The 551330-nt window shown below is 38.7% G+C and overlaps 4 protein-coding genes and 1 pseudogene across 36 annotated transcripts; 2 read left to right on the forward strand and 3 right to left on the reverse strand.

The window, feature by feature from the left end:
- Positions 1–6638: 6638 nt before the first annotated feature.
- Positions 6639–88035, reverse strand: ATG4C (autophagy related 4C cysteine peptidase). Of its 13 annotated transcripts, XM_063817220.1 has the most exons (13): positions 87605–88033; positions 73869–73966; positions 67964–68107; positions 66567–66650; positions 54979–55212; positions 52471–52801; positions 50598–50668; positions 42634–42770; positions 37690–37768; positions 36953–37029; positions 30252–30371; positions 8258–8391; positions 6639–7803 (listed from the first exon to the last, which is right to left on the reverse strand). In XM_063817220.1, the coding sequence occupies exons 3-12, from the start codon at positions 68037–68039 to the stop codon at positions 8299–8301; spliced, it is 1302 nt and encodes a 433-aa protein (XP_063673290.1). In that variant the 5' UTR covers positions 68040–68107; positions 73869–73966; positions 87605–88033; the 3' UTR covers positions 6639–7803; positions 8258–8298. The 13 variants fall into 13 exon arrangements, with proteins under 13 accessions (XP_063673290.1, XP_063673286.1, XP_063673282.1 ...); XM_063817216.1 differs by lacking the exon at positions 73869–73966 and having other exon boundaries at positions 87605–87988; XM_063817212.1 differs by lacking the exon at positions 8258–8391 and having other exon boundaries at positions 87557–87725.
- Positions 88036–184152: 96117 nt separating this feature from the next.
- DOCK7 (dedicator of cytokinesis 7) lies at positions 184153–417864 on the forward strand. Of its 19 annotated transcripts, XM_063817185.1 has the most exons (51): positions 184153–184291; positions 184863–184987; positions 209070–209175; positions 218018–218193; positions 218384–218452; positions 223629–223758; positions 223855–224067; positions 224403–224488; positions 235483–235549; positions 237158–237307; positions 238507–238587; positions 240686–240851; positions 246691–246833; positions 252114–252207; positions 253238–253400; positions 285481–285598; positions 288847–288917; positions 292810–292948; positions 294409–294510; positions 310046–310132; positions 312535–312766; positions 315758–315922; positions 318838–319007; positions 326705–326797; positions 327999–328088; positions 329040–329135; positions 331841–331981; positions 332075–332188; positions 333675–333845; positions 336104–336243; positions 342282–342451; positions 343426–343580; positions 357892–358074; positions 358184–358346; positions 362257–362353; positions 364875–364971; positions 367124–367258; positions 368158–368310; positions 376458–376616; positions 377274–377374; positions 378484–378676; positions 380105–380248; positions 383884–384015; positions 385533–385547; positions 395115–395249; positions 396797–396886; positions 397010–397246; positions 397601–397744; positions 398860–398966; positions 415176–415343; positions 417421–417864. In XM_063817185.1, the coding sequence occupies exons 5-51, from the start codon at positions 218388–218390 to the stop codon at positions 417461–417463; spliced, it is 6108 nt and encodes a 2035-aa protein (XP_063673255.1). In that variant the 5' UTR covers positions 184153–184291; positions 184863–184987; positions 209070–209175; positions 218018–218193; positions 218384–218387; the 3' UTR covers positions 417464–417864. The 19 variants fall into 19 exon arrangements, with proteins under 19 accessions (XP_063673255.1, XP_063673258.1, XP_063673262.1 ...); XM_063817188.1 differs by lacking the exon at positions 326705–326797; XM_009459171.4 differs by lacking the exon at positions 184863–184987 and having other exon boundaries at positions 184158–184291.
- On the forward strand, positions 230535–231139 carry LOC134810889 (large ribosomal subunit protein uL13-like; annotated as a pseudogene).
- Positions 266382–274614, reverse strand: ANGPTL3 (angiopoietin like 3). 2 transcript variants are annotated; one of them, XM_001159650.7, is made up of 7 exons: positions 274057–274613; positions 273312–273422; positions 270924–271038; positions 270238–270351; positions 269736–269831; positions 267877–268143; positions 266382–267479 (listed from the first exon to the last, which is right to left on the reverse strand). In XM_001159650.7, the coding sequence occupies exons 1-7, from the start codon at positions 274549–274551 to the stop codon at positions 267295–267297; spliced, it is 1383 nt and encodes a 460-aa protein (XP_001159650.1). In that variant the 5' UTR covers positions 274552–274613; the 3' UTR covers positions 266382–267294. The 2 variants fall into 2 exon arrangements, with proteins under 2 accessions (XP_001159650.1, XP_016775193.1); XM_016919704.3 differs by lacking the exon at positions 269736–269831 and having other exon boundaries at positions 267203–267479; positions 274057–274614.
- A 3290-nt stretch (positions 417865–421154) lies between the features above and the next one.
- Positions 421155–436903, reverse strand: USP1 (ubiquitin specific peptidase 1). 2 transcript variants are annotated; one of them, XM_003949430.6, is made up of 9 exons: positions 436347–436903; positions 432868–433106; positions 431287–431407; positions 430603–430707; positions 429581–429741; positions 427475–428166; positions 425388–425558; positions 424234–424435; positions 421155–422649 (listed from the first exon to the last, which is right to left on the reverse strand). In XM_003949430.6, exons 2-9 carry the CDS (start codon positions 433035–433037, stop codon positions 421914–421916), a joined length of 2358 nt encoding a protein of 785 aa, XP_003949479.3. In that variant the 5' UTR covers positions 433038–433106; positions 436347–436903; the 3' UTR covers positions 421155–421913. The 2 variants fall into 2 exon arrangements, with proteins under 2 accessions (XP_003949479.3, XP_513450.4); XM_513450.9 differs by lacking the exon at positions 436347–436903 and adding an exon at positions 435509–436199.
- Positions 436904–551330: the final 114427 nt, after the last annotated feature.

Below are 551330 nucleotides of genomic sequence, written 5' to 3' on the forward strand. Positions count from 1 at the left end.
CTTACACCTCCCAACTGCAGAATTTATTACAAAGCCAAGGTAATCAAGACAGTATCAAACTGGCATGAGGCTAGATAAATGGAATAGATTTGAGAGTCTACAAATAAACCCTTATATTTACAGTCAGTTGATTTTCAACAAGGGTGCCAACACTATTCATTTGTTGAAAAGAGTAGTCTTTTCAACAAATGGTGCTTGGACAACTGGACATTACATGCAAAAGAATAAACACCTACCTCACACCATATACAAAAATCAACTCAAAATGGATTTAAAACAAAAAACAAAAAAAACCTAGGCCAAGCATGGTGGCTCACGCCTGTAATCCCAGCACTTTGGGAGGCCAAGGCGGGTGGATCATAAGGTCAGGAGTTCAAGACCAGCCTGACCAACATGGTGAATCCCCATCTCTACTAAAAATACAAAAATTAGCTGGGTGTGGTGGCACATGCCTGTAATCCCAGCTACTCAGAAGGCTGAGGCAGGAGAATCGGTTGATCCTGGGAGGCAGAGGTTGCAGTGAGCCAAGATCACACCACTGCACTCCAGCCTGCACTCCAGCAACAGAGTGAGACTGTCTCTTAAAAAAAAAAACAAAAAAAACCCTAAATGTAACAGCTAAAACTATAAAACTCTTAGGAGAAAGTATAGGAATAGACCCCTTTAGGACCTTGAATCAATCAATGGCTTCTCAGATATAACACCAAAAGCACAAGAAATTAAAAAAACATAAATTAGACTTTATCAAAATTAAAACTTTCAGTAGTTCATAGGATACCATCAACAAAGTAAAAAGATGGCTGGGCGTGGTTGCCCACACCTGTAATCCCAGCACTTTGAGAGGCCGAGGCAGACAGATAACTTGAGGCCAGGAGTTCAAGACCATCCTGACCAACATAGCAAAACCCCATCTCTAATAAAAAATATAAAAATTAGCCAACATGGTGGTGCAAGCCTGTAATCCCAGCTACTTGGGAGGCTGAGGCACAATAATCACTTGAACCTGGGAGGTGGGGGTCACAGTGAGCCGAGATTGTGCCACTGCACTCTAGCCTGGGCGACAGAGCGAGACTCTGCCTCAAAAAAAAAAAAAGATAAAAAGACAACCTACAGAACAAGAGAAAATGCTTGTAAATCATATATCTGATGAAGTACTTGTATCCCGAATATGCAAAGAACACTTATAACTCAATAATATAAACACAAATAACCTAATTTTAAAATGAGCAAAGATTTTAAATATACATTTTTCCAAAGAAGACATAAAAGTGGTCAACAAGCATATGGAAAGATAAACATTATTAGTCACTAGGAAAATGAAAATCAAAACCAAAATAAGGCACCATTCACACATACTCTGCTGGCTAAAATTTAAAAGCTAGACAATAACAAGGGTTAGTGAGAAAGTAGAAAAGCCAGAACCCTCATACATTGCTGCTAGGATTGTGTAATGGTGAACCACTTTGGAAAACAGTTTAGGAATTCCTCAAATAGTTAAACATAGTTATAAACATGATCAGCAACTCTACTCCTAGGCAAATATCCAGTAGAAATGAAAATATACACCCACACAAAATCATGTACATGAATGTTCTGAACAGCATTATTCATAGTAGCTAAAAAGTAGAAAAAAATTGCAATGTCCATCAATTGATGAATAAGGAAAATGTGGTATACCTATCTAATAGAATATTACTGTCATAAAAAAAAGTAATGAGGTGCTAACAAATACATGCAACAACATGGAAGAAACTTGAAAAAAATTATGGCAAGTTAAAGGAGTCAGACACAAAAGGCCATATAGTGTATGATTCCATTTAGATGAAATGTCCAGATTAGGCAAATCCATACAGGCAGAAAGTAGATTAGTGGTTGCTAGGGCTGGGGATGGAAAAAAAGAAGGGTGAAGAATGGGAAGTGAGAGTGGGTACAGGGCTTCTTTTTAGGGTAATTAAAATACTCAGCAATTTGGTAATGGCAATCATTACACAACTCTGAATATATTAAAAACCACTAAATTGTGGTTTTTAAAGTTATTTTACTTTAAAAGGTTGAAGTGTCTAATGTGTAAATTACATCTCAATAAAGCTATTATTTAAAAAAGAAAACCCCAAGATACTACTTCACACACACAGTAGAATGGCTATAACAAAAAGACAGAAAACAGAACTATGTAGACATTAGACATATATCATCTGACACCCCTGAGCCACCTTAAACATTATGGAATTTGGACTTTTAAACATCATCTGACAAAGATGCACTTTGAGCTCTGAGCTGATGCTGCCTGCCAGCTAATATCACAATCTTTGTATAGCAGATTAGATAACTGTTGGATTTTATATTTCATTCCCTCTTATTTTGCAGGAAAACAGAAAAATCACAGTGCTAAAACTAGTGCTAAGAAATGTAGATCTCATAAATTTAATATAAAGATAGAAATAATCATTAGGCTCAATGAAATGCTCAGTCAACTGTATATTCTACTATAAGTCAACTTTAAGTCAGTCAATTGAATGTTCTAATACAAAAGAACAAAAAATAAAGATCTGTGAGATACCAAAAGTGTATCATTAAGACCATGTAAAAGCCTATATGACTAAAAATAATTTTGTTTTAAATATTTTTATATTTTTAACTCTCTGCATAAGAACCTTCCTTAAAGCACTGTTTAGAAATATCTATTGTTCAGTTCCTTCATATTCAACTGTCTCAAGTGTTTATGGGAACATATTACATACAAAACCAAGAATGTCTCTGTAGGTATAGACATGTGCTAGTGGCCATAAAACTGGCCAAGCCCAGGTCAGGTCTAGGAGCCAACCGCAAGTCACGGGAAAGACCAACATGCAGGTCAGAGGCATAAAACAGTCAGTATATAGATCCAAATACAAAAGACAGAATAAGTGGTGGCCCTCTTCATCAATAGAATAAAGAAATAGGAATCAAAATTCAACCTATTGAACACGCTTAAAGAGTAATGAGAATACGAACCTAAAGTAGAAGGGAGTATAGAAAAATGAAAGTAATATGTTGAAGTATCGTGTAAGTATAGGTTGATCCTTTCCAAATGATATATATTTAAAGTATTTTAGAAATAATTTAAATAACCAGACAGTTGACCATGGACTCTCCCGACCTGTTCCATTATGTGATCATCTAAGTCCCAGAACTCATATTAATTGTTCCGTCAATCCCAGATCTAATTCCCCATCTTAGATTCATTAGCTATATTTTAATACAAATGAACTAAACTGAACAGTGCAGCATAAATAGCAAGTAGTATGTAAATATTAGGAACTCAAATGCTACATTGCACAATTCCAGGGAGTACCATTCATGTAACATATACTAAAAAATAGTGTTCCGTGGAGTTCTGCAACATGGTAGCCCCATATCCACTGGCCCTTATCAGTATTTACATTCTTCTACTGCCTACATTTAATTTTAAATCATCCCAGCCCACAATACTTTTTAATTAATGTATTTTTATCTGTGTCAGTTTGCTATGGTGTATTTGCCTAGATACACTCAAAACTTGCTGTTAATCATTCTCTCATCCTTTTGTTATAACTTCTATTGGATTTCGACTTTCTTTTGTTTACCTTTCCTGCTTATAAAACAACTTTTTATAAAACCCTTGACTTCTCTATTTTATTAATGAATATTAGTATAAATATGTATTTATAATACTTATAAATATATGTATCATTTATAAATCATTTTTAAATAATTTAAATGAAAGACAATTCTGAGTAGAATATTTTCTTATCATTCACTCTTGGATGACAATTTTGGAAGACTGAGTTTCTACATTTCTGGAAGAACTGGTTGGAGAGAGGGTAGCACAGAAAGAGTAATCTTCCCTTCTAATAACATGTATTCTCCACATTTAGCATATTTTTCTTATCACTGTGAGAGAATAAGTGAAATTTTATAACTAGTTGTGAATGTTTTGGGCCATTGCTTGCCACCAATAATGTCAAGAAGGACTGTAAAAAAGAAAGAGGAAAATGCTAACTCAAAAATGTGTCTGCAATACCAATTCTAAATATAATATTTTTCAAAGTTTATAGTCAAGGAAAAAGTCTTTAAATAACCATGAAAGCCACACAAAAATGCTTAAGATTTTAAAACTGACTTAAGATTCAAACTATGAAATGATATAAAATTTATATTTTATAATCAATAGGATGTTTCCAATTCTCCTGGCCTGATGTTTCACCTTTTCAGTTCTGTATCTGAGTACTCAGTATAAAGGCTCAAATAAATAGCAATATTGAATGGTGGTTGACTGACAATACTGAGGGTATAATAAATGTCACATGATAAATATTTACTTGCCTAGAGTTTTTTTGGGGAAGACATTTACTCTCCTTTTTTTATAGAAAATAATCCCTTATCCTTTCCAAGAATTGCCTCTATCATATATTCTGAATATCTTGCTTCTATTTCACCATGATTTTAAATTCTCAGTATCCTACCCATTTCTGTTTAAGTAACAATTCATGTAGTGATTTCATATTTTCAAGTTGTTCTGTCATTATCTGTCCTTCCTTGTTTCTTGATTTTAGAAAATATAGTTTTTCATGATTATTTAGGAACATATAGTCAAAAAGACAATGTCAAATGCAAGCTATTAAAGGTGATCTGTGATAAACCATGAAAATGAAACCTCCTAGTAAAAATTAAAGAAAAAAAGAGGGGCCTGTCTTGGGGTGTGGGGAAGGAGGAGGGATAGCATTAGGAGATATACCTAATGTAAATGACGAGTTAACGGGTGCAGCACACCAACATGGCACATGTATACATATGTAACAAATCTGCACGTTGTGCACGTGTACCCTAGAACTTACAGTATAATAAAAAATAAAATAAACAGAATAAAGTGCTTTCTAGTATTGAATAATGGAAGGGAACTAGAGGTCTCTAAAAAATAGAGATTCTTGCCTAAAATTAGATAGATTATATAGCTAAGTCATTTTTGCTGTTAATCTTCTAAAAACAAGATGGAATTAACATATATATTTAGATATGTTTGCCCTTGGACAATATTAAATCTTAATGATCATAGAACACAAAAACAACCTAAATTTTTAATCCTCTAAAGTTGTCTTCTCACTAATACAGATTTAATGAGGTTGGTTTAATGTAAAAACAGAAATATGAATACCTCAAGGAAATTTTCTGGATATACTTACACTGTAAAGGATCTTTTCCTTCACTCATTCAGCAAATTATGACTCTTAAGATTGCCTGCTGGTGGTTAACACATTGACAAAAAGGGATTCAAAGTGTCAAATCTTATGAAGAAAAGAGAAAAGAAAACTTCACCATCAGAAAGTCACATCAAGAATTTTAAAAATTCATTTCTGAAATGTTAATGGTAAAATCCAGTATCTTAATGTTAATGTGCAAATGGAGGATTCTCCTATCATAGTTCTAACAGAACACTCATCTTAGAATCTTGTCCTTTTTGACTTTCCTTTATTCCAGGCTGAAAAAGATCATCCATAAGCTTTATTGACTGAGTTTACTAGCTGTCAGAACTTGAAATGAAATCTGTGTTCACAACAAAGTCTGAAACCAGGATGTACAGTATGTTTATTCTAAATCTAATGATATACTTTTGTTGGTGCCTTCCAAATAAAAGATTAGCATAACTTTTGGCTGGTTGTTGACTAAAGGTGAATTACTAGGCAAAATAAATTGACCCCCTCTCAATTATCATGCATGCATTCATTCACTTACACGTATTAGTCAATACTTTTATGTGTGCCTATTATGTAAAACAATTTCTGATTCCAAACATTTATTCCCAGTCATGAGGATGACTGTATTGTAAGATTTGTCTGTAAAATATACTAAGTGTTTTCCATACAATTCAATGTAAAGGAAATTTTTGCCTCCTCTCACATTAACTTTGCCCAGGTGTAATCTTGTCTCATTCCAATAATCTACCTAAAAATGATCCCTAAATATGTTGAAGAAATAACAATGCTATTCTGTAACTCTTAAGCTTTTATATTAGTTCTTGTAAGAACATTTACAACCGGTTCAGACCCACTTGAAGGTATGGGTGCTCTCATTGGATGTGTTTACCATAGAATCCTGTGAATACAGCAGCTATAAAGGAACAGTAAATTGCAATAGCTTAGATCAGACGACTGCAGTGTATAAAATCTGGTATATCACTGGCTTCTTGTTCCTATATTGCTTTGACATTCTAGGAAAATTAGTATTGGACTTAATTTGTGCTGACTGTATTTAGACTAAAGAAAACTTTTAGATTTCAGACTATTTATTTCAGCTCAGTAAGTAATCTTCACTGAGAAATGTCAAACCTGATTTTTCTCATCAGGTATACTAAAACAATCCGCCCACCCTCTCTTTCAGCTTTACATGCAACTCTAAACAAACAGGTTTTCTGATGGAAGAGATCAATGACTTTAGATGATACACAATTTTATGTCTTTATAAGTCACGTTTCTACACTGAAACATGAAAGCTCCACTTAAAAAATTAATATTGTTTTCAGAGCAATATATGCATTTATTATAAATGAACAGAATTCGAGACACTGATTTTTCAAATGAAAGGATTAAAATAATCCCAACATTAAAACCAAAACAAAAGCATTTTATCTTCTCACATCTTTATTATGTATTTTATAATCCTAGCTCAAAAATCACTCTTGTACTTTTAGATCACAAATTTGCCTTTAAGTAACACATAATACACTTAAGGCAGATTTGCCTTACAGGTGGCCTCAGCTTCTAAACACCACTACACTGCTTTATATAAAAAACAAAAATCACATAGAAGAGAATCTAGTGACATCTTTCTTGGTATTTTAAACTTAAAAACTGCATAATAAATTGAGTTCCCATAAAATTTCGCCCTTGAGATAGGAAACAAACACTACTACTATTTTATAGTTGCCTTTATCTGACTTGATTGATGTAGTTATAATAGTATTAATAACATAACCTTTAAATTTGTGAGGGAAAACCAATACTTTATATTCACTCCTCATAAAAGGTTCAACAGCAAGCATAATGAGGAGCCATTATAAAATCATATTGCTAAGTATTACTTTAACTCATAATTCTGCTTATATAAGTGTATGCATATCACAGTTAACAAATACTATTTAATTATCAAGACATATGCAAAAGTATTCTTTGATTGCATTAATAGCAGGAGGCTAGACAGCATTAAAGTTTCCTTCTCTGATCTTCTGGTCTTTAGTACAAACTGAGAATTTTGAAACTATTTGGTGATCCCAGTCTTTGGGGGAAGGTTAATATCACAAAACCTCCATGAGAACAATGGGCTCAGGTGGAAGACTTTGAAGACTAAAAGGCTTACAGTTAAGGTAGAATTATCACTAGTAGATCTTAGGGAAATAGGAATGCAACCAGAATCACTCAATTTATTTATTAGAAAGCAAGATTCATTAAATCATTTGTCTTTTAGAAAAATATCTTTAACTTTTATATTTTCAAATGTTCTTTTTTAAAGAACATATAAAATTAAGATATTTGTGAAAATAAACATTTCAGATATACTTGTTTCTCTTCATTTTTCCCCTTTCAATGGAATTCTTCTTATCAAGCACAAATGTGCTAATCTTTAAAGCAAGACAAACTCTTCCGTGCTAAATCTTTTTAATTGTTTCTTTTCATCCTCTGAAAAAAGGTCTTCTTCATTGGTTGTAGTAGATGTAAAATCATAGTCTCTGGAATGACCATTTACAAAAGTAAATAAGGGATATTTCTCCTTAGAAGAAAATTTCAGCATCTGTAACAGAAAGTACAGAAGAATTCCTTATTGGATGCAATAGTGCACACTAAGACCACACGACAAATCTACTGTTTTAGCCCTGAACCTCTGCTGTTAGCTTCTTTCATTTACATTCACCCAGTGCTACTCCTTTACCTGTTCTGGCTAAAAGACAAAAAATGATTAGCATTGTATTGTTTATTTATAGGTAAATGCATGCTTCTTCACTGGGATTAAATCATCAAAGTATATGCTCACTCTCACCTCCCACTTCCCCAAAGTAAGTTTTCTGGTCACATTAGTCTGAAGAAATACTAGAGAGTTAGGTTGTAATTTATCATCTTTAGGTAGTAATAGACAATGAAACAAAATGGTATCACTGACTATGATAAAATATTGTAAAAGACTGTTTGGTAATCTAGGCAGTAAACTGAGTCAGAAGGTCCATTCTAATCTCTGTTTTGTAACTTACCTTGATGTGACCTTGGACACATCACTCTACCTGAATAACATCTATAAAACAGGGCAATCACTGCTCGGCTTTTTGGCTAAGATCAAGTGTACAAGAACAGAGCAAAAGAAATCCAATTTTTCTACCTCAGAGAACTGTTAAGAAGATCAAAAGCAATAATATGAAGTTATTTTTAAAAAATAACTTTGGTCTTTTCAAAGATTCTCTTTTAAAACATATTTTAAATAAACTATTTCTACAATAATCTAGTCAACATGAAAAATGGCCTTCTCACACATAGTAATAATCCACATTTTACATATTATCTTCTAAAGTTACATTACATACAAAAAAAAAGCAATACCTAGAATTTTGTGAGGATATTCACAACCTTTATAGCCCATCAATTTGAGATTCACACGTATAATATAAACAATTTTAAATATTTCTGTTAAACAAGTTCTATTCAAAACTTTTAATGATTTTCATTAAAAAATGAATTAAACATTTTGAGTAAAGGATGTTTTGACAAAAAGAAATTTTCAATAGGTAAGCAGGGCCACAGGGATTCCGAAAAGTTACTATGCAATTTACAGAGAATGCTAAAAAGAATACAATATTTATATACAACATAATTATTGTCAGTTAAATGCAATTTGTTTTTAAAAGATAATTTCAGAGGCAAAACTGCATTATCTCAAATGTCAACATTCAACTGAAGGATCATCAATTTCTTACATATTACATTTATAGATTCTCTTGAAACATGGCCAGATAGGTAGGCCTAGCATATGATATAAAATTAAAATTATTTCAATGAGACAACTATATAAAATATATTTTTAATTGAATGGAAATGAACCATTTAAAAACAATCAATATTAACAAAACTAGACATGGTGAAAATCAGATCCTATAGTTCTTATTGTGCTTATTTATACATTGCTGAAATTTATTTTATTTATATACTACAAAAAAGAGAAGAGAGAAGACCAAAAATGTGTAAAATGAAAAATAAGAGGCAGAGAGTACTGGCATCTGATTAATCATCTTTCACCTCCAGCCAATAGCTGGAATATAGTCCAAAAACTGTTGTCATTTTTATATTCATTTAATGTCACTTGTAAAAGTCCAGTATCTAACGAGCAAGTATCCACATATCATTTTCAGATCAACACAGCAGAGTTAACATTATCATCTCTTCATCCTTTCTTTCAAGATTAAGAAAGGAGTTATCCGGGTTTATTAATAAAGGACTAAGTTGCTCATCAAAGTTAAGATTCAAATCTGTGTCCCAGGTGAAAAAAAATGTCAGAAAGGAAACTGCTACCCTTTAATTTAAAAATGCATCTACTTTTTGCAAATCTTTTTGCAGTATAAGGTCTCCTTATGCACAATATTTATTGATTCAGGCTTGGAGAATTATTTTCCAAACTTTGCTGAGTTTATTTAAGTATTTAAAGAGTATCAAATTAACAATATATTAAAGGTTTACCCAAATGAGTTGAAAATTTATGTCCACATAAAATCCTGCACATGGATGTTTATAATAGCAGCTTTAATCATAATTTGATTCTGAAAAGTTTAAAATGTGAAAAGGTTAGTGTTCTTTTTTATATCACAAGAATGGCTACATTGTCAAAACCTTAAAAGTCCTTCCATAATGGATGATATAATATCCAAATGAAAAAATACAATTTAGGCTATCTATGTGACATGGAGATACTACACAAAATAAAAGTTAATCTAAATTATTTGATAACTTGGAAAATGTTTATTACATAATCCTTAAAAAAGATATAAAGCTATAAAATTTAGTTTCAATTATGTTAAAATGATTTCAAATATATATTTTGAAAAGACTGAAAGATAACAAAACATTAAGTTACCTCTGAATGAAATAATTAGTGATTTTTCTCATGTGTTTGTGTGTCTCTGTGTGTGTGTGTGTGTGTGTGTGTGTGTTCTATTTTCCAAGCTTCTTTCTTCTGAAACATACTCTCACTCTGTCGTCCAGGCTGGAGTGCAGTGGCATGATCACGGCTCACTGCAGCCTCGACCTCCTGCACTCAAATGATCCTTCTACTTCAGGCTCCCGAGTAGCTGGAACTACAGGTATGTGCCACCATACCTGGCTAATTTTGTATTTTTTATGCAGATGGGGTCTCACTATGTTGCCCAGGCTGGTCTCAAACCCCTGAACTCAAGTGATCCACCCGCCTCTGCCTCCCAAAGTGTTGGGATTACAGGCATGAGTCACCACGGCCAGCCTATTTTTCGAACTTTCTAACATGTAATTCTTCTATTACATAGTAGGAGAAAACTATTATTTAAAAAAAATTTAAGGTAACTGAATTCACCATCTCATAGTTGTTTTTTAAAAGGGAATTCAGTGGTTTGCTCAACAACTTTAGAACAGGCAATTCTAAACTCTGTACTACTGTAACAACACAGCTAAAGCTACACTGAAGCTACTTTATTAGCTAAAAGGCAAAGCATACATTTCAGGAGATCAAATATTTTATCACACCTTTCCTAAGTACTGAGTTGACAGGTTTCAGAATTTACAAAGGAAAAAGCTGGAGGACAGAAGTTAAGCAATGTATACCATAATAAAGCTAGTAGTTGGTAGGACAGAAATAGAACCAGGAGATGATCACTTCTCCTCAAGCCAAAACTTTTTCCACTAGTCCCTGCCACCATATATGTAAAATTATTCCCCAGTACAGGGCAGTGTAAACCTATGTAGCATATATTCACCACACTAGAGCTATACCCTATGTAGGGGTTAAGCTCTAAAGTCAGCCCATACTGCAAAATCAAGCATTGTCAAAAATCACCTTTAACAAGTCTTTAAATTGTTTAAAGGGTGATATGCATAATCTTGTGTATGCAACACTCTTCAGTAATATGTATAAATGTAAAATATATAGTTATGTAAATAGTACAGTCATGTGCCACAGAATAACATTTCAGTCAACAAGGACCACGTACAACAGTGGTCCTATAAGATAATAATGCAGCTGAAAAATTCCTATCACCTAGTGTTGTCACAGCTGTCATAATGTCATTCCACAATGCATTATTCACAAGTTTGTAGTGATGCTGGTGTAAACAAACTGATTGTATGGCAGATAAAATTATGTACAGTACATAATATTTGATAATAAATGACTTAGTGGTTTAAGTATTTACTATACAATTTTTTATTATTTTAGAGTGTACTCATTTTACTTTTTTAGAAAGAAATTACCTGTAGAACAGCCTCAGGCAGGTGCTTTAGGAGGCACTGCAGAAGAAGGCACTGTTATCATAGGAGATGACAGCTGCATGTGTGTTACCATCCCTGAAGACCTTCTAGTGGGACAAGATGTAGGGGTAGAAGATAGTGGTATTGATGATCCTGACCCTGGGTAGGCCTAAACTAATGTGTATGTTTGTGTTTTCATTTTTAACAAAAAAGTTTAAAAGGAAAAGAATAAATTTTAAAAATAGAAAAAATCTTATAGAATAAGAATAGAAAGAAAATATCTTTGTAGAGCTGTACAATGTGTTTGTGTTTTAAACTAAGTGCTTATAAAACAGTCAAAAAGCTAAAAATAATTTAAAACTTTATAAAGTTAAAAAGTTACAGTAAGATGGTGAAACCCCATCTCTACTAAAAATACAAAAATTAGTGAGGCGTGGTGGTGGGCGCCTGTAATCCCAGCTACTCAGGAGGCTGAGGCAGAGAATTGCTTGAACCTGGGAGGCGGAGGTTGCAGTCAGTCAGGATTGCACCACTGCACTCCAGCCTGGCGACAGAGCGAGACTCCATCTCAAAAGAAAAAAAAAAGTTACAGAAAGATATGGTTAATTTATTATTGAAGAAATATGTTTTCTCATAAATTTAGTGTAGCCTAAGTGTACAGTGTTTATAAAGTCTACCGTAGTGTACAGTAGTGTCCTAGGCCTTCACATTCACTCACCACAGACTCACTAATTCACCCAGAGCAACCTCCAGTCCTGCAGGTGCCATTCATGGTAAATTCCCTACACAGGTACACCATTTTTTATTTTTTATACCATCTTTTTATAATATCTTTTCTATGTTTAGATACATTTAGATACACAAATACTTACCATTGTGTTATAATTGCCTCTAGTATTCAGTACAGTAACATGCTGTACAGATTTGTAGTCCAGGAGCAACAGGCTATACAGTTTGAATATTCCTTACCTGAAATGCTTAGGACGGAAGTGTTTCCATTTTGGATTTTTTTCAGATTTTGAAATATTTGCATTATATATACTTACTGGTTCAGCATCCCGAAGCTGAAAATCCAAAAATCCAAAATCTGAAATCCTAAATGTCCCAAACAGCATTTCCTTTTAGTATCATATCAGCACTCAAAATGTTTTGAATTCTGAAGCATTTTGGATTTCAGATTTTCAGATTAGGGATACTCAACCCATCCACACAGCCTAGGTGTGTAGTAGGCTACACAATTCCAGGTTTATGCAAGTACATTCAATTATGTTCGCACAACAATGAAATCACCTAACAACACATTTATCAGAATGTATCCCCATCATTAAGCAATGTATGACTGTATATAATAAAGAGTATACATGGAAAAATATATTCCTGTTTTTTATTACAAGAGCTCATATAGTCGAACTAAGCTAAGTGTGCAAGTGATGTTAACTATCCTATTTCCTCACTACACAATCTTAAATCCTTGTATCCAACTTTTACCCCTCACTGTACTTAAAACACTCTCTTAAAAAAATACTTTCTTCTAGCCCTCAAATAAAAAGTCCTGTTATTAGTTCCTATTATTTCTACTGCAATCAACACTGCTGAGTATTTTTCTTAAAATACCATTTTCCTGATTTCTGAGATATTTTGCTTTCCTGTTTTTCCTTCTATTTTCTGAACGATTTCTTCTCTATCTCCTCCTTCATTGATTCTACTTATTTCCACATCCCAAAATGCAGATAAAAATCAACTGTTCCTTTATCTTCTCTCTACATTCACTCCTTCTATATTCTCTTCCTTAATATTACCTACTATCTGTCTCAACAATTTCTCTGCTAGGCTTATCATCCATGTTTTTGCAGATGGGAGAACTGAAATATTGAGGGGTTAGGTGACTCATATAAGGTCACACAACTAGTAACTGAGACAGTCAGGATCTGAGCATAGGTAGTTTTGCTCTGGTGTAACCACTACCACCTCCAACAGTAGTCAGTGGAGGCATGACTGCAACATCAACTTAAATTGATCATAAAATTTCCATTTCTTCCTCCTAAAAGTAGCTCTCTTCCAGACTTCTCCATTTCTATCAATGGCAACATCATTTACATTAATTAGGAATGATTTTGTTGCAAGTGACAAAGAAAGAAATAATAGAAAACAATAACAACAATGTCAAATAATACGAACTGTTTTCACCAGTCTGACATTGCTACTTTGATTAATTGATGTCAGATGAACAGCTTCTACAATTCTCTTGGCCTTTCTCTCTGAATCAAATAGGACTGTTGAAACCCCAAGTGTTTAGTTTAAATTCAAGGAAGGGGCAGGTAGATGTAAGAGGACAGCACTGCATCTACATCCCATTACAGCGGGAGAGCAAAAGCGTTCCCAGAAACTTCCAGCACACACCCACTTATATTTCACTTACACCAAACTGTTTCTAAAGAAATAGGAGACTAGAAAAGTGAGTATTTGGTGGGTACTGTCACTGCAAACAAAATCAGGATTCTTTAGCAAAAAAGAAAGAGGGATGAGTATTGAACAGATAACCAATGGTGTTTGTACACCATTCAGAGATGAGAACCACAATAAAAATAAAACCGGCTCATGTGCTTAGGAAGGACTGGAAGGTTTCTTTAAGATGTGTTGTCAGAAAAGACCAAGCTGCAACCTGAATAACCAGCAGTCCCCAACCTTTCAGGAACAAGGGACTGATTTCATGGAAGACAATTAATTTCTCCATGGACTGAGGGGGTGGGGATGGATTCAGGATGATTCAAGTGCATTACATTTATTGTGTACTTTATTTATATTATTACATTGCAATATATAATATATATATAATATATATAATGAAATAATTACACAACTCACTATAATGTAGAATCAATGGGAGCCCTGAGCTTGTTTTCCTGCAACTAGACTGTCCCATCTGGGGATGATGGGAGACAGTGACAGATCATCAAGCCTTAGATTCTCATAAGGAGCATGCAACCTAGATCCCTTGCATATGCAGTTCACAATAGGGTTCACACTCTTATGAGACTCTAATGCCACCGCTGATCTGACAGGAGGCAGAGCTCAGGCGGTAATGCGAGTAGTGATGGGGAATGGCTGTAAACACAGAGGAAGCTTCGCTCGCTAACCCGCCGCTCACCTTCTGCTTGTGGCCTGGTTCCTAACAGGCCACAGACTTGTACGAGTCCATGGTCCAGGGGTTGGGGGCCCCTATGAATGACAATAAGGAGCCAGACATAAAAGTTCTGGGCGAAGAGCACTCTAGGCAGGGAAATCAGAGTGCAAAGGTCCTAGGATGCCAGCACACTTTGCATGTTCAAAGAACAGAAAGCAAGCCAGCGTGGCTTGCAGGTAGAGGAAAACAGTAAGGATGGTACACAAGGGCCAGATCACTCAGGTCCCTATAAGCTAAATTAACACATGATTTGGGTTTCACTGTTCCCTTAAACAGACTACCTCAGAAACATCCTACCATAGATTTCCCCCAACATTTGACCTTGGTGGTTCTGCTCAGGATGTTTCTATCATCTAGTCATCCTTCATACTTCTTGTCTGATTGTACCAAACTCCATCAGTAAAGTTCCAGTCCAAGTTCCACTGACAACTATCTCACTCTACAGTGATTATTCCCTTCTCCAAAGTCCTATACATTTGTCTAGTATAATGTAAGGATCACAAACATGCACTGTGGAGTTGGACAGTATCAGTTCAAAACTTGGCTGATACTTATTAACTGTTTAACCCTGGGCAAATTACTATACCTGTCTCATTTTCCTTAGCTGTAAAATGCCAGTAATGATAGTATCTATCTCACAGAGTTGTTGTGCAGATTAAATCAGCTAATATATGTAAAGTACTTAGAGGATTGCCTGGCATCTAATGTGTTGGCTTTATCATTATTATTGAACTATCATAATATTAGTCTTTTGGCATTTAATTGTACAGTCATTTATCTTTAACCTCCATTTCATGTCTCCCCAAATAAACTATAAGCTGCTGAAGATTTCAAAAGAACTCAGAGTTTCTATCATTAGATCCTGGAAGTAAAAAAGACCTTTGAAATTTAAAAAGTCACTCAGATTTCATGTGGAAAACACAGAACTAGAAGGAGGACCTCTAGGTGAACACAAGCCTGAAACACTAAAGTGATTTCAAAAAGACCTTTACCAAAATAGTGATGGGCATGGGAAACTGTGTACCACTGGAGAAAATGGGAGTAACTGTCCTACAAGGGGAAACAACCCTATTATCTTACTCTATAAGACTACAGAGCAAACCTATTCTCTTACTCTATAAGACTACATACAGGCTGATTTCGATTCACCAAAAGAAGAAATTTTTTAACAATAAGGGTCTATCTGAAAACTGAAAATACTTCCAGGAAAAGTCATTAGCTCACTATAACCTGAAATAAAGATTAGATACTCAACTGTCTGGAACATGGACTGATGTATAAATAGGAGACTATACAGCATAGTGCTTATGAGCACACAGTCTTGAGTTACTGTCTCAGGTGAATCGCAGTACCACCGTTTATTAGTTGTGGCCTTTGTCAACACTGCTAAACCTTTCTAAATGTAAGATTCCTTATCTGTAAAATGGAGACAAAAGTACCTATCTCAGAAGGTTTGGTTGGTTAAATGAGATAATATACCATAGGTGAAGACTCAACAAATGTTAGCTTTGGACTGAATAACTTCTAAGATCTCAGGGATTCAATGGCTATAACATAAATTGTGTTTTGCAGCTAGAAGACAACTGGCCACATGTAAATTTTTCCCCTGTGCTGATATGCATTCCATAATCAAATAATTCATTCCCTAGTACATTTTCATTTGTGATTTCCTGTCCTCAAACACCAGCGCTACTAGGTAATAAGTTTAACAATGAACAGGTAATGTTTATCCTTGAATTACCAAATGATTATTTAATAATCATTAAATTGAGAACAAATGAAAAAAATAAGAATAAAAGGGGGTATGAGATAAAATAAAAAATAATCTACATCAGGCCATTTACAGCACAGCAGAGCAGGGGAAATACAACCTAAGTTTGTGAGTTAGGAAGGAGATGTGTTGGGATACCCATGAAAAGTAAGCAAATTCATCTTGCAGAACTTGGAGAGCAACAGTACAGAACGGCCAAAGACGTCATGGAAAGCAGAGGTGAGACCCAAAACTAAAAATAAGGAAACTGATAAAAACTTGTATGAACTCAATTCCCAGGTCCCTCCTTGCAACCAATACCCTTCTTCACCCCCCTCTCCAGCCATCCCCCATATACAAAAATAAAGATTTATTATTTGGAAAAACTGAATAGATAATGATATGAACTCCAGTACACCAGACACAGTGATGACTTCAGAAGCTGAGTAATTAAGTGTCAGTCTAAAAACAGGAAACCGTAGGGTCCTCAGTATCCTTCACTTCCTGCTCCTGGAGCTCGAACAGACAACATATATTCATTCCACAGGCTCTTAAGAGACAGCAAAACTTTTCTTTGAGAAAACGAAACAACTCCAGAGAAAAGACCACCACTTACTAACATGTAAGGGTCACCCAACAAAAAGGCAAGCTCATTACATGATCATCCTAGTATGAAAGTTAACAGCTAAAAAGCCAAGCTCAAACATACAGAGCTTCTACTCAGCTTTTTAGTGCCTTACTATTAAATATAAACAGAGAGAAGGTCACTAGTCATTTGGGGGAAAGCGTATAAAGAAAAACCAGATGATTAAAAGAAAAAACAGCTGGACGTGGTGGCTCACGCCTGTAATCCCAGCACTTTGGGAGGCCGAGGCGGGAGGATCACAAGGTCAGGAGATCGAGACCATCCTGGCTAACACGGTGAAACCCCGTCTCTACTAAAAATACAAAAAATTAGTCGGGCATGGTGGCAAGTGCCTGTAGTCCCAGCTACTCGGGAGGCTGAGGCAGGTGAATGGCATGAACCAGGAGGCAGAGCTTGCAGTGAACCCAGATCGTGCCACTGCACTCCAGCCTGGGTGACAGAGCAAGACTCTGTCTGAAAAAAAAAAAAAAGAAAGAAAAAGAGAAAAGAAAAAACAAAACCATGAAAGAGTCCAGAAGGAAGCATAAACAACAAAAGAAACAGAAGAAAACCTCAAAATTACTATTTTATAGTAATTACAAAATTACTATAAAAATTACTATAATTAATTTTCTAGGGGAAAAGAGAAAATACATCCATAAGAAAGAAAGGAATTCTATGAAAAAGGAATAGAAAAAATATCAATAACAACTAAAAATGTAAGCAGCCTAATTGAAATTTAAGAACAACAGAATAGGTAGAAGGTAAAGCAGAGGAAATCTTCCAGTACAAAAATATGAAGACCATGAGAAACAAAAGGAAAAAAGAGAAAAACTAGGGAGCAATTCAGAAGGTCCAAACTGTATAATAAGAGTTCCAGAAGGTAAGAATAAAGAAAACAGAGGAAATGATTATTTTTAATTTCAAAGACATTTCCCATAATGGAAGAAAGCAGGACAATCAATGACAAAGAATGCAAACCAAGACACATAATGAAGCTTCAAAATATTAGGGATAAATAATTGTAACTGGCCGGGTACAGTGGCTCATGCCTGTAATCCCAGCACTTTGAGAAGCTGAGGCAGGAGGATTGCATGAGCCCAGGAGTTCACGACCAGCCAGGCCAACATAGTGAAATCCTGTCTCTACAAAAAATGTAAAAATTAGCTGTTGTGGTGGTACACACCTGTGGTCCCAGCTAGTCAGGAGGCTGAGGTGGGAGGATTGCTTGAGACCACGAGGTCGGGGCTGCAGTGAGCTATGATTGCACCACTGCACTCCAGCCTGGGCAACATAGCAAGATCCTGTCTCAAAAGTAAAAATAACAGTAATAATTATAGCTAACACGTTAGTGCTCCTATAAACCAAGCACTAGTCTATTAAATCTTTAATCCTCATAATGATGTTACAGAGAACGGTGGCTATTAGTATTTTCATTCCATGAGAAAACTGATGCACAAAGAAGTGCAGCAATGCACCTAAAGATACACAGCAATTAGGTGATGGAGCTGGGATTCCAACCTGAAAGCTCTCAGAGAAAAAAAAAAATTTCATTTGGAGTAAAATAATGCAGAATGACATCAAACTTCTCAACAACACTAAATGCTAGAAGGGAGTGGAACAATGCTTCTAAAGTTCAGGGGAAAATTATTTTCATTTTAGAATTCTGTATCCAATTAAATTATCAAGAAATTAAAAGATAAAGCTGGTCGACATGCAGGAATTCAAAAAATTTACCATCTATGCATCTTTTTCATAGGAAGGCACTAGAAAATATGCTCCAGCAAGAGAAAGGAATAAACTAAAAGATTCAGAATATAGGAGATCAAATACAGGAAAGTGGCATCAGGAAGTTCCAAACTGACCACTCTGCACCAGGCCTGGAGAACAGTTAAGGTGAGAGTGAATAGAAAACAGAAATGAGCAAATCTCCAGAAAAAAAGAGATTTTTCCTATGTTTATAATTACGAAAAACTTACCGCTAGGTGGTTGACAGATATAACTGAATATTTAGAAAAAAAATAAATAGGTAAAAACAGAACTAAGGAAATGAAAAAAGGGGGAAGGAGTACTAACTCTAAGAAATACAAAGGATAGGAAAAAAGAAATGTAATCATAGCACATTATGTGATTAGTAAACAATATTATGGAGGCATAATGTGAACACTGAATAGTGACTAACCAAAATCTATGTTATAACTGTAGTGGGAGTATGGCTAGGAGAAGAGAAACCAGGTGAAAGGGTGTGGGAAGAGAGTTAAATCCTCAAGTACTATAACTAAAAAATAACAAAGAATGTCTACAGTGGACTAATCAAGAAACTGCAGAATAAGCACATTACAGCAGGTTCCCAAATAATGTCATTTTGTTCAACATTGTGTGATTATAATGTTCATGAAGAAAAAAAATCAATTCCCAGCCAGAGCCACTATCTGTGTGAAGTTTGCACATTCTCCTCATGCCTGTGTAAGGAGGTTACTCCAAGTTCTCCAGTTTCCTTTCACATCCCAAACATGTGCACATGAGGTGAGCTGGTGTGTCTGCACTGATCCGGTCTGGGAGAATAATGGTGTGTGTATGAGTATACCTTACTCCGGGTAGCTTCCCACCTTGCGTCCTGAGCCTCCAGAATAGCCTCTGGCCACCCACAACCTGAACTGAATAGGCCAGCTGGAGAATGAACGAATGAATGAATGAATGAATGAATACAAATTATTGCCAAATAAAAATGTGTAAGGTATACAACAATCACACAAATGCTTGACAATAAACACACGGTAACAAGGCACTCAATAAGCCTGCCAGATTTGTGATTGTTCTGGAACTGTGTGGTGGTAGGAGGTGCTTCTTACAATTTTCGCTTTGCAAACTATTCCTTGATTTAACCCACCACCACGACTGCTGTTGCTCACTGATCCACCAACAATTGTAAGATAAACAATTATCTTACATTCCTTTTTTTCTAAGCTTTGTTTTTCTTGGAGTTAGTATTCCCACTCCTTTTTCATTTCCTTAGTTCTCTTTGTAGCTATTTATTTTTTTTAAATGTTCGGTCATCTCTGTGAAATATCTCAATCTTTCTTAAATACAAGTACAGCTCACATTTATTTCAATGTTTAATAGTAGAAGTATTTAAGTCTTTATTTGTAAGTTTGGTGATGCTTCTGTGACAAGAACTATGTCTTAGGAACTTAACTCTTGTTTATATCAATTACCCTATGGTAAAACCAGTTTCATTTTATATCATTTCACTTAAAGTTACAGTTTCCAAGAACCTATCAATGATGTTAAGGGGAGACTTATTGTTCTTAGAAATGCAGAGTTAAAATTCTAAATAAATAGCTAAAAGAGTTAAAAGTGAATATACCTGAGGAGGTATTCTTTGGAGTGGGAAGTAAAATGGCAAGGGACTCCTGATTTTCAGCATAAGCCTTTTATCGCAATTTCCATTTTTAAAGTTAGTGTATGTACTACTTTAATAAATATGAAAACTAATTTTTTGAACAAAACATATTTTGAGCTGTGCACTGAATAAAAGGACTATTCCAAGTTTTAAGATAAATCCACAGCAATTTAAGGAAAATAGAAGAACTAGGTAAAAACACACTGTAGATTTTCTATAACTCAATCACTGACCTCTTTACTAACTTATAAGACAACTTTATAACAAAGTCTTTTTAATTCATTTCTTCATTCAACAAATATGATTTACTGACCTTCTACAATGTGATAGCCAGTGCTAAGCACTGGGGATACAAAAAGAAACAAAACCAACAAAATCCTTCCCTTGTTGAGATGACATTCCAGTGGAATAAACAGATGATAGATAACTAAACAGTGTGTGTGTGTGTGTGTGTGTGTGTATATATATATATATATATATATACACATGATATAGCAGAATATATACGTATATGTGTATAGTGATATGTGCTAAGGAGAAAAATAAAACAATGAAGGAAGGGAATTACGAAGTATAAAGGGTGCCCAGGGAAGGCCTAAGAATGTGACACTTGAGTAAAGATCTGAAAGAAGGGAGAGAACCATGAGAATATCTGTAGGAAGAGAATGCCAGGCACAGGAAACAAACGAAACCCATGAAACAGGGGCGGGCACTGATCATTTTCAAGGAGACTAGTGTGGCTGGACTTGAGAGAGTTAGGGAAAATGGTAGGGAATGAGTTCAAAGAGGCAGCAGGGAGAAGCAGAGATTCCATTTATATAAAGCCTTGTGGGTTTGTAAGAGTTTGGGCTTTTACTCTGAGTTAAAAAGCTACTGTAAGGTTCTTTAAAAAATTAACACAATCTTAGTTACATTCTAAACAAAATCACTCTGGCGGCTATGTTGATTCTAGACTGTAGACAGAGCAAGGGAGATCAGTTAGGGAGCTACCGCAATAATCTCAAGGAAGATGTGAGGATGGGCCAGGGTAATAATGAGAGTGGTGAGAAATTATCAAATTCTAAGTATATTTTAAAGAAGAGATGATGGGATTTGCTGATGCATACGACATGGGGTTTGTGAGACAGAGCAAGGGATCCAGTTTTTAGGCTGAGCACCCAGGAAAATGGAGTTGTCATTTATTTAGTAACCAAATTATTTTCATTTGTTATTTTACTTTATTTTATAATTTACTTCAGTACCATAATTTCTTTGGATGAACAGAAGATAAAACTTTAATCTCATGTCTCTCTCTAAATAGTACTCGTAAAATTCTAATGAAATAGAAACAAAACTTCTGTGTTAAAAATTTTTTAAATATTTTTAGTTTATAGTCACACCTTACACCTTAAAAGAAATAACTAAAACAAGTATTTTATAAATATACTAATTAGGAGCATCATAATGGCGTAGCTTGTATCAAATCAACCCTACCACCAAGAACCACCACAAGAAATGGATAAAGTACAGCCAGGTGCAGTGGCTCACGCCTGTAATCCTAGCACTTTGGGAGGCTGAGGTGGGTGATCACCTGAGGTCAGGAGTTTGAGACCAGCCTAGCCAACATGGTGAAACACCAGCTCTACTGAAAACACAAAACTTAGCTGGGCGTGGTGGCAGGCACCGGTAATCCTAGCTACTCAAGAGGCTGAGGCATGAGAATCACTAGAATTCGGGAGGCAGAGGTTGCAGTGAGCCAAGATCATACCACTGCACTCCAGCCTTGGGGATAGAGTGAGACTCTGTCTCCAAAAAAAAAAAGATAAAGTATGATAGATAAAACAACTGTTGGAAAGCATCTGAGAGCAATTAAAACAATTTAAGTCTTGAGAAATAAAAATCTTAGAGAGGCAAAGTCTATTAAGAAATTAAAGAAGCCAGAGATAATGGAATAAATATCTTTAAGACACTGAAAGAAAACAACTGTTAACATGGAATTCTATATCCAGTGAAAATATCCTTCAACAACAAAGGCAAGCTCTTCCTCTTCCCTTCCCCTCCCAAACAATTCATTTTTAAAGCCACTAGACGGGGCTGGGCAAAGCAGGTATGCATGCCCGGGTGGAGGAAGTCATTCTGGTCAACTGGGTATGTTGAAGACAGACTGGAACCTGGCAGGCAGCAGACATCACTTTAACCAAGGGGTCAAAGTTAGCATCACCAATAAAGAAACAATAAAAATCGCATGCCAATCACCAAGAAGCAGTCAGAAAAACATAGCATCACTTCGGTGATATATCTGGCAAAGATGTATAACCTGAAATTAACGATGAAACTGTATAGACAAACCCAAATTGAGAGGACAATCTACAAAATTTTCAAAAGTGTCCTGTAAAAAAACTAAGAAACATGTATCCTGTTATCTTCAAAAATATAATGTGAAAATCAAAAAAGATGATTAACTGTTCTAGATTAAAGAAGATTTAAGACATATAAATGTAACGTATTATTGTGAACTCAATCTTTTTGCCACCTAGAGCATTACTGGGACAACTGGTGAAACCTGAATAGTTTCTTGGGGATTAAATGGTGATAATGTACAATGCCACTTTCCTGATTCTGATAGTTATATTGTGGTTATGTAGGAGAATGTCTTTATTTCTAAGCAAGAAGTGCACACTCAACTATTCAAGGCTAATGGGGCATCATGCTAGCAACTTATTCTCAAATGGTTCAGGAAAAAAAATTATTTGTATTATATTTACAACTTTTCTATAAATTTGCTATTGTTTCCATTTTTAAATGAAGGCATAAAAAAGATGTGTTCAAACAAAAGCTGAGAGAATTTATCACCAGGTAACAGCATTAAAAGAAATAATAAAGAAAGTTCTTCAGAGACAACCAAAATGATCCCAAAAGGAAGCAGAGTAAAACAGGGAAAAAATGAAGGGCATCAGAAAGGGTAATACTGACTCTTTAAAACACAATGCCTTGTGGAATTTAAAATCCTACAGGACTCAAGTTTTTGATGACACAAAGTACAAAAACAGAATTTAAGGTAAGAAATATTACTAAGAGATAGAGGAACATTTAAAGTTGTAATTCAATAGGAAGACCTAACAGTCCTAAGTTTGTATGTAACTAATAGCAAAGCCTCAAAATGTATAAAACAAACAAACAAAAAAGAACTTAAAGGAGAAACAGATAACCCTACCATCACAATAGGAGGCTTTTATAACATGTCTTTCTGTAATTTAAAAACCATACGGGAAAGAAAAAAGAACGTAAAAGATTTCAACAACATAATTAACTACTCAGACATGAGGGGAGGTAGGGAGGAAGATTATTAATAGAAGATTAGACACAGTGTTAAATAGAACTATTCCATAGAGATGCTGAAGTCTGAAGAAGGCAGAGAACGGAAGAGTGGTTGTTTTGGAGGCACTTCCAGTAAACCTGACTTCATCATACTCATCTGACCTTCAAGTTTTCCACTCTCAACTCTCCCGGACCATTTGCCTCCCTGTCCACAGGGATTTCCACAGTTGACCATTTCAATGAAATAAAAGATACTACTAAACTGACTTGAAATTCTGCTCTCCCCATCACGCCAAACTCTACTGTTCACTTTACCTACTCCTAATTCATGGCTTCCAAGAGTCTTAAAGCAAGACATGAAACTCTATTAGGTCCATTATGATTAGAAAGACACTCACTCTTCTCCTGGTGATTTTTTACTCATTGTGTGGTAGATTTAAATAGGGCAGGTTTCATGGGCATGTTAAGATCCTTACAAAAAATGCAGTGAATATATACTATTAAACGTTTTTTGCACTCCCGAAATTAAATTATGTCTCTTCTATTTTTCTTTCTCATGACACTGTATTTTGTTCTCGATGAAACTTTTAATTTTTGTTATACACTTGTGTGTTTAATGTCCACTGGACTATAAGTTCATGAAGCCAGGAGTCACAACTATCTTGTTTACCACTGCATATCCAGCTCCAGACAGACATTCAACAAAATGAACACTTACTATGAGCTGAGCACCGTTCCAGATGCTTTAGGATATGTCAGTGCTTCGACTTATGGTTTCTGTTTGTTTTTTATTTATTCTCAATGCTTCCGTAAGACTTATGCTTTTTTTGTTCTGTTTTGTTTGAGACAAAGTCTCGCTCTCTCGCCCAGGCTGGAGTGCAATGGCACAATCTTGGCTCACTGCACCCTCCACCTCCCGGGTTCAAGTGATTTTCATGCCTCAGCCTCCTGAGTAGCTGGGACTACAGGCACACACCACCATGCCTGGCTAATTTTTGTATTTTTAGTAGAGACGGAGTTTCACCATGTTGGCCAGACTGGTTTTGAACTCCTGACCTCAGGTGATCTGGCCACCTCGACCTCCCAAAGTGCTGGGGTTACAGGTGTGAGCCACTGTGCCCTGCCCAGTATGACTTATGTTTTGAAAGAATTACCAGGGCTGCTGAATTGAGAACCAGCTAGAGGCAGGGAAGTGAGGCTTGGAAACTACATAAGAGATCACTGAAGTAACAATAGTGTCTCAGACCAGTGTTGCAAGAGCAGTAGGGAAGGTGGTGAAAAGTGGTCTGATTCTAGATATACTTTGAATATATAAGTTGTTATGAGATGTGAGAGAGAGAAGGGAGGTAAGAATAATCCAAGGCTTTGGCCTGAGCAGACAGTGGATAAATTTGCCATCAAATGAGACAAGGAAAACTGTGAGCAAAACAGGCTTCAGAAGGAAGATCAGGAATTTGATTTTGGAAACGTACGCCAGATGTATAAGGGACACTGAATAGCAACTGGACATTATAATATAAAATTTGGAAAACAATTTTGGGCTAAAGATACGATCTTGGACTATAACTGATATTTAAAGCTATATGACTGCATGAGATCATCAAGATAAAGAAGATATCAGAACTAAAGGATAAGCCCTAAGCTATTCCAACATTAAGAGGCTGGAGAAGAAAGCAGGCAAAGAAGACTAAAGAAGGAGCAACCAGTGAAGAATGAGAAAAACCAAAAGAGTTTGGTGTCCTGGAAGCCAATGTGAAGAAGGTGTAGGAGGGTGAAGTGGATGTTCACCTACATCAAATGCTTCTCTTATGACAAGTAGAATGAACTCTGAGATTCGACCAATGGACTTGGCAATGTAGGGTCATTAGTGACCTTGAAGAGGAATTCTGGTGGAGTCATAGGGATGAAAGCACTCAAGTATTTGCTGACTAAATGAATCACCATATTAATGAACTATTAATTTGTTCCCCTGGTCACCTAGATGTAAAACAGACTTGTCTGTGAGCTCTCTCTTTCCCTCACCACTTTCTAAGTGGCTGTCTTACTGATTCTACCTTTGGGAGGCTGACACAGGAGGATCACCTGAGGTCAGGAATTCAAGACCAGCTTGGTCAACATGGTGAAACCCTGTGTCTACTAAAAATACAAAAATTAGCCAGGCGTGGTGGTGCACACCTGTAATCCCAGCTTCTAGGGAGGCTGAGGCAGGAGAATTGCTTGAACCCGGGAGGTGGAGGTTGAAGTGAGCCAAAATCGCGCCCCTGCACTCCAGACTGGGTGACTGAGCAAGACTCCATCTCAAAAAAATAAATAAATAAAAATAAATAAAACATATACAAGTTCTAAATGTGAAACATAAAACTTCTGGAAGGAGTATAGGAGAATATGTTTATGACTTTTGCTTATTAAAGATTTCTTTGATACAAAATTCAAAAACCATAAAAGTATTATTAATTTGACTATATTAAAATTAAAGACACAATTAACAAGTAAAAATAGCGGCCTAGAAGAATATATTTGTAACGTATAAAGCCAACAAAGCAGTAGTATCTAGAATTGTAAAGATTTCCTTCATATCAAATAGCCCCATAAAAAAATAGAGAAAAAGAATGAATGGGAAATTCACAAAAGAGGAAACAAATGGGCCAATAAACTTTGATTAAATATTCAACCTTAGTATCAATCAGGGAAATATAAATTAAAACTACAAAGAGGTACTATTCATATCCACGAGATTGGTTAAAATTTTAAAGTTTGACAATATCAAGTGTTGATAAGGATGTTAAGAAATTCTCATATACTGGTTGGCATGATCACTCTGGAGAGTATTTAACAACATACAGCAAACCTAAAAATATGCTTATCTTATGACCCAGAAATTCCACTGTAATGTATCTAGTATATCTAATGTAACCCTACTTAAAGTATTATATATGCACAAAGAGATATGTACAAGAATATTATTTAAAACATTATTTGTAATTAAACAAATATAACAAGGAGTTTTAAGTTCTCAGAAACAAGCCAGATGACCATCAAAGAAAGAAAGTTTAAATAAAAAGAGTGTATTACAGAATGGACCACTATTCAGCTGTTTAAATGAATAAGCTAGATCAACATGTACGGTTACATAGATAATCTCTAACTCACTGTTAAATAAAAGATAATCTCTAACTCACTGTTAAATAAAAATGTTGTAGATGAATATATATCTCTTTATATAAAAATATCATTAACAAAAAATTTAATAAATGTAAGATAATATGTGTTGTTTATGGATATATAAAGTATGGGTATGATACACTAATTCAGGATAGTGATTACCACTGAGAAGGAAGAAAAGGAATAAGATTGGTGGAAGATAACACACTCATTAATTATATATGTAACTTTCTTAAGCTCAGTGGTAACACATGGGTATTTACTATATTATTCTCTATATTTCTGTATGCCTGAAATTTTAAAATTAATTTAACAAAATCAACACATTACTAAAGTACAACTTCTTCAGCTTTAATTCAAGATTCTCCATAGCATTATTCTAATCTACTTTTCTAGACTCTTCCTTCAGTATTTCCTATAACAGTGTTTCCCAAAACTCAGAGACTTATATACCCCTTTCACTATCATGATTAATGAATATTTTTCTTTTCATCATTTTTAACTTAAATAGCCTTGTACAAATCAGTAAGTCACACATTTAATATGCCAGTTAATGTTAAGTATTAAAATGTTTGTCCTAGTGCCACCTAAAAACAACATCAAGTGTCACATCTTGGGTTGCCCTGTCTTATGCAAGTGGTTCTCAAATTTGGCACACAAGACTGTGTGGGAGGCTTGCCAGAAATGGAGACTCCCAGGCCACACCTTTAGGGATTTTGATTCAGGCAGTCAGAAGCAGAAACCCTGCCTAATATGAAGCCTTGGCACCTACCAAGTTGGACTACTTGCCATTCTCTAGACAAACTCTCCACTTTCCTTCTATACTTTTCCTTTTGGTATTTCCTCAGCTTGAAGTAACCTTCTCTTTCCCTAAGCCAGTAGAAATTAAGCCTATACTTTAAAGCCCTTCTTAAATATGACCATCACAATAAAGTACTTTGACTTAGATGTGACATCTCTCACATTTCAACCCTCTTCTTTCCTCTATCAATTTATTTCTATTTCCATATGGATGCTTATCATATTCAATGTAATATATGTCTACTTGTCTTATTTCCCCTACTGAAGTATAAACGTTACTTGAGGATGGAAGTTTTACACCTTGTTCAAAAGCAGAGATTGTATCTTGGTCATTTTGTGCTCTGTATATGATAGTTATGCAGATACTTGCTAGACTGAATTCTGCTAAACACTGAATTGGTTTAACAATTTTTATTAATATTTTAAAATCATATAGCATAAGGAGTTATTCGTTCATAGGGTATTACGAATTAAACATGAGACTCTAGACTACCAGCTTCATTTTCAAAATGAGAAAACTGAAAAGATACATCTTATACAGAAACAAATAATTTTAAGTTATTTTAATTTTTAAGGGTTAAAAAAAATGATTGAACTAAAACTGCCAAATTCAGTTTTTAAGAAAAAAAGGCAAGTGCTTAACTTATAACCTTCCAGGCAAAAGAAACTGTGTTATTAACTGACATGGTGAGTTTTTGATACTGCTACAAAAAGCTATTGACTTAAGAAGAACACTATTATTAAAGCAAAGTTAATTGATTCTTACAAAATTCTCAGTACTTCCAAAAGACATTTCAACATAATTTCTCTTTGCCTTAATGCATATTATTCTGATGCTCAAGAATAATAATTTCTAAGTATTTTTCCAATGTAAAAGCCATAAGTGTCTTTAATTAGAAAATATCAGCACACAACACATTTTTTAATTTTGCTTTTTTTTTTAATTTGGTAATAATAATCTGGTTTGTTTCTATTCCAGGAGTAAACTGCTTTACTGTTTTAAACATATTTATTTTCATCCAGATAGAAAATACATGAATGGAAACAGGGAAATGGGACTTTTTAATGGAAAATGTTCATCAACATCAATAAATATCACAATATCACCTGTATTTGTATACTTTAGCATATACATGATACTTTGTAAAGACAAAGAACTGTCAAACTAAAATATACAAATGCATATACTAATTTCCAGTAATAGGAGGAAAAATGAAAAATATATATTTTGTTATGTTCACCTGGCCTTCCATGTTGAAAAAGGAGAATGAAAAGAGAACAACTGTGAGAAATGAAGAATATGGAATGGTTCCCACATACCTCATTTGTTCCTTTCCTCATTCATTTTCCTGCCACATTCCTGCTAAATTTCCTCTTTCATATGGCAGATCAAGTAAACTAAATCTAGCTTATATGAAACATTTTATTTTTTATCGTTCCACTTTTACATTGTAAAAATAAAATTTCAACTTACTATGTCCACTTTCCTGAATAAAATTAACTGGAAATAAAGCAGTAATAAGTTACTATTATATATAAGTTCCAGTGAAGAATTCTGAGGTCAGGAGTTCGAGACCAGCCTGACCAACATGGAGAAACCCCGTCTCTACTAAAAATACAAAATTAGCCAGGCATGGTGGCACATGCTTGTAATCCCAGCTACTCAGGAGGCTGAGGCAAGATAATTGCTTGAATCTGGGAGGCAGGGGTTGCAGTGAGCCGAGATCGCGCCATTGCACTCCAGCCTGGGCAACAAGAGTGAAACCTAGTCTCAAAAAAAAAAAAAAAATTCCCAAAAATGACGAGTATTGGTCTTACATACCATAAAATGATAGCCTAACTACTGGTACAAATAAAGAGCTATCAAACTATGTGTATTTCTTTAAAAAGCAGTCTTTTTTTATTTTCTAAAATACTACATAGAGACAGATATTAAGGTTCCATAAATGTTTTAGCAGTACTCAAGGACCAAAAAAATGTAGAAGTATAAATGTAATGAGAAGAAGTTAAATAAACCTCTTTCAAGGATCCTATAAGTAGAATTGATCAGATTAGACAAGCTTACTGGAAGGTAAAAACACAGCTCATTTGATAAAGCAGTTCTGAGAAATCCAAAAATACCATTTCTCTTTTTAAAAAAATCAAAGAAGCACTTGGACTAACAAGAAATAATGCACAATTTGGCTTGATCAAATACTTCATTAATTTTTTTCCTACCCCTAAGGGATTGCCCTTTTAAAATCTTCTTCAAATAGAATATAACCTAATTGCTTGCACCGGTCTAGCGTTTGCAAAAGGATTTTTATTTCAACAGTGCCACCTAGTGGACCAATCAATACTTTCAACTTGTCACTAGATTTCATTTGCCTCAAACGCTAAGATTCCTCAAATGGCTTTATTTTTCAATTCACAATACTCCTAATAATATTAACATTCAAGAGGAAATTTTATAAAAAATCATAATTTACAGGTTTTTGCTTTCTGACAGTCTGTCTCTAATAAAATTAGGTCATTTACAAATATAATATTTTAAATAAAGATACCTTGGTGATTTCTTCAGAAGCTCGTTTGAAGTCCTGAACATTTCGACAGTAAAATCCTATTGTACAGCTGGGATCCATTTTTCGAAAAGACATCTTTTTGGGAGAAGGGCAGTGGAATGTCTGTAATTTTTAAAGTTCTTTAGGATTAATTTATCTTTGATAGACAAGTATATATAAAACTATTATTTAAAATTTTCTATCTAGCTTTTTCCCATCACTATAAACATGATTTTCAAATGGTGTTTTAGTTCATCCTACGCAGATGGTCCTCTCCACTCTGCAAAACTGTAAAATATAAGAGCCAACATTTTTATATATTTAATTCACCAAATTTCAACCTTTTGGGATATTAGTGCCATTCTGCAAAAGAAAGGAAGTGTGTCAAAAGTGGTATGCATTTCTAACACTTGAAAACATGAAAAAGACATGAAAAAAGTATGAGGCTTAGAATCAAGTTAGCCATTTCTATTAAAATGCAGTTAAGTCTGTTTTGTTGGAGATTTTGGGTTAATGTTTATAAACCTTTTAACAAGGATATCGAGACTTTTTAAACAAATACACAGATTCAGGTAAATGTTCTATATTGACATAAAAAGAGGTCAACTTGAGGGTTTTAGCAATTCACACAATTAGTACATAACTGCGTATTCTTCAACTTTCTCTTTGAGTGTGCTTTAATTCTTGTTTCTTCTCAGGGAACAGGCTGGAACAGGTGAAATCATTCCATTATGGTCCCTGCCCTCTTTCTCATCAGTCCTTTTGTCTCTTTAGTTCACTTTTCTCCAAGAGACACAGTGCCACAGATATAAATGGGCTGGGGAGGCTGCCCTAGTTTCTCTACTGTCTTGCTAATGGATTTGGCTGTTAGTAGAGTTTGGCATCTTTAGGGAATACAAAAGTAGAAAAAGGGCAGAATATAAAAGTAATCACTGCAATCTTTTTGTTCTTCACAATCACACCTTAGTACTATGTTTAAAAATTTTTTTAATGCTTAAATGCTTAGCCTGTCCTTAAAAATCACTGAAATGACCAAGTCTTTTTCTGTATGTAGAAAAAATAAGTTTGTGTTAAAAAGAACATAAGACTGTATATTCATATTTATATAAATAAACTAAGGATATACAAAAATTAACAAGTCTGTGGGAAAGGGAGAGAACTGGGCAGATGGGAGATAAGTGTGGGAAATTTTTGAATTAAAGAACAAGCTCAATTAAGAAATAATCTAGGAGCTGGGTGCTGTGGCTCCCATGTACAATCCCAGCTATTCAGGAGCCTGAGGCAGGAGGACTGCTTGAGCCCAGAAGTTTTGAAGCTGCAGTAAGATATGATCGTGCCACTACACTTCAGCCTGGGCAAGAGGGCAAGACTCCAACTCCATTAATGGGAGGGGAGGGGGGGGGAGCTGGATTTGAGCTCATAAAATTATAGTTTCCCTACATTCAATGCCTAAAACTAAGGGATTTTTAACTTCATGCTATCTATTAAAGTGTGGAAAAAATAAGTTGTCATATTTGTTATGTTCATGGTGAAATCAATTAAAATCACTCTTTCTCTCCCTGTACATCCTAGTGACCCAATTTGTATCCCGTATCATCACCAAAACATATGCAAAATATATACATTCAAGCTGCTTTTTTTTCCAATGAAAAGTTCAACCGCATATTAGATTCAAATCCAACAATATGTCACTCAATATAGGCCAAAATACGAGTTTTCAAAACTATGACTTCTGCAAAATGCTTAGCTAACTTACTTTATATACTGAGATTCAACCTAGCTAAACTGGAACCTCCATGGCACTAGTCAATACAAGTATAATCTTAGTTGGACTTTTTCTAACATTGATCTACCTGTTACATTAGCAAAGAAATATTTAAAACAGAACTAGAAAAGCACAGAAAAGCTAAACAAACTGGTTAGTTAACAATTTACAGGAATATGAGTATATTAGGGTATATGGCACAGTTCTAAGTCATATTTATAAGAAATTATTCTACATACATGGTATCTACAAATAACCATTTGCCCAGCTCATTCGAAAGACAATCACAAGGAATGTTTCTTAACTTTTTTACCAGTCGGGGATAAGAAGGAGGGCCAAAAGCTTGTACATGGTCTAATAATATATTTTTGAACTCATCTACAAAGGGTATTCTATATTATACTAAAGCACTGGTAAAAGTTTTCATGTAAGAACTTGAGTCAGGCTCATGCCTGTGCCCAGAAATTCAGAAGGCTGAGGTGGGAGGATTGCTTGAGGGCTGAGGTTTGAAACCAGCTTGTGCATCATGGCAAGACCCCACCTCTAAAAAAAAATTTTAAATAGCCAGGTGTGGTGGCGTTCACCTATAGTCCCAGCTACTTAGGAGGCTTAGGTGGGAGAATTGCGTAAGCCCAGGAGTTTGAGGTGCCAGTGAGCTATATGGTGGTGCCACTGCACTCCAGCCTGGGTGACAGAACAAAACTCCGTCTCTAGAAAATAAAAATTTTTTAATTTTAAAAGGCTTTTCATGTAAGAACCAATAATACTAAACCAGAATAGTCTTATTACTATCTCACTGTACTGACTACAACCATCATAGATAATAACAAACACTAAATTGTTATTCATGGTTGTTTTAATATCTACAAAGAACTTTTAAAATATTCACAAAAACACAGATATAAATCTCTGATCACTTAAACTGATATTGGGTATTGCAGCATGAGCACTAGGACTCATACAACAGAGAGGCATTTTATATCATTTAAACTTTTTTTTTTTTTTTTTTTTGAGATGAAGTTTCACTCTTGTCGCCCAGGCTGGAGTACAGTGGTGCGATCTCTGCTCACTGCAACCTCTGCCTCCCAGGTTCAAGCAATTCCTCTGCCTCAGCCTCTCGAGTAGCTGGGATTACAGGCACGCACCACCACGCCCGGCTAATTTTTTTGTATATTTAGTAGAGACGGGGTTTCACCATGTTGGCCAGGCTGGTCTCAAACTCCTGACCTCAGGTGATCCACCTGCCTTGGCCTCCCAAAGTGGAGGGATTACAGGCGGGAGCCATCATGCCTGGCCATTCATATCATTTTGTTCATCCAAGAAGATTCAAAGGCCAACCAACATGAATTTACAATTCACAATCGTTGTCTATTGCAGAACAAGTTAAACTTTCAAATATTTTCCTAATTCAGGGCTATGTTCACTTCGTGATAATTTCTGAGCTATGCACTTAAGATTTTTTTTAATTTTTAAAATTCTAATGATTGGTAAGAGGAGTAGCATCTACTTGACAAACGCACTTTAGGGAGTATTCACTAGATACACTTCTGTAACAGTGTTTCTGGAAATACTGGCCAGAGAGAATCAATTCCCATTTATTTCATTTTTTGATACATTATTTACCAATTGCCCTAATAGTTATTAGGCACCTACAAAATGACAGGCACTATTCTAGGCTTATTGTTTAGAATAGTGAAGTCTAATTACCTAAACATACAAAAACAATACTGAAACATATGCTTATAGGTACAGCTATGCTATTTTGGTGATTCAGATGAAGCTTCCTAAGACAGTTAATTAGAAAATACCCTTACTAAAAAGTACCTACTGATAATTAACCGGGTATGGTGGCACCCGCCTGTGGTCCCAACTACTTGAGTGGCTAAGGTGGAGAGATCGCTAAAGCCCAGGAGGTCAAGGCTACAGTGGGCTGAGATTACACACTACGCTCCAACTGGAGTGGTAACAGAGCAAGACCCTATCCTCCACCCAAAAGACAACATAAAAAAAACCTACTACTAATTGCAGTTCACATGTGTAATTCATAAAGGGTATTATCTTTCACTGAAGAATTCACTCATCCAATCTAGATGCCCACATCACGTAATTCTAACAGTTTTACTGCCACTATTTCTGAATTTCCTAAGGTAGATTAAAACAGTTACCACTGTATGAACCTCCTAAAATCTGACATTTGGAATTGGGGACCCAGCAATCAGAACAAACTGACATGTCTATTAATAAAGCTTTTCTTACATACCCTCACTGCCAAAGCCCATTTGAGGTCTCTTCTCACTCCCTTCTAATTTCAAGTTGTTCTTTGATGACTTTTGTTTAAGGTTGTTCATGCTGCTCCTGTGAACCTCATTTTCTGTTTGAAAATTACAGTGTGAGTTTCTACATTATAATGTGCCCTCACACTGAACCATGTGCTCCATTCCTCAGTACTAACCAAAGATATCCCTGGCATATCTTCACTACTAGACTTAGGACCCAAATATAACTGCTGATGTTCACTTCGCAACGTGTTAAAAACTCATTGAAGACAGCTAAAAATAAGGAAGAGTCTCTTAAAAGTTAGTATAGAAATTCAATAGGATATACTAATTTATTTCAGAAGAAAATGTCACAAGAATTAAACATTAATAGAAATGTATATAATCAAAACACTTGGAACCACAGAGAAGAAAAGAGTTCAACAGAGGACTCAAGGGCTTAGGAAAGTCCCTTGCACCTAGAAAGAGCTCATTAAAAAAGAAAGAAATGAGTTACTCTGATTTGGTTTCAAAATGTTAAGAGTTCAATTCTAGAAATGTAGAAATTCAACACTGTAAGAACAACAAAAAATGCAATCTGTTTAAATCTCTTCTTTAATCTCAAATATTCTCATATCATCCCACTTCCTTAAAATTTCACAATCTATTAGATTTAGGGCACTCAAAATATCAGAGGACTACCACCAATTATTTATGTGGAATCAGTGGATGATTTAAGGTTTCAATTTCTCCATCTATTAACCAAAAAAATACTGACCCAAAAAGTTCCCTATAAAAATGATTTTAATAATTGAAGTATAAGGGTGGTTTTAGAATATGCATATAATTTTTTACATTAATCAACTACATAATTTCACTAGCTATAAATATACAAGCAGTATAGCAAAGCAAGGATGGTTAGTAATACAGGGTAGTTAAAACACCTTCAATTGGTGTATTATAAACTTAAAAGATGATAAAAAGCAAAAAGTGAAATTTTATTCCTCTACAACTTGATATAATTTTTATATTATACTTTCATAGGAAAACAAGTGATGCTACTAACTAAAATAAATCCCTTCATTGCAGAAAAATAAAAATTTTTAACAGGAATTTTCCACACAGATTAAGATACTCTACCAGGATCTTAAAAATATAATATCTATAAACCCATTCTATAAGTGTCCCACTATGTAAGAAATGTTTCTGTGCATTTAAGAAGTCAATTTTAACAAATTTTACCTTACACAGTAAAATCTTAAAATCAATTATTCCTTTCCATTTTCACTATCACCAGCCTACTTCAAACCTTTATGATTAATAACTCCCTCTTGGAGTGTTGCAACAGTCTCCCAATAATGAGTTGAAGCCTTTCTAATTTTGATTGTATACACATAGCCAGGATATTCATTCACTTGGTATCTTTGCAGTCTCTCAAAATATCAGATGGATAATTTCTCTCTACTGGCCAAAATAATCAGACCAATAATCTTTTAATTTGCTTATTTAGGTAATACTAAAATACTAAGAACAATTTTCCATCTAAATCTCAAGTATCTACTGTTTATAAGGAGTCAATTTGGCACTGATCTACTGGAAATGTAACTTGGACACAAGAATCAGTGCTACAAGACCACAAGGCAGAAAAAGAATTACGATGTAGTTCACATGGCACAATTATTCTGTAGTGCCTTCCCCAGTACCAATCAGTCAACTAGCAAATATTTATTAAGGTGCAAGATACTATGAAAGAACAAAATAGACCTGATCTCTGGCCTCCAGATGCTTATACTTTAATTGAGGTAATAGTTTACAAAGGATGCCAAAATGTTTTATAATATATCTTTCTGAACCAGATTTTAACCTTGTGGTTTATCTATTTTCATATTCTACCTCTTAAATACTATTAGGTGTTAATATTAGCTAGCAAGCAATTACTAAAACAAAGTATTCAACTATATTTGCAACTCATCAAGTCCTTGAAAATTAGTGATCCATGACACTCAAGTGATTTAAACTATTTTATTCCGTAAAATTACTTTAGTCTGTAAAAGCACCAACTGGGAAAACAATCAAAACCATGTAATAATTACATGTTTCATTTATGTATTCTCAAATTTTTCTGAATTAAAATACTGGATCACAAAATGACCTGTATAAAGGAAAAGAAGAGGTTAAGAAATAAAAGCTCAAAAAAAATTAGAAACCCAACTAAGCTCTTGAAAACTTCCTAACTAAAGGCTAAGATTTAATTACTGTACTCAAAGCAAAATAATTTAGCAGATAACTGCATTAAGTCGCTTTGTTACTCTAACCCGTCTATCCCTTTCTATTTTTCTTTTTTTTTTTTTTAAACAGGGCTTACATTTTAAATACTTCAGTACTGTTTAGCTGTCTCTATACAAAATTACTTGGAGACTTGATCATTTATTTTAGTATGGCCAGGGTTTCTAACAAGTTAGAGACAAAGATAAATGAAGAAGAAAGTATATCACAAATTAAAATTCAGCAACAAAGTACTTAACCTTTGACCACTGTGTTAATTATGGTTCTATAGATCAGTAAAATATTGATTATTAACCAGTAGTTATAATACCGTAAAAGCATAGCTACCTAGCACATCTCTAAATAATTAGTTTACTTCATATGGTAAGAAAACAGTATCAGCTTTTTATCCACAGTACCTCAAGAGGGAAATCCTTTATGCTGACATCTACAAAAGATTGGCAGTAATGAGGATCCATGTAAATCAAACTGTCATCTACAAGGACAAAACAGAAGACAAGTAATTCAAAAAACACCTTATTATTACACTGCTTACAATCCAATTTCTATGTAGAACAGCTGAAAAAAATCTGGGAGTAACAGCTTGCCAGACTGATATTCATTGACTGAAACATAGGTTTGCACAGGATAGATTAACTTTTGCATAATCAAATATGCTTGTATAAGCAGAATTTTTATGAAGTGATGAGACTGTCATTTAATTTTTGGTGATAAAATTGCTTTCACAAACACACAATTATATTTTACAGTTTGCATATGAAAAATGTATTGCACTTCTTTATCTTGACAGGAAGAACATATTGCTTGTCATTTTATCATCTACTTGCACCACTAAAACTGGTAAAAAAGTAAATATGTAAATAGCAACTGCCAGAATGTGGCAGCGATGTTTTCTGAAGTTTCGCGCAACCAATAAATTATGCCTTGTTTATGCAATAACAGAAATTAAACATATATTTTACAGAATCTAATTATGTTGTGGACCAAATGACAAATGAGTGGCTATAGTAGGACTGATGAATGTATAAGGTACTCGTTTTGCTCTGTTAATCATCCTGTTTCCAGATGATCTCATATTAACTTTCTGACTTTTAAAAGAAAACAATGAAGAAATATATTTTACTAAATCACTAACCTTGAAATCCAGCAAAGTAATATGACTGTTTAGGTTTGCCACCAATAATACCCACACAATATTCCAGGCTTAAAATACCCTGCCAAAAAAAATTAATACAGATTTAGTCAAGAGGCAAGTGGTAATTATTCAAAGCAAACAAATTTCTATTACTAATATTAGTAGCTCCCAAATTTACCACTACCAGTTATCATTTATATTACATTTGCACCCAGGTTCTGAAATCCACTTGTCTTCCAAACTGCCTTCCTTTTCTTTAAATCACTCAACATTAACATGACAAATCAAATATTTTGATCAGCGTGTTGCTCAACAACATTAAACAACTACTACATAGAGAGATAATCAATTTTACCACCATAAAGCAATAAAATTCCTGCCAAAGCCAATACACTTAGCCTTCCAGTTAGCTGGTGCAGCTTCACTGTGATCAACGTAAAATTTTCGTCAGGCTTTTTGAAATGCTAAAGATAGTTCTTAGTCCTTACTGCTGTTTTCATTGAATCTTGAGTCTTAGAATCACAAATTGAAAGCCATTTTCTAATCAATGGCATTCACTCAAATTTTTTATGCTACTTCATTTGAAATAAAGAGTAATGAAAATAACTTAATCCAATGAAAATAATAATTATTGCATTTAAAGCCAATTTATTTTACTAATCATAAAATATCAGGAATACCACAATAAATTATTTAATACACCCCTCAGCAATCTATTCTAAGCAGAACTCTATTTAAGTTAGGCCAAATCAACTCTATATCTTTTTTAAAACATGTCCAATTGAGTAAGTTTAAAATGTCTAGTGGAATCAATTAATGTCTTAACAACAGTTCCTGCAATAATTTTGATATATCCTATAAAACACTAATAATGATAAAGTATAGGTTATAAAATCCCAAAACTATTAAACAATAGTTAAGCTTTCCTTCTCTTAAATGAGAGGATGTTTTGAAATCTCTAAGATATATATAAAAATAAATATATGGACAAACGTTCTTTTTCCTTTAACAAGTAACCAAACCATAGAGAACACACACACATACAGGAAATACAGAAAAAAGTAAAACTTTTCCCAAATTCCAACACCCAGAGCTCATCATTATTAATATTTGGGGGAACACCTTCTTAACATCTGTCTACATTACATACATACACACACAGATTTACAAATACAATTTTATATATGTGAAATCTCACAACACATGCCATTGTAACCTTTTGTTGCTCATTATGTCATGAACATCTTTTCCTATCAATAGAGATCTATATTAATAATATGTAGTAGCTGAAAAATATTCTATTTTATGACAACAAAATGTGCTTTAAAACCTCCACTATAAATATTTAAGTCATTCCAAGTTCTCACTGTTATAAGTAACCCTCCACTATAGTTTGAACATTTTTATTCCCTCCAAAATTCATGTGTGGGAACTTAATCCCCAATGTAGTGTTGAAAGCTGGAGCCTTTGGGGAGGTGTTTAGGTCATGAGGGCAGAGCTTGCATGAATATCAGGTTAAAATCTTAGAGCTAACTAAAAATAAAGATAAAATTGTATCGAAAATCTCAATGTTGCTATAAAAAGGACTTGCAGGAATGGTTTCTCTCTCCTGCTCCTCTGCCACGTGAGGACAGAGTTCGCCTTCTTTTGGCCCTTCTGCCTTCCACCATGTGAGAGCGCAGCAAGGAGACCTTCATCAGATGCCAGTGCCTTGATCTTAGATTTCCCATCCTCCAGAACTGTGAGAGAATAAATTTCTGTTCTCTATAAATTACTTAGTCTCCAGTATTCTGTTACTGCAGCAAAAAATGGACTCGGACACCCTCTAAAGAACAACCTTGTATATTCTTAGTATTGTAAAAATATCATGAAGTTTTTTCTGAAATGATAAACTGAATGAGAGCTGCAACTGAAAAAATTAAATAAAACAGAAAGCATATCAGGTTAAAATCTTAGAGCTAACTAAAAATAAAGACAAAATTGTATCAAAAATCTCACTAAACAGTAATAAAGTTACTTATCAATTAAGAATTCTACTGTTTTCCCCCTAAATAAAAATCCTTAATACAATTAGAGAGTGCCTTACTTTGAGGCAGTCTGATCAGTTGAAATGCAATGTTTATATCATAGAGACCTGTGAGGCAGTGAAAGTTCTATGTCTCTTACAACTGAGAAAAGAAAGAAAAAAATATATAGCAAGGATTGTCACTGACTCTCCTCAGAAAATGAATGGTTCTAAGTAACGGAAGAAAGACTTTGGTTCTTGACATCTGTATTTCCCTTGCAACGCATTAGAGCAAGTTTAGTAATAAACGCTTAGAAGCAGATTAGGAGCTAGAATGCCTTTACATGTAAGAGGCTGTATCTTTGGATTGAAACACTTTTCAGTTCCTAAAAGAGCTTCTTCACAGTTATTTTTCTAGTGGTGAAAATTTATTGAGCTGTATCCATGAAGCAATAAATAAGACTGAAGTAATCAGTCCAAAAAAAAGTCCTAATTTGTCTCACTGAAGAAAAAGAACATATTGGATTTTCCTCATTCCAGGTCCTTAAAAATACATACATACATAAATAAATAAACCTCCTGTGGTAAGGACGAATAAAGCACACAACAAATTTCCTTCTTCTCATACAATGTAGCAGGATGCTATGTTGGCACTATCTCTGAAATACCTTGTTTAATAAATTTGAAAAATAGAACTGAACAGTACATTTTAGACTCACCAATGCACATTGGTTTGGCAGGAAAAAATACAACGGCTGAGCATACACGAAAAAAAGGAAAAAATTATTTTTCTTTTAGGGCTAATGAACACACTACCTTTTCACTTCTAAGTGAATACCTCTTTACATGCTCTCATTGGGGTTTGACTCAACCATCCCCTCTGGCCAAACAGAATACCTATCATATAACCTACTCCACTTAACCATTTCAGCCATTTTTACCTAACTGGAAAATCAAAATGTTTCAATAGTCACTGCTCTCCCACTGTAGTGGACTATGGTGTAAATCAAGTTAGTAAAAGCTCAAGAAAATGTTACCTTTCAAAAAGTTCATGTTTTAGAGAAAAACATGAAAAACAAACTTACAGTCAAGAAAAGTCTAGTCTCTGCTACCAGTTTGCTATCTGAATTTGGATATATCACTTAACTTCTCTATGTCTTTTCTGTTTCATAAAGACAATCCAGTTCCTAGCTACTGTGAGGGCAAAATGAGATAAATTTACATTGAAAAGTATTATACAAATTAGGGTTAACAAATATGTATTGAGTAACTCCTATATGTTAGATACTGAGGCTTCACTTTAACAGCTTAACCATAGTTCATTTCACTACAAAAAGAAAAGTCCTAATTTGTCTTGCTGAAGAAAAAGAACATACTGGATTTTCCTCATTCCAGGTCCTTAAAAAAATTAATATAAATAAATAAACCTCCTGTGGTAAGGACCAATAAAACACACATCAAATTTCCTTCTCCTCATACAATGTAGCAGGATGCTACATTTCACTACAAACCATGGTTAAGCTATTAACCATGAATCACTCAAGAGCATTAGGCAGTGAGACCATCTAATGAATACTATCAATACCACCAAATAGCAAAGTCCTCAGCCAGATGAAACATGCCTGAAGCCATTTGCAACCCATTCCACCAGGAATGAAGCTTTGGCTAAAGGAATCAGTTCCAAGACTGCATCAGTTTCTAATCTTCTCATGGTAGTAGAGAAGGCAAAAAAGAATCCAGTTCAGATTTGATTAGAACCCACCTAGAGATGACAACATGTCAGAAGTCTCAAAACCCTCAACAGATTCTCTAGATGAAGTGGTTCACAGCTTCTCATACTGCACCAATAACCCTACTAAAGATACATGTCAGACATCAATTAATCTTTATTTGGAAGATTAATATGTCATTGATATATTACAGTATTGTTACTCTTAGTAACAAATGTGCTTCCAAAATGTTAGTAACTATTAAGAAAAGCCAGTATACCAGCTAAAAAACTTCCATGTATATCATATGTTAAAAACAACTGCTCTAGATTTCTAGAATTAGCACAATCTACCCTGAGAATAGATGTTCCAACTAAATATATAGAGACTATAATATGGGATGCCTCATGGAGGGAACAAATAGTTATTAATCATAAAAGATAGATTCAGACTTTATTTCAACATTACTATATCCCATAACACTCCATTTAAAGAAGAATTCCAACTATTGCTGCAAAAAGAGACTACTAAAAAATGAAGAATTTTATTGAAACTATGAAAATAAACTAAAAACTTTTGCCTTAATCAGAAACTATTTCCAAGGTATTTTATCGTATGTGAATGTCTTGGTGCCCAAAACAAGATACCATAACTACACATGTTCTTTTGATGCAAGAAACCAAACAATGTGCTTCAAGAAAGAACCAATTTTTAACTGGTTAAGATGAAAAAAACAAAGTTGGCATTCCTCCAAATACTATCTTCATATCTTCATTATTTCTAGCTATAGAAATAATCTCATCTCTTATTGACATCATGGTGTCACAGGAAACATATTATGAGATAACATAGCAGTAATAGAGAGTTTTTTCAATAATTAATGTGATATAGTTTAATGCTAGTTTTATGAATAAAGATATATACTTAAAATTACAAATAAGAATAATGAAACTGTAACTATATTACAGGTTATGATTATTGCTGCATCTGTGTCTCCCTGATTAGCTACAAAGATTAAAAGGCTTTTCATTTTGTTATAGAACACTGTGCTCTTCAACTCACATTGGTCTTATAATACCGAAATTTAAAATCTCTAATGTCAAACTTTACAACGTACAACGTACAACTACAAAATCATCACTACTCATTTAACAGAAAAAAATTGCAAACCTTCTATATTTTTCACATTAGCTAGTATTGCCCTAAAAAAATTCAGCACTTATTTCATACCTTCACAAATTCTAAGTAGTCGGTGTTGGTTCTTTCTCCACCAAGTCTAACAGGAACTAGAATAATAACAGCTTTGTCATCTGCATTATCAGAAGTCATGGAAGCACTCTGTTTATCAATTACATCAGAATTGTAAACTGAGAAAAACATAATGAATATGTATTAAATTTTATATAAAAGCGATTTTCAGAAATATTTTTACCCAAATTTATCCTCCACCCCACAATGGACAGCCAGCTATCTCATCTCTGGCATCACCAGAAATGTCTTAGTAAGTTAAAAATACCACTAGGATAACTGGCTAGCCATACACAGAAGACTGAAGCTGGACCACTTCCTTACACCATATATAAAAATCAACTCAAGATGGATTAAAGACTTAAAATGTAAAACTCAAAAAAAAAACCCTAGAAGACAACCTAGGCAATACCATCCTGGACATAGGAACAGGCAAAGATTTCATGACAAAGACACCGAAAACAATTGCAACAAAAGCGAAAATTGACAAATGGGATCTAATTAAACTTAAGAGTTTCTGCACAGCGAAAGAAACTATCAAAATAGTAAACAGATAACCTATTGAATGTGAGAAAATATTTGCAAACTATATATCTGACAAAAGTCTAATATCCAGCATCTGTAAGGAACTTAAACAAATTTACAAGAGAAAAACAAACAACCCCATTAAAATGTGGGCAAAGGACATGAAAAGACACTTTTCAAAAGAAGATATACATGTAGCCAATAAGCGTATTAAAAAAAGCTCAATACCACTGATCATTAGAGAAATGCAAATCAAAAGCACAATGAGATACCATCTCACACCAGTCAGAATGGCTATTATTAAAAAGTCAAAAGGTAACAGATGCTGGCGAGGTTGTGGAGAAAAGGGAATACTCATATACCACTGGTGGGAGTGTAAATTAGTTTAACCATTTGTAGAAAGCAGTATAGCAATTCCTCAAAGAGCTAAAAACAAAACTACCATTTGACCTAGCAATGATTACTGGGTATATACCCAGGAAAATATAAATCATTCTACCATAAAGACACATGCACACGAATGTTCACTGCAGCACTATTCACAATAGCAAAGACACAGAATCAACCTAAGTGCCCATCTCACAGTTAAGAAAATGTGGTACATATACACCATGGAATACTATGCAGCCATAAAAAAGAATGAGATCATGTCTTTTGTGGCAACATGGCTGGAGCTGGAGGCCATTATCCTTAGCAAACTAACACAGGAACAGAAAACCAAATACTGCATGTTCTCACTTAAAAGTAGGAGCTAAATGATTAGAACTCATGAACACAAAGAAGGGAACAACAGACACTCGGGTCTACTTGAGGATGGAGGGTGGGAGGAGAGAGAGGAGCAGAAAAAATAACTACTGGGTACCAGGCTTAATACCTGGGTGATGAAATAATCTGTACAACAAACCCCCGTGACATAAGTTTACCTATCTAACAAGTACCACATGTACCCCTGAACCTAAAATAAAAGTTTTAAAAAAATACCTACCTGATTTATGTATTCAATAGATACTTATTGATAGCTAGCTACTATATGACACTGGGCCTTCAGCAGCAGGCAAAACAGAAAAATTCCCACTCTTCTTGAGCATGCATGCTAATGGAGGAAATAGAGATGGTGATGCATGCTTTGAAAAAACAAAGAGAGAAGGGTGAACAGGAAATGATGAGGGGGAGGCAATTTAAAATAAGGTGGCCAGGGAAGACCTTATGAGAAAGTAATATTTGAATCAAGACCAAAAGAAAGAAACCAAGTAATACAGACAGATACCTAGGGGAAATGCATTCCAAGTTAAAAGATCAAAAAGTGCGAGTATCTTAAGGCAGAAGTATAATTAGCATGTCCCAGGAACAAGATGCCAGTCTTCTGGAGGGAAGTAAACAAGGGGTACAGTAGCAAAAATGGGATTAGAAGATACGATTATAGTTATAGGGGAGAATGAAGACAGATTGTGTGAGCTCTTGAAAGCCATTGTAAAGACCAGTTTTTCAGTGATGGGAAGCCATTGAAGAATTTTTTAGGGATGTCCTAATCTGACTCACAGTTTAACAGCCTGTTTCCTGTGTTCATAATAGACTGTATAGGCAAGGGGCTGCTCTGCCTATGGAGTAGCAACTTTTTTATTCCTTTACTTACTTAATAAACTTGCTTTCATTTTACTCTAAAACCAAAATAGGCTACAGGGGCAAAGGCTAAAGCACAGAGAACAGTTACAAAGCCGCTGCAGTTATCCAGCAAGAGATGATGGTGGCTTTCCATTATGAGCAAACTATTGCAAGGACAGAAAACCAAATACCGCATGTTCTCACTCATAGGTGGGAATTGAACAATGAGAACATTTGGACACAGGGTGGGGGAACATCACACACCAGGGCCTGTTGTGGGATAGGGGGAGGGGGGAGGGATAGCATTAGGAGATACATCTAATGTAAATGATGAGTTAATGGCTGCAGCACACCAACATGACACATATATACATATGTAACAAACCTGCATGTTGCGTACATGTACCCTAGAACTTAAATTTAAAAAAAAAGAAAGAAAAAAAGAGATGATGGTGGTTTGAAAAAAGGTAGTAACTGTAAAAATAGGGAATGGTCGGCCGGGCATGGTAGCTCACGCCTGTAATCCCAGCACTTTGGGAGGCTGAGGTGGGCAGATCACGAGGTCAGGAGATCAAGACTATCCTGGCTTACATGATGAAACCCCGTCTCTACTAAAAATACAAAAAAATTAGCCAGGCATGGTGGCGGGCGCCTATAGTTCCAGCTACTCGGGAGGCTGAGGCAGGAAAATGGCATGAACCCGAGAGGTGGAGCTTGCAGTGAGTGGAGATCGCACCACTGCACTCCAGCCTGGGTGACAGAGCTAGACTCCATCTCAAAAAAAAAAAAAATAGGGAATGGTCACGTAGAGGTGATCAGTTCGGCCAGGCACGGTGGGTCACACCTGTAATCCCAGCACTTTGGGAGGCCAAGGTGGGTGGATCACTTGAGGTCAGGACTTCGAGGCCAGCCTGGTCAACATGGCAAAACACCGTCTCTACTAAAAATACAAAAAATTAGCCGGGCATGGTGGCAGGCACCTGTAATCCCAGCTACTTGGGAGGCTGAGGCAGAAGAATCGCTTGAACCTGGGAGGCAGAGGTTGCAGTGAGCTGAGATCGTGCCACTGCACTCCAACCTGGACAACAGAGCGAGATTCCATCTCCAAAAAAAAAAGTGATCAGTTCATGTATCTGAAGATAAAGTAAGGACTCACTATTAAATGTAAGATGTGAGAGAAAAAATTGAGTCACAGGTGATTTGAAGGGTTTTGGTTTAAGCAAACAGAGTAAGAAAGTTGCCATTTATAAAGACATGGAAGACTGGAGGAGGGGAAAATATAGGAGGGAGAATTGGGAATTCAGTTTGAGATACTTGTTAGGTAAACAGAAAGGTTGAGTAGACAGGGACACGCAACCGGAGTTTAGAGAGAGGACTAGGATGGACCTATCAATTTGGGAGTTACCAACATGCAGATTAGTATCTGCATTATAAAGCCACAAGACTTGGTGAATTCAAATCAGTATAGACAGAAAAAAAGATGAGATGAAGTCTAAAGGCTGAGCACTAAAACATGACATTTTTAGAGATCAAGGAGATGAGGAAAAACCAACAAACCAGGCTGTGAAGGAGTGAATAAGGAGGTAGAGGGAAAATCTACAGAGTAGTGTCCAGAAATCAAGTAAACAAAGTGTTGTAAGGAGGAAGAGGAAAGAGTCAACGGTGTCAAATGCTACTGATAGATTGTGTGATATGAGGACTGAGAAGTTACTGCGAGGCTTAGAAAGATTAAATTATTGGTAAGAGCAGTTTTGGGGTGGGCACAACGGCTCATGCTTTTTTTTTTTTTTTTTTAGACGGAGTCTCCCTCTGTCACCCAGGCTGGAGTGCAGTGGCACGATCTTGGTTCACTGCAGCCTCCGCCTCCTGGGTTCAAGGGATTCTCCTGCCTCAGCCTCCCGAGTAGCTGGGACTACAGATACCTGCCACCACATCCAGCTAATTTTTGTATTTGTAATAGAGATAGGGTTTCACCATATTGGCCAGGCTGGTCTCGAACTCCTGACCTTGTGATCCCCCTGCCTTGGTTTCCCAAAGTGCTGGGATTACAGGCATGAGCCACCATGCCCAGCCAGCTCACACTTATAATCCCAGTATTTTGGGAGGCTGCGGCAGGAGGATCACTTGAAGCCAGGAGTTCAAGACCAGCCTGGGCAACACAGCGAGACCTTCATCTCTATAAAAAATTTCAAAATTAGCCAGGGATGGTGATGCATGCCTTTAATGCTAGTTACTTGGGAAGCTGAGGCAGGAGCAACACTTGAGCTCAGGAGTTTGAGGTAACAGTGAGCTATGATCGCACCACTGCACTCCAGCCTGGTCAACAGAGTAAAACCCTGTCTCAAAAAAAAAAAAAAGAGAGAGAGAAAGAGAAAAGAGCAGTTCTGGTATGATGGTGGGTATGACAGTCTAAGTACCACAGTTCAAGAGAAAATAGGAGGATCTGGTAGAAGCAAATATAGACAAAATTTTATTTTATTCAAATTAAAGTAGTTTTATTCAAAACATACTTTACACCCATACTCCTTATCAGTTGAATGAAACTCTTCTGATCTTCCCAGAAGAGCCGAATAGGAAATTCTGCCACTTCTGTCCCAGTTCTTTCCTTTAAATTCCAAATTTAGACTGAGCTATCAAATTCTTCTCGTCACCTAACTCCCCTATCTCCCATAGTCAACTGAAACCAAAGCTACAAAAATGCCACAGTAGTTCTCCCTCATCGGGATAGAGATTGCATTCTTACCCTTCATCTTCATTCGACACACATTTATTGAGGACCTGCAATTTATTGATGTGTTCTACACTAGAGAGGTATAAAATAAATAAGATCCTGACTTCAAAGACTGTCTAGCCCAAATGTTTGGTGTTTTTCCTTCACTTCCAATATATATGTAAGGTATATGACATAGTCCAATTCTGTAACAGAGGCTCATTACAGCAGCGAATCTCAACCAAATGATTCTGATACCTTACTTCTACGCCTGCTACCTCAACAATCATTGATATTATATATAAGAAACAAACAATTATAAGGTGATATCACAAGTGAATTACAAGTTCAATATTTAATAGAAGTATTTCCAAATGTTACAGACCACAGAGGAAAAGTAATTCTGCCTAACGAGAGTTGGGAAAGACTGCCAAAGGTATAACCTTTGTGCGTGTTCTTGAAGAATGAATAAGACCTAACAAGAGGCATTCTAATAATAAAAAGCATTCCAAGCAGAGGCAATAATATGCACAAAGGCATGGGGAAAAAAGATAATGACACCATGTCTAAGGAATGGCCTGAGGGCGGAAAATATTTTAGTGTACTGTGTATGGAAGATAGTGTTAGAAGGTGACGCTGGAAATGTAGGTCGCGACAAATTATAAAGGACTTCATTGTGCTTCATATGCCAAGATAACATGAGACTAGAGTTAATGGGCAGTCATTGGTTTATAGATAAAGGGACATGATCAGTTTCTTTTGATCAGATGGACCAAAAAGGGAAAAGAGACAGGTAGGGAAATCAAGCTAAAGTCCAAACAAGAGATAAGGGTCTGATCTAAATCAACGAGAATGAAGATGAGAGAACAGATTTCAGGAACATTTTCTTAAGTGTTGACTGACTAAATATAATATAAGCAATGAAAGTGCAGTCAAGAATAAATGGGTTTTACTTACTACTTGAGTACATATGTGGACATGCCACTATTAGTCAAGAGAAAATAGGAAGAAAAAGGGGTGGGACCGAGGGAAACAGTAAGTGTACTTTTAAACATGCTGAATTTGAAGTGTGTGTAGAATACGTAAGTGGAGATATTTGAAAGGTGGCAGAAAATATAAGTTATCACATATTGATCAGGTAGGGTTAGAAATGTTTTTTGAGACAGAGTCTCACTCTGTTGCCCAGGCTGGAGTGCAGTGGCACAATATCAGTTCACTGCAACTCTGCCTTCAGGGCTCAAGTGATCCTCCCACCCCAGCCTCCCGAGTAGCTGGGACTACAGGCATGTCACCACCATGCTCAACTAAATTTTGTATTTTTTGTAGTGACAGGGTTTCACCATGCTGCCCAGGCTAGTCTTGAACTGCTGGGCTCAAGTGATCCCCCGACCTCGGCCTGTCAAAGTGCTGGGATTATAGGCATGAGCCACCGTGCTCGGCTCTAAAAATGTATTTTTAAAAGTCCTAGTATAGAGTACATAGTCCTAAGTATTTAAAGCCATAAAAATAGATGCAATTACAAAGGAAAACAACACAGAATAAGAAAAAGAGAAAATAAATAGAAAACAAAACCTTTAAAAACACTAATGAAGACAGAGGGGGAAGAAATCACTGACAGAGTCTGGTCTCACTTAATTCCTAATCTCATAGTCTATCAAAATTATACAAATACAAGTTCTCCCTTTAGGAGTTTTAAACATGAATGATAAAAATTTTAAGAACTACTTCAAATTACACAAACCATTTCTATAACAAGGAACACTGTAATGTTTGCTTAATTAATTATATGTAACAAATATCTAGGCTGACTGTGTTAATAAAAGCACAAAAGGTAAATTCATACATTTATTTAATGATTACTTGTTTAGGTACATCCTTAGGCTTAATTAGAACTATTTAACACAGCAAATGTTTTTCAAGACTTCCTACTTGAAAAACATAGTACTTGCAAAACTCATATACTTATCTGAAAATTTAGCCCTTTTCTTTTCATATGGCTATAATTACGGATATTGGTCTTTCTTTACAAGGCCAAACAAAAACGCATGAATATTTGGTAACTATTATTACACACTACAAACACTAGGTGGTTATCAGTGTAACCTTAAGCATTTTATAGATACCCTTGTATTAAAACATGATTGAAGTATATTTAACTTTTCTAAAACATTAACATATTTTATCATTGTTAACAGTATTCCTGTAAAAAAAACACTTAACAGCATGAGGTGGCTAAGCCATTTTTAATTTATTAAGAATTGAGGTGTCTATTTTATCCGCAACAAAGTTTCAAAATTACTACAGGTTGAGCATTCCTAATCCAAAATCTAAAACTTTTTGAGCACAGCATTTTTCACAAGTGAAAAATTCTACATGTGACTGCATGTGATGGGTTGCAATCAAAACACGGTCAAAACTTGGTCTCATGCATAAAATTATTAAAAATAGTGTATGATATTTCCTTCAGGCTATGTGTATAAGGAGTATACAAAACATAAATGAATTTCATGTTTAGACTTCAGTCCCATCCCCAAGATATCTCATTACATACATGCAAATATTGAAAGGTCCAAAAAATACAAAATCGGAAACACTTGTGGTCTCAAACATTTTGGATAAAAAATACTCAACCTGTATAGAGAGTGATCATCAAAAAGAAGACCCAAAACAATAAAACAAAGCAAATCTGGACAATAGCTGCATCATTAGTAGATGATTTACTGAAGTATTAGTGAGAAATATATTCAATTCCTCATAAGATAAACTAAGAATTTTCTTTCCTTGAAACACGTCCACCAATGAAATGGTTCCCAGTATACATGCAGCCCAAGTATATACCTATGTTAAATTTTCCTGCCTATCACTTTTAAAGTAGTTATTTGAAATGCTGAAATTCTTTGAGAATTTATTTTAATATCGCAACTAAAAATTCATAGTATGTATTCAATCAAAAAATATTTTTATTAAATGCTTACTACATTTAGGAACAAAAATGTATAAGACATGGTCCCTACCTTCATAATCATTTACAGTATTACTGGGATAAGCTAAACACATATAAAAAGTATGACCAAATAAAACAAAGATTAGAATTATATACATTCCTTACCTGTACAATCTTGTGCAACATAAATAGTTATTCCTTGTAAATCAGGATGCCTTGCTTCTTCAACTGCTTTTCTGAGAAAATAACAAGCATTATCTTTCAAAATCCTAACATTTCCTATTGGCAACTAAATATTTAATTTAAGAAGGAAAAAATGCCAGCAGTTTTGTGACTTTCCTATTTAACTCCTAGTGTCTGCTGTCAAAAACTATTATCTGAATGGTATCAGACATCAGATTAAAATTTTCAAAGTTGAATATTACATTAAATTACTCAAAGAACATTAAAACACAAATTACAAAATACATTAAAAAAATTATTGGGTATAAAGCTCTACTCCCCTCCCTCCAAAAAGAAGGATCTCTCTCAACCACTCACCTTACCAGTGGTATGAATATGCTGCAAGATTTGCTGCAAATTAACTTACATTACTGACTAGGAGTCAATTACTGTGTCTGTCCTCTAGTACACTTAAGAAACTGTTCGTTCTTTAAACAACAGCATGACTTTTTTCCTTCATTCAAAAACCTATATGACCTGAACAAATGAATTTCCTAATTTCAAGTCTTGAAATTATATAAGTAAAACTGTAAATTAAACAATATTCCTAAGTATAATGTTCTCAATGGTGTACATGATGTGAAAAAAATCACAATAACAATATCTATAAACGGTGATTATGCAAATTGTGGAAATGTAATTTTATTTAACTATATATGTAATCATTTAATTGAAAATGCCCTATTATTCATGTTCCTATGTGTTAGTGTAGAAGAAAGACTGGCAAACTATGCCCATTAGCTGAATACAACCTGTATCCTGTTTTTGTACCATCTGCAAGCTAAGAAAGGTTTTTGACAGTTTTAAGGGACTGGAGGGAGAGGAAAGACGGTCAACAGAAACCTTTACAAGACCTGTGAAGCCTAAAATATTTACTATTGTCACTTCACAGAAGAAGTTTGCTGTCCCCCGGAGTAGAGAACATCTTGAAGGGTAGAAACTATGCTTTTATGATTATGCTTTTATAAATGTCATACCAAGTTGGAATTGATATATTATTAACAATCAAATTAATAACATTAGGCAAATACTTTTCAATTGTAAGCATCTGGCCTATAAAATATAGAAGCATGTTAATATGCAAAAATGCTTTGTAATGATTTCAAATTTATATATGATTTTAAATGGAGTAAATTTAAATCACAACATGCTATACTTATATGAAATATTAATGATTTAGTTTATAACAAAAATGGGATACACACACAAATAAGATAATTTTTTTAAAAACTTGGTATCAAAATAAATGGTACATAAAAAGCTGAAGTAAAGTGAAATTTGACTTTTGACTTTTTTCTAACTATCCTGAATGTCACAGATCCTTCACTTTTACCATGATATAATTATAATATTAATAGTGCCATACATTTCCAATTCACAAGAATTTGATGTGTGCAAAGAAATACTGAAAATATCAATTTTAGCTCTTGACATTTCATTACACTATCAGTACATTACAGCCCCCAGGTTACACTATTAAAAAAAACTATAATGTTATGCACGTTCCAAGGTTGAAAGAGATGTTAGTGTTTAGAGCATTTCAGTAAGGTATTCTAATGAAAACCTGGTTAGAAAGAGACCTGGGATGTCTATACCTAAGAGAAAGAGAAGAAAAATTTGTCAGTAAATAAATTAAATGTAACTAGAGTCGCAATATGTCTTCTTTTTTCCCTGCTGGCAAATGAAAGCATCTTTATCAACATTCTCATACAGTTAGACTTTTAAAGTTCCAATTATATATACACATTGCAAAAATCAGTATCTCTTAATCCTGAGGACCTCTGTCACAAGAAGAAAGATTTTAAAACAATTTTACCTTAAAATGTGAGCAACCACAGCTGGTCCATACCAATCTCCTGCTTTTTTCCCAGACTTCTTTCCATATTCTATTAGTTGATGTAAGCCAAAAAGAGCCAAGGGGGAATCACCAAACCAAGAGATGATTTTCCTATGATAAACTTCATTTCGCATTTCATGATCATCAGAATATTTCCCAATTGTTTCCTTCAGAGAAATTGTTGGGGTTTTGAATTCTCTTTCCCCTGAAAGTGATGCTTCAAATGATGCAGTAAATTTTTTGACAGTGTGGGAAGTCCATGATTCAGAGTCTGAATTTTCAATATTCAAAGCATCAGGCCAGGTCCAAGCTATAGTAGTTCCAAAGCAAAGTGTTCAGATCTTTTAAATAGATACTTTAACAATTCTACTAAAATAAATACGTAGCATTTAAGGTCATTTGGGTTACTAAGACAGTAAATTCAAAAATAGGTAAATACATGGAAACAAAAAGATTAATGGTTGCTTATGGAGAGGTACTGGGAGTGGCTGCTAATGAGTACAAGGTTTCTTCAAGGGATGATAAAAGTGTTCTAAAATTAGATTTATGGTGATGATTGTGGAACTCTATAACTATGCTAAGAACCACTGAATTATTCACTTGAAATGAGTGAATTTATGGTATATAGGTTATATCTCAATAAAACTGCTTAAAAAACAAAGGTACAAGACAACAATATGCCAAAATATCAATGATGTTTCTACCTTAATGGTATTATTCTCTGTACTTTTCTGTAGTTTCCAAAATTTCATATAATCAAGAAAAAAATTACAAAAATACAAGACAAAAGAAAGAAAAAATAGTAACCTTGGGTAAAAATGGACAATCCCAGATGTTCTTTTTTCTGTTCTTTGACAGTGCTGAGATAAAGACTTTTGTATTTCATTATCAGACTGCTTATCAAACATCCAGTCTTGACTACCCAAAGGCACAATAAACATATTTACTAACATTTATGATACTCATAAGAAGATATCTTCAGAAAGTGGATGTTTTGATTATATGTTAAAATAGAAGTCTGACCATGGAAGTTTTAAATTTTTTTCAAAATATTTTCCTATACGTTTCTTCAGAATAACTTAATCATTATTAACAGAGTAATAACAATTCTCTAATAGTTAATAAATGAAATCATAAAAGATCAAAGACCTTGAAAAATCAAATATATCCATTATGTCACTGTTTTGAATAACAAGACAATCCCCAAACATGCATGTAATTTTAAGTTAACAAAATAAGTCATAGATTCAGAGATCTAGTGAGGACTGAAAAATATTCCAATCCTTGCCCATGACTGCACAAGACTATAAATAAATCATCCCAGAAAACCAGTTTAAAAATTATTTTCCTTACATTTTCAACACCATTCTTCAATAAACATTCTCTCTAAATAATCTCATCAATAATCTCTACAAAAAAGTTACTAAATATATGCCACGCATTGTAGGGATACTGTCTTAACACTTATAAAAATCTGACAATATTTAATAATCAAATATGATATCCTAAAATTGTAAACTAAAATATTCCTACAAATGTACACATTATTTAAAATGGACTAACACAAAGGTGGCACATTAGGAAAAACATATATATGTAAGTTAAGTATCAATGACATTTTTTAGGGTCTAAAACTGCATGATTACCTTATTAGGAATATGTCTAGTGCCAGGCACAGTGGCTCACACCTGTAATCCCAATATTTTGGCAGGACAAGGTGGGAGCATCACTTGAGCCTAGGACTTCAAGACTAGCCTGGGCAACATAGTGAGACCACATCTCTACAAAAAAATTTAAAAATTAGCTAACCATGGTGGCACGCACCTGTGGTCCCAGCTACTCAGGAAGCTGAGGCAGGAGAATAGCTTGAGCACAGGAGTTCGAAGTTGCAATGAGCTATAATTACATCACTGTACTCTAGCCTGAGCAACACAGTGAGACCCTATTGCTAAAAAAAGTTTTTAATTTGAAAGAGTATGTCTAATTGATTTAATATAATTGAGTATAATCACACTAATAAAGATAAAAATACTTTTAAACCATTATTGACATGTAGGGAGAAAATAAAGAAACCTGAGTAAAGTCTCTTAAAATTTAAAAAATATTACATATGTCCTCAAAATCACTGTTATTAACCTGCCCAGGCCTTAACTAAACTGGAGATAATCCAGAGTTCAACCAAAAGGAAAGAAACAGTAAGAACAATAAAATCCAAAGGGTACTAAAAATTGAACTAACTTAACTCATAATGGTGACCAAGAATAACAGGTATATTTAACCTGCATTTTTGAAAAGGGAATCAGGAAAGTTTACATATAAGTCATATCTGACCCAGTTCAAAAAAAATGCAATACACCAAATTAGTTACAACTCCTTAGAAAATCTCACAGTCAAGAAATTAACCTCAGGGAATTTCATGCAGTTTGTAAGCTGGAATTCAAATGGAAAAATATCGACGACAAAAACAAAAACAGAAATTTGATTTACCTCTACCAAGAAAGTGTAGTATGAGTCCTTGAGCCAAGAGCATCTGGCCAGTTCTCAATGTGCAGCCCCACCCACAGTCTGTTGTCAAAGCTGAGCCTTCTATTTGAGGGAATTCTTCCCTGTAGGTCAGCCATATTCTAGAAATGAAATCTTTACGAAATTCTTCTACATTTCCTGCAATTACGTGATCCTCTATTGTACATCCCGACTCTGCAGGTAACGTTTTATCTTCATCTAAAAAATGAACATACGGTCTAAAGATAACCAGAGAAATGTCTATAATGGTAACAAACATTATCATTACTGTCTTAAGATGTGAAGTATGTCACAATCTTTCCAATCCTTTTTTTCTAATTTTATCTTTTAAAATAAAGATATGAAAATCAAGTTAGATTTTCATAACTGCCTATGAAAATCAAGTTAGAATGAATGCTGAAATGTTTTACATACTGTAGAGTTAACTAATATAAGGTATTATCAACAATACTCTTGTTATTAATAATAATATCCTATATTCTATACATAATTAACTCTTTGAAGAGGGGACACAGACAAGGATGATATTAGATTTCTCACTGGAAACAAAAGAAGAAGATAGTGCAGCAACATCTTCAAAGTAGTGAAGAAAAAAAATCATTAACTCAGAATCCTATATGCAGCAAAAACACCTTTCAAAAATAAAGGCAAAATAAAGACTTTTTCAGATACACAAAAGCTGGAAGAAGACATCACCAGCCAACCTGCATTAAAAGAAACCTTAGCCAGGCATGGTGGCTCACATCTATAATCCCCAGCACTTTGGGAGGCTAAAACAGGAAGATTCTGGCTGGGCGCGGTGGCTCACGCCTGTAATCTCAGCACTTTGGGAGGCTGAGCCAGATGGATCACTTGAGGTCAGGAGTTCAAGACCAGCCTGGACAACATGGTGAAACCCCATCTCTACTAAAAATACAAAAATTAGCCAGGCATGGTGGCAGGCACCTGTAGTCCCAGCTACTCGAGAGGCTGAGGCAAGGGAATCGTTTGAACTCAGGAGGCAGAGGTTGCAGTAAGCCAAGATCGTGCCACTGCACTACAGCCTGGGCAACAGTGAGATCCTCATTTCTAAATAAAAATAAAAATTAGCCAGGTGCGGTGCAGATACTTGCGAGGCTGAAGTGTGAGGATGAGGATCACTGGAGCCAGGAGGTTGAGGCTGCATTGAGCCATGATTAAACCACTGGTCCAGATGGAAATACAGATTCACACAAAGGAATGAAGAACACCAAACATGATACCTTCTTTGAAGGATATTTGACTATTTAAACCAAAATAATAGTAATTTACTATGGGGTGGATAACATATTAAGTAAAATGTGTGGGCTGTATAACATATAAATAAGTAAAATGTATGACAACAATATCATAAAGACCAAGAGGGAGAAGGTGAAGTATACTGTAAGGCTCTTGGTATATCACTTGAAGGCAGACTGTGATAAGTCAGAGATGTATACTATAAACTTTAAACCACTAAAATAACAATAAAAAGTTATAGCTAATAAGACAACAAAAGAGATAAAAGAGAATGATAAAAATACTCAATCCAAAAGCAGGTAGAAAGGGAGGAAAAGAAAACAAAAAAAAAAGATTTAACAAATAGAAAGCAAATAATGACATGATACATTTAAACCTAGCTTTATCAATAATCATATTAAAAGTAAACGGTTTAAACACATTTATTTATTTATTTATTTTTAGTTTTTGAGAAAGAGTCTCGTTCTGTCACCCAGGCTGGAGTGCAGTGGTGCAATCTTGACTTACTGCAATCTCCGCCTCCAGGGTTAAAGCCATTCTTGTGCCTCAGCCTCCTGAGTAGCTGGGATTGCACGCATGCACCACAATGCCAGGCTAGTTTTTGTATTTTTAGTTGAGACGAGGTGTCTCCATGTTGGCCAAGCTGTTCTCAAACACCCGGCCTCAAGTAATCCACTTGCCTTGGACTCCCAAAGTGTTGGGATTATAGGCGTGAGAGCCACCGTGCCTGGCCCTAAACACCTTAATTTAAAAGGCAAAGATTATCAGATTGGATAAAAAAGCAAGACTCAGCTAGTACTTCCTATAAGAAACATATTTTAAATGTAAAGACACAAATAGATTAAGTGTAAAGGATGAAAAAAGATATACCATGCAACTTTAAGCAAAAGAAAGCTGAAGTGGCTATATTTTTTATTATTATTATACTTTAAGTTCAGGAATAAATGTGCAAAACATGCAGGTTTGTTACATAGGTATACACATGCCATGGGGTTTGCTGCATCCATCAACCTGTCATTGACATTAGGTATTTCTCCTAATGCTATCCCTCCCCTAGTCCCCCACCCACTGACAGGCCCTGGTGTGTGATGTTCCCCTCCCAGTCTCCATGTATTCTCATTGTTCAACTCCCACTTATGAGTGAGAACATGCAGTGTTTGGTTTTCTGTTCCTGTGTTAGTCTGCTGAGAAGGATGGTTTGCAGCTTCATCCATGTCCCTGCAAAGGACATGAACTCATCATTTGTTATGGCTGCATAGTATTCCATGGTGTATATGTGCCACATTTTCTTTATCCAGTCTATCACTGATGGGCATTTGGGTTGGTTCCAAGTCTTTGCTATTGTGAATAGTGCCGCAATAAACATACATGTGCATGTGTCTTTATAGTAGAATGATTTATAATCCTTTGGGTATATACCCAGTAATAGGAGTGCTGGGTCAAATGATATTTCTGGTTCTAGATCTTTGAGGAATCGCCACACTGTCTTCCACAATGGTTGAACTCCCTTTACACTCCCACCAACAGTGTAAAAATGTTCCTATTTCTCCACATCCTCTCCAGCATCTGTTGTTTCCTGACTTTTTAATGATCACCATTCTAACTGGCGTGAGATGGTATCTCATTGTGGTTTTGATTGCATTTCTCTAATGACCAGTGATAATGAGCTTTTTCCATATATTTGTTGGCTGCATAAATGTCTTCTTTTGAGAAGTGTCTATTCACATCCTTCACCCACTTTTTGATGGGATTGTTTTTTTCTTGTAAATTTGTTTAAGTTCCTTGTAGATTCTGGATATTAGTCCTTTGTCAGATGGAGAGATTGCAAAAATTTTCTCCCATTCTATAGGTTGCCTATGTACTCTGATGATAGTTTCTTTTGCTGTGCAGAAGCTCTTTAGTTTAATTAGATCCCATCTGTCAATTTTGGCTTTTGTTGCCATTGCTTTTGGTGTTTTAGACATGAAGTCCTTGCCCATGCCTATGTCCTGAATGGTATTGCCTAGGTTTTCTTATAGGGTTTTCATGGTTTTAGGTCTTAGTTTAAGTCTTTAATCCACCTTGAGTTAATTTTTGTATAAGGTGTAAGGAAGGGTTCCAGTTTCAGTTTTCTGCATATGGCTAGCCAGTTTTCCCAGCACCATTTATTAAATAGGGAATCCATCCCCATTTCTTGTTTTTGTCAGGTCTGTCAAGGATCAGATGGTTGTAGATGTGTGGTGCTATTTCTGAGGCCTCTGTTCTGTTCCATTGGTCTATATATCTGTTTTGGTTACTGTAGCCCTGTAGTATAGTTTGAAGTCAGGTAGTGTGATGCCTCCAGCTTTGTTCTTTTTGCTTAGGATTGTCTTGGCTACGCGAGTTCTTTTTTGGTTCCATATGAACTTTAAGGTAGTTTTTTCCAATTCTGTGAAGAAAGTGAATGGTAGCTTGATGGGGATAGCATTGAATCTATAAATTACTTTGGGCAGTATGGCCATTTTCATGATATTGATTCTTCCTATCCATGAGCATGGAATGTTTTTCCATTTGTTTGTGTCCTCTTTTATTCCCTTGAGCAGTGGTTTGTAGTTCTCCTTGAAGAGGTCCTTCAGATCCCTTGTAAGTTGGATTCCTAAGTATTTTATTCTCTTCGTGGCAATTGTGAATGGGAGTTCACTCATGATTTGGCTCTCTGTTTGTCTATTACTGGTGTATAGGAATGCTTGCAATTTTTGCACATTCATTTTGTATTCTGAGACTTTGCTGAAATTGCTTATCAGCATAAGGAGATTTTGGGCTGAGACAACAGGGTTTTCTAAATATACAATCATGTCATCTGCAAAAAGAGATAATTTGACTTCCTCTCTTCCTATTTGAATACCCTTTATTGCTTTCTCTTGCCTGATTTCCCTGGCCAGAACTTCCAATACTATGTTGAAGAGGAGTGGTGAGATAGGGCATCCTTGTCTTGTGCCAGTTTTCAAAGGGAATGCTTCCAGCTTTTGCCCATTCAGTATGGGCAAAATATGGGTTTGTCATAAATAGCTCTTATTATTTTGAGATACATTCCATCAATACCTAGTTTATTAAGAGATTTTACCATGAAGCACTTTTGAATTTTATCGAAGGCCTTTTCTGCATCTATTGAGATAATCATGTGGTTTTTGTCATTAGTTCTGTTTATGTGATGGATTACATTTATTGATTTGCGTATGTTGAACCAGCCTTGCATCCCAGGGATGAAGCCGACGTGATCACGGTGCATAAGCTTTTTGATGTGCTGCTGGATTTGGTTTGCCAGTATTTTATTGAGGATTTTCGCATCAATGTTGATCAGGGATATTGGCCTGAAATTTTCTTTTTTTGTTGTGTTGTCTGTGAAGTGGCTATATTAATATCAGACAAAATCGACTTCAGACCAAAGAATATCACCAAGAATAAAGAAGGTCATTTCATAACTACTAAGGAGTCAATTCATTAAGAAACAATAATAAATAATTCTAAATGTTTATGTACCTAACAACAGAGCTTCAAAATACAGTTAGTCCTCACTTAATGTTGTCAATAGGTTCCCAGAAACTGTGACTTTAAGCAAAATGATGTATAATAAAATCAATTTTTTCCTCATCATTGTTATAATGAAATGAAGTTGAACAAAAGGATGTTGAGGACCCGCTGTACATGGTTTCACTTAAAGTTGCAGTTTCCAAGAACCTATCTATGACGTTAAGTAGGAATTACTATAAAGGAAGCAAAAACTGATAGAACTTCAGGAAGAAATAGACAAATCCACAACGATAGATGTTAAATCATTTTGGTCCCTGAGATACAATGGGTATATCAGAGATAACCCTAAATTCTAATTTTTAATTAATGACTCTTAGGCCCATCATGTCCTGGTCATCTAAGAGAAACCCTGAAAAAATGCTAGCCAGGTGATAGCATGCAATCTGTGGAAAGATGAGGCTTATTAAAAATAAAATAAATTCTTAATTGTTTTCTTTATAGACAGCTCACAAATTGTAAGAAATTTTTTTTACTTTCGGTATTCGGTCTAGATACTACTAGGAGGGCCATTTGGATTTATATACTATATACGTCGACATAACAGTGCACAGCATGATATACTGAGAAGGAAAAACTGCATAATACAAGGAAATAAGTTTGTAGCTCAGAAAGGTAGGAAGATAAGTTTAAAAGCTTGATAAATCAGGACAGATTCAGCATTGTTAAAATAATCTAATTTTTGCAACCATGTTCTAATATTACTAGAAATTAAATAATAGAGACAGAATCAAGTTTAAGAATCTTGTATTAAATTCTTATGAATAAATTCATTGTAGATGACTTGGAGGGTAGTAGTGATATAAAATCACTGTGGCTGAAAGCCGCTACCTTCTAAGCACTTAGACTTGTGAGATATCAGAATGTCAATGCCTTCAAATAGAAAGGGAACTGAAACAAATGAACGAAACTCTCCATCAGATAAATGCCACAGAAAATGAGAGATGAGTGACTCCAGCTAAAGTAATTTCACTAAAATCCTTAGCAAAACAAAAGTAACTATTAAAAAATTTCTCTATGATAGAAAATGAGATACTAAAGAATCAAGAATTTAAGTAGGAATATGATCCAGTTATAAATAGATTTCAAATATTAATTTGAATTCATGCCTTTATAAGAAAAACACTGAAAACATGTATCTGTTCTAGCTTGTCCACTGAAACGGCCTGGGTCAATATCATCCCCACAAAGCACCTTTGCACTCAGATTATGGTCTCTAACACTTTTTCTTCTAAAGAAAAAAAAAAAAACAAGGACTCAATGGGAAATTGCTAGCTTCCTATCTGATATTGAAAAGTACAAAGTGGGTCTGAACACGTGGTTTGGAAGAAAACAAGATGTTTCGTAAGATTTATGTGGTTTTGTTGAAAGATACAGAAGCAAATCTCAAAGGACCTTCCACTGGCCAATGTCACGACAATTTGAGCATCAAAAGATAATTGGTTGAGATCAACCAACATACAGTAAATGTGAAAAGCCATAAGTCTGCAATGACAAAAAGAAAATGTTAGCATTAAAATATCTTAAATGAGGTGAAGAGAATATTATATTTCTGTTGAGGCAACAAAGAAAGTCTTGACCAAGGCAGAGCAGTAACCTCTAGACATGTGTTAAGAACTAGAAATTCACCAAAGTGAATATTTTTCTAATTATTTAATGTCTCTCATCTGTTGGACTGTAAGTTTCTTGAGAGTAAAGACTGTATATTTCATACTTTCAGCAGTAACCCCAGTGCCTGGCACATAGTAACCTCTCAATAAATAATTGTGGAATGAATGAATAACTTTATTCATCTAATCCTCTTCTTGTGAATACTTGTTTCCAACTTTTTATTAAAGCTACAATGAAATTCTTGTACATGTGTTTTCCACACATATGGAGAACTTCTCTGTAAATACTTAAGCATCTTAGAAATGTTGGGTCGTAAGTTAAACATATTCTCTATTTTTCTAGGTACTCTCAAATTTCTCACAAACAGGTTAGACCAATTTACCCTCCCACCAACAGTGTTTCAGTTCCTATTTCTTCATACCCTTGCTAACACTTGATATCATCGAACCTTCAAATTTGTGTATATTATATCTGATAAGTAAGAACGGTATCTCATTTTATTTTGCATTCCCTTCATTACCAGGATATGCATTTTCTTGTATTTGGCCATTCAAGTTTCTAATTAAACAGCACCTCTTCACAATCTTGGCTCATTTTTCTTGGGTTGTTCAAGTTTTTCATATTCATTGCATATTCATTTGTGGTTCTTTATTATTTTGGAGACTAATCTTTCCTGATACATCTTCACACATGCACATATATATACATATATGTATATATAGATACATTATATATAAAATATATAATTATAAACATATAATTATGTTTATAATTATTATATATTATATAAATTACATTAGTATATTATATATTATTAAATATTATATATTACATTAAGTGATATATAATTATACATTATAATTATATAATTATAATTGTAGACTATTATATATTATATACACTATATATGTCTATATGTATTTATATATACATGTGTATACATATACATATGTATTTTTAAATATACGTGTGTATATATACACATATGCATATAAACATATATATACATTTACTATAATGTACATATGTTTATTATATATGTATATTTATACATATTTGTATAAATATCATGTGGATATTTTTAATTTTATCTGGTCAAACTGATTAATATTTCCCTTTTATAGACCATGTTTTACAGTTTATACAAGTTCTTCTTGGCTGGCACGGTGGCTCAAGCTTGTAATCCTAGCCCTTTGGGAGGCCAAGACAGGAGGACCACTTGAGCCAAGGAGTTCGAGACAACCCTGGACAACATAGGGAGACCCTGTCTTTACAAAAAATAAAAATTAAAAATTAACTGGGCATGGTGGCACACACCTGTGGTCCCAGCTACTTGGGAGGCTGAGATGGGAAGATCATTTGAGCCCAGGGAGGTCAAGGCTGCAGTGAGCCATGATTGTGACACTGTTGCACTCCAGCCTGGACAACAGAGCAAGACACTGCCTCAGAATCTAAAAAATAAGTTTTTCTCTACTCCAATATCATAACCATTCATTCTATAAAACAATGCAATTTAGTTTTAGCACATATCATGTAGCCACAGCAAATAGCACATATCACAGCGTCAGTAAATGTAGACTAGCTGCTGTTAATATGACTGCTTTTACTTTCTATTCGTACCACTCTAGTAAAAATGCTCTCTCAAAAGTCATTAGTAATTTCTCATTGCCAGACCCTACACCCTCTACTCGGGCTATTTCCTGCTCTATCTCTTTTAAGCATTTATACACTTTGTACAACCCCCTTTTTCTACAAATGTCTTTCCTTTGGTTTCTACAGGTATACTATTATGAATTTTGTGCTATATATTGCCTTTCCTTTCTCAGTTTAATTCACTGATCCTTCTTCTTCAGTATATCCTTAAAGATAGATATTTTCCACCTCTACTTTCCATCAATGTGATCTTATCTATTGGCCTTAAATGCCACCGTGCCCACCTTGCTGGAAAAAAAAAAAAATCGATATGTCTATCCTTCACTTCCACACAGCCTACCTCAAATAACACATACCCGAATTTAAATTATCTTTCCCCTAAAATTCAGGCTTCCTCTAGTGTACCACTTTTGGTTACCAACACTATCATCCAAGATGGAGATATTTAAATCTTTGTTTCCTCTGTCTCTGAAGACCCCAAATCCAATCATCTGCCAGATGCTGTTGATCCTACCTTAAAATATCTCAAATCCATCCTCTCTTTTCCAGATCCACTGCCCTGTATCAAAGTCATCATGTCCTGTCTACTGACTTTCAATTCTTTTACATTACCATCAGTTATCTTTCTAAAGCATGAAATGGAAAAACACTTCCTTTTAGTCTACATTCAACACTTCACTACTGACACCAAATGTGTGAAGGTTTTTCCCACACCAACTGATTTTCCAACTCTCCAGACACCAACCAGGAATCCTATACTTCAATCACGAACTAACTACCTGAAGTTAGCACAGACCCCACAGGGTAAGGACTGTCCCATAAGATCAATCTCCACTTCAGATGCCAATCATCAGAAGTAGGTTCCAGATTACCCATACTTCCGTCCAACTTGGCTACAAATCAGTGGTTCCCACTATCCCCTCCTCAGGTTTGGTAATTTGCTGTGATGACTCACAGAACTCAAGGAAACACTTGGTTATATTTCACCATTTATTATAAAGAATATCATAAAGAATACAGATTAAAAGGTACACAGAGAAAGGTCTAGAAGTGTCCCAAGCACAGGAGCTTCTGCTCCCGTGAAGTTGTCAGGAGTTGAAGGAGTGTGTTACCCTCCCAGGAGGTGGATGTGTTCACCAATCCAGAAGCTCTACATATCCCGTATTTCAGGGATTCTTATGGAGGCTTCATCACATAGGCATGATAAATTATCAACTCAATCTCCTCTTCCCTTGCCCAGAGGATTGGGAATGGGGCTGAAAGTTCCATTCTAATCTTGGCTTGGTCTTTCTGGTGACAAGATGCCATCCAGAAACCCACAGAGTCACCTCATTAGAACAAAAGATGCATTCTAATCACCCAGGAAATTCCAAGGGATTTAGGAGCTCCATATGAGACACTCCCATCACCCCCATCACTCAGCAAATTGTTAAGAGTTTTACCAACTGTGTTAGGAACTGGGATCAAAGACCAAACACAAGAACAAAAGACGTTCCTAGCACCCCTACCGCTCAGGATATTATAAGAGTTTTAGGAGCTCTGAGTCAGGAACAGGGGGCAGAAACTAATATATATAATTCCTATGATTTCACAAGCATATATTCAGTTATGATTTTGATGTGCTCCTTCTGGGCATGATCAATGTCCTAGCCAGCATGTTTTCAACAAATGATTACTAAAAATAATTAAATGAAATTTTTCATTTCATTGCTCAAAAATAATCATTGTAATTAAGAAGCCAGCTGGGTACCCCATCTCCTACCTCTCTGAAAACTTAGTAAAGTTGTTTAAACCAAAAATGATATGACATGTAGAAGGCAAAGCTAGCCCTAAGGCTTCTGCTAATTCTTCACAGCTTAAGGTTTCATGGTCCTATGTGCTTCTAGCTCTTGCGATGATAATGTGTTGTTTTTTTCATCCCAGATGCCAAATTTCACCTTTTTCCAGAAAAATTCCTCTTACATCAAGTATTTCTTGAGCTTAACTGACTTTACTGAAGATCAGGGACAATAACAAGGAAACCTCTCAATGGACATACAGCCTCCGGCTGCCTTTCTGGATCTCTCTCTTTTCTTATCCCCTCCTCCCACACCTTTCTCCTTTCCTATATCCCCAATCCTACTCCAGAAAAGAAGTCTTCTATTTCCCTCATTCATAGCTTCTTTATCATTTACTTTTCATCGCTTGATTTTTCAAAGTATTTCTTCCAAAATATATATATATAATGCTATCCTAAGAATAATTCTAATGAGTTTTTAATTTTTGAAATCATAAATAATATCACTTAAAATGCTTATATGTATCAGACATATATATAGAAATCCATACTCTCAACCATACGTATTGCTGTGGTTGTCCTCTGCCCAAAAAAAAAAAATGACCTAACTCTTTAGCACAGCACTCAAGATCTTCCTCTGTAATTTGGTCCTTTTCAGAATTATCTCCCACCATAGCTAAACTGGACACCTGTCTGTCTCCTAAATATGCCCTTTATTAACTCACTGCTATTGCTTTCATCATGCCATTCTATTTACCTAAAATGCATTCCTTCTTTATCAAATTCCTACTTATCCTTCAAGACTGTTGTAAGGACTCAACAGTTAATACATGTAAATTATTTAGAATATCGCTTGGCACATTATAAATGCTCAATAAATGTCAGCTGTTATTACTACAAGCCATTTACAGGTTTTAGAAAATTGCTAATAAATGATATACCAAAATAGGTCAACCAAAAATGAAAAGCCATGATAACAACATACTGTAACACATATTCACTCTCTCTCGTTCTCACACACAAAACACAAAACCAAGCAAGGATGTATATTTAAAAGAATGCCAGTATTAGAGACATAGTCTTGGTTTAAATTTCAGCTCTGCCATTTAATACCCATGTGACTTTGGACAAATTATTTAACTTCTCAAATTTCCTGCCTTCACATTCACAAGATGAGAATACCTGAATCTACCTTGTAGGTTTCTTGTGAGAATTAAAGATATTTCCTAAAGAGCCCAGCATGGTGCCCGGCACCCAGTGAGTGACATGAATTATTAAAAGAAAATATAAGAAAATTTTTGAAAGAATTAATATACGTAGAAATTCAAAACCATCAAGTAAAGTCAATTTCAGATACTGAAACATCCTTAAGAATTAAAAAAATTATCATTTTTAGATTAACTAAGGTGATACTTTTAATTATCAGAGAATGTGACAAACAATATTAACATATCAATTCAAATAATATTTACTTAGTACTCATACTATAAGTCCAAAATTATGGGGATATAACAAAAGATGACAAGGTCCTTATCCTCAACTAGTTAACAAGAAACCCAAACAACATAGTAATATATTATGAGCTATAAGAAATACAAATACTTAAAAGAAATACTGCAAAAGTAGATTAATCTAGAAATAAAATAATAAAAAGTTACATGATGATTTCTACAAAAATTTTTAAATGCTTTACAAATTTTGTACTTACCTTCATATTTAAAATGGTAACATTTTCCAAGCAATAATACAGGAGAATTTCTACTAAAATACGTCTTTGTTTTCAACACCCAACCTAGCAAAAAAAAAAAAAAAAGAAAAGAAAACGTTTTGTAATTAAAAGATTTCAGACTAAAAGTCTAGCAGCATTTTCTTTTATTTAATTTCAAGCCATCAATTATTATTTATGGATGTGCATTTTTGGCAACAGTTGCAAAATACAATATTTGAACAATGAACTGGAAATAAAGGCAATTTATGCTAGTTTCAAATAAAGTTAAGAATTTTAAACACACTTTAAAAACTATCCAATTAAAGGACATAAGAAAGAAAAAATTTTAATTTTAATTTATTTTCAGATAGCTCATAACGGTCTTTATCAAGTTCTCACAATGTTCTTATGGTACATAATTTAAACTGCCAATTGTGTTTTTCCTGAATTTGCATTATCAAGGGGTTTTACTGAATTCTGTTTTCACACTTATTTTATGAATATGAGCTTTTTTCCTGTTGAAGCTGGTTCTGCCCAAGTACTTCTCCATCTTAGGTGGGCTTCAAAAATAGCCATATACTCCTTATTAGATTTGTTTGCAAATCAAAAGGAACTAGGTTAAAAATAATATCTAGGAGAAAAATCAGAGGTATCAGTGCACGAACTTTACAGTCTATTTTGTGTGGGAAGAGGCCTATTTTGCTTATTTCCTGGCACAGAGATGAGGCTGCCTGAAATTGTATCTGAAAAGCCAAGGTATTATCATCACCTGAATAAATTCTATATGTTTTAGAACGCTAAAAAAAAAAAAAATTATGCAAGACATGAGGATATTAATATACTCTAGCAACTTAAAAAAAAAGGAAAAAAGGCCAGGCCCAGTGGCTCACGCCTGTAATCCCAGCGCTTTGGGAGGCCAAGGTGGGCGGATCACGAGGTCAAGAGTTCAAGACCAGCCTGACCAACATGGTGAAACCCAATCTCTACTAAAAATACAAAAAAAAAATTAGCCGGGTGTGGTAGTGTGCACCTGTAGTCCCAGCTACTCAGGAGGCTGAGGCAGAAGAATCACTTGAACCTGGGAGGCAGAGGTTGCAGTGAGCTGAGATTGCACCACTACACTCCAGCCTGTGTGACAGAGCGAGACTAAGTCTCAAAAAAAAGGAAAAAGAAAAAAGGAGACCACATCGTATGCTTGAGTTTCTAGGCAATGTTTATGATGATACTTGGCTCTTTCTTCAGGAGATATTTTTAACTACATTCCTTATAGAAATATTTCATTCAAAGTAAAGTATGCCATTTATTCTCAAGAAATTGTCAGTGACTTAAGAGGGAAAATGATAAATATTGCCAAATATTTCTTTGGATTTATACAATTTTTAAAACATGATACTTACTATATTTCATGTTGTTCCAAGCAGATATAAATTTGGTTTTTAGCTTGTCAACTTCATCTGTTCCTGTAGCCTCCATATTCAAATTCTAAAGGAAAAGCCATCACTTGATTGCATTCTTCTGTAGAGTTTAATCTTTTATACTGACTTTAAAAATTAAGGAAAAAATCAGTAATTACTACATACATGGTTACATGGAGCAATACCTGTTAAAGTTACTTAAGTGATTAAATACAGTTTGAACTGCAAATGAACAAAACAATTTCTCTTTTTACACTCAGAAATAAACAGAAAACCAATTTCTCATTTTACAAACAGAAATCTTATAGAATAAGATATTCTATATTTTAATTACAAAAAACCTTTACTAACAAATATACAACAATAAACCTATCATGCAAAACCAAGCAATAATCTCCCCCAGCTGCTCACAATTGAATACAATAAATCAATTTAGTAACACAGCTCTGCTCTGGTGCATTGGCGCAAGTAAGAATATCCAAGATTTGTTTTATCTGTAATTAGAGAAGGGGATTTGAAATCTTATAAAAAATCTTGACTATCTTCAGAATGGAAGCTTCCACTTATATTGATTAGTCACTACTTTCACATCACATAAAGTCTAATTATTTTGTTTTGTTTTTTAAATAAGACATTTCCTATGTTTCCTTCCTATCTCCATACTGCAGCACTTAAACAAACAGAACGGCTTAAATTTATAACGGAAAATGTTCTTATTTTAAAATAGAATAAATGTAGCTCATAAGTGTTTGTTTTATTACTGACTTTAGGGAAAATTGAGATGTGTGATATAATCTCAAAAGGAACAAATTATAACTGAAAATGCTTGTGCTTATTTGCAATAATTCACAGTTTACTTTTCAAGAAAAGAATGCTGCACAGAACATTACCCTTTTAAGATTAGAAATATCTACTCAAAAATATTGATACATTCATTTCTCTAACAATAGACATTCCATTTTATAATATGTATTAAAAGTTACCAATTATACATCATAGTTCTGAGCCAGGAGAAAGCATGGTCTATTGGAAGAACTTAAAAAGTCAATGTGACTAGAAAACAGAAAAGTCTAAAAAAGTGGCATGAGATGTCTAAAAAAGTGGCATGAGATGAGGCTATAGGGTTATATAGATGCCAAAGCACAAGGGGCCTTGTAGACCAGGTTAAAAATTTTGTTCTTTATCCTAAGAGCAATTTGTTTCAAACAGGAATATCATAACCAGATTCAGTAGGTTTGTTTGTTTTACTTCAATAGCAGCATGGAGAAGAACATGGAAAGGAACAAGAGTAGATAATGAGTTTACCACTACAGGTTGAGTATCCCTTATCCAAAATGCTTGGGACTGGAAGTGTTTGGATTTCTTTTTTTTTTTTAATATTTGCATTATGTATACTTACTAGTTGAGGATCGTTAATCCGAAAATCCAAAATCCAAAATGCTCCAATGAGCATTTCCTTTGAGCATCATGTTGGCACTCAAGAGGTTACAGATCCTGGAAAATTTCAGATTTCTGATTTTCGGATTAAGGATGCTCAACCTGTATTATACAGGACTAGGAGATGATAGCTTGGACTGGAGCAGTGAAAATGGAGAAATGGACATCTGAGGAAACATGTAGAAAATTCAGTAAGTCTTGGTGATACAATGGATATGGAAGGTAAAGAACAGGGATATGCCAAAGATATACCCAGGCTTTGGTCTGTGAAACTAAACAGATGGTGCCAATCACTGAGATAGGAAACATCAGGAGAGGGAGAGGTTAGAGGGAGAAGATTATGGATTTGAGATATGTGGTATTTAAGATGTCTCTGAGAAACACTAGCAGAGAGTAGTTCTTTTCTTTTTTTTTTTTTTTTTTTTTTTTGGAGACAGAGTCTTGCTCTGTCCCCCAAGCTGGAGTGCAGTGGCGCAATCTCAGCTCACTGCAAGCTCCGCCTCCCCGGTTCATGCCATTCTCCTGCCTCAGCCTCCCGAGTAACTGGGACTCCAGGCGCCTGCCACCACATCCGGCTAATTTTTTGTACTTTTAGTATAGACGGGTTTTCACCGTGTTAGCCAGGATGGTCTCCATCTCCTGACCTCGTGATCCGCCCGCCTCGGCCTCCCAAAGTGCTGGGATTACAGGCGTGAGCCACCGCGCCGGCCTTTTTTATTTTTTTTTTAAGATGGAGTCTCGCTCTGTCTCCCAGGCTGGAGTACAGTGGCAACATCTCGGCTCACTGCAATCTCCACCTCCCAGCAGGCTGGTCTTGAACTCCTGACCTCGTGATCCACCCACCTTGGTCTCCCAAAGTGCTGGGATTACAGGCGCGAGCCACCACGCCCTGCCATTCTTTTCTTTAATCATTAGATAAATTATTGCCAGGCACTGTTCTAGGCACTGCAGGTACAGCTGAGAACAAAGGCAATGAAATCCCTGTTCTCTTGGAATTTACACTCTAGATATATTCTCGGGATGTCAATCAACTAGGCAGTTGGCTATATAGATCTGGAGCTCAAAGGAGAGGTCTGGGCTAGGCATATTAATTTGAGAACTGCTGATGTATAAACGAGAATGAAAGCTATAAACACATTCCTCAAGGACTCTGTTTTTTTGTTGTTGTTGTTTATACCCCTAGCACTTGGCATAGTTCCTGGTACTTAAGGATGATATTTAAGGCCCTTCATGAAATAACCTCTGCCTACTTACTCAGCTTCCTCTTTTACTACTTCACATGCAGCATATGCTGAAACCACATTTAATATTAATATCAAAGCTTCCTGAACTTGGTATGTTATCTGGTACCTCATGCCTTTGCATCTGTTCCCTCTAACTCAAGTGCCTTACTGCTCACCCTCGCTGTATGATGACCTTACTATCATGGAGTCCCTGAAACCCAGCTTTGGTTTCACTTCCTCTGGTAAGACTGGTAAGATTTCCTGACTGCCCTCTCTAAACTTTAAACTAAGGTAGTTATCCTTCTCTTAGTTCTCATAGGATCCTACGTTTTCCTGTATCACCACATTCATTGCACTATACTGTAACTGACTGTTCTTAAATTCTGCCTGGCACAGAATTGGTTCTCAAAAATATTTATTAAAGGAATCAGTGAACTGATATGAAATATAGGTATATCACTAGCAGCACTCTCACCAGAATTAGAATTTTTTTTTAACTGACACTAGAATAAAGAAAAGGAAAGAAGAATTTTCCTCAAGAAAACTGCATACATAATTTAGCAAAATCTGGAAAAGCAAGAAAAGGAAAAGAGTTTATAAAATGTGTGAATTATATATAGTGCATCCATATGATGGATTATGCATCCATTAAAAATGTCTCCTAAAATGGGGAAACACTATGCAGAATCTGAAACTTATGTGTCATATGACACAGGCAAGCGCAGGGACAGCGAAGGGGGAATGAAGGGAGTTAGAAAGTAAGAAAGAAGTACAGCAAAATGTTAAAAGTAGTTTCTCTGTGGTTATTTTTATACCACAGTTGCCCACATTTTCCAAATCTTATACAAAAACATTTATTATTTTTAGAATTTAAAAAAATTATTTTTAAAAAGCCACCAAGCTTGGTCTTCTAGATCCAAAATTTTTTAATGAGAGTATGTGCATGCAGGTATCTTCTTTCTAAGTCTGAAAGAAAGAAGGCCACAGGGAAGACTTTTTGGTTCAGACAGTTCTCATCACCAGCCATCCAGAATACTCTGGACAGTCCTCAGCAAGCGTGAAAACCAAGATGCCTTAATCTGGATGGGGAAAAAATGAAGACAGTGAGCAATTAGACATGTTATATGGGGAAGTCTGTATCTTAGATAATGACGCCTAAGTAAATACAAAAGCAAGATAAGATGCTGTGACAAATCCATGGAGGCAGAGAGTGGAAGGATGGTTACCAGAGGCTAGGAAGGGTAATGAGAAGGTTGGGGGGAGGTGGGAATGGTTAATGGGCACAAAAAAAAAAAAATAGAAAGAATGAATATGACCTAGTATTTGATAGCACAACGGGGGATTATAGTCAATAATAATTTAATTGAACATTTAAAAATAACTAAAAGAGCATAACTGGATTGTTTGTAATACAAAGGATATATGCTTGAGGGAATGGATACCCCATTTTTCATGATGTAAGTATGACACATTTCATGTCTATATCAAAACATCTCATGTACCCCATAAATATATACACCTACTATGTACCCACAAAAATTAAAATTAAAAATTAAGATGCTGTGATAGATACAGAAATTAATGAAACAAATATTCTAACCTCAAAGGCACTTGGAGTGGAATAAATTGTTGAGTTGTTATTTCATTATTTTTGGTCAAAACTCCTGCTATGTAGCTACACTATTTACTCAGAGTAACTTTACCCCCAAACTTGAAACAATTGAAATGCCTTTGGGACACATCCTTAACTATTCTATGAAAATACTTTCATTATCATTGTTAGATAGAGTAGTTGAGAAAGATAAAATTATTATCGTAAGGTTAAACTAAAGATGAGTTGTTGCTAGTTTAATAAATAATTCAGCATAGTTACTTTTCATATGACTAAAATTAAATTCCATTTTTCTGTAAAGACTGAAACCCACTTTATTTCTGTAACAAAAATTTAAATGGAGCCTGGTGTGGTGGCTCACACCTGCAATCCCCACACTTTGGGAGGCTGAAGGGGAGAAATGCTGGAGCCGAGTTTTCAAGACCAGCCTGGACAACATAGTGAGTTTTTCTCCCTATAAAATTAAAAATTAGCCAGACATGGTGGCGTGTGCCTACAGTCCCAGCTACTTGTGAGGTTGGGGGATCACTTGAGCTGGCTGCAGTAAGCGATGATTGTGCTACTGCACTCCAACCTGGACGACAGAACAAGATACTGTCTCAAAAATAAATAAATAGCCAGGGGCGGTGGCTCACGCCTATAATCCCAGCACTTTAGGAGGCCAAGGTGGGTGGATCACGAGGTCAGGGGTTTGAGACCAGCCTGACCAACATGGCGAAACCCCATCTCTACTAAAAATATAAAAATTAGCCAGGCATGGTGGTGCACGCCTGTAATCCCAGCTACTCAGGAGGCTGAGGCAGGAGAATCACTTGAACCTGCGAGGCAGAGCTTGCAGTGAGCCAAGACTGTGCCACTGCACTCCAGCCTGGGCAACAGAGCAAGACTCTGTCTCCAAAAAAAAAAAACAAATATTAAAATGGCTGTTTCTAAAAATCTTAACTTTGGAGAAATCAGAGATTATTTTGAAAGATGATCCCTTGAGCCATGTTGGAAAGTATCACAAATTGAGACACTTTATAAAGGATAACCAAAAATTCTGATTGAAGAGGAGAGTTGCCTTACCACATATTAAAACACACTATAAAACTACAGTAAAGTTTAGTACTATTTAAATTTATTTTTCTTATTAGCACAGGATAACACTGAATAAAACATAATGGAGAGCACAAATATAAACCCAAGCGTATTTAAGAATTTAGTACCTAATATGAAAAATAACTACACGAGTGAGAAAAGATGGCTAATTTAATAAATAATGCTAAAACAATAAGCTAGACAGTTTTTAAAATAAAGCTAGATGACTACCTCAATAAATGATGAATTCTAGATGAATCAAATATTTAAATACAAATGCAAACACATATGTGCACATACTCCAAAGAAACACAGATTTAAATTATTTTTTAAATCTTGGGGTAGAAAAGGCCTTTCTGGCTGGGCATGGTGGGCTCATGCCTGTAATCCCCACACTTTGGGAGGCTAAAGTGGGTGGGTCACCTGAGGTCAGGAGTTCAAGACCTGCCTGGCCAACATGGTGAAACCTCGTCTCTACTAAAAATACAAAAAAATTAGCCAGGTGTGGTGGCACACACTTGTAATCCCAGCTACTCACGAGGCTGAGGCAGGAGAATCACTTGAACCTGGGAGGTGGAGGTTACAGTGAGCTGAGATTGTGCTACTTCACTCCAGCCTGGACAACAGAGCAAGATTCTATCTCAAAAAAAAAAGAAAAGGTTTTTCTAAGCATGGTATATACAAAACCAGAAATCAGACAGGAAAATGTAATTAAATAAAAATGAAAACTTTGTAGAGAAAGAAGAAAAACAGTATAAGGTTGTTACAATCCAACAATAAGGAAAAATGTTCAATACCAATTACCAATTACATATATAAAGAGTTAATGTCCTTAATATACAAAAAGGTCTTATAAATCAATAAGGAAAAACCTAAACAGAAAAAAAGGCAATTGGAAAAAGAAAAAGGCCATAAACATACAAAATCTTTTCAACCTTACTAGACCTAAGAAATGTACATTAAATGAATTTTTTTCATCACAAGAGATCAAACTGCCAATCCTGAAAAAACAAGCATAATTAACAATAACATAACTATTTCTCAAATTATTAACTCATAAACAATAACATAATTATTTCTCAAATTATTAACTCTTTGATGGAAGAGAATAGCACAGCCAGCACTAACAGACATAAAATCATCTGCTGATGACTAAATTATGGCATATACATATTATAATTATATAGATCTATATTTATCACTATAAAAAGATATCGAGGGCATTGAGTGAGAAAAAAAGGGGAACAGCATAAATATAACTTATGCATGTCAATACATAAATATCATATATGTATATACATATGCCCACACATGTACATATATACATAAAACAATGTCTAGAAGTTCATAATGTTAGTTTCTTTTTTTTTCTTTTTCCCCGAGACAGAGTCTTGCTCTGTTGCCCACCCAGAGTGCAATGGTGCGATCTCAGCTCACTGCAACCTCCACCTCCCAGTTTCAAGCAATTCTCCTGCATCAGCCTCAGGAGTAGCTGGGATTTCAGGCATGTGCCACCATGCCCAGCTAATTTTTGTATTTTTAGTAGAGACGGGGTTTCACCATGTTGGCCAGGCTGGTCTCAAACTCCTGACCTCAGGTGATTCGCCCACATTGGCCTCCCAAAATGCTGGGATTACAGGTGTGAGCCACCGCGCCCAGCCCATAATGTTGGCATCTAAGAAATGAGCCTTTACTTTGACTTTCCTCTTTGTATTTCTCTTTATGATTTAAATTGTTCACATTGAGCATCTTTTAAAAAACATCAATATTATTCAAAAGTAAACTGCTCAAATAAAAAACTGAATACACTAAATTACAAATATAACCAGGTTATATTAAATTCTAACAATACAACTGAAACTGCTGGACTAGAAAATTGACAGAGAAGACATCCTATTACAAAATTCTTAAACAGCTGATAAAGTTAAAATGCTGAGACTTTTTTTTTCTCCTTTTTAAGATAAAGAACCTTATTCTTGTGGTTCTTAAAGACATCAGATTCAGCTATTTAGTCATGTGAACATTTAACTTCCTCAATTTAATTCCCCATGGCAACTCTAGCTAAATAAAGTAACTTGGAGGATTATTCCTTGTTAATTCATAATTTTTATTTCTCCTTAAAATAAATGGGGTAACATTTGGAAAGAGAAAAAGTAATAAATTAATGCTTTGTTCTATTAAAATATTTTATTTATATTTGTGTCAGATAAGCCAAGGAAAGCAAGACAAACAGTACTTTTAGTTTAACTACAAATGAGCAAAAAAAAAAAAAAAAAAACCCACACAAATGAGGAAACCGCTTGCCTTTTGTTAAAAAAAAAAAATTAAAATGCATTTGACTACAAAGCATAAAGAAAAGTAATAATTTAGCCATAATTATAAAATTAGGAATTTTGTAATAGGATGTCTTCTCTGTCAGTATATTTCAATCCCTGTAGCAGTTAAAATGCCTGGTTTCACTGCCCCAGTGATTAACTGATATGCCAAAATTCTTGTTTATTCTATGTGGTGTCATTAGATTCTCAGTCTGGAAAGCATCAAAATAATATACTTCACAATTTCCAAACTATTTTTAGAAGGCGCTTATGAATTATTTCTTTAAAAACTATGAGAAATTATTAAATCTTCTCTTCTTTTTTTTTTTTTTAAGTAAAAAGGGGTCTCCCTCTGTTGCCTAGGATGGACTGTGCAGTGGCACAATCATAGTTCACTGCAGACTTAAACTCCTGCATTCAAGCAATCCTCCTGCCTCAGCCTTCCAAGTAGCTGGGACTACGGGCATCCATCACCATCCCCGGCTTAGAAAAATTACTAAATCTTTTTTCAAGCAGATGTTCTTTACTAACACATACTACAACAACCTTATCACCTGCCATCTTCATATTTCTGTGCATTGTTAACATTCTAACAAATCCATTTTAATTAGATGCTAATAGTATTAAAGAGAAGAAAACTATTTTATCCTATCTCAGTAAACAAAGGTAAAGCTAACAGATGAGGTTTATTCCTAACTTTACTGTTAATGATACAAAAAGCACAGTGAAGACTAAGCAGAATTCTTTTGGAGAGCAGAGCTACAACATCTGATATGAAAATTATCGATTGAGACCCAGATGTAATTTTTAGAGAGTCACTTTTCTAACCAATAACCATGCATTAAGATAGTCAAAAAATTGTAAACTGATAAATGTAAAGAGTACTCAGATCAATGTACAAGAAGGGCAGGTGAAGGTAATCAGCCTCTCCCATCTAGCAATAAGTAGACTACTTTATCCACTGAGGATTTAAGGCCAAGTAAATGCTCCTGGCAGAACTTTAGGGATTAAGTCTATGGAATACATCTCAGTCACCTAGCGCAATGGGTAAAAACACCGCAGACCTCTGGAATTTGCGAATGCTCAGGCATCTTCCTCAAATAGTATTCTGCTGCTAGATGAAATATAGATATTGATTTAGAATTTTTGATGTGCTTTTACCTATATCATCAAATAAAATGAACTGTGAAGTCTACTCTAAGTTTTTTATCTATTATATGTAACCTTTTCTACCTGCTTGCATTTTTAGTAAGAAATATCAATCCCTTATCTGATCTTGAAGGTCTCTAATACAATGGGCTATCATCTCTGCTCTCATTTCTTCTCTCCCTCCTCTTTGTTTACAGAAACATCAATTATTGTGTCCATTTCTATTCCTTCTCTTCACCGATACCTGCCAATCTTCTATCTTCATGCACTGAACTTGTACTCTATAAATGGTCAGTTTGTAAATTCTTTTCCTTATCTTTTTAAAAAGTGGCAAATAGGAAGGGGAGAGCAATAGTAATATTTATGTGCAGTGTCCCCTTTCAGAGCTAAGGGGTAGGCAAGGTAGATGGCAGTAAGAGATAATGACAAAAAGACTGAAAAAAGGAACAGCAACACAATAAAGGCAGGACATGCAGGTTCAGAAAATGGCTTTGAAAAGAAGAATAAAGGGCTGATAGCAGAGAGACTAATAAGATAGTTTTCCCTCAAGAAAAATCTTACAAACATTCTTAGGACTCCTCAGGATCACATCCTCCAATAAAAAACACTGAATCAATGCACAGCTACTTTATAATGATGACTTAAATAAAATACCAATGCATTCTTCTCTTAAATCTAACGAGTAAAATACACATGAAAGAAACTAAGTATTAAGCAGACACACATTTATGGTCACACATGACTTCTACCAAGTTCCTCACACCTGGCTTGTGGCAAAAACCTCCACTTCTCCAGCACTGCATATTACATGTTCACAGACTGTGCAAAGTAATCATCATAACCAACCTAAATAAGATGTAAGGAGTTTAAATGACCTCAATCATGTACTTGAAGACCAAAATAAGAATTATTAATGACACCTAGGCTGTTTTAAGATAGCCTTAAGCCTTGATCTTATCTCTAAGAAGAACATAATATTTACCACACAGTTGTTTGATAAATACATTTTAATTATGTCAGGTTCTTAGTAACCTCTGATAAGTCGAAGGTAACTACGAATACTTGGAGCCTCCGTACTTCAAAACGCAACTTTCCAAGCTCTTAATATTAACTCACGGTGTTAACCTCTTATATAGAGATAGTAGTCTTTACATAAGAGGTAACACCGTAAGTTAATATAGAGACTTATTTAGAGACTTATAGAGTCTTATATAGACTGCTATATTTACATAAGAGGTAAAGAGTCAAATCATTTAATCAACAAAGTATAATTAACCCCTACAAGAAATGAAGGATGTAAGAATCTCAGGACCGAAAGAGAATTTACAAAGCATCTAATAACTAATACTTTTTTTGTTTTTTGGTGTTTTGTGTGTGTGTTGGTTTTTTGTTTGTTTTTTTGGTTGTTGTTTTTTTTTTTTTATTGAGACAAGGTCTTACTCTGTTGCCCAGGCTGGAGTGCAGTGCCAAATGCCTTGATCTCCCAGGCTCAAGTAATCCTCCCACCTCAGTTCCCTAGTAGTTGGGACTACAGGCAGGCACAACTACACCTGGCTACTTTTTTCTATTCTTTGTAGAGATGGGGTTTTGCCATATGGCCCAGGCTGATCTCAAACTCCTGACCTCAAGTGATCCGCCCGCCTCAGCCTCCCAAAGTTCTACGACTATAGGCATGAGCCACTGTGCCTGGCACTAGTAAGTATTAATATTAACAGTAGTTCTTGACCATTGTCTCACACAATACAAGCTATCAGTAATCTTTCCTAATCAATAGTACTTGGGTGGAGAGGAGTAGTGAAAGAAAATGTGTAAATTTAAAAGAATTTAAAAAATCATGGCCGGGCGCGGTGGCTCACGCCTGTAGTCCCAGCACTTTGGGAGGCCGAGGCAGGCGAATCATGAGGTCAGGAGATCGAGACCATCCTGGCTAACACAGTGAAACCCGTCTCTACTAAAAATACAAAAAATTAGCCGGGCGTGGTGGCAGGCGCCTGTAGTCCCAGCTACTCGGGAGGTTAAGGCAGGAGAATGGCGTGAACCCGGGACGTGCAGCTTGCAGTGAGCCGACATCGCGCCACTGCACTCCAGCCTGGGCAACTGAGCAGGACTCCGTTTCCAAAAAAAAAAAAAAAAAATCACTACCACCCTGAGAGCTGTGATCTGCTCTCTGGTTCAGACTCACTAATAACCAGCTACTACTTGGGTTCAACCACCTATACAGTAAAAAGATCTCCTTTAAAACATCCTTGCCAACTGCAGTCCCTCAGCCTCTGACTGAACACTTACTTCTAGAAAAGGGAGGTCAGTACTAAATGAATATTGTACTAAACTCAAAATATGCTATAAATGTAAAAGCCTGATAATGTTTTAAACTGTGTATTTTCATATCTGTTCTAGAGCATCCATAACTGTTTTAGAGTATCCATAGTAACTACATGATACCTGCTAATTTTAAACAACTAGATTTGCTAAAATGATATTATGTGGAACCAAGTTTCTGTCTATACATTATTTTCACTAACTGGTCCTGGTTGTAACCTCTGAAACTAATCCTTCCATTGGAGAGCCCATCTGATATTTAAAGACATACCTCCTAACCTCCCTATCCCCTAATCTTCTCTTTTCTACATTAAATGTCCCAATTCCTTCAACTGATCAGAAGACTGTCTGTGAGTGGTAATGAGAACCTCAATCAGGGTACTGGTGAAAGGATTAGAAATGAGTAGATAAGGCTGGGCGTGGTGGCTCACACCTGTAATCCCAGCACTTTGGGAGGCTGAGGCAGGTGGATCACGAGGTCAGGAGTTCAAGACCATACTGGCCAAGCTGGTGAAACCCTGTCTCTACTAAAAATACAAAAATTAGCCGGGCATGGTGGTGGGTGCCTGTAATCCCAGCTACTCAGGAGGCTGAGGCAGAGAACTGCTTGAACCCCAGAGGCAGAGGTTGCAGTGAGCCGAGATTGTGCCACTGTACGACAGCCTGAGCGACAAAGCAAGACTCCATCTTAAAAAAAAAGAAAAGAGTAGATAAAAGTAGCAAGTTGACATGGTAGACCTAGCAACATCATACAAATATATGGATGTGTATATGCCCACATACCAGAGAAGAGACTAAAGTGATATGAGATTTCAGGTCTAATGTCTAGGAGCACAATGGTTCCATTAGCTGAAACAGGGAACCCAAGTAGAGAAGACTAAGGTGAAGATAGGAAATTCAGTTTGAGATACAGTGATTTTGAGGTATGTAATAAGTAAATATGAATGTTATCATGGTGCCTTTAAGAGATGACTGGGTAACTGGGGTTCTGCCCTCATAAATAAATTAATTCACTCATGGATTAATGGATTAACAGGTTATCAGAGGAGTGGAACTGGTGGCTTTACAAGAAGAGAAAGTGAGACTGGAGCTAGTGTGCTTAGCTCCTTCACCATGTGATGCCCTGCACCACTTCAGGACTCTGCAGAGTCCCCACCAGCAAGAAGGCCCTCACCAAATGCAGCTCCTCAACCTTGGACTTTTCAGCTTTCGTTAACTATAAGGAATAAATTCCTTTTTTACATAAATTACCCAGTTTCAGTTATTCTGTTATAAGCAACGAAAGACAGACTACGACAATGGATAAGACCATTTCCAAGACCCATTATATTAGTTACTCTTGCCAAGAAAAAGGTGCATCCATATTACTGAAGCTAGTACTACATGTAATTTAAACACAAAATATCACGTTTATTCATCAACTATTTGAGTGGTTACTCCTACAAGGCACTGAGGGAGATACAATGAGCCATGAAACCCAGTATCTGCCCTCATTAATCTTACATTCTAATAAGCAAAATGGTTATAACTAACCATAAGGTTGAATGTGGTTATATCTCACAATAGAGATATAAAGTATCATAACTATTAAGAGACATATTTTCCCCCTTTCCAATGAGAATATTCACACATGAATAATATCACAGGGTAAAATACAGTCACAACAAGTATTCTTCAAATACAAAGAAGGACTTAACAAAAAACATAAATCTTTCCATTCTGGTTATAAATACAGGAAAACATTAGACCTATTACTTGGGAATTAGTTAAAGTACCCCCAACAATTATGTCTATTGTTAAAGATTAATGCTTGAATTGTATCATCAGTTAAAAGAAGAGCATTGTTTAAAATGTTCACAAACACAATTGTTTTGGTTTACAAATGGAATCACTTGATGTCACTTTTCTTGCACTCCTAATTTTAAATATCATTATAACTGAAAAAATAGAGCTACAAGTTTAGAGCCTTACAAGTCTTAAAACTGAATATTCTCCAGCTGATATAACTGTTCTAGAGTTCTCTATAACTATATATTACAAAGTTTTAAATTATGTCACTTTAGTAGTTTTACAGATAACTGATTTTACAAAGAGTATATTAAAAAGTAATTTAGTAGGAACCTAACTATATTTTACATTCATAACATAATCACACAGAAAAAATAATTCAAATAACTTTGAACACCTATTTTGACTATATATACCTTTAGTGAGATATATTCTAAGAACATAAAATGGCAAAGAAATCTTTACTTGGTAAATCTGTTGCTGGAAGCGGTATCAGTCAGTCTAGTAATTCCAAAACTATTTTATGTGTGTTGTAGGATAGGTTAGATGAGTAAAAATGGTGATATAATTGAGAATCAGAATTCTCTCTTTGGGAAAACAGAGATATAAACAGGAATTGGAAGGAAGTGATGAGAACTCTGCAGTGTTGAATTTGAATTGAAGGTATCCTATGAACTCGATTTCTTAAAAAATGTATATGTTGGCCGGGTACAGTGGCTCACGCCTGTAATCCCAGCACTTTGGGAGGCCGAGGCGCGCGGATTACCGGAGGTCCGGAGTTCGAGACCAGCCTGACCAACATGGAGAAACTCTGTCTCTACTAAAAATACAAAACTAGCTGGGTGTGGTGGCACATATCTGTGATCCCAGCTACTCGGGAGGCTGAGGCAGGAGAATCGCTTGAACCCGGGAGGCAGAGGTTGCGGTGAGCCAAGATCCGCCATTGCACTCCAGCCTGGGCAACAAGAGCAAGACACTGTCTCAAAAAAAAAAAAAAAAAGTGTATATGTGTGTCCATTTAAAGGGTCTAGAACCAATGACACCCCAGTAGCAAAGAGCATATTCGATACCCAGATCTTCGTTTCTTTTATTTCTTTTTTTTTTTGAGACGGAGTCTCGCTCTGTCGCCCAGGCTGGAGTGCAGTGGCGCGAACTCGGATCACTGCAAGCTCCGCCTCCCGGGTTTACGCCATTCTCCTGCCTCAGCCTCCCTAGTAACTGGGACTACAGGCGCCCGCCACCACGCCCGGCTCATTTGTTTTTTTATTTTTTAGTAGAGATGGGGTTTCACCATGTTAGCCAGGATGGTCTCGATCTCCTGACCTCATGATCCACCCGCCTCGGCCTCCCAAAGTGCTGGGATTACAGGCATGAGCCACCACGCCCGGCCCAGATCTTGGTTTCTAAGAATCATTTTCCACTAAAATAAACCAGGACTCTGTGGTAAAATGGCTGATTCCATGTATTGAGCAGGAAATTTACAAGGTGAGGCTGGAACATCTTATTGTGCAAATAGGAGTAAGAAAGTGCTCAAACACCAATGTGGACATATCCAAAGTTCATGGGAACCAGCTTGAAGGATCTACTACTGACCAGATTTGAGATAATTTCATCACCAAAAGGAATGATGGTAGCAAATTATAACGCACTGCATAGATTTTGAAAAAAAGGATACTTGGGTACATAGTGATACTAAAATAAAAAAGAGAAAGCTCTTATTTAGAGAAGAGAGCCAGCAAATATATGTAGGAATGACAGAAGTGGGAAATCACTATTTGGCAACCACCAATGCTTTTATCAATGGCTACTAAAATCACTGGATAGGAAAACAAAACCTGCAAAACAGAATATCCACATGACCTCAATTTATCACCCCTACAGATTACTAAATACAAAAGGGAAAACATACTTTCGGAATATAAAAATCTGGCTAAACTAAGTGATCAAACTTAATCACCAATAATGGAATAAACGATCATGTTAATCCTAACATGATTAAATGGAAAGTTCAAAACATCACCCATGTAATAGTAAAAAAAAGAAAAAAGAAAAAAAAAGAAAAACCCACAACTCTTCAATCTGAAACTCATTGTGAGGAAAAAATCAGATAAATCAATTTTGTGAGGCATTCTACCTGAAGACAAAAAAAGAAAGAAATGATAAAGACTGTTCTAGATAAAATAGACATATAAGTACTAAATACAATTAATGTCTTTAATTGGATTCGGTATTTTTGTAATGGTATAATGACATTACTGGGATATTTGGAAAAATCTAATTGTTGAATATGGACTGCATATTAGACAATATTATCATATCAAGGTTAAATTATTTGGATATGCTAATGGCATTATAGTTATGTAAGAGAATGTGCTAGTTCTTAGGAGATGCATGATGAATTATTTGGGGGTAAAGTGTCACGTTGCCACCTTACTTTCAAATAGTTCAGCAAGAAAAAAAGGTGTGTGTGTGTGTGTGTGTGTGTGTCTGTGTGTATTTATAGAGAGAGAAACAGCACTTGTCTAACAGCAAGGAATGAGAGCAAAAGAGGCACTATGTTAACAACTAGTGAATCTAGGTAAAAGGATGTACAGGTATTTGTCATACTACCATTTCAATGTTTTTACAGGTTTGAAAGTAAAAAGAAAAAAATAAGGGAAAAAGTAGAAGTTAGGTTGATTTTAGAGCAGCTGATCAGACTTCATAAAGCCTAACTACTCTTCACCCTATTCAATAAGAGCTAAAAGCAAGTTCAAACTTCGAAGAGGTTTGGCTAAAAATAAAGGTAATAATCCTAACAAACAATAAGTAATCACAAACTAATCACCATAAGTTTTCTATCACAGCTGTAAACTACACATAATCTCAGAACTCTGTGAAAGATGTTATGTGCTGGTGTATCTGGGACAGTAGTGAATAAGCAAAACTATTTTATATATTTTCTCCAAATCTAAATACCAAATAAATTTTTTTTCTCAAATTGAGTTTTATTAGTTACAAGGTATCCTAAAATTAAAATGGTGTCACAGGAGTCAAGATGATCTTGAACCCAGTATCACTATAATAATAATGATAATAAACACTTAAAATCTGTACCAAGTATTTTATTAACCTATGTATATATATCATTTCATTTAATTCTCACAACAATTCTATAAGGCTGGCACTATTATTATCCTCATCTTATAAATTAAAAAAAAAAAAGGCTTGGAAAAGCTGTATAACTTCTTCAAGGTCATACTGCTAGTATACAGCAAATAGAGACCATGAATCCAGGCAGTCTGACACCAAAGTCTCTTTGCTCTATACACTCTACCACTTTACTAAGAAATGTAAAATTTAAACAATAAACTATAAATCACTACTGTTTGGGTTCAATATCTATCAAAAATTACATGAATGAAGCATTTCAGAGAAAAATCACAAGTATGTATTTTTCCCTAATGCATGTATATTTATGTATGTACCAAATGAATGAAGTTAGAATTTAACCAGATGCCAGTTTACTACCAAATCTCAAGTGAAAATAAAGATGGCATGTAACTGCATTATTCAGTTACCTATTCATATACATGGTTTAATATATTACAGATAGATTCAAAACAGAGACCAACATATTTCCAGATGCTTTCATGTAGAACCCCACCCCTGCTCAGTCGAGAAAAAATGATACCAAAAAAACCTATTTTAGGCATAGTATTACTCAAATATACAAAACTACAACAATGACACAAAAGGGTAAAAATAACTAAGAAATTAACCTTAAACACTGCTACCACAACAAAAAATACTAATAAACAAAGCATGTTTCCCAAACCTGGTCCTCTTTCAATGTTCTCTACCTCGGTAAAGGGTGCAACAATCCTTCCAGTTATATAAGCCAAAAACCCAAGATTAGCCCATGATATCTTCCTCTCCCTCACCTTCCATATCTAATCCATCGCCTAGTTCCACCTCCTGAACACCTCTGGAATCCATCTTACCACCACCACCTTGTCCAAAATACCATCTCTCAATTGGGCCACTCCAACAATCTTCTAACTGGCCTCTCCCCAACCCCACTCTTATCCCCTCTATAATCAGTTCTTCCTCTGTGTAACATCAAGTCCTTTTTTAATAGCATTTACCACAGTTGTAACTTTAAATTTCTTTGACTATTTGATTTATGTCTGCCTCCTCTGTTAGTAAATTCTATGAGGGTAAACACCGTATTTACTCACTACTATACCACTGTGGCCTAGAAGAGTGTCTAGTTAATAAATAAATGCTAAATGACTGAATGCATGTCAAATATTACAATTTTACTTATATATAGTCCAAAAAATAAAAATAAAGTGCTTTATAAGGCTCACCAATTATTCTATATCACAGATTTTCACTTTTTTTTTTTTTTTTTTTGAGACAGGGTCCTAATTTCTACCTACCAATCCCTAACCACTATTTAAATTCCACATTAGATCTCATCTTCATGAAACATTCCCTAGTTATCTCTCTTCTCACCTTTAACATTCTAAAACACTCCCGTAAAATCTAATACATATTGACTATATTTTCTGCTTCTTGAAGGCAAAGTTTACATCTCATACATTCTGCTAGAGTATAAGCTCCCTAAGAGCAGGGACTTTTCTTGTTTACTCTATATCCCCAGCACCTTGAAGAGTGTCTGGTATGAATAGCTGCTCAGTAAGCATGTGTTGATTTAACGCTCTTTATATATTTCAGGATAGAGCACAGATCCTTGCAGCTGTTGTACAGTGGGAAGAGTCGAAAAGAACTGAATTAATTTCCTTAAATTCTTCAAGCTTCAGTTTTTTCATCTGTTAAATGTAAATAATACTCAATAGCTTAGTTGGAATAACTGAGCTAATGCTTTAAAAGTATCTATGCAGAGCTGAGGACAAGAGGACACTCTTACAAATAAATGTTTTGGTGATTTTGTGACAATAGTTAAATAGTAAGTAGTCACTAAATTCCTACTAAATGAATAAAATCTCAGGAAAAATATTAAAAGATGGAGTAATGGCTACCGTATCATTTTTTTCAATAAAAAATTATATGAGTAAATTTATTCTGAAATATATTTCGCCCCAAATCTTAAGCATGGCTGAAACCATTTCAGCATTTTGTGCATTAATTAGGAATAATCCCAATTTAACATTGTACCAGTATTAATATTTATATTTTACTGACATGTATAGATCATACTTGATAGCTTAAAAAAGAATGATAATCTTAGTATAAGAACCTCTTTAGTGCAATAATTGGAATAGAAAACGAGCTGCAAACTCATTTGAGTTACGTGGTTCCCCAGAAAGCCAGAAAATTTCTGCCTTTTTATAAAACATTAGTGAACAGAATACGATGCTGTTCACCAGAACCATCAAAACATCTAGAAATACTTCATAACCAATCACCATAAATACATTTTTCCAAATACTTGAATGCTATTTTAAAGAAAAAGAGCATTAATTAAATGGCTTTTAATGACTTTTTGCTAAATTATACAATTCTTTAGATGGGCCACTTTTTGACATGTGGTTCTAAAAATTTTATAGCGAATGAACTGGTAATTCAATATAGCCTCAGATTATTGGACTAAATAGAAACTCTTCCTGTTCAAAGAAGAAGCTTTATCAATTTGAAACTCAGAAAATACATAGACTTTACCTTTCAAAGTCTTTCCACTCCCTCTGGGTACTCTTAATGGCTCATAATCTAATTACAAGTCACAAGCAAGCAAGAAGATCATTCCCTTGTCTCTTTCTGCCATCAACTGACACAAAATCATTGCCAAAAACCCACCGGGGACATATGGTCCGAGCAGGAAAACATAAGAAAACTCCTAAGTAATTCGGATATAAAAAGATGTAAGACGAGGTATTCTTCTGTAACTATAGGGTAGCAGTGAGCCCCATGTGGGTAAATAACCAATACAAAACGAAAAGGTAAGCCAAAGAAATCACAAGAAATATAAACTCAATAAGCAGTGATGCTGAGTTGACCGCTGAAGGTTCTCATATATGAATATAGTCATCATATGTAAGAATTTATTCTACACCTCCAACCTCAAAAGCCCTTAGATGTGGGTAGGGTTGGGAGAGTTCACGGTGAGCGGGAACCAAATGAAGTGAATGAACGTTAATATTTAGATGGAAAGGCATTAATATATGCAAGGCAGTGTGTTATGGCTTGAAGCAGTAACAAACACCAAAAAGGGAGAAAGAGGCTAGGAATGAGAACAGAGAGACAGTGGGGATCCAGTTATTATTATTATTTCCCTTTTTTTTATTTTTTAAACGAGGAAAAACAGGGCCGACAGAGCACTGGCATGAGGAGGGGTCAAATGGATGCGATAGATCAGGGGAAAGAGTCTTGCCTGCAACATCTAAGAAAACCACAAGGAAAGGAGGAACAGCTGCCCACAGTTAGGCTTACGGTTTATCTCTGGAACCCAGGACAAAGCGAGGAAGAGTTAGAAGACAAATGACACTAGAAAGGAGAGACAAGGAAGGCGCCAAAACCCTCAGAGAACCCAGATGGTTGGCCACAGGGTCTTCACTGAAGGCGGACCCCCGCAAGAAACCCAGTCATTCGGGGACCAGAGACGCTAAGTCCCAAACTTCTCGACTCCTTTAGCCTCAAGCCGATCCCTCACCGAAACAGAAGGACTGGAGAACTGTAAAAATGTGCAGGAGCCACCAACCCGGGAAATGCTCCAGCTCTAGCAGCAGCCGCCACAAAACCAGCCCGCACACACGCAGACGTTCCGACCTCAGCGCCGCAGCTACAGGTACTTTGAGCACCCCGGCCACCGTAGTAAGAGGAACCGCCTCCGCGTCAAATCCAACAGATCAGCCACTTCCGGGATACGAAAGCCTTGCGATTGGCAGTAGCGATAGCAGCGGCGTAAAGGCCTCTGCTATGCTTACTTTATCCATCCCTTTTTCCCACCCGTTCGCCACCCCAAGCCGCTAATCCACCAATGCAGCAAGCGCAGAACCAAGACAAAGTATCCGTCTGTGAGCATTGTCTCTCTGATAGACAAACCACATTACGGCTGCCATAAATTCCTCTCGAGCACTTGGACTTCAACTACCAGCAGGCCATGCAGCATCACGCCCTTGCCTCTGGCGTAGGAACTGCAAGATCCAGCATGCATTGCGGCCCTCCTTCCCCGCGCTCAGGACCAAGATAGAGCCAACCCAAGCCTCACTTTGATTTAAAAAAAAAAAAAAAAAGCCAGGATGCCTTCTTTTCCTGTTGTGAAGGAACTCTAAGCCAAGCCATTATTAGGACTGTAGGTTATTTATAAAACATCAAGGGATATGTGCACTCATTTTCCATATTCAGATTATTTTCAAGCATTAAAACACAGAACAGCTGGGCGCGGTGGTTCGCGTCTGTAATCCCAGCACTTTGGGAGGCCGAGGCGGGTGGATCGCTTGAGGTTGGGAGTTCGAGACCAACCTGGCCAACATGGTGAAAGCCGGTCTCTGTTAAAAAATTAAAAAATTAGCCGGGCGTGGCGGCGGGCGCCTGTAATTCCAGCTACTCGGGAGCCTGAGGCAGGAGAATCGCTTGAACCCGGGAGGCAAAGGTTGCAGTGAGCAGAGATCGCGCCACTGCACTCCAGCCTGGGCGACAGAGCGAGGCTTTGTGGGAAAAAAAAAAGAAAAGAAGGAAAAGAAAAAAGAAAGAAAGAAAGAAAAAAGGACGGTCCGAAGATGCTTTTTATAACGTGGAAATTTTTGGCCAGGCGCGGCGGCTGACGCCTGTAATCCCAGCATTTTGGGAGGCCGAGGCGGGCGGATCACTTGAGCCCAGGAGTTCCAGACCAGCCTGGCCAACATGGTGAAATCCCGTCTCTACTAAAAATATAAAAAATTAGCCGGGTGCGGTGGCGCGCGCCCGTAGTCCCAACTACTCAGGAGGCTGAGGCGGGAGAATCCCTTGAACTCGGGAGGCGGAGTTTTCAGTGAGCCAAGATTGTGCCTCTGCACTCCAGCCTGGGCGACAGAGCAAGACCCTGTCTCAAAAAAGTAAAAATAAATAAATAAATAAGTGGAAATTTTTATCTTCACTCCTAAATGATGTCAAGAGAAATACTGTTACTGTAAAATGTAATCCTATGCCGTTTTACAGTACCGCAGATTTTGTTGGAGCAAGGACTACCAGACATGCTTCTGAATTACATAGGAAATTATACTAAAAACTAAAAATAAAATATGAAGTCTATGCCACCGGACTATGAAACCACATGGGAATGAAAACCTTCAAGAATGAAGAGTTGAAAAGTTCAAAATTAAACTTGAAATTTTTTCAATTTTGTAATGGATTTGGTGGTTTATTTTTTTATTCTCACAGAAACAGGTAGCTGGATCTATTTATATTTTATTCATGTACTTGGACAACTAAATAACAAAACAACAAACAAAGGATATGATAAGATCACAAATGGCACACTTATTAGAGTGAGCAAAGTAGTTTTCTTGCATGATTCCATAGCCTGTGGTTTCCTGTTTCGAAATCCCCAAACTCTGTTTTGATTTTTTTTGGGAGAGAGAGCATGCATCTAACAAGCTGTTTAGATGCCTTTTTGTAACTTTCATAAAGACCTGGATTACAAGAATGCATGTATTTTATTTTTGGTATTGTGCATTAACAGGCCATGAGAAACAATGCTTGGATTCTTAAAATAACTATATAATTATACAAAAGTAAATTGTGTGTATACTACAGACTTGGGTTTTCTGTAGATTTACCACAACAAATTTTAATTGGTTAGAAAAAAAGGAGTAGAGTACCTTTCCTTTTTACAACTTCACACAGAAATCACAGGAGGAAACTATATTCTGCAACACTGACACGGCATCAGCTGTCATACGAACTGCTTTCCAACTCTAGTGCGTTAAATTATGCAGCACTAGCAAGTAAATATTTAAAATCTATGATCATGGAAAATAATCTGCTGATTTCTATGCTCATGCACCAAAACAATATGAATGCAGTGAGAGAGGACATTTCCATTGGAATGATTCAAAGGTAATGTTGATAAACTATAATTAGGTTATCTGATATTCATAGGTGTTTGCCGTAAATAAACACAAAATTGCATCCACTTATTAGTGATGTTATTAAGGAAGCTTTAAAAATATGCTAAATATTTGATACACATATTTCTAAAGTCGTTTCCATGATCAATTGTGTAAATGAACATGAGAGTTTAAAGAGTACATAATTTATGTAATAGACTTTATGTTTTTTGAAGAGATTCTTACAGCTGCAGCACTCAGACAGAACATTCTCTCCTCTAAATGTGTCTTCACATTCCAATTCAGCCAATTGCCAACCATGCAAGAGTTAAAACTGGAGAAGCTGTTCGTTTTAGTTCAACAAAAATAGGATGAGTGCTACTAAGGGCAAGGCTCTCTGTCTGGGCACTATAAGCTGTTTATGAAACACGGATAGTTTTGGAAATTAGTTAAGATTTAAAGGGAAATTAAAAGTATACATGAGCTTTATCAGAATAGAAAACAAAGTAAATATGTATAACACTGACTTTTAATAATCATCACACATTTGGTTAATTGAAACTTATAATAGCTAATATACCTTCTTAAAGGCAGGATCCGCATCTTAAACATCTGTGCCCCTCCCAGCTCTATGCACAGTACTTTGTGCAGAGTAACTGGCTCTCAATGAGTGTTTGTGGAAGTTCACAGTGATGACTAGGCTGGGTGCAGTAGCTCATGCCTGTAACCTCAGTACTTTGGGAGTCCAAGGCGGGTGGATCACTTGAGATCAGGAGTTCAAGACCAGCCTGGACAACATGGTGAAACCCCGTCTCTACTAAAAATACAAGAAAAATTAGCCAGGCGTGGTGGCGTGCGCCTGTAATCCCAGCTACTCGGGAGACTGAGGCAAGAGAATTGCTTGAACCCGGGAGGCAGAGGTTGCAGTGATCCGAGATTACACCACTACACTCCAGCCTGGGCGACAGAGCATGACTCTGTCTCAAAAAAAAAAAAAAATTCACAGTGATGACTGAGGCCCCGAAACTGCCTTTTCATGAATACTGCGTAGTTTTAATGTAAGCTGTTTCTAACTCTTGTGCTTTATTTTTTTAATTAGTAATTCAGGTTGTATAATAAAATAACTATTAAAACCAGAATAATTAATCAGAATGTCACATTCAATAATCATGAAAGCAACAATTTATATATACACACACACACACACTGCTTAGTATATGTGTGTGCATACTTGTGTATACGTGTGTGTGCGTGTACTTATATATAAAAAACACATTTATAATATATAGGTAACATTTATCTTAAGAGTCAAGCCCTTTCTAAAATGTCATCGTATTCCAGGCATATACTTTGAAAGTATACCAACCATTCTAATAGCATTGATTGTGAGGCAGCTCCAGATTTTTGTTAGGAAACTTTTACTTCTTAATTTCTATCAAGTGTATTTCTTATCCATCTCCTTCCTGGACCAGGAAAAGATGAAGATTCTATTAAATAAATGTATACCATGAATGCTTCATTGGGAATGTTATGTTAAGCGACATTGAACTCAGCCTGGATGGAATGAATACCTTGTAGACTTCTAAAGGCTAAAAAATTATTTTAAAGAACCCGGGAGGCGGAGCTTGCAGTGAGCCGAGATCGCGCCACTGCACTCCAGCCTGGGTGACAGAGTGAGACTCCATCTCAAACAAAAAAAATTAGAAAAAAGAAAACTTGGTGAAAACCTTTCCTCTTTTCCAAGTAATCTTATTTCTATCCCCTCTCTTATATCTTCAACCTCTTTCTCTCTCTCTCAACTATGCTCCCTTTACTTCAACAAACAAACGTGCACAGAATCACCATAATTGTGAAAGCACCTTCAGTGGACTCAGCTTTCCTGCTAAATGCAGTCACTCCCAATGCCCAGGCTAGAGTGCAGTGGTACGATCACAGCTCACTGCAGCCTCGACTTTCCAGGCTCAGGTGATTCTCCCACCTCAGCCTCCTGAGTAGCTGGGACTACAGGTACATGCCACCAAATCCGGCTAACTTTTTGAATTTTTTTGTAGAGATGGGGTTTCGCCACGTTGGCCAGGCTGGTCTCAAACTGCTGGGCTCAAGAGATCCTCCCACCTCAGCCTCCCAAAGTGCTGGGATTACAGGCGTGAGCCACTGCACTCGGTCTGGTCTATTCTATCTTCTCTTTTTCCTTTCATAACCACACTTCATCAAGTGCTACAAAGTAAACCTTAGCCTTGACATGCAGCATGGGATCTCTTCACAGCAGCTAGTATTTACTGAACACCCACACCTATGCTGGAAATATAGACAGAATTCAGTAAGGAGCTTATGGTCCCTCAATACAATGTGATAAATGTTACGCTAAAAGTAAGGACAAGACTTTAAGAGAATGAAGAAGGTCAGTTACTCTCAAATTGAGTGAGGACCCTAGAGGAGGAAGTTCCCAAGATGATTTAAATGACAAAAATAAGAATTAACTAGCTGTAGAAGAGGGAGGTTCAGCCAGTTTAAGACAACCTGTAAATTCATTATAGCTGGAACATGAGAGTGGGGTGAATAGTATGATATAAGGCTGGAAAGACAAACTGGAGCTATTTCACAAAAAGACTTTGTAGACCAGGCGTGGTGGCTCACGCCCGTAATCCCAGCACTTTGGGAGGCCAAGGTGGGTGGATCACCTGAGGTCAGGAGTTCGAGACCAGCCTGGCCAACATGGTGAAACCCCATCTCTGCTAAAAATACAAAAATTAGCCAGGTGTGCTGGTGGGCGCTTGGTAATCCCAGCTACTCAGGAGGCTGAGGCAGGAGAATTGCTTGAACCTGGGAGGAGGATGCTGCAGTAAGCCAAGATTGCACCACTGCACTCCAGCCTGGGTGACAGAGGGAGACTCCGCCTCAAAAAAAAAAAAAAAAAAAAGACTGTATACTATGATACTAAGACTGTATACTTTAACCTAAATATAAAGAGAACCATTTAGGAGTGACATAACTAGATTGCATTTTAGTCTACTATTTGCTGTATGAAGAATGGATTGGGCTGGCAAGACCAATTAGGAGATTGTTTTCATAATTCAGTTTTTTACAATGAGAGATCTGAAATAAAGTACTCTAGGGGCGGAAAGGTATTATATCTTTCCTCCCCGCCATAAGAGTCATGGCCAACACTCCTGTAACAAAAGACAGGTTAACAAAAGAAAAGCATTACAAATTTATTTAATCAAAGTTTTATGTGACACGGGACCCTTCTGAAATGAAGACCCCAAAACCCAGGGAAAACTGCCCCTTTTTATGCTTAGATTTGATGAAGAGTGGACAGCCATGGAGAAATGCAATTAGACAAAAAGGAAATTATCTAATAGTAATTGAGTGGGGAAACCCAGTAGAGCCTGACTGTTCAGATTCTTCCTGCCCTCTTTGTGTGACATTCTTCCCTCCTGGGTACAGGTCAGGACTCCTTCTGGAATGTGGGTCTTATGATTTACTTTCAGTCCAGGTAGGTCAGAGAATTCCTTTCAGGCCAGCTCTTACACTGAAAGGTGGGGGAAGGTTAGAGTAGTATTTCTAGATTTTATGGCAGACTTTGGGGGAGAGGCGTTCTAGTTCCTATGACCTGCCTTGGGGAAGAGGAATTCTAGGTTCTATGGCCTCCCTTGGGGAGAAAGGCAAACCAGAGAAAGAAGAGCAGGAGAAGGTCAGAAAGAGATTTTGCATCTGAGCCTTTCTAGTGTTCTTCAAAGTACTCAGCATGCCAAAGTGTCATCGTTTGGGGTGTTATCTTCCAAGCCCCAACAGTAGAGATAAGAGAAGAGTGAAATATTGGCCAGAAATATTAAGATAATAGAGTCAAGAGAAAGTGTGAGTGAGAGAAGGAATCAAGGGAGACTCCCACATTTCTGGCTTTTCAATTTTCCACATGTTGAGTTAGGAATGCTTAAGAGTTGTCCATATAGCTACGCCCAACAGACAGTTAGATACAGAGCTCAAGGGGAAGATTTGAGCTGAATATATAGCTTCTCAAGTCATCCACTTTACAGGACAACTGAAACCATGAGCATAGGTAAGATGATAAGCCATGTGGATGGGGATATGAACTAGTAACCAGGAAGTCAATAGGTGATAGCACAGATAGAGTGGAGAATGACATATGCAAATGTCATGGAATCCTTCAAAGGAATGGGATTTTAACATAAGAGCAGAGGAGTACTGGTTCAGGTGTAGCATTGAAGAATGAAAAGAGAGCTGAACTCAACCACTGACCCAGTATTCTGAATGAATGAGACCAAAAAACACAAAAAGCATAAATTCAAGGTTGCAGGGGAACAAAATCTTCAGGGGAAAGTCGGCATTCATTAAGACCAGGAGGCAAAGCCAGAATTCTGAGGAAAATGAGGATGGAGCAAATTAGAACATCAAATAAGGAATGGAGAGATTCAAACGGAAAAAAATATCAGGAGACTGGACCGTGGTAAAGGCACAGGTGACAACACAAAAAGAAAGATGATGACCAAGAGGACATAATATGAAGTATTATTCACCAGTCAAGGCTTCAAAACAGAAATCCTATATAAATCTGAGGTTCACCCTAGCCTGATGAATGGTACAGCATGGATAAACTTTGAGCATTTTGTTAAGTGAAATAAGCCAGCTATGAAAAGACAAATACTGCCTGGTTCCACCTGTATGAGGTACCTAGCATAGTAAAATTTACAGAGACAGAAAGTAGAATGGTGGTTGTCAGGGGCTGGAGGGAGTGAAGAATGAGGAGTTAGTGTTTAATGGGTACAGAGTTTCCAATTTGTATGATGAAAAGAGTTCTAGAAATGGATGGTGGTGATGGCTGCATATGAATGTACTTAAATGCTACTGAACTATACACTTAAAAATGATTACAAAATTGGGAGGCCGAGGTGGGTGGATCACAAGGTCAGGAGTTCGAAATCAGCCTGGCCAATATGGTGAAACCTCATTTCTACTAAAAATACAAAAATTAGCCAGGCGTGGTGGCAGGCACCTGTAGTCCCAGCTACTTGGGAGGCTGAGGCAGGATAATCACTTGAACCCAGGAGGCAGAGGTTGCAGTGAGCCAAAATCATGCCACTGCACTCTGGCCTGGGCGACAGAGCGAAACTCCGTCTCAAACAACAAAAAAAATGATTACAACAGTAAACTTGATGTTATGTGTATTTTACTACACATACACACACACAAATCCGCCTGGTGCAGTAGCTCACACCTACAATTCCAGCACTTTGGGAGGCCAAAGTGGGAGGATCACTTGAGGCCAGGACTTCAAGACCAGCCTGGGTAACAGAATGAGACCTCATCTCTATAAAAAAATTTAAAATTAGCTGGGCATAGTAGTACATGCCTATATTCCCAGCTACTTGGGAGGCTGAGGCAGGAGGATCACTTGAGTCCAGGAGTTCGAGGCTGCAGTGAGCTATGATCACACCACTGCACTGAAGCCTGGGTGACAAAGCAAGAGCTTGTCTCTAAAATAATAAAAAACAAACAAAAAATTGGAAGGAAAAAAAAGCAGTGCGTGCCAAAACCATGCGATGACAGAAGAATGTTCTCTCCAACAAATGGTGATGGGACAAATGAAGTTGGACTCCTACCTCACACAATATACAAAAATTGAATTAAAATAGATCAAATACATAAATATGAGTTAAAATGATAGAACTTTTAGAAGAAAACATACAAGTAAATCTTCATGGCCTCAATTTGGTAATGGCTTCTTAGATATGATACCAAAATAACCAAGAAAGAAAAAATACATAGGCCAGGCATGGTGGCTCATATCTGTAATCCTCACAGTCTGGGAGGCCAAGGTGGGAAGACTGCTTGAGCCCAGGAGTTTGAGATCAACCTGGGCAACATAGCAAGACCCTCTCTCTACAAAAAAATTTTTTTAAATTAGCTGGGCATGCTGGTATATGCCTGTAGTCCCAGCTACTCGGGAGGCTGAGGCAGGAAGATGGCTTGAGCCCAGGAGTTTGAGTCTGCAATGAGCTGTGATCAACACTGCACTCCAGCCTGGGTGACAGTGCAAGACTCTGTCTCAAAAAAAAAAAAAAAGGAAAGAAGAAAAAATAGATAAATTGGACTTCCTCAAACTGAAAATGTTCACTCATCAAAGGACAGTGAAAAGACAACCCACAGAATGGGAAAAAATATTTGCAAATTATGTATCTGATAAGGATATAATATTCAGAATAAAGAACTCTTACAGCTCAACAACAAAAATATAACAACCCAATTAAAAAACAGGCAAAGGATTTGAATAGACATTTCTCCAGATGAGACATACAGGTGGCCAATAAGCACATGAAAAGATGCTCAACATCACTAATCAACAGGGAAATAAAAATCAAAACCACAATGAGATATCACTTTTGTTCTAAGGATATAGATGTTGAATATGGTGTAGTAAAGTTGGTGCAACCACAGGAGAGGAGGACAAGGCTTGAAAGGAAGTGTGTCATACTCACAAGTCCCAGAGGGGAGGGTGGTCATCGCATGTCCCACAGGGCAACGTGAGAAGTACCAGGTTTGGACCAGTGGCAGAAGACAAGAGCAAGGGGAAAATCTAGGTCAGAGTCTTTTTGGAGTTTCCATGGTAAAGACAAAGCAGGGCAGAGTAAATAGTTTAGGATTGGCTAGTTTGAATAATTCCAGGAGGCTATGGGCTATGGGCGTTATCTCCAGTTGCCTGGTACCTGGCTCTGGGACATTCAGGATGGGGAAGCATTGGCTTGTGTGTGACAATTAGATAAGGAGATGGGTGATACGGTGAATAGTTGCTGGATTGGTTGGTTTGTGTGAAAGGCATGCTCCTAGGCAAGTTGTTGTTATCTTTAGGAATTAGTTAGCCTGAGAAGGCTAATCTCTCCCAGAGTCAGAAAGGCTCTTGAATACCAGAACATCATGAATACAAAACATAGGAAAATATAGTTAAAATAACATTGACCCTGTATAGATGCCAAACAGAAAAACACAGAATCAAAGAAAACACAGTTAGAACGTATTAGGATGGCTATAATAAAAAAGTGAAAAATAGGAAGTGTTGGCGAGAATAAGATGAAATTAGAACCCTAATACATTTCTGATAAGACTGTTTAATGGTGCAGTCATTGTGGAAAACAGTTTGGACATTTCTCAAAAAGAGTTACCTCAATAGAGTTACCATATAGCCTAACAATTCCACTCCTAAACATATTCCCAAAAGGATTGAAAACAGGGACTCAAACAGATACTTGTATGCCAATGTTCATTGCAGCATTATTCACAATATCCAAAAAGTGGAAATAACCCAAATGTCCATCCACAGATCAATGGATAAACAAAATGTCATTTACCTATACAAAGAATATTATTTGGCTATAAAAAGGGGTAAAGTACAGATATAACATGAGCGAAGCTTTAAAGGGAAAGAAGACAGCTAAGAGAAAAAAGCTAAGGGAAGGAAGACAGCTACAAAAGGCAACATATTGTATGATCTGATGTATATGAAATATACAGAATCAGCAAATCCATAAAGATAGAAAGCAGATTCGTGCTTTCCAGGGCCTGGCGGAGGGGCAAATGAAGAATGACTGCATAGTGGACATGGAGTTTCTTTTTGGAGTGATGAGAACAATATGGAAGTAGATAATGGTGATGATTGTGCAACACTGAGAACTCATTAAATGCCAATTAGCTGTATAGTTTGAACTGGCTGAAATGGTGAATTTCTGGTGGCTATGAGGAGAGACTCCTTCTGCTTGAGAAAAGGAGAGGGAAGAATAGAGTGGGCTTTGCTTGCACCTTAGGTACCAGTTTGGCCACAGTGGGGAAGAGCACCAAGTGGGCATTTGGGGTCCCTGATTCCAGGCCTTGGCTTGTGGACAGCATTTCTGGACCTACCCTGGGCCAGAAAGTGGCCCGTTGTCCTGAAGGGTGAGTCCTAGGCCTGGCAGCACTCACTACAAGCTGACTGAAGAGCCCTTGAATCTTAAGGGAACGTTGGGAGTACCCTGGATTACTCCCCATGGGCCTGTGGTGATGGTGGACATGGGTAGAGACTCCTCTGCCTGAAGAAAAGGGAGGGAAAAAATGGGAAGGACTTTGTCTTGTGGTTTCAGTGTCAGTTTAGCTGCAGTAGAAGAATACCAGGTAGATTTTTAAGGTTTCCAGTTCTGGGCCCTAGCTCCCAGACAGCATTTCTGGACCTGTGTATGGTGGAACTGCTGCCCTGAAGGGAATGACACCAGACTGGCTGGCTTCATCACCTGCTGATTGTAGAACCTAGGGTTGTGACCAAACATAGGCAGCATCCAGATAGTTGTTATAGCATGTTTTAGGCAAGACCCAATGCTGTGCTGGTTTCAGGTCTGACCCACCATAGTCTTAGCTGTGGTGGCCACAGGCGTGCTGTGTCACCTCTCTCCCAGCTCCAGGCATCTCAGCACAAAGAGAAAGACCCCATTTGTTTGGGAGAAAGTAAGGAAAGAGAAGAAGAGTCCCTACCTGGTAATCCATAGAATTCTTCCAGATCTTATCCAAGACCACCAAGGTGGAACATCTATGAGTCTGCAAGAACCACAGCATTACCAGGCTTGGGGTACCACCTAATGCAGATATGACTGCAGTGACCAAAAACTTAGATTACAACACACAAGTCCTTTTAAATACCTGGAAAGCCATCCCAAAAAGGACTGGTACAGACAAGCCCAAACTGCAAAGACTATAATAAATACCTAACTCTTCAATGCCCAAATAATGACAAACATCCACAGGAATCAAGACCATCCAGGAAAACACAACCTCACCAAATGAACTAAATAAGGCACCCAGGGCCAATTCCAGAGAGAGATGTGTGACCTTTCAGACAGAGAATTCAAAATAGCTGGTTTGAGGAAACTCAAAGAAATTCAACATAACACAGAGAAGGAATTCATAATCCTATCACATACATTTAACAAAGAAATTGAAATGATTAAAAAGAATCAAAAAGAAATTCTGGAGTTGAAAAATATAACTGACACACTGAAGAATGTATCAGAGTCTCAGTAGCAGAATTGATCAAGTAGAAGAAAGCATTAGTGAGCTTGAAGACAGCTCATTAGTTGTGAAAATACAGAGAGGACAAAAGAAAAAGAATAAAAAAGAATGAAGCACAGCCTACGAGATCTAGAAAATATCCTCAAAAGGACAAATCTAAGACTTATTGGCCCTAAACAGGAGGTAGACAGATTGGGGTAAAAAGTTTATTCAAAGGGACAATAACAGAGAACTTCCTAAACCCAGAAAAAGCTCTCAATATTCAAGTACAAGAAGGTTATAGAACACCAAAGAGATTTAACCCAAAGAAGACTACCTAAAGGATTTAATAATCAAACTTCCAAAGGTAAATGGTAAAGAAAGAATTCTAAAAGGAGCAAGAGAAAAAAATGAATAACATACAATGGAGCTCCGATACTTCTGGCAGTACACTTTTCAGTGGAAACCTTACAGGCCAGGAGACAATGGCATGACATATTTAAAGTGCTGAAAGAATAGTATAGAATTCCCCTGAATAGTATATCTGATGAAAATATACTTCAAACATGAGGGAAAAATGAAGACTTTCCCAGATGAACAAAAGCTGAGAGATTTCATCAACATCAGGCCTGTCCTGTAAGAAACGCTAAATGGAGTCCTATAGTCCCATCATCAGACCTGTCCTATAAGAAACTTTCAGAGTGGAGTTCTTCACTCTGAAAGAAACTTCACTCTGAAAGAAAATAATATTAATGAGCAATAAGAAATCATCTGAATGTACAAAGCTGACTGGTAATATCAAGTACACAGACACTGAATATTATAATACTGTATAATATAATAATACAATACAATACTGTATATAATATAATACTGTATATAATAATTTAATATATTATAATACTGTATAATAATTGTGATATGCAAACTACTCATATCTGAAGCAGAAAGATGAAAAGATTAACCAATCATAAATAATAGCTACAGGCCGGGCGCAGTGGCTCACACCTGTAATCCCAGCACTTTGGGAGGCAGAGGCGGGCGGATCACCTGAAGTCAGGAATTCAAGACCACCCTGGCCAACATGGTGAAACCCTGTCTCTACTAAAAATACAAAAATTAGCTGGGCATGGTGGTGGGCGCCTGTAATCCTAGCTACTTGGGAGGCTGAGACAGGAGAATTGCTTGAACCCGGGAGGTGAAGATTGCAGTGAGCGGAGACCGGGCCATCGCACTCCAGCCTGGGCAACAGAGCGAAACTCCATCTCAAAAATAATAATAATAGGCTGGGTGTGGTGGCTCACGCTTGTAATCCCAGCACTTTGGGAGGCTGAGGCGGGTGGATCACGAGGTCAGGAGATCGAGACCATCCTGGCTAACATGGTGAAACCTCGTCTCTACTAAAAATAAAAATAAAAAAATTAGCCGGGCGTGATGGCAGGCGCCTGTAGTCCCAGCTACTCGGGAGGCTGAGGCAGGAGAATGGCGTGAACCCGGAAGGCGGAGCTTGCAGTGAGCCGAGATCGCACCACTGCACTCCAGCCTGGGCTACTGAGCAAGACTCTGTCTCAAAATAATAATAATAATAATAATAATACCTACAACAACTTTTCAAGACACAGACAGTACAATAAATACAAATAGAAACAATAAAAAGTTATAAAAAGCAGAAAGATGAAGTACAGAGTTTGTATTAGTTTTCTTTTTGCTTGCCTGTCAGTTTGTTGGTTTATGCAATCAGTGTTAAGTTGTCATCAGTTTAAAATAATGGGTTATAAGATACTGTTTGCAAGCCTCTTGGTAACCTCAAATTTAAAAGCATACAATGGATACACAAAAAATGAATAATTTAATCATACGTTTAAAAATAACTACAATATATAAGGAGCTCAAACAACCCTGTAGGAAAAAATATAATAATCCCATTGAAAAACGGGAAAAATATCTGAATAGATATTTCTCAAAAGGAGACATACAAATGCCAAACAGGCAGATGAAAAGGTGCTCAAATTCAATGATCATCAGATAAATGCAAATCAAACCTACAATGAGATATCATCTTACCCCAGTTAAAATAGCTTTTATCCAAAAGATAGGCAATAACAAATGCTGGTGAGGATGTGGAGAAGAGGGAACCCTTGAACACTGTTGATGGGAATGTAAATTAATACAACCCCTATGGAGAACAGCTTGGAGATTCCTCAAAAAAAACTAAAAGTAGAGCTACCATACAATCCAGTAATCCCACTCTTAGGTATATACCCTCCAAAAATGGAAATCTGTATATCAAAGAGATATCTGCACTGCCATGCTTATTGCAGGACTATTCACTACAGCCAAGATTTGGAAGCAACCTAAGTGTTCATCAACAGATGAATGGATAAAGAAAATGTGGTACATATATACAATGGAATACTATTCAGCCATTAAAAACAGGAATGAGGTTCTGTTATTTGCAATAAGATGGATGGAACCTGAGGTCATTATGTTAAGTGAAATAAGCCAGGGACAGAAAGACAAACTTTGCATGTTCTTACCTATTTGTGGGAGCTAAAAATTAAAACAATTGAACTCATGGAGATAGAGAGTAGAATGATGGTTACCAGAAGCTAGGAAGGGTAGTAGGAGGTTGAGGAGAAACTGGGGATCATTAATGGGTACAAAAAAATAGTTAGAAAGAATGAATAATATGTAGTATTTGATAGTACAACAGGGTGACTATATAGTCAATAATAATTTAATTTTTTTTTTTGAGATGGAGTCTTGCTTTGTCACCCAGGCTGGAGTGCAGTGGCACGATCTCAGCTCACTGCACCCTCTGCCTCCCGGGTTCAAGCAATTCTCTCACCTCAGCCTCCGGAGTAGCTGGGATTACACAATGCCTGGCTATTTTTTGTATTTTTAGTAGAGATGGGTTTTCACCATATTGGCCAGGCTGGTCTTAAACTCCTGACCTCAATTGATCTGCCCACCTTGGCCTCCCAAAGTGCTGAGATTACAGGCATGAGCCACCATGGCCAGCCTAATTGTACATTTAAAAATAACTAAAACAGTATAATTGGATTATTTGTAACTAAGGAATAAATGCTTAAGGTGATGGATACCCCATTTCCCCTGGTGTGATTATTATACATTGTATACCTGTATCAAAATATCCCATATACCCCATAAATATATACAGCTACTATGTACCCACAACAATTAAAAATAAAAAATTAAAATGAAAAGAAATAATGAATTTCATGTTATGTGGAATCATGTTATGTACATTTTTTAAAAACTGCACCAAAAAATAAAGTCCATCTTATGCTGGACATTTTGGATCTGACTGTGTCACCTAGAAGAAGAGGTACTAAAAGGATAAAATGATACAATGTATATAAAAGCTTCAAGCACACACAGCTACATAGGCAATACATAATATCTATTATTATTCTGAAGTAAATTAATGTTAATCTATAGGTATTTGGGTTTATGACCCAACAGAACAGCCATAAGTCTCTAAAATAAGAAAATGCTATTGCAGAAAAGTAGATGATGGTCTAGGCAATCTATTTGTTTCAATACTGAGAAATGAGAACTGCAGTCATTAGCTTACTTATAATCATTTAATTAATGCTTCTTATTATGATTCTCTGTTTTAAAACAATAGTTGTTCAACAATGTTAGCATTTTAGATGATTTCATTTTAAATAGGATCAATAATGCTAACAAGAAATTCCACATAAGTCTACACACAAGACTGTTATCATCTTTATGAAGATTATCATAGCTAAGTAAAGTTTCAATCTTTTGCAAAGAATAAAGATTGGTTGAATAAAACTAATTTTTTATTTTTAATGAAAACAATATTATTAAAAAGGGTTATCTTGGGCCGGGCCCGGTGGCTCATGCCTGTAATACCAGCACTTTGGGAGGCCGAGGCGGGTGGATCACTTGAGGTCAGGAGTTTGAGACCAGCCTGGCCAACATGGTGAAACCTTGTCTCTACTGAAAAAAAAAAAAAATTGGCCAGGCTTGGTGGCGCGTGCCTGTAATTCCAGCTACTCTGGAAGCTGAGGCAGGGGAATCGCATGAACCTGGAAGGCAGAGGTTGCAGTGAGCCAAGATTATGCCTGCACTCCAGGCAATTACTGCACTCCAGCCTGGAAGACAGTGCGAGACTCCTTCTCAAAAACAAACAAACAAAAAATGTTTATCTCCATAATAAATCTATAAAAATAAGTTTCCGGTCTTTATGAATTTATAGCAGTGACTGATAATTAATATTCAGCAGGTTTATTGATTTAATGATGAATGCTTCCAGAAAGCTCTCCCTCAGCCCTCCATCTACCTTTAGTTGCCACCAAGGGTCTCTCCTCTTCATCACATTTAAACATTTTGAAAGAGGTGTCTTCCTTCACTAAAAGCATCTGTATTTCTTCAGAAGTTAGTTTCCTATTAATATTAATAAATTGTCATTTTAATAGATATTTTGGTTTCTATAAGCCTGGTGCTGTGTGTCTTTCTATTTCTTGAAAAAAAAAAAAAAAAGCATGTTTTCATACCTACAAAGTTAAAGGTCAGGCTTTGTTTGAGCCTGGTAAATTCACTAATGTTTCCACCTTACACATATCCTTGGAGTCAGCCAGCTCTTTCTACAGTATTGGAAGGTAAAGAGATGCTGGCCAGGCGCAGTGGCTCACGCCTGTAATCCCAGCACTTTGGGAGGCCAAGGCGGGTGGATCACGAGGCCAGGAGATCGAGACCATCCCGGCTAACACAGTGAAACCCCGTCTTTACTAAAACACAAAAAATTAGCCAGGCATAGTGGCAGGCGCCGGTAGTCCCAGCTACTCGGGAGGCTGAGGCAGGAGAATGGCATGAACCCGGGAGGCAGAGCTGGCAGTGAGCTGAGATCGCACCACTGCACTCCATCCTGGGTGACAGAGCGAGACTCCATCTCAAAAACAAACAAACAAACAAAGAGATGCTTAAGACCTAAACAGTACTTAAAGAAATGATCATTAAAATTAGATACTACTTCATACCCATGGAAGTGGCAAAATTTAAGACTGATGTTAATACTCCAGTGTTGGAGAAAGAATAGGGAAACAGATACTCTTACGTCAATGGATACAATGTAAATTGATCAAAGTTTCTTAAGAGTCAGATGACAATATGTATAAGAGTCTAAAAATCAGATGACGTTCCCTAAGTACAGCACTTGTAGAAATTTATTCTAGGGAAATAAACAATTATAGTAAAACATACATAAACAAAGATACACAGTATAGCAGTATTTATTAAATCACAAATTTGGAAACTACTTAAATCATTAATACAGGGGAATGACTGAATTATAACACACCAATAGAATACAATGCAAACAATTTAAATCACATTGTAGAAGCAAGGTTATTAATGTGGAAAATGTCCAAAACATATTGCCAAATTAAAATAATTAAGCTATAATATTTTATGTTTGCTATAAAATATATTATGTATATGTTTACACAGGTATATCTATATGTATAAGGATTATAGCATTATGACTTCAGTTTATGTTTACTTTGTGATTTTTCTGTTTTTATTTCTGCACTGATTAGAATTGGCAATATCTGTAGAAGATATCCCCTGTATTAATGATTTAAGTAGTTTCCAAATTTGTGATTTAATAAATACTGCTATATTGTATGTCTTTGTTTATGTATGTTTTATTATAATTGTTTCTTTCCCTAGAATAAATTTCTACAAGTGCTGTACTTAGGGAACGTCATCTGATTTTTAGACTCTTATACATATTGTCATCTGACTCTTAAGAAACTTTGATCAATTTACATTGTATCCATTGACGTAAGAGTATCTGTTTCCCTATTCTTTCTCCAACACTGGAGTATTAACATCAGTCTTAAATTTTGCCACTTCCATGGGTATGAAGTAGTATCTAATTTTAATGATCATTTCTTTAAGTACTGTTTAGGTCTTAAGCATCTCTTTATCCTTCCAATACTGTAGAAAGAGCTGGCTGACTCCAAGGACATGTGTAAGGTGGAAACATTAGTGAATTTACCAGGCACTAATTCTTTTTTCAACTATTTAGTTCACTGTTTAATCCTTCCCTTGAGTTTGTTATTTAATTAACTCTATTTTTTATATCTAGAAATTTTATCAAGTCTTCTTCAAATCTGCTTAGTCTTTTGAAATAATGCCTTGTTTTTTTCACTATTTTTAAATTTACAGAATCACTTTTAACATTTTTGTTTCATAGTCCCTATCGAATAGTTGTATTTCCACATGTTCTTTGATTTCTAAGTTCTTGTATTTGCTATCTCATTCATGATAAGTTGTTTCCTCCTGTAACTAGGGATTTTGACCACATCTCAAGCAAAATAAGAATCTTATTAGTGGCCTGAGTTTAAGGTGTGTTCCTTCAGAAAAGTTTTGCAATTACAATTGGTTCTCATTATTCAAAAGAGTCCATATCTGCAGGTTCACCTACTTGCTAAAATTTGTTTGCTACCCCAAAATCAATACACATGGCTGTTTCCCAGTTATCTGCAGACATTTATTTGTGCCGAGCTGTGAAAAAATTTGAGTCCCCTGTGCCCATTTCCAGCTGAGGTCAAACAAGGCTAGGCTCCGCCTTCTTTCAGCTCACATACCATAAACAAGTGTCCCTGTCTCAGTATATTTAGTGCTACATTATTCACATTCTTGTGCTTTTCGTTGGTGATTTTGCTGTTTAAAATGGCCCCCAAACATAGTGCTAAAGTGCTGTCTAGTGTTAACTCAGTGCAGGAGGATGTGTTGTCATTGTGCACCTTAAATATATACATTTTTACTTGTCAGTTCTACCTCAGTGAAGCTGGGGAAAAAAAAAAACAGTTAAAGAAGAAAAAGAGGCTGTGATGTGCCTTACAGGGAAAATACTATTAGGTAAGCTTTATTCAGGCATGAGTTATAGCGCTGTTAGTAGTGAGGTCAGTGTTAATGAATCAACAATACACATTAAAGAGGATGTATTTAAAAACATGTAAAACAAGGTTATGTATACAATAAGATAATAAAATTGTGTTAAACAAGCAGTGAACTGTGGGGAGAGGGCAGGCAGGTAACTTTGGCATCACCAAGCTGTATGGGGGAAAAGTGTTTCAGTTCTCAGATCCAGTTTATTTTATTTGTTTATTTATTTATTTAATTTAGTTATTTTTGAGACAGTCTCGCTCCGTCACCCAGGCTGTAGTGCAGTGCCGTAATCTCGGCTCACTGCAACCTTCGCCTCCTGGGTTCAAGCGATTCTCCTGCCTCAGCCTCCTAAGCACCTGGGATTACGGGCGCACGCCACCATGCCCAGCTAATTTGTGTATGCTTAGTAGAGACGAGGTTTTACCATGTTGGCCAGGCTGGTCTCGAACTCCTGACCTCAAGTGATCTGCACACCTCAGCCTCCCAAAGTGCTGGGATTACAGTTCAGATACATTTTACATGAATTTCTCGGCTTGAGGATCACTGCCATGCATGGAGCATAACTCCAGACCTGAGATCTGAATGACAGCAGGCTTAAATGACAAATTCTCAAGGGCAAACCACTACCTCTTTTTTCTCTACTCTGGTTCCAGAATAAGATAGATATCTTTATCTCAGGCTTGCTTGCTTGCTTGCCTACTTTTCACTCAGCATTTCTATATATGTTTTAGCAAAAGAGTTTGGGCGTTGTCTTGTTCAAAATATTGCCTCTATTACTTTTATTTATTTATTACAATTTTTTTTCTTTCTTTTCACCAAAGCCAATTGTCCTGAATCTAGTACTCCTATAACTAGGAAAATATATTATTGAGAGTCCAGATATACCCTGACCACCCAAGAGAGGAGGGAAGATGTACAACAAATACTTCAATAAAATCAGTATATTCTGCAAAAGAGAAAAATAAGAGGTAAGGCATTTAAGCATTATTATCCAGGAAATATAAAGTAGGAGAGGCTGGGATTTGGATTTAGACAATTCCAGATGCAAAATCTACTTCTCTCCCTTATGCCTATGGGATCCTGGGCCAATTAATGAACATCTCTCATCTTCATCCCCACCTGGAAAATAAGGACAACATGTACAGCTGAGGCTATGCTACATTAGGTACTTGCTGAGATATCAATGACTAAGAGATTAAAGCAATGATATCCAAAGTGTGGCCTGCAGACTTCTGAGGTTTCCAAGACCCTTTCAAGAGATCCATAGCCAAAACTGTTTTCATAATAATGCTAAGGCATTGTGTCGTTTTTACTATGTTGATGTTTGCACTGATGCTGCAAAAGCAATGGTGGGTAAAAGGATTGGAAACTTACTGGAATCGAGGCAGTGGCACCAAACTGTGCTAGTGGCCATTGTTACTATTCACTGCCATGCACTCAAAGTAAAAAATGCCACTTTTATTTATTAATGTCATGGATAAAGCAGTAAAACTTATTAATTGTATTGAATTTCAAGTCTTAAGTAAAAGGTTTTTGGGTGACAAAATGGGAAGTACAAATAAAGCACTTCTGCTGCACACCAAAGCAGGATGATTATCTTGAGGAAAAGCACTTACGTGATTTTTCAAGTTGCCAGGTAAACTAGACAATTTTTTCTTGGAACACAATTTTTGTGTGAAAGAGTAACTAACAGACAAACTATGTTTACTCAGACTTTGGCATCTGGCAGAAATTTTTTTAAAAATGAATGAAGTACTCCTGTTACTTCAAGGAAAACACCACAGTATTTCTTGCAGATGATAAAATTTTGAACTTTTAAGTAAAAATTAGAATATCAAAAAACTTTTATCTGCCACAGCGACCCTGTCAACTTCCAAATACTAAAGACTTCCCTGACTAGGAAAATGCACAGGTGGCTGGGTATGGTGGCTCACGTCTATAATCCCAGCACTTTGGGAGGCCGAGGAAGGCAGAACATTTGAGCCCAGGAGTTCAAGACCAGCCTGGGCAACATAGCTGTCTCTACTAAAAATACAAAAATTCGCTGGGCAAGGTGGCATGCCTGTAGTGCCAGCTTCTCAGGAGGCTGAAGTGAGAGGACTGCTTGAGCCTGGAAGGTGGAGGCTGCAGTGAGCCGTAATCACATCACTGCTTTCCAGCCTGAACAACAGAGTGAGACCCTGTTTCAAAAATAAAAATAAATTGTAATCCATTCCTCAGGAGTCTTGATCCTCCTTTCTGCCCTCTGTTTTTCTTCTCTCTATCCCTATAGGACTTATCACCTTGTAGCATTCTACATAATTTACTTATTTCTCTGTTTGTCTATTCTCTATCTCACTCCACTAAAAGATAAGCTCTATGACAAAAGAAATTACTTGAGTTACATCTTCACTGATGTAACTCAAGCCTGTGAAACAGTGCCTAAGACATTGTAAGCATTACATACATATTCATCAAATTAACAGATGTTTGTAATAGTAATATCTTTTGTAAGTATATTTATAAAAACAAGATTATACATCAAGTTCTTAAGTGTCATTATCTTGGTTATAATGCACATATTTCCCTATATTTTTAATTTTTCTCAATAAACCTGTGTTTTTTAAAAAAATCAGTATACACACACACACACACACACATCTATATATGTATATACATTTAGCCCACCTCAAATTTCTTTTTTTTTTTCAAGACGGAGTCTCACTTTGTTGCCCAGGCTGGAGTGCAGTGATGCAATCTCTGCTCACTGCAGGCTCTGCCTCCCAGGTTCACGCCTCCCGAGTAGCTGGCACTACAGGCGCCCACCACCACGCCCAGCTAATTTTTTTTTTGTATTTTTAGTAGAGACAGGGTTTCACCATGTTAGCCAGGATGGTCTTGATCTCCTGACCTCGTGATCTGCTCACCTCGGCCTCCCAAAGGCCTGGGATTACAGGCATGAGCCACCACACCCAGCCAGCCCAGTTCAAATTTCTAACTCTGATACAAAACTCTCATCATTCAGAATTTATTCTTCTTTGATGCCACAGTAAGACTTTGGGTTTGTTTGTTTTTTGTTTTGTTTTGTTTTTTTGAGACTGAGTCTTGCTCTGTCTCCAGGCTGGATTGCAGTGACACAATCTCAGCTCACTGCAACCTCCACCTCCCAGGTTCAAGGGATTCTCCTACGTCAGCCTCCCAAGTAGCTGGTGTGTCCGGAATTAGTGGGTTCTTGGTCTCGCTGACTTCAAAAATGAAGCCACGGACCCTCGCAGTGAGTGTTACAGTTCTTAAAGATGGTGTGTCCAGAGTTTGTTCCTTCAGATGTTCAGATGTGTCCGGAGTTTCTTCCTTCTGGTGGATTCGTGGTCTCGCTGACTTCAGGAGTGAAGCTACAGACCTTCGTGGTGAGTGTTACAGCTCATAAAGGCTATGCGGACCCAAAGAGTGAGCAGCAGCAAGATTTATTGTGAAGAGCGAAAAAACAAACCTTCCACAGCGCGGAAGAGGACCCCAGCGGGTCACCACTGCTGGCCCAGGCAGCCTGCTTTTATTCCCTTATCTGACCCCACCCACATCCTGCTGATTGATCCATTTTACAGAGAGCTGATTGGCCCATTTTACAGAGAGCTGATTGGCCCACTTTGACAGGGTGCTGACTGGTGCGTTTACAAACCTTGAGCTAAACACAAAGTGCTGATTGGTGCATTTACAATTTTCCAGCTAGACATAAAAGTTCTCCAAGTCCCCACTAGATTAGCTAGACACAGAGCACTGATTGGTCCGTTTACAAACCTTGAGCTAGATACAGGGTGCTGATTGGTGCATTTACAATCTTCCAGCTAGACATAAAAGTTCTCCAAGTCCCCACCTGACTCAGGAGCCCAGCTGGCTTTGCCTAGTGGATCCTGCGCCAGGGCTGTGGGTGGAGCTCCTCACCAGTCCCATGCTGTGCGCCTGCACTCCTCAGCCCTTGGGTGGCGATGGGACCGGTTGCCATGGAGCAGGGGGCCGTGCCCATTGGGGAGTCTCAGGCTGCACGGGAGCCCACGGGTGTTGGGTGGGGGGTGGGGGCAGGGGGGGGCTCTGGCATGGCGGGCTGCAGGTCCCAAGCCCTGCCCCACAGAGAGGCGGCTGAGGCCTGGTGAGAATTCGAGCGTGGCGCGGGCAGGCCGGCAGTGCTGGGGGACCCGGCGCACCCTCCACAGCTGCTGACCCGGGTGCTAAGCCCCTCACTGCCCAGGGCTGACAGCACCGGCCGGCCGCTCTGAGTGCAGGGCCTGCCGCTCTAAGTGCAGGGCCTGCCGAGGCCGCACCCACCTGGAACTCATGCTGGCCTGCGAGTGCTGTGCGCAGCCTCGGTTCCCACCCGTACCTCTCCCTCCACACCTCCCCGCAAGCAGAGGGAGCCGGCTCCAGCCTCGGCCAGCCCAGAGAGGGGCTCCCACAGTGCAGTGGTGGGCTGAAGGGCTCCTCAAGTGGGGCCAGAGTGGATGCCGAGGCCAAGGAGGCGCTGAGAGCGAGTGAGGCCTGCTAGCATGCTGTCACCTCTCAATCACCCCTCTAAACAGGACACCCCAACTGCTGTTGGGAATTTGGCTGATGACTGCTCTAGCTACTTCCTGCTGGATAGTGGCAAAGAAGGGGCCCTGCAGTTGTAGTGTTCTCCAGAGAGGAACTCTTTAGGCCAGTGGAAGGACCAGCAGGTCGGTCCAGGGGTCCTCAGTAGAAGTTGTTAGTTGAGCTCATTTGGGGTTCCATTTGTAAGACCATCTGTAGCTTGATGGCCTCGATTCTAGAGGAAACAAATTTGACCAGAAGGTTAAAAATACAGGGCCCAAAGGTGAGTAACAGCAAGAAAGCTGCCATGGGACCTAGAAAGGGGAGAAGCCATGTTGCCCAACTCCAGAGGTTGGTATAAGAGTTTGAAAGGCATTGTCTGATTTCAGAAGCCTTTTCCTGTAAACGCCAGGCAGCATCTCTTACTATCCCTCACTGGTTCATGTAAAAACAACACTCTTCCCCTAAGAAGGTGCAGAGTCCTCCTTCCTCAGCAGTGAGGAGGTCTAGGCCTCAGCAGTTTTGGAGAGTCACTGCTGCTAAAGAGTCTATTTGGGATTGTAGAGTAAGGATAGATTTCGTTATCTCTTGCAAACTGTCTGAGAAATCCTTTGAGAGTGTGTGGTAGTAGGATAATGAAGTAGATAAACTGGCTATTCCAGCTCCTGCAGCAGTAGCCATTCCTAACCCTATAAGTAGGGGTATTAGTTGTATGGCTCTGTGCTGACGAACTTGAGCTTTGAGGGTTACTGATAAGGTCTGATTTCCACAAGATTAGAAGTTAGGATAATATATGTTTACACTGTTAACTTTTAGCAAACTTTACTTTTGTTGAAAACCTTGTAAGTTTGGGATTTCAATTATTCTTTGCTATTGATAATACCTCGTTCGATCCATATTAACTTAAAATTGGTATAGATGGCTCCTTCCAGATTCTGTAAGTACTTTAAGGTTTGGCTGAGTGCAAACAGCTCACACGTTTGACAAATTATCAGGCAATTTTCCTAACTCTGCTTCTACAAGAGTTTCCTTATCACCTACTGAATACCCATTGTGTCTTTTTTCCTTAATTGCCTGGGAGGAACCATCTATCGTCCTGTCCTGAAGGGAGTTCCTCCTAGAGCTGGTTGGACCTTTGTATGGTAATTAATTAAGATTTAGATCCCCTGTTAGGAAACCTGCTGGGTTAAGGATTTTTGATAGGAAGGCTATGGGTTGTCAGTGGCCTCAGTGCTTTCAGGCAATGCCCTTGTTTACACTGACAATAAGGTGGTATTGGAGTGTTATAAGGTTACAGAGAAGACCTTCAATTATCAATTGTAGGTTTTAAATTTACCCTGGCTTTTAAAGGAATAGGGTATACTGTTTTTTCTTTACTACTTCCATCTCTCTTTCTTTCTCTTTGACTTCTTCTTTGTCTCTCTCCTTCTGACTCCCTTTTTGTCTCTTCCTCTCTTTCTCCTTTGACTTTTTGTCTCTTTCTCTTTCTGACTCCCTCTTTGTCTCTGTCTCTTTCTCTCTTTGACTTTCTGTCTGTCTCTTCCTCTCTCTGTCTCTCTCTTTCTCTCTGCTGGTCTTTCCCTGCCTCTGCCAGCTGCTTGTGCTGCTGTTCTCCCCTCTTCTTCCCCTTTTTGATGGCTTCGGCAGTGTAAGACTGCCACCTCCTTGGGTTTTTGCACTGCGTGCAATAACTCCATAATTTCCTTGTGGTATTTAATGGTGGTTCCCCCAGAGGTTAGGAACTCCCTTTCTTTCCATATTGCAGCATGAGCGTGTAGGATTAGATAAGCATACTTGCTATTTGTATACACATTTATTCTTTTTCCCTTTCCCAGTTCTAAGGCTCAGGTAAGTGCCACTACTTCTGCTAACTGGGCACTGGTCCCTGGGGGAAGAGACTTACTTTCAAGTACAGTTACATCACTATCTATGGCATAACCTGCCCTTCATACCCCATTCTCCACAAATGAACTTCCATCGGTATATAGGTTAAGGTCAGGATTAGCTAAGGGGACTTCTAAGAGATCATCTCGGGCAGCATAAGTCTGGACTACAATTTGTTGGCAGTCATGCTCGATTGGTTCCCCATCCTCTGGGAGAAAAGTGGCAGGGTTGAGGGCCATGCACGTACCTATTTGAAGCACCAGTCCCTCAAGGAGTAGCGCTTGGTATCTAAGTAGGCAGTTGTCTGATAGCCATAAAATTCCTTTGGCACCTAGTATGCCATTTACATCATGAGTAGTCCAGATAGTGAGATCCTTTCTTTGTATTATTTTGATAGCTCCTGACACTAAGACAGCCACCACCACAACTACCCGTAAACAGTGAGGCCAGCCTTTTGCTACTACATCAATTTCCCTACTTAGGTATGCCACTGGTTGTGGGGTTGTCCCACGAGTCTGAGTAAGGACTCGAAGAGCTATCCCTACTGTCTCTGTGACGTATATAAAGAGAAGTTTTCTCCTGTGGGAAGGCTTAAAGCTGGAGCTTGTACTAGGGCCTGCTTTAAGGTTTTGAAGGCTTTTTCTGCCTCTGGTTCCCATTCTACTAGATGAGTATTTGCTCTCTGGGTCTCCTTGATTACAGTATAGAGGGGCCTGGCTATCTTGCTGTATCCCGGGATCCATAGTCAGCAAAAGCCAGTGATTTCAAGGAACCCCCGCAACTGTTTTAATGTCTTAGGGTGAGGATAAGCCAGTATAGGCTGTATTCATTCCTTGCTGAGGGCCCTGGTCCCTCTGGCTAAGATTAGGCCTAGTTATTTGACCTGCTATAGGCAAAGCTGGGCCTTCGACCTAGACACCTTGTACCCTTGATTAGCTAGAAAGTTCAAGAGATCTAGAGTAGCCGGCTGGCATGAGGCTTCCGAACTGGTAGCCAAAAGTAAATCATCCAAATACTGAAGGACCAGAGTGCCTGGACTTCAGAAGTGGCCTAGATCTTGGGCCAGTGCCTGACCAAACAGGTGAGGGCTATCCCTAAGCCCTTGGGGCAAGACTGTCCACATAAGTTGGGACGTGTGGTCTGTGGGATCCTCAAAGACAAAGAGAAACTGGGAGTCAGAGTGCAGGGGAAACAGAAGGCATCCTTGAGGTCCAGAACAGTGAACCATTCTGCTTCCTCTGGTATTTGAGAGAGCAGGGTATAGGGGTTGGGTACAACTGGATATAGAGGAATTACTGCCTCATTGATGAGTCTAAGATCTTGCACTAGTCTCCACTGACCATTCGGTTTTTGTGCTCCTAGAATTGGGGTGTTGCAGGGACTGCTGCATTTCCTTACTAAGCCTTGAGCTTTAAAATGTTTAACAATATCCTGTAATCCTTTATGAGCTTCAGGTCTTAAGGGATATTGCCTTTGATAAGGAAAAGTGGTGGGATCTTTTAGTCTGATTTGGACTGGGCGGGCATTTTTTGCTCTTCCAAATTGTCCTTTCAATGCCCAGACTTCAGGGTTGATTCCCTCCTCAAGTAGGGGACAACAAATCGGTAACTTGTTCCCCATATTCATGTAGATAATAGCTCCAGCCTTGGCTAATATATCCCTCCCTAATAAGGGTGTGGGACTTTCAGGCATAACAATAAAGGCACGTGAAAAGAGCAAATTCTCCCAATTACAACTGAGGAGGTGGGAGAAATAGCTGGTTACAGGCTGTCCCAGGATTCCTTAGATGGTAATGGACCTTGAGGACAGTCGTCTAAGACAGGAGATTAACACTGAGAAGGCTGTGCCAGTGTCCAGGAGGAAGTCAATTTCCTGGCCCTCAGTGGTTAACTGTACCTGGGGCTCAGTGAAGGTGATGACATGAGCTGGCGCTTGCCCCGGGCACCCTCGATCCTGTTGTTGGATCATCTGGTTGGGGGCTTCTGACCCAGAGAACCTTCATCCTCTGGGGGAGTGCACCTTCCAGTGATTGCCTCAGCATAGTGGACATGGACGAGGGGGCAGCTTGTTTCTCACTGGACAATCTTTTTTAAAGTGTCCTAGTAAACCACACTAACAAGCCCTACTGGGTGATTGGCCTGCTTCATTTTCTGTCCTCTCTGAACCACCAAGGTTTGTTTGTCTGAGGGCCATGACTAAGGCTGCAGCCTTTCTCTGATCTCACTTTTCCTTCTGGGCTTGTTCCTCTTGGTCCCTATTATAGAACACCGAGGTTGCCAGGTTTAATAATGCCTCCAGATTTTGTTCAGGGCCCAGGGCTTTCTTTTGGAGCTTTCTCCTGATATCTGCGTCTGATTGGGTAATAAACTTATCTTTTAGAATCAATTGACCCTCGAGTGATTCAGGAGACAGGGGAGTATATTTTCTTAAGGCCTCCTGTAGCTGCTCAAGGAAGGCAGAAGGATTTTCTTCCTTTCCCTGAGTTATGGTGGACATCATTGAATAATTCATGGGCTTTTTCCTAATTCTCCTTAGTCCTTCTAGAACACAGGTCAACAGATGTTTATGACTCCAGTCCCCATGATCTCAGTCAAGGTCCCAGTGGGGATCCATACTGGGGACGGCTTGCTGACTGGTAGGGAATTTATCCCTTTCTTCAGCTGTCATTTTATCATTTACTTGACTAAGATACCAAGTATCTCCAAACTGTTGGGCTGCAGCTAAAGCTGCATTGTTTTCATTAAAGGCCAGGGTTTGATCTAACAGTAGCATGACATCTCTCCAAGCGAGGTCGAAGGTTTGCCTTAGACCCTGTAGGACATTTATGTACCTACCAGGATCATCTGAAAACTTCCCCAGGTCTGCCTTGATCTGCTTTAAATCAGAGAGGGAGAAGGGGACATGTACCTGGGTTGGGCCAAATTCCCCTCCCCCTACAAGCTTGAAGGGGACATAACCGATAGCCCGGGGGGGGTTTGTGGTCCTTTGGAGATTTCTTTGCTTATTTCCTTCTGGGCAGGGGAGATTAGAGGAGTATTATCATTAATAGGAAGGGGAACTATAGGGAGTCTAGTATATGGGGGTAAGCTGAGAGGTCCTCCTGTGGGATGTAAATTCCAAGCTTTGCATAGTTGTGTATTCTCCTTCAATGAAAAGAAAGCTTGGACATAAAGTATTTCACTCCATTTGCCTTCCCTCTTACAGAAAAGGTCAAGCTGCAGGATAGTATTTTAATTTGTACTTCCCTCAGGTGGCCATTTTTCCCTATCAGAGAGAGAATATTGGGGCCAAGCTGTAGTGCAGAAAAAACTGAGCGCTTCTTTTTCAGGGTTTGTGGGTCAAATTGGTCCCAATGGCTGAGGATGCATTTCAAGGGTGAGCCTGTTGATGCCTGAGTGTTTCCCATCTGAAAGACAAAACCGCCCATGGTTTTGGTTTGTTTTGTTTCTCCCCCTGCCCAAGAACCTGCAACAGTCCCTGGACCCTGCTGATCAGAATAATTGCGCTCTCCGATGCAGCAGCAGAAACACTAGTTTTCCTCCCAGACCACAAGGAGGACCGAGGAAGGTCGGATTTAGTGGCTCTTACCAACGCATTCTTGAAAATCTGCACCCTTGCCTGTCCTCCTAGACCACAAGGAGGACTGAGAAAAATCAGATTTAGTGGCCCTTACCAATGCATTCTTGAAAACCTGTTAGAGTCCTAAGCATTCTCCTGTTAGTACTGGGACTTTACCCCTGTCCTATAAAGATGTTATGCCCCAAAATTTAAGTGGAGGTCCATACCCTGAGGGAGGGAAGGGATCTCCAGGGTTGGAAGAGTGACACCTTTTGTCCTCACTTATATGAATAGGAAGGATACAATTTTTGAGGCTTCCCATATCCTTGCTTGAGGAATAGCTTTTGTTAGGCCTGTTAGTCTGAGGAGGGATCCTAAAATTCCAGATAGTCCCCCCTACAATGGGGCTTTGGGCAAACATTTTGTCTTTCTGATTGGTGAGCCAGGGTGCCTAAAGAAGGTAACAGAGTCTTGGAGTTTATACTAGAAGTCATTCTTGTAGGAGAAACTAGAAAAGCACCAGAGACAGGGAGTGATTTTTAGAAGTGGGACTAGCCTCGGAGAAGAGAGGTGAGAGGAAGTTTGTCTGGCAGGCATTAGGACCCAGGGGGCAAGGGTCAGGATAGATAGCATAGATGGGTGAGTCTCGCTTGGGCGACATGCCTTTGAGAATTCCGCTCATGGCCGCAGGGTCAACAAACTTGTTGTCAGGACCCTGGAGCTGAATGGCTTTCCTCTCTGTCGACCGTCAGCTCAGCCCAGAAGTACACGAAAAGCGGAAGCTGGTTCCAAGCAAACCAACACTCCCACTCCGAAGAGTCGGGGGTTGTTAGAGGGCCCTTTCCCAGAAAGCCTGACACCCGTGTCTTTAGTCTGGCAGCCACGCTAGTTGCTTTTAACTGGCCGACAGGTGCCCAGTATTTAGCCCCCGAATTCTAAGGAAAAATAGGACAGAATAGCAAGTAAAAGGGGTCTGATGGCACTCACCGCTTGGTGATAGGTGATAGTCCTATCTGGGCTGCCAAAATGTGTCCAGAATTAGTGGGTTCTTGCTCTTGCTGACTTCAAGAATGAAGCCATGGACCCTCGCAGTGAGTGTTACAGTTCTTAAAGATTGTGTGTCCAGAGTTCATTCCTTCAGATGTTCAGATGTGTCTGGAGTTTCTTCCTTCTGGTGGGTTTGTGGTCTCGCTGACTTCAGGAGTGAAGTTGCAGACCTTCGCAGTGAGTGTTACAGCTCTTAAAGGTGGCGTGTCTGGAGTTGTTCGTCCCTCCCCAGGGGTCCATGGTCTCACTGGCTTCAGGAGTGAAGCTGCAGACCTTCGTGGTGAGTGTTACAGCTCATAAAGGCCGTGTGGACCCAAAGAGTGAACAGCAGCGAGATTTATTGCAAAGAGCGAAAGAACAAAGCTTCCATGGCATGGAAGGGGACCTGAGCAGGTTGCCACTGCTGGCTCGGGCAGCCTGCTTTTATTCCCTTATCTGACCCCACCCACATCCTGCTGATTGGTCCATTTTACAGAGAGCTGATTGGCCCATTTTGACAGGGTGCTGATTGGTGCACTTACAAACCTTGAGCTAGACACAGAGTGCTGATTGGTGCATTTACAATCCTTTAGCTAGACACAAAACTTCTCCAAGTCCCCACTAGATTAGTTAGACACAGAGCACTGATTGGTACATTTACAAACCTTGAGCTAGACACAGAGTGCTGATTGGTGCATTTACAAACCTTGAGCTAGACACAAAGTGCTGATTGGTGCATTTACAATCCTCCAGCTAGACATAAAAGTTCTCCAAGTCCCCACTAGATTAGCTAGACACAGAGCACTGATTGGTGCGTTTACAAACCTTGAGCTAGACACAGGGTGCTGATTGGTGCATTTACAATCCTTTAGCTAGACATAAAAGTTCTCCAAGTCCCCACCCAACTCAGGAGGCCAGCTGGCTTCACCTAGAGGAGCCCGTGCCGGGGCCGTGGGTGGAGCTGTCCACCAGTCCAATGCTGTGCGCCCGCAGTCCTCAGCTCTTGGGTGGTCAATGGGATCAGGCACCGCAGAGCAGGGGGTGGCGCCCATTGGGGAGGTTCTGGCCACACAGGAGCCACAGGGTGGGGGGTCACTTGGGCATGGCAGGCAGCAGGTCTCGAGCCCTGCCCTGCAGGGAGGTGGCTGAGGCCTGGCGAGAATTCAAGCATGGTGCAGGCTGGCCGGCAGTGCTGGGGGACCCTGCGCACCCTCTGCAGCTGCTGGCCCAGGTGCTAAGCCCTTCACTGCCCGGGGCCAGCGGCACTGGCCAGCCACTCCGAGTGCGGGACCCACTGAGTCCACGCCCACCCGGGACTTGTGTTGGCCCATCAGTGCTGCGCGCAGCCTCAGTTCCTGCCCACACCTCTCCCTCCACACCTCCCCACAAGCGAAGGGACCCAGCTCTGGCCTTGGCCAGCCCAGAGAGGGACTCCCACAGTGCAGTGGTGGGCTGAAGGGCTCCTCAAGCATGGTGAGAGTGGACGCCGAGGCCAAGGAGGTGCCGAGAGCGAGCAAGGCCTGCTAGCACATTGTCACCTCTCACTGGGATTACAGGCGCCCACCACCACTCCTGGCTAATTTTTGTATTTTTAGTAGAGTTGGGGTTTTGCCATGTTGGCCAGGCCAGTCTCAGACTTCTGACCTCAAGTGATTTGCCCGCCTCAGCCTCCCAAAGTGCTGGGATTACAGGCATGGGCCACCACACCTGGCCAACTTTGTGTGTTTATTAAGTGCTGTTCACATTCTTCCTTGTTTTTTCATTCATTATGTACATGCTTACCTCTCTCAGTAAATTTCAAGCTCTTGAAAGGCAAGCCAATGTGGCGTTCACATAGAACTCTAGTTAATTGAGTTTTTGACTGGCCATGCCACAAAGATAACATTTTAAAAACTACAATGGTTTTTGTTTTGTTTTGTTTTGTTTTTTCTGAGATGGAGTTTCGCTCTTGCTGCCCAGGCTGGAATGCAGTGACATGATCTCGGCTCACTACAACCCCGCCTCCTGGGTTCAAGTGATTCTCCTGCCTCAGGCTCCCGAGTAGCTGGGATTACAGGCATCCGCCACCATGCCTGGTTAAATTCTATTTGTATTTTTAGTAGAGACAGGGTGTCACCACGTTGGCGAGGCTGGTCTCGAACTCCTGACCTCAATGATCTACCCGCCTTGGCCTCCCAAAGTGCTGGGACTATAGGCTAGAGCTACTGCACCCAGCCCTAGAATGGATTAATCTTAAAAACTGGTATTTGTCATTCAGTGATGTAGACTTTGTGAACTTTTAAAGAATAACCTTTGGGCCGGGCGCAGTGGCTCATGCCTGTAATCCCAGCACTTTGGGAGGCCGAGGTGGGCAGATGACTTGAGGTCGGGAGTTTGAGACCAGCCTGACCAACATGGAGAAACCTCGTCTCTACTAAAAATACAAAAAAATTAGCCAGGCATGGTGGTGCATGCCTGTAATCCCATCTACTCGGGAGGCTGAGGCAGGAGAATTGCTTGAACCCAGGATGCAGAGGTTGCAGTGAGCCCAAATCATGCCATTGCACTCCAGCCTGGGCAACAAGAGCAAAACTCTGTCTCAAAAAAAAATAAATAAATAACCTTTAAGTACTGGCACTAAATAAACATAATCCTGCCCAACTTTTTTGCTTCTGTAGAGAAGCCAAAAAGTCAAGAGTTCTTTCTGGCTGCCTTTTTATAAAATATATAAAGCAGCCCAACTGTAGTGGCTCATGCCTGTAATCCCAGCACTTTGGGAGGCTGAGGCAGGCGGATCACTTGGGGTCAGGAGTTTGAGACTAGCCTGGCCAACATGGCAAAACCCTTTCTCTACTAAAAATACAAAAATTTAGGTGAACATGGTGGTGTGCACCTGTAGTCCCAGCTGTTTGGGAGGCCGAGGCATGAGAATTGCTTGAACCAGGAGGCGGAGACTGCAGTGAGCTGAGATCACCCCACCGCACTCCAGCCTGGGTGACAGAGTGAGACCCTGTCTCAAAAAAAAAAAAAAATGTATATATATATATAATACATATATACACAATATATATATACACACAAACAAAATATATAAAAAAAATATAAAGCTAAGATTTTTTTATAATTGTATTTTAAAACTAGAGTTTTTATGATATCAAGAGTTAATATTAAGTTAGTAGCTTCCTTCTGAACCTTGCTCCAAGTCAAAGTTTGAGACCTGGCTTTGGGTTAAAGTAACAAATGGCCCAGTTTGACCCTTCCCTCTTCTTCCAAGCCCACTGAATTCCTGAGTCTCCAAATACCGAAAATAGCTCATCCTCTACCAAGACATACAGAGAGAGAGAGAGAGAGAGAGAGAGAAAAGTTATTTTTAGATTCAGAGGAATCTGAAATTGGGCCAGGTTGAAATTTAGACTAACAGAAGGAATGTTTATGAGCAATATTTGACTTACTGTCTTTCCCTGGAAAGCAGTGTAGTGTAGAAAAAAAAGAGCATGGGATTGTTAAAAATGATGTTTATGAATAGTTCATAATAACATGGAAATGTGCCTTATGTTGTAATGGTAAGTGAAAACAACTGAATAAAAAATTATACTTGCAAAACAGTCACACCTCTGTTAAACAAAAAATGAAAAATTACACTTAGAAGAAAGAATATCAAGAAATACAGATCAAAATATCAACAATGCTGGCATTTAGATTATGAAACTTTGAATAATTCTTTTTTTACTGCTTTTCTGCATTTCACAAATCATTTATAATTTGTGTGTGTATATATTTGTGATTAGAAAATAGTAACTTTGAAAAGAATGAAAGGAAGTAAAAGAAGGCAAGAAAGAGAAAATGTGAGTTTTGGAGTCAGACTGATCGGAGTTCAAATCACCTAAAAATTGAGATATGTTAGACAAGCCAAGAAGTATAATAATATTTAGTCCCAACTGGGTTACAGGTGGCTTAAACAGCAGTTCTGCCACTACCCGTGAGCAAAAAGAACTGCTACTTTGTATCCTCATGCTTTAGAGGGTCTTACATATAATATACCCCTCTCTCTCTGTTTCACACACACACACACAAAAACAAAACAAAACAAACAAAAAAAACCATGAGTGCCTTCATCATTGTCTAACTGGTGTTCAGCACTGGCTCAGTGCAACCCTTCATCTTAAACATGTATTCTCAGGACTAACATTGTAACATTGTTCAGGACTCAGAGAAATGCTTCTCTGAATCTCTTGCCCTACCAAAGGCAACTGTGTTCAAATGCTGTAATAGTCTGTGGGTTTTCCTGGTGGCAATATAAAAGATAAATACTGCTTCAGAGTATGGAGAGGACTTGAGTAGCAAAATGCTTAGGTAAGAAAAAAGACTAATTAATTAACTTGTCAAATTCTTCCTTTCAGCCTGAATGCAATAGATTCTTCCATAGCCAAGAATCATTTTCCATTAGAGCAAAGCATCCACTTTCTTGCTTCTGTTCCTATTCCAGTTTGTGGTTCCTAAGTACTCATGAAGCAGCATGGTATTCACAAGAGTTACGTATTGTTACTATGGCAGGCAATCTTCTAAGATGGTCTCCAGTGATTCTCACCTCATTGTATTTATGCCCTTTAAAGTACTATGGCTTCCATCTTACTGGCAGACTCTCTCTATTGCCTTCCTGGCTCACATGCTTTGATGAAACAAGCTGCTATTGTTGGATGGACCCATATGGCAAACAACTGAGGGTAGCCTAGGACCAATAGCTAGTAAAAAACTTAGGCCCTCAGTTCAACAACCTGCAAAGAACTGAATCCTGGCAACAATCACTGTGTAAACTTGCAAGCACATTCCTCCCCAGTCATGCCTTCAAATGAGACCAAAAACCAAAAACCTTGGCCAGCACCTTGACTGCAGACTTGTCAGAGACCAGGAAGCAGAGGACCCACCTAAGTAAGCCATGGCAATTCCTAACCCACAAAAAGTGTGAGATAATAAATGTTATTCTTTAAAACCACTAAGAGGCTGGGCATGGTGGCTCACACCTGTAATCCCAGCACTTTGGGATGCTGAGGCAAGCAGGAGTTTGAGGTCAGGAGTTTGAGACCAGCCTGGCCAACATGGCAAAACTAGTCTCTACTAAAAACACAAAAATTAGCTGGGCATGGTGGTGGGCACCTGTAATCCCAGCTACTCGGGAGGCTGAGGCTGGAGAATCACCTGAACCCAGGAGGGAGAGGTTGCAGTGAGCTGAGATCGTGCCACTTTACTCCAGCCTGGGCAACAAAAGTGAAACTCCATCTGAAAAAAAAAAAAATACTAAGAGTTGGAGTAACTTGTTATTCAAAATAAATAATATAGTGGAAGAGAAAGATTTTGCAATATTAAACATTGCATATTACTCTTCAATGTACATATATACATATATGTAGATCTAAACGTAATAATTCATGAAGTAGTTTAACAATTCTTTACATTGGCAACATGACAAGCATTGCACATTAACAGTGCAAATAGTTTTATCTTTATAAAAATATTTAACAAGAGTTAAATAAAATTAAAATTAAATACTATTAAATATTTTCAAAATATTAAATTTTTATTTTACTTGAATAATTTTTATTTTGTTAATAAAATTTTTGCTTTGAATTTTAATAAATGAAATTAAGAATTTCAGAAGAAAAATAACTTTTTAAAATATAAAAATAATTGTTAAATTTTACATTTATTTTAACATATTTTTATAAAATTTATGCAAATTTTATGACCTTATACTTTTTTATTTTTTAATTCCTCAGGCCATTTTACAATAAAATACAATTTATGTAAAAATATTGATTATAATAACACATTTAGTTATTTTGTTGAAATTAAGGGAAGAAAACTAATCCCATGGAATAAGCATGTGTGATGAGTTGAATTGTGTCCCCTCCTCCTAAAATTTGCATGTTGAAATCCTAAACCCCAGTAACTCAGAATATGACCTTATTTGGAAATAGAATCATTGCAGATATGATTAGTTAAGGTAAAGTGAGATAATACCAGAGTAGGGTGAACTGCGAATCCTATATGACAGGTGTCCTTATTAAGAGGGGAAATTTGAACACAGAGACAAACATGAAGGGATAACTCTAGGTGACAATTGGAATTATACTTTCCAGTAGGAGCATGAGACAGATCTTTTCTAGCTCCTTCAGAGGGAGCATGGCCTTGTCAATGCTTTGATCGTGGACCTCCGGTCTCTAAAATTGTGAGATAACAAATTTCTGTTGTTTAAGCCACTCAGTTGGTGGTACTTTGTTATAGCAGCCCTAGCAAACTAATATAGTATGCAATAATTTATAAATTATGTATGTCTTTCTTTTATTACTTACCCAAATATTGCCATTCTATCAACAGGATACACAGACATACACAATAATACTTAATTAAGCTCAATCAACTTTGATATTCAATCAATTTGTTATTCATCAATTTGATGACATTCAATAACAGAAAACCATAAGTTTAACCATATTTCCCAATTTGTTATTATAAAAGTATATTTAGACAAGGTAGAAAGATAAAAAAGTATAGTTTTAGCTCTTATAATTAGGTATATGATCCATTTTGAGTTCCGATGGTATATGCTATGAGGTAAGAGTTCATTCTTGTCCAAGTGGATATTCAGTTGTCCCAGTGTCATTTGTCGGAAAGATTATTTTTGCCCCACTAAATTGTATTGGCATGTTTGTTGAAAATCAGTTGCCCATAAGTTATGGATGTATTTCTGAACCTGCAATTCTATTCTGTTGATATATATGTCTATCCTTATGCCAGCACAATACTGTCTTGACTACTATAACTTTGCGGTAGGTTTTGAAATTGGAAAATGTGAGTCCTCCAACTTTGTTCTTTTTCAACACTGTATGGCTCTTCTGGGTCTCTTGCATTTCCTTATGGAGTTTAGAATAATCTTGTCAATTTCTGTAAAAAAAAAAAAAAAAAAAAAAAGCCAGCCAGAATTTTCATAGGAATTACGCTGAATCTGTAGCTCAATTTCAAGAGTATTGACATCTTAACAATATCAAGTCTTCCAATCTATGAACACAGATGCCTTTCTATTTATTTAAACCTCTAATTTCTTTCAATGATTTTTGTATGTTTTGTGTAGAAATCTTGCATTTCTTGTGTTAAATTTATTCCTAAGTATTTTATTCTTTTTGATGCTATTGTAGATGAAGTTGTTTTCTTAATTTCATTTTCAGATTACTTGTTCCTAGTGAATAGGAAAAACAACTGATTGTTGCATATTGATCTTGTACCATACCACCTTGAGTACACTTATTTATTAACTCTTAAACTTTTTTGTGGATTACCTAGGATTTACTTTCTGTATATGTGATGTCATCCGTAAACAGATAGTTTTGCTTTTCTCCTTTCCAATCTGGATGTGTTTTATTTCTTTTTCTTAACTAATTGCCCTGATTAGAACCTCTAGAACAATGTTGAATAGAAGTGACAAGAACAATATCTATGTCTTATGTCTGATCTGAAGGGAAAATCTTATTAGCTGTTGGACTTTGAGCAAGATATCTAACTTCTCCGTAATCAGTTTCCTTATCTGCAAAATGAAAATAATAATAGTACCTCCTTTATAAGGTTCTTGTGAAGATTATAAGAATCAATACAAGTAAAGTACATGGACCAGTGCTGGACATATATCGTCTGCTTTTATTATGGTCAATTTACTAAACATCACATGTACTGTCATCATCATTCTTAGCGTAATAGACAAGTTGGCTAAATTTCAAAGAATAATTCCTAAACCTGGGTATCTCTGTTACAAATTGTAGCTTATATTAAAGATATCCTCCTTCATAAAAAGTATAACATGAAGGTTGAGCAGATTAAATATGTCTAGAAAGTTGACCCTAGAATTAGTGATGAGAAAATATTGGGCATAGAAACGTAACAAATTAAACAAATTTCAATGAGTTGCCAGTAGATGGCTCTCTTAATTTGCTATTTTATTTTGAGTTCAGCTCTGTGCTTTTTTATATATTAAGTCACATCATCAAAAACCCCTGAAGAATGAGGCAGAGTGCTTTCCAGGAGCGATCTAATTTATTTGCCTTTCTTCTGGTGGGATTTACCATTCACAGTTGTAAACACACTTGCAGAGAAACCTCCTCAGTCAACCTCTGAGCTGAGAAACCTCCTCAGCTATGGTTTTGTTTGTTTTTAATTAATAAAACATGAGGAAACACTTTTGGATTTTGTTTTGTTTCGTTTTATTTTGAGACAAGGTCTCACTCTGTCACCTAGGCTGGAGTGCAGTGGCGCAATCTCAGCTCACTGAAACCTCTGCCTCGGGGTTCAAGCAATCCTCCTGCCTCAGCCTCCTGAGTAGCTGAAATTACAGGTGTGTGCCCCCATGCCCGGCTAATTTTTAAAATTTTTAGTAGAGACGGGGTTTCACCGTATTGCCCAGGCTGGTCTCAAACTCCTGACTCATGCGCCTGCCTCAGCCTCCCAAAGTGCTGGGATTATAGGTGTGGGCCACCAGGCCCGGCCTGGAAATGTTTTAATTGGAGCCTTAGAATGTCAATTATTTTTATTCATCATGCTAGATGAATGAACATAATTTGTTTTTTTAATTTTTCACAGACAATGAACTTCCAGTTTTTCTTGCTATATCATTTCTTTTTAATAGCTTTAGACCTGTCTAATCCTTCCCTCAGTTTTTCTCTGTATTATAATAAAGCCAAGTAATGGACTTATACAAATTTATCTTTTCTTTCTTTCTTTTTTTTAATTTAGAGATAGGATCTCTCTATGTTGCCAAGGCTGCATTTGAACTCCTGGGTTCAAAGCGATCTTCCTGCTTCAGCCTCCCAAGTAGCTTGGACTACAGACACATAGCACCATGCCGGGCAAATCTATTTGTTCTTTAATATATCGGTTAGCTGTTCAAGACCTTTCTGTTCCTGTGGCACTTTGCCTTCATTTTATTATACTGTCATTTATTAGCATTGATTACTTTTACTACTAGTTCCTCAAATGTTTGGTGAAGCTATACCTTATTCTCTAAGACATTAGTTGCTGTGACAGATACATCCAGATGTTTGCCTGTCAAACCTTACAATGTATAGAGTTCATAGTCCTACCTACTGCTTCTGCAAAGTTCTAGAACTTATTTCCTCAGAATTATGTCTCTAAACTCCTAAATATGCCTGTGCTCTACAGTTCCATCCCATCCTAGGCCAGTTCAGAGAGGAAGAACAGACTCTTCCACTGGTTTCACAAAAAACTTGCTTGTAGCCAAATACTTGATAAAAGTCTGCAGGGTTCTAGAGAGGAGTCACAGGGCAAGGTGCTTAGTCTTTCACCAGTTGGAACAGTTGTTTGGTTTCACTTCATATTTTCTCTTCTTTACTTCTCTCCATTTCATCCCTGTATCTCCAGAATAAAAAAAATAAACTCAACCCTCTTCTCCACAGAACAGTTCTTCCAAGAGTCAGATGGTAAGTTCCTCAGATTCCTGAACTGTTCCCATGGGTAACTCTAAAGCTGGATGGCCTTTTAGGTACGTCCTGAATCAAGGCAAGAGGCCAGCCCTCTGTATCCCTCATTGATCAGTCTTTGGATTCAAGCTGTTCTCAGGGAGGAGGGATAAACTTGAGTGAGACACCTCCCTTTGTCTCAGAAAGAGACTCAACTATGAGCCATCAGCAGCCAACACTCCCAAAACCTGAAGGAAACCAATGCTTCGATTCTAAACAAGGCATCTGGGTAGTGTGCTGTAGAATTCACTTCAGAGTCCATCTTCAGAAGAAAAAAGCAAGGCCCCAAAAGCAAGAAATAAACCAGAATAAGATATGAAGACCCAACAACATTATTTGAGTCCCTTAGCACAGTTCTATTCCTGGAATTTGTAGGGATGTGAGCCAATAGATTCCATTTTCTGCTTTTGCTGTTTGAAATTGGGTTTCTGGCACTTACAACTGAAAGACTCCTGACTAACAATACTTTATGTTTGAAGAAAGCAATAATCACTATTTTCTACTTCCTGCACTTATCACAATGTTTGTATTATAATTTCTTTGTTTATACATCTATTTCTCTAATGAAATTATAAATTTCTTATAAAATCATATTAGGTTGGTGCGAAAGTAATTGCTGGTTTTGCCATACTTTTACTTACCCTATCTCTAGCATCTATAGAAATGCATAAATAAAGGTGATAGGGAATAAATATTTGTTGAATTAATGAATAAGAAAGTGCCAAGATTATAGACAATGAATGGGTATGGACATGGAAGAGTTCACAGGGCACAATAAGTAGAGAAAGGGTAGTCAAAAATTGACTTACCAAAAAAATAGACTTGAAAGACATAATATTTGGGCTCTCAGAGTTCACATCTCCTCTCTTAGCCCTACCCAAAGTGGAATTTAACCCAAGATAATCAGATTTATTTATTTATTTACTTATTTATTTATGGACAGAAATGTGTTGTGTTGCCCAGGCTGGAGTGCAGTGGTGCAAACACGGCTCACTGCAGCATTGATCTCCTGGGCTCAAGTCATCCTCCTGCCTCAGCCTCCTAAGTAGCTGGGACCACAGGCACACACCACCATCCTTGGCCAATTTTTTAAAAAATTTCATTTATTTATTTTTAAATTTTTTTCCTTAAGTTATTGTGGTACAGGTGGTATTTGGTTACATGAATAAGTTCTTTAGTGGTGATTTGTGAGATTTCAGTGCACCCCATCACCCGAGCAGTACACACTGCACCATATTTGTAGTCTTTTATCCCTCACCCCCTTCACACTCTTCCCCTCAAGTCCCCAAAGTCCATTGTATCATTCTTATTATGCCTTTGTGTCCCCATAGCTTAACTCCCACATATCAGTGAGAACTTATGATGTTTCGTTTTCCATTCCTGAGTTACTTAACTTAGAATAATAGTCTCCAGTCTATCCTGATCACTGTAAATGCTGTCAATTCATTCTGTTTTATGGCTGAGTAGTATTCTATCACATATATATGACATATGTATCATACATATCATACATACATATGATATATGTATCATACATATCATACATACATATGATATATGTATCATACATATCATACATACATATGATATATGTATCATACATATACATACATATGATATATGTATATATCTCATATATATGTATATAACTCATATATATGATATATATATATACACCACAGTTTCTTTATCCACTCATTGACTGTTGGACAATTAGTTTGATTCCACGATTTTGCAACTTGTGAATTGTGCTGCTATAAACATGTGTGTGCAGTATCTTTTTCGAATAATGACTTATTTTCCTCTGGGTAGATATCCAGTAGTGGGATTGCTGGATCAAATGGTAGTTCTACTTTTAGTTCTTTAAGGAATTTCCACACTGTTTTCTATAGTGGCTGTACTAGTTTACATTCCTACAAGCAGTGTAGAAGTGTTCCCTGTTCACAGCATCCATGCCAACATCTACTATTTTTTAATTTTTTTGATTATGGACATTCTTGCAAGAGTGAGGCAGTACCACATTGTGGTTTTGATTTGGATTTCCCTGATCATTAGTGATGGTGAGCATTTTTTCGTATGTTTGTTGGCCATTTGTATATCTTCTTTTGAGAATTGTCTATTCAAGTTCTTAGTCCACTTTTTGATGGGATTGTTTTTTTCTTACTGATTTGTTTGAGTTCATTGTAGATTCTGGATATTAGTCCTTTGTCAGGTATAGATTGTGAAGATTTTTTCCCACTCTGTGGGTTGTCTGTTTACTCTGCTGACTGTTCCTTTTGCCATGCAAATCTCTTTGGATTAATTAGGTCCCAGCTATTTATCTTTGTTTTTATTGCGTTTGCTTTTGGGTTCTTGGTCATGAAATCCTTGCCTAAGCCAATATCTAGAAGGGTTTTTCCAATGGTATCTTGTAGAATTATTATAGTTTCACGTCTTAGGTTTAAGTCCTTAATCCATCTTGAGTTGATTTTTGTATAAAGTGAGAGATGAGGATGCAGTTTCATTCTCCTACATGTGGCTAGCCAATTATCCCAGCACCATTTGTTGAAAAGGGTGTTCTTTCCCCACTTTATGATTTTGTTTGCTTTGTTGAATATCAGTTGGCTGTAAGTATTTGGGTTTATTTCTGGGTTCTCTATTCTGTTCCATTGGTCTACATGCTTATTTTTATACCAGTACCATGCTGTTTTGGTGACAATGACCTTATATTATAGTTTGAAATCAGGTAGTGTGATGCCTCCAGATTTGCTCCTTTTGCTTAGTCTTGCTATGGCTATGGGGGCTCTTTTTTGGTTCCATATGAATTTTAGAATTTTTTTTCTAACTCTGTGAAGAATGATGTTGGTATTTTGATGGGGATTGTGTTGAATTTGTAGATTGCATTTGGCAGTATGGTCATTTTGACAATACTGATTCTACCCATCCATGAGCATGGGATGTGTTTCCATTTGTTTGTGTTGTCTATGGTTTATTTCAGCAGTGTTTTGTAGTTTTCCTTGTAGAGGTCTTTCAATTCCTTTATTAGGTATATTCCTAAGTTTTTTTTGTTGTTGTTTTTTGTTTTTTGTTTTTTTGCAGCTATTGTAAAACGGGTTGATTTCCCGATTTGATTCTCAGCTTGGTCGCTGTTGGTGTATAGAAGAGCTACTGATTTGTGTACATTAATCTTGTATCTGGAAACTGCTGAATTCTTGTATCAGTTCTAGGAGCTTTCTGGAGGAGTCCTTAGGGTTCTCAAGGTAAACCATCATATCATCAGCAGACAGTGACAGTTTGACTTCCTTTTCACTGATTTGGGTGCCCTTTATTCTTTCTCTTGTCTGACTGCTCTGGCTAGGACTTCCAGTACTATGTTGAAGAGGAGTGGTGAGAATGGGCATCCTTGTCTTGTTCCCGTTCTCAAAGGGAATGTTTTCAACTTTGCCCATTCATTATTATGTTGGCTGTGGGTTTGTCATAGATGGCTTTTATTACATTAAGTTATGTCCCCTGTATGCCAATTTTGCTGAGAGTTTTAATTATAAAGCAATGCTGGATTTTGTTGAATGCTTTTTCTGCATCTATTGAGATGATCATGTGATTTTTGTTTTTACTTCTGTTTATGTGGTGTATCACATTTATTGACTCATGTATGTTAAACCATCCCTGCATCCCTGGTATGAAATCCACTTGATCATGGTGGATTATCTTTTTGATATATTGTTGGATTCGGTTAGCTAGAATTTTGTTAAGGATTTTAGCATCTATGTTCATTAAGGAAATTGGTCTGTAATTTTCTTTTTTGGTTGTATCCTTTCCTGGTTTTGGTATTAGGGTGATGCTGGCTTCATAGAATGAATTAGGAAGGGTTCCTTCTTTCCCTGTCTTGTGGAATAATGTCAAAAGGATTGGTACCAATTTTTCTTTGAATATCTGGTAGAATTCTGCTGTGAAACCGTCTGGTCCTGGACTTTTGTTGTTGGTAATTTTTTAATTACCATTTCAATCTCGCTGCTTGTTATTGGTCTGTTCAGAGTATCTAATTCTTCCTGATTTAAGCTAGGAGGGTTATCTTTTTCCAGTAATTTATCCATCTCTTCTAGGTTTTCTAGTGTATGTGTGTAAAGGTGTTCATAGAAGTTTTGAATGATCTTTTGTATTTCAGCAGTGTCAGCTATAATATCTCCTGTTTTGTTTCTTAGTGAGGTTATTTGGATTTTCTCTCTTCTTTTCTTAGTTAATGTTGCTAATGGTCTATCAATTTTATTTGTCTTTTCAAAGAACCAACTTTCTGTTTCATTTATCTTTTGGTTTTTGTTGTTGTTGTTGTTTCAATTTCATTTAGTTCTGCTCCGATCTTGGCTATTTCCTTTTTTCTGCTGGGTTTGGGTTTGGTTTGTTTTTGTTTCTCTTCTTCCTTGAGGTGTGACCTTAGACCGTCTGTTTGTGCTCTTTCAGATTTTTTGATGTAGGCATTTAGGGCTATGAACTTTCCTCTTAACACCACCTTAGCTGGATCCCAGAGGTTTTGATAGGTTGTATCATTATTGTTGTTTAGTTTGAAGAATTTTTAAATTTTCATATTGATTTCATTTTTGACCCAATGCTCATTCAGGAGCAGGTTATTTAATTTCCATGTATTTGCATGGTATAGAAGATTCCTTTTGGAGTTGATCTCCAGTTTTATTCCACTGTGGTCTGAGAGAGTGCTTGATATAATTTCAATTTTCTTAAATGTATTGAGGCCTATCATGTGGTCTATCTTTGAGAAAGTTCTATGTGCTGTTGAATAGAATGTGTATTCTGTGGTTGTTGGATGAAATGTTTTGTATATGTCTGTTAAGTCCATTGTTCCAAGGTATAGTTTAAATCCATTGTTTCTTTGTTGACTTTCTGTCTTGATGACCTGTCTAGTGCTGTCAGTGGAGTACTGAAGTCCCCCACTATTACTGAGTTGCTGTCTATCTCATTTCTTAGGTCTATTAGTAATTGTTTTATAATTTTGGGAGCGCCAGTGTTAGGTGCATATATGTTTAGGATTGTGATATTTTCCTGTTGGACAAGGCCTTTTACCATTATATAATGTTCTTCTTTATCTCTTTTAACTGTAGTTGCTTTAAAGTTTGTTTTGTCTGATATATGAATATCTACCTCTGCTCATTTTTGGTATCCATTTGCACGAATGCCTTTTTCCACCCCTTTACTTTATGTGAGTCCTTATGTGTTAGGTGAGTCTCCTGAAGGCAGCAGATAGTTGGTTGGTGAGTTCTTTTCCATTCTGTAGTTCTGCATCTTTTAAGTGGAGCATTTAGGCCATTTAAAGTCAATGTTAGCATTGAAATGTGAAGTACTGTTGCATTCATCGTGCTCTTTGTTGCCTGTGTACTTTGGTTTTGTTTCTTGTTTTTGCTTTTTAACCTGTATTTTTGTTTTATAGGTCCTGTGTGATTTATGCTTTAAAGAGGTTCTGTTTTGATGTGTTTCCAGGATTTGTTTCAAAATTTAGAGCTCCTTTTAGCAGTTCTTGTAGGAGTGGCTTGGTAATGGTGAACTCTCTCAGCATTTGTTTGTCTGAAAATGATGGTATCTTTCCTCATATATGATGCTTAGTTTCACTGGATACAAAATTCGTGGCTGATAATTGTTTTGTTTGAGGAGGCTGAAGATAGGGCAGAAAATTCTCCCACGAACAGACCTTGAGCTTTTCCAGTGGGGGTGTGTGTTCAGGAGAGGAGGGTCTCCCTTTCCCACTTCTGCAGTTGAGGCATTCACAGTATTTGGGGTGTCTCCCAGGTCCTGCAGCAGCAGTCTGCTTCTTTTAGAGGGTCTGTGGGTCCTCTCAGGATTGCTGGTTTGTTCTTGCAGTCAATCTGGAGCTAAAATTCACAGTGCAAGCCTCTGCATGCTGCTCTGTCTGGAGCTACAATCTAGTCCTGCCTGCCATCCGCCATGATCCCACAGTCTCCTTTGCCAATTTTTTAAAAACAATTTTGCAGAGATTAGGGCTTGCCATCTTGCCCAGGCTGATTACTTAGATTGTTTAACATCAGGTAGCTCTAGGTTGACATTTAAGCTAGGCTTGGTAGAATACTCATTCCTTCTTAAAATATACTTTTTGCTTCCACTGTGATTCTGAACTCCATGTTCATTCTTGATCTTTTATTCATTTGGTCCCAGACCCTATACTGGACTCTGGGAATATAGCTGCAAGTATGATAGGAAGCCCAGCCCCCCAGGGAGTGTATATTCTAAAAAAGGAAGGCAGATTCTAAGCAAATAATTACAAATGCAAGGTATCACATTGTAACATCTTTTGTATTACAAAAGGTAATTATGGGACTGTATAGCAGGAGAGAATAACCTAAATTGTGAAATTAGGGAAATTGTCCTTGAGAAAGCGATATTTTAACCAAAGGAAAAATAGAAGTTAGCTCCATAAAGAGAAAAAGAAACAGAATACAAAGTAAAGAAGGCCGGGTGCAGTGGCTCATGCCTGTATCCCAGCACTTGGGAGGCTGAGACAGGCAGATCACCTGAGGTCAGGAGTTTGCGATCAGCCTGGCCAACATGGTAAAACCCCATCTCTGCTAAAAACAAATACAAAAATTAGCTGGGCGTGGTGGCAGGCACCTGTAATCCCAGCTACTTGGGAGGCTGAGGCAGGAGAATTGCTTGAACCTGGGTGGCAGAGGTTGCAGTGAGCTGAGATCGTGCCATTGCACTTCAGCCTGGGTGACAAGAGTGAAACTCCGTCTCAAAAAAAGAAAAAAAAGAGAATACAAAGTAAAGAAATAGCAAAGTGAGAGTCTAAAGTGGCAGGCAAACGCCAGGTTTAGGAAAGGTCCTACAAACTCTTGCCAGGCATCTTGTCACCATGAAGGGAGTCAGAGTTATAGGCCAGGGTTTTTTCAGACTTTACCTTAAGGGCACAGGCAAGTCTTTGTAATGTTTAGAACTGAGAATAAGATTTGATCAAGTGTTTATTGAATGCTGTGCCTTATTCTAACTGCTTACTTACCGATGTGACAAGTACTGTTCTAAATGCTTTACAGGTGCCATTATCTTCATGATATTATAAGGTATTTCTCTGGACTCTCCATCATAGTCTGGCAATTTGCTATCTGCCTCTCTTGGAAGTGGAAGTGACATGATCAGTTTTGAATTCAGAATGGAAAATGATTTGAAAGAGAGTGTAGTTAGGATGCTTTTGGTTATAAATTATATTAAAAAACCTAACTGAAAGTGGCTTCAACAATTGAGTTTCTTGGGTTATATAACTATAAGCTCAGAGGTAGAATGAACAATGTCATGATGTCTTTCCATTTCTCTTGTTTGACTTTTGCATGGTCTACTTCATCTTAAGGTTGGCTACCCTCTTGATCCCAAGATGGGTGCAGCAGCTTTCCATATTTCTTTGTTCATGCCTCTCTCAGAGGGAGAAACTTCCTCCCAGAAGCCCCCAACAAACATTTTATGGGATCTCATTGGCCTAAAATAATAAGAATGGTGAAGGGAATAGATAAATTCACTAAGTGAATTAGTGAATTTACTAATTCAGTGGAAATCAATAGGAATTCACTAGGTAGCCAAGCTAACCAGAATCCACTCTTGGAACTGAGGATGAGGTTAAATCTCACCCAAATTAGATGGTTGAGAATGGGAAAGTGGTGTTTTTCCAAAGGAAATTTTGAGTACTGCTACCAAGAGAAGCAGAAATAGATGCTGGGCAGCAAACGCATGCATCCATTTTAGGGAGCAAGACTTGAGTCAGGGAGCCAGTTAGAATTCTTTTGCAGTAATACAAATGAAAAGATGAGAATGGTCTGGACAAGGAGAGGTCAGTGAAGGCTGAAAGAAGTGGACAAATTCATGTGATGCTTAAGAGGTGGAATGGACATGACTTGATAACTGGGTGAGAAATATAAAAAAATGAGGGGAATTGTTAAAAATGGCTTCAGGATTAAAGTTTTCTCTTGCCCAAGCTGTGACAGAGTTAGCCTAAATGTTTAAATAATTTATTGGTCCTGAGTCCCTGAATAAGAAAATCTTACCATAAACAAGTAAAAACAAACAAGCAAACAAAAACCAAAGGGAAAAAATAAAGAAAAGCTTACCATAGGTTTCTTTTTGGGTTGTTTGTTTGCTTGTTTGTTTGTTTTTGAGACAGAGTCTCGCTCTGTCGCCCAGGCTGGAGTGCAGTGGTACAATCTTGGCTCACTGCAACCTCCGCCTCCCGGGTTCAAGCAATTCTCCTGTCTCAGCCTCCCAAGTAGCTGGGACTACAGGCGCCTGCCACCATGCCTGGCTAATTTTTTTTAGTAGAGACAGGGTTTCATCATATTGGTCAGGCTGGTCTCGAACTCCTGACCTCAGGTGACCTGCCTGCCTCAGCTTCCCAAACTGCTGGGCCACCATGCCCAGCTCTTTTTGGGGTTTTCTAAACTAAATGTATAAATGGTTCCTTTGGCTGGGCGTGGTGGCTCACACCTGTAATCCCAGCACTTTGGGAGGCCGAGGCAGGCAGATCACGAGGTCAGGAGATCGAGACCATCCTGGCTAACATGGTGAAACCCCGTCTCTACTAAAAATACAAAAAATTAGCCAGGCGTGGTGGCGGGTGCCTGTAGTCCCAGCTACTCGGGAGGCTGAGGCTGGAGAATGGCGTGAACACAGGAGGCGGAGCTTGCAGTGAGCGGAGATCGTGCCACTGCACTCCAGCCTGGGCGACAGAGCAAGACTCCGTCTCAAAAAAAAAAAAAATGGTTCTTTTACCCGTTAGAGTTCGCTCTTGTTCTTTTGGGCCCTCACATGTTTAATTCCATAATTTACTGCTTATCTGTACCATATTCATTCAAATATTAAGGTTATTTCTATCTTAGTGTATTTATATATTAATGCCTAGTGTACTAGGCAAACATCTGACCCTTAATACAAACTATTGGTCAATGTGTTGAAGTTAGAAATTACTTCAAAGTAGTTTTTTTTTTTTTAAGTGTCACAAATTAGTATACCCAGAATTGAAGACACAAATGGGAATGGCTGCTCAGCTGATGATTCCCCTGTGGCTTTTTCTGCTAAGAGATTCCAGATCCCTGGCCACAAAAATAGGCAGGATCCAGCCTGGGTCACTTTAAGTTACTCACTTCCCTAGGTGCAATGATATGTCCAAGGGGTGGGCTTATGATTCCTTTCTAGAAAGTTTTTAAACTGAAGCTGAGGAAAAGAAATTCCCTCTCTCCTAAAATGACTAAGCTTGAAAATGACTAAGCTTGAAAGAATTCAATTCCAAGTTGCTTTGGCTGTGTACTCTTCACTAATTCAGCTCATCTTAGACGTTTTGATTAACATCAGCGTGCAGAAAGATGCAGAGACACAGATATGTAAAGGGGGAGAGAGGGTGAGAGAGAGAGAAAGAAAGCAAGAGAGAGAGAGAGAGAGAGAGACAGAAACCATGAAATCTGGTAGCATTTATATTCCTGGATCCAGATGTCCCTGGAGCCAGCTCTACTTCTGATCTTTCTGCAGTTTGATCACATGCTCCACAAAAGCAGGGATCCCAAGGGCCTAGCACATAAGAGGCCATCCAGAAATAATTGTTGAGATAGAGACTTCACTTTGGGCCATGATGGAGTGACAAGGGCCAGATTTACTCTCCCATCTGAAACAATTTTTAAAAATAGACCAAATACATGACACAATGGTTTTCAGACATTGGCTATCAGGAGGTGGAGGACAATGATCCCTAGAGAGAGAGAGCGAGTGATCACCCCACTTTCCTGCCTAGAGAGATTCCATATTATATTGCAAAGAGGAGGAGTCCAAGTGGAGCCTCACAGTCTGAGAGTTGAGGAAATGGACCTGGGAGAAGACTGCTGCATAGGAGAGCTCCAGAGATCTGTAGAGGGTCTCCCTTCCTTGTTTAGCTAAGTATTGATCAGTGTGTGTGTATGAGGAATGATCTGAGGTGAAAGCTCTAAAAAAGCTTTCAACATTCATAATAGTTTATTTTGGCCAGACCTGTGCTCTGATTTGGGAAGTAAATGTATCCATAGTTTCAAATGAATAAAAACTCTAATAGTTAAAAAAAAAATCATTGAATAAATACGAGTCAATCAAGTCTTTTTTCCTTAAGCCAGTTCCAGTTGGGTTTCTGTCATTTGCAACCAAAGAATCTTAATCAATACACCCTACAATTCCACTTCTCAGAGTTTATCTTCAGGGGCTAATGAAGGATTCCAGAGACTTTAGTTATAAGAATATTTATCATTTTAATTATAATTATAAGTATTTTAATTATAAAACTCAAAAATCAGAAACAAACCAGAAAATTTTTGTGCAAATTATGATAAATTTGTCTACTAAAATACTTAACATGACATTTTAGTGGCTTTCATTCTTTTTTCTTTTAACTTGTCTGTATTTTCTGTTATTCTACCACAAATTTCTTTCAACTCTTTTTATAAAAATGCCTGTCTCCTTAGTTGACCTCTAAGTTTCTAGGTTCTTTCTTTTTTTCTTTTCTTTTTCTTTTTTTTTTTTTTTTGAGACAGAGTTTTGCTCATGTTGCCCAGGCTGAAATGCAATGGCGCAATATAGGCTCACCACAACCTCCACCTCCTGGGTTCATGTGATTCTCCTGCCTCAGCCTCCCAAGTAGCTGGGATTACAGGCATCCGCCACCATGCCTGTCTAATTTTTTGTATTTTTAGTAAAGATGGGGTTTCTCCATGTTGGTCAGGCTGGTCTCAAACTCCCGACCTCAGGTGATCCGCCTGCCTCGACCTCCCAAAGTGCTGGGATTACAGGCCTGAGCCACTGCTCATGGCCAGTTCTTTCATTTTTTGAGTTTCTGTTTCTGATCTAAAGTTTACCACTGGTTTCCAATTTGTTTGTGAAGCAGAGAATATTGACACACTTTTAGTTGCTTGCATAATTCATTCCTTTCCTATAAGATTATAGACTCGTCCTATTTCCCCAGATCCTTTTAAAGGTCTCTAATCTTTGCAGTTTTGTTACATAACTGTTCATACTGCACACATACAGGCACAATAACAATCACTGAGTAGATGGTTAATCTTTCACTAATAGCCTAAGAAAGAAATGCTGTATTGTCAAAGGCATGTGTTCAATAAACTGGGGCCAGAGATTTTAAACTTTTATCAAAACACATTGAAGCAGCTCAGTTATTAAGCTCCGAGATGTTTCCCATGTCTGGCTGACCTAATGCTTTGGCAAATACTGAAAGTGACCTATGTCCCTAGGGGGACACATGTTACGTGTAACAATTCAGTGTCCCAGATTTTCCAAAAAAGACCTGATTTCTTTCTTTCTTTGTTTTTCCATAACAAAGGTCATTCTTTTATTGGATTTTGACTTTCATATCTCTGGAAGGCTTTTCCTGAAAATGAATTCATGTATTTAAATAAAAGATCTCTAAACAAATTAATGCAGGAAAAGAAAACCAAATGCTGCATATTCTCACTTATAAGTGGGAGCTAAACATTGAGTACACATGGACACAAAGAAGGGAACAACAGACACTGGGGCCTACCTGAGGGTGGAGATAAGAGGAGGGTAAGGATTAAAAAACTACATATCACATATTATGCTGATTATCTCAGTAACAAAATCATCTGTAAAACAAACCCCCATGACACACAATTTACTCATGAAACAAACCTGCACAGGTACCCCCTTGGGCCCACACTAAAAGTTGGAAAGAAAATAAGTAAATAACATATTTTGCTAGATTACAAATCTCTCTCTCTTTTTTTTTTTTTTTTTCTTTTTTTGAGACAGGGTCTCGTTCTGTCTCCCAGGCTGGAGTGCAGTGGCGTGATCTTGGCTCACTGCAATCTCTCCTTCCCGGGTTCAAGAGATTCTCGTGCCTCAGCTTCCCAAGTAGCTAGGATTACAGGCATGCACCACCATGCCCAGCTAATTTTTCTGCATTTTTAGTAGAGATGGGGTTTCACCATGTTGGCCAAGCTGGTCTCTCACTCCTGATCTCAACCGATCCACCTGCCTCGTCCTCCCAAAGTGTTGGGATTACAGGCCTGAGCCACTGCACCTGGCCTCAATTTTTAATTTAGAAAAGATGATTACCAAAGCATCAGGGTTGGAACAATTCATCTTTAGGTAGGATAATGTGATATTACAGTAGGATCAAAAAGAGATATGAGTGTTGTGGATAATAAAAATCAAATTAAGGCCAGGTGCGGTGGCTCACGCCTATAATCCCAGCACTTTGGGAGGCCGAGGCAGGAGAATCACTTGTACCCGAGAGGTGGAGGTTGCAGTGAGCTGAGATCATGCCACTGCACCCCAGCCTGTTTCAAATATGAATAAATACTTAAATAAATAAATGGAGAAAAGTTAAGCTGTTCTGGTTGAAGAGAATATGAAAAGCAGAAGCCCTTTATCCAAATTTGGTGGGTTACTCTTGCTTTTTTTCTGTTTATTAGAGGAAAATTAGAACAAGGAAAAAAGAGTAAACATCACTAAAAATTCCACTACCTGGAGAACTGCTAATGAAATATATTTTTTCAGACTCTAAAGAATGTCTTCTAACAAATTTGATCAGCAGAATGAAATCTTTTCCCCATCTTTCCATGGGGCTGGGAGAGTGAGATTCTGGGCCAAGATTCAAAGTGAAGAAAGAAAATGTTGTCATCAAATTCAGGAGGCAATGAAATGCGTGGCCAGAAAGAGGAGACAAAGGCCAGAAGCTACTGGAAAATGAATTTGATTGAACAGCCAGACTAGAGCAAACTCTGAGAGTGCTGGGTAATAGCTAAAACAGCAGGGCTGGAGGTCCTTTTGCTCGCTTTTTTATTGCCCAGCAACTGTAAGCTGTTGGTTCAATGGGAGTCGTTTAAACAGTCAGGGTTATTAAGAAAATAAAGCTTGGAATGTGGCCATTTTGTTAAACTTATGAGACTGCAGGTGTGAATTTTTGGTTAAAAGTTTTGACTGCTGTAAAAATGTTACTTCGAATATAATTTGAGTTGTAAGGGCAAAAGAAAGATAATCCTCCTATACATTTTTTCATTTAATTGGGATGATTTTTCAAGTTTCTGCAAATATGGTAATTGCAAATTTAAAGCACCGAGCATTTATTGATGAACAATATTCCCATTGAAAGAAATACAAGTGAGCAAAGTTGCAATACATTCTTTAAAATTTTTTTTTCCTAGGAAAAGAGTATGAGGGTATTTGATACCCCCTGATTTCTCCTAATTTCTTATATCTCTAAGGCAAAAAAAGGGAATATGACTTGCAAGAAATATTCTCAGGCCTGAGTAAATACAGATTTTTCCACACCTGTTATTTTAAAACATTACTATTAGGCCGGGAGCGGTGGCTCACGCCTGTAATCCCAGCACTCTGGGAGGCCGAGGCAGGGGATCACTTGAGGTAAGGAGTTCGAGACCAGCCTGACCAACATGGTGAAACCCCGTCTCTACTAAAAATTCAAAAATTAGCCAGGCGTGGTGGCAGGTGCCTGTAATCCCAGCTACTCAGGAGGCTGAGGCAGGAGAATCAGTAGAACCTGGGAGGCAGAGGTTGCACTGAGCAGAGATGGCACCACTGCACTCTAGCCTGGGTGACAAAGTTAGACTACCTCTCAAAAAACAAACAAACAAAAAATTGCTATTATTTGGCCTATTTTCCCCTCTCTTTACCAAATCTATAAAGAGATTATTAAAATATTAAAACCACCAGGCATGGTGGTTCATGCCCGTAATCCCAGCATTTTGGGAGGTCAAGGCAGCTGGATAGCTTGAGCCCAGGAGTTTGAGACCAGCCTGGGTAACAAAGTGAGACCCCGTTGCTAAAAAAATTTTTAAAAAGTAGCTGGTCATGGTGGCAAGTACTTGTGGTCCCAGCTACTCAGAAGGCTGAGGTGGGAGGATCCCTTGAGCCTAGGAGGCAGAAGCTGCAGGGAGCCAAGATACCACTGCATTCCAACCTGGGTGACAGAACAAGATCCTGTCTCAAAAACAAATAAATAAGACTGGGTGTGGTGGCTCACGCCTGTAATCCCAGCACTTTGGGAGGCTGAGGTGGGTGGATCACCTGAGGTCAGGGGTTCAAGACCAGCCTCGCCAAGACGATGAAACCTTGTCTCTATTAAAAATACGAAAAAATTAGCCAGGCATGGTTGCAGGTCCCTGTAATCACAGCTTCTCGGGAGGCTGAGGCATGAGAATTTCTTGAACCCGGGAGGCAGAGGTTGCAGTGAGCCGAGATCGCGCCATAGCACTCCAGCCTAGGAGACCAAGAGCAAAACTCCGTCTCAAAAATAAATAAAATAATGCAAACTCAGATATTATTTTGATAGTCAAAAACATTTGTCTCAAAACTTTCAACCTATGCATGTCAAGGTTCAAAACCTTTCTGAAACAATTGATTATTGTTCTGTATCCTTCACTAACCCCTTCCACACCACATCCATCCGGGCTGCGCTTTCAATGCCCCTCCTACGCGTTCTTAGCATATCATTCCTACCTACCACCTTTGCATTAAAATGATCTGCTTATCGGCTTCTCTTTGGCTAAACTGTAAGCTTCTGTATGGAAAGCCTCCACAAACCCCAGATGAGACTGAATTCCCCTATTACAATTGTCCACAATTCCCTATAGTTTGGCTTTATAATACTTACGCGTGTGATCATATTTGTAACAGGAATGGCAATTAATGCTCTCTAGTCTTACATACCCATTAAGGCTGAGGCTTTCTTTTACACACCATCAGTTTGCAATGTTTCACGCAAGAAGACAATGGAGCAATATCTTCAGTATTCCAAGGAAAATGGTTTCAACCTAGAATTCTAAATGTAGCCAAGCTTTAATTCAAGTGTAGAAGAAAGACATTTACAGATGTCTGTGTTCTTAAAATTATACCCAACATGTACTCTTTCTCGGGAATTACTAGAGAATGGAAGCACAAAGCAAGAAGGCCAAACATAAAAGAAAGAGGATCCAGAAAATAGGGACTCCAACAGAAGCAGGAGAACTGACTCCTCAGGAGGAGCATGCAGGAGATCCCAGAGTGACACCTACAAAACATTTCTAGAAAGCAATCTGTTCACGTTGGGGGCAGGGTTAACAGAGACCTCCAAGAAGGATGTTGTCACAAAATGAATGAAAATAAGAAACAACAAATGTATTTCAACATTATGAAAGGAAATTTATAATTCTCGAGGAATGTTTGAGGATGAATTAGTTATAGGTACATAGAAAGGTAAGCAAACAATATAGGCAATTATTAATTCTGGGAAAACCAAAACATATTGTATAAAAGAGGAAATGTAGTCATTGTACAATGTATGGTCATGTTGAATTAACCAAAAGTTGTGTAATGATGTAATTATATAGGGAGAAATGGAGGAGGAAAAGAATGTATGTGAATGTGTTTGTGATGGGGTGTGGTGTTGGGAGCATTATAAGAGAGCTTAATCTTCATCTTCCATAGCAGGAAGCCAAAATATATGAAACTGAACAAGCTCCAAATAGCAGCAATACAAGAATGTTATTTAGGAAGACAGAGGCAAGTATGAGAAGAAACAACTAATAAAATCTTTTAAATGTTGCCTTTGAGTACTGGGGATTGGGGGTAGAAAAGGAGAAACAGTGTACTGCTTTTTTCATTATAAGCTTCATAGAATTATGTAACTTTAAAAACTCTGTACAAATATAAACTATTGTTTTAAATAAAAGAGGAGCTCTCTCTCCTCTGTCTCCTGTCTCTCTCTCTGTCTCTCTCTCCCTCTCTCTCTCTCTCTCTCTCTCTCTCTCTCTCTCTCTCTCTCTCTCCTTCCTTGGTGCCTTCTCGGCTCACTGCTGCCGCTGCCTCTGCCTCCACGGATCAAGCAAACGGATCACCCCAACCTCAATGCTTTGGACCGACCAAACGGTTTTCCTGCCTCTGATCCCTCCCATCCCCATTACCTGAGACTACAGGCACGCACCACCACACCGGCTGACTTCTATGTTGTTTCTCATGTTTTCCGTAGGCGTCATCTCACATGTCGAGGTGATCTCCAACTTTTAGGCTCCAGAGATCCTCCCGCATCGGCCTCCCGGAGTGCTGTGATGACACGCGTGGGCACGACGGAGTTTCACTCTTGTCGCCCAGGGTGGAGTACGATGGCGGATCTCGGCTCACCGCACCCTCCGCCTCCCAGGTTCAAGTGATTCTCCTGCCTCAGCCTTCCCGAGTAGCTGCAATGACAGCGATGAGCCATCGTGCCCGGCTAATTTTTCTATTCTTAGTACAGATGGGGTTTCTCCATCTTGGTCAGGCTGGTCTTCAACTTCCGACTGTTGGAGGATCTTAACTTTCTTGGTGGTGGTTGTTTTTCTTTTTCTTTTTTTCTTTTCTTTTCTTTCCTTCTCCTTCCCCCCCCAACCCCCCTTGTCGTCGTCGTCGTCGTCCTCCTCCTCCTCCTCCTCCATTTCTTTCAGCTGGGCTCTCCTACTTGTGTTGCTCTGTTGCTCACGCTGGTCTCAAACTCCTGGCCTTGACACTTCTCCCGTCACATCCGCCGTCTGGTTGTTGAAATGAGCATCTCTCGTAAAATGGAAAAGATGAAAGAAATAAACACGAAGACGGAAAAAAATAAAAATAAATAAATAAATAAATAAAAGAGGAAGAAACATTCAACATTTTTTTTCAAGCAATCTTTTGAAAATAAAAGGAATGCTGTGAGGAAACTGAGGGGTGTGAAAGAAAGCCTCAGCCTTAATGGGTATGTAAGACTAGAGAGCATTAATTGCCATTCCTGTTACAAATATGATCACACGCATAAGTATTATAAAGCCAAACTATAGGGAATTGTGGACAATTATAATAGGGAAATTCAGTCTCATCTGGGGTTTGTGGAGGCTTTCCATACAGAAGCTTACAGTTTAGCCAAAGAGAAGCCGATAAGCAGATCATTTTAACACAAAGGTGGTAGGTAGGAATGATATGCTAAGAATGTGTAGGAGGGGCATTAAGCCCAGCTCGGATGGATGTGGTGTGGAAGGGTTTAGTGAAGGATGTAGAACAATAATCAATTGTTTCAGAAAGGTTTTGAACCTTGGCATGCATAGGTTGAAAGTTTAGAGGCAGGCTGGGCGCAGTGGCTTACACCTGTAATCCCAGCACTTTGGGAGCCCAAGGCGGGCAGATCACAAGGTTAGGAGATGGAGCCCATCCTGGCTAACACGGTGAAACCCCATCTCTACTAAAAATACAAAAAATTTGCTGGGTGTGATGGCATGCGCCTGTGATCCCAGCTACTGGGGAGGCTGAGGCAGGAGAATCGCTTGAACCTGGGAGGCAGAGGTTGCAGTGAGCCGAGATCGTGCCACTGCACTCCAGCCTAGGTGACAGAGCGAGACTCTGTCTCAAAAAAAAAAAAAAAAAAGAAAGTTTAGAGGCAAATGTTTTTTGACAGCCGGAATAATACCTGGTTTTGTTTTATTTAATTTATTTATTTATAAATAAATATATGGAACACCATTATATAATATTTCTGTGATACAGACACGATAGATGTAAAGAACCTCAAGAAGATAGATAATAGTAGGATTCACTACAATAATTAGGAAGTGATAAGTTTTGAGTATTGTCTTTGTTTTTAATATAATTTATTTCATTATGTTATAATAAATATTCTAAGTTTATTTAATTTTTAATAATGGTTAACCACTGTCTCATAAAATTTCTGAATATATGCCATCTATTCTTATGAGCCAGTATGAGCTGGCTCCAGCACTGTTGGAAATGTTGTAGTATCTTGAAATATTAATATTTGTGCTTTTTCTCTTCTGTACTTTTAAGGTAGGAGGCAGGACTTGATTCTAGGGGTGGGACTCGGATACTGGACTAGACTGAGGACTAGCCAAGACACTTTTTCACACTTTCTCCCTGGTGTTGCCAAGGAGAAAGCAGTTTTCAATCAGACCCACCCACCAGTGTGCCATGTCAATTTACCGTTGCCATGGCAACACCAGGGTTGTTATCACCCCTTTCCATGGTACCTAACCATTCAACAGTTACTACCCCTTTTCTGCATAAACTGCCCCTTAATCTGCATACAATTAAAAGTGGGTGTAAATATGACTGCAAAACTACCCCGAGCTGCTACTCTAAGCCCTGTTCTGTGGGAGCAGTCACCGAGCTGTAACACTGACTGTTCAACAAAGCTGTTTTCTTCTTTCTCTGGATTACCCTTGAATTCTTTTCTGGGCAAGGCCAAGAACCCTCTCTGGCTAAGCTCCACTTTGGTGCTTGCCTGTCCTACATCACTTTCTTGCACTTGATCTTTTGCCTGTAACTCAGAGGTATCTATGCTGCCTTGAGAAGTATGACTGTTATAGTAGGAATGAAAATGGCAAGAAATAAAGGACCTGATTATGCATGGTAGATTAAAAATGTGCCTTCACCACTGGTTCTTCCTGAAATCCCAGTAATGTGACCTCAAAAAAGGTATAAGCCAAAAATGACCAACAGAAAGGGAGAGGAGACAACATAACAAAATTTGAAGAATGGAAGCAGAGGAATAAGTGAGAACAAATATTCCCATCTAGAGAAAATTCAGATCTAAACTTGAAGAGGAGGAGGGTAATAACAAGCTGATTCATGCTGTGAATCACCCCAAAAGCTCAGGAATGGGGGGAATTAGAAAATAAAATTGGAGGAAATCTCTGAGAAAGCAGAGCCAAAATATAGAAATGAAAATGAAAGCCGGGCGCAGTGGCTCACGCTTGTAATCCCAGTACTTTGGGAGGCCGAGGCAGGTGGATCACCTGAGGTCAGGAGTTTGAGACCAGCCTGGCTAACACGGTGAAACCGTGTCTCTACCAAAAATACAAAAATAAGCCGGGAGAGGTGGCGCGTGCCTGTAATCCCAGCTACTCAGGAGGCTGAGGCATGAGAATAGCTTGAACCTGGGAGGCAGAGGTTGTAGTGAGCCGAGATTGCGCCACTGCACTCCAGTCTGGGTGACAGAATGAGACTTTGTCTCAAAGAAAAAAAAAAAGAAAAGAAAAGAAAATGAAAAAGAGACAGAAAATAGAAAAGATAAGAAAAATACTTACCTCAGCATCTAAATAATAAGAATTTCAGAAAGAAAGAATAGAGAAAACAGAGGGGAGGTGATAATCAAATGCAGGAAAATTTTCCACAATTGTATTGACTTTCTAGAGTAAAACAGCATGCTGTGCTCAGCATAATAGACTTTAAAAGACCTACACCAGAGCAAAAGATGGGAAATGTTATTTACTAGGGACAAAAAAAGTTCCTAAACATTTCCAAAAAGAAAAAAAAAAGAGGCCACAAACAGATAGAATTAGAAAAGAATGGCCATGTGCGGTGGCTCACGCCTGTAATGTCAGCACTTTGGGAGGCCGAGGTGGGCGGATCACGAGGTCAGGAGTTCGAGACCAGCCTGGCCAACATGGTGAAACTCCGTCTCTACTAAAAATACAAAAATTAGCTGGGCCTGGTGGCGGGCACCTGTAATCCCAGCTACTCGGGAGGCTGAGGCAGGAAAATCACTTGAACCCATGAGGCGGAGGTTGCAGTGAACCAAGATCATGCCACTGCCCTCCAGCCTGGGCGACACAGTGAGACTCTGTTTCAAAAAAAAAAAAAGAAAAAGAAAAGAAAGAAAAGAAAAGAATTGGATTTTCTTTTTTTTTTTTTCTTTTTGGAGTGCTGGTTGTTGTTAAACATTTATCAGTGCAACATTGTCTATAATCTTCTCTATATTATAAAGTCCACGAGGGCAGTAACTTTTTCTGTTTGATTCCTCAAGACTCACAGTTTTATTACCTAGTAGGCACTCTATAAACATTTACTGAGCGAGTGAATGAAAGCTCAGGAATTTTGCCTTCTTCGTTTTTATATCTGATAACAAGCACAGTCCTGATACAGATGAAGCCCTGAAAAAAAAAGTTTGCTGACCTGAACTGAACTTGTAGCAGAGCCTCCTAATGCTGAAAACAATCCCATGGCAATGCAACACACATCCAAGAAAAAGAGTGAGAGGGTTTATTTCTTGAGGCACAATGCTCATTTTCATGGTTGCTTTGTAAGTTAAGTCACTTGTTGCAGTAAGCCCAGGGGGAAAGCCAGATCTCCTTCTTCCTAAAACAGCACCCTATTCATTAGATTTTCTATTTGTCAGAGGCACCAACATTTTCTGACACTAATGTTGGACAGGGGAGCTGGTTACTTGCTTTGTGGCTACAAGATTTTTACTTAAGATAAATGACAGTAAACCAGAGTTGGGAAGAATCAGATAAAGAAGAACCAATGTCTACCATTTAATGAGCACACATTATGCTCATTATAAAACCCGGATTGAAATCCAGTAGCTTTTTCAACAACTGTATAAAGAAGGAATTATCCTAACATTACAAATGAAGATACCAAGGTTTAGAAAGTTTTGTGAATTTGCCTAAAGCATACAACTGATCATTAGCAATAGTGGGACTCAAAAGTTGTCTTAAAACAAACCCCAGTATATTTTGAAATAAAAGGAAATAAAACAACCTATTTTGCTGAGAGATAGGGAGGGATCCTGACTCCTACTTGCTGAACAAATTCCCATTGCACAAAACAAGGAGGTTTACAAAACCTTCTTCTTAGGTCACTGAAATCTTCCAAGCAACTAGATTGGAATTAAACTTGGCAAAGATTACTAAATGCCACCAGTGTTAGACAATTGAGAGTTTCTGCAGAACAGAATTCAAGAAAAATGAAACCAAAATTTTGGAAAGCACCTAAAGTGAGAGTCACGTAGGATTCAAAAATCTAAGAAAAGCTTCCTGGCATTTGTGCTGCCCCAGCTGGAGCTGATAGAATTGTTTCTATTCTTTCCTGTATGTTGGAGGAGGAAGTAGTTGGGTTGTCTTTCTTGGCTGTTGAGTGGGAGGAATAATACAGCATTATCAGAGAAAATGGCAAAAGAAAAAAAAGGGGGAAATTTTTTTTGTTAACTGCTGTAAAAATAAATTCGTATCTCTGTGGTGGAAGAACTTGGATTTGGTTTAGTAGGTAATTTGGAATGTTGTCCAGTGCATTTCAATGGGAAAAAATAAAAGAAGCTCAGAAAGCTAACAGCCAAGACTGTAGTGGTAGATTTTTTTTTTAAAGCTTGTAAGCCAGGCGTGGTGGCTCACGCCTGTAATCCCAGAACTATGGGAGGCTGAGGCAGGTGGATCACTTGAGGTCAGGAGTTCAAGATCAGCCTGGCCAACATGGCAAAACCTGTCTCTACTTATTCCCAGGTATTCAGGAGGCTGAGGCAGGAGAATCACTTGAACCCGGGAGGCGGAGGTTGCAGTGAGCAGAGATTGCACCATTGCACTTCAGCGTGGGCAACAAGAGAGAGACTCCATCTCAAAAAAAAAAAAAAAAAAAAAAAAAAAACAAGGAAAGAAAAGTCTCCTGTAGCACTTAGAGCTATGAGGAGTCCTGCATTTCTTGAGGAAATGAAATCTTTCACTGTAGTGAACACTTTGTGATTGAACATGTGTTTTCATTTTGCCCTGGTTGACTGTGTGGCAAATTAAATGACTTCTAGTTGCTATAGAATCATCCCCAAAATAAGACAGCATTTTTCCTCCCTTTCGCAGGATAGAATAGCTTAGTACTTGGTGTTCTGTTTGTTAAGGTGTAGGATTCCTTAGTTAAGAGAATGTTGCTTTTGAAATCTAGGGTCTTGGAGACTTGCTGGACTGACGTTAAGACAGAAGAAGCTGGAGCAGAGAAAGATTTCCAGAGTAGGAAGAAGGGCAGTGGTAGCTCCTCCAGCTGTGGGGATCTATACTCTGCTTCCTCATGGTGGCCTGGAAATAGCAGGAATTTTGATAGGCATGGCTTTGTGTGTACCTGGGGACTGAGCACTAAGCTTCCAGCCTTCCCTCTGGAATGAAGGTCTCCATGGCCAAGTCTGGCACGGAGGGAGTAGCTGTTGTCTTCAATAGAGGCAGCCACCTTTGAATAGACTATATAGATTTGGACAATGTGTGTTTTACCAGCAAATCAGTGGATTCAGGACTCAGTATACACTCTTCCCCACATCGGTTTTCCTGAATGATGTAAGCCTTAGAGCATTCTAAAAATAACTGATTAAATTATCCACTCTAATGGACTTGGGGGATTTAATTTAATCTAGAAAATAATGAAATGTGATATTTCCTACACTTAAGTTGTATTAGTTATCTATTGCTGTGTAACAATATTACCACAAACTGAGGGGTTTAAAATGTAAGTCATTTATTAAAGGCTTAAAACATTATTCATTTATTATCTCATATAGTAAATCTGAATCATAACAGCTCAGCCTGGCTAAATTATTGATTTCAGCCTCGTGAAGCCCTAAGCAGAGAGCTCAACCAAGCCCACCTAGATTTCTTCTTTTTTTTCTTCTTCTTCTTCTTTTTTTTTTTTTTTTTTTGACAAAGTCTCACACTGTCACCCAGGCTGGAGTGTAGTGGCATGATCAGGGCTCTCTGCAGCCTCAACCTCCTGTCTCAAGTGATCCTCGTGTCTCAGCCCCTTGAGTAGCTGGGACCACAGGCATGTGTCACTATGCCCAGCTAATTTTTGTGTGTGTGTTTTTAGTAGAGACAGGGTCTCACTGTGTTGCTCAGACTGATCTCGAACTCCTGAGCTCAAGCAATCCTGTCTTGGTCTCCCAGAGTGCTGGGATTACAGGCATGAGCCACCAGGTCCAGCCACTAGATTTATTCTTTTTTTTTTTCTTTTTTTGAGACAGGGTCTTGCTCTGTTGTCCAGGCCAGAATACAGTGGTATGAACATGGCTCACTGCAGCCTCAACCTCCTGGGCTCAAGTGATTGTCCCACCTCAGCCTCTGAAGTAACTGGGACTACAGGCGTGTACCACCAGGCCAGGCTAATTAAGAAAAAAAATTTTTTTTGTAGAGTTGGGGTTGCACCATGTTGCCCAGGCTGGGTTCAAACTCCTGGGCTTAAGCGATCCTCCCACCTTGGCCTTCCAAATTGTTGAGATTAAAGCATGAGCCACCACACTCATTCCCACCTAGACTTCTGACTTATAGAACTGTGAGCTAGTAAGAGGATGTTCAATTTGTTGTAATTTGTTATGCAGAAGTAGAAAATAATTACAATGCAGCTTTCTCTCTTGCTCACTATGTTTTACCACACAGGTCTCATTTCTCTTTTTCAAATATGCGAAGAGTCTTTCTGCCTTAGATCTTTGCACTTAGGTCTTCCTCTTCCTGAAATACTCTAATAATGACTGGCTCTTTCTCATTCTTTCAGTGTCAGCTTAAATATCACAGCCTCAGGAAGTCCTTCACTGACTACCCTGTCTTAAATACCACTCTCCCAACTTATCATCATATCTTCCAATTTATTTTCTTCATAGTATTAGTATATAGCTCTTATGCAATTACTATGTGGTGTACACAGTTCTAAGCAGTTTACATGGATGCATTCATTTAATCCTCATAATAATCCCATGAGGTTATAAATTAGATGCTATTAATATGCCCATTTACAAATGGGGAAACCAAGGTACAGAGATTGAGTCACTTGCAAAGATCACACAGCTAGTAAATAGCATAACCGAGATTTGAACCCAGGCAGTCTAATTCGAGTGCACACACTGAAAACTATATATCCTCTACAGTATTTATCACAATCTAAAATCATCTTTTTATTTACTTATTTATTGTCTTTCTCTCCCTCCATACTCCTAACATACAAGCTTCTGGAAGGTAGGGATCTTATTTGTCCTTTTATGTAGTAGCTGCTCAGCAAATATTTTGGAATGAATGATTCTTCCCATTTTTCAGACGACAAAAGTGATACCAGAGAAATTAAGTAGCTTGTCTAAAGTCACACAGTTAGTATGTGGTAAAACCAGGATTTGTACCTGGGTCTGTCTAATCTCAAACCTGTGCCCTTAGCTTCTATTGCCTTCTTCATTAAAAATAACAGTAATAGTAATAATTACATGCCAATTTTTTTTTTTTTTTTTGAGATGGAGTCTCACTCTGTCGCCCAGGCTGGAGTACAGTGGTGTGATCTTCGCTCACTGCCAGCTCCGCCTCCCAGGTTCATGCCATTCTCCTGCCTCAGCCTCCCAAGTAGCTGGGACTACAGGCGCCTGCCACCATGCCTGGCTAATTTTTTGTATTTTTAGTATTTGTATTTTTTTTGTATTTGTATTTTTGTATTTTGTATTTTTGTATTTTGTATTTTAGCATTAGCCAGGATGGTCTCGATCTCCTGACTTCGTGATCTGCCGACCTCGGCCTCCCAAAGTGCTGAGATTACAGGCATGAGCCACCGCGCCCGGCCGCCAATTTCTTAATATGTGACATTGCCCATAGTATGAATACAGTTTTTTCAATGAGCAAAATGAGTTATCCAAAATGGTTTCTTGGAAAATATTGTGACTTTGGGGAAGGAAGCTCATCCTTGCTGTCCTATCACTTCATTTTGTGTTTTTCTGTTTTTCCTCCAGGGGCCTTTTCTGTCACTTCCTTTGAGGCATTTTCTGGATCAGGGAAATCTTTCTAGTGCCCTTCAACTGTCTCTGCCTACCCATAAGGCTGGCCTTGTGTCCAACACCAGCTTCCCTGCCTCTGAGGGGTTTGCCTTCCCTGGCCATGACATGTAATAACTGTTTCCCTTTCCCTTTCTTACCACACTAGTTTTTCTCTCGTCTAAGTGGCCCTTCCCACCTCTGAATAGCCAAATTACATGTATTTTAGAGAAAACTTTCTGCCCCCTCTGAAAACCTCCCTTCCTTGTGGTAGACCTCTGAGTGCTATATTCAGATTTTACTATAGATAGTTATCACTGTTTAAGGTCTCACAGCTGACTCCATTGACAAAACAACACAGTAAAGCCAAGATTCTGGCCTGCGAAACATTTCCTCAATAACCTGACATGAAACAAAGACAAGCACACTGAGGCATTTGGCCCAGGCTGCATGAGTCCATGGAAGTTAATTGTTTGGTGATTTCCTGTACCTGAGGCACAAATGCTTCCTTTTCCAATTATAGACTCACTAAAGCCTCTGTCAACGCAATGAAATTAGGGACTTCAAGGGCAGCCTGTATTCAGATAACGCTCAGTGGTAATTCAGGCTGTGAGGTTTGCAGGACTGACACATAGTTCATAAAGTAACCACAGGCCCTCCCAGTTTGAGGATTCTTGATTACAGTTCTGAATACTTCTGGAGGAGTGCTGGCCCTCCTATCAATGATTCCTTGCTTCTATTGCACCCCATGGAGTTCAGAGCCTATTTCTTACAAAGGAGAAAAAAGTGCGCGTGGATAGTATGCAAATATAAGCTACCAAGGAGTCCACATTCTTAAGCATAATATAAAAGACCCTTTATGAATTGTGTATACACACACACACGCCCACACAGATATCACTGTTTTCTGCATTTAATATGTTGCTTTATATATATTAACTTTTCTCTGTCCCTTATGAGGTTATTGAATTTTTAGGGTATGGACCAGGTTTCCTCAATACCGAATCTACTGTATGGCACATTATAAGCTCAATAAAATGTGTATTTAATAAAGAATTAATGATTTATCCAGTTGTATACATTATGTGCAGTTTTTTGTATGTTAATCAAAGTTCAGTAAAGTTTTTTTTTTTTTTTTTTTTAAAGAAATGTTGGCCGGGCTAGGTGGCTCATGCCTATAATCCCAGCACTTTGGGAGGCCAAGGTGGGTGGATCACGAGGTCAGGAGTTAGAGATCAGCCTGACCAACATGGTGAAACCCCGTCTCTACTAAAAATACAAAAATTAGCTTGGTGGTGTCACCTGTAATCCCAGCTACTCAGGAGGCTGAGGCAGGAGAATTGCTTGAACCCTGGAGGCAGAGGTTCCAGTGAGCCAAGATGGCGCCATTGCACTCCAGCCTGGGCGACAGAATGAGACTCCGTCTCAAAAAAAAAAAAAAAAAGAAACTTTTTTTTTGAGACAGGGTCTCACTGTGTCACCCAGGCTGGAGTGCAGCCGCAATCTCAGCTTACTTGCAGCCTTGACCTCCTGGGCTCAAGTGATCCTCCTGCCTCTGCCTCCTCAGTTACTGGGACTACAGATGTGTGCCATCACGTCCAGCTAATTTTCTTGATTTTTTTGTAGAGATGAGGTCTCACTATGTTGCCCAGGCTGGTCTAGAACTGGCTAGCTCAAGTGATCCTCCCACTTCAGCCTCCCAAAGTGCTGGGATTACAGCCGTGAGCCACAGCACCTGGTCCCATTTTTAAGAAGAAATAAAAGAAACACTATATGTTCCCTTCTTTTAAAAGTATTTTCCAACATATAAATATTTTAACAACTGGGGGTTTATTTGGGTTAATAAGCTACTCTTTTAAAGCATCGATGTTCATGTGGAGTTGAAACTATCAGTCATCCTTGGCCAGGCGTGGTGGCTCACGCCTGTAATCCCAGCATTTTGGGAGGCCGAGGCAGGCGGATCACGAGGTCAGGAGATCGAGACTATCCTGGCTAACATGGTGAAACCCCGTCTCTACTAAAAATACAAAAAAATGAGCACTTGTAATCCCTTCTACTCGGGAGGCTGAGGCGGGAGAATGGCGTGAACCCCGGAGGTGGAGGTTGCAGTGAGCCAAGATCGCGCCACTGCACTCCAGCCTGGGCGACAGAGTGAGACTCCATCTCAAAAAAAAGAGAAACCATCAGTCATCCACAATTCGGAGTGAATTACTTCAATCTGCTGAAAACCTGGCTCAGATCAGTAGGAGTTGAGAGGCTAACTGGGGTAGAGTAGTACATCTTTGTTATTCTTTTTGGCTGCCCAGCACCTTTGAATATTCTTGTTATATTTGATGATTTCTCTACTGAATAGAAGCCAAATTTCACTTTCTCAGTCTCCCTTGCAGTTAGGCTCCTCTAATCAGATACATTTGCACCAGGCTTTGAAGTGAAGGCTAGAGCGATGAAGAAGCAGGTGGAACTAGAAAGTGCATCTAGATTCCCAGGGAACAGTACCAGAGGTTCTATTAGAAGTGTTCGTATCTCACATTAATGTCAGTAGTGGAGGCAGTAATGGTTTCCCGGTGTTCTGTGACGTAATTTGGCCTCTTACAAGCCTGGTTTTTACACCTCCCAGGAAATTCTGTGAATTATTTAATGGTGTTTAATAAATTCCTGGCCAGATGCAGTGGCTCACGCCTGTAATCCCAGCACTTTGGGAGGCTGAGGTGGGCAGATCGCTTGAGGTCAGGAGTTCAAGACCAACCTGGCAAACATGGTGAAACCCCGTTTCTACTAAAAATACAAAAATTAGCCGGGTGTGATGGTGGGTGCCTATAATCCCAGCTACTCGGGAGGCTGAGGAGGGAGAATCATTCAAACCCAGGAGGCAGAGGTTGCAGTGAGCCGAGATCACGCCACTGCACTCCAACCTGGGTGACAGAATGAGACTCTGTCTCAATAAATAAATAATGAATAAATAAATTCCTTTTCTGCTTAAGCTAGCTAGAACATGTTCCTGCATTTCCTTCCTTCCCTTCCCTTCCTTCCTTCCCTCTCTCCCTCTCTCTTTCCTTCCTTTCTCTTTTCTTTTCCCTCCCTCCCTTTCCTCCCTCCCTTCCTCCCTCCCTTCCTTCCTTCCTTCCTACCTTCCTTCCTTCCTGGGTCTCACTCACTACAACCTCTGCATCCTGGCTTAAAGTGATTCTCCTGCCTCAGCTTCCTGAATAGCTGGGATTACAGGCATGTGCCACCATACCTGGTTAATTTTTGTATTTTAGTAGAGATGGGGTTTCACCATGTTGGCCAGGCTGCTCTCGAACTCCTGACCTCAGGTGATCCACCTGCCTTGACCTCCTAAAGTGCTGGGATTACAGGCGTGAGCCACCACACTCGGCCTGCATTTTCTATCTAATATGTTGACTAACATGGAAATACATTGGAAGAAGGGAGTACCTTGTAGTGTGGTGCTTTGGGAAAGATAAGATGGAATAAAGATGGGTGACTTTGGACAGGGGAATAGCAGTAACAATTGTGAATCCTTGGAGGAGCAGAAGGAAAGAAGCAGATATGATGGTAAACGAGTCACCAAATTTTGCCTATTTTGTAATTTTCCCTGTGTTTCTTGTAGGAGCCACTGAGGACTTAAAAATGATTGCTTATCTTTTCGTGAGCAAGCCGTATGCTGAGATATACCATGACTAGTTTCAAAAACTGGGGACTTCAGTCTTCTCTAACGCACTCTAGCTCCCCAGTCCAGAGAACCCTAAACTCCTCTAATGTAGATGGGGCTCTCTAAATTGGTTTCTTTTCTTGTGTAACATCTAACCCTTTCTTGGTGAGGAAGAACGAGAAGGAAAGGGAAGGGTAGAGTAAGGTAGGGTAGGGGAGGGGAGGGGAGGGGAGGGAAGGGGAGGGGAAAAAGAAAGGAAAGAAGGAGGGGGAAACTGTGTGGAGAGGAGAAAATTCTAAGGCAAGGAGAATATACGCAAATATCCATTTGGAAAAGGAGGAGCATGCTGCCTCTTCTATCCTTGGCTTTTCCCTTTAAGGCATCCATACAGTACTTTTCCCATTGGAAAAGTCTTCCAAAACATATTCCTTTGAAAATAGTTAAGACCCTCTTGTAAACACTAACTTAGATATGGAGCACCAGGGGCCAGGCGCGGTGGCTCACGCCTGTAGTCCCAGCACTTTGGGAGGCCAAGGCGGGCAGATCACCTGAGGTCAGGGGTTCAAGACCAGCCTGGCCAACATGGCGAAACCCTGTCTCTACTAAAAAAAAAAAAAAAAAAATGAAAATTAGCTGGGCATGGTGGCACGTGCCTGTAATCCCAGCTACCTAGGAGGCTGAGGCAGGGAGAATTGCTTGAACCCAGGAGGTGGAGGTTGCAGTGAGCCGAGATTGTGCCAGTGTACTCCAGCCTGGGTGACAGGGCAAGACTCCGTCTCAAAAAAAAAAAAAAAAAAAAAAAAAGAAAAGAAAAAAATATGGAGCACCAGAATAAATGTAGAATTTGAAGAACTTTATTAATTTTATTAATATATTTATTAATTTAGCCAACAAATCTTTATTGAGACCCTTTATGTGCCAGGCACTAATCTTGGGAGCAGTGTTGAATAAGATTGATAAAGGCCTTTGGGAGCTTTCATTAGCATTGAGCTCATCTATACTCTCATGTTTCATAATCTATTAAAATAAATGTCCTCTCTTGAAATCATAGCAGTGGTACAATGACAGATTAAAGTATCCATACAAGGTTACATACAGGTAGGTGCTTAGTATAATTGCTTTGTAATGATAAAATGATGACACTATTAAAACTCTGAGTATAGTCAGGGTAATTTCTTAAACTTTATAAGGCAATGGAAAAAATAAATTTTTATCAAGAATATTAGAAAGAGCTATAAATCCATCAATCGAGACTTTCTATGTAGACAAATAGATGTATTTAACCTGTGAGTATGCTATTAGTGTTATCTTTCCTGTTCCTGATGTTTCTTCCATTTGACAGGAGCCCATTAGTGTATATATCAGTACAGTGCTCCTGATCTTCTGACAACACTGCACTCATTCCACCCTGGGGCCATCAGTGAGTTTGAAAAAAAGAAACTGGGCATGAGCAGTTTAGCTTCTTCCTCTTGGGAAATAGCTGAAGAGAGGAAGCGTGGGTTTTTTTTTTTCTGTTCCTGTAGGGACAGGCACTGCCAGTGCTTGGGGTGAGAAGGGGGGCCTGCCTAGATCCAGCACTGCCTGCAACTGGGTAGGTACGTCTGAATAATTCTGGACTCAGTATTACAAAGCCCACTTGCTCAGACAATTTAGCCCTCCAACTTAACCTTTACCCCTAATCAAGTTGATTTCTTTTGGCTCTGACTGCCTTACTCCTGTATCTTGTTTTCCCATTTATTCAGAAGTCAGGTGAGGAAAAGGGGCTAGTTACTGGTTCCTCAAATTAGGTGAAGATTGCCCCACAACTGAGTAAAGAAAAACATAAAACTCAGTGGAAAGAGCCCAAGCTCTGACATCAGACCTGGATTTTGAATCCTGGCTGTGTGATCTCGGTTAAGCCACCTTGCCTCAAAGAACCTCATTTCTTCTTCAGTATCCTGGAGACAATATGTCTAGCATTGTTTCAAAGATGCGAGGTATCATATGTAAACTACCAAACACAATTCCTGGCATTTAATAAATAGTAACTGGCAGTAGTGGTAGTAGGAGTAGTAGTGATTTGGGGTATCAAGCATGAGTTAGAAAGGTGTTTCTGCCTTCAGGAAAACTTATCTTTTTGAAGTGATAACTCTAAACTTAAAAAAAAATTACCAATTAACTAAAAAATGCACATTTCATACAAAACATTGCATGTCTTTAAATTTGGACACTCAATAATTTCTTTGGAATTCAGGAGAGATATTAAAGATGACTAAAATGAAAAATTATTTTGAGTTTATTATCCCTTTGATTATCCTGGAGGAAAACTTTGTTAGTAATAAGATTTTCCGGCCAGACCTGGTGGCTCACGCCTGTAATACCAGCACTTTGGGAGGCCAAGGTGGGTGGATCACCTGAGGTCAGGAGTTTGAGACCAGCCTGGCCAACATGGTGAAACCTCATCTCTACTAAAAATACAAAAAATTAGCCAGGTGTGGTGGTGTGCACTTGTAATCCCAGATACTCGGGAGGCTGAGGCAGGAGAATCACTTGAACCTGGGAGGTGGAGGTTTGCAGTGAGCCAAGATCACGCCACTGCACTCCAGCCTGGGCGACAGAGTGAGACTCTGTCTCAAGGAAAAAAAAAAAGATTGAAGACGAAAACAATTCTTTTGTGCTGACAAGTGGAAACTGTATGTTTTTGCAAGGCACTAACGAGCAGTTTGTAGATTATAAGAACTCCATGCTTCAACATTCTATTATGAAGTTTCATTTTAGGAACCAGCCCAAGCCAGAGGGGAAATTCTTTTGGACTGAAATGCTCACCCATAATGCAAGTTATCAAAGAAATGACTGAAAACATGTATTAATATTATATTAATATTATATATCTATTTGGTCAATGCAGACAACTAGGGATACTTTAATAACTGGATTCAGTTAGGTTTCTGACACTGGCATAATAAAATGAAGTGATTTTTCCCCCTACTCTTAAGCAATATTGCCTAATCAGAATGCTCTTATTGGCTCCAAAGGAATAAGGTTTTCAGACTGTTTTTTTTTTTCAGCATCTTCTCCAATTTCTGCCTAGGGGAAAAATAGGTTTGGGATGACGTATTTGCTGAACTAATTATTTTACCTAATATATATATATTACATATTATATGTTTTCTTTTTTTCTTTTTTTTTTTTTTTGAGACGGAGTTTTGCTCTTGGCACCCAGGCTGGAGTGCAATGGGGCGATCTTGGCTCACGGCAACCTCCCGGGTTCAAGCGATTCTCCTGCTTCAGCCTCCTGAGTAGCTGGGATTACAGGTGCCTGCCACCATGCCCAACTAATTTTTCTATCTTTGGCCTGGCTGGTCTTGAACTCCTGACCTCACGTGATCTGCCTGTCTCGGCCTCCCAAAGTGCTGGGATTACACGTGTGAGGCACTGCACCTGGCCTTAGCTAATATATTAATTAGAACTCTTTTAGTGGACAGTATAAAAAATTCAACTCCTGATATAAAGAAATAGCATAAGCAAAAATGTGTATTTACTGGCCTTTATTAGTTCCGAATTATATAACTTTACGCATGGCTGGATCTAAGTGCTCAAACCAATGCTATTCAATATAAATACAATGCAAGCCACAAATGTGAAACACATGTATAATTTTAAATATTTTATTTGGCATACAAAAAAGAAAAAAGTAGATAAAATTAATTTTACTATGTTTTATTTAGCCCAATATATCCAAAATATTCCAACATGTAATCAATATAAAAAATTATTAATGATAAATTTCACATTCTTTTATTCATACTAAATCTTTGAAACCCAGTGTAATTTTATGCTTACAGCACATCTCAATTTAGACTAGCCACCTCTCAAGTACTCAATAGCCACATGTGCCTAGTGGCTACTATACCAGACAAGGCATCTGGATGATATTTCTCACTATTGTTTCACTCTGCTTTTGTCTCTGTTGGCTTTAGCCACTGAGAGGCAAGATGGCACACCTTATACCCCATCAGTTTAACAAATACAGTAAAAGAGCATTGTTCCTAAAAGTTCCAGAAAAACTGTTGCTCTTGATATTCATTGGCCTGTACTGGATCCTGTGACTCTCCTTGAGCCAATTATCAATAACTGTGACCGGGGGATGTGACACTCTAATTTGTCAGATTTCACGAATAATTCCTAGAGTTAAGAGTAGGATAAGTTCCATGACATGGATTGAGATTGAAGAAAGGGTTTCCAAAGAGAGTAACTGTGATGCTGTAAGAAGGTAATCAGTGCCAGATACCCCAAAGCAAGGCATACTCATTGCTTATATTTTAAAATCTACTCTTCTATCATACAAAGGAATAAGATGACCAACTCTGAATTGATTAACATACCTCATTCAGAAAGGGTTATTCTTAGAGAAATGGCCAGGAGAAAAATCACATCGATTCCTTATGGAACTCCTCTCCAACCCCCAACCAAAACAAAAAGGAAAGAGCCAATGAAATGTGGTTAAATATACATCAAGGGAGACTTTAAATGGAAGACCTCTCAGAGAGGATGGATATGGGTGCAAGAAGAAAGAGAAGGTGGAAGGCTAAACCTATTCTCTAAATAAAAGTTGAGATTTTTCTGGGAGGGGGCATTGTCTCGAGAAAAGCCCTCATCTTTTGTTTGTTTGTTTTGAGACGGGGTCTCATTCTGTCACCCAGGCTGGAGTCTAGTGGCACGATCTTGGCTCACTGCAGCCTCGGCCTCTCTGGCTCAAGCAATCCTCCCACCTCAGCTTCCCCAGTAGCTGGGACTACAGGCATGTGACACCACACCTGGCTAATTTTTGTACTTTTTGTAGAGAGAGGGTTTTGCCTTGTTGCTCAGGCTGGTCTCAAACTCCTGAGCTCAAGCTATCCACTTGCCTTGGCCTCCCAAAATGCTGCGATTGAAGGCATGAGCCACCGTGCCTGGCCAAGCCCACACCTTGTTAATCACCAGTTTTCTTAAATACCTTCTGGTAGACTCTGACTCTGAGTCACTTCCCAGTCAATTCTCCCTGGAAAGATGCTGCAACCCAGTAGCAACTTAACTCCAGGAACATTAGATATAATCTGAAATGACACTGTATTTCTGAAGGAGGCTTCATGGGTGCTTGCCTAGGATGCATACATAAGAAGTAGAGTTTTATCACCTGTGATCCAGGGCCAAATTGATTCCTAGTTTCCAGGGAGATATGAGAAGCACAAGTTGGTAAACAGAAGTGGAAAGCCACTCTTTGGGTAGAGTGACCTTGTAATTTTTATTTTTCTGAGACTTGGCAAAAACTGAATACCAAGGGAAGCCTTGAAGGTGAGGGAATACTAGAGTCACCATGAAGGCAGAAGGGAGACAATTGCTGGTAGCCAGCTTCAGCCTGCACTATTCTCTCAATTTGTAAGTGTCTCCAGTAGGCTTCAGCTCCAGCTGGCAGCATCTCTAATTACCTTCCTCCAGCTGGAGAGTCCTAGCACCTAACCCACAAAGGAACACTAGGTCTTGGATGACTCCAAAATCGCATATTCAAGGAGCATTCTATTTCCTTGTTTCTTATCCATGATTCTTCTAATATAAAGACAGCTTTGCCTAGAGCTGTGATGAATCAGTCTGGATCCAATTAGGAGAGAGAAAATTACATAGTAATTTGAGGAGGGCAAGTTCAGTATAAATTTGATATAAAGAAGGAGATGAGAGTAAGATAGGATTAGCTAGTAGTAAAGAAGTAAAGAGAATTAAAATATAGAAATAAAATATAGAAATTAAAATATAGAAATAGCAGATATGAAGAGCTACTGCTAGGGCTGAGAGAGCATGCCAAGGATAATCCCATCTCCATCCCACATGGCTAAGATTTTGACCTTCTTGGAGACGGCACCACTGTGGCTCAATGGATGGCAGATAAGTCACTGTGGTGCAGCACAGGTAGAAAGAAGCTTGTTGGAACGGGGTCACTAGAACTTGCCAGAAATTCACCCTCTGGGTTGCTGGGAAATTTTCACCAGAGTGCTTCATACAATTCCGGGGGAAGCTGATGACTTCTGGATGCAAAAGCCAGGTGCTAGAGAAGCTGGGAATGCTGTAGGACCTGCTGAGAGAGCACATGGACCAGGAAGGAAAACTCACTTCCTCCTGCAAAGTCTCCCCATCACCACCCTCTACTGACAAAACTTAAGGGCCAGCTGTAACAAAAAAAATATATCTAAAGGGCACATATTCACTTTTACGGAACAGTTTAAAAGAGTTAATATGAAACCATGAGGCAATAAAACAACCAGCTCCCAGGTTCCCAAATTTTCCCTAAAAAGACGCAAGATGACATTACCTTGTGAGACACCTCTCTATGTGCTATCCATGGCACATGCTGTAATTCTATCCTTTTCTACTCAAGATAGACTGCTGTCAGAATGCAAATAAATATGAGGGATACTATTATAGAGATGATCTTAATGCCTCAAAAGGCATGCCACAAAACATTGCTTTTTATATACTTCAAAATGAATAATTTTGTTGGATACTTAGACTGTTTCAAGGTTTTCACTATGATGAATGTGGTCCATTCTCTTTTTGTGACTTTCCTGTGGCAAGTTATTTTACTTCCCTGAGCCTCAGTTTGAGGCTCATTTTTTTTTTTTTTTTTGAGATAGAGTCTCACTGTGTCACCCAGGCTGGGGTGCAGTGGCGTGATCTCGGCTCACTGCAACCTCCACCTCCTGGGTTCAAGCGATTCTCCCGCCTCAGCCTCCCGAGTAGCTTGGACAACAGGTGCCTGCCAGCACGCCCAGCTAATTATGCCTATATTTAGCATTATGCCTATATTTAGCATTAATTTCTTAGGTTTGATTTAGAAATATGAACATTTCTAAAAATCACTCACCAACTGCTTTCCTTAAATTATTAATAATATCTTCTACCTATTGAACTCTTCCCATGTGCCAAACACTACAGAAAGTGCTTTACTGCATACATATTTAATTTGATCCTTATAATTAACTCAATGAGGTAGATATTATTTATTTCTATTATATAGATAAAGAAACTGAGGCTCAGAGAAGTAAAGTAACTTGCCACACGAAAGTCACAAAAAGAGAATGGACCACAGCTGCTGTTCATGGAACACAGCAAATTTATTGGTCAGAGAAGACAGAACCGAATCTAAGGCCACAGCATCTAGCTTCACCTTGCCGACTCCTAGCTATTCTTCAGTTTTCAGTTTATGCATCTCTGCCTATGGTGATCATCTACATTACTCAGCCATATTTACTGCTAAATTACTAGAATGGAGCAAAATACTAGGCACAAAGTGGGCATTCAAATATGTTTTTATCATAAAGGTTTTAAGGGAAAGAGCAGATACACCAGAAAGAGTAAATAAATCAGTACTAACAGAAAAATTCACAGATACTGATTTACACAGAGGGTAGGATTTCAAAGATCCTTCTATTCCCATCCATGTTCTTCCTGACACAGAAAGGACATGATGGGTTAGTCGTATCATTTGCACAATAAAAAGCACCATTAATGCAATATTTGAACTTTGCACACATTTGGTGTGAGAATCATTATTTATATTTGTTCTGCCTTGAAGAGCATTTGGGAACTTCATTGTCTTTTGAGGCTTGAAATATAGCAAACAGCACAGTGAACTCCCCTGCAACCCCCCAAAAAGAATGAGAATTAGGGAGGCTAGAATCAGAGTAGTAACAGAAGCTAACATCTGTACCAGGCACTGTGATAAATACTTTATATACATTATCTATTTAGGCCCCATAATAATCCTGTGATGCTACTATGTCTTGTATTATCATAATTATTTAACTGATCAGGAAACTGAAATGTTGTGAAGTTAAACAAAATACTCAAGGTGACATAGTAACAATGTCTTAATTCTGACCCCTAAGTTCCTAAATACTATGCTATAAAGTACTCTTAGTAAGTTTGATGTCTCATAAAAATATATACTGTAAGGACACCCACAGTGAAGTTACATGTAAATGCAGAAAGATACAGGATAGAGCAGAGACAAGCTTTTAAAATGGCTGGAATCTGCTTAGCCAATCTGAATTTGTAGTAGTTGATCTGAGTTTGTATGATACCCAGATCCACTGACTTGACCATACCAAAAGGGTTGCAAATGGAAGAGTTTAGGTTTTTCACATAGCTCTTAATAGATTAGGCATTATTCACTAATAGATTAGGCATTATTCACTGTGATAATAAGGACAGGTAAGACATGAAGAAGGGAGCTGGGTAGTGGTGTGCAGCTGTAGTCCCTGCTGTGTGGGAGGCTGAGGTAGGAGGATCCCTTGAGCCCAGGAGGTCAAATCCAGCCTGGGTAACATAGCTAGATCTTCTCTCTGGAAAAAAAAAAAAAAAAAAAAGTAAGCAGCAGCAGGAGGAAGAGACAGAGGATAGGAAGTAAAGTATAGGTAGTTATTAAACAGATTTTTAAACAATCCTAATCATAAAAGCAACAGCAGAAATAGCTAATCGTCACTGAGGCCTTACTACGTGTTAAGTCCCTGAATTATTTAATCTTATCCTTTCAACAACCAATAAAATAGGTGCCATTATTGCCCTCATTTAGGTTCCCTGACTCTAGCAAATGGCTAAATAATCCTACCAATAGAAATCTCTAGCTTTTGCATCTTTTTTTTTTCTGGGAATATCTTTCACAGTGCTCCTGAACAATTTTTCTTTTCTTTTTTTTTTTTTTGAGATACAGTCTCACTGTGTCACCCAGGCTGGGGTACAGTGGCGTGATCTCGGCTCACTGCAACCTCCACCTCCTGCGTTCAAGCGATTCTCCCGCCTCAGCCTCCGAGTAGCTTGGACGACAGGCGCCTGCCAGCACGCCCAGCTAATTTTTTTATTTTTAGTAGAGATGGAGTTTCATCATGTTGGGCAGGCTGGTCTCAAACTCCTGACCTCAGGTGATCCACCCACCTAGGCCTCCCAAACTGCTGGGATTACAGGTGTGAGCTACCACGCCCAGGACTGAATTAAGTTTTATTGTTCCCTCTTCTTGAAAAGCTCTCTTCCCTTGGCTTCTATGACACATCGCCACATTTTCCTACTTCCATTGTCCTTTCTACCTATCCTTGGGATTCCTTCTCCACTTTTGTCTTTAAAAATCTGGTTTCTCTCCTCAGCCTTTTCTTCTTTTTCTCAGTTGACCCATTGTGTCTTCTCTCATACCTTAAGTAACATCTGTTCTTACACTCTGTACATGCTGATGATTCCAAAGTCAGTCTACTGGACATTTCTGTCTGAATGTCTTGCATACACTTCATTTTAATTATTTTTGTTTTTGAGACGGAGTCTTCCTCTGTTGCTCAGACTGGAGTGCAGTGGCGTGATCTCGGCTCACTGCAACCTCTGCCTCCCAGGTTCAAGCAATTCTCCTGCCTCAGCCTCCTGAGTAGCTGGAATTACAGGCATGAGCCACTACACCCAGCTAATTTTTGTATTTTTAGTAGAGATGGGGTTTCACCACATTGGCCAGGCTGGTCTCAAACTCCTGACCTCAAGTGATCCACCCATCTCGGCCTCAAAGAGTGCTGGGATTACAGGAGTGAGCCACCATGCCCGGCCTGTCTTACATACACTTTAAACTCAGCTTGTGCAAAACTGAATTATATTCTTCACTTATTCCCTGAATCTCTTCTCCCTCTTCTGTGCTCTTGCTCGGTAAATGTTATTCGCCATTATCCCTCCAGGTGCCCAAGTCAGAAACCTGGGTATCATGTTTGGCACCATCTCGGCCCTCACCTGTCATTTCTAATCCATAGCCAAGTCCTATCAACTCAACTTCCCAATTACTTCTCAAACTGGCCCAAGTCACGGCCACTACTTCAGTTTAGGTCTTTTTCTTTTCTTAGTTAGTATGATAGAAGCTTGCTAGTGGTCCTAAAGTTCATCCTGCCCTTTGTCTATGGTAATAAATCCCTGTTTTTAAACTGGGCACATGGCCTGACAAAATAAAACCTACATTTCCTAGCTATCCTTGCAGCTGTGCAATGTTCATGTGTCTAAATTCTGGCGAATGGGGGCTGGGCACAGTGGCTCACTTGAACTGCTACACCAGCCCTGGATTGCTTATGCTCAGCCTGTTAGGTGAGGAAAGAAGTTTTATCTTGTGCAAACCACTGTTATTTGAGTTTCTGTTACAGTAACCAAATCTATAGATTAATACCCTTAGTTTAATGCAACAGCCTTCTGATCAGTCTTCCTGCCCCGACTTTAACTTTGCTTCAACCCATTTTCTTCCTTAAATTCAGATTAATCATTGTCAAATTCAAATGTGATTATATTATTCCCTGCCACCCTCCACTTCCCATGCCATTTCCTTCAGTGTGTACTTTACATTCCTTAGCCCGGCATGCCAAACCCTTCATAAACTGGCCTCTGCCTTATCTCTCTAATCTTACTTGTAATCGCTCCCTACCTTGTATTCCAAGCTCCAACCATGCAGAACATTTGCAGTTTCACAGAACAAGCCAAGTTCTTGTACTCCAGCGCATCTGTGCATCTGGAAATGCAGTTTGCTCTGCCCAGAATGTCCATTCCCCACCCCTACTAGTTTCCCTGGTTAGCTTGTTTCTACTTGTCAGGATTCAGGGCATCTCTTTCTGGAAGTTCTTCTTGACCACCCAAGAATCAGTTACAGTATCCTCTTATGTACTCCCAAAGTATTCTGTGCATATGTTTATCAAAGAATTGCTGGTTTACTTGTCTACTTCCCTCCCCAGCCCCCTTCCCTATCGATTGTTACTTCCTGGATAGCAATACCTATTTTCTCATTCACAGGTCTATCACCAGGCCCTAGCACAAACCCTGGCATACAGTAGCACTTAAAAAATATTTACTCGGCTGGGCAGAGTGGCTCACACCTGTAATCCCAACAATCTGGGAGGGCGAGGTGGGTGGATCACCTGAGGTCAGGAGTTTGAGATCAGTCTGGTCAACATGGTTAAACCCTATCTCTACGAAAAATACAAAAATTAGCCAGGTGTGGTGGTGGGCGCCTGTAATCCTAGCTACTGAGGCAGGAGAATCGCTTGAACCCGGGGAGGCGGAGGTTGCAGTGAGCCGAGATCATGCCACTGCCCTCCATCCTGGGTGACAGAGTAAGACTCTGTCAGAAAAAAAAAAAAAAAAGGCTAGGCGCAGTGGCTCACACCTGTAATCCCAGCACTTTGGGAGGCTGAGGCAGGCAGATCACGAGGTCAGGAGATCGAGACCATCCTGGCTAACATGGTGAAACCCTGTCTCTACTAAAAATACAACACAAAAAAGTTAGCCGGGCGTGGTGGTGGGCGCCTGTAGTTCCAGCTGCTCGGTAGGCTGAGGCAGAATGGCGTGAACCCGGGAGGCGGAGCTTGCAGTGAGCCGAGATCAGGCCACTGCACTCCAGCCTGGGCGACAGAGCAAGACTCCGAAACAAAATTTTTTTTCTCACGGCTGGACATTGTGGCTCATGCCTATAATCTCAGCATTTTGGGAGGCTGAGGCGGGTGAACTGCTTGAGCCTAGGAGTTTGAGATCAGCCTGGGTAACATGGTGAAACCCCATCTATACTAAAAATAAAAAAATTAGTTGGGCATGGTGGTGCATGCCTGTAGTCCCAGCTATTGGGGAGGGTGAGGTGGGAGGATCACTTGAGCCCAGGGGGTAAAGGCTGCAGTGCGCCGAGATCGTGCCACTGCACTCCAGCCTGGGTGACAGAGCAAGACCCTGTATCAAAAACCACCACCACCACCACCACAACAACAACAACAACAATGTATTCAGTGAGTAAGTCAATGATGAATGGATTCCATGTAGTTATGACAATAGTACTTGAATAGAATACAGAGACCATAGTTTTGTGCCTGGTTTGGCCACTTCCTGGGTGGTTTTAGTTGAAACCATTTCACACTGCTTGAATTGAATCAGATAAGCTCCCAGGTTCCTTCCAGATACATGATTTATAAGTACATAATATAGTAAAAGTATGCAAACTTACAGAGCTGACAACCTTAAAGGACTGGCTAGGTGATTCTTGTATTAAAAAATACTTTGGACCTAGCGTGGTGGCTCAGGCCTGTAATCCCAGCACTTTGGGAGGCCGAGGCAGGCGGATCACGAGGTCAGGAGTTCGAGACCAGCCTGGCCAACATGGTGAAACCCTGTCTCTACTAAAAATACAAAAATTAGCCAGCATAGTGGCACACATCTGTAATCCCAGCTACTCAGGAGGCTGAGGCAGGAGATTTGCTTGAACCTAGAAGGTGGAGGTTGCAGTGAGCTGAGATCGCGCCATTGCCCTCCAGCCTGGGTGACAAGACCAAGACTCTGTCTCAAAAAACAAACAAACAAACAAAAACAAACTCTGGCTAGGCATGGTGGCACATGCGCATAGTCCTAGCTACTCGGGAGGCTGAGGCAGGAGAATCTCTTGAGCCCGGGGGTTCTAGGCTGCAGTGTGCTATGATTACCTGTGAATAGCCAATGGACTCCTGTCTGGGCAACACAGCAAGACCCCACCTCTTAAAAGAAAAACTTCGAAAAAACATGCCAAATAAAATGAACTTTTGTGGGTGTACCGCACTGTGTGTGAGCCGAAGCAGGGCAACGCATCACCTCACCTGGGAAGCACAAGGGGTCAGGGAATTCCCTTTCCTAGTCAAAGAAGGGGGTGACAGCCGGCACCTGGAAAATCGGGTCACTCCCACCCTTATAACTGAGCTTTTCCAATGGGCTTAACAAATGGCACACCAGGAGATTATATCCCACACATAGCTCGGAGGGTCCTGCGCCCATGAAGCCTCACTCATTGCTAGCACAGCAGTCTGAGATCAAACTGCAAGGCAGCAGTGAGGCTGGGGGAGGGGTGCCCGCCATTGCTGAGGCTTGAGTAGGTAAACAAAGTGGCCGGGAAGCTCGAACTGGGTGGAGCCCACCACAATTCAAGGAGGCCTGCCTGCCTCTGTAGGCTCCACCTCTGGGGGCAGGGCACAGACAAACAAAAGGCAGCAGTAACCTCTGCACACTTAAATGTACCTGTCTGACAGCTTTGAAGAGAGTAGTGGTTCTCCCAGCACACAGCTTGAGATCTGAAAACGGGCAGACTGCCTCCTCAAGTGGGTCCCTGAGCCCCGAGTAGCCTAACTGGGAGGCACCCCCAGTAGGGGTGGACTGACACCTCACACGGCTGGGTACTCCTCTGAGACAAAACTTCCAGAGAAACGATCAGGCAGCAGCATTTGCGGTTCACCAATATCCACTGTTCTGCAGTCACCGCTGCTGATACCCAGGCAAACAGGGTCTGGAGTGGGCCTCCAGCAAACTCCAACAGACCTGCAGCTGAGGGTCCTGACTGTTAGAAGGAAAACTAACAAACAGAAAGGACATCCACACCAAAAACCCATCTGTACGTCACCATCATCAAAGACCAAAGGTAGATAAAACCACAAAGATGGGGAAAAAACAGAGCAGAAAAACCAGAAACTCTAAAAATCAGAGCACCTCTCCTCCTCCAAAGGAGTGCAGCTCCTCACCAGCAACGGAACAAAGCTGGACGGAGAATGACTTTGACGAGCTGAGAGAAGAAGGCTTCAGAAGATCAAACTACTCTGAGCTAAAGGAAGAAATTCAAACCAATGGCAAAGAAGTTAAAAACCTTGAAAAATAATTAGACGAATGCCTAACTAGAATAACCAATGCAGAGAAGTCCTTAAAGGACCTGATGGAGCTGAAAACCACGGCACGAGAACTACGCGACGAATGCACAAGCCTCAGTAGCCGATGTGATCAACTGGAAGAAAGGGTATCAGTGATGGAAGACGAAATGAATGAAATGAAGTGAGAAGAGAAGATTAAAGAAAAAAGAATAAAAAGAAAGGAACAAAGCCTCCAAGAAATATGGGACTATGTGAAAAGACTAAATCTACATCTGATTGGTGTACCTGAAAGTGACGGGGAGAATGGAACCAAGTTGGAAAACACTCTGCAGGATATTACCCAGGAGAACTTCCCCAATCTAGCAAGGCAGGCCAACATTCAAATTCAGGAAATACAGAGAACGCCACAAAGATACTCCTCGAGAAGAGCAACTCCAAGACACATAATTGTCAGATTCACCAAAGTTGAAATGAAGGAAAAAATGTTAAGGGAAGCCAGAGAGAAAAGTCGGGTTACCCACAAAGGGAAGCCCATCAGACTAACAGCTGATCTCTCGGCAGAAACTCTACAAGCCAGAAGAGAGTGGGGGCCAATATTCAACATTCTTAAAGAAAATAATTTTCAACCCAGAATTTCATATCCAGCCAAACTAAGCTTCATAAGTGAAGGAGAAATAAAATACTTTACAGACAAGCAAATGCTGAGAGATTTTGTCACCACCAGGCCTGCCCTAAAAGAGCTCCTGAAGGAAGCACTAAACATGGAAAGGAAAAACCGGTACCAGCGACTGCAAAATCATGCCAAATTGTAAAGACCATCAAGGCTAGGAAGAAACTGCATCAACTAATGCACAAAATAACCAGCTAACATCATAATGACAGGATCAAATTCACACATAACAATATTAACCTTAAATGTAAATGGGCTAAATGCTCCAATTAAAAGACACAGACTGGCAAATTGGATAAAGAGTCAAGACACATCAATGTGCCGTATTCAGGAAACCCATCTCACATGCAGAGACACACATAGGCTCAAAATAAAGGGATGGAGGAAGATCTACCAAGCAAATGGAAAACAGAAAAAGGCAGGGGTTGCAATCCTAGTCTCGGATAAAACAGACTTTAAACCAACAAAGATCAAGAGAGACAAAGAAGGCCATTACATAATGGTAAAGGGATCAATTCAGCAAGAAGAGCTAACTATCCTAAATATATATGCACCCAATACAGGAGCACCCAGATTCATAAAGCAAGTCCTTAGTGACCTACAAAGAGACTTAGACTCCCACACAATAATAATGGGAGACTTTAACACCCCACTGTCAACATTAGAAAGATCAATGAGACAGAAAGTTAACAAGGATATCCAGGAATTGAACTCAGCTCTGCACCAAGCGGACCTAACAGACATCTACAGAACTCTCCATCCCAAATCAACAGAATATACATTCTTTTCAGCACCACACCACACCTATTCCAAAATTGACCACATAGTTGGAAGTAAAGCACTCCTCAGAAAATGTAAAAGAACAGAAATTATAACAAACTGTCTCTCAGACCACAGTGCAATCAAACTAGAACTCAGGATTAAGAAACTCACTCAAAACCGCTCAACTACATGGAAACTGAACAACCTGCTCCTGAATGACTACTGGGTACATAACAAAATGAAGGCAGAAATAAAGAAGTTCTTTGAAACCAACAAGAACAAAGACACAACATACCAGAATCTCTGGGACACATTTAAAGCAGTGTGTAGAGGCAAATTTATAGCACTAAATGCCCACAAGAGAAAGCAGGAAAGATCTAAAATTGACACCCTAACATCACAATTAAAAGAACTAGAGAAGCAAGAGCAAACACATTCAAAAGCTAGCAGAAGGCAAGAAATAACTAAGATCAGAGCAAAACTGAAGGAAATAGAGACACAAAAAGCCCTTCAAAAAATCAATGAATCCAGGAGCTGGTTTTTTGAGAAGATCAACAAATTGATAGACCGCTAGCAAGACTAATAAAGAAGAAAAGAGAGAAGAATCAAATACATGCAATAAAAAATGACAAAGGAGATATCACCACCAATCCCACAGAAATACAAACTACCATCAGAGAATACTATAAACACCTCTATGCAAATAAACTAGAAAATCTAGAAGAAATGGATAAATTCCTTGACACATACACCCTCCCAAGACTAAACCAGGAAGAAGTTGAATCTCTGAATAGACCAATAACAGGCTCTGAAATTGAGGCAATAATTAATAGCTTACCAACCAAAAAAAGTCCAGGACCAGATGGATTCACAGCCGAATTCTACCAGAGGTACAAGGAGGAGCTGGTACCATTCCTTCTGAAACTATTCCAATCAATAGAAAAAGAGGGAATCCTCCCTAACTCATTTTATGAGGCCAGCATCATCCTGATACCAAAGCCGGGCAGAGACACAACCAAAAAAGAGAATTTTAGACCAATATCCTTGATGAACATTGATGCAAAAATGCTCAATAAAATACTGGCAAACCGAATCCAGCCGCACATCAAAAAGCTTATCCACCATGATCAAGTGGGCTTCATCCCTGGGATGCAAGGCTGGTTCAACATATGAAAATCGATAAACGTAATCCAGCATATAAACAGAACCAAAGACAAAAACCACATGATTATCTCAATAGATGCAGAAAAGGCCTTTGACAAAATTCAACAACCCTTCATGCTAAAAACTCTCAATAAGTTAGGTATTGATGGGACGTATCTCAAAATAATAAGAGCTATCTATGACAAACCCACAGCCAATATCATACTGAATGGACAAAAACTGGAAGCATTCCCTTTGAAAACTGGCAAATGCCCTCTCTCACCACTCCTATTCAACATAGTGTTGGAAGTTCTGGCCAGGGCAATTAGGCAGGAGAAGGAAATAAAGGGCATTCAATTAGGAAAAGAGGAAGTCAAATTGTCCCTGTTTGCAGATGACATGATTGTATATCTAGAAAACCCCATCGTATCAGCCCAAAATCTCCTTAAGCTGATAAGCAACCTCAGCAAAGTCTCAGGATACAAAATCTATGCGCAAAAATCACAAGCATTCTTATACACCAATAGCAGACAACCAGAGAGCCAAATCATGAGTGAACTCCCATTCACAATTGCTTCAAAGAGAATAAAATACCTAGGAATCCAACTTACAAGGGATGTGAAGGACCTCTTCAAGGAGAACTACAAACCACTGCTCAACGAAATGAAAGAGGATACAAACAAATGGAAGAACATTCCATGCTCATGGATAGGAAGAATCAATATCGTGAAAATGGTCATACTGCCCAAGGTAATTTATAGATTCAATGCCATCCCCATCAAGCTACCAACGACTTTCTTCACAGAATTGGAAAAAACTACTTTAAAGTTCATATGGAACCAAAGAAGAGCCCACATTGCCAAGTCAATCCTAAGCCAAAAGAACAAAGCTGGAGGCATCATGCTACCTGACTTCAAACTATACTACAAGGCTACAGTAACCAAAACAGCATGGTACTGGTACCAAAACAGAGATATAGACCAATGGAACAGAACGGAGCCCTCAGAAATAACGCCGCATATCTACAGCTATCTGATCTTTGACAAACCTGACAAAAACAAGAAATGGGGAAAGGATTCCCTATTTAATAAATGGTGCTGGGAAAACTGGCTAGCCATATGTAGAAAGCTGAAACTGGATCCCTTCCTTACACCTTATACAAAACTGAATTCAAGATGGATTAAAGACTTACATGTTAGACCTAAAACCATAAAAACCCTAGAAGAAAACCTAGACAATACCATTCAGGACATAGGCATGGGCAAGGACTTCATGTCTAAAATAACAAAAGCAATGGCAACAAAAGCCAAAATTGACAAATGGGATCTAACGAAACTAAAGAGCTTCTGCACAGCAAAAGAAACTACCATCAGAGTGAACAGGCAACCTACAGAATGGGAGAAAATTTTTGCAACCTACTCATCGGACAAAGGGCTAATATCCAGAATCTACAATGAACTCAAACAAATTTAGAAGAAAAAAATAAACAGCCCCATCAAAAACTGGGCAAAGGATATGAACAGACACTTCTCAAAAGAAGACATTTATGCAGCCAGAAAACACATGAAAAAATGCTCATCATCACTGGCCATCAGAGAAATGCAAATCAAAACCACGATGAGATACCATCTCACACCAGTTAGAATGGTGATCATTAAAAAGTCAGGAAACAACAGGTGCTGGAGAGGATGTGGAGAAATAGGAACACTTTTACACTGTTGGTGGGACTGCAAACTAGTTCAACCGTTGTGGAAGTCGGTGTGGCGATTCCTCAGGGATCTAGAACTAGAAATACCATTTGACCCAGCCATCCCATTACTGGGTATATACCCAAAGGATTATAAATCATGCTGCTATAAAGACACATGCACACGTATGTTTATTGTGGCACTTTTCACAATAGCAAAGACTTGGAACCAACCCAAATGTCCAACAATGACAGACTGGATTAAGAAAATGTGGCACATATACACCATGGAATACTATGCAGCCATAAAAAAGGATGAGTTCATGTCTTTTGTAGGGACATGGATGAAGCTGGAAACCATCATTCTCAGCAAACTATCGCAAGGACAAAAAACCAAACACTGCATGTTCTCAGTCATAGGTGGGAATTGAACAATGAGAACACATGGACACAGGAAGGGGAACATCACACACCAGGGACTGTTGTGGGGTGGGGGGAGGGGGAGGGATAGCATTAGGAGATATACCTAATGCTAAATGATGAGTTAATGGGTGCAGCACACCAACATGGCACATGTATACATATGTAACAAACCTGCACATTGTGCACATGTACCCTAAAACTGAAAAGTATAATAATAATAAAATTTTAAAAATGAACTTTTATAGCAATATTTAAATTATTTCTACTTGTAGCTTTAAAAACTATTTTTGTAGAATCAATTATTTTCACAAAATCCTTCAAAAGTATCTATTATAATCTCTGAGAAGTAGAGAAGGTAAAAATAAGAGATATTGGGTAATTTATTAGATCTAGAAGCAGGGACAGAAGCAGAGTCAGAATCTGATTCAGAATGGACTTGAAAGAATATCCCACCTTTGGTAAAAGAGTCATGTGGTATAATAAAGCTAAAACAGTCAAGAAAGCAGAGAACTAAAACAAATTGCAGATAGATTAAAACAGCAAATACTAGGCTGGGTGCGGTGGCTCACACCTGTAATCCCAGGACTTTGGGAGGCCAAGGCGGAAGGATAGCTTGAGCCCAGGAGTTCCAGACCAGCCTGGGCAATATAGTGAGACCTTATCTCTACTAAAAATTAAAGGTAGAGACAAGGCTGGGCACGGTGGTTCATGCCTGTAGTCCCAGCTACTTGGATGCTGGGGCAGGAGGACCACTTGAGCTCAGGAGAGTGAGGTTGCAGTGAGCCACGAACATGCCACTGCACTGCAGCCTGGGTGACAGAGCTGTCTCAAAATAAATAAATAAACAAACAAACAAATAATTTTTTAAAAAATAATAAAAAGTAAAGAAACAAAACAGCAAATACCAGAGCTAAGGTACAAAATGACATTCTATTTCAGAACCACATGATTATTGGCTTGGCAGCATTCTTTCTTTTTTTTTTTTTTGAGACAGTTTCGCTCTTGTTGCCCAGGCTGGAGTGCAATGGCGCCATCTCGGCTCACTGCAACCTCTGCCTCCTGGGTTCCAGCGATTCTGCTGCCTCAGCTTCCCAAGTAGCTGGGATTACAGGCATGGGCCACCACACCCAGCTAATTTTGTATTTTTAGTAGAGACAGGGTTTCTCCATGCTGGTCAGGCTGGTCTCGAACTCCTGACCTCAGGTGATCCACCTGCCTCGGCCTTCCAAAGTGCTGGGATTACAGGTGTGAGCCACTGTGCCCGGCTTGGCAGCATTCTTAAGTGGTAATCATCTACCTTTTCCCTACCTTTAAGCAAGGCTATGCCTAAGTAGTCCCCAAACAAATAATGCAAATCTTTAAAGTATTTGGAAAAAGAATATCCTACAATTCTTTTTCTATACTTGTACAAGTAGCATACGATAATGGTAACAGAGAAATGTTATTTACCTTAGCAATCCTCTAATTTTATCACCTTTATTTTATAGCTGAAGAAAGAGAGGCCCAGAAAGTTTGTGATTTGCTCAAAACTTTATAGTAAGATTGTGGCAGAGCCAGAACTAAAACCCCACTTTTTCTCATCTTCAGTCCCCTGCTCCCTCTGTTTCAAGAGGGATTATGACTTTCAGCACCTTCCCCATTTGGTTCTCCGTATTTCTTGGTAAGTTTTCAATATGGTCCCTAGTTCCCTATCCAAGGCCTTATCTCTTAGTTCATGGAGTGAACCATTTCCAGCAATGTGGGATCATATATTCAAGATTCTCATCCTTACCTGGCTGTGGTAGGCAGTTCTACCAAGATTCCTGTCCCTGGCATACATGTCCTGTATAGGCTCTCCCGTTTCATGTGGGCAGGCCTTACGGATATGAGATAGCCGATTGCTTGATAGTTTACATTATACAACAAAGGGGACCATCACTTTTGGTCAGGCAGTGGCAAAAAACTAATATACTAGCCTTACATCATTACATTTAGTGAGAAAATGAAATGCTGAATTAAGCTCCCTCAACTTCCCTTATTTCCACCTCTAAAATGCTGTGTGGTTTTCCAACCTTTTCTTCCCTCCCAAGCAGGTGAAAGATACCTCTTTCTTTTCAAGATTATCAAAAGTATCTCTCAATATTTTCACTTTTTCTCGCTCCTCTAGTCCTCCCCCATAACCTACAAACATGTACAGTCTCCCACCTGACAGAACCTTTCCATGACTGCAACTCTTTTGAACTTTGATGTTTCTGTCCTTTCTCTGTGTGAGACCTGCTTGTCCCAGATCTGCCCTACTGTTCCTAAAGAACACTGGGCTCTTCTCTGCCCAGATCCATAATCAGTAATGTCCAGCAGGTCTCAGTTCTCAGCTCAGTGAAATAAAATGAGAATGGTGCACAATAGGGCACTATAGACATTGGTTCCAAGACGGCCTTTGGCCAGACAGTTCCTCTACTTGTGTGATTACTCTAACCTCTGGCTGCTTAGACCTTTTAGACTGGCTTCATGATTGATTCATTCTCTGAGCTAAGCTTTCAACCCTTTCTTCTCTCATCAGTAAGTTGTCTTCTCTCTTCTGACATAATACTCATTTGAGGGCCTTTTTTCAACTTATAAAAAACGATGTAATGAAACCCCATATTCTCTTACCCAGCTTCAACACCCATCAACAGAAACCCATGTTGGGTTATTTTTAAAGCAAATGTCATACCTTATATCATTTTATCCCAAAATAAATACTGGATTACGTCAATCAGCATAATGTTTTCAAGGTCCATCCATATTTCAGCATGTACCAGTATTTTATTTCTTTTTATTTCTGGAATAATATCCCTGTATTAGTTCATTCTCATGCTACTATGAAGAAATACCGGAGACTGGGTAATTTATAAAGAAAAGAAGTTTAATTTACTCACAGTTCCACATAGCTGTAAGCCTCAGGAAACTTACAATCGTGGCAGAAGGCACTCTTCACAGGGCAGCAGGAGAGAATGAGTGCAAGCAGGGGAAATGCCAGATGGTTATAAAACCATCAGCTCTTGTGAGACTATCACAAGAACAGCATGGGAGAAACCACCATGATCTGATTACCTCCACCTGGACATGTGGGGATTAGAGTTCAAGATGAGATTTTGGGTGAGGACATAGCCAAATCACATCAATCCCATTGAATGGATACACATTTTATTTATTCTTTCATCAGCTGATGGACATTAGGGTTGTTTCTACTTTTTGGCTATTATGAATTATGCTTTTATGAATATTGGTGTACAAGTTTATCTATCTATCTATCTATCTATCTATCTATCTATCTATCTATCTTCATTTCTCTTGGGTATATTTCTAGGAGTGGAATTCCTAGGTCATATAGTAACTTATGTTTAACCTTTTAAGGAGTTGATAGACTGTTTTCCAAAGTGACTGCACCATATTACATTCCCACCAGTTGTATATGAGAACTCCAATTTCTCCACACCCTCATCAACTCTTATTAATATCTGTCCTTATGATTCTAGTCAGTCTAGTGGCTGTGAGGTGGCATCTCACTGTGGTTTTAATTTGCATCTCCCTGATCGATACTGATGTTGATCATCTTTTTATATGTGTGCTGGCCATCTGCATATGCATATCTTCTTCAGAGAAATGTCTATTCCAATTGTTTGCCAAGTTTAAAACTGGGTTGTCTTTTTATTATTGACTTATAAGAGTTCTTTATATATATTCTTGATGTAAGTTTCTTATTAGATAAATAATTTGTAAAAATTTTTCTCCCATTCTGTGGGTGGTCTTTTCAATTTGATGGTGTCCTTGAAGCACAAAAACTTTACATTTTGATTATGTCCAATTTACCTCTTGTTGCTTATATGCTTACTCTACTTCTAATATTTTTTTATTCCTTGAAATTTATTTGTTAAAGGAACTAGGTCATTATGTCCTATAAAATTTCCCGTATTTTGAATTTTGCTAATTTTAACCCAAGCATATTGTTTGACATGTTCTTTCATCTCCTGTATTTTCTATAAAGAGAACCAGCATTAGCTTTAAATATCTGCCAGGAATGTTTCATAGGTGATGCTGTATACATCCTACACATCTTCCATAGATGTATCATCTTAACACTCCCTTCTTTATATCATGTGATGAGGCACATAGTGCCTCTGGTGTGTTTGACTGGTTAACTCTGGGTGTGTGTGTGTTTGATGTTAAGATTCATCAGTGGGTTCTGGTCTTATCAGCCTGATCCAACCATTTAAAGTTCCCCATAAGGCTCTTATCTAATGGTTTAGCAGCAATGATCTTTGGATCAGTGCTGTCCAACAGATCTTCATATGATAATGGAAATGTTCTGTCTGTATACTGTCCTGTATGGCAGCCCTTAGCCACCTGTGGCCTACTGAATACTTAAAATATGCCTAATAAAACTGAAAACTCAATTTTTAGTTTTATTTAATGAATTTAAGTGGCCACATGTGGCTTGTGGCTACGGTATTGGATTATACAGGTTTAGCTTAATTATTTCATCTGAGTCTGCATTTCTTAGCTGAAATTCTTTTAAAAGAATTTTACTTCATCAAATATGACTACCTTGAAATATAGCTGTGATACTGTAAAATCTATACTTGGTCTTCATTCCATTTCCTGGCATAAAACTCATAAAATCCTTGTGATTTCCAAAGGAATAATTTTTTTGTATGCTAATGAAATGACTGGTGGCTGGCAGCTTCTGTGTAGCTTCAGGATGGGGGCTGGTAAAAGACAATTAGAGGTTTGGGACTGATACGGTTTGGCTCTGTGTCCCTGCCCAATTCTCATCTTGTAGCTCCCATAATTCCCATGTGTTGTGGGAGGAACCTGGTGGGAGATGACTGAATCACGGGGGCGGGTCTTTCCCGTGCTGTTGTTGTGATTGTGAATAGGTCTCAGAAGATCTGATGGTTTTAAAAATGGGAGTTTCTTTGCACAGGCTCTCTCTTTGCCTGCTGCCATCCATGTAAGGCGTGACTTGCTCCTCCTTGCCTTCTGCCGTGATTGTAAGGCCTCCCCAGCCAGGTAGAACTGTAAGTCCATTAAACCTCTTAATTCTGTAAATTGCCCAGTCTCAAGTATGTCTTTATCAACAGCATGAAAACGGATTAATACAGGACTTTTTAGCCCTATCACCTAACCTCCAGGAAGGGGAGAGGGGCTGAAGATTAAGTTGATCATCAGTGGCCAGTGATTTAGTCGATCATGCCTCTGTAATGAGGCCTCTACCAAAACCCAGAGAGCTGAACATGTAGAGGTTTCTGGAGGGTGGTGCACCTAGAGAAGGCATGGAAGCTCTGCGCTCCTTCCCACATGCCTTGCCCTATGCATCTTTTCTACTTATCCTTTGTAATATCTTTTATAATAAACTGGTAAATATTAATATTTCCCTGTGTTCTGCTCTAGTATATTAATCAAACCCAAGGAAAGAGGTTGTGGGAACCCCAACTTACAGTCAGTCAAAGCACTGGTAGAACAACCTGTGGCTTGCAATTGGCACTGGATGTGGGGGGCAGTCTTGTGGGACCGAGCCCTCAACCTGTGGGATCTGACGCTAACTCCAGGTAGACAGTGTCAGAACTGAACTTCAGGTAGATTCCAGAACTCCAGAACGGAATTGGAGGAGACTCAACTGGTGTCTGCTGCAGAATCGATTGCTTGCTTGATGTATGGGGAAAAAATCCCATATATCTGGTGTCAGAAGCATGTTGTTAGAGTATGGGAAAAACTGTTTTTTTCTACTGATATAATAGTCCATTGAGGAAAAACATTATGGACCTATTTTTAAAGTAGGCACTGAGCTTGCATTGTGGGCCATTTTGACTCAGGTGGTCTGGCCTTTTGGTCTTTCCCAATTCTGTAAAGCAGCAGAACCATGAGGTGCAAATACGTTCTATTCTGGCAAGATCACTATTGTAGTCTCTGCATTACTTTCAGGGGATCTGTAATAGACACTATTGGTACCCTGTACTTCACCCCATGGCTCCTTTCCGATTTTAGGTGTAGCTGTGGTGAACAATTCTCAGGGGCACTGATAGCTGGCCACCAGAAACACACACCATGTCTCTTAGCTTTTTGTAGTATTAAGTGTGCGGGCAGTTAATATTCCAATAGTAAGCCTTCAGCCAAGAGATCTAGATGGCATCAGGTAAATACTGAGCCTCAAAGAGACAATTCTGAGGTGCACTCCACACTTTACGCAGGTTGCAGGCGGGATTGAGCCTAAGTTGCCCACAGTGGTAACACCTCAACAACACTATTTACTGGCTTTCCCTTCTCTGTTCTACTCTCTCCACTTCCTCATTCCAGCTTCTTAGCATCACTTCCTAATAAACTACCTGCATCCAAGCCTCAAGCTCTATTTTTGGGGAAATATAAATTAAGGCAGTGATATGGTTAGGCTTTGTGTCCCCACCCAAATCTCATCTTGAATTGTAATCCCCATAATCCCCACGTGTCAAAGAAGAGACCAGGTGGAGGTAATTGAATCATGGGGACAGTTTCCCCCATACTGTTCTTGTGATAGTGAGTGAGTTCTCAGGAGATCTGATGGTTTTATAAGGACTCTTCCCCCTTTGCTTGGCACTTCTCCGTCCTGCTGCTTTGTGAAGAAGCTGCCTTGCTCCCCCTTCGCCTTCCACCATGGTTGTAAGTTTCCTGAGGCCTCCCCAGCCATGCTGAACTGTTAGTCAATTAAACCCCTTTCCTTTACAAATTACTTAGTCTTGGGCAGTTCTTTATAGCAGTATGAAAACGGATGAATACAGGCAGGATCTAAAAATACTTTAGTTCATGGCATTTATTCACTCAAAAACATTTACTAAGTTATTATAATGGACCAGGCAGTGTATTAGATACTGGAAATACAATAGTGAACAAGAGATCAAGTTCGATGGGGTGCAAAGATTAACAGACAATACTTCAACAGTGTGGTGAGTATTACAACAAAGTAAATGTGGGTGCTATTAGTTGTTAAGTATGGCCAGGTTGAGGACCCCTTAATTTCCCCCTGCAAATATTACACTTGCTAGATATTGACAGGAAGTGAAGCACATAGGACAAAGTCAGGCAAAAGCATCTGTAGCTTAGATTTAGTGTCCAACTCCTAGGCTTTAGTTTGGGATTGAGGTAAACCCACATATCATGCCTCAGTTCTCCCTTTCTCTGGGCCACATTCATTTGGCCTTGCTAGAGGCTTCCAAAGAAGGAAGCTCCATGTTGATCTTATTGTATGAAACCAGCGGTGTTTCATAAAAACCCATGCCTGGCCGGGCGCGGTGGCTCACGCCTGTAATCCCAGCACTTTGGGAGGCCGAGGCGGGTGGATCACGAGGTCAGGAGATCGAGATCATCTTGGCGAACACAGTGAAACCCCATCGCTACTAAAAATACAAAAAAAATTAGCCGGGCATCGTGGCGGGCACCTGTAGTCCCAGCTACTCGGGAGGCTGAGGCAGGAGACTGGTGTGAACCTGGGAGGCGGAGCTTGCAGTGAGCCAAGATCGCACCACTGCACTCCAGCCGGAGCTACAGAGTGAGAGTCCGTCTCAAAAAAAAAAAAAAAAAAAAGCCCATGCCTGAAAAAAGGAACCATTCCCTATGCTCCCCCAAATCCCAAAAGAGAACACATTCTGCCTGCAAAGCCAGAACTTAATCCATCATGACCCGAAAACTCTATTTCTTTGTACTGTAGCCTTAGACCCTTGACCAGACCCCTCCACAATCCTCCTTGGTGCTATATTAAAGCGGGTAGACCCAAGTTCAATAAAGGGTAGAATGCAAAACTCATAATTTTCCCACCTTCTTTTCTCTTTTCTTTTTTTTTTTCTGTCATATCCCTAAGTTTTCTGCTTGAGGGACTTAGTACACTGGTATGTCTAATGAAAACTGTTCTGAGGCTTTCTTACCTAAAACTCACTGTTTTGAGTAGACTCTGCCAAATTGGTCCTGGCTTCTGGCAAGTAGTTTCTTTGTATCTTTCCATCAGTGGGGAGCTTGGGCCCTGAATTCTGAATTGGGCTACTCATGCTCCCGGAGTTGCAGCCAGCCTTTCTTCTAGGTTATATAACAGGGCTAAGGACAGGGTTAAATTCCATCCAGTTTTTAACACCTCATATTTGAGAACTGGTGCTATCAAGAATTTATATGCACTCCAATAGCTTCCTTAATTTTTCCTGTCTCAGCATGTAACTTACTATTTACTTACTTTTCTCTTCTACCAGACCCTAAACTCTTTGAGGACAGAAATACTGCGCTATTTACCACTATATTTCCAGGGTCTAGTATAGTACTTAATGAATGTTAGTTAACTGAATGAAGTCCTGTATCAGGTAAGACTTTGAACTGCTAATGAAAGCAAACCTAATGAAAAACCAGCCACACCCCCAAAAAAATTCCAGCACATTTTTAGCTCATGTAACTGCAAAGTCCAAGGCTCAAGTCATGCTATATTCTAAGGAACTTGTCTTTTTCAATATTTTTGCTCTCCTCTCTGCTGTGTTTGGCTTCATTCTCAGGTAGGCCTTCTTTAGATGGAGTGCCCTGGTATACCAAATGCAATTTCTAATTCTGGTTGGGCCCGATTGTCTTGGTTTGATTCATGAGCCTATCCCTAAATCAGTTACAGAAGCCAGAGGAGTGTGCTGCTTTGCTTGGTGAGGCCCAGGTCAAAAGACCCTCGAAACTGAGGGTGGTGGAGTGAGCTCCCCAGAAGTATAGTGGATTGTGTTTGTGTGTGTGTGTGTGTGTGTGTGTGTGTGTGTGTGTGTGTGTGTGTAGGGGGTGGTATAGGGAGCATGGATGCTAGTCAGCTGAAGCAATTCCACTTTCACTCCCATTGCTGCGTTCCATATCTTTTCCTGACATTGAAACCCTGTGGGGCAGGGATACCAGCCAACATGACTTGGTCTGTGACTGCCAGCTCTTCCCCAGAGGTAGGGGGTCACCCTTCCTGCTTAGAGTGTTCCCCAGACTCTGAATTACCCTGCTTACAGCGTGATCCTGCTTGTCCTCTTCCTGCTCTAAATGTTTCCAGTAAGCTGCAGAGTACATGCAAAGTCCTTTCAGACACTTTGGCAACTAGTGAGTCATGTATACAAAGAACTATTCAAAGCAAAATGTGGCCAGTTCTCTAAGAGAGTAGTGAAAAGATGTTTGGAGAGCAGAGATAAAGGCATGCAACATCTGGCTGGGAGTATGAGAGCAGACAACCAATTCAGGGACTATCAAACACCCAGGACAAGCTTAAGTATAGGATGAATAATGACAGTAACAGTGATAATAATAACAACAGCTGACACACATCGTACTTACCATGAACCAGGCCCTGTTCTAAGAACTTTATATTAATCAATTCAATAAATCTTCACAACACCCTTTCAAGTAGATATAATTATTTTCCTCCTTTTAGAGATGAAGTTAAGTAGCTTGCCTAAGGTTACAGAGTAAGAAAGTGGCAAAATAAGTCTGGGTTCCTATCACAGAGGGTCTTAAAAGCCAGGTACAGTGATAGCCTTGACTTACAGTCTGTGAGTACCTGGTTCATCTTTCCCAATGGACTCAAACATTCTGAGAGCAGGTCTGTGTCTAGTTCACCTTCGTGTTTTTTAGAACACCTAGATGGGCTCTATACTTAGGTAGAAGCCAAATATCTGTCCTCTTTGAATAGACTATCTTTTCCTTTAGTAAACAAGCATCTGAAAACAGTGTGTTACTGGAGGGCGCCTTGGCAAGAGCCTGTGGTACTAGCTACTCCTCCAGAGGCTGAGGCAAGAGGATTGCTTGAGCCTAGGAGTTTTAGGCTGCAGTGCCCTATGCATTCCATGCTTGAGCAACACAGGGGGATTCTGTCTAAAATAAATAAATCAATAAATAAAAGCAGTGTGTTACTGGAATGAGCATTGTTATATAAATACACAGTCTTCCACAGAAGTTACAGCACTAGACAGGAAGTTATGGATCTGACTAATTGAGGCTTTCACCTCTGACTCAGTGTGTGACTCTGGCAAGTGACCTAATGGCTCCAAGCTACAGATTTTCCAATGGTAAAAGAGAGGAAAACAGGTATCCAACATATTCCACCAGGACATACTGAGAATATAATAATAACAATAAATAAATACACATTTTAAGTTCTTGCAATACTTAAGAGGAAAGGTACTACAAGAAACCAAGATATTTTTCTTAGTGTCACCATAATTTCAGTATCAACAGATATGCATTAGGAGCCAAATATTCTAGACATTATGGGATTACAACAGAACAGATGAAAACAGATCTCTGCTAGTCTCTGTTTTATAGGCTATTATGGACAAGGTCAGTGTCAGTGGTCAACACAGAGCTTATTTAACAGAACATCAAAATGGAGGTGAACGTTAGAGCTCACCTGGATTTTATATATATATATATGTATGTATGAGAGACAGAGAGAGATCCAAAAGGGGTTAATAATACGGAAACAACTGTCCTCAAAGAAAAGAACCGGCTCTGGGTTTGAGTCTCAGTGGAAGAGTTTACCATCTGTGCGACCTGGGGCCAGTCACTTAGCTTTTCCAAGCCAATTTCCTTCCCTCTAAAATAGGGATAGTAACGATCTACTTCAAAGCGCTCGTGCTTGAAAAACTTTAATCCAGTGGCTGGCTAAGCACCAGAAGTCAACTATTACTATTGTTATCGCTGCAGGAGCAAGGTATTTTCTGGCCCTTTATAAGAAAAACCACTGTTTCTCCAGTTAGGCTGCATTCATGAGGCCGAAGCAGAAACCCAAGTGCTTTAAAAAGCTCGGAGACCGGTGCTGCAGAAACATGAACCCAGTCATCCAGGGCTTTGGTTAAAGCACAGCCCCCTCGGCAAAGCCCACCTTTCATTTCCTTCCCTTCCATTTCGGGAAAGCCAAGCTCCCCATACGCGTTCGGTTATCTTATTTTCTTGCCTCGCCAGGTCGCTGGCCTGTCTCTGGCTTCTCTCCGCGACCTCTCGGTCGTGCACGCTCCGCGGCAGCGAAGCGGCTGGGGCTGGCGCCTCGCTTCCTCAGCGCTCCATTCTTCCCCTCGGCTCCCGCCGGCCGCAGCCGCCTTCCGCAGCCGGGGTTCCCGCCGGGATTGACGCGCGGGGGAGGAGCGGTTTCTCGTTGCGCGCCTCTAAGGAACATTACGGCAGGGCTCGTTCCCGGCTCCGGCCGCCAGCCCCAGCCTCCCAGGTCCGGAGCCCGGACTGGCGGAGGCCGCGAGGGAGGGAGCACGAGCGAGGAGGCACGCGCCCGCCGGTCCGCACCCGGCCCGCCGCAGCCGCCGCCGCCGTCGCCGTCGCCGCAGCAGCCATGGCCGAGCGCCGCGCCTTCGCCCAGAAGATCAGCAGGTAAATCTCCGGCGTGGGGCGCGCCGCCGCCGCCGCCCGAGAAAGAGCCGCGGAGTCCTCCCAGGCCTGGCCTAGGAGGCGGGTGGGTGTGGCGGGGCCGGCACCGGGATCCCGCGGCCTGGCTCGCGGCGGGGCGGAAGGGGTTCGGGGTGGCTGAGGGGGTAGCGGAGGCCTCGCGCCGCCCTCGAACCCCGGCCTTCAGCCCGCGCCCGCCGCTGAGCCTCGGCAGGGAGCGGAGAGGGCCGCGGACTCCAGCGCGCCCGCCTCCTCCTGCTCCTCGGCGGCCCGGGCCTGGACTTTTGTGGAGGTTTATGGAAGGGCGGTCGGCCGCTTCCCAAATTCTTTGTGTTCCCACCCCCGGGCTCGTCGGGGGCCGCCGCGGCGTTTCGCCCCCTCCCATCTCTCCGCCCACCCCCCGTTTGCCCCTAGAGGGTGCGGGGTCCGCCCTCCTCCACCCCAACAAAAGGAGAAACGCGCGGCGGCTCGGGGCGGGTGGGAGGCCGCCCCTCCTTCACGCGTCTCTCTCTTCCTGAGAAATCTGACAGGAACCCTCTTTGCACCCTCGGGCCAGGTTCAAAGTGGGCTTGTGCGTCCAGGATTGAAAACGTGTGGACAGAATGAAAAGTTGAGAGCTGCGGGCTGCACCTTCGGTGTGCAGCTGCCGAATCCCTGACGGATTGCAGGCTGAAGCTTGTTGTGAGTTCGCCTGTGAATTTAACTGTGCGCCTGTGTTTCTCAGAGCACCCGAGAAGATGGATGATAGGCAGTGTTCTTTATACACTGACATTCTCTTATATGTTGCAGTCTTGAAGTAAAGCAAGTGATCGCAGTCTTGAAGTAAAGGAAGTGATCGAGGTGGAGGTTTCAAAGCCTTTCACCTACTTGTGGTGGTTGGTTGCCACCTTTCTCCCACCCGCCAAATAAAAATTAAATGACAGAGGACTCTAATATTTGTAGAATTTCTTTGTGGAGTATACTTATGTATGAGACAGTAGACATTTTTGTTTTAATAAAATCATATTTGTGTGAATTATGATGTCCCAAGAAAAGAAGCATTCATATTAAATTACCTTTTTTTTGTTTTGGGGCAGTTGTAGTTCTGTGGCTCTGAGTCTTTTTAGTTTGCTGACATTTCTTTAAAAATTTTGGGCCGGATGCAGTGGCTCAGGCCTGTAATCCCAGCAGTTTGGGAGGCCGAGGCAGGAGGATCGCTTGAGGCCAGGAGTTCAAGACCAGCCTGGGCAACATAGCGAGTCCCCCCACCCCATCTCTGCAAAAAAATTAGCCAGGTGTGGTGTTGCACCTGTCGTCCTAGCTGCTTTCGAGGCAGAGGCTTTTTTTCTTTCTTTCTTTCCAGCGTTCTAGCACTTTTTTTTTCCTGAAGGGGCAAAATAGCAAGTGTTTAAGAGCATGGGCTCTAGTCTCAGACCCCGACATGGGTTCAAATCCTGACTGGTATTTTCTAGCTTGGGACTTTGGCCAAGTTGTTGGGCCAAATTTCCGTTTCCTCGTCTGGCAAATGAGAATAATAATAGGACCCAGCTCATAGTGTTGTTGTGAACATTAAGTGGCATAATTTGTGTAATGTGCGTAGGATAGTACAGGGCCTATACTACCTGTCATCAAACACTTGTAGTAATTAGTTCTCCCAGGGAGTTATGATGACAGGAAATTTTTTTTTTTTGTAAAATAATTAGGTCTTACTTCTGATGATGATGTCATTAAAAAATGTTATTACTTGACATGTATTCCTAGTTTTAATTTCTCTTATTAGAACCAGAAGTTTATCTCTGAAAACATCATGCTGATAAAGTAAGTGCACATTAGAGAGTTGGATATGAAATTGTATGTCTATTAGTGGAGTTCGCCACCAGATGGGACAGGACAAACCACAAGAGAAAAAGAGAATCAGTTGTGCAAAACAACACAAAATGCAAATAAGAACAGCTTTCTAAGAAGTTATAAAATTAAGATAATGTGAATGAAGAAATGTGCACTTATTGGACAGACAGGAGGTGGATATGGTAGTGATTGGTGATTGGACATGCAAAGTGAGGCGGACTGAGGAGTCTGGGATGACATCCTAAGTTGGGCAACCACGTGGATGATGGTGGCAGTCTTTGGGGTAAGGGAGTACAGGAGGAAAAAGGAGTTTGAGATTGGGAGATGCAAGTGGGATGGAGATGATGATTCAGTTTTGGACATGTTAATTTTGAGGGGCTCATGAATCATTCAGAGAGAAATATCTATTTGGTTTTTGGTGCAGGTTGAAGGTGCAGAAGAGAGATTGGGCTGGAGATCTAGGTTTGAGAGTTATCAGCAAGTAGATTGCATTTGGAGCCCGGGGGTGGGTGGGGGTTGATGAGATTGTCCGGTGAGAATGTGCAGACTTAACTTGGAAGGAACACCAAAGACAGAACTGCTATGAGTAATGCATTATTAACTGCTTATTGTGAATGAAAGGTTCTTCCTTGTTATCAAATATGATTGAATAATACTTAATACTTCTGAATCAATTCGTGTTCTGCTTTTTAACTTTTCTATTAGAGGAAGTATAGCACAAATTCTGGAGATGAAGTTCCTGGGTTTGACACCCCAGCACAGCCACTCGTTGAGTAAACATGGCCAAGTTACTTGACCACACTTCTGCCTCATTTTCCCTATCTAGAAAATGAGGATGATGGTAAGACTTAACCTCGTAGGGTTGTTGTGGGGATTAAATGAATTGTTACCTCTAAAGTGCTTAGAACAGTGCTCTAAGTGCCTAGTAAGTATCAACTGTTTTTTACTACAGTATTTATAATGTGGTTTGAGGCTTTTGTTGGAAATGATAATCCTTTTCCTAGTGTTCGTATATGAAATTTGTTGCTCTGTGAAAAGCCTGTTGCTGTTTGAAACCTTATTTCTTTTCAAAGCTTTGTGATTGTTCAGAAACCTATACTTTAAAAAGAATTATAATGATCTTGTTTCTGTCGCAGTTATTTTTTAGCCCCTTGCATTTAGTGCAGTTATTTTTTGAGGCTGTGATTTGGTGATTTCTAAAGGCTCTTTATTCTTATTATCACTAATTATACTGTTTACTTCAGCTCACCATAGAAAAGCAGCATGTATATCTTGTCCATATCAAGTAGTTGTCTTTGTACGTGTGTGTCCCCTTTGCTTTTTGAGGATAAGGCCCATGGATTTATGGAATGTAGACTGTAGACAAATTGTCTAGGATTTTGTTGGGATTATTTTGTCCTGTTGCTTGATACTCAGCAGTAATGATGAACATTTGTGTACACTTAAAGCACTTTTTACTGCATTCTCATCTTCATAACCCAGAGAGGTAGAAAATGTACTAAAGAATATAGGATCTGGGATCAGATTGCACAGGTTGAAATTCTGCATATACCACAGAAAAATGGGGATAACAGCCTCAATAAAATTAATGTGAGGATTAAATGAGTTAATACATGTGTAAGTGAGCTAATACAGTTCTAATAATGCATTAGTAGTACTGTGTCAGGAACATAAGCATTCAAAAATGTTAGCCACTGCTATTATGATTTCTATATTACTTACTGTTGTTATCATTTTCTAGATGAGGAATTGAGGCCTAAAAACAGCAACTGTATTTGCCTAAATTGGGACTCAAATCCTAGTTCTCTGATTTCAGATTTTTTTTTTTTTTTTGAGATGGAGTTTTGCTCTTTCGCCCAGGCTGGAGTGAAGTGGCGCAATCGGCTCACTGCAACCTCCACCCCACTGCCCCGGGTTCAGGCGATTCTCCTGTCCTCGCCACCACGCCCAGCTAATTTTTGTATTTTTAGTAGTGACAGGGTTTCACCATGTCGGCCAGACTGGTCTCGAACTCCTGACCTCAGGTGATTCACCCGCCTTGGCCTCCCAAAGTGCTAGGATTACAGGCGTAAGCCACCTCGCTCAGCCTGATTTCAGATCTTATGCTTTTTTTTTTTTCTCGAGATAGGGTCTCGCTCTGTTGCCCAGGCTGGAGCGCAGTGGTACAGTCTTGGCTCACTGCAGTCTCTGCCCCCAGGTTTAAGCGATTCTCCCACCTCAGCCTCCCAAGTAGCTGGGACTATGGGCACTGTGCCTGGCTAATTTTTGCACTTTTTGTAGAGACGGGTTTTCGCCATGTTGCCCAGGCTGGTCTTGAACTCCGGGGCTAAAGGGATCTGCCCACCTCGGCCTCCCAAAGTGCTGGGATTACAGGCATGAGCTACCTGGCCTACTCTTTTTATTTGACTATATTTTCTTTCTGCAGAATATTTTCTGTGGTAGTTCCAGGTTTCCTAACAGTGTCACTGCTACTATCCCTAAAGTTATGCCAGCTTTCTTAGTCCTTCTTTTGTTAACCGGGTATCCTTTTGCTGCATAAGCAGCATAATTTAATGAAAGGTTTCCATCAGATCTTTATTTCTGAGGGAAAATCTTACATGAGTGGGATTTCCTGGATATCGACTTATTTAACACCTCAGATGTTTTTAGTCTTGTATGTGTTATTAACTCTGGACAGATGGGCCCAGTCTTTCAATCTACAGAATCTACTTTGTTCAATTCATAGTTCCATATATTACCAACTACTTCCGTGCTGCCTGTTTTATCTCACGGAACACATATACTTCCCTGATCTTTTGTTGTACTCATCTCACTAATTCTTAATGCTGAATATCTAACCTGCTTCTTGCTCCTAAGCTGCAAAATAGTGTTAAAGAGAGACTAGAACATTCCAGAGTTGATCTTTATGTCTTAATATCTTGCCATTTGAGATGAGGTTTACCTTAGGTCATTTCTCGTATTTAACAATTTTGTTTCTCTACCTCATCTTACTGAAAAGTTTGGGACTACCATTAGTCCTTCATTTTAACCTTAGCATACTACTCTCTCAATATGTGACTTAACCATCTTTCCCTTGAGCCTGAAAGGTCTCTTGTTCCTAAAGCTTACCTATTTTATTGTACTTTGAAATTCTCTCTTGCCACCTCTCTCAGAGTCTTGATCCCACAACTTTCCCTGTTCTAACATCTTCAATCTACTCCTTTTTGTGGACCTTTCCCTTAAACCATAAGACTTACTATGTCTTTCTCATCCTAAAACAAAGATCTATTGAGTGTTCTGGCATTTTCAGCTGCCAACCAAACATTCCTTTTCCTTGTCACATTTCTCCCATGTATGTGGTATAGTCATGGCTACTTCCTGCTTATTCTCTTCCTCATCAATCCTTGGGCTATATAGTTGTGCTTACCTTATGTGTACTTGAATTATAGGGCTCTTGAGGGCTAGGAAACTTTGACTTTTTTCTTTTCTTCATCATTGATTTCATGAGCTGTTTTTTTTAAAACGTTACATTTCTTATGTCCCTCCACCCCCTTCCCTGTTTTTATACTGCTTTTCAGAGCTCTTTGATGGCAGGTCTGGTTTTGACTTTTTATTTCCAGTGCTTCACACAGATCCCATGGATATCTGACACATAAAGTGTTTAAATGAATGCCACCAAGCTGCGTTGGACATCCTTTATTATTTCACTTCTAGGTGACCATAGAAAGCTACTAGCTGATCTAGTCCCTCCCTCCTCTAATTCAAGTGTGTTGCAAATTAAGTCTCCCTAAAACACAGCTTTCATCATGGGATTGTGCAGTTCAAGAATATAAGTGGCTTCTTACAGTGTTAAAGCCAAACCCTTGCTTGGATTTTAAGGTTAACTGTGACCTGGTCCTCCTTTTGTTGACTTATTCTCTAGTTTACATATTGTCCTCCAGTCAGTCTGGTGTTTTCACTGTACCTCCACAAATGCTATGCTTGTTTCCATCTCTGTAACTGTTCTGCTGTTTTTTTTTTTTCTTTTAGATACATTCTTCCTTTTCTTTCCTAAATCTTACCCCTTCTTAAGACTACTCCAGTCCACCATTCTGACTTTTGGGATAACCATTTCCTTCCTTTCTTTAATGTTACCATCTGTGAATGCATTACTAAGCAAAATGTTTTCTTCTCTTTTTGAAGTCATTCGGGTGGAATCGTATTGTGTGTATGCTTTGCTGTCTTGCTTCTTTGCACAAAATTATAATTTGTGAGATTAATTCATGATATTCTGAGTAGTTGAAGTTCATTCATTTTCATTGCTTTGTAGTATTTTGTTCCATAAATATACCACAATCAATCCATTCTATAGTAGGTGAACATTTGGATTGTTTCCAGTTTTTTACTATTACAAACGTTTCCATGAGCACTCCTATACAAATTTTCAGGTATACATATGCATGAGTTTCTCTAGGGTATAGCCACCCTTGCAATTTCTGGGTCATAGATGGCAATCTTTTTTTTTTGTATTTTTATTTTTATTTTTTTATTTTTTATTATACTTTAAGTTCTACGGTACATGTGCATAACGTGCAGGTTTGTTACATATGTATACATGCGCCATGTTGGTGTGCTGCACCCATTAACTCGTCATTTACAGTAGGTATATCTCCTAATGCTATCCCTCCCCCCTCCCCCTACCCCACGACAGGCCCTGGTGTGTGATGTTCCCTTCCAGTGTCCAAATGTTCTCATTGTTCAATTCCCACCTATGAGTGAGAACATGTGGTGTTTGGCTTTCTGTCCTTGTGATAGTTTGCTGAGAATGATGGTTTCCAGCTTCATCCGTGTCCCTACAAAAGACATGAACTCATCCTTTTTTATGGCTGCATAGTATTCCATGGTGTATATGTGCCACATTTTCTTAATCCAGTCTATCATTGATGGACATTTGGGTTGGTTCCAAGTCTTTGCTATTGTGAATAGCGCCGCAGTAAACATATGTGTGCATGTGTCTTTATAGCAGAATGATTTATAATCCTTTGGGTATATACCCAGTAATGGGATGGCTGGGTCAAATGGTATTTCTAATTCTGTATCCTTGAGGAATCGCCACACTGTCTTCCACAATGGTTGAACTAGTTTACAGTCCCACCAACACTGTAAAAGTGTTCCTATTTCTCCACATCCTCTCCAGCACCTGTTGTTTCCTGACTTTTTAATGATCGCCATTCTAACTGGTGTGAGATGGTGTCTCATTGTGGTTTTGATTTGCATTTCTCTGATGGCCAGTGATGATGAGCATTTTTTCATGTGTCTGTTGGCTGCATAAATGTCTTCTTTTGAGAAGTGTCTGTTCATATCCTTTGCCCACTTTTTGATGGGGTTATTTTTTTCTTGTAAATTTGTTTGAGTTCATTGTAGATTCTGGATATTAGCCCTTTGTCAGATGAGTAGATTGCAAAAATTTTCTCCCATTTTATAGGTTGCCTGTTCACTCTGATGGTAGTTTCTTTTGCTGTGCAGAAGCTCTTTAGTTTAATTAGATCCCATTTGTCAATTTTGGCTTTTGTTGCCATTGCTTTTGGTGTTTTAGACATGAAGTCCTTGCCCATGCCTATGTCCTGAATGGTATTGTCTAGGTTTTCTTCTAGGGTTTTTATGGTTTTAGGTTTAACATTTAAGTCTTTAATCCATCTTGAATTCAGTTTTGTGTAAGGTGTAAGGAAGGGATCCAGTTTCAGCTTTCTACATATGGCTAGCCAGGTTTCCTGACACCATTTATTAAATAGGGAATCCTTTCCCCATTTCTTGTTTTTGTCAGGTTTGTCAAAGATCAGATGGTTGTAGATGAGTGGTATTATTTCTGAGGGCTCTGTTCTGTTCCATTGGTCTATATTTCTGTTTTGGTACCAGTACCATGCTGTTTTGGTTACTGTAGCCTTGTAGTATAGTTTGAAGTCAGGTAGCATGATGCCTCCAGCTTTGTTCTTTTGGCTTAGGATTGACTTGGCAATGTGGGCCCTTTTTTGGTTCCACATGAACTTTAAAGTAGTTTTTTCCAATTCTCTGAAGAAAGTCATTGGTAGCTTGATGGGGATGGCATTGAATCTATAAATTACCTTGGGCAGTATGGCCATTTTCACGATATTGATTCTTCCTATCCATGAGCATGGAATATTCTTCCATTTGTTTGTGTCCTCTTTTATTTCGTTGAGCAGTGGTTTGTAGTTCTCCTTGAAGAGGTCCTTCACATCCCTTGTAAGTTGGATTCCTAAGTATTTTATTCTCTTTGAAGCAATTGTGAATGGGAGTTCACTCATAGATGGCAATCTTTATTGCTACAGCAATGTTTATTAGGTAGTGTCAAACTGTTTTCTAAAGTGGTTGTAGAAATTTACAGTCTCACAACAATGTTGCTTTACATCAATGCCATTGCTTTGTATGGCCAACTTTTTCATTTTTACCACAATCTGGTGGATGCACAATGCCATCTCATTGTAAGTTTTAATTTTTATTTTATTACTAATGAGGTTGAGCTCTGTTTTGTATGTTTATTGATGATTTGAATTTCTTCTTTTGTAAATTGCTTATTTAAATATTTTGCTGTTATCCCCCTCCTCCATTGTTTTTTCCCTTTGGGTTTTTTAGAAATTGATTTTGTGTGAGTACTTTACATACAGTCTGTGTATTAGTTGTTTATTGATTATATGTGTAGCAAATACCTTTTCCCACCCTGTGGCTTGTTTTTCATAGTTTTAATGGAATCTTATGAAAGCTGTATGTTCTCAGTTTTAATGCAGTTTAACTTACCAGTCTTTTTTAATGGTTATTGGTTTATAGGTCGTAAGAAATATTTTATTACCCTGAGATATTAAGATATTCATCCATATTATCATGAATTTGTAGTTACCCCCTTTTTATTTAGGTTTATATTCCACCTTGACTTGATATGTGTATGGTGTGAAATTTTAATTTTTTTCTAAATGGATTGTCCTTTCCCCATTAATCTGCCCTGCCGCCTCTATTGTAGATTAAAAAAATTAATTTTAATATTTGTGGGTACATAGTATGCATATGTATTTATGGGGTACATAAGATATTTTGATACAGGCATACAATGTGTAAGAATCACATCAGGGTAAATGGGGTATCTATCATCTCAAGCATTTATCTTGTGTAACAAACAATCCAATTCTTTTAGTTATTTTTAAAATGTACATTGAAATTATCTGTTGTAGATGATATATCCTTATTTGTGGGTCTTTTTCTGGGATCTCTGTTTTGTTCCATTGGTCTGGTTATACAGTATTTTTTTTACAAATTATAAATAATCTTAGGTATAATCAGTCTTGGCATTTGGTAGAGTAACTCCTTCCACCTTTAAAAAAAAATCTTAACTGCTCTTAGCCCTTTGAATTTCCATGTAAATTTTAGAATCTACCAAAGACAAAACAAAACTCCCTGAACCCAAAACTCATAGAATTTGATTGGGATTGCATTGAATCTATATGTTAATTTGGGGGAGAAATGACATCCTTATAATATTGAGTTTCCAATCCATGATCCATAGTGTATTTCTCCATTTATTTAGGTCTTCTTTATGTTGTACAATGAAATTTTATAATTTGCTCTGTCAGGTTCTTGCATATCTTTTGTTAGATTTATTCCTGGGTATATAACAATTTTGTATCCAGCTATACCTTGCTAAACTCTTGTTTATTCTGAATGTACTTGTGAATTCCTTTATATTTTCTGTGTAGACAACCATATGATCTGGAAATCATTATTTTTTTTGTTTCTTCCTTTTCAGTCCTTGTAACTGACTTACTATTTTTTATCTTGCTCTGTAGACTATTATTTTGTATTACTGTGTAGATTGATACCATTGCTATTCAACATTGTATTAATGTTGAACATTCTTACATTTTTATTTTTCTGTTTTTCAGTTTTTATTTACTTTTTTGAGGTGGACTCTTGCTCTGTTGTCCAGGATGGAGCACAATGGCGTCATCATAGCTCACTATAACCTTGAACTCCTGGGCTCAAGCTGTCCTCTCACCTCAGCCTCCTGAGTAGCTAGAACTACAGGTGTGCACCACCATGTCTGGCTAATTTTTAAATTTATTTTAGAGATGGGGTCTTGCTATGTTGCCCAGTGTTGCCCAGGCTGGTCTCAAACTCCTGGCCTCAAGCGATCCTCCCACCTTGGCCTCCCAAAATGCTGGGAATACAGGCATGAGCCTCTGTGCCTGGCCTTCCTTGTTTTATTTATGATCTCAAAGGGAAAGCATTCTGTGTTTCACTGGTCTAATGATAGCTGACAGCTTTTTGTAGATATCCTTTTAGTTTGGGTTTCCTAGAAAACAGAGCCTGTTATAAGAATTAAGAATTGATGCTTTATTTGGGGCTTTTCTTCTTCATTCCAGTCAATTCAATTTCTTCAGAGTTAACTCCCTTTTACTTTGGGGTTGCATCATTTGGACCCCCTTGGCAGACACTCTGGATATGTCACTGCTTTTTCGGTGGCTTTTTACATGGGAATTTTTTTTTTTTATTTGCTGGGGTTGCAAGTGACAGATCAGATTATTTTGCACACACACAAAGTGTTGACTTGTGTAACTGAGTGTATTGGGTCCAGGGATAATGTCAGCAGCCTCTTATCTTCGTATCTTGGATAGGTTTTCCACAAAATGGCCACTATGAGATTTGACAGCCCCAGGCTCAAATCCTCCCAGTTTAGTTGTGGCAGAAAAGATCCAAGGACTCAGTTATTGGTGTGGGCTGGGTCACATGTCCTTCCTTGAACCAATTACTATGTTTAGGGGTATAGGAGAGTCTGACCACTGTGGGTCACATGCCCTTCTCTATGGCTTGGGAGAAAGATGTGTTAGCCCCACCCAAATCTTACAGAATTAGTTCCTTACCAAAGAAGGGTTTCTAACCTAAAGAATGAGGATAAGAGTACTGTTCATAGCAAAACAGCTGATGTTCTTTAAAATTAGTCAGTTTTTAGTGGTTTAGTCATTTATAGTGGTTCCACATCACTATAATTACTTAAATATGTGGCAGTATAGACAGCTATCCTATCTGCAGTTTAAATGAAACTGGTGAACTGCAAAGACATTCAAGGAAAACCAGTGTAACCTGATGCTAGCTAGCTGTGGCTTCCCTGTCCCTTAACTTTTTACAGTTTAGCCTAGATCTTAGTACCAACTCATAGCCCTCCCAAGGATGTCTTCCTGGTTTTTCTTTTTGACTTTTGTCATTCTCATTTTTTCCTTCTGCATCTGTATGCTTGCATCATCATGGGCTGTTCCTGGTTTGCCCTGTGACACCAGAAAACAGAACTAACTCCTTCATTCATATCAACCATTTAATAATTTTCATAATTGCTAATGTTACAGGATCGTGGTACGGAGTCTCAGGGTGCAAAATTTTCTTAGTGACTGCATTCGGCTCTCCTTTTTCTGCCATCATCATTCTTTCTCTTACAAATAAACAGTTTCTTCCACTTATCTTCGCAGAGCAGTTCCAACCCAGATCCTTAGAAAAAAAAAACCCAGCTTTATTGAGGTATACTTTATGTATCATAAAATTCATTCATTTTAAGTGTACAATTAAATGATTTTTAGTAAATTAACAGCTGTGAAACCATCATCCACAATCTAGTTTTAGAACGTTTCCATCACCCAAAAAATTCCTTGTGCCAGTTTGCAGTCATTCCCTATTTTGACCCCAAGCCCTGGGCATAACTGATCTTTTTGTATCAATCTCTCAATTTGCCTTTTCTGAAAATTTCACATAAAGAGAATCATGCAATATGTGGCCTTTTATATCTGGTGGCTTTCATTTAGCATAATGTTTTTATGGTTCATCTGTGCATATATCAGTACTTCACTCCTTTTATGGCTGACTAATATTCCATTGTATGTAGCACATTTTGTTTATCCATTCATCAGCTGATGGACATTTAGGTTGTTTCTACCTTTTGGCTTTTGTGAATAGTGCCAATAGGAATAAAACTTTTGTTTGAAGGCTTGTTTTCAATTCTTGTGGGTATATACCTATCTAGGAGTGGAATTGCTAGGTCATAGTGTAATTTTGTGTTTAGCTTTTTGAGGATCTGCGAAACTGTTCCACAATGACTGCCATTTTACATTCCTATTAGCGATGTATGAGGGTTCTAATTTCTCCATATGCTTGCTAACACTTGTTATTGTCCTCTTTGATTATAGACATTCTGGTGAGTGTGAAGTGGTATTTCATTGTGATTTAAATTTGTGTTTTCCTAATGACTAGTGCCTTTTTTTTTCTTCTTCTTTGAGATGGAGTCTCGCACTGTCGCCCAGGCTGGAGTACAGTGGCGCGATCTCGGCTCATTGCAAGCTCCACTTCCCGGGTTCACACCATTCTCCTGCCTCAGCCTCCTGAGTAGCTGGGACTACAGGCACCCGCCACTATGCCTGTCTAATTTCTTTTTGTATTTTTAGTAGAGACGGGGTTTCACCATATTAGCCAGGATGGTCTTGATCTCCTGACCTCATGATCCGCCCGCCTCGGCCTCCCAAAGTGCTGGGATTACCGGAGTGAGCCATCGCGCCTGGCCAACTAGTGACCTTTTTTATGTGCTTATTAGCCACTCACGTATCTGCCCTGGTGAAATACCTGTTCAGGTCTCTTACTCATTTGTATCGATTGATTGATTGAGACAGGGTCTTGCTCTGTTACCCAGGCTGTAGTTCAGTGGCGCGTTATAGCTCACTGCTGCTTTGAACTCCTGGGCTCAAGCTATCTTCCCAGCTCAACCTCCTGAGTAGCTGGGACTATAGGCCCACGCCACCACATCTGGCTAATTTTTTGTAGAGACAGACTCTATGTTGCCCAGGCTGGTCTTGAACTCCTGGGCTCAAGTGATCCTCCCCCCTCAGCCTGCCAAAATGCTAGGATTACACGCATGCACCACCATGCCTGGCCTCTTATTCATTTTTCAGTGGGATTATTTATCTTGCTTTTGAGTTGTAGGAGTTCTTTATGTGTTCTGAGTAAAAGTCCTTCTTTAGATATATAATTTACAACTATTGTCTCCTTGTTTGGCTTGTCCTTTCATTTTTTAGGTGATGTTTGAAGCACAAAGGTTTTCAATTTTAATGAAGTCCAGTTCATCAGTTTTTTTCTTTTATGCATCAGGATTTTGGTGTTGTAGCTAAGACTTTTTGCCTAATCCATTGTCATGAATTTTTTTCTATTTTCTGCTAAAAATTTGATAGTTTTAGTTATTATATTAAGGTTTATGTTCCATTTTGCGTTAGTTTTTGTGCATGGTTTGAGATAAAGGTCTAAATTTATCTTTAGTGTGTGGGTGTTCAATTGTTGCAACACTGTTGAAAAGAGTACTTTTGTCCAATTGAATTGCCTTGGCACCATTGTCAAAAAAAATCAGTTGATCATAAATGTAAGAGTTCATTTCTTGATACTCAGTTCTGTTTCATTGCTCTGTGTGTCTATCCTTATACCAGTACAGTGCTGTTCTGGTTACCATTGCTTTAAAGTAAAATTTGAAATTTGTAAGTGTGGGTCCTCCAATTTTTTACTTTTTTCAAAATTGCTTTGTCTATTCTGGATTTTTTGCATTTTCATATACATTTCAGGACCAATATCTATATAAAGTATGCAAGTTTCTGCAAAGTCATGTTGGGATTTTGATAGAGATTGCACTGAATCTGTTGATCAGTTTGGGAGAATTGCCATCTGAACAATACTGAGTCTTCCAATCCATGAAAATGGTTGGTGGGGGGGGTCTATTTATTTAGATCTTATTTAATTTCTCTCTTCAGCATTTTGAAGTTTTCAGTGTAAAGGTCTTGTACCTCTTTTGTTAAATTTATTTCTAAATATTTTATTTTTGATCTTTTGAATGGAATTAAAAAATATTTTTGGTTTGTTCATTGCTAGTATATAGAGACACAGTTGATTTTTGGATATTATACTTGTATCCTTCAACCTTGCTGAACTTGTTTAGTATTTCTAGTAGTTTTTTGTGGGTTCCTGAGAATTTTCTGTATACAGGATAATTTTTTCTGTGAGTAAAGACAGTTTTATTTCTTCCTTTCCAATCAAAATGCCTTTAATCCATCCCTCCCTACCTCCCCCCCTTCCCCCTCCCTTCCTTGCTTCCTTCCCTTTTCCTTCCTGTCTCCCTCCTTCCCTCCCTCCCTCTTCCAGTACAAGGTTGAATAGAACTGAGAGCAGACATACTTGGCTTTCTCTTGCTCTAAAGAGAAAAGCATTCAGACTTTCACTGTTAAGTATGATGTTATTTGTAGGCAGATGTTGTAAAAAAGGAAAGGTGGGGACAAGGATTTGAGAAATATTTAAGAGTTAGAATAAACACGATTTAGCAACTAATTATGTATACTTTACACCAGGATATAATTTTGTATGTTTATGGGTAAGGCAGCTCTGGGTTTATTTTTATAATGAAATAGGGTGGAATTTAAGATAAATTTATATCCTTTTAGGAGGATTGACTTTTTGCAGTAGATACTTTTCTCTCTGTTTTTAATTGCCAATTTCAGGTCAGTGTTAATATTTACAAATGCTAAATTTTTGAATTCTTTTCTTTATGTAATTATAATGTAATATGTTCCATGAAATAGGGAGCAGTATTATCACCAGCTTTTAGTTGATGAAACTGAGATTTATATGGAAATGCTGTTGATCACAGTGATAGAGCCATCCAAGTCTCCTTAATACAGTGCTTTCTAATGTAAAAATAATTTTGAGTAATGTTATCCCCAAAATAGTGTCAGATGGGATATATGAGACACCTGACATCTTTTTTTTAATCCTTTTCCCCACCAGAAAAGGAGGTATATTTTAAATGTTAAGTGTATTATGTAGAAGGACTGTTTCTTTTTTGTTTTGTTTCACATATCAACGTGTATATGTTTTAGTTTTCTTGAGCCTTTAGTGGTTACTGGGATCCAGTCTTCTGTGTTCCTAAACATTTTAACACGGGCTAACTTACAAATGACATAAAGACAATGGCTTAGATTGGCATTTTATTTAGCCATACATGAAGGATAGGAAACAGATCATAACAATGGTGGTAGTCATTCTAGTGTTCCTATTACTATGTTAGTATATACACCAGACATTTTTACTGGATATCTTTAACTGACCTGTGAAAGGCTGGGTTTTGGAAAATAGACAAATCATTAATATAAACTATAGCAAGAATTATTTTATCTTTGGAAACCTGCTTCCATGGAAAGCTTTAGGAGCTTTATGGATCTGAATTCAAACCCTGCCTCTACCTTTCATAAACTTGGGCAAGTTACTTTATTTTTGAAATATATCTAAAAATATCTATTTTTTAATTATAAAATAATGTTGCTGCAGAGAATTTAGAAATACAGAAAGCCCTCAAAAATCACCCATAATTCTTGATTCAGACAGAAATCTCTGCCTCATAGAACTTACATTCTAGTGATAATCTTTGGAAAAACTAGAAATAGTTTTAATGTCCACCAGTGGAGACTGGTTAAATATGTTTGTTTATCCATACCAGGGACTTTATAGCAGATAAAAAGGAGATTAGTAGTTAAGAATGAGGTCTTTATGTTCAAATTTTAGCTCTATTCCTTATCAGTTATGTGAAACTCTTGAAATTTCAATATTTGAATAGAGTACCTACTTCATAGGGTTTTCTAAAGATTGAGGTATAACAAAAGTAACACTTTGCACAGTATGTGACACGTTGTAAGTGCCTGACAAATGTTGCTAGTTTTATTAGTTTTATGTGCCAATATGGAAAGATTTCTAATATATATTGTATAATGTAAGGTATCAAGAAATGATTATTGTATGATGTCATGTGTGGACATTAAAAAATAAGGATTTCTTATATATATAATGATAGATACACATCTATTTCTTGAAGGATACCAAGAAAATATTAACTAGTTACATCTGGGGAATAAGACTGGGGATTGGGGATTGGAGATGGCAGAGAGATGGACCTTTTATTTTCACCTCTTTGTGAAGTTTGAAATTTTTTCTTCCTAAGTTTGCATTTTGTAATGCCATTTATTTATTTATTTAAAAGATTTCTTGTATCAGGTTTTTTTTTTTTTTTGTCTTCATTTTGGAAAATCTTATTTCCTCTGCTTCTCATAGTAACTTTATGTAATAGTAGGGCTTGAAAGTAATTCTGTAACCAGCCCTTTGCAGATATGCTAAAGACACATTAGAGACTATTTTGAGATAAGCAAACAAATTATATATCCTGTTAAAAAAATTGTTTTTAAAAAAGTTTCATACAGAATAGGAGAGTATTGTGTTTTGGTAGTAGTTTTTTTACTTTACCAGATTACAAAGATGATAATAATGATCTCAACTAGACTGAGACTATTTTTCCCCTGCAAATATTTTTCTATTTGACAATAATAGATAAGAAGGCATACTTTTTTCTTCCCTTTTAATCAGTTAGAAACCTACATCACTTATGAATTGGTTTACTCTAAAAGGTGTTTTGAAAATACTAGGTAGTCTCTAAGTTCATTCTTATTCAGTATCTCTCTTTTTTCCTCTCTCTAAATTCTTATATCTCTTTCTCCATTTCTCTCTCTCTCCCCCATTGTCTTAGACTTTGAGGATATAACGATTAATAAGATATGGTCCCTGCCCTGAAGGAACTCTCGTAAGTTGTTCCATTCAAGCATTCTTAGTCAATTACTTTTCTGGTGAAGGAATTATGAATTTTTCTTTTCTATTCCTGTGTTTTTCACTTTAGCTCTGTAAACACTGGGTAAGCACTTTGTATGTGCTGGGCACTCTGCTAGAGATAATGTGTCTGGAATTGGTGGGTTCTTGGTCTCACTGACTTCAAGAATGAAGCCATGGACTCTCGCGGTGAGTGTTACAGCTCTTAAGGTGGCGCGTCTGGAGTCTGTCGCTTCTGGTGTTCAGATGTGTTCAGAGTTTCTTCCTTCTGGTGGGTTCGTGGTCTCGCTGGCTCAGGAGTGAAGCTGCAGACCTTCGCGGTGAGTGTTACAGCTCTTAAGGCAGCGCGTCTGGAGTTGTTCGTTCCTCCCGGTGGGCTCGTGGTCTCGCTGGGCTCAGGAGTGAAGCTGCAGATCTTCGCGGGGAGTGTTACAGCTCATAAAAGCAGCGTGGACCCAAAGAGTGAGCAGTAGCAAGATTTATTGCAAAGAGCGAAAGAACAAAGCTTCCACAGTGTGGAAGGGGACCCAAGCGGGTTGCCAATGCTGGCTAGGGCAGCCTGCTTTTATTCTCTTATCTGGCCCCACCCACATCCTGCTGATTGGTAGAGCCGAGTGGCCTGTTTTGTCAGGGCGCTGATTGGTGCATTTACAATCCCTGAGCTAGATACAAAGGTTCTCCACGTCCCCATCAGATTAGTTAGATACAGAGTTTCCACACATAGGTTCTCCAAGGCCCCACCAGAGCAGCTAGATACAGAGTGTTGATTGGTGCACTCACAAACCTTGAGCTAAACACAGGGTGCTGATCGGTGTGTTTACAAACCTTGAGCTAGATACAGAGTGCCGATTGGTGTATTTACAATCCTTGAGCTAGACATAAAGGTTCTCCACGTCCTCACCAGAGCAGCTGGATACAGAGTGTCGATTGGTGCACTCACAAACCTTGAGCTAAACACAGGGTGCTGATTGGTGTATTTACAATCCCTGAGCTAGATATAAAGACTCTCCACGTCCCCACCAGACTCGGGAGCCCAGCTGGCTTCACGTAGTGGATCCCGCACCAGGGCTGCAGGTGGAGCTGCCTGCCAGTCCTGCGCCGTGCGCTCGCATTCCTCAGCCTTTGGGTGGTTGATGGGACTGGGCGCCGTGGAGCAGGGGGTGGCACTCGTCGGGGAGGCTCGGGCCGCAAAGGAGCCCACGGAGGGGGTGGGAGGCTCAGGCATGGCGGGCTGCAGGTCCTGAGCCCTGCCCCGTGGGAAGGCAGCCAAGGCCCGGCGAGAAATCGAGCGCAGCGCCGGTGGGCCGGCACTGCTGGGGGACCCAGTACACCCTCCGCAGCCACTGGCCCGGGTGCTAAGTCCCCCATTGCCCAGGGCCAGCAGGGCTGGCTGGCTGCTCCGAGTGCGGGGCCCACCAAGCCCACGCCCACCCGGAACTCCAGCTGGCCCGCAAGTGCCGCACACAGCCCCGGTTCCCGCTCGTGTCTCTCCCTCCACACCTCCCTGCAAGCTGAGGGAGTGGGCTCCGGCCTTGGCCAGCCCAGAAAGGGGCTCCCACAATGCAGTGGGGGACTGAAGGGCTCCTCAAATGCCACCAAAGTGGGAGCCCAGGCAGGGGAGGTGCCGAGAGCAAGCGAGGGCTCTGAGGGCTGCCAGCACGCTGTCACCTCTCAATAAGATGAAGTTTTGACTTTTAATTGCTTAATTCCTTGTAAGGAGATAGGTAAACAGATTTCAAAACAATTTGATAGGTGCTGTGACTTTGGTATTGCTTGGTTATCACAATGAGATAGAAAAATGCCACTAGAGTTTGAAAACATGTAATTTCTTGAATGGCAGAAATGAACCTGTTTTGGGACATTTATACCAAGTAAGAGACAGCATAGAGTACCCCAATCAGACGTGAAGTTTTCTTGTCTATTCCTCAAGGAGGTTGCAAAGGTGCTTCTGAAGTAGTGTGTCAGACCCGGAAAGCCAAATTCTTGATACTTCACTGTACTCTTTTCCCCCCACCATACTTTTATACTTATGGGTTGCATAACTACTGTTCCATAGAAACCTTTTCAACTTACATGCTTCTATCAAAGAGAGTGCTTACAAACATTGGGCTTTCCCACTACTGAAATCAAACTCAATTAGCAAGGCAATGTTCTTATTCAACAAGAGAAAGCAGTCAGTGGCTAGTCTGCTGCCTGTCTGAATTTGTCTCCTGGAAGCTCCTTTTCCTTGAATGTATGCAGATAAGCACAGGGTGCTTTGAAAGTATAGGGAGGAGTGTCCAAACAGATTTAGACACTCAATTGTATGGAACAGAAAGAATCAGGCTGGGCTTTATGGAGGATGTGATATACATACCTCTTGAAGTTTATTTGCCCCATCTTACTTCATATTTGATTTGTTCGTTTCCCCACTAAGGCAGAATAATAATAACTGAAGCCTTTTTTTTTTTTTTTTTTTTTTTTTTTTGAGGCAAGGTCTCACTTTATTGCCCAGGCTGGAGTGCAGTGGTACGATTAAGGCTTACTGTAGCCTTGACCTCCTGGGCTCAAGCTGTCCTCCTGCTTCAGCCTCCCAAGTAGCTAGTCCTCCCACCTCAGCCTCCCAAGTAGCTAGGACTACAGGTAGACACTATTGACTCCTGGCTAATTTTTTGTATTTTTAGTAGAGACAGGGTTTTGCCATGTTGCCCAGGCTGGTCTCAAATTCCTGGGCTCAAGCGATCCTCCTGCCTGGACCTCCCAAAGTGCTGGAATTACAGGCATGAGCCACTGCTGAAGCCTCCAACTGAAGACTTTTAAGCTAAATTACAAATATCATTTGCATCTCTAAAATATTAATACAAGGACATTTTACTATATGCTGCTTTCCACACAGTAAAAACATTTTTAAAAAACCCTAATGACTCTTATGTATTACCTTGCCCATGTTCAAATTTCTCATCCCCCAAAATATATTTTACAGCTGGTTTGTTCAAATCAGGATCCAGTAGTAACCATATGTTGCATTTGGTTATATCTCATAAATCTGTTTTTCCACCCTCTTAAATAGACTTTGCCTTTTAGTCTTAAGTCTTTTTTACACTAAAACTTAGTCCACTGCCTTTACTTGTTAATTTATCCACCACATTGACCCGTAAGAGATTTTGGCACATAGCATGACCTGCCTTCTAGTTTTTGTCTGATGGCTTCCTCGCAATAGTATTATACTGTTCTCTGTATTTCCCGTAAACTGGAAGTTAGATGTAAAGGTTTGATTCGATTCAGGTTAAACATTTTTTGGCACAAATACTTACTAGGTGGTACAGTGTTGTTTTTCTTTAGTCTGTTGTTTTCTTTCTATTTATTTATTTATTTATTTTATTTTTTTGAGACGGAGTCTCGCTCTGTTGCCCAGGCTGGAGTGTAGTGGCATGATCTCGGCTCACTGCAACCTCCAGCTCCCTGGTTCAAGCAATTCCCCTGCTCAGCCTCCCAAGTAGCTGGGATTACAGGTGCCTGCCACCACGTCTGGCTAATTTTTTTGTATTTTTCGTAGAGACGGGGCTTCACCATGTTGGCCAGACTGGTCACGAACTCCTGACCTCAGGCAGTTCGCCTGCCTCAGCCTCCCAAAGTGCTGGGATTACAGGCGTGAGCCACTGCGCCCGGCCTATTTATTTATTTATTTTTGAAATGGAGTCTCTCTGTGTCACCTAGGCTGGAGTGCAGTCACGTGATCTAGGCTCACTGCAACCTCTCCACCTCCCAGGTTCAAGCAATTCTCCTGCCTCAGCCTCCCAAGTAGCTGGGACTGCAGGCACGCACCACCATGCCCAGCTAATTTTTGTATTTTTAGTAGAGATGGGGTTTCACTTGTTTTCTTTATTGTTAATTCCAACTCAGTTCTAACACTCTGATACAACCCATCATTCATCAGTTTTGAACTTAGATAGTTACACTACTGCAGTGTCAGCTGCTCTCTTCCTTTTCTTTTGGGGATTTTTAGCTAGTCCTTTTTTTCTTTGTCCCTGATATATCCTTTACCCTTCATTTCTTCCCTGACTTCTATCTCAGATACAAATAATGCCAGTTCCAAGATACCTTATTATTTAACATAGTACATTCCAGCTATTTTTTTTGTGACTTTATAGGAGCAGCTCAACTAAACTTTCTTATGACTTTAGTATGAACTCTCCTTATTCATCTTTTCTCAGGCTTTACTTCTGGTCCCATGAAGAATGACTAGAGAGAGGCAGGCGCAGATTGGCCTTATCACCCCTTGGTTCATTCTGGAAATCATGGCTAGATAGGGTGTCTGAAAGTAGGAGTGGGTTAGAAGAAAGGTTAAATGCAACATAATTTTCTCTCGGAATGTGGGTCTTTTGCTAGTTATTTCCAACATCATATAATGAATGGCCTGAGCGGATGCTTGCTTTTGTGAAAACTGTAATGTGTGTTGACATACGTAGCTTGTAGGAATGGAGAGAGTGGATAAAGAGATAAATAGGTCAAATACTGGATCATGTTTTCTTGGGAGGGATAGAAGGTTTTTTCATATTATAATTTAGGGGCATAAGTAACTACAGAATTTTTGACCTTTTCTACTTTGCAGTTAATATTAATGGTTCATTAGAAGGAAAAAAGACTACCTTGTTTTTCTTTCTGAGCTATCACTAGGAGTAAGAAAAAATCTGATTGGAAAAAGTAACCTCTGATAAAGGATTTTAACTGGTATCAGGGCTTATATTTATTCATTAACATTTCTTTCTTGCATACTTTGGATCATGATATGGTTAAGAGATAGAGTTTTTTTTATTTGGGAAGATTCCTTCACTACCATTTTATGAAATCTTTGCAGAAGGTCCCAGTTGTAAATAATCCCTTGTCTGGGTTGCACATATTTTTATGGCTACTATAGCTCAGTTTGGAAATGGTTCTTGTTGCATTATCACAGCTTATTTTCAAATTAATAGATTTTCTTTTTTGGGGGGAAATTAATGTCATGTAGAAAGATATTTGGAATATGAGGATTATCGTTTTTATGTCTGTTATTAAACAAAAGATTGCCTCTTTTTGAAGTAACTATGTTTCATTATTTTAAATTTCACATTTTAACATCTGAAATCTTCAATTAACTGATGGTATGGTGGTTAATTGGCAAAGTTTTTATTTATTAGCTGTACATGGAGTAATGTCATTTCTTAACAGTTAGTGATTTTTTAAATTTTTATTTATTTATTTTTGTGACAGAGTCTCACTCTGTCGCCCAGGCTGGAGTGCAGTGGTGCAATCTCAGCTTACTGCAAGCTCTGCCTCCTGGGTTCTCACCATTCTCCTGCATCAGCCTCCCAAGTAGCTGGGACTACAGGTGCCCACTACCACGTCTGGCTAATTTTTTTGTATTTTTAATAGAGACGGGGTTTCACCATGTTAGCCAGGATGGTCCTGATCTCATGACCTTGTGATCCGCCCGCCTCGGCCTCCTAAAGTGCTGGGTTTACTGGTGTGAGCCACTGTTCCCGGCCAGTGATATCTTGTATTTGATGAAATACAGCAGTTTACTATTCAGTTTACTCATGATTTAGCCCCAGAAACACTGAGCTAGTGCTGAGATTGGTAGAGTGAGGTGAGTAGCAATGAGGGAGGTAGAAAGTTTATTTTGTGTCCTTTTCTTTTTTTTTTTTTTTTTTTGAGATGGAGTCTCGCTCTGTCACCAGGCTGGAGTGCAGTGGCGCAATCTCGGCTTGACGTGATCTCGGCTCACCGCAACCTCCGTGGATTCAAGCGATTCTCCTGCCTCAGCCTCCCAAGTAGCTGGGACTACAGCCAAGGCACCACCACGCCTGGCTAATTTTTGTATTTTTAGTAGAGGCGGGGTTTCACCACGTTGTTCAGGATGGTCCCGATTTCTTGACCTCGTGATCTGCTGGCCTTGGCCTCCTAAAGTGCTGGGATTACAGGCGTGAGCCACCGCGCCTGGCCTGTTTTGTGTCTTTTTAAAGGCTTTTACATAGTCTCATCTCAGCTTCGATGAGAGGATCAGGATATGTAAGGACTTCAAGCCAAACATAATAATGAATACTCACATTATATAGGCTTCATTAAAATCCCTAATGAGGCTAGGCACGGTGGCTCCTGCCTGTAATCCCAGCACTTTGGGAGACCAAGGTGGGTGGATCACCTGAGGTCAGGAGTTCGAGACCAGCCTGGTCAACATGGCGAAGCCCCGTCTCTACTAAAAATACAAAAAAATTAGCTAGGCGTGGTGGTGCATGCCTGTAATTCCAGCCACTTGGGAAGCTGAGGCAGGAGAATCGCTTGAACCTGGAAGGCGGAGGTTTTGGTGAGCCGAGATCGCGCCACTGCACTCCAGCATGGGCAACAGTGAGACTCTGTTTCAAGTAAATAAATAAAAGCCCTAATGGAGTCCTAAAGTGAAGTGAATGTTCCTGTCTTTTCAGACAAAGGATTACATAATTTGCCCTTTGCCCTCTCCTGAATCTATTCTCCCTCTCAAAGATTTCATTCTGTCTCCAGATTTCAGCTCTAACCTCTAATTGTTTTCTTGGTGCTTTGGTGCTGTTGTCTTCCTCCCTTGTCGTTAACTTTTTTTTTTTTTTTAAACTAGTAGACTTTTTTGGGAGGGGGCAGTTTTAGGTTTACAGAAAAATGAATGGAAAGTATACAAAGTTCTTATACATTCTCTCTTCTCTCCCAAATTTCTCCAGTTAGCATCTTGCATTAGTGTGGTACATTTGTTATAATTGATGAGCTAATATTGATGTACATTGTTATTAACTAAAAGTTTCATTGTCTGAAACATCCCGTGTAGGAGTTTTTTTGTCATGCTGCTAATAAAGATATATCTGAGACTGGGTAATTCATAAAGGAAAGTGGTTTAATGGACTCGTAGTTCCACATGGCTGGGGAGGCCTCACAATCATGGCAGAAGACGAAGGAGGAGCAGAGGGACATCTTACATGGTGGCTGGCAAGAGAGAATGAGAGCCAAGCGAAAGGGGAAACCCCTTATAAAACCATCAGATCTCATGAGACTTCTTCACTACCACGAGAACAGTATGGGGGAAACTGCCCCCATGATTCAGTTTTCTCTCACAGGGTCCCTCCCACAACACATGGGAATTATGGGAGCTATAATTCAAGATGAGATTTGGGTAGGGACACAGTTAAACCATATCACCCTATTTCTACTTATTCATTCTTCCTTTCTTGTCCCCACTCTAGCCCCTGACAACCACTGGTCTTTTTACTGTCTTCCATAGTTTTGCCTTCTTCAGAATAAAATATAGTTGGAATCATACAGATTGGCTTCTTTCACTTAGCAATATTCTTTTAAGGTTCCTCTATGTCTTTCATGGCTTGATAACTCATTTCTTTTTATCATTGAATAATACTTCATTGTATAGATGTAACACAGTTGTTTATCCAGTTACCCATTGAAGGATAGCTTGATGCTTCCAAAGTTTGGCAATTATGAATAGGAAGTTAGCCTTTTAAAACGCAAATATATAAAGTACCTCAAGTCACCTACTTGAAAGGTTGAGCTAATTCAGTATCTTAAGCCCTAAAGAATGATAACTCTTATTTTTGTGTAAACATTTCCAGTTGTGTAGTTGGCTCATAACAGTGCTCAGTAAAAGTGTGTGAAATGATTGAATATGAAAGAAGGAAGGAGGAATTGAAGAGAAGCAGGAGAAAAGATTATATCTTAAATCTGGATACTTTTAGGAAAATGAGATTATCTTGAAACTCAGCTGGAAACTCTAATGGGGACCAAGATGGTCAGGGCTCTGAATTAAATCATTAGCTTGAAAACACTCTAGAGTTTTTTATTCCTAATTCTTATACTTTAAAGTATATATATTTTAATTTAATATACATTTTAACTGTATACTTTAAAGTATATACATTTTAATATACACATCTTTTTATAGCTCCCAACTATAGAGCCAGCTCTATAGTTGCAGCTCTATTGTAGGCCAAAGTGTGTTCCCTAAAATGCCATATAAGAAAAAACCTCATATGGGTTGTCTGTCAGTCTTGTACCCTACATCAACATAAGACGTTGTAATGTAATTATAAACTAGAAAAGCATTTCCTAAAATATTTAATGAATTTCTAGCCTTATTGTTATGCTGAGATTTTGTTTTTCTTTAAACGAATCTTTAATGTATTTAGCTTCCCTCCATTTTAAACTAGTTTAGTTTTTTTTTTTTTCAATAATGCGTATGTTTTTGCTTTCTTCATTGTAGAACGGTGGCAGCCGAAGTTAGGAAGCAGATCTCCGGACAATATAGTGGTTCTCCCCAACTGCTCAAAAACCTTAATATTGTTGGCAATATATCCCATCACACCACAGTAAGTAACGTATTCAAAATATAGTCTCTTATTGGTGTATGATTGACTAGGCCATGAAAAAATAGTGGAAAGATAAGAGCTAATTGGGTTCCGTCATTAGTCTCATAACCTTACTTGTTACCTCATTTTGTTGAAATCTGAGTTGGGAGAGGATGTTGGGGGTGTTATAGAATTGCTAGTTTCCTAGCCAACTCTGAAACTTTATAGTCAGGATTTAATCAATCCTGGAATTTTACATTTAGAACTTTTTTTTCTTCTTTTTTTGAGACCGAGTCTCACTCTGTCGCCCAGGCTGGAGTGCAGTGGCGCGTTCTCGGCTCACTGGGTTCCAGTGATTCTCTTGCCTTAGCCTCCCGAGTAGCTGGGACTACAGGCATGTGCCACCATGCCCAGCTAATTTTTGTATTTTTAGTAGAGACGAGGTTTTACCATATTGGCCAGGCTGGTCTTGAACTCCTGACCTTGTGATCCACCTTCCTCGGCCTCCCAAATTGCTGGGATTACAGGTGTGAGCCACCGCGTCCGGCCCTAGAACTTTTAAAGACTGAAGGTGATTCATTATGTGGAAATTTAGGAATCTATTCTAGAAACAAGCACCGAAGTAAATTATTTGGGTTTGTAGTATTATCTGTCCCCTTTAAGATAAATGAATTTATATTTATTGAATTATTACTGTAAGCCCAGTACTGTGTCAGAGACATAAATGTTCTCTTATTAAAGAAGCTGGCATGAGGAAATTCAGTTTTGATAAAAAATAATATTTATTATATTAGAAATATGAATTAAAAACATACCTCCATTTGTCTTAAAATTAGAGGTCATTTTTACAAAATGCTGTGGGAAACTAAAAAAAGCAAATAAGCATGATAGGGTGGAGTTATATATTAGCATTTTCCATTTAGCTGTGAAAGGGTACGTGTTATTGAACAAACTGGGAAATAACAGTTTGATCGACTTATAATAATATAATGTTTGTGTTACTAAAATTTGAAAACATGAAGTTTACTTTTAATTACAGTAACATGCTAATTGCAGAAATTTTAGAATATATGGATTTTTGGCTGATTTCAATGTACATGGAGATAATCCTTCCAAAATGCTCTTGGTGTCTTGAACGCCTCTCTTCCAGTGATATTATTTTGCATCCTGAATTACACCTTAACTACTCAAAATTTCTATAATCAGACCTTAGATTTTTGTCATTATAAATAACTATAACCCATATGTAATCTTAGTTTTACACTTCCCACTCTCTGATCACCACCTCTTATCTTTATGGCCTTCTTGTTCTGGTACCCTGACTCCAATTGTCCTTCCACATCACTAGGACCTAGAATCCATGAACCCATTGAATTAGTCATAGGTAGCGACTTCCCAGGTTTTGTCATTATTTTCACTGAGTATTTATTTGTGACATTTTAAATTCTGAGCTGTATACTGCCCTAGAAATAATATCTGGGCAAAAAACGCTGAATTAGAAAAAAAATTGAATTTAAAAAAATATTTATATATGTATAATATATACTTACATGCTATATTTGTATATATAATAGATATAGTGGTAAAATATACATAACATAAAATTTACCATTCTAACCAGTTTTATTTATACAATTCACTGGCATTAAGTACATTTACAGTATTGTACAACCATCACCACTATTTATCTCTAGAACTTTTTCATTATCCCAAACTGAAACCCTGTACCCATTAAACAATAACTTCCCATTTTCCCCCCTTCCCAACTCCTGATAATATATTCTCTTTGCCTTTATGAATTTGCCTCTTCTGTGTACCTGATGTAAGTGGAATCATACAGTATTTGTCCTTTTGTGTCTAGCTTATTTTACTTAGCAGAATGTTTTAAAGGTTTATTCAGGTTGTGGCCTGTATCTTTTTTTTTTTTTTCAGACAGGTTCTTGCTTTATCATCGAGGCTGAGTACCATGGTACCATCATAGCTCACTATAGCCTTGACCTTCCAGGCTCAAGTGATCCTCCCATATCAGCCTCCTGAGTAGTTGGGACTACATGCGCATGCCATCATGCCTGGCTAATTTTTGTATTTTTTATAGAGACAGGGTCTCACTATGTTGCCTAGGCTGGTCTTGAACTCCTGGGTTCAAGTGATCCTCTTTGGCCTCCCAAAGTGTTGGGATTACAGATGTGAGCCACCATGCCTGGCTGATTTAATTCATTTTTAAGGCTGAATAGTACTCCATTATATGTATATGCCACATTTTGTTTATTCATTAATTTTGATGGACATTGGGGTTGTTTGCAAACTTTTGGCTATTGTGAATAATGCTGCTATGAACTTGAGAGTACAATTAGCTTTTTGATTTACTGTTTTCAGTTCTTTTGGGTATATACCTAGAACTGGAATTGCTAGATCATAGAGTAATTCTGTGTTTATTGTATGCTTTTTGAGGAGCCACCAATCTGTTTTTCTTAGCAACTGTATCATTTTACATTTCCACCGTCAATGCACAAGGGTTCAAATTTCTCCATATTGTTGTCCACACTTGTTATTAACCATTTTAAAAATAATAGCCATTCTAATGGGTACCAAGTGGTATCTCACTTATACTTTTGGTTTACATTTCCCTATCTGCAAATTTTATGTTGTATTTTCATTTAGTTCAATGTATTTTTTCATTTCATTTTTCAGACTTTTGTAACTCATGGATTATTCAGAAGTATGTTTAATTTCTAAGTGTTTGAAGATTTTCCTATTATCTTTCTGTTGCCACTTTCTAGTTTGATTCTACTATAGTCAGAGAACACATTCTGTCTGATTTCAGTTCTTTTTAAATTTGTTGAAGTTTGTTTTATGGGTCAGAGTATGGTCTGTCTTGGTGTATACTTTTGGGACCTTTGTAAAGAATGTATATTCTGTTGTCATCGGGTGGAGTGTTCTATAAATGTCAGTTAGATCTGTTGGTTGATGGTGCTTTTGAATTATACTGTATCCTTGTTGATTTTCTAGAATCTGCAGAAAAGAGATCTCTTGAATTCTGCAAGTATAATTGTGATATGTCTTATTTCTTCTTTCAGTTCAATCAGTTTTTGCTACACCTACTTTATAGCTCTGTTATTTAGTACATACACAGAGTATAACTCTGTTATTTAGTACATACACATTTAAGATTGCTATGTCCTCTTGGATCATTCCTTTTATAATGAAGGTAATGTCCCTCTCTATTTGATACGGTTCTTTGCTCTGAAGTCTGTGTTTTCCCTTATTAACTTAGCCACTCCGGCTTTCTTTTGAATAATTGTCGCCTGGTATATCTTTTTCCATACTTCTATTTTCAACCTACCTATGTTGTGTTATTTGAAGTGAGTTATTTGTAGATACCACATTGTTAGGTCATATTTTAAAGTCCATTCTGCTAATCTCTTACTGTTTACATTTACATTTATAATACAATGTATAAATTTGTAATTTAATGTTGTTACTCTGTTAGGGTTTAAATCTACCATTTTATTTTTTGTTTATTCTCTATTTTTCATCTCTCTGTTTTCTTTTTTTCTACTTCTCTGGGGTTACCTAAACATTTTTTAGAATTCCATTTTGATTTATAGTGTTGTGGAGAGTATCTCTTTGTATAGCTTTTTTAGTGGCTGCACAAGGTATTGTGTTATATCCATGACTTATCACAGTATTGGTGTTGATATATTACCAGTTTGAGTAAAGTGTAGAAACCTTACCTATTTTTACATCCCTTTACCCTCTCCTGTATATAATTGTCTTAAACATTTTTCTATAAACACTTAGAATCATACTGGACAATTTAGAAAAGTCAAGAGGAAAAGGAAAGTCTATTGTATTTACCTATATTTTTTGCTTGTGCTGTGTTTGTTTTTCCTTCCTAATATTTCCAGATACCTTTTATTATATTTCCAGATACCTTTTATTATTTCCTTTTGGTTTAAGGAATTTCTTTTAGCCATTCTTTTAGAATAGATCTGCTGGTGACAGAGTCTCTTAGTTTTATTTTATCGGAGTATGTCTTGATTTCCCCTTCATTTTTTTTTTTTTTCTCTTTTGAGACAGGGGTCTCACTCTGTCACCCAGGGTGGAGTGTAGTGGTGCAATCTCACCTTACTGCAACCTCTGCCTCCCAGGCTCAAGTAATTCTCCCGCCTCAGCCATCGGAGTAGCTGGGACCACAGGTGCATGCCACCATGCCTGGCTAATTTTTTGTAAATTTTTGGTATAGTTGAGGTCTTGCCATGTTTCCCAGGCTGGCCTTGAACTCCTGAGCTCAGTCGATCCACCTGCCTTGGCCTCCCAAAGTGCTGGGATTACAGCCATGAGCTACTGCGCCCGGCCTTCCCCTTCATTCTTCAAGGATATTTGCAGGATCTAAAATTCCAGGTGGTCAGTTATTTTCTTTCAGCACTTGAAAAATGTTGTGCCACTTTCTTTTGACTGCCATGATTTTTTATGAGAAATCTAGGTTGAATTTTTTCCTCCTAGAGGTAATGTGTCGTTTTCTCCTCACTGCTTTCAAGATTTTGTTTTATTTTATTTTATTTTGGAGACTGAGTCTCGCTCTGTCCCCCAGACTGGAGTGCAGTGGTGCAGTCTTGACTCACTGCAACCTCTGCCTCCTGGAGGCAGATTCAAGCGATTCTCATGCCGCAGCCTCCCGAGTAGCTGGGATTATAGGTGCCCGCCACCGTGCCTGGCTAATTTTTATATTTTTAGTAGAGACAGGGTTTTGCCATGTTCGCCAGGCTGGTCTCGAACTCCTAACCTCAGGTGATCTGCCTGCCTCTGCCTCCCAAAGTGCTAGGATTACAGGTGTGAGCCACTGCACCTGGCCTTTCTTTTTTCTTTTCTTTCTTTTTTTTTTTCTTTGTCTAAATTTGGTTGCTGTGTCATGGTACATATTTCTTTGGGTTTATCCTGTTTAAGGTTTGCTTAGCTTCTTGAGTTTGTAGGCTTATGTCTTTTTATGAAATTTAGAAGTTTTCAGCCATTGTTTTTTCAGATATATTTCAGCCCTGCCTTCTTTTTTCTCACTTTCTAGGACTCTGGTGATGCCAGTATTGGATATTTTAGTGTAGTTTGTCCCTGAAGATGCTTTTTATTTTTGTTTTTGTTTTGTTTTGATTTTTCACTCTGTTTTTCTTTTAATGCTGTTCAGATTGGATAATTTCTATTTTTCTTTCTTCAAGGTAGCTGATTTTTACCTCCTCTGTCCCCTCTTTTCTGCTATTGAATTTGTCTGTTGAATTTTCAGTTCTAAAATTTCCATTTAGTTCTTTATATCTTCTGTTTCTTTGCCGAGACTTTGTTTCTTTACAGAGAGTTTCTGGTTTTTCATTTATTTTAAGAGTGTTTACAATTGCTGTTGAATTATTTTTCTGATGTTTGCCTTGAAATCTTTGTCATATAATGCTAAGATCACTTATCTTGGTATTAACATCTATAAGTTGTCTTTTTCATTAGAGTTAAGATTTTCCTCATTCTTAGTATGATGAGAGATTTTTTTATTGGAACTTGGACCTTTTGGGTCTTATGTTGTTAATTTCTAGGTCTTATTTAAACATATTTTAGCTGGTTTTCTTTGATATTGCTCTAGTTATAGGTGGATGCTATCTTGTTTTGGCCAGACGGAGTAGAAGTTCAGATTTCTTACTTGTCTTCTTTTGGTATACAAGGAGGGGAAGGACTCCTTGTTACTTACTGTTGAGCAGGAGGGAGGGTTCCCACTTCTACTGGACCACAGCCCACACTATTTAGCTGGGAAGGGTAGTAGTGCTCCTTACTGTTCCTCACATGGCCACCACTGACACCCAAGGGTGTGTGACCTTGTTACACTAGGCATTGGTGAACGTACTTACTCTCCACTAGACCTTCTCTGACAGTTCCCAAGTGATAAAGGAAAGAGGAGCCATGTTGCTGCTTCATAGGAGTTGATGTCCAGATTCCCTTAGTGGTCTCTACTGAGACTTTGGGAGTAAGAGATTCATTATTGCTCGGTAGACAGGAAAATCCGAACACCCTACTTGTGCTTCTCTGATACTACCCTGGTGGGGAGAGTTGGGATGCCTTGTTACAGCTTTGAGAGGGAAGAAATCTAGCTCCCCACTTGGCCTTTGTGCAGTTATAGTCTAAATGTTTTTTGTTTTGTCAGGCTGCTTCTTTTTTGATCTTTTGGCTGGGGAAAATAGGCTCCCCACCCCACCCCCGCCCTCCCACCCCTAGGGCTTCTTGGTGTATTCTGGGTGGTGGGCTTTTCTGGTTCTAAGTCTGGAATGTATAAGGCAAAATTGAAGTAACTCACTGTCATGCCATTCCCTGGGTTCTGATGTCCCTGCTGGCCAGCCTTTTTCTCTATACCTTTCAGAGTCTTCTTAGGTTTGTTTTCTATGTAATATCTAGGCTGTTGTACTTAGTGGAAAGAATAGAGAAAAGTACTTCTACTTCATCTTTCCAGAAGGGAAAGTACCCCCTAGTGACTTTTGATGTTTGAGCACTCTTTTATGTGCTTTATTTTTTCCCATTTATTTGAGGGTTTGGCTTTTTAAAAAATTATTGAGATACAGGACTTCTTCATATATTCTAATTACTAGTCCTTTATCAAATGTTTTGTAAATACTTTCTCTTAGTGTGGCTTGTTCATCATTTTCTTAACAGTGTCTTTTAAGGAATCAAACTTTTCTTTTATGATTATTCTTTTTTCATGTGTAAGAAAACTTGGCCTACTCCCAAATTGTAAGGACATTTTGCTGTGTTTTCTTCAAATAGCTTTATAGTTTTAAGCATGTATGTTTGTGTCTGTGATCCATCTCTGTTTAATTTTTGTATATGTTGTGATACAGATTGGGGTTCATTTTTTATATGTGGATATCCAGTTCTAATAACAATGGTTGAAGAAGATTTCTCTTTTCCTGTTGGATTGCTTTCTTTTTCTTTGTTAAGAACATCATAGAATAATTTGTACTTAATAAGATAGGTAAGGTAGAAGGCTTAGGAGAGAAAAAATCATAGAAAAAATTTTAGAGCTCGAAAACCCAGTTTCAAATTTCTGCTCTACCATTTTGTGGCTATTATATTTTCAGATGTTGGTTAACTTTTTTGAGCACAAATGCCCTTATTTGTAGAATTGAAATAGTAATTATATCTAACTTACAGGGTTTGGGGGAAGTTTAAATGAGATGGCATATACTGATAATGATAAATAACTACTATCTTTTGAGTGTTTAAGATGTGTTATTTATTATTTTACTCAATATCTTTAAAATGTTAAGTCCAGGCTGGGCGCCGTGGCTCACACCTGTAATCCCAGTACTTCGGGAGGCCGAAGCAGGCGGATTGCTTGAGCTCAGGAGTTCCAAAGTTAGCCTGGGCAACATGGCGAGACCCTGTCTCTACAAAAAAACACAAAAATTAGCGAGGCATGGTAGCTCACGCCTGTAATCCCAGCTACTTGGGAGGCTGAGGTGGGAGAATCCCTTGAGTCCAGGAAGCAAAGGTTGCAGTGAGCTGAAATTGCACCATTGCACTCTAGCCTGAATGACAGAGAAAGAGCCCGTCTCAAAAAAAAAAAAAAAAAAAAAGAAAAGAAAAAAAAAGTTCAGTCCAAAGAAGCATAGGTTAAAGCACATTCTGTTTAATAATGTGCACCTGCACAGAGGCAGGTTTCCGTGTTTTTATTCCAGATGACTATCCTGAGAAATAACATGTTCTTATTTTCATTGGTCTATAACTGCATGTTTGTTATATATCCTTTATAGGTTTGTCTGAATATTTTTTTCTTTTTCGAACTAGATAAGAAGTATGGTATTTTATTAAAAAGTATCTTGTTAAAAACTTGGCTGAAGAATGCTACCAGTCTTTTATTATTATTAATGGGTAGTTTTAATAGGGCCTGTGTATTCCTTTCGTATGGCTACTGTAACAAAGTACTACAAACTGGGTGGCTTAAAACAAAAGAAATTTATTCTCTCACAGTGCTAGAGGCCAAAAGTCTGAAATCAGTATCACTGGACTAAAATAAGGTTTTGGCAGGGCTGTGCTTTCTTCAGATTTCTCCTGGAGTATCAGTTCCTTGTCTCTTCCAAATTCTGATGGCTTTGGCATTCCTTGACTTGTGATCACATCATCTCTATCTTCAAGGCCAGAATATTCAAATCTCTCTCTTTTTCATCTTTATACAACTTTTTTTCTCTCTGTGTATAGCCTAATCTCCCTCTGTCTCCTCATGAGGATATATGTGATTGCATTTAGAAACCACCTGGATAATCCAGCATAATACTCCCGTTTTAAGATCCTTAATTACATCTGCAAAGACTGTTTTATTTTTTATTTTTTCCCATATAAGGTGACATGTACAGGGCCCATGTGTTAGGATGTGGAGAATTTTTGGAGGGACATTTTTTAGCCTACCCCAGTCTGATTATATGTTTTTACTAGGATAATCAACAAAAACAAGAAATAAAGTAAGAGCACTGTTTAGAAACGTAGCAACTTACTTTTTTTTAATATCCAAAGATATAAAAAAGCAAAAATAATCCTTCCAGTGAGTACTTTATCAACTATAAAGTAGAATAAAACTGTTAATTCTTACTAGTGTTTTTATGTGAGAGTTCTGGGCAAAGTGTCAGCAAGGACATTAAAGAGAGTATGACCCAAAACATCAAGGAGTACAAGAAGGGTAACACTTTGTGTTTTCTTTAGTGCATCTGGTTGAATATCCGTGAAAATTTTAGAAAGAACTAGATTAAAAGCTTTTATTTAAAAAAATGTTATTTGCCTGAAGTTTTAAAATTATTACATTCACCTCTTGTTTTCTACCCATCTCTTATCCCAACGTTTTACAAAGGTGCCCCTTACCGAAGCAGTAGATCCAGTGGATTTGGAAGATTACCTCATTACTCATCCTTTGGCTGTGGATTCTGGGCCTTTACGGGATTTGATTGAATTTCCTCCAGATGATATTGAAGTTGTTTATAGTCCTCGGGACTGCAGAACTCTTGTTTCAGCTGTACCTGAAGAAAGGTAAGGAGACATTGACTTATTTTTGGCTTTAGAGGAACTATAGAAAGGCTACCTTCCATTATTTTATTTAGAGCCTACTTCTTATAGCATCATCATTTCCTGTTATGCAAACAGCAATTGTAGCAACCAAATTAATGAACATCAGTGCTGTCCCGTCTAAATTACAAATGTATTTTCCTTTTTAAAATAGTGAAATGGATCCACATGTTAGAGACTGTATAAGAAGTTATACAGAAGACTGGGCAATTGTCATCAGAAAGTAAGTTATATGTTTATTACAACATTTACAAATATTGAGTAAGATTTCTAAATGGATTAAGGCAGATTCGTAATGTTTATGAGACCTGAAAATTTATTTAAACAAAATAGCTGAAGAAACAAAAGAAGAACTTTTGTGTATAGATATTTACTCCTTAGGATTTCTGTAATACTTTTACTTTCTTTGTAAAATATAATTCATGGGAAAATAGTATTTCTGTATTATTATAAATCATTAAGAGCTAGTAATGTATGATAATGATTTTGTGGTCTAATTCTTTTAGGAAATATTGGGTAGATATTGATGAATAATTTGTATTTCTCAAAAAGAATCCAGTTTAGTGAAACTTAAATAGCTAAGTTAAAATTAACAGGCAGTTTTACAGACCAAGCTATTTGAAAGGTCTCTGCTGTTTCTAACTAATATTTATAGGTCTTTGACCTCTACATCCAATCAGGTAAATATTTGTAAAAAATAATGTTTTGTTCTAGCCAAAATTTATTTTCCTAATAAACTGTGCAATAGCAAGTCAGATTAAGAAGTATAATAAAACTGATTTACACAATAATCATTTGCTAATTTGCTTAATGGAGAAGGGTCTTCATACTGAATCTTCTTAACCTTATTTGATTTTTCTGAAGGAGATATGATTGAAGTAGTGGAGAATTCTGATACGGCATTATAGTTTTCACAAATGAAATAATCTGTGCAAAATAGCACTAGCAAAAGTGATATATCCATTGCTGATTGTTTTGCCCTCATGGCTGTCTTATTTCACTAGGCTTTACATTGTGCTAAATATCACTCTGGGGGATAATGCTGACATGCTTTTTAGTTTCAGTGTGACCTAATAAAAGCACAGTCTGCTGCCCTTTATATAGAAGAGCTGTTTTTATGAACTTACAATTTTGATAAGTATTCTGGTAGCCAAATTTTAGACATTACTGAAGAATACTGTTTCTCAGTCAGATAATTCAAAAGTCTTTACCTCTGTGCATATATGTTAGAAACCTATAATCAGAAATCTTAATAAAAAGGTTAGTTGTAAAATATATTGACCTCAGAATCATGGAAATCTGCTACTTCTAAGCACAGGGTTGTTAACCTTGGTTTAGGCAAGAGGATAAGAGAATTAACATTTATGGGTTTACTGTGTGCTGGGCATTTTATTGGGCACTTTGCACTCATCTCATTTAAGGTTTTAACAGATAAGGTGGCTCAGGCTCAGAGTAGTTAGGTAACTTCTCTGAGATCCCACAAACCAAAAAATAGAGTAGTCAGGATTGGAATGTAGGGGCATCAGATTCTAAAGCCCTTATTTTTTTCTATTATACTAGATATTATACATTATATGCACTGGTAAGTGGAAGACCAAAGGGAGTACTTTTGGTGAACTAGAAGTTATGAGGTATCTGAAACAAAGAAGATAGGTGTGATTGGAATGTAAGAGAAAACTATAGTACAGAATAATCTAAGGAGAAGATACATGCAAAAGCTTCAGTAGTGCTTTAAGCTCAGAACCAGTGAATGCAGGCAATGGAAAGGGAGACTTGGTAAATATTGGATATGTAGTTACTCTGAAACCTCTTCCACCATGTGTGCACAGTGACAGCAGAGATATCTGCCTTTATTTATTTATTTATTTAGGATCAGTAATTGTGGAGGCTTAGGCTAATAGGATAGCGCCCAGGGTGAGCACATCTTGGAGGAAGAAGGATTCCTCATACCCAGAAGACTAGGTACTGGCAGACTTTGCTTGGTGGCGTGATCTGCCCTTTCCCTGCAACCACTGGATATGGGCTGGGGTAAGCAGATACAGTAGTTTAAGACAGATGTGGGGGATACAAATTAAAAAATTAAGATAGAACCCAAAATTGCCAAGTATTTGATGCAAACCAATACACTTGAAATAGAACTATCCAACTACAAATAAAAGAAGTAATAATTTAGGAAATAGTTAATGGAACACAGATTAAGATCTGTAAGCATAAAGAGTACACTTACATACATGAGAATAATGTGCATGAGAAATGTGAAAGGTATTTTAACCATATAAAAATCAATTCGTTATCTTTGGAAATTAAAATTTTGATTAGTGAAAAAAGTATTACAGACTCAGCAGATGGGCTTAATGGCAGTGTGGATATGGCTGAAAAGTGAAATAGCTATAAGATGAAGCCACAAAATTCTTTTTTTTTTTTTTTTGGGCTTCCCCCTTACAGAGGTCTGCGAGCCATGCGATAAACTTTTCTTTTTTTTCTTTTTCTTTTTTTTTTTTATTATACTTTAAGTTCTAGGGTACATGTGCACAACTTGCAGGTTTGTTACATATGTATACATGTGCCATGTTGGTGTGCTGCACCCATTAACTCATCATTTATATTAGGTATATCTCCTAATGCTATCCCTCCCCCTCCCCCCACCCCACAACAGGCCCCTGTGTGTGATGTTCCCCTTCCTGTCTCCACATGTTCTCATTGTTCAGTTCTCACCTGTGAGTGAGAACATGCGGTGTTTGGTTTTTTGTCCTTGCGATAGTTTGCTGAGAATGATGGTTTCCAGCTTCATCCATGTCCCTACAAAGGACATGAACTCATCCTTTTTTATGGCTGCATAGTATTCCATGGTGTATATGTGCCACATTTTCTTAATCCAGTCTATCATTGATGGACATTTGGGTTGGTTCCAAGTCTTTGCTATTGTGAATAGCACCGCAGTAAACATACGTGTGCATGTGTCTTTATAGCAGCATGATTTATAATCCTTTGAGTATATACCCAGTAATGGGATGGCTGGGTCAAATAGTATTTCTAGTTCTAGATCCCTGAGGAATCGCCACACTGTCTTCCACAGTGGTTGAACTAGTTTACAGTCCCACCAACACTGTAAAAGTGTTCCTATTTCTCCACATCCTCTCCAGCACCTGTTGTTTCCTGACTTTTTAATGATCGCCATTCTAACTGGTGTGAGATGGTGTCTCATTGTGGTTTTGATTTGCATTTCTCTGATGGCCAGTGATGATGAGCATTTTTTCATGTGTCTGTTGGCTGCATAAATGTCTTCTTTTGAGAAGTGTCTGTTCATATCCTTTGCCCACTTTTTGATAGGGTTGTTTGTTTTTTCTTGTAAATTTGTTTAAGTTCTTTGTAGATTCTGGATATTAGCCCTTTGTCAGATGAGTAGATTGCAAAAATTTTCTCCCATTCTGTAGGTTGCCTGTTCACTCTGATGGTAGTTTCTTTTGCTGTGCAGAAGCTCTTTAGTTTAATTAGATCCCATTTGTCAATTTTGGAAGCCACGAAATTCTTCCACGATTCAGCACAGTATGATAAAGGGACACAAAAGTACTTCATTTATTTATTTATTCAGTTAGTGTTTATTGAGAGTCTTATATGTACCAGGCACTATACTAAAGACTGATGATACAGCAGTGAACGAAACCAACTCTCTACCCTCATGTAGTTTATATTCTAGTGGGAGATGAGATTGTCAATAGACAATAAACCAACACAGGTAAATATAGACTAAATATGATCTAGGTGATTCAGTGGAGAAAAAAGTAGGATGAAGTGGATAGAGAGGGCCAAGAAGAGGGACAAATATTTTTATTTTATTATTTATTTTGGTTTCTATTTAGTTATTTACTTGGGACAAGGTCTCTCTCTGTTACCTTGAATTCCTGGCCTCAAGCCATCCTCTTACTTCAGCCTCCCCAAGTGTTGGGATTACAGGTGTGAGCCACCATGCTCGACCTTCTGTTTTATATAATTAATCAGAGGGAGCCTTACTGATAAGGTGATTTTGAGCAGAGACCTGAAGGAAGTGAGCCCTGTGAATATCTGGGGGAAGAATGTTATTAGGCAGAGGGAAGAGCAATACATGCTAAGGCTCCATATTGAAAGCATGCTAGAAATGTTCAAGGAACAAAGAGTAAAGAGGACAGTGTGGCTGGAACTGTAAATGAGAGTGAGAATGCTAAGAAACAAGTCAGAAAAATGGTGATGTGTGTGGGGTTGAATGGGTAATTATTAGAGCCTTATCATAGCAACAGATTAGAGGACAGGATGACATAGAAGAGAGTATTGATCATGAATCATTCTTTGCTTTCTTGAATTTCATATCGTCAATTTTTTTAGTATAGAATTCAGTAGCATTCTGATTTATCAGAGCAGCTTACGTATGCAGCTTTACAAATTAAGACACTTGAAACATTCCATTAAAGATTAAGATATCTGCTTCTAAGTAATAACTTTCATGTTACTATATTGAGTGTCTTTAGTTCTTTCAGAGAAAATACTTTCTTTTGCGATTATGCAGTGATGTTAATATCATGTAATTGCTATTTTAATAGCTTTAGCAACAAGACTGGATGTGAGTAATTCATATCAAATGTGATTCTTTACTGTCTCATAAATTGGGTGATAGCAAGAACTATACCATCTTGTGAACATTATTGTTTTGCTTCAACTAAAATATTCCTTCAGTTTGGCTCTATGAAGTGTTGAATCACGAACAATAATTGCTTTTTGATCCGCTCATATTTGATGTTCTTGGGTATTAGGTTGTTATTGGATTGTTAAGAAAGAAGCTTGCATTAATTTAAGAGTTGTTTTTAGCTAACTGTGTATATATGTAATGTTAATATATATATGTACACAGTGATGGTGTAGATTTTGCTGTTTTTCATTTTACAAGTCTGCAGCTTTAGGTTAAGATCTTTTATAGATAATGAAAGATAGCAAAAAATTTCTTGGCTACTTGAAATTTTAAGATTCAGTGCTTTATATGTATATAACCTTTTAAAATTTATATTATTCTTAATTCAGTATATATTTTCTATTTCTCATTTTATTCTTTAACCCAAGTTACTGGCTTCCCAAGTTTTCTTTTTACTGACCAATTCTCTGAATTGAAAGTCCAGCTTAATTTATATACACATGATCGGCATGGAAAGAAGGAAAATATGATTTGCTTTTGGAAACTCATACTCTACTCCTTAGCTGGGTTAAAGGAACATTGAATAGAAATTTTCTTTAACCTAAATTGCTAGAATAGATTCTTATTACATAAAGAAATAATGCAGAAAACACTTGGCTTATTACATAATGATGCCCAAAAAGTGAAAAAATTCCTAAGTTTGTTAGTTGATATTTATTTAACTTTTTTTCTTTAATAGATATCATAAATTGGGAACAGGATTTAATCCCAATACGTTAGATAAACAGAAAGAAAGGCAAAAAGGTTTGCCAAAACAAGTTTTTGAATCTGATGAAGCTCCAGATGGCAACAACTACCAGGATGATCAAGTAATACTTTTATTCTTAAATAACTATAAGAAGTTATTTAAAAATAGTTGTCAATTTATTAATTAATATATTTATATTTAATGTTTTGCATGACAGGATGACCTTAAAAGACGTTCAATGTCAATAGATGATACCCCAAGGGGTAGCTGGGCCTGTAGTATCTTTGACTTGAAAAATTCACTTCCTGATGCTTTGCTTCCCAATTTACTTGATCGAACTCCAAATGAAGAAATAGACCGTCAGAATGATGACCAAAGGAAATCAAACCGTCACAAAGAACTTTTTGCTTTGCATCCATCACCAGATGAGGTATAGATGTTTGCATATAAAGAAGCAAATGATTATTAAAATTGATCTTTTGGGATTATGATTGATATATAGTATTACAAAATGTAGGGGATAAAGCAACTGAAACAGCTGTAATTTTTATAAATGAATACATTTTATACTAGTGAATTTACTATTCTTAATGAGTAAGTTATAATCAAATGACTTCTGTCTGTGGATAAATAGGTCATTCTTCTCTATGTTCTATTGTGAAGACTAAAAGTGTTAGATTAGTAAAGTAAGTTCTTAAAAAGATAAAATTAAAGAGTTGGAATATGATAAGCATATTCATTTTGGTGTTGCTTTTCAATTTGTAGGAAGAACCAATAGAACGGCTTAGTGTTCCTGATATACCCAAAGAACATTTTGGTCAAAGACTTCTTGTAAAATGCTTATCACTGAAGTGAGTATTTATTTCTTTTACTTACAACTTTTATTTTCCAGGATAAAATTTTAGTAGTGGTGTAACAAAATCTGAGTAGATTTTATAGTTGCATTTGTGTCCTTTTGAGAAGTATTGTTCTACATGTCATTTTAAATACTATTCAGCATTCAAACGTATATATGAAGCTGAGCCTACTGTGCTAAGCCTAACGTATTTATGAAGCTAAGCCTACTGTGTAGCAAACATAAAGTCAACTTTTAAATTCTGTATATCATTTTAAGTGCTATTCAGCATTCAAACCTATGTATGAAGCTAATCCTACTGTTCTAAGCCTAAGATATATATGAAGCTAAGTCTGCCATATAACAAATATAAAATCAAAGAGTTGATTTTACAGTAGGCTTTGATTTTTGAAGATTTTGAAATATGTATTTTTTCCTTCTTTAAAAAACTCAGATCTGATTTCTGCTAACATCATTGAGGTGTTATGTTTACATTCTGCTTTACAAAGTGCTTTCTCTTATTTCATGCTGTCATGTTAATATTATAAGTTTAATTATTTGTTCTGACTTAAGAAAAAAGTTTCAATTCATAGAGCTTTCTGAAACAAGCAACTCATAGGGACAGACTATGTCTGTATATAATTCTGGCAATTTCTTTCCTTGAAAGCTAAGGCTTTGTATATTTAGTTAGATTTACTCAGAAACATGTTAGATAGATTAAGTGCATTGAATCTTTTGAATAACAGGACACCTAACATCAGTTCTTACTTATAATCTTATTTTGTTTTTTAACAGCTTTATTGTGATCTAATTTATGTATCATAAAATTAACCCTTTTAAAGTATACAAGTTAGTGGTATATATTCACAGAGTTGCACAGCTGTCATTACTGTCTAACTTGAGAACATACTCATTACTCCAGGAAGAAACTCCTTACCAGTATCAGTCTGCTCAGGCTGCTATAACAAAATACCATAGAATGCGTAGCTGACACAGTAGAAATTTATTTCTCAGAGTTGTAGAGGCTAGAAGTCAAAGATCAGGGTGCCAGTGGGTTGGTTTCTCATGAGGCATCTCTCTCTGGCTTGCAGATGGCTGCTGCTTGCTGCATTCTCACATGACTTTTCTTCTGTGTGTGCAGAGAGAGAGAGAGGTCTCTGGTATCTCTTCCTCTTCTTATAAAGATACCAGTTCCATGAAATTAGTGCCCCACTCTTAGGACCTCATGTAACCTTAATAAGCCCTAAAGGGCTTATTTCCAATTACAGTCACACTGGGGGTTAGGGCTTTAACATATGAATTTTGGGGGATGATACATTTCATACCATAACAATACCTGTTAGTAGTCACTCCCTGTTCTCTCTTTTCCTCAGCCCCTGACAATCACTAATTTTCTTTTTGTCTCTATGAGCTCACCCATTCTGATTATTTCATGTAAGTGGAATTATATGTGGCCATTTGTGTCTGGTTTCTTCATACAGCATAATGTTTTCAACGTTCATCTGTGTTATAGCATATATGAGTGGGTTTTTTTGTTGTTGTTGTTTTTTTGAGACGGAGTCTCACTCTGTTGCCCATGTTGCCCAGGCTGGAGTGCAGTGGTGCGATCTTGGCTTACTGCAACCTCCGCCTCCCGGGTTCAAGCGATTCTCCTGCCTCAGCCCCCTGAGTAGCTGGGATTACAGGAGCATGTCACCACGCCTGGCTAATTTTTTGTATCTTTAGTAGAGATGAGGTTTCACCACGTTGGCCAGGATGGTCTCGATCTCCTGACCTCGTGTTCTGCCTGCCTCAGCCTCCCAAAGTGCTGGGATTACAGGTGTGAGCCACCACGCCTGGCCAAGTAGTTCATTTTTTTGTATGACTGAACAATATTCCACTGTGTGGATACACCACTTTTTGTTAATCCATTTATCAGTCAGTGAGCATTTGGGTTGTTTCTACTTTAAAAAGAAAAATAGCTTTATTGAGGTATAATTCACGTATTATGTGGTTCACTCAGTGTATATTCAGTGTACAATTCACCGGTGAATTCACCCAGTTCACCAAGCATACAATTCAGTGGATTTCAGTATATTCTTAGATTTGTGCAACTATTATTGCAATAAATTTTAGAGTTCTTTCATCATCCCAAAAAGAAATCTCATATTTGTTAATAGTAAGTGCCTCTTTTCCTCAACTCCTCCATCCGTAGGCAACCACTGTCCTACTTTCTGTCTCTACAGATTTGCTTATTCTGATTATTTCCTATAAATGGAATCATGCAATATGTAGTCCTTTTTGTTTTTTTTTTTTAAACTTAGTTTTCATAGTGTTTTTAAGGTTTGTGCTGTAACATGTGTCAGTACTACCATTTCTTTTTCATTGCTGAGTGATATTCCATTGATGCATATGCCACATTCTATTTATCTATTAATCAGTAATGATTGCTTCCACTTTTTGGCTAAGTTGATAATTTGTATATAGGTTTTTGTGGGACATGTGTTTTCATTTCGGTATATACCTAGGATAGGAATTATGGTTAGTATAGTAACTCGATGTTTAACTTTTGGAGGAATTATCCAGACTGTTTTCCAAAGCAGCTGCACCATTTTACATTACCACTAGCAAGTTAGGATGATTCTAATTTCTCCACGTTTTCACCAATATTTGTTATTATCTGTTTTTTTTATCATAACCATTCTAGTGGGTGTAAAGTGGTGTGTCATTGTAGCTTTACTTATGATCTTCTTGATTAATAAAAGTTACAAGTTTATTTCTCTCAGAGAAATAAAATATAGAATGTTTTTTTTTGTACAACTATTTAACTTTTGTTTGTCTCTCATTAAAAATTCTAAAGTAATAATTATATACATCTGATTTGTCTATGATAAGAAAAGTCCAGGTTTAAAGTGAGGAAGAACTTGAGGTCACAGAAGTTCAGAAACAGTCAGAAATGATAGCTTTACTTTAGCTAACTATAGAAATTGATATATTTTTGAAAATCATTTCTCTTACATTTTGTTCCCTAAGAACAGCCTTCCTTTATCCTGGATGAGAACATTATTTCTACTATTAAGAAGACTATTTGTCAGTAACATAGTGATTTATACATTCAGGGGAATATCTTCTAGGCATGGTCAAGTTGATACGAATTTAGCCAAGAAATGCTAAGAAATCATAATTTCCCAGGAGTAAGTGTTCTGTAGCTAATTTTACATTAGGGCTGTTGCTCATCCTGGTTTTAATGGGCTACAAGGGAAAGAGCTTGGCACGCAAGGAGGATGGAAATGCTCCTGCATAAATGCCTAACACCAGATTTCATGAGAGTAATATTAGAAATAGTAGTGATATTTGTTTGCTGCAACTTTGGCTCTGGCAGGGAAAAGTCAGACAGGAAACAGGAAAAAATAAAAAGAGAAAGCTCTTGAGAATTCCAGGTCATAAGCTTACCTACTATATGTGTGGCTCAAAAAATTCCAAGGCAAAAGTTTAGTTTAAAGTGGTTCTAGATTGCAGTGGCCCTAGGTACCTGGCAGAAGCATACATCAATTAATTGTTTTTAGAGGAATTCACTTTAAAAATATAGGCCTCAAAATATTTCTACAGGTAAAGTTTCAGCTCCAGTCGTAAATCAACAAACATGGCAAAACAAACTGCAGACCTGAAGAGGACTACCCATCAGATTTAGAATATAAGTACTTTTAATATATTTAAGTAAATAATTATTTTAGAATATTATAAAGGAACAAGAGACTCTCAGAATTGACCAGGAAGATTTTTAAAAGGATTCATTTGATCTTTTTCAAGATTTTATAATTAAAATTATAAATCCATTTAGATGGGCTCAACATAGATTAGATAAAACTGAAGACTGAATAAGTGAACTTGATGATAAAACTGAACAAATTTATACAAAATGTACACAAAGATGTAAAGGAAAATAAAGTGATATCAACAAAAATAATTTGAATTCTAGAATGGAAATAACTTAGGGAAGAAGAAAACAATTATTGAAGAGATAATGGCTGAGAATTGTTCAGAATTTATGAAACATAGTAGTAACTCTCAATTCTGGATGTCTAGTAGGATCTAGGAAGAATAAATAAAAAGAAATTCATATCCAGACTAAACATAGTAAAAATGGAGAATACAAAACCAAGAAACTGTATTAAAAGCAGCCAGAGAGAAAAAGAGATCCTATGCGAAGAAATTACAATTAGCCTAACAGCTGATTTATCACAGCAGCAATGGAAGCCAGAAGACATTGAGTGTTATCTTCAGTGTTGTTAAGAGAAAATAATTGTTGACCACAAACTTCATACCCAGTAAAATTACCTTTCAACAAACACATTCTTGAAGCAGTTAGTTTTTGCTGCACTGTAAACCACCTTAAGATGTAATGTTTTAAAAAAACAAATGTCAGTATTTCTCATAATTCTGTGGGTTATCTGGGTAGTTCTTGTAGTCTGGGCCAATTTGGTTGGGACTGAATGATCTATAAAGGAGTTGTGCATGTCTGGTAGTTAGCAGGCAGGTTGGTCTAGGAGTCTCTCTTTTATATATTTGGCAGTTGGCTTAATGTCAACTGGGAAAGTAGCTATGCTTTTCCCATTGTCCAGTGGGCTGACCTGGGCTTGTTCATGTAGTGGTGGAAGGGTTTTCAGAAAAAGGAGAGTGGAAGCTGTAAGACCTCTTGTGGCCTTGGATTAAAACTCTTACAGCATATCATTTATTGATCAAAACAAATCACAAGGGTAGCCTGAATTCAAGGTATGGAGAAATAGACTTTTCTTAATGGGAGGATCTGCAAAGAATTTGCATTCATTTTTTTGAAATCTGCAAATGATGAGGTAAATAACTTTTTATACTGATAAAAATTGTTAGTGTTTTCTACAACACTTTATCACTAAAAATGTAACTTCTAAAGGAATTACTTCAGGAAGAAAGATTTTAGGTAGAAGAATGATGAACAAAGAAAGAAATTGAAAAACATAAAGATAAACTTGTGTTTGCGGTAATAGAGTCTAGTTTATGAGGTTAAAATAATTAAGATAGAACAAAATCAATAACACAATGTATAAATTGGGGGTTGATTAGGGTTAAAACATTCTAAGATCTTACTGTTTGGGAGAATAATAAAGATATTGATATTTTAAAACTTAACTATGTACTTTAAAAGTTCTTGAGTAACCATTAAAAAAATAGAAATGTAAATTATAGGCAAAGGAGAAAAACTGGCTTGAAAGTGGAACTATAAGTCAGTCCAAGAGAAAGAAGTCAAGAATGGAAAAACACTTAGAAAAAGTAGAACAGGCCAGGCACGGTGGCTCACGCCTATAATCCCAGCACTTTGGGAGGCCGAGGCGGGCAGATCACCTGAGGTCAGGAGTTCAAGCCTGGACAACATGGTAAAACCCATCTCCACTAAAAATACAAAAAATTAGCCGGGCATGGTGGCATGCATCTGTAATCCCAGCTACTCGGGAGGCTGAGGCAGGAGAATCGCTTGAACCCAGGAGGCGGAGGTTTCAGTGAGTAGAGATCACACCATTGCACTCCAGCCTGGGTGACAGAGCAAGACTCCGTCTCAAAAAAAAAAAAGAAAAAGTAAACAATAAAAAAAAGCTGCTAGAAATGAATCCAAATATAAGTCTTAAGAATAAGTATAAATGGACTAAACTATCCATTTAAGAGACAGATTATCGGATTGCATTAAAAAAAAAAACCCAGTTACATGTCTTTTATTAAAGAACAGGCAATCCATGTAAAACATAAGCACCCAGAAAGATTGAAAGTAAAAATATATATTACGATATAATGGCAAATATTAACCTAATGAAAGCTGAGGGAACAATATTAACGTCTTACAAAATTGACTTTAAGTCAAAACAAAGGGTCAACACATATTGATAAAATGTTAAAAACTGTACTATAATTGTTTGTAAGCAAATGTGAAAACACACCCAATTTAGCCTTTCCCAGGTGGCTGCCAAAGTTGGGAGGGGGAAGGCCCTGGTGCATGAGGCTGAGGCCATCTCCGGGTTGCCCAGCGGCCACTGTGGCCAAGCAGGTACTGCTGGGCTGGAAGGTGGTGATCATGTGTTGTGAGGGCATCCACATTTCTGGCAATTTCTACAGAAACAAGTTAAAGTACCTGGCCTTCCTCTGCAAATAGATGAACACCAATCCTTTCTGAGGACCCTACCATTTCCAAGCCCCCAGCCACCTCTTTTGGTGGACCATGTGAAGCATGCTGCCCCACAAGACCAAGTGAGGCCAGGCTGCTTTGGACCACCTCAAGATGTTTGATGGGATCCCACTCCCCTATGACAAAAAGTGGACTGTGGTTCCTGCTGCCCTCAAGGTTGTGTGCCTGAAGCCTGTGAGAAAGTTTGCCTACCTGGGGCTCCTGGCTCATGGTGTTGGCTGGAAGTACCAGGCAGTGACAGCCACCATGGAGAAGAAGAGAAAGGAGAAAGCTAAGATCCACTACTGGAAGAAAAGACAGCTCATGAGTCTATAGAAACAGGCCAAAAGAACATGGAGAAGAAAACTGACAAATACATAGAGGTCCTCAAGAGCCATGGTCTCCTGGTCTGAGTCCAATAAAGACTGTTTACTCCTCATGCTTGGCCTGGCCTGCCCTTCTTTCACTGCTGCCCTGGGATGTGGGGAATCCAGGAGGGGCAGTCCAGGTGCCACAGGCAGCCTGGGATGTAGGAAGCTGGGGGCAAGGAACAGACCTTAGTCACTGCCTTTCTATAAGGTTACTTTAAGCCACTCTAAGAATTGTGCAGACATAATTTGTCTATGACCTACTTGTTCATGAAAGAATTTTAGAAGATCAGTAGTAGGAACAACCAGCTACTTTGGTTTCAGTAGTAGTAGCACAAGGGAGCTGGAACACTATTTGGAGGGGAACTCTACCTTGTGAATAGGGCATCTGTTTTAACTTCCCACCTGGTCATATGCTATACTCTGTAGCTGCTAGAATGTGAAACAACGCTTGGGGGACAGCGTGAGTTTGCTGTTGTACAAAGGGTATTTATAGACACATAGACTGGGAACATATGCAACCAAGAGGTTATAGGCGTTGCCCTTGCTCCTTCCCTGTATTTTGTGATCAGAATCAAATAAATTACTTTGAAAGGGAACAAATACGCACACACACCCTTAATTTTTTCTTTCTTTTTTTTGAGATGGGGTCTTGCTTTGTTGCCAGGCTGGAGTGCAATGGCAGAATCTCGGCTCACTGCAACCTCCGCCTCCCAGGTTCAAGTGATTCTCCTGCCTCAGCCTCCCTAGTAGCTGGGACTACGGGCGCCTGCCACCATGCCTGGCTAATTTTTTGTATTTTTAGTAGAGACGGGGTTTCCCCATGTTGGCCATGTTGGCCAGGATGGTCTCGGTCTCTTGATCTCGTGATCCACCCGCCTCGGCCTCCCAAAGTGCTGGGATTACAGGAGTGAGCCACCGTGCCCAGCCCACACACTTAATTTTCAAAAGACCTAACAAATAAGTCACATCTTATTAGTAATGTCTTATGGTAGGCCTTTGGTGATTAAAAAATGTTTTTTTCTTTCATCGTTGTAAGTATTCTCAACATTTTAAATAAGTGAGTATGTAGAGTGGTACATTTATAGTGAATAAAAAATACCCGTTTTGCAGCATAATAGCCATTGAGTATTGCTCAGCAAGTAGCATTTCTTGAAACATGCCTATGTTTGATAGTATAGAAATAATGTGGCATTCATTTTTTTTGCAGTTGCTCAAATTGTGTACTGAATCCATGAGGAATATACTTAAAAAAAAAAAAAAGAAAAAACTCTACATATACATTTTTGGCAGTTTAAATTCTTGTCTACTTAAAGTAGAGCTCACTGGATTTGTGTTGGTTTCTTCAGTTTATTTTCTCCAGAGTTCCGTCCTTTGTTCATGATAGTAATAATATGGATCTTTAAATGCGGTTTAAAAATATTATAAAGTTATTGGCCGGGCCCGGTGGCTCACGCCTGTAATCCCAGCACTTTGGGAGGCCGAGGCAGGTGGATCACCAGGTCAGGAGATCGAGACCATCCTGGCTAACACAGTGAACCCTCTACTAAAAATATAAAAAATTGGCTGGGTGTGGTGGCACGCGCCTGTAATCCCAGCTACTCGGGAGGCTGAGGCAGGAGAATGGCGTGAACCCAGGAGGTGGAGCTTGCAGTGAGCCAAGATCGAGCCACTGCACTCCAGCCTGGGCGACAGAGCGAGACTCCATCTCAAAAAAAAAAAAAAAAAAGAGTATTACAAAGTTTGCACTAAGTTACACATTGGGATACTAATTTTCTTTCTTTTAAAAAATTAGAAATTGGATCTTGCTGTGTTTCCTAGGCTGGTCTTGAACTCCTGGCCTCAAGCGATCCTCCCACCTTGGCCTCTAATTTTCTGAATAAGTAAATTAGCATTTCACTTTGATTTGCTTTTGTTTATTTTTAGCTGAATCTACAATTTATATGAAAATACAAAGGGCCAAAAGAGGCAGGACAGTTTTGAAGAACTTTATTTTAAAAAACCCAACCAGATATCAAGACTAGTATGAAACTATGTAATTAAGATGGTATAGTATTGGTACATGATTAGACAACTAGAGCACTGGAGTAGAGGAAAGAGCTAGAAAAGTCTGTACTTGATATATTCCCACTTTATATACAGTAGTACTCTACAAACATGTAAATATTTTGCCAAATGAATGCTGTTAATATTATGTCAAATTATTTCATTAAACATTTATTACTTCAACTAAAAAAAAAGAGCTAAAAAAGGACCCACATGTTTATGCATTTTTGATTTGTAATAACAGTGGACGTTTTTTATAGTATGGAAAGGGTAATCCTTTCAATAAATTGGCAGGACAGTTGGATATCTGTTTCTCCCCCCTGCTTTCCTCTCTTTGTGTCTATCTGTCTTGTCTATGTATGTGTTTCTCATATAAATATATATATATATATATAATTTGTATCATGGGAGGCAGTGGTCAAGTTTCCTATTTTCATATCTATATATATGAATATATATATTCATGAAAATATATATTCATGAAAAAATATATATATTCATATATATAGATATGAAAATAGGAAACTTGACCACTGCCTCCCATGATACACAAAATTTTTTTTTACAGATAGATAGTAGACATAAATGTGAAGGACAAAATGGTAAAGTTTCCAGAAGATAATGTAGGGGTATCTTTATGATCTTATAGAAAGAAAAATATTTCTTTGACATGACACAGAAAGCACTACCCCTAGAAGAAAACATTGACACATTTTACTTCATTAAAATGGACAACTTTTGTTCGTCGAAAGGTGCAAGAGAAGATAAATCATAGAGAAGGAGAAGGTATTTCCAACACATATACTTGGCAGTGTGCTCATTTCTAGAATGCATAAAGAACAACAAATTGATGAGGAAAGAGTCAAACAATAAATAGAAAAATGGGCCAACCGAAAATATCCAAATGGTCAGTGAATAGATGAAAAGATTCCCATTAAAAATCCAGTGGGATACTGCTTATTTACTGGATTGGCCAAAATAAATGGACCGACAGTATCAAAATGATGCAGAGTAGGTTTTGTAGAGGTTGACACGTGGACAGGATCACCAAGATCTCTTTTCATTTGATTTGTAGTTGGGTTTTACTAAGGGATGTGTCAGCAGGAAGTTAGAGGGTAGAAGAGAGTTCCCTGCTGAGTTACTTAGATCTGTTGCCTCTTTCTTTCCAAGGCCAGTTCCTGTGAAGGACCTTCGGTATAGCTATCCTTTCTAATTTTTGGTTATTACTTCCATGTTCTCTTTTAGGTCTATGGTTGGTAATGACTTGCTTTTGCTAGCCCCAGGGAATGGCACTCTCTGTAGTTGTTTCCTCAAGATCCTGTCCAAATCCTTGTAAATGTCCCTTTATTAAAGTCTCACCCTAATGTAAATATGTTGTGTATTTTCTACAAGGTCCTCAATTCTCTTTTAATACCATGCAATGTGGAGCAGGGTTATTACAGTGTCAGCACTATTGACTTTTTTGTCTAGATGGTTCTTTGTTGTCAGGGACTGTCCTGTACAGCGTAGGATGTTCAGTCATATCTCTGACTTCTAACTGCTAAGTGACAGTAATACTCCTGTAGTTTCGATAACCAAAAATGTATGTAGGTATTGCCAAATGTTCCCTTGGGGGCAAAATTGTCCTTCATTGAGAACCTCTACTCTAGAGTTTTAGTTAACCTCACATTATATATTATTTCATTCAACAAATATTTACTAGATGTTTACTGTATGTAAGTCATTGTTCTTAGAAATGAGTTAGACATCTCAATTAAGTATACAATTTTGCCGTATTCATATAATGGGAATTACTATGCCAGCATTAAAAAAGATGGTAAGAATAATATTTATAACGTGAAAATTTGTCCACAAAATATTAAGTTAAAAAAGCAGACTACAAATTATGTATACTGTGACACTGTTTAAAAAAATTTGTTTGGCAAGTGCATTTATGCATAAAGTCTAGATGGATTAGGCATTAAACTGTTAATTATGATTCTTTGGATGCTTCTGTTTTCCTCTGAATATTCATGTGTTTTCTAAGATTTTTGCATTGAATATATTATTTATAATCTGAAAAAGAAAACATTAGGCTTTTATTTTTAAAACTTATTTAAAAATGAACATATCTACATATATAAGTGACCATGTTAGAAAGTGATTAGTGCCTCAGAATGGACATAATATGTCATTAGGCTTTTAGGTAGTTTGAGTTTATTTGTAGCTGGATAAATTAATTAGGATTAACTAGAGAAGATAAGGTTGATTTAGACTCTGAACGATATGCATAGAAGAGTGTATTTCAGGAAGAAGTTTTAATATAGGCAAAGGCACAGGTGTAGAAAACTGCCAGGTATTGTGATAATTTAGTTTTGGAATCAATTTCTCTCCAACTGTGTATTTTATGTTTATTTTTAAATTATTTTATCCTTTTTCTTCATAAAGGTTTGAAATTGAAATTGAACCCATTTTTGCAAGTTTGGCTTTATATGATGTCAAGGAAAAGAAAAAGGTAAGATTATATAATTTGACCATAGTTATTTGTCATAATCATTGGTTTCAGAAACCTGTTTGTTTTATAAGATTGATTTTTTTTGAGAACTGTTAAACATAGATCTTTTAAAAAAGGAAATAGAAATTTAACTTATTAGGACTAGTTAAATATTTTCTTATAAATTACTGTAATTGAAAACAGGTTATTGTTTCACTGAAAGAGTGTTAAAAGCAAATAGCAGAAGCAACTTTAAGAAATAGAAAAGACAATACAAGAAAATCACTTTTGGCAAGCAATACATAACAATAGGAATGACAATGACAGTGAATTTTTATTGACATGATTTTCAAATTCTCACCAGCGCAAGCTCCACCTCCCAGGTTCACGCCATTTTCCTGTCTCAGCCTCCCGAGTAGCTGGGACTACAGGCGCCTGCCACTACGCCCGGCTAACTTTTTGTATTTTTAGTAGAGACAGGATTTCACCGTGTTAGCCAGGATGATCTCGATCTCCTGACCTCGTGATCCGCCCATCTCGGCCTCCCAAAGTGCTGGGATTACAGGCGTGTCAGAAGGTTATTTTACAACATATCTTAATTTAATATTCTAAGACTAATATGTAGTAGAAACTTGAAGTGCTGGCTGGGTGCTTGTGGCTCACATCTGTAATTGCAGCACTTTGGCAGGCCAAAGTGGGAGAATTGCTTGAGGCCAGGAGTTCAAGACCGGCCTGGGCAACATAGTGAGACCCCCACCCCCACCCCCCGCCATTGCTACTAAAAACAATTTAAAATTTAAAAAAGGAAAAAGGAAACTTGAAGTGCCTTCAGTGGCTTCTGCTGCCAACACAAGACATATTATGGATTTCTTTAATGGAATTCTGCTCTAGCAACTTTTATTTGCTAACTCGAAACTGCTAGGATATTATTCATAAATTTTTTAAAAAGTCACTTTGGAATCCATCATCTCAATGATAATTTCTTTGTATACTTTATTAGAGGTTACTTTTTTTTTTTTTGAGATTGAGTCTTGCTCTTTTGCCAGGCTGGAGTGTAGTGGCGCGATCTCGGCTCACTGCAGCCTCTACCTCCCAGGTTCAAGCGATTCCCCTGGCTCAGCCTCCCGAGTAGCTGGGACTATAGGCGCATGCCACCATGCCCGGCTAATTTTTTGTATTTTAGTAGAGATGGGGTTTCCCCATTTTGGCCAGGATGGTCTCAATCTCCTGACCTTGATCCCCTCACCTCTAATTAAAAGAATTTGGAATATGGTTGTTTAGAATATGCTTATTATGTTTTCCAAATAGCTTGTTTACTTTTTTTACTTTGATTTAGGTATGTAAAGATTGGTCTCAGTGAAATATAAACTTTACATGAGAGTATAATATCCTACTATCTGTAGATAAATAAGTAATTTTTTTGAGAATTATTTAACATGAATGTTTTTAAAAAGAAAATAGAAATTTAATTTATTAAGATTAAATGTTTTCTTATTATAATTACTGTAATTGAAAACAGATTATTGTTTCATTGAAAGAGTTCTAAAAGTAAGTAGCAGAAGCAGCTTTCTTTTAAGAGACACTGTAAAATGTACATATTTTAAAGTTTAACATACTAATATTTTTTAGATTTCAGAAAACTTTTATTTTGACCTTAATTCTGAGCAGATGAAAGGGTTGTTACGTCCACATGTACCACCTGCTGCCATTACTACCCTGGCAAGATCAGCAATTTTTTCTATCACTTATCCTTCCCAAGATGTTTTTCTTGTAATAAAGGTGAGAATAATGTTAAATATATTTGTTTATTTTGTAGTGTCTGTATACTTGTCTGTCAGTATTATAAACTTTTCAAGGGCAAAGATTTGACCTTTACATATTTTTTTCATCTTGATATTCTTTAACACAGTATTGGACATACACAGCAGGTGCTACCTAATTTTTCTTGAACTCTTTATTAGAATTCTCCAGTGAAACAGAACTAATAGGAATTATATATATATCTTATATCTGTTTTGATTATTGTAGTTTATAAATACATTTTCATATCAGGAAGTATGAGACTTTCAACTTTCTTCTTTTTTCCCTAAATTTGTTTTGATTATTCAGGGTCTCTTGAGTTTCCCTATGAATTCTAGGATGGGTTTTTCTATTTCTGCAAAAAAAAAAAAAAAAAAAAAATCATTGAGATTTTGATAAGGATTGCATTAAGCTTATAGATTGCTTTGGGTAGTTTTGACATCTTAATGATATCAAATCTTTTCAATCCATGAACACAGGATTTCTTTTCATTTATTTGTACCTAATTTAACTTCTCTCAGCAATGTTTTATAGTCTTCAGTGTATATAGATCCTTTACTTTCTTGGTTAAGTTTATTTGTAAGTATCTTACTCTTTTTGATGGTATTATAAATGAAAATTTTTTTTAAATTTCCTTTTTCGATTCCTCATTGCTAGTATGTAGATTTTGTATCCTGTAACTTTGTTGAATTCATTTATTAGTTCTAACAGTTTTTTGTGTGGCATCTTTAAAGTTTTCTACATAAAAGATCATAGCATTTGTGAGATAATTTTACTTCTTCCTTTCCAATTCAGATGCTTTACGTATTTTTCTTGTTTAGTTCTCAGGCTTGGGCTTCCATTACTATGCTTAATAGGTGAGGCTAATGTGGGCATTCTTGTCTTGTTCATGATGTTAGAGGAACAGCTTTCAGTCTTTAACCATTGAGTATGATGTTAACTGTGGACTTTTCATATATGGCCTTTATTATGGTAGTTTCTTTGCATTACTACTTTGTTGAGTGTTTCTGCCATGAAAGGGTACTGAATTTTGTCTAGTGTTTGTTCTACAGCAATTGAGATGCCATATATTTTTTTCTGTCATTCTGTTAATGTGTTATATTGATTTTCGTATATTGAACCATCCTTGAATTTCAGGCTTTTAAAAGCTTAATCTTAACTTTTTTTGCCTTTGATAGCTAGAAAAAGTCCTACAGCAAGGAGACATTGGAGAGTGTGCAGAACCATATATGATTTTCAAAGAAGCAGATGCCACCAAGGTAGAATGTTATGCTTCTCATTTCACCCACATTATTACTATTGTAACTTGGGAGAATGCTATTCTCCCAATAGCATTTTATATGCAATAGCAATTAATAGCTTTAATATGCAACAAAGCATATTAAAGAATTTTACTAGTGCTATATTTTTTTCTGTTTGCCCACTTCCTATCTTCCTTTCTTCTTTATTTAATTTGTCACCTAGCCTGTGTCATATGTTTCATATGCTGTGGTATTCTTTAAAAATCTCTTCTATCTCAAAACTAACTGACTCTTTACATTTTTTTCTTCATGGAGAGAACTAAATTAATTCAGTTTAACTCCTGAATTATTAAAGGTTTTCTTTATTTATAAAATAGTGATATTGACAGAACTTTTCCTAGCAAAATAGAAGTATTCTTGGCTTCCATCTGACTGCAGATTATTAAGGAATATAGTAAAAATATAATAGTCTTTAAAAAAAGAAAATACAGCCTTTTTTTGCCATCAGATGGCTAATTTCTAGATTTTTTTTTTCTTTCGAGACAGAGTCTTGCTCTGTCACCCAAGCTGGAGTCCAGTGGCAGGATCTTGGCCCACTGCAACCTCCGCTTCCTGGGTTCAAGTGATTCTCCTGCCTCAGCCTCCCAAGTAGCTCAAATTACAGGCATGTGCCACCACACCCAGCTAATTTTTATATTTTTAGTAGAGATGGGGTTTTACCATGTTGGTCAGGCTGGTCTTGAACTCCTGAACTCAAGTGATCCACCTGCCTCAGCCTCCCAAAGTGCTGGGATTACAGATGTGAGCCACCATGCCCAGCCTAATTGCTAGAATGTGTATAAACTTATAAAAGCAAAAAAAAAGTTGGATAATTGATAACAAATTTCAGATACTATGGGTTAGCTACAAGAATACAAGTGATCTTTGGATCTTTGAACACAAGATTTAATACTGGAACTTCTGGGAGAAGTATGCTTGAGGAATACTGGGTAAGCAACCCAAACCCAGAAAATGTTTTGCTATTTTCCCAAGATTCATAACAAGAACTGAGCTTTTTCTGTAGATCTGAGCACATGATATTTTTTTCTTGATCCTTGATTACCTGGCTGAACTAATGGTTTAAGTATAGTATTCTGGCTGTCCCCAGGTTGTCATTTTACATTAAATTTGCTCTGTTACGTAGTGCTCTTAAATATACTAGCAGCTTATTCTGCTCTTTACTTATATTTACATACACTGATAGAATTAAGTATACTTGAAATATACTTAAAATAAGAACTGTTTTAAGGGTATAGTAGAGATAGTAATAAATAGTGCTATCATTTAGTTATCGTTTCATCTTTTTCTAGCCCTGAGTCCCAAGGTAGGACACTGTCATTAGTGTATACTTCAACATCCCATCTGCAAAGAGTATATGAGAGAGGTAGTATAGGTTTTCAGTCTTGAGTGTTGATTGGCTTTTGCAGGCCACCTCTTGATGTTTGTTTCAGGAGTAGCCTAAAAGTTGAGCCAGCCTCAAGATGTCTTCCAAATATGCTTGTACTATTAAATATTTGGACCGTTAGTCTTTTTCCAGCGTTTAGTCTTCTTCTACTTTCCTTTTTACTTTTTACTTTCCTTCTTTTGTTACAACTCTGAGCTTGTTTATCATTGGCCTATTCGTGCTCCCCCACTCTTAACTCATGGTTGTTATAAGTTAGGGACTATTTCAAATGTGCTCAGCTACTTCCGTCTTTTATAGAGTAACAAAATTTAACAAATTATAACCTAGAATATTTTGTAGTTACCAGTTGCTGACTAGACCATGGTTATACTTCCTAAAACAATACTTGCAATACATAATACATGTTTGGTACTTGCTCTCTTCTCCCCAGAATAACATAATCACAAATAGAAATTTCAAAGACCTGCTCTGTACGTACATTTGTAGAATGTGTTGAGTTTGTTCACTGGTTAAGATATTGCACTAATACTTCATCTCTGTAAGGTACAGATTTTTTTCTCATCTCTGCTGAGAATTGAGACTTCTCATCCTTTTCCTTTATGTAGTATGAAATAGCCTTTAACTGATTTCTTTCAAGTATAATCATATAATGTATAAAGTTCTGTTTTGCAGAATAAAGAAAAACTGGAGAAACTGAAGAGTCAAGCAGATCAGTTTTGCCAAAGACTTGGGAAATATCGCATGCCTTTTGCTTGGACTGCAATCCATTTAATGAATATTGTTAGCAGTGCTGGGAGTTTGGAAAGAGATTCTACAGAAGTAGAAATCAGTACTGGAGGTAAGAGTGTTTCATACAAAACATTTCTAAATGTTTACTTTTTTCTTTTTTTTTTGAGATGGAGTCTCGCTCTATGGCCTAGGCTGGAGGGCAGTGGCACGATCTTGGCTCACTGCAACCTTTGCCACCCGGGTTCAAGCAATTCTCCTGCCTCAGCCTCCTGAGTAGTTGAGATTACAGATGTGCGCCACCATGCCTGGCTAATTTTTGTATTTTTAGTAGAGATGGGGTTTCACCATTTTGGCCAAACTGGTCTCGAACTCCTGACCTCAAGTGATCCGCCTGCCTTGGCCTCCCAAAATGCTGGGATTATAGATGTGAGCCACCATGCCCGGCCTCTTTTTTCTTATATAAGCTTGTTTCATTTGTAGACTCTGCAATGTAATATTGCATAAAAAGGATTTTCTTTTTTCTTTTTTTTGCCTTTTTCTCATTTAACACCATTATTAAGATATAATTCACATACCATATAAGTCACCAATTTAAATTGTACAATACAGCAGATCTTCAAATATCTCATTTTGTTTTTGATTTTTTATAATGTTGATGAGGAAACGAATTGATTCCTGGCTGGAGCTACTGTCTGTGTAGAGTTTGCATGTTCTCCCCAAGTCTGTGTGGGGAGTTTTGGGTACTCATTTCCTCCCAAATCCCAAAGTTGTGTGCATGAGGTTAATTGGCATGTCTTAAGTGGTAGCAGCGTAAGGTAACATGGGTGTGTGTGTGTGAGTGCACCTGTGATGGAATAGCGTCCTGTCCAGGACAGGTGCCTGCCTGTCGTGCGGGACCCCTATTGACTTTGGTATGTATAACATCATATCACAGGCTGAAGAAGAGATGGGGAGCCAGAGAATGAGACATAGGGTTTACTGAGGGAACTTACATGCAGAGTGGCGAGCTGGACCGAAAACCACAGCCACTTGAAAAAGCATGCAGTTTATGTAGCATTTTCACTTAGCATCCTCCCCCTAGTAACTTCTACCTGGAAACCCTCATTTAACCCAAAACAAAGGTCCTTGATTCCATGTATGGCCTAGATTTCACTGGATGGGCTAGAAGTTCAGATGTCCTTATCCTCATAGATAAGGAATGAGTCTTCAAGTTTGGCCACTCCCAGGTTCCTTAGCTCGGAACTCCGAATACACATTCTTTTTAGACCATAGGGTCATTCTCAGGGTTTGCTTAAGTTACTGCTGTCAGGTGCATTTGCCATACACTGCCTTCTTTCATGCGCTGCTGGAACAGGCTTTGGCCATTTGTGACCCTGAACTGGGATAATTGGGTAAATAATTATCCTACTTATTTTTATTAATCTTTCTTAAATGTATGTACAGTGCACATTTATTTGAATGTTTAATATTAGAAGTGTTTTGAATATTTAGAAGTTTGGTTAAGTTTTTGTGACCAGAAATATGCTGTAGGGACTTAACTCTTGCTTATATCGATTAGCATGTGGTAAAATTGATTTGTTATACAACGCGTTGCTTAAAGTCACAGTTTTGAAGCACTGATCCATGATGTTAAATGAGGACTTACTGTGCAGTGTTTTCTTGGTATATTCACAGGGTTCTGCAACCACTGCTACAGAATACTTCTGTATCCATCTTGGAACACTTTTGTACCCATTAGCAGTGGTCACTCCTCATTCCCCCAGAGTCTTCCAACCTGTCCCTAAACAACCTTTAATATATATTCTGTCTCTATAGATTTGTCTATGCCAGACATTTCATACATATTGACTTGTATAATATGTAGTCTTTTGTGGCTAGCTTCTTTCACTTACCGTAATGTTTTTCAGGTTCATCCATGTCGTAGCATGTATTGGTATTATTTCTTTTTATTGCCAAATGATAGTCTGTTGTATTGATATACTATATTTATTTATCAGTTGATTTGGGTTTTCTACTTTTAGTTTATTATGAATAATGTTTCATAGTGTTGTAACGTCATTTACAAGCTTTCGTGTGGACATTTTTTTTCCTTAGATATGTAGATATATAGCTAGGAGTGAAATTGCTGGGTCATATGGTAATTCTGTGCTTAATCTTTTGAAGGACTGCCACACTGTTTTCCAATTTGGCTGCACCTTCAAAAATTCCACTAGCATTCCACTAGTGTGTGAAGGTTCCAGTTTCAGCATATCTTTACCAGTGTAACATATTATCTGCTCTTTGATTATAGTCATTCTAGTGCAAGTGAAGTGGTACTCATTGTAGGTTGGATTTACCTTAAAAGCTAGCGATATTAAGCATCATTTTGTGTGTATTGGCTATTTGTGTATCTTTCTTGGAGTAATAGGTATTTTTAACCTTTGCTCATTTTTTAATGGCTTTGGTCTTTTTATTATTTATTAATAGTTGATGCCTATTTTTTAAATGGGGTTTTAACCTTCTTGGCATTGAGTTGTAGGAGTTCTTTATATGTTCAAGATGCAAATTCCTTGCCTAATATATGATAGCAAAATTTTCTCCTAGTCTGTGAGTTCACTTTTCTTTATGGTATTGTTCGTAGCACAGAAGTTTTAAATTTTGAGGAAGTTACATTTTTCTATTTTTTTCTTTTGTCACTGTGCTTTTGGTGTTTTATCTAAGAAACCATTATGTAATATGAATCAAAATTTACTTGTATGTATTCTTGTAAGAGTTTTACAGTTTCAGCTGTTACATTTAGGTTTATAATAATCCATTTTGAGTTAATATTTGTATGTTGTGAGGTAGTCCAATTTCATTCTTTCTATGTGGATATCCAGTTGTTTCAGCACCATTTATTAAAAAGGCTATTCTTTTCCCATTGAATTTTCTTAGATCCCTTATTGAAAGTCAATTGACCATTCATGTGGGATTTATTTCTGGACTCTCCATCCCATTCCACTGATCTGTATGCCAGTGCTTTACTGCAGGGGTTCCTAATCCCCAGGTGGCGGACCAGGTACCTGTCCTGCCTGTTAGGATCCGGGCCGTAGAGCAGTAGGTGAGCAGCAGCTGAGCTAGCATTATCGCCTGAGCTCTGCCTCCTCTCAGATCAGTAGTGGCATTAGATTCTGGTAGGAGCATGAACCCTATTGTGAGCTGCACATGCAGGGGATCTAGGTTACGTGCACCTTATGGGACTCTAATGATAAATGTAATGCGCTTTAATCATCCTGAAACGATCCCCCCAACCCCATCTGTGGAAAAATTTTTTTCCATGAAACCAGTCCTTGGTGCCAGAAAGGTTGGGGACCGCTGCTATACCATATTACTTTACCTTTGAAGTAAGTTTTGAAATTGAGAAGAGTGGGTCTTCCAACTTTTATCCTGTTTCAAGATTTGTTTTGGCAATTTTGTGTTTCTTTTATTTCCATATAAATTTAGGACCAGCTGTCAGTTTGTGCACAAAGGCATCTGGGATTTTGATAGGGCTGACATTGAATCTCTAAGTCAATTTATAGATTGTTGCCATTTTAACAATTTTAAATCTTTGAATCTATGAACATGAAATTTTTTTCATTTATTTAAATCTTTTTCATTTTTTTCAGTGTTGTGTCATTTTCAGTGTACAAGTCCTTCTCTTGTTAAATTTATACCGTAGTATTTTATCGTTTCTTGATAATATTTTAAATGGAATTGTTTTCTTAATTCTGTCTTTAGAAAGTCCATTTCTAGTGTATAGAAATAAAATTGGCTTTTGTATATTGATCTTATACTCTGAAACCTTTTTGAATTTGTTTACTAAATTCGAATTGTTATTGTTCGTTTTTTTCCCCAGATTTTTTAGGATTTTCTGTATACAAAACCGTGTCATCTGCAAATAAAAAGTAGTTCTCTTTTCTTTTTCAGTCTGGGTGCCTTTTATTTCTTTCTCTTTTCTGTCTTTATTAGAACCTCTTCTGCAATGTTTTAGAAATGACAAGAGTGGATATCCTTGTCTTATTCTTGACTTTAGGGAAAATGCAATCAGTCTTTCACCATCAAGTATGATATTTGCTGTTGGCTTTTCATAGATGTATTTTGGTAGATTGAGGAAGTTCTCTTCTATCCCTAATTTTTAAAAGTGTTTTTATCATGAAAGTCTGTTAGATTTTGTAAAATACTTTTTCTGCCTCTATTAGAATTATTTGTCCTGTATCCTTTTAATGTGGTGTTGCATCGAATGATGTGGTTTTTGGATGTTAAATTAACCTTAAATTCCTGGGAAAAGTCTTGCTTGGTCATGGCATGTAATCTTTTTTATGTGTTGTTGGAGTCTGTTTGCTAGTATTTTGTTTAGGATTTTTGCATCTATGTTCATAAGGTATATTAGTCTGTAGTTTTTCTTTCTTTTGATGACTCTGTCTGGTTTTGGTATCAGGGTAATACTGGCCTCATAGAATGAGTTGTGAAGTGTTCCTTCCATTTTTTTGGAAGGGTTTTTGAAGGATTGGTATTCTTTGAAAGTTTGGAAGAATTCACCAGTGAACCTGTCATGGCCTGGTCTTTTCTTTGTGGTAAGTTTTTTCATTACTAACTCGATCTCTTTACTTGTTTTAGGTCTATTCACATTTTCTTTCATCTTGAGTCAGTTTTGATATAAATACTTTGAATCTTTCTAGAAATTTGTCCATTTCATCAAAGTTATCTAGTTGGTATCTAATCTAAGTGTTGGCCTACAGTTGTTCATAGTATTGCTGTATATTCCTTTATTCCTTTTACTCTGTAAAGTCTGTAAATGATATCTCTTCTTTCATTCCTGATTTTAGTAATTTGAGTCTTTTTTTTTTTTTTTTTTGGTTCATCATTTTAGCTAAAGATTTGTCAGGTTTATCTTTTTGAAGAAACAGTTTTTGGTTTAGTTGATTTTTCTGTATGGTTTTTATAGTTTCTATTTTCCTTATTTCCACTCTGCAGTTACCTTTTGTAGCCTTTTGTTGGTTTCGGATTTTTTTTTCTCTTCTTTTGTAGTTTGTAGTTTGTTGAAGTCTGAGGTTATATTACTGATTTGAGATAGTTCTTTTTAAAATAGACATTAATAGCTGTAAATCCTCCCCCGAGCACTGCTTTAGCAATGCTTTGGTATGTTGTTCTTGCATTTTCATACATCTTAAATACTTCCTAATTTCTATTATTCCTTCTTTTTCCATTAGTTATTTTTTAAATGGGCTATTTACTTACATACATTTGTGAATTCCCCAAATTTTCTTCTGTTATTGATTTATAGTTTAATTCTTCTGTTGTTGGAGAACATTTTTATATGATTTTAATCTCTTTGAATGTATTGTATGTTGTTTTATGGCTTAGTATATAGACTGTTTTAGAGAATATTTTCTAAGTGCTTGACAAGAATGTATATTCTGCTCTTGCTTAGTGTACTTTAGTGTAGTGTAAATGTCCATTAGGTCTAGTTTGTTTATAGTTTTGTGCAAGTATTCTATTTCCTTGTTAATCTTCAGTCTAGTTCTGTTGGTTTTAAATAATAGGATTATCTTGCAAGTACTTTGAATACAAATTATCTTACAATTCTCTTTCAAACTAAAGAGCTAAGACTGAGGGAAGATTAACGATGACTAAAATTTTCCTGTGGTAAACATTTTGTAGTAAATGCATACTTCCTCTATAGCTGCTCTTTGTGGCTCATCATTGGTCATGCCCATAGATCTTTGCATGTTAGAAACTTATTTTTACACCTGTGATGTTGTAAAAAGACAACCAGAAGATTTAGGTACTTTCTTACTAATCTCTCCAAAAGCAAAATTCTCCTACTATACTTGATATGCTGAGTGGGTAATTTTCAATTTAGTAGATTCTTCCTTGTGTTTGGAAAGCTACTTTAAAACAAAATTTAACTTCTATGAAAATGAATTTTTTTTAAAATTCTTTTGTAGAACGAAAAGGGTCTTGGTCAGAGAGGAGGAATTCTAGTATTGTTGGCAGACGATCACTTGAAAGGACAACAAGTGGAGATGATGCTTGTAACTTGACGAGCTTTCGACCAGCTACTCTCACAGTGACAAATTTTTTTAAGCAGGTATTGTTCTGTCATGTAGGAATTTTGGGGAGATGTTTGTGCATAAATTTTTTTAATTTCAGAAAGGTAGTAATTGTACTATACATGTATGGGAGGGTGATTCCCAGAAACTTAAAAACTTTAAGAATAAAAATAATAAAAGCAACTATAAGAATGAGAAACGATTTATATTGTTCCTATTATTTTAGCATTATATTTATTGAAATGTTGAAATGTTGACCATGACTAATAATGCATCAAAATCCATCTTTCATACCTGTATCCTGTTTTTTTTTGTTTTTTTTTTCTTGAGACAGAGTCTCGCTCTATTGCCCAGGCTGGAGTGCAGAGACACGATCTCGGCTCACTGCAACCTCCGCCTCCCGGGTTCAAGCAGTTCTCCCTGCCTCAGCCTCCTGAGTAGCTGGGATTGCAGGCACCCACCATGCCTGGCCAATTTTTGTATTTTTCAGTAGAGACAGGATACTAAATGTTGGCCAGGCTGGTCTCGAACTCCTGACCTCATGATCCACCCTCCTCGGCTTCCCAGCTGGTATTACAGGCGTGAGCCACCATGTCCAGCCTGTATCCTATTTCCAAATTGTTAATAGTGTAACTTTTCTTAAACATTGGTTGTTTATGAATTTTCTTTATGAGAATGAGTATGTGGCCTACATGTCTTTCCCACACAAGTATTTCTGGCCTAAACTACCATATTCATAATATGTGAAATAGAACTTTCAGGCCCTAGGAGTGCATTTTGTACTAAAATGAGGTCAGTGTTATTTTTAGAGGTGAATGTATGGATCCAAGACATTCTCTATCAAAGATATTTTACTCTTTGCAAACCTGTTCCCTTCACTTTTAACCATGAGTCAAATCTGTATTTTTCCAATGCCAGTCATGATTCTTAATGATAATGAAAATCAGCTTAGTAGATGACACCCAGGTTAAAAAAGAAAAGAAAACATGAGTAGAATAGAAAAAATAGTGCACTGCATGTAGTAAGGTTAAATATTGCTTTAGGGAGTCGTTCCCCCCCTCCCCCTTTTGTATGAGTATACACATGTGTATATGTATATACTTGATTTTGATGTAAAATGGATTCTGTGTCATGAATCAAGATCAGAAAATTTTGAAAGTCTTTGTTGTAAGTGACTAGGTGACTAGAACCATACAAGAATGGGGAGAAAATTTGTATTAGCGTAACAAACTGGAGTAGTACATGTTTTGGAGTGGATTAAGGGAAAATGCTAATAATTCCTTCAAAATTCCATTTTCTGAGATGTTATTCTGAGTAAGAAGAGGAAATCCTGGCTTACTGATATCTCATAACTTGAGAGGGCAAGAATTGAGGGTAGACCTCAATTGAATGGACCTTGAATAGACAGATAGCAATCTACTTGAAGTCCCCTTCACTGTTACATATCAGTAGTATTCATGGGCATCTGCTCTGAGAAACTCATAGGAAAAAAAGCCAGTGATAAATGTCTCAAATGGTATTGGTCTTTTTATTATGGACAGTAGTAAAAGAGAGTCTAGAGAAGACTGCACTTTCATAAAGTGATAGACCAGATATAGCTAGGAAATGGGGTAGTAGATTTGCTACAGTGACACAACCTTGCAGGTATGTTACTTCCCCCTCTTTCTACTTCTTCAGCTGCTACACCACTTCTGTTGGTATTTCCACAGCTTTCTTTTCATTTCTTCAGCCTGCTGTTTATCAATAAATTGGTATTATAAGCATAAATCAATAAGCCATCTACCCCTTATCTATTTATCCAACCAGTATTTTTTGAGCATTCATCACCATGTTCTGGACACTGTTTTGAATACTGTTACTATAACTGGGAAGTAGCACAAAATGATTATGAAAACTTAAAAATAAATGATTGCTGGAAACATGGAGCAGTGGAAAATGTTTACAGTACAGAAACTGTTTAATATGGTTCTGTATTAAAAATTTTTAACCATGAGCATATACTATTTTTGTAACTATTTTTAAGTAGCTAGAAAATTATGCATCAGGCAAATGCAAATTAAGTTAAAAAAAGAGATTACCATTTTAATTAAGTAGAATTCAAGGCACAGATTTTTCCCTAAATGAGACACAGAAGGCAGTTTTTTCTTTTTCAGTTTATGAGCGATTACTGTCTACAGTAGGAATATAGTAAACATTAGTGTTTATGTACAGATTTAAAATGTGTTGGCCAGGCATGTCGGCTCATGCCTGTAATCCCAGCCCTTTAGGAGGCCAAGGCTGGAGGGTCGCTTGAGCCTAAGAGTTCAAGACCAGCCTGGGCAACATGGTGAGACCTTGTTTCTGGGTTTTTGTTTTGTTTTGTTTTGTTTTGTTTTTTTGAGTCTTGCTCTCTCACCCAGGCTGGAGTGCAGTGGCGCAGTCTTGGCTCACTGTAAGCTCCGCCTCCTGGGTTCATGCCATTCTCCTGTCTCAGCCTCCCGAGTAGCTGGGACTACAGGCGCCTGCCACCATGCCCGGCTAATTTTTTGTATTTTTAGTAGAGACAGGGTTTCACCGTGTTGGCCAAGATGGTCTCGATCTCCTAACCTTGTGATCCGCCCGTCTCAGCCTCCCAAAGTGCTGGGATTACAGGCGTGAGACGCCGTGCCTGGCCGACCTTGTTTCTATAAAAATAAAAAATATTAGCCGGGCATGTTGGTGTATACCTGTAGTCCCAGCTACTTGGGAGGCTGAGACGGGAGAATTGCTTGAGCCCAGGAGGTTAAGGTTGCAGTGAGCAATTATAATGCCACTGTATTCCAGCCTGGGTGACAAAGTGAGGCCTTGTCTCAAAATAAATAAATAAATAAAATGTGTGAAGTCAAAATTATTAGAAATACATAGATATTTAAAAAAAAAATCAAACCCACACAATAGTTTTGAAGACATTTGTTCTATTTGTTGACAGATATATGTTATCTATTTTTTTCAGTGGTACAGGACAGTAAACAACCAATGTAGAGGAAAGGGTATCAGCTAGCCTGCTCCAGTGAACTAGGCTCATTCACAAGTTTGGAGGTTGGCTGAGATCAGCTAATATAGGCTGACTTCTACTGGGAAGACAGAAATGACTCAGCTCTGTGACATGTCTCTCAAATTCTACTGTCATCTTCTAGCAGGCTAGCTTGGTCATGTTCTCATAGCTCTGACAAAAGTTCAAGAGAGAGAGCAAACTAAATTGTGCAAATGTTTTTCAAGCCTCTGTTTGCATCATGTTTGCTTATTGGCAAAGCAAGGCATGTGGCCAGGCCTAGGGAGGGAATTGTGCTTCACTCACCAAAAAGGCATGGAAACAGGGAGTAAAGAATGGAGACCAATAAGTACCGAAAGAGAAAATATAATTTAATGGGTGAAATAGAAATAATGAAGACTAGAAATAATCTGAATATATTATGAATAAGGACCATTTAAAAATTAATTTCATGTGTTGGCAACTTGGTCTCAAAAAATTTATATTATTTCTGTATGCACAAGAAAAGAATATACTTTTTCAACAACTGATGGAACATTTACAATAATTAGTTATATTGGGTCACTGAAGAAACCTTGTAAAGTCAGATTTTCTAACCATAACTCAATAAAACTAAAAGCTTTGTAAGTTATTAATAAAAAACTATAACCACTTAGAAATTAAGAATTATTTTTTCTAAATAGTGAGATAAAAGAAGATCAATTCTATATCCTTGTTTAGAATATAATGATGAAGAGCAAATGGGTTGTGGCTCAAGGTGAGTTGACAGTAATAAAGTAGCCTCAAATATATGCATTACCAAATAAGATAAAAGAACAATATATGAAATATGCATAAAACAATAAAATCTCAAAGCAGGAAGATTGGATTGATCAAATCTAAAGACTGACTCTTTAATAAAAGAAAAACTCCAGCTATTTTAATTGTAAGAAGAAAAAATATTAACATTAAATTGAACATTTGTGTTAATCGGCTATGGGTAATTTGTTTTGTGTTTTTCAAGGTCTCTTCATATTGGTTGAAGTCCTTTTGGAGTTTTCTTTCTGGCCTTAGTATGAGGACAGTTGTGATTTTCCTTAACAGTAGTTTCTTCCTCCTCCTATTCCTCCTCCCCCTCCCTCCCTCGTCTAAATCCTTCCTCCCTCTTCTTCCTCTCTCTTCCTCCTTTCTTCCTTCTCCTCCTCACACCTTAGCCAGTGCTGCAGATTTTGCATTGGAGAAATTTGTGATATAAAGTTGAAAACACAAATATGAACTAAAGAGTAATAAATTTATGAGACTCAAGTATTTTTATATTAGTTTGCTTTTTGATTCTGTTTTATGTCTGTGTTCTTATTTTTCTCTTCTCTTTTTCATCTATCTCTAACTTGTATTGGTTTTCTTTCCTTTTTTTTTTTTTTTTTTTTTTTGAGACGGAGTCTTTTTCTGTCGCCCAGGCTGGAGTGCAGTGGCGCGAACTCAGCTAACTGCAAGCTCTGCCTCCCGAGTTCACGCCATTTTCCTGCCTCGGCCTCCCGAGTAGCTGGGACTACAGGCGCCTGCCATCAAGCCCGGCTAATTTTTTTTGTATTTTTTAGTAGAGACAGGGTTTCACTGTGTTGGCCAGGATGGTCTCGATCTCCTGACCTCATGGTCCGCCCGCCTCGGCCTCCCAAAGTGCTGGGATTACAGGCGTGAGCCACTGCACCCGGCCAGTAACTTGTATTGGTTTTCTATATTTGAGAGTATTTTGTAATACTTTATAGGCATAGATAATGGACTGTAAATAAGAAAAAAGACAGTGGTATTATTAAATCTTAGTAAAATTTGAAAGCATAAAAAAGGAAATAAACTGGTATGATATTTATAATCATAATTATTTTAATTTAATTTAATTTTTTATTCTAACTACATTGTAGGCATAAGGGCATGCTTACTAACAAACTATAAATTTATTTTTCATCATATATATATATATCTTTATTTATTTATTTATTTATTTATTTTTGAGACAGAGTCTTGCTCCATCACCCCAGCTAGAGTGCAGTGATGTGATCTTGGCTCACTGCAACCTCCATCTCCCGTGATTCTCCTGCCTCAGCCTCCCATGTAGCTGGGACTACAGACACGTGCCACCATGCCTGGCTAATTTTTTTTGTATTTTTAGTAGAGACGGGGTTTCACCATGTTGGCCAGGCTGGTTTCAAACTCTTGACCTAATATGATCTGCCCGCCTCAGCCTCCCAAAGTGCTAGGATTACAGGCGTGAGCCACAGTGCCTGGCGATATTTGTTTTATCAAATACTTTTTCCTCTATTATTGAAATCAGGAAGGAGACCGCTTAAGTGATGAAGATCTCTACAAATTCCTTGCTGATATGAGAAGGCCATCTTCTGTCTTACGGCGACTAAGACCTATTACAGGTATTTAAAAATTTTGAGTAGAAATGGTTGCAACTATTATTATCACTAATATGTTGTATTGCTTATAATTATGTATCTTTTTTTTTATTTATCTGGCCCAGACATTTTTCTATGCCCAATGCCTGTCAGTCTTCTTCACTTTATTAACTATCATGTGATCTGACAGTTTGGATGCAGGATTCAGCATCTTTGGTACTTTGAGTGCAGTAGTCCCCACTTACCTATTGTTTCTCTTTCCGTAGTTTCAGTTACCTGTAGTCAACCACGATGTGAAAATATTAAGATATTTGGAGAGAGGAACAGAGAGAAAGAGACCACATTCATGTAACATTTATTATAGTATATTGTTATAATTGCTCTGTTTTATTATGAGTTAGGGTTATTAATCTCTTACTTTGCCTAATTTATAAATTTAACTTTATTGTAGGCATGTATGTATAGGGAAAAACAGTATCTATAAGGTTGGGTACTGTCTGCAGTTTCAGGCATCCACTAGGGGTTGGGTCTTAAAATATATCCCCAGCGGGGGATGGAAGGAATTACTATACTAAAGTGAGTGTGATGAATAATATCATGGCTTAAAATTATTTTCTAGAATGGTAATAGAATGGTAAATATTAAAAAATAGATTCATATTATGATTGGAGCAAACCATTCCAGAGTAAAAATGTCTTAAAGTTTGCTAAGTCAAAACTAAGTCTTTTAATCTTTGAAATGACTTAGCTTGTTCCTATGCCAGATCCCTCTGCTTTTTTTTTCTATTTTTGCTTCTTCCTTCCTTCATTCCCATTCATTTATTTAATAAGCATTTATTATTTTACATGCATTTATGTCTGGATCGGTAATTTTTAAGTTTGAGACTTTGCAAAATGAAATGATTTAGAGGCATGAGATGATAATAATATAAATTTGGTTTCTGTAATATTCTTCCCAGACTTCTTGCAAAAATAGGATCCAAGTCCTTTAAAAAACATGTTTAACGTGGAGTTTTTTATTGTCTTTACATTGTTTTTTAATATATAATTTGCAGCTCAGCTCAAGATAGACATTTCTCCCGCACCTGAAAATCCCCATTATTGCCTAACTCCGGAGCTGCTTCAAGTGAAGCTTTACCCTGACAGTAGAGTTAGACCTACCAGAGAAATCTTAGAGTTTCCCGCAAGGGATGTTTATGTTCCAAACACTACTTACAGGTAAGAGATTTTAATTTGGAGAATTCTGATAGAAGATACTGTATATTCTAAAATATTAAAGTATAACTAGAATAAAACTCTCCAAAAATCTTAAGTAGTTTTGTTACTTAACTCTATCTCTTACCGCACAATTTTATTAATAGTTTTCACGTATTAAGGCTTTCTGTGTGTCAGGTATAATGTTAATTACCTTACATGCTTAATCTTTTTTAGTCTTATTTAATCCTCATTATTTGAGGTGGATTTTACTTTTATTTTAGAGGTGAGTAAACCAAGGGTTAGAGAGGTTAAACATTTTGCTGAGCATCACACCTTAGTGTGATGGTGATGGGATTTGATTCCTGGGCTTTTAGGTTAAAACATTTGAACTCCTAATTACTATGTTTTCTCAAATGTTTTTAGTAGCAGAATCTAGCATTACACAAGAATCAAATTTATGTGCCTGCATTATGTTCTAATAAATCAACAATATTTGTTGAGTATATCCTATCTAGAGAATACTTGACATGAAGTTGTCAGATATAACTTTTCAGACTGAACATTACATAACTCTGGGGGTGCCATTTGCATGTACTCCTTATGAATGATATACCCTTTATTTGTGAATGCCGAGACCAGAACTTGACATGTCTGTTGGGATATTCAGCAGGGCAGCTCAGGTATAAGATTCTAAAACAGAATTTTGGATTTCATCCTAGACTTCCCCATCCTAGTATATTTTTACCACCATTTACCAAGTTCCTGAGGACAAAATTTTTGGAATTATTATGATTTCTCTCCTTTCCTTACCCCTCACATTTATTCAGCCAACAAGTTACATAGGCTCTACTTCCAAAATATATCCTGATCTGTACTTCTTACTACTTCCACCTTTTAAAAATTCTAGTCTGTCACCATCTAGATCAGCACTGTGAAACAGAAATATAATGGGAACCACATTTGCAATTTAAAATTTTATAATTGCTACATTAAAAAAAAGAAACAGGTAAAGTTAATTTTAATCATATATGTCATTGAAACCAGTGTATCTAAAGTATTATTTCAACATGTAATAAATGTTAAGAATTATTGAGATATTTTACTTCTTTTCTCTTCTGCTAACTTCAAAATCTAGTGTGTATTTTATAGTTAAAGCACATTTCAATTCAGATGAGCCACATTTCAAGTGCTTAATAACCACCTGGGGCTAAAGGCTACCATATTAGACAGCCTCTGATCTTGAATTTTGCTATCCTTACTAATTTGGCTATCTTATTTCTACTCCTGTCTCAGTCACTTCTCAACATTGCAGCCAGAGAATTCTTTGAAAATTGTAAATCAAATCATTCATTCCTGTGTCTGAAATTCTCCAGTGCTTCTATTACAAACAGAAAAAGAATGAATTTTTTCTAACAGTCTATAAGACACTGCATGAGTTGGCTCCTTTTCTATGTGTTAGTGCTAAAGCTCTGTAAAACCTCTTATAGTACAGTGAAATACATCAACAATCAATTATTTCCTCCCTTGCAGAGGAAGTTTTGTAGGCTTTTTAGGCTTACTGTACAATTGTCATCTTAGAGCCTATTTGCCATTATCCTGGAAATTTTCTTTGCATTTTTTTTTTTTTTTTTGCAATAGAGTCCTTATTTTTCATGTATTTTCCTTAGTTTGCTCATTTCACTGAAAGCTTTCGTATCTTTCTTAAATAGGATGTGTGGGAGGTAAATTTTCTTTTATGTCTGACGGTATCTTTACCTTTACTCTCAAATTAATAGTTTTGCCAGGTATAAAATTCTAAATTCTATATCATTTTCTATCATAATTTTGAAAATATAACTACTGTCTTCTGGCTTTAAGCAGTACCCTTGAGTAGTCCAATATTATACTGATTGCTAATCTTTTGCGTCTTATTTTGCCCTAAGACTTTTTGAATTATTTTCTTTATCACTGGTGTTCTGAAATTTCGTGTTGACATATTGATATGATGACATTTATTTAGTGCTTTATAGAACATAATTTCATTTAAATTAGTTTATTCAGTCTCATAGAAATCTTATACATTATATAATTCTGGCAGTATTATTGTCTCCACTTCTCCACTGACAGAAGGCTGAATTAAGAGACTTGTTTGGACTTGAACCCAAGCCTTCTTACTTCATTTTCTGTGTTCTTCATCTTTTGGAATGGTAGGACATCCAGCATTCATAATTATATATAATTTGAATAAAAATAAAATTTCTCATTGGTAGAGAATTGTTTGCTACATTTTTATTAAAACAGATCACTTTTATCTTACATTAGCCTCAAAATCTACACCATTATTTATATTTGTTTAATATTTTTTTAATGTCTTACAGTTGATATAAGTGATACACTTGATATAAATGGATTCTAGGGTATCTTTTCTGTGAATTAATGGAAAATAGAGCCAATATAGATAATCTAGACATGTTACAGAACTTAAATGGGAATTGAGTAGTGCGCTCATACCAAGTGAGAAGATACTGTGCCAAATAAGGCAGCACGTTGTTTTCTCTTAAGGATGTATCCAGTTTTAATGTAACATCTTCTTCTGGAGGAGATAAAAAGTTCATACATCAAATGATTTAAGGGGATTTTTATAAATTATAAGTTAGTATGGTTTTGCTTTTTGAGTTTAATGGAAATTATGTAAACATGTATTAGTGCTTGTTTAAGATCATTTGTTTATTTGGGTTTGCTTTTGGTTTTTAGGGTGGAATGCTTTCTCACTTGAAGTGGTTAGTATTGGTAAGGCTAACTGATAGTCCAAAAACTATAATTAGTTTCTATTCTGGGAGTTAAAATTTTCAAGTATAAAAATGAATTATAGCATATTAATTTGAGAATGATGTTGAGAGATCATTTAACGTATCTCAGTGCCTTTAGTTTGGACTGTATCTAAACATTCTATTACAGAGTTAATACTCATTCCAGACATTATTAGTAAAAATAATATTGTAGGCAAGAAGCTTTTAAAAAAGGACTCATTAAATGTTTATAGAATAACCATTTTTCTCTCATAAGTGAGCAGTTTATTTCCAGAGAATAATAGAACTTGCTAAGCTCATAATAAAGATTAGAGTTACTCCTATTTAACTTTTATTGAATATGAATACTGATTTAGGCTTTAATGTTTTTCATCAAAATGAATTGATTTCAGATTAGGGCTTTACATAACCTTATTCCTCCTTATATACAGTTTGTAAGGAACTTATATAAAATGCTTTAACCTGTTAACAGACATTGGTTAAATGTGATATAGAATGTCAAGGCTACTAAGTTTCTTAGTTTATGGAAATGATCCTAGTGCTCTGTTAGTAGCATGTACCAGTGAGAACTGTTGGAGCAAAAAGGATGCATTATTTTAAGAAAGCGATTAATAATTTTCTAGTATAAGAGTATCCTCAGTGAAGTAGAGAAAATTAGATACTACATGAAAATTCAGAAGTAGAATTGTGATTACTATACTTGGTTGACTTTTTTCCTGTTGTTACTGTTTTGCCAAATAGTTTCTTTAACAAAATATGATTATAAAGTTGACCATTCCCTTTTAAAAATAATCTCCAAATTACATAAAGAAATAATAATTTTTGTGTTACTTGAAATGGTACAACTATATGTGTAGCTTATGAAAAATTGGGAGATGGGCTCTTGTAACCTATATTTTGTAACCATGTTTCATTTTTAGGAATTACAGTAAGTTCTCACTTAAAATTGTTAATAGGTTCTTGGAAACTAAGGTTTTAAGCTAAATGACATGTGACGAAACCATTTTTTTTCCAGTCAATGTTTTAACAAAACAATGCTGAACAAAATGATATTATTCAAGAACCTGCTGCACATGGTCCTTAAAGTCCTTCTCTTAAAGTCACAGTTTCCAAGAACATTATCCAGTGTCACAGTAGCTATGACATTAGGTGAGGACTTACTGTATTTAAAATTGAGGAATGATTTTTCCTTCCTTTAACATGGGTATAATAAAAGTACCTATATCTTAGAAATCTATGGGGATTAAATATGTGTAAAGTGCATGTCACAAAGTAATGCAGTACATATTAAGTGCTCAATAGAAGTTGTTATTGTTTTTGGCTTTATTAGATTACATTTACTCATGCACTATACAACTTGAGAGAGATTGGTTTGAAAAGCATGAGGGTACTAGGCATCTGGGGTATAATTGGATAAGAGAATTATTTTAAAAGGGAGATTATCAGAGTCAATATTGGCCTGCTTTGTATTATTAGACCATCAATGTCCATGGGACCTTAAAACCAAATCATTAAAGGTTGTTTATTCTATTTGATGCTGTTAGAAAAACTTGGCCTTATGGACAGCTTATATGTTTAGGAACTGATAGTTTATTTTAAAAAAAAACAAAAACCTTAAGCATATCTAGAAACCTAGCATAGGTAGAAATAATTTTGGAATGACGAAAAGGGATGTATGACAACCTCAGCAGCTGACAGCTAATATACAAATATCATCAATAATTTACAGAAAGTTCCATAAATATTTGCTAACTGAATGGTTATGCTGGATCATGGTGATGATAATCTTTTAGCTCATTTGGATTCTTTTTGCCTTCTCAGGAATGTTTCAGGATAAGACATAATTTGTGATAATACATACCAGTGGTCACTATACAAATATTTATGTACATATTTTCCCAGTGAATAATGTTAAAAAAAAGGAAGATAAAGTTGACACTAGGGCTCCTTTTAGTTTATATATGGCCATTATCTATTAACTCTGATAGCAGCCTGCACAGAACCAATGTGGTTATCCCTATTTTATAGATGACAAAGCTGAAGTTCCAGGGGGTTCAAATTTATATCTGAAAAAACTAGGAATTTAAGCATTGTTCATGTGTGTTTTAAGAAAATATTTCCATATTGTATTTAGTTTTAGTGAGAAACTTGAGAGGATTGTAAAGGGTCTCATAGGGAAAAAATTAAAAACTGCATGAATATAGGGGGAATGAATGGACATCATTGAAGCATTTGACTGAGTTGAGAAATCGTAGGAAAGAGAACTGTATTCTGAAAGTGACAGATTTCCTATACACCTTTCACTTCTCATTTTTATGTTTGTTATCAGATAATTCAGAGAAAGCTGTCTAAAGAGGTCTATATTAGTTTAATTTACTTTTATTATGTACACTTTAAAAAATATTCTTTTGAAGATGTTGAGTCTTCTTAAAGACTTAAATCTGTTATTTAAGTTATACCTGAAGCTAGAGATTTTCACCTTTAAATAACAAACTCTGTCGTTCCCCGCGCCTCCCTACCCCCCACACACAGCTGGTCACATTTATTTGCATAGGGTTAACTGAAGAGGGGCCTGATCTTTTCAAATTCTCTACAGGGGTAGATGAAGATACACAAATATATGGTAGTTTCTAACAATCAGAAAATGAATGACTTGTTTCTTACTGCACCATACAAGTGGGGTTTACATCAAATTCTTGCTTTATCAAGGAAGTACTTACCCTATCACAGTATTTTAGAAAAAGTACTAGTGTAATTGTTAACATTAAGTAAACCAAATAAAGATCTTTCTCAATGGTGAAAAAAATCTTTTATTGGATATTTGAAATCATCTGAAAGTTAGGTAATAGATTGTATGCAATGTTACTTGTGTTCCAAATTTTTACTTGATCACCACTGTTGTATTTGAGTTGTAATAGATCAAGGTACATTAATTGAGCAAATGCTTATGTGTTTTACTGACATCCAGTTTTTAAGAGGTATGTCCACAGAACACATGGTATTCTTGGCAGGATTGTTAGAGTTAGCCGCATTTCCAGTAATGGCCTTAGTTGTAATCACCTGTTGAATGTTTGTATTTTTTTTTTCTACTTAGTATTTTTGAAAGACTATATCTAGCAAACATGGTGCATTACTAAGAATGTAAGAATGAATACAATGGTTCAGACCTGGTAACTGTCAGGGTGAGAAACAAAAGGATTTTGGTCTGTTAGGAATATGCCCATACATCTCTTAATAAATTTTAGTAAATCTATTTTCTCTGATCTAATCTGAATATAGTTTTAAACTTTTATTATGGAAAATTATAAAAGTAAAGGGAACAAATTAATACACCTACACCTAAAATTAATACACCTAAAAGTAAAGAGAACAGATTAATTTTTTTTTAAATTTTATTTTACTTTAAGTTCCGGGATACAAGTGCAGAATGTGCAGATTTGTTACATAGGTATACGTGTGCCATGGTGGTTTGCTGTACCTATCAATCTGTTATCTAGGTTTTAAGCCCCACGTGTATTAGCTATTTGTCCTAATGCTCTCCCTCCCCTTGCACCCAACCCCCCTGACTGTCCCCAGTCTGTGTTGTTCCCTCACTGTGCCCATATATTCTCATTAGAGAACAGATTAATTAACTTGCATTGTCATTTTTGTGTTATCTGTTGCTTGTCCTGTCTTTTGTTTTGTTGGTAATATTTTTGAAGCAAAGCCTAGACATCCTATCATTTCACTTGAAAATCCTTCAGTATGTCTCTCTAACAGATAAGGACTTTTTTGTGTGTTTGTGAGTGACAGAGTCTTGCTCTGATGCCCTGTCTGGAATACAGTGGCATGATCTTGGTTCACTGCAACCTCTGCCTCCCGGGTTCAAGCGATTTTCCTGCCTTAGCCTCCCAAGGAGGTGGGACTACAGGTGCAAGCCACCACACCCAGCTAATTTTTTTTTTTTTTGTATTTTTACTAGAGATGGGATTTCACTGTGTTGGCCAGGCAGGTCTCGAACTCCTGACCTCAGGTGATCCGCCCACCTCGGCCTACCAAAGTGCTGGGATTACAGGCATGAACCACCATGCCTGGCCAGATAAAGACTTTTAAAAGTTAACCTCAATAACAAATGAAATGTTTTATGATCTCTTTAGAATTTTACTATCATCAGTTTTTTTTTCTTGAGTAGTTGAATAAGCTTATTATATACTGATTAAATTTTTTTTCCTAAAATATTGTTTCAAGGAAGAGCTTGGCCAGTCAGAATATGTGTGCTGTTGATGTTATGACATGAGAGCCATGTAATTCATGTTTCTTAAACTAGGTTATTACATGACAGTAGGTCCTTTGAACATGGGCTGCTAATTTTTTTGTGTACCATGGTACCTTGTGGTCGTCTTGTGAATCCTGTGATACCCTTTTTTGAAATATATATTGAGCATCCCAAATCTGAAAATCCAAAATCTTAAATGCTCCAAAATCCAAAACATTTCAAGCACCCATATGATACTCAAAGAAGATCTCGTTGAAGCATTTTGGATTTTCAGATTTGAGGTGGCTCAACCGTGAGTATAAAGATATTCCAGAATCCAAAACAAATATGAAATTTGAAAGACTTCTGGTCTTAAGCATTTTGAATAAGGGATACTCAATCTGTAATGTTTAAATGTTTTTAAATGCATGAAATAAAATATATAGAATAACAAAGGAAATCAGTTACATTGAATTAAAATTATCAAAATATTAAAGTTGTGATATATGTGTTTATTGATGAATTAAATAACATGATCTGGCCTCAGGTTAAAAAACTATTGTATTTTCTAAATAGTAATAAGCATCAACAATATTTTGAGATGTCTATAATAGTTGTGATATAAAAATATTTATGTTTCAAATTAGTTCAACCATTGTGGAAGACAGTGTGGCAATTCCTCAAGGAACTAGAACTAGAAATACCATTTGACCCAGTAATCCCATTATTGGGTATATATTCAAAGGATTATAAATCATTCTACTATAAAGTCACATGCACACATGTTTATTGCAGCACTATTCACAATAACAAAGACTTGGAACCAACCCAAATGCCCATCAGTGATAGACTGGATGAAGAAAATGTGGCACATATACACCATGGAATACTATGCAGCCATAAAAAAGGATGAGTTCATGTCCTTTGTGGGGACATGGATGAAGCTGGAAACCGTCATTCTCAGCAAACTAACACAGGAACAGAAAACCAAACACCACATGTTCTCACTCATAAGTGGGAGCTAAACAATGAGAACACATGGACACAGGGAGAGGAACATCACACACTGGGACCTGTCGGGGTGGGGCTAGGGGAGGGATAGCATTAGGAGAAATACCTAATGTAGATGACGGGTTGATGGGTGCAGCAAACCACCATACCACGTGTATACCTATGTAACAAAACTGCACGTTCTGCGCATGTATCCCAGAACTTAAAGTATAATAATAATAATAGTAAATGTATGTTTCTATTAATGACAAAATCTTATATACTGCTAATACTGCTGTGGTTGGTTTACTACATTCATAATTTAAGGAAGTATAAATTTCAGCTGAACGTTACTGAAAATTCAGGAGCATTTTTTTTCTATTCAAGTGTATGGTCCTCTGCTTCAGAAAGTATTGGTTTTTGTTTTTATTTTTAGAGTTCATAGATGTCTCAAGCTACTGCCACATACTCTGCTATTTTGGTTTTGTCCTTGTTATACCACTCTGAGTTTTATTCTATCGAATTGGTCCTAGTTTATTTTAACTATAAAAATTGAGTCGGCTGGGCGCGGGGGCTCACGCCTGTAATCTCAGCACTTTGGGAGGCCGAGGAAGGCGGATCACGAGGTCAGGAGTTCGGGACCAGCCTGACCAACATGATGAAACTCCGTCTCTACTAAAAATACAAAAATTAGCTGGGCATGGTGGCACATACCTGTAATCCTAGCTACTCAGGAGTCTGAGGCAGGAGAATCGCTTGAACCCAGGAGGCGGAGGTTGCAGTGAGCTGAGATCACTCAGCTCACTGTGCAGTGCCACTGCACTCCAGCCTGGGTGACAGAGCGAGACTCCATCTCGAAAAAAAAAAGAATTCTGAGTCAAGAGCTCTATTTCCTAACATTTTAACATAGCCACCCAGAAGTTTTTAGTTAGGGGCTTGCATCTGAAGGTGATGGAGTGTTATCTTAGATTGCGAAGGGAAGGAGTAAAGTTCCAGAAACAGATGCAAACTCTGAGAAGGGCAGTTTTGTTCTTCTGTCCTGAGAATTATAATATGTTCAGTTAGGAAGCATTTGTAGAGATTATTTACTTAAAGGAATGTGAAAAATGACACAGAAGAACCTGTTTTTAAAAAGTATATACATTTGTTTAGAACTTTATAGTTCATAAAGCTATTCAAATACATTATCTGGCTTGATGATTACAATCCCATGAAGTATTAATAGATTTGACAGGATTATTATTCCCATCTATTGGGTGTGGAAACTGAGGTTTGACTGTGTATTTTAAGATAAATAGCTACAACCTTACATCTTCAAGGTAGTAATTTATTGCTCTTTCAAATTATATACCCAGTCATTTTATTAGATGTATGACTGTTCTTAGGACTAAACATGAATTTAGGAAAAACAGCTTTTATATTTTAGATAGAATTCTTGAGTTTATTTTATATTTCCTAAAATGTCATTAAAACCTCATTTTATTAAGGGTTATAATAGAGGGTTGTTAGTGCTACTTTCATGACCTTGAACTGTGCACCAGTTAAGTAATTTTACCCTAGTTGATTTGCCTTGATAATACTTTGGACTTTGATAAAAGGGCCAATTGTTGGGTCACTTTCTTTTCATTTTTAAAACTGCTGTGTTTGATAATCACTCAGTAGTACATACATAAGTGCAGAGTTTATGGCTGTTAGTGATGGGGAAAAAAATCACAAGGAAATTTGATTATCCTACAACAGAAAGTAGAGTATATATGAGTACAAATTTGGAATACGTTTTTTAAAGGAGACAAATAGTAGATGCTCAATAAGTGTTGTTTAATGAATACCATTTCTAAAATTAATGAATGAGTTAGTTGACTTCTATGAGTTATGCTATTAGGAAGTAAAGATACAAGCATGAAAATATGCTGATTCCAGGATGACAGAGTGTATGTAAATAGATTATACTACACTAGGTTACCTCATAATGAGACGTGTGTACTTGGTTTCAGTAAAATTCATACTGGTTCAAAATAAACTCTTGATATAGAAATTTTTCAGTAATTCACTAAAATCAAGTAAACTGACTATCTTTGATGCTTTTGGAGCTTTTAGTACTATTTTTCAGAATTTTTATTATTATGATTTGCCATATTTACTTCTGTGTATTTTCTCACTAAGTGCTATTTGAGGTGTATGGACAGTAATTCTGTATGGTTTCAGATGAACAAGCTGCCATTTACTAGAATATTTGTGGAAGAATTGAGATATCTGCACCTTAAAATACGGCACAATCTAGCCAATCAGAAATGTGTGGGGAGACATTCTAGACAAATGGAATACATTAGGAAGGCATAGAGGAGATGTTTAAAAGTAGATCATTTTGATTAGAGCAGAAGGTTTGTGTTGTGGGAAAAAATGGCTAAAGAGGTAATTTGGGGCCAGGTGATAGAGACTTTTGAAAACCTGGAAGGATTTTGGATTTTGTTCCAAAGGCCTATACTCTTCTAATTGGAGTATACATTCTTGTGAGGGCACAACTATATGGGACGTGCAAGTTCACAGGATAAACATGACACATCTTCTAGGAACATCACTTTTTAAATACTTGGGGGGAAATAAATATTTTTATATGAAGTTTTTTTTTGAGACAGGGTCTCACTCTGTTGCCCAGGCTAGAATGCAGTGTTAGGATCATGGTTCGCTGCAGGCTTGACTTCCCAGGCTCCAGCGATTCTCCTGCCTCAGCCTCCCAAGTAGTTGGGATTACAGGCACCTGCCACCACACCCAGCTAATTTTTGTATTTTTTGTAGAGGTGGAGTTTTGCCGTGTTGCACAGGCTGATCTTGGACTCCTGGGTTCAAGCAGTACTCCCGCCCCGGCCTCCCAAAATACTTGGATTACAGGTGTGAGCCACTGCAGGCATGAAGATAGATTTATAAAGTATAAAACACAATTCGTATGCAATTTTAAAGTAAAATTCTAAGATTTAAGCTAAGATCCCAATAAGATTCTGAAAGAAATTTGTGCATATAGTAAGTTATTTTATCCTGTAACTCCAGACAATAAAAGGATTTGTTTTCATTATCCTCTGCTGTTACACTTCTTCAGTAGATGAGCTTGAAAGACACAGGTCCAGGCAGTATGCAGCCATTACAAATTCCTTTTCGGAAGATTGACAGGGAGAGGGACGTAAAACTAGGAGGAAAGAGGAGACTACTTATATAATCTAGCACTGAAGTTAAAGACAGTCTTTGGGGAAGAAAGCTTATAAGATTAAGAGACGTTTCAAGAGAAGATTGTATTGAACTTGGTGGCTTATGATACAAAAGAGGTAGTTTACAAAGTTGAGTGAAAAGCCAGAGATGTCTTCCAGGTTCCAGGCTTCTGTGACTGGGAACATGCTGGTCATATTAATGGATATAAAGAAGTGAGGAAGATGGTGTGAAAGAGTATAAAGGAGGGAAAGGTGGGTAGAAAGGGATAGCAGTAGCAGTAAGGGGCTGGGGAATTTGTTATTTATTTTTTTTGAGTCAGTCTCGTTCTGTCACCCAGTGCAGTGGTGTGATCTCAGCTCACTGCAACCTCCGCCTCCTGGGTTCAAGCGATTCTCCTGTCTCAGCCTCTTGAGTAGCTGGGACTGTAGGCACATGCCACCACGCCTGGCTAATTTTTGTATTTTAAGTAGAGATGGGGTTTCACCATATTGGTCAGGCTGGTCAAACTCCTGACCTCAGGTGATCCACCTGCCTCAGCCTCCCAAAGTCCTGGGATTACAGGTGTGAGCCACCGTGCCTGGCTTTTTATTTTTGGTATGTTGAATTTGAGTGAAGTATAGGGTATTGAAGGGAGAAATGGCAAATAGGCAATGTAAGAAGGGGAACTGGAAAGAGACTTGGAATGAATATGTAGATTTTGGAACTTTATTCATGGTAAATAAAGGAGTCCGTGAGAGCAGATAGAATGTCTGAGGGTCAGTGTAGAAAAGATGATTGAAGGTTGTCCATTGGCCCACAGTACTAAATATGAGAAAGGAATAGGGTTATAAAGATGGATTCAGATAAGGGATAATCCATGGAGAGTATAGTATTGTGAAAGCAAAATGAAGGTCAAGTTTGAAAAAAAGATATTCGTATTAGTAAGTAGTAGAGAGATAAAAGGGAAGGTAGTCTGAGAGATCAAAGGGGATTAGACTTAGATTAGACAACTGTGAGTTAGTGATGGAATTTGAGCACTTTAAGCAAAGTAGTTAGGACAGGAGACAGTCGTGTGAACCATAAAGAAAAGAGCTCCTTTCTCTTCTTCTACCAGAAGTATCTTTCTGGTAGAAAAAAGCTTTATATGGGGAAAAAGTCTAATTTACTACTCCTGAAAGGAACAAAATGAAACATGTCCTATGAGAGTTTTTTTTTTTTTTAAGGAAACCAAATAGAGGAAGCAACTCATATATTAAATAATGAATTATTTTGCATTTGAAATTGTCCAATTTTGGGGGAAGAGAGGAGCCATTTTGGTATTCTGGCCCTAAAAAAATCAACGTTAATTTCGACAGCTTAGTCTGTGGTCCTGAAAATTATAGATTATTTTTACCTTTATTATTTTGTACTTTTCTGGAACAAAATATTTACTTAGGATTCACATAGATCATACATATCTTTTATATATGTGACATATAAAAATATATATGACATGTATATTGGATAATTTGAAATACATAATGCTAAGTATTGACAAAGATAGGTCACCATATAACTTGGGCACTATATCCTTTAACAAATGGGTTTAATTTAAAATTTCTTACTGGCAGTTTTAAAAAATCATATTTAAAAATAAATTCTGACAAGTGATACTGTGGTAAAAAATTTGTATCTAATCTTTAGGGATTTAGGGATTTAGGGATCTGTTGTGATGTCGATAAACATGCAAGAATAATTTAAATTTCTATAATTTAGGGGCTGGGTCTTTGTTTATTGAATTTTAAACATATATACATGCTTGTCAGGCTGTTTAAACGTTCAGTAACTTGTTACGAGGTTTATTTCTACTTGAAAACCTACACGAATGTATTAGAATCACAGCATATTTAGGGGAAATATAAACTTTAACTCGATGCCACAAATATGTTCATTCTTACTGTAATCTGACAAGATTCCTTTACAATTATTTGTTTTCATAGTATTAAGTGTTAAAATATATAAAATGTATACAGTATATATTTTAACAAATATGTTAAGGTATAGTGATACCTCATGTTAAAGTCAATGTGACTTAGTAGTCATCTCCATTTGTTTAAAGACAGTGAACTTATTTTAATACAGTATTTAATTCTGCTTCATTAGGTTTCATAAATAAATCATATCAAACATTTACTCCAAATTATTTTGTAGCAAAATGAAGCATCAGTTTAAAAATTTATATTACAGATTTTTACACATATTCTGTGCTGACAATTTTTAGTTTTGAAATTAATACTACAACATTTAAGAACTGTACAATTACCAGTCCTCTGTATTTAGTCAAGTTTAGAGTTTTAACAAGAATACTAGTTTTTTAAACTGGGAAAGTTGTGATATTAGCTCATATGATGCCTTTTAAAATAAAAGTCTCTAAATTTTTTATTTAGAAAAGTTATTTAATAAGTTCACCTATTGATTATAATCTAGATTGTGACCATCTAAAATTGATTCCCACATCACAAAATTTAAAACAAATAGTATTATAAGAATTTTGATTGAGAAATGTAAACGGTATTCTTTAAGGTTATGTGATTGTATGTTTAATCTTAAATAGACAGTGACTTTAAGATAAAAAAATCTATTTCTCAAGCTTTCTCTTAAGGATTTAATACCAGATTATTAGACCACATTAACTTGGAATGAGGTTAATGTTTAAATTATTGCCTTTTAAATTTGCCTCAGTTCATTCAAAGCTTTCTGAATCTGTTGGATGGATCAACATTTTGGTTGATTTTATAGAGTACAACCTTCCATTTTGAGACTTCCAAGATAATCCTCTTCTCCTCTCTGGCTTAGATTTTGCTCTTGGTTTGTTATATTTACCATTTAGGTTGTTTTCTCCACACTCATCATGCCACCACCAGCCTCCTAAAGGAGATAGATATGCAATTTAATGGGTACAGACTCGTATGTAGTTACCGTTACTGTATTTCCCCGTAAGTTTATCTTCCTTTCTTATAAATATTACAGTGTTTTAGATGCATGTATCCCAGTTTTAAATAATCTGTATAAGTCCCAATTTTAAATAATCTGTATAAATAATCTATACACCACCAAAAAATAGGAAATCTGAGGAAGATTAGAGGTAAAATACCTGATTGAACTAGAATGAACACTTTCATTATAGTTAAGAGGTTTTCATCTAGAGAGAAAACGCTTATTTGGGATTCGGATTTTTAAAAGTTGTCATTGCAGATAATAGCTAATAATGTGGGAAGATACTTTGAAGATATGAAAATAAAGTATTGGTATCAGAAAAAGATACCTGAATAACCCTCTGGACAGTTGAAGTGTCCTTTTGCTTTGTGATCCCAAGTAGAAAACACCAAATCTTTGTTTTCCGGGATTGCATTGGGGACATTGCCAGTAATCGCAACTAGATGTAGCGTATAGTTGGTTTCGTGATTTCCCAAGTAAAAAGAATATTCAATATAATGTTTGTTGTCTTTCCAGTCTTCCAACTCAATTCGTAAAACATAATTAGATTGCTTCACTATGGAGTATATCTTCTCTAGGCCCAACCAAAATTCTCCTGAAAAGAAAAGTTTTAAAAATCTGTGAGTTATTAACTACAGGTTGGACACTGACAGTTTTTTTAAGTGTTTTTTATTGGTGCAACTAATTGAGTTGTTTAGTCTTGAATCCCTTGATCATTTTAGTGTATCTTAAAATAATACCTTTTAAAACAATTTTATTGAAGATAGCTATGTGCACAAAAATGTTAAAAATATTAATAGAACTGAAAGTCTGATTATCCTTTCTATAATGCATATTACAAGACATGTTTCACCAGTGAAATGTGTTACATTATTATAGATATTTTAAAGTCTCGTCATTGGTAGAGGAATATTTTCTTGCAAGTCTTTATATGGATAAACTTTACTGTCAGCTATTTATTAACATCCATATACAGTCAAGAGATGTGTTAAGTATTCCTAGAGACTTGAGTAATAATAATGTCACTTTCTTCAGATGTAAACCTGGCCTTTGGTATTTGCTTAATGTATGTTTTCTTTGTAGAAAAAGACAGGAATAAATTTTAAAAATCATTTTAAATTTAAAAGCATGGTTCTTAATAACTTTTTTCTGTAATTTTAAAAATTATTTTTATTGGAATTAAAAACATAAATAACAAATATAAATAGATTGTTCTTCATCACAATCCTTTTTATTAAAGTATTTATAAAATACTGTTTTCATTAAACATTCACTATTGTCTTATTGCTATTGAGTTAGTAGGAAGCTTCATTTTAAGGATTGCTGGTAAATACAAGTACAAATGGGTTACTTTCTTACCAGAATTAAGTGAGTATTCTCGACTTACCTGTCAGCCTTTTATTTTGGGTTTACACTCACTATTAGAAGATTTGGAGCTACAAACTTATCACTGAGTATACCTTCTAGGTAGGGCTTTCACTGGTAGTTTGAATACAAAATTTTTAAATGGTCAAATAGTACTGAGCATTTAAAAATTTGATATAATAATGAATGTCTTCTACTTTATAAGTGAGTACTTAGACATCATTCATGGATTTTTGTATGTGCTTTTTGGATTTTAAACATCTGTTATTTTATCTTGCTTATTTTACTATTTGTAATCAAAATAGAATAATTTGCATTGAGTTAACTAATTCATTATAAGCCATACATTCTATATATTATATTTAAATAATTGAAATTTTAAAATGTATACTGTATGTCTGAGTTTCCTGGTCCTTTTAACTTCCAATTAATTGATATGTAAAACGTTAATGAGAGAATAGAGTGACTAATGCTAGGAGTGGTTCTTTTCACAGCTTATTTGTAACAGTTACTACTTATGACATAACATTTAATCAAAATTGTCTTTAATAATTATAGTTATGATCATTGTAAGCCATGGAATTAAATTGTGATAAGTATATTTAAGAACAGACATGTAATTGTGATAAATATAATTCAAATAATAACAGTTGTAATAAGTGTAATTTACTAACAAATGTGTAATTGTTTGATAATAAATTATATGAAGGCTGAGACTGCTTCTCGTTCGTTACTACTTTTCCTAATACCTGCTCCATAGAGGTTCTCAGTAAATATTTGTAGATTAGCAAGTGAATGAATGATTGAATGTAGTCCCCTTACCATCAAGCCTCCCAAAACCATATTTGTAGTTCTCCCACGTTTCATTGAAGTTTTGTGATCCATCTATTCGATGTTGAATTAATGTCCATGGACTACCTGAATATAATGAATGAAATCATGTATTTTTAGTAGATTTATGTTGACAGATGTAAATAACACTTTTTTGTTTGTTTGTTTGATTTTAATTGGTGGTTTTGTAAGGTAGTTTATTAATGTTATGGCAATACATTTTATTATTTATTATGGTCCCAAAAGTTAAGTGAAAGGCAATTAATGAATTTTGGCATAGTAAACTTATTGATAATAGTCACTTCAGATTATTTTAGAGGAAAAGGAGAATATTGAGTAAATACATAAACAAGGTAAAAGTATTAGATTTATACGAATACTCATATATATTTCATATATATATGTATAAAACAATGATAACCAGGTTAATCTTCCTAATACGTAATGAGTAAGTTGAACTAACTACTGTCTATTCTCCTTAGACAGGTTTTACCTGATACAACATCACAGTAGACATGAAAAACTTGAGAGTTGCTGGGTCTGATGGCATACATGCCACTTGTATGTTCACCTCTGTTATAAATGGTGGTACATTCAGCAGGAATGCCTAGAATCAATAAAATGTTATTACATCAGATTTAGTAATAGGAATAATATCTTTGGAGCTTGAGATTTCACTTGACATTTTATGAAATTGTGGCAAATGTAGCATTTTTTCAGTAATGTTTATGTTAAAGCATTTTTCTTAGATGGCGTGTTATTTAAGAATGTAAGAATCATCTTACCAAACTATTTTCTTTTAAAAAATTAATTATTTTTTAGAGACAGAGTCTTGTTCTATCACCAGTCTGGAGTCCAGTGACCTTTAACTCCGTAAATATTTCAGCATGTATCTCTTAAACAGGAGATTGTTCTCCTTTAAAACTGCAATACCATGATCACATCTAAGAAAATTAATAAACCTTCTATATTATCTAATAATCAAGTCCATATTTGTATTTCTCTGATTGTCTTAGGTATGTCTTTTATAGGGTGTAAAAAGAACCCCAGCATCCAGTTTAGGTTGATACATTGTATTCGATGGATATCTCTTAACTATCTTTTAGTCTAAAACAAGTCCTAAGAATAGGGAATTTGATAATAATAGCTTCAAGAAGGAAACCCACCAAAGTGTCTTACCATCACGTTTTACATTTCTTATTTCATTCAACTGAAGAAAGGGAGTAGTTCTTGGTGCTCTTGGCTTGGAAGATAGAGAAATTTCTGTGGGTTCTTGAATACTAGTCCTTCTGAGCTGATAAAAGAATATAAATCTGTTTTTTAAAATGATACTGAATATACAATTAGGGGAAATCTGAGTAAGAATGTCAGAAGTACAGTTTGTCTTTCAGTTCATAATGTTATAACGGTGTTTGATATTTAGATAAACAGTGTTATTCAGATTGTACAGATTACCTGTTCTCAAAATATTTAATCAGGGACATTATTTAATAAGATAAAAAAATAAAGCAAGGCAAAAAAGCAGACATTGGTCGGAAAACAGAGCAAGGCCAAAAGTAGAGACTGCTTTGCTTAGAATATTGTAATGTATTCTTTTATTTATATGAATAAAATATATTTGATATTCTGTTCAGATTTTAAGTTTAATAATTTTCAGTTTTAGGTCTTACTGATCTTCAGACCTGCGATAAAGACATAATACATAATTTGAACCAGGCTTTCTTGATAATTTGATAATTTTTGACCTGTAAACATATCTGTAGATGTTGGCAGGTTGGCAAGTTTGTTTGCTTACTTTCTATATATTCAGTAGTTTATTGTTAGTTTAGCAGTAACATTTTATTTTTATTTAAGTGTGTTGGGTTTGCAATTTATTGAATGATAGTTTTTCTCATTGACAGTAAGAAAAGCAGAATATATAATATCTTGCATTATTAGTGTTAGTTTTTTGATGCTGGCATAAATGATATTTCCTAGGACCTTATTTAAAAGGATCTATTGTAAAGTTTGCTTGCTGGGTATTACTCTTTTCTACTAAGTAACTATTACGTGATCTTAAAGTTACTTAAATTTTTAGAGTTTTGTTTTTTTAATTTAAATATGGGAAAGTTAAATGATCTGACTCTTCTTCCAACTCAGAAATTCATTGTTTTGGTTTCTTCACACATTTTTATTTTTAGACAGAATGTATATTACTATAGTAACATTTTGCTTTGGGGAGCAGGTTCATTTAATCATAGTAAAAGATATAATTGAAAAGAATTTAGAATAATAACATCATAAGAAGGAAAGTATGGAAACCAAAAGTAGTTGATAAAAAACCTTTTAGCAGCACTACTAACATTATGTTTGTTTAGTGGAAATTGGTAATAATATTTGTTTTATATCTCTTGAAAATGATTTTGTTTACCAGTTTCTCTGAGTTTATATTATGTTTTTTGAATCCTCTTGAATAGCTGTTTGAGAGTATTATTAATATTTTTATTGTACTGCATATTAGAATACATGGATTCTGACATAGCTTTTTTCTAAACAAGTGCTTCCCTCTGTTACTTCACCAGATGTTTACATTGTAGATTAATTACATTGTTGAATGTTGACCTTTAATTATGAGGCACACTATTTCTAGTAATCCAAGTAATAATAATCATAGCACAAGCTTCTGTGTGAATATGACATTGCATTTATTAATTCAACAGAAATGCCTACTGTGTGCCATACAGTATTCTATATTCTGGAGTATATACAAATAATGGAAAATATGAAGATAATGGAAAAAATCCCTGTATTCACAGAGCTTACATTTTAGTGGAGGAATAGAAGAGATAAATAACTAAAATTTATATTATGTTAAATAAAGGTGAGTGTGCAGGAGAAAAGTAGCTAAGGAAGTAGAAGTTTTCAGGGATGGGACCAGGCGGTTGTGATTTTTGGTTAAGTGACCTTGTAAGTCTTCATTGGGAATTTTTTGTTTGATAACGACCCTAAGGGAAATCAGAGAGTGGGCCACGTAGATACCAGGGCAAAAGAGCATTCCAGTTAGAGGAAACAACAAGGGCAAAGGCTTTGAGGTGGCAGTATGTTTGATGTGTTTGAATACTGGTAAAGCGGTCAGAATAACTAGAGTAGAGGAGGTGAAGTCAGTGAGATGACGAAGGGTTGGGTAATCTTGGTCTAAAGAGCCAGTATGAGTGAAATGGAAAGCTATTGTGTGGTTTTGAGCAAAGAGAAACATGATCTAATTTGAATTTTAGTAAGATGACATTGGCTGCTATGAATTAATTTTTTTTCTTACAATAATCCTATAAGTTCTGTTATTATCTTTGTAGTATATGTGAGGAAACTGAGAGATAAAGGGGTGAAGTAATTTATTCAAGGTCACACAAAGTTTTAGAGCCATGGTTTAAATGCAGGTAGTTTATTAGCTTCAGAGCCTGCAATTTTAGCAATTATGCTGATGTGATAATTTTACTCATGATCCAGTTAAAGCTTGTAAATAATTTTAGGATTCAGTGTTTTTACAGACCTGTGTGAAAGATGGGACATACCATTAAAATACTGACTTACCTGATTTTCTATTTCTTTTATTTGACTATGCTGTTGGTTTAATTGTTTATATTGGTCTTCCACGGTCTGGAGAAGGTCTTTGATGCTATTATCTTGTTTTTCTACAAAAGTCTGGATATAGAGAGTAGGTTGGTTATAAGTTGCTTTCCTCTTTCTTTTCTATTAATTTCCTGTAACACTATCATAATCTAAATTTTTAAACTAATAATGGATTTGAAAAATGAATATTGGCAATTCCTTCCCCTTGTATGCTTCTTTCAAATAGCACATATTTTTGTTCTTAACATTTTATTCAAATTGTACTATCTCTAAAATTTGATTTTCTGAACTTCAATTAAAAGAAAAAGCCCAGCATCTTTTCATATGAATAAATCTTTTCCATTTACTGTATTATTTAATCTGTTTTAAACACTGGAGAATAGTTTTAAATTTTTTTTAACTTTTTACTTACCTTCAGTAATTTACAATAGTGTAATGACATAGTGTTCTAGATTGTATAATTTAACCGATTTGTAATTTTCATATAAAATGCAAATTTTCAGTGTTTTCATATATAACATTAGGGAAACAAAAAACTAACTTGAAATTATAATAGGAAATTTTATTTTCTGGAGATTATTTTTCTTGGAAAAAAAAGTATTTCAACAATGCAACAAAGTATTTCAAATGGCATGCCTTAGAAATATTTTTTTTAAAAGATCCACATTGAAAACATAAACATGAACCCTCTTTATTTTCTACTTACTTTAAGTGAAGTTACTTCTGGGTGTTCTGGAGTTTCAGGTTGATTTTGAATTAAGTTAGTTAGTTGCTCTTCTAAATATTTCACTTTTTGTTGAAGTAGAATTTTTTCTTCTAGGAGGCTTTCAAGTTTTGAGTTGAGTTCAAGTGACATATTCTTTACCTCTTCATTTTTGACTTGTAGTTTATATGTAGTTCTTCTCAGTTCCTTTTCTTCTTCTTTGATTTCACTGGTTTGCAGCGATAGATCATAAAAAGACTGATCAAATATGTTGAGTTTTTGAAATATGTCATTAATTTGGCCCTTCGTCTTATGGACAAAGTCTTTAAGACCATGTCCCAACTGAAGGAGGCCATTGGCTAAAATTTTTACATCGTCTAACATAGCAAATCTTGATTTTGGCTCTGGAGATAGAGAATCAAATGATGAATTGTCTTGATCAATTCTGGAGGAAATAACTAGAGGAACAATAAAAAGAAGGAGCTTAATTGTGAACATTTTTATCTTGATTTTCAATTTCAAGCAACGTGGAACTGTTTTCTTCTGGAAGCAGACCTAGACTTCTTAACTCTATATATACCAATATTTGCCCAGAAAAGGTAAGGTTGGTAGGTGAACATAGTTAATCATTAAGCCGTGTTAACTTGCACGAATGTAACCTTCTTCCACATTGAGTTAGATCAATGCTAAATGAAATCAAAGAAATGAGCAACTAACTTAATAGGTAATTTGAAATTGTATTTAACTTTGCTGTATTATAAACTACACATTCAATGCTATGGTGACTACCTGTTTTTAAAAGCTAATTTTACTTTTTTATGATTTTAAGAGATTTACAAGTCAAAAATAAACTTTTTTGTTGGGTAAATTTATTATTAAAGTTGAGGGAAAAAAAGTAATGAATTAAGTATGCATTTCTCAAACTGTACTTTAGTTCTTTTGGAAACAGTGATCCATTCCGAAAAACACTTTCTCTCTGAAGCCTTTCTCCACTCCCTCAGGTGGTGTTACGGCTCTCAATGCTGTGTTCCTCTGGTACTCTGTATAAATCAACGTATAATTATATGCTCCTCATTTTTTGTCACTATAATTGTTAATATGTTTTTTTGCATCACCTTATATGTCTTAACCATCCTTGTATATTGTCACAAAATCCCATATATAGTAAGTGTCATTAAAGACATTTCACTCCCTTTTCTCCACTGTGTTCTGTGTCTCTGTGTTCTAGGCTCTTTACCATGTGCTCGTTGAAGGAACAATGGATATGTGGTCATCTAGGACCAAACTAGAATTGAATCTTAAATACCTTCAATGTCACAAGCAGCTTGCCCATCATAAGTTTTTCTGAAGTTTGTTAGTAACAATTTTGATAATATCCATTTAACAAAAAGAGGAGATTAATAACATTTTTTTTTAAAGATGATGTCTTAATGTATTGCCCAGGCTGGTCTGGAAATACTGGGCTCAAGCAATTCTTTTACCTTGGCCTCCCAAAATTTACAGGCATGAGCCCAGCCGATTACAAGCGTGAGCCCAGCCAATTAATAATATTTCTAAAAATAAATGTTCCACTATGCTTCCAACTTAGTGTTAAAAAAATACTAAATGCTTATATTAGTGATTATTCTTATTGAGTATTCATATTAAGAACTTTGTGAGAAAATAGCATCCTTTAAAACTGCTTAATCTTGACATATTAATATGGTGAAATTGTTAAGAATATGGGTGCTGGAGTCAGACTGTGGTGTGGGTCCAAAAGCCGGCTCTAGCTGTCTGGCCTTGGACAAGTTACTTAACCTCCCCATGGATTAGTCTCCTCATCTGTAAAGCTGGGGTAATTATAGTACATAATTCATAGTGTTATGATAATTTAACAATAGTACATGTAGAGCACTTAGAACAGTGCTGGGCAAACAGGTAGTGCTCAAAATGCTAGTTATTATGTCACATGAAACTAACTTTTAACCTGTGTATGTGTGTGGGTATATATAATCAACCTTACCTAAAAGAAACTTTTCATAAAGTTAATAGCTTTTTAACACAGGGAAAAGTTACATCATAATAAATTTCAGTGTAAATTATAAATTGTTAATACAAAATAAACCATTTCCAAATTTCTTTTCTTTTTTAGAGACAGGGTCTTGCTCTGTTGTCCAGGCTGGAGTGCAGTGGCATGATCATAGCTCACTATAGCCAGGAACTCCTGGGCTCGAGCAAGCCTCCTCCCTCTGTCTCCCAAGTAGCTGAGACTATAGATGCATGCCACCACACCCAGCTAATTTTTAAATATTTTGTAGAGACTGTGTTTCACTATGTTGCCCAAGCTGACCTTGAACTCCTGACTTCAAGTGAACCTCCCATATCAGCCTCTCAAAGTGCTGATATTAAAGGAGTAAGCCACTGTGCTCGTCCCTAAATTTCTATTCTTAGAAATGCCTCTTCATTGTGTAAAATAGAGGCTTTTCCTTTTGATGACTTAGGATTAAGGGTTTTGGGTATAATAGTTACAGTAGAGGCAGTATTCCATAGTGGTTAAGAACATGATTCTGGAATAAGACTGCCTGAATCAGAATCCCGGATTTCATATTCTTCAGCTTTGTGACCTTTGGTCAAATTACTTCACATCTCTGAACCCCTGTTTTCTCATCTCTCCAGTGAGAATAACACCTATTTTATAGGGTCGTATAAAAGATTAAAAGTTTATATTTTCAGAGCACTTAGAACATTATCTGATGTATCATAAACACTACACAGTATTATATATTAGCCATTTTTGTAATTAGAACTAATCAATGCATTTGTACCCATACTATAGTATTTTACTGGTGAAAATTAATTGCATATTAAGATAATGTAAATTGAGAAATTTTGTTATAGTCTAGATTTTCTGAATTTTGGTCTCTTGTACCTTTTTAAAGAATTACATCTTTTGATTAGGTTGTGTATGATTTTTAAGTGTCCAATATAGAACCACAAAAGGGTAAGAAAATATTCTTCATTTCCATCTTACCCTTTACTCTGGTTCATGTAATGGAATTATAGAAGTGTATGTTGAGCTAGAGAAGAAATTCAAATTTTCTCCTTCTTTAAATAGAAAAGTTACAGTTGTAATTATTGGTCATGAAATACATATTTCAAAACTTCTCTTAATTAAGCTGTCAGCTTTTGTGGCTTATAACTATTGACCCTGATATTTCATCCACTTGCTAGTTGAGGGAGAATATAGATGGGCCAGCTTCTCTCCCCTATTACACTATAAGCTGTTGATTGGCAAGATTTGTATGTGTTTTTAACTTATATTCCTTATAATGCTTTAATACATAATGCCTTACACATTGTAGAAACAATATTTATTGAATAAGAGAATGATAAAATCAACATACAGGGATTTCTAAGTGCAGAATGTATACGTAGTAGTGGTTACCCCCTTTTGCTATAGTACGTTCTTTTTAGAGAAGGGAATTTGAAGAGTAGCCCCTTTTTTAGTTAATGGAAGTAACTGAGCACTAGTACCAAAGACAGGCTTTATGAAATTATTTCCTTCTATATTTGATACTGTACTAGGATACTAACACTTTTTGCAAAATTTGTGCAATTTCTCACAAATAACACTGACAGAGTAGAGGTAATGGTCACGTAGTCTTGGTTTCTAGTATATTGTCTCTTGGTATAAATATCTGTATAATTCTTTTCTTATAGTAATTTGAACAGCATTATTGATTATAATTAAAGTAATTTGCCTAATTATAAACTGCAGAAGCATTTCAACATGGGAAAATGCATTGAAAGTAGTAATTTTATAAAGGATTTTCTGCCTGCCTTTTAATACTTCCTGTCTGAGTACACACTGCTAAAAGCAGAATCTGATCTTTGCTTGAACTTGTGCCTATTTAAATAGAACCCTGATCAAATATAACCAGTAATGTAAAAACTAAAAAATTTTATGCCAAGGAAAATAAACTTGTAAGCAAATGTAGGGCTAATTTAAGGATTCCTAGTTCCTAGGAACCAATATAAAAATTTCTTAGCTACAGAGAATTTTAGGACATTTAAGAGCCTAAATTGTTTAAATTCCAAGCAAAGCAAAGTCCTTTATCCTACACCAGGTTGTGTAATCTTATGGAGATATGTCTTTCAAATAAAATACAAGGTATTTTGGCTCTTTTTTACATAGTATCTCTAATTTTTTCCTTTTTAACTACAATAGTTTGTTTTTTAATTAATGTTGTTAGGAAGATCCTATTGTATGTTTTATACTGAGAACATATCTCAGTTAGAACCACTCACCTATCAAGTGCTCAATTGTCTCATTAGACCGTCTTTTTGGACAGTGTAGATCCAGAGGTTAAGTGAGCTTTGAAGGAATAATTTTATCTATCTTACTGTTTTGTGTGTTCACTATTAACATGTTAAGTTTTATACATATATATTTTTTAGTTGAACAGCCGTATCTTTGGACATGTAAAGATTTTTTATTTATTTATTTTTGAGACGGAGTTTTGCTCTTTGTTGCCCAGGCTGGAGTGCAGTGTCGTGATCTCAGCTCACTGCAACTTCCCCCTCCTGGGTTCAAGCGATTCTCCTGTCTCAGCTTCCCGAGTATCTGGAATTACAGGCACCCCCAACCAAGCCTGGCTAATTTTTGTGTTTTTAGTAGAGACGGGGTTTCACCATGTTGGCCAGACTGGTCTCGAACTCCTGACCTCAGGTGATTTGCCTACCTTGGCCTCCCAGAGTGCTGGGATTACAAGCGTGAGCCACCATGCCCAGCTAAGATTTTTAATGTGTAAAGTACTTATTGTGAAAATTCAGGTATTTCAAAAACCTACAAAAAATAAAAATCTCGACTCTATTAACATTTTGGGTCTATCATACCAGACCCTTTGAATGACTAAACATAATTTTTTATAACACAAGTGGGATCTTGTTATGTATAATAGCTCATGATATATGTATCATTCAGGATCTTAGTATTTTAAAATTTATTTTCCTATGAATGTCTATAGAGTTACCACGTCCTTTTTAATAGCTGCATAATCCTGTTATATAGATGAACCTTAATTTAATCAGCCCCCTTTTAATCATTTGTTTCCAATTTTCTAATTATAAACAGTATGTATAGAAAATGCTTTTATGGTGGTGATGTATGTATATAAATATTTTCATATACATTCATAGATGTTGACTTGTAACTTACGATTGCTTTTGTGAGATTGCCCTTCAAAAGGGTTGTACCAATTTACATCCCTGCCAGGAGTATATGAGAGTTCCTCTTTTCCTATATCCTTTTACAAATGCTTTTAATGAAAAAGGCAAAAAATGTTGATAAATCTAATAGACAAGTATATATCTAGTTTGTTTTGCTGGCCATCTCTGTTGCCGTCTTTGCGAATCATCTGGTTCTGTACATAATTTGCTCCCCTCCTTGTTACCCTCTTTTTAAGTTTGTCTCTTTCTGACTAATTTTAGGAATTATTTACATATTGTGGATACTAATTCTTTGTTATATATATAACAAACAATAGATTTTTTCAGTTTGTAATTTTCTTCCTCTTGCGTTTATGGTATCACTTGCTGTGTATTAATAGATGCTTTAAAAATTATATCTTATAAATGTTCTGGCTTATGCTAAGAAATGCCTTTCTCACCTATAAAATCCGGTCTCTTTAAAGCTCTTCTAGTATTTTTGTGGTTTTATTTTTATTATTTTAGCCTTTGATCTATAATTTATTTTGATGAGAGATTGAAATAGGAATTCATCTTTTTCCTGCTAAGTGTCAACTACCTCAACATTTTTCATTAATTTACCTTGCTGATTTGAAATTTCTTTGAAGGAGAATTTTTAATGCAATGTAAAGACTTACTAGATTTATTTGGGAATTTATTAATGGAGTTAGTAGTCAAATGGAAAAGAATTTGGATTCGGAACTCAAAATTGCATGCCTTTCACCTTCAGAGACGAGTTTAAAATTATATTGCTTATATTGGAAATCAAACATGGTTTATAGATAGTGTTCAATTTCTATTTAACCTGGAATCTAAACTCCTAGAAGTGTTAAGTAACTAAATTTTTTAATGCTGTCTGTACTATTCATTCATTTATTCATTAAATATGAGGCACTATTTAAGGGACTGGTAATAGAGCAGTTATACAAATAGATAAGGTCCCTGCCCTCATGTATTTTGGCTGTATTAGAGGAGATATAAAAATAAGAAGTAATACATAAATGAACAAGATAATTATAGATTCTATAAGAGTTCTGAATGAAGTAACAAAGTGGTATGATGGGGGAAGGGTAAAGTTGAGGCTTTCCTGTATTTGAAAGATGGGAAGTAGCCAGTCATGTCCATGCCCGCAAAGCAAAGATAGTAGTAATCCAAATGTGGAGATTTGGGGGTGGGGGGTGGTAGAGGGAAGCATGCATGGCATGTTTGTTTTTCTGTATGTTTTGCTTGTCTATTTCATTTGGAAATTTCTCATTGACATTTGTGAGCAGATTTTTTTGAGTTTTTCTTTTCTTTTATTATTTTTTATTTTTTAATGTAGATTAATACTTTTTTTAAACTTTTAGGTTTGGGGACATGTGAAGGTTTGTTAGGTAAACTCGTGTTACAGGGGTTAGTTGTACAGATTATTTCATCACTCAGGTATTAAGCCCAGTACCCAATAGTTATCTTTTCTGCTCCTCTCTCTCCTCCACCCTCCCTTCTCAGGTAGACCCCTGTGTCTGTTTTTTCCTTCTTTGTGTTCATAAGTTCTTATCATTTAGCTACAACTTCTAAGTGAGAACATGCAGTATTTGGTTTTCTCTTCCTGCATTAGTTTGCTAAGGATAGTGGTTCCCAGCTCCATCCATGTTTTTGCAAGACATGATGATCTTGTTCTTTTTTATGGCTGCATGGTATTCCCTGTGTATATGTACCACATTTACTTGATTTCTTTATCCAGTCTGTCATTGATGGGCTTTTAGGTTGATTCCATGTCTTTGCTATTGTGAATAGTGCTGCAGTGAACATTCATGTGCATATGTCTTTATGGTAGCATGATTTATATTCCTCTGGGTATATACACAGTAATGGGATTGCTGGGTCGTATGGTAGTTTTGCTTTTTGCTCTTTGAGGAATCGCCATACTGCTTTCTACAGTGGTTAAACTAAGACTCCCACCAACAGTGTATAAGTGTTCCCTTTTCTCCACAACCTCACCAGCATCTGTTATTACTTTTTAACTTTTTGATAATAGCCATTCTGACTGGTGTGAGATGGTATCTTATTGTGGTTTTGAATTGCATTTCTCTCATGATCAGTGATGTTGAGCTTTTTTTCATATGCTTGTTGGCTGCATGTGTGTCTTCTTTTCAGAAGTGTCTGTTCATGTGCTTTGTGAGCAGATTCTTTAATCCCAGGTCCTTGTCTGGCTGCAGTGTGATTCTGTGTTCACAGCATTTATCATACTACATTATTATCATTATTTGCTTGTCTGATTTCACCTCTAGACCACGAGTTCTATGAAGCTAAGGACTTCATCTTTTATCTCTATTCTCAGTACCTATCACACTGGATACTCAATAAACATTGCAATGAGAAATTATAGACATACTTCAGGTTAATATATTATCATGTGCTTTGGATTCTGTTCTTCCCACCATCGCCTCAGGAATCTTACATTCTTGTTGTAGTATATGCAGACTCTGTCTTAACTAAATTATTTTCACAAGGATGTGATCAAGATCAAACCTTTCTTATTTTAAAAGACTTCCAAAATTCCCATAGTCTGTCTCCAATTATTGCATTATCTTTTTTCCCTTCACAGCTACTTTTAAGAATTTCTTACCTCCTTTTTATTCCTGACCCTACTTTTATCTGTTTGCAGCCTGAGATTATCAGTGACTTTCATTTTGCTAAATCCCGTTGAATTTTTTCAGTACTTGCCTAACTTGGCTCTTGAGTAGCGCTAAATATTTAATTATTTCATTTTTCTTATATTTTCTTCCTTTGGTTTCCATGTCATTGTACTCTGGTGGTTTTCTGTCTTCTGTATGGGTGCCCTTTCGGTCTTCTTTGCAGACTTGTCTGTCTCTGTCTGAACGTAGAATCTTGGGATTCCTTAAGATGCCATTCTTAGAACAATACAGATGAGTAATTAAATGATATACTTTTTTTTTTTTTTTTTTTTTAGATGGAGTCTTGCTCTGTCACCCAGGCTGGAGTGCAGTGGCGCGATCTCGGTTCACTGCAAGCTCCGCCTACCGGGTTCACGCCATTAAATGATATACTTTTAATTCTTTCATAGTTGGTGTCCTTGAGAATAACTCTCAGCTTGGGAAAAATGATGTACAGATACAAGACAGAAAAGATTAAGTAAAAACCTTATAGTCCTGAATTTGAGTTGGAAATATCAGTATGAAGTCTGGATACTTTTTTTTTGTTGGAAGCATTTCTCCCCAACTCTTTGTACTTAAATTGTCTAGAAACAGTGACCAATCCACAATGAATGCTCACGTTGTGGTTTGAAAAAAATGTTTCTTAAGAAAACTACAGCTTCTTGGTAAAATGACTGACTCCAGGTCTGGGGAAAAAAAAAATAAGAAGAGTCTGGAACGTCTTGTCATAACAGAAAATTGTCACAGACCACTATGATTGAATCAAAAACCAGCTTGCATTGTTTTTTTCATTTGCCAAAGATGGGACAAGTTAATCATCCATAAGAATAATAACTCTAATATACTGAGACTCATCAAATATGTTTCATCTGTGAGTTTATAAATGATGCTAAAAAATAAGATGTAATTGATCGTTTTTGGAGGATTGTAGTGCACCAATTTATTATTTTGCAAACTGGCAGGTAATGGAAAAGAATCAAGCATTTATTCCTGCCTCTCATATGATGGTTCACTGGCAAAGCAAATAGTAGATGAGGGAAAGCACTCTTCATAAATGTACTCCAGATGCAAAATTAAAAAGAAATGACAGGATATTACCGTTTGGCAACCTTAATTAATTAATGGATTTAGGTGGGCTGGGGACTGTGGCTTGTGCCTGTTATCCCAGCATTTTGGGAGGCCAAGATGGGAGAATCACTTGAGCCCAGGAATATAAGACCAGCCTGGGCAACATAGTAAGACTCCGTCTCTACAAAAAAATAGAAAAATTAGCCCAGTGTGATGGCACGTGCCTGTAGTCCCAGCTACATAGGAGGCTGAGGCAGAAGGATCATTTTAGGCCAGGAGTTCAAGGCTGCAGTGAGGTATGATTGTACCACTGCACTTCAGCCTGAGCGACAGAGACTTTGTCTCTTAAAAAAAATAATAAATTTTAAAAATTAAAAAAATAATGGATTTAGGCATTGATCATCATCTACTAATTTCATAGAAGGAAGCAACCAAACATTTCCTGAAAAAATAACACATTATCCTTTATAAAGTGATCTTCCTGAAAAAAATTCTAACCTAAATATGACTAAGGCGCTAGATTCAATTCTCAATTTACAAAAACCACAGAAGAACATCTCAAATGACACTACAGGGGTGCAATCAGTAAAATCTAGGCTCTGGAAAATCTACAGAGAAACTTCACTTTCTTCAACAAATAAATCACAAGGGTAGAAAAGATGGGGGATCTTATAAATGAAAAGACTTCCCCACAGACAGCTAGGTACCTATTTTTTCCTCCTATAGGGCTTTTGCATGCCTGTCTTGTAACACTGTGTTGTTTTGAAGTGGTCTGTTTATAGGCATTTTTATCCCATTATACTATGTTCCTCAAGACCAGGGAATGACTTCTTAATCTTCCTATTTATTTTTCTAGTGCCCAACACAATGCCTGACATTTGTTGGAGCAATCAGCAAATGTTTTCTTTATAAATTTTACTGGATGATTTCAGTGGTTGGTCAGTCATAGTCATCTTTGATCTTAAGTTTTTTAGACTAGCAAGCTGACCAGTCATAACAGTTCTGTATTTGCCTTTTATATGTTTTGACTATTTTGAGCACAACTGATTCTTCTTCTTTTTTTAGTACTTCTAGTTGGTGTGCTTATTGTCAAAGACATTCCCATCCTCTGGCATGGCAATTACTTTATTGCTTTTTCTAATTGTAAAGATCATATATTTTCACTGTAAAATTGTAAAGTGTGAAAAAAGAAAACCATTACTATTAACTAAAACACACTCAAGCCCAGCCATCATTATTAGTTTTTAGAAATATAATTTTATCCACTCTGTCTCTCTACCTTCCCCCACACCCCCACACAGAGTTTTCCACAAATAGGGTAATGTCACTATACATCCTGCTCTGGAACCTGCTTCTTCCCCACCGTATATCCCATTCAACATGCTAGGTATCTCTTTCCACATCAATAAATATGGCTGTACATTGTTTGGGGACACATGATATTCCTTCTTATTAAGGTATCTTAATTAACCAACTCAGTACTGATAAACGTTGTGTTTCTTTATAATTTTGTGTAATCATTCTCTTATCAAAAATGTTGTAATGAATTACTTTGAACACAATCATTTGCACATGTGTACAGTTTTCTCCTTAGGTTAGAGGTGTGTTTGTTGGGTCAAAGTGTTACGTTCATTTAAAATTTCTATATTGCCCTACCACTCTTCAGAAAATTTAGACCTGTTTTCATTGCCCCAGCAGTTGATTAGCAAGGTTCTATTATACTAAACGTCTTGTTCATTGGCTCTAAACGCTAGTCTTCAGGTAAAGTAACTCTTGATTCTTTTTTTTTTTTTTTTTTTTTAGCTCTTTGGTGTCTTTTCTTGAATTATTTCTCTTCTGTGTGTTGGCAGCAAGGACTATTAAAGTTTGTCTATGATAGAGATGATGAGCTGGACAAGAATTCAAATAAATGCAAATTAGGATGTTATTGTTTTGTAGTAACTACCTAACTCTATTATATCCATCATATTGTAATGTGTTTTTGAAAAATAATGTGGAATATTATACCTCTTAAATTCTTAATCACATTTATACAAAAGCCACATTTATAAATGTCATCCTATTTATATGTGCTTGGAGGAACTAAGATAATATTAGAACTATTTTTTTAACTTAATAATGTGTCAGTCCATATTCATTTATTCCAGAAGCCTCTTGTAGAGTGAAGATAATGAGTTTTGAAGTTGGACTGACCTTTACTCTGATTTCAGCTTTGTCACTCACTTAGTTATATGCAAAAATCAGTTAACTTTTCTGAATCTCAATTTATCTGCAAAATTGGGACATGTTTTATTGCTGTGTATTTGAATGATTGCTCTCAGGAGTAAATAAAACGTCACATGTGAAAATACTTAGCATAATTGCTAGCCAATATCAGTAATTCAGTATTTGCTCACTTATTTTGTGGTATTTTGTGAGTGATACATAGTGTTTCTTAGATATGTATTTACTATCATCTATACTGTTGCTTTCACAGAAATCTTCTCTACATATACCCTCAGAGTCTTAATTTTGCCAATCGTCAAGGTTCTGCTAGAAATATAACAGTGAAAGTCCAGTTTATGTATGGAGAGGATCCAAGCAATGCCATGCCGGTAAGAAATGTTCTTTTACTTTTCTAATTTTTTGTATTAAGTTCAAATAGACTTTTTTCTTTCTCTTTGGTTGGCAACTGCAACCTGGAAATTAATGTGATCTTTTAAACCAAATTTCTAACTGCATTACTTTCTGTATAGATAGTAATGACATTACTTGAAGACTAACTTATTTTTGAAGACTTGGTATATGTTAGGCACTCCTAGAAATACAAAGATGAATAAGACTTGTAATCCAGAGGATATAAAATGAATACATATAAATCTAAAATAGTGATTTTCAAAAGAGGGTTAGATCACCTAGAGAACTCTATCAAAGTAGAGATATCTTTTCTGTACTTTTGGCGTCTGTGATTCTTATTCTCCTCAACTCCCTTTAGAATGTAAGGCCAGCTAAGGAGGTGGGAAGTGATGTGTGGTATATGAGGCTGTGTTATAGTTTGAAAATGCTCCGTGGGTGATTTTAATATGTATGGCTTTTCCTACCTTGGTTGACAAACTCTGGCATTAGTTCTCAATCTTGGCTGCACATTAGATTCACCTGGGAAGCTTTTCAAACTACCAGTGCTCAGGCTGAATCTCACTTAGATCATAATGTATGGGGATTGGACCAGGTTTCAGTATTTTTAAGTCTCGCCAGGGATTACATTTTGCAGACAATGTTGAGAATCAAGCTATGTGCTAATTATTAGAAGATTGGTATAGGGATTCAAAGGAATAGGTAGGTATTCAGAGGTGGGAGATAATGCCTTACTGAGGTAACAGGCATCTCATGGAAAAGGTACTTTTGTGCTGAAACCAAAGGTCATTAAAATGTTAATAGTGTGTTTGGAGAGCAGGGAAAGGAAAGCATTTCAAGTTGGAGAATGACTGTGAACAGTAATGACAGTGGTGAGTTGCCAGGGAACCAGAGCACTGGAAGAAAAATCAGAAATAGTAGTTTGAGACCAGACTAGAGATTCTTGACTGTCCAAATTGTCATTCAGGATTTGTGGGACACTAATAAATGCAAGTTTCATGAGAGTGGATTTTTGGCTCAGCTGAAGTCAGTAACATATGGAATAGAAATATGCTATTGCTATAGATTCTCAACCTCTGAGAACCCTAGTGGGATGAAAATGAGCTAAGAATAGGTGCATTGTTAATAGTCTTATTTTATCCTTCCATGTCCATCTTTTAATGAAGTTCTTCTGATTTTCCACATACTGGGAAAGATACATTTTCATCTACCCTGTTGCCTCAGTTACATCAACATTTGTAGATATCCTTGACAACAGTGAGCACAAATTATTCATCTTTGTATTCTCGTATGGCATTTTTTTCAGATTATTGCATATAATACATACTGAATAAATATTTGTTGAATAATTGTAGAATTTATTTTTGAGATTTGGAATTCACATTTCATGTTTTATACTAGTTCATTTCTGCTGAAGGAATGAATGTACTATGATAGTTGATGAAAAGATACTAGATTGTGAAAATAGATACTTGGTCAGCCTATGTGTGAGTTGCCATATGAATTTGAGCATATGACAAATGTAATATATGTAGAATAATCTATTTTTTATTGTTTACCTAACAAACTCTTCCTTGTCTTATCATATATGTGGCCTCCTCTACAGAGCCCCAGCTGCACCCATCCTATACCGACAGTTAGACCTCTCCCTCTTTGGTGCTACCATAGCATCTTCTCACTTCTTTCATGGGACTTTATCACTTGATGATTCTATATTTCTTAATTTCACCCATTAGATTGTGAGCTCCTTGAGGGCAGGGACGATGTCTTACTCATGTCTATATCTTGACTCCTATCACATTTTTGGATAAATAATTAATGCTCAATCCATATTGCTAAATGATTAAAAGTACATGTCAAATGGTCAAAAAAGGAACACTGTCTGCTTTATGTCATATTATGAAAATAAACAAGTTATTTTGTGAAAAGTGATAGCTTCTCAGAGGGAAAAAAGGTATTGCATTTCTTTTACTTGTGTGTTATTAGTCATATGAAAATACAATGTTTTTATGTATGAAATGGCTGATTTGAAAGAGTATATAAACATAGACATACTGTGTTTGCTTTTTTAAAAAAGGGCTGTTTAAATGGGTCCTAAGATAACTTTTTGATAATGTAATATTGATATGATAAAATTGTAAACTTCATAATTCTGGCACAGGAACAATTTATGAAAACATACTAAGGTATTTGTAAATTGATGAAATAATATATATCTTAGGAAAGTCATAATTATTACACTTGTACATACCCTTAAAATAAAAGAGCCTGCTTGAAATGTTGCAAAAAGAAACAGAAATACCTGCTTAATATGCCCTTCTAATTAAGGATGATGGCAATTAATCTCTTTATATAAATAATAAACTTTGAGTTGTTTTACCAGTTGTGTTGATGGAATTGTCTGACATGTTCACATATCTATTCATGCATATGTAAAGATGGCTATACAGACTTTAAAAGTTTAATCTCTGGCTAGATAACACTGCAAGTCTGTCTCACATAGGAATTATAGCTATAACCTTGACATTGAGCCATTTATCTAATCAGCTGCTCTAATTAACCACAGTATTCCTGTTATTACTCCAGAAGTCAAGAGACAGATATACAAGGCTGAATTACTTTATCTATAAACTTATTCCAAAAGTAATATTGTATTCTTTTTAATGTGGTGGATTAAAAATATATATATATGCAAAAATATAAGAATGGAGCTCCTCCTCTATTGTAGAGTAGCTTGAAGGAAATATTAGAAGCAAAGGATACATAGCTTGACCTAAAATAGGATTTCTGATATCATATATAATTTATATTTGACTTTCAGAATGACTCTGCTGTTTTAGTGTTGAAGCCAACAATTTGTATAGTAGGTTTATGCCACTATTTATATTTCTTACATAAGTTCCAAATAATATGCTACATCTGATTTAAAAGTGAATTCTTCACCTTCTTTAAGAAAAAGGAAAGAAATGTATCTAATTTCCCAGTAGATATAAATAAAATTGATAGAAACTTTTGAAATATTTAAATGTCAGATGGGTCTGTTGTTGAAAAGAAACTTATAGTTAAGCAATTGAACTTTTTGATGAACGTCAGTAGGCACATTGTTCTTCATTGGGCTGATTTTGCCCATTTTTCTCAAATAGTTATTAAATCAGACAAATTCTTACATAGTTATGAAACATCCAGCATTTACTACAACAAAGTTTCAACATGCTGTTATTTGTTTCAGGTAATCTTTGGTAAATCTAGCTGTTCAGAATTTTCAAAGGAAGCCTATACAGCCGTAGTATATCATAACAGGTACTGAATTCAAATATTTCTTTCAAAGTTACTCACTTCTCAGTGGCATTGTTAGCACTCACATTAGTGTGTTTACCAAATGCTTTGCTGCACTAAATGTGCCAAATTCAAGGCTGACATCAGAGTTATAATTTTCAACCTGTGGATGCACAGCCATTCTCTATTGACATCCCAAATATGACTTTGTACACCAAACATCTTTTCTATCGAATTCTCTGATCCTTTCATTTTTATTATATTGTTATTGATTATCATTGTGGCCGCTGGTCCTTTGGTCTTTCCCAGTTATTTCCACCTGACACTTTGTAGTAACTTTACCCTTTACTAAGCTTGAACACATTAGTCAGTTAAATTGGTGATGTTACCAGTATCCATTAATTCTTTGATTTAGTGACTTGTCATTTTTCTTCCTTGGGAAATTGCTAACTTTGGATAACCTTTAATTTCTTCTTTCTTTTGGGGGGATTATTGAATACTGTTGGAGAAAAATCACAAAATTGTACTAATCAGGACTATCACAAATTGATGTTATTGTATCATATGATAGGGCTACAGCAATTCATTTTATCTTTTTTTTTTGGGCCCACAAAAAAAAAAGTGTTATTGTTTTCACACTTTGCCTTCATTTAGCAGTAGCTACAGGAGTTTCTTCTAGCTCCTACTTCTTTTCTGTGTGCTTTACTCTCAGCATTCCTATTTATCAAGACTATCCAACTTGACGTGGTCCATCAACTTCTCTACTCTTCATCTCAAATTCTCTATACTGATTTGCCTTTCCTTCTGTTTCAAGGGGAGTGATGGCCTACTCCCTGTTAAATGTGAATCTTTTCACCTCTGCTTTCAAATGATCCTTTTAACCTCTTCCAGAATATAAGTCAATCATTTATCCAGTTTCTTGCAGCATTAGTCTCCTGCTTCATTGGCTCTGTCTCTTATTCTCAAAAAGAAGCTTCTGTTTCCATACTTAAAAACACAACAGTCCTTTCTCAGTGCTGTTGTATAGTATGTATTTTCCTTGCCCTTCTTAAAACTTTTTTCTTTCTTGTCTTTATATTGTGGCCTTGTCTTGAGCTTCCTTCTACCTCTTTGAACACTTCTTTTTTTTTCTGTAGTATTCTTTTTCCCGTAAGTGTAAGGCATTCCACACAAAACACTAACGTTTTGCCCTTAACCCTCATTCTTAATATATTGTTTTCTTAAATAATCGTACATGTATCTCTCAGAGTTACATTCAGTGAAAATGCTACTGCTTTAATATTTATGTGGATTGTTTCCAACTCTATTTTTAGTAATACCTTCCTTCTGAAGTACAGATATGTATTTTTAGTGGCCTACTGGACATACTCATTTGGATGCCCTGCTGTCTTCTCTGTGTTCATATATCTATCCTTGACTCTTGTCCTGACCCTATGTCTTTCTTACTCTCCATTTTTATTAATGATACCACCATTTTCCGGTTACTCTGGCGCAAAATTTAAGACATCTTTGTCTTTCCTCTTCTCTAATATTCAATCATCTGTTAAGTCTTGCTGATTTCTTTTCTGCTTTATTACTAAACATAACCTGTGCTGTCCTGTTTCTGGGCCATTCTTGGTTTTTTTTCTATTATAATACCAAATCCCTTTACTTATTGAACTCCTACTCATTCTTCAAGGTCCATATCAAATATTACCTCCTAAGTTACAATTCCCTGATCTCAAACTTGAAGTAATCTGTTCAGCTCTGTTTTTGAAGCACATAACCCTATATGCTGTATACCAGGGGTCGGCAAAAATTTTCTACAAAGGACTGGATGGTATATATTTTAGGCCTGTGGTTATATGGTCTCTCTTGCAGCCATTCATCTATGCCATTATAGTGCAAAAACAGCCATAGGCAGTAAGTAATGTTACAAGTAAATGGGTGTAGCTGTGTTCCAATAAAGCTTTATTCATGGACATTGAAATTTGAATTTCATATTATTTTCACATGTTGTGAAATATTATTCTTTTTTACCCCCAATCATTTAAAAATGTAAAAACCATTCTTAGTTTGCAGGCTATACAAAACCAGGCAGTGAACTATTTTTAGCTCATAGGCCATAGTTTGCCAACCCCTGTTTTATAGCATAGCTATTGATATATATGTGTCTTACTTATATTCCTGCTGTTGCCTACTTTTTGAGGGAAGTTTTTTTTTTAATCTTCATCTTTAAAACCACCACAAAAGTAATGCAATGTTTAGCCAAAGGTGGGCAATTAAACCTACTTATTGAATGAATAGCTCTCTTAGATATTTAATTTTCAACAAAAGTCTTCACATTACATGATTTTTAGGACAGAAGTGAACTAAAACACTGAATACCAAGAAATATATTGATAAGGAAGATAGTAATTTCTAAAAATTATCTCATTTTATTGCTAGGTCTTTATTTTTGTTCTCAGCATTAGTGGAATTAAAATGACTATGCCATCTGACATTGTTGGTAAACTCAACTTTCTCATAATTCAGTGGTGATTGGTGGGATTAGTAATAAGATGCCTAGTGTCTTATTTTTTTTCACTGAAGTCATCAAGTTCTCAGATGGCTAGCATTAGCTATCTTTCTTGTTTATTATCAAAAGCCTTGTTCTACTTAATATTCCTGTGTTCAAGTCTATACCTGTTAATGTTTTTGAGGCTTATTTGAGATGGAAGGATATTTGACCTATTAACATCTAAGGAAGAAAACCTGATTGGTGGGACAGACCTCGCTTTAAAGATAGTTGGAGCAATATGGTTTGGTTGCATTTTTGTTGAATATAATTCTGAGAGATACTAACTGAATATGGAAGGTTGGGATGCTAAGGTTTTATCCCTTTTTGTTATGAATAGCAGCCGTGCTTTTCTATCAAAGTGCCCTCTTGGGATTATTCTCAGTGAATATTGAGAAGAAAGTGTCATTGGTTTGGTCAAACAAGATATTTGATGTATTCTTAAGAGTCTGGAAGCGCTTCTAAACTGAGGCAAATGAAGTTTGTGGGCGTTTCCTGATTTTACTGGGTTTTTTTGTTTGTTTTAGCGGTCAATTCTAGTCCATATTTAGGATTTAGGTAACTTTTTTTATTTCTTCAACAATGAGATGGTTGATATAAGACAGTCTATAGAGCAAAACTTGATCTTTTTTTTTTTTTTTTTTTTTTTTTGGTCTCACTCTGTCACCTAGGCCAGAGTGCAGTGGCAGGATCATAGCTCACTGCAGCCTTGAACTCCTGGACTCAAGTGATCCTCTCATCTCGGCCTCCCAAGTAGCTAGGACTTTTTAAAATTTTTTGTAGAGATGAGTCTGGCTATGTTGTGCAGACTGGTCTCAAACTCCTGACTCCAAGTGATCCTGACGCCACAGCCTCCCAAAGTGCTGGGATTACAGGTGTGAGCCACTACACCTGGCCTCCAATGTGATATTTTGATATTAAGTTGTCTAAAGATGCCTTTTTTCCCATTTTTTTACAAAAGGATGATAAACATTAGTTTTAATATGAAAGCATTCTCCTATGAAGGAAAAATGTTTTATGTAATGTTTATCAGAATTGGCTCATAAATAGAGAACTCCCTACCTTAGTGTCCTCTTTTATGCAGCTTCCAATCTAATGGAGATCTCAGGATCAAGGTGGTGATTATTAATGAACTTTTAAATAGTAGGATTACTCAGCCGATTAAGAAAATTGGGATGAGAAATTTCAGAAACAGTGGCAGCTCTCTTATATGGAAGTAAGATTTAGTTATTTAGAGATTGGGGATAAAGAAAAATATTTTGGACTAGAGGAAAAATTAAACATGAATCTTAAAATTTTAAAATTATTCAAATATACAAATACATTATTTATTTTGGACAAATTACTGACTGTTGATTTTTTTTTTTTTTTTGTATGAAGGTCTCCTGATTTTCATGAAGAAATCAAGGTTAAGCTTCCTGCTACTTTAACTGACCATCATCACTTGCTTTTTACTTTTTATCATGTTAGTTGTCAACAAAAACAAAATACTCCTCTTGAAACACCAGTTGGATATACAGTAAGTCCTTTTGGTTCAATATTTAGATCAAAGAGCTAAAATAATGGTGATATTTAAGATATAATTGATATTTCTGGTTATTTGTGGGTTTCTTTTCTTTTTTTTTTTTTGAGACAGAGTCTCTGTCTCCCAGGCTGGAGTGCAGTGGCGCGATCTTGGCTCACTGCAACCTCCGTTTCCTGGGTTCAAGCAGTTCTCCTGCCTCAGCCTCCTGAATAGCTGGGATTACAGGTGCCCGCCACCGTGTCCAACTAATTTTTTTGTATTTTTAGTAGAGATGGGGTTTCACCATGTTTGCCAAGTTGGTCTCAAACTCTTGGCTTCAAGTGATCTGCCTGCCTCGGCCTCCCAAAGTGCTAGGATTACAGGCGTGAGCCATGGCGCCTGGCCTGTTTCTTGTTATTTAAATATTTCTTGTCTGATTCCCCACAGTTATGAAGTTGCATTGATTAGGAAGAGCCATTATAACAAGAAAATGCCCATTAATGTAATTAACTAATGTAATTAATTGATTTATTGACTAACACGTATAAACACTTGGGTGTTGGTCCTGATTATTAGGTGTATACCCAACAATGCAGTATAAATATAATAGGTTCATAGACTCTTCAGCAGATAATGATTTTATATAAAAAGTAAAAGAGACTATTGGAGAATAAATTAAAACCCTTGAGTGTTTTTCAAAATTATGCTTTCCAGCTTGGGATAACCCCATCTCTACCAAAAATACAAAAATTAGCTAGGCGTGGTGTCGTGCACCTGTGATCCCAGCTGCTAGGGAGGCTGAGATGGGAGGATTGCTTGAGCCCGGGAGGCAGAGGTTGCAGTGAGCCAAGATCATGCCACTGCACTCTGGCCTGGGTGATGGAGTGAGACCCTTGTCTCAAAAAAAAAGAAAAAAAAATTACTATGGTTGAATTGCAAAGATAAACCTAAGATGAAGGAAGTCATGGTATAACACAGTTCTGTCAGAAAAATTATGCTTTCAGCCAGAAGAGAAAAGCCAACATTTGATTCATTATTTTTGTCTCTTGCAGTTTGTGACATGAGTTTTGCTCTAACTGTAAGAAAATAAATTTATGATCATACTTTTTGTTTCTATCATTCCTGTCTAATCAATTATTTCTTTCACTATTTACATTGAAATGATTATCTCAGTTTTAAAATGGATTTACTTCATGGCTTTTTTCTAAGACCAACTTTTTGCCTCCAGATTTTAATATTGCATGGTTAGTAATAATAATGTTTTGGTGATATCCTCCTTAATAAAATTTCATTAGGGAAACTTCTCTTTAGAGGGATTATGAAGGCCTATTATTATTATTACTTGTATAATTAAATCCCTTAATGTTTGATGATATGAGACAAATTTGGCTTGTACCAAGTTCTTAAAACATGCTAAGTAATTATTTTTATAGCAAGCATATTTAAAATAAAATTGTTTTCTTTTCATTTAAAAGTGGATACCAATGCTTCAGAATGGACGGTTGAAGACTGGCCAGTTTTGCTTGCCAGTCTCATTGGAAAAACCACCACAGGCTTATTCTGTACTGTCTCCTGAGGTCAGTGTCTCCCGTGTTGACTTTCTCCAGATTGAATGAAATGGGTTTTTTACTATAAAGATGTTTTTACCAAGCAAACTCTTGCCATTTCTTCTACTTAAAGTTTATAGATAATGAAGGAAAAGTATTTTCTCCCGTGGTTAAAATTCTTTTACGTAAAACTTAAAAGCTTTTATCCTGTTTTTAAATTTAAATTTAAATTTCATTTTAAATTTAAATATCCTCATTTTAAAACCAAAATAATACATGGAATGTAAACTCAAAAGATCATTTTGGAGAATTTTCATACTGTAACTTGAGAAACTTCTTTAAATAAGTGAATATTTCTTTTTTGTTTTTAGTAGACTTAACATTTCACTAAAAGACTGGAGGAAGGAAAACAGATTTAAATTAATTTTTTAGAATCTTTTTGTAATTGAAGATCATGTGAATGAAAACAAAGTAGCTGTGAACCTGTAATACATGAGATATTGGCAACTTTGATGATTACATATGGGATTTGAAAGACTTGTAACACAAATATTGGAAAAATCTCAATCAAGAATCAATAGCCACCGTTCATAAACCAAAGTTCCTCTTGAGAGAAACACAATGGTTGTCAGTGTCTCTTAATGATTTTGAATATAACTGCTGGTAAATGTTACTCTAAAATACGTTTTGTGAATATTTTCCTGGTGCTATTTGTTTTCAGAATACAATTCAAAATGTATTCACAAATAAATTTTTATGTATTTTTTTTTTAAAAAACAATTCAAGGCTATTGCTCTGATCTTATTTCTCACTGTTCTCTGTCACTCACTTTTGATAGCCACATAGCACAGAGCCTCTGCTGTTCCTTACACACGAAAAGTGCATTTGCATTTCAGGCCCTTTGCTCTTCCCTCTGCTGGCAGTGCTCTATCACAAAGCCTGGTTCTTCATTTTACTCAGACCTCTACTCAAATATCACCTCACCAAGGAAGTCATCTATGATTATTCTAAATAGCAGCCTCTCCCACTTTATCTCTTTATTTTTCCTCATGTCATTTATCATTGACTTTGTATTTAAAATGTTTTTTGTTTATTTATTCTCTATAGAGTATAAACACTATGAGGGTAGGAACTTTGTCTGTCTTGCTCATTGCTGTCTACAAGTATTTAGAACAGTACTTGGCACATCATAGACACTCAGTATATATTTATTAGATTAATGAATAAAGACAGTAGAGTAAGAAATATGACTCTCCCTCCTCCCAATCTTTCATTCATTTTTCCAGGGACACATCTTTTCAGTGATGACTTTTTCATGTGACTTTGTTATATAGAAAGGTGGCCATTTGTCAGAGAGCATTATGTTTCAAAGGAGATGTTTTAAAAGAAAATATATTTTTGTTGAAGTTAAGGATTTGTTTTTACTTAATTGCAGTGCAAGTTCAGCTTTCTAAAGGGAGACTCATGATTTTCTTCTAGCTACCATACTGTATATGCTCACAGATCAAGAATATGGTGATAATTTGGATTTGACTGTAGACATATAATATAGCTGCTTGATATGTGAAATAAGCCACCTGATTAAGAGCCAAAACTTTTGTAAACAGTTGACCCTTAAACAACATGGCAGTAAGGGGTGACATCCCTCCTCCCTAGCATGCACTTGAAAAATCCACGTATAACTTTTGACTCCCTAAAAACTTAACTGCTAATATAATAGCTTACTGTTGACTGAAAGCCTTACCAGTAACATAAACAGTTAATTAGCATGTATTTTGTATGTTAAATGTATTATATACCATATTCTTAAAGTGATATAGAGGAAAGAAAATGTTCTTAAGAAAATCATAAGGCACAGAAAATATATTTACTATCACTAAGTAGAAGTGGATCGTCATCAAGGCCTTCATCCTCATTGTCTTCATGATGGGTAGGCTGAGGAGGAGGAGGAAGAGTAGGGATTGGTCTTGCTATCTTAGAGGTAGCAGAGGCAGAAGAGGTGGAAGGGGAAGCAGGCACACTTGGTGTAACTTTACAGAAATACATCATAATTTCTGTCTGACATTTTTGCTTTTTCATTCCTCTAAAAATATTTCCAGAGCAGGATGCAGTGGCACACCTGTAATCCCAGCTTCTTGAGAGGATCACTCGAGTTCTGGAGTTCGAGGCTGCACTTTGCTGTGGTTGTGCCTTTGACTAGCCAGTGCCCTCCAGCCTGGGAAACATAGCAAGACCCCATCTCTTTTAAGAAAGTGTTTCTGGCCAGGTGTGGTGGCTCATGCCTGTAATCCCAGCACTTTGGGAGGCCGAGGTGGGCAGATCACTTGAGGTCAGCAGTTCAAGAACATCAGGGCTAACATGGCAAAACTCCTTCTTTACTAAAAATACAAAAAATTAGCCAGGTGTGGTGGCGGGCACCTGTAATTCCAGCTACTTGTGAGGCTGAGGCATGAGAGTCGCTTGAACCCGGGAGGCAGAAGTTGACAGTAAGCCGAGATTGTGCCACTGCACTCCAGCCTGGGCGACAGAGTGAGACTCTGTCTCAATATAAAAAAAAGAAAAAAAAATTTCTATGTGGTGCCAATCTTTATTCATTTGTTTTAGTTTCAGTGCCCTTAGCACAGATGGGTCCATGTTTTAAAAGAAGTCAAAAGCAGTCTTGAATAACCCTTCTGCCATGTTGTATAATGTCAGTTTGTTTTCTGACACTGTTTCTTCTATGTTTGCTGCCTCAATGTCTGGCACTGGTTTAAAAGCACTCATCTCCATCAAGTCTTCTTCTATTAATTCCTCCAGTCTGGTGTCTATGAGCTCGTGAGTTTCTCCTTGGAAATCTGTACCCCTCACTTTTTTTTTTCCTTTTTGCCATATCCACGATTTATTTCATGATTTTCTTGATTGGCTCTGTCATAAAGTCTGTGAAGTCATGACAACCTCTGGACACAGTTTTCTCCAGCAAGAATTTATCGTTTCAGGTTTGATGGTTTTTATTAGAACAATGATAGCATTTTCAGTGGTATAATCCTTCCAAACTTTAATGATGTTCTATTTATTGGGGTTCTCTTCATAGCATTCACACTCCTTTCCGTAGAGTACCGTGTGTGATGAATCTTAAAGATCCTTATGACTCCCAATCTAGAGGCTGAATTAGAAACATGGCATTTAGGGGCAGGTAGAAGACTCTGATGCCTTCTGTGTTGAACTCATGGGGTTCTGGGTGGCCAGTGGCATTGTCTAATATCAAAATAACTTCAAAATGCCGTTCCTTACAGCCAAGGTACTTCCTGACTCCTCCCCTTTTCCATACTCTTCTTCCTTGTAACTGTATAAAATTAGGATTTTTAAAAATTATGGTAAAAATGCTTGGCATGGTGACTCATACCTATAATCCCAGTGCTTTGGAAGGCTGAGGTGGGAGCAGGAGTTCGAGTTTACAGTGAACCTTGATTGCACCACTGCACTCCAGCCTGGGTGACTGAACAAGAACCTGTCTCTTCAAAATAAATAAATAAATAAAAATATTATGGTAAAAAATGTATAGAACATAAAGTTTATCATTTTAATTTTAAGTGTACATTTCTGTAGCCTTAAGTATATTCACAGTGTCCTGAAAACAAGCCTTTTAAAATTACTTTTAAAATGAAGTATTTGTATGCCAAAATACGACATTATTTACTTTATTTTATGAATTTAACAAAAAGCTTATGGCATTGTTTTACTAAGATTTAGTGTTTCTGCTATATGTAGTTCCTATTTCATTCACTTTCTCTGCTTTATAATATTATTCAGTTCTTACCTCTTTGAAATCCATTCTCACAAAATAAAGCAATTTTAAAATTAAAATTAGGTGGTTTCATTCTATTGCTTATGATCAAATAAAACATTTCTCTGGCTTTTTCTTGCACATAGACATAATCCAAGTATTTTTTCACATGACCTACAAATCTCTGAATGATTTGGTCTTTTCCACTTCTCCAGCATCATCGTCTACAATCATTACTACATCCCTTTCTCTCTGCACTGACAGCTTCTTCCAAGCTTTTTTCTGCCTCCAGCCCTTTGAATTTTCTCTTTTCTTTTCTTGATCTTGACATAGCTGAGTCTTTTTCTTTATTAAAATTGTAGACACAGCAGCATTTCCTCAAAGAAGTCTTTCTTCACTGCATGAATTTGCAACCTTTCCCTCCTCCATGCTGCTGATACACACTCTGTTTCTTTTTAATTCTGTTTTATTTACTGAACAACATAGCCACAATCCAACTCTGTATGTAGGTAATTGTGTAGGAATAATTTATATACCAAATTTAGCAAAGTTAGCTCTCAGAAGAGGTGTGCGATTATGAAGGGATTTTTGTTATTTTTTTAAAAATCTATATGCTTTTGAACGGCAATAGAGCATAATCTTCTAAGGCTTTAATCCTGGCTCCAACACTTAATTGTGTCACCCTGGGCAAGTTTCTTAATCTCTCTGCTATGGAACAGATTGTTTCCCCCCAAAAAATCATATGTTGAAGCCTAACCCTCAATGTGATGGCATTTTGAGATGGAGTCTTTGGAAGGGAATTGGGTTTAGACAAGGTTATAAGGGTGGGGCCTTCATAATTGGATTAGTGCCCTTGTAAGAAGAGACCAGAGAGCTTGACATCCCCTCTCCCCCAGTGTGGGTATACAAGCAAGAAGGTGGCCATCTGCAACCCAGGGTGAGAACCCTCACCAGAAACTGACCATGCTGGCACCTTGATCTTAGACTTTCAGTCTCCAGAACTGTGAGAAAATAAATATCTGCTGTTTAAGTCACCTGTTTATGGTACTTTGTTATGGCAGCCTGAGGTGACTAAGACACTTTCTGTGCCTCAGTTTTTTCATCTGTAAAATGAGAATAATTAAGACTTACAGTAATTGGTTGTATTGATGATTGAATGATATAATAACATGGAGAGCATTTGGAATAGTGCCAGGCACTTGGAAAGTGCTACGGAAGTGTTTGCTACTATTACACCATTGCTATTGCCATTGCTTATTAGAATATTTTAAGATAAAAGACATTTTTCACTTTAGCATGAATCGAAATTACCTAGAGGGTTTGTTGTAACACTGATTGTTGAACCTTATTTCCCGAGTTTTTGTGACAGTCGATCTAGGTTGGGGCTTGAGTATTTACATGTCTAACAGTTTTCAGATAATGTTTGTGCTGCTGATTCTCAGACCAGACTTTGAGAACTGTTATTTTTTATTTATTTTTAAGTTCTGGAGTACATGTGCAGGATGTGCAGGTTTGTTACATAGGTAAACATGTGCCATGGTGATTTGCCGCACCTATCAACCCATCACCTAAGTATTAAGCCCAGCATGCATTAGCTATTTTTCCTGATGCTCTCCCTTCCCCACACTCCCCCCAACGACAGGCCCCAGTGTGTATTGTTTCCTTCCCTGTGTCCATGTGTTCTTATTGTTCAGCTCCCACTTATGAGTGAGAACATCCAGTGTTTGTTTTCTGTTCCTGCATTAGTTTGTTGAGGATAATGGCTTCCAGCTCCATCCATGTTCCTGCAGAGAACATGATCTCATTTCTTTTTATTGCTGCATAGTATTCCACGGTGTATATGTACCACATTTTCTTTATCCAATCTATCATTGATAGGCATTTGGGTTGATTCAATGTCTTTGCTATTGTGAATAGTGCTGCAATGAACATACACATGCATGTGTCTTTATAATAGAATGATTTCTATTCCTTTGGGTATATACCCAGTAATGAGATTGCTGGTTCGAATGGTATTTCTGGTTCTAGGTCTTTGAGGAATCTCCACAATGTTTTCCACAATTATTGAACTAATTTACCCTCCCATCAACAGTGTAAAAGTGTTCCTATCTCTCTACAGCTTCACCAGCATCTTTTGTTTCTTGACTTTATAATAATTGCCATTCTGAGTGGTGTGAGATGGTATCTCATTGTGGTTTTGATTTGCATTTATCTGATGATCAGTGATACTGAGCTTTTTTTCGTATGTTTGTTGGCCACATGAATGTCTTCTTTTGAGAAGTTTCTGATCATGTCCTTTGCCCACTGTTTAATGGGGTTGTTTTTTTCTTGTAAATTTGTTTAAGTTCCTTGTAGACTCTGGATATTACACCTTTGTCAGATGGATAGGTTGCAAAATTTTTCTCCTATCGTGTAGGTTGTCTGTTCACTCTGATAATAGTTTCTTTTGCAGTGCAGAAGCTCTTTAGTTTATTTAGATCCCATTTGTCAATTTTTGCTTTTGTTGGAATTGCTTTTGATGTTTTTGTCATGAAATCTTTGCTTGTGCCTGTGCCCTGAATGGTGTTGCCTAGATTTTCTTCTAGGGTTTGTATAGTTTGGGGTTTTACATTTAAGTCTTTAATCATCTTGAGTTAATTTTTGTATAAGGTGTAAGGAAGGGGTCTAGTCTCAGTTTTCTGCATATGGCTAGCCAGTTCTCACAGCACCATTTATTAAATAGGGAATCCTTCACCCATTGCTTGTTTTTGTCAGGTTTGTTGAAGATCAGATGGTTGTAGGTGTTTGGTCTTATTTCTAAGTTCTCTATTCTGTTCCATTGGTCTATGTGTCTGTTTTTGTACTAGCACCATGCTGTTTTGGTTATTGTACCCTTTCAGTATAGTTTGAAGTTGGGTAGCGTGATGCCTCCAGGTTTGTTCTTTTTGTTTAGAATTGTCTTGGCTGTGTGGGCCTTTTTTTGGTTCCATGTGAATTTTAAAATAGCTTTTTAAAATAGTTCTGTGAAGAATGTCTACAGTGGTTATATGGGAATAGCATTGAATGTATAAATTACTTTGGGCAGTATGGCCATTTTCACAATATTGATTCTTCCTATCCATGAGCATGGAATGTTTTTCCATTTGTTTGTGTCCTCTCTGATTTCCTTGAGCAGTGGTTTGTAGTTCTCCTTGAAGAGGTCCTTCACTTTTCTTGTTAGCTGTATTCCTGGGTATTTCATTCTCTTTGTAGCAATTATAAATGGGAGTTCATTCATGATTTGACTCTTTTCTTGTCTGTTGTTGGTGTATAAGAATGCTTGTGATTTTTGCACATTGATTTTGTATCCTGAGACTTTGCTGAAGTTGCTTATCAGCTTAAGAAGCGTTTGGGCTGAGACAGTGGGGTTTTTCTAGATAGAGGATCATGTCATCTGCAAACCAAGACAATTTGACTTCTTCTCATCCTATTTAAATACCTTTATTTCTTTCTCTTGTCTGATTGCCCTGGCCAAAACTTCTAATACTATGTTGAATAGGAGTGGTGGCTGGGTGCAGTGACCCATGCCTATAATCCCAGCACTTTAGGAGGCCAAGGCAGGCAAATCACTTGAGATCAGAAGTTCAAGACCAGCCTGGCCAACATAGTGAAACCCCGTCTCTACTAAAGATACAAAAATTAGCCAGACGTGGTGGTGGCATGTGCCTGTAATCCCAGCTACTAGAGAGGCTGAGGTGGAAGAATCGCTTGAACCCAGGAGGTGGAGGTTGCAGTGAGCTGAGATCGTACCACTGCACTCTAGCCTGAGTGACAGAGTGAGTGAGACTCTGTCTCAAAAAAAAAAGGGGGGGGGAGGGGGGAGAGTGGTGAGAGAGGGCATCCTTGTTTCGTGCCAGTCTTCAAGGGGAATGTTTTCAGCTTTTGCCCATTCAGTATGATATTGGCTGTGGGTTTTTCATAAATGGCTCTTACTATTTTGAGGTATGTTCCTTCAATACCTAGTTTATTGAGAGTTTTTACATGAAGTGATACTGAATTTTATCAAAGACCTTTTCTGAGCCTATTGAGGTAATAATGTGGTTTTTGTCTTTAGTTCTGTTTATGTGACAGATTACGTTTATTGATTTGCGTGTGTTGAACCAGCCTTGCATCTCGGGGTTGAAGCCTACTTGATCATGGTGATAAGCTTTTTGATGTGCTGCCAGATTTGGTTTGCCAGTATTTTATTGAGGATTTTTGCATTGATGTTCATTAGGGATATTGGCCTGAAGCCTTCTTTTTTTGTTGTTCTTTCTTTGCCAGGGTTTGGTATCAGGATGATGCTGACCTCATAAAATGAGTTAGGGAGGAGTCCTTTGCAGTTGTTTGGAATAGTTTTAGAGGAAATGGTACCAGCTCTCTTTGTATCTCTGGTAGAATTCAGCTGTAAATCCATCTGATCCTGGGCTTTTTTGGTTGGTAGGCTATTTATTACTCCCTCATTTTCAGAACCTGTTATTGGTCTATTCAGGGATTCAACTTCCTGGTTCAGTCTTGGGAGGATGTATATGTCCAGGAATTTATCTGTTTCTTCTAGATTTTCTAACTTACTTGCAGAGAGGTGTTTGTAGTACATTCTCTGATGGTCGTTTGTATTTCTGTGGGGTCAGTGGTGGTATCCCCTTTATCATTTTTTATTGTGTCTATTTGATTCTTCTCTTTTTCCTTCTTTATTAATCTAGCTAGTAGTCTATTTTATTAATTTTTTTCAAAAAAAAAATCTTCTGGATCTGTTAATTTTTTGAAGGGTTTTTTGTGTTTCTGTTTCCTTCACTTCTGCTCTGATCTTGGTTATTTCTTGTCTTCTGCTAGCTTTGGGTTTTTTGTTGTTGTTGTTGTTGGTTCTCTAGTTCTTTTAGTTGTGATGTTAGGATTTCACTTTGAGATCTTCCTAGCTTTTTTTTTTTTTTTTTTTTTTTTTTTTTTTAGGCAGGGCACAGTGGCTCACGCCTGCAATCCAAGCACGTTGGAATGCTGTGGCAGGGGGATTACTTGAGGTCAGGAGTTTGAGACCAGCCTGGCCAACATGGTGAAATCTCATCTTTACTTAAAAAAAAAAAAAAAAATTAGCCTGGCATGATGGCACGTGCCTGTAATGCCAGCTACTCAGGAGACTGAGGCAGGAGAATCACTTGAACCTAGGAGGCAGAGGTTGCAGTGAGCTGAGATCGTGCCACTGCACTCCAGTCTAGGTGACAGCGAGACTCTGTCTCAAAAAAAAAAAAAAAATCTTTCTAGCTTTTTAATGTGGGCATTTTAGTGCTACAAATTTCCCTGTTAACACTGCTTTAGCTGCATCCCGGAGATTCTGGTACATTGTCTTTTTGTTCTCATTAGTTTCAAAGAACTTCTTGATTTCTGCCCTAATTTCATTATTTACCCAACAGTCATTCAGGAGCAATTGTGCAATTTCTGTGTAGTTGTGTGGTTTTGAGTGAGTTTCTTTGAGTTCTAATTTAATTTCTCTGTGGTCTGAGAGACTGTTTGTTATTATTTCAGTTATTTTGCATTTGCTGAGGAGTGTTTTACTTCCAATTATGTGATCAGTTTTAGACTAAATGCAATGTGACACTGAGAAGATTGTATATTCTGTTGTTTTGGGATGGAGAGTTCTGTAGATATCTATCAGGTCCACTTGTTTTAGAACTGAAGAGAACTGTTATTTTTAAAGAAATTTTTAAAAGCTGAAAACAAGTGTTTTAGATTGAAAGAGCTAATAGTGTTTATTGCTTTGATGGGTTTCAACTTACTCTGCTGGCTTTTTTTTTTTTTTTTCAAAAATGTTTCAGAATCTTTATTTTTTGCCTCAGAGATGTTGAATTTCTTTTTATTTATATATTTTTATGATACTTTAAGTTCTGGGGTACATGTGCAGAACGTGTAGTTTTGTTACATAGATATACATGTGCCATGGAGGTTTATTGCACCCATAAACCTGTCACCTACATTAGGTATTTCTCCTAGTGCTGTCCCTCCCCTAGCCCTCCACCCCTCAACAGGCCCCAGTGTGTGATGTTCCCCTCCCTGTGTCTATGTGTTCTCATTGTTCAGCTCCCACTTATGAATGAGAACATGTGGTGTTTGGTTTTCTGTTCTTGAGTTAGTTTGCTGAGTATGATGGTTTCCAGTTTCATCCATGTCCCTGCAAAGGACATGAACTCATCCTTTTTTATGGCTGCATAGTATTCCATGGTGTATATGTGCCACATTTTCTTTCTCCAGTCTATCATTGATGGGCATTTGGGTTGGTTCCAAGTCTTTGCTCTTGTGAATAGTGCCGCAGTAAACATATGTGTGCATGTGTCTTTATAGTAGAATAATTTATAATTCTTTGGGTATATACCCAGTAATGGGATTGCAGGGTCAAATAGTATTTGTAGTTCTAGATCCTTGAGGAATCACCACACTGCCTTCCACAATGGTTGAACTAATTTACACTCCCACCAACAGTGCAAAAGTGTTCCTGTTTCTCCACATCCTCTCCAGCATCTGTTGCTTTCTGACTTTTTAATGATCGCCATTCTAACTGGTGTGAGATGGTATCTCATTGTGGTTTTGATTTTGCATTTCTCTATTGATCAGTGATGATGAGCATTTTTTCATGTGTCTGTTAGCTGCATAAATGTCTTCTTTTGAGAAGTGTCTGTTCATATCCTTTGCCAACTTTTTGATGGGATTATTTATTTTTTTCTTGTGAATTTATTTAAGTTCTTTGTAGTTCTGGTTATTAGCCCTTTGTCAGATAGATAGATTGCAAAAATTTTCTCCCATTTTGTAGGTTGCCTGTTCACTCTGATGATAGTTTCTTTTGCCGTCCAGAAGCTCTTTAGTTTAATTAGATCCCATTTGTCAATTTTGGCTTTTGTTGCCATTGCTTTTGGTGTTTTAGACATGAAGTGTTTGCTCATGCCTATGTCCTGAATGGTATTGCCTAGGTTTTCTTCTAGGATTTTTATGGTGTTAGGTCTTATGTTTAAGTTTTTAATCCATCCTGAGTTAATTTTTGTTTAAGGTGTAAGGAAGGGTCCAGTTTCAGTGTTCTGCATATGACTAGCCAGTTTTCCCAACACCATTTATCAAATAGGGAATCCTTTCCCCATTGCTTGTTTTTGTCAGATTTGTCAAAGATCATATGGTTGTAGATGTGTGGTGTTATTTCTGAGGCCTCTGTTCTGTTTCCTTGGTCTATATATCTGTTTTGGTACCAGTACCATGCTGTTTTGGTTACTGTAGCCTCGTAGTATAGTTTGAAGTCAGGTAGTGTGATGCCTCCAGCTTTGTTCTTTTTGCTTGTGATTGTCTTGGCTCTGTGGGCTCTTTTTTGGTTCCATGTGAAGTTTAGTTTTTCCAGTTCTCTGAAGAAAGTCAATGGTAGCTTGATGGGGATGGCATTGAATCTGTAAATTACTTGGGGCAGTATGGCCATTTTCCTGATATTGATTCTTCCTATCCATGAGCATGGAATGTTTTTCCATTTATTTGTGTCCTTTCTTATTTCCTTGAGCAGTAATTTGTAGTTCTCCTTGAAGAGGTCCTTCATACCCCTTGTAAATTGTATTCCTGGGTATTTTATTCTCTTTGTAGCAATTGTGAATGGGAGTTCACTCATGATTTGGCTCTCTGCCTGTTATTGGTGTATACGAATGCTTGTGATTTTTGCACATTGATTTCGTATCCTGAGACTTTGCTGAAGTTGCTTATCAGCTTAAGGAGATTTTGGGCTGAGACAATGGGGTTTTCTAAAAATACAATCATGTCATCTGCAGAGATAATTTGACTTCCTCTTTTCCTATTTGAATACGTTTATTTCTTTCTTTTGCCTGATTGCCCTAGCCAGAACTTCCAATACTGTGTTGAATAGGAGTGGTGAGAGAGGGCATCCTTGTCTTGTGCCAGTTTTCAAAGGGGATGCTTCCAGTTTTCGCCTATTCAGTATGGTATTGGCTGTGGGTTTGTCTTAAATAGCTCTTATTATTTTGAGATATGTTCCATCAATACCTAGTTTATTGAGAGTTTTTAGCATGAAGGGGTGTTGAATTTTGTTGAAGGCCTTCTCTGCATCTATTGAGATAATCATGTGGTTTTTGTCATTGGTTCTGTTTATGTGATGGATTACGTTTATTTATTTGCATATGTTGAACCAACCTTGCATCCCAGGGATGAAGCTGACTTGATCGTGGTGGATAAGCTTTTTGGTGTGCTGCTGCATTCGGTTTGCCAGTATTTTATTGAGGATTTTCACATCGATGTTGATCAGGGATATTTTCTTTTCTTTTGAAAAGAAAATTCTTTTTTTGTTGTGTCTCTGCCAGGTTTTGGTATCAGGATGATGCTGGCCTCATAAAATGAGTTAGGGAGGAGTCCCTCTTTTTCTGTTGTTTGGAATAGTTTCAGAAGGAATGGTACCAGCTCTTCTTTGTACCTCTGGTAGAATTCAGCTATGAATCCTTCTGGTCCTGGACTTTTTTTGTTGGTAGGCTATTAATTACTGCCTCAGTTTCAGAACTTGAATATTGGTCTCTTCAGGGATTCGACTTCTTCCTGGTTTAGACTTGGGAGGGTGTATTTATCCAGGAATTTATTCATTTCTTCTAGATTTTCTAGTTTATTTGCATAGAGGTGTTTATAGTATTCCCTGATGGCATTTTGTATTTCTGTTGGATCAGTGGTGATATCCCCTTTATCATTTTTTATTGCATCTATTTGATTCATCTCTCTTTTGTTCTTTATTAGTCTGGCTTGTGGTCTATTTTGTTGATCTTTTCCAAAAACCAGCTCCTGGATTTATTGATTTTTTTGAAGGGTTTTTCATGACTCTATCTCCTTCAGTTCTGCTCTGATCTTAGTTATTTCTTGTCTTCTGCTAGCTTTTGACTTTATTTACTCTTGCTTCTCTAGTTCTTTTAATTGTGATGTTAGGGTGTCAATTTTAGATCTTTCCTGCTTTCTCTTGTGGTCATTTAGTGCTATAAATTTCCCTCTCCACACTGCTTTAAATGTGTCCCAGAGATTCTGGTACGTTGTGTCTTTGTTCTCATTGGTTTCAAGGAACATCTATTTCTGCCTTCCTTTCATTATTTACCCAGTAGTCATTCAGGAGCAAGTTGTTCAGTTTCCATGTAGTTGAGTGAGTTTCTTAATCCTGAGTTCTAATTTGATTGCACTGTGGTCTGAGAGACTGTTATGATTTCCTTTCTTTTGCCTTTTCTGAGGAGTGTTTTACTTCAAATTATGTGGTCAATTTTAGAATAAGTGTGATGAGGTGCTGAGAAGAATGTATATTCTGTTGATTTGTTGTGGAGAGTTCTGTAGATGTCTATTAGGTCCGCTTGGTCCAGAGCTGAGTTCAGGTCCTGAATACCCTTGTTAATTTTCTGTGTTGTTGATCTAATATTGACAGTGGGGTGTTAAAGTCTCCCACCGTTATTGTGTGGGAGTCTAAGTGTCTTTGTAGGTCTCTAATAACTTGCTTTATGAATCTGGGTGCTCTTCTATTGGGTGCATATATATTTAGGTTAGTTAGCTCTTGTTATTGCATTGATCCCTTTACCATTATGTAATGCCCTTCTTTGTCTCTGTTGATCTTTGTTGGTTTAAAGTCAGTTTTATCAGAGACTAGGATTACAACGCCTGCCTTTTTTTTTTTTTTTTTGCTTGGTAAATATTCCTCCATCCCTTTATTTTGAGCCTATGTGTGCCTTTGGCCATGAGGTGGGTCTCCTGAATACAGCACACTGATGGGTCTTGACTCTTTATCCAGTTTGCCAGTCTGTGTCTTTTAATTGAGGCATTTAGCCCGTTTACATTCGGAGTTAACATTGTTGTGTGTGAATTTGATCCTGTCATAGATGTTGAATTTCTTATCTAATTAGTGTTGAAATTTGGTAATGGGGATTTGAATTTATTTGGTTTTATTTTCTATACATGATAAAAAATGATAAAACCATAGGAAAGAAATCTCTTGTATTTTTCTGTTTTTTTGTTTGTTTTGGTGAGTCTTTTTTCATTTGTTTAAAAGACATTCATAATTGCTTTTTGAAACATTTTTGATGATACCTGCTTTAAAATCCTTGTCGGGTCTATCTAGCATCTATGTCATCTTAGTATTGGTGTCTGATGATTGTCTTTTCTCATTTCAGTTGAGAGTTTCCTAGTTGATATGATGAATAATTTTTAATTACATCCAGGACATTATAGTTACCATGTGACTCTAGATCTTACTGAAATATTCTGTTTTAGCAGTGGGGGCTGGAGGTGCTGCTGTCAGGTAGAGGTGAAGGTCCACATTACCCACTCTGCCTCCTTTTACTTTCTAGGGTGGATCCAGTGAGGGGGCTCGTTACTGGGTGAAGGTGGAATTTCAGGCTCTCCACTAGGCCTTTGCTGACCCCTTCCTGGTTGTGAGGGAGGGGGGCACCTTGTTACTGCTCCACATGGCCTCCACTGTCACCTCTGTTGGTTGGGGGCTTGTTATCACCAGGCAAGGGACAGATTCTCAACTCTGTCTTCTTTGATAGCACCTCAGTGTGTGTAGCATGAGTTGGGGAGAGGGGTACCTCATTTCAGGCTGCTAAGGGTGGCTGCCTAGGCTCTCCATTCAGTGTAGGGAGGCGAGAGTGGGGCCAAGATTTGTTCCCTTGTAACTAGCTGGAATTTTATTGTCTTTGGCCAGAGAGAGCAGGCTTTTCTTGGGGCTTTGTTTCTCCACTTCTTTTGGCGTTTCTGGGTTGCCATCCTCTCTAGCACTCAGTCCAGGATATGTGAGGCAAAAGTAAAACCCAGGAAATGCTGCCTTGTCGTTTCTTGCATCCTGAGATCTCTAGCCTATCATCTTTTTTCTCTCTACCTTTCAGTCTTTATGTTCATTTATATGTCAGGTTTCAGAGTTTTTAGCTGTACTTAGCAGGAGGAATAGAGAGAATTTATGTACTTTTAAAAGTTACTTTTTATGAAATAACTTTGACATTCCTAGCAATTTACTTCTGAAAAAATGTTTTTGGCCTGGCATGGTAGTTTACGCTTGTAATCCCAGCACCTTGGGAGGCCAAGGCAAGCAGATCACCTGAGGTCAAGAGTTCAAGGCCAGCCTGGCCAACATGGTGAAACTCTGTCTCTACTAAAAATACAAAAATTAGCTGGGCGTGTCCCAGCTATTCGGGAGGCTGAGGCAGGAGAATCCTTTGAACCTGGGAGGTGGAGATTGCAGTGAGCTGAAATCATGCCGCTGCACTCCGGCCTGGGTGACAGAGCGAGACTATTTCAAAAAAAAAAAAAAAGTTTTTGGATCCTTAAACCAACAGGCTTTTGCTTGCAAATATTTTAAGACCCAATTAAAATATAATAGAAATGTTTAAAATGAAATATTAGAGGCCATTAAAATGATATTGTAAATTTGAATTTATTGACATGAAAAGAGATTCACAATGTAATAAATGAAAAACAGGTTTCAAAATAATGTTTGGTGTTAAGTATATACAAATGTGTATAAAAATATATGTACATAGATGAAGGTTTAGAATGATATAAGGGAGTATATCTCTGGGAAGATAGAAATTTTGTGTGTATTATTTTATGCTTGTTGCTCCTGGAGACTTTTAGTTCTTTTGTAGAAAACATTGCTTGATTTTGAAATAAGAATGAAATATAAAAGTTCTTAATTTATTTACAGTGAATAAAAATATATTTTCACAATATTTTTCTCATTGGGATATTATAATTTTTGTTTATTTTCAGAGTTCATAATCTACTTAAGCATCTGTGATCATTATATTTAATATCTTACAGGTTCCTCTACCTGGCATGAAATGGGTAGATAATCACAAAGGTGTTTTTAATGTTGAAGTTGTTGCTGTTTCATCTATCCATACACAAGTGAGTTTTAATAATTTTTATTATCAAATTTCACTTAAATAAATTGAACGTAATATCTAATACTTGTGATGTCAGTTTTGTTACCTGTCATAAATCTGTCATTGCTGTCAGATTTATGAGAATATATGTCAGTTAAAAACATACAATATTTAGAAGATTTTTTTAAAAAGAATCAACAAAATGTCATTGAATGTCAACAAAAGCAAACATTTTTGTTTCAAAATGTCATTGACTTCATGTTTTTTCTGAGTTTCTGGTACATGGCAGAATTAATTAGAATTGAGAAACCATCATCAGCTCACTTTATTTCTCATAGACTTGAGTATTTCAAATGGAAAGAGTTTTTAGGGATCATTTGTTCCAAATTCCTTATTTTTGGAATATACCAAGTTCTGATAGGTTTTATACATCCTCTTTCTCTGCCTGGAATGCTTTTCCTCCTGGTATTCATTTGACTTATGAATTAGAGTTTCTCTTCCCCTCAGAGAGGCCTTCCATGGTTACTCTTTAAAACATAGCAACCTCATTACTGTATGTCATCTTACCCTGCACTTATTACTGCCTACGCCCAGCTTCTCTGTTGCGCTTTGACTCTGTCACTCTTTCTGTTTGTGTGTATGTATATAACACACATACATACACATTTGTTTATTGTTTCTTTCCCACATTAGATGGTAAGTTCCGTGAGATGAGAGATGTTACCTGTTGAGGAAAGAGCTTTTCCTTCAAGAACCTTACAGTGTAATATGGGAAAGTGTAAAAAGTATGATAAAATTAGTACAGTGTTACATATATTAACTAAATTCTTTGAAGTACAGAGGGAAGAGTTATCTGTTTTGCTAGGCACTGAGATGTTGCATTTATAAGTAGCCGTTTACTACTCAGAGAAAGGGAGAGTGGACAACTCAGATGATGAGTAGCAAGTACAGAGTTACAGTAGTCTAAGGACCATCAGGTAACCTGGTGTGAAAATAGTTTAAAGTGCGTAGGAAATCATGATACATAAGGATAGAAGGCTGGTAATAGATTGTGAAGGACCTTGAATGCCATAGAGTCCAGGTGGATGGTAATTTCTACCCTAAATAGAGAACATGAGAGAAATACTTTTGGGGCCATGCTAAGGGGAAGCAGTTATGGTGCCTGTGAGTTTATTTTTGAACCTGTTGAGTTTGAAGTGCCTATATACTTCAGATGGAGATGTCCTGTAGGTGGTTGTAATTAGTTTGAAGTTTGGGTTTGGAGGTAACAGAATAAATGTGATAGCTGAAACTATATTGGTAAATGTGATTTTCCATGGAGAATATGTAGAGGAAGAAGAAGCAAGTATTTAAAATGAAATTCAGGGCTTCACTAACCTATACACGGAAAGGGTGGTGTGGAGGGACTTCCCAAAGCCATCTCAGGTTCAGTGATTTGCTAGGAGGACTTACGGAACTCAGCATATAGTCATACTGAGAGCTATGATTTATTTTAGTGAAAGAATGGAAAGCAGAATTCACAAAGGGAAAAGGCTCATGGGGTGAAGTCCAGAGGAAACAAGAAATAAGCTTCCAAAAATCCTCTCCCAGTGGAATCACATGGGGCAAGTTGAAACAACATATGTGAAATGTTGTCTGCCACAGAAGTTCAGTACAGACTCAATTCCCAGGGTTTTTACTAGGGGCTTGTCACGTAGGCACCCTTTGCCTAACATGTACCAAAATTCCAGATTCCCAGAAGGAAAGTAGGTGTTCAGCTTATACCATATTGTTTTGCACAAACGTTTGAGGCACAGTGAGCCATCTCTGTCAATGGGAACCCCCCTGAAATCCAAGTTCCCAGTGATTAGCCCAAGGCCAAACTTGTAAACAGGACTTTCAAAGAATAGCTGTCTTAAGCCCACTATGTTAATTCTTTTCTGCACAGTGAGGTAGGGGAAAAGAAGAAGATACAGCACCTCTATGCTGTCTTTAGGAAGAAAGTTGGTAGTATATAGATTTTATTTAGAACTATGCAGGTAGTCTCCAGTAAAAGAATGACTCCAGTATCATAAGGTATGGCGATGAGTTTGCCTTATATCCAAAGGCTTTGGAGCTGAAAGACAATAAATTAATAATGGACAAAAGTAGGTTACTAATATGCCTGCCACAATAATTGAACTTCAAACTAATAAAGCAAACTAAAACTAAAAAAAAAAAAATCTTAATTAGTATCAGTAGTTTTCTTAAGTAACTAATAGTATTTGAAGTGATCATTTTATAATGATAAATGAAAATAGATTTGTTTAATTGGAAACAATGTTTGTATACCTACTTGAACTTTTTAGTGTTATCAAGTAATATGTTTGTGGTCCGTGGTCCTTTAGAATTGGGAAATTTATAAAGTTATAAGTGCTTAGTGCTTTTGTTTATTCTTTGTTTTAGGATCCTTATCTTGACAAATTTTTTGCTCTGGTCAATGCTCTGGATGAACACCTGTTCCCAGTCCGAATTGGGGACATGCGAATCATGGAAAATAACTTAGAAAATGAATTGAAGAGCAGTATTTCAGCACTGAATTCATCCCAGTTGGAACCAGTGGTCCGATTTCTTCATCTTCTGCTAGATAAACTGATACTTTTAGTTATTAGACCTCCTGTCATTGCTGGCCAAATAGGTAATTTACTTTTGTTTGGGGATGAGACGTGAAATTTATAACTTGACATTTCTAAATTTTGTTAAAAAAAAAACATGATTTCTATTTGCTGTATATGAGGACTATATTTGATTTGGGGTGGAAGATGTTATTTACTTGTTTATAATGCCAGAAAATAACTTTTATTTTGTTTTTATAAAATGTGTTCTATAGGCATATACTGAAATTATAGAAACAAATTTATTTATTTATTTACCAAATATTTATTAAGCACTTACTATGTACCTGACACTGATAGGCACTGTTCAGGGCATGGTTCCTGACTTTAACATCTCACAGACTAGTTAAGAAAACAGGCAAACAGGTAAATCATGTTGTATTTTACAGGATGTATAATCTACCTACTCTACATTTTCATTCATCTGCTATCCTCCACTTAATGTAGCTCTTCTTTCCTTCATTTTCTTAGTCTCCGTTTTCTCTTTTTATTTTCTATAATTCTGGAAGGAAAGGTATTCTTCATTCCCATCGTTTTTCAAGGTTTACTCCTTATTTTTTTACCAACAGCTTTCACCCAAATCCTGCAGGGAAGTTGAACTTGAAAGAAATTTCAGCTAACCAGATAGAATTTTTATGTTTGACTAGTGGCACAAAGGAGAGGAGTATTCAATTATTTGAGTTTTTTTAGGGGAGATTTATAAGTAGAAATAATTCCTGGGTTGAGTATTTAAAGATGAATAGGAGTCTGACAGGTAAGTATTATTCCAAGGAGATTAAACAGCATGAAACAGCATGTACATAGTACACAGACATAATGAACTCAGAATGAATTTGGGGGAGGAATTTTAAGTAATTAGTTATAAATTAGAGGATTGATTAGAGGTAATATGGAGAGTGGGAGATGAAGTTGGGTCTTCCACACTTTAGGAAATTGGGACTTTTTCTGTAGGGAATAAATAGCCTTTGAAGAATCTGGTCTTAATTAGAGAAGTAACATGACCAAGTTTGACTAGAAAAAGATGGCTATGCTATGTAGAGATGACTTAAAAGTGGGAAAACCTACAGGCAGGGAGACAAATTAGGAGTCTTGCAGAATTTCATACAAAAAATGATGAGTTCCTGTTAAAACATAGGTAACAATGGGATGGAGAAAAGAGAATGGATTGTGAGATCATAGAGTGTACAGTTACAGAAATTATAGAAGAAGGTTTTAAGGAAAAAAAGGTTAGCATTGTTCTTTGTTATAGATTATATAAGTAAAATAATAGTAATAACAGTAATTGCAAACACTTGCATAGCATTTACTGTATACCAGGAATAATGCTATGTGCTTTATTTATATTTGAGAGCCAAGATTCAAACTGGTTCCAGAGTCCCTCTCTCTCTTATCTAGTATGCTTGAGAAATGTCTACTCGTGAAATTACATCAGTAATTTTAGTCTAAGTGAAGGTAGAAGCCAGATTACAGGGAATTAAGAAGCAAATAGATGATAAAATAAATACAAGAAGCTATACTACTATTTAAGAAGTTAAGTTAGAAGAGAAAGCAGGGTTGAGTAGGGCAAAAGAGTGGAGACATTTTAGCATGTTTATGTGCTGAGAGAAATCAGCATCTAAACATGCTCAAATGGGAGAAGGGAGAAAAATACATGGGGAGAAAAGAGGTTAATTAATGAAGTAATTCTGTGAGACAAGAGTAAAGGTGATAGATAGATCACTCTTACATAGGAGAGGGCACTACTTCCTTTGGAGAGGAGATAAAGTAATTTCAGATTCTGATAAATTTGTAGAAAAAGATGAGGACTTTTGGCCAGGTGTGGTAGCTCACAACTATAATCCCAGCACTTTGGGAGGCCAAGATGGGAGGACTGCCTGAGGCTAGGAGTTCCATACCAGCCTGGTCAACATAGCAAGACCCCATCTCTTAAAAAAAAAAAAAGAAAAGAAAAAGAAAAACATGAGAACTTTCATGCTTTATACATTTCTTCTGTGAGGTAGAAGGCAAGATTTGCTAAGGAGGAATTAAGGAGGACCTTAGTTTTGAGAAGGATTCTTGTAACTTGGAGTAGCTACTGTAAGAAAAAGGAAAGGGATTAACCAGAAACACAGGTAGGATCGCTTAACTTCGCTCAGGTTTCTGTCTCTGGTCTCTTTCCCCTCTAGTTCAGTATATATAGATTAATCTTCCTAAATGACCATTTTATCTGATTATTCTACTTTTGGGAAAACTTAATTGGCCTCATTATCTCTTCATAATTTCCTGTCTTGGTTAAATAAATTATAGAATCTAAGATTCTATTGCTCAAAGTGGCTGTTCAATTTACCCATTTATGCAGTGTGCAATTTATCACAATTCCCCAATTTTTGTAAAATTATTGTTACATACTGACTTGAGTGACCGAGTAGGTATTGCTTAGCCTGGGATTTAAAATGCTGTAGTATTACCTCAACCTGTTTTTCTAGCCCCCTCTTTTTTTTTTCCTTCTAATCATTTTACAGATTCACTCATTCCAATCAAGTTGCTTATTCACTATTTTCTTATTATACTGTTAATATTTTCAATAATCTCTTTTATTGTTGATATTTTTAATTTTTTTAAACAAAAGTAATATATGCCCTTATATGCTATTTAGATTTTTGGAGTAATCTTTAAAATGAAAAATTGCTTCTTAAGGTATTACACACGATGTATTTTCTTTTTTCTTATGTACTTTGTATTGTTTTACTAAATAACATATCTGTTGAGCATTGTTTTCTTTTTTGACTAATCAAACCCTTATAATTTTCATCTTAAATTAGTAAAATGAGTTCTCATTTTGTTCAGAAAAGTGTTTTTGGCTCAGCTAATGCAACGTGTAATTAAAAGTCAATATCAAATAGTAATCATCTTTATACACTTACTGTGTAGTCACTATACTTAAAGTATGCAAAGATGACAAAATGTTGATCTTCGTGGAATTTACAGTCTAAAAAAAGTTAAAGCAAAGGTAAATACTTCTTCTTTCTTAAAAGTTAACCTAGGTCAAGCATCTTTTGAAGCCATGGCATCAATTATAAATCGACTTCACAGAAACTTGGAAGGAAATCATGACCAGCATGGCAGAAACAGCCTTCTTGCATCATATATTCATTATGTTTTCCGCCTACCAAATACTTACCCTAATTCATCATCACCAGGTATTTTATTCTTTTTACTATGAAGCTGTCTTTCATAAATTGTATGTTCATGTCAGTATTGAGATAATTTTGTAGTCCATACTGTGATCCATTTATTCAAAGGCAAACATTTATTGAACACCTGCTAAGTACCATTCACTGTGCTAGGTGCTGAAGTTAAAGAGATAAATAAGTTAACATTTTTAGACATCTTTTTTTATACAGTTTGCTTTAGTTTGAATTAGAGTTCTTGGTTGAGTTAATTTTTGGAAATGAGCTTTGAAAATAACTTTGTCTCTGGAAGCATTTTATCATTCCTTGTTAAGATAAGGAATTGCTTGCCCCTGTAATCGCAGCTGTTTAGGAGGCTGAGGTGGGAGGATCTCATGAGCCCAAGAATTTGAGGCCAGAGTGAGCTATGATCTTGCCAGTGCACTCCAGCCTGTGCAACAGAGTGAGATCCTGTCTTTTAAACATAAAAAAGACAAGAAAAATAGAATCTTGTATTTGTCATTCAGAGTGCTGTTGGGCATTAAAGGAGAAATGTGGTGGCTCGGTAGTTTCCTGAAAACCCTTTGAAACCTACAGTGATATAGAAGATTGTACTCTAGGAAAGTTCTGATCTCTTCGTGGTCAGTGAAATAATATAACCTTTCTGAGTACTGGAGACTCGACTTGTTATTGTCTTTTGTGTACCACTGGTGATAGTGGAGGTAATGGTGGGAGATGTCTTAGTGTGAATAATCCTTTAGTTGTTCATTTAACTAACTAATGATTATGTTGTGCGTATCATTTAACCTACTCACATATATGTCTGTATGACATTAATGATAATGGCAAGTGCCTTTTATCAGCTTTTGGCAATGTTGACATTGATAACGGTGACTAATAATTGTGACGTTCGTTATGAACACTAGACATAATAGTAACCTGATTTTAAATTTTAGCCCAATTTATTTCTTTACTTAATTGCAAAAAGAAAAGCAATTGACATTTATATTCTGGTTTATAATGTCCTATGTTAATTTTTAAAATTATACCACTTGAGGACATGAATGTGTGAGTGATTATGTAATATCTACAGTGCTCCTCCATTTACTGTTTTATTCAGTACACTATTAGAATTCCACAGATTTTGCAAAGCATCTTTTTTTTACATGCTGACCTGAAAGATTGTATGAATTAATTAGGCAACAGGTATGTATTAATATCATTTGCAAATATGACATTCAGAAAGATGAAGATAAATTAACACTATAATTCCTGGATGTTTTATTTTAAAAATAAAAGACAGGTTGGAAGATGATGTTAGGCTTGATTTTAGTCAGGCAAAAAGGGAGGCATTGCTTTTTTTTTTTTTTTTTTTTTTTTGAGATGGAGTCTCGCTCTGTTGCCCAGGCTGGAGTGCAATGGCGCAATATTGGCTCACTGCAAGCTCCGCTTCCCGGGTTCACACCATTCTCCTGCCTCAGCCTCTCGGGTAGCTGGGACTACAGGTGCCTGCCACCACGCCCAGCTAATTTTTTGTATTTTTAGTAGAGACGGGGTTTCACTGTGTTAGCCAGGATGGTCTCAGTCTCCTGACCTCGTGGTCCGCCCGCCTTGGCCTCCCAAAGTGCTGGGATTATAGGCGTGAGCCACCACGCCCAGCCGCCTTTGCTTTTTTATCACTTTGGATCTGAAAATTATCTTTAGTTTTTTGTATGTATATCATAAAGATACTATTTTGTTATTCACATTGTCACTGATGAAGATAGAGAAATGAAACATGCTCTCATTTAAAAGATGTTAGCAGTAATTAAGGTAGAGAAATAAAACATGGTTTAATTTAAGAGATGTTAGCAATAAATTGGCACTCTCTCTAGTGACTGTCAAGGGGCAGAGTAGGAGAGGTGGGAAAAAAGGAAGAGACACCAGCTGGAGCATCTTGGGTCCGAAATACCAACTATACCGAAGTGAAAGGGCTGTGTGCGCGTGTGTGTGTGTGCGCGCGCGCACACGCACACGCGCGCACACGTCTGTGTGTGTGTGTTTCCTATTTTGGTTTTTATTGTATGTGTAATATACAATTATAGAAACACTGAAGAGATAATGATTTTATTTATAGTTCATATGGTTTTATAAACTGCTGTAAAATAGAGTATCTTTGTACAGCAATCATTAGTTCTTGAGTGTTTTTATTTTCTTTCTTTCTAAAAAAAACATTTCCCAGTGCTTCAAGGAGGCCAAGAGAGGAGGATTGCTTGAGGCCAGGAGTTCAAAACCAGCCTGGGCAACATAGCAAGACCCCGTCTCTACAAAAAAGAGAGAGAGAAATTTACCCGGGCATGGTGGTGTGTGCCTGTAGTCCTAGCTACTCAGGAGGCTGAGGTGGGAGTCCAGGAGTCCAAGATGATAGTGAACTATGGTCTCACTGCTACACTCCAGTGCTGCCTCTTAATAAAAAAAAAATGGCACCTGCCTGTTTAAAAAAAAAAAAAAATATATATATATATATATATATATACATATATATATATATAAAATACTTTTTATTTAGAAGACCCTGCCTCTTCAGGCGGATCGCAAGGTCAAGAGATTGAGACCATCCTGGCCAACATGGTGAAACTTCATCTCTACTAAAAATACAAAAATTAGCCGGGCGTGGTGGCACGCACCTGTAGTCCCAGCTACTCGGGAGGCTGAGGCAGGAGAATTGCTTGAACCCGGGAGGCAGAGGTTGCGGTGAGCCAAGATCAAGCCACTGCACTCCAGCCTGGCAACAGAGAGAGACTCTGTCTCAAAAAAAAAAAAAAAAAAAAAAAAGTATATTTTTTATTTAGAAACCAAAGCAATTCATGATCTTTGTGGAATTTTCTAAAGTGGCAGAGATTTTTTTTCAGATCCTTTCCTGACTAATTTTCTTTAATTATGTGCTATTTCATATACAACTCTAGGTCCTGGGGGTTTGGGAGGATCAGTGCATTATGCCACAATGGCTAGATCTGCGGTGAGACCTGCAAGCCTTAATTTAAATCGTTCTCGAAGCCTTAGTAATAGCAATCCAGATATATCTGGGACTCCCACGTCACCAGATGATGAAGTTCGATCAATCATCGGGAGTAAGGTAAACTGAAGACATGCATCTGTAAATTTGGTTTTTGTTTTGTGAACAAACGAGAAATATCCAGTTGTTGTAATGTATTCTGAATTTTGAGATGTGTGTAAGTTAGGAATTAGCAAGGAATTGTACATTTCTGTTCTATCAGTAAACACTGTTTTATTTTTCTGTTAAATATGCTTGCTCTTACAAACTACTCCACTAAAAATTCTAAAATTTGTCTGGGATCACTAGTTGCATATAACTTACTGTTGTCGGTCTGATACTCCATCATGTGAAAAATGGCTAGATTGATTTCATATAGAATTAAAATAAATCTGTGACTGATATATAGAAGAGAGATGTCATCATTGATTCAAGTCATGAGATCCTCTTCTCCAAAAAATATCCAGAAGAGTGATTAAACAATTTTCCATTTTTGTAAACTAGAAAGAGTGATACTCAGAGTTATTTATAAGGGATACTGCAGAGTAACCTGAGTACTATGGCAGCTGCGAAAAGAGAACGCTTCCCCCACCCCACACACACATTTATTTCCATGTTTAAGAAAAGAACTCAGGTTTTTTATTCCTGTTTTCATTATTGATTATATTTTATTGTAATACAGGTAGTACATAGCATTATTTATATACTGTATATTTATATACTGCATAGGTCTTCAGTAGAATAAGTTTGATTTTTGGATTTTCAGAAACTTTCCTAAAGAAAAGAAGCTATAGACAGCATTTCCTTAAGGTTCTTTTAAAATGTCTCTTAATTTTTGTAAGATTTACATTAAGACTCATTTAGCATAATTCTAGTTATTTCTTTTAGGTTTGATAGATTATAAACTCAAGATTTAGAACAAAGAGGCCTATATATATATGTAATGATTTTTTGCCTTTTTTCAAGATGTACTTTAAATGGATCAGTGATTTTTAAAATATATATAAAAATATATACAAATATATAAATACAAGGTAGTTTCTTAGAAAGCCATTGCAAGATGAGAATTTGTCAGCCTTGTCCTAATCGAGTATTATTTACATAGTTTTTATGTTGTTTTCTTTTTATTGCAAAATTTTTGATAGCTACCTTCCTATTGAGTTATTTAGTTGTAATCACTAATAATGTATATAATTTTATCTCAAAATTATAAGGAATCTAAAGTTTATTTATAGCTACCCTTCATTTTTTCTTATTTTATTGACCTGGCAGTTCAAGAAACTCTTCTTCAGGTGATCTTGTTTTCCACTCCACCTCAGTCATGGTCTTCCCTTATATCAAACTTGTTCAACCTGTGGCTTGCAGGCCACATGTGGCCCAGGACAGCTTTGAGTGCAGCTCAGCACAAATTTGTAAACTTTCTTAAAACATTATGAGTTTGTTCAGGGATTTTTTTTTTTTTGTAAGTTCATCAGCTGTCATTAATGTTAGTGTATTTTATGTGTGGCCCAAGACAATTCTTCTTCCAGTATGGCCCAGGGAAGCCAAAAGATTGGACACCCCTGCAATCTTGTCATTACCAATAACTTTAATTTTCACAATCTCAATTTCATGTATTTTGTTCTCTGTTATCTCCTGTTTTTCTTGTAGTACGTCAACTTAGTTTATCTACTCCTTTGCAATCTCTAATCTTGATCCTCCAACCTTTTTACTGTGTCTCACCCCCTTAATGTTCTCTCTTCTTCCTTAGCCAGCTTAATGTCTATGGGCAATCATTATAATTATTCCCATCAGGCTGGGTATGGTGGCTCATGCCTGTAATCCCAGCACTTCAGGAGGCTGAGGCGGGCAGATCACCTGAGGTCAGGAGTTCAAAACCAGCCTGGCCAACATGGTGAAACCTCGCCTCTACTAAAAATACAAAAATTAGCCAGGCATGGCGGCAGATGCCTGTAATCCCAGCTACTCTGGAGGCTGAGATAGGTGAATTGCTTGAACCTGGGAGGCGGAGGTTGCAGGGAGCCGAGATCTCACCATTGCACTCCAGCCTGTGAGACAAGAGTGAAACTCTATTTCAGAAAGAAAAAAAAAAAAAAATTACTCCCATTATAATCAAACCTCAGTTCCCTTATCTTTCCCAAACCTTGAAACCATAGTTAAACCCAATTGACCGCCTATGCCATGTCAGCATCTGTGCAGCTAAACATGTCTTGAGAAATACCATGGTGATTGATCTCATTTGAAATAAACCTCAAGAGAGCCCTTAATGCTATTGGGCAATTATACTGTATTTCTGTATCTCCATCACTTTCCTGTTCTCCCAGGAAAGGATTTAATTCCTTCTTTCATTACCTCAAACCTCCTAACACCTCTCCCCTCATTCCTTTTCTCATTTTATCTCCCATTTCATTGAGACAACTGAAACCATCAGAAAAAAACTTTGATAAACTTTTACCATGCTATCTAGCTACCTATTACCATCTACTATCTACTGCCTAATACTCTTCTGTATTAAAAATGAATAGATGAGCTATTTATTTTTCTAAATTAATTTCTTTCACTCAAGCTCTCATCTGGTCTCACCTGCTCAAGATCTACACTCCACCAGTTTTTCCATATCTCTTCCACATCATCAGTTTCTCCCTAAATACTGAATCATTCCCATTCACATATAGGCATGCTATTGTTTTTCTCATTTTGAAAAAATGATTCCTCTCATTTGAAAGCAATCTAAGTGTCCATCAACAGATGACTGGATAAACAAAATGTGGTACATATATACAATGGCATACCATTCACCCATAAAAAAGAATGAGATCCTGTCATTTGCAACAAGGATGGAAGTGGAGATCATCATATTAAGTGAAATAAACCAGGCACAGAAAGACAAGCTTCACATGTTCTCACTTATTTGTAGAAGGTAAAAATTAAAACAACTGAACTCATGGAGATGGAGAGTAGAATGATAGTTACCAAAGACTGGGAAGGGGCAGTGGGTGTTAGGAGGGAAATGGAGATAGTTAATGGGTACAGAAAAATAATTAGAAAGAGTGCATAAGATCTAGTATTTGATAGCACAACAGGGTGATTTGTATAATTAAATAGGTAAATACTGTTTATTATTTAGTTATTTAAAAATAACTAGAAGTGTATAATTTGATTCTTTGTATCACAAAGGATAAATGCTTGGGGTGATGGATACCCCACTCATCCTGATGTGATTAGTACACATGATACACCTTTATCAAAATATCTCATGTAAACCATAAATACATATGTCTACTATGTACCCACAAAAATTAAATAAAAATAAAAATTATAGTAATTATTCTCTAGTATTTCAACTGCTACCTTACTTGCTATTTCTGTGCTACCTTTCATGGTAGAATTCCTTAAGAATTTTCTTTACTTGCTATCTGCAGTTCTTTTACTTCTATCATCTCTACTTCAGTCAAATATTCCTCCCATTTTCCACCAAAACTGTCCTTGTTAGTGTCACCAGCACCCTTCATGTTGCTAAATCCAGTGGTTAATTTTCAGAACTCGGCTTACTTTTACCTACCAGCAGCTTTTCACACAGTTAAATTTTTTTTTTCCTCTGTGATTTATTCATTTATTTGGCTTCCAGGGTATACATTCTGTTAGTTTCCCTCTTGGTTTACTGATTATACCTTTTCAGTCTTTGTGGATTCTTCCTTTTCTGATCTCTTTATCTGGATGTGTTTCAGGCCTCTGTCCTTATTTCTCTTCTCTTGTCTTCTCTCTACACTCTACCTTGGTCAGCTTATCAGGTTCCATGGCTTTAAATACCACGTAAATGTTATGCTAATGATTCCCAAAATTATATTTCCAGTACAGATCTCTCTCTGGAGTTCTAAACTTAACTGCTTTTTCTAAATAGTTTTGTTCAGATTTGGATATATATGAAAGGTAGAGACACTTCTTTCCATCTCCATTGCTACCATCTTGGTCTGAGCAACCATCATCTCTCCCAGAACTAATGTACTAGTTTTAAAGATGGTTTCCCTACTTCTACCCTGTGCTCTGTTCACAACATAGCAACCAGAATGTTGCTTTAAAGACTTAAGACATGGCTGGGCGTGGTGGCTCACGCCCATAATCCCAGCAGTTTGGGAGGCTGAGGCAGGTGGATCACCTGAGGTTGGGAGTTCGAGACCAGCCTGACCAACATGGAGAAACCCCGTCTCTACTAAAAATAGAAAAATTAGCTGGGTGTGGTGGTGCATGCCTGTAATCCCAGCTACTCAGGAGGCTGAGGCAGGAGAATCACTTGAACCCAGGAGGTGGAGGTTGTGGTGAGCCAAGATCGCGCCATTGCACTCCAGCCTGGGCAACAGAGCTAGACTCTGTCTCAAAAAAAAAAAAAAAAAAAGACTTAAGACACACACAAAAATTAAGTCATTATGTCATTCCTCTGAACACAATCTTCTAATGACTTATTCTCTCAGTCCTTTAAGTCTTTACTCTGAAGGCCGCCTTCTCAGTGAGGTTGACTCTGATTATCTTATTTAAATGTATAACCAGTGGCTGTGTCCTCAGCCTTCTAATCCTGTTATTCGGTTTTTTGTCTTTTTTTTTTTTGTCTGACATTTACTACCTTTTAATGTAGCATATGAATTAATTATTTTTATGTTGATTTTTTTTTTAGTGTTTATCTCCCTTTAACAGAGTGTAAGCTTCATCGTGGCAGGGAATATTTGTTCCAAGGCACCTGTAATGTCTAACTTATTCAAGGTGCTCAGTAGATATTTATCCAATGAAGAAATGTTAGTATGAGTTAACACCGCAGGACTGGATCACTTGTTTAAGAACAGAATTATGCTTTTGTTTGCCCTCTTACTATTGGGATTAATTATGTATTTAAAGGTCTGCAGAGATTTGACTTTATGAAAGTTTTGGTTATATTTTATTCCCCAGTATAAAATACAGAACTCCTAAAATTTAAGAATATTTATATAACCTGAACAGGCTTTTATTACTCCAGTGGCTGTAATGTAAATGTGAAAATATTTGTGAGACTTCTTCATACTTACATTGCCAAAACTAGCTGTGCTTTCTTAATTCTAGTAATCGTCTTTTAACATTCAGTTATGTAAATACGTGGTTACATCAGGTCTGAACTTTATTGCTTTTTATCAAATGCCAGTGGAATTTTGCACTGATACGTTTCTTTCTCATATATCATCTTTTTTAAATTTCTCAAACACTGAGAGCTTACTGTGTGCTAGGCACTATGCTGAGGACTTGTGGATATGAAGCAAAATCTTTGTAATATAACACAAATGTTGATGTCACATCAAATACAGTATGGGCCTTGCTCAAGGATCTTATCTATATGTAAGGGAAGAAATCAATAGTGTTACTGGGATTTGGCAAAAAAAACCTCACACTTACATACACGTGGGCACACATTTGGTTAATCTGTTCCATGTTTGTTGGAAATCGGTAAACATAAAGTTATTATATTAAATATAAGTGATGAGTTTGCTTAAATGTGGGCTGTTTGATATAACTCTTAGCTTTATAACACCTGAATTATGGAATTTACTTGCTTTGCCAAATAACTGGCCACAAGTTTTCTTTAAATAGTTAGTTTTGACTAGTGTAATTACAACTGTTCAGAACATCAGTATTGTGTATATAAATATAATTCATAGCACAAAGAGATTTTTTATTCTCATATTAGCGATTATCATATATTGTAGTTTTAAAGGAAATTATTAAACAGTAAGTTAAGTAAATTTAAGAGTACAGCAAAGTTCTTATTCTTTTTGTGGAAATTCATGAGAGAAAAGAGGACAGTTATAATTTTGCAAAAATCAAATGCTCATGTTTTGTTATTTTTGTAACATGAGTAGTGACTGTAAAAATTGAATATGGTAGGAAGAACTTTACACTTTTATACAAAAAAGACATAATTTTGGGCTTGGACATAATTTTGGAGACTAATGAAAACTTTATTTTAACTTCTATGAAAAACATAAGCCTTTTGGTTTGCTTTTATTCGAAATATTGTAATGGGATTCTGAGAAGGCAGATATTTTATTTTAAACAAATCTGATTGCATAATCTTACTAGTATTTTGATATTGTCTAATTTACTTTGATAGAAAGCATTTTAAGAAAAATATGTATGGGAAATTTTTATAAAACTGTTTTTGAGAGTTTACTATATTCAAGGCATTGAACTTAGTAATTTACTTCCATTATTTAATTTGATTCTTACCATGTGAAGGGAGACACTCTCATCATTTTTATTTTATAGTTAAGAAACTGAAAAAGAAATTAAGTAATTTATCTTAGATTTTATAGCTAGTAAGCAGGAGAGCCTGGATTGGAACCTTAACTCCCATATTAGACAATCACTGTCAAAAATGATGAGAAATGGGTGATTATTGTACCACCATTTCAACTTCTCTATATATTTGGGAAAAAATGAAAAAAGGTGGAGGAAATATTCTCCTAAAACCTAAGCCCTTGAGGGTTGCAGTTTTTCTTTCTTTTCTTTTTAAAATTTTCTCTTGAAGTATTTAAAAAATACTGATGTCTGGGCCGCACTCACAGCAATTCTGATTTAATTGTTTTAAGGTAGGGCGCTGCACATTTGTTAGTTACTGTTGTTGTTAAGCTTCCCAAATGACACTAATATCTAGACAGAGTTGATTACAGTTGTTCCAACTCTTCACTTTTACCTGTCTTTCCTTTGGTGGTTTCTGGTTTGGGTCTGTACTCATGTCCTGATATATTTACATCAGCTTGTCTTCGATTGTCTTTACTATTCTTACCCTAATAATTCTTTAAAAATCTTTTACAACTTGCTCCAGTTCCAATTATTAGATTCTCAAGTCCCCAGTCCAAATTACTGAATCGAATTTATAGAGATAGAGCCCAGGATCTGAATTTTATAAAGCTTCTCAATTGATTCTGACCAACAGTCAGTTTTAGGAAATAGAAGAAAACCCTCTGTTTCCTTCACCTGGAATCACAGTAACCCCTTTCAGACAGAGATAAACATAAATTAACTTCTGGACATATACTTTAGTAGCGTTTTAAAGAAATTTTAAATTAATGAAGATGATGATGAAGATATAATTCCTATAAACAGCCCCAGCATAATGTTTTTCCTTATAATATTTATTAATAAATAGTAGCCCATTATTATTATAAGTGCAGCTCCAAATCCATTATTAGGAAGGAGTAAATATTAGGTATCATTTTTTTCTTAAGTTTTTACTTTATTTCTCCTGTTTGTCCCTAAAAGAGAGTGAAGGTGGTAGCAAGCTCAAATAGAATTATGGAGTATCACTGCATAGTAGTTTTCAGTTGATGAGAGATGGAATGAAATTAAAGTTTATAACAAAGAATGGAGTGTTTTTCTTCCATTTTTTCCTTTAAACCTCAGTTAGATACAGAGGAAATTACCTGTTGCTAACTTGTACTATCTTTAAAGAAAGTTTGGGGGTGTGGTGCTGTGGGAACATTAGTTATTGGTACTTCAAGAGTATTCCTTTACATAAAGAAAAATTACCTTTAAATACTATACTTAATGGTCTTGGTGATTTTTTTAAAAATTGTGTTATATAATAAGATAATTTTGATGAACTAATACTCTATAGGTGCCTACAAATTTTGGTTGCTTTAACAGTACTAATTAAAAACATGTTTGCATTAGAAGATCTGAATTTCTTTAAGAATAATTTATAGCATGCAACATGTAATATTTCTTTCCTTTCAAACTGCTTTCTATTATATGCTTAGGGTTTAGATCGCTCCAATTCCTGGGTTAACACTGGTGGTCCAAAAGCTGCCCCATGGGGATCCAACCCCAGTCCAAGTGCAGAATCAACACAGGTGGTGTTTATATTAGAGGTTTCTTTATTGGCTGCTGATGTTTCCCTTTAGAACATTACTTTTTAGTATATACTATGATTTCAGTGGCTTGCTTTTTTTAATCATTAAAAAGTGTGTATTTTTGTTTACTTAGCACATTTTCCAACTACTATGCATGAATACCACCAATTGCACCAGTAATGTTCTTCTTTCCTATTTCCTATCTCTGTCTTCTTTCTTCCTTACACACCCTATCAATATTTCAGTGCCTGCTGCTTATGCAATTGATGGCTTTTATAACAGTTTCTTCTTTAGGGGTAGCACGTCTTTAATAGCAATTTTTAAATTTTTTACGTGGAGGAAAAAACCCAACAGTTTTCTATTTGCTTTTGGTTTAAAGTGTAACTATTGTATCATTTTCATTTAACATTTACTATCTTGTTATTTTCTTCCTAATCACCGAATAGAAAGACTGGCAATAAGTTGAAATTAAATGTGAACAGTATATGATCCCCGTGCTATAAGACTCAATACCAGAAGCAAAAATCCATTTTAATTTGTACTGTGTTGCAAAGTATGAAATTTGTTATACCTTAGCTGAATTAGGTTTTGCTTACTTAAGACTAGTTGCTTGATAGCTAATACTGCATGATATCTCAAAATATACTTCTCATCTGTGTTGGCTTTGGAGGGAAATCCTGTTCCTAAATAAAATTTTTAATTCCATTTCTAATATTGTAAATGATTTATATTTGATTTAGTATATGACAAACCTGAATAGTAGTTTTTGATAATAATGAAAAAGTGAAAGAAATTATTCTAAACTTTTTCTTTTCTTTAATATAAAGTTACTGATTTCTTTTTTGGTCTGAGACCAGTTGAGAAGTATGTTTTTACTTTTTATATATTTTTACTAGATATGTGCATGTATATAGATCACACAGATAAAAGTTTCATTCTTTGCAACACTCTGAATATTATATAATCACTGAAATACTCATAATTTTTTAAAGACCAAAAATATATAGAAGCCATTTTGATACTACTTATGCATTGTCATTAAAGCAGCTTAACATGGTGAAAATGAGATGAGCAATAAAATAGATGGTTTTTGAAACCATAATAAAACTCTGTTTTAAACTTGTACATAATCCGTCAGCTGCAAAGTCATCCACTGCAAACGTTAATGTTATCTCGTCATTCATTCATCTTCACTCCATAGGCTATGGATCGAAGTTGTAATCGTATGTCTTCGCACACAGAGACGTCAAGTTTCTTACAAACATTAACGGGACGCTTACCAACTAAAAAGGTAGATTCATATGAAGACAATTCATAGAGGGGGTAAATAATTTCACCAATTAAATAGATGTAAGATTTCTTTACATAACCAGTATGAGATACTTACAGTAATTGCATTGTGCTTAAAAATATATCTGAACAAGCATTGCTTGTCTGATGCCTTTTGGGGCATATCTTGTCAATGTATACTTTTTTACATTATGATAATGTTTATATATTTGGGATTGACTATTTTTAGGATTTAGTGAATTCAAATTTGATCATCAAATTTTAGTACCAAAAAAATGTATCAACTCTTAATTCTGTTCCTGTAACTGCTTCTGTTTTGTGTTTTAAATCTCCAGGGAAAGGAAGATGAGTTAGAAAAATTGTCACTCTTAGTAAGATATGTTGATTTGCTTCCCTTATGCACAGTTTTGTTAGTCCTTTTTCATATTAATATACACTACTTTGCAAATGCTTTGTATGCATATCCATTATAAGGCAGAAATCTTCTGCTATTTTTTTTAAAAAGACCTTACCTGAAAACTTGAAAATTAATGGCTCATAGCGAAGTTTAAATTTTAAAATGTATTTCCTAAATTGTACCAGCAAAGTTCATGCATGTATTTGCGTATGTTTAAAAATGTACTTAAGATACAAACAAAATATTACTGTACTGTAAGTTTTTAGTCTAGTTTCTGTTTGCAGGTACAATTTAGGAGGCTATCTTCTACCTGTCCTTTTAAAATTACATTTTACTGCAAGATAACATGTAATTTTTTCAGCTGTTCCACATACCACTGTCTTACATACATAAATAGCCGTTTCGTTAATGGGTGTCTTCAGTGCATCATTGAATGGTTCACGTGCCTTATTTTGCTTATTCTCATTATATCTTCGTTTGTATTTGCATTATGATTTGGTTTATGTTATCAGCAGATTTGACTTTGATAATAACTTTGGATTTACTTCTGGATAGCTTTTTCACGAGGAGCTGGCTTTGCAGTGGGTTGTTTGCAGTGGCAGCGTTCGGGAATCAGCTTTGCAACAAGCCTGGTTCTTTTTTGAATTAATGGTGAGCAAAAACTGAGCATGTTCTTTAATATTTTTTCTCTTAGTGAACAATTTTATGCTAGCTCATTTGTTACCTTAGAAATCTTTTTCTGTTGCACATCTTAACGCTTTTCCATGTGCCTCTAAGACAAAATTACATGTGTTACATCTCTAAATAAACACTGTGGACACTCAACACAGTTTAGGTGGAATTAAGAGTGAGGCTCATTTTAACTCTTATTTTCTCAGGGATGGTTGCATAAGCTAGCTATATTTTCAAAGGAAACTTGTGATACATTCTTTGCTAGTCATTATACATGAAGTGTATAATGACAGTATTGTAGATTTTATACCAAAGATGGAAAGAGCTTTATAGATACCCACTGCTATTATTATGGCTAGTAAACCCTTAGGGAAATGCCAGTTACAATCAATAAAAAAACAACAGTACTGGCTGGGTGCAGTGGCTCACACCTGTAATCTCAGCACTTTAGAAGGCCGAGGCAGGAGGATCACTTGAGATCAGGAGTTTGAGACCAGCCTGGGCAACATAGCAAGAGCCCATATCTACCAAAAAAAATTTTTTTTAAATTAGCTAAACCTGGTGGCACAAACCTGTAGTTCCATCTACTTGGAAGGCTGAGGAGGGAGGCTTGCTTGAGCCCAGAAGTTCAAGGCTGCAGTCAGCTATGATCACCACTGCACTCCGCATGGATAACAGAGCAAGATCCTGTCTCTTTAAATTTTTTAAGTACTTTTTGCTTAATCAAATAAGTGGTACTTTTAAAATGAGTGAATTAATATTTCAATTAATAAATACATATATATGAACAGTTGACCCTTGAACAACTTGGGGTTTAGGGGACCCGACTCCCCCACACAGTCAAAATCTGCATATAACTTCTGACTCACCTAAAACTTAACTACTAATAGCCTACTGCTGACCAGATGCCTTACTGGTAACATAATCATATTTTGTATGTTATTCGTATTATATACTGTGTTCTTAGAATAACCTAGCGAAAAGAAAATGTTATTAAGAAAATTATAAGGAAGTTAAAATATATTTGCTCTTCATTAATTGGAAGTGGATCATCATAAATGTCTCCATCCTCATTGTCTTCACATTGAATAGGCTGAAGAGGAGGGGTTGGTTTTGCTGTCTCAGGAGTGGCAGAGGTGGGAGAAAACCTACATATAAGTGGACTCATGCAGTTCAAACCCATGCTGTTCAAGGGTCACCTGTACATATAAACTTGTATATGTAAACACACACATATGTAAACAAAGGCAACAAACATTTATCAAGTGGGCACAATATGCCAGTACTGCCCTGTGGCCTAGGTATTACTAAGGCACAGAGAAGTTAAGTAACTTGTCTTAGAATGCACAGCTTGTAGGTAGCAGGACTGTAATTAAAACTCAGGCATTTCAGCACTTGGGACCGTCTTCTTCACCTTTGTCTTCAGCCTCTATAAAGCTGAAATCACTGAAACTTTTTCTTCCAAAAAAGAAGTATGTAAAAAAATATAAAACAAAACAACAAAAAAGAGAAAAGGATCTTCCAGAGTATGTCATAGGGTCGTCCTCAGCATTGAATGTTACCTATATTATGGGTAAGAAAACATTTCTTCTAGAGATTTAATAATCTACAGAAAAAATAAATCAGGGACTATATATAAGTGACAATTCATTTTTTTCCTAGAAAATAAACCTTAAATTCGTAATTCATGTACATCTCTGCTTCTCCTGTAAGGTAAAAATTGTAATTTTCACCGTTTTTTAGTAGTCTTACATATATGTTCAGGTTTCTAAAATACAAAATAGTCAAAAGACTGCAATTTAAAATTTGGCTGTGCTCTATATTAAGTTTAGGACTTTAGCTTCAATTTCCCTGAATTTAAAGTTTAAAATTCTTTGTTACCATTACCACAGTGTTATAATAAAGAATCTGCACAATATTCAGTACAAATACAATACAATATAGTCCTCATATTTATTGTATTCCCACTATATGCTATCATCTGTGTATTAGCTACTGAGGACACTATAGTGAAGACAGGGTTTCTAACCTTTCAAAGCTTAGAATTTGGGAGCTTTGGAATGGCAAAATTATTGAGTCTTGAAAAAATTTAATTAAACTTTTTTTGGCTGGATGTGATAGATTACATGCCTGTAATCCCAACATTTTGAGAGGCCGAGGCAGAGGAAACACTTGAGGCCAGGAGTTTGAGACCAGCCTGGACAACACAGCCAGACCCTGTCTCTATAAAATTTTTAAAATTAGCTGGGCATGGTAGTGTGCACTTGTAGTCCTAGCTACTCAGGAGGCTGAGGCAGGCAAATCACATGAGCCCAGGAGTTGGAGGCTGCAGTGAGCTGTGATCATGCCACTGTACTCCAGCCTGCGTGACAGAGTGAGACCCTGTTTCTTTATTGGAAAAAAAAAAAATTTAAAGGTTGAAATTTTTTTTTGTTGACATACACAGAATTTTTTTGTCCTATTGTTAGCTAGCATAATTTTCTGAAAGTAATATGGTGGTTTTTTTTTTATTTTAAGCAAATGCAAAACATTGTAGGGAACTTTAAAAAATATTTGAGAAGCTAAAAATATTTCAGTCATCTATTAAATTACATGCCATATTTTAAAAATAGTCCAAGTGTTTAGAGTTGTTGTAATTGTTAAATATATTCATAGGAAATTAATAATTTATATCTTTTTTTCAGGTAAAGAGCATGGTGCACCATTTATACTTTAATGATAAACTTGAGGCTCCAAGGAAAAGTCGTTTTCCAGAACGTTTCATGGATGACATTGCAGCTCTTGTCAGCACGATTGCTAGTGATATAGTTTCACGATTTCAGAAGGTAATGATAACTTTTTCCCCACTTATCTCTCTTTCAAGCTCAGATTAAGCTATCATACTTTAATTTGTTTTTGTTTTATATTCTGTTTCACAGGACACAGAAATGGTTGAGAGACTCAATACAAGCCTTGCATTCTTTCTCAATGATCTGTTGTCTGTTATGGACAGAGGATTTGTTTTTAGCCTTATAAAGTCCTGCTATAAACAGGTAATGCATAGGTAGGAATAATTAGTAATCAAATAATTTAAATACTATGTTAGTTCTTTTCAAAGTTAGAGCTAAGAGACCTTAAGAGCACATTTATATACTGATGTTAAAACAAAAAGTAGCCAAAGTAACATATTTTTATTAGCAAGGCAAAAGTAAATTACACATGTTTTATCAGGACACAAGGACTGTGGCAAGCTGTTATCAGTACAGCCAGTATTTCCTTGAGTTATACTAGCCTACTCATGACTCTTTAATCCTCATTCTGGATCATACTATCAAGTCAGTAGTAATGTAAAGCAGTCTCAAGATGTCATGCAAGTGGAGCATTTATACCGAGTGGACTTCTGTATCTTGAGTGATTTTTAAAGCAACTGCATTTTGCTGGGTATTCCTCCTAATCCAGCCCTGGACATTGTAGAGTTTGGAATTATGGACAGATGTTTACCCATTTGCCATATGTTCATTATCTTGACTTTACAAAATTAAAAGCATCCTGGAACTTTTCCAAACATAGCTGATTTTGTTTTAAAATTTTTATCAACTGATTAGTGAAGTCTGCCTTCTAGAAAACATTAGTTATTGGTTCTGCTGGGCCACTTTGGTAGTAAACTGTATAAGCCTTTCAGAATTACCTTTTAAAGGAGCTTTAAAAATATACATATTTCTGAGTCCCATCCCAGAATTATTGAGAAGTTCAAACTTATGGTGGTGGGGATGAGGAGCACACAGTGCTTGTGAAGCACCTCACAACTGGTCTACAGATTAGTTTTAGGGAACTAATAGTCCAGAATTCTATTTGGCAGTCTAATATTTAGAATTTTGAATATTCTATTGGATGCCTTTATTGTTTATTTCTTCTAATAGAAAAGTGAAAACTATGCATGGGCACTCACCCACATGGAAATACTTGCAACACGATATGTATCATTTTTACCTTTCCCCCAAAACTTTATGTACTATTGCTACCAGAACTTGTCCTGTCTTTATTCTTTAAGCATTGATCTCCTATATTTGTCAAACATTGAGCTAAGCTGTAGGGACACTAAAGCTGTTAAATCAGTTTATAGTATGTCTCCTCAAGTAGCTTATGATGTTGCTGAGAAAACAGACAAATTATAAATACAGGTAAGCACAAAGTGCTATAAAAAGAATTGATAATTTCTTTTAAGAAGGAAGTAATAAGAAGTTATTTTGGTGATATACGTTTTCCCTGTTTTATGAGAAGTAGAAATATTGATGCTATATTGGAAATACAAGAATGTGGCTTTTAGGTTAGTCAAATATGTTTATACAGTAAACCTGATAGTTTAAAATTTTTAATTTTAGCAGTAACTCTGGAAAAAGGTGATACTGCTACTTAAGCCACAAAACCCAAACTGGATACCAAGTACTACGTCTTTAATTTTAATTTGCCATTCTGGTATTAGTATTAAAGAAATAATAGATTCAATTGGTGTTCTCTTACTTATGCATTGCTTACAAGGTATCTTCAAAGCTTTACTCATTACCGAATCCGAGTGTTCTGGTGTCCTTGAGGCTGGATTTTCTACGAATCATCTGCAGTCATGAGCACTATGTTACATTAAACTTACCCTGCAGCTTACTTACTCCACCTGCATCTCCATCACCTTCTGTTTCTTCTGCAACATCTCAGGTATGCAAATTGTTTGAATATACATATATTTAAAGTCACTTTTGTGAAGAATAGTTTTAAACAATGGAAAAAATAACACTTATTGAATAACAGCTGTATGATAGGCTCAGTTCTCAGTGCTTTGTAAGTATTAAAAGTCATTTAATCCTCAGAATAACTCTAAAAAGGCAAGTTCTGTTATTATACCCATTTTGCAGGTTAGAAAAACAGAAACACAGAAAGGTCACTGAGTAAAAAGTGGCAGAGCCAGGTTTTGAACCAAGGCTTTATTTTAGAGCCCAAGTTCTTTTTTTTTTTTTTTTTTTGAGACAGAGTCTTGCTGTTTCTCCCAGGCTGGAGTGCAGTGGTGCGATCTCGGCTCACTGCAACTTCCGCCTCTGGGGTTCAAGCGATTCTCCTGCTTCAGCCTCCCGAGTAGCTGGGACTACAGGCGTGCGCCACTATGCCCAGCTAATTTTTGTATTTTTAGTAGAGATGGGGTTTCACCATGTTGGTTGTCCAGGATGGTCTCAATCTCTTGACCTCTTGATCTGCCGGCCTCGGCCTTTCAAAAGTGCTGGGATTACAGGCATGAACCACCGCTCCCGGCCGAGCCCAAGTTCTTAACCACTGTTTTATATTCCTTTCATAGACTTAATGCACATGTGAATGAATTCACCTAAATAAACTTACTAATTTAGATGTTTTCACAAATTGAGTTCTCTTGAAGCAGACACCAAGAATGAGTTTCAAATGCAAGATGTGTTTTAGAGATCAATACCTGTGAAAGGAAGTGGGGGATGAAGCATAATTGAACAGAGAAAGAAGTCAAACTGCAGTGGAGGCATGACAAAGCCCTCCTTAACTCTCTTGTATCCAGAAACCCCAAAGGAAACCAGATGAAAATTGATGGGTTTTTCAGTGGGTGGCACTTGACTTCAACAGCTAGTAGGTTCTCTGTAGATGAAAAAGTGTTATTGTAGCAGTTAATATATATGTCCTCTTTTATAAATTGAGATTAAGAGATTTTGTGGTTTTAGTATCAGAGAAGCCTATATTTTCCTTTGTCCAGTGAAATACTCATTCTACTGTATTATTCCTGAGGCAAGGAGGCTACTTTTTTTAAGCTCTTAATTTCTAAAGTGAAAGTTAGTTAATCTTAATACTTCTTAATTTTGTTTTCAATATATTTAATTCCTGAATAGGATTCTGTAGGTGATATCTCATATGCGTGATTTAAAAAACAAAATTTAAACTTCAGCTAGAAAGACAAGAAAACATCAAAGAGTACCCACAACTTTTCATTTTATCTCTGTAAAAAAATCTTCTGGATCAGCCTATTTTTCCACAAACTCTTCAGTCTGGCTAGCATGCCCTTAATCTAATGGATGAGGCTGGCCTTTTTCTTTCTTTCCCTGTCCTCTGCCAAAGATGTAGCTACACAAAGACAGATTAATCATAAATATGGTTGCTAACACCCTTAAGGAAACATATTTGTTTATATCTAATTCCTTACTGAACATCTCTTTCAGCCAGGAAATGCTCATAGAATTTCTTCTGTTATCTTGTTGCCCACTTTCTCAGCTAGCTACGTAATTTTCAGATTCTTTCAGATAACAGAGACATCACTCTTTTTTGAAAAGCTAAGAAGAGTTTTATATTCTTATTAGGAGATTTCGCCATAGAGAAATGTGAAATCTATTGTTGCACTAAGAAACCCCACATGAGTCCTGAATATGGACTGTATCTTGGAGAATGCTATAATATTTTGAAGTATTAAGATGTTAAAAAAAAAACTCAGTAGAAAACAAAATGATGGTAATTTTCCAGAGATAGTATATTCTGTGAAAAACAATTGTACTGGTGTTTCGAATTTCTCTGGAAACCAATAGCCTTGACTATGAATATTTCTCTTGTACTTTGGGGTAAGTGCATACTATGTCATTTGGATTTAGTTGCTTCTTTTTTCCATCAGAGTGTGGTATTGAAAAGTGGCTAAGAGAATAAAGGGGAAAATATGTAGGAAAGTGTATGTGAAAAAAGAAATGTAAAATAATTAAATTTTCAATGATTAATTTCTATAATAAAGTAATTAACTTAATAAAGCAATCTCATCATAGTTTCCTGTCCCAAAAGTCTGAAAAGTTGCTTTGTCTTCAGTGTTAGTAATATAAAATAAACTACCCTAGGAAAAAGTATTTCATTTCTTATATTGCTCTGTCTGTAGGATGCTTTGTTGCACTGCTGTTATAGTCTTGTTCTGCCTCACTCTCCAACAGAGTTCTGGATTTTCTACGAATGTACAAGACCAAAAGATTGCAAATATGTTTGAATTGTCCGTGCCTTTCCGCCAACAGCATTATTTGGCAGGACTTGTGTTAACAGAGCTGGCTGTCATTTTAGACCCTGATGCTGAAGGGTGAGTACACTAGTTTTTACCTTGTAGAATATGAGTTTGATTTTGAACAGTGGACAGAAGTATTCCACTCACATTTCCTGAGGATTAGGAGAATAATCTTTCACACTCTTTTTCTACTTCCCTCTTCACTAAGTTTCTCACTTATATTATTTATCTGTTTAATCAGTTTTATGAAAGACTTTTTCTCATATTTTGTCACCTCTGAATTTGGGATTTGTCTTAAAATTGGTGGCGTATCATGATTCATTTAGTAGCGTTCTTTTTCTTCTTAATAGTATATAAAATAAATTATGCATATTAGTGGATAGATTTTTTGATGTAAAGTAAATGCTTGTCATTTGAGGAAAATGGTCTTTTATTTGATTCCTTGTCAGGAAAATTTATCTTTTTTTGTGTGTTTGTTTGAGGCAGAGTCTTGCTCTGTCACCCGGGCTGGAGTGCAGTGGCAGGATCTCAGCTCACTGCAACCTCTGCCTTCTGGGTTCAAGCAATTCTCCTGCCTCAGCCTCCCAAAGCTGGGACTACAGGCACACGTCACCACACCCAGCTAATTTTTCTTTTTGTAGTAGAGATGGGGTTTCACCATGTTGTCCAGGCTGGTCTCAAACTCCTGACCTCAAGTGATCACCACCTCAGCCTCCCAAAGTGCTGGGATTACAGGTGTGAGCCACTGCACCTGGCCAAAAATTTATAATTTGCCATCATACTATGTAGCATTTTATTTCAAAAATTGCCCTATAAACAAATATCTTTAGGTTTTAAAAACTTCCAAAGTTGTGTACATTATTAAAGGATGTTTGGAAATTGATGTAGTTAGAAAAGTATATTGTCTGATGATGTGATTTTTGTTTGTTTGTTTGTTTGTTTTGTTTTTTTGAGAATAGGTCTCACTCTGTCACCCTCACCCAGGGTGGACAACAGTGGCATGATTTCAGCCTGCTGTAACCTCTGCCTCCCAGGCTCAAGCAATTCTTCTGCCTCAGCCTTCTGAGTAGTTTGGACTACAGGCGCGTGCCACCACTCCCGGCTAATTTTTGTAATTTTAGTAGAAATGGGGTTTTGCCATGTTGGCCAGGCTGGTCTCCCAACTCCTGGCCTCGCACTCGAGGCCTCCTCCCAGCATGCTAGGATTACAGGCGTGAGCCACTGCACCGACCTAATGATTTGAATTTATAGAAATAGCTTAATGTAGCCAGGTGCAGTGGCTCACACCTGTAATCCCAGCACTTTGGGATGCCAAGACAGTCAGATCACTTGAGGTCAGGAGTTCGAGACCAGCCTGGCTGACATGGTGAAACTCCATCTCTACTAAAAATATCAAACATTAGCCACACATGGTGGCTCGTGTCTGTAATCCCAGCTGCTCGGGAGGCTGGAGCATGAGAACTGCTTGAATCCGGGAGGCAGAGGTTGCAGTAAGCCAAGATCACACCACTGCATTCCATCCTGGGTGATAGAGCAAGACTTCCTCTCAAAAAAAAAAAAAGCTTGATGTGTTGTGGTCCAGCATCCCATATGAGGTATGTCCATCTTAATAGTATGACCATAACTCATTTGGGTGATAATGGCTTAAAATTTTTTTTTCGTAGTAGGAATAATCCAAGTTTATAATGCAGTTTAGCCTCATGCAAGAACGAAAAGAGATACTTTAAATAGGTTTTTACAAAGTTCTGCTGATATATTTATTGAATGAATAAAAGAGGAGGTATGTCAAGTTCTTAGCAGTATGTCAGGGGCATAGTCAATACCGAATAAATTGTGAAAGGCCAGATCTGCAAGTGAAAGACATGTGTTTTTTATAATGGCAACTTCCTAAGTTTGGAATCTATTTTAAAGAAGTAGTTTTTCACCCTGTGTTCTAAACAGAACTGTAGGGTCCTGAAGAGGTGCTTAATGGGTTTCTGTGTAGATTGGGATGGGCAGTGTGTGTGCAGACTTTGGAGTATAGAGAGGGCAAACTAAATGGGTGAAACTCTGGGCCTTCCACCCCTGCTTGGCGCCACTTTTGTATTTTGCCATTTGACAAATGACTATGATGTCATTAAAAAAAACAAATAAAGGAATCTGTTATTTGGGGAAAAAACACTCTAAAAACAACTTATCTAAACATACTAGCTTTTTAAAATAACTGATATAGCTCACTCATTTGAATCTGTATTTTCAATATTTTTACTTGGTATATGAAGCTGTTTTTGGTTACAATAAATAGAAAATTCTTCCTCCAGCTGGCTTTATTAAAGGAAGGAAATTTACTATTTCAAAATTGGAAGAAAGATAGGATTTTTATTATTTCTTATTTATTATTTTTGGTTTTAAGGAGCAGAAAGTTTAATAGGCAAGAAAGAGGAAAGAAATAAGAAAACGGCTGCTTGATATAGAGGGAGGGGGGGCTCCGAACGGATAAACCCCCAGAAAGATAGGTTTTTAGCACAGTAATATCATCAGCTCAGTGATACCATCATGATTCCAGTTCTTTACATTTCTTACCTCTGCTAGAAGTGTCAGCTTTATCCTAAGGCTGGAGCCTCTCATGACTGCAAGATAGTCTTGCATATAGTTGCCATATATAGGTTCTTAAGGCCCTGTGTATCTGGCTCTTGTCTACTCCTGCCACTCTATTCCTCCTCATATACTAAGATCTAGCCATGCTGGCCTGCTTTCTGTTTCTCTAATGCACCAAGCTCATTCCCACCTTCAGGCCTTTGCACTTGGATTTTTCTCCTCTTGAAGCAATGTTGAACAGCCCTCAGATGTTCACATAGTCATTTCTTGCTTGTGGTTCTTCAGGTATCTGTTCAAACAGCATCTTCTCCGTGAGATTTTCATTGACCACCGAACCTAAATTACAGCCATATTGGCCAGGCACAGAGGCTCATGCCTGTAATCCCAACACTTTGCGAGGCTGAGGCAGGAGGATTGCTTGAGTCCAGGAGTTCAAGACCAGCCTAGGCAACATAGTGAGACCCTGTCTGTACCAAAAAAAATTTTTTAATTAGCCGTACATGGTGGTGCATACCTATAGTCCCAGCTACTCAGGAGGCTGAGGAGGGAGGATCACTTAAGTCCAAGAAGTCAAGGCTGCAATGATCACACCACTGTATTCCAGCCTGGGTGACAGAGTGAGACCCTGTCTCAAGAAAATTAAATAAATAAATAGGCCTGGCATGGTGGCTCACACCTATAATCTCAGCACTTTGGGAGGCTGAGATGGGTGGATCACTTGAGGTCAGGAGTTTGAGACCAGCCTGGCCAACATAGTAAAACCCCATCTCTACTAAAAATACAAAAATTACTTGGGCATGGTGGTGCTTGCCTCTAATCCCAGCTACTTGGGAGGCTGAGGCATGAGAATCACTTGAAGCTGGGAGGCGGAGGTTACAGTGAGCCAACATCACGCCACAGCCTAGACAACAGAGCAAGACTCTGTCTCATAAATAACAGCCATGTTGTCCTTGTCACAATCATTCTTAGCCATGTAACCCTGTTTTAGTTTCTACAAGGCACTTATCTGAAATTTGCTTGTTTATGAGCTGTCCTCTCCCAGTAGAATGTGAGCATGTGAGAGCATGAGAACAGGCACCTTGTCTTTCTTGTTCAGTGCTGTATTCCCAGTGCCTTAGTATTATGTCTGGCACAAAGTGGACACTTGCTAATGTATGTTAATTTGATGAATGAAGGATTAACTGTAAGAAACTCATATCTCATCTTTAAATTTTACTGTCTTGGGAGGTATATAGATTATATGCAGCATTGTCTTGGAGAGATCCTTGAGAGGAATGTTTGTCTTTTAATCCACATGCTTGCTACGTAATCAAGAATAATTCCTTAAGTGGCAATAATATGTTCTATAATTAATGAAAGATTTGCTCTTTAGAAACTTTCATTGTAATTAGAAAGTTAAGACTGCAAAACAGTACACTATGATTAAATGTTAGTTTTGTAGTACATGGTTCTTTAGAAGATGAGAGGATTTATATTCCTTAATTGTAGCATTTATAAAGAATTGAAGAATTATTTGAAGTATTGAAGAATTATGTTTGTGTCTGTGTTTCTCTCTTGCTAAAGTGAGCCCCTTAAAAATGGGGAATGTCTTATCTTCAACATCTAGAATAGGATATTACAGATCTTGTATTAATATATATTTAATAACAATGGGATTGAGCAATGTAAGCATATGAAAAGGCTTTATGAAGACAAGTAGATAGAGTTTGGATAGATTGGAGTATGAGTATGGTAGCTGCTGAGAGATAAGGCATACCTTTGGCAAACATTAGTGCTGATACAGAAAGTCAAAGAGGAGAACGTGAAAAGCAATTGGCCAGAATCTAAGCCTTGAGAATAATGATGGGGAATCTGGGGAAGGTGGGAATTACTGGAGAAAGTCCTGAGAAGAGAATATATAAGATGACAAAGTGTCAAGTGGAGCTGGAGAATGAGATCTGAGATAGGTTCACTAGATGTGGTTCTTGACAATGTTTAAACGTATACTTTCCACCCACCAACCCTCCCTATACCCACTAGTCAATAAAAGGGAAACATTATTGAGGCCCCAGGGCCATGGGGCTTGGGCAGGAGGCCACCCAGTGGGAGAAGGAGGAGCCAGGGGAGGTGTCTTATTTGACCTTCTTTTGGGGGCACAGCATGTTTTGTGGCTGTACTTCTTGCGGCAGTTACAGCACAGGGATGCAGGTGAGCATAACCCTTGAGGCAGATCATCTTGTCGCAGTTGTGTTTCTGAGCGAGCTGGTGCAGGCAAGGCCCATTGGTGCCACCTCACAGGCAAAGCACCAAGTGCAGGCAGACTCTTTCTGGATGCTGTAGTCTGAGTGTGTGGCCATCTCTCAGCTGTTTGCTTTCATGTGTTTTAAGCCTCTATAAAAGTATACTTTATGATTAAAGAGCTGGAAGAAAGAAGAAAGAATCTCCATCTAGATTTCACATACAGCTTTGTAAAATGGCAGATACAATCAAGGGCTCTGGGAGAAGACTACCTGTTTTCTAATCTCAACTTTTTAAAGTGATGATGTATTTTCAAGATAGGAAAGGCATATTTGAAGAAAGAAGGGAAGAACCTAATGAGGGGAGACATTGAAGCTGTTGAAAAAAGACGGGGTTCATTGAACATATGGAGAAATTATTTTCTGTGAGAAGGTACACTTTTTCTGAGACAAAAAGGAAAGACTCTTTGTGAGCTATAAAGATGGAATTGTGTTAAAAGACCTGGCCAGAGCAAATTCAGAATGGCTCTTCTTTCCTAAGTTGGAAGTAAGGTCTTCTGTTGTGATTGACAGTAAGAGGCTTAAGGAGAGAGAGTGAGATCTGAAACTGCTAGTGGATGCAGCATTAAGGGCCAGTTAAAGTTGGAGTAGATGAATTTTAAGTTAGAATGGTTTGCATAGTTAAAGTGCTGTCAGCTTAAGAAGAGACAAAAATGTTTAAGTGAAAGTGACCCTTGTTAGTGTATTAGCCCATTTGAAACTGAGGGGGATTGAGAGTCTAAAAAAGTTGTAAGGACCCAAATGAGGTATATTAGTAAAGAAGTGCAGTTTAAATCGAGATGTCAAAGGCAACCCCAGCCTGTGGGCTACATAATCCATTAGGTAGGGGATTTTTCTTTCAGAAAAAGGGAATAATTTATTTTTGGTAAATGTGAAAAGATCTGATTTGATGAAATAACAATTACAGCATTTTAAAATTTACCTTGTTTAGCTTCAAAATGTAACTATAAGTAGTCTTAGTTTCTTTATATTCAAATACACTAATAAGGAGTTAATATAAAAATATTCAGATTTACTTCTAAGTGAATTTGTATAGCATTTCCTTTTCTTCAATTTTATTTTACACATTTTTTACATTTTTATACATTTATTTTAAAATGAGAAATGTTTTATAGGAATGGAATGCATGCAAATATATGACAAAGGTAAGAAATTGAACAAAATTTATTCAATACCATGACTTACTGTTTGTTTTAAAGATGTTAGCTAATCTCTGTGGCCTTACTGCTTTTTCTTCTTTGTCTTCTTCTTTTTAAATAGACTGTTTGGATTGCATAAGAAAGTCATCAATATGGTACACAATTTACTCTCCAGTCACGACTCAGACCCGCGGTACTCTGACCCTCAGATAAAGGCTCGAGTGGCCATGTTGTATCTACCTCTGATTGGTATTATCATGGAAACTGTACCTCAGCTGTATGATTTTACAGGTACCTAGTATAATTAAGGCAAATTTTAAAGGCAAAGCTCAATGTTTAAAAGTGTTAGAAAATATCTCAAGGATGAAGATCTTATTTTAGGAAAATAAGAATTGTGTGCTGATCAAAGTAAACTATAAATATTTAACTCTATTGCCAGAAAACCTTTGACCGTGTGAGAGAATTCTGTATAAGATTGCTTTAAGTAGTTCTTATGATGAATTTAAAAATAATGATTTTATAGCAATTCTGTACCTACATTTTAGGAAATGTTTGTGTGAACATGCAGTATACATCTGAAAAAAATACAAGAAAACTTGACAGATGTTTACCACCTCAGTTTTGACTTGATTCATATATATAAAATTGAAATGAATATTCACTTGAATATCAGGAATTGTGTTTATTGCTAACACCAGGTTAATAAGTTGAAGTGGTATTACTTCTTCAAAACTAGAACCTACAGAGTTTTATTGCTCTTGCTTTCCATATTTAGAATTTACTTAAATACAGAATTTAGTTTGCAACAATATTTTCTTTAGGGCAAATGAGGGAATTTAAACCAGCAATTAGCCCGATAGCTTCCAGTTTAGTAAAACAGAAACATTTCCTGAGTATCTAATGTGTATTAACAACTTTGACAGGTGCTGGTGTTGCAAAGATAACCAGCTATTTGCCTTTAAGAGACTGATTGTTGAGCAGTCTTTCAAGTATTTTGATCACTAAAATGAATTTCCTTACCTGAAGGCAGAAATGTTTATATTCTTATATCTTCTGACTAGCAAGTTAATGTTCTCTGTAAACTATAAATTATTACCATAGCAATGAGTTACTGTTAAAGATATTTAAAATATTATCTAAAAGAAGTAAATCTAATAACTATAACATGTCAACAAGTTATTCTTTTAAAGAATAGTGGAGAATAGGAAAGGGAATTAGTTCAGCTAAACAGTTTTATTTATTTTTTTTGGATTATTTTTCTTTAGAAACTCACAATCAACGAGGAAGACCAATTTGTATAGCCACTGATGATTATGAAAGTGAGAGCGGAAGTATGATAAGCCAGACCGTTGCCATGGCAATCGCAGGGACATCGGTCCCTCAACTAACAAGGCCTGGCAGTTTCCTCCTCACGTCAACGGTAAAAACAATCCTCCTACAGAATTTTTTTTTCTAGAAAGACAAATATTTACTAGGATATGCCCTTAAATATATGAGATGATTGTATCAGCTGATGCAAAAGTGCTCAGTTTTATTTATGAAAACATTAAAGTTCCCAGAATATTAACTGTCTTCTACCAAACAGTTTTAAAAATGATTACCTCAAGGTTTATGGGAAAAAGCCCTGTATTCTGTCATTCAGAATTTGGAAAATTGCCTCATTATAGATAGTTCATTTCTTTTTTTTTTTTTTTTTATACTTTAAGTTTTAGGGTACATGTGCACAACATGCAGGTTAGTTACATATGTATACATGTGCCATGTTGGTGTGCTGCACCCAGTAACTCGTCATTTAACATTAGGTATATCTCCAAATGCTATCCCTCCCCCTCCCCCCACCCCACAACAGGCCCCGGTGTGTGATGTTCCCCTTCCTGTGTCCATGTGTTCTCATTGTTCAATTTCCACCTATGAGTGAGAACATGCGGTGTTTGGTTTTTTGTCCTTGCAATAGTTTGCTGAGAATGATGGTTTCCAGCTTCATCCATGTCCCTACGTCCATGTCCCTACAAAGGACATGAACTCATCATTTTTTATGGCTGCATAGTATTCCATGGTGTACATGTGCCACGTTTTCTTAATCCAGTCTATCATTGTTGGACATTTGGGTTGGTTCCAAGTCTTTGCTATTGTGAATAGTGCCGCAATAAACATACGTGTGCATGTGTCTTTATAGCAGCATGATTTATAATCCTTTGGAATAGTTCATTTCTTTATTTTTTAAAACCTGTTTTATTCTTTGTCAGCCCTAAGAAAGATTCTCAGTCATTTGAGGATTTTTTTAATCTGTGAATATTTATACTTTTTTATGTTTTGAAAACACTTGATATTTACTATGCCCGTGAACTTTTCCCCTCTTAAAGGCAGAAGGATCAGGGCAGGAAGGAACCAAATTGCCAATAGAGCAAGATCAAGTTCTAAAAGTTTTAAATGACATTTTTTTCCAGAAAAATGCAGTAATATTTAAGGAAACTTGACAATTTTATAGCTTTATTAAGATTATTTACATATCAAAAAATTCACCTATTGTGAGTATATATACCTTAATGGTTTTTAGTATATTTACGGAGTTGCACAGGTATCACCACAAGATAATTTTAGAACATTTCCAATACCCTGAAAAGATTCCTTATACCTATTAGCAGTCGTTCCTACCCCAGCACTAGAGAGTGACTAACCTACTTCTATCTGTATAGAATTGCCTATTCTGGACATTTTATATAAATGAAATTATTTACTATATGATCTTTTGTGTTTGTATTCTTTCACTAAGCATAAGTTTTTGAGGTTCATCCATGTCGTGTATGTATCAATACTTCTTTCCTTTTTTATTGCCAAATAGTATTCCATTGTATTGATACACCAAAGTTTGTTTATCCATTTGTCAGTTGATGAACAGCTGTATCATTTCCACTTTGGGACTGTTAAGAATAATGCTGCCACGAACATTTATGTACAAGTCTGTGTCCACATATGTTTTCATCTCTCTTAGGTAGATACCTAAGAGTGGATTTGCTGGATCATATGGTACTTCTATGTTTAACATTTTTAGAGACTTCTAAACTCTTTTTTTTTTTTTCGAATGTGGCTGTACTGTTTTTCATTCTCATCAGCAATGAATAAGAATTTCTGTTCTCCAAATCCTCATCAACACTTCTTATTATCTGTCTTTTTGATTAGGACACCTTTAGTGATTGTAAATTGGAACTTCACTGTAGTTTTGCTTTGCATTTCCCTAACAACCTACAGATGTTGAACATCTTTTTGTGTGCTTATTGGCACATTGTTTTGTATATCTCCTTTGGAGAAAAGTTTATTCAAATCATTTGTCATTGGTCAGGCACAGTGGCACACACCTGTAATTCCAGAAATTTAGGAAACTGAGGTGGGAGGATTGCTTGAGCTCAGGAGTTTGAGACCAGCCTGGGGGACATGACAAAACTCTGTTTCTATCCAAAACCACAAAAAATAGCCGGGCATGGTGGCATGTGCCTACTGTAGTCCCAGCTACCTGGGAAGCTAAGGTGGGAGGATCGTTTGAGCCTGGGAGGTGGAGGTTGCAGTGAGCCAGGATTGTGCCATTGCACTCCAGCCTGCACAACAGAGCAAGACCCTGTCTCAAAAGAAAAAAAAGATTGCTATTTTAAGATTTCTTAAGAGTTCTTTATGTATTCTGGATTTGTAAAATAATCAGCTATCTGATTTACAAATACTTTCTCCCTTCCTATGGATTATCTTTTTACTTTCTTGATGGTGTCATTTGAAGTGTGAAAGTTTTTAATGAATTCCAGTGTAGCAAATTTTTTTTATCAATTGCACTTTTGGTGACATTCTACCTATAAAATAATACAATAAAGTGCATGTACAAAATGTAATAATAAAATAAACAGCAGCGTATCCACTGCTCAGTTTAAGAAATCAGACATTACAGCCTGGTAACCTTTGAAGCTACCAGTGGCCTTCCTCAATTTGATCTCTCCCTCCCCTGAGAATGACCATTGTTCTCAATTGTATTAACCTTTTTATTTTTTTTAACTTTTCTTTTGTGAAGTATACTACATATGACAAAGTACATAAAACATAAATGAATGAGGTTTTAAAACATTAGAAAATAAACAGCTTTGTAATTACCACTCAGGTCAAAAACAAGGACGTTGGCTGCCATCCAGAAGTTCTTAGCATGCCCTTTCTCAACCACAGCAACCCACCAAACTCTCAGTGTCCTGATTAATGATATAATTGCATAATTTTGTTTAGAGTTTTACCATCTAGGCCAGGCATGGTGGCTCACGCCTGTAATCCCAGCACTTTGGGAGGCCAAGGTGGGCAGATCACTTGAAGTCAGGAGTTCGAGACCAGCCTGGCCAACATGGTAAAACCTGATCTCTACTAAAAAATACAAAAAAATTAGCCAGACATGGTGGTGGGCGCCTGTAATCCCAGCTACTCAGGAGGCTAAGACAGGAGAATCGTTTGAACCTGAGAGGTGGAGTTTGCAGTAAGCCTAGATCGCACCACTGCACTCCAACCTGGGCAACAGAGCAAGACTCTATCTCAAAAAAATGTATAGATAGAGAGAGAGTTTTACCGTCTAAGTTTGCATTTTAAAAATATATAGTTTATAGTATTTTATATATATATATATATATATATATATATATATATATATATATATTTGTTTGTTTGTTTGGTTGGTTGGTTTTGTTTTTTGAGACGGAGCCCTGCACTGTAGCCCAGGTAGGCTGGAGTGCAGTGGCACGATCTTGGCTCACTGCAACCTCTGCCTCCTAGGTTCAAGCGATTCTCTTGTCTCAGTCTCCCGAGTAGCTGGGATTACAGATGACTGCCATCATGCCTGGCTAATTTTTGTATTTTTAGTAGAGATGGGATTTCACCATGTTGGCCAGGCTGGTCTCAAACTCCTGACCTCAGTTGATCCACCTGCCTCGGCCTCCCAAAGTGCTGGGATCATAGGTATGAGCCACCACGTCCTGCCAAAATACTGTAGTTTAGTTTTATATTATGTTTTTAGTATTCATTAATGTTATGAAATGTAGCTATAATTCACTGATTTTCATTTCAGTATGATATTCCATTGTCTAACTATAAATCAGTTTATTTGCCCATTCTGTTGATAGGTGCATGAATGGTTTCTGATCCTTGGTTATTGCAAATAACAATTTTGCAGACTTTCTTTTATATATATCCTGCATGCATATATATACTTTTATTTAGAGTATTTTCTAGAAGTGGAATTTGTTGGGTCATAGACTGTGGGTATCTTAATCTATACCAGGTAATGGCCAACTATTTTCCAGAGGGCGTACCTTAATTTATACTTAACACATACAATATGAGAGTTCTCATTCCTTCACGTGTTCATCAATACTTAGAGAATTGTCAGATTTTTAAAGTTTTGCCAATCTGGTCATTTATAGTTGAATCTCATTTTAGCTTGTATTTCTCCGAAGACTTATGCGGTGTGCACTTTTCCATAAGTATGATTGACCATTTGGATTCTCTCTTTTGAAGTGTCTAGAGTTCTTTGCTTGTTTTCCATTTGGTTGTTTGCTTTTGTTTAATGATTTTTAGGACTTTGTATGTTCTAGATCAAGTCCATTGTCAGTTATAAGTGGTTCAAATATTTCTTCTCTGTGGCTTGCTGTTTTACCCATTTAATGGTGAATTTGGTGGTTAGAATGCCTAATTTTATTTTACTTTTTATTTATTTATTTATTTATTTATCTTGGAGACAGAGTCTTGCTCTGTCACCCAGGCTGGAGTGCAGTGGCACAATCTCGGCTCACTGCAAGCTCCACCTCCCAGGTTCACACCATTCTACTGCCTCAGCCTCCAGAGTAGCTGGGACTATAGGCACCCGCCACCATGCCTGGCTAATTTTTTGTATTTTAGTAGTGATGGGGTTTCACCATGTTAGTCAGGATGGTCTCGATCTCCTGACCTCGTGATCTGCCCGTCTCGACCTCTCAAAGTGCTGGCATTACAGGCGTGAGCCACTGTGCCCGGCCTAGAATGCCTGATTTTAATATACTTAAATTTAGTCTTGCAGCTAATATTTTCTATATCTTATTTAAGGAATTTTTTTCTATTTCAGAATTTTGAAGGTATTCTGTGTTACATTCGAAATTTTTTGTTCTTCCTTTTACATTTAATTTTAAAATTAAAATCTACCTGAAATAGATTTTTTTATATACAGTGTAAGTTGGGAGTCCAGGTTCATTTATTTATTTATTTATATTGCATATTATGCCAGATTATTTCAGCACCGTTTATTAAAAGAATATTTTCCCTACGTCTCTGAAATACTGCCTGTATATGGTCTACCATGTAGAGAAAGTCATACATTTTTAAAATTTTTCTTGGCTATTTTTTGGCCCTTTGTATATCTACATAAATTTGAAAATCAGCTTGTAAAGTTCTACTAAAATAAATAAACAAAAACCAATAAACCTGTTAAAATTTTAGTTAAGATTGTATTGAATTATGATTATACTATTGAATCTCGTAATTTTTGAACACAAATCCCCCCATCGTTTAGGCTGCCTTTAGTGTCTTTCAGTACATAAACTTTTTTAGTTTCTACCAAGGAGGACTAGCATATCTTTTGTAGATTCATTATTCGTGCTTGATATTTTTTAATGTTCCTATAAATGGTGTCTTTTTCAAAAATTCTGTTTTCTAACGTTGATTGCTTTATATGGAGATAGAATCAATTTTTGTACAGAAACAAAATACTCATTATCAAAAAAATTGATTTTTGTACAATGATTTTTATTTCCACAATATAAAATAAATGATAAAGTGATAAACTAATAACATATTTGTAGATTCTTTTTTTCTACACACAATCATATAATTTGTGAATAATAACAATGTAGTTTCTTCCTGTCAGTTTTTATATATATATAATTTATTGTACTGGCTAGTACCTCCAGTACAGTGTTGAATAGAAGTGGTGATGTTTGTATCTTTAAAGGTAAAACTTTCAACATTTCATTCTTAAACATATGTTCTGTATGTTTTGGGTTTTTTTTAAGATACCTTCCTTTATTGTGGAAGTCTCTTTCTGTTACTAGTTTACTAAGCATTTTGTTTTTTAGTTATGAATAGTTGAATTGTTATCGAATGCTTTTTCCACATTCATTGAGATGGCTGTATTGTTTTGCTTTTTGGTCTTTTAATGTTGTTTATTTAAATTGATTTTCTAGTGTTAAACCAACATTGAAATCCTGAATTAAACTCAACTTCTTCATAGTTGTGTACTAATGGATTTCGTTTGCTAATATTTTGTTAGGATTTGTATATGTATGTTCCTAAGATTGCCTATAATTTTTCTTTCTTATATTCTTTTCAGGTTTTAGAATCAAGTTTAGGCTAGCCAATTAAAATGAGGTAGGGAGTTTTCTCTTTTATCCTCTTCTCTGCAAGTACTTAAGATTAGAATTATTTCTTCCTGGAATATTTGGAGAACTTATAAAACCATCTGTGCTTGAAGTGTTTTCTTTTTCAAGTTTTAAAATTACTGTTATAATTTATTATCTGTGAGACTATTGAAGTTTTTTGTTTCTTCTTACATTGATTGTATTTATTTATTTTTATTTTATTTTATTTTATTTTATTTTTTGAGATGATGTCTCGCTGTATCACCCAGGCTGGAGTGCAGTGGCATGATCTCGGCCCACTGCAACCTCCGCCTCCTGGATTCAAGCCATTCTCCTGCGTTGGCCTCCTGAATAGCTGGAATTACAGGTGCCTGCCACTGTGCCTGACTAATATTTGTATTTTTAGTAGAGACAGGGTTTCACTACGTTGGCCAGACTAGTCTTGAACTCCTGACCTCAGGTGATCCCCCAGCCTCAGTCTCCCAAAGTGCTGGGATTACAGGTGTGAACCACTGCACCTGGTCGTCTTAACAACTGATTTTTGTAAATTTTATTCTAGTAGAAACGTATTCAAATTTCTTGACTTATAAAGTTATTCAAAAATACCTTGTATAATTTTTTAAATGTCTGTATCATCTGTAGTAGATGTAAACTTTTTTCTACGGCTAGATTTTTGTACCTTTTCTTGTCTTTATCAGTCTTACCAGACAGTCGACATGTATTGTTAGTCTTTATAAAGAACCAGTATGGTGGCACTGTTGACCCTCACTTTTTAATGTTTATTATTTACTATCTTCTGCTTTCTTTGGGTTTACATTCATGTTCTTTTTCTAACTTCTTGAGATAGATGCTTAACTCACTAATTTTCATCCTTTCTTTTTTGATATGTATTTTCAGCCTATGCATTTTTCTTTGATTGTTTAGTTAAATGCTGTTTATATGTAACATTTTTTTCCCTTTTTTTAAATTATACTTTAAGTTCTGGGATACATGTGCAGAATGTGCAGGTTTGTTACATAGGTATACACATGCCGTGGTGGTTTGCTGCACCCCTCAACCCATCAATTACATTAGGTATTTCTCCTAATGCTGTCCCTCCCCTACCCCCCTACCCCCTGACAGGCCCCAGTGTGTGATGTTCCCCTTCCTGTGTTCATGTGTTCTCATTGTTCGACTCCCACCTATGAGTGAGAACATGTGGTGTTTGGTTTTCTGTTCCTGTGTTAGTTTGCTGAGAATGATGGTTTCCAGCTTCATCCATGTCCCTGCAAAGGACATGAACTCATCCTTTTTATGGCTGCATAGTATTCCATGGTGTGTATGTGCCACATTTTCTTTATCCAGCCTATCATTGATGGGCATTGGGATTGTTTCTAAGTCTTTGCTACTGTGAATAGTGCCACAGTAAACATACAGGTGCATGTGTCTTTATAGTAGAATGATTTATAATCCTTTGGGTATATACCCAGTAATGGAATTGCTGGGTCAAATGGTATTTCTAGTTCTAGATCCTTCAGGAATCAGCACACTGTCTTCCACAGTGGTTGAACTAATTTACACTCCCACCAACAGTGTAAAAGCATTCCTATTTCTCCACATCCTTTCCAGCATCTGTTGTTTCCTGACTTTTTAATGATCGCCATTCTAACTAGTGTGAGATGGTATGGTATCTCATTGTGGTTTTGATTTGCATTTCGGTAATGACCAGTGATGATGAGCTTTTTTTCATATGTTTGTTGGCCTCATAAATGTCTTCTTTTGAGAAGTGTCTGTTCATATCCTTTGCCCACTTTTTGGTGGGGTTGTTTTTTTCTTGTAAATTTGTTTGAGTTCTTTGTAGATTCTGGATATTAGCCCTTTGTCAGTTGGATAGATTGCAAAATTTTTCTCCCATTCTATAGGTTGCCTGTTCACTCTGATGATAGTTTCATTTGTTGTGCAGAAGCTCTTTAGTTTGATTAGATCCCATTTGTCAATTTTGGCTTTTGTTGCCATTGCTTTTGGTGTTTTAGTCATGAAGTGTTTGCCCATGCCTATGTCCTGAATGGTATTGCCTAGGTTTTCTTCAAGGGTTTTTATGGTTTTAGGTCTTACGTTTAAGTCTTCAATCCATCTCGAGTTAATTTTTGTATAAGGTATAAGGAAGGGATCCAGTTTCAGTTTTCTGCATATGGCTAGGCGGTTCCGAACACCATTTATTAAATAGGGAATCCTTTCCCCATTGCTTGTTTTTGTCAGGTTTGTCAAAGATCAGATGGTTGTAGATGTGTGGTGTTATTTCTGAGGCCTCTGTTCTGTTCCCTTGGTCTATGTATCTGTTTTGGTACCAGTACATGCTGTTTTGGTTACTGTAGCCTTGTAGTATAGTTTGAAGTCAGGTAGTGTGATGCCTCCAGCTTTGTTCTTTTTGCTCATTGTCTTGGCTATACAGGCATTTTTTTTAAAAAATGTGTATCTTATTTATTCAACTTAGTTGCATTCTCTTACATCTTCCCCAAATGGTTTCATCTTCTCTCTCTCTTTTAGCCAGTTAGTCATCCCTTCTCATCGCCTCTAGGATCACATTGCCTGCTACATTCTCCCTTCTGTCATCTGTGACTTCTAAATTGTGAGCTGGGGGAACAAGTTTATCATAATCAATAGGTAGCATTTTCAAGATTCATCTCAGAATGACTCTGAAGTTCATTATGATTTCTTCTTAGGCCTTTGGGCTATTTAAGAAGTTGTTTTTGTCTTAAATTTTCAGTCATGAAAATTTCTAGATATCCTTGTTTCTGATTTTGGCCAAATTAAATGATCAGAGAGCATAACTCTGTATGGTATCAGTTTGTTATGTTTGTGGCAACTAGTTTTATGGTCTAGTATATGGTCAGTTTTTGTAAATATCTCATGTATTCTAAAAGAATGAATATTCTTTCATTGTTAGTTACAGCATTCTATGTCCTGTACTCTTGTTGTTTAAATCTTTTTGGTCTTTACTAAATTTTGCATGCTTATTCTAATATCCCACTACAATTGTGGTTTTGTAATTTCTCCTTGTCATTCTGTCAGATTTTTGTTTCTTTTGAGGCCTGATTATGAAACATTTAACACTTTTATATAATTTTTGGTGGATTGCACTTTCATCTACATGAACTATGATACTTTTTAAAATAGTTATAATTACACTAGGTTTTCTTTGCTCTGTGTGTGTGTGTGTGTATGTGTGTATGTATAGCATGACTTTTTCATCCCTTTCAACATTTTTGTATTATGTTTTAGATATTTCTTTTAAAAACAGCATATAGTTAGATTTTTTTCTTGTATCTTAAAAATCTGGTTTGTTAATCTCTCTCTTTCACTAGAGTTTCTAATCCATTTACATTTAGTTTAATTAAATTGGATGTATTTAACATTTTATGTTTTACTTTATATTGTCTTACCCCATTATAGTTTTTTTTTTCTCTCTTTTATTGACTTGTTGTTGTTGTTGTTGTTGCTGTTGTTGAGAAAGGGTCTTGCTCTGTCACCCAGGCTGGAGTGCAGTGGTGCAGTCTTGGCTAACTGCAGGCTCTGCCTCCCAGGTTCAAGTGATTCTCCCACCTCAGCCTCCTGAGTAGCTGGGATTACAGGTGACTGCCACTGCGCCTGGCTAATTTTTTTTTTTTTTTGAGATGGAGTCTCACTCTGTCACCCAGGCTGGAGTGCAGTGGCACAATCTCGGCTCACTGCAAGCTCTGCCTCCTGGGTTCACGCCATTCTCCTGCCTCTGCCTCCTGAGTAGCTGGGACTACAGGCGCCTGCCACCACGCCTGGCTAACTTTTTTGTATTTTTTTAGTAGACACAGGATTTCACCATGTTAGCCAGGATAGTCTCAATCTCCTGACCTCGTGATCCACCCACCTCAACCTCCCAAAGTGCTGGGATTACAGGCATGAGCCACCACGCCCGACCAATTTTTTTGTATTTTTAGTAGAGATGAGTTGCACTATGTTGGCCAGGCTGATGTTGAACTCCTGGCCTCAAGTGATTTACCTGACTCAGCCTCCCAAAGTGCTGGGATTACAGGCATGAGCCACCACATCCAGCCAGTTTTGTCTATATTTCTAAACAATATTTTATTTAGCTTCACATATTTTCACCTTTTTATGAATATATACTATGTGTACTTCTATGACTTGATTTTTTTGTATATGTTTGTAAGAGTCATTTATGTTGATATGTATAGTTGTAGTCTGTAATGTCATAGCAGTCCGTTAGAAAATATAATTATGTATTCATTCTCTTCTCAAAGGAAGTTTGGGTTGTTTGTAGTTTCGGGCTGTTACAGATAAAGGTATTATGAATGTTCCTTTACGTCACTCTGTAGAAGAGTTTCACTAAGGTATATACCTAAGAGTGGCATTTTTGGGTTAGAGGTTATGCACATGTTCAGTTTTACTTGGTTAGATTGTTTTCCAGTGTGGTTCTAGCAATATATATTCCTTCTAGCAATGAAGAAATATTTGTTGCTCCATGTTCTTTCTAATACTTGATATTGTGTGTGTTGTTGGAGTTGATTTATAAGAAGTAATGAGATGGAAAGTTGAAGTGGTGGTTGTGAAGAGAGATCATTAAAATGGAGGTGGTTTTTTTGCTGTTGTTTTTTGAGACAGAGTTTCACTCTTGTTGCCCAGGCTGGAGTGCAATGGCGCAATCTCGGCTCACTGCAACCTCCATCTCCCGGGTTCAAGCAATTCTCCTGCCTCAACCTCCTGAGTAGCTGGGAATACAGGCATGCACCACCACACCCAGCTAATTTTGTATTTTTAATAGAGACGGGGTTTCTCCATTTTGGTCCGGCTGATCTCGAACTCCTGACTTCAGGTGATCCACCCGCCTCAGCCTCCTGAAGTGCTGGGATACAGGCGTGAGCCACTGCGCCCGGCCTGTTTGTTTTTTTTGTTTGTTTGTTTTGTTTTGTTTTTGTTTTTTAATTGGCATGGTGGGACATACCTAAAATGGAAATTTAGGGGAACATGCCATAATGGTAATAAAAGGCATAAGGTTTGACTACAAGGGTGAGTGTGTGTAGTAAGTGGTATTCTTGAGAATTAGACAAGTTGGTTAAGGAAGTAAAAAATAGCACAGGTTATTTAGAGAATCAAATACATAGACATTGAAATCACTAAGAACTGTGACAAAAAGTAGTGTTTAAAATAGTGAAAGTGAGTCAGGAGCTAAAAGCATCAAGATATAAGGGCCAGTCTTCTGGAGATTAGTATATGACTGCAGTGATGAAGGTTAGTAGGTTGTATAGTCTGACGAAGATACATGTGTTCTTATACATCTATGAGAACATAAGCTATGTATTCTTATAGATATAAAGCAGTTTAGTTAATGATCGACCATGTGTTTCAGAGGTCATAGTGGAAGAATTTTAGGAGAAGGGGCAGACATGGCAAGTGAGGTAAGAAGAGAGAATATAAAGAGCTATGTGTGTGGTGATCAGAGTCCGAGTCATGAATGAAGCCTTCTGAAGGCTGGGCCTGTTGAGGTGGTAGACACAAACTGGGGAAAATAATTTAATGAGGTTAATCCTGCTGGTCTGAAGGCGGAGAGTAATCGTGAAGCTCTGGTTGTTATAATATGAAGGAGAGGTATGAATCTTGGCCTAGAAAATGTAGAACTCTGGGACCTCTTCCTCATTCCTGGTAATAATGTTATGAAACAATTCTTTCTGTTTTCTAGAGGTCATCCCTTCTCAACCAGAAAATTAAGAACTAATGAGCTAGGGCATTTATTGTAGGTGATAGATTAACTTCCGTACACCTAGAGTGGTCCTTGCTATCAATGTCTTTGGGAGAATGGGGAAAATAGTCCCTCAAATCCTTTTTTATAGGGCTTAATTATGCCACAGAACCCTGGTTGAGACTGTTCTGGATACTAATCTCAGGTTGGTTTTATATGTGCACATTTCTACTAATTTATGATGTGCCTTTTTAATGTATTTATTTGAATGAATACAAATTCTCATTTTTAATGTAGGCAAATGTGACCATCTTTTTTATGGTTTATGTTTTTTATGTCTTATTTAAGATATACTATCCTTTCCCCAAGATTATAAATATATTGTCTTATATTTCCTCCTGAAAGTTTTAAACATTTTGTATTTAAAGTTCTTTCTTTGTCTAGATTTATTTTCTGTATGATGGTACAAGGTAGGAATCTGCTTTTTTTTTTCTCAAGGAAGATCAGTTGTCTCAACATCATTTATTAAACAGTTCATCCTTTCAGTAGTGATCCACAGTGCCAGCTCTGTCACAGATCAGATTTTCAGATATGCATAGGACACTTTTTGTGTTCTTTATTCTGTTTCATTTGACTGCCAAAAATATGCCAAAATCAAATTGTCCTAATTATTTTAGTTTTTTAGTAACTGCAGATATCTGGTAGAACACATTCATCTCCCTGCTCCCCACATCCCACCTTGTTCTTCTTCAAGAGTATCTTGGCTCTCTGCTTTTCCCCCATTAAATTTAAAAATCATTGGTCAAAGTTCCAGGAAAACCTGACTGGGATTTTGATTAGAATTGCACTGATCCTATAGAACAATTTGATGGAAAACTGACATCTTTACATTACTGAGTCTTTTTCATGTTTGTCTTAATTCTTCCCAGAGATGTCACTGTGTTACTGGCAATTTATGTGGGAATATAAGAGATGTCAGCATATGCCTGTTTGTCAAGATGAGAATAATTTTTTATTGTATTTCTAAAAAATAGGTACTTGAAAATTCAGTCAGTGCTGTGTATTTATGCGTATCTGAAAGTTCGGCTATAAAAAGTGTCTGTCTTTAAAATAAAGGAGCATTTTCCTTATGAGAACAATTGTGGATTTAGGGATGAGGGTCAAAGTTCTTTTGTGCCCAGCTCAGAAGCAGTATAGCAAAATAGTTAAGCAAGCTTATGTGGGTGAATTCACTTATATGCATGGGCAGCCATGAGAGGCAGTAAACAAAGTGGATATGAGCTTGGAGCTTGTGTCTCAGGAGCCACACTTTCTGTGTTGAAACTGTTGTCCCACCTCTTATTACAAAATACTTCTGGTGGTCAGGTTTTTTTTTTTTTTTTTCTGTAAGATGAGTTGAGTAATAATACTTATTTCTTTGAGTGATTGTGAAGGACAAATAACTTAATACACATAAAGCATTTGGTCATTAATTATCATCCACTATAGAAGGAAGATTGGTGAGGTAGTTGAGATCATGACTTCAACAGTTGTGTATGTTCAGCTTTCCTATGTCTTTCCTCTCAACATCCCCTCTACTTCTTCCTCATTTTTAGTTAGTATATTTGTCAGCCGAGTATTAGAACATTGTATAATAGTGAAGAGTATGGGCTTTGGAGTCTGGTTAACCTAGACTAAAATCCTAGCTTTACCCTTTCTTGGTATAGTAAGGCAAATTACTCTCTAGCCTTCAGTTTTCTTGCCTGTAAACTAATAATAATAATAGTTAATGTTATAGTTTACAGTTGTTGTGAGAGCTAAATAAAACATGATTAGCATAGTTTCTTGCACATTTCAAATTTTATTTTTTGTCATCATCATTATTATTATTATCATCTGTATTTTTATCTGTAAAATTGGGATGATACGACCTGCTTGGCAATACTGTTGGAGGACTAAATCAAATAATGTATGTAAAATGTTTAGTATGGTGACTGAAACAGAGTGTATGTCCAATAAGTGGTACTGTAAATGTGCTTTTATTTTTTCATTTCTGTTTTACATACTATATACTAATATAGATTGATGATTGAAAATAGCATTTCAACCTTATATGCTATAAGTAGAAATAGCTTTTTACTTCTATATAGCCTAAGACTTTTCCTTTTTGTATCAGTGGTGCTTGATTAAAAACAATAGTCTTCTAAGTCTGACATACACGATTTTGTCATTACTTTCTACTCTTAGCCCACTCTTATTTACTGTGAGTCAGTTGCTTTTTTCCTTTATTTTCATTATATCTGATATTCTGTGATATATATCTTTTAGTTTTTAATGGTAGAATCTTTTAGTTTTTATCTTTATGTTTTTTATTAACATTTATTTATCCCCTGCTGACAGTCATGCAGTAGATTAAAACAAACTTCTATTATCAGGAAAGGTTCATTAAACTTCAGGCTCTTAACCTTAAGGTTATATATGATCCTTTTGTACAAGTGTTGTCTGAATCAAGTGGTTTTTAATTATATTATTTTTAAGCAACTTTTGTTTTATTGTTTTTAGAAGAAAACAGTTGATAGCCAAAAAACAAGAAATGGTCTTTGATCAATCTGTCTCATTCTACTGCTCTTTATTTTCAGAGTGGCAGGCAACACACTACCTTTTCAGCAGAATCAAGTCGAAGCCTTTTGATCTGTCTACTTTGGGTTCTCAAAAATGCAGATGAAACAGTTCTACAGAAGTGGTTTACAGATCTCTCAGTCTTGCAGCTAAACCGGCTATTGGATCTACTTTATCTCTGTGTGTCTTGCTTTGAGTATAAAGTAAGTGGTCATTGTACCATTGCAAAGAACAAGAAAGGAGAAACATAATGTGGAAAAAATAGAAGAAAATTTCCTCAATACCTCTTCTCTTCTAATGTTTACGTTTTAGGGGAAAAAAGTGTTTGAACGAATGAATAGCTTGACCTTTAAGAAATCAAAAGACATGAGAGCAAAGCTTGAAGAAGCTATTCTTGGGAGCATAGGTGCCAGGCAAGAAATGGTACGGCGAAGCCGAGGACAGCTCGGTACGTACACAATAGCTTCTCCTCCTGGTGAGAATTTCTTCAATTTCCTTGAGTTGTATATTGTAATGATCATTGTTGCTAGTCTTCAATGTCAATCCTATGCTTTTTAAAAAGTGTTTTAAGTGTAACTGTGAATTAACTTGAATAATCATTTCTCTGCAGTAATACAAGTTAGAATTCTGATTTAGGTGAGTCAGCATACTGCTGCCCGCCCCCCCCCCCCCCCCCCCCGTTTTCTCTAGAAAGTCTTCTCTGGAAAACTTTCTCTGGAAAGTCTTCTCTGGAAAACTTTCTCTGGAAAGTCTTCTCTGGAAAACTTTCTCTGGAAAGTCTTCTCTGGAAAACTTTCTCTGGAAAGTCTTCTCTGGAAAACTTTCTCTGGAAAGTCTTCTCTGGAAAACTTTCTCTGGAAAGTCTTCTCTGGAAAACTTTCTCTGGAAAGTCTTCTCTGGAAAACTTTCTCTGGAAAGTCTTCTCTGGAAAACTTTCTCTGGAAAGTCTTCTCTGGAAAACTTTCTCTGGAAAGTCTTCTCTGGAAAACTTTCTCTGGAAAGTCTTCTCTGGAAAACTTTCTCTGGAAAGTCTTCTCTGGAAAACTTTCTCTGGAAAGTCTTCTCTGGAAAACTTTCTCTGGAAAGTCTTCTCTGGAAAACTTTCTCTGGAAAGTCTTCTCTGGAAAACTTTCTCTGGAAAGTCTTCTCTGGAAAACTTTCTCTGGAAAGTCTTCTCTGGAAAACTTTCTCTGGAAAGTCTTCTCTGGAAAACTTTCTCTGGAAAGTCTTCTCTGGAAAACTTTCTCTGGAAAGTCTTCTCTGGAAAACTTTCTCTGGAAAGTCTTCTCTGGAAAACTTTCTCTGGAAAGTCTTCTCTGGAAAACTTTCTCTGGAAAGTCTTCTCTGGAAAACTTTCTCTGGAAAGTCTTCTCTGGAAAACTTTCTCTGGAAAGTCTTCTCTGGAAAACTTTCTCTGGAAAGTCTTCTCTGGAAAACTTTCTCTGGAAAGTCTTCTCTGGAAAACTTTCTCTGGAAAGTCTTCTCTGGAAAACTTTCTCTGGAAAGTCTTCTCTGGAAAACTTTCTCTGGAAAGTCTTCTCTGGAAAACTTTCTCTGGAAAGTCTTCTCTGGAAAACTTTCTCTGGAAAGTCTTCTCTGGAAAACTTTCTCTGGAAAGTCTTCTCTGGAAAACTTTCTCTGGAAAGTCTTCTCTGGAAAACTTTCTCTGGAAAGTCTTCTCTGGAAAACTTTCTCTGGAAAGTCTTCTCTGGAAAACTTTCTCTGGAAAGTCTTCTCTGGAAAACTTTCTCTGGAAAGTCTTCTCTGGAAAACTTTCTCTGGAAAGTCTTCTCTGGAAAACTTTCTCTGGAAAGTCTTCTCTGGAAAACTTTCTCTGGAAAGTCTTCTCTGGAAAACTTTCTCTGGAAAGTCCTTATGTGATTAATAGCATCCATCCTCCCTTTTTAAATAGACTTTTATTTTTGTAGAGCAGTTTTAAGTTCACAGCAAAAGTGAGCAAAGGTACAGAGATTTCCCATATACCCCTTAGTATGCGTAGCCTCCCCCATTATTAACATCCCCCATCAGAGTAGTGCATTTGTTGTAACTGGTGAACCTACATTAACACATCATCACCCAGAGTCCGTAGTTTACATTAGGGATCATTCCATATAACATCTATTTTTACTTTTTTTTTTTGGTCGAGACAGATTCTCGCTCTGTCACCCAAGCTGGAGTGCAGTCGTGTGATTGTGGCTTACTGCAGCATTGACCTCCCTCGCCCAAGCAATTTTTACACCTTCATCCCCCAATACACACCTACCCTGGTAGCTGGGACTACAGGTGTGTGCCACCATGCCCAAGTAATTTTTTTTTTTTTTAAACATGGTCTCACTGTATTGCCCAGGCTAGTCTTGAAATTCCTGAGCTCAAGTGATCCTCCCACCTTGGCCTCTCACAGTGCTGTGAGCCACCACGTCTGGCCTGTTTTTACTCTTTATTTGCAAAATGAATTAATATGCCCTGTATATAAGGCAAAAATATTGCCCATCAAACTCAAATATCAGTGAGACAAAACAGTTTGGTAGCATTTGAGACTGGTTTTCTAATCCCAGGTCTGCTACCCATTAGCCAAATAACCTTGGCCAAGTCACTTAATCTCCCCATCTTCCTTTTCCTTATAAATTCGTGATTGTTTTCAGAATTTAGAAGATAGTGTAACTAACTGATCTTATCATCTTTATAGTAACCATGCATGCAGAAACGTTTTGTAAATTCTAAAGTGACATACAGACAATACTGTTGCTAAGAGTTTCTTAAGGCCAGGGCCATGGGTTGGTCATCTGTGTAGATGATACATGCCAACAGCACAATATTTATTTGTTGACTTAAAATATGAATGTAAGTGTGAATGGATTTTTAATTGTTTTCTGACAGTTCATTAGCATAATAATCATCTAAGTATCATTTATATACTATGTTTTGTAATAATGAAAAGGCACAGTCTTTGCCTTTAAAAAAATTAATAGAGCACCATTTTTTCACTTTAGTTATATACAATTTACGGTGTACTTTTGGGTTTATTTGAATATAACAATTGAAGTCTTCTTGTCTTATAATTCTTGTAATTCTTACTTGTCTTGTAATTCTTATTTACATTTCTACATTTAAGCTAGGTCAATAATAGACATTGGCTTATTAGGTCTACTAATAGACATTGTTTTCTTTTTCTTAACTTTCAGTTCTAAGACATTATTAACTATTGAGAGACAGTTTCGTGGGAAAAATGTAAATGATAGAATATTATAGTTAATTTTGCTAACTATCTTAATATAGGCATATCTTTTTGTTTTTTTCCATAAATTTCTTAAAGACATGGATTTCAGAATTTAAAAAAGAGAAAGAGATAAGGAAAGAAAGGAAAGAAAAGGGAAAGAAATTAGAAGAAATAGAGCCATGTCCTTTATTGTACAGGAAATGATTCTTATTTCTCAGTATTTTTTGTATTTCTTTAATTGACATATGTATAGTTGTATTCTTTTGTATTTGTTTTTCAGTATTTTTAAAATTTTATATTTGAACTCTGAACTTTTACTTTCATTATTCTTCATCCTCTTAACCAATTTAAAGTCTTACCTTTTCCAAAAACAGGCAGTTTTATAGTTGAAAGTTTGAAATTATGACTGAGTCCATTGTTTAAATGTATATTTGTGTATTCTCCACATTCTCAATGCTGTCTCCACTTCTAATGGATTTGTATGAATCATTTCTATTGCTGCCACCCCTTAAAGGAACCCATACATGCAGTCTGCCTTCAAACCTAGAAACCACTTTATCAGCCTAGACATAACATGCTTGGACAAAGTACATATCATTTCTGTTCTTAAGGAGCTTATATACTTGTGGTCCTAAGTGTTATGGAAAGGAACAAAGCAAAAGAAAAGGAAAAGGAGGTATTGGAGAGTGGGAGGCCTTTCTAAGGAGGCGATAAAGGAAAATTTGTGAGAAGAACAGTTAGGAAAAAGGAACAACAACCATTGCACAGGTTGTAAGTCAGAAGCGTAGTCAGAGTATATACTGATAGATTCGCAAGGATAACAGAAAGCGGTAAGCAAGAGGAAGAATGGTAGGAAATAAAGTCATATCATGTAAGGCCTTATAAGCCATGGTTAAGATTTTAAGCAAATCAATGTTAGAACATTTGCTTATTTAAATGGGTATTGTTTTAAAGAAAAGATACTGCATATAGCAAGTACATGTCTTCTGAAATTATTGTGAAAATTTTTAATAAAAAACACCATTGTCAGGTTTTTCCACTTGTACTGAGGATAAAATGGCTTGTACAAATTATTGTTGTATGATATTTCTTACATGATTGCAAATATACATATATGTGGTCCAACTGAAATAACATTTGAAAATTGGTTTTGAAATTTATTTGACAGAGAGAAGCCCATCTGGAAGTGCCTTTGGAAGTCAAGAAAATTTGAGGTGGAGAAAAGATATGACTCACTGGCGTCAAAACACAGAGAAGCTTGACAAGTAATACAGCTTTCTATTTTATGTTACTGATGGGTGTGTTGAATTTTAAAATGTAAGAGGAAAATGATAACTTTTACTTTATATTTACATTTAGTATTTACATTTAATAAATATATTAAGTCTTAGAGAACAAAATATTTAATTTAAAAATTTTAGATTTAAAAAGATTTGGAGGAAGAACTTCTCGTGATATAGTAAGGCAAAATATTATATTTTAAACTCCATTTTCTTTAAAACATCCTCTTGGAAAATGCATTCAGCAACTATTTTTTGAACATATTTTAGGTGTCACATTGAACTAATATTTCAAATATTACAAAGAATCAGAAACCTGACATTTGTCGTTATGGAGCTTATAATATAATTCAAGAAAGACAAAACAATACAGGTCTTCTGTTTCTAGCATAAAGGCAGACTTGATACATTGACTGATCCTACTGCCATAAACACCTACAATGCACTTACATGAGTCTTCTTACTGCCCAAGTGGCTGCAGGTAAACTTTTCTGGCTTGAGATTTGGCACTGAGTCAAGGGGCTAAAATTTTTTTCTTGAGAATTTCTAATTATAAGTTAGCCCGCAAGTAGCTTCACTGGCCCATAAAACTTTGAGAATGGAGTGACCAACTCATTTCAGGTTTGCCTAGCACTCTCCCAGTTATAGCACTGATTGTCCCACATCCCAGGGAGCCCTTTAGTCCTGTCCTAAGGCAAACCAAGATGATTGATTACCCTATCTGAGAACCATCATCAGCCCAAGCCTCAGAAGATTCTCACAAATAAACTTTCACAATATTTTCTCACAGACAGTAAAATCATAAAACAGAGGAAACAAGTGAGAGCCAGCAGAGAAACAAGTTTCAGTACCATATGTATGAGAGCTTGAAATAATCAGATATTGAATGTAATATAAATATATTAAAATTCCTAACCTTGGAATGTGTGCTTTCCTTTCTTTTTCTCCGTCTGTCCAAATCTATTTCTCTGATGGTTTTTCTACATGTGTTATTTTTTAGAAATCACAGAGTAGCCAGGTACTGTACTATCAGTATAGTAGTGCTTTATTTCTGCATTTGTAGAATGTGTTCTCTTGGCTTATCTTGCTGTGTTTTGAGGGAGACTTTTTTGGTGTTCTCCTGATTATTTTTGTTTAAACCATCTTATGTTTCTTTATAAAATGTCACTGGAAATTTTAAGTTTGAACATTAAATATTTTATTTTCCAGTTTAATTTTGATAATTGTATTCTTTTTTTTTTTTTTTTTTTTTGAGACAAGATCTCACTCTGTCACTCAGGCCAAAGTGCAGTGGCACAATCATGACACACTGCAGCCTTGACCTCCTGGGCTTAGGTGAGCCTCCCACCTCAGCCTCCCAAGTAGCTGGGACTACAGCTGTGCGCCACCACGCCCAAATAATTTTTGTAGAGACGGGGTTTTGCCATGTTGTGCAGGCTGGTCTCTTAACTCCTGGTCTCAAGGATCCCCTACCTCAGCCTCTCAAAGTGCTTTTATTCTTAAATTGAATTTGTAAACTGTAAATTAATGAAGTATTCTCTTTAGTGGTAATAATAAAGACTCACAGACTTACAGATCTAAAAACTTAGAAAAGTTCGTGTTTAATATGGCCTTGTACTTTGTGTGTTATTTTGTCTACTTTGGTGTAATATATAGTGTCTGTATATCTATTATTGCTAAAACAAAAATCTCAACTATATTCATAAATCATGTGTAATTATCCTTACATTTTTATTTGCATTAAATGATACTCTTACAAATATTAGTATTTAAGTAAACCACTTTATTGCATCAAACTGTTTTGTTCTTTTTTCTTTATTATTTTTCTAACTTTATTGAGTTATAATTGACAAAATTGTGTATATTTACAGAATATAACATGATCTTTTAATATATGTGTACAATTGTGAAATGATTACCACAGGCAAGCTAACTAGCATATTCGTCACCTCACATCCTTTTTTCCCCAAATTTGTTGTGTTTCCAATGAGTAATTCCATCTAGTCTCACTGAAGAGTTAAATTATCATCTGAGCATATTTATATAAAAAAAATTAGGGGAAAATTAGATGAAACCTTAGACAAAATAAGTACATTTATCCTGAATACAGACATTGGAAATATTTGAAATAGTAAGATGAATACTAAATATTTGAATGTTGTTTTCCATGAAGCAGTCCTAAATACAAGCCCACATAGCACCACCTAGTGTCAGTGTCACTTAGAATAAAACTGTCTGCTGCATGTTTGAAAGCTAAAACATAAACATTTATGCTTTTAGTGGCATTACGCTTCTGTAATGGGGTGAGAAAGTGTGTATTGTCATGGTTAACAAAAAAGCTGCGTAAATGTGTAAACTATTGCCTTTTTTCTTATTCTCTTGTAATTTTTTATCAGGCAAATATTGAAAATGGTTTGAAATTTTTTATTTCTATGCATCCTCAAGTCTTTTCAGAATTGTAGTTTTCAAAAAGATAAATATAATTTCTTACAATATTTTGTATTAGATCAAGAGCAGAGATTGAACACGAAGCACTGATTGATGGAAACCTGGCTACAGAAGCAAACCTAATCATTTTAGATACATTAGAGATTGTTGTTCAGGTAAGAATGCAAAGAAGAGAAATTTAAAATACGGATTTGGTAAATTGAGGTTGGAGGGAAAAGTGTTTACTGTGAGCCATAAAATTACATTTTATTAAATATTGGTAGTTCCTAAAAGTTTCGTTCCAAGCATTCTGAGATTCTCTGTAATTATAAATTCCCATAGCTTCAACTGTTTCTTCATGGAGGATGATTATGAAATCTTTATCTCCTTGTCTTTCCCCTTGATGGCCTAGTCTTGCATTTCCAAATATCCTCTGAGTATTTATAGGTGGAAGTTCTGCCATCAGGTGAGATTCAACATGCATGTATAGCTATAGCTACGTATAGATAAACTGGGTTTATGCAGTATCCTCTGTGTACCACAGCAATGTTTCAGGCTTTTTATCTATAATCATTGTGTTGGGTCCTAACAGTTGCCCTCTGGGCAGTATTCTGTAGTAACAATGTGATAGCTGACATTTATTTAGTTTTTTCTGTGTTAAACATTGTCCTAAGCACTTCACAAATATTAACTCATTTGATCCTTCTAAGAAACTCATGACATTGAAACTGTCAGTATCCTCATCTTGTAGATGAGAACACTTAGGCACAAAGATGTTAAATAACTGCCCATAATGACGCAGCTAGTATGTAGAAGAGCCAGGATTCAAATCAGTTAGCAAGATCTTTCAGATGTTTTAGTAAATATATCTCTCACCTATTCCTTCCATTCCTTTTCTACTACCACTATTCTGCCAGGTTCGTATTTCAACGCTATTACAATGGCCACCTACTTCATAACTCACTCTGTATTCTTCCCACCATCCATTCTGTACATTTTTGTGAGAATTTTCCTTTTAAAGTATTTTATGGCTGGGCACGGTGGCTCATGCCTGTAATCCCAGCAATTTGGGAAGCTGAGGTGGGTGGATCACTTCAAGTCAGGAGTTCAAGACCAGCCTAGTCAACATGGCAAAACCCTGACTCTACTCTCTTTTATTTATTTACTTATTTATTTATTTATTTATTTATTTATTTTTGAGGTGGAGTTTCGCTCTTGCTGCCCAGGCTGGAGTGCAGTGGCGCAATCTCAGTTCACCACAACCTCCGCCTCCCAGGTTCAAGTGATTTTCCTGCCTCAGCCTCCCAAGTAGCTGGGATTACAGGCATGCGCCACCACGCCCAGCTGATTTTGTATTTTTAGTAGAGACGGGGTTTCTCCACGTTGGTTAGGCTGGTCTCGAACTCCTGACCTCAGGTGATCCACCCACCTCAGCCTCCCAAAGTGTGGGGATTACAGGCGTGAGCCACTGCACCCAGCCAACCCTGACTCTACTAAAAATAAAAAAATTAGCTGGGTGTGGTGGCGCACACCTGTAATCCTAGCTACTCAGGAGGCTGAGGCACAAGAATTGCTTGAAGCCAGGAGGCGGAGGTTGCAGTGAGCCAAGATCAAGCCACTGCACTTCAGCCTGGGTGACAGAGTGAGACTCCATCTCAAAAACAAAAAAAAAAGATTTTATCAGTCATTATCCTGACTAAAGTTTTAAAAATAGAAAAAATTTAATAAGTCCAAGATACCTAATCCCAAGATGGTTGCTTGAGCTGCAGCCATCATGTCTGTATTTCATTCAGTGAAAAGAAACAGCAGGGACAGAGTACATTTCTTTTTTTAAGGGCATGACTCAGAAGATGTAACTTCTCTTTTGTTCACCTCTCTCTGTAGCCGGATTCAAAGTCTTCAGCTAAAATTCAGGATTTCAATTATTAAAGAAGAAAAGAATGGTTATTTGTGTACCACCAACATTTTTTGCTCTAGGCACCACTCTATTTTTCAGCCTTATCTCTAGTTATTTTCTACATGAACCTCAAGTCAATTCAAATTTACTTACTAATTTTCCTAAAACACACCTTATGATTTCTTGCCATTGTATCTTACTCCTGTTTTTTCTCATTTAAATTATATTTATTCTTTTTCCCCCTTTTCTTATTCAAATCCTGCTTAGCTCCTTCTTGAAGCCATCCTAGATCTTATGTTATCATTTTTTTATCTTTTAAAACTTTACTTATACATACAGGGAGGCCTTTATTTATACATAGGGAGGCCTGTAACATCCATAACTAAATTGCAAGTACATCTCTATTTTATTTGTTTATTTTTAAATTGCAGACCGTTTCTGTAACGGAATCCAAAGAGAGCATTCTTGGTGGAGTGCTAAAAGTGCTACTACACAGCATGGCCTGTAACCAAAGTGCAGTTTATCTACAACACTGTTTTGCTACACAGAGAGCCTTGGTTTCAAAGGTAGGTTATTTTGTACCTGCAGTGTTGTCAGACTTTGTTTTTTTTATTAACATTGTCTAAGATCATTTGACACATTCATTGGTTAATATATGTAGTAATATATTAATGAATATGTGTAGTTAAAATTTAAATAATAACCTAAGACCCTTGATTCTTCTTTGCCTCTCTACTGCTGCCTGCCTTTTGGAATTTTTCATTTATTCGAATCACCTTTAACCAGTTCTGGTTTGAAAAACAGTAACTTGGATGTGGAGAAGGGCCTGAAATTAATAGCCAATCTTAAATATGGGGCTTCTCTTGTTTTCTCTTCACTTGGTTCTGTTTTTATAAAAAACTCAATTTATAAAGAATTCAATATATAAGCAAGTCAACCCACTGAAATTATTTTATGATGAATGGAAAAGAAGGTATGTGTTTGTTCAACTGCTTTAAATGTTTACTTCTTATATTTGTTTTCCCTTAGAAATATGTATATTCTTAAATTTTGAAGGTAGCTATTTCATTTTAATCATCCTAGAAGATGGAATGCAGAGATGTTGATGAAAATAACTTACGTATTATTTTGTAATAAATATAGAATTCATATATGTTGATTACTAAGTGTTTTATGCACATTCTGATAGAAGCTTCACAACAATCCCTTGTAGATATATTATTAGGCCTATTTTGTGGATGAGAAAACTTGTCCAAGGTCCCACTACTAGTTAGTAAGTGGAATAATGAGCATTCGAACCCAGTTTGACTCTGTGTCTCACACTATTAACCATTAGCTAATATTGTCCTAACCATTCTTTTAATTTCTGGGCTATACTAACAAGTCTCCAGTTCAGGTTATATTAACATATCTCAGAAACTTTTACTGTAAAAATTCAGTGGTGGTTTGTTTCGTTGTTTTACAGTTTCCTGAACTCTTATTTGAAGAAGAGACAGAGCAGTGTGCTGATTTATGCCTCAGGCTTCTCCGACACTGTAGCAGTAGCATCGGTACAATACGGTCACACGCCAGTGCCTCCCTTTACCTACTAATGAGGCAAAACTTTGAGATTGGGAATGTAAGTATTTTATCATGAAAATTCTCTGTATTCATAATGAAATATAACTTCTGCTGATAGTTATTAAATCAGTTTTTGGGAGAGCATGGAGTTTTTTGTATATTTTTAGTCTAATCATAGGCTATCTTGATATTTCTCATTCTGTGTATATCTTACAAAAATCCAAATCTCCAATTGTGTGCATATCATGTGTACGTATGTATGTATGTATGTATATGAATACAGACTTAGAATATAAATGTACATTGAGCAGTTTTAAATTTTAATTGTCCCTAAGTAAAAAGAAATACAAGTTTAAGTATCTTGGCTTGATATTTTACAATTACATGTCACAGCCTTTGAAGAATTCCGTTTTTTCATTTGTCTTTTATTATATGTTATATTCATGTGTTATATTTTTCCTTTTTGAGTCAAATATTTAGTTCATTTATTTTTGCTTATGTAAGTATTTAAGGCCTTGAATTTTCCTTTAAGTGCTATTTTTGGCATCTCCTTGGTTCTGATATTTAGTAATCTTGTCATTTCAGTTTGTATTTTCTTTTTAACCCAAAGAGTTGACTAGCCTTATTTTTTTTTTTTTTTGAGACGGAGTCTCGCTCAGTCGCCCAGGCTGGAGTGCAGTGGCGTGATCTTGGCTCACTGCAAGCTCCGCCTCCTGGGTTCACGCCATTCTCCTGCCTCAGCCTCCCAAGTAGCTGGGATTACAGGTGCCCGCCACCACGCCCAGCTAATTTTTTGTACTTTTAGTAGAGACGGGGTTTCACCATGTTAGCCAGGATGGTCTCGATCTCCTGACCTCGTGATCCGCCTGCCTCGGCCTCCCAAAGTGCTGGGATTACAGGAGTGAGCCACCGCGCCTGGCTGCTAGCCTTTTTGTTTCAAAGTTTTGGCTGGCTCCAGTGGCTCACACGTGTAATCCCAACACTTTGGGTGGCCGAGGAAGGAAGATTGCTTGAGGCCAGGAGTTTGAGGCCAGCCTAAGTGACATAGTAAAACCCTATCTCTACAAAAAAATAAATAATACTAGCCGGGCTTGGTGGCCTGTGCCTGTGGTCGCAGCTACTTGGGAGGCTGAGATGGGAGGATCCCTTTGAGCCCAGGAGTGTGAGGTCGCAGTGAGCTATGAACACACCACTGTACTCCAGCCTGAGTGACAGAGTGAGATCCTGTCTCAAAAAAAAAAAAATTGTTTATGTTAATTTTCAGCTTTATTACATCGTGATTGTACAATGTGTATTCTGTTTCTCCCTTTCTTTACTGTGGATCTGTGTATTTGTGTGTCTAAATATAATCCATTTTTATGAGTGTTCTACAAAAAAACTTTAAAAAGGAAGTAGTTCTGTTTTCAGAATATTGAGTTAAACATATACTAGATAAATACACCTTATTAATTACATTATTGTGTCTCTCTATATCCTTGTTTTTGTTTCACTTGGTAGAAGTAAATTAAAGCCTATAACTGTGTTTGTCTGTTTCTCCTTTAGCTTTTATTTGGTGTACTAATACTCATAACTACTGTATCTTCTTAAGAGTTTTTCTCCTTTGGAATTTAAAAGAACTTGTCTTGGTTTTATTTAAAACCTTTATTCTATTTTATTTTTTGGCCTGAATTTCATCTCTTATGGTATTAAGATTTTGACCTCTGCTTTCTTTTTAATTTGAACTTACTTTAATTGCCTTTGCCTGTTCTTTAATTTTCACTTTATTTTAGATGTGCCTCTCATATACAACATAAGAGTTGAGTTTTGCTTTGTGATCCAACCTCTAATTGAATTAAACCTTTCATACTTGTTATTGTATTACATACATCCTGGAATTCTATTATTTTGTTACGCCTTTCCCTCTTGCCTCCCCTTTAAAAAAAATTGTGTTGGTTGTTTTCATCTTACACTATATGGTCTGTTTACCTTGTTTTGGGGATGTAGTGTCTATCATATTTAGCAAAATTTCTGGTTTTGCTCTAATGGTTGCCTTTATAGTTATGTAATACCCCTAGTACTCTATTTCTTTAGATCATGCATTCTCAACCAGGGCAGTAATTACCACCAAGGGAGTGAAAATTCTTTTTTGTGGAGGATGAGAAAAATCTTAGCTTATGGTCCTCCAAAGCTCAACACTACCCAACAACATGGCATTCCTTAGTATTTATTTGTCTCATTGGTCTTATTGGATATCACATGAGCAGCATTGACATTAAGTTCATGGAAGATAAACAAAAAACAAAATGTATGCGAAATTGGGCTTATAAAACTGGAGAATAGATGACTGTGATAGGGAGACTTTTAATCAATTGCTTGATCTCAGTCATATGGCAAGAGGTTGCTTCCATTGGCTGCCTTGTGGATATTGTTTATGTTTGGTTCTCAGTGCATTCGTGTGTGACTTGGGCTTTGAAAATTAAGCCCAAGAAAAAGACTTTCCAATTTATTACTTCATTCTACAAAAGTTATTCAACCCATTTTTAATCATGTCATTTGCTGAAAATAAAAAAAGTCAACAATATCTGAATGAATATCTAGTAGCCAGAACTTATTTCCTTCTATCAAGCAAATAGTAAAAGTTCACTGAAATAATTTTTAAGAAATTAATTTTTAATTCCTTTCTTTTGCTGAATAAACAGCAGTTTTGAATGGTTTAAAAAATTGATTACATTGCTGCTTTTGTTTTGTAGTTATATAAGTTGCTAATTTATTTGTGTAATTTGATACATTATAGTTTATTTAAGCTAAAAGATTATATTAAAAGTTTTTCAGAAAACCAGCCTATAAACATAAGCTAAATGTAAATCATTTTCAGATTTTTAACTTAAAATTTTTATCTAGTCATTCATAACCTTGCATCAAGTAAAAAGAGTAAGCTTTATATTTACTTTCTTACGTGTATATAAATCCAGAAATACATAGAGTGCATAAACAGATGTATACATCTCTGATATTAAAATATCATAGGGATGTAATTAGAAAAAATGTTCAAAAAGATTTATTAGGGGGACAATAATGAAAAAAATATTGAGAAACTCTACTTGAGACAAGTATCTATTAACTCCCTTTAATGAACAGTGATAAAATTGCTGATTTTCTTTTCTCACCTCCACCCTGTCATTCTTTGTACCTCAATATTTCAAAAAATTATCTTTCTTACTGTTTACATCTGTATTGTTGAATCTGCATATACTTCACTTGGTTTAATTGCCACCTTCAAATAATGTTATTTGTTTTATGTCTACTGTAGATAGTTAAGTACTTCTTTCTATCTCCTTTCTCACCCTCCTAGTGTTTTTCTTAGCTGTAACATTTCAGTCTTAGTTTGTAGTCTTAGTTGTAAAATGAAATATTGCTTACCACCAGTTTTTTAGGGCTGTAATTATCTTTTATTTAGCTAAATATTGTCCTAATCAAGGTTCTTAGGAGTAATATTCTCCAAGTGTTTTTTTGTTTGTTTTAGTAGAGACAGGAACTCACTTTGTTGCCCAGTCTGGTCTTGAACTCGTAGGCTCAGGCAGTCCTCCCTGCACGGCCTTCCAAAGTGCTGGAACTGCAGGTATGAGCCACCTTGCCCTGCCCACCCCACTCACCCCCCGCTTTTAAAAATAGAGACAGCATTTCCTCCTGTCACCCAGGCTAGACTGCAGTGGCATGATGGTACTTCACTGTAGCCCAGAACTCCTGGGCTCAAGCTGTTCTCCCACCTTGTCCACCCAGAGTGTTGGGATTACAGGCAGTAACCATTGCACCCAGCCAGTTTTCCAAGTTCTTGATTGTTTAAAGTTGTCTGTACTTGTAGGACAGCAAGGGTGGTTATGAAATCTTTGCCTTATACTTTGAATAATAATAAGCACGAGAAAAATCAGCAAAACTTATCAGATAAAGAACACCTCATAGGAAAAAAAGGGTACTTGAGTACCATTGTCTTCTGACATTAAATATTGTTGTAGATATATTGAAAGGTATTTTTCTCCGTTTTAAATAACATTTTTTCCCCCAGCTGCTCATGAGATTTTCTTTATATTTATAATTAAATGACTTTTCTAGAATATTTGTCTTAGTATTGACTGATTTGTGTTAAGTTTCTCAGGTACATGATGTGTACTTTTAGTTCATTTATTTCAGAAAATTTTCTTGAATATAAAATTAAATACTTGTTTTGTTCCTGTGTTTGGGGTTTCTGTGCTGGGTTCATTATACATATGTTGGAACTTTTACTTTACCTATCATTTTGTCTTCTCCTTTTTAACACTTTTAAAATTTCATCTTCATTTCTGTTTTTTTCTTACTTTTCCAAGTAAAAAAATTTCTTTTGTCAGCTCACATGTAATTGATTATATGTTATTGTTTTCTGATTTTTGCCATCTTTCCTTGACTTCTTGTATTTCTGCCTTTTTTATTCTAAAGATGTCTTCATAAATTTTGTATAATTTAAATCAAAATATTTCATTAGAATTTTCGTCTGTTTTATGACATCATTTGTCTATTAAATAGTATTCTTTATCTGGTGAGTTTTGCTGCTCTTCCTTACCTTTTTACTACTCAACATAGGATAAGCTGGGTTATCTTGGCCCAAGCATTTATAGGGAGTTCCTTTAGAAATGTGTTTTGGCTGGGATTTTGCTATTGCAGGCACATCTTGCCTAACTGCCTAAACTTTCTGGATGATCCATCTCTGTCCAATTTTACCAGATTTTTAGCTCATTTTTTTTTTTTCAGAACAGTTTTACAACTTCAAGATGGGTTTCTTGTGTATTTATTTATTTATTTTTTAGAGACAGGGTCTTGCTCTGTTACCCAGGCTGGAGTGCAGTGGTGCAGTCATAGCTCATTGCAGCCTCAAAACTCCTGGGCTAAAGGGATCCTCCCACCTCAGCCTCCCAAGTAGCTGGGGCTATAGGCACACACCACCATGTCATGCCTGGCTAATTTTTTTTTTTCTTGTAGAAACAGGATCTGTCTCTGTTGCCTAGGCTGGTCTTGAAATCCTTGCCTCAAGCAGCTCTCCTGTCTTGGCCTCCCAAAGTGCTGGGATTTCAGATGTGAGCTACTATCACACCTGGCCAAGTTTCTTACTTAGAGGAAATATTTGTTTCCCTCATTAGTTCTAAAATCTGTGCCCTAGGATTCCTCACTCTTTGCTTTCCTTTCCTTGCCTTATATTGGAACTGCTTCCTAACTTAGCTTGTGTTGGCAACCTCCCATTTTTCTAATAAATGAATTATATCTGACTCCTCATTTTGATAAAGATAGAGTTTGTGGGGTTTTTTCTATTCCCCCATCTTTTATTTTTACATGAAATCCAGAAGTGGGAAATTGCTGTCTCATACTGTCCTTTTTTTTACTGGAAGGGAAGTCTTCTGTCTTAACCCAGAATAGAAGAATATGGTTACTTTATTGATCTTACTTTGTTTATGAAATAAAGTCTCTAAAATTTGACCACACTCAGTTTTCTTGATACATGTTTCTGTTATTTTGGAAAAGCTTTATATAAAAGAAGAAAGGACAATTTATAGTATTAGTATCAGGCAGTGTTTCTAAAAAGGAATAGGTGGCTGGATGCAGTGGCTCACGCCTGTAATCCCAGCACTTTGGGAGGCCGAGGCAGGTGGATCACCTGAGGTCAGGAGTTCAAGACCAGCCTGGCCAACATGGTGAAACCTCGTCTCTACTAAAAATATAAAAATTAGCCAAGCATGGTGGCGGGTGCCTGTAATCCCAGCTATTTGGGAGGCTGAGGCAGGAGAATTGCTTGAACCCGGAAGGCAGAGATTGTGGTGAACCAAGATCACGCCACTTCACTCCAGCCTGGGTGACAGAGTAAGACTCTGTCTCAAAAAAAAAAAAAGAAAGAAATGGGTAATTTAAAACTGGCAGTGATATATATGTTTATTCAACAGATGCAGTATTATGTCTGTATATTGTACAACATAGTAAAATATGGAACTGTGTCTTGGCTGCTTTGGTAGGCATTGGGCAGACATAGATAAAAGGACAGTTTTTTTTTTTTTTTTCAAGTAGCTTGGCACCTAGTGGGAGAAGAGGATGAGAAAGTGATGTTCATTTAATAACAGATGAATCTAGTTCAGATGGTTTTGTGAGTGTTACATAAATTAATATTAAGTAAAACATAGCAGTAGATGGCACTAAGCAAGTGCTGAATAAGTCCTTGGTGTTGTTAATATAATGCGAGATAAGCACAGGGTACTTCATAAGCACATAGAAAAATAGCTTATGATGCAGGGATGGGTTTTCAGAAAGAAGAGATGTTTGAAGTAAGAATGAAGAATTACCCAATCAGATGGCTAAATGGATAGAGCTTTTAAGGTAAAGATAATGACACATACATAATTAGAAAGGCATGGAGATGAAAGAAGGAAATGGGCAAACACAAAGACAGTTTTTTAGCACTTTTTTTAAATTTTGGGAGATGAGGTCTTACTCTGTTGGCCAGACTAAAGTGCAGTGGCACAGCTTTGAACTCCTTTGCTCAAGGGATCCTTCCACTCAGCCTCCCAAGTAGCTGGGACTACACGCATGTACCACTACATCTAGCTAATTAAAAAAAAAAATTCGTAGACATGCCGGTCTCAAACTTTGGGCCTCAGTGAACCTCCTGTCTTGGCCTCCCAAACTGCTGGGATTACAGATGTGAGCCACCATGCCCAGCCCCTTTTTTTTTAAAAAAGCACTTTTTGATGGTTATGGCTGGAAGAAAGAGTAAGGGATAAAGGTGTAATTGAAAAGGCCTAGCCAACTATGAATTATTTTATCACTATACTCTCAGTGCCTACTATGTAGTGTGACATATTTACTGAGTTGAATTCTTGAATTTTATCCTCAAAACTTTGGACAGCTGCCTTAGGAGCATTTTAAGGAGAGGAGGAACATGTTCAGTCAGATTTGCATTTTACAAAAAGTTCCGTGGTGCTAGGTAGAGGTTAGACTGAGAGATATGAAAGAAAAAGGCATGGAGATTGATTAGGAAGTTATTACAGTAATCCAAATAAGAAATGGTGAGGGTGTAAAATAAAGCAAAGCCATTTGGAATGGAGAAAGGATATATTGGAACACATTAGGAGATGGTGTGGATTTGGATTTATGGTATGAAAAATGAGAGGGGAGGATGAGTAGGGGTGACCCCTAGATTTTTGGCATGACTACAAGAATAGTATCACTTTTTTAGATAATCAATAGGGAGAGAAGGTATTTTAGACATGTTGACTTTGTGGTACCTATGAGACATCCAGATGGTGCTATCTAGTAAAATATAATAGCCTGGAGTTCTACAGACAAATATCAGCTGGAGACAGAAACATGTGTATATACTGGTTGAAGCAAAGACATGGATGAGGCTCTTTAGAGTATGTTAAGTGAGAAAAGGTTTTTGACAGAATCTTTGGGAATACTGGTATTTAGGAAGAACAACCAAGGAATAAAATAGAAAAAAAGTCGAAAAAGAATAGGAAAACCAGGATAAAGTGGTGCCACTGAAGATAAGGTAGGAGATTTTCAAGGTGAAAGTAATTTAAATATACAAAGATGTAAAGTAGAATATTGACCAAAAAATATTGGATTTGACAATTAATATATTATCACCAATAATCTCTTCAGAGTGATTTCATGGTAGAAAATGGTGGAGCAGAAATGAATTTACACTAAAAAAAGGAAGAATGTAAGTTATAAACTGTTAAAGGCATCACTCCAAAAGATTCTACCTTACATTACTTTATGCATGATGTGTGTTAAATTACTTTCATCATAGTATGGATGTCATGAAATGGACTAGAATTTAAATACTCCATCTACCATTTAAGAATTTTATAATGTCAGTCAAGCTATTTAACCTCATCTGTAAAATGTTATATTAATAACATATGCCCATAATAAATAAATGTAAAGACATAAGCAGAATTTCTAATTCAACCCTTAGCACATGACTTCTTAAAATCCTGTTTTGTAGCACATTATTCACAACAAAATTCTAAGTTTTACAACCTTTCTAAAATAAGATTTTGATATGCATATTTTATTACTTTAAAAAATATTTTGCTTAGAATGGTATTTTTTCACTAAATATACTTTTCTTTTAGCAAGGAAAAATAGCAGACTTTTTAAAGCTTTTCTATATTAAGTATTGACTGGACAATTTCTCTGTTACAGAACTTTGCCAGGGTTAAAATGCAGGTAACAATGTCGCTATCCTCCTTGGTGGGCACATCTCAGAATTTTAATGAAGAATTCTTAAGACGTTCTCTAAAGACTATATTGACATATGCTGAAGAAGATCTGGAATTGAGGGAAACAACATTTCCTGATCAGGTCAGAAATGCTGCTTTCTAGATCATTAATTGAAATAGGCTTGTTAAATAGGCACTTTCCAAATTGTTAAATCAAAAGTTGGTTTTTGCTGGAGGATCATTTATTTCATTTTCAGTCCACACATCATGTGCCATAGATAGGACTGAATCTCTTTGTTTTATTAAGCTACCCTTCTTTTTGGAAATAATTAATTCTGTGGTGTTTAATTCTGTGCACTTATAATAAGTAGAACAGCAGACTTGGACAGTACAGACAAAGCTTTATGATGAAACGTTCCTACTTATTAATCAAACAATAATATGCCTTAAAAACTAAAGTTTCTACAAACTACCTTTTAGTAAAATCAGAAATATAGGAGAGAATTTTCCTTTTGTATTCTTGTATTTCCCATATCCCTCTGTTTTATTTCTACTTACAGTTCTGCTTGTTTCCAGGTGAAAGAACAAAAATAAACATAGTCTGCTGAGGAATTTATATAAAGTTTACTACCTTTCACTTACCATATCCCCACATACCTATACTGTACAGAATCATATCAGTATCCTACAACTTGTTTTGAAATCTTTAGATATTTATCTGAAATATCTCTGAAACTAATTTGGTGATTATGGATGAATGACAATTCAAGAATGTTTTTCATATAATTCTCTGCTGCAGGTCCAGGATCTGGTTTTCAATCTCCATATGATTCTTTCTGATACTGTGAAAATGAAGGAACACCAGGAGGATCCTGAAATGTTGATTGATCTAATGTACAGGTAGCATTTATTTGATTCATTTATGCTTTGTATAAGGGACTTAGTAAGACATACAGTAAGCATTAGATGAAAAAAATAAACACACAAAAATGATTTGTGATTTTTCTTTATTTACATTCTTTATTGTTTTTATTTTTATTTTTTACTTTTTTGTAGAGATGGGGTTTTACCATATTGCCCAGGCTGGTCTTGAACTCCTGGGCTCAAGAGATCCGCCTGTCTTGGCCTCCCAAAGTTCTGGGATTACAGACGTGAGCCACCTCACCTGGCCTTGAGTGATTTTTCTAATGGTAGATTGAAAGTCCAAATGCACTTTTTCCAGGTGGCATCTTTGGATCTTCTGTGTCTCTTCTTTTAAGAACAATGCAAATGTACTTATTGATTATCAAAAACGAGGATTTTTTAAAATATTCATAACACACATTTAACACCTTGGTGTCCTGGGCCCCAGAGTTCCTTTGAAGGCCCATACCAATATTTTCAATGTAAAACTCAGTCTTTTCAGAAGAAAATACAGTATATGAATGTTTTACCATAACATTAATTACCTGATTTTCAATACAGTTATGACTAAAGAATGATATTTCTAAGGGCACATTTTGAAAACTCCATAAATCATATTGTATTAACACCTTAATAGATACAATAGTAAAACTTAAGAATTTTTCTCTGTCATATGACCCTCTGTTCCTGCAGTTTTGGGGTTCATTAAAAGCACAAATAAAACAATTTAATCTCTTTGAAATAAAGTAATAAAAGTACCTTTTAGAAGTTTTCTTTTTCCCTTGTGTATAAAACTTCTCTATGTTTCTGTAATGAACACATAAATTTCCATACTTTTTCCCTTAACTGGTTATTTTCTTAAAAGTCAGAATTTAATATGGCATATTTCTTTTTTGCCCCTCCTGCCCCCCCCACTGATATTATCCATTCCATAGGCCACAGTTATTTCTCTAGGCCTGCATAGCGACATTTTCATACTACTTTAAAACTAAGTAGGTTGTGCACAGTATCAAAAACCTTTCTAGGTAAACTCTGAGCGAGCTATCTAAACTCCCTCCCAGCTTGGGAAGCATATGCTAATGGAGAAGAATTTCTGTTCTAATTAGAATTGCCAAGGGTTACCAGACCTCTCCAGATCTGCGATTGACCTGGTTGCAGAACATGGCAGGCAAGCACTCAGAACGAAGCAATCATGCTGAAGCTGCACAGTGTCTAGTCCACTCAGCAGCACTTGTTGCTGAATATTTGAGCATGCTGGAGGACCGGAAATATCTTCCTGTGGGATGTGTAACATTTCAGGTAGGAATCTTCCAGATGTACATTAAATCAAGGTATATCTTTTTTTGGTTTTAGCTTTTTCTCACTGGTGTTTAGATTTTTTTAGTTTGTAAGGAAAGCTTAAAGACTTAAGCCAATGCTTCACAAGGTAAATTAACATTTCACGGTGATTGTCATTAATACATTTTTAAGGAGTACTTCTTGTTGATTCTCTTTCCACAGTTTCTTACCTCTGAATTATCAGCACTATGCTTATTTATTCTCTTTGTCTTTACTGCCTTGTAATCCATTACATACTTTAACATCTATGGAAATGTATTACTGATAATCAGAATTCAGTAGAAATTCTTAATTGCCTTTTACTTCACATAGCAGATATACCAACATTCTCTATTCCCTACATAAAATATTAGATTATTTTATGACTAATACCATGACTCACAGATGAGTTTGCCCTCTAGTAGGGTACATAGTTCTGACCCACTAGTTGAATTCTTTGCTTACCAAGAGTCAGTTATGCTTTGCTTTTCTTCAAAACCTGTTAATAGTAGGTTTGAGATATTATAAAATTTAGTTAAATGTTATATCTTCTGATGAAATCAGAATGCAAAAAGAAAGTTATTGTTTCTCTGAAAACAAAGTTGAATGTTTTACAAAGACTCAGGAAAGGTGAATCTCCAAAACAATTGCTGTTGAATTAACTGTGGGCCAGACAAATAGATTGGGGGAGGGGAAACTCCTAAAATTCTAGAATAATTTGATAATCTTTTAAGTTTTCACTCAAAAGAAACCAAAACTTGAAATCTTTAAGAAGAGTGTTGCCTTATGGGTATTTACCCAAAAGAGATTCCATGGAAATCTGATCTGGAAACCCATACACACAAAGAAAAGGCCTTAGATCTACTTCAAAAGTTGATGAATGAGTGTACATCTACTGTAAATGTTTAGGTTAAAATAAAATAGGGTATGTATGTATCATTTCTTTTTTAGAAATAATGGCTGATTCCAATCTCATTGAATAAGAGGGCTTTTATTATACCTGACTTTTTTAATTAACTCCGTGTACATTAGATAAGTCAAGAGACCATTTTTGTACCCTTTTTCCTTTACAGAGAGTTTTGAAAAGATCAATTAAATAAATAAGAAAGACTATTGATGTCTCCTTAGATGTCTTATGTTATATTACAATTTCCTTTAGCCCATGATTTTTCTTAATTTTCTTTCATACAACTTTTTATTAAGAGAAAAGTTATCTAGCAATGGTGTTTTCATTTTATTATCATCTTCAAAATACAGAAAGTTTTTAGAGATTTATCTTTTACTTTTATATCACTCTCCTTTTTTTAACCTAACCTGATAGTTACAGTTCATCTTCAGTTATTTCTTCTTATACATTTTTATGCTAGAAAATTCTGTTTCAAAAACCTTTTCAATATATTTTTTCCCTAGAATATTTCATCTAATGTTTTAGAAGAATCTGCGGTCTCAGATGATGTGGTATCTCCAGATGAAGAAGGTATCTGCTCTGGAAAATACTTTACTGAGTCAGGACTTGTGGGATTACTGGAACAAGCAGCTGCTTCCTTCTCTATGGTAGATGACTCTTGTTAATTCTTTTCCCACAGTTTCATACCTCTAATTATCAATGACATGTGTATTTATTCTCTCTGGCTTATGACCCTACTTTTCTTTAAAGATAATTTATTCTGGACCCGGTATGGTGGTTCATGCCTGTAATCTCAGCACTTTGAGAGGCTAAGACGGGAGGATTGCTTGAATCCAGGAGTTCAAGACCAGCATGGGGAACATAGTGAGATACCGTCTCTACAAAAAATTAAAAATTCACCAGGCATGGTGGCTCATGCCTGTGGTCCCAGCTACTTGAGAGGCTGAGGTGGGAGGATTGCTTGAGCCCAAGAGGTTGAGGCTGCAGTGAGCCATGATTATGCTGCTGCACTCCAGCCTGGACAACAGAGTAAAACCCTGTCTCCAAAAAAAGAAAAAAAAAAATTGTTTTTTATTTCAAGTCCCCTAAAAACTATCTAGGAAAAGATTTTCTTTCTAGATTCATTATTGGCTTACTCCTTTTCATCTTAATAATCTGTCACTTCCCCCAGTGTTCCGGTGGTTTGGCTCACTGCGGCCTCAAACTCCTGGGCTCAAGATATCTTCCCACCTCAGCCTCCTGAGTAGCTGGGAATACAGGGGCACAGGGGCACACCATCACACCTGGCTAATTGTTTTATTTTTTGTAGGGATGGGGTTTCACTTTGTTGCCCAAGATAGTCTCAAACTCCTGACCTCAAGTTATATTCCCCTCATCAGCCACCCAAAGTGTTAGAATTACAGGCATGAGCCATTGTGCCCAGACCCACCAGTGTTTTTCGTTTGCTTGTTTATGAACCAGCATGTGATTTGTAGCAGATTTTTTTTGGTTAATAAAACTGTTATTGCCAAACATTTTCTAAAACCTTTAAGTTAAAAAACATAGCAAAACAAAACAGAAAGTCTCTGAGTGATATAAGTTCCTAGTTGGTAGACTGACAGGGCTCTATAAATAGATCTTGTCTATTGGATGAAATGGAGAATCTTCTTTCCAGTATGATGGGCATTGCCCTGGTGGCCAAGAAAGTTATGACCACTCATTCCATTGGTTGCATAGTAATCCTCATTAGGTAGTTATTGGAGGCCTGGGCCTTACTCTTTAGTTTTATGAACTGCATCCTGAATCCTTTACCTGACTATGCTATCATGCTATAACCCCAATCTTGTTCCCTTCCATCCGTATGTGAAGAATTAAAGCAGTCAGATGAAACCCAGATGGGATGTTTATTGGAGAAAGAAAAGATAGTTAGCTGAATTCATGCTTACCTTCTTGAACCATGTTGATAGGGTCAGTTACTTCCTCTGACTTTTCTGCAAAATGTTTAGTGTACCAGCACCGAGGTTTAGGACATGCTGAGGTTCATGTTAGGGTAAGAGAGAAGCTTGAGGTAATATGCAATGCTGCCCTCTTTCCCCATTTCTACTGCTGTTGGGAATTGATTCGTTCTTCACCAGGCCTTATCCCTATCCTGCAATATATTGATAAAGGGTAGATTTAGAAGGCATACTGCCAAAGTTCAAATCCTGGCTCTGCCATTTAGTAGTTGTCTTACTTCAGGCACAAATTATTTAACCTGTTGGTGCCTCACTTTTCTTATCTATTAAATACATCTAGTAATAGTACCTACCTCATAGGAATGTTTTTAGAATTAAGTAAGTTCATGTATTTAAAGTGCTTATCACAGCGCCTCATTCCAAGTAAGTACTAGTGTGTTTACTGTTACCATCATTTTCATCATTATTGGCAATTGTGAGACTCTTAAGAGTGTTTTTGCAGAGTTAAAATATTAGGTGTCAATCCTCTTTTAAAATGTTTGCCTCTAAGGACCTTGACCATTCCAGTTCCATCCCTACACTTGTCTAAGCTAGCAGGGGGAAAAGTTTTTTTGTTTTTGGAGGAATATTTTAATTAACATAACTCTGTGTGTTTGTATATGTGTGATTTTTAATAATTCACAATAGTGCATTTAGATTGGGGGACAGTAACCTATATTATTAAAATTCTTTTGCAGTTGTATATAATTGTAAATTTTATTCTTTTTCAATTAATCTGATTTTAGTTAAAATAATTACTGGAGCATTTTAGTTACACTAAACATATTTCACTAGTACAACTACATGATTGTTTAAATATACTCCTACGAACTTACTGGGAAATTCAAGGACCATATGTTTTTCTTTGGGAAAATATGTTTGCTGATCTGTGAACCGATGAGGACTCAGTGGCTTTTGGAAAACATCTCTCTCTTCTCTTACTACAGCACCAATCCATTATTAAAGATAAAGGCTGGGTCAAGCCCAGTGCCTCACACCTGTCATTCCAGTGCTTTGGGAGGTTACATAGTAATCCTAGGATTACTGTGCAAGGTGGGAGGATTGCTTGAGGCCAGGAGTTTGAAACCAGCCCGCTCAATGTAACAAGAGCGTCATCTCTACAAAAAATGAAAAAATTAGCTGGACATGGTGGTGAGCACCTGTAGTCCTAGCTACTTAGGAGGCTGGGGTGGGAGGATTGCTTGAGACCAGGAGTTCAAGGCTGTAGTGAGTTATGATCACACCACTGCACGCCAACCTAAACAATAGAACAAGACCCTGTCTCTTATTATTAAAAAAAAAAAAAAAAAAAAAGGATAAGGGATAGAAGACCAATACAAAGACATCTTGTCTCTCACTCTGATTATGTGATTATAACCATAGCAACCACTGGCCAACTAGCCCACAGTGGAAGGAAATCTGGTGGCTCAAAACTTTCTATGCTTTGTTAAAGATTTGTGATTTTTCCATAGGAGATTTACAATAGGAGATTGCCTTCGTCAGCTTAATATTTTGGAAAAGTAAATGATTTTTATGTCCCAGGATGCTATTATAGGAGAATTGGGTATCTGTGACCAGTGTAATATTAAATTTATTTTTCTTCTGCTCAGAATTAGTTTTTGCAAAAGATTATAAGCATAGATAAGTACACATACACACATTAACCTTAGTGAAGTAATTATTGGGCAGATAAAAGGAAAATGCCCAATTCAAATTATAGAAATATAAATATATACATATGTGTATGTATATATATTAATATACACACACATACACATATCCACATACATACCCATTTATCCAGAGGAGAAGATACATTGGAAAATTCTTTTATTAAACCTTAATACAGTTAAAAATTAGTAGTATTTGTTTTTATTTTCTATTGGAAAAATTTCAGTGGTATTATTACTATTATTATTTTTCCCCAAGATGGAGTCTTGCTCTGTCGCCCAGGCTGGAGTGCAGTGGCGCGGTCTCAGCTCACTGCACACTCCGCCTCCCATGTTCACGCCATTCTCCTGCCTCAGCCTCCTGAGTAGCTGGGACTACAGGCGCCCGCCACCACGCCCGGCCAGTGTTTTGTATTTTTAGTAGAGACGGGGTTTCACCGTGCTAGCCAGGGTGGTCTCGATCTCCTGACATTGTGATCCACCCGCCTCGGCCTCCCAAAGTGCTGGGATTACAGGTGTGAGCCACTGCGTCTGGCCTCAGTGTATTATCTTAATAGAAATATTGCGAATTCATATAATTACTTTTCTTTCTTATTGATGTAAAAGAAAGCAACATCTTAACAAAATTTTTTCTTATAGGCTGGCATGTATGAAGCAGTTAATGAGGTTTACAAAGTACTTATTCCTATTCATGAAGCTAATCGGGATGCAAAGAAACTATCCACAATTCATGGTAAACTTCAAGAAGCATTCAGCAAAATTGTTCATCAGGTAATGATTCCAATTTCTAGCTTCACTATAAAGGGAAAGAACTGTCTGAAAGCATTAATGTTGTTTTGCACTGATGTCAAACTAGATCCCGTGAAATGACCATTTTAATCAGACTACAAATGAGCGGTCAAAATGATAGTTCATGGCCAAAGCAAAGCTCATTAACAATAAAAATGAATTCACCTAAAGTAAATGGTGATCATCATAAACTTTCTGCATAGCTTTTTTTTTTCATTTTTGAATTATTAATTAGCAAGTTTTTAAAAATTGTGATTTTCTGTTTCACAAGGTAGATCATAGTTGTGAATCTCATTTTAAAATTGATACCTATTCCTTTGCTGTGAAAATAAAGTTTTTATATTTCAGCTTTTTAAATTAAATGATGTGAAACTTTAATAAACTACTAATATTTTTAATGACTGCAACTGAACTTTATTTTTCCTAGATGTTTACAATCATCCTTTGATATATTTCTAATACAAAAATATTATTTTGTGAAAATAATGAATAAAATGGTTGTCTTAATGTATATTTAATTCTAATAGTATTTCATTACTTAATCTTTATAGTTCATTATGGAATCTACATATTATCACTAAAATTAGCATCAAATTAAACTTAATTTTAAAATGAAGTACACTACTAGCAGTTGATTTATTTGAAACTAAATCCTTGGCTTCATTGAAATACTGCAAAATATCCTATCGAGTCTCCTCCTCCTCCACTTTTCTGTTCCCTTCCCCGTGCTACCCTACTGTTACCTACTGCTGCCAGTGTCAAAGGAGGTGGAGTATGACTATCCACTTTTGTATTCAGTATTAGTCCTACTTTGTTACCTATCAGCTTGACCTCTTCTTTTTTGCAATGAATTAAGCTGTTCTAAATGAACTGATTAATCTGAAAAGCCTTTGACAGTCTAAAAATAGGGCTGCTATCCTGTTAAGTCAGGATTTTATTGTCATCTATTAAAATGTTAAAGTTGAAAAATACTGATTAGGTTTCATGACCATGACAGGTAGGTCTTTTAATAATCAGTTGTATATATACTATCACAGGAACCTCAAGCCAGTTTCTAGAGCTGTAAATTGCAAATTATAAATGTTAGGTCTGGAACATTTAGAGCTAGTCGTTTCTGAGAAACTTTTAGCCATTTGTGTTGTTGGCATTTGAGCAGAGTTGCAGTTTGTATTTTAATTTATCCTAGATACTTGGTGAAGTGCAGCTCACCTTAGTTAGAGATCTTACTTAAACATGTAAATGGAACAAGCTGCTGGCTCTCTTTCCCTAAAATTTGTACTTTCACTTAAAGTTTTTAAAAGGCAAAATTTTAGCCACTGGGTTTTGACCAAGCAATTTATGAAATTATTGCAGGTCTTAAGTAAATGAATATGCTGTTTAAAATATCCTGCTGTCTTCTATTTGTGGAGAAGAATTTATGGTATATGGTGCCTTTGGCCTTTTTTGTTCTTTTAAACAGTTTTTTTATGACTTGCCCTTTTTTACTTTTTATTATACAGAGTACTGGCTGGGAGGTAGGTAATGTTTTAGTTAGTTAAAGACACTAATAGATTGATTTTATCAGATTTCTTATGCCAATGCTTTGCCCACATGTGCTAGCTGTGGGCATTCTGTTGCTATCTGCTATCAACTGAATTCATTAACCAAAGAAATTTTGTTAAAATATTGTAAGTTATTTTAAGAAATATCTTATTATGAGGTCGTAGGCAGTGCATGGAAATCCATATGTTACACTAATGAGATTCTTTGGTAAATGAGCCACTTTGTCATCACTTTAGTTTTTACCCTTTGAAGCATTTCTCTCATCAACATTTATACACAGATTTCTTTTTTTAACCATATTGTTTCACCTCATTTTACAGAGGTCGATTTATGTGTTATTGCTCAGAGGTGTAAATAAAAAATACTCTATTTCATCTGATCTCAGATGGCATCAATTACAAAACATACTAGTATTTTATATGCCTTTAAGAAAGGAAAAAAAAATCCCTGTGTATTAAACCAGGATATCCTATTAGTTGAAAGATGAATACCAACTACAAAAACATTAAAATGTGAGCAAAAAAAGTACATTTTAGAATTGATGAGATACTGTGTTAATTTGATCTTGAGTCACTTCACCTTGACTATGAGCACTACTGAGGAAAGAAATTCACTTTTGTCATTTAAATTTTGTTGGGGAAAGGGATAAAGAAATTAAGAGAACTTATAATTTAATTTGACCTCGTATTCTGACAGCATTTGATATATTGTTTGATAAGACTACACATGCTTCCTTTTATGTAGTAGTTAAGACTCACAAAAAGTTATATGTAAATACAATCTTACCCGAAAAAAATGCCAGGAAGAATTGATTACCATTATTTTAAACGTTTCTGCAAAGGAAATAATTCTATAAAATATGCCCTAATTTATTTTGATGAGGTAAAGCAAGGTAGTAATAAGTCAGGTTTATTTAAAGCTAGGTATATTTGTAAAGTTGTGTGCTTTGCCTCTCACTTGTTGTCAGATTTATGTTGATCGAACACTTAGGCTTCTGTTTTTGGGTTTGCATTGCAATCCTTGTTTTAAGACCCAAATAGAAAACCTTGGGAATAAATATTACTACTGAGTTTTTCTCTATTTCTGAAATAGTACCCAAGTCTTGTTTTTCTTTAGATGAAGCCAGTACTTTTATAAATCTACCTTAATTCTCTAGATTAAATGTATATGACTGTATTAATACTCAAAATATAATCCTCATTCCTATGGCTCAGTTAAGACATACATAAAGAGACTTGCCATGGTTATCTATGAATGATAAAACTCCTTATAAATTTCCTAACATTAAATAGAATTAGTTGAAAATTAGGCATAAAATAATAAATTGAAACCTCTGAGCAGTTTATTACTAGTTTCCGTGATGCTAAATCGACCCCTGAAAGGTATAATTTTCACTGGTTATGACATTAATATCATTCTGTCATCATGTTTATTGCATGGTAAAAGTCTCACAGACTTTATTTTCTTGTTATATACTTGTCACTACCTTTTACTGGACCTTTAGCTTTGTAGCTGCTAAATTTGTTGCACGTTTGTTTTTTGCTTTTCCTTTGTAAAACTTAAATGGATGCCTGCATTTAAAAAATGTGTTTTCTACCATTTGCTGCTTATTTGTTTTGAAATTTCTGTAATTAAAATGCTTTCTGTTTTCTCTTCTCTCTTGTCCCTGGTTGCTGACCCTACTCCCCACTTTTACTATTGTCTATTGTGGTAAGTTCTATCTTGTGGATATTTTTCTTTTTGACTCGATGAAAACTTCAGTAATTTTGTTTTTTCTAAAAGCAATGTTTCCTAGCTAATTTTCTAGTATTCTGGTAGAGCTTTCACTGGATTGAAGTCCAGTAAGGATAATCTGTGCATTGTAGAAAGGCTCTTTGAATTGATAACTTGCTCCCCAACTTACAGGAAAACCCCATCTGGGCTTATATATTAGTCACATGTTTCATTTTGTTATTGTGCTCCTTGATTTAGTGCAAATTATTTGAGTTGGCAAAGCTTTTTAGAAGGGTGTGTGTGTGTGTGTGTGTGTGTGTGTGAAAGATAACTCTAAAACTTAGTATTTCAGTAAAGTCTTCACCATGCAAAATAATAAATCATGAACCTTTCGGGAGTCATGTGGCTGTTATCTCCTCTGGTAGTTTCAGTTCTTTAATGGCTGTTTAGTGTTCACTTTTATTTTTACTTTTCCCTCGAAATAGTAGGAAGTAAAAGCATGTTTGTTGTCTTTTAAAATTTTTGTTTATGAGATGGGGTCTCACTCTGTAATTCAGACTGGAGTGCAGTGGCACGATCACAGCTCACTGCAGCCTTGACACCTCCTGGGTTCAGGTGATCTTCCCACCTCAGCCTCCCGAGTAGCTAGGACTGTAGGCGCATGCCACCAGCTAATTTTTTGTATTTTTGTAGAGACAGGGTTGTGCCATGTTGCTCAGGTTGATCTCAAACTCCTGGCCCCAAGCAATCCACCTGCCTCAGCCTCCCAAAGTGCTAGGATTATAGGAATAAGCCACCATGCCCAGCCTAAAAACATGTTTTGAACTCTTCTTTTTTTATGATGCATATTTAATTATTTTTAGCAGAAAGAGAAATGTTAAATTTCTGTATGAAAATTTTTATAACCACTTTCTATGTTATGTATGTGTGTGTGTATATATATATATATATTTGTAATTATGTTTGTACCAGCCTGGACAACATAGTGAGACCATCTCTACAGAAAATTAGAAAAATTGGCCAGGTACGGTGTTGTGCATATGTACTCCCAGCTACTCGGGAGGCAGAGGCAGGAGGATTGCTTCACCCCAGGCATCAAGGCTGCAGTGAGCTATGATGGTGCCACTGCACTCTAGCCTGGATGACAGAGTGAGACCCTATCTTAGGGTCAGGGTTAAAAAAGAAAAGTTTGTTCAGTTATCAAATAGTGACGAATTTGTATTCAGAAGTACACTAATACAAGTTTAAATTTTTCAGAAAAATCAATACCCAGTGATAACATAGTCATGTGATACTTTTTTTTCCATTCAAAGATCACAACATATTTCTTTAAAGAACACCACTACTCTAGTAAAGTATATCTTACATTTTCTGGAAAGGCTAGAGAAGATCTCTACTAGATCCCTAAGGAAATATAGATTACCCTAACTTTTGAGATTGACAGATGCAAATTGACTATATCTTAACTCTCATTATTGGACTGAATGGACATGAATGTGAGCCAGTATTTTGGTTTTCATATGTTCAGAAATACTGGCCATAGTTCTGGCTCAGTGGCTTCTGTTGGATTTTTATTTTCTTCAATCCACACTAAAGCTGAGTGACATAAAGTAACACATCCAAGCAGTTAAAAGATAGAACAGGATTAGAAACAGCAAATTATAATGAGCAGGGCGATCAACTCTGAAAGAAGGAAATGAAATAAAAATTCAAGAATAGAGCATAGTGAAAACAAGTACTTTTGGGTAGTCGAGTGGGTAAATGTGACTCTCTAAAGGAGAAAGTAAAACAGGTCAGGCACAGTGGCCCACACCTGTAATCCCAGCACTTTGGGAGGCCAAGGTGGGAGGATCGCTTTAGTTCAGGAGTTTAAGACCAGCATGGTCAACATGGCAAAACCCATGTCTCTACCAAAAAGAAACAAAAAAAATTGCCGGGGCATGTACCTGTGGTCTCAGCTACTTGGAAGGCTGAGGTGGGAGGATTGCTTGAGCCGGGAAGGTAGAGTTTGCAGTGAGCTGAGACCATGCTACTATGCTCCAGCCTGGGCAACAAAACGAGGCCCTGTCTCAAAAAAAAAAAAGAAATCAGAACATTGTAGGTATAAAACATCCATGAGCCTTTACCTCAGAAAGGTAAAGTTAGATATGAAGAAAGTTAAGGAAAACATAGTAAATGGGAAGAATCTTAGTATCTCTAAGAGGAGATACTTTCTGGTAGTTAGTGACTCCCTGATGACTGGTATAGACCCATAACTGAGCACCTGATAATATATCCCATACCACTGATTTTTTTTCTGCCCCTTATGCTACTTTTGAGAAGAAAAAGAAAGATATGAAAGCCCAGCATGGTGGCTGACACCTGTAATCCCAACATTATGGGAGGCCAAGGCGCGATCCTCGCTTGAGGCCTGAAGTTTGAAACCAGTCTGGGCAACACTGTGAGATCTCATCTCTACCCAAAAAAAAAAAAAAAAATTAGCTGGGCATGGTGATGTGTACCTGTGGTCCTAGCTACTTGGGAGACTGAAGCAGGAAGATCACTTAGGCCCAAGAGTTTGAGGTTACAGTGAACTATGATCACCACTGCACTCTAGCCTGGGTGACATAGTAAGACCCTGTCTTTTAAAAAGAAAGAAAAATATGGACAGCAAATATTTACTATGTAGATGATATTAGATGTGGTTTCTTTTTTTCGGACTGGGACATAAAATGGTCAGATATGTCCTTCTGATAAGAAATGGAGTACAATATATCTTGGAAGAATGTGTTTTGTCTCTCAGTAAGCCACCAACCTGATTTTTATGCTGAAGTATAAAGGATATGCAAGCATGCAAAAATAATTGCAGTAGAGGATGAAATATAGAGGAAAACAACATAGGGAAGGAGGTAATCCTCAAAAGAATTTCTTGAGGAAATTTGTAAGAATTCTCAAGAAAACACCAGAGAAGTGGATGATAGTTCAGGGGTTATGCTAATGTCCTGGTGTTTATACCAGTATATATAGAATATGGGGGAACATAAAGCTTAATTAAGAGCTTGAGGCCGAGCGTGGTGGCTCATGTCTGTAATCCCAGCACTTTGGGAGGCTGAGGCAGGTGAATCACCTAAGCCTGACCAACATGGAGAAACCCTGTCTGTACTAAAAATACAAAATTAGCCGGACATGGTGGTAATCCCAGCTACTTGGGAGGCTGAGGCAGGAGAATCGCTTGAACCCGGGAGGCGGAGGTTGTGGTGAGCTAAGATTGCGCCGTTGCACTCCAGCCTGGGCAACAAGAGTGAGACTTTGTCTCAAAAAAAAAAAAAAAAAAATGCTTAGAGTCGGGTGTCAAATATATTAGAGTTTAACTTCCCACTCCACCACTTACTAACAGCGTGACCTTGGGCAAGATACTTTTCCTCCTCTATAAAATGAGGGTGAAAATAATTTAATCTATCACATAAAGTTGTGATAAGGATTGATATAATACATGTAAAGTGGTTAACCAGTGTCTAGCACATAGTAAGTACTCAAAAAATGTTGAAAGTTGTTATTTTTGTTGTTAATATGATTTAATCATAATTACTATTAGAAATCTTAACACTAGTTAATAAAATCTAAGAGGTTTTATATTTCCCAGTTGAGATCTGCAACTAGAAGTGAACTGGTAAATGCTCTTTAAGAGGAATAAACCTAGTAGAAGGAAAGAAAGATCACCATTGTGTGAAATACTGGTATGCCTATATGGAAATCAGTTAACTTAAAGGAAGCATTGTGGAAAACAACTGGGAGAGGATAAAAGAAGTTAGAGAAATGATGTCACTGTGGAAATATACAACTAGTCCAACGGAATGTTTCTTGCTAAATAAAGACAACAAAACTAAAATAGATTTATGATATATTTGTCATAAGAGGTTTGAACCATTTAGAAACATGGTAGATGGATATCTTTGTCCCGGACATAGTTTTATCACCCAGAGGATTGTGGAAGCAGTAAGTAGAATCGCTAAGGAAGAATAAGCTGTATTGTGAGGAGTGATAGAAAGTTCAGAAAGGATTCATAACAGTAAAGAAAGGTAATGCTAGAAAAACAGCCTAATTTATAGGAAAGTTTTTTGTTTTTGTTTTTTTTAATTCAAAAGAAAAACAGGTATCATCCTGTGGTCCAAAGCTCTGAAGAAGAAATAAAGATGAAGTGAGTTTTTCCTGCAGGCGAAGCAATATGACTGTGCTTCCATGAAGCATACTTCCGTAGTAGTTTGACACTAGAGGGAGTGTAAGTTGAAAATAGTCAAATTCTCAGCCTTTCTTTCTCTCTAGCCTCATCCCCTGATGCTCTCTCCTCCACTCCATTCTGCACACAAACATTTATTTTTAAATATCCAGTAACTCCTTGTAGTTACTTCTCTAACCTTATCTCATCCGATTCTACCTGTTTGCTTACTCTGCTCCAACCACACTGCTTACCTTCCTGTTCCTCAAACACACTCGGTAGGCTTTAGCCTTCTGATCTTTGCACTGGCTCTTTCCTCTGCCTGGGATGCACGTCGCTCAGGGATTCACATGAATAAGTCTCCCATCTCCTTCAGTCTTTGCTCAGATGAAACCTACCCTGACCTTCTTTGTCCCTTTTGTTCACAGATTTTTTTTTTTTTTTTTTTTTTTTTGAGACGGAGTCTCGCTCTGTCGCCCAGGCTGGAGTGCAGTGACGCGATCTCGGCTCACTGCAAGCTCCGCCTCCCGGGTTCACGCCATTCTCGTGCCTCAGCCTCCCGAGCAGCTGGGACTACAGGCACCCGCCACGGCGCCAGGCTAATGTTTTGTATTTTTAGTAGAGACGGGGTTTCACCGTGTTAGCCAGGGTGGTCTCGATCTCCTGACCTCGTGATCCCCCCGCCTTGGCCTCCCAAAGTGCTGGGATTACAGGCATGAGCCACCGCGCCTGGCCTGTTCACAGATTTATCATAAATATCTAGAACAGTTTGCTAACACATAGTAAGCGCTCAATAAGTATTTGAATGGATGAACGCTTTCCCTAATATTTGAATCTGCCTTCCCCTGACCCTCTATCAGTGTTCCTTCCTTCCCTTCCCTGTCCACTTGGCCGTTTATTTTGAGTAGAACCCTATGCATTACCTCTGTTGTGACTTACTTGCAACAAGATTAATCTTCCCTTATACCTCTTTTTAGTATAGCATATATCCCTTTGTTTTGTAATTATTTGAATACATTTTTTACTCTCTTGGGAAGCAAGTCTAACTTATTTTTACTTTCCTATTACTGAAGATGAACAGTGGCTAACATAATAAACACCCATTAATTATTTTTCCTTGAACCGAATGTCATGAGAAAATATAATAAAAAGAGGTAGGTTAGTTTTAAGCTACCTTAATAAAATTCAGTGTTCAGATTCAAGGTGACATTGAGCCCAGCAACACACCTTCATTGGTCAGATCACATCAACAGTATTATGGTTATATCTGGGATATCACACTTTAAAGGATGGCATTGTAATAAAGTGTCAACAGAGTAGAAATTACTGTCATATGAAGATTGAAAACTGGAAAGTTTAACTAAAGGGAACAAGTCCTAATTGTTATCTTCAAATACTTAAAGGGCCACAATATTGAAGAATTGGAATAATGTTTTAAACTGGAAACCTCTGAGAGGAGGACAGCCAGAGTAGCAGCATATTAATATTACAGGTCACACCTGTAATCTCAGCACTTTGGGAGGCTGAGGCAGCTAGATCACTTGAGCCCAGGAATTCAAGACCAGCCTGGGCAGCGTGGCAAAACCCCATCTCTACAAAAAGTACAAAAAATTAGCTGGGTGTGGTGACATGCTTCTGTAGTCCCAGCTACTCAGGAGACTGAGGTGGAAGGATCGCTTGAGCCCAGGAGACAGAAGCTGTAGTGAGCTGTGGTCGCACCACTGTATTGCAGTCTGGGTAATGGAGTGAGACCCTGTCTCAAAAAAACTAAAAACTAAAAATAAATAAAAAATAAAAAGTAGGAATGTATATGTATATATGTGTATGACATGTTTTGAAAAAAATGACAAATTTTTAAGTAATTTTCTTAGGTTCTTTTTTTTATTTTTCATGCAGTGCCTTTATTACTTAAGTCAGAATTTACTATTATTATGTTGTTCTTTTGGCTTACTTATGGTTTTAATCAGAATTTTAGTTGAATTGTTCAATCTATATAGATGGACTAATTTGCTGTAGAAATCAGTTAATTTTTATGTGTGTTAAATTTTGAAATAAAGTAACTGAAAAAATGTTTTTAAATTAGAAGCCTCAACTTTCTTTAGCTCCAAATACATTTTTCTTTAAAACTTTACATGTTTTTGGACAAAAATGTAGGGATATTTTTCATCACTATACCTTTTTTTTTTTTGGTATTATAAAACTGGTAAATTAAGGATTAGAGCTTCCCATTTTGCTTAATTATGTGTGGCATTTCTAGGTTATTTTATATGCCCTTTTGCTTTTTCAGTATAGGAAAAATAAATATAAAGCAGATTAGGCTTAAAGAGAATTCAGAGGTATTTACTTACTTGTAATGCGCATATAGGCACCACCAGAGAATCCTAAAATAATTTTGTATCTAAATTGTAAAAATTAGCTGAGCAAGGTGGCACACACCTGTAATCCCAGCTACTCAGGAGGCTGAGGTGACACTTTTTTTAAAAAAATTGTAAAAATTGCATAGAAAGTGTCCAAATATTTATCTTTATTGAAAGAATTTGTCTTCTGATATGCTGTGTGAGAGTTAAGGTGACCTTAATGTACTTTGTACCTGACATGAATGTGTAGTTAATGCATGCCAATGGGTGGTTTGGGTGATTTAGAATAACCAACTCATCTCAAAAATTTTTTACTTATTATCTTTCACTCATAGATTTTTTTTTTCCTTTTCTGTTCCATTTTTAGTAACTCTTCTACATAAAAATTTTTTACTGGGCTGGGTGCGGTGGCTCACGCCTATAATCTCAGCACTTTGGGAGGCTGAGGTGGGTGGATCACCTGAGGCCAGGAGTTTGAGACCAGCCTAGCCAACATGCTGAAACCCGTCTCTACTAAAAATACAAAAATTAGCCAGGTGTGGTGGCATATGCCTGTAATCCCAGCTACTCGGGAGGCTGAGGCAGGAGAATCACTTGAACTTGGGAGGTAGGGGTTGCAGTGAGCCAAGATTGTGCCACTGCACTCCAGCCTGGGCAAAAGAGTGAGACGCCATCTAAATAATAATAATAATAATAATTTATTGGCACAGGGCTGCTAATTGTAGAATTTTTGCTTTAGTGCTTCTGGAGGGTCTTGACATTTACATTGCCTGCTCTATGCCAGGTGCTATCTTTGACTCCTAACTTTTACAATCTCATTTAATATGTGAAGAGGTTATATAAAGGCTAATGCTAATTTAAAAATATGTAAGTGTTGTTTTAAAATTTAACTTGACCTAGTATGCTCTAGTATCAGTACAGTTAAGACAGTTTATATCAAGCATCTTTTCTTGCAATAAGGAAAATGAGTTAATTTATCTCAGTTATATAGATTTAAAAAACATAGACCAATGTGATAGAGGCACTTCGTACAAACTCCGAAAAATATTATATGTGATTTAGTCACTTGTTAGTAGCCCTATTTGCATACTTATTTGTTAGAAATAATGAAAAAGGAAAGACTGTTTACTTTGTTTAAACCTTCATTTAAAATATTACAATTTTGAATTAAAACTTTTTGCAATGTTTTGGAAATTTTATGCTGTAGCAATCTAAACATAATGTGAAAAACAGGAAGATTTCATATTAAAGTTTCTCCATTTTCCTAAACCTAGGATGGTAAGCGGATGTTTGGCACCTATTTTCGTGTTGGTTTTTATGGAACCAAGTTCGGGGATTTGGATGAACAAGAATTTGTTTACAAGGAGCCTGCAATAACCAAACTTGCAGAGATATCTCACAGATTGGAGGTGAATGCTGTGGTGGTTCATAAAATGTCATCTTTAGTTTGTATTCTCTCTGATGATTAGACTTTCAGATCCAGATCTAATCATTTAGTAAGCCAGATCTTGCCAAATAAACTACTCCATTAGAGAATAAGGACTTTTAATAGTTACAATAATACTCTTTCAAATCTTTTATGGCAGCAATAAAATAGTAATATTGTTTATTTTTTGAGACTATTTTCACACATATTTTAGAAACCCCTGTATCCTTCAGAATTACTGCGACTTAACGGAGAAATATATAGTATAATCCCACATTTTGTTGAAAAAGACAAAGAATTAAGTAGTAGCTAATAATTGAACTAGAACCAGAACCCTAAGAAATTTCTGACCCAAGCATATTATCTCTTTGGCTTAACTGGTTCCAGGTGAGGTATCTTTAGAACCTCACCTGAAATCACACCTTAAAAACACTTCCTTTAACCTTTATAATTTCTTAATTTTCACCATAAATGATTGAGTTTTATATTTCCTGGGCTAACTAGTATTTTCTGTTATAGTTATTCTTTCCAACCTTTCTCTATTTTTGTTACTCAAAGTGTAGTGGATGGACCGGAAGCATTGGGTTCACCTGGGAGATTGTTTGAAATGCAGAACCTCAGACCCCACCCCAGCCCTTCTGAATCAAAGTCTGCATTTTAACAAGATCCCCAGGTGATTTGTATTCACAAAGCAGTTAGAGAAGTAGTGCTCTGGGCTTGTTTTTATTCTCACTGATGTTAATTTCTTGAATGTTATATTCCTATTGGTGACTTCTCTGGCCAAACTGACATAAATTGGCTCAAACTGTGACTTTTTATTTTTCAAGAGGTTAGGTGTAAGTCTTGGGAAATATTAATTGAGACTTACTCAATTATAAAAATTACCTTTGGGATAGCAGTGGGGGTTTCTCCTTTGAAGATTCAAATTCGATTTTTCCTTTTGAATAGCTTCATCCTTTACCCATGCTGCTGCTACTCAGTGTCATATGGAGTAGTCACTATATTCTTGACCTAAGGTTGCCTTTTCAAAATATAAACCCATAGAGAACTGCAACAGGTCAATGCTTTTATTTGAAAATTCTGGGATTAAAAAAATAGTTCATAAAAATGAATGTTTATTCATTAACCCATGGTCTCTAAGAAATCAAGCCACAACAAACTCAGTAAAACTAAGATTTTTATACATCAACAATAATGAGTTTCTTTTATCTTTGCTTTCTGTTCCCTTTTGTTTCTCTTGAGGACTTCTTGTGGAATCCTGTATTTTTACTGGAGAAAATTGTTGTTTTCTGATATTTTGTGTTATTTAAAGTTTGTGGATGGGAATAATGTCAAATAAATATGGACTGAGACCATGCTAATTTATAAGCTAGTATAATTTTTGTAAGCCTAAATCATTACTTTTAATTATTGATATGATTGTACAGAACTCACTAATTCTCCTAATTTTGCTCAGGAGTCACGCTCAGGCCTTCTCTATTTCGCAGTCTTTTTAACTTCATATAAAATGTTTCTTTTTCTTTATTGTAGGGATTTTACGGAGAAAGATTTGGAGAGGATGTGGTTGAAGTAATCAAAGACTCTAATCCTGTAGACAAGTGTAAATTAGATCCTAACAAGGTATAGTTGATTCGACTATAATGACATATAGGCATCTCTTTGAAATCCTCTGTGCAATTTTGTTTGAGAAAGACTAAATGATGACTTAACAGTGAGGAAATGAAGGACTTTTTTCTTTCCTAGGCATATATTCAGATTACCTATGTGGAGCCATACTTTGACACATATGAGATGAAGGACAGAATCACCTATTTTGACAAAAATTACAATCTTCGTCGATTCATGTACTGTACACCCTTTACTTTAGATGGCCGTGCCCATGGGGAACTTCATGAACAATTCAAAAGGAAGACCATTCTGACTACGTCTCATGCCTTTCCTTATATTAAAACAAGGGTCAATGTCACTCATAAAGAAGAGGTAAGTCCATTAATGGGCAAACAGCATTAGTGAAGCAAATACATTCAAGCCATGTAACAACAACTCAGATGTACCAGAAGATATGTACCATCCCTTATACCATAACATATTAGAACTTTACCCATTTTTGAGTCCTCAATTTTTTACTTCTTTTCTATGACCCTAATTCACCCCCAGCTTTTTCTTTAAAAGGTTGATTTTTTTTTTTCATTTAGGAATCCAAGTTTGGAATTTTATTGTTACATGAAAGTTTACAATTGATCTTTTTTTTTTCTAGTTTCAGTTGATTATACATAAAGTTCATTAAATAGTTTTCAGTCAGTACACTGATTTAACAGATGCTCTTTTACTCAGATCATCTTAACACCAATTGAAGTTGCTATTGAGGACATGCAGAAAAAGACACAGGAGTTGGCATTTGCAACACATCAGGATCCCGCAGACCCCAAAATGCTTCAGATGGTACTCCAGGGATCTGTAGGCACAACAGTGAATCAGGTTAGTGCTTTTTGCTAGCACTGTGTGATTTAAGCTGTAAATACGATTTGGGATAATTTCAGATCAGAAATAATTGTTAAGTCAAATGAAAAGGATCTGCCTTCTCTACTGCCTGTATTTTTCTACCTATGCGATCTTATAAATTCTATTAAGAAGGAATTGATTCACTTAAAATAATATTTCCTTAAAAAGCTTGTACAAAAGAATGTGATCTTTAAAACAAGGACTCATTTTCAGAGCTATGTGCATATTTGCGAACCTCTGCTATGTTAGATTCTCCCTGATGTTACCTTCCCCAGATCTCCTTTACAATAAGTTGTGAGGATTAAATAAGTGATATGGAATCATTTTTTTAATTTGAAAAATATATTGACACAAGAAATTATTGTTCTTTTGTCATATGCAGATTAGAAGCCATCCCCATTAGTCCTTGTGGTTGGTTCATTAAAATTATCTTGTTTATGATTTTAGGCATGGCCCCAGTCTTAGGAATATTCCATGATAAGGGAAAATACAGAAAGGCTTCAAGTAAGATTTCCTGTACCATGTCTTAACTACTTTTCAGATTAAAAGAACAAAGCCAAAAAGTGCCCCACCAAAACTGAAATAAATACCTTAAGACCTTTACCTCCTAGAAACATGCATGATTTTAAGGTTTTGTCTCCAAATGATGTAGCTTACAAAAGATTATGTTCTTTAACACAATGTCCGGAATACCTTTGGAATACTGAGGGAACCTGTTTTAGCAAAATCAACTCTGATAATCAGCAGATTGGCAGATGTAGTAGCTTGACAACTTTTACATCCAGGATACATTAAAGAATGTGAAAAAATACAAAGCAAAATACATTAATGAACATAGTAGTCAGTCCTTGAGTTCCTATTCTGTTTCTTTGAAGAATAAACTCATAAGAAGTTAATTCCACTAGATAAGAATGTAGAATGAAATTAGAAAATACTGAAATAGTCTGTGGAGTTTTAATATAGGCATAGGCATATATGCATTAAGCTTAAATGCAGCCATCTCAGAGCTAAGAAAAATCATTTGAGTAAATTCTGTCTCTGTGATTTTAGAGATAACAAAAAAACACACTTCTTATTTTCTTATTTTGCAGGGGCCTTTGGAAGTTGCCCAGGTTTTTCTGTCTGAAATACCTAGTGACCCAAAGCTCTTCAGACATCATAATAAACTGCGACTCTGCTTTAAAGATTTTACTAAAAGGTATTCAAGGCTTTCTGCATAAAGATCTTCAAATTGAGACTGTCCAATACCACAGTATGACATAAGGGCCTTAAGGAACCATTGAAAAGAGAAAATAGGCTAGGCACAGTGGCTTACACCTGCAATCTCAGCACTTTGGGAGGCTGAGGCAGAAGAATCATTTGAGGCCAGGAGTTTGAGACCAGCCTGGAAAACAAAGCAAGACCCCATCTCTACGAAAAAAATTTTAAAATTAGCCAAGTGTAGGTTGTGCGCCTGTAGTGCCAGCTACTCGGGAGGCTGAGACAGGAGAATTGCTTGAGCTAGGAGTTGGAGGCTGTAGTAAACTATGATTGTACACTGCACTCCAGCCTGGGTGACAGAGCAGGAGCCTGTGTCAGAAAGAGAGAGAGAGAAAAAACAAAAAAACAGAAAAGCGGTTGACAATAATAAGTAATCTGTGTAGAATTTACTATTCTTTAATAGCATATACTTATTCCCCTCTCCCACAACCCTACCATACTCTATAGTGCCATGTATTTAATTTTAAAAATTAGAAAAGCCAAGGCTCAGGAAATTTTATTAACTTGAAACTACTATTAGATCATTTAATTTAAAAGCTACTATTTGTTGTGAATCTTCAGTATTTGAGTTTCTGCTTCCCTCCCCCCAGGATACTTACAAGCAGTAAACTTGGAAGCAAAAAACTTGTGTTCAGATCCTGACCTTATCATTAATTGTGCTTTTCCAGGTCACTTAATTTCTATGATCCTGCATTTTCTAATGTATAAAGTAAAGATAATGATATCTACCTCCCGTAGGGAAGCTGTGCAGATTAGGTGAAATAATTTATGGGTGTGTCCGTCCCCAAGACTATCCCCAATTTCAGTGATTTGCTAGGAGGACTCACAGGACTCAGCATATAGTTATACTGGTGCCTGTGATTTATTGCACTGAAAGAATACCAAGTAAAGTCAGCAAAGGAAAAAGGTGCGTGGAGTGAAATCTGGAGGAAACCAGGAGCAAGCTTCAAAGGGTCCTCTGCCAGTCAAGTCACACAGGACTTGCTTAATTCCTCCAGCAATGAGTTGTGACAGCAGGTGTGAAATGTTGTAGGGAACCTCATTGGAGACTCAGTGCCAAAAGTTTTTATCAGGAGCTGGTCATGTAGGCACTCTCTCTCTGAGATGTACCAAAATTCTAGACTCTCATAAGGAAAGCAAATATTTAGCAGGTGAACTGTGGTAGTAATAGAAAGAAACCTGTTTCCTGCTTTTAGAATTGACTGATTTCTGGCATTAATTTTATTATTTGGGAGGTGTAAGAAAACAACAACAAAATACACCCTACCATCTTTGTAAACCAGATGATTATGGAACAGTACATACTTCTTTAGGTCATAGACATTTAGTAACAATCAAGTGCTTTGTTTCTTGCTTTTGTTTTTGGAATATTTTACCATGACTACAATTCTTAAATGTCCTTCTTTTTGTATACATTTACTGTAGGGTAATGAATTCCTGTAGTCAACAGGTCTCCTTAAGTGTTACTATCTGTAGAGAAGGTTTTCTCCTTTTATATTGCAAAAAAACAAACAAGAGGTGGGGCGTGAGTGGCTCACGCCTGTAATTCCAGCACTTTGGGAGGCTGAGGCGGGTGGATCATCAGAGCTCAGGAGTTCAAGACCAGCCTGGCCAACATGGTGAAACCCCTCTCTACTGAAAAATACAAAAATTAGCCGAGCATGGTGGTGGGCGCATGTAATCCCAGCTACTTGGGAGGCTGAGGCAGAGAGAATTGCTTGAACCCAGAAGGTGGAGGTTACAGTGAGCCGAGATCATGCCACTGTACTCCAGCCTGGGCAACAGAGTGAGTACTCCATCTAAAAAAACAAAACAAAACAAAAAAACCGAAATAACAGCAACAAAAATAAAACTACATAATATAAACCTTACAAAGGAGTTATAGCCAATACTACATTTTTTATTTTTGTGTGTTACCATTCAGTATGGTAACTAAATAGTATACCTTTATGCATATGTATTTTACAATAGTCATACGTATAATCTTAAATTATTTTTCAATTAAAGTTTAAACTATTCTAATGGTTATATTCTTCAAATTAATATACTGTAGTCATAATATACTTATAATCTTAAATTCTTATTTTTCAATTAGAGTTTAAACTATAATTTTAATGGTTACATTATTTCCTAAAATTAATATACTGGAATATAAGTTGAATTTGAATGTGGTATAGTTTATTACTACAATGGATCTTTTTCTTTTGTTAAATTAAAATTTCCAGCATGAGATGACTGAGGCACAGTACATGAACATTTTTTGTTTTAGAGACAAGGTCTCACTTTGTCGCCCAGACTCTGTAGTGCAGTGACACAATCACAACTCACTGTGGCCTCAAACTCCTGGGTTCAAGGGATCCTCCTGTCTCAGCCTTATGGTGTGCACCACCATGCCTGGTTATGTTTGGTTGGCTGGGTGTTTTTGGTAGAGATGGAGTCTCGCTATGTTGCCCTGGCTGGTCTCAAACTCTTGGCCTCAAGCGATCCTCCCACCTCAGCCTCCCAAAGTACTAGGATTACAGGGAAGAACCACCATGCCCAGCCTACATGAACATTTTTATTGGCTCACAGTATGTAGTACATTCTAAAAAGTTTCTAAGTACAGTTGACCTTGAACAACACAGAGGTTGGGGTGCTGTCCCTTGTACAGCTGAAAACCCATGAAAACTTTTGACCCTCCCCGCCCCAGAAACTTAACTAATAGCCTGCTATTGACTGGAAGCCTTACTGATAATACAGTCATTAGGTACGTAGTTTTTATGTTATATGTATTATATACTGTCTTCTTACAATAAAGTAAGCTAGAGAAAAGAAAATGTTATTAAGAAAATCATAAGGAAGAGAAAATATATTTTACTCTTCATTAAGTGGAAGTGGATCATCATAAAGGGCTTCATCCTCCTTGCCTTCATGTTGAGGAGTCTATGGAGGAGGATATAGAAGTGGGGTTGATCTTGCTGTCTAAAGAGTGGCAGAGGCAGAGGAGGTGGGGGAGGTAGCAGGGGAGGCAGAAGGGGCAAGCACACTCAGTATAACTTTACAGACATCATAATTTTTTTTTAAATTTCCATAGGTTTTTGGGGAACAGGTGGTATTTGGTTACATGAGTAAGTTTTTTTGTTTTGTTTTGTTTGAGACGGAGTCTCACTATGTTGCCCAAGCTGGAAAGTGGCACAATCTCAGCTCACTGCACCCTCTGCCTCCTGGGTTCAAGCGATTCTTCTGCCTCTGCCTCCTGAGTAGCTGGGATTACAGGTGCCCACCACCATGCCTGGCTAATTTTTGTATTTTTAGTAGGGATGGGGTTTCATCATGTTGGTCAGGCTGGTCTCGAACTCCTGACCTCATGATCCGCCTGCCTCGGCCTCCCAAAGTGGAGTAAGTTCTTTAGAAGTGATTTGTGAGATTTTGGTGCACCCATCACCCAAGCAGTATACACTGAACCCAGTTGATAGTCTTTTATCCCTCATCCCAGTCTTTTATCCCTCATCCCTTCCCACCCTTTCTCACCGAGTCCTCAAAGTCCATTGTATCATTGTTACACCTTTGCATCCTCATAGCTTAGCTCCCACTTAATGAGTGAGAACATAAGATGTTTGGTTTTTTCATTCCTGAGTTACTTCACTTAGAATAAATAATCTCTAATCCCGTACAGGTTGCTGTGAATGCTATTTACTCATTCCTTTTTATGGCTGAGTAATATTCCATCGTATGTATACACCACAGCTTCTTTATTCATTGATTGATGGGCATTTGGGCCAGTTCCACATTTTTGCTATTACAAATTGTGCTGCTATAAATATGTGTGTGCAAGTATCTTTTTCATGAAATGACTTCTTTTCTTCCATTTTACTATCAAATGGTAGTTCTACTTTTAGTTCTTTAAGGAATTAGTTCTTTAAGGAATCTCCACACTGTTTTCCATAGTGGTTGTACTAGTTTACATTCCCACCAACAGTGCAGAAGTATTCCCTTTTTACCGCATCCACACCAGTATCCATTTTTTTTTTTTTTTGAGTTTTTGATTATGGCCATTCTTGCAGGAATAAGGTGGTAGGTATTGCATTGTGGTTTTGATTTGCATTTCCCTGATCATTAGTGATGTTGAGCATTTTTTCATATGTTGGCCATTTGTATGTCTTCTTTTGGGAATTGTCTGTTCATGTCCTTAGCCCACTTTTTGATGAAATTATTTGTTTTTTTCTTGCTAATTTGTTTGAGTTCATTGTAGATTCTGGATATTAGTCCTTTGTCAGAGGCATAGATTGTGAAGATTTTCTCCCACTCTGTGGGTTGTCTGTTTACTCTGCTGACTGTTCCTTTTGCCATACAAAAGCTCTTTAGTTTAATTGAGTCCTGCCTATTTATCTTTGTTTTTATTGCATTTGCTTTTGAGTTCTTGGTCATGAAATATTTGCCCAAGCCAATGTCTAGAAGGATTTTTCCAATGCTATCTTCTAGTTATAGTTTCAGGTATTAGATGTAAGTCCTTGATCCATCTTAAGTTGATTTGTATAAGGTGGGAGATGAGGATCCAGTTTCATTCTCCTATATATGGCTTGCCAATTATCCCAGTATCATTAGTTGAATAGGGTGTCCTTTCCTCACTTTATGTTTTTGTTTGCTTTGTCAAAGATCAGTTGGCTGTAAGTATTTGGGTTTATTTCTGGCTTCTATATTCTGTTCCATTGGTCTATGTGCCTATTTTTATACCAGTATCATGCTGTTTTGGTGACTATGGCCTTATAGTATAGTTTAAAATCGGGTAATGTGATGCCTCCAGATTTGTTCTTTTTGCTTAGTCTCGCTTTGGCTATGTGGGCTCTTTTTGGTTCCATGTGAATTTTAGGATTGTTTTTTCTAGGTCTGTGAAGAATGATGGTGGTATTTTGATGGGAATTGCATTGAATTTGTAGATTGCTTTTGGCAGTATGGTCATTTTGACAATATTGATTCTACCCATCCATGAACATGGGATGTGTTTCCATTTGTTAGTGTCGTCTGTGATTTAGTTCAGCAATGTTTTGTAGTTTTCCTTGTAGAGGTCTTTCACCTCTTTGGATAGGTGTATTCCTAAGTTTTTTGAGGTTGTTTTTTTTTTGCAACTATTATAAAAGGGGTTGAGTTCTTGATTTGATTCTCAGCTTGGTTGCTGTTGGTGTATAGCAGAGCTACTAATTAATGTACATTAATTTTGTATCCTGAAACTTTGCTGAATGTATTTATCAGTTCTAGAAGCTTTTTGGAGGAGTCTTTAGGGTTTTCTAGGTATACAATGATATCATCAGCAAACAGTGACAGCTTGACTTCATCTTTACCGATTTGGATTCGCTTTATTTCTTTCTCTTGTCTGATTGCTCTGGCTAGGACTTCCAGTACTATGTTGAAGAGAAGTGGTAAGAGTGGACATCCTTGTTTTGTTCAGTTCTCAGAGGGAATACTTTCAGCTTTTCCCCATTCAGTATTATGTTGGCTGTGGATTTGTCATAGATGGCTTTTATTACATTGAGGTATGTCCCTTGTATGCCAATTTTGCTGATGCTTTTTTTTTTTTTTTTTTTGAGACAGAGTCTCGCTCTGTTGCCCAGGCCGGAGTGCAATGGCGTGATCTTGGCTCACTGCAATCTCTGCCTCCCGGGTTCAAGCGATTCTCCTGCCTCAGTTTCCTGAGTTGCTGGGATTACAGGCGCCTGCCACCACGCCTGGCTAATTTTTGTATTTTTATTAGAGACAGGGTTTCACCATGCTGGACAGGCTGGTCTCGAACTCCCGACCTCAGGCGATCTGCCCACCTCGGCCTCCCAAAGTGCTGGAATTACAGGCGTGAGCCACCGCGCCCGGCCTTGATGCTTTTAATCATCAAGGGGTGCTAGATTTTGTCATTTGCTTTTTCTGCATCTGTGGAGATAATCATGTGATTTTTGTTTTTAATTCTGTTTTTGTGGTGTATCACATTTATTGACTCATGTATGTTAAACCATCCCTGCATCCCTGACATGAAACTCACTTGATCATGGTGGACTATCTTTTTGCTATGCTGTTGGATTTGGTTAGTTAGAATTTTGTTAAAGATTTTTGCATCTATGTTCATCAGGGATATTGTTCTATGGTTTTCTTTTTTTGTTATGTCCTTTCCTGGTTTTGGTATTAGGGTGATACTGGCTTCGTAGAATGATTTAGGAAGGATTATCTCTTTCTCTGTCTTGTGGAATAATGTCAATAGGATTGGTACCAGTTCTTCTTTGAATGTCTGGTAGAATTCAGCTGTGAATTCATCTGTATGGATATCATAATTTCTGTCTGACATTTTTGCTTTTTCATTTTTCTAAAAATGTTTCCATATGGTACAGTCATTCTTCCACCACTTGCTTTAGTTTCTGTGCCCTTATCATAAACAGTCCATATTGTAAAAGAAGTCAGAAGCAGTCTTAGGTTATTGAAACCCTTATGCCAGATGGTCTCATGTCAGTTTGTTTACTGGCACTGCTGCTTCCATTTTCTGCCTTATTTTCTGGCGGTGGTTCAGAAGCATTCATCTCCATCAAGTCATCTTCTGTTAATTCCTGTGGTATAGTTTCTATTAGCTCTTGAATTTCTCCAAGATCCATATCTTGAAACCCTTCACTCTCCACCTTTTAAGCCATATCTACAACTATTTCATGGTTTCTTTGATTGGCCCTGTTGTAAAACCTGTGAAGTCATGCATAACCTCTGGACACAGTTTTCTCCAGCAGGAATTGATTGTCTTGGGCCTGATGGCTTTCTCTGTAAACAGTGGTGACATTTTCAATGGTATAATCCTTCCAGACTTATGATGTTCTCCTTATCAGAGTTCTCTTCCATAGTGCTGACACTCCTTTCTGTGAATATAAAGTACCATGTATAATGAGCCTTATAGGTCCTTACGACCCTTGATCTAGAAGCTGAATTAGGAATGTATTTTGTTGTTCTTGTTTTTTGTTTTGTTTTTGTTTTTGTTTTTTTGAGACAGAATCTCGCTGTCACCCAGGCTGGAGTGCAATGGCGCGATCTCGGCCCACTGCAATCACCTCCCGGGTTCAAGTGATTCTCGTGCCTCAGCCTCCTGAGTAGCTGGGATTATAGGTGCCCACCACCACACCTGGCTAATTTTTGTATATGGGGTCTTGCCATGTTGGTCAGGCTTGTCTCAAACTCCTGACCTCAGATGATCCACCTGCCTCGGACTCCCAAAGTACTTGGATTACAGGCGTGAGCCACAGTACCTGGCCGAGATGTTGTTTTTACGGGGGCAAGTAGACCACTTCAAGACCTTCGGTGTTAAACTTGGGGTTCTGGGTGGCCAGATGCAATGTCCAATATCAAAAGAACTTTAAAGGGCATTCCCTTAACTAATAAAATACTTCTTGACTTCATGGACAAAGCACCCATGGAGCCAGTCCGTAAATTGGGTTCTCATCCAGACCTTTTTGTTGTTCAACCAGAAGCTTTTACCTTTTCCCTTCAAGGTTCAGGCGTTAGCAGCTTTGTAAGTAAGGGCAGTCTTGATTATAAACCTGACTGCATTTGTACAAAACAGTAGAGTTAGCCTATCCCTTTTTGCCTTAAATCCTGGTGCTCACTTCTCTTTTTTAGTAACAAATGTCCATTGTGGCATTTTTTTTTCTAAATAGGGCACTTTTATCTGCATTAAAAATCTGTTCAGAAAAAACAACAACAACAACAAAAAAAAACCTGTTCAGGCAAATATTCCCCTTCTTCAGTGATTTTTGTATTGGCATCTGGGAGCTTGTCTGCTGCCTCTTGGTTGGCAGAAGCTGCTTCTTTGTCAGTAGAAACTGCCTCTCCTGTTTACTGGCATTTTTAAAAGGCAAACCTCTTTCTAAAATTATCAAACCATCCTTTGCTGGCATTAAATCATCCAGCTTTAGATCCTTTACCTTCCCTTTGCCTTGTCGTGTAATGACTTCACTTTTTCTCAAATCATTAATCTACAGATACACTTTTCTTACAGCAATCCTATACCCACATAAAAGCTGCATTTTTGATATGAGATAAAATGGTATTTCTAGGCCTGGTGCAGTGGCTCACACCTGTAATCCCAGCACTTTGGGAGGCCGAGACAGGTGGATCATGAGGTCAGGAGTTCAAGACCAGCCTGGCCAAGATGCTGAAACCCCATCTCTACTAAAAATACAAAAATTAGCCAGGTATGGTGGCACACACGTGTAATCCCAGGTACTCCGGAGACTGAGGCAGGAAAATCACTTGAACCTGGGTGGCAGAGGTTGCAGTGAGCTGAGATTGTGCCACTGCACTGCAGCCTGGGTAACAGAGCAAGACTCCATCTCAAAAAAACAAACAACAACAAAAACAGTATTTCACAAAAAGTGCAAGGTTTTCATGCCTACGGGCTTACAAATTTCCTTTTCTTTTTTTTACAGTGTTCTTTACACTGGATTCATATATCTTGAGATGGTGGGCAACTGTAGCTACAGATCTCTATCTATAATACCAAGCAATTCACCTGTTTCCTGTAATGTAACTTTTTTCTGCTGCTTGGGAGCACTTCCAGCATCACTAGTGGCACTTCATGTAGGCCCCATGGATTATTCAAAGTTTATGGTTGCACTAAATACAATGAAAAATACACAAGAACTATGAGAAATCACTCTTTGCTGTGATACGCAATTTACTGCAGCAACAACTGCTCACCTGGAGATAAGTAGCATCACATGGCATTTTAAGCAGATACATTTGAGCTCACCACAGTAGCAACAAGAGGTGGCTACAAAATTATGGCAGTAGTACAGTATGTACTGCAGTTTTTTTCAGTTGTGACTTAATGTATCTTTACATCTGTTTACATTTTTCTCTACTACAAATGGTGCCATGCCGGGTCCGTGTTTATGTGGGTAAGTTTTGTATATATTTTATGATAGTAAATAATAAAATAGGCTAGTATCTTCATATACTTTATGCATTCATGACATTTTTCTTTTTAAAATTTTTCTCAACTACACAATTTGTTTTCAAGTTTTTTCGCAAATCTCCAAAGAGTTACATTCATTGGAAAAAATCCACATATAAGCAGACTTTCACAGTTGCAAATTATGTTGTTAAATGGTCAGCTGTATTAACAGTGCCAACAGTGCACATTTATTAGTCTCAATACACCTTGCATTTAAATAGGATTTTTTTTTTTGGTCAGTCTGTTTGTTTTTGTTTTTGTTTAGGGGGGATGGATTCTCTCTCTGTCACCCAGGCTGGAGTGCAGTGGCGCGATCTCAGCTTACTGCAACCTCTGCCTCCCGGGTTCAAGCGATTCTCCTTCCTCAGCCTCCCAAGTAGCCGGGATTACAGGCACGCACCACCACACCCAGCTAATTTTTGTATTTTTAGTAGGGACGGGGTTTCGCCATGTTGGCCTGGCTGGTCTCGAACTCCTGACCTCAGGTGATCCACCTGCCTCAGCCTCCCAAAGCGCTGGGATTACAGGCATAAGCCACTGCGTCCAGCCAATAAAAGCAAATTGAGGCACCATTTAAAACAGACTGACGGCTAGGCATGGTGGCTCAGGCCTGTAATCCCAGCACTTTGGGAGGCCGAGGTGGGCGGATCACCTGAGGTCAGGAGTTCGAGACCAGCCTGGCCAACATGGCAAAACCCCATCTCTACTAAAAATACAAGAAATTAGCCGGGCATGGTGGCATGTGCCTGTAATCCTAGCTACTCGGGAGGCTGAGGCAGGAGACTCCCTTGGACCCAGGAGGCAAAGGTTGCAGCAAGCCGAGATCGCACCACTGTGCTCCAGACTGGGTGACAGAGCGAGACTCCGGCTCAAAAAAAAAGAAAATTGCTTTTATTACTAAAAACAGTAAGCACTTTTCCATGTGTTTACTTTTGGGGTTTTGTTTTTTTAAAACGTTTTTCATTAAATCTTGAATAGATTGAAAATAATATTTATAACATTTGCTGTTAAAGAATAGGAAGAAAAAAGTCATGTGTCTGCCACCCAGCCTAAGAAACCAAGCATGACCATGACTTTGAGATCCCCTCCCTATGTTTATTTATCTGATACCATTTCCCTCCATTCCTTCAGGGGTAACCAGTATCCTGAATTTCATATTTATCATTTCCTTTCTTGTCTTTATAGTTCTATCATAAATGGTTCCCTAAATAACATATTTTGTTTTGCATTTTTTTAACTTTAACAGTGTATACAATGTTTTGTGAGTTGCTGTTTTCAGAGTTTGTGAGATATATCTATGGTAAATGTTGCTTTATTTTTACATAATCCGTTTTATGAATATGCCATGATTTATTCATTCTTCTGTTGATGGATATTTTGGTTGTTTCCTGTTTTGTTTTGTTTTTAGTTACAAAGAGTGCTACTCAAATATCCGTCTACCTTATTTCTGGACATACATGTACAAGAGATTTTCTAGGGCTTAAAATTAACAATAGTGTTGCTGGTTCATAGGTTCATCCTCAGACGATGCCACATTTTTTTCAAAAGTGTGTAAGCCAAATTTACATTCCCATCAGTAGCATTTGAGTTCCTATTACTATATATCCTAACCAATACTTGATATTATCTAACATTGTAACTTTTACCAACTAGTGGATGTGAAATGATAGGTAGTCGTGGATTAAATTTGCATTTCCCTGATTACCAAAGAGGTTGAATATCTCTTTACCAAAGAGGTTCATGTGTCTGTTAGCCATTTCTCTTCCCTCCTCTGTAAAGTTACATATTCAAGTCTTTTATCATTTTCCTATTGGATTCTTTTCCTTACTGATTTCTAAGGGTATTTGTGTGTTCTGAATGCTTTATCATTTGTTAATATCACAAATATCTCCTCTGAATTTGAGACTTCTCATTTTTCCCCTACAAACAGAAGTTCTTAAATTTAATGTAGTTAAATGATTCAGTCTTTTCCTTTATCAATATAGGTTAAACAAAGGGTGGGGGAGGCAAAAAAAAAAAAGCTTTTTCTACTTTAAAAAAATGTGCCTGCAAGAGCCGGTGAGTGCCTGTAATCCCAGCTACACAGGAGGCCAAAGTAGAATGATGGCTTGAGGCCAGAAGTTCAAGTCTACGTAGTGAGACCCTATCTCTTAAAAAAAACATCCATTTGCAATTGATTTTTGTGTATGGTTCAAGGTAGGGATCAGTTTGATTTTTGTCCATACTGATAACTGATAATGATCTCAGTGCCATTTATTGAATATGGTATGAGATATGGTTTAGGTTTTTTTTCCCCTTACAGATATCCAGTTGACTCATTACCACTTATTTAAAAAGCATTCACAGGTTTGTGGTGAAAGTCTGGTTTGCTGTGTCATCACTATTATAAATTTCTTTCTTTCTGGTTTGCAGTGTCATCACTATTATAAATTAAGCACCCGTGTTTATGTGCCTATGTTTTTGGGATCTTTATTCTCCTACAGTACTCTATTTATCTCTCTTTCAGCTAATGTCATGCTCTCTTAACTACTGCCGCTTTATAATAAGCTTTGCCATGTGGCAGAGCAATTCCTCTCACCTTGTTTTGTTGAAGGACTGTTTTTGGCTGTTTTCAATTTTATATAAATTTTAAATTTTAGAATCAATTTTTCACTCCATGCACCCAAAAAATAACCTGAATTTATAGATCAGTTGGAAGAGAATTGACATCAGTCCATGAATATGGTATATTTTTCCATTTACTTAGGTCTTTTAAATGTTTTCTTAATACTATTTAAATTTTTTGTGTAGAGGTCTTATACATTTTAAAATTTATTCTTTAGTATATAATGCTTTTATGATTTTATTAATTTTTTTTTTTTTTGAGATGAGTTTTGCTCTTGTTGCCCAGGCTGGAGTATAATGGCACGATCTCGGCTCACTGCAACCTCCGCCTCCTGGGTTCAAGCGATTCTCCTACCTCAGCCTCCCAAGTAGCTGGGATTACAGGCATGTGCCACCACGCCTGGCTAATTTTGTATTTTTAGTAGAGATGCTGTTTCTCCATCTTGGTCAGGCTGGTCTCGAACTCCTGACCTCAGGTGATCCGCCCGCCTCTGCCTCCCAAGGTGCTGGGATTACAGGCATGAGCCACTGTGCTCGGCCTTAATGTTATCTTTCAAAATTGTGTTTTCTGTTTCCTGCTCTACCAAAAATCAGTTGACTTTTATTTTATTTTATTTTATTTATTTTTTGAGATGAGTTCTCACTGTGTCACCCAGGCTGGAGTGAGTGCAGTGGTGTGATCATGGCTCACTGCAGCCTTGACCTGCTGGATTCAAGCGATCCTCCTGCCTCAGCCTCCCAAGTAGCTGGGACCACAGGTGTTCACCACTATACCTAATTTTATAGTGACAGGGTCTCACTATGTTGCCCAGGCTGGTCTCTCACTCCTGGGCTCCAGCAGTCCTCTGGTCTCAGCCTGCCAAAGTGCTGGGATTGCAGGTGTGAGCCTCTGTGCCCAGCTGCAGTTAACTTTATATATTACTTTTACATGAGAATTTTACCAGACTTACTTATTAATTCTAATAATTTATCTTATTAGAATTATCTTAATAGACTTATTAATTCTAATAATTTATCTGTAGAATCTTTTTCTTGTCTTATAATGATAATTAGGACGTCCAGTACTCTGTTGACTAGGAATAGAGAGGACATCATTTTCTTGTTCCTTCTCTAAAAGGGTTTTCACCACTAAGTATGTTTGCTACAGGTTTTTTGTAGATTTTTAATTATGGTTAAAGGACTACCCACCTATTTGTAGTTATGCAAAGAGTTTTTAATATGACAGGTTTTAAAAGTTTGTTATCAAGTGCTTTTATTCTGCATCTCCTTTAATATTTTAATCTAAAAACTTAGTGATTTTATAACCCAACTTTTCATTTATTCCAGGAATTAAAAAACTTGGCCAGTGTGGTACCTTATGCCTGTAAATCCCAGCACTTTGGGAGGCTGAGGCAGGCAGATCGCTTGAGCTCAGAAGTTTGAGACCAGCCTGGGCAACATGGCAAAACACTATCTCTGCTAAAACTACAAAAATTAGCCGGGCATGATGGTGCACGCCTGTAGTCCCAGCTAATTGGGAGGCTAAGGTGGAAGGATCCCTTGAGCCCAGGAGATCAAAGCTGCAGTGAGCTGAGATCGTGCCACTGCACTTCAGCCTGGGCAAAAGAGCAAGACCCTGTCTCAAAAAAAAAAGAAAAAAAGAAAAATACTTGGAGGGTGTGTGTGTGTGTGTGTGTGTGTGTGTGTTCAATACATTGGCACAAGTTTTCTGCTAAAATTGTCCATCAGTGTGCCTTCTGTGGATACGAAAATCTGAAGACAAGTTTAATATGTTATATAAAATGGTGTAGTATTTGTATATAACCTATGTACATCCTCCTGTATACTTTAAATCATTTTTAGACTACTTAAAATACCTAATATATAATGTAAATAGTTGTTAATATTGTATTGTTTAGGAAATAATGACAAGAAAAAAGTCTGTACATGTTCAACACAGTTTTTTAAATTATTTCAATCCATGGTTGGTCTAATTCATGCATGCAGAACCCACAGATAGGGAGGGCCAACTGTGTTTTGTTTGGAAGTTTTACAATTATTTTTATGGGTGAGCTTGGATTATAATTTTTTTCTTATAGTCTCCATTAGGTTTTGGTATCCCAGCCTTGAAATATGAGTTGGGAACTCCCCTCAAGAATAGTTCTTTTCCCCTATACTCTGGAATCTTTTTTTTTTTTTTTTTTTTTTTTTTTTTTTTTTTTTTTTTGAGACGAGTCTTGCTCTGTCACCCAGGCTGGAGTGTAGTGGCGAAATCTCTGCTCACTGCAAGCTCCGCCTCCCAGGTTCATGCCATTCTCCTGCCTCAGCCTCCCAGTAGCTGGGACTACAGGCACCCACCACCACGCCTGGCTAATTTTTTGTATTTTTTCTTAGTAGAGATGGGGTTTCACTGTTAGCCAGAATGGCCTCGATCTCCTGACCTCATGATCCGCCCGCCTTGGCCTCCCAAAGTGCTGGGATTACAGGCATGAGCCACTGCACCTGGCCTGGAATCATTTTTTTATATACTCTAGAATAATTGCATTACATTCGGGTATTGGTCCCTAGGATGTTTAGTAGAAGTTAGTGTTTTCTTTGTAGATAGATTTGTGACAGTTGTTTCAAACTATTTGATTATTTTAGGATTCTTGCCATTTTTTTCTTCATTGAGTCTGTTTTGCTAAATTATATTAATCTAGATTAACAGATTATTAATAATTTAGCAAAAAATCTACATTAATCTATTAATATCAATTAATATAAATTCAGAGGGTTTTTTTGTATTAAATTGTACAATTTTGTAAATTGTGCAATCCCAACACTTTCGATGGCTGAGGTAGGCAGATCACTTGAGGCCAGAAGTTCAAGACCAGCCTGGCCAACATGGAGAAACTCCATGTCTACTAAAAATACAAAAACTAGCCAGGTGTGGTGATGTGAGCCTGTAGTCCCAGCTACTCAGGTGGCTAAATACGAGAATCACTTGAACCCAGGAGGCGGAGGTTGGAGTGAGCAGAGATCATGCCACTGCACTCCAGCATGGGTGACAGAGCAACACTGTCTCAAAAAAAAAAAAAAAAAGTACATTATATCCTCTCTGCCTTTTAAAACTTCTGCTGTATTTAACTTTATGTTCCATTTTAAATTTCTGGTAGGGGATATTTGACCTCTTTCATTTAATCTTGCCAGAGCTTAGTTTGTTTTTTTAGTTTTTTCAAAGAACCAACTTTTGCAATTTTTGATACTCTATTTTAAAATCTTATTTCCTTTCTAATACTTTAAGTTGCTTAACTCTTCAGTTTTAGCCTTCTAATATAAGCATTTGATGCTATGTGTTTTCTACTAAGCATCACTTTAGTGGCATTCCACAAATATATAGAGATATATATGTTATTTGTAAATATCCTTTCCTTCATTGTCTGTCAGGGTCCAGATACTTTTCTCAAATACTTGAATTAACTTGGATAAAGGACTGTCATCAAAATCTATTCATTTAGCTGGGCACGGTGGCTCACGCCTGTAATCCCAGCACTTAGGGAGGCCGAGGCGGGTGGATCACGAGGTCAGGAGTTTGAGACCAGCCTGGCTAAGATGGTGAAACCCGTCTCTACTAAAAATAAGGAAAATTAGCTGGGCGTGGTGGCAGGCGCCTGTAATCCCAGCTACCCGGGAGGTTGAGGTAGGAGAATCGCTTGAACCTGGGAGGCAGAGGTTGCAGTGAGCCGAGATCGCGCCACTGCACTCCAGCCTGGGCTACAGAGTGAGACTCCATCTCAAAAAAAACAAAACAAAACCTATTGAGTTAAGAAATATTTGAACACAGGCAGACACTGTGCCAGATGACATTGGTGCCACATAAATGAGCATGATTACATCCCTGAAAGAGCTTCTAGTCAAGTGGTGATGTGAAAAAAATGCCTTCAGATAATTTTCAATTTAATGACACTGGAAGTAAATAGTAGATTTTACAGGAACTCAGTTGATTATCTGTTCCCTGCCTTAAACCTAAAACAAAAGATGATTATTTAACATTCAGCTGAAAAACTAAATGTCCTCATCATGGTGAATACACACACATTTGTTTCAGATAGTCCCACTCGGTTGCCCAGGCTGGAGTGCAGTGGTGCAGTCTCAGCGCGCGCGTACACACACACACACACACACACACGTTTGAGACAGTCCCACTCTGTTGCCCTGGCTGGATTGCAGTGGTACAATCTCAGCTCACTGCATTCTCCACTTCCTGGGCTGAAGCATCCTCCCACTTCAGCCTCATGAATAGCTGGGACTACAGGAGTGCACCACCATGCCTGGCTAATTTTTGCATTTTTTTGTAGAGACGAGGTTTTGCCATGTTGTCCAGACTGGTCTCAGAACTCCTGGGCTCAAGTGGTCCACCTGCCTTGACCTCCCAAAGTGCTGGGATTACAGCCATGAGCCACCATGCCTGGCCTATATTTTGTGTGTATGTGTGTGTGATTAGGCCCACATATATAGTCTGTGTTGTGTGTCATTAAGCCCACATATATATGTATATGTATTTTGCGTGTGTATGGCATTAAACCCACAAACTATGCCAGAAGTAATATCTTGATAACATCCTGTTTTTCCTAGGTGTGAAGATGCCTTAAGAAAAAATAAGAGCTTAATTGGGCCGGATCAAAAGGAGTATCAAAGGGAACTGGAGAGAAACTATCATCGCCTTAAAGAGGCCCTACAGCCACTGATCAACAGAAAGATCCCTCAGTTATACAAGGCAGTATTGCCTGTCACCTGCCACAGGTATGCTTATTTTTAAGTGGTTTTAGATATTCTTTCCTCTGAAACCTAACATGTTAAACTAGTAGAAGTCTTTTTACAGCTCGAGCATCTGTTATCCGAAAAGCTTAGGACCAGAAGTGTTTGGGGTTTCAGATTTTGGAATATTCGTGTTACACTTACTGGTTGAGTGTCCCTAATCCAAAAATCTGAAATGGTCCAGTGAGCATTTCCTTTGAGCATCATGTCAGCGCTTAAAAAGTCTCTGATATTGGAACATTTCAGAATTTTGGATTAGGGATGTTCAACCTGTATCATCTATAATCATTCTACAAGGTAAATAACTTGAGAATCAAAAAGTTGGTACTCATTAACCGGGACACCACACAAAGTCTTGTCATTAACTTGGAATTTTCTACAACGAAATCCTAGTTCTATTATTTAAGCAGATAATTTTTTTAGATTTCTCCTCTGTATAATGAGATAGAACTTAAAGAGGTTTTTGTGGAGATTAAATGACATTACAGATGTGAAGTTCTTAGGACAGTGCCTGACATTTCACTTTATAGTACCGGAATTCTGGAAAGGACACAATAACTGCAGAAAGTAAACTTTCTTGCATTTTGAAATCGAATTTACATACAAGTATTGAAGATGGTTTCCTCTCAAAATTCCCAATGGGAAACATACTAGTCCCCTCCACTTTTGGTTTCCCCTTCAGTCTTTTTGAAAGTTTTTCCTTCTTGCTGCTTCCACTCCCCCTCTCCCAGTCTTATACCCACCAGGTCAGAGATCCCAGAGAGCCAGGGTGCTGGGTCCCTGAGATAGGCCTAATCCTCATCTCAGTTCCTTCAGATCTCCATGGAAACTCCTTTCCATGGAAAGGCTGTATTCTTCCTGACCAAAATTTTGCCTTACAACATCCGAGTTTTTGCCGTCCTCTATGATCTACTTTTTGGCCAATCCTCCAAGCTTTAGTTTTTAACATATGTAGGCAGTTTTGAAAAACTTTTTCTTGATGAACAGTATCTAGTTTTCAAGACTGCTGTTTCCCTTCAAAGCAAGCTTTGAGATTTGAAGCCAATGTGATCTCTTTGTACTTGGCCTTTTCCTTTCCTGGAGATATTAAGCCTCATGGCTTAACCTTAATGGCACGAAGGATAAGTAAAAGAAACCAACTGATAATAGAAAATATGTTAAGAGTATTCCAGGAGTATCGTTCCCTTCACTCTTTTTTAGAATTTAAGTTTAAAATTCTTCTTTAGCATTTGAATTTTTAATTTTGCTGGTTTATGAAATCAGGAATATTTGCAGTAGGGATCCTGGACCCATGAGAGGGGAGTTCCTAAGACCCTTTCAGGAATTTCCCTAAGTCAAAACTAATTTCATATTAATGCCAAATATTGGCCTTTTCTCACTTATTTTCTTGTGAGGGTACAGTGGAGATTTCTACAGGTTGAGATGTGACATTGGAAAAGATTGACTATAGAAGCACATGTGAGAACATAGGCATTAAGCCACACTCCTACATGAGTACCACTCTCCTAAAGCTTCTTGCAGATCATTTTTAATAAGCAATGCTATTTATAGTAACATGTAATGGGTTATTTTATAGTAACAAGATGTTCTTAGTTTTAATTTCTGATATGATAAACATCCATATATAGCCCACATAAAAGATTCCTGGGGTTCTCAATAATTTTTAAGAGTATAAAAGGGACCTGAGACAAAGTTTGAGAACTGGTTTAAGACTTAAAATTTAATAAACACCTGCCTTTTGCCATGTAAAAAACCCCAAATCTTTTCCTGAAATCTCTCCCATTATCCCTTAAGTCCTTGTCTTGTTTATTACAATATCTGCAGCATCAGTCAGACAAACGAATACAAAAGACCAGTAAGTGGTGACTGTAATACACTTCTATAGCTAAATCTATAAGCCAAAATATATAAGGCAGAGTATGTAGGATGAGCATCCAACTTGGAAGTTAGTAAGAAATGGTGGCAAAACTTTAAGGTAACTGGCAGAAAAAAACATGTAAGACATTTAAAGGTATATGCAAAAATTGCTTTCTTTAACTATGTCCTCTCATTTTTTTCCCAGAGATTCCTTCAGTCGAATGAGCCTTCGCAAAATGGATCTCTAAACTGAATGCACTTGTTTTATTCATCTGCAAAGAGCCATGTATTCAACATCGAGTGTGAAAAGATCTATTGGAAAACAACATGGAATGGAATTCTGGAAATTATTATTCATTGAAGAATGCAGTGGCCAAGAAAATATCAAATGTAGATTGTTAACGCTTGAGAATCATGGCTATGGTTTCTAATGTTCTGGTAACAAGCTGTTATCTTTTAAGACATTTTAATGACTCAAAGGTACACTATACATTTACCATTATTTATACCATAGCTAAGGTTAAATTTATTCACTTTAAGTTCGTATTTTTTAATTTATGTTACCATTTATAGATTCATTTTGGAACCATTTTAAATGTAGTAATGCTTATTTTAAAGGTACTATTAAATATGTGAATGTTTACACTAATTTTACCGAGTGGGACTTCAAAATTTTTATTATTGACAATGGCAGAGAACAATTAAAGGGTTGACTCAAGAACTAGTTCCAAACCTAGCAGAATAAAAATCATAGATAGCCCCAAATTAATGAGTTTGGTAACTGTTTCAAAGTTATTATTTTCCATTTACATACCCAAAACAGGAATTTAGAATTGCAGAACTTTACTTAGTAAAACCTTTGTGTAAAATAATTTAAATACGGGGATAACTAATACCAGTGACAACACCTTAACTTGATTAAATCTTATTACACCAATGATAGTAGTAAGAACTTCATGATTCTTAGCAACTAAAATGAATGATTTCTCTGTTTCAAATTAAAACCAGCCATCATCAGTTTTTGACGATGTAAACCAGTAAATTAGAATCTACTTAAAGCTATCTTGTAGCACCATGAAGTAACACAGCTGGAGTTTGAGAAATTACCTATTTTCTGACACTTGTAAAGTTTAGAAGCATATAAAAAGTAAAATTAGGTGCTTTAATTCATCTAAAATTATATGCAAGTCATACAGAAAAAAAATTTGAGAAGTACCATTTTAATTCTTGGCAAGTTTTTCCAAAACGATGCATAGTAATGATTTCCAGAACAGTTTAGAACAATGGTTTTTGGGTAGTAGTGCAGCTTACAGAATGGCATCATTTATAATCCTTTTCTTCTACTGACCAGTTACATGAATCACTTAAGAACTAACCAGATCTGGGTGCGGTGGCTCACATCTGTAATCCCAACACTTTGGGAGGCCGAGGCGGGTGGATCACGAAGTCAGGAGTTCAAGACCAAGCCTGGCCAAGATGGTGAAAACCCGTCTCTACTAAAAATACAGAAATTAATTAGCCAGGCACAGTGGCAGGAGCCTGTAATCCCAGCTACTTGGGAGACTGAAGCAGGAGAATCGCTTGAACCCGGGCAGCAGAGGTTGCAGTGAGCAGAGATGGAGCCACTGCACTCTAGCCTGGGCGACAGAGACTCCGTCTCAAAAAAAAAAAAAAAAAAACTATCTATCTGTACACACACACACACGCACACATACATACATACATACACACACATATATATAAAAGAACTGATCAGATTGGCTGGGTGCAGTGGCTCAGGCCTATAATCCCAGCACTCTGGGAGGCAGGAGCAGGCGGATCATGAGGCCAGGAGTTCGAGAACAGCCTGGTCAATATGGTGAAACCCCATCTCTACCAAAAACACAAAAATCAGCCAGGTGTAGTAGCCCGTGCCTGTAATCCGAACTACTTGGGTGGCTGAGGCATGAGAATCACTGGAACCTGGAAAGTGGAGGTTGCAGCGAGCCAAGATGGCGCCACTGCACTTCAGCCTGGGCGACACAGCAAGACTCTTAAGTCAAAAACAAAAACCAGCACTTTGGGAGGCCGAAGCAGGCAGATCACGAGGTCAGGAGATTGAGACCATCCTGGCTAACAGTCAAACCCCGTCTCTACTAAAAATACAAAAAATTAGCCAGGCAAGGGGGCAGGAGCCTGTAGTCCCAGCTACTCGGGAGGCTGAGGCAGGAGAATGGCGTGAACCCGGGAGGCGGAGCTTGCAGTGAGCTGAGATCACGCCACTCCACTCCAGCCTGGGTGACAGAGCTAGACTCCGTTTCAAAAAAAAAAAAAAAAACTGGTCAGATTTAACGTATTGCCTTCATTCTATAGTCAATGTAAATATTCAAAATATACTAAAAAATATCTACTTCTGAGAGCCTAAGTGATGGTTGATATCCCACACTCCATGTACTTTAATGGGCAGTATAATCTCAAATTCCTCTTATCTACATCAATTCAAAGACTGAATCGCAAAAACATTTTTCAGATGAGTCTACATTGTTAGACCAAATCTGAGTCAGAATGGCATAACCTCAAAACTCTATTTGAGGAGCCAAATGAACAATAAGGAAAGGTAAGGAGTCAAGAATGGAAATCCCTCCCCTCCAAAAAAAGTGACATTTTCCCTTCTTCTTTGGGGGTCAGTGGTGGGTATAAACATAAGGGAAAGAATAAGGAACCACTGAAGGGTCACTTCTCATTAGGTTACATTTATATAACAGTTTGGACAAAAATCTCAGAAATCTCAGTAACTATCAAGGACTTTATGATTTATATGATTATAATTATGCAAAACCAATTATTTTCTGACATCCTTCAGAACAGAGGCTTCCTCTTAAACATTCGTATGATACAAACCTCTTACAAACTTCATTTTTCTTAAAATGGAACTTTCTCACATCAGGAATTTGTGTTAGTTCTTAGAACTGGCTGTCTCTCGAGTATTAAGAGGCCCAGTGTCTATCTTAGACCCATTCCATTCAAAACTTACAGGTGGCGCTCAGGACTGTTTAAGGATTTCCATTAGTGATTCTGAAAGGTGGGGAGAACCATGACTTTATTATCATCTCATCATCCTATGAAAGAATATAAGACATTATGTAACTTTTTTTTTTTTTTTTTTTTTGAGACGGAGTCTCACTGTGTTGCCCAGGCTGGAGTGCAGTGGCGCAATCTTGGCTCACTGCAAGCTCCGCCTCCTGGGTTCACGCCATTCTCCTGCCTCCGCCTCCTGAGTAGCTGGGACTACAGATGCCTGCCACCACGCCCGGCTAATTTTTTGTATTTTTAGTAGAGACGGGATTTCATGTGTTAGCCAGGATGATCTCGATCTCCTGACCTCGTGATCCACCAGCCTCAGCCTCCCAATGTGCTGGGATTACAGGCGTGACCCACCGCACCCAGCCTACTGCGATTTTTTTTTAGTTGAGAAGGTACTCCTTGTTGAAATGGGGTATTATAGTGTTATCCCAATAGCATTTACATATTTAGAATCATTTCTAGGAAAAACTTAGTACCAACAATGTCCCTTAACAAGTCATGAAATCATTCATCACTTACCACTTCAGTATACTAGTTTAAAATGAAATTTTAACCAAGTTTTTATGTGTGCCCAAAGCATCATCTTAACTTTTCCAGTTTTGGATTCCATTAAATCATGTCTACTTTAAAGGACAATTAGATGCAACAGATTTCATTATAAACCTCTTTTAAGTATGACAGCTTGGCTGGACTAAGCACAATTTCTCCTCTTTGAAAAACTCCTGCACTGTCAGAAAGTATTCAGTAATAAAGGTAATTATGCATGCTTATTCTCTCATATATATACATATATATATATACACACACTTATTCGCTTTAAGAAAATTCAGCTGTATTTATAAAAATATACAAGTAAAAAATTCAAATATTCATATACATAGTTAAGCAGTTTAAATTTTATTGACCTCCCAGTTTTTAAAAAAAGTTAAATTTAAGGTCACACCTCTAAGTTTGATGTACTATATACAGATCGTGCAGAATATGAGTTAAACAGATACAAATTAGTCCATGCCCAAAAAGATATACTAGGGTACAGAATCATCTTCATAAATACATATAAAATTCTTGTGTAGAAGCGAACTGTCCAGGTTTTCTGAGACACTTTTCTAAGTGAATCAAGGCACAAAATGTACATACACCATTGTGAATACACACATTCTAGACTTTGTGCCTCTGACATAGCCCAAGGATTTAGCTTCATGACTCTTATAAAACTAAATGTACTGAATGAGATTCTGCTTCTTGGGTGAAAAACCACAGGAACTATAAACATCATGTAGATAATTACTCCAAAATATGGAGAATACAAATACAAGCACTTTATTTTAAAAAGCAAACACAAAAGACTGGTGTAAATCCAAGTGTTTAAATGCCTCCGTTTTGGATAATTTAATTAAGAACCGATACAAGTTTGTTCCCAGAAGCTAATGCATCACTAGTCTCTACTGAGGAAAATGAGTTCTAAAAATTAACATGGTTTTCAGTAATTCAAATTTCACTATTTATATAAAAACCTAGAGAGACCAATAATATCCAGTAGCTTCAAAAGATAAGCTAAAGATTCTTTGATGTAATCAACTTTACCAATGTTTGTATGGGTGTGTTTAATATATACACAAGGAAAATACACTCACTCTATAATTTCTTATAAAATAGCAAGTAAGGAGTAGAAGTAGGAGATGTAGAAGGGGAAAGAGAATTCAGAAAGTCCTTCTCTTCAGTAACTTTGACTTCAGAATCATCAAAAAGCAACCACTTCCCCTCATACTCCTTTAAGCTTTGCACTACGTATGAAATTTTGTTCTCAAATCCACTAATATTAATGCCTGTTTGGTCACTGGATTCCTTGTTTCTATCAGATTCATGGGTCCCAGTAGTATCACTAGTCTCAGAATTTCTATTTTCAGCAAACGCTGTACTAGCAACCTTATCAGGATTAGAGGCTTTGTTGTATAGCTCATAATCTGCTTTGCTCTTTTGTCCTCCAAGAAGTCCAATAGCTTCTACATTTTTTTTGTTCAAAACTTTACTTGGCTGTGTATTTCCACCAACTCTAATTGACACTTCTTCATCATTATAATTCTCAACCACACCCCTTGCTTCCTCCTCATTCAATGGTTCTGGCTTACCTATTTCACACATTTGGTCAACCACAAAATTTCCTTTATCTAGTTCTAAACTGTTAAGGTCAGTGACTTTAACAGAAGCAGTGTAATGCCCACTACTAATTGTAATACCACTATGCATCACAACCGCAAATAATCCATAGCTGTCGTTAGTTGGCTTTGTGCTCCATTCTTCTAGTGACAATTTAAGAGGTGTCAATAAAGGAGTGTTGATCTTGGAAAGTCCACCACCATAACAATCAAACCTTTGGGAGGAAAAAAAGAAAAGGTTTCCTGCAGTTCTATTTTAAATTCAAAATGTTATACCCCAATCTGAAACCAAGTAAAAATCTGAATGAACCCTTAATATCCAGTGTTCATATATCAGAAAAGCAGAATCAAAACAAGACCCCAACTTTGAATAATATTTATAATATATGCAGAAACAAAAAAAATACTTAAATAACTGCTAATATTCAGGCATTTCTGTGGAAGAAATAATTGTATTTTTTCCTTTATTTTCCTAATTTTGTGCAGTTAAGAAAATAAATGGTATTTTAAATAGACTGAACCGGAACCAAAAATGTTACGTTTTGGGTTTTTTTTTAAGGCAGGGTCTGTCACCCAGGCTGACTGCAGTGGTGCAATCATGGCTCCTTCTGGACTCAAGTGATCCTCCCACCTCAGGCTCCTCCTCCTCAGCCTCCTGAGTAGTTGGGACCACAAGTGCCCACCACCACGCCAAACTAGTTTGTGTATTTTTTGTAGAGATAGGGTTTTGTCATGTTGCCCAGGCTAGTCTTGAACTCCTGGGTGCAAGCCATCCATCTCAGCCTCCCAAAGTGCCAGGATTACAGGTGTGAGCCACCCACGCCCAGCCCATTTTAGTCATTTTTAGTGTGAAGTTTTTCTCTACCAAAGTTTGGGAAAGTAAATAAAATAGTATTTTATACTATTAGCAAAGGGAAGGTCCACTGAATAAGGGGCTATATGTTATCTTTTGACATAATCAAGTGTGAGAGAGCTACTGTGAAGCCCTCGTGGTAATTTCAAACAAGCAACTAATGTACAAAGGAGTCACACATACAATGACATTACACATGTCAGAAAAAAACACAGACTATCCAAAACAATCAGCATTTTTTTTCAAACTGTTGAAAGACTAGTTTGATTTCCTGGCTTACCTTAAAACTAGGAAGAATTTAGCCTTTCCCGCCCCTTCAAAAAAATCTTGATGTATACAAAATTTGTTCCCTGCTTTAGTCAGTTCTACTGAATTCTGCTACTAACATCTAAGAGGGAATGAATATGAAAAGATGAATAAAGAAACTGGCCGGGCATGGTGGCTCACGCCTGTAATCCCAGCACTTTGTGAGGCTAAGGCAGGTGGATTGCTTGAGTCCAGAAGTTCAAGACCAGACTGGGCAACATGGTGAAATCCTGTCTCTACTAAAAATACAAAAAATTAGCTGGGCATGGTGGCATGCACCTGTAGTCCCAGCTACTCAGAAGGCTGAGGTGGGAGAACCACCTGAGCCTGGGAGGTCAAGACTGCAGTGAGCTGAGGCTGTGCCACTACACTCCAGCCTGGACAACTGGAATGAGACCCTGTTTCAAAAAAAAAAAAGGAGAAGAAATCATACTTAATAGAATATGTATTCATATCAAAAGGATTTAAGTTGTTTCATTTTTACAGGGAAACTGTTAATAAGAACAAAACTTTACTGAAGCAATCTTTACAATCTACTTCATTTCAATACTTTATATTCCTACTATTACAGCATTTTCAACAAGACTTATCTTCTACAGCAGCTCATTTTCTTCATATAGTTCTTATTTACAATACTTACTCCAAACCACTAGCAGCAAAGCACTTCAAATGAATAGTTATAACTTCAGGCATTTTGTCAAACAAAAGACTTCGTTCAGCTTCAGTATAATGATGGCAGTTTTCACAGAAATATTTATCTTCTCCTACAATCCTTTCTACTGAAGCAAATTGTGAAATTGCCCATCTCAGGGTCTTCATTTCTGTTTTTGGCTCTGGAGAAACTAAAAAAAAAGAATCCTTTCACTCAAATACTTCTCTCAGGCATTCAAAAAATAAACCACAAAGTTTCATGTTCAAAATTAGCATTTAATTTCGATTGACCGACCCATTCCTAAATAACTAAAGAGATTTTTTTACTTTCAGAAACTACTTTCATAAGTGCATCCTCAACAGTATACATATCTTTTAAATATATTTGATCGGCCAAAAAATATGATAGACAGCAAAAACAAAATAAGCCTAGTCTGTTTACATTTAATTGCCAACTTTCAATATGTGATAGGCCTGTCTCATGATTATTTCCTATGGTATTTCCATATTTTGTGGTATGCTCTAGACACAACAGTGGCTCAATTATTGTGTTAAAAACAACCTCAGTAGGCCAGGCGCGGTGGCTCACACCTGTAATCCTAGCACTTTGGGAGGCCAAGGCAGGCGGATCACGAGGTCAGGAGATTGAGACCATCCTGGCTAACGTGGTGAAACCCCGTCTCTACTAAAAATACAAAAAATTAGCCGGGCGTGGTGGTGGGCACCTGCAGTCCCAGCTACTCAGGAGGCTGAGGCAGGAGAATGGCATGAACCCAGAAGGCGGAGCTTGCAGTGAGCCGAGATCACGCCACTGCACTCCAGCCTGGGCAACCGAGCAAGACTCCATCTCAAAAAAATTTAAAAAAAACCTCAGTAGCTCTGAAAGACTCAGGTTCCCAAAAGTACACTTATTAAAGCATTTCAGTTTTCCATTCTAACACACTCTACATCAAAATCAAGATGTCACAATTTCCCAAATGCTAACCATTTGTAAGTGAAGCCAGATAAGCAGAAAGGTTACATTAGACACTAAAAGCTAGCTTTTTTCCCCTCCCTAATTACACCAGCTACTATTAAACTTTGTGTTGTTAAAGAATTATAAATATTCCATCATGGTCCACACAAGACTCCAATTTTGCTTACTTTCAGAACTCTCCTCTACTTTGGAAAGCTCATCTTCTTGTACTGGCACACTGATGTCTTGAAAATCTTCTCTTCTTTCTGTTAAACTTTCACATTCCAAGCAACGCGTCCTTAATACCAGCTGACCTTGAAATAATTTCTCCACTAGCTCAAAACCAATTTGTTCTTCACCTAAAATGAAAATAGGAAAATGTAAGTCTATACAGATTAGTTTCTCATTATAGTCCACATAACCAATTTTCCATTTAAATAAAGTATATCATGAATAACAGTTCCATTTTCATAGATCAGCTTATTAGCATTATTAGCTTATTAGAGGTACCCTATTAATGAAATTTAAGGTCCCTGTAAAGATAAAACTGACTATGAAATTACTAACTGTCTCTAAAAGAAGTCAGTTGTAGGCCGGGCACAGTGGCTTAAGCCTGTAATCCCAAGACTTTGGGAGGCTGAGGCGGGCAGATCACCTGAGGTCGGGAGTTCAAGACCAGCCTGACCAACATGGAGAAACCCTGTCTCCAGTAAAAATACAAAATTAGCCGGGTGTGGTGGTGCATGCCTGTAATCACAGCTACTCGGGAGGCTGAGGCAGGAGGATCGCTTGAACCCGGGAGGTGGAGGTTGCAGTGAGCCAAGATCATGCCATTGCACTCTAGCCTGGGCAACAAGAGCAAAACTCTGTCTCCAAAAAAATAAAAAAAATAAAAAATAAAAAAAAGTCAGTTGTATTGTAACTCCCTTCCTACAGACACCTCCCCATAGAATAAACCCAGAATAAGGATGACATTTTTGGTAAAACTATTCACTATATCAATATTACACATTTTCCCTGATATCTGTAGATCTGGACAAAACTAGGTAAAAATCTAGTTCAAGTATCGTGTAACTTACAGTTATGCACCACCTACCAACGTTTCAATTATTTAACAATGGACCGCATATGACAGTAGTCTATGATTATTTTTACTGTACCTATGTTTACATATCTATGCTTAGATACGTCTTAGATACACAAATACCATTGTGCTACAGTTGCCTACAGTATTCAGTAGTTACATGCTATACAGGTTTGTTGCCTAGGAGCAATAGGCCATGCAAAGCTTGCCTGTAGCCCATAACAAATTCATAAACTTTCTTAAAACATTATGAGACTTTTTTGATTTTTTTTTTGGCTCATCAGCTATCATTAGTGTATTCTGTGGTGTGTGGCCCAAGACACTTCTTCCAGTGTGGCCCAAGGAAGCCAAAAGATTAGATACCCTGGTCTATACCATATAGGCTAGTTGTGTAGTACGCTCTAGCATCTAGTTGTGTAAGTACACCGTGAAATTCACACAATGAAACAGCACATTTCTCAGAACATATCCCTGTTGTTAAGCAACACATGACTGTACTTAGTCTTTACTTTTAAAATTTCACTAAATGCAATGTCCTTCATCAGTTTATGTCAAACACTGCATATAGGGAAATGTACTCTTAAATGTACATTAAAATATACTGAACTTCCCTACTTTATTATTATTTGTTTTTTTTTTGAGACAGAGTCTTGCTCTGTCACCCCAGGCTGGAGTGCAGTGGCATAATATTGGCTCACTGCAACCTCCACCTCCCGGGTTCAGGCGATTCTCCTGCCTCAGCCTCTCAAGTAGCTGGGACTACAGGCGTGCGCCACCATGCCTGGCTAATTTTTGCATTTTTAGTAGAGACGGGGTTTCACCATGTTGACCAGGCTGCTCTTGAACTCCTGACCGCAGGTGATCTGCCCGCCTAGGCCTCCCAAAGTACTGGGATTGCAGGTGCGAGCTAACATACCTGGCCGAACTTCCCTACTTTATAAGCTATAAGTTAAAATTACTTTAATGACATTACACACACACACATACACACATATATATGCATACAATATATACACACACACTAATCTAAGCATAGCACTTAAAACACCATAGTTCACATTCAGTGTTAAATTTCCTTCTCTTGAAACAATTTTAGCCAGAGATTATATTGTACATGTATCTAGGAAGAGAAAATTCTAATTCTGTAGCTGCTAATGCTTCTACCTATCAAAGTCTAAGAATTATACTAACCTTTGTTTATGGGTTTAACTTCATTAACATTTACAGGTGTAACAGTATTTCCTGGAGATTCAAGTCCACAACCATTAGTTGTGTTATCACTTTCACACTTCCCCAAGTCCTCTTCAGGATCACATTCATTTTCTTTAGATTGTCCTTTGACTCCTTGGTTTGTTGTTATTTTTCCCAGACTACAGAATTTAGAAAGAATGCTGGGTTGCTTAGTTGCAGACTTTAACCAATTTATTTTAACTCTTGATTTCTTTTGTGAGGGTCTTGGACTCTCATTTTCAGAAATATACTTGGGAATTATTTTAGGAGGACTCTCTAATGTATCACTTGTAGCTTTTCTTTTTGATCTAGTTTGTCTCTGGTTCTCTTCCAATGACTGGTGTTCCTTGGATACTTTAACTTTTTTCTTCATGTTACCAAATTCAGTGTCACTTTTTCTTTTCCCATTTCCTTTTGGGAGTTTTTCTTTAAAGTCTTCAGAATGCCTCATACTGTCCATCTCCATGCTGTTAATACCACTCATTTCCTCTTTCGGATGAGGTATTTCTTCTACCTTAGTAGGTAATTCTGCCACATTTTTTACTTCTTCTTTTTTTAGGAGTTGGCATGTTTCTTGAATGTTTCCCAAAATACATTGTAATACTTCCTGTGCATCATGCTGTAGATATCCTTCATACATAGGGTTGAGTTCCCTATAAATAAAAATTTCCATTTCATCTATTCTAGTTTTGAAGATACAGTACATAAAGTCTATATAGAAATTAATTCATGTAAGGAAAATCATAAATTATTTCATTTTTTAAATGTCAAGACATTTATTCAGCACTAATTTGGAATTTCTTACCTGTAACTAAAAGTAAGAGTAAATTGTACCCTATTTTCATTATAATACTTTGATCCTCTTCTAAATATATTAATAACTAATACTTAGATAATGCTTACCATACACCAGGTTTTAGTCAAAATGTTTTTTATCTCCTATGTATACATTATCTTCACAATAACCCTATGAGGTACTATTATCACCATTACTGACAGATACAAGCACTAAGGCATAGACAGGTTAAATAACTTGCCCAAGGTCACAGAACTACTTAGGATGAAAAGCCAGTATTCAAACCCGCTCTTGGCCACCACGCTACAATGGCTTTTTTTTTTTTTTTTTGGAGACAAGGGTCTTGATCTGTTGCCCGGACTGGACTGCGGTGGCGCAATCTTGGCTCACTGCAACTGCCGCCTCCTGGGTTCAAGCGATTCTCCTGCCTCAGTCTCCCGAGTAGGTGGGACTACAGGTGCAAACCACCACACCCAGCTAATTTTTGTATTTTTAGTAGGGGCAGGGTTTCACCATGTTGGCCACACTGGTCTTGAACTCCTGACCTCAAATGACCCACCTACCTTCACCTCCCAAAGTGCTGGGATTACAAGTGTGAGCTGTGACCGGCCTACAGTACCTCTTAACTAAGGTATAGCAATATATTGCACCTAGTTCTATTTTTAAACTAAATGCTTAAGTGATTGTTTTAAAGACTTGCCCTATAATTGTATTTGAATAAGGCTATTTTATATGTAAAGTTTCATTTTTAAGAAAATACCAAAAAGCAATCTAATCCAGTTAGCCAACAGTTCTCCTCTAATCACATATAAAAATAGAATATTTGGAATTTACAGTTCTTACACATATTTTGAATATAGTCCTATAATTCCTAATGTGAAATCCTTAGGACCACGCATTTAGAAATTCAGACATTTTCAGATTCAATGATTATATGGCATGTAAGTAAAATATTTATCACCGACTTGATATGGGAGTACTCTATAACTAAACACATTACTACTTCTATAGAAGCATGTATGAATATTCACGTTAGAGATAAATATGAATGACTATAAAAAGCCTCATATAATATGTTCAGATCTAACGAATTTAGCACCAAATTTATGAAAAAAATTTCCAGTATTCAGAGTCTCTGGGATATAAAGGACTGTGGACCTAGAGTTTCTACTTTCCTTGCCCTTTATTCCTGTTTCTTCACATGTCATTCTCCTCCAAGGATATAAACAAGTAGCTAAATTGAAACCCTAAAATTATATTATAGGCTATACCTCAGTGTGTTAAGCAGTCGCCTTGGCTGAGTGGCAAGTTCATCAGTATATTTCTCTGGATTTAAGAGAAAACTAGCCTGGAGCTGTTCAACCGAAATGATTAAGGACTGTAAACTGCATATCAATTCATAACTTGCCAAAGAATCTTCTTTGCAATTTCCCTGTCAAGAAAGAAACACACAAACCAATAATTTTATGAACAAATTAAGTACCTTCCCCCTTTGTCTTTGTCTCACTTAAGAATACTAGGTTTTCTAAGTTGCATAATAGCACTAATTTTAAGGGATGTACAAATAAGCCTTATTTTTTATTTTTTTATTTTGAGACAGGGTCTCTGTCGCCCAGGCTGGAGTGCAGTGGCTTGATCACGGCTCACTGGAGCCTCAACCTCCTGGGCTCAAGCAATCCTCCACCTCAGCCTCCCAATTAGCTGCAACTACAGGCTCACACCACGATGCCCTACTAGTTTTTGTATTTTTAGTAAAGACAGGGTCTTGCCATGTTACCCAGGCTGGTCTCAAACTCTTGCGCTCAAGCAATCCACCACCCACCTTGACCTCCCAAACTGCTGGGATAACAGGCATGAGCCACCACGCCTGGTCTTTTTTGTAATTTTAAGAGGAATTATGAATTACTATTTATGTGAATTACAATGGTTTTTTAATTATGGAAGTTAAAGATTTCTTTAAATACACTGTATTTAAATTTTAACTCAATTTGAAAACACAATGGGTAAATAAGTTGTACATGGGTATGACATATTGTGATTATAGTATACAGTAATATATAGTATACAAGTAACAAAAGTTTGATACACAGATTACAGGAGCAAACATTGTAAAAGGGAATTATCTAGTTAGCCACCTTGAAAGAATGAAAAATAATTGCCTGACAATAGCTCGCTAACAGAGAAATAATCTTTGTCATCCACCCCCCCCCAGTCCTCTTCATTTCCAGGCAAGTAAATTTCCATTAATTTACTTTTGCTTTTTACATTATTTTCTGTTCTTTATTTTTCTTACTTTGTCTTTTTGATTGGCTTCATCCTTTAGAGCTTCTTTCTTCCTTGAAATAATATTAAATAAGTGCTTTACTCCAGATTTAAAACCGGGACAAAAATATAATACCTATAAAAAGTGAGATTGTCTTAAGTGTTTACTGAACAAACAATACACGTAAAATCATTAAAACAACATCATGCTTTCTATAGAGCACTTTTAACGTGTATTACCCTAAAATTCTGAGATTAAGTTTTGTGTCAAAATTTGTTCTCCACTTCATCAGTAGTAGCCCAGTGTCTTCCCTCATTAGCACAAAGCACTGCACCTGGGCAGATACTGCTAAGACTTTAAGGTTACAAGGACACACAACACAACGCCAACGGACACACAACACAACGCCAACATTACTTCGAAGGGATAAGACACATATCACACTGTAGCACCAGGAATCAGAGAAAGAAATTAAAGGTTTGACCTTCCACTTAAGGTCTACTCAATTTTGCTATCCCACCTTTAGTCTATCATTTTCTCTTACCCCAAAGGAAGTTTAATAACATGCAACTTATTTTAGCCTATTCTGGTTTATTAACAATCAAAGGCAAAGACAGTATGGACATTAAAGTCCTCCAATAACTCAAAAACATTAAATGCTACATCAATCTTTGCCTACTAAAGCTTTATGATATAGCAAAATTGTCAATTTACCTGAAGTATACTATTAAGATAGCAAGTATTGCCGAGATTATTCAGTCCCACAAATGGTAACAAGTTTTCTCTCTTCTCACAGTTTATAGGTGAAGACTGTGCTGCAGGAACAACTTGATCACTATGAAATATAGAAGGGAGAACGATAATCAAGTAGTTATCTTAAAGAAACAAGGTGAAAATATTACTTCTGTAGATTTAGTCTTTTCCCAAAAGTTGTATAATCTGAAAAGTATGTGAATCTTGTTCAGATGACATTTTAAGAAATACAGGCTCAAAAATTGCTATATGCCCAGAATAAAAGTTTTAAAAGCATTTAAAAACATTATTACACATAACAAGCCACAGAACAATTCCCTTAAAAGGATGTTAATCCTATTTTACAGAGTAGAAAATTGAGGAACTGAGAGACTGTGATTTGTTTCATCTACTTTGACATTTTAATCAAATAGTTTAACTGAACAGAAACCTGGGAATAAACTAACCATGACAATATTTGGGAGAGGCTGCACTAAGTAAGATTCTATTAATAAGAATTCAGAGGAAAGAAAGTCTATGAAGAGAATTATATATGACTTCCTGCTGGTAAAAAAAAAAAAAAAAAAAAAAAAATACGTAGCTATCCCTCACTTAAAAATAAAATGTTCAGAATGTGGGTGTGGGGGCATTGACATGTAATTCCAGCTACCTGGGAGGACTGCTCGAGCCCAGGAATTCAAGACCAGCCTGGGCAACACAAGGAGACCCCATCTCAAAAAACAAATGCTTTAAGTTTACTATTCTTTTACTTCTTTAACAACAACAAAAAAAAACCACTAGGTCCTTCCAGTATTTTCATTTATTTTACGATTGCTAGCTATTATTACTCTAGCACCTCAAAGTATTCAGAAGTATGAATGCTGATAAACAAAAGCTTCACTCTCACAAATCTCCTCAACTGGTTATTGATAGCTATTAGGAAATTAACACATGGGACCAAATCCACCTTAGTCACCCAGCAGAGTGCCTATATGTTAAACAGGGAAGTAGTACAGACTCCAGCTAGAGCTGCTGGTGGTGGAATAAAGTATTCCACTTTGTTCTGATTTATTTTCTGTAGCTAAATAATTTATTTGCATCAAAAGCATTACTTATTTTTAAGTTTATTTTTATAATTTGCAATCATATGCCTCCAACAGGTATGACTAGTTACATGACTACAGAGTTTAAAATGTCTTATAACTGTCAAGTCTTCTGAACCAAACAAATATGTATATATATATAAAACCTTTTACCCCTACACAGATGTTTTGCACTACAAATAATCAAATTTAAACTCAGACAATTTTAGTCAACAAATATTTCTCCAAGTTAGTCTAAATGGCTGAGCAGTGTTCATGAGTTAAACATTATGGATGTGATTCCTACGGGGAACCACCAGTTTTGCTGTTCCTACTATAAACTGCTAAATTTGACTAAGAAGTACACTGAAGCGTACTTTTTTGTGCCGCTACAGACTATCAAGTCAGACTGGAGTTGTCAACCAAGTTCACTGCTGCTTCACTGTAGAATTTTTAAAGTACAGAAATGTAAGATACATACATTTCAGATGCTCTATATTCAGAAGCTTTTTCTTCATTTTCTTGAGAATCTGTGAAATCCAAAGCTCTCTTAGTTTCCTTTTTCTGAAAAAACTTTAAGGAAAGTCTGTTTTTCTTTGAAGGGCTACCTCTTGAAAGTCCATTACTTTCACTAGGTATGACACCAGGCATTTTTTTCTTCAAATCCCAAGGAGTGTCAAGAGTTAATTTATAGAGGAAAGTTGTAATCACCAATTATATCTGTTAATCACAGAGAAAGTTTCATTAGTTTTTGGTTATCAGTTTTGGCAACAAAATCATCAATTTTGAAAACAAATTTACCAAGGGAATGGTACAAATTAGAAATTAACATTTGAAAACCTAATGCCTGCCAATAAGCACTCAATATTTATTGCTTAAATGAAGAAGCATACCACACTGTTCTTAAAGAACAAAAAACAGAAGCTACTGAATTTTTAAAATCAGCCTGCTATGGATTAAGGGTTGCATTACAAAATATCCTATTTAGTAGACCTACAGTAAAATAGTATAAGTAGTAAAAACTTATTATTTCAAGGGCCGGAAGCGATGGCTCACGCCTGTAATCCCAGCACTTTGGGAGGCCGAAGCGAGTGGATCACGAGGTCAGGAGTTCGAGACCAGCCTGACCAACATGGTGAAACCCCATCTCTACTAAAAATACAAAAATTAGCCGGGCGTGCTGGCGGGCGCCTGTAATCCCAGCTACTCAGGAGGCTGAGACAGGAGAATCCCTTGAATCCGGGAGGCGGAGGTTGCAGTGAGCCGAGATCGTGCCATTGCACTCCAGCCTGGGCCATAGAGCAAGACTTCGTCTCAAAAAAAAAAAAAAAAAAAAAACTTAATATTTCATTATAATGATTCATTCAGAAAATATTGACTGAGCACTACCACCTCTAATTCTCAAGTACAAGGTAGGAAAGGATGAATGGAAAATCAAAGTAGTGCTGGACGATGAGTCCTCTCTTCCAATGCCTTTTCTAGTTATTAACATGAATACATGAAAATAAAGTACCTAAAAAGCTTATTAAAGAATAATTTGCATTCAAGGCATAGAGATGGTGTTGTTATACCTAAAACCGTAAGTGAAAGATAAAACACAAGCAAAGTTGAGACCGTGATACAAAAAACTGTTCGATGCACTTTGTGTAAATCCAATTCTTAATGCACTAGAAACCACAATACTCGTTTTCCAAACTTTTTTAAAAACTTTGGATTTTAAAAATAGTGCTTTGAGTAGGAAAAAAAGATGATTTGGTTTGCCATTTGCAACTTTCCCACCCTGTTTTAAAGTAAAACTTGCACATGAAAAAAAATGGCAACATTTGTAGGAGTGTAGGAGTTAATATTTTCTACATCAGGCCTATTTTTCAGGACATGGGAGGAAAAATTATCTGACTACAGTATTACCATAAAATTACTTAAAGCCCAAAACTTCAGCAACGAGTTTCAAATTTAAAATGCAGAATAAAATGAACTACACAAGACTCACTCAAATTTCATCCTTAATAAGCATTTCACATGGCTGACACTGATCTAGGAATTCATACTGAACTCAGCACTGAAACCATTTCTGAGACCCAAGTCAGGAAGCACTGGAAAGCTGATCCATCTCCCCATTCTGTCTCCAACTTCACTTACTCTCCTGTCTACCTAATGCTTCTGAGGAAGCGCTGTCTTCTGAATGATAAACCAACCTGCGCTAAGTTCTCAGGGATCGCCAAGCATTAATGATTCTGATAAAAGGTTTTTCTCGAGAGCCAATTTAATGGATGACAGAAACTGCATCTCAAACCGACAGAGTAACCAGACTACACAGAAGGGAAGAATGATTAGGCAGGTGAAATAGCGGATCGTCAGCTTAATCAAAAAACCAAACCTCCTAGCCCCTCAAAGCAAAGCTCACACTGAGAATGTAACATTTTGCCAGGTGCAGTATCTTCCTTGCTATTTCTTGCTCCTGGCTTTCCTTGTAACTGGGGGGGGCTGTTACATCCAAAATATTTCTCCTGTAACTAAATCAACTTTCGCAGAAAGCACGACGAATCGACCATTATCTGTTGACAGCGTGAACACTCAGTCCCAATAGTTTTAAATTCTTTATAAGATGACACGACTCGATTCCGATTTTTCAAGAAAAATCTACAAGGACATCTTCGCCAAGGTTTAAGACACGCGGCGTTCTAAACACTTCTTGAAAAAGTGTAAGTGAAAGAAAATGCGCGGTAAAATTTCGCAATTACCGACACAGGGCAACCTGCGTGGAAACGTTTCTTTCTCCCCATCCTTCACCGCTCTCGGGAACGGAAAGAAAGCTGGAAGGACGAGCAGCGACCGGGCTGCCCGGTCGGGGGAGGCTGGCGGCGGCGTCCTCGGCCCACACCCCCGCGCCGGGCGCCCTCGCCGCAGAGTTGGCCTATTTACGCCCAGCCCGCACCTGCCTTCTCGCGTCCCGGCGGCGGCAAGACAGGCGCCACGCCCGAGGCACACACGGCTCCCCCTGGCAGGTCGACCAGGGTGCGAGGCCAACACGGTCCCGGGGTCTCCCCGGCAGCTCCTCTCCCGCGCCGGCCGAACTTGCCCCCGCGCCCGGGCGCCGGCCCCTCCTCCCAGGCCCTCCTTACCTGGTCATGGCCCAAAGCGAAGTCCGCGGCGGTGACGCCGGCAAGTCCAACCCGAATGAGTGTGGGTGCGACAGGTGAGTCCCTGCCCCGAGCCCGCCGGGTCCCCGGCCCCAGGAAAATCTGGTCGGCTCGCCCTCCCCGCGGGGGAGTGACCATCCGCTCCCAAGAGCGGGAACCCCGACCGCCGCTCGCTCCCGCCTTGCACCAACACCAACTACATCGCGGGAGCGGCGCCCATCTGCGCCCGCCCCGGGAGAGCCAGGAGCGCAACAAGCAGCGGCCCCGCTCGCCGAACGCCTGAACCGCTAGGGTCTTTAGCACTCCGCCACCGAGGGGAACTTGGCGCGTTTTCCTCAGTCTCAGGACCCCCGTGTTTTAGCCTCCGCCCGCGCCAGCGCTGCGATTGAACGTGGCGTCCTTTGAAATTGCCGGTTCCAGTCTCCACGCTGCAGAGACACGAAAGGCAGGAGCCGTCTCGCGACGGCCACTCGCCCCTGGCACGCACGGGCTCCGGAGCCAGCTGGGACTGTAGTTCCCCAAAAGCCTAACGGGTTCCACAGTTTCAAACAACGCAGGCACAGAGCCGGGCAGCTCGTGCGGGTCCTCGCTGAGGGCGCGCGCGAGGTGCTAGCGGCCTGGCTGGCGGGCTCGAGCCTCACACCCTTTTTTTAACCATTCGTGCGCGCGAGTTGAGGGAAAAGCGTACGGGTCGGGAGACGGGACAGAGAGCAGACGGGATGGGCCACCGCCTCGAGAAGGAGCCCAAATCCACCAATCCATGATGAACAATCCCCAAAACCGCGCCTCCCACCGCCCGGGGGAAGCCAATCAGAAGTACCTAGACCAAAGCCAATTAGATGGGCGGGAGCAGCAAGCCCATCTAATAGCAAAAAAGAAGAAAGGTGGGCTCCAGCCAATCATTGTTCGACATACGGAGTGTTCCTCAGGCGCGGTGCCCCTCCTTCCGCTCTCATTGGCGCTCGAGTGCGCGCTTTCGCTGCCGACTGTTAAAATCTTGTTTGGCGTTTTGTTAATCCTCGACGGTGGGACGCCGCGGAGGGTGCGGCTTCCGGAGCGAGGCCCTCGCGGTAAGCCCCGCCTCCGTTCGTGCGTACGCGCCCGGGCGGGGTTACCAGGAGAGCAGCTTCGGAAAATGGCTGCCCGGCTGGACGCCGCCGCGCCTGGGCTTTCAGTTCGGAGTCGCGGCCACACTAGGCCTAGGGCCATCCAGTGAGACAAGGCGCTGCCACGGATAACAATACATTCTCAGGCGAATGCTGTAGAGCTGAGGCCCGGTCCTCAGCCCCTGCTCGCCTCATTTTCGCCTGTTTACCCCTTCCCCTTCTCGGCCGCAGGAGGAAACGAAAGAACAGTTTCAGGCCCAGCTCCGGCCGCGGGAGCTTCCCAGGGTTCCCGCGCGAGCCCTCCCAAAGGGTTCAGGAGCGGCAGGCAGGCCTCATCTGGTTGTGTGCTTCCTTTTGTGTTTGTGTGCCTGCTTTGGTGAGGTGACCTCAGCTCAAGTGCTGCAGTTAAGCAGGATACGTTCAGCCCAAATCCATTTAATCAAGTATTTTTAAGGTGCCTACTATGTGCCAGGCATTTTTCAAGGCGCGAGGGATGTAAAGGCATTCCCTGTCATAAAGGAGCATTACATTCTGGAGAGGGAGATATAAGTGACGCTAAGATAAGTGATAGATACGATAGCCTGGAAAGACCTCTTTGAGTTGACATTTGAGCAGAGCTGAATGAAAAAGCTTGGAGGAATCTGAGGGAAGAATGGTGCGGGCAGAGAGAACAGCAAGTTACAAACGTCCTGAAGCTTAATGTGCTTGGTGTTTTGAAAAGAAGCAAGGAGGCCAGGGCGCTTAGAGCGCAGTCAATTTGGGAAATAAGATGGGAGGAGATGAGATGAGTGAGAAAGGCAGGACCCTGGGTAAGCCGAGTAAGGAGATGGGAGTCGTTAGATGATTCTGAGCTGGGGAGTGGCGGGATTACACGTTGACCTTCAAGAGTACAAGCAGGGTCGGGCGTGGTGGCTCACGCTTGTAATCCCAGCACGTTGGGAGGCCGAGGCGGGCTGATCACTTGAGGTCGGGAATTCGAGACCAGTCTGACCAACATGGAGAAACCCCGTCCCTACTAAAAATACAAAATTAGCCGGGCGTGGTGGCGCAGGCCTGTAATCCCAGCTACTCCGGAGGCTGAGGCAGGAGAATCGCTTGAACCCAGGAGGCGGAGGTTGCGGTGAGCCGAGATCGCGCCACTGCACTCCAGCCTGGGCAACCAGAGCAAAACTCTGTCTCAAAAAAAAAAAAAAAGTACCAGCGGAAAGGTCAGCCAAGATGCTGGTTCAGTAAGCCAAGGAATAAATTATGGTAGTCTGGAATAATATGGTGGGATGTTGAAAACTGGTAGGGTTCAAGATATATTTTGAGCACAGCCAACGAGCTCTACTGATGGATTGGCTGTATGATAATGTAAGAAAAAACAGGTCGGGTAGCCAGGGCCGGTGGACCGCTTGAACCCAGGAGTTCAAGATCAGCCTGGGCAACATGGCAAGACCCATCGCTACAAAAAACTCCAAAAATTGGCCGTGCGTGGTGGCACGTGCCTGTAGTCCCAGCCACTCGGGAGGATGAGGGAGGAGGATCCCCTGGCTGCAGTGAGCCGAGATGCACCACTGCACTCCAGCCTGGGCAACAGTGTGAGGCCCTGCCCTCCACCCTCCCACCCGAAAAAAGAAAAAAAAACAAAGAGTAACGATTTTTTTTTTTTAACCTGAGCAACTCAGTGTTGGTCCTTGCTAAAATGGGGGTCTTAGTAGGCTCAATGGGAGGGATCATCGTTCTTAGAATATTAAGATTGAGGTGTTTAACGTACAAACAGATGTTGAACCAGCAGATCACGAAATACACAAGGACAAGATTAGAAAATGTATATAGGTCAGTCTTAGCCATTGTGCACCACAGAGTGGCAGTGTCTCATTTTCTAGTACTAGCATAATTATTGCTACTTTCAAACTCTACGAGAACAGATAAGCAATTCTACTTTCCCATATTCCTGAGATCCTATTGTCTGCAGCCACTATTCTTCCTGTACACAATGTGTGGTATCAGTTAAGATTCATTTGCGGAAAATAGAATCCATTTTAGCTAGTATAAACACAAAGGTATTGAATACTTGGGAGGGTTGATTAAATAGGCTCTAGATTAGTTTTTCAGGAATGAGTCCCAAAGTCTTCCCAGAACCAGGCCACCAAGGAAGCAATGACTCTTCTATGATCAGGAAATGACGTCTCTGAATCACACTGCTGCTGCCATGCCTAGGAAACCTCCACCATCAGAAAGCTGCGTGCACCGCTGACCCTAGAACCACACTATACCCACTATGATCTGCACCAGGGCCATGCATATCCTACGTCCCGTCTGTCAAGGCCCACAGGACAAGTGGCTAGACACTGAGGTTTCTGCTAATGCTGCTTCAGAAAAATCAAACACCTCCACAACTGTGCTTGTCAACAGCAATAGCAGAAGCTTGGTGTGTCTCTGGCAATATGATTAATGTAAAAATTTAATATGCTTCTCATTCTTTTGCTTTCAGTCAGTTGTTTGTGGGAGAAATTCTAGCCACAGTTCTTGCCTAGATGAGTTTTTAAGCCCAGAAACTTTTTTCCTAGTTTCTGTGTGCTCCCCAGCTACCCCACTCTTAATGACAGCTAATCCCTTTGGAAACAATGGGATTTAATAGGTTCACAGCATTCTCAATCCTATATTTGTCAGTCTTGTGTGGGTAAATGCCAGGCATATTTCCTTCCAAAGTTTCGCAGGCACTGTTTCTGTGTACAGTCATCCCTTGGTATCCATGGGGGATTGGTTCCAGGACCGTTATGGATATCAAAATCCGAGGATGCTCAAGTCCCATATATAAAATGGCGTAGTATTTGCATACAACTTATGCACATCCCACCTATACTTTAAATCATCTCTAGATTACTTAATTACCTAATACAATGCCTACACATCATTCACATGGATTTAACATAGTATTTAACACTTGGCACGTGGCAAATTCAAGTTTTGCTTTTTGGAACTTTGTGTACCTTTTTCATAAGATTTTTTGATCTGTGGTTGGTTGAATCCATGTATATGGAACCCATGAATGTGGAGGGCCAACTGTACTTCAGTCTAAAGGTATAAAAGAAGTGGGATTTTTTTCCGCCCTTTAAATCTTCAAATTATGAAACTCTTATTTTTATTTTTTTGAGATGGAGTCTTGCTCTGTCCCCCAGGCTGGAGTGCAATGGCATGATCTTGGCTCACTGCAACCTCCACCTCCTGGGTTCAAGCAATTCTCCTGCCTCAGCCTCCCAAGTAGCTGGGATTACTGGTGCATGCCACGACGCCCAGCTAATTTTTGTATTTTTAATAGAGACGGGGTTTCACAGTGTTGGCCAGGCTAGTCTCGAACTCCTGACCTCGTGATCCACCCGCCTCGGCCTCCCAAAGTGCTGAGATTACAGGCATGAACCACCACGTCCCGCCCAAATTATGAGACTTTTAATCCACTTGGATTACAGACAGAATTTCTCCTTTAGCAAAACTGTATTCTTTTCCATTTCTACATGCAAATTGGTTACTTCTGGCCTGAATTCATATCTCATAGAACTTGGTTTAAAGTGTCAAGAAAAAGCCAGCAAATACCAAGTTTATAGATATTTCCAGCCATTTCCCTTCGTGCCACAATTTTGATTGGCGTGTGATCTGTCTTCTAAAGCTGGCAACAGGTTTACCAAATGTCTGGCAACTGGAGAACAAAGGTCACCAGTTTTCCATCTTGCAGTATCTGAGTCTTTACCACCCACTGCCCAAATGCTTCCACTAAAAACCACATTTCTTTTAAGGTTATGTGTAGCACAAATTTATAGGAACCAAACTCTGCATCTGATAGGAATAGGTTTGTTTATAAGTAACAATATTTTTAAGTGTCCTTAGCTAAAATTAATATTCATTTCTTTATCATGTATACATAATGCAGAAGTAGGCAGTCTAGATTAGTATGGTGATTCTGTGACCATCAGGGACCTAATTAATTTCTTCCATTCTCAACATGTGGTTTCTACCTTTCGGTCCTTTATAGCTGTTTAAATTCCAGCCATCATGTCTACAGTCCTATGCAGGAAAGAAAAAAGGACAGAGATGACCATGGTCCCCTCTCTTTAAGGATACTTCCTGGAAGCTGTACACACCATTCCTACTTATAGCCCATTGGCCAGAACTTAGTCATTTGACAACATTATTCTGGGTGGCCATATACCCAACTAAAAATCAGGGGTTATAATATTAAGGAAGAAGGATAGAATGGATATTAGAGGACAAATAGCATTCTCTGCTATGCCTCCCTTACCAGGTTAAAAAAAAATCCCCAGCTGGTGAAGATATCCCCAAAAGATGAAAAATGGAAAAGTACTGTACAGCTTTTGGTTCCTTGAAAAGAGAATGTGCTGGGTATCTGTTTGCCCTTGTGGTAGATATGGAGATGAGCTGCCCAGATCCCCCTTCAAGGAGGGACTTGCTCCCAAGCTGCAAAGAGTACCTCCAGTTGTCAGTTCCATCAGACTCTGCTTCAATCGCAGACAATGGCCTTGCCCACAGTCATGCTCTCTGCAGCCTAAACTGGGTGATTAAGCAAGGCTGGACTATAAAGGCTCAGCCATTATGGCCACCACTGGACACCTCTGATGGGCAGTATTCACTCCAGAGCTCTTAGCCAGGCTGGCCAAAGCTTTATTGGACCTGTACTGGAATTTGACTTCATTCTCTTCCCAGTCCTACTTCCTCTCCCTTCCTTTCACATCTTATGCTCCAGCTTTGTCTCTCTTTGCACCTGCTCCTCAAGAAGCCTGCCTGCAAGAATTAGTATGAGGATTGGTTGGAGAAAGTAGACAACCAGATGAGGTTTGGGAGCTGAATTATAGACTACCTAGCAGGTAGTAGGTGAAGCATAGTCAGCTCCTGGCACAAGGTAATGGTCCAATCAGGATGATGTACCAGGTGGAAGAGAATGCACTTGCAGGTGTGATATATCTGGCAGTTAACATATATGGTGGAAGTTGTAGCTATAAGAATAATAGAATTGGATGGCTATTGCTAAACTCCATTGGTTACAGAAAAATAAAGAACAGCTAAGGGTAGGTAATAAGCAATTGAAGGTCTGGTGTGAAAGCCAGAGCACCTGTTCGTTGCACAAAAAACAGCTCTCATCTGCAGGGGAAGGGCGGAGAAAGCTGAGCATCAAGACTACTTTAGAGTGGTCAAACTTAAAAGATGGTTAAATGCCTAAAATAGGTCTGTTGTGTCAAAGTCAGGGTCATGGTTGAGAAAATCTAGCACCCTGACACATGGAGGGTCCATCTGGGTAGTGATCATGAAAATTTTGATTCCCCAGGCTCCTCTGAAGCCTGCAGTGTGGCCCCTCCTCCCTACTAAGAGCTATCACTTTCCTGTACTAGAAGACATTGCAGAGGCTTCTACTTGAAAGGCATGTTCTCCCTTCCACCAGCACTCACACCTGTCATCTAGCCTTCTAGCCAGTAGATCTATAATTAGGGTTAAATCATAGCATAACCTAGTTGGGAAGGTGCTGTGCCTGATGGGTAGAGGTAAAGGACTGTTCCCCAAAGAAGATGTAAGACCTAGACAAGCACGTACCAACAGGAGCTTCAGAAGAGTACATGGGGCTGGATTCAGATGATGCTTAAGCAAGGGGAGCTGGAACATAAAATTGAATGGGAAAGTTATATTGAATTTGGAGTATTCTCCCAAATACAGGATTTAATATTCTGCCAAGGACCCCCAAGAATTGACGTGAACATTCACTAACTACTACAATGGCTCCTAAAAGCATGGGAAAAGAAAACGAAATGCTAGGAGTGCTAGGGCAGGCAGGTGGCTCAAAAAGGGATTAAAAGGCTCACAGAAATGGGTCTGCTGGAGTGGATATATTACGTACGCCTGGAAGGTTATGATCATTATGTTCTGAGGGAAGGCCCAGAGGACACACCATTTACCAAGGCCATTAGGGAATGCACTGGTGCAAAGGACATAAACATCACTAAAAACCTCAGTGGTGGCTCTCTGCAAGCCAGGACTGATGGTAGCAGAGGCCTCCCAGACTTTGACTCACTGATAGCAATGGAGATGATAGACCCCAAAACAATACTGGCCAACTGGCAGTGCTTAATTACTAGAAGCCAGGAGGTCGCAATTATAATGACCTACCAAGGGGACTTGACCCTCAGAGAGTTATAGAAATGGTTACTAGATGGTGGCGTCTTTAGAGGCAAAATAGATAGACAACCAACTAAGCTCTATTATTTTGTACCAGTGGGGAAAAAAAAATTAAGGATAGATGACCAGGATGCTAAGGATAGTCACCCAATAGTCAATTCCTTAGTTTCCAGACCAGAGCATTTTTAGACCTGGAACCCATTGACTGAAGAGGCCAGGAGGAAGGACTTTGCTATACCTCAACAAGTATAAATGGTAATGGTTTCCTCAGTCCTTCCCCAAAGGGATCTTTAGTCATTTACTTGGGTAATTGTACCCTGGGGAAATGGACATACCCAAACATGCCAAGGATTGTGAGACAGAGGGTATGAATTTAACTTGTTATCCACAGACCACAAGCATCATCGTGGCCTTCTGTTATAATGGGGGCATAGAGAAGCCAGTTAATAAATGGAGTCATGGCAAGGTCCGGCTCAGAGTGAGTTTACTACTGGATCTGTGACCACAACTAATTGTCATTTCCCCACTCTTCAAATGTATAATGGAGTTGTCATTTTTGGCAATTGATGCAAATGCATTAGGACTTTTGCCTATGGGGTAAAAGCTATAATGGTGGGGAAGGCCAAGTGAAAGCCTTTGAAACTGCTTCCCAGCTCCAGAGAAACATGGCACAGTCTCTTAGTCAGCTCAGTCTGCTATAACAAAATACTATATACTGGGAAATTTAGACAACAGACATTTACTTTTCATAGTATTGGAGGCTGGAGAGTCCAAGATCAAAGTCCCAGCAGATTCAGTTTCTGGTGAGAGCTCTTTCTAGCCTGCAGACAACCACCTTTTTGCTGTGTCCTCACATGGCCCTTTCTCAGTGTGAGTGTGTAGAGAGGGAATTCTGAATTCTGAATTCTTCCTCTTACTATAAGGATACTAATCCCATGGTGGGGGCTTTACCCTCATGACCTTCTGTGTTCCCCAAAATTCATGTTGAAACCTAATCCCCAGCATGATGGTATTTGGAGGTGAGGTGTTTGGGAGATGATTAAGGAATGATATCAGTTAAAGAGACCCCAGAGAGTGCCCTCACACTTTCCCCAGGCTGAGATGCAACAAGAAGACACCTATCTTTGAACCAGGAAGACTTCACCACATACAGAATCTGTCAGTGCCTCAATCTTAGACTTCCTAGCCTCTAGAACTATTAGAAATAAATTTCTGTTGTTTATAAGCCACACAGTCTATGGTATTCTGTTATAGCAGCCCAAATGGACTAAGATATAATCTAAACCTAGTTATCTCCCAGAGACCCCACCTCCAAATACTATCATACTGCGGGTTAGGGCTTCAACATATGAATTTTGGGGGGACACATAGGAAACACATACAGGAAATCAAACAATATTATATCTCAAGAGAAGATGGCAGGAATTCGTGTCACTCTTAAGATTTTAAAGGAAACAGAGGTGCTGATTCCCATCATATCTCTGTTTAATTCACCATATGGCCCTGCAAAAATAGATGGACTCTGAAGGATGACAGTAGATTACTGCAAGTGCAACCCATTAGTAGGCCTGATCGCAGCTGTCATGACAGATGTGGTGTATTTGCTAGAGTTGATTAATACATCCTCAGATATTTGGTATGCACCACTGATTTTAGTGAATGCATTCTTTTCTATTCCAATCGTAAGAAAGGATCAGAAACAGTGGCATTCCATGAAACAGACAAAAGTGCACATTGGCTGGATGTGGTTGCTCATGCCTGTAATCCCAGCATTTTGGGAGGCCAAGGCAGGAGAATTGCTTGAAGCCAGGAGTTCAAGACCAGTGTGGGCAACAGAGTGAGACCCTATCTTTACGTTAAAAAAAAATTAATTAGCTGGACGTAGTGGTGAGCATCTCCCAGCTACTCAGGAGGCTGAAGTGGTAGGATCGCTTGAGTCCAGGAATTTGAGGCTACAGTGAGCTACAATTGTACCACTGCACTCCAGCCTGGGTGACAAAGCTAGACCCTATTTCTTTTTATTTATTTTTTTTGAGACGGAGTCTCACTCTGTCGCCCAGGCTGGAGTGCAGTGGCGCAATCTCGGCTCACTGCAAGCTCCGCCTCCCGGGTTCACACCATTCTTCTGCCTCAGCCTCCCAAGTAGCTGGGACTACAGGTGCCTGCCACCACACCTGGCTAATTTTTTGTATTTTTAGTAGAGATGAGGTTTCACCATGTTAGCCAGGATGGTCTCGATCTCCTGACCTTGTGATCTGCCCGTCTAGGCTGCCCAAAGTCTATTTCTTTTTTATTAAAAAAAAGTACACATTTACGGTTTGGTTCCAGGGCTATATTAACAGTATTCCTGCCCTCTATCATAAAATAGCCTGAAAAGATCTGGACCTTCTGGACATCCTGCATCACGTTGATCTACTACATCAATTACATCCTCTTGATTGTGCAGGATGAGCAAATTATAAGTTTCAGGAGAATTAAAGAACTGAAAGTGTACATGATTGGTGGAGATGCAAAGGAGTGTACAAAAGAAAGCTAAATCCTCATCTTCTGTATTGGGAAATCAACAAAATGGTAACTAAAAAATCAGGAAGAAGAAATATAAACATAGTTGTTTTGTTTTGTTTTGTTTTGTTTAAGACAGGGTCTCTGTCGCCCATCCTGGAGTGCAGTGGTACAATCACGGCTTACTGCAGCCTCAACCTCCCATGCTCAAATGATCCTCCCACCACAGCCTTCTGCATAGCTGGGACTACAGGCCCACTCCACCATACCCGGCTAATTTTTTGGTGTTGTTTTTGTAAAGACAGTGTTTCACTGTGTTGCCCAGGCTGTTCTCGAACTCCTGAGCTTAAGTGATCCACCCACTCCAGCCACCCAAAGTGCTGGGATTATGGGTGTGAGCCACCATGCCTGGCCTAAACATGTTATTTAGACATGTGAAGGTAAATACCAAAGAATCAGTCAAAAGTTGAAAATGGTTGCCTTGGAGGATAGGAAGATATGTTGAAACCTTTAACTCATGTACATGTATAACTTTGAATTTTTTTTTTTTTTTTAGAGACAGGGTCTTGCTATGCTGCCCAGTTTGGTCTTGAACTCCTGGCCTCAAGGGATCCTCCTGCCTCAGCCTCCTAAAGTGCTAGGATTATAGGCATGAGCCACCACACTTGGCCTATATATAACTTTGAAGAAGGCAAAAACCTTTTTTTAAAAAAAGCACTGTAAATGAATTGTTTTCTTATTTCATCCTTTGGGAAAGGTCAGAGCAAATGGGCACAATAGGAGGAGGAGAATATTTTGGATTAGAGTGACGATTCTTCTGACATCGTAGTTGTAAGTTAAAGAAAGGCTCAGTGTGTGACCCATTGGCCTTCATCCAGCATTTTTAGTAAAGGCAACCAACCTCGAAACAACTAGTGAAATCACTATTCAGTAATTAAATTTAAACAAAAGATTAATCCATAAACTAAAATCTGTTTAAAAGGTAAAAATTCAGCTTTTCTGGCTGCTTTAGAGGAAAAAGGAGAACATAAAAATAAAAAGCTAAAATCCACTTGGCTTCAGAATTTTCCATTCTTTTTCAGTTTCTAGCCCCAGGGTCAGGTGGGAGGACCTCTCATGCCTATGAAAGGAATGCCTTGCCGCACCTTCCTTAATGTTTGGTAACAATTTAGTGGATGAATGTCCGGTAAGTGGGCGGGTGCTGAGGGGGATGCAGGAAGTCTCATGAGCCTATTTATATTTTACAGGAAGAGTCTGTCTTTCTCATGCCATTAACATTCTCTTATTCTTTATATGTTTAAACCATCCTGAAAAGAGACCTACACTTAAACTTCAACAATATTTTTTCCTTCTCTGAATAAAATTTGCTATAATAAAATACTAGGTATTTGAAGAGAAAATAAATTATTATTTTCTTTTGAGTATCATGGCTTAAAGACCCATGGCTTTTTACAATCTTAACTTGCTTTAAGAATAATTTTTATTTCCTTTTTGAAGCAAAAAATAAATGGTCACAATTTAATATGTGGGAACTCCTTTTCACTAGCTTCTGGGTCCTCTTACGTTTTGAAAGCATCCTTACCTTCTGGCAAATTCCAGGTCCATCTTTAAAAATATTTTCTAACTTGAGTATGTCATATAACATACTTTTTTTTACCATATTATATGTTTAAATCACAATATTATTAAAGGTTTATAAACCTTAGTTTTAAAAAATAAATCTTATTTAAGCATGTCATAATATACTATTCATTTTATATTACTTTGCCATTTTATGTTGGACTTTGTTTCTTTTATTATTATTATTTTTTGAGACAGTCTTGCTCTGTCACCCATGCTGGAGTGCAGTGGTATGATCATAGCTGCAGGTTTGAACTACTGGGCTCAGGTGATCCTCCCTGCCCCAGCCTCCTGAGTAGCTAGTACTACAGGCACACGCCACCGTACCCAGCTAAATTTTTTCTTTTAAGGACAGAGTCTTGCTGTGTTGCCCAGACTGGTCTCTATCTTGCTTCTAGCCTCACGGGCTCTAGGCTAGCTGTCTTTGCTCACTCCTCAGGGTAGGCCAAGCTAACCATGGGGGGAATTTTTTAAAGCAAGAATGATAATAGTCCTTCCCTAAACCTGAGTTTGGGAACTGAAACTGCCTTTGTCAAACTAATAAAAGGCCAAAAGATTAGGATTATGAGAGGGGCCTGAATTCTGCTAGAATGTAGGCATAGTTTTAAGGTAGAAGGCAGGACTCAGAGGCGGGACTCAGACATGGGACCAGATTGAGGTCTAGCTAAAACAAGGCCAGGGCAAAAACAGCTTTCAATCAGACATGTCCACCAGTGTGCCATGTCAATTTACCGTTGCCATGGCAACACCCGGGTGTTACTGCTCCTTTCCATGGCAATGACCCAATGATCCAAAAGTGACTACCCCTTCCCTAGAAATTTCTGCATAAATCACCCCTTAATCTACATGCAGTTAAAAATGGGTATAAATATGACTGCAAAACTGCCCTGAGCTGTTACTCTCTGCCTAGAGGTAACCCTGCTCTGCATGTAACACCGCCTCTTCAGTAAAGCTGTTTTCTTCTAAAGTCCTTAAAATAAAATTTTAAAAAATGTAAAAAAGCTGTTTTCTCCTACCTCTGACTTCCCTTGAATTCTTTCCTGGACAAAGCCAAGAACTCTTGTGGGCTAAACTCCACTTTGGGGCTCACCTGCCTTGCATCAGTTTCGCCAATCTCTTACTGTCAAGCCTAGAGGTCACAAGATTTTACTTCCCCAGTTGCTGCTATAGATAACATCACTATTATAGAACCCAAGATTGTTCTTCTTAGATGTTTGTCAGACTTTTGGCAAATGATTGACCCCACCCATACTGTGACTCATGACTCAGCCAGTCCTGCGCCCCCACCAGAGGGGTACACAGTGCACGAGGATTGTTTTCCACACCCCTATGATTGCATCCCCAACCAATCAACAGCATCCATTCCCTTGTTCCCTGCCCACCAAACTATCCTTGAAAAACCTAACCTCTGAGCCTTCAGGGGGACTGTTTTGAGTGATAACTCCAGTCCTGCTTGGCGCCTTGCAATCATTAAACTCTGTACTGTAATACTGTGGTCTCAGTGAATTGGTTTTATCTGTGCAGTGGGCAGGAAGAACACGTGTGGCGATTACAGCATCTGGCCCTCATTTTGGACTTTGAAAACAGCCCGTGTATTTTTCAATTAAAGAAATATACAATATACAGTGTACAGTATACAGAAGTATATAGGCTCTAATATGAGGATTGTGTGATGGTTATGATGTATTTTTCCTTCTTTCAGCCTAAATACCTTGGAATTAGGTTTTGTATAGGCCTTGGTATGGAATCACCCCAAAACTTGGTGACTTAAAGTAACAATTATTCCTCACGTTTCTCCGCTTTGGCCGCATAGTTCTGCTGATCTTGCTTGGGCTCCCTCACTGGCTACATTCAGCTAGTGGGCCAGCTGGGCCTCTCTCTCCCTGTGATTACTCCGCCTCAGGAGGGCCGGATCTGGCTTTTCCACGTGGTGATGGCAGCAGCATTCCAAGGGGGAAAGTCCCATGTACAAGCACATGCGAAGCCTCTGCCTATATTTCAGTATTATTGCGTCATTGTCCAAAGCAAATCTCATAGCCAGGCCTAAAGTCCATGTGGGAGGGGAGTTCACAAGGGCATATATATGGTGTCCTTAATGTTATAGTTCACCACAGTCTTCCTACATTGCCTTTTTTATTTTTTTTGTGAGACAGGATTTTGCTCTGTAGCCCAGCCTGGAGTGCGGTGGCGCAATTTCGGCTCACTGCAACCTCTACCTCCCAGGCTCAAGCAGTCCTTCTGCCTCAGCCTCCCGTGTAGCTGAGACAACCGGCCTATGCCACCACGCCCAACTAATTTTTCTATTTTTTGCAGAAATGGGGTTTCACCATGTTACTTAAGCTGGTCTTGAACTCCTGAGCTCAGTGACCTACTATTTATATAGAATTTTATGAAATTTGGTCTAAATATTCTCTTAACTATAGTTTTTGCATACAAATATGTACCTCCTAGTGTTGTTTTTATCTTTTACCAAAGCAATTCAGTGTTGCACTCTAATTTATTTCCTTTAAGTCTTTGAATAAATTTATGTATTTACTTCACCTACAGCCCCAAAGCCAAATTAAGAAACTTTTAAAGCAATTTACTATTAAAATATGATAAAATTTATATTAAAATTAAGAATTATCATAGAAAAAAATCACAGTTTAAAAACTACCCAGTAAAATTAAGCAAAATGCTATATATTTTTTTGAGACAGAGTCTCGCTCTTGTTCCCCAGGCTGGAGTGCAATGGTGCAATCTCGGCTCACTGCAACCTCCACATCCCAGCTTCAAGCGATTCTCCTGCCTGAGCCTCCTGAGCAGCTGGGACTACAGGCGCCCGCCACCACGCCCAGCTAATTTTTGTGTCTTTAGTAGAGACGGGCTTCCACCGTGTTGGCCAGGCTGGTCTCGAACTCCTGACCTCAGGTGATCCGCCTGCCTCGGCCTCCCAAAATACTGGGATTACAGGCGTGAGCCACCGCGCCCAGCCGCCTTGTATGTTTATATTTTAACATTTCATCTGTGATTCAGAACCAATTTATAAGAGAGTGGTATGTGAATTGCATTTCAAATGTAATCCCATGTGTACATGTAATTCCTTACATTTAAACATTATTCAATTAGCCACTAAATATTTTAGCTACTTTAGGAAAAATATCTGAATCTTTTCAAGGAATACAATAAACCATGTTTGTATTCCCAATTTTATGTTTTGTAGGTCTACATCTTCCCTGATGATGTGAACCATAAAATCACATTTAAAATATTAACGTTCACTTTTATTTTTTTATTTTTTTGAGACAGAGTCTTGCTCTGTCGCCCAGGCTGGAGTGCAGTGACACGATCTTGGCTCACTGCAACCTCCGCCTCCCGGGTTCAAGCAATTCTCCTGCCTCAGCCTCCCGAGTAGCTGGGACTACAGGCTTGTGCCACCACACCCAAATAATTTTTATATTTTTATTAGGGACAGGGTTTCTCCATATTGGCCAGACCAGTCTCGAACTCCTGACCTCGTGATCCACCCTCCTCGGCTTCCCAAAGTGCTGGGATTACAGGCATGAGCCACTGCACCCAGCCTAAAGTTCATTTTTAAAACTTAATTTTACCAGCCGGGCAGGGTGGCTCACGCCTGTAATCCCAGCACTTTGGGAGGCCGAGGTGGGCAGATCACAAGGTCAGGAGTTTGAGACCGGCCTGGCCAATATGATGAAACCCCGTCTCTACTAAAAATACAAAAATTAGCCAGGCATGGTGGTGCGCGTCTGTAGTCCCAGCTACTCTGGAGGCTGAGGCAGGAGAATCGCCTGAACCTGGGAGGCAGAGGTTGCAGTGAGCCGAGATTATGCCACTGCACTCCAGCCTGGGCAACAGAAAGAGGCTCCATCTCAAAAAAAGAAGAAGAAAGAAAAGCTTAATTTTACCAATATATTTTCTTTTTAACTTGTTAGCATTAATGCTAACAATCTCCACAATAAGAAATGTTAATTTTCCTACATTTGTTATAGCATATATTTTATTTTATTTTACTTTATTATTTTTTTTTTTTTTAGAGACAGGGTCTCATTCTGTCATCCAGGCTGGAGTGCAGTGGTACCATTATAGCTCACTAACTTCAAACTCCTAAGTTGAAGCACTCCTTCCACCTCAGCCTCCTAAGTAGCTAGGACTACAAGTGTCCACCACAACACCAGGCTAATTTATTTATTTTTTTGTAGAAATGGGGTCTTGCTATGTTGCCCAGGCTCATATCAAGCTCCCAGCCCCAAATGATCCTCCACCTTGGTCTCCCAAAGCAGTGGGATTACAGGTGTGAGCCCCTGCACTCAGCCATATATTTTATTACCTTTGAATTTAAACACAATATACAAATTCTAAGATTTGGAATTATAAAATTTGCATCAAAGACAAAAATAGAACCTATATATGATTTTTCTCTTTCTATCATAAAAGGAAAAGGAGTGGCATCGCTCCCTATGCTCAATTCAGAAACTGTGGTCTTTGGGTATCAAGATTCAAATTCACACCTTTTTTTCCCCACTGAAGAGTTAGGCATGGAGAAACTGTGTATGTGTTATCATATATGTAGGTATGTGTGTGGACAGGACCATGTAAAAGCATCTTATTATTACACCGTAATATAATTTTTCTGTCTGTATGCTTTCACTTTTTTTTGGAGCAGGTAAGTTAATTTTTTTCTTCTGTAAGAGTATGCTGAGTATGCTGGATAAATAATTAGTTAAAACAATTTAACTCATAATAATATCTTCACTTTATTGATTTATCACAATACCAATAAAAGTTATATATTTAGGTCTGCATGTAAAACATGATTATCAGTATTTATTCTTTCAAACAGATGTTTTACAATAATTTGGTTTCATACCTTTTATCAATGGAAGATTTATGTCTTCATAAGGATTTTATTTGGCTGCTTGGAAGGAACCTTTTCTCACCAATCACTTTTTGAGATCTTGAGACATCCAAATACCTCTCAAAAACTCAATTAGTTTGTGAAACATTTGCACAAATTACATGGCTTTTAGGTCTTGCTCTTTCAATTCTTTGTCTTTAAAAATGAAAAACATATTAACTCATGTTAAAAGTTACTCACATGGGCTGGGCGCAGTGGCACACACCTGTAATCCCTTTGGGAGGCCCAGGTGGGTGGATTGCTTGAGCCCAGGAGTTCGAGACCAACCTGGGCAACATAGCGGGACCCTGTCTCTGCAAAAAACTAAAATTAGCTGGGCATGGTGGCACACGCCTGTAGTCCCAGCTACTCGAGAGGCTGAGGTAGGAGGATGGCTTGAGCCCAGGAGTTGGAGGTTGCAGTGAGCCAAGATCATGCCACTGCACTTTAGCCTGGGCCACAGAGCAAGACTGTCTCAAAAAAAAAAAGTTACTCATATGTATAATTTTTTTAATGTTTTGCTTTCATCTGGAATTATAAATTCTACAACAATTTCTGCTACCTCTTGATCACTCTCTTGTCTTTTTGTTGGTTGGGATATAAAAAGCAGGCTGGGCTGACTACCTTGTTTTGCTGAACTTTGACCTGGCCTTTTAGATTCCTGAAAGCTCCTCAGCTGAGATTTCTATAAGCACTGCTTGTTTCCTCATCCATTAACAGTCTAATCCACTCAGCTGTCTTGGGTCTGAGTTGTAAATGCATCCTTAAGACAGCAACAACTTGTCCCAAATTACCTGTGATACACCATTTTTCAACATTTATAAATCAACAACATTTATATAAACATTAAATATGTTGATGGACATATCCTTGAACTACCCTCTATGTCTTAGTTCTCACAAAAACAAACATGTTCAGACTACTCAGCCTTAGTTTACCCAGGGTATTTTCTCAGTTCACACAGGGTAGCAGCACACTCAAACTGAGTCTATTCTTAGCTCAAGACACTTTAAGCGTAAAGACCAAACCATCCAGATCCTCTGCCCTAAAGACGCCTTGAAGCAGTGTAGCTGGGGCTGCCTGGCAAGTGTACCTCTGGGAGAATTCAAGGACATTGCCTTGTTGAGTCCACAGTCTTGAACCTATTGCCTCAAGTATTCACATAATCACAGGCTATACTGTATCTCAATTCATACAGGGACACCCACTCATTGATGCTGTATTTTTCTTTAAGTCTAAACACCATGTTTGACCAAGCATGGTGGCTCACTCCTGTAATCCCAGCACTTTGGGAGGCCGAGGCAGGCAGATCACCTGAGCTCAGGAGTTCAAGAGTTCAAGAGCAGCCTGGGCAACACAGTGAGACCCCATCTCTACAAAATAAATAAATAAACAAACACCATTTTTATGTTTTTCTTACCTAAGAATAAGTCTAGCACGTCTGTCAACAAAATGAATACTCCTAGACCAAAGCTAGGCTCTCAGGCTGTTCTCCATGGAAGGACTCCAACAGTGATTTCAAAGGGCTTGTGGATTTTCTCTGCAGAGGTGGACATCCCATCCAACTATTCATCTATTAAACATAGTAACTCCAAGTCAGGGGACCACCAGTTGTTGAAAGAAACCAGACTTCAAACTGTCTGTGAAGATTTGCTGGATAGTATTTTAATTTGGCTAAAATTTTAACAATTGCTGGAGAAAGACCAGAAAGTATTAGAAAGAGATCATCTGCATAATCAAACTTTTCTCATTCCCAGAGGCGAGACAGACATATTTTTATAACAAAAAAAGTTACATGAAAGATACAGTTTTGACTTTGTTCCACTTCAGTCTTTTTTTTTTAAGTTCAAGCAGAAGGGTCATTTGAACCCAGGTGGTTGAGGCTGCAGTGAGCCAACATTGTACAGCTGCACTCCAGCCTGGGCGACAGTGAGACCTTGTCTCAAAAAACAAAACAAAAAACAAACAAAAAAACCCATAAATAAAAAGACTAATAAATTTGACCATATTGCAAGTAGGAACTTCAAAACAAAGCGAAACATAAAAAAGTGAAAAGGCAAGTCTCACAGATGAATTTAAAAAAAATAAATTGACAAGTTGACTCTAAATTTACTTGGAAATGCAAAGCAACTCTAGAATAGTTAATTTTGAAAAGGAAGTACAATGTCAGAGGACTTTCTCTACTTGATTTCAAAACTCACTATAGAGCTACAGCAATCAAGATTGTGTGGTATTGGTATAAGAATAGACATATAGATTTCTAAAACAAAATAGAGTCCAGAAACAGACCTACATTATTATGGTTAACTGATTTTTAACAAGTGTACCATGGTAATTCAAAGGAGAAAAAAATAGTCTTTTCAACAAATGGTGCTGGAATATTGCATATTCAAATTTGGGTAACCTCAACTTCTATTTCACATCACAGGCAAAAATTAAAATATAAACTAGAACTAAATGTAGGAGCTAAAACTATAAAACTTCTTGAAGAAAACGTAGGATAAAATCTTTGTGAACTCATTAGGCAAACATTTCTTAGATACACCAAAAGCATGAACCATGAAGGAAAAAAAAGACAAACTGGAATTCATTGAAAATTTTTACTTTTCAAGACATTAATAAAAAAGGAAAGCTACAGAATGAGAGAAAATATTTGCAAATATATCTGATGAAGACTTGTATCCAGAATGTAAAAAGAACTCTTAGAACTTAAGAAAGAAAAAAAAAAAAAACTCCGATTTTCAAAAAAATGGGCAAAAGACTTTTTGATGGTTGATATTATGTGTCAACTTGAGTGGGTCACAGGGTGCCCGGACATTTGGTCAAATATTATCCTGGGTGTTTCTGTGAGGATGTTCCTGGGTGAGAGGAATGTTTGAAAGGGTAACCTGAATAAAGTGGATTCCCTTCCCTACCGTGGGTAGGAGGCCTCATTCCATCAGCTGAAGATCTGAATAGAACAAAAAGGCTAAAAGGGTACTCCACCTGCCTGACGCTTGAGCTAAGACATCGGTCTTCCCTGCTCTCAGGCGGGAACTACACCACCGCTCTCCAGCTTGCCAAATGCAGATCTTGGGACTGCTCGGCCTCCATAATCATGTGAGCAGATTCCTTATAATAAATCCCTTCATGTATATGTACATCTGCATATATACATCCATATAGATATAGCTTATTGGTTCTGTTTCTCTGGAGAACAACTGGCTAATACAGATTTGAGCAGAAATGTCATTAAAGAAATATACAAATGGAACATTAGCACATGAAAAGATGCTCAGCATCATGAGTCACTAAGGAAATATGAATTAAAGACACAGTAAGTTACTGTTTTCTAGTGTGTCTTCTAGTTTACTGTGTCTTCTAGTTTAAGAAGAAATAAAATTTAAAAATTAGACAATATCAAGTGTTGGTGAGGATGCAAAGAACCAGGAATTCTTGTACATTGTGTGAGTGTAAACTGGTACAAACATTTTGGAAAAACATTTGGCATGCAGCCATAAAAAGGAATGAGATCATGTCCTTTGCAGGGACATCGATGGAGCTGGAAGCCTCATCCTCAGCAAACTAACACAGGAACAGAAAACCAAACATTGCATGTTCTCACTCATAAGTGGGAGCTGAACAATAAGAATAGATGGACACAGGGAGGGGAACAGTACACACTGGGGCCTGTTGGGGGTACGAGGGGAGGGAGAGCATCAGGACAAATAACTAATGCATGTGGGGCTTAATACCTAGGTGATGGGTTGATAGGTGCAGCAAACCACCATGGCACATGTTTACCTATGCAACAAACCTGCACGTTCTGCACATGTATCCTGGAACTTATAATTTTTTTAAAATTGGTGATAGGTAATATATACCCTCGTATATCAGAAGATATACATGTTAGAATGTTTTTGGTAGCATTGTTGTAATGTTTTTTTGTTTGTTTGTTTTTTGAGTCTGTCGCCCAGGCTGGAGTGCAGTGGCACGATCTCGGCTCACTGCAAGCTCCCCCTCCCGGGTTCACGCCATTCTCCTGCCTCAGCCTCCCGAGCAGCTGGGACTACAGGCGCCCGCCACCACGCCCAGCTAACTTTTTGTATTTTTAGTAGGGACGGGGTTTTGTAATATTTAAAAAACAAAAAACACTGGAGGCTGGGCGCAGTGGCTCACGCCTGTAATCCCAGCACTTTGGGAGGCTGAGGTGGGTGGATCACGAGGTCAGGAGATCCAGACCATCCTGGCTAACACGGTGAAACCCCATCTCTACTAAAAATACAAAAAATGAGCCGGGCGTGGTGGCGGGCGCCTGTAGTCCCAGCTGCTCGGGAGGCTGAGGCAGGAGAATGACGTGAACCCAGGAGGCGGAGCTTGCAGTGAGCCGAGATAGCGCTCCTGCACTCCAGCCTGGGTGATAGTGCGAGACTCCGTCTCAAAAAACAAACAAACAAACAAACACTGGAAGGAATTCAAATGCTTTGATGGGGGAATAAATTGTGGTACATTCACACAACAGAAATACCACAAAACAGTGAAAATTAAATCAGCTATAGCTACATGTAATAACATAGTTGAATTTCACAAATGTAAAGCAAGTTACAGAATGATACCACTTATATAACTTGAGAACCAAACATATGGGGATAGCTTATCCCAAAGCACATACATATTTGATAGATTTATAAAGATAAGAGGAGAATGAAAAAAAAAAAGCCATAGAAAACAGTGGAGGAGGCTTTTCCTAGAGGAGGAAAACAGGAGGCTGGGAGAGGGAAGGGGCCCAATACCGGGCTCCAGCGCGACTGATGGGCAGTTTTTAAGTGCTTAATTTATTATTATTCTTCATAATTTACATTTATGTTTTGTATATTCTTTCCTATCTCTCAAATAGTTCCTAATAAATGGAAAATATTTGCAAAGTTGTCTAAATGGGTGAGGAAGAACTCTAGAAGTTACTATAGTGGGTATAAATCTATTATGGGTAAATATTTTTTAATTTCTGAAACTTCTTTCCCTCTGCCATGTATTTTCTTCCCTGCTGTGGAATCCTGATTTTTCAAGCCAACTCTAGCTAAATTTGTTACTTAAACTTTTGCTAGGTCTGTTTAAAAGGTTTGTACAAGAAACATGAGGGCTTGTGCTGCTTGCATCAGATGACCTCGTTTACTTAAAAGATTGAAGTGGGGCCGGGCGTGGCGGTTCACCCCTGTAATCGCAGCACATTGAAAGGTTCAGGCAGGTGGATCACCTGAGGTCAGGAGTTCAAGACCAGCCTGGCAAACATGATAAAACCCCGTCTCTACAAAAAATACAAAAATCAGCTGGGCGTGGTGGCACACACCTGTGATCCCAGCTACTTGGGAGTCTGAGGCGGGAAGATTGCCTGAGCCCAGGAAGTTGAGGCTGCAGTGAGCTGTGATGGCACCACTGCACTCCAGCATGGGCAACAGAGTGAGGCCCTGTCTCAAAAAATATTAATAATAAAATAAAAACAAAAGAAAAAAATTACAAAGAAAATGAAAAACTCAATGCCAGGGTAAACAGCAGACTAAATGCAGCTAAACAGAGAGTTGGTGAAATAGAAGGTAGATTAAGAAGTTATGCAGAATGTAGATCAAATGTATGAAAAATATAAAGAAAAATTAAGAGGCATGGAGTGTAGAGTTAGAGAAGTTTATTAGATTTCTTTCTTTCTTTCTTTCTTTCCTTTCTTTCTTTCTTTTCTTTTTTTTTTTTTTTTTTTTTTTTTTTGAGACAGAGTTTCACTGTTGTTACCCAGGCTGGAGTGCAATGGTGCATTCTCAACTCACTGCAACCTCTGCCCCCCAGGTTCAAGTGATTCTCCTGCCTCAGCCTCCCGAGTAGCTGGGATTACAGGCGCCCACTACCACGCCCTGCTAATTTTTGTATTTTTGGTAGAGACGGGGTTTCACCATGTTGTTCAGGCTGGTCTTGAACTTCTGACCTCAGGCGATCCACCCACCTCAGCTTCCCAAAGTGCTGAGATTACAGGCATCAGCCATCATGCTTGGCCCATTAGGTATATTTCTTTTTTTTTTTTTTGAGACGGAGTCTTGCTCTGTCACCCAGGCTGGAGTGCAGTGGCGTGATCTCGGCTCACTGCAAGCTCCACCTCCCGGGTTCGCACCATTCTCCTGCCTCAGCCTCCCAAGTAGCTGGGACTACAGGCACCCGCCACCACACCCGGCTAAGTTTTTTGTATTTTCGGTAGAGATGGGGTTTCACCGTGTTAGCCAGGATGGTCTCGATCTCCTGACCTTGTGATCCTCCTGCCTAGGTCTCCCAAAATGCTGGGATTACAGGCGTGAGCCACAGCACCCGGCCCCTGTTAGGTACATTTCTATCTTTTATGTTGCTGTAGGTAACCGTATTGCCAAATATTTTGCCATTGTACTGTTCTTCAGGCATTTACCTGCTGTATAAAAACCGCACCAAAACATAATGGCTTAAAATTTACCATTTTATTTTATTTTGAGACAAAGTCTCGCTCTGTTGCCCAGGCTGGAGTGCAGTGGTGCAATCTTGGCTCACTGCAACCTCTGCCTCCTGGGTTCAAGCGATTCTCCTGCCTCAGCCTCCTGAGTAGCTGGGATTATAGGCTTGCACCACCACACCCAGCTTTTTTTTTTGTATTTTTTGTAGAGATGGGATTTCACTATGTTGGCCAGGCTGGTCTCGAACTCCTAACCTCAGGTGATCCCCCCTCCTCAGCCTCCCAAAGTGCTGGGATTACAGTTGTGAGCCACCGTGCCTGGCCCAAAATTAACCATTTTATTTGCTCACAATTCTGTAGGTGAAAAATGTGGACAGAGCTCGGCTGGGTGGTTCTTTTGCTTTGCATGGCATTTACTGGGATATCCCATGAAGTTGTAGTCGGATAGCAGGTAGGGCTGAAGCACCCAAGATGACTTCATACATGTGTCTGATGCCTTGGCAGCGGTGACTAGAAGATTGGAACCTTCTAGCCACCCCTGGAATTGTCTTTCTCCAAATGTTTTTCTTCACATAGCTTGTTTGGGCTCAATCCCAAGAGAGAGTGTCCCAAGCAGCAAAAGAAGAAACTGCAGATCTCTTAAAGCCCAGGTTGGAAATGGTAAACTATCACTTCTACCATAATCTATCAGGAAATATAGGTCACAAAGCCAGACCAAATTCAAGAGAAGGAGAAATCGAACCCACATAAGCTAGTCAGGGTTTCTAATGGAACTTTACAAGCTGATTTTTATTTTATTTATTTTTTTTGCTGATTTTTAAATCTACATGGAAGTATAAAGGCTAAAATTAGGTAAGACATTATTGAAGTAAAACAGAGTATAATTATTTTCCCTGCCAGATAACAAGATTTATTACAAAGCTATAGTAATTATACAAGTAATAGAACAGAAAATCCAGAAACAGACTCATATTTGCAAAGTAGATATATGACAGAGGGGTACTACAGATCCCTGGGGTAAGGATAAGCTTTTTAATACATGGCCAGGGATAATTTTTTATCCATATAGAAAAATAAGGTCAGGCATGATAGCCCATGCTTATAATCCTAAGACTTTGGGAAGCCAAGGCGGGAGAATTGCTTGAAGCCAGGAGTTCAAGACCAGCCTGAGCAACATAGTGAGACCCTGTCTCTACAAAATTTAAATTCGGCCAGCCGCAGTGGCTCACGCCTGTAATCCCAGCACTTTGAGAGTCCAAGGGCGGTGGATCCCTTGAGCCCAGGAGTTCGAGACCAGCCTTGGCAACGTGGTGAAATCTCATCTCTACCAAAAATACAAAAATTAGCCAGTTTTATAACCTGGTCTCAAAATAAATAAGTAGATTTTTTTTCAAATTTCCTTTTTAAAAAAGGGGAGGCCAGGCACAGTGGCTCACATCTGTAATCCCAGCACTTTGGGAGGCCCAGGCTGGTGGATCACCTGAGGTTAGGAGTTCGAGACCAGCCTGAACAATATGGTGAAAACCCGTCTCTACTAAAAATACAAAAATTAGCTGGGCATGGTGGCATGCACCTGTAGTTTCAGCTACTTGGAAGGCTGAGGCAGGAGAATCACTGGAACCCACGAGGCGAAGGTTGCAGTGAGCCAATATAGTGCCACTGTGCTCCAGCCCAGGAGACAGTGAGACTAAAAAAAAAAAGAAAATTTTGTTTAGACCTCAGTTTATAAGCAAAAATCTATAAAAGCCAAATGTAAAAACTTTTAAACTTTTTTTTAATTTTAATTTTTTAGAGACAGGGTCTCACTCTCACTCACACAGGCTGGAGTGCAATGGTGTGATCATAGTAAAATGGGAGAGTTCCCTGATTCTCCTTGCAGGTTGTGTGACAGGGATATGGCTCACCTGTTCGGTTTATTCAAAGCTCAAACCCCTAGAGACAGCATGCAGACAAGTAGTTGCAGAGGCTGGGGCAAGTGCTTTGGGCCCTCGGGCCCGCGGTAACGTCTAGGGGTGGGTGCCTGCAACCCCAGTGTTACAAAGCTCTTTCAGCTTTGCCATCTGCAGTCAGCTTGTGTGTTAATTAGCTCAGTGGACCCTCTGCCTTATCACAAGGGCAGAAGGCCAGTGTAACAGCTTTCTATATGCCAAGCTCTTGCCCAGTGTCCCGGAAGAATCAGATCACACACAGGGTTGAAGGATGAATGTAAGATTTTATTGAGTGGTGGACGTGGCTCTCAGCAAGAGGGATAGGGAGCTGGAAGGTGGAGGGGTGGGGAAGATAATCCTCCCCTAGAGTTTGGCCGATCTTGGCCGATGTTCAGACACCTCTTCCCTCCGTCTCTGCCGTGCCACTCTGCTGCTCTCCTCCCCTCTCTGCCGCTCTGTCCCTCTGCTCCTCTCAACATTTGGCCCATTTGTGTGTGTGCTCACTAAGGTCTCAGGTTTATATGGGCACAGGATGGGGGCATGGTGGGCCAGAGTGGTCTTAAAAAATCGAACATTCTGGCATGAAAACAGGAATGCCTGTTCTCACTTAGGTCTGTGGGCGCAGGCCTGAGGTTGGAGCCCTCTCCAGGGCTTCTCTACCCAGCACTTCCCTGTCGCACTCCTGTATCAATAGATCACTGCTGCCTTGAACTCCTGGGCTCATGCAGTCCTCCTGCTTCATCTCCTGAGTGGCTCTAAGTACAGGTGCATGCCACCACACCTAGCTAATTAAAAAAATTTTCTTTGTAGAGATAGGGGGTCTCACCATGTTACCCAGGCTGGTCTTGAACTCCTGGCTTCAAGTGATCCTCCTGCCTCAGCCTCCCAAAGTGCTGGGATTATGAGTGTGAGCCACCATACTTTTAAACTTTTTGAAGATAATATTGAAAAAAAGATGTTTAACCTCAGGATAGGAAAATATTTCTTAAACAAGATGCAAAAGAAAGAAAGAAAAGAAAGAAGAAAGAAAAAAGGAGAGGGAGAGAGAAAGAAAAGAGGAAGGAAGGGAGGGAGGGAGGGAGGGAAGGAGCAAGCGGTGGCCTACACCTGTAATCCCAGCACTTTGGCAGAAGGAAATAGCTGGGACTACAGGTAAGTGCCACCATGCCTGGCTATTTTTTTGTACTTTTAGTAGGGACGGGGTGTCACCATGTTGCCCAGGCTGGTCTCAAACTCCTGGGCTCAACCAACCCACCCACCTCGGCCTCCCAAAGTGCTAGGATTACATGCATGAGCCACCAGACCTGGCCAAATATTCTTATTTAAAAATTTTTTATCCCATAACTCCAGTAGCCAAAATCTTTATCTAGTCTAGTTTTATTGCTTTTTTAAAAATTGGAAGCTCAAAAATATTTTGAGGCATGGGTTGAGATGTCCTTGTGGTAGGCAGAATGATGGTCCTCCAAAGACACTGATGTCCTAATGCCTGGAACCTGTGAACAAAATGCCTTACATGGCAAAAGGGACTTTGCAGATATGATTATGGTTAAGGACCTTGAGATGGGAAGATTATTCTGAATTCTCTGGTGTACCCAATATAATCAAATCAGCCTACAAAAACAGGATTTTTTTCTAGCTATACCAAGAGAAGGTGATGTGACTGGAGAATAAGAGTCAGACAGGTGTAAAGCTGCTGTCTTTGAAAATGGAGAAAGGGGGCTGTGAGCCAGGAAATGTGGTCAGCCTCTACCGACAAGATGGGTTCTCCCTTAGACCCTCCATAGAGGAATGCAGCCCTGCTGGTTGCTATGTTGCCTGGCCTGGTTTCAAACTCCCTGGCTCCAGTGATCCTCCCACCTCAGCCTCCTGAGTAGCTAGGATGACAGGTGTGCACCACTGTGCCCCTTGCTGACACTTTCATCTTAGCCTATTGAGGTTCACATTGGACTTCTGACCCATGGAACTGTAAGGTAATAAATGTGTGTTGTTTTAAGTCACTATATTTTTGGCATTTTTTTATAGCAGCCATAGAAAAAAAAATCCCATATTTTTCCCAAGGAGGATTTCTTCAATTTCTCACTTATGCCTTGAGGCACTCCAGACCTGGTCCATTTTAAATAGTGATTTATGATGTGTGTGTATCACGGCGAGGTATATTGCAGTTTTTAAGACACTCATGTAGATTCAGGCCCAAAACCTGTGTGAGAGTTGGTCAATCACTAAAATTCTCAGGGAACTTTTAAAACTTTCTCTTCAAGCCAAGGGCAAAACAAACCATTTTCCCTGTTCTCTACATTTGTGGGGAAGATTATTTTCCCCAGGTTCCCAGGAACAGTATTTTCCTGTTCCTGAGTCCTAGCTTTACCTGTGGTGGTCTCTGCTGGCTCTCTGCCCTGGGTGGGCCCAAGGCTTTATTCCCAGGTTCCTCTGTGCAGTGATGCACCTGCCATTGGTCCATGTATGCCTCTAGGTTATCTGATGGTGTCACCATCAACTTCTTGGGTTAATTTCCTCATTCATACTCCCCTCCCTGCTTTTATGTTCCCATTTCATCCCGGACGTCTTCAGGTTTCCCTTTCCTTCTAATCATCTAAGAGTCAGAGAGAGCCTGTGTGTGTGTGTGTGTGTGTGTGTGTGTGTGTGTGTGTTAGTATTTTGTTGAGTATTTTTAGATGATATACAGCAGAAGAATTTAAGGATCTCTAGTCTTTCATAGCAACAAAATGGACATCACAAAAAACTTTTGAATCTGTCCCTTTCTCTCTGTGGCCTTAGTTTGTCTCCACTTTCTACTTTCACACCTTCCTGTCAAGTTCCTCCTATTTAGTCTCTTTCTCACTCTGATCCATCCTTTCCATTGCCAGGAGGGCTGTCTTTCTAAGACATCCATCTATGTATAGTTAATGTCCTATCTCCCGTGTTCGGCATGCAAACCCCTCCATGGTGTAAGTTTGCCCCTATTTCTCCAATCTAGTCACTTCCCTCTTCCCACCCTATACTCCAAATATACTGAGTTATTCGCGTTTTCCCCAGTGAGCTATGTTGTTCAACAAATCTGTTTTTTTTTCCATATTGATTCCTTTACTCAGAGTACTCTTTTTTTCTCACCCCCATCTCCTTTTGTTAACCTTGAAAACTCCTTAACTTAAATTCCTAGTTTTGTTGTTGTTGTTGTTGTTGTTGTTGTTGTTGTTGAATTTGAGACAGGGTTTGGCTTTGTTGCCCAGGCTGGAGTGTAGTGGTGCAATCACGGCTCACAGAAGCCTCAACTTCCCGGGCTCAAGGGATCCTCCCACCTCCGCCTCCTGAGTAACTGAGACCACAGGTGTGCACTACCACACCTGGCTATTTTTTGTACTTTTAGTAGAGACAGGGTTTCACCATGATGGCCAGGTTGGTCTTGAACTCCTAAGCTCATGCAATCCACCTGCCTTGGCCTCCCAAAGTGCTGGGATTACAGGCGTGAGACACTGCGCCTAGCTGATCATCTTCTTGATGAGCCTTCTTTGTCCGTCCTTTCCCTCCTCTGAGCACAATTCAGCCAGCTTTGACTGGCCACTGTGTTCCAGTCCCAGTGCTGGTCCAGGAGTTACAAAATTAATAAGATCAAATTTCACCCTTTAGGAACTCATATTTCTGTAGGACTCACCAAGTAATGAGGTTAATCAAGTCATCTTTATGTTACCATTTCACATAGGACTTACTCCTGTTATAGTACTTTATACCAAGTGTTGACTCCTTTGTGTACGTATCTGAGTCTCTTGATGTTTATATTTCCATTCCTAATTAACATATTTTATTCTGATTTTATACAAAGGGATGGGGAGGAATAAATAATTTGTTTATATATCTACCTCCTCTGTTAGGCTGTGGACTCTTTTAGAAAGTGAATCCTGCATTATTTGTCTTTGTGAATATAGTAGGTACTTAATAAATAAATGGACAAATGAATAAATTCTTACCTGTTCTGACGTTCTATAGTTCAACAGTTGCCTCTGTAGAAAAGCCCACAGCAAACTTTTCTGATTTTTCTTCACAGAGACTTCCATTATACCACTTAGCCTTTTGTTATATTTTTATATTGTTTGCTCTACATTGAGATAATTTTTTAAAACCCTAGATTTCTAGTATCTAGGGCCTGGCTGGAGTGCAATGGCGTGATCTTAGCTCACTGCATCCTCTGCCTCCAGGGTTCAAGTGATTCTCCTGCCTCAGCCTCCGGAGCAGCTGGGATTACAGGCATGCGCAACCATGCACAGCTAATTTTTATATTTTTAGTAGAGATGGGGTTTTGCCATGTTGGCCAGGCTGGTCTTGAACTCCTGACCTCAGGTGATCTGCCCACCTCGGCTTCCCAAAGTGCTGGGATTACAAGTGTAAGCCACTGTACCCAGCCAAGTTGAAGTTTTTAAATGCAAGCCCACCAAGTAGGTCTTAGAAATGTCCACTATTTAAAACATTCAACATTACATATAAAACAACTTAAATTGTAAAACTTAAAACTTCTTAAGTAGTTAAAAGACAGAATTTTGTAGTTAAAAGACAGAACATGCACAAATAATTGACCAGTTTACTAATTAACTAAAGGTTAAAGAGAAAAAAATTAAAGGGAACTTGGCCGGCACGGTGGCTCACTCCTATAATTCCAGCACTTTGGGAGGCCAAGGCGGGCGGATCACCTGAGGTCAGGAGTTCGAGATCATCCTGGCCAACGTGGCGAAACCCTGTTTCTATTAAAAATACAAAAAATTAGCCAGGCCTGGTGGCAGGCGCCTGTAATCTCAGCTACTCGGGAGGCTGAGGCACGAGAATCGCTTGAACCTGGGAGGCAGAGGTTGCAGTGAGCCGAGGTCGCACCACTGCACTCTAGCTTGGGGGATGGAGCGAGACTGTCTCAGAAAAAAAATTAAAGGGAATCTTTAAAGTTTTAACCTTTTAACTAGTTAACTGAAAGTAAGTATCACCTACGATTTATCCAACTGAAGTATCTCTGGAACATGTGCTTTAATACTTTGAACCAATTCAAGATATGAGGACTATCTGAGATGTGCTTTTAAGTTTCTTAACAGTAGGTGGCGCTCACATCATAATGTTGGTTGGTCTTTAAATTTGCTGGTTTTCCAAAAGATAGTGGCCTGGGGAGGCCAAAAGATGGTTCTCCACATTCATTATGTATGTGGAGGTCAGAATGTGTAATTGTTATAAGGACAAAAAACAGAATTGTATTAAACAATAAGTATTGCTAGTAATTTATCCATACTGTGTTAGCTAGTACTCTAGGCAGTTGGGCACGTTTCTTTGCTTGTGTGGTTTAATCAATATACTGGTTAAAGAAAAGCAGGAGGGAAGAGTGACAATTTAGCAGGATGTTGAAAAGTGAGCAGTATGGGCTTTGGAATTAGATAGACCTACAATTATATAAAACAAGGGATACCAAGCCCCTCGTTAATATTTACTCTTCAGCGTGGTTTTCACCTCCATTACTCTATTAAAAACAGTTTCCCCATCACCACACCTGGCTAATTTTTGTATTTTTAGTAGAGACAGGGTTTCACCATGTTGGCCAGGATGATCTCGAACTCCTGACCTCAGGCGATCCACCTGCCTCGGCCTCTCAAAGTGCTGGGATTACAGGTTTGAGCCACTGCGCCCGGCCTTAGCTAGTCTTCTTGCATCTGATAGCAATACCCCACAGATCAGGAGGAGATTCCAGACGTAGATCAGATTTCAGAATCAGTAGGGATTCTCAGTAGAGGAACAACATAACAGAAAATCTCAATCACAACATAACAGAAAAACTCAATGCTCAGTTAATTCCAGCTTCTACCCATCCTGCTCCATGTTGGTCCCCAAGGTAGCATCCAGGCTCTGATAGACTCATGTGGCATGAAGGGAAGGAGGAGGTTTCTGGTTTGTTGTCATCCTTGGCCAGCATCAGCTGCTGTCAGTCTTGTGTTGCATCCTTGTTTATTGGCCTCTATCTCCACTGCATTTGGTGAGGTAATGACAACTAATTAAGTCTCTCTTCTATGTTCTTGACTTAATTTACTCATTTAGTTCACACAACTATCCTATCAGGTAAGAACTATTGTTACATTCATTTTACAGGTGAGAAAACCTAGGTGCAGAGAGGTTAGGTAAATTGCCCCAGGCCATACAGCTAGACAGCTGCAAATACACTGGCTCCAGACCTGTCTCTTAACCATAGGCTGCATTACCTCTTTCTATCTGGTGTTCCCAAGGGCCCTACTTGGCCAGGAAGGTTGTTTTTTCGTTTTTGTTTTTTTCCTAATATGGTACTAAATTTGATTTGTGACTTAAAAAAATTTCGACTTTTATTTTAGATATAGCAGGTACAGATGCAGGCTTGTGACTTGGGTATATTGCACCCAGGTAGTCAGCACAGTACCCAATAGGTGGTTTTTCAACCCATGCCCCTCTCCCTCCTTCCCCACTTGAGCAGTCCGCAGTGTCTGTTCCCATGTTTATGTCCATGTGTGCTCAATGTTTAGCCCCCACTTATGAGGACATGTGGCATTTGGTTTTCTGATTTGTTAACTTTTTTAAAAAAGGTTTGCATCTACATTCATAAGAGAGCATGGCTTACAATTGTATTTTCTTGTACTCTTCTTATTTTGGGGAGTATCAACATTATACTAGTCTCATAAAGTGAGTTGGACAGCTTTCCCTCTTTTTCTATTCTATGAAAAACATCTATAAGAGCTTATTTCTTCTATGAAGGTGTAACAGAGCTTGCATATAAAACTGGGCAGCCGGGAGTGGTGGCTCACGCCTGTAATCCCAGCACTTTGGGAGGCCGAGGCCTGTGGATCATGAGGTCAGGAGTTCAAGACCAGCCTGGCCAACATGGTGAAACCCTGTCTCTACTAAAAATACAAAAATTAGCTGGGCGTGGTGGCGGGTGCCTGTAATCCCAGCTACTCAGGAGGCTGAGGCAGGAAAATTGCTTGAACCCAGGAAGCGGAGGTTGCAGTGAGCCGAGATTACACCAATGCACTCCAGCCTGGGTGACAGAGCAAGACTCCATCTCAAAACAAACAAACAAACAAACAAGAACTGTCTGGGCTGGTGGCTTTTTGAGCATGGTGAGACTTTTACTTAACTAGCTTCCATCAAGCAGCCATTCTGCACTAGACAGAATGAGGCTGCCGCCTCCTGCAGGGAGCACTGACTGGGATCTTGTTCCTACTGTCAAAGGTGCAGAGTGTCAAGTGGTGGAGGCGATGGCAATGATGTTTCTGCTAGGACAATCTCATGATGTGAGTAGGCATTTTTCCTAGATGTGTGGGTCCTGATATACAAACCTGGCTGTCAGCCCTACCTGGAGAACTGGGGAGTTACCTAATATCTTATTAGCTCTTCTCTGCTTAAATTAGCTTGAGTAGATTCATTTTTCAGCAACTAAGAATAAACTTTAGGACATAATACATGGTAATTTTTGTATATGTACACTCTTTCTTATTTAATACTATTTTTGTCCACTTAAACTATCATTTCTGATAGTCTACTAACATATAACAAGCTATATTAATAAGTCCATTTAAATTTATGATTTTTTGATCAATCCTTTTATCATCAGATACTGTCCTACTTTCTATTTATTACTTTTAGCCCTAAATTCTATTTTATTTGGTACAATTTTGTTACAGTGGCTTCTTTTCTATTACTATTCCTATTAGTTAGAATTGGGTTCAGCTGCAAAGAACTGAGACTCAGAATAACAGGAACCCAAGGAAGAGAGGAGCTTTTTCTCTCAGGTGGAAGTCCTGTGAGAGGCAGCCCAGGGTGAACAGAATGGCTCTGTTTCAGAGCCCTTGGGGACTTAGGTATTTCAGCCTCACTACTCAGTCATCCGTAGTGCATGCTCCTCATCCTCATGATCCTCCGCTGAACTAGAAGCCTTCTCAGCATAATTCAAGAAGGAGCCTGCACACAGGCAGTAAGGTCAGCTCTCTGCAGGATACCTTTCTGTGGATTCAAGATAGTGTCTGTGCTCTTTATTTTTTTTAATTTTAATTTTAATTTTGTAGAGATGGGGGTCTCACAATGTTGCCCAAGCTGGTCTTGAATTCCTGGGCTCATGTAATCCTCCTGCCTTGGCCTCCCAAAGTGCTGGGATGGCACAGGCGTAAGCCACCGTGCTGGGCCTCTGTGCTCTTTATGATCTCAATGTCAAACATCCCACTTGCCACTTGCCACTCACAGTCTCTTTCCAGCTTTCTCTCTCTAGTATCCCAGCTCAATCATCTTTCAACTCCACTGGGGCCTTCCATCCATTTCTGACATCAGTTCTCCCTTCTCTACTCTTCCCAAGCATACAGTTGTGCCATTTTTCCTTCCATCTTATATCTTATTTGGTCCCAGCACCCCCACACCACCTCCCTCTGCCTGCCAATTATGGTCTCATTTCTTTTCTTTTCTTTTCTTTTTTTGAAACAGTCTCACTCTGTTGTGCAGTGGCGTAATCTCAGCTCACTGCAGCCTCTGCCTCCCAGGTTCAAGTGATTCTCCTGCCTCAGCCTTCCCAGTAGCTGGGATTACAGGTGCGTGCCACCATGCCCAGCTAATTTTTGTATTTTTAGTAGAGACGGGGTTTCACCATGTTGGCCAGGCTGGTCTGGAACTCCTGACTTTGTGATCCACCCGCCTTGGCCTCCCAAAGTGCTGGGATTACAGGCGTGAGCCACCGCACCCAGTCTGGTCTCATTTCTTTAATCCTTTTTGATTTTCCATTTCTTTAATCATTCTTGAAAAAGCTGTGAGTTCTCACTGTCTCCAATTCTCTGTCCTCCAATTCTTCCCTAAGCTTACTCTAATCAGGCTTTTGCCCAGGTCACCACAGAAACCTCCTCAATTTTGCCAAATCCAGGAGCGGATTCACAGTCCTCATCTGCTGGGAGATCAGGTTCCCTTAGGGCCAGAAGAGGGGGAGCTGTGTCCTGATGAGACCAGCCGTCCGCTGATGAGAAGGGACGGCTAGACCTTTCCATGCCTGCCAGCATTTATCTTATCAGGGTGGTTTGCTTTCACTGACATCCAGTATTACCAATTCATTATTTTAGAAGTTACACGGTGGGCCTGTGTTTTTGACTGCCCACAGGACTCCATGTAGAGAAATTGTCACTGGTGAACTCGTATGTCATTCTTCAGGAAACATGCTCACCAAAGTGATGACTTTAGCTGCAAGCACACCAGGGAAGTCCAGCCTCCTCTGAGGCTCCTGCTCCAGCCCATGTGATGGAATCAAGGCTAAGCTGGGAGGCAGAGAGAGGGGCATTTGGAACAGAAAGACTAACGTCACTAACTGGTCTCACAGACAGTACCCAAATTTAAGAGAGCTTGACATTTTCGGATCCATGTATTTGGAATTTGAAATAGTCTTGGAATGAGAATTATGAGCTTCTTTTTGCAAGTTTTATCGTTTTTTTTTTTTTTTTTGAGACGGAGTTTTGCTCAGCCATCCAGGCTGGAGTTCAGTGGCGCAATCTCGGCCCACTGCAACCACTATCTCCTGGGTTCAAGCGATTCTCTGGTCTCAGCCTCCCAAGTAGCTGGGATTACAGGCACCCGCCATCATGCCCAGCTAATTTTTGTATTTTAGTAGAGACAGAGTTTCACTATGTTGCCCAGGCTGGTCTTGAACTCCTGACCTCAGGTGATCCGCCCGCCTTGGCCTCCCAAAGTGCTAGGATTACAGGTGTGAGCCACCGCGCATGGCCAGGTTTTATTCTTAACAAGCATTCATCAAGTAAAACAAGTCAGGCACGGTGGTGGTTCATTCCTGTAATCTCAGCTCTTTGGGAGGCAGAGGAAGGAGGATCGCTTGAGGCTGGGAATTCGAGACCAGCTTGGGCAACATAGTAGGACCCCATTTCTATAAACAATTTAAAAATTAGCAGGATGTGCAGTCCATGCAACTCAGAGTTGAGGCAGGAGGGTTGCTTGAGGCCAGAAGTTAGAGGCTGAAGTGAGCTATGATTGCGCCACTGCACTCCATTCTGAGCAACAGAGTGAGACCCCATCTCTAAAAAAAAATTCAAGTAGAACAATAGTTGTCCAGCCCCACCTGGCTCCCAGTCTCTCACGCCCTCCTCTCCCCACAGCTGGGACCACTTAAGACCCACTTTTTTTTTTTTTTTTTTTTTTTTGGAGACGGAGTCTTGCTCTGTCGCCCAGGCTGGAGTACAGTGGCGCGACCTCAGCTCACTGCAAGCTCCGCCTCCCGGGTTCACACCATTCTCCTGCCTCAGCCTCCTGAGTAGCTGGGACTACAGGCGCTCGCCACTGCACCTGGCTAATTTTTTTTGTATTTTTAGTAGAGACAGGTTTTCACCTTGTTAGCCAGGATGGTCTCGATCTCCTGACCTCAGCCTCCCAAAGTGCTGGGATTACACGCTTGAGCCACCGCGCCTGGCCCTTTTTTATTTTTATTTTTTTAAATCTCAGACACAACACAAACTCAGTCACTCCTGGCCTCAGGTCAGAGGGCTCTAAGGAGCTTTCACCCAAAACTGGTTGCCTGAGGATATAGCCTTTAGAGTCCTAGGCCTGATTTGCGTGACCCTTTGTTGGTTGAGTGCTACACTGTGGTGGGCTCACTGTTATGGGCTGAGATACAGAGAGAAACGAGACATATTTTCTTATCCTCCCCTCCTCCAAATACAGCTCAATGAAATATACAAACTGACACGTACAATAACTGCACAGAATCTGTAATTTGCCAAAGAGAAGGGCCTATGTGTGGACCTTGAAACCTCCCCTTTCCCCCCAAAAATGCACACCTCTGACTCCAGCCTATTCCACCTCTCTTCTTAAAATTTTTTTTAACTTTTGTGGGTACATAGTAGGCGTATGTATTTATGGGGTACATGAGATGTTTCGATATAGGCAGGCAATGTATAATAATCACATCATAAACTTCCCACCCACCTTGTGTCTGCTGTCAGAGTGGTACCCAGGGCTGGGCTTTTTGCTAAGGAATGGCATCAAAATGGGCCCTCTGGGGCTTCAACCAAACTCAGCTGGAGCTTCCAGTTTCTGTTCTATTCATTTTCCGTCAGGAAAAATACCAAAACATTCTAACAAGTGTTTCCATAGATGACAGCTACATCCCTTTAAAGAGAGCAAACTCCATGTTGCAAAGGGTAAGTAATATGGTTGAGCAAGGGTTGGTTGACTATGACCTGCAGGCCAAATTCACCTGCTGCCTCTTTTTCTAAAAATAAAGTTTTATTGGAACACAGCCATGCCCATTCATCCGCAATTTGTCTATTGCCCCCTTTGCACAGCGATGGCTGTTGAACAGTTGTGATGGAGACAAGCGGCACACAAAGCTTAAAATATTCACCCTCTGGCTCTTGACAGAAAGTTTGCAGACCCCTGTGGTTTGAACACAGCTTGACCTCCTTCTTCTAAACAATTAATGAATTCAAGCTTCCAAGTATTTTACCCCAGGGCTCCTGTTTGCCTCTGACAGCCGATTATGTATAATTATTCTCAGTCAATTTTTACTGTAAGATTTTCGAAAGTGGCAGTATAGTTGATTGCCAGGGCCCTTAGGTCACAACCACAGATGGCACAACTTAAAATGAAAGGACCCACCCATTAGCACTAGTATGTTATTCCAGATGACTGCTGAGAATACGAGTAGCCTCACCACCAAGCGTCCTGGAAAAAGGACAGCTACCCCTCATCTCATGACTTGGTGAACTTCATATACAAGGTTTTCCCTCATTCTCTGGTTTCTACTGCCTGGACAATTACCAATAGGTAACACCTGGGTTTCTTGTTTCCGCCTCAGCTTCCTGGGCCATGACTATTGAAGGATTCTGTTGTGAGGTAGTTTTTATAGGAATTATTTTTCCAATCACAAACAAAAACAGAAAACACTTCCGACTCCAATTTTAATGATTAAACTAAAAAGCCTATTATAAAGAGATCAATAATTACAACTGGTATTTATTCAGTAATCTCTAGAATGATATTTCTCAGTCTTTTTTATTGCCCCTTAAGGAAGCTTTTTCGCCAATTTTTTAAAAAATTACCCTTCTCCCCATAAAGTTTTAATATCACAGATATACTGTATATCTGTGTATGTACCATGGCCCTTTGCAAGATCACAAACCATTGTAATGGTTTTGTCACCCCTACTGAGAATGCATTTTCTAGGACAATTGACTAATAAATTAGGAAAAAAGGAAAAAAATAATTCAGCATGTTATTTTATGATTATTATTATTTTAATTTTTGAGATGGAGTCTCACTCTGTCACCCAGGCTGGAGTGCAGTGGCGTGATCTCGGCTCACTGCAAGCTCCGCCTCCCAGGTTCACGCCATTCTCCTGCCTCAGCCTCCCGAGTAGCTGGGACTACAGGTGCCCACCACCACGTCCGGCTCATTTTTTGTATTTTTAGTAGAGACGGGATTTCATCCTGTTAGCCAGGATGGTCTCGATCTCCTGACCTCGTGATCCACCCGCTTTGGCCTCCCAAAGTGCTGGGATTACAGGCGTGAGCCACTGTGCCCGGCCTATTTTATTATTTTTTTGGAGACCGAGTCTCGCTCTGTTGCCCATGCTGGAATGCAGTGGCATGATCTTGGCTCACTGCAACCTCCATGTCCTAGGTTCAAGTGATTTTCATGCCTCAGCCTGAGTAGCTGGAACCAGATGTGCACCACCATAACCGGATAATTTTTGTATTTTTAGTAGAGATGGGGTATCACCACGTTGGCCAGGCTGGTCTTGAATTCCTGGCCTCAAGTGATCCACCTGCCTTTGCCTCCCAAAGTGCTGGGATTACAGGCATGAGCCACCGCACCCAGCCCCATCTTGTCACCATTTTAAATAACCTTCATTTATTTATCTGATCTTAGGGACTCAGGTGATAATGTGGCTCCCCTTCCTGGGTGAAAACCTCACTATCCTTGCCCACTTTGGGTCCACTTTGGGTGATGAACCAGGTATGTGCTTGAGCCCCCTTGTACAGTGGGAGCCAGGTCTACCCTGAGGGCACAATTAACAGCCTCTTCTTTTCAAGTCTGTGTTCACTTAAAAAGTTTGAGACCCTGCCAGCCATCTTCGGCCAAGTCTACTTGACCCATTGTCAGTTAAAAAATGTGAGAGTTGGTCCAGGATGAGGCTAAATACAATGTGATTGAGAATGTTCCCCGCATGAATAGAGGCCATAAAGTCTCTTCAGGAAAAAGTCAGAACTGGCACATACTCCAAGGCAATTTTCTCTAGGATACCTCTCAGCCCATGTAGCACTCTCAGTCCACAAGCAAAGCTAATCCAGCATAAGAGGTATTGCTGTCAATCAGCCTAAAGAGGAATGGTCCAGAGAGGACCAGGATGATGGAGGGATTCAGGAGTAACCAAGAAAAAAAAAAAAGCACACTTCAGATTGCCTCATGTGTTTAAACATCTTAGGAGATTTATACTTAGTTCCAGAGTTTGAAAATTAAATAGTGATGGTTACCTAAGAAATGGAACAAAACAAAGGCAATTATTGACAGAAAACAAAAAATTGTATCATATAAAAAATCACAACGCACTATATGGCTCATCTGGGAATAATATTTACATGGTTCTAATAATGTTAACATTGAGTATTGATCTTAGGCTGGCATGTGTTTTTATCCCCAGTATTTCCAGTTGCTGATGTCTTCCTCAAGAACACTCAAATACTAGGCGGGGCGCAGTGGCTCACGCCTGTAATCCCAGCACTTTGGGAGGCCGAGGTGGGTGGATCACCTGATGTCAGGAGTTCAAGACCAGCCTGACAAACATAGTGAAACCCCCTCTCTGCTAAAAATACAAAAATTAGCTGGGCGTGGTGGTGCACACCTGTAATCCCAGCTACTCAGGAGGCTATGGCAGGAGAATCGCTTGAACCCGGGAGGCGGAGGTTGCAGTGAGCCGAGATCACGCCACTGCACTCCAGCCTGGGCGACAGAGCAAGACTGTGTCTCAAAAAAAAAAAAAAAAAGAATACTCGAATACCATTTACCACTTGCTGATGTTTCTCATCGAGAAATTATGTAGGCTGGCCATTCATTCTTCCCACCACCCTATGAGTCACCATGGTCCTTTAACTAATGTCATAATTGGTGAAAAAAGTCTCGATTGGTGCTTTCTTTCTAAAAGGGAATTCATCCTTATATCAAAATGCATCCACTCCAGGATGGGGCATCAACCCATGAAGTGGGACGGCTATACTCCACACTGGGACACCCTGTGGTGTCCGTGATTGTGACTAAGGTCTGGATATGGACAACCCTGAAACATCCAGCTTTTGGAAGTGGGCTCTCCCACAGTAAGATGGACAGGAGTGGGGTGGGTGGGTGGGTGGCATGATGTCTTCTCATCAGGATTATTTTTAACTGGGCCTTTAGGAACCTGAAAGAACCATATCAACGTTCTCTTACCACATGTGTTAGTTTCCTATGGCTGCTGTAACAGGTACTAACTTTGTGTCTTACAACACAGTTAATGATTTTATAGTTCTGAAGAAGTCTGAAATCTGTTCACCAGCTTACAGTCAGGGAGGCAGCAGGGCTGTACTTGCCTGGAGGCTCTGAGGGGAGAAGTCATTTCTTTGTCTTCTCAGCTTCTAGAGGCTGTCCATTCCTTGGTGATGGCCCCTTTCATCTTCAAAGCCAACGCTGGCCTCCCTCTGACTCTGCTTCTGCTGTCAGTCCCTTCTGTGACTCTGACACTCCCACCCCTCTCGTATAAGGACCCTTGTGATGACACTGGGGGCACCCACTGGATAATCTCCCCATCTCAACATCCTTGGTTTCATCACATCTGCCAAGTCCCTTTTGCCATGTGGGATAACATTCTCCAGTTCAGTAGATTAAGACATGAACATCTTTGAGGGGCCATTTTTCTGCCTACCACACCAGGGGCTCCAGGTAGTGGGCCTGGTTGGGGGAGGTTGAAGGGGTTGGGATCAAATGGAGGGGCTATGACCACTGCCTTTTCATTCTAAGTTAGAAAAATATTTAGGGTCCTTGGCCAAGGGTTTCCTTCATAGCCTGTCCTCCCAAATAGCTCCAAGCCAGGTGTCTGGATGTTATCCACACCCACCTGTGCCCTCACTTGACAAAGAGATTTGTTTAGACTTGCAATTTCACCATCTCCGCAGATCTGCGGTTCTCAAAATAAATTTCTAGAGCTGCAACTCAGCCTGTTTAGCTAGCACGTCATGGAGAGTCCTGCAGTGTCTTGGGGGATAGAGATATTTAATTTGGCCCTGGCGTGTGACACCTTCTCCTTCTTACCTCCTTCCTCCTGGCCCCCAAGCTTGCATTTACTATGGCTTGTGGAGAGTTAAGAATCCCACTATCCTATCCTACTCGTGAATTGCTTGACATCAGGGCATCCTGTGCTACCAGAGCTAGATCCTTGGCAGTGCTGGGATAGCCTCAGGGTCCCCAGGGCCTGTGGCCCCACTTTGGGATGGGAAGGCAAAGAGCCCCGGGGAAGAGAGCCATGAAACCTTCCCTGCTCCCCTTCCAGGCAGAGGCCCGCCTCCCTCCTGACTTGGCTTCTTTTTCTGCATTCTCATTTGGCGTTTGACTAGTCACGTCTCTCTGTGGTAGATCAACGTGGGGACTCCCTGATGCTGGGAGAAATTTTACATTTTAAATCGCTGAGGCCCCGGGGTGATGGGAGAGCTCAGACTCCCTTCAGCTGGTACCTCTGCTACAGGAGGGATCCTGGTCCTGGGAGACAATTTTGTACCAGAGAGCACCTGGGTGGGGAGAAGGCAAAGAAGACTTGCCCTAGAGTGAAGTTTGAGGTGTTGGATACCATACTGTATTGTTTTGTTTCTGAATTAGGTTGTCTATTCCTGGCTTTAAGAGTGTAGAAAAACTCCCTGATTTTCGAGAGATTGTGAAAATTTTACCCACTGAATTGATTTAAAGAGACGGTAGAAAACAAAATAAAACTGCATTTTGATTACGTGCTATAAGTCAGGTATGTTTTGTTCAACACACCCAATACATTAATTTCCTATATGAGGGCTCAGTATAAATAAATTTGCCTGCCTGCAGATTCACTAAGTGTTCTCTAACATATCATTTCTGTTAATGCTCTTTTATTTTTATTTATTTATTTATTTGGAGACGGAGTCTCACTCTGTCACCCAGGTTGGAGTGCAGTGGCGCGATCTCAGCTCACTGCAACCTCCACCTCCCTGGTTCAAGTGATTCTTCTGCCTCAGCCTCCCAAGTAGCTGAGATTGCAGGCGCCCATCACCATGCCTGGCTAATTTTTGTATTTTTAGTACAGACGGGGTTTCACCATGTTGGCCAGGCTGCTCTCGACCTCCTAACCTCAGATGATCCGCCCGCCTCGGCCTCCCAAAGTGCTGGGATTACAGGCATGAGCCACTGTGCCCAGCCCCTTTTATTTTTTTATTACTATTTTATTTATTTATTTAAGACAGAGTCTTGCTCTGCCGCCCAGGATGGAGTGCAGTGGCACAATCTCAGCCCACTACAACTTCCGCCTCCCAAATTCAAGCAATTCTTGTGCCTCAGTCACCCAAGAAGCTGGGACTACAGGCATGAACCACCACGCCCAGCTAATTTTTATATTTTTAATAGAGATGAGGTTTTGCCATGTTGGCCAGGCTGGTCTCAAACTCCTGGCTTCAAGTGATCTGCCCACCTTGGCCTCCCAAAATACTGGGATTACAGGCGTGAACCACTGCGCCTGGCCTTTTTTTTTTACTATTAAAAAAAATATTTTAGAGACAAGGTCTTGCTGTTACTCAGGTTGGTCTTGAACTCCTGGCCTCAAGTGATCTTTCTGCCTCAGCCTCCCAAGTAGCTGGAATTACAGGCACTAGCCACTGCACCTGGCTTATTAACCCCTTTTAAAATTTCCCCATTGTATGCCTGTTGGGAAATGTACCGGAAACCTAATTCAAGTGTCCTCCCTTTCCAAATAGCACCCCCTCTTCCAGGCCACTTGATCACTTCAGTGGGGGACAAGGAGTAGACTGGAAGCTGGAAGGATTTCCTCCTCACGAAACAATTGGCCAGTGTGGAAGGCCAGACCATCTGGGCCCAGCACAGAGGCTGCTTTCTTCCAAGAGGAATGCTGAGCACAGAAACACCCTGACCCTTGGCTGTTCCAATCCCTGTTAGGATCCTCTGTTCCGGGGCCCTGGAGTAGGACCTGCAGGTCAGTCCTGTTCTGTGACTGCTGACAGGACCCTGCATCCTGATGGCTGCTTGGTCTCTTCAGACTGGGGCCTGGCATAATTTCCCTCTGCCCACCTCAGCCTGGATCACTGGCAAGGGAGCAGAGAGACTCTTGAGTAGGTCACTACTTGGACAACTGGCAGGACTGGGGTAGTCATCTCTTATTCAGTGGGCACTGCTGGGGGTCAGGCATTGTAGTGGGTGCAGCACACCTCAGGTACTTTCACAGAACATTCTCAGCTGTCTCATGAGGTAGATGTTACCATCCCCATTTTGTAAGGAGACTAAAGTCCTGTCTCCATCAGGGAAAACAGGATGGTGTACTCAGAAGGTTTAATTGAAAAGAGTTTAAGGAATGGACTATTTACAAAGGTGTGGGCAGAATTAAGGGGGCTAACAAGAGATGATGAAGCCCCCAGGGGTTAGTAGCAGCTGGAAGCCATGATCACCCCCAGGCCTAAAGGGGAAGAGAAGACAAGAGCTGGGATCAGGGAGAGTGTGGGAGCACTGCAGAACCACCAGAGGGAAGGTGGCAGTGGGGAATGAACACCCTCCCGTCACCTCTGCTACCACTGCTTTCCAATGCCCAAACTCAGCTGAAAGCCAGAGGCCCAGGGCGCCTGGTGCCACAGCCCACAGAGCTCAGCCTCCCGAGAGGCCCAGGGACACTAGACGGCACATGTCCTGAGAAATAATCTGACCAGAAGTCCTGTGCTGAGATTTAAACGCTAGTTTTCCTGAAGCCACTGCTGTCCTTCCTCCCATTGTCTACATTATCAAAAATAGCAGCTAGAAGTCAAAAAGAAAAAGAGATGGACAAGGAAATTAAAGTTCAGCTCATAGACCAGTGGCATCCAAAGTGTATTCTGAGGTACACTAGGCTCTTTTGTTGCCACATAGTTTGACAAAGGCTTTATTTCATATCTCCCAGTTGGAGCTCCGAAATGTGTTTTAGCATATTGAAGACTCTGAGATGTAATTAAGCCTAACTAATTGTCATTCTTTTCTTCAACTTAATTGACCATGAAAACTTTTTCCATTCATATAATATCATGGAGACTTTGTATTCTTTGAAACACGCTTGGGGAAGTACTGCTGTGAGCAATGGGGTTTGATGCAGGGAAAGGCTGAAGATAAATTTCGCTGCAGTGTAGCAGGTGGGTTTGAAGAGGGCAATGAGGGAGACAGGCAGATCAAGCAGAAGGCTCCTCCAGTAATCCAGGCAAGAGATGAGAAAGGCTGGAGCCTGGGAAGCAGCAAGAGGAGGGAGAAGAAGAGCCAATTCCTCCTTGGTAATGGGGCGAATGGTGAGTCATTATGCAATGGGCCGATCTGGAGGAGAATCAGACAGAGGCTGTGAGATATTCAGGCCAGTTTTTGACACACTGAGCATAAGGTGCTTTGGTATAAACAGATTTTTTAGTTGGAAATTGGGGGTGCAAGATTAGAGTTTTGGCAAATGGTTGCTGCTCGAGGTACACATTTGAAAGCCATCAACATATGGGTGATGATGGAAGCCCTGGGGGTGGTTGGCACCCCCCCAGCTGAGAAAGTAGAGCAGAGGGTCTAACTTGGCTTGAGGGTGTGAAGAAACTGCTGAAATTACTTAGGGTATTATGTGTCCATGAATATAGGCATTTTTACTCATTTATTTTAGGGATGACTCTCTCATAGCTTCTAGCATGTTTTCAAAGGTGTCCTTGAAAAAATAAGTTTAAGAACCAGTGGTGAAGAATGAGAAGAGAGGAAGATCAAGGGTAAAGTCTGCAAGAAGAGTCATCAAATAAGTCTGACACCTTTGAGCCAGAGGGGGTGGAGCAATGCAGGATGCAGGGGCCACAGGATCCAGAGCAGAAGGAAGGATCAGCAATTTCCTGTGATCGGAGAGTCGAGTATGATTAGGTCTAGAGATAAGCCTTTGGATTTGGCAATTAGAAAGTCATTGCCTTGTCAAGAGCAGTGTCAATTTTGGGTGGAGGAGATTATAGAGGATGGAATAGTGAGTGGCTTGGGAAGAAGCTGTTGGTGTGAGAAGAGACCAAGTCCTTCAAGAGGCTTGTGGTCAGGCTGGGCACAGTGGCTCACACCTGTAATCCTGGTGCTCTGGAAGGCTGAGGTGGGAGGATCACTTGAGGCCAGGAGTTCACGACCAGTGTAAGCAACACAGAGAGACCTCATCTCTACAAAAAAAATTTTAAAGTAGCTGGACAGCTGAGGTGGGAGGATCACTTTAGCCCTGGAGTTCGGGGCTACAGTAAGCTATGATCTTGCTCAATGTGTACCTTGAGTAGCAACCATTTTCTAAAACTCTAATCTTGCACCACCAATTTCCGACTAAAAAATCTCTGTTTATACCAAAGCACCTTATGCTCAATGTGTCAAAAACTGGCCTGAATATCTCACAGCCTCTGTCTGATTCTCCTCCAGATCAGCCCACTCCAGCCTGGGTGACAGAGTGAGATCCTGTCTATAAATAAAAAATTAAATAAGATGCTTGTGGTCAAAGCAGGACTAGGATTAGGTGTTTATACTGGTTTGAAATTGAGAGCAATAAAAGTTTGATATTCAGGACCCACCCCTGAAGACACTGTTTTTAAAGGGAAAATTATAACCTACATACTGAAAGACAAAATGTATCTAGATGCATTTGGGCAGGTATAACAAACTAGCATAGACTGGGGGCTTATAAACAAAAGAAATTTATTTCTCATAGTTCTGGAGGCTGGAAAGTCTAAGATCAAGATGCTGGCAGATGTGGTGTCTGCTGAGACCTTGCTTCATGGTTCATAAATGGTCATCTTTTCACTGTGTCCTCAAATGGTGGAAGGGTAAGGGAGTTCTCTGGAGCCTTCTTTTAAAAATAAAAGGCACAATCCTATTCATGAGGATTCCACCCTCATGACTTAATCACCTCCCAAAGGCCCATCACCTCATACCAAAACCTTGGGAATTGGGTTTCAACGTATGAATTTTGGGGGGCCACAAACATCTAGTCTATAATACTGGGAAAATAAAATATATGATTCATGAAAGTTATCAACACACACGCAAAAGCAGCAAGCAGATCTGGGGAGAAGAGGCTGAATAAGGATAAATGTTGAGGAGCAGAATTGATAGGACTTGCATTGAAATTGGATTTAAAAGAAGGAGAGGAGTTAGGGCTGACTTGTAGACTTTTGACTTGAGCCAGCTGGGTGAAGGGTGGTGTCTTTTACAGGGTTGAGAAAGACTGGGAGAAGAGCAGGTGAGGAGCGGAAAGCAAGATTTCTATTCCAGATGTCTTAAATCATGTGACACGTCAGGGTCCTATCAGATGCCCAAGTGGAGAGGTTAAGATAGAGATAGAGTCTGGAGCTGGGGGAGAGGATAAAGTTGGAGATAGAATTTGGGAGTCATTGTATGTGGATGGCATTTGAGCTATGGGCCTAGATGAGTTCACCTTGAAAATGAGTATAGGTAGAGGAGATGCCCAAAGACTGAGATTTAAGCACTCCTGCATTTAGAGGTTTAGAGGGAGGAGAAGGAAGCTGCACTTGGCCAAATACAAGACAAAGTGATCTTCTACCCTCAGGAAGAACACACTGGGAGAGTTTGCTTTCTGAGTACAGTACTCCTAAGTCTGTATTCATAACCACTGCCATAGCCACTAGGGTAGCAGTCATCTTAGCAGAATTATCTGTTCTGCATTTGTTGTCAGCCCCAAGCAACTTACCCACGGTCAAAGATCATAGGAGCTTATTGAAACTTCAAAGCCCATGCTCATTCAGGGCAGGTGGTCCTGCTGCAGCCAGTGCCCAGCACAACTCCAGGGACGCTAGTCCCATAAACTATAATGCAAACAGCGCCCTCTGTAGGGCTCAGCATGCACAACCATATATGCCCTTTCTTACTATGTCTTGCTGCCTTGGCATCTTTTCTGCAAAGTTCTGCTACTTTTAATGTAAATAAGTCCTTCCAAAGCCTCCTGATAAAAGGGGTTTATTACAGTGATTATAAACTTGAGCTTTAGAGTCAAAAAGAAATTTGTTCAAGTCGCAGCTCAGCCTCTTACTAGCTGTAACCCCTTTCAGCTCCAGTTTTTCCATGTATGAAATGAAGAGAATTAAAGCAGTCACCTCAGAGGGATGGATGAGTATTAAAGGAAAGAAGCCATGAAGAAGGTTTAGCATGCTTTATTCAATTTTTTTTTTTACTCAGTGTTAATTCATTTTTGTTTCTAACTCCACTTCCTGGGCCCAGACTTTGGCTCTCAGGAGAGATCGGAGGTTTTATGGAAAGGATGGGAATCAGATTTCGTTCAAATCTGCCAGTAAATTAATGAAAAGGGCACCATGGATCAGGAATCAGCATGCAGAACAAAGATTTGCAGCTCAGCAAGCAAGGAAAACAATTTGGGTGGCTTTGTTTGGGACTGTTACTCTCCTGTTCGGGAAAATGCTGAAAGTTTATTGCAAAGTTGTTTATTTTTTGAGACATTTATCATAAAATTGTTTTTGTTTCTAAGCACGTAAGGAATTCCAGGACTGCGTAAAGAAGGAAACTTTGAAAAGCTGAGATCTAGGATATTGGCCATGTAATTTCATTGTGGGGCAGGGCATTAGGAATTAAAGGTAGGCTGGCTCAAGGGATTAAAATCTATTTACAACCTAGTTACCATACATGTATATCCTGTTTTCTCCCCATTGTGCTGGGCTGAGTATCTAACAAAAGATTCTCCCACATATCTGAAAATAAAATGAGCGCCTGGCTCCAGTGTCTATGAGAAATGGACATAGTATGCTTGTATTTTATTTCTATGAAAGGTGCATAATGTTTTCTAGGTTCTTCTGCTCTTTTTCATTCTTTAAAGAAATGGAAACAAAGAGGCCAATCCTAACAAGAAGGAGATGCTGGCCAAGAGCCCCAGATCTTCCTCCTGGTCTCAGAACAAAATGTGAAGACGGTCTGAGTTTTCAGTGAAGAAGGGGAAAAAATGTTTGAGTTCTGGAGTGTGACGTCACGGTCCTCTGTTGCTCCCTACCCTACCAAACAACGGTGCAATAACTTGATGTTGGAGAAAGTCACTTTTAAATGGGTATTGGGTTCCGTTATTTTTCAAGACTTCAGTAGATGTGAGCGACAGAGCAGAGTCACACCCACTTCTGCTCGCTCCAGACATACCTCATCCCACAGGAAGGGGGACAAGGGGTGGCTTCCTTGGCCACCTTTCAAGAATGTGCAAGATGAATCCTTTCAAGAGGAGGAACAATCAATCCTACTTACATTTATTTTTATTATAGAAAAATCTTACTGTATGCAAAAGTAGAGGGAATAGCACAATGAACCTCCATGAAACCCCCATCCAGCTTGACAGCAATCAACTCACAGCCCCTCTCATTTCCTCCATGCCCTCCATTCCCCCCCACCCCAGATTATTTTGAAGCAAATCTCAGGCACAATATCATTTTTCCATTAAAAGTCCTGGTGCAGTGGCTCATGCCAGTAACCTTAGCACTTTGGGAGGCTGAAGCAAGAAGATCCTTTGAGGCCAGGAGTTCCAGATCAGCTTGGGCGCATATTGAGACCCCATCTCTACAAAAAGTAAAGTAAATTAGCTGGGTGTGGTGGTGTGCGCCTGTAGTAGTCCCAGCCACTCCAGAGGTTGAGGCAGGGTGGATCGCTTGAGCTCAGAAAGTTGAGGCTGCAGTGAGTCATGATTGTGCCACTGCACTCCATCTTGAGTTACAGAGGGAGAACCTGTTTCTAAAAAACAAAAACAAAAAACAAGCAAGCAAACAAAAAAAAACTGGTGCGGTGGTTCACACCTGTAATGCCAGCACTTTGGGAGACTTTGGGAGGCCAAGGCGGGCAGATCGTTTGAACCCAGGAGTTTGAGACCAGCAACATGGCAAGACCCAGTCTCTACAAAAACTTAGCTGAGTATAGTGGTTCATGCTGTAGTCCCAGCTACTCGGGAGGCTGAGGTGGGATGATCGCTTGAGCTTAGGAGGTTGAGGCTGCAGTGAGCCGAGATCACAGATTGCATTCCAGCCTGGGCAACAAAGCAAGACCCTGTCTGAAAACAAAACAAAACCAACCAACAAACCAACCAAACAATGAACAGTCCTTAATATTGTTATATATCCAGCCTGTATTTAGCTTTCCTGAATACAAGAAAGTCTCATAATTGTTTTACTATTTTTATTTAGAATCAGGACCCAAATAAAATGCATGTATTGTACAGCTGATATGTTTAAGTCTGTTTTAATTTACAGGCTTCAACTATTTTCTTTTTTTTTTTCTTTCCTTGCAACCTATTCATTGGAGAAACTGGACCAATGTCATAGTGTTTTCCATATAGTCTGTCTTTTGCTGATTTCATCTTCCTCTGACCCCTGCATGTCCTATAAATTTTTAAATAGATCTAGAGGCTTGATCAGATTTCAATTTAAGCTTTTTTGGTGAGAATACTCCATAGATGCTGTGTACTTCCATCAGGAGGTACATACATAATGTTTGATTGTCTCCTTTCTTGTGTGATATTATTAATAGCAGCTATCAATGATTCCTACCCATATCCATTAGGAAATGCAAATTGATGATAGTGAAATTATATCATTCCTTTATAATTTATTTAGCAAAAATACTCTGTAAAAAAAGCTTTCTCTTTATTCACTATTTGGCTGAAATATAGATTGCACAGGAATGAGGCTAAGTGCTTGATTGTTTTCCTTTATTTACCAATATTCAAAATAATAAGGTGTTTCCCTAGGATCCTCCGAATGTAACCAATGCATTTTTTTTTTTTTTTTGGCCAATGAAACTTTAAATGTATTGAAATAAATTCATGGATTTTTAATACATTTGATGGTTTAAATACATTGCAGTGATTATTCTTATTGATGTTCAAATTATTCCATCTTTGGCTAGTGGGATGCTGTTTAAATTAGCTGCTGAGTCTTCCTGAAACAAACCTACTGGTGTTTGATAGTTTTCTTGCTTTCTAATATGACAAAGCAATCCAGGGTCATCTTGCAATTTTCTGCCCCAGATTTGGAATCAGCTATTTCTCCAAAAAGCCCTGGCTGCTTTTGGTGGAAAATAGGATTTATTTATTTATTTTTAGAAACAGGGTCTGGTCTGTCTCTGTCATCTGGGCTGGAGTGTAGTGGCGCCCTCATAGCTTGCTGCAGCCTCTAACTCCTGGGCTCAAACAATCTCTCCACTTCAGCCTCCCAAAGTGCTGGGATTACAGGCATGAACCATGTCCAGCTGGAAAATAGGATTTAGAGATTACAATGAGTATTCGCTGTGCTCATTCTACTGGGTTGATCATTTGCTTCTAGTCCTTTTCAGTGGACAGAGCTAGGAGATATATATATATATTTTAAGATCAAATATATCATGGGTTCATACCAACACTTCCATTTAAAATTCAGGGGTCAGGGTTTTAACTTAACCTCACAATCTTATGTCTGCATTTCCTTTCTCCAGTGTCAACTTTTCTCTCACACTGATGACTACTGTTTTCAAAGATGTTCAAAGAGATTCTAAAATTTTCTGCTTTCCTTCCCACTTGCATCATTGTTTTGAACAAGTGTAGGTGCATCTTAAAAATGTTTAAACTTCAAATAGAAATGACTGTTTGGGAGCATCCTAGTCTAGGTTTTCTTTTAGAGAAGCTAAACTCGCAGGAACTGTTAGCCCTTTGCCTTCAGATTGTCTCAAGGGATTGGTTGGAAAAGCAGCCCTAATTTTCCCAACCAATTCTCACAAATGGTTGGGTCGGTCTCAGGAACCGACTGGCTTCCAGAGAAGCAAGAGGAAGCGAGCAGGTTTGGTGCATGTAGGAGTTTGGGATTTAACCACAGGTCACCATCTTACCTCAGGAGCCATTAGTGGAGTTATGAGGTTCTGAAACCATCTGGATGTCAAAAGTTGTAAATGTGAGGTTTGGGGAAGAGAACAGACACTAGGACCCTGTGTGGGACGCCAGTTTAGAACCTGTCAGAAGAGTTTATGGGAAGAACCCTCACAGTTCTAATAAACACAAAACAACTATAGTTTGTGGCTTCCCACAGGGCTTATGGTGTTGTTGACTTATGAGAAGTAGATATCTATTTCATACAGACTTAACCAGATGTCCCTCCATCATCGGGGAGAACCTACAAAAGAAAAATTTCTCAACATCTTATTTTAACTCCTAGTGAGGGGGCTGGTGGATGGCCTACCTCGCAGAATCATAGAATTACAGAATGGCAGGGTTGGAAAGTCTCTCAGTCATCTAGTCAAGGTTTCCCCAACTTCCTTGAAGATAGGAACCTAAAGCTCCTGTTTAAAAACAAACAAGCAAGCAAGCATAGAAGCAAGCAACTAAAAAACAAACAAAAACCAGGTTATTGGGCTCCAACCCAGATCCATTTCATCAGAATTTCCATGGAGGGTTTAGTAATCTCAATATTTAACCACTACCCCAGGGATTCTTATCTTTGGAGAAGTTTGGAAACACTGTAATCCAACACCCTCATTTTTCAGATGTCAAATTAAGATGCATGTAGGGGAAGTGATTTGTCAAAGTCACCCAGCTGGAGAATAGTTAATATTCCTGGAAGACACATGCTGTACAGTTACTACCCATTAACCCACCCACATATGGATGGTCACGTATTTCCTTAGCAGGCTGGCTATGTAGTTGTCCAATGGATTCACAGACAAAGAAGATTGTCTAAGTATTTATGGGTCTTTCATGGCTAATTCCACAGTAAAGAACTTTTTTAATGCACTGTACTATTGTTTAGCTTTCTAATCTCAGAAAGGTCTTTATCACAGTAAAATGTGTTCTCAGAAGTTGGCTGTATTGGGAAATGTAAGACTTTGAAATGCAAACACGCTTTTCTTGCACAAAGGACTCCTGTAAGTCAGAGGGCCTCATTTAAAGAGAAACCAACATTTAAACTAGAAAGCAAGATAAAAGCACAACACAAGGATTATGTTTCCTTTCCCTTGGTGATGGGCCAAAGTTTATTCACCATTGTCTGCTCATTACATTAGATCAGTGTGTCGTGAGGAGCCCTGTTCTATAGATATTAACAGATGTGCTGCCAATACAGATTTTCCTTGATCAAAGTTTGGGAAAGGCAGCATTAAGCTGCTCTGTCTTAGAAATTCACAAAACATATTAGCTCACTGCTGTTAGGCCCAATGGCAGAGTAAGAAATAGAATGTTTAGCCTATGGCACAGAAAGGAATCCTTTCTATGGAAGAATGCTGACCTTTGAGAGCTGGTGGCCCCTGCCCTACTCTAGGGATTGGAAGGGCAGCAAGCTCACAGCTCTGCCTCCTCCAACTTGGCCGGTTCCTCCTTACCCGTGGACTACTTTGACCTCAGCACTTCAGGGACCGCCCCGCATGAAAAATAATGGAGGTATTAAGGAACTTTGTCCTCTCACATGTAACCTTATTTTGTGATCACTACTTTTCTGTGAGCTGTACCAAGATGTTCTCCTACTAAAATCTAGTGCTTCTGTATTTCCCCCAGTTTTCAGGAAAATACATTAGGCCAATGGGTATCATTTTAAATTTTAATTTCTTCTGTAATTTTTTCTTAAATATTTGGACCTGCTATTCTTTGTCCCATATAAGCGTACAGTATAGGCCGGGCGCGGTGGCTCACACCTGTAATCCGAGAACTTTGGGAGGCCGAGACGGGCGGATCATAAGGTCAGGAGATCGCGACCATCCTGGCTAACACAGTGAAACCCCGTCTCTACTAAAAATACAAAAAATTAGCAGGACGTGGTGGCGGGCGCCTGTAGTCCCAGCTACTCCGGAGGCTGAGGCAGGAGAATGGTGTAAACCCAGGAGGCGGAGCTTGCAGTGAGCCAAGATCGCACCACTGCACTCCAGCCTGGGCACTAGAGCGAGACTCTATCTCAAAAAAAATAAAAAAATAAAAAAAAAGAGTACAGTATAAAGCAATGCATGATTTTCCACACAACGTTGTTAATGGGTACTTGCAGTTGAATGGATCACAGTAGTTCATTGTCGGGCAAAGAGCCCTATGATCCACTGTTACCTACTCCTGCTAGGGCCCACAGACTGAACACTCTGCTGCCTGCCTTTATCGAGGGCTGACACCAAGAGTAGTCACTGGGATTGTGGTCACACAACCCCTGCACCAACTCTCATGAAGATATTGTTGATCAGGTCACTCAGTATTCCTCCTATGAGAATCCACGCCATCAGTTTAGCTGAGACTTTGGTGTCAGGAACAAGTATATATTTTGAAAAACTGAAAAGTGCCTAGCAAATGTAGATTGCTCCTAGATTTTAATGATGAGTAAATGTGTAGGAGTGGGCCAGGTTTGGGGTGAGGGAAGGGAAGAGTAGGGCTTCTCTTTAAAAGTCAGACACCATATGACATTTTGCCTTGGTCTCTGGGAGGCTTAGTTCTAAATTAATGCTTGATGCAATAACAATTTTATCCCAGGTTCCAGTCTCAATTGTTGGCCCCTTTCCCAGAGGCTTTATTTATTTATTTTTTGCATTCTATTGTACAGGCGTTTTCATTGGCAACAGCTGCAGACTGTTGTAAGAGGTAGAGTGGAGTGATGTAATCTGGAGTCAGACACATGGTGGTTCTAGTTGGCTGATCCTTGGGCAAGCTGCTGATCTGCTCTGTGTCTTGTTAAATGGGGACTGTTGAGAGGATTTAAAAAGGCAATGCTTCAGCAGTGCTTTGCAGAGTGCCTGGGACATAGTAAGCATCTGAGAAGTGCTAACTGACCGTAGCAACAATGTATTAGTCTGTTGTTGCATTGCTATAAAGAACTACCTGAGTCTGGGTAATTTATAAAGAAAAGAGGTTTAACTGATGCACGGTTCCCCAGGCTGTACAGGAAGCATGACTTTGGAGGCCTCAGAAAACTTATAATCATGGCAGAAGGCAAAGAGGAAGGAGGAATGTTTTACATAGCTGGAGCAGGAGGAAGAGAGCGAGGGGGCAGGTGCTACACACTTTTGAACAACCAGATGTCATGAGAACTCACTATCACAAGAACATCAAAGGGGAAATCTGCCCCCATGATCCAATCACCTCCCACGAGGCCCCTCCTCCAACTCGGAGATTATAAATCGACATGAGATTTGGGTGGGGACACAAATCCAAACCATATCAAACAACAATTAAAATGAGGCAATACAAGGCAAATCATAATTACCTTAAATAAATACTTGGTGTGAGTATTCTGATAAGACTATTTGATCATTTTTGTCTATTACCTCAGAATTGCTCCTAACAATAAAAGTGAATATTTAAATAATGCTTGCTAGGCACGTTTTTGAGCGCTTCACATGTTAATGCATGTGTTCATTAATGGAAATGCTGTAATCCTTATAACAATGCTCTGAGGTGGGCCTATCATTTTGTCTACTTTGCAAATGAGACAGTTGGGGCACAGAGAGGTCAAGTAATTTGCCCAGTCCTTCTGATGGTGAGAAGTAAATTGCCAGGATTCATCATTAAGTGGTCCAATTCCAGGTGGTTTAACCACTTTGCATTCTGCTTCCTAATCCCAGCCAGCATTTACTGAGCACTCACCAGGTGTCAGGCTCTGTGACAAGGGCATCACCTACACTGTCTCATTTAATCCTTCCAACAACCATGTGGGGTAGCCCCATTTTATTGACGAGGCCACAGGTGGCTAGTTGACTTCACCAAGTTCACTCACTACTACTGAGTGGCAAAGCAGGGACTCAGATCTAGGTCTGTTGAACTCCCAAAGCCCTCAGGTGCTGCAACACTAATTGCGCTTCTGAGCTTCTGCTTTACTTTTTAAAAAAATTGTGGTAAAATATATATGACATAAAATTTATCATTTAACTATTTTAAGTGTACAGTTCTGTGGTATTAGGTATATTCAGATTGTTGTACAACCATCACCACCATCCATCTCCAGAACATTTTTATCTCCCCAAACTGAAATTCTGTACCCATTAAACAATAATGGGTTTGTAAAACAATAATGGCCGAGAATTTCCCCATTCTCTCTTCAACCCAACCCCTAGTAAGCACAATTCTACTTTCCATCTCTATAAATTTGACCACTATAGGTATCTCATGTAAGGGGAATAATAAAATATTTGTCCTTTTTGTATCTGACTTCTTCCACTCAGCATGTTTTCAAAGTTCATCCATGTTATAACATATTTCAGAATTTCATTCTTTTAAATTCTGCTTTACTTTTATAACTACTGTTAATTAGAACACTTAGGCAAAGAAATATCCCTTATCATCCTGAAGGTGCCATTTGGGAAAAAGAAAAAAAACCCAAACCATTGGCTCTGATATAAAGATCAAATATGAAATCATCTGCAAATGAAAATGGTCAAGATTTGTACATTATTCCCTCTCTGACCATGATGGTTACATTTCCTAGAAACTCTTTATTAATAGAATTCACGGTTGAAGAACAGAAGATCTTGTGTGAAAAGGGACCAAAATAATGAATGGAGCTATGAAAGCCCTTATGCATATTCATCTCAACTAAAATTAAACCAGCAAATACACTACACTAAGTAAACCAGCCATGGCATTTCCTCTCCCTGATTGCTGACAACCCAGATACTCATTGTGTCTCACAATCCCAGTTACAGGGAAAACATGACAGCTGCAACAAGATTGGAATGATTTGCACTTCAAGTTCACTCAATGTGAAACTTCTGGCAATGTCAAATAATTTGTAAACATATGTGTGAGGCCTAGAGTTTCTCTTAAGGATGAACTTGCATCCATAAAGGGATTGCTATATCCCTAGAATCTTGGGATCCACATGCATGAGCTGGTGAGTGAAGCACTTGCCAACATCAATATCCATCAAAGAGCTGCAAGAAAGAGCACCAAGAAAGGCCTACCCCACTCTGGGATCACTGGTCAGGTCTAAGATGCTGTGACATGAGTCCAACTGATCCTAAGTGTTCAGGACAAACTACTTTGCTAGTGTCCACAGACCACAAAACAATAAGCAGTCAACTTCTTTTAAGAATAGGCGACTTGGATTTTTTTCAAGACAACCTCAGTGTTTTGAGCTACTAAGCAAAGACATGAATAACTAAGGCCTTCATGAAGTTGCTCGGTTGCCAGTAATGCGAGGTATTTCAGTGCGTGGTTGCGGTTGCCATGTGGGTTCTTCAGAGAGTGACTCCAAGACAGAGTGCAGTGTGCAGATGTGCATCAAGAACACCCATGGGGGCAATAGCTGTGGAAGGGAATGGAAAGAAACAGGAGTGGACAGAGGAGACGTCCACTTGTGTTGCAGCCTTAACTGACACCCCCGACCACCACCCTGGAGCTGAGCAGCCTGTCAAGAGTTGTCCTGCATTGAGTCACTATGGCCAAGTCACCACATGCCACACTGCATGATGTGAGCTGCCCCTGGCAGGGCATAACCTTGGAGAAGGCATCTTCCCACAACTGAGGCAATCTCTGAAGCTGTCTACTGACAGCATGCCCACCAACTGGGGCAACAAGTTGGGGGCGCATCTCCATGTCCACCAGAATCACTTACGGGACCATTTTCACTCAGTTAAAAAATTATTGTTAAGTTTTTCTAAGGGGAACACATCAACAGGAATAGAGAAAAGCTTCTGGTATCCATTATCTCCAGCTTCCCTCAGCTTAGCAGCACCTTTCCAGCATTAAGGAGCTGAGAATGTGTTTGGGAATCTCTCAGTTCTCTTGGCTGGGTTAGGAGGGGAATGATGTGTTATTTTAACTGGAGTGAGGGTAAATCATGTTCGATGAACAGGAAAGGGGAGGAAAGTTGTTACAATTTGTGAGGAATGATTTGAATATATTAATAATACTGATAAAATTTTGCTTTTCAAAACCGAGAGAAAATTAATCACCCTATATTTGTGGGTTAATAGGTGGGTGATGAGATGGGATCAACTTAGAGTTTAAAAGCATAATTTTTTTTTTTTTTTTTTTTTTGAGACGGAGTCTCGCTCTGTCACCCTGGCTGGAGTGCAGCGGGGCCATCTCTGCTCACTGCAAGCTCCGCCTCCCGGGTTCACGCCATTCTCCTGCCTCAGCCTCCTGAGTAGCTGGGACTACAGGCGCCCGCTACCATGCCCGGCTAATTTTTTTGTCTTTTTAGTAGAGACGGGGTTTCGGCCGGGCGCTGTGGCTCAAGCCTGTAATCCTAGCACTTTGGGAGGCCGAGGCAGGCGGATCACAAGGTCAGGAGATCGAGACCATCCTGGCTAACACGGTGAAACCCCGTCTCTACTAAAACTACAAAAAATTAGCCAGGCATGGTGGCGGGCGCCTGTAGTCCCAGCTACTCGGGAGGCTGAGGCAGGAGAATGGCGAGAACCCGGGAGGCAGAGCTTGCAGTGAGCCAAGATCGTGCCACTGCACTCCAGCCTGGGTGACACAGCAAGACTCCGTCTCAAAAAAAAAAAAAAAAAAAAAAAAGAGACGGGGTTTCACCGTGTTAGCCAGGATGGTCTTGATCTCCTGACCTCGTGATCCACCCGCCTCGGCCTCCCAAAGTGCTGGGATTACAGGTGTGAGCCACCACGCCCAGCCAATTTTTTAAGTCTTTAAAAAAGTTTTGGGCTCATGCCTGTAATCCCAGCACTTTGGGAGACTGAGGTGGAAAGATCACTTGAGCCCAGGAATTTGAGACCATACAGGGCAACATAGTGAGACTCCATCTCTAACAAAAACAAAAAATTAGCTGGGTGTGGTGGTGCACACCTGTAGTCCCAGCTACTTGGGAGACTGAGGCAGGAGGATTGCTTGATCCTGGGAGGTAGAGGCTGCAGTGAGCTGTGATCACGCCACTGCACTCCAGCCTGGGCAATAGAGCAAGGCTCTGTCTCAAAGTAAATAAATAAATAAAACAAAAAATAAAAAAATTTGTTGTATGAAGATTTTCAAACACGTAAAAACAGGGAGAGTAATATAAGAAATTCCTATGTGCTCATCATTCTGATTCAAAAATTATAAACACAAGGTCAATCTTGTTTCATCCATATTTCTAGCCACTCCTCTCCCCCAGTGAATTATTTTGGAACAAATCCCAGACAACATAATATTTCACCCATAAATATTTCCGTATGTAGGTCTAAAATATAAAGAATCGACAAACCCACAATAACATTAACATATTGAAAAACTGAACTTGATTTTTATCAAATACCCATTCAGTAATTGCTGTGAATTCCCTACAGTCCTAAAAATATTTTTGGACTGTTTGTTAGAATCAGAACCCAAATAAGATCCATACATTAAAATTGATTATGTCTCTTTTTTTTAATTCATGGGTTTTCCTTTTCATCTCATTTTTTATTCCTTGCAATTTACTTGTCAAAAAAACCAGTTGTTTTTCCTATAGAATTTCCCATGGCCTGGAATTTGCTGATTATGTCCCCAACGTGTTGTTTAACATGTTCCCTTTTTCTTGTAGTTTCTGTAACTGATAGTGAGGCCACGAGGCTTGATGACAATCAGGTTTGATTTTTTTTTTTTCTTAGCAAGACTATAGGTGGTTGTGTTTACTTTCATTGTGCAGTTGGTAATATCTAGCTGTCTCCTTTTTGTGATATTAGTATCTGTTGGTGATCATTGCCTACGCAGAGTAATTATAGGGGTTGCAAAGTGATACTCCTCTGATTCTCATTCTTTTTTATATGAGCTGAAATACTTCTATGAAGAGAAACTTCTTGTCAATAGTTTGTACAATTAAAATACATAAGTAAATATATATTTTTATGTAAGTAAATAAGTAAACACACACACATATAATTGGAGTACTTTTTTTAGGAATGGCAGGATAAAGTCTTTATTCTTCTTTTATTTATTTATTTATTTATTTTGAGACGGAGTTTGGCTCTTGACCCCCAGGCTGGAGTGCAGTGACATGATCTTGGCTCACTGCAACCTCTACCTCCTGGGTTCAAGCAGTTCTCATGTCTCAGCCTCCCAAGTAGCTGGGATTACAGGTGCCTGCCACCACGCCCAGCTAATTTTTGTATTTTTGGTAGAGACGGGGTTTCACCATGTTGGCCAGGCTTGTCTTGAACTCCTGACCTCAGGTGATCCACGTGCCTCGGCCTCCCAAAGTGCTGGGATTACAGGTGCGAGCTACCACGCCTGGCCTGTCTTGATTCTTCTTAAAAATTTTACCAATTTTCAAAACAATCATAGAAGACATTTCCAGGTGTCTTCTAAAGTAATCAAATTAGTCAAGTATCTATGTTTTAAAGTCACTTTATCATAGGCTTAAACTATACAATTTAGGTTCAAATGCGTCATTTGGTTTTATGTTCTTCAGATTTAACAAAATGAAGAAAAGTGTGCTATCATTTCTCTAAAAAAGGTATTTGCTTGAATATTTTTTCAAAATTAGAAGGATAAATCATTTTAAAAAGAGGTTACTTATGGGGCAGAATGAACTAGTATGAGGGGAAAAGAATAGAGGTATATTTTTACAGATTTGACTTGAGAACCATGTTCACATTTTACATAATTATAAGACAATATTAAATTAAAGAAAAAGCAGTCCCTAAAACTCAAAAGAACCTAACTTTTGAAGATTGCTTCTACCTCTTCAGAACTGGGAGGCCCTTAGCAGGTTACATAACCTCAATAAGCCCCAACTAACTCATCTCTAAAATTTGGGATAATTTTAATGATTTTCCCTTTGCTTTAATAAGCAGATTAAATAATGTGCACTAAATACACTTAACACAGTACCTGGCACAAAGCAAGAGTCCAAAATATTTTAGCTATTATTTGTAACCCTAGAACTCATAGCAGAGTAATTTGGAAGCACGTATTCTTTTTGTGGAAAGAGTCTCCCTGAGATCCTTTTAAGTATTGAGATCTCTCAAGATATTTAAATATTTTATTCACAAAAATTTAGTTTTTTAGAAATGGGTCCTACAGCCTCAAGAAGAGGAGCTGTGGTCTCTACTAGCCCAGCACAGAGAATCTGCCAAGGGCCGATTGTAACTCCAGTGAAGAGGAGGCAAAGGAGCTTCCTGCCTCCTTGAAAGGAAAGAAGCTTCTAGAATTCCACACCTAGGAGACAAGGGCTTTCCTTGGTGGGGAAAGTGCGACCTGGCTGGAAGGAGTCTTCCTTTCACAAGGGCCTTGGCCCAGCCAGGACAGTTTTTCTTCGTGCATATTTGTCCTCCATTACTTACATACTTACGAGTGTAGTCTCTTCCTGTCGTGAGTCTGAAGGGAGTCCATATATGGTTGGTAGGGACATTCCTGAGAGGCTTTTCCCACACTAGGATGTCTAGCAATAACTATAGATCAAACTGAATTGGAGGCACATAAAAATGTCCCACTAAACCCAGACTAAATGTGATTAGACCCAACTCATGCTTCCTTTACCTGGATCCTGAAATTGCTCCCAGACACCAAAAACCATGGACACAGGGAAAGGGGCATGTAGGGGAAGCAGACAGTAGCCATAAGCAGTTACAGTTAAGATACTATGCCTTTGAAAATTTGCTAAAATAGGACCATGGAAACGCATTATTACGGAACCTCCCGTGGCATTGGAGGGGCCTCTGAAAATGAGTGATGTCATGTAAGCTTTGTTGGCTTCATGGTAAATCTGCCTCTGCTAATCAGGAAAGCTCAGTTTTCAGAAAGACTTTCTGGGAAATCCATTTATAGAACAGAGCCTCCTCTCTGGATTTATTAGTTTGTGGATTGAGGTATTTCTGTGATTCGTTTTCCAAAAATGGAGAGACACCTGCGTTTAAGAGCTAAAAACTTTGCATGATAGTTGACGGGGCCAAGTGCCAGAGGTTGAGCGGCAAGGAGGTGCAGTGAAAACATCAGCTAATTCCAGAATAGTTCTGAGGTACCATAGCCATGGCAAGGCAGGCCCTAGGGGGCCAGGTCTGAGCAGAGAGGCAGCACCCTAGGAAGCAGACATACCCCAGACACAGAGTGAGGGACTGCTAATGACCCACAGCAGTTAACAAGGTCTACAGTGGCAGGAGGGAAGCTTCCTGAACAACCCACACTTCCAAACCCCACGCCACACATCCTCATTCTCATCTCCATCCCCATGTCTCCACCCCCTCACTCCTACTAGAGAGCTATATTTTCACTGGGCGGGTTGAACTGGAGAATGTTGGATGTGTTCCCATTATGGCCTCGCTGATATCCCCTCTGTTATCATGCCTTGGGCCCCAAGCCAGGAGAAGCACCTGGTGTAATTCTATTTATCCCTAGATCCTTAATATCCCCCGGGAGTGTCAGGATTCCTCATTCCAAAGGCCGCATGTATGAAGGGTGTTATTGCAAATTGCTCATCTCAGACCTGGGCCCAGGCTTCTGTTTTACATTTTAATAAATGGCTAAATGGTTAGCTTAGGTTGGATCAATTAAAATCATAGCATTCTTAATTTCACTTAAAGGTAGCCTCTTAGAAAATGAATGATTTCAGAAAATCAGGATGTGACGAATGAATTAATTGGAAGTTATTATTAGAATTAATGAAGCTTTCAGAACTGCCTTTTCGAGCTCTGTAACAAACTCTCTTTTGTTTGAATTTCAAAAGTCACCCCACAACATGGCCCAAAGTTCCTTAGATGCGTATCTCTGTAATGAACAGGAGGTTTGAAAAAGTGCCCTGCTTCTGCAGCAGACTTTAACGCTTTTCAAGATGGAAAGTTTTTTAGCTTTCAAAAGAACAACCACCACCGTTTCCCTCTTTAATGCTCATCCCTCCAACAGAAACACACAGTGAAAGAAGAAATCAGTTGGGTGGACTCTTAATGGCTTCCTGGGGTTGTAGTGTCATTGTGAGACAGAGAGGACCTTCAGAAAAAAAAAAAAAAGGTGAGGTCGAGTTCATATTTTCATAAGGAAGGAATATAATAATGTTTGCCCATATGCAAGACTTTGTGAAGTGTATATGTTGCTGCAGAAATGAATCACATAATCACTACACTTACATAATTATTTGTGCAATAGTTGATTTCCCCACTAGATTATAAACTTCATGTGGACAAGGCTAAATTTTTTCTAGTTCACCTCTACATCCCTAGACTCTAGCACTTAGATGCCAAAAATATACATTGAATAAACACTATTGAGGTCCCAAAGAGTGATTTAAAAAAAAAAAAAAGCTAAGGCTCACATTTAAAATATAGATATTATGGTAGGAAAGAAAATGCACTACTTTTTTAAATAATTTTTTATTTTGAAATAATTTCAAACTTAGAAAAAAGTTTTAAAAGTTATACCCAGAACTACTGGATACTCTTTGTTCAAATTCCCCAAAGTTTAACATTTGCCACATTTGCTTTTATATGTATGAGAGTAAGTTGCAGGCATATGCTCTTTTACTCCTCAATATTTCAGTATGTAATTCCTAAGAACAAAGACCTTCTCTTACATAACCACCAAACAGATGTCAAAATCAGGAGATTAATAGCAAGGCAATATTATTATTTAATCCATAGACCTCATTCAACATTTGCTAGTTACCTTAATAATATCTATATAGTAATAGAAAAATAATTTTTAAATATTACATGTTGATTAAATGCAACATGTAATCCTGGATTAGATATTTTAAAATTATTTAAAATATTATTTAAAATTATTGCTCTTAATCAGCATGTAATCTCTTTAGTCTTCTTCAATCCGTAATGGTTCTTCAGTCTTTCTTAGTCCTCCATGACCTTGACATTTTTGAAAAGTAGAGGCCAATTATTTTGTAGGATGTCTTTCAATTCAGGTATATTTGATGTTCCTTTGTGATTAAGTTCAGATTTTGTGTCTTTGGCAGGATTACCAGGAAAGTGATGCTGTGTGTTTTGCATTGCACCATATCAAGAGTCACGTATGGGCTGGGTGCAGTGGCTCACGCCTGTAATCCCAGAAATTTGGGAGACTAAGGTGGGTGAATGGCTTGAGTTCAGGAGTTTGAGACTAGCCTGGGCAACACGGTGAAACCCTGTCTCTACAAAAAAATACAAAAGTTAGCCAGGTGTGGTGGCACGCACCTGTAGTCCCAGCTACTCAGAAGGCTAAGGTGGAAGAACCATCTGATCCCGGGAGGTGGAGGCTGCAGTAAGCTTGATTGAACCACCCCTGTCTCAAAAAAAAAAAAAAAAAAAAAAGTCACATATGTTAGTCTGTTCCATTGCTGGTGATACTAACCTGGATCACTGGGACAAGCTGGTGTCTCCCAGGTTTCTCCACTGTAAAGCTACAATTTTCTTCTTTATAATTAGTAAGTATTTTGTGAGGAAATACTTTGAGATCATGCAAATATCCTGTTCCTTATCAAATTTTCACCCATAACTTTCGCATCCGTTGATAATTCTTGCTTAAATTATTACTATGATACTTGCCAGTTAGTGAATGTCTATCATTCATTCTGCATTTCTTAGTTGGCATTCCCTTCTAGGAAAGCTGTTCTCTTTTTCTCCTATTTACTTGTTAATGTATTTCTTTATATTAGCATGAACTTGAATGATTATTTCAGTCATTGGAATTATAATCTGTTAATATCATTACTTATTTGATATACATATTCTCCCAGATTAGGCTGGCCCTCAGGCTCTTTTGACATGTGCTGTTGTTTTTGAGCATTCCCTTTCTCCCTGAGATAAGAAGGTGATCCAGGCTCAAACTCAATCTTCTCTGCACAGTCCTGGAATCAGCCATTCTCTCAGGAGCCCTAGCTCCTTTTAGTGGAGAATGGTCTCAAATTTACTTTTAAAATAAAAAACGAAGACAAAATAGATAATACAAAACTATTCAGCAAATACAATAGATATTAAACAAAAATCTACTCTGACCTATGCCATTGTCAGTTACACAAGAGGGACACAAAGCTTGATTCATTAAGATAGTCTATTATAGGTTAGATATATAGAAATATATAAATGAAGCAGAATAGGCCAGGCATGGTGGCTCACACCTGTAATCCCAGCACTTTGGGAGGCCGAGGCAGTAGGATCACTTGAGCTCAGGAGTTCAAGACCAGCCTGAGCAACATATCAAGACCTCATCTCTATTTTAAAAAAAAAGTTAAGTGAAATAGAATGGAGCTACTATAAATTCATCTTGGCATAGCATATATCAGACCTCAGAATTATTTTTTTGTTGTTGTTGAGACAGAGTTTTGCTCTTGTTGCCCAGGCTGGATTGCAATGGTGTGATCTTGGCTCACTGTAACCTCTGCCTCCCGGGTTCAAGTTATTCTCCTGCCTCAGCCTCCCAAGTAGCTGGGATTACAGGCATGTGCCACTAGGCCCAGCTAATTTTTTTGTATTTTTAGTAGAGACGGGGTTTTGCTATGTTTGCCAGGCTGGTCTCAAACTCCTGACCTCAGGCGATCCACCTGCCTTAGCCTCCAGGATTGGGATTATAGGCGTGAGCCACCGTGCCCAGCCCAGACTTCAGAATATTATATATGAGGCATTACAGTGAACTATTCAATTAATTGTATTAATTTTTTTAATATTAATCAACTGAATTCCTTACAATTCAAAAAATTATGCTATCAATGTATTTCTTTGTTTTTTTTTAACTTTTTCTTTTTTTGATGTTTCTCTCTTTCTTTCTTTTTTTTTTCTTTTTTTGATTTCTTTTTAGAGATAGGGTCTTGCTATGCTGCCCAGGCTGGTCTTGAACTCCTGGGCTCAAACAAACTGCCCACCATGGCCTCCCAAAGTGCTGGGATTGCAGGCATGAGCCACCATGCTCAGCCTATGCTCTCCATATACTAAAGCTTCAGTTATGAAAACAAAACTTTAGAATTATTAGACAAAGTTTAGAAAAATATATTTAGAATACAGAGATAGTGTGACATTTATGCTGTGGTTTGAGTGTGTGTGTCCCGCCAAAATTCATATGTTAGAACTTAAACCCCAAGGTGATACTGTTAAAAGATGCAGCCTGTTGGGAAGTGATTACATCAGGAGCGCTCAGCCCTCGTGATTAGATTAGTGCTCTTACAAAAGAGGTTTGGAGGGAGCGCTGTAGTGCCTTTGTCTTTCCATCTCTTCGGCCATGTGAGGACACATAGAAGGAACCATTCATGAGGAACTGCCCTCACTAGACACCTACTGGTGCCTTGATCTTGGACCTCCCAGCCTCCAGAACTGTGAGAAATACATTTGTTTTTTTATAAATTACCCAGTCTAGAGTAGTTTTTTATAACAGCACGAGTGAACTAAGACAATTTCCTAAATAAGCACAAAGTACATACCAGTTCATAATTGTTACATCTTTTTTTTTTTTTTTTTTTTTTTTTTGAAACAGAGTTTTGCTCTTGTCACCCAGTCTGGAGTGCAATGGCACGATCTTGGCTCACTGCAATCTCTGCCTCCTGGGTTCAAGTGATTCTCCTGCCTCAGGCTTCGAAGTATCTGGGATTACAGGCGCCCACCACCATGCCTGGCTAATTTTTTAATTTTTAGTAGAGACCAGGATTCACCACATTGGCCAGGCTGGTCTCGAACTCCTGACTTCAGGTGATCCACCTGCCTTGGCCTCCCAAAGTGCCGGGAATACAGGCATGAGCCACTGCGCCCGGCCTGTTACATCATTTTGGTGGACTATTTCTTTTATTATTGTACATTGATCTTTGTCTTAGACCATTTTGTGCTACCATAACAAAATACCACATTAGGGATATACCACATTAGGGCTGGTCATACAGAATATAAAGAAAAATCAATGGGATATTTTGAACATAGATATAATAAACTGTTTATAATCCAATAATTGTTTGTTACAGATTTTCAAACTAGAAGTGGAAAAGCTACTGAAGCATCTTACAAGGTAAGTCATCATATTACATTGCCCAGAAAAGTACATACAGTAGTAGAGAGATTAATAACAACTTGTATAGTTGACATTGCTAAATGCCTGCTGGATGAAAAGTCATTAAAAGAAATTATAGGCCAAGAGTGGTGGCTCGTGCCTGTGTTAAAAGAAAAACCTTAGCCAAATTACATTTAAAAGAGTTCAATTGAGCAAAGAATGATTTGTGAATCGAGCAGACTCCCAAACCAGAGCAGGCTCAGAGACTCCAGCGCAGCCACATGGTAGAAGGTTTATGGACAGAAAAAGGAAAGTGATGTACAGAAAATGGAAATGAGGCACAGAAACAGCCAGATTGGTTATAGCTCAGCATTTGCCTTATTTGAACACGGTTGCCTTATTTGAACACAGTTGCCTTACTTGAACAGTTGGCCACATTTGATTGGCAAAAACTCAGTGACTGGCACAAGAGTAGGCCACAGCCAGTTTACAATTCCATTTAGGTTATAGTTCATGATGTACAGAGAAACCTTTAGGCTGAACCTAAAATATGTAAGGATGGCCGGGCGCAGTGGCTCACACCTGTAATGCCAGCACCTTGGGAGGCTGAGGCAGGTGGATCACCTGAGGTCAGGAGTTCAAGACCAGCCTGACCAATATGGCGAAACCCCATCTCTACTAAAAATACAAAAATTAGCCAGGAGGGGTGGTGCGCACCTGTAGTCCCAGCTACTCAGAAGGCTGAGACAGGAGAATTGCTTGAACCCAGGAGGTGGAGGTTGCAGTGAGCCGAGATCGTGCCACTGCACTCCAGCCTAGGCGACAGAGTGAGGCTCTGTCTCAAAAAAAAACAAAAACAAACAAAAAAAAAAACAACCAACCAAACAAACAAAAATCAGTATGTAAGGAGGTAGCTTCAGGCTAAACTTAACACCTGTAATCCCAGCACTTTGGAAGACTGAGGTGGAGAATTGCTTGAGCCCAGGATTTTGAGACTAGCCTGGGCAACATCGTAAGACTCAGTCTCTACAAAGAATTTAAACAATTAGCTGGACGTGGTGGCATGCACTTGTGCTCCTGGCTACTCCAGAGGCTGAGGCAGGAAGATCACTTGAGCCCAGGAGGTTGAGGCTGCAGTAAGCTGTGATCATGCCACTGAACTCCAGCCTGGGTGACAGAACAAGACCCTGTGTAAAAATAAAAAAGAAAAAGAAAAAAGAAATGACATAACTGCCACTTTTCAATGATGTGGTAACTCCAAGTCAAGAATTAGCTGCAAACATAAAGACTAAGTGAATATCTCCTCTGTAAAATTGAACTTTTGCCTTAAAATGAGGAAATCTATGCGTGTGCCTAGATTTGCAACTTTTGCTTGCGTTCGTTCAGGTTCAGCGCCAACCTATCATCAAAGATTGATGATGTATATGTGGATGTGGATGCAATGAACACAGTGGTGCTGAAATGTTCAAAAGGTTGAATAATTTTTTTGAATTGCCTGGTTTATCCTGTAACAACTATGTTAACAACTGTGCTGATGGTGCAAAAGCAATGGTTTGTAAAACTGCTGTTGTCTTAGCACAAATCAAGGCAGTGGTACCAAACTCTCCTAGTGGTCATTATATTCTTCACCACCAAGCAGTTGCAGGGGATAAAAAGCAGTTTCGCTGAAGAATATCCTTGATGAAGAAGTGAAAAATATGAATTTTATGAAATTTCATCCCTAGAGTACAGGTCTTTTTAATATTCTCTATTGAATAGGAAGTACGCATAGAGCACTTATGCCGCATACCAAAGTATGAGAGCTGTTTCGAGGAAAAGCACTCGTGTGATTGTTTGACGTGAGAGGCAGCCTCGCCTCTTTACCCAAGGAACACCAGTTGAAAGAATGGCTGACAGGCCAACTTTGATTATTCAGATTTGGGTATTTGGCAGACACTAACAAATGAACAAAGCAAGTCTGTTTGACAGGAGTTCTTTGTGAACCATTTGTTGACAACGATAAAATTCACACCCCGCTGAAAAACTTCGAGTCTTGGAAAATTTGTATCTGTCCCCACGAGCATGGCAGCTTCTCAATACTTAAAGATTTCTGATGAGATCGGTGATGATACTAATAGCTGTGACTTTTTAACAGTCTTGTTTAATTAAATATGTCAACATTTAGAATATCTGCATACTTCTGTGAACCAATATTTTCAAATGGGTGATGCATGATGTTACAATATCATACATGGGTGAAAAAATCCATTCAAAGTACAAGATAAATCAATAGATTTTAATGTAACTGAGTATGAAAAGTTGATTATTGTGGTTTGAAAATCTAAACTATGACCAACCTTTAAAAAATTACCACCTGTCAAGTTTGTGCACAATATCAAAGAAGAATTTCCTCAATCATCTCAAAAGACTATCAAAATATTCCTCCCATTTCTAATGACTTATCTGTGTCTGTGGATTTTCCTAATATACTTCATTCAAAACTACATTTTATAACAATTTGAATCCAGAAGCAGATATGAGAATCCAGTTATTTTAAGCCAAACATGAAAAAGATTTTTGTAAAAATATAAAACAGTGCTTCTTTTCTCATTAAAATTTTTTAGAGTTTGAGGCTGGGTGCAGTGGCTCACACCTGTAATCCCAGCACTTTGGGAGGCTGAGGCAGGCAGATCACTTGAGGTCAGCAGTTCGAGACCAGCCTGGCCAACATGGTGAAACCCCGTGTCTACTAAAAATACAAAAATTAGCCAGATGTAGTGGCATGTACCTATAATCCCAGCTACTTGGGAGGCTCAGGCAGGAGAATCACTTGAACCCGGGAAGCAGAGGTTGCAGTGAGCCAAGATCACGCCACTGCACTCCAGCCTGGGCAACAGAGTGAGATCTGTCTCAAAAAATAAATAAATAAATAAATAAATTTGGAGTTTGAAAAATGTAGTTCTTTTTCATAAAAATATGTTATTTATGTTAACATATAATGGGCTTATATTGTTATTTCTAAATAAATAATACATATATTTAAAATATCTCAGCTTTAATTTTAATATAATAAATATCAATAGATATAATCCATATAACAGTATCTCTTTAGGGTCCTCAAATTTCAAGAGTTATTTAAGGGGCCCCGAGTCCAAAAATTCTGGGAACCACTAGATTTGAGTAAGGGGGACAGATGAGTTTTGGAAGTTTGAAGAGGCAAGAAAAGATGTGTGATAATTCTGATTGTTTAGCAGAGTAGGAAAGTGACTGGCTTAGGCAATGTAGTAAGACTGATGTGGCAGTGCGGTTTTCTTCAGCGACATTCAAGTACCTAAGAGCAGGCTTGGAACAGGTGAAGACTTGATTTTAACACAGATTGGCTTTGCCATGCTGGTGAAAAAAAAAAGGAAGAGTAGGGTAAGGGGATTTTGTATACACAAGGGCATGATTATGGTGGTGTTTGGTGGAATCTAATCTGGGTGATTAAATTAGTCTAATCTAAACAGGGTGATTAGATTAGAAAAGACTGGAAGGCATGAAGGAGGAGAGGCATAGTGGAAACTCTGACATATAATGAATTGTAGGCTTTGATTAGGTGGCAGAATCCTGGAGTTGGGGCTGTCGGTAGAGTACGCTGGAAGGACAGAAGCTAGAAGTCCAAGAGTGGGATGCTTACAATTTACATCGTGGAGGGGGTGCAACTATGTTCATGGGTCCAGCACATGACAATGGGAGTGGGTAGCTGAGCTAGCATGGAGGACAAGGTCACAGGAGAAGAGAGACCAAGAAACTTGGGAGGATCATCTCCACTCAGGGCTGATATCACCTGGTAGGATCAGTATGTCCATTTCAGTTGTTAAGATGTTAAAATTCTTTCATATCAGTTGGTTAAATGGCCACTGCTTAAGACCCATGAGTGCTCCTCCATTGCCTTGGCTACCCTGGCTCCTGTCCCTGGACCCAGGAACTCCCTAAGATCTGACCCAGCAATTAAAGGGTAATACCATGCCCAGCAGGTGGCCCTCCAGAGGACTGACATTACTTCTGATTGGTCACTGCCTGTGCTTTAACTGAACATTGCCGCTATTTCCATGAATATTGAAATCACCGAGAACTGAGACTGACACAGTGTTGGAGAGAGAGACAATGAACGCAGGCTTAAATCCTCAAGGAGCGAAGACCCAGAGCTCTGAAGAAGGCAGTGCTATTGTCTGAGGCTAGGAGCTTCAGAGCTGGGGATTTTCAGAGAAGGAGAACAAAGGTCTGGAACTCTTAGCGGGGAAGAAGCAGACACCTAGCCCACTTCTGAGTCCAGTGGTAGGAGGATGTAGGAGAGAAAGCAACCATCACTTGTGAGGGCTACAGAAAAAACAAGATTCTGAGAGGAGAGCCACATTTCAAGCAGGCAAAAGGAACTTTCAGAGAAGAGATTAAAGGTGGAGAGCAGTGCAGGACCCAACAACTACTGTGTAATATCCCTCAGTATTCTGAAATGGAGTTCAGAGATAATTTACCCTGCATACATACATGATTTTGTAAAGTGAATCTAACACCCAAGTGTCATATAAAGGATAAATAAAAGGAGAGGTTTTTGAATTAAGTAATGTGTATTTCAATATGGGAAAGCTTGGAAATGCCCCCAGTCAGTGTTAGGATAAAGTAGTGATATTCTTGCATTTGTATACAGAATCACCATGGATGATGGACACCCACAAATGCAGACAGATACTGTGGTATTGCATTGATAACTCAAATACTATGAGCTACTTTGCCTTTGGTGATGTGATTTTTTCCAAAATAATAAGCAACTCCTGGTAAAGTTTCAAATGTAATAAAGTACAATCTTCTCTTGATTTACATAGTAATTGCATTCTTGGAAAGTTCAGCATATATTAAAACCATGCAAAAATGTCTCAGTTTATATGGAAAACAGAGTCAGATTCTAGCCTCAAATAACTATAATTGAGTTTTTCACCCACATGAATGTCTAGCAAACATTTGAAAATCATATAGTTTATGAAACAATTCTTCATATATAGGACTGTCTCATGATCACAGAACATCTAGCATCCTTGGTTCCCACCCATTTAATGACAGTCATGCTTTGCAATCACCCTATTTAAAATATTCCCACAAATTTCCGGAGTTTTCCCTAAGGATCAGCACCAGACCTGCTGAATCCCCAGTGCAGGAGAATGAACAAATGCATGGTCCCAGGGGTGTACTGTATATCTGGCAGTTGAGAAAGGGTGGGTGTTGGGGTCATTTGGGGAGGAGCCCTGCAGAGAGTTGCAAATCTGTGATGCACAGTCTCTGTTCCAGAGGGCCTGCCAATCTGGTGAGCAGATGACAGAGGAGTCTTTTAAGGGCATTGAAATGGATAGTTTTGACATTTTGTGCTGCTGTAACAAAATACCGCTGACCAAGCAATTTGTAAACAATTGAAGTTTATTTGGCTCACGGTTCTGGAGGCTGGGAAGTCCAAGATCAAGGGGCTGCATCTGCATCTGGCAGCCTTCTTGCTGTGTCATAACGTGGTAGAAGGCATCACAGAGGAGAAGGCATCACATAGCAAGAGAGTGTGTGCGTGCATGAGAGAACAACAGATTGAACTCACAGCCTCAAGCCCTTTTATAATCAGTGCTTAATCCATTCACAACGTTGGAGCCCTTGTGACCTAAACACCTCCAATTAGACCCCACCTCCCAACACTGTTGCATTGAGGATTAAGTTTCCAACACGTGCGTTTGGGGGCACACATTCAAATCATAGCAGTTATATAAACCTAAGTTTTTTAATTTATTTTAATAATACAAAAAATTCCGGGAAGACCCACAATAGCAACACTTTTAACAGGACCACTCAGTCAAGCCCTTCTGGATTTTATAAGCATTCCCTTGTTGATTCAGGTTTTAAAATATCACACAGAAGCTTTTCTGCATGAAAAGGGATACTTACAGTTGCTTGGTTTTCACTGATATTTCAATGTAAAAAAATTACATTGGTATTTCAATGTAATAAAGTTGTAAGTTTAAACTATACGTTTTTCATAAGCCTTAAAGCTCAGTGCACCAATCTAGTTAATTTATTCACAAATCTAGTCATTTTGTATAAAAATAACATCACTTTCATTTGTCCTTTAACTAATGTTCGGTTAAGTTTTTAAAATAATATTTCCTTAAATAATTAACCCCATTTAACCACCATGGTTAATTAAATCCCTTTAAATTTTAGGCCAGGTGCAGTGGTTCACGCCTGTAATCCAAGCACTTTGGGAGGCCGAGGCGGGTGGGTCATTTGAGGTCAGGAATTTGAGACCAACCTGGCCACCATGGTGAAACACCATCTCTACTAAAAATACAAAAATTAGCCAGACTTGGTGGTGCGTGCCTGTAATCCCAGCTACTTGGGAGGCTGAGGCACCAGAATTGCTTGAACCTGGGAGGTGGAGGTTGCAATAAGCTAAGATCACACTGCTACACTCCAGCCTGGGCAACAGAGCAAGACTCTGTCTCAAAACAAAAACAAAAATAAATACACTAATAAATAAATTTTAAATTATAATCCCAAATTTAATATACAGTTGACCCTTGAACAACCCAGGTTTGAACAACAAGGATCCCCTTAAAAAATATAAATTTTTTTCAATAAAAGTTACCTCAAGTGTGCCTACCTCTCCTACCTCCTCTTCTACCCCGTCTGCTTTTCCCACCTCTGCTATCCCTAAGACAGCAAGACCGACACTTCCTCTTCCTCCTCCTCTGCTTCCTCAACATGAAGACAAGGAGGATGAAGCCCTTTATGATGATCCACTTCCACTTAATGAAGAGTAAATATATTTTCTCTTCCTTATGATTTTCTTTTTTTTTTTTTTGAGACGGAGTTTTGCTCTTGTTGCCCAGGCTGGAGTGCAATGGCGCCATCTCTGCTCACTGCAACCTCCACCTCCCGGGTTCAAGCAATTCTCCTGCCTCAGCCTCCCAACTAGCTGGGATTACAGGCATGTGCCACCATGCCCAGCTATTTTTGTATTTTTAGTAGAGATGGGGTTTCACCATGTTGGTCAGGCTTGTCTTGAACTCCTGACCTCAGGTGATCCGCCCACCTTGGCCTCCCAAAGTGCTGGGATTACAGGCATGAGCCACCGTGCCCAGTCCCTTATGATTTTCTTAATAACATTTTCTTTAGCTTACTTTACTGTAAGAAAAATGATAAATTCATGTCCTTTGTAGGGACATGGATGAAACTGGAAACCATCATTCTCAGCAAACTATCGCAAGGACAAAAAACCAAACACCACATGTTCTCACTCATAGGTGGGAATTGAACAATGAGAACACATGGACACAGAAAGGGGAACATCACACTCCGGGGACTGTTGTGGGGTGTGGGGAGGGGGGAGGGTTAGCATTAGGAGATATACCTAATGCTAAATGACGAGTTAATGGGTGCAGCACACCAACATGGCACATGTATACATATGTAACAAACCTGCACATTGTGCACATGTACCCTAAAACTTAAAGTAAAATAATAATAAAATTTTAAAAAAAGAATATGGTATATAATACATGTAATGTACAAAATATGTGTCAACGGACTGTTTGTTATCAGTAAGGTTTCTGGTCAATAGTTGGCTATTGGTACTTAAGTTTTTGGAGAGTCAAAAGTGGTACACAAATTTTTCACTGTGCAGGGAGTCCCTAACTCCCATGTTGTTCAAGGGTCCAACTGTAACTGATTATCTCAAGCATATCAAATACCCTAGAAGGCTGATTTACTCATAAGACAATCAAAACACTCTTCAGCATGGAAACTCTAGTTACAAACATAATATTCCTATAGACTTAAAAACATTTCAGTCTTTTAGACAGTCAAATACTGTTTATAAGTTAAACAACTTTCATGCATGTTTTAAAATAAAATGATGTTTAATAATAATTAAACATTTCAAATTAAAATCATACAATTAATATGTCAGATTTTCTTAAATGTTTCAACCACCTGAAATAACTATTATATGCTATTTTTCTTGAGGAATTCAAAATTTATTCCTCAACAGCCCATGGAAGACTTAATCCCATAGAAGTGGGCATGTCGGCATTCAGTCATTTGCCTTCATTTCACAGTCAGTAAGTAACAGGGCCTGAATTCTAAAGCAAATGGATTTCATTTGCTTATTATCTCTGTAGTTTTTTTGTTTTGTTTTGTTTTGTTTTGTTTTGTTTTGTTTTGTTTTGTTTTTGAGATGGAGTTTCACTCTTGTTGCCCAAGCTGGAGTGCAATGGTGCGATCTCAGCTCACTGCAACCTCCTCCTCCTGGGTTCAAGCGATTCTCCTGCCTCAGCCTCCAGAGTAGCTGGGATTACAGGTGCGCATCACCATGCCCAGCTAATTTTTTGTATTTTTAGTAGAGACGCGGTTTCACCATGTTGGCCAGGCTGGTCTCAAACTCCTGACCTCAGGTGATCCACCCGCCTTGGCCTCCCAAAATGCTGGGATTACAGGCATGAGCCACCGCGCCCGCCTCATATCTGTAGCTTATTATTAACTTTCCTGAGTAGCAAAGTCATTTCCTCAATTACATGAAGCAGATGTACCATCTCAGGTCAACTGATGGTCTTGGCCTGCAACTGAGGTTACAGGTTCAAGTTCGAAGTCAGAGATGCTGGCCTGCAACTGTGCTAGTACTTCCAGGCTGATGGTACCCAAGATTCAGGTTCACCTCTCTAACTCTGTCTTAAGGTTATGGGAATTTAAGTCCCCAAATTTTGTTATAACTTGGATCCTGAGTCACAAGAAGTTATTCCCGTTAGTCACATTTTTTTTCTTAATTTTATTTTTATTTCGAGACAGGGTCTTGCTTGGTCACCCAGGTTGGAGTGCAGTGGCGTGATCACAGCACACTGCAGCCTCCACATCCTGGACTTAAATGATCCTCCCATCTCAGCCTCCTGAGTAGCTGGAACTATAGGTGTGCACCACCCTGCCCAGCTAATTGTTTTTATTTTTTTGTAGAGACAGAGTCTTGCTATGTTGCCCAGGCTGTTCTTGATCTCCTGGCTTCAAGCAATCCTCCCGCCTCAGCCTCTGAAAGTGGTAGGCTTAGTCAAATTTTTAAACCTTTACTGTAACTTATTTTACAACTGTGTTGCCTGATAAGATTCCACACTCTTCAAGTATTTTAATTCCTTACGTATCTCACTGATTAATTTGTATAATCATTTTATTGACACCCCTCCTTTGTGTCCCCCCTGAATCCTACACAGTCAAGCATAGCTCCTTAAACAACGGTTTCAATGTAGTCATTCAACCAAAATATATTAAGAAGTACTTTCTATGTGCCAGGCACTATTCTAGGCCCTGGGAGTACAATAGAAAACAAAACAGAAACAAAAGACTCCTGCCCTCGTAGAGCTTCCTTTCTAGTGGGTCCCCTTGCCTTCTCAATATCTTGAGCCATCACTTTAAGTCAGGAACTATGTTATGGGAAACCCCAGCTGGCTCAGTGCCCAGCACATAACAATAACAGTCGTAGCTAATGTTTTCAAGGGCGTACCGTGAGCCCAGGGTAATTCTAAAGTCTTTGCATGTGTCTTTCATGTGTCTCTCATGTAATCCCTGCAATGGCCCAATGTTGGGAGGAGGTAATTTTGTAGATGAGGAAGCAGGCACCTTATCAGTCATTTGCCTTCATTTCACAGTCAGTAAGTAGCAGGGTCTGGATTCTAAACCATTTTTTTTTGGCTCATATTTAATTGCTGTGCCACATCACCTTCCAGAGTAGTGTGAAATAAATATTTGCCAAAAAAAGAAGAAAAAAATCCATGGGAAGTTCACATGGCCCTAACCAGCTGGTTATCTTGGTGTGTGTTGACAAACCGGGCGTCTCCTTCCCCCCACCCCCCATGGCAGGTCTTCTGTGCTGGCTGGCTGGATGTCTGCTGCTGTTTTATTTATGTAAGATCCTTAATCTAAACCAACTGTACGCCAGGTGTTCGGAGTCAGATTCTATTAGGAAACTCTTGCCTTATATTTGCTGACGGAAAAATGGGATTTGATTAATCCATAAGGGAAAAACGATGAAGTGTCTATTGTTCATCTCCTCCTACCCCTTCCGTGGCTGACCACATGCAGACCGGAGGAAAGATGCCCTGTGGGAAAGCCATGGGGCCTGAATGTTTGCACATCAGCCAGTGCTCAGAGAATACACAGATACGACTTTACTTGGATTCTTGGCTCCTGAAGGACATGACCAAGGTCACTAAATTGAATTCCTAATAAAGCCAAGTTAAGGAGTCCTGGCTCCCAAAGCCCACATCTGTGCTGTCCTGCAAGAGTGACAAACAGGACACTCCGTGGGCAAACAGGAAGAGTCCTTATGGCCTGAAGGGCAATAACAATGACTTTTAGCAGCCCCTAGCCGTCAGGTGTGCTGAGCTAGGCTCCTTTGCTTTGGCAAAATCTCCAGCTGGCTGTGGCACCTGCAGACACTGTCTCTTTTAAACTGTACAATAAGTTGATGAGGTCAGTAACCTTACAGGTGAGAAAACTGAGGCTCAAAGCAGGGACTCTCCTTCGTCACACCATGCTCACACTTCTGTTGAAGCACTCTTTATGCTATATCATAATAATTTTGTTCCAAAGGGGCTTTGTCAGTGACATGATTCTATGACTTAGAAACCTCAATGAGTGAGCGTTGGTGAACCTGCCATTTTGGAGCTGGGCACGTTTTTCAGTCTTCTGTAAAATGGAAGTTGACTTCACCTTTGAAGCAGATTGTTTCTTTGCTTTGGCAAAATCTCCAGGGTGTACCCTGTAGATGTAAGGCACCAGGATATAAGCCTGGCGTCCCTCCCTGGGTCTTAGGGGAAAATAGCAAACACACTATACATAGATGCTTTGGACTAGGTAGCAAATGCCCCACTTGGTGATGGAAACTGCTGGCTGCAATTGCCACAGAACCATATCCCAGCTCTTGCTTTGTTGGGAAAAGGATAGGAACAGCTGCTTCTTGGCTATGTTCGAACAGAGCTGTCACTGGCACTGATGTGCTGCCTGCTCTTGATGGGCCTGGACCAGCTCCCACTGTTACAGAAGGTGGTGAGCGGAGGACAGAAGCCAGGTTGGCAGATTCCTGGCTCTGGGACATGTGATGGAAAATTCCAGGTGCACTTCAGTTACCTGGGGCACATCATGCCTGCAGCTGGAGAGGCTCAGCCCTGACAGCGAGGCTTCAGCATGTAGCAAGGAAGAGTCCTTCGCCTGGAGCCCGGTGCTGCGGCTCCTCAGGGGCACCTCAGGCAGCGGCTCCTCAGGGGCACCAGGAGACAGCACCCATGATGCAGCAATGGCGATTTCATGAGAAGTGGTCAGCAGTGGCCACAGAATTTCTCCCTCTCCAGACTGCTTCCTGAGCAGAGGGCAAAACAGGACCTGACACCTGATGGTAGCATACGGTGGCCCTAGTGCCGAGATACCCTTGTAGGAACCCCTGAGATTGCTTCGATGGGAGTGTGAATGTTCATGAGGCTCTTTATTTATTTAATTTTTTTTTTTTTTTTTTTGAGACGGAGTCTTGCTCTGTAGCCCAGGCTGGAGTGCAGTGGCGTGATCTCGGCTCACTGCAAGCTCCGCCTCCCGGCTTCACGCCATTCTCCTGCCTCAGCCTCCCCAGTAGCTGGGACCACAGGCGCCCGCCACCGCGCCCAGCTAATTTTTTGTATTTTTAGTAGAGACGGGGTTTCACCATGTTAGCCAGGATGGTCTCGATCTCCTGACCTCGTGATCCGCCCGCCTCGGCCTCCCAAAGTGCTGGGATTACAGGTGTGAGCCACCGCGCCCAGCCTTTTTTTTTTTTTTTTTTTTTTTAATACAGGGTCTCTCTCTGTCACTCAGGCTGGAGTGCAGTGGCGTGATCTCTGCTCCCTGCAACCTCTGCCTCCTAGGTTCAAGTGATTCTCCTGCCTCAGCCTCTCGAGTAGCTGGGTTACAGGTGCCCGCTAACACGCCCAGCTAAATTTTGTATTTTTACTAGAGACAGGGTTTTGCCATGTTGGCCAGGATGGTCTCAAACTCCTAGCCTCAAGTGATCCACCCGCTTTGGCCTCCTAGAGTGCTGGGATTACAGGCGTGAGCCACTGCGCCCAGCCTTAAATTTTTTTTTCTTTTCTTTTTTTTTTTTTTTGAGACAGAGTCTTGCTCTGTTGCCCAGGCCAGAGTGCAGTGGCGCGATCTCGACTCACTGCAAGCTCCGCCTCCCGGGTTCACGCCATTCTCCTGCCTCAGCCTCCTGAGCAGCTGGGACTATAGGCGCCCGCCACCATGCCCGGCTAATTTTTTGTATTTTTAGTAGAGACGAGGTTTCCCCGCGTTAGCCAGGATGGTCTCAATCTCCTGACCTCATGATCTGCCCGCCTCGGCCTCCCAAAGTGCTGGGATTACAGCTGTGAGCCACCGCGCCCGGCCCAAATTTTTTTAAATAAAGAATTTAAATTTACTCTTTTTTATATTAAAAAAAGGCTCATAAAGCACTTTATTTATTATTATTACTATTTTTTTTTCGAGACGTAGTCTCACTCTGTGTCCCAGGCTGGAGTGCAGTGGCACAATCTCGGCTTACTGCAATCTCCACCTCCTGGGCTCAAGTGATCCTCCTGCCTCAGCCTCCTTGAGTAGCTAAGACTACAGGCGGATGCCACCACACCCAGCTAATTTTGGTATTTTTAGTAGAGATGGGGTTTCATTGTGTTGGCCAGGATGGTCTCAAACTCCTGGCCTCAAGTGACCTGCCCTTCTTGGCCTCCCAAAGTGCTGGGATTACAGGCGTGAGCCACTGCGCCCAGTCTATTATTATTATTTTTTGAGACAGAGTCTCAGTTTGTCGCCCAGGCTGCAGTGCAGGGGTGGGAACATAGCTCACTGTAGCTGCAATCTCCTGGGCTCAAGTGATCTTCTTGCCTCAGCCTCCCGCCTCAACCTCTCAAGTAGCTGGGACTACAGGCACATGCCACTATACCCAGCTATTTTTAAAAATTTTTTTGTAGATACAGGGTCTCATCCTGTTGCCCAGGCTGATCTCTAGCTCCTGAGCTCAAATGATCCTCCCCTCACCAGCCTCCTAAGGTATTGGGATTACAAATGTGAGCCACCACACAAAACCATGAGGCTCTTAAAATAAAGAGCCTCATGATTAAACAACAACAACAACAAAAAAATGCAACAGCAAAAAAGTCAGTGACCTGTTCATGTTTTCTTAATATTGCTTGAAAATTAAACTATAATTCTGTTTTTTCTCATCCACTGGTTTAGTCTCAGTTACTCTAAAATGAGTTTGATAAGGAGATAAGGACAAGTAAGAAGTGGAGGTTTTCAAGCCACCGTGACCTTGACGTCAAAACATACTGTGGCTGCTTTTTATCCTCAGGCGCTGCTGAATGTAAACACAGAGGTTACACAGGCTTGTCACCACCTGTACAAGGGAGGACTAGATTCGGGTGCATGTGACAGAAAATCCAAAAATACCAGTGGCTTAGACAATAGGGATTGTTGTAGTAATGGCCTCCAATAAATCATTTCGCAGTAACTATGCCTGCGGGTGACTTGCTTAGATCAGGGGAACATTAGCATGTGTGACACGAGCAGAGGCTTGCAAAGCACTTGCATGTGGGGCTTCTCTTGGTTTTTGCCTTTTTTGTTTTGGAAGTCTAAGACTGCATGTGAAGAAGCTTAGGCGAAGCCTACTGGAGAGTGAGACCAGATAGAGCAAAGGGGCACCATCCCAGCTGAGGCCCTGCAGAACAACCAGCCTGCCAACCACCAGACACACAGAGTCAGCCTAGGCCATTCAGCTCCAGCCAATCCTCCAGCACCCAGCTGACCCATGGTATCAGGAACTAAATAAGATGGCTGTTGTTTTAGGCCATTAGCTTTTTTTTTTTTTCTGAGACGGAGTCTCACGTTGTCACTCAGGCTGGAGTGCAGTGGCACAATCTCGGCTCACTGCAACATCCACTTCCCCAGTTCAAGGGATTCTCCTGCCTCAGCCTCCCAAGTAGCTGGGATCACAGGCACCCACCACCATGCCCGGCTATTTTTTGTATTTTTAGTAGAGATGGGGTTTCACCATGTTGGCCAAGCTGGTCTCAAACTCCTGACCTCAGGCAAGCCGCCCGCTTCGGACTCCCAAAGTGCTGGGATTACAGGCGTGAGCCACCCTGCCTGGCCAGGCCATTAGCTTTGAAGTCGTTTGTTATTCACCAAAAACTAACAGATACACATAATATAGAAACTTGTTTTCTTTCTCTTCTAAATGAGAAATATGAAGCCTAAAGATGACACAGCACCCCCACCTTGTCAAGAACTAAGGCTTATTCCATCTTGTTGTTCTTCCATCCTCAGTCAATGGGTTATACTTCCTGATCCAAGATGGTTGCCCAAGCTCCAGCCATTGCAGTTTGATTCTAGACAGTAGGAAGTGGGATAAAGGGGGAGGTAAAGAAAGAAGGGTATTCCCCCCTGGTCTTTTGCAAACACTCCCCGAGAAGTTTCACATACCACTTATGCTCATGGGCCATTTTCCAGAACTTAGTCACACAGCCATAGCCAGTTACAAGAGAGACTGAAAAATGTAGTCTTGCACCTGGGAGCCATGAACCCAGCTAAAAATCTGTGTGTTTTTTTTTATTGGTTTGTTTTTTTTACTAAACAAGAAGGGAAATGATTTTGGAGAAAATGAGCAACATCTCGGTAACTTCTCTCAGCTGTGAACTTCTGCAGCATAGAGTTTTATTCATCTTTGAATCTCCAGTACTAATAGGCACTCAGTAATTCAGTAATGTCTTGGAATGCTGTTGAGTGAATGAAGGACTGTCTATTCCTCAGACCATTGAAGGGGCACTCGCAAGTTTAGGAACCGCACTCCACCTCGAATAGATGGTCCGCACTGCCCTACTATGAGTGATCAGATAGTGATCTTCTAGAGAGGCTTTGACTGCTGCAAGAGGACCACTGGCTTCAAAGTCAGAAATCCTGTCTCTGTCACTTATTTCCTGTGTAATGCTGGGCAAAGTTCTTAATCCTAAATATCCTTATCTTTAAAGTGAGTATAAAAATTTCTACCTTAATCAGGAGTTATTGCCTAATGGGTACAGGGTTTTTATTTGGGGTGATAAAAATGTTTTGGGAATAGACAATGGTGATGCCTGCACAGCATTGTGAATGTAATTACTGCCACTGAAATGTACACTTACAAATGGTTTAGAAAATTTCCTGGCTGGGGGCAGCAGCTCACAATCGTAATCCCAGCACCTTGGGAGGCTGAGGTGGGAGGATTGCTCAGGTCTGGGAGTTTGAGGCTGCAGTGATCCACGGTCATGTCACTGCACTCCAGCCTGGGTGACAGAGTGAGACCCTGTCTCAAAAAAAGAAAGAAAAAAAATTTTGTAATGTACAAGTTTGCCATATTTCTGTGTGTGCCTCATCTGAGTTTATAAAAGAATATGACAAGAGAAATCATAAAAAGGGCAAAAGGAAAAAGCCATCACAAAAGGGTGGTCTGGGATGGGGCGAACGGATAAATGACAGCGGTTGGAAGATAATAATTATATTTTCCTGGGACGCTTTGACCTATAACCAGAATTCTTTATGGTGTCTTGGCAACATGCAGACCTCTCAGAGAAATGCCTGACACACAGAAATGGTGAAGCAGTGGTCCTCCGGCGGCCTTCAGGGCAGGATTGATAGTGCTTATGTTTGTGAACTCTCAAAAACTCTATAAGTCCAGCTGGCTGAGACAGAGTTCTCTCCATCTCTCTCTGAACTAGTCATTCGACTTCAATTCAGTCAATACTCAATGGGTGCATAAATGCAATCATTAGGGCTATTAATGAATATTTTGGTTCTCGCCTTCAGGACATAAAGTCAAATTTGACCTCCCCACTGCCTTAGCTTTGGCAAATGAAAGAAAAGCAGAAGTGATACGTGTCATATTGGATGGAAAGAATTCCCCTGCCCTTCTCCTGTTTCAGTGATTGCAGAAGCACTCAAGCTGAAGCCTCCCTCCCCTGTGTCTATGAGTCACTCTCATGAGCCATACTTGCCACCCTGCACCAGACATCTGGCATAAGTGAGGAATAAACCTCTCTGTGGAATGCTACTGAGATTCAGCATTGTTTGTTGCTGCAGCATTACCTGGCCTACCCTGACTGATGCTCTATGTGCGTTTCACCCTGGGCTAAGTGAGTTATTTCACATAGAAACTAAACTCTGGAGTTAGAGAGCCTAGGTTTCAATCCTGGTTAGCTACTTTCTTACTGTGTGATCTTAGACAAATCAGTAAACTTCTCTGTGCCTTATTTCCTATTTATTTATTTATTTATATTTTTTTCGAGACAGAGTCTTGCTCTGTCACCCAGGCTGGAATGCAGTGGTGCTATCTCAGCTCACTGCAACCTCCACCTCCTGGGTTCAAGTGATTCACCTATCTCAGCCTCCCAAGTAGCTGGGATTACAGGCACACCACTACCATACCCGGCTACTTTTTGTATTTTTAGTAAAGACGAGGTTTTGCCATGTTGGCCAGGCTGGTCTCAAACTCCTGACCTCAGATGATCTCCCCGTCTCGGCCTCCCAAAGTGCTGGGATTACAGGCGTGAGCCACTTCGCCTGGCCCTTATTTCCTATATTTGTAAAACGGGGATAATAATGGCAATTGTCTCATAGGATTTTTGTGAGGATTAAACTATGTGAGTAATTAGCTCAATGCCAGGCACATAGTAAGTCATCAGAAATGTTTGATGGTCATGATGTTGATCTCATTTAACTCTCACAACAACTCTATCTAAGTGATATAGTTTGGATATGTGTCCCCGCCCAAATCTCATATCGAAATGTAATCCCTGATGTTGGAGGCGGGGCCTGGTGAGAGGTGATTGGATAATGGGGGCAGGTTTCACATGAATGTTTTAGTACCATCCCCTGGGTGTGGTCCTTGTGATAGTGAGTGAGTTCTTGTGAGATCTGATAGCACCTTCCCTGTGGCTCTGTCTTGCTCTTGCTTTCACCATGTGATATGCCTGCTACCCCTTTACCTTCCCCCGTTATCGGAAGCTTCTTGAGGCCTCCCCAATAGCAGATGCTGCTATGCCTCCTGTACAGCCTGAAGAACTGTGAGCCAATTAATCCTCTTTTCTTATGAATTACCCAGTCTCAGGTATTTATTTATAGCAATGTGAGAATGGACTAATACAGTAAAACGTGAGGTTTCAGCACTGTTCCTGCAACATCACGTGGCCCCAGTCACACAAGTCATAAGATTAGGATCCAGCACTGGCTCATCAGTCCACCTCGGGGGCATACTGCTATGTCCCTGGAAGCTGGCCAGCTCCAGTGTCCAGCCACTTCTCATTCTGTCCTCATCTGCTCTCTGGATTGCTCATTCACTTACTCAACCAAATTCATGTAAAAGAGCTGTCTGGGCCGGGCGAGGTGACTCACGTCTATAATCCCAGCAGTTTGGGAGGCCGAGGCGGGAGGATCACCTGAAGTCGTGAGTTTGAGACCAGTCTGACCAACATGGAGAAGCCCCGTCTCTACTAAAAGTGTAAAATTAGCCGGGCGTGGTGGCACATGCCTGTAATCCCAGTTACTCAGGAGGTTGAGGCAGGAGAATCGCTTGACCCTGGGAGGCGGAGGTTGCAGTGAGCCAAGATCACGCCATTGCACTCCAGCCTGGGAAACAAAAGTGAAACTCCGTCTCAAAAAAAAAAAAAAAAAGCCATTTGAGGATTACTCAGAGCTACAGCCACCAACGCTGGTCCCTCAGTCAGAGACTGGTCCTGCTCTCATGCCTGAAAGGAAGGCCAGGAATCTGACCTTTACTCTTGGGATCCACCTGATTTCCTCTGGCACCAGACTCACCGCTTGGTCTGCCAAAATGAAAAGTTTTGTTTTTTTTTTAAAGATGATTATTATTTTTTAGTATAATTGAGATGGGATCTTGCTATGTTGCCCAGGCTAGGCTTGAACTCCTGGTCTCAAGATATTTTTCCATCTCCACCTCCCAAAGTGCTGGGATTACAGGCGTAAGCCACAGCATCAGGCCCAAACAATTTATTTAAACCCTGAAAAAAGGTAATTGGTGTACAAGGTAAAAATACCCAGAAGATGCAGAAGGGTATAGAGAGATGTCTCCTTCTCGGCCTACCCTCTGGACTCCCATTTCCTCTCCCCAGAGGCAACCATGGAGACCAGTTTCCTCAAAGTGGATTCTGAATCAATTCCTTGTTTCTTTCTCTAGCTGCGCCATCCTGGGGCTGTATTTTTGCAGCATGCACCCTCAGTGCCCTGTGGCCACGCTCCCTGTTCCGCCACCAGCAAAACCTATCCAAAATCCTCCCCTCCCTCCTTCCTGCCTCCTAATCCTGTGCATCCTGCTATTTCTCTTCAAGCCACCTTCTCCAGGAAGAATTTTTTTTTTTTTTAAGCAATTCCAGCTGTTCGTCGTCCCTCGTCTTCCTGACAACATAACTTACTATTTCTGTCACATATTCGGACATTTTGTCTTATCCATTGCAACAGGTGCTAGTTTCTAACTGCTCAGTGTGGGCCGCCCTGCAGTCCCCAATTATCCTGGAGTTGCTTGTCCATCCCCATGGCCCCCATTACTGCCTACACCCTGAGGACTCTCAACTCCACTCTCCTCAGCTTCAGATTTGTATTTCCAGTTGAAACTGGGCATCTTCCCAGTTGTCCTGTGAGAATGTCCAAAATGGAATTCGTCCTTTTGGCCCTTAACTTAGTACTTCCTGAATCCCCTCTCTTAAGGAATGGCATCAACATCTATTTTGTCATCCAAACTTGAAACTTCAGTCAGGAGGATGTGTGCACGGGAAAGTGGGGGACAGGGTTCACAAACCCTGTCATCAGAAACGGCTCTCGGCTCCATCCCTTTCCCCCCATTCCCACCATCTCTGCCCTTGCCACAGTCTTTTGCCTGATTTAGGGAAACTGTTTTGCCTCCCTACAGCCTCTCTTCCCTCCAATTCATTGTCTCTTCACCTGGCACTGTCATCTTTCTAAAGGACAGTTGTGATCCTTCCACTTTCCTGCTTGAAAACTTTTCAGGGCTCCCCGCTTGCCTGCTGGCCCCTCCAGAGTCACCTCATGTACTCCTCCTGCCACTCCCACTGCCACCGTCCCCCAAGCCCCTGAAATTCCGGTCAGGTCGTCACCCTGCCATTCTCCAAACAAGCTTCCCTTTCCTGCCTTTCCTCCTTTTAGCCTCTTGACTCCCATCCTTCCCCTTCTCCTCTGCCCACGCCAGCAGACCCAAAGACCAGCACAAATGTCACCTCCATGAGGCCTTTCCCCTCTCCTCCAGCCCTGGCTGCCCACCTCCTAGGCAGAATTGCGACTTTGTGCTCTGTGGCCCTGCACACTGTCCCTGAAGCTTACTCATCATAAGGTAGTGTGATGCCTCCAGCTTTGTTGTTTTTGCTCAGGATGACTTTGGCTACTCTCCTTTCTTTTCATCATCCTTCAGATAGTTATTGAGGGTTTCCTGTGTGCCAGGCCCTGGGCTGGACACTGGGGATATCGATGATAATAAGGAATTTTTTTTCTGCTTTCAAGAAGCTCACAGTGGCCAGGCATGGTGGCTAATGCCTATAATCCCAACAAGGAGGCCCAGGCAGCAGGATTGCCTGAGCCCAGGAGTTCAAGACCAGCCTGGTCAACATAGTGGGACCTTGTGTCTCAAAACAACAACAACAACAAAACCCACAGAAAACAAAACCAACTTAACTAGGTGTGGTGGCATGTGTCTATGGTCCCAACTACTCAGGAGGCTGAGGTGGGAGGATTGCTTGAGCCTGGGAGATCAAAGCTGCAGTGAGCTGTGATCACACCACTGCAGTCTAGCTTGGGTGACACCCTATTTCAAATAAAAAAAGCTCACAGTGTAGAGGGATGTGGTGGGGGAAGGTACAGAATATTGCAATCTAGACACTAAGGCACAAATTTCGCCTTTCATAGAGCACTTTTCTTTAACTTACAGGCTAACAGTTCTGCTCCTGGCCTCTCTCCCGTTTGTCCACTACAGTAGGTGCCATGCGTATTTCCCAGTTGCTCCCGGTTCCTCTGTGGGCCACCCTGTTTACTGAAGTCACTACTTGAAACTTGGAGTCACGGTCCCTCAATGGAATGAGGCCCCTCCCAACTAGCACCAGGAAGGATTTAGAGAGGCAGGCTTCCTTCTCCGGCTACCTGAGAAGAGGTCCCTAGGCCTCCCCAGACTATCAAAGCAGTCCATGGCACAGAGAGCTTAAGAACCTTGGTCTAGGCTGGGCGTGGTGTCTCACATCTGTAATTCCAGCACTTTGGGAGGCCAAGGCGGGTGAATCACTTGAGGTCAGGAATTCGAGATCAGCCCGGCCAAAGTGGTGAAACCCCGTCTCTACTAAAAATACAAAAATTAGCTGGGCATGGTGGTGTGCGCCTATAATCCCAGCTACTTGGGAGGCTGAGGCAGGAGAATCGCTTGAACCTGGGAGGTGGATGTTGCAGTGGGCTGAGATCACACCACTGCATTCCAGCCTGGGTGACAGAGTGAGACTCCGTCTAAAAAAAAAAAAAACAGAAACTTGGTCTAGCTTCAGGTCAAGGCCACATTCAGGTGACACACCCAGGGTCCTGAAGGCTGCTTAGATAGCACAACTGGGACCACAACCACATCTGCCTGTGAATATCACCAGAAGGGACCTCCTCATTCTGAGGGCCTCTCCACAAGGACCACTCTTCTACGCATCCCATCCCCTCGGACACCTGGCAGAGCACTTGGCAGGGAAATTCAAATGGGTTCCCTAAAGCGGATCAAGTGCTGGTCAAGTGCAGAGTCATCTCGGGGGCTAGAGGACAGTGCTCCTTCAGGTGCGGCCCAGAGACCTGTGTGGTCTGAAAACTGTTACTGGTCAAAGAAGATAAAAGTACAGAAATTAAGAGGAAGGGTTTAGAAATCCTTACAGCAATTTGACTGTAATAATAAAATAAAGCTTGCTTTTTATATGTCTGCTTTTTCTTTTAACAAAGACAAAGGCTTATATTTTGCACCTATGTCTTTCATTTTATTTTACAAAATCATCTGTATGCAATGGATTGGAAATTTTTATTTTTTATTTTTATTTTTATTTATTTATTGTTTTTTATGAGACGGAGTCTCACTCTGTCGCCCAGGCTGGAGTGCAGTGGCGCGATCTCGGCTCACTGCAAGCTCCGCATTCCAGGTTCACGCCATTCTCCTGCCTCAGCCTCCCCCGCAGCTGGGACTACAGGTGCATGCTGCCATGCCCGGCTAATTTTTTTTGTATTTTTAGTAGAGACGGGGTTTCACCGTGTTAGCCATGATGGTCTTGATCTCCTGACCTTGTGATCCGCCCGCCTTGGCCTCCCAAAGTGCTGGGATTACAGGCGTGAGCCACCGCACCTGGCGGAAATTTTTAAAATGAAAACTAAACAGCAACAAAAAATACGAGTCTTGGCCAGGCATGGTGGATCACACCTATAATCCCAGCACTTTGGGAGGTTGAGGTAGGCGGATCACTGGAGGTCAGGAGTTTGAGACCAGCCTGGCCAGCAAGGTGAAACCCCATCTCTACTAAAAATACAAAAATTAGCCAGGTGTGGTGGCCCGTGCCTGTAATCCCAGCTACTCAGGAGGCTAAGGCAAGAGAATCACTTGAGCCTGGGAGGCGAAGGCTGCAGTGAGCCAAGACTGTGCCACTACATTCAAGCCTGGGCAGCAGAGTGAGACTCTGTCTCAGAAAAACAAACAAACAAACAAAACAAAACAAAACACACACACACACACACACAAAACAAAAAAGTTACTAGTCTTTCCTACACACAGAGTTTGAGAATCACCATTGATTATGGGGAATACAGTGGACAGAAAGTGGGGGAGAGAGATGGCACAACCGGGCAAATGCTCTGAAAAACGGATAAATAAAATGCTGGTCACAGATGAGAACATCAGTCTAGCAGAGCTTGAGAAGGCAGCAGGGAGGAGAAAACCTCTGAGCTGTGTTTTGCCCAGTGTCCACAGGTAAAGCTATGCCCTCCGTGTATCCCAGACCATGGGTTCAGCAGGAGCTAAGGCAAGGATTGCAAAGTGCAAGGTAGATCAGAGAAGGTGGGTTGGCAGGCCCAGTGAGGCATTTGCCTGTGTGTGTTTGCATGTTGATGGTTTGGGGCTTTTAGAGTAGGTTGTGAAGAATCACCCATCTATTTTAAGCAAGGAATGAAATGATCATATCTGAGTTTTAAACGATAATATTTGTTGAGTTGAACTAAATTTAAAAAGTGCGCAAGCACTGGTTCTCTCAGAGAAGAGAATTTTCCTCTTTCATCAGAATGTGCAAATATCAGAGATGGATTTCCACGCCTAGATGAACACGTGCAAGGATGTGTGTGAATGAGGAATGCTCTAGAAAACCAGTTTGCCTCTTTTGTCCTCTCCTTTCCCCTTCCGTTTCTCCTCCTCTTCTCTCCATCTGTGGTAGGCCAAATAATGGCCCCACAAAGATGTCCATATTCTAATCCCTGACACTTGTAAATCCTGCCTTATATGCGAAAAGAGATTTTGCTGACGTGATTAAATTAATTATCTTGAGATTGGGGGGTTATCTTGGATTATCCAGGTGGGCCTGATATGATCACAAGAATCCTTATAAGAGAGGAGAACAAGACTGGAGTTAGTTGTAAGAGGTTGGAGCGATAGCAGAGGGGCCATGAACTGAGGAGTGCTGATGGCCTCTAGAAGCTGGAAAGGCAAGGAAATGGACTCCTGGACCTCTGAATGAACACCTTGATTCTAGCCCAGGAGAACTGATTTTAGGACTTCTGATATCCAGAACGTTAAGATAATTAATTTGTGATTTTTCAGCCACTAGGATTGTAGTAATTTGCTACAGCAGCATTAGGAATCTCATAGGTCACCTCGCCTCCCCTCCTCTCTCCTCCCCTACCCTCCTCTCCCCTCCCTTTCTCTCTCCTCCCTCCCTTCCTCTCCTTTCCCTTCCCCCTCCCCTCCCCACTTCTCCCCTCCCAACCCCTCCCTTCCCCTTCCCCTCCCCACTTCCCCCTCCCCTCCTTTCCCCTTCCCCTCTTCACTTCTCCCCCACAACCCCTCCCTTTCCCTCCCTTTCCCTCCCTTTCCCCTTCCCTCCCTTTCCCTCTTCTCCTCTCCCTTCCCCACCCCTCCCTTTCTCTCCCCTCCCCATTTCGCTCCTCCCCACTCCTCTCCTCGCCTCCCCTCCCCTCCCTTCCCCTCCTCTCTCACTTAGCACTGCCCACTAGTACTTTCTGTAATGATGGAAATGTCCTATATTTGCACTGGTTGCTGCTAGCTACATGTGGCCACTGAGCCCTTGAAATACGGCTACTGTGGCTGAGGAACTGAATTTTAAATTGTGTTTAATTTTAATTTAGACTTAAATAGCTACACGTGGCTATTGAGCATATGGAACAGTGCAACAACTTTTACTACAACAAAAACAGGAGGAAAATACAGTTGCCAAGAAGTCTTCAGACAGGATGTCATGGCATATTTTGTTAATGATGGTAGTCAGAATAAAGTAATGATGAAAATGAGTCCTTCTGCTTTAACCCAGCTGTGCATGTCTTAATCTATCTGTGTCCCCAGCCTCTTGGAAAGAGGTCTGGGAGCCAGGAGCCTACAGTTCTCACTTGATTTTGACGTGTTACCTTAGGCAGGTCACTGCCAGGGGAGGGACAAGAACTAATGACCTTTGAGCATTAGCAAAGTGCCAGGTGTGGGGTGGTAAGCATTTTTACAGATGAGCACATTTGAACAGCACGGCTCTGTGTTCCTACCCAAATCTCATCTTGAATTGTAATCCCCACGTGTCAACGGAGGGACATGGTGGGAAGTGATGGGATCGTGGAGGTGGTTCCCCCCATGCTGTTCTCATGATAGTGAGTGAGTTCTCATGAGATCTGCTGGTTTTATAAGTGTTTGGCAGTTCCTCTTCCTTGTCTGTCTCTTTCCTCTCACCTTGTGAAAAAGGTGCCTGCTTCCCCTTCGCCTTCCGCCATGATTGGATTGTCAGTTTCCTGAAGCCTCCCAGCCATGCAGAACTGTGAGTCAATTAAAACCTCTTTTCTTTATGAATTACCTAGTCTCAAATATTTCTTTTTTTTTTTTGAGACGGAGTTTTGCTCTTGTTGCCCAGACTGGAGTGCAATGGCGTGACCTCAGCTCACTGCAACCTCTGCCTCCTGGGTTCAAGCGATTCTCCTGCCTCAGCCTCCTGAGTAGCTGGAATTACAGGCATGCACCACCATGCCCAGCTACTTTTGTATTTTTAGTAGAGACGGGGTTTCTCCATGTTGGTCAGGCTGGTCTCGAACTGCCGACCTCAGGTGATTTGCCTGCCTCGGCCTCCGGAAGTATTAGGATTACAGGCGTGAGCCGCTGTGCCTGGCCTCAGGTATTTCTTTATAGCAGTGTGGAAACGAACTAATATACAATGAAACAGGCATTTATATTACTATGCTACAGGTGAGAAAAGGAGGCTTAGAAAGACCCGAGTGGTGAGGTGTAGGGAAGGTACTCGGAGCCAGTTCTAAGGCCAGAGCCCTTTCCACTGCCCTCTGGGCTTCCCTAAACTCTTCCTCACCAGTGACACAGGCCTCAGGCTGTCTACCCTCTCAGAGGGTTAGGAGGACCCAATGAAGGAATGACCCTGAAATGTGAACAGGGCAAAGGTGCTGAGTGTGCTCAAGGGAGGGAGGTGACATTTTCTGAAAATCCAAACAGGCACAGTGTTTCAAGATGGTTCTGCACTCTCACTGATATTGAAAATACTTCAAATTTTCCATTTAAGAAATGCCTCAGGCCCGGCCTGTTTCAATCATGTAAAAACCAATATCAGCTTAGAAAGGTTATCACTGCCTTTCCAATTCCAGTCAACATTAAAAATGCAAATGTTTGCTATTTAAATATAGCCTTTGGCTGCCAGCTGAGAGTGTTCAGGACATCAGGTAAACCACAGTGGGCAGCCATCTCCCCAGAGCTCAGCCAGCTCCACAGGAAGGAGGCAGAGGACATCCAGGAAGTCTGTGTCACACCAAGATGATGGCACCACTTCCAGCCCCATGGAGGTCTGGGTCCTCCGAGGCTGGCCAGTTTCAGCCAGCGAATCAGACATCCATTCATTAGGGGCAGGGACCCTGTTGCCTTTCTTTGTTCTTGTGCCCCTGATAACCTGGCTCAGTGCCTGCTTCAGAGTAAAAGCTCAAAGAATATTTGTTACATGAATTAATTCATTCGCCATCTGTTTTTGGATATCTTCTCATGTCCTAGGTACTGTGCTGGGCCTTTAAGCTGATACAGAAATAAGCCATTTGGGGAAATCAGTCCTGAGTAATTTACCATCTAAGAAGGATGGTAAGATGTGCAAATAATAGTAATAACATCAAATACTATCCACTTATCCTCACCATAAGTATTATTTGTGGAGGCCTGTCAAACACAGGTGTTTGAAAATGTGCCAGACAGGGAATGCTTGTGTGGCTGGACATCAGGATTCTGGGAAATCTGGGAGCAACTAGGCAGTGAGGCCAGCAAAGAGAGTTTCTGGGAAGAGATACCGAGAACTCTTCCAGGTGGTCTTTGTCCTTGGTGGTCTCCTCCACTCCGACTGTGAGATCCATGAGGCCTGGACTGCGTCTTCTGCAGCTCTGCACCCCAATGCCTCACACGGGGCCTGAAACACCACAGGAAACCAACATAGATGAATAAGTGAATAAACATTAGGCATAAAGGCATAATAACACGAAGCATTTATTGAGAGCTTAGTATGAACCAAACATTTCACAGACATCTGAATTAGTTATGACAGTCAGGAGATAGAGACCACATCGGTTTCTCGCACAAAGTGAATGTCATGTAAAGGATGGCTAAATAGGTATAAAGTGTTAACTAGGTAACTGGAAAAAAAAAAACAAAAAACAAACAAGAACTGACTTGGTCTATTTGGGCTGCTACAACAAAATACCATAAACTGGATAGTTCGTAAACAACAGAAATTTCTTTATTACCTTTCTAGAGGTTAGGAAGTCCAAGATGACGGCGCCAGCAGATTTGGTGTCTGGTGAGGGTCCTGCTTTTTGGCTCATAGATGGCACCTTCTCCGTGTGTCCTCAAACAGTGGAAGGGGCAAGGCAGCTCTCTGAGGTCTTTTATAAGGACACTAATCCTATTCATGAGGGGTCTACCTTCATGACCTAGTCCTCTCCCAAAGGCCCCACTTCTTAATACCACCACTTTGAGGGTTAGGATTTCAACACCTGAATTTTAGGAGGGACACAAACCTTCAGGCTATATTCAGACAAACAAGAACTATAAGGAATAATAGAGACAGCAACAGTAGGAAGCCGCAATCATCCTAGGGATGGGCCTCACTGGGGAAAAGTTAGAATGATGAACATTTAGAGGTTTCACGGGGGGACTCTGAGCTGAAACTCAGAGCCCTGAGGAGGGGATACTGCTAGTCTGGTGCTGATGTCTCTGAGTTGGATGTGTTGAAGCTGGTTCTGCTAGCATTGGAAAAACTGCAAACTGGCTTCAGCTATTGCTATGGGGAAGCCCTGCTGCTGCCAGGGTTAAAAGGCACTGCTGAGGTGCTGCTCCTGGAAGGAAAACAGACAAGAAGCCCACAGGACACATACAAGAAGGAGCAAGTCTGTTTTCCCCTCCAATTGTGTGGCTCTCTCTAGCACCCCGAGTGGCAGAATTTCAGAGGGAGTCAGCTGGCTGAGTAGAAATGGGGTTTGTAGAGCCCCAGGCCCAGCAGCACAAAGCAGAGTACAGAAGAGTTTGGAGCTGAGACCCTATGACTGCACAACTGGTACAGGAATCTCCCCACCAATGCCATGATGCAGGAATGCACTGCTATTACTCTTATTATGTGATGAGGAAACTGAAGGTCTAGGGAAGTCAAGGTGACTTGCCTAGCAACTTCAAATGGCAGAGCCCTGATGTGAAGCCAGGTCCATCTACTCTTTTTTTTTTTTTTTTTTTTTTTTTTGAGACTGAGGACTGAGTCTCGCTCTGTTGCCCAGGCTGGCGTGCAGTGGCACGATCTTGGCTCACTGCAAGCTCTGCCTCCCGGGTTCAAGCCATTCTCATGCTTCAGCTCCTGAGTAGCTGGGATTACAGGCGCCTACCACCATGCCCGGCTAATTTTTGTATTTTTAATAGAGATGGGGTTTCACCATGTTGGCCAGGCTGATCTCGAACTCCTGACCTCAAGTGATCTACCCGCCTTGGCCTCCCAAAATGCTGGGATTACAGGCATGAGCTACCGTGCCCAGCCTCCATCTGCTCTTAATGGCAATGCTCCAACACGTTTCCTTCACATGTTTATATTAACAATATGTCAGGACAGAACAGACTTAAGTCCCAGTGCTGTCAGGTTGGAGCTGAGGTGGGACAAGATGGGTGAGGAATTCAGGCATGGGGCAGTCCTGGTGAAGTCTCCCAACATGCCACTGATCAGCCACCAGCTTTGATCAGCTCTGCTGTGAAAAGATTTTCTCCTTAGAAAGGGACAGAAATAACCTCTTGCTTTACTGTCCTTTAAGAAAGTAGAGATCTTTGTTCTTTGACCAAAAATTAGCCACCACCAACAAACTCTTCTCCATGCTTCAAGACACAGTTCAGATGTCACCTCCGTTGAGAAGCCTTCCTGATCTCTAGGGACCCTGTCATGCCAGTACGGGTGCTTGCATAGGATTTGGTGCACACTCCTGGATGGGGCTTCTTTGTCTATAATACTACACTAGATTGTGGGCCCCTTGAGGGTGGGCCTGGGTCTACTTAAGCTCTGCCTGGCACATGGTGGGCACCCAACCTAGCAGTGATTGTAAAGGCTTGTCTCTCCCAGAAGCATGCTTCTGCAGGAGCCCTGGACATCTCAGGACCATATTTTTTTTTTTTGACTCATTCTCTAACTTTCAAGTGTTCTCAATCTGGTGGTGAAGACATGTTTAAAAAAAAAAAAACCAGAAAAACAAAAATCTACTGGCACAGGCCTTCATTTCTCCTGTATTCCAACCCATTCTTCACACTTCAGTCAGACACAAACGTAGCCATCCAAAGTTCCTGCTAAAACCTTCCAGGTGCTTCCCATTGCTCCTAGGATGAAGACCAACTCCTCAATGTGATCTCTGAGGTCCTCCAGCGTTGGTGCCTGCCCTCCTGCGGCCTGGGGTCTCACCACTCCCCATTCCCCTTCTTCCAGCCTCCTGCTGTCCATCCCTCCAGCTACTGAGCCTCCTTCAATTTGCCAAACTCACTCACTTCTTTGCATCCTGGTGTTTGCAAGTGGGGTTTCCCCTTGCCAGGACCCTCTTCTCTTCCTTTGCCTGAGTCCCTCCTACCTGTCAGCTGCTGAGTCACCTTTGGGATGTTATTGGCAAGGTAACTCCATGCTCCCAGAGCAGCCAGTTCCCGGATCCTGGCTCCCATCCACTGAATTGCAACCGCCTGCATTCGGTTAGTTCACTCCACTTGATGCCGAGCTCCCAGAAAAGAAAAGGTACGTAAAATCAATTTGAATTAATTAATTTAAAACTTAAACAACAACAGCAACCAAACTAAGAGAGTTCTCTCCACACAATTTTGGAAGTCACAGGCTGCCCAAGACATGGTGAAGTAACTTTCTCCCAGTGTCTAGGGACCATTTCAAAAGAGGACCTCCTGATTAGGGGAGAGGGTTCTGGAGGGAAAGTCAGGAGAGCAGAGGTGGAGCCTGGGTGCCCTGGGGGGTAGCCAGTTGTCACAGTGAGTGTTAGCTTCTTCGTCTCTATGATGAGTATAAAAATGCCTGTCTTGGCCGGGCGCGGTGGCTCATGCCTGTAATCCCAGCACTTTGGGAGGCTGAGGCAAGCGGATCACTTGAGGTCAGAAGTTTGAGACCAGGCTGGCCAATGTGGTGAAACCCTATCTCTACTAAAAATACAAAAATTAGCTAGGCTTGGTGACATGCACCTATACTCCCAGCTACTCTCGAGAGGCTGAGGCAGGAGAATCTCTTGAACCCAGGAGGTGGAGGTTGCAGTGAGCTGAGATCACGCCACTGCACTCCAGCCTGGGTAACAGAGCGAGAGTCTGTCTCAAAAAAAAAAAAGGCCCTCTTTCCTGATACACAGGGGTGTGATGGCATGGCACATGCACATGTGCAAATCCTGTGCAAACTGTGAACAGCTGTACAAATGTCAGGTACAATAATTTTCACTGCCATCATCTTCAGGAGTCAGTCCAGGCCACAGCTTTGCCAGCTTTCTTCATAGCAGCCCAAACCCAGGCCTTAAGATTTTCACCTTCTTTTCCCCCTAGAACTAGGCCCCAGCTCCCTGCAGAGAAGATACATCAAAGCCCCACATGAGGATTTTTATAGCTCCACATTGGACAAGCTTCCTCTTCCTGAGATAGAGTCTACAGGGAAGGTGGGGAAGCTAACCTAAACTTCCTGCTTCCCAGACACCTTCCCCACGCCTGACTCCAGTGAGGGGAGGCCTGTGGCTGCTCCTGCCTTTGTTCACTTTACTTATGGTCCTCTGCCCACTGTCTCTCCCTGGGATTTTCTTATTGTTCTTCATGGACAACCAAGAGCCAGAGAGACTCATCAGGTAATAAAAAGGACCCAACACACCCTCATCACTCCAGTTTCCCAAAGCAATAAACCAAAGGACAGAGTTTGTGGAACATGATTGGGCCACAGGAATAAGATCGCCTTGAAATTGACTCCTTAAAAAGGCAAAAGACATCCATTGCATAAACATTAATGAACCTATTTATGTCAGGTAGTTAACATGTTCTATATCACTTACATATTGTATCAACTTTCTTCATTTTATAAATAAGAAAGAAAGTCGAGGCTATTAGTTAGATTAATAAATGGATGGGTCGATGGATGGATGGATGGGTGAATGGGTGGATGGATAGGTGGATATCTGGATGGATGGATGGGTGAATGGGTGGATGGATAGGTGGATATGTAGATGGATGAATGGATGGATGGATGAATAGATCTGTGGGTGAGTGGATGAATGCATGGGTGGCTGAGTGGTTGGGTGGGTGGAAGAGCAAATGGGTAGATAGATATGTGGAGGATACATGTATGGATAAATGGATGTGTGGATGCGTGGATGGATGGATGGATGGGTGGATGGATGGATGGATGGGTAGATGGATGTGTAGATGGATGGGTGGGTAGATGGATGGAGAAGCTCCTTGCCAGAGTCAAAAGGAAGTGGCTCCATCTCCCTAAAAAGGCAAAGCTGCCATGTCACATGCGGTTTCGTATTGAGGCCCCTCATAGGAAAAGGTTGTGCACGTCACTGGGCAAGTGTAAGATAAGGCCATCGTCTGGCAAAGCTGTTCTCTAGAGTAGCAGAGTCACCCATTTTAGACTGAAGATTGTGGAAAGAATCTTTCACTTTTTTAGTTGCAGTTTTAGAAGAATTTGCATCTTGGCACCACCATTTATTTACTGTGTAAGCATGGACAAGTTAGCAAACAACTCTGTGCTCAGTGTCCTCATTTGTAAAATGGAGAACTATCCAACTTTGTATTGTTATAAGCTTTAAATGATGTCGCTCAGATAGAAGATGTTAAATATGTCAGTTTTCTCCTCTCTCTCCCCTAGGCAATGCAAAAATCATTGCAGAGATGAGCCAAGGATTGTTAGAATTTTCCCTTAAGGGGGAAAAACCAGATGTAGCTGAGTTGCTCAGTAGCAGGCTTCACTATACTCCTCTGGGGTTGAGAAAAGAATCGTTTCCCTCCAGAATCGTATTCTCAAAAAGGAAATGAATTTTCCCCTCAGAAGGAAATGGGAGAAGATTCCTTTTCTTGGTGACCTCTGAACCATGGCATCATTTCAGTGGCATCTGAGAGACTCAGGTCCAGACCACCCAGGGTTTGTTCTTTCAAATGAGAGGGTGGAAGACATGAAGGAGAGCAGGGGCAGAAATGGATAAGAGGCTGAAGACCCAGAACATCCAGCAGGCCAGGTTTTCTTTTCCTGATTTCCCCTAAGGAGGAAGGATACAGGAGGAAAAGATTTTTCCTAGATTGCTTCAGGATAGGAGAGAGAGCAAGCATGTGTCATGTGTGTTTGTGTGTGAGGAGTATGGAAGTGGGGTGGGGTGTGCGTGTGTGGGACTGTGTGAAAATGGGAGTGAGCCTCTGGGTGGGTAGATGTGGGTAGGTATATGGGAATGGGAGGTGGCGGAGAGTGTGGGAGGGGAGTTTGGAAAGTTGTGGGTGTAAGTCTGTGTCACATTGCATCGCACTGAGAGGATGGGCCTGTCTAAATGCATAAAACCACACATGTCTAAGCACTCTGAATAAACTCTTCTTCACTGGAAATGTGTAAGTAAGTTTATTTTTCACTCATTCATTTTCCCATCATGGGGAAACAAAAAATTAAAGTGTCTTGAGGAAATTGCAATCTGTGTAGAGAAGGTGAGACACAGGTGAATTCAATAAAAATGAGTACATTTGCCATGTGCCAGGTGCTGTTTTAAGCACTTTATGTGTATTACCTGATTAACTGCTCACAACAGTTTTACACGAAAGGTACTATTGTGACTCCCATTTCACAGATGAGGAACCTGAGGCTTGGAGGAACTGGCTGCTGTGGTCTGAAGGTGTCCCTCCAAAATTCATATGTTGAAACGTAATCACCAATATGATAGTATTAAGAGGTGAGTGAGAGGGCTGGGCATGGTGGCTCACACCTGTAATCCCAGCACTTTGGGAGGCCAAGGCAGGAGGATCACTTGAGGTCAGGAGTTTGAGACCAGCCTGGTCAATATGGTGACATCCCATCTCTACTAAAATTATAAAAATTAGCTGGGCATGGTGGTGGGCACCTGTAATCTCAGCTACTCAAGAGGCTGAGGCATGAGAGTCGCTTGAACCCGGGAGGCAGAGGTTGCAGTGAGCCGAATTGCACCACTGCACTCTAGCCTGGGCGAAAGAGTGAGACTCCGTCTCAAAAAAAAAAAAAAAAAAAAGAGGTGAGTGAGGCCCTTAGGAGTGGAGCCCTCATTAATAGAAGAATTAAGGTCCTTATAAAAGAGGAGGCTTAAGGAGCTGTTGGCCCCTTCCGCCATGTGAGAAGGCAGCAAGAGGTGCCATCTTGGAAGCAGACAGCAGCCCTCACCAGACACGGAATCTGCCAGCACCTTGATCTTGGACTTCTCAGTCTCCAGAACTGGGAGAAATACATTTTTGTTATTTATAAATTCCCCAGCTTCAGAATTTTTTTTGTCTTTTAGTTTTCGGTTTTTTGTTTGTTTCATTTTTGAGATGAGGTCTTACTCTGTCACCCAGGCTGGAGCAGAGCGGCACAATCATAGCTCACTATAACCTTGAACTCCTGAGCTCAAGCCATCCTCCCACCTCAGCCTCCCAAGCAGCTGGGACTACAGGCATGCACCACTATGCCCAGCTAATTTTTAAATTTTTGGTGGAGACAAGGTCTCACCTGCTATGTTGCCCAGGCTGGTCTCAAACTCCTGGGCTCAAGCAATCCTCCAGCCTTGGCCTCCTACAGTGCTGGGATTATAGATGTGAGCCACTGCTCCTGGCCAGGTACTTGGTGATAGCAGCAAAAATGGACTAAGACACTGGTCCAAGGTCAAATAGCTTGTGACTGGTGGAGCTGGGATTCCAGTGCAGGCAGTGTGGCTCCTGAAAATGTATCCCTAAGTATAACATCAAGTCTGAACCATCTGTCCCCAGTTGACATCCAAAGGATGGGTTCATGTCCCTTATAAAGGACTGGCTGCCAGAGAGCAATCAACCCAGTAAGATGCATAGTGCACCTCTGAAGTCCTAACCCACTGCCCTAGGTCCAGTGCTGTCAGCATCCCATTTCTTCATCCATCCTCACCCTATGTCTCCTACCCTGTTTCTACTTCTCATGTGACCCCCAAGACCAGGCAGAGATGGGGTACAGGAAGGAGACATGTGTAAACTTAAAGGCCACTCTCCCTCCCCACTCATCACCTTCCCAGCAGCCCTGGGGCTGGGGCACTGGTCGCATGATATTCTTCACCCCGAGGGTCTCCCTCCTGCTCCTCCTGGGAGGCAATGATCATGACAGCTGCTGCAGTGAGATGGCTGGGCCTCACACACGCAGCCAAATCTGACTTCAGTTCTCAGGGTCGTAATATTAATAGCATCTCCATCCATATACCTCTCATCAGGGACCAGAATAGGCTCTGGTGCTTTAGGTGCATTACCTCATTCAGTTTAATTCCCACAATGACCCCATGCGGAAAGATGATCCCCCATTTACAGATTAGAAAACCAAGGCTCAGAGAAGCCAAACAGCCCAGCTGGAGAGGGGTCACTGGCATGAGAGGACAGGCTTGTCTGCCCCCGGGCCACTGGCCGTACTGCCATGTTGTTTGGTCTCTCCCTCTCACACTAGGTTGTATGTAGAGCAAAAAGCTGGTCCTATTTCCACCACCAGGTGGGGGAGACTGGGTGGGTGGGTGCCCCATGTTAAGTACCTTCACCCCTGAGAGTCAGACTTTCTGGGGAGGCCCACCCAAGTCTACGGCCCAAGAGACCAAGGAGTCTGTGGGGAAATAACTTCTCCCAGGGGAATCAAGTCAAGTGCGGTCATCCCCAGGCCCAGGCAAAGGAAGTCCTGCTGTCCCCCCCTTAACTTTGCCCCTGCATCCCCAGTCCTGGCCTCACAGGCATTTGTGCTGGATCCTGGGCGTAGTGGCCTTCGAGCAAAAACTAGGCATTCCAGCCCCTAAGCCATCGGGGCCAAGTATTAAAATCCTATTTAATAGGGGGTAAGGCCCACAAACAGGGAGAAGAGCTCTCCCTGTGGCTATTCCTTGAATCATGGCAGGGCTTGGGTATGCTGAGGCCGTCGGCAGAGGCAACTCTGGGGCCAGGAGATAGAGTGACCGCTGCTAAAATCCAAGTGTCAAAGGTCGTGGGGCCAGCAGTATTTGCAGTGGGAGGCAGTCGGCTGCAGACTGGACTCACCCCTGAGTCACCACTGGGGGCTCCCAGAGACAGATTTGGGGCAAGGAGAGGAGTCTGAAAGAGATGGGGTACGCCGTAGTGAAAGCTGGAGTGAGAGCCTTCGTATTGTAAGTTGTTCTAGCAGTTAAAACAGTTATTTATAAAGGACCCAAAAGACTGTGTTCCTGCCTCAGGCCAGCAGAGGCTTTAGAAGCACAGTACAAATGTTGGCCATTGTCCCTTCTAAAAGGAACAATTCAACAAACAGCCTCGGCTGAAAGGAGGGGACATTCCTCAGCTGTGTTTTGTCCCACTCAACTCTGGCTGTCCATGGACAGCCAACTGAGGCTGGCCAGCAACCTATGACCTGTGGCCCAGCACAAAAAGGGAGCTGGGCCAATCAGATTCCTGCCTCAGGAATTTGAACCAAGAAATGCTGAGACATGCAGTCTGTCTGCTGCGGGGCTGGAGGCCACAGGAACTCCTCGGAAGATTCCAGATGGTGGAGCTAGAGCTGGGGGGCCTATGAGGAAGAGAGAGATGGGGGAAGCAGAGAACTGGCTAGTAGAAGCCTTACAGTGAGAAGTCAGACTGGGAAAGGCAGGAGAAAGGCAGTGACACAGACAGAAGCCATGATGTCCGGCTGGGGCGCCTCTGCCCCTGCCCCAGGCTCTCTCTCCCTCCCTCCCTTTCTCTTTCGGTGACTGAGTGTCTGATGAGACAGGAGAGGAGGGGAGGGGAGCCGGGCAGTGACCACTCCCACAAAATGGTTCTGGGGTGAAGGGGACCTGGTCGTCAGCCCATGATGGCTTTTTCAGTTATGACAAGGACACCAAAGAGCCAAGTGAGCAAGAAAGGGAGAGCCCAGCGGTGATGAGCAGCCGCCTCCCACCACTGCCCAGGCAAAGCAAGAAGAAGGCTTCGAAGGCCTGGGCAGCATCTAAACCGTGCCTCAGGAGGGCAGGCACTGTGGGGAGTGGTGACTTGCAACCCTCTCAATTCCCAGCTTCTCTTTCTAACTGTGAGAACTTGGAGAAGAATGAACTCTCCCATGTCTTTGTTTTCACATCTATAAGGAAGGAGGGAATAAAAATAGACCCTCCTTCCTTAGGCTGTGGGAGTGTCCAGGAGGGTCAGTGCGGAGCCTGGGAGAGGCAACGCCTGGCCCCGGGGAAATCCTACTTTCAGCCACAGAAATTCTGCTTTTGAGCTCCTCCAAGAAGGGCAAGAGCAGGCATAAGAGGTTGAGGAATCTCTTCCCCTATAGAATTTCCTGCCCGAAATGACCAGTGTGGGCCTGTCCATCGACAAGAGCACGCCCCTCTGTCTGTTGCCCTTGGGGACTCTGTGGGGAAGGAGACTTTCAGATTCACCCTGGCTGCAGATCAGCCTTACTTAGCCAGGCTTATTAATAGGAGAATGTCCATTTCTGTCTTAAAATAGCCATAGAAAGTTATTTAAAGTGAGCTGCAGTTGGGTGGTCAGATGGCTTGTTACTGTCTTCCTCCCAGGAGAGTTCAAGAACTCTATCATATTTTCCTGTTTCATTTATAGTAAAACAGTCCTAACAGGAAGGTCCATCGCTCTGTGTAACTTCCTGAGTCAAGGATGCCCAGGCTGTCGGCGGGGTCTCAGAGTCAAGTGCCACCCTCATCCACTACCCACCACCCGCTCTACAGTGCCCTTGGCAGGCAGGCAGCCATCCAGCCTTGGCCCGGCTCCTCCAGGTGTAGGGGCCTCCAGGCTCCCAGGGGAGGAGCCTGGGGGAAGAGAACTGGACTTGGGAAACAAGGACGCTGGCCTAGAAAGAGTCACTCAAGACCCATCTAACTCCTGCTTTTTCTTCTGTTCTGAATATCTTAAGAGAGGCCCTGCAGAACAGAAAACCAAAGATCGCATGTTCTTACTTCTAAGTAGGAACTAAATCATGAGAACACACAGACACGTAGAAGGGAATGACACACACTGGGGCCTATTGGAGGAGTGGAGGATGGGAGGAGGAGAGGATCAGGAAAAATAACTAATGAGTACTACGCCTAATACCTGGGTAATGAAATAATCTGTACAACAAACCCCTGTGACACAATTTACCTATGTGACAAACATGCACATGTACCCCTGAACTTAAAATAAAAGTTTAAAAAAAAAAATAGTGACCCTACCTAGAGCAAGGGTCTTGTAACAGAAAAGGCCCTTCCCCTTGGCCAGGCTCTGTGACTCGTGCCTGAGGCAGGTGGATTACCTGAGGTCAGGAGTTCGAGACCAGCCTGGCCAATATGCTGAAATTCCGTCTCTACTAAAAATACAAAAATTAGCTGGGTGTGGTGGCGTGTGCCTATAGTCCCATCTACTCAGGAGGCTGAGGTGGGAGAATCATCTGAACCCTGGAGGTGAAGGTTGCAGTGAGCTGAGATCATGCCATTGCACTCCAGCACGAGTGACAGAGCAGGACTCTGTCTCAAAAAAAAAAATAAAAAGGCCCTTCCCCAACATCAACTCTTGTCCTCCCCCAGCCTTTCTATACCATTCCTTTCCCTCCTTGGATTTCTTTCTCACTCCAGCTTCAAAACCTATTTAGCTATGACACTCTGGAACCCTCCATCCATTGTGAACACACTTCCCTTTTCCTCCAGATCATCATCTTTTGCCTTCACAGAAGTCTGCATTTCCTCTGCAGCCCTGCAGGAGAAAAGTTGCTCACCCACACTCCACGACTCTGAGGCAGAAACGGTGGCTGGCTTGTCCCACCTCCCTCTTGTCACTTCCACATTGTTGCTTAACTCATTCTTTGAGCCAAATGCCATCCAACTGTCCTCCTGATATGGTTTGGATCTGTGTCCCTGCCCAAATCTCATGACGAATTGGACTCTCCAGTGTTGGAGGTGGGGCCTGGTGGGGGGTGATTGGATCATGGGGGTGAATTCCTCATGAATGGTCCAGCACTATGCTCTTGGTGCTGTTCTCGAGATACTGAGTTCTGGGGGGCCTGGTTGTTTGTAGCACCTCTCCCCATCTCTTTTGCTCCTGCCATGTAAGATGCCTGCTCCTGCTTTGTCTTTTGCCGTGAGTAGAAACTCCCTGAGGCCTCCCCAGAAGCAGATGCTGCCATGCTTCCTGTACAGCCTGCAGAACCTTGGTGAGCCAATTAAAACTTTTTTTTTAATAAATTACCCAGTCTCAGGTTTTTGTTTTTGTTTTTGTTTTTGTTTTTGAGACAGAGTTTCGCTCTTGTTGCCCAGGCTAGAGCGCAATGGCGCGATCTTGGCTCACCGCAACCTCCGCCTCCCAGGTTCAAGCGATTCTCCTGCCTCACCCTCCTTAGTATCTGGGATTACAGGCATGTGCCACCATGCCTGGCTAATTTTGTATTTTTAGTAGAGACGGGGTTTCTTCGTGTTGGTCTGGCTGGTCTCGAACTCCCAACCTCAGGTGATCCACTCGCCTCAGCCTCCCAAAGTGCTGGGATTACAGGCGTGAGCCACCGCGCCCAGCCAGGTATTTCTTTATAGCAATGTGAGAACAGATGAATACACCTTCTAAACACTAAAAACTGTCCAGTGCCCTCTCACTGAATCCCTCAAGGCCTGGCTCATGGTCTTCCTCTCCAGCTCAAGTCCTCAGAGATTTCAGTACCTAGGCACACGACAACTGATTGGCCTGTACTTCTTGGATATCATTAACTCCAAGAGTCTCCACCTCCACTTTACTGCGGCCACCACTCCCTGATCCGCCCTGGATCTTGTCATGAGTCAGACTGGGTCACGTAGAGTTCAGTATCTTCCCTTCTGGTTGCATTCTCCCATCCTTTGAGCTATCTCATGACCTCACACCCATGACAACTATATTTTGACCTCCAAGAGACCCCATCCACTGGTCCTTCCATTTCCTTCAGCCTATCAGTCTTCTTGGCTGTAGGTCCAGACCCTGTAGGTGATCATATGAACTGCACCCACACCATCCTCCTTGCACTGCTATCCTACCGTACCTTCCTCTCCTGACAAATCCTTGTTATTTTCTTCCAGTCTCAGTGGAGATCCTTCAAGCCAGCTCCTCAGCTTGTGCATCTCCAGAGCCCTTGTCTGTTGCGTCCTCTTCTCTTCAACTCTCCCCCACTTCTGACATTTTCCCCTTGGCCTATATATCTGTCCAGTCTACTCCATCTGACAAGAACCCTCCATAAAGCCCCTCTATCACCCTCCACTTTGGCTTCATCTCATTGTAGTCTACTCATGGTGTCACCCACTTCCTTACCGCTCATTCCCCAGCCCACTGCACCCTGGCATCAGTCTTGGCCACTCCGTGGAAATTGTTTTCTCCAAAGTCATAGATTTAGGCATGATTGCTGTGTAACAAATTGCAAATTACCCCAAAACTTAGAGGTGTAAAACACCCCCCCACACACAGTTTTTTTTGAGATGGCGTTTCACACTTGTCACCCACGCTGGAGTGCAATGATGCGATCTCGGCTAACTGCAACCTCCACCACCTCCAGGGTTCAAGTAATTCTCCTGCCTTAGCCTCCAGAGTAGCTGGGATCACAGGCACCCGCCACCACACCCAGCTAATTTTTTGTATTTTTTTTTTAATAGAGATGGGGTTTCACTATGTTGGTCAGGCTGGTCTCAAACTCCTGACCTGAAGTCATCCACCCGCCTCGGCCTCCCAAAGTGCTGGGATTACTGATGTGAGCCACCATGCCCAGCCAACAACCCTTTTTTTATGCTCATGGATTCTGAGGGCCGGGAAGTTGGATCAGCCACATAGTACAGCTCATCACTGCTCCATGGGGCCTCGTCTGGGCAGGTGACTCATCATCTGAAGGCCCATGCACTTTCATGTCTAGCACCCAGGCAAAGACTGGGTCTGCCGACCAGAGACCTATACATGGCCTGTGTGTGTGATGTGGCTTCCTCACAGTGTGGCAGCCTCAGGGTGGTCTCGCTTCTTATGTGGTGTGCTCTAGCGTTCCAGCAAACAAGGTGGAAGTGGCATTGCCTTTTATGACTCTGAAGTCACTACGACTTTTATAGCCTCAGAAGTCCTATGGCATCATTTCCTCTATGCTTCATCAGTCAAAGCAGTCACAAGCCCACCCAGAATCAAGGGGAGATCATAGAGATCCCATTTCTCTAGGGGAGAGTGAGGAGGTTGCATTGTGGAAGAGCATGTGGGATAGGAAATACTGTTGCAGTTTATCTTTGAAAAATACAATCGGCCACAGACTTCAGTGATCTTCCAGTTACTAAATCCAAGGGACATGCCTTAGCCTACTTCTGCTGCTATAGCAAAACACCTGAGACTAGGTAATGTATAAATAAAAGAAATTTATTTCTCTCAGTTCTGGAGATGGCAAAGTCTAAGATCAAAGAACTAGCAGATTTGGTTTCTGGTGAGGGTTTGGTTTTTGCTTCAAGGCCATGTCTTTAATTCTGTGTCCTCACATGGTAGAAGACATGGAGGGACAAGCAGTTCTCTTCTATCTCTTTTCAGAAGTCATTAATCCCATTCATGAGGGCTCTACCCTGAATGCTTAATCACCTCCTAAAGGCTGCCCACCTCTTAATACTATCACACTGGTGATTAAGTTTTAACATGAATTTTAGGAGGACACATTCAGAACATAACAGGATGTTTTTTAGTTAATATCTTGATCTCTTCTGTATTTTTGTTTTGTTTTGTTTTGTTTTGTATTTTGAGACACAGTATCTCTCTGTCACCCAGGCTGGAGTGCAGTGGCACAATCTCAGCTCATTGCAACCTTCACCTCCCAGGCTCAAGTGATCCTCCCATGTCAGCCTCCTCAGTAGCTGGGACTACAGGCATGTGCCACCATGTCTGGGTAATTTTTGTGTTTTTGTAGAGACGAGGTCTCACCCGCCATGTTGCCCAAGCTGGTCTTGAACTCTTGGGTTCAAGCGATCCGCCTGCCTTGGCTTCCCAAAGTGCTGGGATTGAAGATGTGAGCCACTGCTCCCAGCCTGTATTTGTTATTATTGATCATTCCCTGCTTCAGGAAACTGTCTACCTTGTCCATGTGGGTTACCACACTCTTCCAGCTCTAGACAGACCTTTGCCTACTACCCCCCATCCCCCACTTCATGTGCACCTCTGCCTTCCTGTTAACGAGAATGTTCTCCAAGGGTCTGTTCTCAGACCACGGCTTAGCTCACTCTTTGGCTTCTCTCCTGTAACTTAGATTGCCATCTAGATGCCATTAACTCCCAAATCTATTCCACCATAGACCTCTCTCTAACAGTCAGTCTTGTATACCCATCGGCCTGGTGGATGTGTTCAAAGACAGCTCAATTTCGGCATGTCCAGTGTTGAACTCACTAACTTCCACTCTAAACTAGCTCCTCCTCTGGTATTCTTTTTCTCCCTTAGAGATATGTAGCTGCCCAGACTTTGACACCTCCTTTTCTGTCACCTCTCACGTCTAATTACTTACTAAGTCATGATCATTTTGTCTCTTAAATGTTTCTACAATTTTTAGTTGTCATCATTTTAAAATTAGAAGATTAAGAATTAAAGCCAAGTATGATGCATGCACCCATAGTCCCACATACTCAGGAGGCTAAAGTGGGAGGATCACTTGAGCCTAGCAGTTTGAAGCCACAGTGCGCTATGATGGTGCCTATGAATAATAGCTACTTCACTCCAGCCTGGGCAACATAGCAAGATCCCATCTCTAAAAAAAAAAAGAATTGGAGAGTCAGAAAGATTGTTATTTTCTAAGATTAAACAGCTATCATCTATTTATTCTTTTATGTGTTAATCCACCACTTATTGATTACAACTAAGTTCCAGGAACTGTAATGAAAAAGCTTGTAAGACATAATCTTTGGTCCTTTTCATGGGAGAGATAAGGAAGCAAACACTAGATTACTATAAGGTGTGATAAATGTTGTGATCATGGGAAACATTGGATACTACAGGGGCAAGAATCCAACCTGGATGGGCTGGGCAAGGTGGCTTATCCCTGTAATCCCAACATTTTGGGAGGCCGAGATGGGTGGATCACTTGAGGCCAAGAGTTTGAGATCAACCTTGGTAACATAGTGAGACCCTGCCTCTACAAAATATTTTTTAAAAACCAAAAAACTAGGCTGGGTGTGGTGGCTCATGCCTATAATCCCAGCACTTTGGGAGGCCAAGGTGGGCAGATCACCTGAGGTCGGGAGTTCGAGACCAGCCTGACCAACATGGAGAAACCCCATCTCTACTAAAAATACAAAATTTGCCAGGCGTGGTGGTGCATGCCTGTAATCCCAGCTACTCAGGAGGCTGAGGCAGGAGAATCGCTTGAACCTAGGAGGCGGACGTTGCGGTGTGATTGCACTCCAGCCTGGGCAACAAGAGTGAAACTCCGTCAAAAAAAACCCAAAAAACTAGCCAGGCATGGTGGCTCGTGCCTGTAGACCCAGCTACTTGGAAGGCTGAGGTTGAGAGGATCACTTGAGCCTGGGAAGTTGAGACTGTAGTGGGCCATGATTGCACCACTGCACTCCAGCTTGGGCAACAGAGAGATCCTGTCTCAAAAACAAAAAACAAAACAACAACAACAAAATCCAACCTGGAATGGGAGGGAGGAAAGTTGGGGTTGTATTAGTTTTCTATTGTGTTATAACAAATTACTCCAAATTTTATCTGCCTAAAACAATAAATATGTATTAGCTCAAGTTTCTGTGGGTCAGAAATCTGGTACAGCTAAGTTGGGTGCCTCAGGCTCAGGGTCTTCCAAGACTGTAATCAACGTGTCAGCTGGGGTTCCGATCATCTCACTGCATGACCAAAGGAGGTTTCACCCTGAAGACACTCACTTGGCTGTTGGCAGGCTTCAGATCCTCACTGGCTATTGGCTGAAGTTGTCATTTTCTTGCCACGTGAGAGCAAGAGCTTTGAGAGAAAGAGAAAGAGAAGAGAGGGAGCTCAAGCTAGAAGTCAGTCTTTCTGTAACATCATCTTGTAACATCTCATCACTTTTGCCACATTCTATTTTTTAGAAGTGAGTAGCTAGATCCAGCTCATAATCAAGGGGAGGAGATTACACAAGGGCATGAGCACCAGAAGGAGAGATCAGTGGGGGCCATCTCAGAGACTATAAGAGAGACCAAAGGAGATGACTTACAGCAGGGGATGTCTGAACTAGACTCTGAAGGAGTTAGCTAGGTGAAGAGTTACAGGACTGTCTTAGCAGAGAACGCTATGTGTGAAGTAATCTGGAAGGGAGAGAGAGTCTGAGGCTAGAGGAATTCCACGCTCAGTAAGGCTGGAGGATAGGCTGCCGTCTATGTGGAGACTGGAGGCAAGCTGATGCTGTTGAGATGCATTTAACAGCTAATTCTGTCATCCAATGGTGCCTCCCAAGTTAATGTCAAATTCCTTGCTTAATATGCTCTGGTTCACTCTGCTTTTGCCAAGTTTTAAATTGTTAATCAACATTAAATGTTTCATGTACACACAAATAAATATATATAATCAAATTATCAAATAAAAAATTGAACTTACAACCTCTTTCCTATTTACAAAAACGGTTAGAGCAGTTTTTCAGTAGAGCACATTTATAAATCATTACAAATGTGAAAAGCATGACTAGAATTTTCAGTTATCGGTGGGTGGAAATCCCCTGACACTTTGGAATATATTTATTTACTTTTTTTTTTTTTTTTTTTTTGAGACAGGGTCTTGCTCTGTCACCCAGGCTGGAGTGCAGTAGCACGATCTCAGCTCACTGCAGCCTCCACCTCCCAGGTTCAAGTGATTCTCCTGTCTCAGCCTCCCGAGTAGGTGGGATTACAGGCATCTACCACCACATCGGCTAATTTTTGCATTTTTAGTAGAGACGGGGTTTTGCCATGCTGGCCAGGCTGGTCTCAAACTCCTGACCTCAGGTGATCTGCCTGCCTTGTCCTTCCAAAGTGCTGGGATTACAGGCGTGAGCTACCGCACCCAGCCTTATTTACTGTTTTATTTTATTTTATTTTATTTTTTTGAGACAGAGTCTCGCTCTGTCACCCAGGCTGGAGTGCAGTGGCGCGATCTCGGCTCACTGCAAACTCCACCTCCCGGGTTGACGCCATTCTCCTGCCTCAGCCTCCCGAGTAGCTGGGACTACAGGCGCCTGCCACCACGCCAGGCTAATTTTTTGTATTTTTAGTAAAGACGAGGTTTCACCGTATTAGCCAGGATGGTCTCGATCTCCTGACCTCGTGATCCACCCGCCTCGGCCTCCCAAAGTGCTGGGATTACAGGCGTGAGCCACCGCGCCCAGCCAACTGTTTTATTTTTTTGAGATGGAGTCTCACTCTGTTGCCCAGGCTGGAGTACAGCGGCACAATCTCAGCTTACTGCAACCTCTGCCTCCTGGGTTCAACAGATTCTCCTGCCTCACCTTCCCAAGAAGCTGGGACTACAGGTGTGTGCCACCACACCCAGCTACTCAGCTAACTTTTGTATTTTTAGTGGAGATGGGGTTTCACCATGTTGGCCAGGCTGGTCTCAGACTCCTGACCTCAGGTGATCCACCTGCCTTGGCCTCCCAAAGTGTTAGGATTACAGGCATGAGCCACCGTGCCCAGCTATTTACTTTTAAAATAAAATTTTACATTCAACTATAACACTTATAGAAAAGGACACAAATAATAAAGGTACGACTCAATGAATTTTCACTAAGGAAAATATCATCTAGATTATAAAAATAGAACATTGTCACTCCCAGTCTCCCCTTGTGCCACTTTCCAGTCACAAAACCTCTCTCTTCCCCAGAGATAATCACTACCCTGACTTCCGTTATCACAGGGTAATTTTGCCTGTTTGAACTTTATGTGAATGGAATCATACAGTCTATACTCTTTGTGTTTGGAACTCATCATTTATTTTTGTGAGACTCATACACGTTCCTGCATGTAGTAATAGTTGGTCCATTTCACTGCTCTATAGGATTCCATTGACTAGGGTACCATGTATGTAGCTATTCAACAGTGACTAGAACTTTAAATTGTTTCCAGTTTGAGGGAATTATGGATAGTACTGCTATAACCATCCATGATTATGTCCCATAGTGTACACATGTACACATTTCTGTTGAGTCTATGCCTAGGAGTGGAATTGCTAGGTCATAGGTATATGTATATTCATGTTTAGTAGATACTGACAGTTTTCCAAGATGGTTGCACTAATTTACACTCCCAGGAGCAATGTGAGTTCCATTTGCTCTACCTCTACATCCTTGCCAGCACTTCATATCTATATTTTTATTATAAGCTATTCTGAAGAGTATGCAGTGATATCTTATTGAGGCTTAATTTGCATTTCCCTAATAACTAATGATGTTGAGCAATTTTTCATATGACTCACCTTTTAAATATATTCTTTTGTGAAGTGTTTGTTTATACCTTTGCTCATTTCTCTCTTGGGTTGTCTTTTTCTTATCGCTTTGCAGACATTCTTTATATATTGCACTAATTTACTAGGGCAGCCAGGCAACCATAATAAAGTACCACAAACTGGATAACTTGAATAACAGAAATGTATTTTCTCAAAATTCTGGAGCCCAGGAGTCTGAGACTAAGGTGCTGGCAGAGTTGGTTCCTTCTGAGGGCTGTGAGGGAGAATCTGCCCTGGTTTCTGAGGGTTAGCTGGCGATTTTTGGTATTCCTTGGCTTACAGATCTCTACCTTCATCTTTACATGGGCTTCCCCTGTGTGCGTGTCTCTGTGTCCAAATTTTCCCTTTTATGAGGACACCAGTTATATTGAATTAGTGATGGTAGCAGCTGCTGGCATCACGCTCGCTGCAGCTGCCCAAATCATGGCTGCAGACCCAGGCCTCCTGCTCTATGGATCAGGAAGGAGCCCCGTTCTCCTGAGTGGGGCTACAGCTGCCCAAACTGCGGCTGTGGATCTGAGCCTGTGCTCTTGGTGGGGGTCCCGGGAGCAGGCAGGATCTGCCCTCCTGGGTGCAGCTACAGCTACCCGACCAGCAGCTGCAGACCTGGGCTTCCCACTCCACAGAGCAGACAGAAGCCAGGGACAAACAGGAGCCCCGCCCCTTACGAGTTGGCCGGGGCGGGAGCTCCCCTGGCTGCTCTCCCAGGCACAGGACCTGGGCATCTCTGTAGCCTGCACCCTCTGGTCCTGGGAAGACGACCTCCACCCCCACACATCATCCCTGCAGACTCAGGGGTGTCTGCTCCCACTGCCTGGCCTCTCTCCACTCCTGGTGCCGGCTCAGATCTTGGAGCAGGGTTGGGGCTGAGCCTCGAGTCCGTGAATGGCAACGGGAGGGAGACAGAGTCCTGGGCGGAATGGGGCCCGTCCCTGGTAAGGACCCGCCTTCAGGCCAGAGGCTTCCAGTCCCACCGACCAGACCGGAGTGAGGACTCATGGTGCCTCTTCCAGGCCTGCCCAAGGCCGCCCATGGACCATTTGGCATGCATTTCTTCCCCTCCAAGGTCCATAAAAGCCCCGGGCTTAGCTAGAGCAAGAGAGGAGGGAGAGAACGGAGAGAAGACGGCACAGGAAGACCAGCTGCAGAGAGGAGCTACCCTCTCTGCTGAGAGCTTCAGAGACCTGCAGAGACATCCGGACTACCAGCTGCAGACAGGAGCAACCCTCTCCAGGGCCTCCTCTCTGCTGAGAGCAGCAGACGTCGGGATAACCTGCCTACAGAAAGGAGCTACCCACTGTGGGTCTCCTCTGAGCCGTTCTAACACTTAATAAAGCTCATCTTCATCTTGTTCACCCTTCACTTGTTTGCATACCTCATTCTTCCTGGACACAGGACAAGAACTCAGGCTGGCCACAGAGGTTTCCAGCCAGAAAATTGACACCTCAAAGATTCTGTAACATTAGGGCCCACCCTACTCAAGTATGACTTTATCTTAACTAATTACATTTGCAATTACCCTATTTCCAAATAAGGTTGCATTCTAATGTACTGGGGGTTAGGACTTGGACATATGAATTTTTGGTGGGCACAATTCAACCCATAACACATACGCTTTGAAAATCTTCTGGCTGGGCATGGTGGCTCATGCCTATAATCCTAACACTTTGGGAGGCTGAGGCGGGCGGATCACTTGAGCCCAGTTCAAAACCAACCAGGGCAACATGGCAAAACTGCGTCTCTACCAAAAAAATACAAAAATAAGCCAGGCATGGTGATGTGTGCCTGTAGTCCCAGCTACTCAGGAGGCTGAGGTGGGAGGATTGCTTGAGCCCCGGAGGTGGAGGTTGTAGTGAACTGTGATCATGCCACACATTCCAGTCTGGGCAACAGAGCCAGACCCTGTCTCAGGAAAAAAAAAAAAAAAAAAAAGGAAAAAATAAAAAATATTCCAGTGCTTTGCTGTTATATTCTTTTTTTTTTTTTTTTTTTTGACAGAGTATTGCTCTGTTGCCCAGGCTAGAGTGCAGTGGCATGATCTCAGCTCACTGCAACCTCCACCTCCTGGGTTTGAGCAATCTCCTGCCTCAGCCTCCCGAGTGGCTGGGATTACAGGTGCCCGCCACCGCGCTCGGCTAATTTTTGTATTTTTAGTAGAGACGGGGTTTCACCATCTTGGCCAGGCTGGTCTCGAATTCCTGACCTCATGATCCACCCACCTCGGCCTCCCAAAGTGCCGGGATTACAGGCATGAGCCACGAGGCCCGGCCGCTGCTGTTACATTCTCTTAATGGTGTTGTAGTACATTAAAGATGGCAATAAATTCTTTTTCACTCTCTCCATTGAGAGTTGGTGTTTATTACCTCCTCCCTTGACAAAAAGCTTGTCTTATGACTGATTAACCAATAAAAACATGTTGCAAGTGATCCTGTGTTAGTTCTGGGTCTAACCTTGAGAGAAATGCAGATTCCATTTGTTCCCTCTTGATAGGCTTGTTCTTGGAACGTTCACTCTTGGGGCCCCAGGCTGTGAGAAGCCCAAACCACACAGACAGGCCATGTGTAGGTGCTCCTGAGTCAACAGCCCCAGCTGAGCTCCTGGTCAGTAACCAGCATTAGTCAACCAGCCATGTGAAAAAACCATCATGGACATTCCACCCCAACTGAGCTCAACCACAGCCATCACCTCCTCGGGACATTGAGATTTCTGCACTTCCACTCTTAGGTTGTGCCAGAGAATGACCCAGGGAACCACTCTCACCACACAGCAGTGCACATAGGTGAATCGGGGTTGAGGCGCCCACTGGCCCAGCTCCGGGAGCATTGTGTGGGCTCGGAGTGCTGAGATAGTGGCGCCTCTGGGCTGATGTGCATTTTTCTAGATGAGGAGCTCAAAGGGCCTAAGCGAGTGTGGCAGTGAAATCAGCAGTGGCAGAGGCAGAAAGGCTGCCGTGTCACTAGACAGAATTTCTGTGCTGGCTGGGCTCACCAGGAAACATGCATAGAGAGTTACGGTTGGGGAAGTTTATCAGGAACAGCACCTGTGAAAGAAAGGCAGAATTGGGCAGGGAGAGCTGTCAAATGGCGGTGCTCCGAGCAGACTGTCCAGAAAGGAATCCTGCCTTGGGGGGAAATGGTGAGGCCTCATTCCACCTCTTTGCTCAGTCATTGCCTGAGAGCTGCCCAGAGGCCACGGAGACCTCAGCCAGACAGATGAAGGGGTGTGCTGGAGCCAGCTTGCTCTGGCTTGCAATAGCTGATTGTGAAATTTTCAGGAATTTTATGAGCCAGTTGTTAAAGACAGTCATTATTACAAATTAAATTATGTAAAATTACAATTGAATAAAATATATTAAAAACAAATCTAATACAGATGGCAAATAAGCACATGGATAGATATTCAAGATTATTAACCATTAGGGAAATACAAACGAAAGGTATGTTTAGATATCTCTAAACACTGATGGCTAAAGTTTTTTTAAAACATTGATAATAACAAGTGCTGAAAAGGATGAGGGGCAACCAGATCTCTTGTACATTGCTGATGGCAGTGTAAAATGGTACAGCCATGGCTGGGCATGGTGGCTCACGCCTGTAATCCCAGCACTTTGGGAGGCTGAGGCGAGTGGATCACCTGAGGTCGGGAGTTCAAGACCAGCCTGATCAACATGGAGAAACCCCATCTCTACTAAAAATACAAAATTAGCCTGGCGTGGTGGTGCATGCCTGTAATCCCAGCTACTCAGGAGGCTGAGGCAGGAGAATCTCTTGAACCCAGGAGGCGGATGTTGTGGTGAGCCGAAATTGTGCCATTGCACTCCAGTCTGGGCAACAAGAGCGAACTCTGTCTTAAAAAAAAAAAAAAAAAAAAGGTACAGCCACACTGGAAAAGTTTAGTAGCTCCTTTTCTTTTCTTTTCTTTTCTTTTTTCTTTCTTCCTTCCTTCCTTCTTTCTTTCTTTCCTTTCTTTCCTTTCTTTCTCCTTTCTCCTTTTCTTTTTTTTTTTTTTGACAAGGTCTTGCTCTGTCGCCCAGGCTGGAGTGCAGTGGCACAATCTCAGCTCACTGCAACCTCTGCCTTCCAGACCCAAGCAATCCTCCCACGTTAGCCTCACCACCATGCCTAGCTAATTTTTGTTTTTGTTTTTTTGAGAAGGAGTTTCGCTCTTGTCGCCCAGGCTGGAGTGCAGTGGCGTGATCTCGGCTCACTGCAACTTCCGTCTCCTGGGTTCAAGCGATTCTCCTGCCTCAGCCTCCCAAGTAGCTGGGATTACAAGAACCTGCCACCATGCCCAGCTAATTTTTGTATTTTTAGTAGAGATGGGATTTCACCATGTTGGCCAGGCTGGTCTCGAACTCCTGACCTCAGGTGATCTGCCCACCTTGGCCTCCCAAAGTGCTTGGATTATAGGCGTAAGCCACCATGCCCAGCCTGCCTGGCTAATTTTTGTATCTTTTGTAGAGACAGAGTTTCTCCATGTTGCCTAGGCTAGTCTCGAACTCCTGGGTTCAGGGGATCCTCCCACCTCAGCCTCCTAAAGTGCTGGGATTATGGGCATGAGCCACTGCGCCCAGATTGGTAGTTTTTTATAAAGTTGTACATACATTTATCATACGGGCTAGCAGTCTCACTCCTGTGTATTTATCCTAAAGAAATGAAAATTTATGCTCACACAAAAACCTGTACAGTGTTCTAGACATAAGAAAGTAAATGAGAAAGGTTAATATTGCATACTAAATTTAAAAGTGTGCCATGTCTGTACATTGTAAATAGTACAAAAAATTGAGGGATATTCTAGTATTTGAAAACAGTTATCTGATTCACAAAGAAGTCACTCATGCTATTGAATAATGAAGTTCCCAATATACACCTTTGTTCTTTTACTTTCATTTTAATCCTTAATGTAAACAAAAATACCAATCAGTGTTCATGTCAGAATCATACCTGATATATGTTGAATAAGGAGTCTTTAAACAGAAATACAGGTAAAACAATGTTAGATATTAATGGACTGATGAAAATGTAACCAGAGGCCCTCAGGAACCTTATTCTGTATTTCCTCTAAGAGCAATGTCAATATTCACGATTTCAGTGTTTGAAGCCACTTTATAGAACTTATAGAACTACAGAGAATACTGAGAACTCACTGTATATATGCACACATTTCTCCCTGCTAAGAGCTGGGTTTTTTTGTTTTGTTTTGTTTTTGAGACGGAGTTTCGCTCTTGTTGCCCAGGCTGGAGTGCAATGGCACGCTCTTGGCTCACCGCAACCTCCGCCTCCCAGGTTCAACAATTCTCCTGCCTCAGCCTCCTGAGTAGCTGGAATTACAAGCATGCGCCACCACGCCCAGGTAATTTTGTATTTTTAGTAGAGATGGGGTTTCTCCATGTTGGTCAGGCTGGTCTTGAACTCCCGACCTCAGGTGATCCACCTGCCTCAGCCTCCTAAAGTGCTGGGATTACAGGTGTGAGCCACCGCGCCCAGAGAGCTGGTTGTTAAACATTACCAATACACCACTGACTGCAGGAGCTCACCACACTGGGGGCTGCCAGCAAACCACATGGCTGCAGCCTGGCAGTCCTGTCTTAAAGTGGGATCTGAGTGATACATCTCCATGTTGGCCCCAATTTCCAGGTCTACAGTTAGAGAGGTTTATATTTGGGTCACAAAGATGTAAGTTTGAATCCTACCTCCCCAATTTACTAGTTGCGTGTCCTCAGGCAAGTAACACTGTGCCTCAGATCCTCAATAAGAGAATAGCTATTTCAGTTTTGTTGTGAGTCCCAGTGAGATTGTGTCATGTATGTGAAATGCCAGTACATGGTAGATAGTGTGAAAGGAAAATATCTTGGGTCCCCAAAATCACTAAGGAAAACTCAAGCTGGAAACTGCTTAGGGCAAACCTGCCTCCCATTCTATTCAAAGTTATCCCTCTCCTCACTGAGATGGATGCATATCTGATTGCCTCCTTTGGAAAGGCTAATCAGAAACTCCAAAGAACGCAACTGTGACCTGGAAGCTCCCTCCCACTTCACTTAGAGTCTTCCTGCCTTTGCTTCAAGTTGTCCCACCTTTCAGACCGAACCAACGTACTTCTTACAATATTGATTGATGTCTCATGTCTCCCTAAAATGTATAAAACCAAGCTGTGCCCCGACCACTTTGGGCACATGTCATCAGGACTTCCTGAGGCTGTGTCACAGGCACGTCCTCAACCTTGGCAAAATAAACTTTCTAAATTAACTGAGAAGTGTCTCAGATTTTCTGGGTTCACAAAAGTGACTAGTATTAATCCTCCTACACATGACCCCAAACTCCAGTAAAGGCACAGAGATGCCCCATTCTGTCTGCTGCTCAGTCCTTTGATTACGGAGGATCAGACTGCAGTAGCATTGTGCCCAGTCATTCTAAATCAGTTTTCAACACGAGTACTCACTCTGTCTGAAAGGCCCAGGCTGGGTCCTGCAGTGGAGATGCCCAAACCTGAGATTTTAGAGATCTGCTGCCTGAAAAAGTTTCCCTCTTTCCAGGACCATACAAGGGACCCCCTTACAGTCTAACTCCTGATGCTTTCCTGTCATGACAGGAATAGTAAGCAATGTTCTTGCTGGTGTCTCGGTATCTGGGGCTTCTGGTTTTGTGTGGGGTGGGGAGGTGGGGGGG

Source organism: Pan troglodytes, chromosome 1 (assembly GCF_028858775.2).
Source record: "Pan troglodytes isolate AG18354 chromosome 1, NHGRI_mPanTro3-v2.0_pri, whole genome shotgun sequence".
In the NCBI taxonomy this organism is placed as follows: domain Eukaryota; kingdom Metazoa; phylum Chordata; class Mammalia; order Primates; family Hominidae; genus Pan; species Pan troglodytes.

Excerpts from the sequence above, each read along its gene's own strand:
- DOCK7 (XM_009459171.4), top strand. The coding sequence starts at position 184,254 with ATGGCCGAGCGCCGCGCCTTCGCCCAGAAGATCAGCAG. Across the intron at positions 218,194-218,383 it reads TCAGCTGTACCTGAAGAAAG|TGAAATGGATCCACATGTTA; the intron begins GTAAGGAGACAT and ends TTTTTAAAATAG. Across the intron at positions 398,967-415,175 it reads TTTAAAGATTTTACTAAAAG|GTGTGAAGATGCCTTAAGAA; the intron begins GTATTCAAGGCT and ends TGTTTTTCCTAG.
- ANGPTL3 (XM_001159650.7), bottom strand. The coding sequence starts at position 274,551 with ATGTTCACAATTAAGCTCCTTCTTTTTATTGTTCCTCTAGTTATTTCC. Across the intron at positions 270,352-270,923 it reads AAGAAATGTAAAACGTGATG|GCATTCCTGCTGAATGTACC; the intron begins GTAAGACACTTT and ends TATTGATTCTAG. Across the intron at positions 269,832-270,237 it reads CTACTGTGATGTTGTATCAG|GTAGTCCATGGACATTAATT; the intron begins GTAAAACCTGTC and ends CATTATATTCAG.
- ATG4C (XM_001159883.6), bottom strand. The coding sequence starts at position 68,039 with ATGGAGGCTACAGGAACAGATGAAGTTGACAAGCTAAAAACCAAATTT. Across the intron at positions 37,769-42,633 it reads ACTACTTAGAATTTGTGAAG|GGTATTTTAAGCCTGGAATA; the intron begins GTATGAAATAAG and ends TTTTTTTGGCAG. Across the intron at positions 37,030-37,689 it reads TTACTTTGCTGGATTTCAAG|ATGACAGTTTGATTTACATG; the intron begins GTTAGTGATTTA and ends TTGTCCTTGTAG.
- USP1 (XM_003949430.6), bottom strand. The coding sequence starts at position 433,037 with ATGCCTGGTGTCATACCTAGTGAAAGTAATGGACTTTCAAGAGGTAGC. Across the intron at positions 424,436-425,387 it reads AGTAGAGGAGAGTTCTGAAA|TTTCTCCAGAGCCAAAAACA; the intron begins GTAAGCAAAATT and ends CTTTTTTTTTAG. Across the intron at positions 422,650-424,233 it reads TTTGCTGCTAGTGGTTTGGA|GTTTGATTGTTATGGTGGTG; the intron begins GTAAGTATTGTA and ends TTCCTCCCAAAG.